This window comes from Colias eurytheme, chromosome 8 (assembly GCF_061535395.1).
Source record: "Colias eurytheme isolate Ceu_HAF_F1 chromosome 8, ilColEury1 Martin Lab GWU primary, whole genome shotgun sequence".
Lineage (NCBI taxonomy): Eukaryota > Metazoa > Arthropoda > Insecta > Lepidoptera > Pieridae > Colias > Colias eurytheme.
This window is the reverse complement of record NC_142987.1, coordinates 5,556,553-6,127,832: the sequence shown is the minus strand read 5'-3', so window position 1 is coordinate 6,127,832 and position 571,280 is coordinate 5,556,553. Positions and strand designations below refer to the sequence as shown.

The 571,280-nt window shown below is 33.0% G+C and overlaps 35 protein-coding genes, 1 long non-coding RNA gene and 2 pseudogenes across 58 annotated transcripts; 21 read left to right on the top strand and 17 right to left on the bottom strand.

Moving 5' to 3' along the window:
• Positions 1 to 17,988: 17,988 nt before the first annotated feature.
• LOC149906540 (uncharacterized) lies at positions 17,989 to 120,777 on the bottom strand. Its single transcript, XM_090104673.1, has 5 exons — positions 120,167 to 120,777; positions 23,567 to 23,760; positions 21,565 to 21,796; positions 21,305 to 21,382; positions 17,989 to 19,830 (listed from the first exon to the last, which is right to left on the bottom strand). Exons 1-5 carry the CDS (start codon positions 120,760 to 120,762, stop codon positions 19,518 to 19,520), a joined length of 1,413 nt encoding a protein of 470 aa, XP_089960799.1. The 5' UTR covers positions 120,763 to 120,777; the 3' UTR covers positions 17,989 to 19,517.
• On the top strand, positions 39,696 to 152,758 carry LOC149906539 (uncharacterized). 5 transcript variants are annotated; one of them, XR_016457003.1, is made up of 3 exons: positions 39,696 to 39,903; positions 151,969 to 152,030; positions 152,105 to 152,758. It is a non-coding gene; the product is annotated as an uncharacterized LOC149906539 (long non-coding RNA). The 5 variants fall into 5 exon arrangements; XR_016457004.1 differs by lacking the exons at positions 151,969 to 152,030; positions 152,105 to 152,758 and adding exons at positions 40,030 to 40,091; positions 40,166 to 41,244; XR_016457007.1 differs by lacking the exon at positions 39,696 to 39,903 and adding an exon at positions 151,269 to 151,799.
• Positions 152,759 to 161,414: 8,656 nt separating this feature from the next.
• Positions 161,415 to 182,361, top strand: T48 (FU domain-containing protein T48). Its single transcript, XM_090104669.1, has 7 exons — positions 161,415 to 161,631; positions 168,275 to 168,392; positions 173,908 to 174,083; positions 178,707 to 178,877; positions 179,863 to 179,960; positions 180,274 to 180,375; positions 181,624 to 182,361. The coding sequence occupies exons 2-7, from the start codon at positions 168,296 to 168,298 to the stop codon at positions 181,985 to 181,987; spliced, it is 1,008 nt and encodes a 335-aa protein (XP_089960795.1). The 5' UTR covers positions 161,415 to 161,631; positions 168,275 to 168,295; the 3' UTR covers positions 181,988 to 182,361.
• On the top strand, positions 162,577 to 164,307 carry LOC149906538 (dynein intermediate chain 3, ciliary pseudogene; annotated as a pseudogene).
• A 984-nt stretch (positions 182,362 to 183,345) lies between the features above and the next one.
• phtf (putative homeodomain transcription factor) lies at positions 183,346 to 192,293 on the top strand. The gene is made up of 15 exons (XM_090104668.1): positions 183,346 to 183,525; positions 183,826 to 183,916; positions 184,529 to 184,674; positions 185,638 to 185,846; positions 186,325 to 186,464; positions 186,729 to 186,869; positions 187,113 to 187,755; positions 188,096 to 188,210; positions 188,298 to 188,414; positions 188,724 to 188,902; positions 189,234 to 189,370; positions 189,664 to 189,892; positions 190,196 to 190,291; positions 190,522 to 190,764; positions 191,007 to 192,293. The coding sequence occupies exons 2-15, from the start codon at positions 183,897 to 183,899 to the stop codon at positions 191,154 to 191,156; spliced, it is 2,565 nt and encodes an 854-aa protein (XP_089960794.1). The 5' UTR covers positions 183,346 to 183,525; positions 183,826 to 183,896; the 3' UTR covers positions 191,157 to 192,293.
• Positions 192,294 to 197,008: 4,715 nt separating this feature from the next.
• Positions 197,009 to 206,427, bottom strand: LOC149906535 (putative RNA-binding protein Alsin2). Of its 3 annotated transcripts, none has more exons than XM_090104667.1 (8): positions 206,209 to 206,254; positions 206,027 to 206,121; positions 205,584 to 205,676; positions 202,360 to 202,458; positions 201,723 to 201,941; positions 201,176 to 201,388; positions 200,419 to 200,624; positions 197,009 to 198,656 (listed from the first exon to the last, which is right to left on the bottom strand). In XM_090104667.1, exons 4-8 carry the CDS (start codon positions 202,453 to 202,455, stop codon positions 198,542 to 198,544), a joined length of 849 nt encoding a protein of 282 aa, XP_089960793.1. In that variant the 5' UTR covers positions 202,456 to 202,458; positions 205,584 to 205,676; positions 206,027 to 206,121; positions 206,209 to 206,254; the 3' UTR covers positions 197,009 to 198,541. The 3 variants fall into 3 exon arrangements, with proteins under 3 accessions (XP_089960793.1, XP_089960792.1, XP_089960791.1); XM_090104666.1 differs by having other exon boundaries at positions 205,598 to 205,676; XM_090104665.1 differs by lacking the exon at positions 205,584 to 205,676 and having other exon boundaries at positions 206,209 to 206,427.
• A 4,210-nt stretch (positions 206,428 to 210,637) lies between these two features.
• On the top strand, positions 210,638 to 217,035 carry PIG-Q (phosphatidylinositol glycan anchor biosynthesis class Q). 2 transcript variants are annotated; one of them, XM_090104663.1, is made up of 8 exons: positions 210,909 to 210,971; positions 211,102 to 211,370; positions 211,450 to 211,575; positions 211,802 to 211,937; positions 212,012 to 212,156; positions 216,055 to 216,247; positions 216,521 to 216,635; positions 216,730 to 217,035. In XM_090104663.1, exons 2-8 carry the CDS (start codon positions 211,113 to 211,115, stop codon positions 216,909 to 216,911), a joined length of 1,155 nt encoding a protein of 384 aa, XP_089960789.1. In that variant the 5' UTR covers positions 210,909 to 210,971; positions 211,102 to 211,112; the 3' UTR covers positions 216,912 to 217,035. The 2 variants fall into 2 exon arrangements, with proteins under 2 accessions (XP_089960788.1, XP_089960789.1); XM_090104662.1 differs by having other exon boundaries at positions 210,638 to 211,370.
• A 65-nt stretch (positions 217,036 to 217,100) lies between these two features.
• On the bottom strand, positions 217,101 to 229,382 carry LOC149906532 (nuclear distribution protein nudE-like 1). Of its 2 annotated transcripts, none has more exons than XM_090104659.1 (7): positions 229,099 to 229,382; positions 228,852 to 229,005; positions 222,992 to 223,128; positions 222,777 to 222,913; positions 222,076 to 222,228; positions 221,642 to 221,724; positions 217,101 to 218,852 (listed from the first exon to the last, which is right to left on the bottom strand). In XM_090104659.1, the coding sequence occupies exons 1-7, from the start codon at positions 229,167 to 229,169 to the stop codon at positions 218,742 to 218,744; spliced, it is 846 nt and encodes a 281-aa protein (XP_089960785.1). In that variant the 5' UTR covers positions 229,170 to 229,382; the 3' UTR covers positions 217,101 to 218,741. The 2 variants fall into 2 exon arrangements, with proteins under 2 accessions (XP_089960785.1, XP_089960784.1); XM_090104658.1 differs by lacking the exon at positions 217,101 to 218,852 and adding an exon at positions 219,073 to 219,783.
• Positions 223,554 to 228,435, bottom strand: LOC149906533 (uncharacterized). The gene is made up of 3 exons (XM_090104661.1): positions 227,847 to 228,435; positions 227,372 to 227,472; positions 223,554 to 225,553 (listed from the first exon to the last, which is right to left on the bottom strand). Exons 1-3 carry the CDS (start codon positions 228,184 to 228,186, stop codon positions 225,074 to 225,076), a joined length of 921 nt encoding a protein of 306 aa, XP_089960787.1. The 5' UTR covers positions 228,187 to 228,435; the 3' UTR covers positions 223,554 to 225,073.
• A 522-nt stretch (positions 229,383 to 229,904) lies between the features above and the next one.
• LOC149906531 (thioredoxin domain-containing protein 11) lies at positions 229,905 to 264,019 on the top strand. The gene is made up of 12 exons (XM_090104657.1): positions 229,905 to 230,298; positions 230,590 to 230,797; positions 231,146 to 231,269; positions 234,446 to 234,552; positions 235,278 to 235,475; positions 236,233 to 236,439; positions 236,685 to 237,148; positions 237,342 to 237,639; positions 237,872 to 238,099; positions 242,602 to 242,792; positions 244,660 to 244,795; positions 263,622 to 264,019. Exons 1-12 carry the CDS (start codon positions 230,090 to 230,092, stop codon positions 263,922 to 263,924), a joined length of 2,673 nt encoding a protein of 890 aa, XP_089960783.1. The 5' UTR covers positions 229,905 to 230,089; the 3' UTR covers positions 263,925 to 264,019.
• Positions 264,020 to 264,275: 256 nt separating this feature from the next.
• Positions 264,276 to 282,433, bottom strand: LOC149906529 (zinc carboxypeptidase-like). 2 transcript variants are annotated; one of them, XM_090104652.1, is made up of 8 exons: positions 282,342 to 282,433; positions 267,920 to 268,149; positions 267,325 to 267,430; positions 267,027 to 267,235; positions 266,344 to 266,501; positions 265,466 to 265,585; positions 264,719 to 264,857; positions 264,276 to 264,385 (listed from the first exon to the last, which is right to left on the bottom strand). In XM_090104652.1, the coding sequence occupies exons 1-8, from the start codon at positions 282,344 to 282,346 to the stop codon at positions 264,276 to 264,278; spliced, it is 1,077 nt and encodes a 358-aa protein (XP_089960778.1). In that variant the 5' UTR covers positions 282,347 to 282,433. The 2 variants fall into 2 exon arrangements, with proteins under 2 accessions (XP_089960778.1, XP_089960779.1); XM_090104653.1 differs by lacking the exon at positions 282,342 to 282,433 and adding an exon at positions 268,261 to 268,370.
• Positions 268,594 to 273,591, top strand: LOC149906530 (uncharacterized). Its single transcript, XM_090104654.1, has 12 exons — positions 268,594 to 268,802; positions 268,885 to 269,274; positions 269,351 to 269,556; positions 269,630 to 270,301; positions 270,388 to 270,556; positions 270,630 to 270,793; positions 270,993 to 271,146; positions 271,320 to 271,471; positions 271,804 to 271,860; positions 272,277 to 272,361; positions 272,931 to 273,046; positions 273,267 to 273,591. Exons 1-12 carry the CDS (start codon positions 268,691 to 268,693, stop codon positions 273,435 to 273,437), a joined length of 2,448 nt encoding a protein of 815 aa, XP_089960780.1. The 5' UTR covers positions 268,594 to 268,690; the 3' UTR covers positions 273,438 to 273,591.
• Positions 276,707 to 287,457, top strand: LOC149906528 (sodium-dependent nutrient amino acid transporter 1-like). The gene is made up of 14 exons (XM_090104651.1): positions 276,707 to 276,798; positions 282,374 to 282,445; positions 283,134 to 283,404; positions 283,573 to 283,786; positions 283,869 to 283,912; positions 283,986 to 284,133; positions 284,261 to 284,339; positions 284,531 to 284,634; positions 284,841 to 285,027; positions 285,272 to 285,448; positions 285,550 to 285,649; positions 285,745 to 285,924; positions 286,208 to 286,302; positions 286,426 to 287,457. Exons 1-14 carry the CDS (start codon positions 276,796 to 276,798, stop codon positions 286,597 to 286,599), a joined length of 1,848 nt encoding a protein of 615 aa, XP_089960777.1. The 5' UTR covers positions 276,707 to 276,795; the 3' UTR covers positions 286,600 to 287,457.
• Positions 287,458 to 288,320: 863 nt separating this feature from the next.
• Positions 288,321 to 312,902, top strand: LOC149906525 (sodium-dependent nutrient amino acid transporter 1-like). The gene is made up of 15 exons (XM_090104432.1): positions 288,321 to 288,773; positions 296,154 to 296,240; positions 302,303 to 302,425; positions 308,019 to 308,283; positions 308,601 to 308,817; positions 309,091 to 309,134; positions 309,228 to 309,375; positions 309,779 to 309,857; positions 309,987 to 310,090; positions 310,409 to 310,601; positions 310,888 to 311,064; positions 311,352 to 311,451; positions 311,867 to 312,046; positions 312,274 to 312,368; positions 312,656 to 312,902. The coding sequence occupies exons 1-15, from the start codon at positions 288,321 to 288,323 to the stop codon at positions 312,818 to 312,820; spliced, it is 2,430 nt and encodes an 809-aa protein (XP_089960558.1). The 3' UTR covers positions 312,821 to 312,902.
• Positions 303,775 to 306,736, top strand: LOC149906527 (uncharacterized). The gene is made up of 3 exons (XM_090104650.1): positions 303,775 to 304,266; positions 304,397 to 304,497; positions 305,924 to 306,736. Exons 1-3 carry the CDS (start codon positions 304,026 to 304,028, stop codon positions 306,614 to 306,616), a joined length of 1,035 nt encoding a protein of 344 aa, XP_089960776.1. The 5' UTR covers positions 303,775 to 304,025; the 3' UTR covers positions 306,617 to 306,736.
• On the bottom strand, positions 305,036 to 307,407 carry LOC149906526 (uncharacterized). Its single transcript, XM_090104648.1, has 3 exons — positions 307,140 to 307,407; positions 306,745 to 307,057; positions 305,036 to 305,868 (listed from the first exon to the last, which is right to left on the bottom strand). The coding sequence occupies exons 1-3, from the start codon at positions 307,280 to 307,282 to the stop codon at positions 305,077 to 305,079; spliced, it is 1,248 nt and encodes a 415-aa protein (XP_089960774.1). The 5' UTR covers positions 307,283 to 307,407; the 3' UTR covers positions 305,036 to 305,076.
• An 875-nt stretch (positions 312,903 to 313,777) lies between the features above and the next one.
• On the bottom strand, positions 313,778 to 353,938 carry snama (something that sticks like glue). Of its 3 annotated transcripts, XM_090104645.1 has the most exons (18): positions 353,436 to 353,938; positions 353,123 to 353,354; positions 352,894 to 353,005; positions 352,397 to 352,524; positions 351,791 to 351,957; positions 351,528 to 351,618; positions 350,792 to 350,889; positions 350,610 to 350,681; positions 350,099 to 350,359; positions 349,503 to 349,540; positions 349,190 to 349,261; positions 349,020 to 349,081; positions 348,804 to 348,902; positions 348,327 to 348,638; positions 347,861 to 347,950; positions 346,532 to 346,780; positions 346,173 to 346,241; positions 313,778 to 316,784 (listed from the first exon to the last, which is right to left on the bottom strand). In XM_090104645.1, the coding sequence occupies exons 1-18, from the start codon at positions 353,599 to 353,601 to the stop codon at positions 314,099 to 314,101; spliced, it is 5,004 nt and encodes a 1,667-aa protein (XP_089960771.1). In that variant the 5' UTR covers positions 353,602 to 353,938; the 3' UTR covers positions 313,778 to 314,098. The 3 variants fall into 3 exon arrangements, with proteins under 3 accessions (XP_089960771.1, XP_089960773.1, XP_089960772.1); XM_090104647.1 differs by lacking the exon at positions 348,327 to 348,638 and having other exon boundaries at positions 313,781 to 316,784; XM_090104646.1 differs by lacking the exon at positions 350,099 to 350,359 and having other exon boundaries at positions 313,781 to 316,784.
• On the top strand, positions 332,292 to 335,720 carry LOC149906524 (uncharacterized; annotated as a pseudogene).
• A 1,290-nt stretch (positions 353,939 to 355,228) lies between the features above and the next one.
• On the top strand, positions 355,229 to 368,999 carry eRF3 (eukaryotic translation release factor 3). 5 transcript variants are annotated; one of them, XM_090104642.1, is made up of 12 exons: positions 355,229 to 355,430; positions 356,550 to 356,761; positions 360,955 to 361,060; positions 361,536 to 361,682; positions 361,883 to 362,028; positions 362,586 to 362,740; positions 363,180 to 363,297; positions 364,045 to 364,248; positions 364,487 to 364,645; positions 365,721 to 365,825; positions 366,070 to 366,238; positions 366,438 to 368,999. In XM_090104642.1, the coding sequence occupies exons 1-12, from the start codon at positions 355,370 to 355,372 to the stop codon at positions 366,479 to 366,481; spliced, it is 1,626 nt and encodes a 541-aa protein (XP_089960768.1). In that variant the 5' UTR covers positions 355,229 to 355,369; the 3' UTR covers positions 366,482 to 368,999. The 5 variants fall into 5 exon arrangements, with proteins under 5 accessions (XP_089960768.1, XP_089960767.1, XP_089960766.1 ...); XM_090104641.1 differs by having other exon boundaries at positions 356,550 to 356,773; XM_090104640.1 differs by having other exon boundaries at positions 355,229 to 355,610.
• Positions 369,000 to 370,040: 1,041 nt separating this feature from the next.
• SCCRO3 (defective in cullin neddylation 1 domain containing SCCRO3) lies at positions 370,041 to 372,277 on the bottom strand. The gene is made up of 3 exons (XM_090104644.1): positions 372,016 to 372,277; positions 371,703 to 371,933; positions 370,041 to 371,333 (listed from the first exon to the last, which is right to left on the bottom strand). Exons 2-3 carry the CDS (start codon positions 371,776 to 371,778, stop codon positions 370,441 to 370,443), a joined length of 969 nt encoding a protein of 322 aa, XP_089960770.1. The 5' UTR covers positions 371,779 to 371,933; positions 372,016 to 372,277; the 3' UTR covers positions 370,041 to 370,440.
• Positions 372,278 to 373,022: 745 nt separating this feature from the next.
• On the top strand, positions 373,023 to 374,849 carry LOC149906520 (uncharacterized). Its single transcript, XM_090104637.1, has 3 exons — positions 373,023 to 373,487; positions 373,686 to 373,901; positions 374,266 to 374,849. The coding sequence occupies exons 1-3, from the start codon at positions 373,202 to 373,204 to the stop codon at positions 374,418 to 374,420; spliced, it is 657 nt and encodes a 218-aa protein (XP_089960763.1). The 5' UTR covers positions 373,023 to 373,201; the 3' UTR covers positions 374,421 to 374,849.
• Positions 374,633 to 384,137, bottom strand: oys (lysophospholipid acyltransferase 6). Of its 2 annotated transcripts, XM_090104635.1 has the most exons (10): positions 383,702 to 384,137; positions 383,140 to 383,279; positions 382,721 to 382,798; positions 381,053 to 381,144; positions 380,438 to 380,685; positions 380,163 to 380,295; positions 379,567 to 379,784; positions 378,537 to 378,737; positions 377,058 to 377,209; positions 374,633 to 376,834 (listed from the first exon to the last, which is right to left on the bottom strand). In XM_090104635.1, exons 1-10 carry the CDS (start codon positions 383,783 to 383,785, stop codon positions 376,657 to 376,659), a joined length of 1,524 nt encoding a protein of 507 aa, XP_089960761.1. In that variant the 5' UTR covers positions 383,786 to 384,137; the 3' UTR covers positions 374,633 to 376,656. The 2 variants fall into 2 exon arrangements, with proteins under 2 accessions (XP_089960761.1, XP_089960762.1); XM_090104636.1 differs by lacking the exon at positions 383,140 to 383,279.
• Positions 384,138 to 384,971: 834 nt separating this feature from the next.
• LOC149906518 (uncharacterized) lies at positions 384,972 to 386,173 on the bottom strand. Its single transcript, XM_090104671.1, has 4 exons — positions 385,937 to 386,173; positions 385,609 to 385,854; positions 385,236 to 385,405; positions 384,972 to 385,154 (listed from the first exon to the last, which is right to left on the bottom strand). Exons 1-4 carry the CDS (start codon positions 386,036 to 386,038, stop codon positions 385,004 to 385,006), a joined length of 669 nt encoding a protein of 222 aa, XP_089960797.1. The 5' UTR covers positions 386,039 to 386,173; the 3' UTR covers positions 384,972 to 385,003.
• Positions 386,174 to 387,084: 911 nt separating this feature from the next.
• On the top strand, positions 387,085 to 394,510 carry Dgkepsilon (diacylglycerol kinase epsilon). 3 transcript variants are annotated; one of them, XM_090104717.1, is made up of 13 exons: positions 387,085 to 387,217; positions 387,485 to 387,579; positions 387,660 to 387,822; positions 387,905 to 388,020; positions 388,353 to 388,476; positions 388,911 to 388,984; positions 390,090 to 390,224; positions 390,490 to 390,629; positions 390,936 to 391,107; positions 393,278 to 393,449; positions 393,949 to 394,001; positions 394,090 to 394,179; positions 394,324 to 394,510. In XM_090104717.1, the coding sequence occupies exons 2-13, from the start codon at positions 387,502 to 387,504 to the stop codon at positions 394,450 to 394,452; spliced, it is 1,446 nt and encodes a 481-aa protein (XP_089960843.1). In that variant the 5' UTR covers positions 387,085 to 387,217; positions 387,485 to 387,501; the 3' UTR covers positions 394,453 to 394,510. The 3 variants fall into 3 exon arrangements, with proteins under 3 accessions (XP_089960843.1, XP_089960844.1, XP_089960842.1); XM_090104718.1 differs by having other exon boundaries at positions 387,138 to 387,217; positions 387,519 to 387,579; XM_090104716.1 differs by lacking the exon at positions 387,085 to 387,217 and having other exon boundaries at positions 387,274 to 387,579.
• Positions 394,511 to 396,939: 2,429 nt separating this feature from the next.
• On the bottom strand, positions 396,940 to 407,235 carry Dic1 (Dicarboxylate carrier 1). Of its 3 annotated transcripts, none has more exons than XM_090104631.1 (6): positions 407,072 to 407,235; positions 401,353 to 401,525; positions 400,410 to 400,522; positions 399,335 to 399,474; positions 398,813 to 399,020; positions 396,940 to 398,644 (listed from the first exon to the last, which is right to left on the bottom strand). In XM_090104631.1, exons 2-6 carry the CDS (start codon positions 401,522 to 401,524, stop codon positions 398,396 to 398,398), a joined length of 882 nt encoding a protein of 293 aa, XP_089960757.1. In that variant the 5' UTR covers position 401,525; positions 407,072 to 407,235; the 3' UTR covers positions 396,940 to 398,395. The 3 variants fall into 3 exon arrangements, with proteins under 3 accessions (XP_089960757.1, XP_089960758.1, XP_089960756.1); XM_090104632.1 differs by lacking the exon at positions 407,072 to 407,235 and adding an exon at positions 401,896 to 401,924; XM_090104630.1 differs by lacking the exon at positions 407,072 to 407,235 and adding an exon at positions 401,817 to 401,901.
• Positions 406,541 to 408,608, top strand: Elp6 (Elongator complex protein 6). 2 transcript variants are annotated; one of them, XM_090104633.1, is made up of 2 exons: positions 406,541 to 406,695; positions 407,381 to 408,608. In XM_090104633.1, the coding sequence occupies exon 2, from the start codon at positions 407,382 to 407,384 to the stop codon at positions 408,123 to 408,125; it is 744 nt and encodes a 247-aa protein (XP_089960759.1). In that variant the 5' UTR covers positions 406,541 to 406,695; position 407,381; the 3' UTR covers positions 408,126 to 408,608. The 2 variants fall into 2 exon arrangements, with proteins under 2 accessions (XP_089960759.1, XP_089960760.1); XM_090104634.1 differs by lacking the exon at positions 406,541 to 406,695 and adding an exon at positions 406,858 to 406,977.
• A 6,080-nt stretch (positions 408,609 to 414,688) lies between these two features.
• On the top strand, positions 414,689 to 430,884 carry Kif19A (Kinesin family member 19A). Its single transcript, XM_090104847.1, has 15 exons — positions 414,689 to 414,757; positions 415,094 to 415,162; positions 415,828 to 415,938; positions 416,680 to 416,865; positions 423,211 to 423,336; positions 423,652 to 423,767; positions 424,451 to 424,624; positions 425,187 to 425,352; positions 425,820 to 425,935; positions 426,787 to 427,071; positions 427,395 to 427,602; positions 427,907 to 428,120; positions 428,736 to 428,865; positions 429,415 to 429,540; positions 430,581 to 430,884. Exons 1-15 carry the CDS (start codon positions 414,689 to 414,691, stop codon positions 430,669 to 430,671), a joined length of 2,187 nt encoding a protein of 728 aa, XP_089960973.1. The 3' UTR covers positions 430,672 to 430,884.
• Positions 430,885 to 433,004: 2,120 nt separating this feature from the next.
• Positions 433,005 to 450,523, bottom strand: LOC149906513 (pH-sensitive chloride channel 2-like). Of its 2 annotated transcripts, none has more exons than XM_090104628.1 (8): positions 450,258 to 450,523; positions 435,786 to 435,972; positions 435,389 to 435,701; positions 435,140 to 435,301; positions 434,897 to 435,052; positions 434,444 to 434,609; positions 434,037 to 434,238; positions 433,005 to 433,745 (listed from the first exon to the last, which is right to left on the bottom strand). In XM_090104628.1, the coding sequence occupies exons 1-8, from the start codon at positions 450,320 to 450,322 to the stop codon at positions 433,491 to 433,493; spliced, it is 1,506 nt and encodes a 501-aa protein (XP_089960754.1). In that variant the 5' UTR covers positions 450,323 to 450,523; the 3' UTR covers positions 433,005 to 433,490. The 2 variants fall into 2 exon arrangements, with proteins under 2 accessions (XP_089960754.1, XP_089960755.1); XM_090104629.1 differs by having other exon boundaries at positions 435,146 to 435,301.
• Positions 450,524 to 450,614: 91 nt separating this feature from the next.
• Positions 450,615 to 453,241, bottom strand: LOC149906512 (transducin beta-like protein 3). The gene is made up of 2 exons (XM_090104627.1): positions 453,128 to 453,241; positions 450,615 to 453,003 (listed from the first exon to the last, which is right to left on the bottom strand). The coding sequence occupies exons 1-2, from the start codon at positions 453,148 to 453,150 to the stop codon at positions 450,645 to 450,647; spliced, it is 2,382 nt and encodes a 793-aa protein (XP_089960753.1). The 5' UTR covers positions 453,151 to 453,241; the 3' UTR covers positions 450,615 to 450,644.
• A 1,205-nt stretch (positions 453,242 to 454,446) lies between these two features.
• Positions 454,447 to 455,428, top strand: LOC149906511 (transmembrane protein 186). Its single transcript, XM_090104711.1, has 2 exons — positions 454,447 to 454,934; positions 455,007 to 455,428. The coding sequence occupies exons 1-2, from the start codon at positions 454,694 to 454,696 to the stop codon at positions 455,300 to 455,302; spliced, it is 537 nt and encodes a 178-aa protein (XP_089960837.1). The 5' UTR covers positions 454,447 to 454,693; the 3' UTR covers positions 455,303 to 455,428.
• A 1,807-nt stretch (positions 455,429 to 457,235) lies between these two features.
• Positions 457,236 to 462,668, bottom strand: LOC149906510 (dual specificity mitogen-activated protein kinase kinase 4-like). The gene is made up of 8 exons (XM_090104625.1): positions 462,446 to 462,668; positions 462,166 to 462,355; positions 461,794 to 461,946; positions 461,356 to 461,500; positions 461,072 to 461,241; positions 459,633 to 459,762; positions 459,041 to 459,261; positions 457,236 to 458,751 (listed from the first exon to the last, which is right to left on the bottom strand). The coding sequence occupies exons 1-8, from the start codon at positions 462,477 to 462,479 to the stop codon at positions 458,568 to 458,570; spliced, it is 1,227 nt and encodes a 408-aa protein (XP_089960751.1). The 5' UTR covers positions 462,480 to 462,668; the 3' UTR covers positions 457,236 to 458,567.
• A 3,359-nt stretch (positions 462,669 to 466,027) lies between these two features.
• Positions 466,028 to 467,839, bottom strand: Polr1F (RNA polymerase I subunit F). Its single transcript, XM_090104471.1, has 4 exons — positions 467,548 to 467,839; positions 467,247 to 467,438; positions 466,856 to 467,008; positions 466,028 to 466,473 (listed from the first exon to the last, which is right to left on the bottom strand). The coding sequence occupies exons 1-4, from the start codon at positions 467,724 to 467,726 to the stop codon at positions 466,146 to 466,148; spliced, it is 852 nt and encodes a 283-aa protein (XP_089960597.1). The 5' UTR covers positions 467,727 to 467,839; the 3' UTR covers positions 466,028 to 466,145.
• A 4,404-nt stretch (positions 467,840 to 472,243) lies between these two features.
• On the top strand, positions 472,244 to 473,835 carry mRpS7 (mitochondrial ribosomal protein S7). Its single transcript, XM_090104549.1, has 4 exons — positions 472,244 to 472,386; positions 472,531 to 472,725; positions 473,174 to 473,408; positions 473,538 to 473,835. The coding sequence occupies exons 1-4, from the start codon at positions 472,325 to 472,327 to the stop codon at positions 473,754 to 473,756; spliced, it is 711 nt and encodes a 236-aa protein (XP_089960675.1). The 5' UTR covers positions 472,244 to 472,324; the 3' UTR covers positions 473,757 to 473,835.
• A 1,884-nt stretch (positions 473,836 to 475,719) lies between these two features.
• LOC149906507 (phospholipid-transporting ATPase ABCA3-like) lies at positions 475,720 to 494,345 on the top strand. Its single transcript, XM_090104626.1, has 32 exons — positions 475,720 to 475,915; positions 480,309 to 480,575; positions 480,669 to 481,000; positions 481,083 to 481,256; positions 481,365 to 481,612; positions 481,969 to 482,079; positions 482,310 to 482,454; positions 482,690 to 482,863; positions 482,938 to 483,153; positions 483,294 to 483,373; positions 483,460 to 483,589; positions 483,825 to 484,054; positions 484,221 to 484,386; positions 484,533 to 484,766; positions 485,009 to 485,150; positions 485,377 to 485,486; positions 485,796 to 486,015; positions 486,220 to 486,385; positions 486,615 to 486,830; positions 486,992 to 487,096; positions 487,639 to 487,810; positions 488,251 to 488,376; positions 488,679 to 488,802; positions 489,204 to 489,334; positions 489,527 to 489,651; positions 489,899 to 490,070; positions 490,567 to 490,728; positions 491,036 to 491,193; positions 491,971 to 492,119; positions 492,678 to 492,817; positions 493,106 to 493,226; positions 493,493 to 494,345. The coding sequence occupies exons 2-32, from the start codon at positions 480,337 to 480,339 to the stop codon at positions 493,689 to 493,691; spliced, it is 5,217 nt and encodes a 1,738-aa protein (XP_089960752.1). The 5' UTR covers positions 475,720 to 475,915; positions 480,309 to 480,336; the 3' UTR covers positions 493,692 to 494,345.
• A 3,670-nt stretch (positions 494,346 to 498,015) lies between these two features.
• LOC149906506 (phospholipid-transporting ATPase ABCA3-like) lies at positions 498,016 to 525,383 on the bottom strand. Its single transcript, XM_090104623.1, has 31 exons — positions 525,166 to 525,383; positions 524,716 to 524,938; positions 524,364 to 524,623; positions 523,401 to 523,574; positions 522,763 to 523,007; positions 522,039 to 522,149; positions 517,783 to 517,924; positions 516,774 to 516,953; positions 512,298 to 512,510; positions 511,571 to 511,674; positions 509,830 to 509,962; positions 508,259 to 508,488; positions 507,883 to 508,048; positions 507,300 to 507,533; positions 507,016 to 507,157; positions 506,829 to 506,935; positions 506,359 to 506,747; positions 506,001 to 506,210; positions 505,532 to 505,636; positions 505,211 to 505,382; positions 504,007 to 504,132; positions 503,762 to 503,885; positions 503,397 to 503,515; positions 502,959 to 503,083; positions 502,296 to 502,479; positions 500,976 to 501,137; positions 500,639 to 500,796; positions 500,393 to 500,489; positions 499,651 to 499,842; positions 499,042 to 499,144; positions 498,016 to 498,752 (listed from the first exon to the last, which is right to left on the bottom strand). Exons 2-31 carry the CDS (start codon positions 524,925 to 524,927, stop codon positions 498,569 to 498,571), a joined length of 5,103 nt encoding a protein of 1,700 aa, XP_089960749.1. The 5' UTR covers positions 524,928 to 524,938; positions 525,166 to 525,383; the 3' UTR covers positions 498,016 to 498,568.
• Positions 525,384 to 526,690: 1,307 nt separating this feature from the next.
• Positions 526,691 to 537,450, top strand: Usp15-31 (Ubiquitin specific protease 15/31). Its single transcript, XM_090104622.1, has 14 exons — positions 526,691 to 527,145; positions 527,217 to 527,408; positions 527,693 to 527,827; positions 528,640 to 528,774; positions 528,845 to 528,948; positions 529,137 to 529,257; positions 529,666 to 529,813; positions 530,212 to 530,358; positions 530,893 to 531,077; positions 531,386 to 531,492; positions 532,707 to 532,838; positions 534,391 to 534,486; positions 534,598 to 535,607; positions 535,992 to 537,450. Exons 1-14 carry the CDS (start codon positions 526,810 to 526,812, stop codon positions 536,027 to 536,029), a joined length of 2,886 nt encoding a protein of 961 aa, XP_089960748.1. The 5' UTR covers positions 526,691 to 526,809; the 3' UTR covers positions 536,030 to 537,450.
• A 2,370-nt stretch (positions 537,451 to 539,820) lies between these two features.
• On the bottom strand, positions 539,821 to 545,228 carry LOC149906504 (major royal jelly protein 7-like). Its single transcript, XM_090105001.1, has 5 exons — positions 545,104 to 545,228; positions 544,130 to 544,277; positions 542,479 to 542,675; positions 541,084 to 541,307; positions 539,821 to 540,108 (listed from the first exon to the last, which is right to left on the bottom strand). Exons 1-5 carry the CDS (start codon positions 545,217 to 545,219, stop codon positions 539,828 to 539,830), a joined length of 966 nt encoding a protein of 321 aa, XP_089961127.1. The 5' UTR covers positions 545,220 to 545,228; the 3' UTR covers positions 539,821 to 539,827.
• Positions 545,229 to 547,202: 1,974 nt separating this feature from the next.
• On the top strand, positions 547,203 to 564,813 carry yellow-e (L-dopachrome tautomerase yellow-e). The gene is made up of 8 exons (XM_090104620.1): positions 547,203 to 547,363; positions 554,114 to 554,383; positions 556,063 to 556,260; positions 558,954 to 559,101; positions 561,186 to 561,372; positions 562,020 to 562,214; positions 562,561 to 562,693; positions 563,718 to 564,813. The coding sequence occupies exons 2-8, from the start codon at positions 554,114 to 554,116 to the stop codon at positions 563,823 to 563,825; spliced, it is 1,239 nt and encodes a 412-aa protein (XP_089960746.1). The 5' UTR covers positions 547,203 to 547,363; the 3' UTR covers positions 563,826 to 564,813.
• Positions 564,814 to 571,280: the final 6,467 nt, after the last annotated feature.

Sequence of the window (571,280 nt, the reverse complement as noted above, 5' to 3'; positions counted from 1 at the left end):
AAAAATGTATCTATTTAATAAAATTTTAAAAGTTTTCCAATACTTTTTTTATTTCGTTTTACCCTATCTTACTTTATCTTTGTACTCTATCTGTATTTATGCTTATAGTCCGTTTTCTTATGGGCATGCTTGTATGGAAAGGTATACATTTTTGAGTAAAGCAATGCCATTTGGTACGAATGTTGTACTCGTCCACCTAAGCCCAAATCGCCTGGTAGCCAGTGTCTACTCCCCGGCAGAAGAGAGGGAGGGGGGGTTATAGAACAGAGCGCCCGGCGCTCGGAAAAAAAATTCTGGCGGATTCATTTGGCCCTTTGAGTCGAGTTTGGTGTCGTTATCAGGTAACTAGATGATGCCCGATTCATTCCCCATACCAGTTTTTTAGGGTTCCGTAGCAAAATATGTCACAATCTTTAAAATAATAAACTTTTGGCAGTGGCAAAATCCAAACAAACCAGTATATTTTTATATTTTTGTATCAAACTTGGTTTATAAAAAAATACTGTCTGAAAGGCCATTTCATGCAGATTATAAAAACATTAACATGTAACATATATCTTACCATTTTCAATGTGAAATAAATTATAGAAAGTACAGGAACGTTCGTCAGCGCAGCGTAGGGGACGGCTAATAGACCCGAAAAATAAGCAATAACATAAAACAAAAACCAGTCAAGTGCGAGTCTGACTCGCCCATCGAGTGTTTCGTACTTATTTGTCCTATACCATGTTATCTTGTCTGGTAGGACCTGGTTAACTGATACACACACACTTTCGTCTTTATAATATTAGTGTGATTTTTTAATCATCTTTAAATTATAAACGAAGTCAGGTAACATTGTTAAAAATAAAGATATATAATAATAGAACGTTTTTGTATTAATAATAATGACAAACACCTCCACAATTACATAATTCGGTACATTTGAGCTGGCGTATAAAACACTTCAATCTGGAATTGCAAGATTTCACGCACCGACATCTTATCAATTCAAAGCTTCTCTTTTCTTTGCATTTCAGATGGGCAAGGAATATTTTGATTTTTTTAGGTCCCTAAATATATACAGCCTGTAAAACTGCCCTTAAGGTGTGTTGTTTAAGGGCAGCTTCTGTGGGAGGCAAATTTTCGATTTGCCTGTCCGTTTTTGTTAAAAATTTGTTTGCGACCCTCATTTACTGTCACAGCGGGGTACAATGTGAAAAACAAACATGTACTTATAATAATTATAAAAAAAATATAAGTTCTGGATAAGAGTATCCTTAAAATACCGTGACCGTCCTTACCTATCATGCATTGTAATCACAAACTTTTCAATTTCACTGTCTGCATATTTGCCACTGTAAAGTGCTTCAAATCCTCGTGTGACATTCGGATATGCCTTCCATACCTCAAATGCAGGTGTACTTATAGTTCTTTTAGACCTTCTACCTTGGAATACATGATATTCTGTACTAGCCATATCTGTCGACTGTTCTTAACATTGTTTTGGCTACTACTACTATATCGTGTGTTCCAACGCTAGAAGGTCTAAAAGAACTAAAAGTACACCTGCATTTAAGGTATAGAAGGCATATCCGAATGTCATACGAGGATTTGAAGCACTTTACAGTGGCAAATATGCAGACAGTGAAATTGAAAAGTTTGTGATTACAATGCATGATAGGTAAGGACGGTCACGATATTTTAAGGATACTCTTATCCAGAACTTATATTTTTTTTATAATTATTATAAGTACATGTTTGTTTTTTACATTGTACCCCGCTGTGACAGTAAATGAGGGTCGCAAACAAATTTTTAACAAAAACGGACAGGAAAATCAAAATTTTGCCTCCCACAGTAGCTGCCCTTAAACAACACACCTTAAGGGCAGTTTTACAGGCTGTATATATTTAGGGACCTAAAAAAATCAAAATATTCCTTGCCCATCTGAAATACAAAGAAAAGAGAAGCTTTGAATTGATAAGATGTCGGTGCGTGAAATCTTGCAATTCCAGATTGAAGTGTTTTATACGCCAGCTCAAATGTACCGAATTATGTAATTGTGGAGGTGTTTGTCATTATTATTAATACAAAAACGTTCTATTATTATATATCTTTATTTTTAACAATGTTACCTGACTTCGTTTATAATTTAAAGATGATCAAAAATCACACTAATATTATAAAGACGAAAGTGTGTGTGTATCAGTTAACCAGGTCCTACCAGACAAGATAACATGGTATAGGACAAATAAGTACGAAACACTCGATGGGCGAGTCAGACTCGCACTTGACTGGTTTTTGTTTTATGTTATTGCTTATTTTTCGGGTCTATTAGCCGTCCCCTACGCTGCGCTGACGAACGTTCCTGTACTTTCTATAATTTATTTCACATTGAAAATGGTAAGATATATGTTACATGTTAATGTTTTTATAATCTGCATGAAATGGCCTTTCAGACAGTATTTTTTTACAAACCAAGTTTGATACAAAAATATAAAAATATACTGGTTTGTTTGGATTTTGCCACTGCCAAAAGTTTATTATTTTAAAGATTGTGACATATTTTGCTACGGAACCCTAAAAAACTGGTATGGGGAATGAATCGGGCATCATCTAGTTACCTGATAACGACACCAAACTCGACTCAAAGGGCCAAATGAATCCACCAGAATTTTTTTTCCGAGCGCCGGGCGCTCTGTTCTATAACCCCCCCTCCGTCTCTTCTGCCGGGGAGTAGACACTGGCTACCAGGCGATTTGGGCTTAGGTGGACGAGTGCAACATTCGTACCAAATGGCATTGCTTTACTCAAAAATGTATACCTTTTCCCATAAGAAAACGGACTATTACTGACTTACAATATAACATGATATTACTGGTATTTGTACAATGAGCAGAATATTGCTTAGAACTCTTTAATTTCACATCATAATATTGTAATATGCCTTACGATTACAGAATATAGATTATCTTTACGCGAAGACCATTTTTTATTCACTCAGTAAATATCGGATTTTCGCAAAAACCTATCATGAATAATACAAGAGTGTAGTCCCTTTTGTTTGTTTATGTCTGCTTTTATAAACACGAAAAGATTGATTGATGAAGAGCAGGACCACAAAATTTAGGTTCTACGTGTGCGTATTTTCTTTGACATATTTACATTACAGTGGAAATTGGTGAATAATTCTACTAGATAAATAGAATAATAAATTTAATAGATAAATGCGAAAGTTTGTGAGCATGGATGTTTGTTTCTTTGTCACGCGAAAGCCACTGAACGGATTTTGGTGATATGTATGTACTTGGCAGTGATGTAACAGTTGATCGTTGCTGTATGAAATTTAGTACAGAGATAGATTAAAGTGTGGATATGCCCATAGGCTATTTTTCTATTCGGGTACCGCGTCAGTGAAGTGGGATCAAACTAGAGATCAATATGACAATAACATTCAAATAAGTACGCTTGTAGGTATCATACGTGCCCCAAAAGCAATGACTTGCGAATCTTACGACACAGGATAAAAGTGCTCTGATCCATCATGGCGATTTATCTGCAATGAATCCGAACGAGACGTTGGAGGCCCTTTGATTCATTGCTCAAATCTCAAAGTTTCGCCATAAATCTCAAATTTAACGCCACATTGAGTGCCCTCTCAGATAAAGTATTTTGTCAAGTTCTCATCAAGTTCAGCAACGTTTTAAGTGAGGTTTAAAATTGGCAGCAAGTTTGATGAGTCCAAAGTAAATCCATTATAATAAACTTTTTGTTTAAATGTTTCAATTTAGATATATTTACAAAGTTGGTTAGAGGTTGGATTTAAAGAGTTAATCGTTCTAAAACTTTATGTCGGTAGAAATGTTAGTAAAAATAGTAAATATTTATTAATATTACACATTTGGATTCGATTAAGAATAAGGGTCAGCTCACACCAACACGCGACGCTAAATTCTCACAATGAAATGTGTATCTTTTGGGTGTTAGCTGACCCTTACGTGCTCTAACAGTGGATACGAAAAAAAAATGTCTTGGTCAGGCAGCATCAACAGATGACTGATCTATTAATTGTCCCTAAAGAAATCGATCAGTGAAATATATTTATGCATTTTTTCATCTGGGGGACTTTAAAAAACTATAATTTATCCACATCACATATGCGTTGAAAGCATAAGGCCCGATTCAGTGCGACGCGGACCGTCCGCACGCGGACTAGGTTTTGCGTCCGTCGCGGATGATTTTGTCGTTCAGTGCGATGCGGATCGGGATCGACTGTAACCCTCTCGGTTTGCACATTTGACGCAGCCGCCATGACAACGACAGTACTTTATATCCGCTCCGCGTGACTGTTGTCCGCCGAGCACTGAACAAATACATTAGAACCAGGCACCGTCCGTCCGCGGACATCCGCGGCGCGGAGGAGCGGCGCGGAGCGATTTCGACTGCGCGCGGATAGCTCTCCGCGACGCGGACAGCTCCGCGTCGCTCTGAACGCGCTGTAAGGTTTCATACATTTTACCGTCCGTCGCGAACGTCCGCGTAGGTCATCCGCGTCGCACTGAACAGGCCCTAAGTTTATTTCGAATTGGAACATAATATAAGGGAACTGCATTTGTATTTACTCTGCAACCATCCTAACTTGTACTCCCAAAAGAGAAGTGTAGGTACCTAACTACAACTCGTATCACTAGAGTTGAGGTTAATTGAGGAAAGTTAGAGATTAGGTACTGTTTCGCTCTATTGTATTTTAGAACGTATAAATATACCTAGGGTAACGGCACCAGTGGTCAGCCAGGCACCAGTGATCAGCCTATTGCGTTGTTTATTGGCCATAAATATCGCTGTAATCAAAATAACCAAATCACGCGCACTTAAATAGAAGCTCTGTTTCGTTATTGGTTCATGCATCACGCGAAAGGAGCAGCAGGGGGTCAGGGGAGAGAAGTAAACACGTTCGTACAGGTGCTGTCCGCCGACAAGAGCAGAAGTGTCATGTCTGCAATATTTTTTGTTTCACGTGGTGCTCTTTTGAAAGGTGAGAAATAACATATTTTAGTATGAAATGTGATTGTGTTTTATAGATAATAAATTTATAGATTACTTAAAGCATTTAATTTTATGAAATTTGATAAAAAATATTGTTTTTTTACTTAAAAATTTGAGGGGCTGACCATTGGATACTGATTTTTTATGAAAGATCCAATGGACAGCCCCTGGGGCTGATTACTGGGATTATTCCTAATTGTTAGAAAACCCAGTGGTCAGCCGCATTTCAAAATATTTTTTTCAAGCGGCTGACCACTGGGTCTCAATCTGTGGTCTCAATGATCCAGTATTCAGCCACGATGTTATTGAAATAATATTTTAAGTATAAATGCGAATGTTTGTGTTTAAATCTATAAGTAATACTTCATTTTAGTTAAGTTTTACCTGAAATAATGGTATTATGTGTATTCATATCCAAAAGTTATTATTGTTCCCTTTTTTTCTAGCTAAAAATGCCGCCAAGACAATAGTATCCTCCAGAGAAATCCTCTGAAAGAGATCCTCCTGTGGTTGATTATAATTATATATATTGTGGATTATAGATACATCAATAGGACATATTATAAACTAATATCGCAGATTTTTTAAAAAGAATTATTGTTGTTTTTATGATAAATAATAAGAAGTTCCTATAAAATAAGAAGACACAAAGAGATTGTAATAGTATGTTTGAAATAATATTTGTATTATGTGCGATATACATTTTTTTGTGCCAAGTGAATCGTTGCTATAAAAATGTGATTAATATAGTTGATTTTGATATAACATTGTTTATTTTGATCTCATAATTAGTTATACTTACTAAAGGCTGAACACTGGGTTCAACAAGGCTGTTTATTGGTTTTTAGAGGCTGTTCACTGGGACACTGGGCCATTTTTTGTTTAAAATTAATTATATATTTTACTAAGAGAATTATTGTTTTTGATTAACGCTGATTCGAAACTACAATAAACAATAAATCCATACATGTTGTACGTTTTTTTATTCGACGATTGTTGTAGAAATGGCAATTGTCAAAACTTCAAAAAGCTGTTATGAGGCTGACCACTGGTGCCGTTACCCTATATTACAACTCAATTAGGTCCATAGGCATTAATTAAATTCTGTGGAAATACTCTTTTAATCTCTAGATACCTATGTTATAGGTAAGTACAGGTACCTACCTTACTTCATTAGTTGTCTTCAGAATATCTAGATAGTTACTATAAATATTTAATATCTATATTAATTATTAATAAACATAGGTACATTTTTTATGTACCTACGCATAAATTATAGTTATTTTTGAAATTACTATAAAATATACCTAAATGCGTACTTACAACAATCAAAAATTTTACTAATCATCGAAAAACAATAACTACCTACACCCCCTAACCAAAGTTTCAACTCGCAAAGCTGTACTGAAGGCAAATTAGTTTCCGATAAGCCAGTAGGTACGGGAAGGTATTGGGGAATCGTTTTGACGAAGGTAAACCCCGCCGCGGCCAAGATTTTATCGCTAATCCCTCCAAAACCGCTATCACTCACCGATTGAGATGTTAATATTATCGACTTTTATTTTTGAAATCGAATCGAAAAATGGAAATCTCTTTTCTATTACACTAGAATTATCAAATAGGATTATAATGTTTCATTGAAATAAAAAAACTGCTCAAAATGATGTTAAGATAATTTAGGAAGTATGCTGGTTTTATAGTGTTTATAGTTTATTATACACTCCACATATTAAATTGTACGTATTACCAAAAATAGTAACTAAGCCTTTATCTTTTGGTAGGTACCTAAGGTTTTTAGATAGGTAGCTACATCAGCTACACCCACATAAATGAAATCAAATTCCAGTTATAAAATCTGTATAAAAGCTCGCAGCAAATGTATTGGTTAATAAAAATAACAATGATTAAATACCTAAAATATTCATCAGCATTTGAACGAACAATTTTACAACGCGTTACGCGCTCAAACGTACACAGAACATTATAGGGGTGCATACGGGCCGTAAATTCTAATTAGAGAGCAACAGTGCCCGCGGCATGCACTCAAACTATGCTGATTATACGCATTTACCTTGTGGCTTAAAATTTCGATTGCACGTAGGTATTCGTTTCACCAGTAAACGATGTTAAAATTGTCTAGCACATGAAGTAGATATTTCAATTTTATATCTGAACTTGGTTTTAACTTTTAAGGTATAAAATGATAGGTAGATTATTTTAATAACTATTTCATACTTAATCAATTCATAACAAAAGGGACGCTTTAAATTTATTACTTAGGCATACCTAATAGTAGATGAAAATAGTAAAAACCTATCGTCTATACCAATATAGAATGCGGAAAACAGTCATTTGTCATCCATGCACATGGTACGAAATATGAATTGTAAAAACAAACAGAGAAAATTTTCAGGGACAGCCTAAATTAAGACCTCATATATGTGACTTACATTTTTATAAAAGCCGGCTTAACCGAAATCCACCGACCCGTCGTAGTGTGACATGTATGCTAATGAGTGAAACTGTACTACGGGTGTTTCATGGGCACCCTTTTTAGTGCCTGAAATCCGTACTGAAAGGGATTTTTGAATTATTCAACGGCGGTTAAATGACTGCAATAACTCCTAAACACAGTTAAAATGCCTGGAAACTAACATTTTCTCTGTTTATTGAAGTACTAAAAGACTCCATAATATTATAATTATATAATTATGTATCGTTTTTAAAATATACTTACCAAATACATAATATTATATCCAATTTAAATTGAGGTCATTCAATAACTAAAAACAAATTTTCTATCCAGAAATATACTTACATTACTGAAAAATGAACGACGTGAAATTGTGACGTAGGTATGATGAATGGCAGGATATTTTAAAATTTAATACAATTAATCATACATCCACTATGTTGCTTGGAGAACATTTTGTACTTACCCAAATTATGCGCCTTTCATGTTCATATTAAATAGAATTTTATACAATACAAATAGAAGTAACAGCCATGAGGATGAAGTCGGTCATCTCAGTCTAAATAAATAAAAGTAATTTTTCTATTTATATATTATATTTTTTAGCCCAAAAATATTCAGTAACCATCAAGATAAAGAAAAAAATTCCAAAGGAAATTTTCCTCGACTCAAGTAAGAGCATCAAGCCGTCTGCTATAAAAGTTTCATTTCGCAAAGTATTTGTCATTGCGTAGGCACTATAAGTAAGTATGGGATGGGACGGTCTCATGGGCGTAGCCAGCCATGGGCACAGGGTGGGGCAAAAAAAACCGGCCAAGTGCGAGTCGGACTCGCGCAACAAGGGCTCCGAACAAACCTACATTTTATTATGTTGTTACTCTAAAATGTATTTTTTGGCAATTTTTTCTTTATCTGTTACATTGCTTTTAACCAAATTTGAAGACTCGGTGTTCTCGGGAAGTACAATGTAGGTTTTGATTCCCTTGCGAATATCGAAATTTCCGATAATTTGCAGCATAAAACGGCTGTATCTTTTGATTGCGTAGGCTTATAAGTTTGATTTTTTCACAGCTTGAAGAGAGAGACCGTAGACTTGAGTATTCGATAGGTATAAATTTCAGCTTGATACCTCCACGCGTTCCTGAGAAAAAGAAAAAACAGACAAACAGACAGGCAGACTTTGTTGTCCGTCTGTCTAAAAATACCTTTTTTTTTTTCAAGAACGCATGGCGGTATCAATCTAATAATAATAATAATAAGGGCGTAGGGATGTGACGACCCCATCGCCCACGGTTGGAATATCTATTGTCTACGTGACAATAGATATTCCACCCGTGCAATCAGTCAACCCGCAGGACACCTTGTGGCGGGGTGTTGGGGAGTAGCGACCCCGCGGGAACCGAGTGCTCCCGGGGGAGGCCCCTGTCTTCATCTCCGGCTTGCCTTTACCGGCTGGTCGGAGTGAAGCCTGATGAGGACAGGACCCCCACCTCTGGCTTGCCTTAACCGGCCGGCCAGAGTGGAGTCGCGAGAGCTTTTAGCTCGAAGGGTGGATGCGAATCGTAAGTGGCGAGTGGGCACGTGATGCTGGACCCTCAGGGAGCGCGTGATCGTCGTTTAAAGTCCAGGGACGCCTCTTCACCCTTAGCTGCTCACAATATGTTGCCCCCTTGTCGCACTATTCACAGCGACTTATTTCGGGGGCCCATACAGTGAGAGGGCGAGTCACCACCTGCCAACATATTTTTACTTTCTTTTAGTAGAAAGGCAGGTGCCATAGTTTCCCATAGTCCCCAATACCAGTCCATTTAGCATCCCAATCCATAGCCCAATTATTAAATTTCCATACCCTGCAATAGTCCTACATCGGCCGCGGACTGCCTAGGGCTGTATCTCTATAGTGCAGTCATGGGCAGGCTGCGGCTGGTGTCCCATAACACATTAAAATTCTCGAAAGGGCCTCTGCGTGTTGGATCCGTGTCCCCACGTAAGCCTTCCAAAGATCCGGGTACTGTCCTTCTGGTGGTACCCGAGTATTATGGAACAGAGAAACATAATAATAATAATAAAAGGGCGTAGGGATGTGACGACCCCATCGCCCACGGTTGGAATATCTATTGTCTACGTGACAATAGATATTCCACCCGTGCAATCAGTCAACCCGCAGGACACCTTGTGGCGGGGTGTCGGGGAGTAGCGACCCCGCGGGAACCGAGTGCTCCCGGGGGAGGCCCCTGTCTTCATCTCCGGCTCGCCTTTACCGGCCGGTCGGAGTGAAGCCTGACGAGGACAGGACCCCCACCTCTGGCTTGCCTTAACCGGCCGGCCAGAGTGGAGTCGCGAGAGCTTTTAGCTCGAAGGGTGGATGCGAAGCGTAAGTGGCGAGTGGGCACGTGATGCTGGACCCTCAGGGAGCGCGTGATCGTAGTTTAAAGTCCAGGGACGCCTCTCCACCCTTAGCTGCTCACAATATGTTGCCCCCTTGTCGCACTATTGCAGCGACTTATTTCGGGGGCCCATACAGTGAGAGGGCGAGTCACCACCTGCCAACATATTTTTACTTTCTTTTAGTAGAAAGGCAGGTGCCATAGTTTCCCATAGTCCTCAATACCAGTCCATTTAGCATCCCAATCCATAGCCCAATCATTAAATTTCCATACCCTGCAATAGTCCTACATCGGCCGCGGACTGCCCAGGGCTGTATTATGGAAATGAGAAACATAATAATAATATTATTATTATGTTTCTCATTTCCATAATACTCGGGTACCACCAGAAGGACAGTACCCGGATCTTTGGAAGGCTTACGTGGGGACACGGATCCAACACGCAGAGGCCCTTTCGAGAATTTTAATGTGTTGTGGGACACCAGCCGCAGCCTGCCCATGACTGCACTATAGAGATACAGCCCTGGGCAGTCCGCGGCCGATGTAGGACTATTGCAAGATAAGGGAATAAAATAAACTGGGCTATGGAATGGGATGTTAATGGACCGGAATTAAGGACTATGGAAGACTATGGCACCTGCCTTTCTACTAAGATATAGCAAAAAATTGTTGGCAGGTGGTGACTCGCCCTCTCACTGTATGGGCCCCCGAAATAAGTCGCTGCAATAGTGCGACAAGGGGGCAACATATTGTGAGCAGCTAAGGGTGGAGAGGCGTCCCTGGACTTTAAACTACGATCACGCGCTCCCTGAGGGTCCAGCATCACGTGCCCACTCGCCACTTACGATTCGCATCCACCCTTCGAGCTAAAAGCTCTCGCGACTCCACTCTGGCCGGCCGGTTAAGGCAAGCCAGAGGTGGGGGTCCTGTCCTCGTCAGGCTTCACTCCGACCGGCCGGTGAAGGCGAACCGGAGATGAAGACAGGGGCCTCCCCCGGGAGCACTCGGTTCCCGCGGGGTCGCTACTCCCCGACACCCCGCCACAAGGTGTCCTGCGGGTTGACTGATTGCACGGGTGGAATATCTATTGTCACGTAGACAATAGATATTCCAACCGTGGGCGATGGGGTCGTCACATCCCTACGCCCTTATTATTATTATTATTATTGTATCAATCTGAAATAATAATGAATAAAACAACACAAACAAAAGATACAGCCGTAGGTATATGTTGCAAATTTCATCCCTATATTATGTAGTTTATCTTTCTAATACGATTATATGTTAAGATTCCTTTTTACCATAAAATATAGGTACTAAACATGTCTATGTAAATGGAAAAATAAACCATTTCAAATGGTGGACATAACTTAGTAAATAAAGCAAAACCTTGCACTTATTATCCAATTTCATGTTTGTTTTAGGTTAATGGTCACTTATTGACCATAAAAACACAAAATGCTGACAGATCCAGGTGGAGCTCTGCTTGCAATCTTATAGTTTTTGACCGATATCTCGAAAACTATCCACTTTAGGGCAAAAGTTACTTAGTAGATTTTTTTGTAGAAATTAAAATTTCGCATCTTTTATGTTCTGTAAACTTTTTTGTAAAACTTACTATTTACGGTTTATGGCCTATTTAATGAACCAGTTTTTCATTAAAATAAGTATGTACATAGTTTTTAGATCACTTTATTCTCTACAACTGTTTGAATTTTTTTTTAGTGCCCATATTTTTTGAGTTGTTCTACGTATAATGTAGAAATGCCGCCGCTCGGCGGGTGACGTGGCAGGCCAAAAGTTTTTTTACGGATGTAATGAAAACGAAGAAGAAATTTCCAATGCAAGTGGATTTTCACCGTTTCCGAAACGGCAAAATTTTTTATTTTTTTTACTTATAGAAAATATTTAATACATTTTTTAAAATATTTTCCTTTCATTTTATTTCATTTTATTCTTGCATCCGAATATAAAATAAAGTCTACTCAATATTTTTTAGTTGTACGAAATATATACGAAACATAAATACCTTGAAATTTTCTATTTTTCGCCAATCGTTAAATAACTCAAAAAGCATTAGAAAAAAAAGTTTCAAATAAAGTAATCTAAATAAATGTATAATACATAAGTCGGTATCTTTTAAATACTCCGTCTCGTATCCCACGAGAATAAAAGTATTTAGAATCCCCTTAATTAAATCGCAAAATTAATTATTTATTTAATTGCATATATATATTAATGCCTATGCATTTCATTGATAAATCCAATATTCAAAGAGTTACTTGCCAAAAACGATTAACCGGCTCATTAAATAGGCCATAAATCGTAAACAGAAAGTTTTACAAAAAAGTTTACAAGGTTTATAAAATTTTAAAATTCGTAAAATTTTACTATCTACAAAAATTCCCAATATTTTTTGCCTTAAAATGGATAATTTCCGAGATATCGGCCAAAAACTTTTATGTAAGATTGCGAGCGTAGCTCCACCTGGATCTGTCAGCATTTTGTGCTTTTATGGTCAGTAACTTAACCTAAAACAAAAGTGAAATTGGATGGGAAATTTAGTGCGAATTTGGCTAAATAAAAAGAGCTTTGAATGGGGTAACAGTATGATCTAAGACTACACTACTTTTTCTGGTACCAAAAGTGGTTTAAATCATGTAACATAGAAGCGCAAGCTTTTTGTTTAGATCGCATTTTTTGAAGTGAAACTTCTTTATCGGGGTTGGAAAAAAATTTAGTGTAACATTTTTTCGTTCGCCATCGCGCCATCTTGTTTTTATCCCTACCACGCGTGATTGACGTATTTCTGTAAAGTTGCATATAGTTAATTATTTTTTGACAAATAAGGTCATAAAGAAGTTTCACTTCTTACGTGTGTACACTAGTACACGCACACATTTTTTTGTGTCGACTGACAACTTTCGAGTGAGAATTTTTTAACGGATATTAGTTTTGTAGTCAGTACCTAGATAATTAAGTTTTTTAGATTTGGTTAGGTACCTTCCAGGTCAGAGCCAGGGTGGGGCAAGTGCCCCACCCTGCCCCACCGTGGCTACGCCCATGGACGGTCTGTAAGTCGGATATCAACGGGGACGAGTGCAATGCGATTCTGCCCATCAACGGACTTTATTTCAATTCTTGGAACTTGAATATTTTCTGAATAAATATAACCGAAAGATGACCGAAAGAAAATATACTTGACAGTTATATCAATGTAACTGATGTTAAATTCGATTTACACTTGTCTATTTAAGGACGCTGTCACAAATCTGCGTTACTCAAATTTAGGTATCTAACGACGTAACTTTGTTCGCGGCAATATCACGCTCTCGTAAACATAGCGCATTCCATTTTATAGACCATCTTCATACTTGATATTATTTTTAATTTTTGATATTATGTATTTTTATTGAAATTGATTCCAGAAGATTACTAGGAACTTTAAAAATTCATTTTGTTACTTTTATTAGTAGGTACGATCCTAATAAGTATGTTAGTATATTCAAACAACTTAAAAAAGTGTGACTATTTTACAACATTATTTCATTGAATAATAATCTATGAATTGTATACAATATCAAAGCTTTTTAAAAAATGTAGAATTATTATCATACATATGATGTTACCGGCACTGTATTAAATCCGGCATTGTATACAATTCTTAGTAAATGTATGTTATTCCGAAAAATAGTCGGAATGAAATAAATTATAGGTATTCGTCACATAACACATTACCTAGGATACTCTTAAATCTGAACTTTTCCTACGTAGCAAACACATTTGCAAGTGTGGGTAGTTTTTGGGGTAGCTATTAACCAATGAGGTCAAAACTAAAATCCAAGATGGCGCCGACGAAAATTTTACATCTTTTCGTCATGGGTGTCATTTTCATGGTTTTTGGGGTAGCTATTAACCAATATGAGGTCAAAAATAAAATCCAAGATGGCGCCGGCGAAAATTTGACTTTTTTCGTGATGGGTGTCATTTTCATGGTTTTTGGGGTAGCTATTAACGAATATGAGGTTAAAACCAAAATCCAAGATGGCGCCGACGAAAATTTGACTTTTTTCGTGATGGGTGTCATTTTCATGGTTTTTGGGGTAGCTATTAACGAATATGAGGTTAAAACCAAAATCCAAGATGGCGCCGACGAAAATTTGACATCTTTTCGTCATAGGTGTAATTTTCTTAATAATAAAGAAGTAAACTAAAATAAAATAACAAAGATTTTCGTCGGCGCCATCTTGGATTTTATTTTTGACCTCATATTGGTTAATAGCTACCCCAAAAACCATGAAAATGACACCCATGACGAAAAGATGTAAAATTTTCGTCGGCGCCATCTTGGATTTTATTTTTGACCTCATATTGGTTAAAAGCTACCCCAAAAACCATGAAAATGACACCCATGACGAAAAGATGTCAAATTTTCGTCGGCGCCATCTTGGATTTTAGTTCTGACCTCATATTGCGTAATATCCACCCCAAAAATCATGAAAATGACACCCATCACGGAAAGATGTAAAATTTTCGTCGGCGCCATCTTGGATTTTATTTTTGACCTCATATTGGTTAATAGCTACCCCAAAAACCATGAAAATGACACCCATGACGAAAAGATGTAAAATTTTCGTCGGCGCCATCTTGGATTTTAGTTTTGACCTCATATTAGTTAATAGCTACCCCAAAAACCATGAAAATGACACCCATGACGAAAAGATGTCAAATTTTCACCGGCGCCATCTTGGATTTTAGTTCTGACCTCATATTGCGTAATATCCACCCCAAAAACCATGAAAATGACACCCATCACGGAAAGATGTAAAATTTTCGTCGGCGCCATCTTGGATTTTATTTTTGACCTCATATTGGTTAATAGCTACCCCAAAAACCATGAAAATGACACCCATGACGAAAAGATGGCAAATTTTCGTCGGCGCCATTTTGGATTTAAGTTTTGTCAAATTGCTTTACCCCACCAATCCGTTCAACAACCCATAAAAAAAGAGGATCTCAGTCAACATAATTTTTAAAACATAATTTTAAATTACAAATAACTGGAATATGAAACTTATACAGTTTACTCTTATAAAGTATCAAATATTTCAAATCACGAAAACGACAGTATACGCACAATAATCTTTTTCTAATTCGTTTTTATTTTTGGGACGAGGAGCGATACACCCGTCCTTCCAAGAGCGCTTCTGAGCGCGGTCTGACGACCCGCGAGAGCAAAATGTATGAAGAAATCGACAAGTATTTTTAATTTAGCTTATAATTGAAATAAAATTTTGATTTAGATACAAAAAAATTATCACAATCTATAAAGGACTATATATCCCTCAATAATTTATAGGTAAGAAGATAGATTAGGCTTTTAATTTTCTTAAAAGTGTACCGTTTTAGACCCCATTTTTTTGCATTTTATGCGATCATTGTGCTGGGAAAATCGTATTTCAGTGACAATTTTGTATGACGTCGTACAATTTTTATAAGATGATCGTAGAACTGAATATATTATCTTTAAATTAAGATATTACTTTGTTCTCACGTGTAAGTGCTTTGAGTTAAAATTGTACCGTAAAATAGCGGTTTTTGTTAAAAATCTGTTATAGCACCCTTCTTTTTATGTAAAGACCTGTAAGTTTACTAAATACATACAATCTAGTACCTACCTACGTTTCAAATACAAACCTCGATAGTATTAAAATACATATAACTTAACGGTACAAAATAAAATATACAAATCATTCCTAAAGATATAAAAAATCTAAAATATTTGAATATAAAGTGAAGGTTAAGGCACTTATGGAAATGGGAAAACTTCTGGAATTCGTTCGAGTTGACGCCGTCTCGACATAAAAAATATGATATTACATTAAGAATATTTTTTCCGCGCCGCAACTCAATATCCTCATTTTACATTTGTTTAATTAAATCGTTGTTATTAATGGCTTTAATATACAGGTTCTTTCTGATTATGTTATTGTAAATTTTAATGAAAGATGACAATCTTTTCAGAGAATGTTTAGGAATTACCATCGGCCTACGACCGTAGGTACTTATAGTATAATTATGTATTTCTTCAGTAACGTAGATATTATAAATTATAATAAAGGAATAGGTAAGTATGAGTATATAAAATCCTGGGGACTTCAATAGATTCTATTATGATCAATTTATTAATACTTAATTGTTAAAATACTTAAAATTTTCTCAAAAAGGCTCTTATATATAGATATATAAATAATGTTCCGTATCTAACCAATCATTTAGATTAAAATAAAACCATAATGCATGTTCTCATTGAGGCACCATTAGCATGGGCGGTGGAGAAGCCGATCAGTCAATAAATCATCTCTCGTCGGCATCTCTTATAGGTTCTATTGAATAACGATTTATTCGCTTACTCGTTGCTTTTCAAAATAAGCGGGCCCCTAATGCGCCTGTGGGAAATAAAACCCGCTTGTAGATAATAGTCCGTACTTAATAGGAAGCGTTTATCATTTGAATATTACTTGCTATTACTTACGTAGATAACAAAATATAAACTAAGAGCGTACTTGAACTATTTCAAACCAATAGCTTTTGTAGTTCGCCCAGGTTTTCGTACTCGTGAAAATGTTATACCTCCAACAAGCCTCCAAAGCTGTGCATCTTTTTACGAAAGCAATATTGAAACTCCATGTAGAATTTTAAATCTTATTACCTTTAACATTCAGGAAGGACATGGCTTTATAGACAAAAGTTACGCCTGGCTAACCATTTGTGAAGGCAGATTCAAGATTGGAAGGAAATAGGGGATTGTATCGGATATGCATAGCTTGCGCTTGAATAGCGCTTACGTACACTCCGGGGAAGCAGCCCGGTTACTGCTACAATCACTTTTGTCAGGACTCAGGTACCTCCGTCCTACAATCTACATATTATTATATGAATGCAATTGTAGGATACATAAAGAACATTGTTCTTTACAGTATTCAACTCAACATTAGGTATCACGTTAATGTTTATATAATATGTACAATGTGCATAATATGTCTGTTCAAATAAACATTACGGTGTTACTGTTACGTTTGTAATTAATAAAGAATTTAGCTAAACAATAAAAATGTGTCGGGTTAGACACATAAAATGCTTTAATGGTGGTCGAGGGCATTGTTGCGGTCGGATATTTAATTAAAAAAGAGAAAAATTCATAATTCTCGCTTTATTATATTTTCCCGGTAGGCCATTACACGAGATTTTATTAAACTCAACTGAATTTCGCTCCCCAGAGCGTGCCAGAGCTGTGAGCGTGGGGCGTGCGACAAAATTGTTTTACAATATAATTACAGTGAACCATTGTTCCGGAATTCAGTGCTGTGCTTCGATTTTCATTTACATTTAGAATGGTACAATTTGTACCGGATTTCACCCGACAACCGTAGACTTCATTTGTTTTCATTTCAACGTATGGTTGCTAGATTGCTTCGCAAGTCGACCTGTTACACGGTCTCGTTGCTTATATCTGCATACATATTATAATATATTAAGTACCATACTTCGTATCTATCTCTCTAACTCCTACTGGAGTATTTCAATTATTTAAGACAATTTGGCCTATTGTAAAATTGTATCAAAATGAGCTTAAACTTCGCTTTATGTCCCTAATTCTCGCTAATTATGCGGTTTTCAGATTAAGCAGTTATTTCAGAGTAATTGCCGATGGCTGGGAAGTGCAGATAACATTTGCCTAAATAATACGTAGCTTTTAGCTAGTAATTAGTGCTTTTAGTGATTGTTGTTGTAAAAGTTTAAGCATTACCAGGGAATAAATATGGTTTTCATTCATATACCTTCTGATTGTTATCGCCTGACACTAATGCCAACCAATCGCACCTAAGCACCTATCTCAAACTCAAAGCTTACTTAGTTAACAGGAAAAAAATACAAGTTACAAACCTATTCAATCATATATTTTATTCTGTCTTCAATTGAAATAATTCTGCCATCCTATGGAATAATTTATAGTTTAATTATTTATTGACAAGTAGGTATGATCTTGAGGTTGTATATTATATTCGGTTGAATTGTAGACAAAAAAACACAAATTTTAACTAAAGACTTTTTATTTATTCTTATATTACAAATAACATTATGTACACTTTATTCATAACATATATTGTTATAAATCTTATATCTACCAATAGGTGTACCTATTATAACTTTATACTTTTTGGAAAAAACAATAAAAAATAATTAAGGAAAAAAAAATGGAAAATGTATTCATGAATATTAGCCTCAATGTTTAAAAGCAAATTCATATTGTTAGATAAAATATATGTGGTGATGTTTATTCATAAAAACACTTCATTTAAATAGTAACATTATAAACAAAAAACACAAATAAACAATTTAACTAATATAAATTAGGTAATACGATTCTTAGGTGTGTTGACCTCATTAAATCATTAGTGTAAAGGTCACGGTTGCAGCTGTTAGAATATTTTGTTATTTCGATAATTTGATACTTGACCATGTCGCTATAAAAAGCGACAAAGGAAGTAGGACATTTTATTTCAGATGTGCCAACTTATTGTGTACAACGTATTAATTTAAAATAAAGTTGCATGCATGGATACAAAATTGATTGATTGATATTTGTACGTCACATATTTATTGGTGACTGCTTCGAAATCACTTTTTTTGTTTCACAGTAACTTTGAATATGTAAGAAATACAAAATTATTTAAATTATAAAACAAAATGTTCATTTCTTTTTACGTCTTGGTCTTTAAATATGAATTATGCTTTGCATATATTCCGTTTCTCCTGACAATCGAGAAGATCTCTATTTAATAGCTTCGCAATGAGCTAAATTGTCGTTATTAGCGACACGTTCAAGTATTACCGATAAAGTCAATAGTACAATTTAGTAAACAGTAAACACTATTACAAAATTTACATTAAAGTTATCGAATGATTGGAATTTACAATATCCTTACTCCCTGAATAATTCTAACATAGCAAGTTCAGGTAGGTATCTCTTTAATTATCAAGTAATAAAGACAGTGTAAAGAAATGAAGCACGTTATTTACAAAAGATATAAACACCATTGGTACTAGGCACTCTATTCAATAACAAATCAAAAGTTGTACATTATGGTGAGTTTTGGTATTAACATGATCTCACATATATCATAAGGTATTCTTTATCATCTTATTTATAATTTGTAACTTATATACACGGCACATTCTTTGTTAAATTAATAAAACAAAGCCATTATTTACATTTCATATCTACATGATTAGGTACACGCAATCATTATATATAATATGCAACATGCAAAAATGTAAATGTAATCTAATTTTTATTTTTAAAATCTAGTATAATAGCAATACACGTTCAATTATTATAAAAGAAAGATTACATTCGCATATCTGCATAGACATCTCCGATACAAATTAAAACCACTCTATACTATAATTTAAACCACTTCAAACCATAATTCACAATAGGGCACCAATTAATCACTTTTCATACGATCTGAAAGCACTCAATCAAATTCGTTCTCCGTCTATTTGTTTATTCATTGTTCAAAAATCGTCGTTCACAACACACGGGAGCACACATTCGCGTGTTTTGTTATAAATGTGCGAGTATGTCTATTTCCGACGGAGGCGGTGTGCGTGACTCGTTGAGGGCGGGAGACCCGGAGACTGTGACGATGACGGGCTGAGCGTCCGTGTGGACGATCGTAACGAGATGTTCGTCAGGGTCCTTCTCCTGTTCGGTAGGTTTGGGAAGAGCTTCTATTGTGTCGTTGGAATATTTGAGATCGATGGGAGTTATAGAGGGGAGGTTGTCGGAGACTGTGTTAGGCGGATCGGCGCGAGGTGCCCGGTACGACGGCGGGCCGCTGTACTCGGATACGCACCACGCTGCTCCCGTTGATCCTCTGAAAACCAAAAACAGTATAGAGTATAAGAAAATAAAATGACTCATAAGTAAAGTAGGTAAGTTTAGAAAATTGGGTCCTGTGTTCAGTCCCGTTTTTGGCTAGACACAAGAGTCACTGAGCTGCTCATGAAGAAAATCGACATGTAACGCATCTGCCCATTGCCAAAGGAACAAGAAGATTTTAAGAGTATAATTATTTATAAAATACATTCTCATCAATAAAAATATGAGCCAGTTCATATGTAACGCGCGCACTAATTGAGGATTTGTTGCTTAGAAGCCAGAAGGAAACCAATAATTAGGATTGAGGGTTCCGGCAATAATCTTAGAAATCACGATAAATCTCCCATTTTACTAATTAATTGTTTAATAACAATATTGTTCTGTTTCCGCAACACGACATCAAGCGTTCCGCGTAATTTTGATAGCATAGTCGAGTGAGTGTGTTAATTACACATTTCAGGTAATTTTGAACAAGAGCGGGCTAATATCTATACTAATATTATAAAGCTGAAGAGTTTGTTTGTTTGTTTGAACGCGCTAATCTCGGAAACTACTGGTCCGATTTGAAAAATTTGAAAAATTGAGATAGCCCATTTATCGAGGAAGGTATAGGCTAAGTATATATCATTACGCTACGACCAACAGGAGTGGAGCCACGCGGGTGAAACCGCGCGGAGCAGCTAGTGTTTTAATATTTACACGTCATGTCCAAAGCGCAATTGGCTGTCTCTTTATTGACTAAAAAATATTTATTTATTCTTTATTGCACTTTATTAAATGGAAAAAAATATCTATTGTTTTATACTAATTAGTAATTACAACAGAGGGTCTTATAAGTTTAGAGCGATTTCTAACAGACAATCTTTGGTACTATAGAAGGATAATCCATACTAAGTAGGGGAGCCCAGGATGCTAAATGTGGATTTACTCGAGCGTCACGGGAACCTATTAGAATTGGTAGATTAGACCATAGCGAGAAAAAAAGGTCCTATAATGTTTTCACTTTTAGCGGTGGGGAAGGGTTTTTTGATTTTTTTTTAATTTAAAAAAGAAAAAAATTGGCTTGGAAATACTCAAGCGCGTTAGATATTGATATTTTGCATGCTCCAGGACGTCACTGAAAAAAAGTATACGTTAATCTGACGATTTAAGTGGCGATTTAATCGCTATGAAGAAAGGGTAAAAAATTTAAGTAATATTATTCGAGCGCGTCAGATTAATATATGGGGGGGTTAATTACAATATAAGAAGTCCCCATTTCGCTAATCTGACGATTCGAGCTCAACCTTAGGAAATTATGGATTATTCAAATTTTCCAGCGGGGCCCCTGAGCGCACCCACCAACCATAACTGCTCATATTGACTAGAGGTACTAATGAATAGCTAAGGTACCGTCCCTTATAGTAATCTGACGCGCTCGAGTAAATCCCAAAATCCCCTCTTGTGCTCCCCTACAAGTTATTTCGCACCTGACTAGACTTGCTGAATTGGATCTGTATGTTGGGGGTGGTGATACCACTGGCGCACTTCTGTCTAAGAGAAGTAACCTGAAACAATTTAATTAAATTTAAACATTATTATAACAACAACTAAAATAACAAATGAAGCATAAACAGCACATGTTGGTTCATTTTATTTTAAGTTACAATTTATGGAACAAACTTAGAATCCTTTTAACCATGTATGCAAAATTAATCAAACAATATAAGGAACATATGAATATAAATACCTGAGTCTATACTCTTGCATAGATGCTTGGTAAGTCGGTGGTGGGGGCCTATAGTGAAACTCAGGGTATAACATGGCCGCATACGGGTGGTGTGGCCTCGCGTAACTCGGGGGCAGACGGGGCACGAGCCGCCTGCAAGACGCACGGCGTAACCCGAATAGGGCACAAGGGGCATCTCTTGCCCCTAGCCTCCACGCTAGCCCTGCTGCTGTTACTAACACCACTCCTATACCTGTAATATAACAAGAGATTAGTTTAGATTAGTAATCAGTCTTTGTTTTCTGTGTCTTGTTTGATGCATGTATTATTGGCTTTTTTTAGAAAGTAAATTCTTAAAGGGCGCCTAAGTAAAGTCAATCTTTATTGAAAAAACACTAAGGCTTTTTTTTGACACGTATACATTATTGAAGGTTTTTTAATAGCGCATTTGTTTAATTTGTAATTTCATTTATCGAGCAAAATTAATCAATCATGTAACAGCCATCCCTATAATTTATTATGAAATCCATAAACACACATGACTCAGAAAACAAGAGTCAAATAAAACTGTAACTAACTGATGTGTGACATGCACACATGACGCTCAAACAATATTGACAATAAAGTTTCCTGTTTGCATTCGTACTTTTCAAACGAACTTTGCAAATGCTATATATATATATATACATCTATAACTACGTTCATATAGGCAAAGTTTCCCAATCCAGGGTTTACCCGAGTCCCGAACACCGATTTCGATTACACATCAATCGACGTTGATGCGTGAAGTAACCAATGAGTGACGCGTACAAATTGCTCCCAGCACAATAATAGATCACTTGTCTGTAACAACATCATTTGTCCCAAACGCTAATGAAAATCCAATTAATTCAGCTTGAAAACTCATTGGAAGTTTAATTGAAAACTTGGGCCGACACGACTTTGCGAATGATGTAATGAGATTTCGGCTAGACTTGTTATTGTCATATGCACGGTGAATACTCAATGAGCTACCCTGTTTCACGGTTAATTACAAACATCTGTTGTTACAGTATACAAAGCTTTATTTAATCTTATAAAAACTCAAAGGCGTTGGGCCAAAAATGTACGCAAGGTTTGCCTTCGTCCTTAGGTACATTAATTATTATAATTCGTAAATACAATATTTAACTGTAAAAAGGACAGAACAAAAAACTTAACCAAAGTTTTATGTAGGAACCTTATTTTAACGCGAAAAATTTTTGAACTATTTTTTTAGTAGTTAGGTATCTTACATCTTTAGTTCTCGGCACAGATCGAATCTCGAACCCATTTACCGATAAAATTCAAGTATATTTTGAAGATGACGAGAAAAATTTCGTTTCACACGACCAAATGGATTCGATGCTGGAAGTATTACGTCAAAATTTACGTGATCGTTTTTCAATGAAATGCTTAACTAACGGTATACCATTAGAAATAAAAATTTCTACAGTATAGACTATAGACCATATACGTTATTTTTAAAACTATCGCCATTAAAATTCAGTTTTAAACTCAGTGACAAAACTAATAGCACGTTCACGTTTTGAAAAGGTGTTGTGTTAACGTTCTCCTTTGATCGAAAAACTTAAACAAAAGAGAAACATTAAACGCGGAGCGAGCTGTTAAATGATCAAAGAGTTTATGTGAAAAATATATTATAACAGAACCGAACACGGGCAAAGCAATAAAAGCAAAGTAGAGATGCTTCTAGTTTTTTAACTGATAGGTGCAATATGACTTGTTCATACATATTGCAGCAAATCATATTCGTACATGATTAGATTACAATGGAAGCTTAAGTTATATAAATCTCAGACTAAAAATAAATAAAATAAACTAAAATATTCTATATCTTATTTCAGAATCATTCTCTTTTATCTGATTAGCACAAACCAAATAAATTAGAAGACTCCTTTTTATAAATCAAAATACAGATCTTTATCTAGTACACATACAAAAGTATGTGTAGGTATATTATATTAGGGTAATAATTATTTACCTATCATTAAAAGTATTAACGTAAGTGGTGTCGGGTGCGGCCTCAAGGCGCCTAGCGTGGCTCCCGCGGCCACCAGGCAGGCCCCGACCACTCCGAGGAAGAGCACACATAGCCTCAACGGAGGCCGACCACAGCAGGACTTCGGCGCGTTGCCTTCTGCTTCTGAACACGCGTAGGCGGCGCCTCTGCCTGATCTGTAATAAAGAAATCTTAAATTAGACAATATGTACATTTGCCATTGCTACTAGAGGCAAAATAAAAATTGTAATGTGAGTAGCTTAAATACCTAAATAATTGACTTTTGTACCTATTACTATATTTGTATTTTGTATACTATAAATACAGCGGTATATCGGATATTTCCACAATGGTAATTAATTTTAGAGGAAATTTTACAACTCGAAATAATGAGGACTTAACAAATGACTGCTAAAACATGGTATTGTAAGAATCCGTTTTAATTTGTAATTATATTTAAATCTGATAAATGGTTAAACATATTAGCTGTGAATTTTTTTACAATTTCACAGTCATTTCTTGTGAACTTTAAAAGATCAATTTATAACATTTCCCAGAGGACATAGTGCAGGTCCACACTGCGAGCCTAGCGCGGTTGCGACGGCGGGCGCGAAATATCAAACGTATGAAACGCACCATTGCGTCCACATTGAAATGACTATGGCGGAAGCCTAGTGCGACGGTAATGAGCGTGGCAGCGCGCGTAGTTTTCAAACTCTCCTATCCGCGCGTTCTGGCCACACTACGGGCCTAGTCAGCAAGCGACCCAATGCGCGGACGGCGGGGGTATCAAACCAGTTCGGTCTTGTCGCTCGACTTCTTATATTATATCCTTTATTGTTTTTCGTAAAATAGCGGTAAATACTTAATTGTTGAAGTGAAACTTCTTTATTTATAAGTGCGATTTAATCTAAAACACTTATATACACCACAGTAATTTTGTAGGGTATAATCTCAATTCTTCATATAAGATTCACCCGTTATTCCTCTGTTTTATTTATTTCGTGTACAACTTCTATAATGATCTCATCTCAAAATCGGACTGTCCAGTAAAAATAGCAGCTCGTCCAAAGTTTGCAACACCCGAAAAACGTCGAACCGCTACTTGAGCTCGCGCGTCGGTGTGGCCACCGCGAGCGCCCGCTCGTCGCGCCCGCCTAGGCCGCCGCCACCGCGCATTCAGTGTGGACGCACACATAAGTTCGAGCGCGGTAAATCGCATCTGCTAACTTCATGCTGCATTATTCATGCAGCAAGCAACGCCCATGTTTCCACACGATATGAGGCTTATGACTCCTTTAGCCCATTCATCCAATGACATTTCACTTAATGTAAGCGTATTCAAATTAATTCAACGTTAAGCATTGAAATAAATCAAGCACATTGACATAATACCGACTCTTTTATATTTTTTCCCATTTTAAACTTCAGTTCGAAAACCCAAAAGCCTAATGCAAATGAGTTTAATTCGTAATTCGACCGTTGACTGTCTGGTGCTAAAATAGGTAGCATCAGACGTAAAAGACAAAAAAGGGAACGGGCTTAAATAAAAATGCAAAAAGAGAAAATAGGAGATTAATCTAAATGTAGTACCTGTACCTTCCGCTATGAAACATCCTGCTAAAACGAAAAACTGAGCGCCAGTTATGATTTATCCTTTGTACATTTTTGAAATCTTGCAATTCGTAGCCAATTAAAAGTCCTGCCACGCTCATTCGTCTGCTTTTTACAACGCTAATGGGCTTCCCCTGTTCCGTGACATTAGCTTTGTGTTTTTATTTCAATTTACAATGTTTTAACATTTTCGACCAAAAGTAATTTAATTTTTTCAATTGCACTTAATTAAATTTGCATTGGATTTTAACTAACTAGAATATTGTTTATAAAACATTAGACTCGCCAACCATATGGTGCAGCGCCAATATTGGCCGGATATGCGGATGAGTGCGCGCAAGTTCACTGACCTACATCATTAGATATAAAGGATGAGGGTTCTTACAATTTTAATCGCCGATGTATAGCACAATGTGCTTACATAAGCTTAAGCTCCTCGCATACGACACGTTGGTTACTTTTATAGTTGCTTTAAAGGACAATCCAATCAACATGATAAAGGTTATAAAATAAGAACGAAATCATTGCCCCTTTTAATCAATATGTCCCATCCCATCTTTAAACAGAGTGAATAGTAAATTTAAACAAAGATGAAATACACACAAAGGCTTAAAACGTCTAGTTATGTGCTTAATAGGTCCGTAGTTTTTAAGGCAATAAAAACAAATCTTCTGGGTTTAGTTTCGTATGGAGCGTGGCGGCATGGAGTCGGATGAACGTCGGACATTTTGATAAATGACCGTTCCTACAATAACATTCATTTCGTTTGCGGGCTCTTCTCTCCTCTGTTTTTTAATTCGTCCAGTCATAGTACGCCTTCACAACTCACTTTGAGGCTCGAGCGGAAACCTCATTATTTAGGCTTTAGAAACTTCATTAAGCTTTCAGAATTATCGAACGATATTACAATGTTTCGCTGAATTAAAAAACTTTCCCTATTTATATATGAAAATCAATTACAATTCTTTAGTCTAATAATATTTTTTAATTTAGTTTTACTACGTATCACATCATTTTTTTTCTTTACAGTCAGACGCGGCGTCACACGCGTTCAATGTAACATATGGGCAATTAATGTATTTGAACACGCGATGTACCAATTTAGTAATTAAATTAAATTATTGTATGTGAATCATACACAAGAATTTTCATCTCTTAAGTGAATGTGGTTAGAAATATTGTAATTTATTGGTTTATGGTTGTGTATAGATAGATGAGTTTATTCAACTCTTTGGTTTAATTGCACAATCCTACACAAACAATACTTATAATGTGCTATGTTAATCGTACTTATTTGCGAGAATTTGGACAAAATCCAAGATATATTACCCACCAAGTTTTCTTAATAAGACAGGTAATATGCAAATATCTCAATTTCGTGAAGATTTAATACTTAACTAACATTGCGGAGAGAACCTCATACTCTGGACCTCTGAATATGTTGTGCTTATATTAACCCATATCGTGGAATAGCTTTAGGGCGTGAAATTTATGTCATTAATAAGGGCCTAAAGGTTAATTATCTTATTTATAGTACCCACATTATATAATGCATGTATTATTATGAAATTAAATTGACAATTTAATAGCTACTGTTGATGTCACTTAATTACTGCATAAATAACAACATTCATAAGCAGCGTCAAATAATAATTAATGTATTAAAGTAAAACTTATGAAATAAATGCTAATTAAAACTTTAAATGATTCCATTATTTAGTTTCAAATCGTCATTGTGCAATTAGTGTAATAATATAGTTATTATAAATAAAAATAACTACGAGAAAAAAAACAGTAGGTAAGTATCATAAACAAGAATATGGTAAGTAGTGACTGAAGTCTAGTGTACACATAAAGGCAATACAAAAGATAGAAGTCCGATAGAAAAGTATGTTTATGAAAATGTTCTCACGAGATACTTGTTCTACTTAAGGCGAAATGAGACCCAAAACAGACGTTTCGAGCGCACGGAGAATTAATTTTTTTCTTCAAAAACTTTGAAGTTTTTATATAGTATTGTTTACGAACAAAATGATATTGAAAGAAAGGAAATTAATTATCCTATAGTTTATTGCCTATTGTACGGCAGTGTAATGCGTGCCGCAAAAAGATCAATTTCTCAGCTTAATCCCATCTCTGATCCGACCCTTTTTTAAAGCCCACGCTTCATCGACCATAATACCAATACGAAAAAATACACGCTGATATTATACATTATATGTATATAAATATTCAACATTCCATCGCACGAAAATTCATTTTAATGCAGCGATTTTCATAAAATTTATATTTACAAGGCAACCTTTCCGTAGATATAACCACAGACTAATAATAATATACTACGTATACAACAGACGGTGCACTCCATACAAAAAAAGTTGCACTATGAATTTACGCAATTAAAGCGCCAGTGGGGAAATAACGTACTACGTGTTCGATTATATCTCTTAGTCTTTTGCTTTTAACACACTAGATGGCACGTTAAACACAGACTTGATGTTCTTTTCCTTCCAGAGCCACTAGATGGCACTAATGTAAATATATGTACACGTACCTTTTATTTTCAAGTCTTTGGCGTCAAGTGTCAACGTCAACTGTCAACATAATATTTTGTACCTACTCGGATTTTTAAATGTAAATGTAAATACGATTCTCCACAAAAACATTGTAGACACAAGAAAGGGATTTCTACATTTGCTACTAAGAAGGATATGGGATCATGAAGGATTTCATCTGTTTTAATACCAGTAAAATGGAATGAGCGCCGTGGCCGTGACTGTGTTTGGTACATAAAGAATGACAAACATTCAACTTAAAATTATTATGAGTGCATTACGGGCAAGGGCACAATAAGTTGTCCTTTGACTAAGATGTACTTAATTTTAAGGAACACTAAAATGGATGGCTAGAATAGGTATAATCGCATACATAGTATTTATTTCTAGTCTGTTGTATAAATAATCAAAGACTACAAAATATATAGTGAACTATGTCTTTAATATTAATTCTACAGTTTACAGTGTAGTGTGTAATCTATTGTATGTGTGCGTCTAGAATATATAGTCCTGTTGTTCTACAGTTTAAGCAGTTCAATACAAGCTTACAGTCGAGTCAAGTGTTTCATTAACCACCAACCATTGCATGGCAACCCTGCCAGTTTTGTAAATTGTAGTCTACCTAACCTGACTGTTGGTTTTGATTTGTATCACACAAAGAATACTATACCAAATTTCAAGAAATAAGAATTAAATATTTGATTAACTTTTACTAATATACAGGAGCTTATACATCAAACAAGACCAAAGCAGGGCTTTGGAGAAAGTGTGTATGGACAAAGACCACAATACATATGGTGCGGACAACTGCATGAAAAGCATGCAGTAAGGGACATTAAATAAATAAATAAATAAAACACATTTATTGTCAAGATCACAACACGAGATACATTTATAAACGAAGGAAAAACAAAAAGAAATAAAAAGAAAAATAATTAAATAAAAATAATCTTATTCCTAAGAACTGTAATGTGGCAGTGAGTGACCTGACAAATGGAGCCAACTCAGTATATGATGGCAAGGTGATTAATACCTCACCACCACTGATTTTCAGTGACCCCAAGTGACTATTGGAGTTTCAGTCTAGAATTGTATATAATGATAATTTAACATGAAATATTTCTATTAATATGATAAATACTAATAAATAAATACATCAGTTAAAACATGATATACATATATATATATATATATATATATATATTATGTATAGGTAGATATAATATCAGTATGTAATTATGTATATACTTAATGTAAATAAATAAAATAAAATTATGTATATGTTACCGGAAATGTATGAAATCAAGGAATTGTATACAAATCCTAGTGGTCTAAGATCCGAATATAAGTCGAAATGCAACGGCGTGATAATAGAATGAGACCAATTTTATAATAAATTAAGTGTATTAAAAATGGTTTGACTTGAAAAATCCTGGACAGGATATTTTTTATTAATTATTAAAAAAAAAATATTTTCATTTTTTATTAATTGCAGTTTCGAGATAATAAAACAAACATTATTTGAAGACTTTTTAACGAATGGGTCTCAAACTAATAGGAAATGTGTACAATGCCGATGCCACTTAGGAAATGTATAAAATATTGTTTAATAAACTATTTAATGCATACATATCCTAGTAAATGTATAATCTTCCTTGGAATTATATATAATTCCAATATCGTATTAGGAAATGTATATAAAGTAAATGATTTCTGTAATAAAACACGTTGTTATTTTTTTTATTATAGCACTTATTGAGACAATCGGGTAACAAACAGTCTTACCGTAAAATAATAATAATATGTTCATATTATCTTACTAATTAACATTTCTTAAATCAACTTATATTCAATCAAATCAAATTTTCATTTAAGTATTTAAGGGTGCTATTACCGATTTTTAACAAAAAACGCTATTTTACGGTACCATTTTAACTCAAAGCAATTACACGTGAGAACAAAGTAATATCTTAATTTAAAGATAATATATTCAGATCTACGATCATCTTATAAAAATTGTACGACGTCATACAAAATTGTCGCTGAAATACGATTTTCCCAGCACAATGATCGCATAAAATGCAAAAAAATGGGGTCTAAAACGGTACAATTTTAAGAAAATTAAAAGCCTAATCTATCTTCTTACCTATAAATTATTGAGGGATATACATATAGTCCTTTATAGATTCTGATAATTTTTTTGTATCTAAATCAAAATTTTATTTCAATTATTAGCTAAATTAAAAATACTTGTCGATTTCTTCATACATTTTGCTCTCGCGGGTCGTCAGACCGCGCTCAGAAGCGCTCTTGGAAGGACGGGTGTATCGCTCCTCGTCCCAAAAATAAAACGAATTAGAAAAAGATTACTGTGCGTGCACTGTCGTTTTCGCGATTTGAAATATTTGATACTTTATAAGAGTAAACTGTTTATCTTTCATATTCCAATTATTTGTAATTTTAAATTATGTTTTAAAAATGACCTTGCCTGAGATGCTCTTTTTTATGGGTTGTTGAATAGATTGGTGGGGTGAAACAATTCAAGATGGCGTCGACGAAAATTTGACTTTTTTTTCGTGATGGGTGTCATTTTCAAATTTTTTGGGGTAGCTATTAACGAATATGAGGTCAAAACTGAAATCCAAGATGGCGCTGACGAAAATTGTACATCTTTTCGTCATGGGTGTCATGTCATTTTAATGGTTTTTGGGGTAGCTATTAACCAATATGAGGTCAAAACTAAAATCCAAGATGGCGCCGACGAAAATTGTACATCTTTTCGTCATGGGTGTCATTTTCATGGTTTTTGGGGTAGCTATTAACCAACATGAGGTCAAAACTAAAATCCAAGATGGCGCCGACGAAAACTTTTACATATTTTCGTCATGGGTGTCATTTTCATGGTTTTTGGGGTAGCTATTAACGAATATGAGGTCAAAACTAAAATCCAAGATGGCGCCGACGAAAATTGTACATCTTTTCGTCATGGGTGTCATTTTCATGGTTTTTGGGGTAGCTATTAACCAACATGAGGTCAAAACTAAAATCCAAGATGGCGCCGACGAAAACTTTTACATATTTTCGTCATGGGTGTCATTTTCATGGTTTTTGGGGTAGCTATTAACGAATATGAGGTCAAAACTAAAATCCAAGATGGCGCCGACGAAAAATTTGACATATTTTCGTCATGGGTGTCATTTTCATGGTTTTTGGGGTAGCTATTAACAAATATGAGGTCAAAACTATAATCCAAGATGGCGCTGACGAAAATTTGACTTTTTTTCGTGATGGGTGTCATTTCCATGGTTTTTGGGGTAGCTATTAACGAATATGAGGTCAAAATTATAATCCAAGATGGTGCCGACGAAAATTTTACATCTTTTCGTCATGGGTGTCATTTTCATGGTTTTTGGGGTAGGTATTAACCAATGTGAGGTCAAAATTATAATCCAAGACGGCGCCGACGAAAATTTTACATCTTTTCGTCATGGGTGTCATTTTCATGGTTTTTGGGGTAGGTATTAACCAATGCGAGGTCAAAACAAAAATCCAATATGGTGCCGACGAAAATTTTACATCTTTTCGTTACGGGTGTCATTTTCATGGTTTTTGGGGTAGCTATTAACGAATATGAGGTCAAAACTATAATCCAAGATGGCGCCGACAAAACTTTTACATCTTTTCGTCATGGGTGTCATTTTCATGGTTTTTGGAGAAGCTATTAACGAATATAAGGTCAAAACTATAATCCAAGATGGCGCTGACGAAAATTAGACTTTTTTCGTGACGGGTGTCATTTTCATGGTTTTTGGGGTAGCTATTAACGAATATGAGGCCAAACCTAAAATCCAAGATGGTCATCGAATTTCAAGATCGCGTCATGGTAATACTGTCGCGTTATGGAGCAAGGCGGCGATTTAGGTATCTATGAATCTCGCCAAAGAAAATTCACTCCTGCCACTTTTTTCGGCACACACGTTCTTTTTTATTTTATTCTCTTCGTTTAAATGTTTTAGATAAACTATATTTTAAATATAGTTTAGCGAATATATTTAAAGTTAATAATATCTGTCAGAATATAAACACAGATGATGATTGCCACAGAGTTGCGTTTTATATTACATTTCTAAATTCTAAATATGCATTTCAATGTTCTTTAAAATTGTTTTTTTAAGACTTTCTACAAAACTGTAGTTGTTTACGTTTTTGTTATTTTATTATAGTTTACTTTAAAGGAGTAAGAAAAATATACCTATTTATCGACGGTTACATTGGGGATTTGATAATACCTACATAGCTACCCCAAAAACCATGAAAATGACACCCATGTCTAAAAGATGTAAAATTTTCGTCGGCGCCATCTTGGATTTTAGTTTTGACCTCACATTGGTTAATAGCTACCCCAAAAACCATGAAAATGACACCCGTGTCGAAAAGATGTAAAATTTTCGTCGGCGCCATCTTAGATTTTAGTTTTGACCTCATATTGGTTAATAGATACCCTAATAACCGTGAAAATGACACCCATGACGAAAATATGTAAAATTTTCGTCCGCGCCATCTTGGATTTTAGTTTTGACCTCATATATTGGTTAATAGCTACCCCAAAAACCATTAAAATGACACCCATGACGAAATGATGTCAAATTTTCGTCGGCGCCATTTTGGATTTTAAATTTGACCTCATATTGATTAATAGCTACTCCAACTCCTTGAAAATGACACCCATGACGAAAAGATTTCAAATTTTCGTCGGCGCCATCTTAGATTTTAGTTTTGACCTCATATTGGTTAATAGATACCCTAATAACCGTGAAAATGACACCCATGACAAAAATATGTAAAATTTTCGTCCGCGCCATCTTGGATTTTAGTTTTGACCTCACATTGGTTAATACCTACCCCAAAAACCATGAAAATGACACCCATGACGAAAAGATGTAAAATTTTCGTCGGCGCCGTCTTGGATTATAATTTTGACCTCATATTCGTTAATAGCTACCCCAAAAACCATGAAAATGACACCCATCACGAAAAAAAGTCAAATTTTCGTCAGCGCCATCTTGGATTATAGTTTTGACCTCATATTTGTTAATAGCTACCCCAAAAACCATGAAAATGACACCCATGACGAAAATATGTCAAATTTTTCGTCGGCGCCATCTTGGATTTTAGTTTTGACCTCATATTCGTTAATAGCTACCCCAAAAACCATGAAAATGACACCCATGACGAAAATATGTAAAATTTTCGTCCGCGCCATCTTGGATTTTAGTTTTGACCTCATATTGGTTAATAGCTACCCCAAAAACCATGAAAATGACATCCGTGTCGAAAAGATGTAAAATTTTCGTCGGCGCCATCTTGGATTTTAGTTTAGACCTCATATTGGTTAATAGTAGGGATGTAACGATACATGATTTTGCCGATACGATACCGATACCGATATTTGTGGTAATGTATCGGCGATACCGATACCGATACCGATATCGATGGCTTGGTAGAAAAATAAATAGTGAATTATGCATAAAAAGTAACAAACATTTAACAGAGACAACTGTTAATCGTATTCTTTTAAATAAAAATGCCAAATCAAAAAACAACAAAACCATTTATTTTAGTATTATTATTTTACAAAGTCAGTTAAACTTTAAGTAATACACATACAATCAGTACCTAATAAAAGCTTACTATTGGTAGAGTTTTTTCAGAAAACAAAGTGCGCACGCGCGGGCGGCCTCCCTCCCGCATCGTTCATTGGGCGCGGGTTTTTGAATTTTTTGATATCAAAAAAATTGGTTGTTTGTAAAGTAGGTTTACGATCGAGATGTTTACGTACGTGATAACATAATGCAGTGGCAGCGCTCGAGATGAAACGGGAGATCGGTCCGTCTCTCTCTCGTTATACCTGCGTTCGCGCTCGTGAGGTTTTGGTGTGACACAAGTTTATGAACATGTCACCCGACTAAAACGATTTTAAAAACGTTATCACGTTAACGTTTTTAAAATCGTTAAAAAGTAAAAAAAAGTTACTCATGATTTTTCCATATATACTTTGTTAGCCTATAACACTCATACCCCAATAACCCCATGGATATGGACATAAATTTTTCGGTGGGGTAAATTGTGTAATATAATAAAGCCATTGATACCCAATTTGTCTAAATCGACTCTGGGTTTTTTTTTGGACCATCTCCTTTGTGATTGGAACACTCCTAGTAAGCAAATAAAATGCTTGTGTCAGGAGGTTCCGCTCTTCCTTAACACTATTACAGAAACAGAAATAAAACAATATGAATGAATACAATGCAAAAGCATAAAAGAAAAGAAAGAATTTAATAAAAAAATATCGGTATCGGTTGATTTATTATCGGCGATACCGATATATCGGCTTTGCCGATATATCGGCCGATATATCGGTATCGGTATCGGTATCGTTACATCCCTAGTTAATAGATACCCCAATTACCATGAAAATGACACCCATGACGAAAAGATGTAAAATTTTCGTCGGCGCCATCTTAGATTTTAGTTTTGACCTCATATTGGTTAATAGATACCCTAATAACCGTGAAAATGACACCCATGACGAAAAGATGTACAATTTTCGTCAGCGCCATCTTGGATTTCAGTTTTGACCTCATATTCGTTAATAGCTACCCCAAAAACTTTGAAAATGACACCCATGACGAAAAGATTTCAAATTTTCGTCGGCGCCATCTTGGATTTTAGTTTTGACCTCATATTGGTTAATAGCTACCCCAAAAACCACCCAAATTTGCAAATGTGTTTGCTACTTAGGAAAAGTTCAGATTTAAAGATATAGGTAATGTGACGAATTTAATTTATTGCATTCCGACTGTTTCTCGGAATAACATACATTTACTAAGAATTGCATACAAATACAATGCCGGGTTTAATATATTGCCGGTAACATAATATTATGTATGATAATAATTCTTAAAGTATTTTATAGATACATTTCTTAAAAAGCTTCGATATATGAATAATATGTATACAATATACAATAATACAATTCATATTCAAATTGTTGTAAAATAGTCACACTTTTTTAAGTTGGTTGAATTCACTAAAATACACATAAGGATCGTACCTACTAATAAAAGTAACAAAATGAATTTTTAAAGTTCACAGTAATCTTCTGGAATCAATTTACATAAAAATATAAAAAAAATAATATCAAGTATGAATATGGTCTATAAAATGGAATGCGCTATGTTTACGTGAGCGTGATGTCCCGCGAACCACGTTGCGACGTTAACGCCGTTAGTACACCGACGCATTCGCGTGCGGCAGCGAAACAACGAAAAATCTGTCAGTAGTATGGCAGGTTTTCGCATATGATATGTCTCACTCTAGCACAAAGATAGATGAAATAGTTGCGTCCTTGTCAGTATTGTTTCGCAAGGAACTGCGAAATGGCCATTACACAGACGCATTGCGAAAAAGTTGCGAAAACATTGCTGTTTACTAAAGTTCCGCAGATATTTCGCTACGCAGTAGTTTCGCAGAGATTCGCTGCCGCACACGAATGCGTCGGTGTACTAACGGCGTAAATACCTAAATTTGAGTAGCGCAGATTTGTGACAGCGTCCTTAAAAAAGTATTTTATACATTTCTTAAAAAGCTTCGATATTGTATACAATAATACAATTCATATTCAAATTGTTGTAAAATAGTCCCACTTTTTTAAGTTGGTTGAATACACTAAAATACTTATAAGGATCGTACCTACTAATAAAAGTAACAAAATGAATTTTTTAAAGTTCCCAGTAATCTTCTGGAATCAATTTCAATAAAAATATAAAAAAAAAAATATCAAGTATGAAGATGGTCTATAAAATGGATTGCGCTATGTTTACGTGAGCGTGATGTCCCGCGAACCACGTTGCGACGTTAAATACCTAAATTTGAGTAATAGTCCGGGATACATCGTCCATTTTTGCAAGTGATTACTATCAAGCTAATTTTTCGTGAGTAGCTTTATTTTGATGTGATGCCCAATAATTTCATGTACGAAACTCTCGATTGTGGTAGCTTACAGAGGTAACAAGGATAAAAATTTTTGATTTGACGGTACCCAAATATTTATTACGCAATTTGTAGGACAATATGTCTGTTGAATTATACAAGTATTAAATAAGTGAAAATAAAAAAATCAGCTGGTTAGTAATCATTTATGATGACTTCGTTATCGATACACATTGGAAAGGGGGACTCTTTGATCAAACCATAGATTTTGTAGGACAAATATTTTTTCGAATAATTTAGATAATAATCTTGAGATTGAACAAAAAAAAACATTCAGTTGGTAATTAATATTTGAGAACCATCAAATCAAAATATTTTATCCTTGTTTCCTCTGGTAGCTACCACAAACGAGAGTTTCGTACATGAAATTATTGGGCATCTCATCAAAATAAAGCTACTCACGAAAAATTAGCTTGATAGTAATCACTTGCAAAAATGGACGATGTATCCCGGACTATACTGTCTATAACGCAGATTTGTGACAGCGTCCTTAAGGTAATCAGTCCCCTCGTCCTGCTGTCCCCGTGTACATGTCGCAGTTGGATTGTATAATCCGCCGTATTACAAACGGCCGGCATTTTGTAATATGCTGAAATTCGTCTTTTTCAAACATTCTACAAAAAGACGGTCGCGAGCCGACGGAGCCCCACTTCGTGGGGCTCCTATTTCTGTATAGTTCTAAAAAACACGAACCTAACCTAACCCACCCCCTTATCCAAACCAAAAATTTCTGATTACGAATTTTCGGCATATTACAAAATGCCGGCCGTTTGTAATTCGGCGGATTATACAATCCGATTGCGACATACATACCCCTCGTCCCGCGTACCTTCCAATATCTTAGATGTTTTACATTTCCGACTGTTAGTTAGGTAATATATGGATTTCCTAGGAAATGTGTACTATAAAATAATTTATTTCACACATTTCCATGCGATTTTAGGAATTACATACATTTCCTGGGAATTTTATACAATGACGGATTACATACATTTCCGTTAACATATACTTACAATGTTTATAATTATAATGATAAATAGGCAGAAAATAACGGTCTATATAATGTTATGTTATATTATACCCAGTAAATAAAATAAATATTTAATTAAAGTTTATGTGTAAACTGTAATTCGATACAAATGCAGGGTTAGAACAGGATTTTAAAATATGTCTCCGGTATTGGAAACGAAAATTATTAATATTTGTCAAACTGGTTAAATGGTGGTGGAATGTTGTTCCAACACTTATGGCTCTTTCAATTTATGCGTTTCGTATCGGACCGCTAGTCGCTACAGTGCCGAAGCTGTGCGTTTGTCGTACGGCGCACGGCCGGTCGTTTGTTTTCATACAAAATGCACAGTGCGGCAACAGCGCGGCGTCCGTACCGCGAACGCTCGACAGCAGGACGGCAATCTACAGATCACCCATATTTGGCAATCTCGCTTCACCTAATGGCCTTGTCTGTTCAAGCCGAAATGAATTAATTACCTACTGCAAAAATTAAATAATTTAGATTACCTGGAAAAGACAAGGAAAATAAACTTTAAACAAGTGTTCGACCGATTATTACCAAGTAGGTAAATAAATTAATGACAAGACAAGGTAATTAATGCTAATAATTTCCTAAAGAAAACATTTTTTTCAAAATTTTCACATAATAGGTACTAGTACCTAACTAGACTCAAAAGTTTATGATAAGTCAATGAATGATAAATAGAATATGTTTAAGTAAAATGAAGTAGTTTATTTTACAATAAATTATTCTTATAAATTACCAACTTTCATTCTACGGCTTCAACCGTGTGCCTTATTCAATCCCTGTTCCTACACCTTGACTCCTATTTATGCAACAAAATTGAGATGTCCTTTTTCAACGTAGGTATGTACCGTGTATGTATATCGAAATTTCCGTCAAAATCGGTTCAGACGCGTGCGGGAATACCTATTTTCTTGTGGTCCCACTATTTTCTATTTTGTCCTACTATGACGGAGTAATTATCTATATATAGTAGAGTATTCGTATTTATCTACAAAACAGAAATGATTTGATTGTTTGTTTGTTTGTATTGGATAGGATCCGAAACTACTGGATTGATTTGAAAAATTATTTCACCATTCGAAGCAAAAATTATACCTACCTGATGAACATAGGCTACTTTTTATAACGGGAAAATACTTCATTCTTATGGGAATCGATGTCGAAATATTTCATTTTAGGCGCATAAAGAAAAAAAACGCAAAGGATCATTCAAAACCTTTTCTACGGTTTAAATCTCAAAACTTTTTGGTTCATACTTCATATAAATTATAAAGGTAATCTGATAGGATTATTTATAAAATAAAACAAGATGACGTAGGTAGGTATTTAACTTTAGTTTCGATTTATTATCATTATGATGTTTTCATTATGAATTCTTGATATTCTTAACGACGCGGTTGGCGCAGAGGTAAAGTAACTGCCTACTGAGCTGACGGTCCCGGGTTCGATCCCCGGTCAGGGCAAATATTTGTGTGATGAACTTGATTATTTGTTTTTGGGTCTGGGTGTTATCTATATATGTATTTATAAAATATTAAATTATATTTATCGTCGTCTAGTACCCACAACATAAGCCTTAATTGAGATTACTGTGGGACTAGGTCGATTTGTGTAATATTGTCCTTTAATATTTATTTATAATTTATATACTTATAATTAAATGTGACTAGAAATAATATACTTACTACGGTTTAAGTATAGGTTGTATTATGTATATTATTTTGTAATGAGATCTTGCAATCAAATATTCACACAATCTCGCAAGTTTTCCGACAATTCATTTTTCGTATGAAAACGATCAATACACTAGGTACCTACCAAATATAAGCCGCTACAGGAACGCAGTTAGTAATAATTAATAACGGCTTTAACCCATTTACAATATTTTTTATAGGTACTGCAAAGGCAATGAGGTTATGTATTAAAAACGTAGTATATTATTATTAGTCTGTGGTCTGTGATATTATTATTAGTCTGTGTTAAAAACGTGAAAAGTAACGTAAAAACGTCTTAGTGCCATCTAGTATTCGTTTAGCATCGCCAAATCGGAGGAGAATAACTTGTTTATAGTAGTTTCATGAGATGGCGTTGTTTTGAATATAAACTTTTCTGTAAAATTAGTTAAAATCGAGTGAAAATTAAATTAAATAGGTAGGTTCCATTTACAAAAGTATGTAAAAAATTATAAAAAGCAATGAAATTGCAATTAAATCTAATTTTATTTTTTGCTGGTTAAAATGATACACTTAGCGGCATCTATTGGTAGACGGATGGCATTAATCGTCTTTTGTATGTAGTGCACCAGACATGATATAACGTATCAATTTCATTCGGAAACATCATTTACATAAATTCTCTCATGTCTGAAAAAGTTGTAAACATTTCTCTCGGAGATGTAAATAGAAATTGAAATATTTTATTCACGTATGAATAAAATGTATCTTGTGTAGGCATTATGTTCCTATTTGAATCAAATGTAAATTGTACCTTTAGCGTTAAGGTGATGAATTAATTTTTCTAACATTTACGGCCCTTTTTAAACCTTCGTAATTTTTATATTATTAAAGTTGTCGTGATGAAAATTCTTGACAAGAAAGTTCAATAGTAACACAATACGTCTACCGTTTTAGAAACATGATTCCATGATATTTTCTCGATAGAAAAAAAATACAAAGTTCTCATTGTTATTTTTTTATAATCTCTGGCATCTTCAAAATAACAAACGTAAAGTTACGACTTTTTGGATATTAACTATAAAATATACAACCTATACGTCTACCGATTTAGAATTTTGAAATATGCGATGGTTTTGAAATAAACAAGAAATACTTGAAATTAGCGCGCGACCAGCCAATATAGCGAGAGCCGCCCTGTACCTTCCTACCCCGATCGCTGCACGAGTCATTCCCGCTACGGCCGTCACACGGGGAACTTGTGTCGCTCGCGCAATCGTAAAAAAGGGTGACAACACGATAAGACAAAATGAGACAAATGGGGACAATAAAGAAACATAAGGGTTGGAGGAAAAAGAATGCTTACAATTGGAACAAATTAATGAAGTAAGTTGGTTTTATTTTAAATTTGATTATAATTGTATTATAGACGATGTTTGATATGTACCCCTGTTTTAAGTACATAACGAATGTGTAAGATTTTTTCATTTATAGCATAGATAATCTTTTCAGAAATCCGGAATCCAGAAGGAAAATAAACCCACTGATTGTTCACAATGTGAACCCACTCCTTTGTAAGTACCTTTATTCAGTCAAAAATGTATGTTATCAACGTTCTACTGGTTTTATCGCATGATTCCATTTTTAGCAAAAAGCAACAAAGTGCAAAGAAATAAAAAATCATGGTGAACTTAGTGGAAGTATGGCGGACATAATATGGAACAGGAGCTCATTGGAGTAGTATTATATTTAAAAAAAATACGAAATAATTTCAAGAATTACATTTCTTAGAAGGTGGTAGATAAGTATGTTGTATAAAGAATTTGATGTTGATATTTATTTCATTTATACTTACTACACCTGTGCGGGAAATTGCTTAGTAATAAAACAGGTTTATATTCATATTTACATAGTAATGTGAGTTTTCATTTCGAAAAATTTTGTGTAAGTATATTAAATTGAGTTCCTGGGTGATCTGGAAACACAATTGGGCCCGGAAGATGGCGCTGCAGTCACTCCTCCTAATGACATGAACCGATTTGGATGAATATTTGTGTGCACATTTCATTTTTGTGGGATGATTGGTTGATTCGCTTTCACATTAGCTAATAATATTATGTATTTTTGTTGTTAGAAAGTAAACTTAATTTAATGTTTATAATACATTATTATTGGTATAAATAAGCCAGTGTTCGTCTCACATTGCTGTACCTGCCTACCTACCCTAACAGGGCCTAACTTTGTTCTGGCTATTTTATTTTGATTATTTGTAATGAATAATTACAATTATAATAGAGTGCAAAAAATAAATACATGCGTCAATATATTTTGTGTTTTTTTTTAAACAATTTTTTTATTTAAAAAAATATCATTCCGACCGCGGCTTTGCCCGCGTGGAATTAGGTTATATCGTGAATCCTGTTTTATCCCACAGAAGTGTTCAGTTCGGATAAAAAGTATCCTATGTGTAAATCCAGGCAATTAGCTATATTTTATCAAAATTGGTAATGCAGTCTTGACGTGATTAAGTAACAACTAACAAAAAAATATACAAATTAACATCCAAAGTTTCGCATCAGTTTTACTGTATTAGTGATATCTTCCACTCTTGACTTTGACTGAGAAGAATTAGGGTTTATAACTTCTTTCAGAAATAGTACCTTTCATTTCTGGGCATGATGTAATATCTACGTCAGCATCAAATTCTATCTAAATCAATTCAGTAGTCCGCGTTATTGAGTACCATTATTTTGTAATAAAGTAAACATTACGAAATAATAATAATTATTAATAATGTCTAAGTAGTTGTTGGAAAGCAGATTATTTGTTTATAAGCAAGAAAATAAAACCAATAAATCAACAATTGAATAAATGTATAACAATATTATAACTGTATGACGACTCCATACATGTTTGTCCCGAGTCGGCCAGCGGCAGCGCGGCGAGTTTGCAAGAATGACTTCGCGCACACCGGCGTTCGCGATAGCGAGCTATTAGACTCCGCCCGCCAAGCAGTGGATTTTTTTTTGTGTATCGTCTTAATTCTCTCATTCAATGGACGATAACTTATACGATATTCTATTTGAACTGTGAGGAACAACTGTGACGTCTATGAAGATAAAAATATAAAATCAAATTACACTTTAGTAGTGATGTTTCTTAGTAGATAATAAAATATAGAATATTAGATCTTACATGCGACTTGAAACATGACGTAAATAAATTGTACCCAATCACGATAGAAAGTGAACGGCGTAATTGTAATTATAATCGAACACGCTCATATTAATGACATTAGTTACACGCCTAATTTGTTTAAACATAAACTCCGTCATTGTGCCATCTCATCATACACAGAAAGAATTAGCATAAATCCTACTTCAACTGTATTATTCATAAAGGCCACAGTGAAAGTGGCAACTCTAACTCTAAAAGAGTAAAAGGGATCACTTATAACTTTAGTATCATTCAGAGCAACAACGTTAAGCTGGCGTTAGCTTTATAGGCCCCTTATTAGATCTCACAAGAGCTAACGTGTCGCCAGTGAGAGCAGCGAGTACCGTGTTTTCACTCTAATTACACCCTAGAGGTTGTTAGGGTGGAAAACGTACTTGCTCTTTGCTTTCGGGCTTACTGTGTCAGATTTTCCGCACAAATATTATGCACGGTTCGCTTCAGCGATCTGTTATAGCTATTATAACATAGGATATATATGACGAGAAAGTCTGGTAAGAGATTGATAAAGGTATATTCCCGTTTCGTTAGTTCAAAATAGAGTATTTTACTTGTTCTCCGATAAATGTCAAATTTAAACGAAAATACCTTACACGCACCACCGGGCAATAACGAACCTTCAGTATCTACTATCTACGAAGGGTTCACTACTGCTATTTTGTATTGGTTTACTGTAGATATTAATTTACCTGTTGATAAAGAATATGTTTTCTAACGTTTTAACTGTAAGTAGTAGTTGTAAAGTATTACAACTACTACTTACAGATCTATCTATATACCTAGTCTGGTCATAAGTTCTGTCACATATGTTTTATTGAATAAACAAAAAGTTACTTTTATATATTTATTGTTTTATATGTGGCAATAAAGCTTACACATTACTTAATAATTTCGTATAAAAATTATTCAAAATAGCATCCATGTTTTGCGATACAAGCCGTGAACCTCCGCGGCTAGTCGTCTATCGAAGCACGCACCATGTCCATATTTATTTCAGCAGCTACTTTAATAATGGATGCTTTGAGAGACTCCAAATTTGGGTGGGATTTAGCGCAGGTTCTCTCCTCTAAATATTACCAGATTTTATAATCCAGAGGATTCAGGTCCGGACTAGAAGATGTTCAATCTTCATGACGAATGATGTCAATCTGATGGGCGGCCAGCCAATTTTGGATACTCTTGGCTTTGTGGGCAGGTGCTGAGTCCTGCTGGAATACCCAGTGCTGATTTTTTAACATGGTCTGAGAAGGAGGTTTGACGAGGTTGATCAGGACCGTATTTTGGTAAACATTGGAACTTATTTTCACACGCTTTTCACAGAAAAACACCTCTGTTAGGCTAAAATAAGACACTCCCAGGAAAACCATTAGTGGTAAGGGGTGATGGCCGCGTTGGACTCGAGATACACGTTGACACGCTTCTTCACTACTGTGGGTATACACTTTGATATTCTGTTTGTTGCAGCACTCCTCCACTGTAAAAATTTTTTTCATCTGAAAACAGGATTTCACGATACATTTTTCTCGCGTATCGTTTAAGTAAAGCGCGACATTTATCCAGTCTTAATTTCTTCAGACGTGTGTTAAGAAGATGCGATGTTTATCTACAATAAGCCCATAGTCCTAGGTCCTCGTTCAACACCCTTTTAACTGTGGTACTGCTAAGGCCCATCTGCAGTGCTAACTGTTTTCGATTTCGGACCGGACTTTTTCTTATTCGCACCTTTACTGCATTTATCACTGCTGTCACTGATTCCTATCTTCTACTCTTGAATCTTACTGAAATCGTTTTATAGTGCAATAAACAAATCTCTGTGTAATTTGTAAATTTTAAAGCAAACTGAAAATTTCTCTTGGCGCGTAACCGCTACGATGCAGAGCGAGAACAGCGACTCTGTCTTCTTTTTGCGTCCACTACATTGTAACAAATACGTTATTCTAATAAAATGTGTCGTTTTCTAACGCGTAAAATAATCAAAAATCCAACGTGAAATAGAAATTTGCGTTAAACATTAAAAAATATGAAAATCAGACATAATGACAGAACTTATGACCAGACTAGTTATATATAAAACTCAAAGGTGACTGATATAGTGATCTATCAACGCACAGCCCAAACCACTGGACGTATCGGGCTGAAATTTGGCATGCAGGTAGATGTCATAACGTAGGCGTCCCCTAAGAAAGGATTTTAGAAAATTCATCCCCTAAAGGGGTAAAATAGGGGATAGAAGTTTGTATGAAACTTTTTATTCCTTGGATGTATTTGCATGAAATTTAGCACACATATAGAGGGTAACTTGGATAAACACATAGGATAGGTTTTATCCTGGAAATGCCACGGGAACTATGCGGGTTTTTCTTTGAGAACGCGGGCGAAGCCGCGGGCGGAAAGCTAGTTTTGTTATATAAAAGAAAAGTCTAAAATTAACTAGTTTCTTGCTACCTATATTGCTACGTAATATAATAAGAAACTATATTCGAAAGTAAATAGTTAATGTACCACCATTCACACTCTAACTCTAGTCATAATGGTTCAGGTGCAACGACATTATATTGTGAAAAGCTCTGTCAAGCGATTTCAACACGTTATCACCTTTCTCTGTACACAGATATTAGTTGAAAGATTGCTTGTCTATTATGCTCATTTTCATCTGAAGCCAAGTCAGAATGAATCGTCACTAATAGTGAGTGCACGCATGTGAACCAAGCGAGCATTGATCCATCTTGGTCGTGATCTTATGCTTCCTCTTCCTACATAGATTACATACGTATTAGCGAATCGTTTATGCAAGTATGTATAATATTTCAACTATTACATGACGACGGATGAGCTGGTGTACCGTTGCATATGGGATGTAGATAATGGCATTATGCACTATAATGTACATAAATATAATGTGCTTAGAAAAGAATCTATATTCTATACTAGCTTCCGCCCGCGACTCCGTCCGCGCGGATGTCAGTCTTCGCATGGATGGTTTATTTCTCCATTTTGAGTAACTCTGACAATAACATATTATAAATATCTATTGGACTCAAATACGGCTAGGCCTATAATAATACCCAACGTGTGTTCGCTGTTCTACAGAACAACGTCTATGGATAAAACTGAAAAATTAAGATTATTTTTTTTCTTCGTATTTTTTCAGGATAAAAAGTATCCTATTTTACGCCCAGGATAATAAGGTATAATTATACCAAGTTTCATCGAAATCGAACCGTTAGTTTTCACGTGATGTCTTCACATACAGACAGACAGACAGACAGACAAAAATTTTTTAATCACATATTTGGGTTTGGTATCGATCCAGTAACACCCCCTGCTATTTATTTTTTCAATATTTTCAATGTACAGAATTGACCCTTCTACAGATTTATTATATTATGTATAGTATCAATATTAAACATAAAAGGAATCAGAGTATGCATGCAATTTTTCTTATATCATTCTTTAAATTTTTTAAATTAAATTTTTCATTATGTTATATTGTATCTATATTTGCAAAGAGGACCTGTAAAAGGCAATGTAGGGAAATTAAAGAAGACGAGGAAAATAAAAAACACTGCTAAATAAAGCTTTCGTGCAAATCTCTCAATTATACATCGTGCCGTTCGCATGGTATTGACGCAAACATCCAGTAAACACGCTGAAAATGTAGGACCGTGCGATGACAAGGCTATGACAATATCACGTTGGAAACCGGAGGAAATAAATTGAGATCCGCGATAAGCGCTCCCTTTGACGAGCCCTGTTCGGATTAGGGCGTGAAAAATGATAGCTTAGAGACACGGCCTCGCAGACGAATGGCATGAGCATACGACACGCATTTGGACACATGAGGGCGACAATCAATAAAACGTTGGTAGAATCACAAAATACAGAGATACAATCTCAAAGTAATCAATACGCTGGTTTATAGGCTACGCTCTTCGCATTTTCAATTTATTTTCGAAACTAAACAACAAACCCTTTACAACAACTTATACGGTTGACGAATAGTTTCCTTAATAATATTTTACATTAGATTGATGTAGGTATAATTAGAAAAAAAAGCTTTTGTACGTTAAAATAAGTGAGTAATAATCACACACGTATCATTAGAGATGTATTTAGTGTACTGAAGATGGTTACCTAATTAGGAACTCGTTTCTTGGTAAGAGAGAGTACAACTATATTAACACAATGCATTCAAATGTCCGCCCACAAACAATAGACGATGCGAAATCGACTATTAAAACGAAATGTTCGATATACACTGAATAACATCGAAGTATATATTTTAAAATAAATAATTCTGAAGCTCGGCGCCTCGATAAAGCTGTACAAAATGAAATATGACGTTTTTTTGTACAATGCTAAAAACATATTGCTAAATCACAAAGCGTTGCGAATTTTAATCCCGTCGAAATCCTATGACAGGGTATTTGGCGCGTGACATGTGTCAAAACTTGTAATTTTCGTCTTTTACACTTTTACATGGAGGGAAATCGGTGTCGAAACACATGTACAGCTTTTGTTATTTGGAATGCAAAATAATAACATTACTAAAAAATCCTACTGTGTGTGTACTATTATCTTAAAAATTAGGTACCATAGCGAATGTAAGGGAGTTTTTGTATGTAATTTGTTCAATAGATTTTCGGTCCTAATACAAACATACAGAAAACTGACCTCAATGCTACCATTAGCATAAGCTTTAACCACTATAAAGTTACATTTGCCTACATAATGCTAACACGGACTACTTAATCAAGCCCGAATAGCAAAACATTGCCAGGAAAACGGAAAGCCAGTAAATCTAGCTTAGTTCCTACGGTATCAGCCTTACGTATACTGGAAAAAGTATTTTGGGTCAATGCGGTAAAGTCAGGTTGATTTACCACAAATCACTACACAATTGTTTTATAACTCTTGTGCAATGCCTTGTGCAAGTTTGTTTGTCAATAAATGAAACAAACAAAACCAAGAAACTGTTGTTAAAATATTAAATGTAACAACTTATCGCAAATTGCTATTAGAAATGTGCGATATTTATCCAGTCTGTGTTAAATATAAACAAGGCTATGAAACAATTAAAAATGTTACTAACATCAATTCAGATTTGATCAGTACTTACTAACTAGCCCAGTGCTATCCACCATATCAATGTCGAACTAGCAACCTTAGTCAATTGGAGTGACGAATTCGGGCTTAAAATCAATCCCGCAAAGAGTCATGCGATTATAATTGGTAGTCCTTATCTCGTCTCTGAAATTGACTGGGGTGCGTTGCCCAGTGTCTGTCTTGGTGGCGTCACAATTCCGTATTGTAAGGTGGTTAAAAATTTAGGTATTTCACTCGACCAAACGCTATCATGGTCTCATCACCTGCAAGATATCAGTCGAAAGGTGTATGCGGCTTCTGGCACTCTCCGGCGACTACGTAACTTTTTGCCTGTCCCAACTAAAATTATGTTAGCTAAATCCCTTCTTTTCCCTATCCTCGACTATGCGGATGTGTGTTCTCCTGTCCTTACGGTTGAGAATATGGAGAAACTTGAGCGCCTACAAAATCTTTTAATTCGCTTTGTATTTGGCCTTCGAAAATTCGACCACGTCTCTGACTACCGCAAACGGCTCAAGTGGCTCCCTATTCGCCTCCGACGTAACCTCCACTGCCTTCAATTACTCTACCGTATCCTCTTTGATCCCTCCTCTCCTTCCTACCTTAAAAACTACTTCATTTTTCTACACTGTGAAAACTACTCTCTTCGATCAGTGGATAGACGTATTCTGTCTATCCCCTCTCAACGCACTCATTTCTACGCGGGTTCGTTCGCTGTCTCTGCTGTCAAGTTATGGAACTCTTTACCTTTAAAAATTAGACTTGCTCCTTCCCTATCCTCTTTTAAATATCAAGTTCGTAACCATTATCTCTCAACTGCTTTTAATTCGGATTAGTATATTATATTTATGTACCTAGTATTAGTATATTTATATATATTTTTAATTATACAGTTACTACTATTTTGTATGTATTTGTATATAGTATATTATATAATATGTATGTATGTGTGTCTTTAGTTGTATTAATATAATTAGTTTATTATAATGTATAGTATGTTGTGTGTATCTTGTATATGCATTTTATTGTATTATATAATTACTTCTACTCAATCCAATAATTTTTTTTCTTCTGTTTCTCAATTTATTATCTCGCTTCTTTGCCTTCTCCCCGTGGTTGCCTGGCAGAAATCACTGCATAGTGATAAGGCCGCCCTTTGTGCTTTTGTTTATTGTAAACTGTTATTTTATGTATCTGGTTTATTGCACAATAAAGTGTTAAATAAATAAATAAATAAATACTTCAACATAAAGGTACATTAATAAATGCATTTTATTATTTTTATCTATTTTCGTAATATAAATTAACTTAGTTTGTGAAATTATGCACTTACAAGAGTGTGTCTGTTTTCTCTCTTCTACCTTGTGATGTGAGTTTGTACACAATCACAGGATGTTTATTGTTTACATTTCGCCATAAGATAAACAGATAATAACAAACATTTACATTTTGCGTGATTATCGACGGCACGGTTTACAATATTATTTACTTTATCTTTTGTTCTTTTGATATTTTGAGCAGGTGGTAATGTAATTGAAGTCTTTGATAGGCAAATTTGAAATCCAATAATTCAATACCCTTGGTATTATAATGGCCTTAAATATATTCAAATATATAAAAATGCATTAAGGCAAAGTTTAGAATGATAATGATAACAAAAAAGTAGTTATGTCTGTTATTTAAAAATTCTCAACCTCATTCAATAAAGTTAAAAAGAATAAATGGGTATTTGAATATTGTGTAGATACATTGCATTGTGCAAATGTACAACTAATAAATTATTCTTATCTTAACAAAATGTTTGTGCAAAATATCCTTTATCACCGGTTTCCTACGATCCGTATTTCTATTTACTTTCAAATCGATGATATAGGACGGCTGGACGGACCATCTATTTGTCTTGCCAGGTAGAAAAATCCGTAGCCGCTACAAAAAAGGACACACCATGTTTTGTTCGGCCGCATCCCGAGGACTCCTTTTCATTGAGATTTTGGTATTTTTTGTCAACAGCTGACGAATTGAACTAACCAGATGGCTTGGAACTGGTAAATATTCTTTACAATGTCTCTTTAATAATAAACTTTGATCGTTATAAACGTTTTCGCTCGTGGTCGGTTTAAAAGAATTGTGCTGAATTAATTTGTTTGAAAGTGGAGTTTTAAACACACGAGAGAGAGCAATTTAAATTTGATTAGGTATACTTTTGTATTTTTAGGTTAAAGTACTCTCTTTGAAAAATATAATTTGAGCATTTTTGTCCGTAGGTTCATCCATTCGGTTGATTTAGCAATAAGACTGAATGGCCTTTAGTTTGTACAATTGTGTTTTTATACCTTATTTTTGTCATTGCCATTTAGTTTACTAATCCCATTTACAATTCATAAACATAAATAAAAATAATAAATATAACGTAGTATTGATTGCATTTAAAGAAAATAATGCACATTTCATAGGGATTATAAAGAGTTTCTCGACATTTATTATGCGCTTTTCTAAAAGGTATAAAATATATAACATTTACATTTCTTCTATGAAACCGAAGTGAAGCGAGACCGAGTCGCTTGTATATGAACCTATTTTCTCTTTTAGCATTGTAATAAAACTGTCGTATAAAGTTTATCAAACAATTACATAATATACAGGCGCTAGACATCTATACTAATATTATAAAGCTGAAAAGTTTGTTTGTTTGAACGCGCTAATCTCAGGAACTACTGGTCCGATTTGAAAAATTATTTCGGTGTTAGATAGCCCATTTATCGAGGAAGGCTATAGGCTATATATCATTACACTAAGATCAACAGGAACGGAGCCACGCGGGTGTAACCGCGGGGCGTAGCTAGTATTTAATAAGCCGTATATTTTAACCAATTATACAGTGCAAACAAATACAAATTGTTCTAAAATTGTTTCATTTCATATCAGTAGGTACTAATTTACACTTTCATTGTTGGCTCAGAAAAATATTCATAGAACTATGTCACAATTGTTGATTTTAAGTAATTTATAACCAGACCAAGGAGCAAAAAATAAATAAACAAATAATAATAAGGTGTAGTGAACCAAATTCCATTTTGCAAATATTTTTGAAGCAATTCATTAAGACTTAAAAGCCAGCTCAACTGCAAAATTTTCTATTTCATACGACACAATTTTCATAATAATAGTTAAGTACTGTTTTCAGGGTCGTCCATTTAAAATGTTGCCTACTTGCATCGTTTTGCTTGATTGAAGCTGCCCTAGATGTTTTAGATTAGAGGCGCATTAAATGTATGAAACATGTCAAGGTATATTACATATTAACATGCATTATGTTTACATTTCAAGGTAAGTTTGGGATTTATATTCAGACTTTGTGGTTGGACATTTGTCCTTTTAAGCAATTAGCGATCATTTTAAAAACCTACCTACATTATAACGTTGTTTATTAAAGAAATTTGCAGTATAACAGAAATTACTCTTGCGTTAATATTAATTTTTTATTGATACTAAACGTTTGAACTTATAAGCAACATAATAAATCAATCATACAAAACCCATAGACACGATATCTCCTATAGGTTACATCCTGACAGTTTTCAGATAAAATTTAAGCACTCGAACATCAACGCGATCCGTTCTAAGCTCCATTAGCGACAAACTCTTTAATCGTGCACTTACATTATTTCAAATTCAGGTCACGTTACGTACGAATTTTACCTGAAATGCGGTTCTAGTAATTTTATTTAAGTGATGGAGGCGATGCGACGTTGCCCGTTCGGATATTCGCCCAATCCAATTTGACATAGCGCTCGCGGCGTGATGAAAAATTTTCCTTACAAATTTTGACGGTAATCCCCATCGTCACTGTCTTTATTAATCATATTATCTCTTGCTAAGGTTTCTCGAGATGTTAATTCATGCATATTTTATTTAATAATAGACCGGGAGATACTGACACAAAATTTCGAGTCATTTGTAACAGGATGGCGGTTCTACAGGGGTCTTAGTACGCAATGATAAAAAGAAAAATGATGGTGTGATCGCTGGTATCGGTGGCTTAGTTGCGTGGGCGTTAGCCGAACTCGTCGGAAAAATAGCGAAAGTCAAACGATTTGTAACACAAAAATTTTAGTATTTACCGATAGCCCATAAAAAAGAAGTAGGCGGTAGTGTCATGCCATACTTTTCCGGTGTGACTTACAGCCTGCCATACCGACGCGAATATGTTGATTTAAATAAAACAATTATTAAACCATTTGTACCAGGCTAACTTTTGCACAGGTAACCATCGTCGTGCAGCCATTTACGAAAATCGCCATGCCATACTTTTCGGACAATTCCAAATGGTCGCCATACCGCCGAAAATCTGCAAAAAAAATTTATTTCGCCAAACTTTTTGTACCAGTATTGCATTTGGATTATTGGAGAGTATTTGATAAAATGTGACCATTATTATATTTGCCATACTTCTAGTAGGGGGAAAAAGTGCTGTCATACTTGAAAAATTAATTTAGTATTAATTTATATAAGTGAAGATTTCCAACACCTAGATCTTTGAAATTTTGTATTTATATTCTTTGATCCTCAAACTTCCAGGAAAAATAAGTGCCATACTGTTACAAATCGTTTGACTTTCGCTATTTTCCGACGAGTTCGACTAACGCCCACGCGACTAAGCCACCGGTACCAGCGTTCACACCATCATTTTTCTTTTTGTCATTGCGTACTAAGAACCCTGTAGAACCGCCATCCTGTTACAAATGACTCGAAATTTTGTGTCAGTATCTCCCGGTCTATAAACACTGTATATTATAATATTTAAACGCGTATAACACACATAGTCTAATCAAATTACGTCACTTTTTAGCCATTCAATCCATCCATAATAAATATGAATCTTATAAAAAATAGGTATACTTAAGTATTGCAATATTCACCACTAAAAGTAACAGAATGTACACATAATAAGAACATTGAATACTCATCACGTAACACTTAATGAAAAGTTTATTATATTTACCAGAACAAAGCATTAACAGCTTATAAATAAGTGCCCATTTTATAGGAACAAAGCTCCATTGAGGCTAAAAGCGTAGCATGTATAATACCTTTGCAAGCAATTGGGGCTTTAGTGAAAAAAGTAGCCAACTCGGCCCAGGGGATTATCGTGGTGCTATTAATCATCCAGAAGGTATTGACGCTCCGCCTGTGGTGGCTCAGGGCTCCGGCTTTAATCCCTGGATTATATACTACGTTAATTATTATTGTACAGACTTTAATTACTATTAGTCATTTACAGCGTTCGCTAATGGTGAGCTGGTGGATTATTTACGAAATATGGTATTGAAATTTGTTCGCAAAATATTTATGCGATAAGTTCATTAATGTCAATAAAGATTGAAAACTTTATTCCTCTCTTAATGTGTCTATATAACCTACTTGCAAATTCTTACTTCTCATTAGCAATTATGCTGTGAAGGTGTTATTTAATGCAATAAGGGGTAATAAATGTTTCAAGAAATGAAATGCAAACTGATTGAAATTTCAATAAGATTAAAAAATATGTCATTTAGAGACTAAACTAACTACGCATACCACGTAAGAATCTTACTCAGAACACTACATCCAAATACCTATGCATCATTAAATTACAACAATAAAGAGCAGTAACGAGGCGTGATACATTTAGAAACATATGGGACGAAATAAGACGTCAGTTTACACTTTACATTATTAATTATATACCTATAACATTCGCTAAAATCGAGTGCTTGAATTTGCATATAAATACATCCATTTACACCAACATTATTATCTCATATGTACAACTACTGTTATTACATAGTTTTGCGTGTAATCGAATATCTAGATTGTAATAGGAGTAAATGAATAGCGGCAGAAAGCGTATCTAAAACAAATGATTATCCTCATTAAACAAGAATTAGTGTCTTATTCACAGACATGTATCAAGATAGACTAAGCGAGTGTATGTACTTCCCGTGTCCAAACTAAGTTTACGAACCTTACTTGACGCTGGCCTACACTCAGTCCGCGCTTGCAGTTCGCCAAGGAAAGACGTGAAGCTGAATAAAGTAAAATGCCGAATTGCGCCGTTATAAACTGTAGAAACTCCACAGCTGTGAGTGGCCGAGTTATCGGAGATGTTTCCTTCCACCGGTAAGTAATTTTCTAATCAGAATATGCACTATTTATTTTAAAATCAAATAAAGAATATCTGTGGAAAACGATCGTGACAAACATGGATACCAAACCATACGGAATGATTCGGAATACATTGCGGCTTTTACTTGGCACGGTAAAGATCGCGTCGTATGATAACAAGCAATGAATAGCGTCTTCTCATTTTTCTGTTCTCATTTTTCTGTCCAATTTTGTGGTTAGTGATGTTCATTTGATGCAACAGTTCTCGATTCTAATCGATTTTATAATCGAACAGAAAAATGATAATTTGAAGGAGCAATTTTTCCGAAAAAAAGGCATAGATTTTTTTTGTCATTTAATACGACTTGACCTAGAACTTTTAAGTATTTTAATACAAAGGTACTAAAAATAAATATTATGACATGGACGCCATTAGTTAAAGTGTCATCTTGGGAGTTTTTTAAGAAAACTCCTTATTGCTTAGACTATGTCTGTTTTTTCAGTTTTCCAAGTAACCCGAACATAAAAGAAAAATGGATCAATGCAACGGGACATAAAGATTGATTGATTGACAGTTTCATTACTTTCTTTCGATGGCCTCTCTAGTACGTAGTACATGGTAACACAATGGGCATATGTAAGAAAAAGCTAAAACACATTAGTTTACTTGTTAGAATATTAAAAGGTTTATAACTTTATTTTATCATTCCTCTGTCTATGGTAATTATCATTTTTCTGTCTTGAATCGATTTAGTAATCGATTACGATTCATTTATTTGACTACCTAGACATAGATCTAGTTTGATCTGTTTTCTTTCGATTTACTTCGATGGGATAGGACGATACTAGAATCGCCGCGCGAGTGGCGTCCTAATCGATTAAGCGTAAAATGAAATTACCATCACTAAAAAGCGCTCGTGACGTCATAACGCGTCAAGGTCAGTACAAAAAATATGACACGCTTGGTTTTCATACAGATCGCGGTACTTGCGTAGTCTATCTATGTCTGTGGTCTTATTCAACTCGCATTTTTTAAAGATTTCAAATAACAAGTTTAAGTGAAACAATGCGTTTTACAGCACATGCATTAAGAAAAACAAGTAATTATTAAAACCTATTATTAAATCTTATTAAAAGTACCTATCAGAAGATTTTTATTGTATTTTACTGTTTTTGTATTTTAAGTCTAAGAGAGACATTCTTATTAAACGATGTACTTACATATTGTTATTTAGATGGTGTTAACAAAAAATCAGACCACTATTTATAAAATGATTACCTACGCAACAAAAAAGATCGTGCAGCAAAATAATTTTCAAATATCATTTACGCGTAATAGACAAACCACTTACAGTAATTGACCATCGTAATGAGTACAAAGCGTTCGATTATAATTGTATAACAATAATCCATTGAACCGATAGCCGGGAAAAAAACAACCTTGCTTGTGGGTCGTTGGAGCATGACATCCTGACAGTCGCTGTCATGGTGTGGATTGGGGCCGCCACTTCCCAACGGATGATACGACCCTATCTTTATAAATAAATAGTTAAATACACTCTTAGTGAATTACGAAATCCATGAGCAGTTTCCCGATATGGCAATTGGCAAAAGTTACATGTTTACGATGGTTTTAATAAACAACGTACGGTTTCGATACAATTGTTTGTAAAATAAAACTGCCCTAGCCAAATTTATTCTTCCAAAGGTTATAAACATTACCATTATAGAATTTATATCAGAATATATATTATGTAACGCAGTTTTTTCTCTTTCGTTCAGAAAAAGCTTCAACAATATAACTTTTAAAATGTAGAAAGGATAAAAACATTCATCCGGGTTCATTTATACCAAGCAGTCGGGCTGGATAAGTATTGTAATAGACACCATTTTATCATAAAACTTTCAAAGCATTTAGACCCTTATCTCGTCATAATATCAAGGATTATTTTACTTTGTACCGTAACCGTTCAATTACAACCTTAACATTACATGCCTGATTCTAATGTGGTTCAAGGTGCATTAGCATGTGGTACGTTAGCGTGTACATCGAAATACCTTCGCATGTTAGCATTGTAATCGAATATTTTGAAGTATTTAGATCGACGTATACATAGCAATTAATTTGTAAGTCTATAGGCAGATTGTAATTTGCTTCTGCTATTGTAATATATTAGTGTAATGTTGCTGAAGGTATACCTTATATTGCAATATTAATCAGTTGATATAATATTTAATCTAGACTGGAGTTTTCGCTGGTACTTCTTATAGGGAAGTCTATTTTTATAAAGACAGAAGAATTAAACCACACAAATTGGCGATATGAGCTATTAAAATATAATAACACAGTTACCTTTATTCCTTGTGTGATAAATGATAATGCACAAGGACACTGGCAAAATAAAAGGTATTATAAATCTACAAGATTATCACAAAAGTTTACTTTGAAAGAATATAAAGCATCTGCTTTACATTCATTCAAAGTAGACTTATACATTCGTATAATGGCGATTATGACCAGAATTACGAGAGCCTGAAAATGTTTATACGGATGACTTGTTTTACCTTGTAAAGAACTCAATATTCATCGTGACCTCCGTCGTGGGATACAACAATTAACATTGGCAGTGATCTTGAAACTTTTTCGGCCGTCCATATTACTGTCAATTATTATCTTTTTGTTTTTTTGTTCAACCAAATAACGTTATTACCTTTTGTTGGAAAAATGTTCAGTGAACAGAAAATGATTTTTTCTATATTTTCCGCTTTAGTGGGCATTTGTTGTTGATTTTTTATGTTTCCGGTTTATGAATCTTTGATGAATAATAAAAGGACACATAGACGTACCTACCCGTGTTGTTCCATCAGCTGGAAAGTAAACATGAGATAAATTTTAATGTCCTCGAATGAAATTACGATATAAAAATAATACGTCCCTTATCGTCAACGTCTTTCCAGCCTTTCAAGACTCCTCTACTGGACATAAGCCTACCCTTTACATTTCGTTCCTTATCATATTATATTAAAGGGTATTTTTTTAAATGTTTACGTTTAAGGTATTTAAAAAGCAATTATTCTTCAACATTTTGATGATATTTACTTGCATCCTATTCACGTTGTAATTACACTTAATATGAATTATATGAAATAAAATGCAATACATTAAGAACTAGACAGTTTATTCTATTTAAGTATGTAACATATTATGGCCTCAAAACACACATTTATATTTCTTGCCAAAACAGACGAAACACTTATTTCGCAGTTCGTGGTTGTTTCTGACGATAACCAAAAACTTATTTAAGTTTACCACAGATCTTCAGTTTAATCTTTGCTAGCTTCGGGACATTTTATCGTATTGCCAAGATTGGCGGCAAGTTTATTTTGGTATTGAGTTGAAATAGATTTATACAAAACTAGCTTTCCGCCCGCGGCTTCGCCCGCGTTTTCAAAGAAAAACCCGTTCCCGTAGGATTTCCGGGATAAAACCTATCCTACGTCCTTTCTCGGGTATCAAAATATCTCTATACCAAATTTCATGCAAATTGGTTCAGTAGTTAAGGCGTGATTGAGTAACAGACAGACAGAGTTACTTTCGCATTTATAATATTAGTATGAAGAAATAAATATGTATAACAACAAGTTTTGTCTTTGGACACTTTAATACATTATGGAGCTGGTGATATTCCATCCATGTCTGTTCATTTATTTATTTTCACAAACAGGGAAATGAAAGAAATTTACTGTTAAGTAGCAATTAAAGCAAGAAAGGTTTTATATTCATGTGAATTACATCTTAATAGTTAATATTTGATTGAAATACGCTTTTCGGACAAACAACGTATTTTAAGGGGTTAATTAACAACCAACAGGCAACAGATATTATTGCATACAAGGCAGCTTTGCCCCCGAAGCTCTTTTTGCGTAGGTATACACTTCACTTGTTTTCAAAAGCGCCGCCCTACGCTCTAAATAACCTACAAGGTTCTATCTATATTTATAGGAGAACTAGTATCTACAGTATTTATGTTATCTGTGATTGGAGTAAGTAATATATGATATATTCAGCGGTTTAGGTATTAAAATGTAACAAATTGTCATACACAAAGCATTACAACGACTTACTTCCGCAATCTGCATATGAAAAATAATAATATGAATAACGTCTTATATAACAATCGCGATATAAAATTACCTTTGATTATGACAAATCACTTATGATTACGTGCGATAACTATTAAATAGCAGTGTCATATGCATAAGGTCATGTAAGCAATAATCGTAGGTACCTCGTGGTCCACTGCTCTAAAAGTACTGAGCAAGTTATAAACTCCGTGGGAACGTAGCGACCTTGCATTAGTATAAGTATCGTAAAAAGCACTCGTTTCTCCAATCCTATTGTATTAACATCATAACATGTGACCTGAAATGACTTCTAGTATAGGAAATTGAAATGTACTGTATTCATAAGTCCGAATATGATGAATGATATAAAAATAAAACCGGAATTTATGTTAATGGAATGGGATGGCATTATTTTTGGCATGATGTTAATTACATCATGCCAAAAGAACTGCATAAATTTTTATGCAATGTTTAGAAATAATTATGTACAACTAAAATCGTGCATCTCCATACATATTCGAATAAATCCGGAATAGAATAGAATTCATACAAAGTATGATCTCCAATTACTATAGTCACATTTTATGACTTTTTCTTTTGTTGAACTGAAGCGAGGCGAAAACAGGTCGTCAGTATTACATTTATGACAGTAAGCCAGAACATGTTACAACAAATATTTGTAAGAGCATTTGTAATGTTTGTATATTTAACTTTCACGGCATCAAAACAAAATTTGGTTTTTACTGTAATTTGTAAATAGTAGATATTACATAATTATATTATACAACGTAAGTATTACTTTTGAAGCAATTAAAAACATCATTATTACATTTTGTTATGTTATTAATATTATGCATCTCTATGCATCTTCCATCTATTTTTTATTCCATCACTAAACACAAGGGGAAATAATGGGATATAGGTACACTTTGAACTCTCGCATCAAAAGGTTTTATGACATCTGTGGCGACTGGCGACACTTGATTATAAAAGTTACAGCAATTTAAAAGCTTATTTTATCATTCTCTGGAGTTATTTCGCTTGGCATCCCGTCGGAAATACTTATACAATATGATTCCCGAATTTTCAACGAAACTTCGAACTATCCGAGCACGATTATTTATACCTCTGAAACTTTTAACAATTTTCCGGGAACAGGTGGAATTTTATTATATTTTCAGTTTATTTTATTTTGACTCACTCATTTTAGCGATGCCTAAAGATACTTAAAGTAAATTAGTCGTGTGAAATATAATCATGTTTAAATTAAAATATTAACAATGCACTATGGTTAACTGTACTGAAGCGCATTTTAATTTATATGTAGCCCTGAGTTCTATTAGTAATAGATATGTTACCATTATCAACATGTAGTTTTTGTCATGTAGTCAATTTAACTATGCCACTAAAAATATTAATAACAATTTCTTCGAACAATTACTATGCTTGCCGGATGTTTGCTGATGTAACAATAACATGACGTATTTTATCACTATTTACATAATGCTTTCGCGCAAAGTACTCATTGGTCGAAATTACGCTTTTAACGATGTGATTATAACATATTACATATCCTTAATTTTAATTTGTTGTTTATGAAGTAATACTATGCATATGCATAGTTTCAAGGCCTTTGCTTTATACATTCACATTATAAATAATAGCTACAGAACAAATATAACACTTCCTTATACATCTTGCTATTGAATGCGACATTCAAAAGCATAATTCACTTCAAGGTTTATTCAACGAACCGACCAACCATAAGTAATTTTGTTTGACAAGTCTACGCATTCAAATAAAATACATTGGTTAGGGAGCCAGGTGCAAATTTGGTTAACTATTTCCTCTCAAGAGATAATTCGTCAGACGCATGAGAGTATAGTATTATAAAGCCTCGTGAACGTCAGCTGGCGCTCGGTTGGGGGGGTGAGCGGTTGTGCCTCCCACGCACATAGGAAAAAAATACATTCATTCATTCATTTCCTCTCAGCTAAAAATTTGTCAAATTGTAGCTAACCCAATATCTCAACGAAAAAAAATAGTCAGCTGGTTACAACATGGTGTATTATACGTCAGCTGGTGTCTCGAACATGAAAGTTAAATTTAAAGAAAAATTTATTTTCCGTTATTTCCTCTCAAACAAAAATTTACCTGATGATAGCTTATATGTAACTGTGGATAAATATATATGTCAGCTGGCTGTATCTTGGTGGAAAAACCGTCAGCTGTTGTAGTTGTAGTTGTAGCTGTACGGGAGGCTACAACCGCTCTTCCCCCCAACCGAGCTCCAGCTGACGTTCACGAGGCTTCATAATACTATACTTTGATGCATTTTACTAATTACCGCTTGAGAGGAACTTGGTCATAAAATCTGCTGCTGGCTCCCGGACCAATGGACATCGTAGTCTATAAAGCCAATACTATTTACTTGTTGCCTTTTCAGTAGATAGGTACTTTAAAATAATTATTATAACAAAAGCTTGATTAATTTACGAATGATAGATAGTTAAATATAATCAGATTTCTTTACGTATTATGGCCCTATGCAGGTAACCAATTTTCATAATGTTTATTAGTTATTTCATTTATTGATTGATTAAAATTTTATCATAAAACTTTTATCCTTATTAATTTACTGGACTTTTGAACATTTTTACATGTAAAAAGGTACAAAATAAAATCGATAGTGTGCATGACTTAATTTAAAATATTTATTTAAAACTTGGTTTAATCGGCACGTTTATCGCTGAAACCGTAAAAATGGCCGACACTAAGCTCCAAAAACCATTAAAGTCAGTACGAAATCCTATAAAATTTATGTCCATGTATGACGTCGTAAATGCGTCCTGGACGAAATGAAACGACTTAATAAAAACGCTGAAAACAGATTTTCTTGTATGTCTCTTTTTTGTAGCCTACCTCTTGTTATATTATACGATAAAGTGAAAGATTTGTCGCTTTGTTTACGCAGCAGGGAAAATAATCGTGAATAGTAGGTAAATGAAAGAAGTTTATTTAGCAATTCAACATTTGTAAATTCGCAAAGCACGATGTAGATTTGAATTTTTGGTATGTTGTTTGGATCAGTTAGGGTGATGTAAATCCCAATTTGCAACTTCGAAAAAGTTGTGCTCGCTGCGCACCACGTGATAAACTGCGAAAATTTTGGACTTTTTTCACTTTTTGCTCAAACGTAAAAAGTCATAAACTATGCGTTTCCGACAAGTATGATTCAGTACATAAATTAAGGTTATTAAATTTGCAACAATTTAAGCCTAACCGCAGCTCTCTAAACCTTATAACGACTAAACTGTGGCCATTCGAAGATGGTTCATTTTTCCCGAAATATTGAAATTTTTAGTTTTGCTCCCGTTTGAAGCAAAATATTGGCAAAAACCGCTCGTTCTATGAGAAGTTCGTATAATAAAGTTGTAGTGCATTTAATTTTCTTTCATAAGAGCATAGAACAAAGTCTGTGAGACAAATATTTCACACACAATATCTGAAAAACAAAAAGAAGGTAGAAATAGATTTTTAAAGAATTGAAACTGAGAGCATATAAAATCATAAAAAGAATAATACTTTTTCATTTGCAGGATAGGTAATTAACAAAATTACAAAATTTGGGAAAGTAGGAAAAAAGATTATACGCTAATAATAAACTGCGAAAATTTTGGACTTTTTTCACTTTTTGCTCTAAAAGTCATAAACTATGCGTTTCCGACAAGTATCATTCAGTACATAAATTAAGGTTATTAAATTTGCAACAATTTAAGCCTAATTAAAGCTCTCTAAATCTTATAGCGACTAAACTGTGGCCATTCGAAGATGGTTCATTTTTCCCGAAATATTGAAATTTTTAGTTTTGCTCCCGTTTGAAGCAAAATATTGGCAAAAACCGCTCGTTCTATGAGAAGATCGTATAATAAAGTTGTAGTGCATTTAATTTTCTTTCATTAGAGCATAGAACAAAGTCTGTGAGACAAATAGTTCACTCACAATATCTGAAAAACAAAAAGAAGGTAGAAATAGATTTTTAAAGAATTGAAACTCAGGGCATATAAAATCATAAAAAGGATAATACTTTTTCATTTGCAGTATAAGTAATTAACAAAATTACAAAGCTAATTAAATTTGCAACAATTTAAGCCAAACCGCAGCTCTCTAAACCTTATAACAACTAAGCTGTGGCCTTTCAAAGATAGTCAGTTTTTCCCGAAAATTTCAAATTTTTAGTTTTGCTCCCGTTGGAACCAAAATATTGGCAAAAACCGCTCGTTCTATGAGAAGATCGTATAATAAAGTTGTAGTGCATTTAATTTTCTTTCATTAGAGAATAGAACAAAGTCTGTGAGACAAATAGTTCACTCACAATATCTGAAAAACAAAAAGAAGGTAGAAATAGATTTTTAAAGAATTGAAACTGAGGGCATATAAAATCATAAAAAGGATAATACTTTTTCATTTGCAGGATAGGTAATTAACAAAATTAAATTTTCTACAACTTTATTTTATGACCTTCTCATAGAACGAGCGGTTTTGCCAATATTTTGGTTCAAACGGGAGCAAAACTAAAAATTTGAAAATTTCGGGAAAAACTGACTGTCTTTGAAAGGCCACAGCTTAGTTGTTATAAGGTTTAAAGAGCTGCGGTTAGGCTAAAATTGTTGCAAATTTAATTATCTTTGTAATTTTGTTAATTACCTATCCTGCAAATGAAAAAGTATTATCCTTTTTATGATTTTATATGCCCTCAGTTTCAATTCTTTAAAAATCTATTTCTACCTTCTTTTTGTTTTTCAGATATTGTGAGTGAACTATTTGTCTCACAGACTTTGTTCTATGCTCTTATGAAAGAAAATTAAATGCACTACAACTTTATTATACGAACTTCTCATAGAACGAGCGTTTTTTGCCAATATTTTGCTTCAAACGGAAGCAAAACTAAAAATTTCAATATTTCGGGAAAAATGAACCATCTTCGAATGGCCACAGTTTAGTCGTTATAAGGTTTAGAGAGCTGCGGTTAGGCTTAAATTGTTGCAAATTTAATAACCTTAATTTATGTACTGAATCATACTTGTCGGAAACGCATAGTTTATGACTTTTAGAGCAAAAAGTGGAAAAAGTCCAACATTTTCGCAGTTTATCACGTGGTGCGCAGCGAGCACAACTTTTTCGAAGTTGCAAATTGGGATTTACATCACCCTAACTGATCCAAACAACATACCAAAAATTCAAATCTACATCGTGCTTTGCGAATTTAGGGTTTTTTAGTGTCGATTTCTACTGGCCTATTGTGTCTGTACGTCCCCAGCATAGATAATTTTAACGTTTACGGTAATTGGGATTGTTGTTTTAAATAATTTAACAGTTAAAGTGATTGCGCCTGTTTTAGATGTGTACAGAAACATTTATGTGAAAATTAATATAATAAGTAAGCTTTTATAAAAACTAATCCCATAAATTGTTTCCAAATCACAGCCGGCTATTCTGCAAAATATTAACCGTATTTACATATCAGCAATGTAAAAAGGACGCCATCATTGCAGTACATAATCTAGATTCCATAAAGCAAAACATTTCTAAATGCGGCTCGGCCGGCCCGGCCCGGCTGTATTGCGCGACAAACCAAATGTGAATTTCAACACGCTCGTGCCTTAGCTGAGTGTTGCCACACAGTTTTTAAATTACATTAATTTTATGAACGTTTGTTCAAATTGCTCTATTGTGAGCGTTTTCTATCAAACGATAGATTGAAGCTTTGAAGTGATGAAAATGTGGCTTTATGGCATATTCGTATTTAATTTTATCGCGAATTTCATTGGTTTGTAACTTTGTAAATGTGCGTTATACATTCCCACTTACACTAAGTATTTTATAATTTTCTTTTGTGTATTATTTGTCACTTATAAATTATTAAGCTCTATCTTTATTTAAAAAAAAAAACAATCTTTCTACTTAACAAGTATTCGTTTACGTGTCAAGTAAAATATACATAGAAATTGTTACAATTCAATTGAACTGTCTTCGTCCTAGAAAATGCGTACTCAAGAGTGAAGACAGAACAAGAGTGCCGACTTCGCAATTTCATTCATGTGATCCTTTGCACTTTGAAATACAATCGCTTGCACAGTCGTTTGAATACGGTAAGACTATGTTCAGTTAACGACAAACAACTTTCAACCTTATTAACGATCCATTAAACTTTGAATTACATCACTTGACCTATTAGTATTGACAAATTTTAGTACTAATATAAGACAACGTGCACTTAAGTACCGCTAATTGCTGCTAAATGGTCAGCTATAACCTATAAATGAAAATGTAAGCAAATATTCTTATCTATAGTAGGTACTTCAAAAACAAATACATAGGTCTATTGCATTTGAAAATAAACAGTATACTCGTTACTCAAAGAGTTAAAAATTATACCTATGTGCAATATAATATTCAGTAAAGTTCAGTAACAAATATATAACATTGAAAGGTAAAGCAGGTATGATATTTGTTCCGCTTTCACGACATAATAGCAAAGATTACATAGTCAAAGAAAGGGCATGTGGAAATGTGTCGTTATAAAGTCCATTCGATACTACTTCGTTAAACTATAAACAATTTCTAATTTCGAAAGTAAATTAGAAAATATTTACGGTAAAGTTGCAATCTGCGTAACAGAGAGACGGAACTAATCATCTTTATACAATTGAAATTCATTTCCTACCACTCATCTGTTCTACATTATTTATATTAGTTAATCTATGAGCAAAATTATTATGAGAGATGTTATGTTTGCTTTGCTCATAATTTTGACGATCCATTCGCATTCTCCTATGTGCGAGTACATAATACGTAGGTACTAAAAACCGTAATTAATATAGCTTTTCCTTATTAAACCATCGTATTACTAAAAGTAGTAAAACTAAGGTAAAACGTAGTTATAAAAGTTATGAACATTCGTCGTAATAGCAATATATAGATTTTAATCACAGATACAAAATAGCAGATAACATAACCACAGTATTACCATCCTACAGTATGGCGACGAATGTACTTGTGCAGAGAAACGGAGGGGAACTGGCGGGGGGTCGGGCGACGCGGGCCGCTTAATGCAATCACGCTGAGTTTGCATTAACTATCGCGAAAGGATGATGCAGTCGTATTTTTTGTGTAATAATTTTATTATACATAGGTACTTACATATTCTATTATGACGCGCAAAAACTATTCCGTTTACGGATGTAAATCTACATTGAAATCCCAGAAGGAAACAATATTTCAGAAAGATTGTATTAATTGTATCTGTTTTATTGAATTAAAATCAAAGCTATGTATATGTTGTCCTCATTATTTTCTAATCAGATTGTACATCCCAATGCGAATGCATTACTTAGTTAAATGGTATAATATACAATTAAGAACATCCAAAAATAAAGTGTCCACGTAAATAATATTTAGCAGTGCAATATCTGTAATTATATATTTATGAACAAATAATTACATCAGATTTAATAATAGCAATAATTTTGAATGTACATATGAATAAATGATTTCATCATAATATTAATAATCAAAATTGTTTTATTTCCCATTTGTTGCAACCCTAGCGTATTTTCGTGTGGCAGCGTAAGTACCTACGCTGGCGGCGGCATCGCGCGACATCAAAGGCGATTCCTTACTGTAGGAAATAATATTGTAATACTGTGACATAACCGCATCTAATTAATTTCATCAACTATAATGTCTTGACCTTAACCTATTGTAATTGAAAATTTATCCTCATTTATCGGTCGCCATCTTGGATGATGCTCCTTACAAGTTATAACGCATTCATAGTTCATACGATTGGCTGTGTAATTGATATTACAAATTCGGGGCAAGGTTAACCTACTAATATTTTCTGTACATACATTTAGCAATAGCTATTGTATTTCATGTGTTTCTCTCTGAAGATTATTGTAATAGATCAGACTTATCAAAAAATTTTGTAAGATATAAATTTTGTTACCAAATTAGCCCTCATCTCATGTCCAATATTTATCATTTGAATAAGTATTTTACCACAATAAATATTTGTAAATACATTTAATACAGTTCTGAATAATTTATGTTGTTTTTGTACAGGAAAAGAATTTCAAATACTTACAGATATCTAAAAAAAAGTTCTGACAAATAGATAATAAATTGTCTGCGAAGTATTTGTCGCACAGATAAGAAACAAAATTGTCACTTTTATCTATTTAAACCGGAAGTAGATTCTTTTGGAAAAAGTTTCTTTGTCCAAAATGAAATATGATAAGGTTTTATCGTTTTAGCTTTTATATTTGAAAAGTTTTAAATTTGCTGCTTTAAATTTTTGTATTTATGAAAAAAGATAACCAAAATTATGAAGTTACTAACCTAGAAAAAAATTCAAATACTTACCTCTTTTAGCCCGACAAAAGAATTCGTGCGCTTACCTGAAAAAAAACAAAATAATCATTAGAAACTGTGATAAATAGAATAAAATAACGTGGGTTCAGCCGTAAACTTAACGGAACATTTGGCAAGCTTGTATTTATGTAACGATTCCACGTTAACTGCCTTTTCTAAATACCGCTTTTAATGGGTTTACTCTCATTGAATTTACAGTAAATACAGTTTGAATATACAGCAATAAAAACAAAATATATCAAAGAGCTTCAAAGTTAATTAAATATTTCAACGTTTACCTCATTATCTGACTTTTAACATTCATAAAAAAGAAAGCTTAGGTGACTATTTTACATTTGAACCGTAGTATTTAAACAAAAAATATGCATTTAAATCAGTCCCTTTAGGCCTTTAGTTGGTCTTACAATCATAATGAAATATAATTAATTATGAAATATTATGCGGTATAGCCATAGTACAATGTATAGCTATTATATATAATAGGTAATAAATAATAACACATAATAGACGCCTAAAATGATATGCTATACGCCTCTATCATATGACAATGGCGGATCATTGCAATATAACATTCAGATATTATCTTCATTTGTATTATATTGTAACATTACGTTCGAAACACTTCACATTAGAAGTGATGATCTAAGTTTCACAAGTAGCAAATTGCCGTACTTACTACAAAGTGTGATAGCCCCATTATTGCATAAAGTAATGTATCTATACAATGTAGAAAACACAATAAATCGATACGTAACTTATATAGGTACCTAAAGGAACGAAGTTATAGAAATACAAAATAATGTATTTATATTAAATTAATTCTGACGTCAAACTCAACCTCATATAAATAAAGCCAAGAGCAACGTTAATTGCACAAATTAAGCTAATTCAGTCACAAGGACTTGTATTCAATATACACACACCGGCACAATTAGCGGAACAGAAACCGATGCGCGAGAACATCGTCTGGGATTTGAACGAATGGCAGCAGGTTCTCTTTACTGATGAGTGCAGAGTTCTTTTAAAACATATCGATGGGAGACAAAGAATATGGAGACTCAAAAGAGAACGCCACATACAGTCTAATTTTGAACACACAGTGGCTTATGGTGGCGGCTCGATTATGGTTTGGGGAGGGATACGTTTGGGAGCTCGCACGGAGTTAGTGATAGTCACAGGAGGGACCATGACAGCAGATCGATACATCAGAGACATTTAAGAAAAACATGTTGTACCATTTGCCCCATTTATTGGTGACGACTTTATTCTAATGCAAGATAATGCTCGTGCTCATAGTGCACAATCGGTACATGCATATCTATGCCACGTAGGTATACCGGTGATGCAGTGGCCAGCAAATTCTCCCGATATGAATCCGATAGAGCATGCCTGGGACTTGCTAAAAAGAAGGGTTAAATCCAGAATGCCACCCCCCAACAATCTGAATGAACTTGGAAACGCATTACTTGAGGAGTGGGAGCGGTTGCCTCAAGAAATCATCGATAACATAATCTTTAGCATGCCCAGACGAATGGAAACCGTAATCAGAGCAAGAGGGGGAAACACTCGTTATTAATTTTGTTTTAATTTTATTGTTAAATCATTTAATGCTTACTTTTTTTATTTTTTGTGATGGTTCATAATCATCTAAAAATTTCACTTATTTCAAATTTCTTTATTTTTCAATAAAAAATAACGAAAGGCTTTTCAAAGTCGTTGTTAAAAGATGTTAATTAATTTGTTATTTTGTGTCTAATTACATTTTCGTCAAATATATGCGTTATTATCTCATAGTCTCACTTTTTTTTCTGTTCCGCTAATTGTGCCGGTGTGTATATAATATTCCCAATACAAAAGCTAGATCTTTAGTGAGAGATCGCGAAAATATTTGTTAGCAAAATTAATTCAAATCTACAACTAATCTAATCTAAATCTATAATAAATCTGCCTGGTGCGGTGAAATACGCGGGTCTAATACCGCCTCGTGATCAACTTTTTTTTTTCTTTAATAATTCTTCATATAAATCTACTAGATACTACTTCATCAAACGCAATAACATTCCATACGCAACTGAGGAATTACCTTGGTTTTATTGATAGTTGTATACGATTTTAAGACAATGATTACGACATAGCATGCTGGCATTCGTAGCCCATAAACAACGAGTCAGTCCAAATAATTCTAATTGGTCAGACACGCTATCCATAATTACAAGCTTGGTAATGAACTGTGCTTGTTGCTTCGGCGTTGATTGTTACACGTAACAAACGCACTGCGCACATTAACTCCCTCATTTGTTTTTGTAATTAGCCATCTGAACCGCTTGAACCTTAACGAATAAAATTACAAAAATAAGCAATGTCAATGAAGCACTAATTTAAATTTCAATGACGGAATGAAAGAACTGAATGGTTAAATTAATTTCCTTTATTTAACACGACTCCGTTTTGATTTGAAACGTAAAATATAACAGTTTCAAAAGTTGACTTCAATTTTGGTATGTTTGCATTCATTTGAAGTCGCTCTGTAAAAGCTATGGTTGTTCAAAATATAAAACCGGTTTTGAAAAATGTTATATGAATTAAATATATATAGAAACAAAACGCATATAGTATGTTTATATGTATGTGGGTCAAGTATCACGGAATATACAGTAGGTACGTACCAATTACGTAAACGAGATTACCCTCACGATTTGTTGCGATAAGTTTCAATTGGTTAAGAATAACAATACAGAAATTGGTATACTTTCATTTTTCAAAAACTTTGGCATAAGTTTGATATTCTATTGATATCCCCGTGGGCTTGTTCACATAGTCGACCTCGAAAAATGTTCCGAAATTCGTGAATGCATACCATCAAATTCCTTATCTTGAATTTTAAATGCACTTGACTTACTTCTTCTTGCAAATTCGTATATTATACAGTCGTCAACGAAAAAAATATAACAACACGGATTAAGCTTTTGGATTTAAACAGCAATATTTATTTATCAAATAGAATAAACGTTTATCTTCAAACCTCAGCATACAGAATCGTTTGTCCATAATTCACTTTGCTACAAACAAGCGCTTTTGCATATCATGCTCTGCTTATCTCGATGTTTTTGTTCCCGCAAAGCCTTTATGTACATAAAATGAAATACATGAAACCAATAATTTTCACCAATTTTGCAAAATATATGTTTTAAACTTCGTTATTTTACTCATATTTGTTTTATTAAACTGTAACAGTGTATTTCAATATAATGTAATTTTATAGAGCTGTTGCCCGCGGTTTCATCCGCATTGCTCCGCTCCTGTACAGCACATTCGCCAGTTACACTGGCATGCAAACATAGTTACACAGCTCCGCATAATCAGAAAAATAAATATACGACATAAACATTAATTATTATAGTTTAGTTCAAGTATCTATTAATTGTTATACATGTCAATATTTATACATTAATCATCCAAAAAGTCCCTTACATTATAAAAATTTTTGATAGCTTTTATAGATAGAAATCTACTCCTGACTTAAAAATTACTATGCAGGTATGGCTTTTTCGTCAATTCACATTATTATTCAACTACTGGGAAATTTTTGGTTTCATAATGTAGCTATTTCCCTACCAAAGCACACAACAGAAGCAGCGTTAATCTAACTCTTGGTTAATCAACATCTTCACAAACATTATTTACTTTACGCAAGAAGCAAGTACATAAATTATGTGTCAATATCACCGATGTCTTATCTTGCTTATTTGCAAGCAATTAAGAGGTTCATTTCGGCGTAAACAGGCAACTTATACAAACCAGTTATATTTGTATATTTGCGACGAAACTTCATCCAACTTTTGCAATTTATCCTCATTACAATCTTAAGCACTTTAAAGAGAGACTTCACGTCGACTCCGGAAATTTCAATGGTCATAACTCATAACTTTACTTATAGAAATGTTACAACAAGGATGTTTATTTGAATGTCTTCATTATAACTACTCGTATATTATATTAGTATTTCGTGTAAGTGTATAACTTGACAGACCCAATATTTTGGTAATTTAATAACCCATAATATTTATATATATATTTTTTATTCTATATCCGATAAACATAGTAGGTACATATTCTGTATCTTAGTTCGTATGATTATATAGCATATAATATAACCTACTCGATAAATATTTGTAGTAAAAAAATACAAATAATAGTCAATATTATACATGAATCGAAATTGTAATACAGTATCCATTGGTAACATATTTAAGGCTAATTAACAATTACCCTCGCAAATGGGTCAAACTGAAAATTGGAATCGCGAATTAAAATCACTTTATTGTATTTGTAACATGGCGACATAAAGTAGCAATAACAGCAATGATAATGTATTAATTTCATATATTTTGAGCACAATAAATAACGCAAAGTATGCGCAAAGTATAATCTCATTTCAATTCACATTACTTAGTCCAATTAGAACTACAAAAGTGGTACTGGGTATGATACTATGAATACACTAAAGTTAAGTAGGTACAAGAAACTAATTCAAGAAGATATTTAAATAAATAAATAAATATAAATATTTCAGGACAATTTTCACACACGGCACGATCTGATCCCATACTAAGCTTTCGCTTGTGTTATGGAAACCAGATGGCTGATAAACATACATAATTATATAATTTTTAAAATAAATACTTATATAGATAACTAGCTTTCCGCCCGCGGCTTCGCCCGCGTTTTCAAAGAAAAACCCGTTCCCGTAGGATTTCCGGCATAAAACCTATCCTATGTCCTTTCTCGGGTATCAAAATATCTCTATACCAAATTTCATGCAAATTGGTTCAGTAGTTAAGGCGTGATTGAGTAACAGACAGACAGACAGAGTTACTTTCGCATTTATAATATTAATAGTATGGACACAGAGCAAACATCTATGTTCATCACACAAATATTTGCCCCGGGAGGGAATCGAACCCACGACCTCTGGCTTGGAAGGCAGGGCCACTACCAACCAAGCCATCCGGTCAGTCAAATTTCTAAATCTAATCTCCCTAGTAATCGATGCAAATTATGTGCAAAATGAAAATATTCATATGATTATCTTAGAGCATATTATCTATATGTCGTGGCCATAACGTAGATTTGCTTATTTCATGAAATGGCCAACATAGTTTGATCAGATCGTTAAATCGTCAACGTTTCACGATTTGGTCATCGACATTTGGCCAGACCGTATAAAATATCTTAGAGAGTCCATAAAACATTAAAAAATTCAGAATATTTTAAGAACTTGTTTATTGTCATTTAAGTTAGTGCCGCGGTAGCGCCGGCGAATACCAGAAGGTATGGTTTTTTCAATAGAAAACAGTTAGGTTAGGTTAGGTTAGACTTTAATAAACAATGCCAGAAGCGAATCGCTTTTTGAAAAAGAAACAAAAATGGTCGCATTTCGTGAAATGGCCATCCTCGTTTGGCCAGATCGTGAAACTTTGACGATTTAACGATCTGGCCAAACTAAATTGGCCATTTCATGAAATGAGCAAATCTACGATATGGCCACGACATATACATACTAATATTATAAAGAGGAAAGGTTTGTATGTATATGTATGTATGTATGGTTTTCACGCATCAACTACTGGACCGATTTTGATGAAATTTGGCACAGATAATCTTTAGACCCTGAGAAAGAACATAGGCTACGTTTTAATGCGAAATATGTACCACGGGCGAAGCCGGGGCGGACCGCTAGTATAATATCATATACAAACAATGCATATTTCGTTGCCATAATTATAAAACGTCAAACGGTTGCTAAGCAACGAATCAACACAGGTGCACTATCCACATGTCCCAAATTACTACGAATTTCACACGAGAACAGGAATTTGAACTCGGCGTAACCTTTATCAAAATATAATAATGCCTGAGGTTTTATAGCCGTCCCATAACGTCAAAAACAATTTTAATCACACAATTTAAACGTGTTAAAACGAAATGTTTAATTTTTCTTCCTATGTATTAAATCTCGCTTCGAGTTGTGAAATTAATTCTACTGTAATATAGTGTAAGAATGTAGGAAGAATTGCTACATAGTTTAACATGTGTTTTGAAAACATTTCCATTACACCAAACAAGATATAACAACAAAACTCAGAAAGCGGTTAGATGGCGTATCAAAACACATAAACGCTAAACATAGTCTAGTGCTTCTGATACAAAAACATTACGCTGTATGTAATGAAACAGTGTTCCTATCTCGACTAGATAGCCTCGATGCATCGCCCTGACATATATACCTTACGAAGTACTCGGTCTGCACCGAACGTAATGTTTGTTCGATGAATTATTGATTGCTTTGTCTATTTACGTATATGACATTGTGATCTTTGGGCTTGTTCAATGTTTTAAATGTCACAGCAATGTAATTAAAAAAGTAGTGTAATTTTAACAGACAAAAACATTTGCTTAATGAAAATGACTCATAGGTGTATTTGAAAAAATGAAACGTATATTATTTTCAATTTATTATCTATGAAATATATTTTCATAATACTAAAACAAAACACTGACTGTACAATGAAAAATAAAAGAATAGTATAGACTGAGTGAAGGCCTTTTAAAAGAGCATGAATTGGTTGAACGTGCTCTTGCATTTGATTTCTCGTCGATTTTTCTTCACCGGGGAAATCTAACCTACGTATCAATTTCTACTGGAAAACTATTTTCCTCCACTTGCACTTAATGGTCGGTTTTATAAGATTTTTATCGGAATCAATATGTACGCTATGAAAAGTATGCTATTGAAAGAAAATGTACAGAACTGTGCTCAGAATAATGCTAAATAAGTAGGTACACATGCAAAAATGTATAATAAGTAATTTAACTAAATAGATATGGAATTTATGGAAAGCCAACTTGATTCTAAGATGCTGACGAGCATATTGACGCAGGTATTGTTACTAACAACTATAATACCTATATTGTATTTCAGATTAAAATTTTGTGTAGTGTAAGTACATATACATACTGTTTCTTGTCTCAGATACAAAGATAAACATGCGAAAAATAGAGGTCCAAATTAGTTTTTAAAGTATATTTACAAATAAAAATCAAGAACGATGCAATGTACCGATATATTTTACAAACTATTTATATATTTCTTGATGTCAAAACAATATCAACAATAAATATTTTTCTAATGTAACCAAGCCAAATATAAAGCTTTTAAACTTTTTGAAATTGACAAAATTCCAACGCGTTATATTAATGGTTGTTGTATGTCATAAAGTATAACACATTAGCTACATTTTATTTTCATTAATGGCGTGCCGATTACGAACGAATGTTAATCTGCGCTTTAAATTTTTAGAGAACAATTCTGCATCGTTTCGTGTTCATCACAATAAATATGAATGTTTTAATTTAAACCGAGATATATATTTAATGTTCATATATTTTCTATTAATATTCTTTACTTTAATTATGCGCGCCTACTGTATGCTATATTCTATATTACTTGTTTATATACGCCGTGAGAAACTTTATATCTTAAGACCTTCAATTAAGAGTCGATCGCTACTGTTAAATGAATAAATAATTGAAAGCCGAGAGAGTCGAAGCAACTTTTACTGCACATTATTAAATGCTATACATTAGCTGTTCGCACAAAATCTTACTTCGAACGGTTCTGTAACGGTACTGGGAAATGGCAGAATGCGGTAAAATCTAACATTGAATAATTGCAGCGTACGACGCTTCTTAACCTCTCCATCGAATAAGACAAAACAATTTAATTCCAAAGGAGTATGTACTGCAAAGCATTTGGTATTGAACCAATTATACCTACCTATGCACAGAGTCATTTAAAATACGGAAAAAACTGTAAAGGTTTTCAACGCTGATTTCAATGAGGACTGGGACCTATATTAAAAAAAGTCGGAATACGCATGTCACAATTAGAGCTCCAGTACTTGTGAAAGATGCTCAGAAATTTCCCGGTAAAACATTTCATATGTAGCAAATCTCAGGATGAGATTACAAAGACTGTGTTATTGTCACTTGCCTGTTCAATTAAGCCAAGTTCCTGTAACTTGAAAATTCGCCTTGTTTCAGAGCCGTTGTCATCTATCACACACTCGCTAGGCCGATGTGTGTCGTCCCTACAGGGAATAAAGGTCACGTCACTCAAATAAATATGTTTTTCCAGTTCCTTGCTTCGCCGCCTACAAACTTTTGTAAATAACCTTCGTTATATCTCACATAACCTGGTACATTTTATTTTTGTATTAATAACAGGGTAGTATAAAATATATATCTCCTGTATCATACTTTATTGTTTGCTCTTAAACTTCATACATTATTTTTGATGTTCTTACTAGGAAAATTATAAATTGTTGGTAAATTCGATTTATGAAAAGTAACAATCATTTCGCATAATCTATAATCATTGTTAAATCTTCCTTTTGACTGACTACAAAACACGGCTTATACATATTTGAATAATTTGTGCTAAAATGACCGGATTTATTAGATTGATATAACTGAATTTTAACCGTACAACGAAAGAATAGACAAAATAGCAAATAACACTGGGAAACATAAAAACTTCAGCGCTTCATTAAAATCAAAATGAGGTGAAACGTGTAATAAATAATTTAACAACCCAGCAATCTGAGCAACATCAACGGAACACACTTCGAGACATATTTCATGCTGTCGATAAAGTGTACATATAAATTAGGGGAACAGGACTGTCGGCGTCGTAGTATAATTATCTTTTTAGTGTCGTCCAAACAGCTTTAACTAAAAATATCCGGTCGTTAGTCGCTTCGTCTCTGGATTAAAATTAGTCAACAATTTCAAGTTATTTACTTAGACTGTCGGAAGGGAAAGTATGCGGAACATTTGTAGTCAATTTAACAAAACCGAGGGAATGAATACTGAAATTGTTGGCTTTTGGCTTAGTGCTCGACGTGCAGTAGATATATGGAATACCTAGTACTGTAATTTATGCAAATTTCCATTATATTTATTCTTGCACTTAAATTCGGGAGCCTTAAAATATGAATTCACAAATGTTATACAGCACGAGGAAATATAGGAAAATATATGTTACTAACTTATGTTCCAAATTAGCACTGAACTATACACACAAACGAAATGTCCAACAAATTTAGTAAATAGACCGATCCCATAATGAAGTTAATTAAGTAATTATACAGAGTTAACATTTGCCCGTAATTTTGTAAATTGCTTCAAATAATGTTAGCGCCTGCTTATCTAAATAAGTGGCTACATAATGTTATCAGGCTTTATAATGAATAGATTATGAAATGTAGCGTAACAACAATGAGAGCGGTTGGGCATTTAAGATATCATTACTGAATAATGCTGGATACCGACGCTATTGTGGGGATTTCATTGCCACGAGTGCAATGAAGCGAGGTAGCAGATAAGCGAGCTTTCGTATAAATTTATAGAAATAACTTCATGATAGATTGGTTTTATGTAAAGTCTTTTGTTACTGGTTTTTGTCAACTATAATCGTTTATAAGCTTATCGGTTTGTACTCTAACTGTGATTAACTTTTCTTTTTTAATACTATTTAATTAAAACAAATTGTGTTAAGGAAATTAGATGGCATGTGTGATCAACAGATGTGAGCAGTTAAATCTGTTGCCAATAACAATATAAAAAGGGAACTATATTTTCTATCACCAAAATTTATATTTGTCATCAAGTTGTATCACCTAATAAATAGATCTATCACCACGAAATATTTTCGTTCTCAGATAAACAAAAATTGTTCCCAGGTATCAATTATCAAATTAATGTTAATATATGTGTTAAATAAGAGATCGATAACCAATAAAATTATATTGCATTACATGAATATAAACTTCGTTCTTATAATAACAGTTTTGTTACTTAAATAATAGCTCTGTGCTCAGAATGGTAGATCTGTCACCAAATAAATCGATTATCGATCCCTGACTGCGACTCCTTTTTATTTGATATTTTGTCACCAATACAGTAGTAACATTTTATTTCGTTCAGATATGAAATTAATAGTATTCGTTACCAATTTAATACATCAATTTATAATTTTAATGAAAAAATGATTAAAGGGGCGGAGAAAAATTGGCGCGCTTTAAAAATTAAGAATAAATATTGATTATTTTAACTTTAATTAAGTGTTTTATCTTCTATTCTGCTAGCCATAAGCCAGCTATTTTAAACCAGCGCTGATTGTTCAGTGGTAATTATTTTAAACAATAAATATTGATTATTTTGACTTTAATTGTTTTATTTACTACTCTGCTAAATTTAAATATAATTTATACTACCAGTGGAAATTTAGAACCTTGGGAGTCTAGTAAGGTAGCAGAATCTTTTGGTTGAAACGATGATGACAACCCTAATTTTTTATTTGAACTTAATGCAACTTTCTAGTAACATAATATGATTTATTGGTGATCTCTTTAAATTAGTTTGCTTAAATACTTATTAGAACACACCTATTATAATACATATAAAAACATTTATTTAGTACTAGACCTTATATCTCAGGATTTTAGGTGATTTATTGTGGAACTGATTTTGCATTGTTTGGTGACTACATTTTGGTGACAGATCTACTATTTTGAGGACAAACCCTATTATTTAAGAAACACAAAACTAATTAAATTGGTGATAGATTAAATGATACCCTATAAAAAGTTTTCAGTTAGATTGTTGTTTTAACGGAATCCGTAAAGGATATGAGTATCCAGATCCGGGGTAAAGCAATATGAACTTTGATTTTATAAATCGATCGATAAAGATGGTAAATAAAAACAAATATTTCCAATTATTCTATAAATATACATGTACATGAATATTTACACTTTATTTAAATGTTCGAAAGTACATTTCCTTAATCGATCTACCTGTTTAATTCAAACGACTGTTGACCCGTAACTCCGAAAAAACGAATTCCATTTAGTGGTAAAAAAATTTAGGAATGTCTGATTAAAATGCGTACCCACAAGTCGAAGTCGCTCGGGTCGTGCGGCTAGATTAGTTTCGGACATTTTTATTTTTCTGCCTCACAGAACCTTAATCAAATCTAAACGCTTTTTTTACTTACGTACCGGAATATAATCTTTAGCAAGAAATACTGTCCAAATGTAAACTATGAAACGTTACCGAACAGGGTTTTTAAATAGGACCTAAAAAAGAGAATTTCTGGTACCGACTATTTCAATTGGGCGAACAATTCTTTTACGTCAGCCATTATAAAGTAGACTCCGCACTTGGGTAGTAAATATCTCTTCCCGCCTTCTTAAGATATTCTCCAGCCATTAGAGTTTAGTTTTCAAGATAGTTCAATGGAGCTAACATAATGGAAATATGGAGCGTCCCTAGAGTGCAACCCATTAAAACCACATGTGCTAGACGTCACATCGGTAGCTTCTCAAAATAATAAGCCAATTATTTCCCCACTTCATAATAAACTTCAGTTATAAATATAATTGCATCTCTGTAATGCTATTAAAACATAGGAATTTAAAGTGTGTTAAAATTTAACGTTTAATCGGACCAAGCAATAATTAAATTAAAGCAAACGAGACTTAATTGCCGAAGGAAATGAAGGCTGTTAGAATTTTCAATTTGATATTTCTTATCATAAATTATAATTAACGCTTTGTACTGAAACTTGAATGTAAAAAAGTAAAACATCTATCAATAAAATGTCCCTGTTCCGTTCTTTTCATGACTACTAAAACCGGAATTTATCATAAATTACATTAGTTAAAATATATCTCGTAGGACACCAGCATCAAAATAAAATTATATCCTTTATTATTATTCTATGTTCTTCAAGATTTCCACAATTTAATTTCTACGTAAGAATATCCAAATTAAGACGTGGTTACCAAACCGCGAAGACATGAAACGTTTGACAGACTAATTTCAATAATTCAACAGTAAACAGGGAATTAGCAAACAAACGATCACAAGTTTGAGAAACTCAACTAGATGTAATTTGTTTGCCTGGTGGCTGGTACCGTGCGCCGCTGTATGCTCGCTTCCATAATATGTATTTATACTAGGGGATCAACTCGACGATTTATTCACTCTCTTGTCGGAGAAATGTCGTTAGGATAAATCTTTGTCATATCCTACGTTTATTAAATATATCATAAACTTATATGTGCACTCCTTCTTACTTTACATAATGTATGTAATGCGTAAAACTGTAACGAATAGCATACATAATATAAATTAGACTTTTATGTATGAATTAAAAAGTTTTTCTTGCAAAAATTACAGGTCGTGTACGGACGAAATAAAGTTTCTTGGAAGCATTTCGTTTTTAAGATCTATATTAAGAGTATAAATAGGGGGAAATTGCTACAGAAGACATCAAAGGATCCAAATAAAATTCACTTATTTGAACAGTCGCTTCGAGACACATCTGCTTCTAATAAAGTACATGGGGATAAATAAAACGTGCTGTCGTCATATATCCCTGTTATCGGCTGCTGGTAATCGATAAATGGAAACCTGGAAACATTTAATGAAAGGAAAAATAACCTGACAATAATGAAGTGTTTTAATTAATATAAAATTAACACATCAACTCTTGGCCTTTTCCATTCTCATTAAGAATTATAATATTTTGTGATGGTAAGGACAACCACATTTTTATCGAATTTTGCTTTATTATATTAAGAAAACTTACTAAATAATAGTGTTTTAAGTTAGAACGGTAATTGTTTATAAAAAGAATAGTTGGTATTCATACTAATGTTCTGTGCAGCTCCTGTGTAACTATCTATTTAGGAAGGGAAATACTTCATAGGGAAGGGACATGGCTTGGAACGGCCATCTACGGCTATCACTTGGAGACCAATGACGCACACGAAAAATCTTTTCACTTAATTAAATAACAGATAGTAAAAATACCTTATTACCTTGGTACACTAAATTCCGAGGTTTTAATAAATCCCAAAACAGCTGTCTTAACGTTGCTTATTTACGAAAGTAGGTCAAACCAGTGATAAAGCTAAGAGCACCTGTTAGATGCCCTAGTTTAGCAGGTGGTTTAGTGTGACCTAATATAGGTCTAGCCTGATTAAATTTGCGGTAAGATGCATCTCCGTTATTGGAAAGCTCTACATCATCATTTTGCATATTGTATCGGAGTTTATAATTAATTAAAAATGCTACACATATTACTAGTCGACAAAATAGTTCCACTATTTTATTACAATATTCAAGCACTTTTTTCTTCTGATTCAGACAACGTTTGTAACTACGCAATTTGTTTGTAGTAAACATAAAAATCAATGTTAGAAGCAGATGCAGAAAACATCTGTCCCATGCCCCACTAGCGAACTTTAATCTTTATATTACCAGGGCCAAATGGCACAAATAACGGACATATTATAAATATTGAGGAATTTTTTTTTTCATTTCGCCTTGTCCAGTCCACCTGTTCAATCTCAATATTGATATTAAAAAATAACACATGAGTTAAAGTTCTTTCCATTACACCTCCAAATATTTCAAAAAAATTTATGCCATAAAGCAACGAAGTACGAACCCTTTACTGTGTTCAGACATTACCTATCAGTTAATTATTTACATCTACCTGTCAGTATCTGAGAACATTTATTCAAATGGCCGAAAGCAAAGCCCTTTACAGTTATTACACGACCAATAATTCAGGAATTAACGAGCTCCTTGGTGTGTCGCGGTCTAATTACTAATAAAAGATTTAACAGGTCCCCAAGCAAAGACATCAAAACGAGTCAACGAGCCACCTCTCCTCAATTTAGGTTAAGTGTTCCGTTATGAGGGCCCTTGCTTCAAATAAAACGCTGTAATTAAATACACGACATTTTCGCCAAAATAATAATAACATTTTTTGTGAACAATCCCTCATGCGTATTTACAGAAACTATTACTAGATTGAATTGTGCAGTAACCATAGGAATTTCCAAACAGATCAATCCTAACTGAAATAAAACCATTTATTGAAAAAATGCATTATAAAAATACATTTAACTATTTAGTAACTATCACCGGGTCTCCCGTATTGAATAACTATCTAACGAACGGTAGGAAAAGACAAAAGCGAATCAAAAAGAAAAAATAAATAAATCGAACGGCGCCCTCCATTGCATAAATCTAAAAGGAGGCTCTAATTGAATATTCTCTTTGCGTAATGTCGTCTTATGCACCCTTTTAAAATAAAATATAGGCTGAAAGCGAAACATGTAAATTTTATTGTGTCTGGGCGTCCGCCCGACGGGACCGGCCGAGATTTTTTTCACCAACAAAGGTAAAGAAAGTTTTCCCGTATTTTCTGCCAAGTTCTATTGCAATGTTCGTAAAATACTTTCGTGACTTACGGAGTAAGTTACGGAATTGCCTATTGTGAGAAGCGAAACTAACAAATCATTTCTAATGGTTATCTGGCCATTTCAGGCCACCTAAATGAACAAGTTGTGTTATAACTACGTAGTACGTACGTATAGAGGTCATTTAGTGTAGAGCTGTGGGTCGGTCAAATTTAAAAGTGTTACGTATATGTATAGACTGAAGCAAAGATAAAATGTGAAACAGTGTTTTCCTCTCCGTTTTAATTTTATATATTTTATTATATTGCTAAATATATTAAATAAATTAAGATTACCTGGAATAAGAGCTTAAGGTATGAATACCTTTTCATTTTATTCAAACATACGAACAACCACATCAATATTACCTGACAAATGTATCAATCATTAACCTATATACCAGTAAATACAATAGCGATCGTCTAATACCCACATAATAATAGAACGGAGAACCCACTAGAACAGAGAACTTGAAGCTAGTTCGCTTCGTGGGTAGTGGTTTACCTTTCACTCCGTTATATTATTTCTGAACCGACTTTTAAGCTACATTAATATAGCAAACTAAATTGTTACTCAAATATTAACAAGCGTCTATTATAATTCGGGTTATTTTACTTAGCGAGAGTTAGTTTAAACAGCTGCTTTATTACGTCAACAATTTTGTTGGTTTAATATAATTAAAACATATTAAACGGGTTAAATACGATTCTGAAGTTTAAACAATCATCAGGATAGCAGTAAACCTAACTATTAAATGTAGGGTCATGTGTGTTATTTAATATGAGCTAGTGTGAGCGTGCCAACAATGAACGCATGGTTTCCGACGATAAAACAGCTGCCGGCTGCTGTACATTACATTTTACTTACCTATAGCCCCATTTTAACGAGAAATTTTTGTATTTGCCCGTATTTCATTACAGATAGCTCAGATTTTTTGGAACGATCTTCATTCTTATGATACAATGAATGTTATCCAATGTTATGAAGAAATGAATACGGTGGGTTGGTCGTATAATAAAACAACAGAATGAAGTGCAGAACAGAACTGACATGTTTTATTATTTGAAACATATATATATACCTATATCACCAAACCATCCAGTACAGTAAGGAGTTCACATATAACATATTAGATATTATTTTTAACACCCCCACTATATCTAACAATGTTATATTGATAAGTGTACAATAACATAAATATGCTGAACCCCCAGTTGTAATTGTAATCTTCACATCGCCAGAACATAAAACTGACAACTTTTCACTGTTTGCAACGATAATTTCCTGTTTCTGATCATAAGACGCATTCATAACCCAACTTTCATTTGCCGTAAGGTGTACACTGGCTCCAGAGTCAATATACCATGCATTTTTATTGAAATTCCCGCTTAGGAAAACAGCACTAAAAGCATTAGACTGCATTCGGGGTTTTTCTTTGGAGTTCGACGCGTTTTCGTTATTTGTACATTGATTTCGATAGTGTTCTTTTTGTTTACATCGGTAACATGTCACCAAAGAGTATACAATTACTACGTAAGACATGTCACTGTCTTCACCTTGACGTTTGATTTTGACGGATCGACAATGTTACCAACATTGACATTTTTTCTTGACGCCATTTTATTTTTCATGTACTTCGAACGAGCTGCGAATGCTCCGCCAACTTCATCATGTTCCTCTATGGTTGACTCCATGTCTAACAATTTCGACTTTATAGAATCAGCCGTTATGTTAATGCCTGAATGCTCTATTGCCATGATCATCGGTGAAAACCGCTCTGGTAATCCTGCTAATAACAATGAGCCTGTCCACTGGTCATTTATTTCAAAACCTGTGCCACATAATTTTTGAGCCGTGTCAATTATTTGAGTCACATCATTGAACTGCAGTTTTCCAGTCTTATCGAAATTAGATTCCGTAACAGATTTATCCTTCTTGAAAAACCGTTGTCATCGAATAACTGTTGTAATTTTTCCCAGAGTTCTTTTGATGTTCTTACACTTTTTACATGTACAAACAAAGACGGATCGATTGTCATAATCAGCTTTGCCCGGGTTTTTTCGTCATCTGCAGCTCCTACGCTCGCTCCTTCTGGCTTTACACAATGTTTCATGCCCTCAAGGATTAGGAAATTCTCTGCCGCGAAGCACCACTCGCTGTAATTTTCCCGTCCACGTAATTTAGGTACATTTATCAAGTAGTTGGCCGCCATCGTAATTCCAAATAAAAAATTTTATTTCACGAATATCCAACAACACAATGAAAAAACGTGTTGAAAAAAAAGCTTTTTAACACTCGTACCAAAACGAAATTCTTGTTAAAAAAAAACTGCTTTTTTACTGATTCTCTGGGCCCATAACCTATAATAAAACAACAGAATGAAGTGCAGAACAGAACTGACATGTTTTATTATTTGAAACATATACAGTGCCACAAACTTATCTGACCCGGTGGCAAAAACTGGAACTACGTGCCGCCATTTTGAAATGTCACATTTTCACAGACTTTTCATACGGAATATTTTGTTTATATAAAAGAAAGCGACATCAGTGACACTGTCACCGGGTCAGATAAGTTTGTGGCACTATATATATACCTATATCACCAAACCATCCAGTACAGTAAGGAGTTCACATATAACATATTAGATATTATTTTTAACAGGTCGATTGTTATTAAGTAGAGAAAACCAATCTTAAATTATTAGATTCCTCGTTTAATTAGGCTAAGGAAGATTTATATGGCCCATATAATATTTAAGTATTTATCTACTACCTATAAAAAAAACAAACATCATATTATTACGAGTATAATGTAACTTTAAATATCAAATCTGACATAAATAACCCGTAGACCGGCATAGTACGTCGGCGTCTACGTGAATACAAATAGCAATTTCAGAGTAGACGGTTATTGAACATCGTTCAAACAAGCAAAAATAAACAATGTCTATTTTTCAACCAAGAGAGAACGCAATTTTTACAGACAATAACTCTGTTATAACCATAATAAATATCTATCTCGACGCAATCAAACAGGAAAATTGTGAATTATCCACGAACAAAAATGAAGGTTTAGATGCCAATCAGTGGTTTTATTTAATGCAGTGCTAACAAGGCCTCTCGATGTTGAACCATGATTTGTATGTACACGTGTGATTCAACGCAAATTTCATAAACAATTGTTCGCTCCCACGGCAAAGAAAAGTTTGTTATATAATACAAACACTATTTCAGAAACAAAACAAAAAGTGAAATTTACCGCTTTGGATTATCATATTTGTATATTTTGTACGTACATAAAGTTTTAATTATTACCCACACCCAATTAATACACACATACTGTACATTATAATTAATGTTTAACATAATAATTTAACTACCTTTTGCCCGCGATGTTGCAAGGAGGTCGTAATCCATCCGCATATCAAATTACAAGTCCGTTGTGATGTTTTTGTGAGAAAGAATAGATCTTCCTTCCTTCAAGGAGGACTCCTTTAGATTAAATCAAATAGCATAACAAATGAGAGAATATTTTATATTAAATAGATCATTAAACCAAATGGAGTCTTCACGCATAACAGAAAGTTAATATCATTGGATAATAAACTTAAAAAATCTCAATCCGCGGCAAAGAGTCTGATATATTTTTCGGAAACGAAATTGCTGTCGTCAGTCATAAAGCTAAATCTGCGTCGCCTTTTATCGCCAACAAAGTTAACCAAATTTTTAAGAACACGGTTTGGTGCACAAGCTTTGGCAGGGGCGACAAGGTGCCGATGGAAAATAGGATCCCCGGGGATTTGCCGGGACTGACTTACGCAAACGTACCCCGACTCACAAATACACACACAGAGACGCGTTAAATATTCGTGTTCCTCGAACATGTATACGAAATATTGGAAGTAAATACGCCAAGAAAATATTTCATATCAATCAGCTATGTTTGTCAAAATTAGAGAACCGTAATACCGTCTAATTTTAATAAAATCGTCCGAAAAATACAGAGGATTCTTGGCTTCAATTCGGAGATATCTTAAATAAGCTTCTTAAACAAAGTTTAGGTACATATTATTCCAATTTCATTGAGATTTCTTTTGTGTAATTTAGATGATTTTTGTAGTATTTGCCTAAAAATATTTCGTTCTTTGCCGAAAAATTGTGTTTTTGACTTAATTAGGTTTATTCTAAAGCTTACTGCTCAACAAATGTGTATTAAAAATATTTTACAAAAAAATTGTTTTCACAGTAAAGTAGAAATAGTCCACGTTGTTTTTATACACAATCATGTTACTAATGAAATATTTTCTTTCTAACGTATCGTAAGGAACTTCTATATTCTTACAAAGTTTAAAAGCCCTTGCCCTTATACACTTTCCACCTTTACTCCTAAACGAGTACACGTAGAAAAACTGAAAATATATTGCGTTATATCTTATTCACGTGTTGAAAAGTGGAAAGTGGGATAAACCGTCAGCCGTACGTGACTGCTCTTGCTTCGGCCGCGGTATCTCATCGCTTTATGCTTTCTTCTTATTCTGATTGTAGCGATTCCAAGTGCAACGTTTTATCTTATGTAACAATTTCCGAGCGCTTTACGGTACGAATTGTCCATGTGCTTTGTGAGTTCGCGACTCTTGTATTCGTAACTGTATCTCATTTTGTGTTTCATTTCAAAGAGTGCTATTTTGTTTCGATTGAAAGGAATAAATTGTAAATAAGTCTGAGATGCCATGTTACGAGTATATCTAAATAAAACTTTCGTGATTTTCTCGTCTTAAATTGAAAGTTGTGACGGAATTTTTCTTGAAACTTATTTAGGCGCCTTGAGAGTAAAACTTCAAGGTCGCGTTATGGCAATACCGTCACGTCATGGAGTAAGGCGACCATATTGGTATCTTAGAATCTTGCCAAAGAAATTTCACTTCTGACACACTCTTTTTTGTAAATGGCTAATTAGCCATTACCTGTTCAAAATATAAAATCCAGCAGGTATATATCTACATTGACAATATTTTTAGCAACATAAAAGCAAAGTAAAAGCATCGCGGAACCAAAACCAACATGTGACCCAAATGCAGTCCCTATCAGCGTTTAACTCACTCTTGATCTATAACGCTACAGTAATCACAATAATTAATTGTTTATGCACATTTGATTTTAAGGCGTAAAAAATTACACTTACATCACTTCCGTATGAATTAACAGTCTCGGTAACAATTGTAATAATGTAAATTGATCATTATTGCGTACGCACGGCGTGAATAATTAAACAAGAACTGTTTATTAGAACGGCGCAGGCGATTGAATCGTTGCGGAAAAATAAATCCTTCAAGTACATTGTCGCTATGTATAAGAGAGTGGTTCTCTGATCCGGGTCACGATATTTATAGGTAGTGTTAACCGCGAGGTGTTGCTTTATTTTACTTTTACTTTACCCATCTCGACATTATTCAATACTTAACGAAGGAATCGGTAACTATAAGTAGTTATTCGTTTAAAATCATCTTAACAATTATTGGTCTAAAGATTTCACTTCTCTTTGATCAATTAGTTTCAAATCTATACCTGTAAAGTGTACCTAATTAATAATTACTAATTAAATAGTGATACAATATGTCAAAATATAATATTATGTTAAATCTTGTTATAACATCAAAGCTTAATAATTTGCAAAATCACACAGTTATATTCAAATGAAAATACGCTTTGAATTCATTTGACTGATTAATTAAAATATATTGTGTTACAATTGATTGAAACATGAATAACATTTCATCAATTCGCGTAACTAATTACAACCGGTACAAATAAGTCGGTTTGTTAACTAGCAAATTGATATTTTAACGTCATTATCGTCGCAATAAACATCAAAAATATACTTCAAGAACTACGATTATTATAAACGTATCTGGAGCGTTGTAAAGAAGTTATTAATTTTAACATGGTTCTGGAGTGCTCTTTAGAATTTGCCGGTAAAAATTTCTGAAATTCTCCATAAAGCCTTTTGACTCCAACTAGATTTTATAAAGCTCCAACGAGTCAAGCAAGGTCTTTGTGGTACAAACTAAGTCAGTGCGCTACATTACGACCTTCGTGCTCACTGTGAAATCTCATAACAATGGAAACATTTTTTCTGGAACTTGACATCAAAATGTATTTAACACTCACTCAGTAGGAATCGAAAACACGAAATGGAAATCTTCTCAATTGCCGTAAGCTTACCTGAAAGTTGAAACAATGACATGTTTACATTATACAATAATATCATAAACAATTAAAGATAATACAATAGCACTCTTACTTCCTACAATAGAACTATTAAAACATAAGAGTAAAATACTGATCGCTTTAGATTAATGTAACAATTGACCTACATACGTGTCAAAGTATGAAAGAAATGTAATTAATCCGATGGCAACGTTATAAACCATCTCTGTGTGAAGTAATATTAAAGTTTTGCAATTTAGCGACGGATGTTTCTTTCAATTCCTTATGATATTGAAGGTGCAAAAATTGGACCGTAGTAAGCTTATTGCAAAAAGTAATCTTCACCTGATTAAAATATGGGTTAGCATTGTCAAAATGTTTTGTAAAATCAAAGATAACGATTGCCCAAACTAAAGCGAATATCGCATGCAACAGATAGATAAAAATATTGTGAGCTGTAAATTCCATATATGGTACACTGTTATGGTAGGTATAGGTATAACAGATAATTTCTGTCTGATAGCCAAATACAGATCCACAAAGTGAATACGCAGTGTAACCAGCAAAATTACCTAACCGCAAACATCGACGTGCACAAGTTTCAAATTCAACTCTATTTATTTGTGGAAATCTAGTTTAAACTATTAAATTGCTCGCTCAATTTTGCGTTAGTCATAATCACAGAAGGATTAACGAGGCATTTAAAATATCCATTCGTTTCATATTGTTTATAGATGAAAATTAAACAAATTGTTGATCCTTTTATAACTAATAAACAATATCGGATTACTGATAATTGTAAATAACTACTTTGAAAATAACAATACTGATTTTGTGGTTATTTAAAATTATAGCTGTAATATTTCGGAGCTAATAATGATATGAGGCAGGTTTCGCGATCATTATATTGGTTTATTATGTACACTGAAAATGTTTTAAATTGAGGTAATGAGTATAAAACTCGTACTAATTAACATAACAAATCGGAACAATTTTTGAGATTGATGTTCGAGTATACTTTACACGTCAATTATTATGGCCGTTTTCCTTGTAATAAACTTAGAATTTTAATTAATGAGTGTACTAATCAAGTTATAAGCTCAATAAAACTGTACCTAAGGATATTATAAAGCAGGAACGATGTTTTGTTTGTTTAATTGTTTGTTATTACACTCCTTAATTAGTATAGAAGACTACATAGGTCTTCAAGGCTTTTAAAAATTGTTTTACCATTAGAAAGCCAAACGTTTACCGAGTAGCATTTTAATTTCTCGTTAAACTACAAAATACATATGTCTGTCTGTAAAACGATACAATATTTTTTTTAATCACAACATTTTTAGGAATCATGCGAAACATTCTTATCCATCGGTTATATTTAACTGCATTCTAATGACGGCTACCGAATTCCACTTTCCCATCGAAGCATGTACTTACGTTCAGGTTTTTAACAAGCGGTCAATTTAGGCAAATTTGTGGGAATATACCGACTGGCTTTGAAACGCCCGTGATTGATGCTTTCTTTTACTTTAGTTATGTCTTCTTGTTCAAGGCTCGACATAGAATTCTTTCTCACGGCTTCACGCGGCCCACGGTACTTCGCGATTTGCTACGACCTGGTATTCATTGAATTTATAACGAGTATTTCCTTTGATATTTACGATTACTTTGTGAGATATTTGAATAGATTTGACGTTAAGATGCTTGTGAGTTCCATTTTAATAATTTAGCAAAATGTAGGTATGTGAATTCGATAAGGAAATATAGGGATTAATAATGTTACCTGTATTTTGTTTTAATATTATACCAATATTTGTCGAAACTATTTTCGGCAAATTTAATTGATGATATACTATCACTATAGTTGATGTAACAAATAATATGAACATTCCTTCATCTGATTGCGTCTATCTTAAAGTCAATTCTTAGAACATATCTCTAACTTAAATTTTAATTAGCTACAATCCATAAATACCTTTATTGCATAGAACATTTATTTCGAATCGAATGAGCGAGGATTTAAAAAGCATTTCGTAATTACTTTTTCTATTCAGTGCGCGTGAAATTGACGATCGAGAAAATAGGACGAATTAAGCTCGTAATGGGCTTTTGGTGGCATAAATAGATAAATAAAGAGTTCATTGACAGTGCAATGTCGGCGCGCAAAAGCTGTTTGGACGACAGCCATCATTAACGGATCATTGCTCAAGTTCTTTGAAGTCAGCCATATTGTAGCCATATAATTTAAAAGACTGTATAGATCAAGCCAAAAAGGTTGAATTAGGGTCCTCATTTAAATTTATGTGGCAAAATATAATAAATTGCTAATATGCGTCTTATTTGATTTGATTGCGTTTTCACTTTCATTAGTTACGGAAAATTATGTTTGATGCAAAGCTACTATTTTTTGTTTTGATGGCTTTTATTAAGTAAAAAATATGCATCTGGATCCAAAGCAAGCAATATGTACTTTAAAAAACTTTTTTTTTTTGCTTCGCACACTTAAAAAAAGTTAAGTGATGTGGTTTTGTTGATTGATATTGCAATTCTACAAACCTCAGTATACAATCATACTTTAAACTCAAACTCAAACAAACTCAAACATTTATTTATTCAATTAGACTACTTTTAGTAGCACTTTCGAATCGTCATTACATAAGTATTTTTAACATTTACCACCGATTCGGAAAGCAGTATCTATGGAGAAGAACCGGCAAGAAACTCCATAGTTGCTCTTTTAAAATCATATTGTCAATATTAGAAAAAGAGATAAATTACACAAAAAACTAAAAATATCCATGAATAGCGACTCCCTTAACGAATACAAAAAATATAGGAATGTGTGTAACAAAATCATAAAAAATGTTAAAATAGCGTATTATAAAGCTAAGTTGGAGAAAAACAATGGTAACGCTAAGAAGGTCTGGAACATAATCAAAGAGTCTTGTAACATAAAGCCTTGTAAAGTACCCAATGCTGACCTCTTGAATATTAAACCCAATAAGCATGATGCCTTGGCTGAAATAAACAATTACTTTGTATCTGTAGGAGGTGAACTTGCAAAGACTACTCTAGCTTCCCTTAATGAAACAGAAGAGACATTGGCTTCTAAATCTAAAAATAAGGAGCCACCTCTTGACTCCTTCGTGCTTACTCCAACTAATCACCTCGAAATACAAACCATCCTTGCAAATATAAATATTACGAGTGCTTCCGGTCATGACTTAATACCAACATTTATTTTCAAGAATTTCAGAAATTATTTATCCGCGCCCATATCTCACCTATGCAATACAAGCTTTTCAACTGGAATCTTTCCGCATAGCTTTAAAAAGGCGATAGTCACTCCAATTTATAAATCAGGTAATAAACTCTCACCGACAAATTATAGGCCAATTTCCTTATTATGTACCCTTTCTAAGGTGTTAGAGAAATGCGTTAACAGGAGACTTATGAGCTTTTTGGAAAAGAAAAATCTACTGCATAACCATCAGTTTGGCTTTAGGTGTGGAAAATCCACTGAAGATGCCACTCTGAGACTCACTACTTTAATTTCTTCGTATTTAGATGATGGCTATAAGTGCTTGGGTGTCTTCCTAGACCTAAAGAAAGCGTTTGACACCGTCTCAATTCCGATACTCTTGGCCAGGTTGGAAAATTCGGGAGTAAGAGGTGTTACTCTTGACTGGTTCCGAGACTATCTATCTAATAGATCTCAAGTTGTTCGTCTGGAAGGCTCTTTAAGTACGGAAGAACATTGCTTGTATGGAGTCCCCCAGGGAAGTACATTAGGACCTACACTTTTTCTTGTCTATGTAAACGAATTATGTAAGCTCAAACTAAACGGCGGCGAAATCACCATGTTTGCCGATGACACAGTCATAATTTTTAAGGCCAAAACGTGGAAACAACTATTTGAAGGTACAGAATGTGGTCTCGGTGAAGTAACGGCATGGCTTGAAGATAGCCTCTTAAGTCTTAACTGCGCTAAAACTAATTACCTCTGCTTCAGCAAAACTTCCGCTTTAGAACCAGTAAATAAGTCGCTCAAATTACATGTGTTTCCCTGCAATCGTAGTTCTCATAGTTTCCAATCGCAATGCATGTGTCCATCCATAAGCAGGGCTACGCAGATTAAGTATTTAGGAATAATTCTCGATGACAAGCTCAATTGGAAGCTCCAAATAGCGCACGTGTCAATGAGAATCCGGCGGTTGCTGTTTATTTTTAAGACATTGAGGACTTTTGCTAACTTCAACCTAATTTTGCAGATTTATAAGGCCTTAGGTGAATCTCTATTATTCTACTGTTTAACTGCTTGGGGTGGAGCTGCAAAAAGCCATTTCATAGAAATTGAACGAGCTCAGAGGGCCTTGCTGAAAGTAGCCATCAAAGAATCGTTTCGCTACCCAACCGCCCTCTTGTATGAGAGGACTATGGTACTTAGTGCTAGGAAATTGTTTATTTATAAATGTATTAGACGTTTCCATCGACAATGCTCATTTAACAGCATCAAGAAATTCAACAGGAGAATAGTCGTCCCTGTACCGATGGCTAAGAGTAAATTTGCTAACAGACAGTATAAACATTTGGCTCCTAAAATGTACAATGCCCTTAATAATTACCAGAATGTAACTAGGTGTACAAATTACCAAATAAAATCTAAAATTAAAAACTGGCTCTCTACTTTTGATTATTTAAATACTGAACGTTTACTCTATTAACTAGGACAGTTCTTTTCTCTAATAAAGTCATTCACACACTACACTCCAACACTACACTCTCATACAACACTCTCACACCTACACACCATAATTATCATGTTTTACGTCCACACACTAGGGTTAACCGAGTGGATTATAAACTATTTTTATTTTTTATTTTTTTATTTTTTTAATGCATGCATAATTATTAAATAGGTAATTAATTAATAATAATGTATAATGAACAAATGTTGAAATGTAACAAATAATATTATAATAAATTATGTCTAAAGCTGAATAAATTCGTGTACATACGCCATTGTATCAGTGTAATATAAATTAGTGTGAACACAGGCTCCTGAAAAACAGTTTACAACTATATTAGGAGCCTGGGTCATTAAATTTTTGTAAGATAATGGTGCAAATAAATGATTTATTTATTTATTTATTTATTTATATATTACATAATCTGTAACTTAAATCTAACTACATAATATATCATAATATGCCAAAGAACTGTCCTGTGGTTCTTACGCGACAACCCTCCATGGATTTTCATCTTCCATATATTCCTTAATGCTATAATAGGCTCTCTGAACTAATATATTTTTTACATAAGTTTTAAATTTAGCACTACCAAACTCTTTAATATTATGAGGAATTCTATTGTAAAAGCGTATACCTTGACCCATAAATGAATTTTTAACTTTAGCTAATCGGAAAAATGGCATTTCAATTCTATTTCTGTTCCTTGTGCCATAACAGTGTCTATCTCCTACTCTTGTGTGTACGTCGGCATTTTTGTGTACATGCAAAATATTATTAAATATATACTGTGATGGTACAGTAAGGATACCAGTATTCTTAAAGAGATCTCTTAGTGAGTCCCGAGCACGTAAATTATATATAGAGCGAATGGCTCTTTTCTGTAAGATAAATATAGTTTCTATATCTGCTGCCCTGCCCCATAGTAGAATTCCATAGGACATAATACTATGAAAGTAGCTGAAATAAACCAATCTAGCTGTATCTTCATCGGTGAGATGCCTTACCTTTCGGACTGCATATGCTGCTGAACTGAGCTTACCTGCAGCGGTGTTGACATGGGCTCCCCACTGTAGTTTCTCGTCCAATGTTAACCCAAGAAATACAGTCGATTCTGTAGGGTGTAATACCTCCCCGTTCAAGGTAATATTTCTGCTCAACTTTTTAACGTTAGGTAGTAAAAATTCAACACAAGTTGTTTTTTTGGCATTTAATAATAAATTATTAGCAGTAAACCAGTCGGATATGTGTAAAAGAGTACTGTTCACTTCGTCAACATTTGGGTCATGCCTATCCACATTGAATATTAATGAGGTATCATCTGCAAACAGAACTATTTCACACCTATCCTGTAAATAATAAGGTAGATCATTGATATATACCAAGAACAAGAAGGGTCCTAAAATAGATCCTTGTGGAACACCAATGTGAATTGACGCACCGCTAGAACGTTCTCCATTAACAACTACAGTTTGTATCCTATCATGCAGGTATGAGGCTATGAGGTTCTGAGCTTGTCCTTTAATCCCATAGTGATTAAGTTTACGCAATAATGTACAATGTTCAACGCAGTCAAATGCCTTGGAGAGGTCACAAAATATCCCCAAAGCATTTTTTGAGTTTTCCCATGCCTTATATATATGTGTTAGTAGTGCAACTCCAGCATCTGTGGTTGAGCGCCCCTTTGTGAAACCAAACTGTTTGGTGTGCAGCAAATTATTAGAAGCAAAGTGACTAGTCAATTGGTTTAATATTAACTTTTCGAATACCTTACTTAATGTTGGTAAAATCGAGATAGGTCTATAGTTGTTACAGTCTTCTTGATCGCCTTTCTTAAATAGAGGTATAACTTTACTAAGCTTTAGTAAATTAGGAAATGTACCATAGTCACAACACTTATTAAATATGAAAGCTAAATTGTTTGCAATATTTTCTATTATATTATTAACTAAATTTACGGACATTCCCCAAAGATCACAAGTGTTTTTTAAATTAAGTGTCTTAAATGCTGTAACAATATCATTAGCAGTTACGTGACGCAATTGAAATAATGTACTGCACCCCGCAACATGGTCCCTCAAAAAGGTCTCTGCAAGTACTGAAGACGAGTTTAAATTATTAGTAATGCTAGCAGGGACACTACTAAAGAAATCTTCAAAAGCAAGCGCAACATCAGCATTTTTGTCAATAACCATGCCATTATGTACAAGTTTTATGGTATTACTTGATTTGCTTTTACCCATTTCACCATTAATAATAGACCAAACTGTTTTAACTTTATTATCCGAGTCGCGTATTTTATCTCTGATATACAAACGCTTCGCAGTAAAACAAACAATTTTAAAAGTTTTTGAGTAATTTCTAACATATCTAAGAAAAGATGGGTCTTTATTATATTGCTTCATACCATATAACTCATAAAGAACAATCCTACACCTATGTATGCTAGGTGTCGCCCATTTACTAAATGGTAAATCCTTGGTAATATTTAAAGATTTAACTTTAAATATTTTTTCAAATTCATTATGAACTAAATTAAAAAGATTTTTAAACATTTCACAAGGATTATTATGACAGGATTGATCATTCAGTACGGGCAGGTTTTTATTAATATTATCTCTAAATTTATTAATGCCTTTTTTAGTTATAGGCCTAACATTAATTCTTTTAAATTCAGTAGTCATTTAATTAAATTTGAAAAGTTTTTACGATTCAGGCTAATCGATATGAAAATTCGTAAACCCTATACATAGGCAGCATAAAATGTTCGAGCGTCGACCTCTGTACCGGTTCTGAAGACCCGCCACTACGATTTGTCTCATAGTAACTGCACCAGCGCATGCATGCTCTGATTCCATTGTTTACACGACAAAGAACTATAAAATAACGGTTTGATAACTGCGTTTGCATATTGTTTGACGCATGCTATTCAAATATATGTAATCGTTGGGGACAATATTATGGTAAACAGATACACTTTTTTGAATATTTTTCGAAACCATTGGCGTAGAATATCGTTTTCAGTTCATCGCATTAAGCGACTATTTTTTATTTATTTGATGAGCTTTTCCGAGACTAATATTCTCTTTAAATTATAATTTATCTTATATTTTCTTCGTGTATAATAACTTACTTAATGATGATGAGCTAAAAGATTTCTAATTCAGATGACATTTTATTTTTATTTTTCCAGTTGAATCTGTATGAAATATGAATTATAAATGGTAGACGGTGCGATAGGCTTTTTTTACGTAGGTAATTTTAAATACATATTTTAGTTTTCTCAAAAGATCCATAGCCGAAATTTCGAATTAAAAAGTCTGTAGTCTGTACCAACATCCAATTCAGTACCATGATAAGTGATATACGTATTTTTATGATCGAAAATTTTCATGACTAGCCACGCGTGCTGGTTTCAGAGGTAGCCTCTCATTATTCACACACATCTGTTACAAAATATTACGCGAAAAAGTTTTTATATAACGCTACATTTTATGTCTGTAATCAACTTTTTCATAATTGAATTTCAAAATGGCGCCTTTTTGATGTAAATTTTGTTAAAAAATATCGTGTTAATTAAAAGTTGGTGTTAGATTACATTGTACTTCGTATTGTGCTAATACGTTTATATAATTAAAAGCAAAATATTGTATGTAAGATAAAATATAAAGTACTTCTTTTCGTTCTTAACAGATAGACCAAAAAGATCACATTTGACGTCGCCCACACTCCTAAACTTACTACCTAGTCAATCATAGAGAGTGCCTTCCAACGTTATTATTAAGGAAGTATACACAAAATTCAAGCAAATGTGGTCGACAGCAGCTATAATTCACGCATCATTTTGGAACAAAGGCCAATCAAGTTAGCAGCTAAGCGAAAGGGAGGACAGAAACCTTGTTACTATCGTTTCCCACGAGCCGCGATGTGTACGTAGAATCATTTATCTCCCTCACACTTGGATCTCCGCTATGCACTAAAAAGAAATGGCAACAAGAAAAACTACTGGCAAAGAAGGACATGGACGTCTGTAATAAACGTATATTTAGGTCAATGTGCTTGTTAAGCCTACTGAAATGGATACTTTCGATACTAAATTGCTATGTCAAATCAAAAAAGTAAGATTTATTTCGATGTACCGATTCGTTGAACCGATTTCCAGTAGACATTTAATTGTAATGACATGTGCGTTAATAACGTAGGTACATCTACGCACAACATATTCTTGTATTTAAAAAATTGAACTAGTTTTAAGGTTAAAAAACCGAGTAATGCACTATACGAGGTATTAAATGTCGTAACTTGACATTAAATGCGCATTACATGTTATAATCTCACTATTATAAATAATTTAAGTTTATCTGTAAACTTTTAAACACGCAGTCAGTACCAAAACTCATGGGCCAAATGTACGTAAGCATTTGCTCACAATGATGTCTTTGAAATCTGATATATATTATTATATCCCACAAGGATAAGAAAATCAATTCCCCCGACTTAAAAGAAGTTTTTACACAACACAAAAACTAAAGTACCCATAGAGCAAGCGAGACATCACGGAACTTAACATTTCAATAGCAGGTAGACAACTACTGACAACGCAATCTGTACCCAAGATCCTTTTAACAATGGGGAAAAAATAAGAAACGCAAGAAGGGTGGGTATAAAAGGAAAGACTTAGAAATAGTCGTCACTTTTTTTTTTGTTTGCAATTACATGACACTATTTATCAGTAGACCTACAAGGTTTAAAAACGCAAACAAATCATATTTGTGTTTATATGTATTTACATTTTACATGAAGAAAAATCGTTAAGAAAGCAGCAAAATAAATAAATACTTTGTCTAATTGAAATATGTAATTATAAAGGACCTCTTCATTAGGTATATTAATGCCATATAAGTAAATATTTTTGGAGGTTATTTACGTAAATACGTGGATATTTGGCTTTAGTAAAAAAATATAGGTATTTACATAAAATATCATAATTAGTAATTACATAAAAGAAAACAACAATCAAAAACTGTAACTCCATTCAATGGATTCAGTGGTTTCACCGATACTATACATTTTACTATATTCAATTTGAAAACCTCTTAATCGCTGAACCTACCTTTGACCTATAAATTTAGAGAATCCCGCGTTAATTATACGCTTTTGCATATAGCTAGGCCTCGATACACAAGCAGAAACTAATCAAGCTTGCTTCGTAGCTTCAATAGCGAATTTCCACTCAAATTAGGTTATTGTTGCGGTATTCATAGCGCAGAGGCATATTATAGCAGGTAAAAGTCCCTTTTCAAACTACACCCTTACAGTGTGGGCGCACGTGTTTCAAATATAATAAATCACTGTCCCCCGATGTATAATACCGTTGAGTTATTGATTACATAAATCTTCGATACGTTATTATAGGTGTGTACGTATCTGACGTACGAGCATAAAAACTTTGTCCTTAACATAAGATTATGTGTTAAGGATCTTAATCAAGGAAGCTTTAGAGTAGATGCAATATACTCTACGCAATTGAATTAACATGCTGAGAGTTTGTTGAGGGTTATACAGCCATAGTATAACCGTAATGAATAGCATTCTGTTAGATCGAGTCTGATCGAGTTTAAAGTTTAAACCTCGATACTCGTCTACGTAGAAATTTACAATAAATTGACATAAGTGTATTATTTGTAAGACATAATAATTAGTAAATATTAATATAAGAACAGAAAACTTAACACGATTAATATTGTCTGAATAACTAATATATTACTTTGCAGTTACATAATTATAAAGACAGAGTGAAGCCAATTAACATTCTATATAATTTTACAGCGCTCAAGTCGTTTTAGTCTAAGATCCCACCGCAGGATCAGTGCGTTCATCGGTTTTTTGCTGAAAACCGAATTTTTATGTATATTTATAATTAGGAGAATATATATCGACTAGGTTGCCAGTCAAAATTTGGCCGCAAGCATGATTAATTAAAATTTTTCTAATCGATTTTTGGGAAAAAAATTCGTTCACTTGTTTTTTGAATAAAATGTAGTCTACATCACGTCAAATGATATAAAAATTCTAAAAAATCACGGTTGCCGCTTTTCACCTGGCCGCAACATCTTGGCAGCCTGGTGCAAACAGGTATGATTTCGATTCATTTTTACGTTCATAACGCACATTTATGAATCATATATCAAATTAAAGCTAATTTTTTTCTATTTATTATCATATCGTCGCCGTAGAAGAGAAATCGAACAACTAGCATTTTTTCCAAAATCTCCTTTTTTGCATTATATTAAAGTTTAAAGTTGGCCGCATCTTTTGACCTTACCCTCGCTTTGAAATCTCGTTTTGTTCGTAAGATATAAAAAAAAGTAGGGTTCTGTAACAAAAATGAACATTCAATAATGGAAGTATAAATTGAGAAGAAAAATTGAATAACTGACTAATAAATGATTAACTTTCAAGATAAACCCATAAGGTGTTAAATAAAATGCATAATGAGCGTTAATCATTTTCGCCTCGCCGCAAATTCTGAGAATGCAAAAAGAAAGATGTGGCAAAAACGAACAATGTACATTATTTTAAAAAAAACACTATTTTTTACGATCGTACGATCGCTGAAACCACAGATTGTGAAACAGACTTTCAGGAACTAAGGGAGCATGGTGAATCGAAAGAAAACGAACAAGGTAGAGCAAATAAAGAAGGCAGAGAAAATGAAGAATCTAAAAAAATGAAGATGCTAAAGACAGCGAAAATGCAAGAGAAAATCGAGAAGTTGGAGATAACGACCAAGCTAGGGATCATTATCCCATAGGAGCGTTTCATGTAACATTTTTGGATAATTCTCGTTTTATTTTTAAAAAGTTATTTTTGTCATTTTACTCATTAGGTATAGTACTTTCAATGTCAGTATAAAGTTTTTTGATATCTGTAATACCTAGTTATGGAATAATCGCCTGCGCACACTTTACGATTATACCTGATGGAATTCCAGCCATAGTTCTTAAAACCTGTGCGCTTGAACTTGCTCATGTTTTGACACGCCTCTTTCGCCTTTCGTTGGAATAGTACCGAAATCATGGAAACTTGCCAACGTGAGGCCTGTGCCCAAAAAATTCAGTCGTGCCGATCCTTCCAACTACAGGGCAATTTCAGTCACGTCCATACACGTCCATACTGTGGAACGTGTACTGAACAGCCGGCTCCTGGCACACCTAGAAGCGAACGACCTCCTCAGTGACCGACAATACGGGTTCCGCCGAAACCGTGGACCGCGGACCTGGGGATCTTCTAGCGTACGCCACCTACATCTGGAGTGAGGCCATCGAGAATCATGGTGAAGCACTTGCTGTCTCCCTTGATATCTCGAAGGCCTTTGATAGGGTTTGGCATGATAGTCTTATTGGCAAGCTTCCATCCTACGATCTGCCTGCTGGTCTCTGCGGCTGGATCTCAGATTTTTTAAGAGACCGGTCGCTTCGCTTCTACCCGGTCGTCGGCCGTCGACGGCTGCTGGTCCGACCAAATGGCTATAAATGCCGGAGTACCTCAGGGATCAGTTCTTTCCGCAACACTCTTCCTGCTACACATCAACGATCTGCTGAAACCCGGTATCTATGGGTACGCAAACGATAGCACTATTGTGGAGAGATATGTATCCAACGCGCGAGCCAGTACGGCACAAACTCAGTCTCTACGGGAGGCGATGGTTGATCGCATGAACTTGTCCTTACAGGCGGTCTCCGACTGGGGCGATGCCAATCTGGTCAAGTTCAATGCGTCTAAGACCCAGGCGTGTCTATTCTCCGCTAAACGGAGTCCATTCCACCTGAGTCCGAATTTCCAAGGTGTGTCCGATAACTAGCCACCTCGAGCTTCTTGGTATCACCTTAACGCCTACTCTGAACTTTGGTTCCTTCATAGAATCAAAAGCCCAAGTAGCCTCAAAAAAGCTTGGAACTCTGGCGAAGGTGAGACAGTATTTCAGCCCGGGACAGTTGCTCAACCTTTATCAAGCACAAGTCCGATCGTGCATGGAATACTGCTCTCACCTCTGGGACGGTTCCGCCAAGTACCAGCTGGAGGCGCTTAGGCGATAGAGAGGCGTGCCAAGAGGCTCATAAACGACGATGACCTAGTGGCAAAAAACTCCAGAGCCTCGGTCATCGCCGCAGAGTGGCCAGCTTATCGGTCTTCTATCGGATACACTTTGGAGAGTACGATGCGGTACTGCACGATCTTCTTCACGATGAATTATCAGTTATCACACTTTCAAATGTTTTTTTTTTATTTTTTATTGAATGTATTTTTTTAGTAATTATCAGTCATTCATATACAAAGATTTATTCAATTTTCAAAACTTTAGATTATCCGAAAAAATTAGACAAATGTTCTTCATATATTTTATTTGCAGAAGAATAATTGAACAATGTTAATTATCATTTCGATTTAAAACTGATTGTCTTTAACTCACACGGGGACAAAACTGAACAACTAACTTAATAAAGTAGATAACTACATGTAAGTTCCGAAATCTCGTTGGAGCAAAATTAGATAACTTTTAAATTATTTCTTAAATATTAAGGTAACATGATATCGGGTTTACAATAAACTAAAAACATGCATAACTAACCCTTTAATAACATATAAAAAAACCTACAGTAAAAATGTTAACAGTAAAATATTTATTTCGGTTTTTGTGAAAAAAATACACTAAATCGGCTTTTTCTCGTAAAAACAGTTTTGTAAGTTATCTAATTTCTCTTCTACGGCGACGATATATGGTTGCCTAATTAAATCCCGCCGCAAATAAGGGTTGCTGGCTTTTAAAAATTATAAATATAGGATTAGTGCGTTCATCGTTTTTTGCTGAAAACCGAATTTTTATGTATATTTATAATTAGGAGAATATATATCGACTAGGTTGCCAGTCAAAATTTGGCCGCAAGCATGTTTAATTAAAATTTTTCTAATCGGTTTTTGGGAAAAAAATTCGTTCACTTGTTTTATGAATGAAATGTAGTCTACATCACGTCAAATGATATAAAAATTCTAAAAAATCACGGTTACCGCTTTTCACCTGGCCGCAACATCTTGGCAGCCTGGTGCAAACAGGTATGATTTCGATTCATTTTTACGTTCATAACGCACATTTATGAATCATATATCAAATTAAAGCTAATTTTTTTCTATTTATTATCATATATGGTTGCCTAATTAAATCCCGCCGCAAATAAGGGTTGCCGGCTATTAAAGATGTTGAATATTTAAGGTTGAGTATAAACATGCTTGCGGCCAAATTTTGACTGGCAACCTAGTCGATATATATTCTCCTAATTATAAATACATATAGTTACATAAAAATTCGGTTTTCAGCAAAAAACCGATGAACGCACTAATCCTCTATTTATAATTTTTATAAGCCAGCAACCCTAATTTGCGGCCGGATTTAATTAGGCAACCATATATGATAATAAATAGAAAAAAATTAGCTTTAATTTGATATATGATTCATAAATGTGCGTTATGAACGTAAAAATAAATCGAAATCATACCTGTTTGCACCAGGCTGCCAAGATGTTGCGGCCAGGTGAAAAGCGGCAACCGTGATTTTTTTGAATTTTTATATCATTTGACGTGATGTAGACTACATTTTATTCAAAAAACAAGTGAACGAATTTTTTTCCCAAAAATCGATTAGAAAAATTTTTAATTAAACATGCTTGCGGCCAAATTTTGACTGGCAACCTAGTCGATATATATTCTCCTAATTATAAATATACATAAAAATTCGGTTTTCAGCAAAAAACCGATGAACGCACTGATCCTGCAGCCGGATCTCGTACTATTTCATAACATAGGTACAATTAAATAGAGCAAAAGCTTATACGCTCTGAGTCATTCTCTTTGTTATGGGCCCAAAACCAGTTTAACGAAAAAAAATGATGCGGCAAGCTGACCTGCGTACCCGCAAGTTTACGTACGCTCTGCGTGTGTGCTTTCGTGTGTCTCGTATTTAGTCTGTGTGCACCGAAGTTAGCAAGTCTCGACCAGTTCGATGAGGTTGAATGAAGATTGAACTGATTCTTTCTACCCGCTGCTCTAGCGGAACGGCCTATTAACGAAGTCTTACTACTTTTGTAGTGCGTACTGCGTACTAAATGCTTAATACCAATTACTTTTTTGTTTTGTTTTAATGACGCCGTTACTCCGTCTATTGTGTGGACGTAATTCTGGAAAAAAGATTTCTCCGTTGAGTTGAAGCAAATATAAATTAAATGGTTACACCAGGTGCAAATTCCGTATGAGGCTGCGAATCGATTACTTTTGTTACAATTGTGTCGAAATTGGTGAAAGCTTTTTGAAAGAAATATTTTTACCATAAAATTATTGAAGTAACAATAATATTATTTGTCAGGTGCCGCTCTTCTACATTTAATTTATTATCTTTTAATGAGAAAGCTTCTATATGACCTATCACCCAATATGCTCACACAAAATGTAAGGAAAGAAATAAATCAAGTACAACAAATAACCCGAACTATTCGTAGGTAATGGTGTATAAAATAAATATTAGCGTCGATATTCGAGTTCGTCCACTTGGTAAATAAGTATTACTTCCTGTCCCGGAAATTTGTATCCTTCGTAACAACTTTATCTACATCATATTCAGCGAAGAAATGTGTTGAACCCTTTGTGCATGCGTTCAATATAAGTTCAAAGAAGTTTAACTAACAGCATTATTAGTAGGAGCATTTTTCATTTTAAATATTGAAATATAACTCCACAAACAAGCATTCGTTATGAACTGTTCACTTTCAATAACAACTGACTATAAAATTTGAAATACTGTTTTAATAATCCACGTTACAAACATTAGTGACATCGTATAAAATTGCAAACGCAGTTTTTATAACGTGATGAAATAAATGTAGACGCAACACTGAAGTTTTTTATTATATTTTTAGATAATAACAATTTTTAAATTGAATATCGCTGTAAACTAACATAAATACATTTTTTATGTTTTTGTTTATCACACATATTTTAAATACTTACATACAATGATACAACGAGTTTTTTAAATATTTGTCATAGTTATTAGTTTTTAATGTTATAATTTAATACTCATGTTACACTCAGTCGCTTTTTATTCATACTCATAATAATATGCTAAAGCTTTATAAACATAAAGGTAACATAATACTAATATAATATGTATTTAATAATACCCAAAATGTTTAAATATTCGATTGTAACAAATATAATTTACGGGGATCGCTGTTATCGAAATATTTCGGAACTGCTTTCCAACAGTTAATTTATCTGACCGTACCTATAATGACAGATCGACAATAATAGATCTAAAGCGACAATGGTTGGCATTGCAGAGGAAACAATAGAACCAACACCGATAACTTCACCAAATTGATAACAGTTCCTTGTTTTCGATTATATTTGATTTGCATTTTGACTTTCATCAAATAAATATTTATTTGATGAAAGATTCAATTAATTTATCTATTAAAATTAGTTTTAGATATAAGTAGGTTAATTAATTTATTTACTGAAATAAGTACTTAATTAATTTATCTATTGAAATTAGTTTTAGATATAAGTTTATTTTATATTTAGATTAGATACAGAACTTTACACAAATTATTATTCGTCAAGAAAAACTGTACCTACCAACGTAAGTCTTGTTCGTTATAAATGCCCCCACAAGCTACTCAAAAAACATGCATAGTTTATGTCATCTAGTCAGAAAGAGAATATAGGATGTGAAATCGGTATTCTTTATTCAATTTTAGTGCGAAGGGTGGCTACCCAAAATACAAAGACGGTGTCCACACTATTAGTCCCCATTGATCGGATCGTGGGATGAAATAAATGAAGGGTCCTCCCGTATTACTTACGTAGTTGTGTGGAACTGAATAACAAAGTTCTTTGTCACTACGAGGTTAGCTTAGACACAAAATATTTTGCTCGCCTGCGATCGATCGATGAAATAACAAAGGCGCATAAATTTTCAATTAAATCCCACAAAATCGAAGCCACGAATTGTTCGACTTCGGTCAAACCCCGCTCGTTAATTGAATTCTAAACTCAAATGTGCTCAACCTCATTTCAAACCCACAAAAGTTAATTAATTTTGATCGTTCGTATGCACAAGCTGACATAAACGCATGGCGTCAACCCTGGGAAATCGAGAAATGAAACAAACGCCCCCGGCCCCAGCGTATTCGATATAATGGTCGAAAACAATAGAGGTAATTTGAAATCCCCAAACATCGCATTTAGTTAACTCAAGGGCTCCCACAGATAGCACGATCATAAATCACCAAGAGTGTGACGCAACGAATACTCAATGCTGGGGTGGAAAAGACACCACGGTCATAAAAAAATATTTATTGTATAGACAGCTGATATTCCCGATCGTTTAAATATCTCGTTATTCTATTCTTACTATATTCTTATCTATTCTTGGATTCCATGTTAAATTTATCTCAATGCAATGTTTAAAAGCTTGATGGACCTAGAATAATGTTTTTAAGGATGGCAGCAACAAAAAGGAGTTTTAACAAATTTGCATTATTGAATATCCATTATGCATATTATTTTACAATAGGTTTATTGGTTTTCTAAGTAGGTAAATATTTAATTTACCAGGATACAACCTAAAGTATTTTTAATATCATTTGTGAAATATAAATTACCATCATCTAGTTACTATGCCCGTGAAATATAATTATTGTGAACTTTTTGAAGGGTTCTCCTACTTACTCAACTCTACTCTCAAGCTAGTCGTCGAAAAATCGGCTTTACAAAAAGAAAATAAATCAATTGCATAGAACAACAAATCAAAATATGCTGTCAATGCAGGTCCTTTACAGGATCAAAGTTCCCCGGGCGTCCAACAATGGATCCCAATCGACGCGATCCCGTCAATGGGCGCACTCTAATCACGACCACACAAAACCAATGAATCGAACAATGAGACAGACAGCCTATCTACTGTCTCCTCCATATATTTTTTTGTAATATAGAGAACCTATGCAACTTCAATGGGCTTGCTACTGTACCTAATAAAAATACGAGGGAAGCAATCCAACAACGTTTTGTTGTATTGATGTGTCCTTTGAAACATTTTAAATAAATGTATATTGTATACCCACAATAAGCTATACTTTATAAGTACCAACGTTACTTTAATTGCACATTTTACACAAAATAACGGATACAGAACGTATATAAAGCAAATATAATTGAAACGTGGCAAAGGCAATGCAACAAAAATGTTTATAAACGATTGAATAAGAGCGGCCGCCATGTTTTATTCGGTTTTAAAGCCATAGTATTCCGCTTTCCGATACTGAATAATGTCTTTTGAACTCGCTCGCTATGAACTCTCGGCTATTTCCCGTTTACGATTTATTTGCAATGCATCAAGAGTCGGGCGCTACCCTAAATATCCTCTTTATGCATTTGCTTTCCACTCCACTGCTAATGAAATATATAGAAACAGATAACTGCAAAGTGTATGTGTGTTACATAATAATATAATAAGTGAATTGCAGTTTTGACTGTCGTAACTGCATATATGAAATAATTTTAATTGGATGTGTCATGTAACCGAAATATCTCAGTGAAAATTAAATTTATACATCACATTTGTACATGAATTACATTAGGTAGGTAGTAAATTATATTACTTTATCGAAATTATAACTGGCTTTGTAATTGAAGGAAAAAAATATAATCCCTCCACAGTACGAAAACAACCTCTTCAAAGTTCTCTATGAAATGGCACTTCTGTAATCACAGACTTCAATTTATGTAACAACCATCCAAAAATTTAAATTGTAACCACAGAAAGCGATTGCTTTCCATCATAACTCGGCTACAAATTGCGAATAGCCAAATCTAAATAATATAAACTATAAACTGTACATTGTACAATGAATATATTTTCTATTAGGAAGAAGGCTATTCTGATTCCTATTTGTAAAGACTTAAAGTCTATAAATGCTTAAATATAAATTTGTAATGTGCATGTGCTCGGGTCAGTTGTAGCGAGGTCACAAAACTAAATATCAACCGGATTTATTCCAGTACTGCATATTGAACGTTATCAAACACAGCCAGTGGTTTTATACGATTGCACTCTAATGCTATTCAAATTCTGCAAATTTTATCGGTGGTATACGAATACAAGTTTTTGGTGATGTAATTTTGATAATAAATTCACAGTGCGGCCTTTGTGGGCTGAGCAATACATTTCCTAACAGATTACTGTATGAAAATTCCCTCGCCATACAATATAGCCACATTTTTATGTATCAGATAAAATTTTCTCCTTTGTCATAAAGTGAAAAGGCATTTAATATGTTTATTATTTTTACGGTCACGTAGCAAACATAATAAAGTTCAAAGTTCAGAGTCGCTTCCCCCAACAATATCGTACGATGCGTGGTTTCAAAGCTGACCCATCATTACCGTTCTGAACGACGACAATTTACATAATGACTCCAGCGAATGGCAGAGAAAGATATCACGAGCTCACTGACGTTTTCCTTGCTTTTACATTAATGACTTTCTACAAAAATGCATATTTTCATTGTGTAATGTCCACTAACGTCCTTCGCTTACTTATACTTAGTCTTGAACAACTGTGTCACACATCCGAAGGTTTTTAAAGTACTTACTACTTAGATAACGAAAGGAAAGTGTTTAATGTTCTTGCATAATACCAATTTGTTGGATGAATAATACAAAAAGTAATGTTACGTAGCTTACATATATCTATTCAGCCGACAATTGTTACTCAATTTCGAGTGTATTGTTTGTCTTCATGTTATGGTGACCGCAAACTTCATTTAGTATCTAAGAGGCTCATTAAAACATCTTAATTGATGTGGGTAATATCCGACAATCAGCCTTTTCATTATGAAATAAACGAGGAATATTAAATACAATTTCTCAATCATAATTTTGTACATATTAAGTGAATAAACAATTGATATATTAGCCTAATAAGTTTTCTTATTTGTGTCAAAAGACCACTTTTGAATATTGATGCTAAACGCATAGGGTGTTAGGAAATAGCATTACTACATGTAAATGTTGATATCGCATGACACGGTCTAAAAACACGGAACAAAATCGTCGATAGAAACGACAGAGCTATGCGTGCCGCACACTATTACCACCGAGACATTTTATATGCAATAGTCATTCAAAATAATGCGACAGGCTTGTAGATAATGAGCAAGAGGAAGGCGGGAACGACGTGTTTATGGTTCATCAAACACACATCATGCGTCACACTTTGTTTTCGACTGATGATAAAATGTAGTTTCTTGCATTCAACCATACTTACTAATGGTTAGTGCAGTTGAGTATTAGATAGAGTTAAAACGATTATAAAAAGGTGTATCTATCACTTAAGCAAAAAGTAGAACTTTTTAACATCTAATAGAGATAGCGCACGAAAAAGGAGCTAGCCTACTTTAGTGGAGTAAAATATTTACAATATAAACAATGGGGACGCGGACAACTGCGAGTGAATAAACTACAATAAAAGTGCGAGAATTTCTTGTTTTACATTTAAAATAATGCACAATGCTTACTTCGTAATAGTATCAAAACGTTTTTAAATTATGAAACATTGCACGCTAAGACTTTCGCAGTATCTATGTTGAATTTGACTATAAATAAAATAAAGTTACGAGACCAATATTGATTTGTTTGGTACCCTTTGTGCTTACTATAATTGTTGTGCAAATATATTGTATATATGTAGTACCTGTTTAATCTAGTAGTAGTGTTTAACACCAGGGATGATGTCATTACATACATAAATTGTCCTTTCTTATAAATTCTAATATTAATCGTCCATCCTAGACTTAGTTATCACGTGTCGCCATATCATAACTTTAACGCACGTTCTGGGAAATAACGTCCCTCATCCAATTAATTTGATACAGGGTCGCTCAATAATGAATGGACTTCTTGTTTACCTCTAAGATTATGTTGTAATTGGAAATTAGATCTGAGAAATCTGGGGCTTTCGCTAGAAGTAAGTTTTGAGCACGTTTTGCCACATATTTACTGCGATAATTATTACGTCCCATAACTTAGGCAATTTATATAATTACCCCGAAACTTTGTATGAATGAGAGTGCAACTGATAATTTCTTACTAAATTAAGCGAAATAGGTAAGAACCTAATAGAAAAGAAAAGGCTGAGAAATGAAAAAGCTTTATATCAGCATTTTTTTTCAGCCCCATTTAACCTTAAATTCGAATTCATTGAAGCCAAAGCACACACAAGTAAATCGAAGCAGTTTTAATCAAAACGAGTTTTAAGTAAACGTATTAAAATTCAATTTAGTTAAATGATATTCGTGTTTAACGCTTGGAACACACCATGTTGCTTATCGTGACCATTTAAGTATCTTGTCGACCACTTTCACCTCAAGCTGTTCGATTGGAATAAAATATAATAGATCTATTAGTTTATCTCTCCAAAATTACGGTTCCGATTTGTCCAATATGATAACTTGCGGTTCGTACTTTATAGAAAATTGAGAAAACGTTTAGAATATAATAGATTAGATACTGTTACGGTGCTAACACTAAACTGATCGGAATTGATAAATTTTCATGAACAATTTAGATTTTATAGTTTTGTAACTTCCTAGTTTAACTTCTCAATAAATTAGAATCAATAAGGATGACAAACCCTTCGCTCGGCTTCACCAGGCTTAACCAGGGACACAACATAAAATTATAGCCCAGCTCTAGTTAGAAGGAATGTGGTAAGTTTATGCACTAATTTCAAAAACCATCTTATTACAATTTCGCCATTTTTATGAAGGGTATTTTTGTATACCTGATGAAATCTGTATAACTATCGAAAATGTATGTACAATGTAACTACATGTTTTAATTTATAAAACAAATATTTCCAAACGATTTTTATTTTAATCCAACATGAAAACTGAAAGGTCAAGTGTCAACTTTAAGTTACAACTTAAAGCGTATTTGCCTGTATATGCATTAATTATTTAATTTTACCTACAGAACCCTTCTCTTAAGGGCGCGTATAAAGTCAAATCACCAATCAACTTTTAGTTGATACGTGTAATATTCAAGACCAAATATAAAAAATAAAATATATGTAAAACTTGATGATATTTTCGATTATATTGTCAGATCAAAAACATAAAATATTGAAATTGACTCGATAGAAAAAATTCACGAAGTTACCTCTAAATTTCACACTTTTACGTTTTTTACTGGACATGGTAATACTTATTATGATTTTTTTTTCATAAACAATTATATTAAAACATTTGCAATATATTTGTCAGAGCATTTTGTGTAATTACTTTTAGTTTTGGTTTAATCACGATAAAACACTTTTGGCGCTTACTATATTTTTAATTACGCAAGAAATCATCTTCCATCGCACGTTCCGGGAGCTAAAAACATAATTCTATTTCATACATCAGACGCTATCGCTCCGTTGAGACGAGTAGACCACGCTAAAATTGCTGCGCCGTGTTTTATAATTACGCCGAATATTGATTTGTTGAAAATGGTAAACAACAAAATGAAAAGACTTAAGAAACGAGAACTAAAGAAGATTCAAATTGAAAAGATAACTAAATGTCGAAGGTAATAATGTATATAATGTATAATATAATAGTATTGTTATAATATTAATAAATAATAATAATTATAATATAAAAAGATAAGTCTTGATTTACCTATTTGAGAAAGTTTAGTTAGGTAAATAAAATTCATAGTGGTACCTAATTCTTACAGTCGCGGTGCAATCAATCAAGTCAAGAAAGATTTATATTATTATTATTACTATAGGCAGATCCTATGTTCGCTCCAGTAAATAATAATATCAATAATATGTAAACCGGTTGTGAATAGTACATATATATTATATTTACAATCTGTATTAGATAATCATACATAACATCTATACATAGGTATAACAAATTCGTACGAAAGTCAAAATTGTACTTACATTGAATAGGTATTTTTTTTATAATATACATATGTATATGTATATATATAATATATTCATAATCTGTATTACATAGTAATATGTAGTACATATCTATACATAAATATAGTTTTTAGAATTTTTGTATGTGTGTCTATATGTAGGTATGTCTGGGCTCTAATTTTGGTGCAGATATAGCTTGAGACCTGAGAAAGGTCATAGGATGAGTTTTATCCCGTAAATAAAAAAAACTGTCTGTGTTTGTCTGTTTGTTTGTACACGCTAATCTCCGGAACTACTGGACGGATTTGAATGAAAGTTATTTTGTTGTGTAGGTACTATTATATTATCCGGGAAATATAAAATAATAATTTATTTTGAAAACTGAAACACCTGATGCAGAACCGCAACAGACCACCTAAACTATAGATTCATTTGAGAAAGTTTATCCAGGCGAGTTTGGATATTATTATTTGTGTAAATTCTGTAAATTCGTTTCCGCGAGTTGAGTATTCATGCGACGATATTTATAGATACCTACATTCATAGTGCAACACACTGCCTTGCCTACAATTTACAAAGACACTTTTTATACTTAGTTATGTAGGTACCTAATTCCTACGGTCGCCTTGCAAATGCAATCAATCAAATTGACCCTGTTTGAAAGTAATTTACTAATTTCACAGAACAATTTTAAATTTGGAAAATGTGGAACCTCACTCTCAACCTGTGTCTACTGACTATTGCCACGCAGAAAAAAATACTCCAGAAAGGTACCTGCTAAAGTTACCAGCTGTCGATAAAATAATACGTAAATTTCGAAGAACTTTGTAATATTTTATAAAGGATAATTTTTATTTTTATTTTTAGAATAATTGCTGAGTCGAAAAATGTCGTACAATCTAATAGTCCATTGAATAAAAAGTTCTAGAGTGCGTGAGTTAGTAACGTAAGATGTTTCTTCGGAAACATGTCAAGAGTCCCTAGGTAATAAACATACTAAAACCCCGGGCCACTAGGAGGAGCCCCGGAGTGGGGGGAGGGGGAAAATGGGTCCATTTTTTCATTTTTCGCTTAAATCTCAAAAACGGTACATGTTAGAGAAAAACTTTCAAGGAAAAGTTGAAAGGCCATAAAATTATCTACAAGTTGTACCTGAATCATTTTTTCCTATATCCTACCGTTTCTGAGTTATACGCAGTAAAACATGATTTTGGCTCAAACAATTTCCACATCAATCGATCAAAAAATATTTCTTTCTTCCAAAAAACTCAAAAGTGCTACTTGTGACCGGTACTGATAGATTGCTCTTAATTAGGTCTATAATTGGTAAAATAAACACATTCCTCCATGGAAGCCTTTAGGAGGAATCGATTGTCAAAATATTATATTATGGTAGTTTGAGTTACTGAACTTGATCTTTTTATTTTTTTCTTCCAAAAAACTCATAAGTGCAACTTGTGACCGGTACAGATAGATTGCTCATAATTGGGTCTATCATTGATAAAAATACCAGATTCCACCATGGAGGCCTTTAGGAGGTATTGAATTTTATTAGGGTAGTTACGATACATGAACTTTTTAACTAACTACCCTAATAAAATTCAATTCCCCGTAAACGCCTCCATGGTGGAATCTGGTATTTTTATCAATGATAGACCTAATTATGAGCAATCTATCTGTACCGGTCACAAGTTGCACTTTTGAGCTTTTTGGAAGAAAAAAAATAAAAAGTTCATGTATCGTAACTACCCTGATAAAATTCAATTCCCCGTAAACGCCTCCGTGGTGGAATCTGGTATTTTTAGCAATGATAGACCTAATTATGAGCAATCTATCTGTACCGGTCACAAGTTGCACTTTTGAGTTTTTTGGAAGAAAAAAATAAAAAGATCAAGTTCAGTAACTCAAACTGCCCTAATATAATATTTTGACAATCGATTCCTCCTAAAGGCTTCCATGGAGGAATGTGTTTATTTTACCAATTATAGACCTAATTAAGAGCAATCTATCAGTACTGGTCACAAGTTGCACATTTGAGTTTTTTGGAAGAAAGAAATATTTTTTGATCGATTGATGTTGAAATTGTTTGAGCCAAAATCATGTTTTACTGCGTATAACTCAGAAACGGTAGGATATAGGAAAAAATGATTCAGGTACAACTTGTAGATAATTTTATGGCCTTTCAATTTTTCCTTGAAAGTTTTTCTCTAACATGTACCGTTTTTGAGATTTAAGCGAAAAATGAAAAAAATGGACCCATTTCCCCCCTCCCCCCACTCCGGGGCTCCTCCTAGTGGCCCGGGGTTTTAGTATGTTTATTACCTAGGGACTCTTGACATGTTTCCGAAGAAACATCTTACGTTACTAACTCACGCACTCTAGACCCCCCTTGGAGGGACTCATTCAATGGACTATAACCAAATTAATCAAAATAAAGTTCTGGAGGAATGTGTGTCGTCGACTGCGTATGTTTATTTAAAAATAGTATCTATACTCGCTATTTCGACAGACTTTTTTTACGGATTCGTGCTCTATACTGTTTCCCTAATATTGTTTTTTTTTTATATATTACATACAGACAGTTTTTACTTTTTTTATTGTTTTATAATATGTATAGATTATCATTAATAATTATAAACAAATAATAATAAAAAGACATATTACATAATTTGTGATGATTTCAACTTCACTGTTTTATACAATTATTTTAGACAACATACCTACTAACTACCGAAAATACGCGTTGAACGAGCGAAGAATATTGTGTATAATTTAGCGTGCGATGAACTTTACGTACGTTGGATGAGCCGGGTGTATGAGGGTATTGTGAGGGCGCGCGGCATGGCGCGTAATGTGCGGGGCTTAATCGTAGAATTATCTGGCTTTATACGCCTTCTTAAAGGATTAAATATAAAAGCTCACCGAGTACCCTGGCCATCTCATTAGGGCTCTGATAAAGTTAATTCAATTACCTGTCGACGGCATTAATAATTGATTTACTGTTAATGCGCAAATATTTGCATGATACTAACAGATCATGCACATGTTTGGCTTCGTTTTCTTTACAAGATCACCTTATTTCATTTGCTATGAGTGCGTCGAAAATAAATAGTAACTTAGGTACATAGATAATATGTTTATATATATGTATATACAATTACAGTCTTATATACTCTGTATCTTATTTCAATATAAATCTGTGTAGTTAATAATATTAATATACACATTACACAGCACACGTATAATTAATGCAATGCAATATACACAAGAGTATTTCGTAAAACAAACCATGTGATTGACATGGACACAAGATGGCGGCAAAATTTGAATTGTTTAGGTGATTGAACTATGCAAGTAGTGTGATTTTGCAAGTTTCGACCACTTCTAGTTTACGTAAACAAAGCTTTGACTAGTACATGACAACTGTGTAAATGATTTATTGTGAAGGATAAATAGTTTGGAAAATCCAAAAGTGCACGCCTCATAATTTTTTTTTAATAATTATTATTTTTGTCGAACCACATCGAATCAGACCCTAAAAAATGAAAGGGTTCTATTCCTGAGCATACTCAAGCGTAAGAGAAAAAAAAAGACTCGATTAGTAAAGTATTTCGGTCGCTATCGTGTTAACAAGAAAATCCTCCGCACATACAGACACACGGACGTCCAAGACAGAACTTTTAAACTGTTTATTAACTAGTTTAAATAATAAAAATGACATCAAAAATATCATGAATTTTAAAATTAGTGTTTTTTCTTAATATGTGTGTGTATGTATTATCTTACAAGTGCAATGTATGATATATAAAGACATTTTAAGTTTGAAAAATCAGATGTTTTGCGCGAAGTGACAGTAGTACCCACCTCAACGCTTCGCTTATGAGGCGTGCAATAAGTATTATCTAACTGTTGCCACTCACCACTGAATTATTGAAACACTTGAATAAATGTTTAAAATATTGAATTACCTATAAATAAAAATTATGAATTACACAACTTTGCAGGCCGTCAAAAACATGTGTGTAATACAATGTTGTTGGTTTAAATTCCTAACACAGGTTTAAAAAATATCAATTTCAGATGCCCCTACCTTTTGATAAATATCCTCAAATATGCGCTTATTAATTCCAATTAGTCCATTTCAGAAACTCAGCATTACGAAACATAAAACTCAATAATCATTTAGAAGGACATATCTCTAGACAATACGGATACAAATTGGATTGCAGTTACCCTGAGGATCGGCGGACTGCTCGTAATTGGCTATTCGGTTCCCCCAGTCACGAGTCTGGTGAAATCCAGCTACGTTCACCCACTGACAGACAATAAAATGTATGAAATATTGTAAACCCACTTTCATTGAAAATCGTATTACATCTCTTGTCATACAAAATTGTTAATATACAAACGTTATTTATTAGTATTATTTACTGCTATGTCGTCAACACATAAAAATTACTAGCGCATGGAAAATTTGGAAACACCGCTATAGTTAAAAATAATTTGGAAAATCCAAAAGTGCACGCCTCATAATTTTTTTTTAATAAATATTTATTAATTATTATTTTTGTTTATTTAATAACAATTAAACCACATCGAATCAGACCCTGAAAAATGAAAGGGTTCTATTCCTGAGCATACTCAAGCGTAAGAGAAAAAAAAAGACTCGATTAGTAAAGTATTTCGGTCGCTATCGTGTTAACAAGAAAAAGGATCCGCACATACAGACACACGGACGTCCAAGACAGAATTTTTTAAACTGTTTTTTAACTAGTTTAAATAACAAAAATGACATCAAAAATATCATGAACGTTAAAAATAGTGTTTTTTCTTAATATGTGTGTGTATGTATTATCTTACAAGTGCAATGTATGATACATAAAGACATTTTAAGTTTGAAAAATCAGATGTTTTGCGCGAAGTGACAGTAGTACCCACCTCAACGCTTCGCTTATGAGGCGTGCAATAAATAGACTATATTTACAAACCAAATAAAATTAATGGCGGAAAGGATTTTGCATACATTCATATGCTAAAATTACAAAACCTGATAAATTTTGAATATACCTATGACCTACTTTTATGCTAATAGATTTAAAATAAGCGATTCAAAAATAAAAAAATATAACAAAATGAAGATTTTATCAAAAAAATGTTAATGATAATAAAATGTTAACTGTGACTAAACTCAGGTATATTGTTCTCCAATATTGTTGTACGTTACCTATGACATATTTTATATTTATAACATAGAATGTGTCTCCAGTAAAATTGATTACAATTTAAATTTTGAAAATATATTATAACCCTCAACGCATTACATAGATACCAGGAATTAATGGATTAAGTCTGGAATTTAGACATCTCTAAAAGGAATATACCACAAACATTATAAACAGATTCCTGAACCAATTACTAAATGAACATGTATCGGTATTCCACTATACTCATTACGTCAAATCAATCCACTTTACAAGTTTAGTTTGGAATATATAAGATTTTCTGGTGGCTTTGGCGCTAGTCCCGTACCATTAGGATGTTGGCAGCATGCCAGCTACGTTCGAGGTGCAAGTATATTCCTAAGATTAACATTCAAGGAAGTGTTGAGTATAGAAATAGAACGGAATGACGAACGACGCTTAAAAAATAAGAATAAAAATATGATATGATTTATATGGACATTTTTTCAGCTAATTGCAATTATTACTCACGTTGTTACCAATTTTATGCTGTAATAACTCATGTATGAAATGAAAAACTGTTCAGAATATATTTTATAACTTGGAAAATTTATTAATGGAACAGGTTGCTGTTTTAATATAATATAAAAGCATAAACTTATTAACTATAGATAAAACTTAAATATATTTATTAACTAGCTGCACTTCTCGGTTTCACCCGCGTGGCTCCACTCCTGTTGGTCTTAGCGTAATGATATAAATATATAATTATATAACCTATAGCCTTCTAGATAAATGGGCTATCTAACATCGAAAGAATTATTCAAATCGGACCAGTAGTTCCTGAGATTAGCGCGTTCAAACAAACAAACTCTTCAGCTTTATAATATTAAGTATGTATAAGATTTGTAGGTATGTTCTACGTATTAGATACGTGAAGTTTCGCAAACCAACGATATTGACCGACAAACGTTTAGAGGACAACTGTTTATAAAACGTAGTTTAGTGAAAATAACAGCTGATGAATATAAAAAAATTATGAATATTGAATATTAAAATTTTATGTTAGTGTCCTATTCAAGTCGTATTTAATCATAAGGTCAGCTCTGCGCTATAATTATTAATAGTTTCATAATTTACTGTTATTAAACATTTCCTCTTTATGAAAAGAATATACGTATCGTTGTTTGTATTAAATCGATACCTAAATACCCTTAATGTTAATGTTACCCTTAATGTTTTATTTTAAATCAGATTCTTGTTGACCTGTGTTTTTACAATTGAGTAGCGTTATATACTTATTTATCTATGTAACAGCTAAATTATTTAATCATTTCTTAAATTTCTAACTTGTAACATATTTTATAATAATTACTAGCGGTCCGCCCCGGCTTCGCCCGTGGTACATATTTCGCAATAAAAAGTAGCCTATGTCCTTTCTCGGGTATCAAAATATCTCCATACCAAATTTCATGCAAATTGGTTCAGTAGTTTAGGCGTGATTGAGTAACAGACAGACAGACAGAGTTACTTTCGCATTTATAATATTAGTATGGATTACCATTTTTTTGTATAGAATTAATATAGAACTATTTTAATTAAAAATTTCATCAAAGGAAGTAAATAAATTTATGATAACTATTACCATTAATTTTATTTACTCTCCAAACAAACTCGCACCAATTAAAGTACATATATGTATATTTAATAATAATTAATAATTATGTGAGTAAATTAATTTATACCTGCATGAATTATAAAACGAATGAGCATTTTTATAAGGTATAAGCAGCTCATTATAATTTATCACAAAGTAATGGATATTTTCCTGTTTATAATATCACATTAATTACCGTCTAGACACAAAGGAAAATATCAGCATTATTATGGTAAATCAAATATTTTATTATCAATTGACCTGATTTTACAGGTTGATTTTTTTACAAAATTTTACCAAGTTATTATTAATCTTCTTAACGCACAGTACTAACATAATATTATATTCTTTTATATTCAATAGATGTATCCCTATATGATTGCTTATTCCTCATCAGCATCAGTCGGTTTCCATGCTTCTTGGCAAATTCGAAATTACATATTACAGTGGTCTATGTTAATTCTATCAGGTCCAATGTATTTATAAATACTTATTATCTAGTATAAAAAATGTAATCTTATTAATCAAAAATAAAATGTTTCAAACTAACATGTTTATATTCCATAGTTAGTATAATTAATAAACTTATTTTAGTATGTAAAAAAACGTTACAAACGTGCGTATATTTGCACAAAGTTTGGGAGAAATTGTAAAACTAGTGAGATATGAGGGCGGGCACACACACACACACGCATAGACTCAGTATGTCACTCGGCGACCTACACGGACCTCGCCATATGTGGGCCAGAAAACAAGTACACTACGTTTTCTTGATTGACATACGAAACGTACCTGGTCTAGCTGAATTGAATTTTGCTTTCCAAAAATATTGGTATTTAGTTATTGGAAATTTGTATTTGGTAGCAGTTTATTAAGACCTTTTTAATACTAAATATTGCTATAATATAATGTACCATAATATAATCTACTTTATGCACTATCGAACTTCGAAAAGATCGTTTAATTCAACTTACTAACTCTGTGAGTAGGAATTACGCAAAACAATTACACTTAAAATTAGCCGGTTCTTGAAATAGACCGAAGTTCATAAGCAATTAAGAAATTGTGTTAATTTATACAAGATGCAAGGTTAAACGGTAACACAGCTTTACGCATAATATCCCAGTATTTTACATGTTTATGGTCACATTGCACATCCAAAATAGCAGTTTGCATAATTGAATAACGCAATTTGAACTGTATCGTATGGAATTATGCATGCCTTTTATAAAGACATCCAATTATAAAGATAATGGAACCTTAGGTAGGTGTTAAAACTTCGTATGTGTAAGACTGTACTTAAATAACATTCTTCTTCGCTATAATGAATTAATGACCCATCCGTAACTTGGATGATTATTATTTGCGGTTGTATTGTAGAAAAAATATATGGGTGTATCTCTTTGTACAAGTATTTTTAAATGAATGACACTCCAGTTGTTCTCAATATGAGAGAAATTTATTTATTAAAATAATAATAAGAAAGAAAGAGACTACTACCAAATCTGTATAGAATCCGACGACCATTAAACAAAAATATAAAAAAAAACTAGTTTAAAGGAAACTTCGTAAATACTTGATAAATTCGTTCTCAATAAACTTGCTTACTTTCCACCACATGGCAGTGGACCAGTTCTCGATGCAGCGACTATCACTAAACCTGTTTAATTATGTTCACTATTGAAACTCAATTAAGGCATCCGTACTGTTTACAGCACTTTGAATCCATTTGTTTTTACGATCGTAATCCATACGAAGTCAAGTTTCTTAACAAAGAAACTATTAAAGAGGTCGTATTTATGGTTTTGTTAATTTCTTGGAAGGAGTATCTACCTACTAGTATTAAAACATCATGTGAATAACATTTGAATATAATCATACATGTGCATTGTACACAGTATGTACATATTAAATGATGATGTGATATGAATTTGCGTTGTATACTACAAATAAACGAATTTGCATAATATGTATATCATTCCGTAGTAACAATTTAGTAAGGTTTACAAAAAAACATTTAACTTCCTTTTATGTTTTTTTTTAAACATGCACTTTATAGTTTATATCCTTTATATCATAATTTGATTTTTAAAGTGAAACTTTTATTACATCGTCTCAAACTTTTTGGTCTGTGTAGCGCATGTCGCGTGACGGTCGGCTGCCGAGTAGGTATAAAGCAGTGTTCGGAAAGTTTCACTTTTACCGTGGTTTCATAAAACCACACAACATTTTTTTTTTAAATCTAACCGTGAAGTAGGTACAACCTGGTACAACTGCCTACGAGTTGTTTTATTTTGCGTAGGTAGGTATGTAATTGGTATGTTTTTTGGTCATATTGGGTAGGTACAAAAATATAGATTATTTTGTAATTAATAATTATTAATGACAATGATCTAGGTATAGTCGTACAAAAAGAGCAGTAACAAACTATTATTTCGATCTAGTCTGTTTATTCTCGAAAACAAAGAGGGGCAAGATACCATTATCAGCCTTTTTTATATTAATAATATGAAACAATTGTTCTGTATTACAAAATTACTATAAATTATTCAGAGTATCTTTTCAACGACCTTGTTCCGTAAACATATTAGATAATGGACAAACAAGGCCAAAATAACTGGTTACTATTACCCAGTATCCGTAGCGTTATATTGCTTAAACCACTGTAATAAGACGAAAATATGGATTTATTACTGGCCTTCAATAACACCCAAAAATTTACTTAACCGTAAAGGACCGTCAGGGATTCTTTTGTCTTTATTGGGCTTATAACTTGTCATGATTTCATCTTCCAGATTGACTGCTTTCTGCAATACAAATATTGTATACTAGGCATGCACCTAGGTAGGTACCTAACTGTTAATTTAATCTGCCGATAAGGCAATCGTTGCGATTACTGCGCGTAACACATTGCATACATATTACGAAATTAATGAATTGCAAAATAAACATCCAATGTAACAAGTAATGAAGTGTGAACGAAATAAATTACTTTAAAGGAAAAATCTTTGCAAACTGAAAAGATAGCTTTCTGCAGCTTATACAGCTCGCTAAATATTGTAAAGCTGCAAAAGATTTCAACGAGCGATAGCACTCGGTATTGCACGGAGCTACGGTCCGTTTGAGATACATTATTTATGTCTCATTCATACGCTTAACAATACCACTTTTAAAAGTATTAAAGACTTTACCTACATGCGAACCGCTCGGCACCGCCTTTCTCCGAATCCGCATGTTAACATGAACACTTGGATGCAATTGTCGTTTACGTCAGCTCCAGAAATGGCACTACCTAGATATTCTATTGTTTGTCTTATATGATGGCTTTATACTGGCTAAAGGTCCCCCGTGGGTGTAACGCGGAAGTTTCTATAATGCACAAGTAAAGTGTAGTTTTGAAAGTAAACTAGGTGCATATAGTTACCTATAGTTTTGAAATGTATACATAACTAGCGACCCGCCCCGGCTTCGCACGGGTGTAATGCTGATACTAAATACACTACCTACAGAAAAACTGTGCACGTTTTATATAAAAACATAGCGGCCTGCTCCGGCTTCGCACGGGTATAAAATAGATAGCCGGGCGGCCGGCCGGTACCGCCGCAAACGCTACGTCCCGCAATTTTTAAATCTGTAATATCTTCGAAAATATTCACTTAAATCATACGGTGTAAAGGGCCATATAGATCTATATTAAATGAACAATGTATTCAAGGTATTTAATTGGTTAAGGATTAATGCTGTATTGGTTAAAATCGCATCGAAAATTAGACATTATTTGTCGTAAAAAGTAAATGACAAAAAAAAGTTATTGTGGGTTATCCATAAGAGATAGACATATACCATCGCGGACTTTTCTGTAGACCTTTTCAATGTGTATAATACTTAGTACATTATTTTGATAAAACTCGTAGGGTTCAGCCTGCGTTTGCAATGTAAGCGGAAAACATGTAATTTTTTACGACATCACATTAGAAACCTCAAAAATAACAGTATTTCTCCACTATTTAATGGATGTTATTATACATATAAACCTTCCTCTTGAATCACTCTATCTATTAAAAAAACCGCATCAAAATCCGTTGCGTAGTTTCAAAGATTTAAGCGTACAAAGGGACATAGGGACAGGGAAAGCGACTTTGTTTTATACTATGTAGTGATATAATACCTACTATGATAAAATATAACGTACACATTGTCTATGAACAGATAAATCACACGGATGCTGTGCTATGCCTATGTATTCATTCACAAGTATATAAAAAGATGTAATTTATAAAGTGACATGAAAGCTAACAAATGTTATTGAACTTAATCAATAACATATTTACCTGGCTGTAAGTACGCTCAACTTAAACTAGGTATTCTTATGTTTTGTGACTAAAAGCCGTAAAAGCTTACCTGAGTGGTACTGGTTGAAAAGGAAATCTAGGCGCAGGAGGGTGCGGTGTAATGATCGGCGCAGGCGGCGGCACGGGCACAGGCACGGGATGCATCGGCGGCGGCAGCGTGCTGTACGGGGGCGGCGGCACGCTCTCCAGCAGGTCTGGAGCGCGCGGCGCCCGCCCGCGGCGAGCTCGCCGCCGCCGAGCCGGCTCCTCCGTCTGGCATTCCGCGCTGGCAACGCTCCTCTCCCTTTCGGTTTGCACGGCACTGTTCACATTCGGACTAGGCTCTTGCACCTGCACTATGTTCACATTGCACTCGCGGCTCGGCTCGCCGGGCACGCGCACCGAGACCGAGTCGGACTTTCGCAGCGGAGCGGGCGCCGGCACGGGCAGCCGCATCTCGTGGCGGAGGATTGTAGCGCGGTACGACGCGCGCGCATGACGACCGCCGTTCGGCGACTGAGGCGCGCGCGCCTCGTCCCCCGCGACGAACCACACGGTGGACAGCGCGCCATCCGTGCGCGAGCGCGTGAGCGGCGGAGAGCGGCACTCGTAGGGCTGCCACAGCAGAGAGGAGAGCGCCTCGGCGGCAGACAGCGGCGCGCTCATCTCGCCACCGCGCTGCGCTGCCGCGCCGCCGCCGTCACCCGCCACCCACCTGCGCCAGCGCCACTGCTCCTACCTTCAACAAACATACAAATATAATATTTTACCTACCGCTATCCCAATATAACAAATTACACAGATAATATTGTTAACGAGAAAGTAGTACGTACGGTAGCATGGTGGTAGTACCGATTTTATGAAATGAAGTTCTTATCTTCTTGTATATTTGTAAGTAGGTAGATGAAAAATCTATGATGTTATAGGAAAACATTGCTTGATAAACTCGGTAAAATGGCTCTTAAATACGCAAAAACATAATATGTTGTGTGTACAAAACAAAATGTAATTTGTGTAAAAAATAAAAATTCACCGAATACCTACAAGCCGTATACCTGACTGAATATAGAATTTATTTTGTACAATAACTGTGATTGCATTTTTAATTTACTTTTCAGCAAAGTGAATAATTAAATGGAAACCGAAATAACAAGCAATTTTTACGTAAAAACATACCTACATGCATATTTATTTCTTAAAATCGGTAATCGGTATACCTACCTATCCAAAAAAAATTACAGATTTGTTTCTATATAAATTATAATGAAATTCATTTTTGATTTTAGAAGTAGCATAAAAGGATGCTTCATAATAAGCGTTTAAAAATATTACCTACGCACAAACCTTGCCCTTTGTTTAAATTATAGCAATTAGCAATGTCAAATATAATCCCAAATTATTGCCAATAATATTGGAAATTTTATCAGTATTTACATGAAACGACCTTTTAAACTAAATTTAGACCTATTAAAACAATAGCGTAAGCGAAGTTCAAGCGCGGATCCAGGGGGGGGGTCACGGGGTCATGACCCCCCCCTGGGCTAGGTCCACGACCTAAGTGGACCACTAATTTAATATTAACTTTTTAAATTAACAAATGAATACTGTTCAACATGATGTTTTTATTGAATTTTGAGACATAAAAGTAGATACATAATATTATATCTAATGAAATCAATTACAAACGGTAACGGAAGAGAATATAACAAAAATTATAGAAAAAGTTTATTAGGGTCGACCTGTGGTCGTAATTAAAGGACAAAAACAGGTTTTTCGATTTTTTAAAAAATCTATAACTGCGGAATAAAGTGTAATGGTACAGTTGTATGTAATTAATTATTTTTCTGCAACTTTTGCTGTTACACTTTTCACACAAAACCTCAAATATCGAACTATCCCAGTTCGTGGATAAGACATAAAATAGCAAATTTTTTTCTGAATGAACAATAGAAAATACAGTCAAATTACAACAAAAAGTCGGCCAAATGCGCGTCGGACTCGCGCACCGAGGACTCCGAGCAAACATATTTTTTCATTATGTTGTATCTTACAATTTTGTTTAAAGGATTTTTTTCTTTATCTGTGCTTGTGTGCTTAAGTCGTTGCTTTTAAACAAATTTCAAGACTGTGTTCACGGGAAGTACCTTGTAGGTTTTGATGGATGATTCCCTTGCAAGTATAGTTGCGAATTACAGAATATGCGGCTGTAATGCTTTTTCTTCAGATTGCGTTGACATAGAATTTTAATTAAATAACAGATTTAAGTTATTATAGACCTGAGTTCTGATGTGAATATCAATTAAATGCATGTATGTTTTTATTTAATTTAATTAAATAATTAGGGTTTTCGCAGTTATTACTACATCTGTGCTATAACACGATACTTTTTACTCAATTTCAAGACTGTGTTTACGGGACAGGGTGCTCCCTGCAGGTATTGATTCCCTTGCTAATGTCGAAATCCTACGGTCTACGGTCCCTTGATGCTGTGAAAAATTCAAACGTTTTAGCCAACGCAATCAAAAGATGCAGCTGTAAATGCTGAAATTTTTCGCAAAATTCGACACTCCCTAAGAAATCAAAACCTACAGGGTACTTTCCGTAAACTCAGAATCTTGAAATTCGGTACAAAGCAACATCTTATAGTACAGATACAGGAATAATTGCAAAAAATATATATTTTTCAAATTTGTCTGCCTGTCAAGACCCTTTTTCTCAGGAACGCGTGGAGGTATCAATCTGAAATTCATACCGAATACTCAAATCTACGGTTCCTTAAAGCTGTGAAAAAATCAAACTTATAAGCCAACGCAATCAAAAGATACAGACGTTTATGCTGTAAATTATCGCAAATTTCGACATTATCGCAAGGGAATCAAAATCTATAGATATTGTACTACTTCCCGTGAACACAGAGTTCTGAAATTTGGTTAAAAGCAATGTCAGCACAGATGGAGGAAAAATTTCTAAAACATACATATTTTCATCTTCGCAAGTGTTGCCAGGAATCAAAACCTAGAGGGTACTTCCCGTGAACACAGAATCTTGATATTTAATGTTTATTTAATAGAAACTTAACTACTTCTTATAGCACAGATAAAGGAAAAATTGCAAAGAGCATAAATTTAATATTAAAACATATAAAAATGTTTGTACGGAACTCTTGGTTTGCGAATCCGACTCGCACTTGACCAATTTTTTTTAAATCTACGTATCAATTAAATTACCAAAATATAGCTTTTGAAAATTGCCCACGTCTATGTGACCCCCCCCTGGCACTAAGGCTGGATCCGCCCTTGGCGAAGTTACTGTTTGCATGCAGTTCGTTGAAACTCCAAAAACAGATTAGTGAACAGTAACGTAATTGGCTGCGGTTAACTAATGGCAGAAGTTAGAATACATCAATGTCCGTTATTCAACGTAGTCCGGTTACCTAATGACTTTGTTGTTAATAGACAAAAAGTCAATCTAGTAACAAGTATCGTGTAGATAACATTAGTGCTTAGCTATCAGCTGCAAACGCTTTCTGAAAGTGAATTAGGTATACCAAGAATAAAACCAGTAATCGCCAGATAAAATTAGTAGCCAGTACAATTAGCAGCCTTGGTAACTATCACATTAAAGGGTTTTTAACGTTTTACGTATCCATTGCCTCTGTTCATTCCAAGAATAATAAATAATAATTATTCGCAGTCTGTGTAATCAATGAATACCTACATTATGTTTGCAATCTATATGGATTCAATATTATACAATGATACGCAACATCCATACTGTAGATTTTTTCAATTACAAAAACTGAAAACTACAAATTTAAATCGCGAAATATTTCTTTACTATTTACGTATTTCTTTAGAATTAGTAGTTTATATTTATTATTATAGTTTATAGTTATTATTTTAGTATTATAGTTTCAATTATTGGTATGCATATTGTAAAACCACAGATAATATTTAGTTTTTTTTCTACTTTAATACTATACTTAATACTGGATAGGTACTATTATAACTTTCTATAAGTACATATATGTTTTTTACTAGAAAGTATATTAAATGTACTTACTAATTATTGAAAAACTGATTTAGTACTTTATCGCAATCACAGATCGCAATATTGGTACTAAACATAGTAAACTTATTGAATCTATAGGCTATCTAGGTAAACAGTGATTTTCTATAGCGTTACATTTCATTATAATATTATACCGATAGAAAGATAAAAAGTACAGTCGGCAGAGCAAAAAAGAAATCTCTTAGGTGTCTTTGTTATCCAAGTGTCTTCACGATATGAATTCAATGCGCACGTCACTCTCGGTAAGGTTCACCTTTTGAGTCTTACACGGCTCGATGCTTTCTTTCATTATCTGATCTCGACTCGACTTCACTTGACCCATTGCTCGCACTTTTCGTGCTATCATCGTTTACGAGCCCGTATTATCTAACATCATTTTTATTACTTCCATGCCGTATTATTCGGCATTTGTAACAAATTTTATCTCAGACATTTATGAAAAGTCACTCATATTATAAAGGTATTGCGCAGAAAGTCATTCAATTTACTAAAACCGGTTATATCCAGAAAATCTGAAGAAAACTCGAGAAGACACGTTCTATAGCCACTGTTTCATAACTTCCTTAATACTGAGCGGCTGTTTACAAAACCGTAATCCGGCCAGTTCTTAAATCCTTTTCGCGCAAACACTCTGGAGAATAAAGATTTACTCTCTCGGAATTTAATATTTTGCAACGGAGCGCTTACATAAAAATGTGCTACTCGGAAAGGAAACCTTATAAAATTTCAATAAGCTAAAAAAATATGTTTCTTAAGCGTATTTACAAACTATACATAGCCAGAACGCAACCATAGGAAACTGCTCGTGTATACTTTGTAATGCTGTTTTTAAGTTTGTTATTACAAAATATACACGAATTTTGCGTACTGATCGTGTATAATTTGTAACGCGGATGCTTGCTTCTTCGTTCCAAACTATACACGATCAGTACGCAAAATATAACTAAATATACCTACTACACCACTTACGCTTGAGCGAAAATAATAAATAGGCGTAGGCAATCAAAGACTTGTACAGCTATATCTATCTACTTTTATTCTTCTTGATTGATTCAGTAAAATATGGAATAAAAATATTATTAGGTGAGCTTAGAAAAAAAAATAGGTAGGTAACAGATATAAGGGTTACCTATGGGTTAGGTTAGGTTCGTGTTTTTTTTAACTACACAAAAATAGCCGTCGCCTCGCAACCGTCTTCTTCTGGACTTATTAGATTCTTACATTTTAGCACTATTGTCAATTGTAAGTCGTGCAGTATAGTCGGGAACGAAGACACAAGCATCCTCGATACAAAAAATATACCATCAGTACGCAACATTACATACACAATACACATGCATTTTAATAATAGATTTCAAAACAGCAACACAATAATATAAACGCGATCAATAGAAAGACGCCGCGCTTACTCCGAAACATACACGATTAGTCCGCATGCGTACTGGCGCTGTATATTTTGGAGCGCTATTCTTACTTACTTCACTACAAAGTATACGCGAGTACTTGCGTACTGCTGCTGTATAGATTGGAAGAACTTTGTGAAAAAGTTTTTTTCAAACTATACGTGATTAGTTTCACACCGTTGCGTACTGGCCTTGTATAGTTTGGAAAGACGCGTTTCTTAAAGGCTTTTCTCTGAGCTACAGTATAATACCCCCATATTCACACTGAAGGTTGACCGAGACGATGAAAGGAGAATATAATAAGTATCCAATTTTTGTTATCATAATATAATCTTGTTATCTTTAACATATATTTTATAGGTTTATAAATAAGACAATTTAATTACATTGTTCTGGATTCGAATACCATGGTATCAGTGATATTCTTCCTAGAAAAGTCGATTATTTTCATAACTGCGAAATAGAAATATTTAATTTAACAGATACTGAATGAGATCGAGAGAATTTCAGCAATGTTGGTTCGCAAATTCGCATTTAATTTGGTCCAAATAAATAGGATATGTAGTTATGTCGTAATTAAAGTTGAAAAGAAACAAAAAAGCAATAAAATGAATGCGGCCGCAATGGTATTTTCGCTAGCTCAATAACAGTAGATATACCAAATACTAAGAAAAGGTATATAATAGTTATAAAATAGCTTTTACCATTGTAGCTATATTTAAAAAATACATATAAAATTGTTTATGGAATCTGTCCAATACACGTTTAGAAAAATACAGATTCATATCGGTATAAAAAAGAGCGTGTGTGCCGAGCACATGTGTCAGAAGTGAAACTTCTTTAGAAAGATTCAAAGATATCAAGATCGTCGCCTTACTCCTTGATATGGCGGTATTGCTATGACGAGACCTTGAAATTTTACTCTCAACGCGCCTAAAGAAGTTTCACTTCAGAACCTCTTCATAATACAATCAAATTCCAAGAGTATTTGCGTTCAGATCTTTACAAATCAGCAGTTCTGTTCTCGGCAAAATATTGAATGTTTACGTGTTGGCATAATGCAGACATAATATGCCGGAGATCAGCTATGGGACACTTTGATCCGCGGTGAAACGTCTCGAACACTTTCACCAAGGCCGCGTTGGCGCCTACCTGCCCCCCCCCCCCCCCTCAGTAATCATGTTACAAATACTGTTATATCATGGACTATATTGCAGTAGGCTGTTCTCATAACTTTCCTTTTAATATCATATTACGTCCAATGTATATTTAATTATAATCAAAATTGTTTATGCAATTATGGATTGTAAACATTATTTACACAAGTCAAATAGAGATAAGTATTTTTAATTAACATTTAATTTATAATTGTATAACATAGGTACTCGGAACATTGAATTATTTTGGTATTTATTTTAATGCGAATTAAAATAATCCTACTAAATGAATCTTGTTTTGTAGGAACCTACATAAACTTTATCAATCGTCAAATGCAGGTAATGCCTATTCTTCAAATTATAACTAGTGAGCCTACAGTGAAAAAATATCAAAAATATTTTTAGAAATTAGCAGGAACACCTGTCATATTTTACGCTTTCTCTCAAGGTTACCAACTGTGACTGAGTTCAATCTATCGTCAGCTTTTCCTTTGTACCTGCAGCTGCGTAGCGACAATTGACTTATATTTTAGATATAAATACTAAATAGGAATATACTTATACACTTTGTACTAATATTATTTAAAATCAAGTTATCTTACTATCAAAATTTTAGGTTGATAGTACCTACTCAAAATACGATAGTATTTATTTCTTTCAATCCTTAAAAATAAGTCATTGCAAACCATCCAATATCAATTATTTCATACGAAACTTTATTAAATTGACTCAGTCATACTTTTATTCAACAGCTACAGTACGCCTGTTTATTTGCAAAACGAAATGAACAAATCCTCATCCTTTACACAACAATAGCGAGACCGGAACTCGAAACAAAAATGAAAGTGGATTCGGCTGTTATTTTATAAACTTGACAATCTTGTTTCTTTAGATGCGTAGTTATTTGCATACGCTGGTCCGACCTTAGCTTGAACCCACGACGCACGCGGACGTCAAATCGAAATCGTAACAAACTGCTGGGTGCTTTCTCTGATTTAATAGATAAGTAAACAAAGTTGAGGAATTTAATATGCAACAATATGAACAAATTAATTTTTTGTACGTATAGATTAACATGAGATGGGAGATAAAACATTTTTTGTATTGTATTAATTACCGGCTTTCCTTCCGCGCTCGTGTGCATTGCACTTCAGTATACTTATTCTAATTTTCACCCCTTTCATCTAAACTAGGTACCTACTCAATTTTATGCTAATTGTACATATGTAGGTAGGTATTATTTCGTATTGTTCGATCTTGTCATAAAGATTTTCATAAATTTCACTTGAATTATTAAGTAAATATCCATTATCTTTGTGTTTGGCTGACGCCTGACACATTAACATTATTAAAAATTACAGAGGCTTTAGTATAAAAGTTTCAAAATTGACTTAAAGTATTACACTTACTTATAGAGATAGGTACCTAGTTACCTATATTCAACTACTTTATTAAAGCTTTTCAAATTCAAAATACCTATAGTGTTCATAAAACAATCACAACGTTTAAAAAAGTGCACATTTACTAATTCTGTAACTTCTAATTTACCCATAAATCTTAAGTAAATAAGTAGGTACCTATAGCCTATAGGTACGTTAAATATTAAAAATACATAAAGATTAAAATTATTTATTAAATTATGCAATATCCTTTCTATTTTCAATAGAACTTTCAGAATTTTACAAGACAATCAATTGATATCAACTACCAGAAATTAATTATCTATTGACTTTGAGCTATTCCATTCCTTTTTTGCGATTGTTATCGTTCACATATATAACAATTCTTACCCACTTGACAGACGTTCAAACGACTAATTGGATATAAAACAAGACTGTTAGCAATTTATCTTGTTTAAACAATAAAACCTTAGAGTTAAGACTGATTAGCAACGACAGAACTGGGGCAAGAGATCCGGGTTCCACATTTTATTTTTGTATCGGTATACAAATATTCTCTAAGAAATTATTGTGATTATATAAGCAATGCTTTAAAAATGCAAAGAATGTGGAAACAAGTGTTTGATAATATGAAAAATATTTAGTAGGTATGTTTTGTACAAAGTTATATTAAAGCTTTTAAACTATGTCAAGTATTGAAATTAATTACCTACATTTTTTATTTGCAATTTGAGAATTTTAACTCACCATTAAAATGCAAGAGACTTTTGAATTAAAATGCCACAGAAACATTATTTTAATTAAATTAATCAAAAATTTGAATTCATTATCTTTATCTTTTTTAAACAGAATAATATGTTTCAATCTACATTTCGTAAAATAATAACGTTGAAATTACATTAATTAATTAATAATTTGAATAAATAGCAACCACGAGAAAATAATTTTATCCAATAAAGCTTTTCTCATTTTTATTTGTAGAAGCTTTCAATATAATTTGATGAAACAAATTTAAACGATTTTTCTATCTATTCTTTCATTAGGATAATTATTTTCTTAGAGGATTTCGAGCTATATTTTTAGGTAATGAAAAGAAATAAAAATTTTCACCTAATTCAAACTAATTTGTTGGTTCCCTCTCACAGTGAATTTGATAAACCGAAAGTAAAATAGATTCCTCATTCATTACAATGTGAATATAACCAGACAACTCACATAGGAGAGTAGGTACCGTCGAAATCCTATCGAAACGCAGTAACAAAACTCATGATGGTTTCAACCAGTGTAAACAAAACACAATCATTTGCAATTGAAGATCTGAATGCGAATCTCGGCTGCAATCACGTTGTGAAACATTATTTCATTAAGACGTTCCGTCTGTGCCCACGGCCGGATGATGCGTGTCCGCCTCAACAGATTCAATTACTTCCAAATTGATTACTGCCCGTCTAAGCTATGCTTTCAATCTTCCTATATGCTTCAGACTAAATCCATACTAAATCCTATAGTCGATATCTGAATTTCTTATAATTGTATCTGTACCTACTAAATGCCAAAGTTTTGACATATAGAGAGTTAGCTCATTGAAGTTCATAGCTATAACAACTACTAGATCTGTGACCATATTCATAGGTTTAAGGTTATTTTTGCATATGCATATTTATAGCACAAGCGAGTCTTTCATAATAATTCCATGTATTTCGTATACACTTAAATTTACGCGAATAAGTAATGAAAAGTTAATCAACTGTCGCTCCACACGCAGCGTCGACGCCTGCTACCCGAATAGCTCATGCAAAATTAATTCGCGAAAACTTTATTGTACCTGACCACCAAAACTCTGGGGCTCAATAAAAGTCGAGCTATCTCTGACAAGTGAAGCCATCACGCGCAGGTAGGGGTGCATAAATAATTTAGCCGGGCAATCCGCCGCTTGTTTGCATGTGGATTATCATATTAAACGGATATCAAGGCCGACGACCGCCTGTCCGATACAAATGCAAACAATATCATGAAACATTTATAAGGATAAACATTGGCTACAATCTGAAAGACTACCGCTGAGGTCACCGTTGGTTGCATTAATAATTCATATGTCTTTCTTAGTTAAACTTTCATGATTTTTATTTACGTCATAACTGATTTTATTAACTGTTTGACGGAATAATATTGGAGTTTTTCAAAACGGTTTCTCTAAAACCAATTGCTTTTATGAAGCTAAATTATTATAGGCATCGAGGGGCTATTTATAGAATTTATTATTTGACTTGACATTTTAGCGAGGTTGGTCACGATCGCAAACGGATGTCTAAAATGATGCTTTAAAATTGTATCTATTTCTCCAGAGCTTATATGCTGAATATTTTTCCGGGCAGAATGTGCCTGGTAATACTGGCAGTTTCCTGCTGTCGTTTGATAGGGCTTCAAATTCTTAATGGTCGTATACCAGGTGTCAGAATGGTGGAAGCAATCTTCTCGATTGAATGTACCGATATTTTTAAGCTCAGCGTAAACTAAGTCTTCTGCTATTTTATAATGGGTATTGTATCTTGACTCTTGTATTTACTATTTCGTTTATATACGTTTGGTACAATCCCTTCAGATGGATTTAAAATTAGTTTGAAAATAATGAAACCTATTTAAATTTTAAAATAAATACTTACACAAACCAGTAAATACAATTTGAAATTCATTTTCGTTGATTGAGGTTATTTAGATAAATGTCTAAAAAGGTTATTTGAAAGGTATAATATTGCAAATATAAAACAGACTTTATTATTTGAGTACACAATTTTCTATTGATATGAATAATTTAGCCAAGTTTTGGACTTTTGAAACAACACAAACAATTTCAATCACAATACTGTTTAAAAATAAAACGAGGGGTACATGATGTTTATTTTATTTTACTTATAAAGCAATACGGGGTTCGTTAACACAACAGTTACGAAGTGCTTACTCGTAGTTGCTTGAAAATTCAACGTTCCTGGTTCACGTTAACAACAACCTGAAATTGTCCTCTCGTGTTTGCATTACGCTGCCTTTCAGAAAAAAATGTAAGAGTAAGTTCACTTCCACATTTTACAAAAGCGCTTCTATTTTTTCTACAATGTTTCGAGTCCGAATCGAAAAATAACGCAAGTATTTATGAAACTCGTACAATGTACATCGATGAAATTATGTTAATTTAATATCGTAGTAAACTGTGATATTTTTTTTATATTGTGATACACTTATAATTTCTCTTTAATTTTCTTTGAGACTTTGAGTGTAGTTTCTGCCTTCTGAGTAAGTATTCAGAAGAAACAATAATTTCTGAATGCCTTACAGATTGTTATTAAAGTTGCGACAAAAAATATTGCTCTGACAAATATGTAAGGCGCTCTAACCATTATAAAAGTTTTCTGTTGTAATTATACATTTCAAACCAGTTTCAAAGTGTTGTTATAATAAATAATATTTAAAAGCTCATTTTCAAACAGCGAATTAACATCGCGTTTGTCGCCTAACGTTAGAACAATATCGCGAAGTGTACAATGTGAAATAATTAAGCGTCTTTGAAACTGAAACAAGAAGTTTTTATCACGAACGGTGAAGTTAAACAAAGATTGGATTTAGCAGATTCAGTGTAGTTCGTTGCGCTCCAGTAGGATTTTTGCACCTGACATGACTTACAAATTGTATTGGCGTGAGCCGTACTCGGAAAAGTTTTATAGTCTTTGGTCTGAATTAATGATTATCCGTGAGCAAAATTCTGTTTCGAATTCAATTTTGTTACAAAAAGTTTCATATTAAGGCAAAAGATGTTTAGAAACATTTCGATATGATTCCATGATTTCTGGATAAATTAGGTACTTAGTAGATTTAATCATCTTTAGGACCGATTCTTTTTTCTATAAGCCAACTTTTCATACATCCGTGGACCGCCTACTTATTATAACACATCATATTAAGTCTTTGCATGATAGTGTAATGTACTACTTTATAGTTGTAAAGCTTATCTGAAAAAGAAGGTGCAAAAATGTATACTGAAGTAGTAGAATTTTAGCTTTCAAGCATTAAAAATACATATATGCTCTGGTTAAAGTATTTGCGCAATTTACAAACTAAGCGACATTAGTCAAACTTGTTTGTTACATTTAGCTCCTAACATATTAGTTACAAATTGGATTGCAACAGGCCACTCATCAAAAGTTACAACTAAAAGCGCTCTACATATTTCAATAAAAAATCACTACTTTACAAGCTTGAAAGAGCGATGCTCGATGAATTTATAAGCTATATTAAATTCGAGTAAACGACTTAGTGACCTGAACAAGTTTTTCATAGTTCACCACTTGAACGAGAGATTGAGGACGACATACTCAATTCAGTTCGCGTTCACCAGATTGCAAGTGAAAAATGTTTGATATTTTATACTTGCCGGCAAAGGAGATATATCAAGTTCCTTTTGTATTGTGTAATAATTTCTCTAAATTCCACCTATAACTCGGAAGGCTTATCTATGTGCTTTGTTGGCTTATTTTTCGATACATTAAATTTATATTAAAGGTACACATATTTTATATCATAGGTATATACTAATATGTTTTTCAATTGGTATCTTGTTTTATTGAGGCTTAAAATTATTTTTTTTAATTTGTAAGACAAGATAAAATTCAACTTAATTTTTTGATGTACCTATTGAATGTTAATCATCAGATATCTTAACAAATTAGTTAAAAACTATAATCAATATAATTATACGGTTCTTACATTGTTCACCAAACATTCCTGTAAAATAATTGGTATTCCAAAATGGCATTAAAGTTTAACGTTTAACAATTTAATCTCTATTTCAACTATGTATATCACATGCCAGTATCTAGAAACCTAGTTAAATTGAATAATACTTCATTCAGAGATAAACTTTAAGTACTTACACTTGTATAATTCGGTTTTGTTCTCAATAAATTTCCTTCGTTGGACAAAAAGACGACCACAATAAATCAAGGGAAGGCTAGCCGTATCTACAACTCGATTGCCATCTACCAAATTACTTAGAAGGGTACAAGTTGCTCCATTTCTAATGGACCATCGTTAAATCTGCATATCGTTACGTTTTAGGGAATTAGATGCCTCGAGAAGTTTTAGGCAATAAATCTACATCGAGGTTTTAAAACAAATCTAAGAGTTCTGCCTTTCTACAAAATATTTTTTTCGTCCCAATTACATTTAAATTTTAAATTCCTGCTCGTTGTTACCCGCTCAGTAAACAATTAAACTTTTAAAAAGTATTCACCAACTTATTTTTATTTTATACAAACAATAATAATACTTTAACAATTTCCATTAAATATTTTATTGAAATAACGTTTCCAATTTTCCCATTCATAAATTTCATTATAAACACGTAAAATACGAACATTTAGATTGTTAAATCAATTTACAATCTGCTTATTTATCATTATATACATTCAACACAATATCAATTCTGAAAATTAGCATTTAATATTCCATTTCATTAATTTGTACACACGTATTTCATTTTGCTCTTGTTAAAAAGGACTTACATAAATTATTTAGGGCCTCCGTCCACTAAGAACGGTATTACACAGAAAGCTGGCCACTGATTAATTCCACAACACGATCTGAGAGAGAACTTCGCACGTTTTCATTTTAATTTCAACCCCTGTAATTGACTAGTGAAATGCTGATGTCATGCTTTTCAGCTTAAATGAAAATAAGACTTGTATATGATTCTTTAGCATTGTTATAGTGTAGAGACTTTTGGTTTTGCTGTGACCATGTAAATAATCAAAGTCAAGTCAATTGTTAATTCAAATTTATAAACAGAAGTCGAAAGAAAACTTAATGATTTTAGGATGAAATTAGTCATAATAGTGGGTAATAATCACGTAATAATAATCCAATTAGCGCTCATTATAAGTAAATCACTAAACAAAATATATGAGAGACCTATGAGTAAATAATTGAATAGAACTCTCAAAATCTTTTATCAGGTGTTTTCAACTCCTATGCAAGTCGAAGATTTTTACTCATTAAGGAAAACAAGCCACCATGCTAATGCTGCAAAACGCATATGCATTATGCAAATACTATTCCTGTTTTGCATATCAATAAACGATTCGATCGTTCGAGTTGAATAAAAAAACTAATTATGGAACGCGGACGTCGTCATATTAATTAAAATATTCCCCAGCTAACGTGAATTAAACTTGGTAAAACTACACTCAGAGGGATTAAGATAAGGCATTTGGCTACATTGCAAACTATTATCTTAAAGGGATTTGCCATTTGGTGCCATTTGAGATGTGTTACGTCGGTTAAATTGTACGTATTTGATACAAACAAAATCAATTATTATCTGCTGTTGGGTATTTGTGGTATACAAGTTATAGAAAAGCAATAAATTTGGCTAATGTTTTAAAATAACTACCAACCTAAATTGAATTTATTTTTTACATTGTATACGATCAAATGTATACTTTAATATAATAATGTAAATAAATTTTAATACTGAACGAGGTTTAGTAACGATTAAACCGGGATCAAATCAATTATGCAATAAATATCATCACTATCATCTGCCATAATCAACCCGTAGGTATTTAATTAACTATTTGATTATTAGTATTGAACTAGGTATCTCAACGTGCACTCAATTAAATAATAAATAAAAATATTTTTTGCTTACGAAAAGAGAGACAAGCGAAGTTTAATTTATTCTTCATTGAATCCTTATTGTCGCATGCGATTTTCCCGATAGTAATTATTGCAATAATTGAAAGTACAGCGAAATACATAAAACAATCAAAAAACCTTCTGCGCCTCGTTTCACTGGTACTTTTTGTGTCGACTTTTACATTTACTTTTTCGTTTATGCATAATGAATAGTCGAGCATGTTTTCAGACTTTATTGTATTTCGTCGTAATTTCGATGCTTCTGTACTTTTGTTCAAGCTTAGTTTTAATAATATATGTGTATCGTGAGTATGTACTATGTATCTCGTTATAAATAACGTTGTTAAAATTAACTAGATGATATTGAAATTCAGGAAAATCATACTGTGAATGCGTAAATTTCCAGGAGGAGCATCCATTTTCTCTTGATAGTTTACGTTTCAAGTACATTATTATATAATAACATTATATAATTAAACTAGCTTTCCGCCCGCGGCTTCGCCCGCTTTGTCTAAAACATAATAAATTATATACTAAAACCTTATTCTTGAATCACTCTATCTATTAAAAAAACCGCATCAAAATCCGTTGCGTAGTTTTAAAGATTTAAGCATACATAGGGACATAGGGGCAGAGAAAGCGACTTTGTTTTATACTATGTAGTGATGTATATTTACTTAGTATATACCTTAAAACAATACTTACACACGTGCACTTTAAGAACAAACAAATATCATTTTAAGCTCCTTTTCTTGAAAATAATTTATCGAGAAAATATAAATGGGCAATAGATAATAAGTATTATTTTCCAATAACTATTTACACTTATTCTCAACAATTTGTATTCTACCGTTATTGAAATATAATCTAAAAACCAATTTTCGTAGAAGAAAATTAGGTCAGATATTTTTATCAAATAGATAATACTTTTTATTATACTTTAATAAATATTTATAAAAGCAAAGAACTAATCCGGATATTTTATAATAATTCACATGTTTAGATGGATAATAATTATTTTCGAGGAAAAGTGTATTATATGTATAGTGTAAGTATACCTATTAATGAGATCTTCCAGAAACCCTAAATAAAAAGTAAAAACCATCCGTTTCAAGCGAACAAATCAACTCTACCTAATATTAGTGTAACACAGATTGCAATGATGAATCATGAATGCTATATAATATGTATGTACTGTAGGATAGGATTAAATATACGACGCCCGAGGAAAAAATAATTTTCCGGCGCGCGTAGCGGACCGACCTAACCTGACAGTATTTTTTTTACTCTGTTTTTTTCATTTCAGCCGCGGTGCCTGATAAGTGATAGGATAATATTTATGTTCCTAATTCGATTGACTGAATTCCATCAACGTCTCTTCTAGAAAAACTTATTTAGATCTAATCTATATCTAAAAACAATGATCGCTCTTCGGATAAGCGTAACAAAATAAATTAGTACGCGACATAAGTTTTTACTTGAAAAGAGAACTTCAAGATTAAAAAGAAAATTGTTTGATTTTAATGCATTAACAAAACTCACAATAAAACAAGAACCATAACATGTATATTTTCTTTTGTAATACATAGTTCAATATGTATTCACATTCCGCCTTACAAAGCTGTCCTGTCCCGCAGTTTTGAAAGAATATTTTCAGAGTTCAGAGTATAAATGGAATAATAGATTTTAACTCTTTGGTATGTCGCAAAAGGGTGGCAGAGTGTAAACTTGAAGTTTTCAAATAAAACTTGTCGCACGAGCATTGTTCACCGTTGTTTGTCGCGGTTAGCTCTGCTGCATTTCTTGTTAACTACAAAGGACTGGAACTTCACAAATATTCAGGCTATTAGAAATACTTATTACGAAAAAGGGAAGTGTTTGTCCCACTTTCGTTTCCTTGTTTTGGGAGTAAATTGTATGTGAGCTAATGTATGTTTATAGATTACTGGTTGTTCAATGTACATCTTGGTTTGGATTGATTTTTACAGCAATGGGATTTCAATAAAAGATAAGATACACAGGCCGTATACAGCTTAGTGTCAACCTCAACAACGTTGTGGTCATTGCGGTTAATTGACTGATAAGAATCAAAAGAAATTGTAAGAAGGAAGTAGAAAATGATCAATCTTATATTAATGGAAATAAAATAATATTTATTGTGCTGGTACAACAAGAAAACTGTAAGAATAAAAATGTTAAAGTTGTTTTCATTGTAGAAGAAAATGATATAGTCGCTTAAAAGTATATGAGTAATAAAAAAGACACATTGATTAAGTAGGTTAACAGAGTTTCATAAAATTAAATACAACTAAGCGTTTGAAAGAGAAAGATTTGAAATTAAAAATATTAATCATACCTACTAAGTTACGTTTTCAATGAATCAAGGCGACTAATCGGACGACCGACGACGGACTTTTTGAAAAAACAAAACGGTTTGCATTTGCGGAGCACTCAGCGGAAAATAAACCCAAGACCTTTTAACTCCTCCTTACAGTATTTTTCAAATGAAGCGGAAACTTGGTATTAAGCTCTCGGAACAATTCCATCGAGCAAATTGTTTTATTATTTTTACTCGAGATATCAATCTCAGAAATGTTTCGCGGTAGTGGATACTTAAATTTGGCAATATCAAATATATCTATTACAAAACATTTTTGGTTCAATGTAAAAATTAATTATATATGTGATACACCCAACATATACAATTCTTAATTACAAAAACCGTTCTTTTTTTACAACCTAATATAAATAACAAATAAAATCTTACAAAATCAATATTTCACAGCATTACGACGGATTAAGCGGCAGTAAGATGGATATTTTCCTTTTTTATTGGTCTGGAACACCAAATAGATACGAATCACTGAGAATAAAGCCTGAGGCGTGACTAATGTACAGCAAACTGAGATTACATTGACGTCTTAGAACCACCACATTGCTCTCAAGATATTAATCACCTCCTTTTAAACATGCAAGGGAGAAAATTAAATTAAACCCTCTCTTCCTCTGTATTCTATTATTAATTGCTCACACGGCATCAGCCCGTATACAGCCGTACAATAATACCATGAATATATGGCCTATTGTATTTAATGAATGCCTAGCGCACGTTTTCTTCAATACATGCACCTACGCCTTTATTCTCATATTTTACCCTATAAAAGTTAAACTATATGCCAATTGTATTGTAATAAAGAAAATGATATGCTAAAAAGCGAAAATAATCTATCTACTTTTAAATTTATTTTTAAGAAACACTCTTATTTTCATTTAATTTGTTTCATGAAAGCGTCATTTGGTTTTCTTTATATGTAGCTGCATAATCATTAAACTAATGACAAATCTTTAAAGTGAATTAAAATAACTATACGAATTGTATGAAGATTCTATTTCCAGACAATATTCATAAAATATATATAAACACATTTTAAAAGCAAAGCGAATTTTTCCCGACCTTCACCTTAAAAAATAACTACAAAAAGTTTAAGAGGCTTAGCTTCATGATTTTCCGGAAATTTTTTACAGTTAATTTAGCAAACCCATGCTTTAGACAGAGATTAACGTTGTTCATTTTTCTTCCCTATCGTTAAATATGAACTTAGCTAAATAATATTGTTGTAGATAATTCATATAATAGACTTAGGTATCATTTTAGTCATTTTAAAACTATATTAAAATGATATGCTTTCTTTTTTTTTCTAGAGTCAATTCTTATAAGTAAAATACAGTTCTATTCTTTATATAATATTTACTAGCCCTTTTATTGTATTTAAGCTAACTATTATCCCCATAGAACTTTTAATTAAATAAAACAAATAACCGTAGATATGAAACGTTAGGAAATGAGAAACAGTTTCCTAGAATTCCTGAGTGCGCTAAAATAGGTCATAAAAATAAAAAGCTAATGTCCGGTTGAGCTTAAAGACTTCATTTAAAGATTCTTATTGCTTGATCTTAACGCGATTGCTCTGAGAATTTAAAAAATTAGGTACTTTATTTGAAATTCAGCGAAAGTTACCTTGGAAACGAGAGATAAATTGCTCTTTGTTAAACTATTTGTGATCGATGCGGCCTAGTGACGCATTCTATCGATTTTCCAAAACCCTAGTTGGAGAAATTGCCTATAAACTTGCTACTTTTCTTTATAGTTTATCTATATATATATATAAAACTCAAAGGTAACTGATGTAGTGATCTATCAACGCACAGCCCAAACCACTGGACGTATCGGGCTGAAAGGCATGCAGGTATGTAGATGTTAGGACGTAAGCATCCGCTAAGAAAGGATTTCCCGAAATTCTTGCGGGAACGGGGAAAAACGGGGATGCACGTACAAAGTCGTGGGCGGAAGCTAGTTGGTATATACAAGTAAAGTTGTTAGTTTGGATTATCGCTGCTATTCAATCAACTATGTCGATCAGGTTATGAATATATTTTTTTGTTTTATATATTTATTTGGCTACGAACTTTTCAATATCTATTCATACTGATATTTATATTATACTTAACAAAAAAGGCAATAACTTTCATAATCAAATTATACTCACTTAAAAATATAGATGCCTCTAACAAAAGAAATCAAAAACATAAGTTTGCTTTTCGACAATTCGCTGGGCAGCAGATCCCTTGATCATTAGGTGTGCTTGTTAGTTCCGATTTTCCCTTTGTAAACCCCTCCGGATTTACCCCATAAGAAATAAATATCCGCTACATACCCTCGTACCCACGGTATGATTTATTGTGACTGTGATATCATTTTATTTGTTTAAGTTGAGATTAACAATTTATGTTATCCTGGTACCTTTTTTAAACATTTTTATAATGACGAAATATTAAAAAATATTTTTTTTGATTATTCCACAGGTATTCTATATTTTGTAGCTAGTTAAATCCAAAATTCAATTCAGAATGTAGTTTTTCAATAAAAATTATAAAAATTACCTAATGTGGTTGATGGGGTAGTATACAAAAAATATAATAACGATCGTTCAGTGTTAAATACACTGAAATGTAAAAACACATTGAAGCATCAAACCAGCATCTATTAGGTTTTTTACAAAGAACTTCAAAGAGTAATAAAGGTACTCTAGTTCGTCGTCCCCTCGTCATCTTCGTCAAACGAATAAGAGAAAACTTTCGCCTAATACTTTTTTTAGTTGTATAAAACTTAAATTCTTTATATTATTATGGTTCTAACTTACATTCAAAATCTAGGAAATAACACAGTAAGATTGTGTTATGGTTAATTAAAATAATAACTACTTTATGATTCATAAAACGCAATAAATTAATTGCATATTTGTCATTAATGCGTGGTTTAACGATACTATAATATAAATCCATAAATATAATATCCATTATAGTAATGTTGATACAATATCCCGGGGTCAAAGGCATCTTAAGTAATAAATTCGGCGCGCCAAACGCTCTAAATGCTTTCGAATTACCGGGATCGCTAATGGGCAAACTTAATATTCTCGAAGGGATCACAACCCCCCGATGACTGTGCTTTCATACTCCCTTTTTATGTTTTCGCCACAAATTGTTTTTATTTAAATGCATTTCGGCTTTACGTTTCGAAATGTCTGATGATCTATGAATACAGAACGTTTCAATTTAAAACTCCGTACTTCACTTGATTTTAATTTTGAAGTATTCATAAACTTAACCCTAAATGTAAAACAAAATATGGACGGTTGTATTTATTCGTTTTCAAGTGGAGTTTTTCATCTACATTACGAATAGACTTTTAGTGCAGTACATAACGAATTCGAGCAGAGAACAAATGTCGCACGAGGTCCAAAACATTAATAAAAGCCGGAGCAATCAAACAAAGCTGTACTGATCCAGATTCTAGATCACAACGAGCTGGCACGGGCTATCAAACGAGAAACTATTTCAATTACATCCTCTTGTTTTTCCACGAAGAGAATTCTTCTCTTTCGATCCGTACATTTTTCCCAGCATTTCATTATTTCCTTTTTTACGAACGAATTGTTATTTTGCATGTCGATATTGATAGAGGATGTATTAAAGCATGAAAGTGCTGTGCTTTGACTGTGCACTGCACGGAAGCCTCTTTGTTTAAATTCCGATACAAAGTGGATAAAATTGTTCAGTGACAAAGCGAGAGAGTTTCCCCATTTTATATTATTTCGTTACAATCATGTACCTGCATATATTTTATTGTACATTGTTTCTTATTCAACAGTACAATGCAAAAGGCCTGTACATGACATAACTATAATCCATGATAAAAGTGACGGTAATAAAATTGGATTTTTAAATGACTGTTTTTTATCAAATATACATACAACATAAACTACCATGTTTTCATTAATATTTTTTGAATAATATCGTAATTGAAAACTTTAAGTAATGCATTTTGTTGTTTAATTTCTTTGAGACCAACTATGTAGGTATTATAAATTATAATGTGAATGAATCCAAAAATTATAAAGAACCTTGGCAAGTAATTTTATTTGGATTTATTGTCACTTCAATATCCAACTATATACAATAAATATTTATTGTTAGGAAATAGAATAATCCTCATAATATTTTATCTTTTAATAGACAAACAACCACAGATAATATACAACAATCAACAACAAACCATTATCGGAAAACTGCAAAGCACGCAGGGTTTCAAATCGTTACACTAAATACGGGACTCAATTTATATCAAATTTCATCTGGATTGGTGAAATTTGAATTAAAATGTAAATGTTGTTGGGTAGAGCCCTCTCTAATTGCGTGTTACGTCCGCCCTTGACAAACTTCTTAAATCTTACACGTACAGCTAAAATAAGGTATTGGATTAAGGGAATAAGATTATAATTCAAAAGAAAATGAAAAAATACTCTTTATAAAATACTATGTCATGTGATAATAATTTGTACATTGTACTTATCAAAATTAACGTAATAAACTGAATAACGCACAAAAGTTATTTTCATTTCTTTTAAGTTTAACCATTCTTGATTCGTTTAATGTAGGCATACAATAAACAATCTATACTTATAATAAATCTGTAGAGAGGCCAATTCTGTACATGAAATATATTTAAAAAAAATCTATGAAGGGGTGATAAGGGATCGCTACTGATGCCAAAAATGCAATCAGTAAAATTTTTGTCTGTCTGTCTGTCTGTCTGTCTGTATATTCGTTATAGAAACAAAAACTACCCGACGGATTTTAACTAAATTTGGCACAATTATTCTTCATACTCCTGGGCAGGTTATAGTAAAAGAATCATGTAAATCGGTGTAGAAACACCAAAGTTATACATGAAATACGTTATAAGTCATCGCGCGTGAATACAGAATCATGCCATAAGGATTATTTTTGTGTATCGGTTGCCGCGTTCGACGCGCTGCGCAGCGGGAGCTATAAAAATTAAAAAGGCGGCGGGTCTGCACCCGTTTCGCGTTGTCACGGCTTCACGTGTGAATGGCTGAACAAATTTCGATTATTCTTTTCTATTATATTATATTCCTTGAAGTACGAGGACGGTTCTTATGTAGAGAAAACGTAAATATGTACCACGGGCGAAGCCGGGGCGGACCGCTAGTACATAATATTATAATAAACATCAGTATCGAAGCATATAGCTCTATTTTATAGAATAACACAAGTATATTAACTTGTGAAAATGTCGTTAATGCCAACAATTTAGATTTTAATTAAATGCGGACAAAAAAGGTAAAAGTAAATTTACGAATTATGCTAACTCGTTTATGTAAATGGAAACTCATTTTGCTTCATGAAGATAATTTTACAGGAAGAGATTTAAGGTTGTTAATTTCTTCAACTTAATTGTTTTTTGTCTGAATACTGATTGAGCCTTAGACGACGTTTCATTATAATAATTTTAACTGAAATCTTTTTATATCTCATTTGCCGAAAGAATTTGATTGTTGGGTTCGTTATTCATGTTTCAAGTACATCGATAATTATCGTAGCATTGTTATCAAAATTTGAAACACAATATTTTAATTTTAATTATTTTCGAAACAAATGAAGGGGTTAGGTTAAAATTTAGCCGATGTAGTAGGTACGTTATATTTTAAAACTAGTGCCACCACAACATATTAAAATGTCGCAACTCTACAATATTGAGTACATTTATAAATAATATGTGGTATTTATTATCTTGAAAAGAAATACAGTACAGCAAAGCTCATCAATTTTCCTTGAAATCAGACAGCGGACAGTACTTATTTGCCATTTGAAGATTATTTTTCTAAGATGACAATACTTACAATTCTCTCTGAAGATTTTATATAATCTATTAGAAACGTTTATTACGTTCCAACAATTTATCATTCATTTAATTTATTCATTCGAGATATCATCTCGTATCGATGAGAAGTTCTACAAGCATGTCACGTAAGCGCACCAAGTAACTGCATTCATACACAAATTCCAATTAGTTTAAAGCTCTCATATTGACATTTAAGAGCGCAGTTGTACGTAACTTTGAGCGTTCCACATCCTATATCATAATTAGTTGGTACGGCGGAACTCAGGTAAGTTTCGTGCTAATGAGAGCCGACCAGCGGAAATTTGCAAACTTGCAGAGGAATTCGAGTCGTCTCGGCGTCTTTTACAGTTAGTCTCGGTGAAAATTCAGTGTCAACTCAAGCGAGATTATCCAGTAAATCCACTTTATTGCTGCAGAATTTCTTAGTATACCCTAGACGGTACGATAAATACGCTCTTAAAAAAGTGTCCACGATATTTTAAATAGCTAATCTGTCAGATATTTTTCTTGCCCGCTTTTATGCGAGACAAATTTCTCTGGGATGCGCTTCATAGATTTTCTTTAAAGTTTTAACTACGATAGATGTAAGGCTAATATTTTGTAAAGCACAGAAGTTTTAAATTAGTTAATATTTTTAATAAAAGTATAGACTTAGCCAAATGTAATATTATAATGATTAATCTCATTTTCCCTTTTCGATTCTCATTTCATTCATCGGTATTTAAATGAGATTTATATATTAAGATGAAGGTTTTCTCTAAGAGTCTCTAATATATTTACCAGAAATTAAATTTATCCCGATTAAAGCGATCTCATCAAAAAGACGCCTTACTTAATCCAGTTTAATAAATCATGAAAATTATTTTCAACTCAAAATACACTTTTGAATTTAGATGTATAGTTAAATGAGTATAAATATATAGTTTATCACATAAATTCTAAAAAAAAATCTATGAAAAATAGGTGCTTCTTTAAACTTAAACCATATTCAGCGCCTTTAGAAAAAAAAACAAGGGTAAGTATAAAAATTCAAAATTATTAAACCAAAATTTAATATTCTTCATATTTTTTATGGCCGTAGGCCAGCGCAGCCGATTTACGCCTGCGGCTTGATTTGAGCAGCGGTGAAATTGAAATAAAAATACCGAATTACAATAAAAATAAATTGGTCTTTATTTTTATTTTCCGAAATTTATATTTATGTACCTTCCGAGAAGCACTTCAACCCTTTTGTACAAACATACATAAATGTATTAGTATTCGTCTATATAATGTATTTGTATTGAATAATATGTAGATGAAAATTCACCTTTATCCTGTAGATATCTAAGACGAGAATTTATTCAGTATCACTAAAATAATTCAAATACTAATATAATAATGATAATACGACCTTAATCCAAACTATTACCTGGCGTTTGCGGTACGGTAGACGGTAAGATTTTACCGTATAATAGAATCCACGCTCAAATATATTTATCACTATAATTATAGTGCTCAATGCTCATATACTGCTATACGGGAACAACGTAAAATGAAATTTCAGAGCTGAAATTTCTTAGTTGCAAAAGATGTCTCTATGTAGAAATTTAATATAACTAAAATTTGTTTATAGAGACATTTTAAAGAGACCTTGTGTAATATAATATTAAGTTCAATTATAATTATTTGGAAACAAATTTCAGTTAAGTCTACAGACAGTACCTATTGTCAGATTATACAGAAGTTCAATAGTTCAGAGGTATAAATTAATATTAAATTCATCTTTTAACATTGTTATTGATTTACAATGTTAAATAGAGTAAGTACATTATGTACAAGAATTCAATTCAGTTTAAAATCTTTTATATCCTTTTATTTATTAAAACTAAACGAAAAAGGTTCCCAGGTATGAGGTAAACACCTCGATACCTGAAATTTCCATCAATACTCAGAGTTCGCTACGCAAATATACTTTGCGAATCGGTTGGTTTACTTATGTACTTTAAAAGTGATGCTAACAACATTGAGATAATATTACTACGTATGGAGGAGACACCACGAACAAAATCTGTGCGCCATTTTTTTGCTCTAACTAAGTTTTAAAAATTATTATCTTAGGTACTTAACGATGAAAGTTATTCCTTTGCACTTTTCCGTATTATTTGTATTATTTGTGCAATATCGTAACACACACGAAGGCATGTTTGATGCGTTTCACTTTAAAACCATTAAAAAATACCGCTCAACATACGTCACATGACGTATGTTGAGTGGAACATAACTTCATAAGTGATGTAGGCGGTGTCGTCTCCATATTAATATTATCTCAATGGCTAACAATCAAATTAAAAGAAAAAATATTATATAATCTCTTTAATTAGAATAGCATTATACAGTAACAATATTATAAAATAATAGATAGAGTTTTTTTTGCAATGTAATATCATTCTCAATATTTATAAAACTCTATCCCAAAAAATGATAAATCGCTAATTTCTAAATTGAGGTTTAGTTTATTCATTAAAACTATACACACAATACTTACTTAATATAGTCATTCCAAATATCAGAAATACATAGTAATCCATCAACACTCTACTATTAAAAACAACACCGCTCTCACAGTTTGCTAAACAAAATGTTATTTTTCAGTCTAATCAATATCGAAAAAATATGTAAACAGTATTGTGTGTTCATTCAATAAACATTTTTAGCGGGAGACGGAAATTCGTTTCCATAGCAACCGGCGCCTGTCGTGGAAATACGTGTAATCACGCGGCCGCGCGCGTTCGTACTGACAGATTTTCCCGAAACACATGATTTTCTAAAACAACCCCTGCCATAACTCGGTCGAGAGTGCTAAACCTTCACACAGTGACACAGGGGCAAATTATAATGGCAGTTCGTTAGCATAGCTCCCGTCGCCGCCCGCCCTTGTCAAGTATTTGTAGGTATATTAGATTGTCTCTTATAAATGCTATTAGGACATTATTGAAAAATAGCTGCACACAATTGTATAAGATCTGCGTAGATATGTTTTTTTATTATATGTAGGTATATCATGCATATTATGTCCTTTTCTAGTTGGAAAATATGATAAGTAAAAAACTAAGAAGAATATTTATGAGATTCATACTAGATAATGAATTCCTACCCAACCAGCAAAGATGTCCTATAACAATAACTTACATCACTAAAAAGCTTTTTAAATGACGTATAACAGTGTCGCGGTGACAAGCTTGTTGTATAATAGCGTTTAATGAGATGATTTTGCTCTATAATCATACACAGCAAATTTGTCCCATAACAAGGTGATGTAAACGTTTATATCACTATTTTATACGGCGTTTATAGAGCAGCTCTTATCCAGATTTTGATACAGCAATAACAGGGCGATATTATCACATAACAGCGCTGGTGGTCTCTTTTTTACAGCAAATTAGTGCAATAAACGATTCTAGGGTAACCATTATAGTCCCATGCCTATAGAGGCGTAAAAAAATCTACAATAGGACAATTTAGTGTTGTAATGGTTTTCCTTATTACTATTATAGCACTGTGAATCTTCATGGTTGCTGAAACTCCATAATAGAGCAATTAGGTGATATATCCGAGTTTTATATCACTTCTTTGTAACCTAATTGAATTATATTAGTGTTTTTCTGTCCATTATAACGCAGTGGTTTAATAGCTGAGTGGTCAGAGTTATAGGACTGATTTACTGTATAAAAGAGTTAATAACTCTGTTATGTAACAAAAACGGCGTATTAATGTAGTAAAATACGACACTTACGAGAGATATACGGCCTATAAGAGAGTTTCTTTCACTTTAAAACAACAAAAACCTGCCATATTGTCAGCACCGTATCATAAATAATTGAAGGGTTCTATTTAATAATCATGGATTTAGAAGAATCGAAAAGGTTTAAACGAAGTAGACTGTAGAACATATGTAAGACAAGTAAGAAAGCGATTTAAAAAAATCGCAACTTCAGTAACGATTGACACCAGACAAATTCAAGGTGAGGCTTCGAATACGGACAATGATTCCGTACAATCTGTTACATCCTATGAACAAAACCAAGTTAACAGCCATCATGTGGTTTGTGATAATTCAGAAGCAGACCATTCAGACTCTAGTGTTTTGCTTGACACTTCGGGATCGGAATCTAAAAATCGGAATTTACACTAGAAAATACAAAAAAAAACATGTTATGGGTTTTCTATTTACATCAGGGAACCCTACTAATTTAATCCAGTATATGGCATGACAGTTGTCAAAACTACGTTCGTTTGCGGATGTATAATAGCCACGGAGTTGCTATTTGGCATCCTATACAGCAATTTGGTGTAAAATTAGTTTTTAATTACTTAAAACTCAATAATTCGAGGGGGGCATAAAAAAAACAGCGTAATTATGCATATAATCTATCAGTAAAATTTCATTCACAAGTCAGTTTATGTATCTAACATAATTAACAGCGTAACAAAAATTAATACTCGACACCACGATGATGGTTCCTATAGTCATTTACTCGTATTATCAACTGGTACACGATTTACCATTTTGTATTATAATTATAGCGTCGCATTGGCTCGTACATCGCAACTTCGTGCTACAAAAGATTTGCGGTTACTCTTAAAACACAACTTCGCGCTGTAACAGCATCGCGGTTCCTTTTATATCACTACTTCGCTCTATAACAGCATCGCGATTCTATAAGTTTACTCTTCTATAGGTCCAATTGGCATCTGAGTTGCTGCTACAGCAACACAATACCATCAAATGGCTTTATAAATGCGCCACTTTGGGGTTTATACAACGTTCTTATCACCCTTATAGGACTACCAATTAGCACCTCTGAAACGTTCTTATCCCTTCTATAGAGCAACGATTTGTTGGTTGGGTAGCGGGGGACTTTTTGCTTAGATATTATACTACATATAAATACATTTAAAAAAGGTTATATGATAAAGGTACCATACAAAACTGTTTTATTTTATCCAATACAGTACTTATACAGTATCCGTCGTAATACGATCAACCTAGTTATTTCAGGGCTGTTATAAATTAAAAGCCTTTCGCTGTCTTTTAACTATCGTATTATATAGCTTAATGGTTATATAAGTATGTTTGAAGTTTGAACTCATTTGAAATGTGTTATTATGTTAGATGCACTTTTCGTTTTTGAATCATCTCGCGTCTAATTTATGCGCATTTCTATGCATTGTTTTACGTTTTAATGACGTCGAAACTGAAAAATCTAACTATGCTGCACACGTATTGTAAAAATCTGTATTATGTTCCCAATGCCAATAATATCCACTATTCTACTAGTGAACTAGATAAATTTTTGTTCGTATATCTTTGTGTGTTTATAAAAATGTTGCACAAATAGAGTGTTTATTAAATAATTGAAAAACATTAATAAAATTCATGTAGATATTGGTAAGATTTTGATAAAGAATGATACTAAGTTAGTATAGTTACAGTAAAAAATAAAAATATTTTATTATCTGTGACCGGGCATTCATTCGCGTGGGTGTCGGTTTTTTCGCGTATCGTGCAATATTTTTTTATTTATGATCCGCTCCTAGTGTGATGTTCTATAGCTTCTTCTATGAATGGGCAGTACAAAATTGTAATAATTATTAATTTGAACATGCTCAAGTTACCACGTTCTACTTAACAGACAAAATGTTCAACTTTACGATATTTAATATAGATATTAAAGTCGGACATAGAGATCGTCAATATATTTGACTCTACTCCTCTTTTCCAACCATAGTTTTTCAATTCCAAAAATCACTGAATACCGTAACCTTTAAAAACAGTTACACAACAATGACTCACTTTAAATTAAGAAATATATTCGAATCACGATTAGGAAGGACCGTAGTCCGCGGTTAAGTAAATTGTATACGTGCTTGGAGAGATGCCGAATGAACGACACAAGATACAATGCCTCCCCGTAGGTACTCAAACAACTATGCCGTCAGATTTACTACGGATCTTGTAACTGTGTCAATATAATTTATTACAGCTTTTATCGGAACTAAGCCTTAATCAGCAATAGCCTGAACAAAATATACGACACTTCTTAACTCAACACCAAATAATATACCTACCTAATAGGTATTATGAACACTGAAAATGAAAGATTGAAATGAAGAGATAAGTTTTGATCAGAAGTAACAATAAAATGAATTATTTTATGTAGGGACGTAAAAGATACAGAGAAAATAATTAAAACATAGTAGGTTAAAAGATCCTTAATTATTGATAATGTTCCACAACAATTAATTTTGCGCGAATTCAAATCTCATTTGCACATTTTATAAGATTAATGAAATTTGGGTCACGTGCAGCTGTAATTATTTTCTATATGAAGTAAAGATGTTTTGTTTAAGGCTTTGACTTTGGAGCGACATTATTTGAAATTTTAAAAAGCTCTACATTGTTTGAAACAGTAATGTTGTTTATAAAAACTCATGCTGTTATGTATAATTTGTAATCCCTTAGTATTTTGTAATGCCTAAAACTCTTCGTACATATTTATTTGTAATTTTCTTTTCATGTTTATTAAATTTTCTGAACAACTTTAAAAATGGGGCACTTGACTCGAATAATGTAAGCAAATGCGATAATACAGCGAGACACGGGAATAAAATAAAGTTTTCCACTTTTCGTCAAAACATTCCATCTTATTGCGACAAGAACCAAGACGTTTCTTTATTGCAAGACATTTCATCAAGATTATTTTCTTTTCACGACGTGCTCGATGCCATCACTTAAATGGACGCTATCGATGTCAAGAGTAATGACATTTTTGTTAAATATTCCATTGTATTCTTTGTACAGAAATGTTTAGATATGGTAATAATTTTATTTTCACAATTTCCTTTTATAAAAGGCGTACTTAAATAAATAAAAAAATATTCACATTTCACAAATATTCCTTTGACAATATTTAAATGATCGGCAACCTTATACTTGTATGTGTAGGTACATAAGTTGTACACTTTTAATTGTAATAGAGTGTAGAAGTTTTTAGTTTCTTCATTCTTCATTTAAAAATCTTCATCTTATATATAAAAATGAATCGCAAAATGTGTTGGTAAGCGCATAACTCGAGAACGGCTGAACCGATTTCGATAATTCTTTTTTTATTATATTCCTTGAAGTACGAGGATGGTTTTTATGTAGAGAAAACGTAAACATGTACCACGGGCGAAGCCGGGGCGGACCGCTAGTAACCTATAAAAATAAATAATAATGTGTTAATGCACTACCAAACTTTTTTCATTGTCCAAAGTGTCAAAGCCATGACCATTTTTCACACATTGTTAATTGAACAGGCATAAGATTAAAACGCCAGGCACAAATAAGTAATTCTGGATGTCATAAACAACAAAAACTTTGGACAAGTCCCAATGTATTGCGGGTGTGATTTTGTCAACAGGAAAATGGCGGACCCCGCTGTCACTTTCGCATATTTATGACCGCGACTCGACAAATTTTCGCATCCTTTATTTTCCAGCGACGGACCAACCCTGTAAAGGTAAATAAATTCTATTCAATGAACCTTCACAAAACTTCACCTGTAAATTCTATTTATCATTGCTGAAATCAATAGAAAATTATTAAATAAACGAAACTTGAAATAAATTATTCTCTTTTGAAATGAACTCAATTTATTTCTTCTTTTATTTCCGTTAACAAAATGAGTCACAATTTCGTAAATGATTTTTACTTCTGAAAGCCTACAACCTATAATTTTTTTTTATTAATTATTTATTCGTAAAGCAAAAATAATTTTCCCTTTAAACGTGAATGAACGATAACAGGAAAATCAAAACATTTTTTTTCGAAAGTAGTTATGAATTTGAATACAAAATGGACGTCAAATTTTATTATCAGTTCCTTATGTAAATAAACTGTCACAGCAGCTTTATTGATATAAGCGCACACCTGAACGTATAAGAATAAGATAAAACTATGTGAAAATTATTTTCAACAAGGAATCGCTTAAACAATATCTCATCACATTAAAGTACATCTGTAAATTACTGCACCCGGCTACAATTTCACATTCCATCGCAAAGTACGAAAACAATCCCACGCTCCAATGGTCGTTGATAATCTTGCTCCCGGTGCGGTCCACTTACCAAATTGCTGGATGCTAACTGCTTTAGCTTAACACTTTAAGGTGATGAATTAATTTTTCTAACATTTACGGCCCTTTTCAAACCTTCGTAATTTTTATATTATTAAAGTTGTCGTGATGAAAATTCTTGACAAGAAAGTTCAATAGTAACACAATACGTCTACCGTTTTAGAAACATGATTCCATGATATTTTCTCGATAGAAAAAAAATACAAAGTTCTCATTGTTATTTTTTTATAATCTCTGGCATCTTCAAAATAACAAACGTAAAGTTACGACTTTTTGGATATTAACTATAAAATATACAACCTATACGTCTACCGATTTAGAATTTTGAAATATGCGATGGTTTTGAAATAAACAAGAAATACTTGAAATTAGCGCGCGACCAGCCAATATAGCGAGAGCCGCCCTGTACCTTCCTACCCCGATCGCTGCACGAGTCATTCCCGCTACGGCCGTCACACGGGGAACTTGTGTCGCTCGCGCAATCGTAAAAAAGGGTGACAACACGATAAGACAAAATGAGACAAATGGGGACAATAAAGAAAATAAGAAGAAGAAACATAAAGGTTGGAGAAAAAAGAATGCTTACAATTGGAACAAATTAATGAAGAAGTTGGTTTTATTTTAAATTTGATGATAATTGTATTATAGACGATGTTTGATATGTACCCCTGTTTTAAGTACATAACGAATGTGTAAGATTTTTTTCATTTATAGCATAGATAATCTTTTCAGAAATCCGGAATCCAGAAGGAAAATAAACCCACTGATTGTTCACAATGTGAACCCACTCCTTCGTAAGTACCTTTATTCAGTCAAAAATGTATGTTATCAACGTTCTACTGGTTTTATCGCATGATTCCATTTTTAGCAAAAAGCAACAAAGTGCAAAGAAATAAAAAATCATGGTGAACTTAGTGGAAGTATGGCGGACGTGATATGGAACAGGAGCTCATTGGAGTAGTATTATATTTAAAAAAAATACGAAAAAATTTCAAGAATTACATTTCTTAGTAGGTGGTAGATAAGTATGTTGTATAAAGAATTTGATGTTGATATTTATTTCATTTATACTTACTACACCTGTGCGGGAAATTGCTTAGTACTAAAACAGGTTTATATTCATATTTACATAGTAATGTGAGTTTTAATTTCGAAAAATTTTGTGTAAGTATATTAAATTGAGTTCCTGGGTGATCTGGAAACACAATTGGGCCCGGAAGATGGCGCTGCAGTCACTCCTCCTAATCACATGAACCGATTTGGATGAATATTTGTGTGCACATTTCATTGTTGTGGGATGACTGGTTGATTCGTTTTCACATTAGCTAATATTATGTATTTTTGTTGTAAACTTAATTTAATGTTTATAAAACATTATTATTGGTATAAATAAGCCACTGTTCGTCTCACATTGCTGTACCTGCCTACCTACCCTACCAGGGCCTAACTTTGTTCTGGCTATTTTATTTTGATTATTTGTAATGAATAATTACAATTATAATAGAGTGCAAAAAAAAATACATGCGTCAATATATTTTGTGTTTTTTTTTAAACAATTTTTCTATTTAAAAAAATATCATTCCGACCGCGGCTTTGCCCGCTTGGAATTAGGTTATATCGTGAATCCTGTTTTATCCCACAGAAGTGTTCAGTTCGGATAAAAAGTATCCTATGTGTAAATCCTGCCTGGGTTTACACATAGGATACTTTTTATTAGCTATATTTTATCAAAATTGGTAATGTAGTCTTGACGTGATTAAGTAACAACTAACAAAAAAATATACAAATTAACATCCAAAGTTTCGCATCAGTTTTACTGTATTAGTGATATCTTCCACTCTTGACTTTGACTGAGAAGAATTAGGGTTTATAACTTCTTTCAGAAATAGTACCTTTCATTTCTGGGCATGATGTAATATCTACGTCAGCATCAAATTCTATCTAAATCAATTCAGTAGTCCGCGTTATTGATTACTATTTCATTTTTTCAGAGTAACAATATTTTTTGTTATTTTAAAGATTATTTATAACCTGTATTATTTTGTAATAAAGTAAACATTACGAAATAATAATAATTATTAATAATGTCTAAGTAGTTATTGGAAAGAAGATTATTTGTTTATAAGCAAGAAAATAAAACCAATAAATCAACAATTGAATAAATGTATAACAATATTATAACTGTATGACGACTCCATACATGTTTGTCCCGAGTCGGCCAGCGGCAGCGCGGCGAGTTTGCAAGAATGACTTCGCGCACACCCGCGTTCGCGATAGCGAGCTATTAGACTCCGCCCGCCAAGCAGTGGATTTTTTTTCGTGTATCGTCTTAACGCTTATTAATGAACTCGGTATAGCCATAATCTTTGAAATCAGTACTTCGAATAGCAGATAATTTTCTTAAAAAAACTCTTAGCTCTAACCGCCCGCGGGTTGCTTAACCCTACAGTAGTCGCGTATATAAAAGTGACGTGTGAAGTCGCGTGGTCTACAAGGGTAAACCATTTTGAAAAAAAAGAAAAAGTACACAAATAAACTCAAAGTCTGTTTATTTATAAATCTTTATTACTATATATTTTCTATTTAAAATAATCAATAAAACATACAACCATATCTTTTATGATTAGAAAAAACAACTACAACAAAAAATACCTCTTTTTTCTGTCGTAATATCACATAATTCACATTATATGAGATCAAAAAATATATAAACATTAAAAACTTAGTCTAATCAGTATTTTGCAAACAAAATAAGCATATTAAATCTAAAATAGACAGAACATATAAACTTTTTGCACGAAGTGCACACCTTTCGTGTGTTTCAATTACGGGCTCTAACGCAGTCATGGTACCGACCAAAATATTTTTTTTTCGATTTGGTCTTGCTGTCGATGGCTGGTTATACAACGGTTCATTTTCTTGATACTTTCCTATTAATAAGAGTACTGCACTACCATCCCAGTTAAATTCTGTCATTTCTTTATTCAGCAATTATTCAACCTAGAGTACACGAAGGATGAAATAACTGGAGCTATAAGATTTTTAGAAATTTGCAATTTTGTATCACTGGATTACACGTGCAGACCACGCGCCTACTGTAGGGTTAAGGAAAACTTTGAAACCCCAGGTAAATCACGACAAGTTGTGTATATAATATATTACATTTTTACATAAATCACGTCCAATTAATTCAGTTGCAATATATTCAAACAAGTTATAATAGTCTATTAAAACAAAACGTAAGTAAATACAAATACAAATAATGATTCAGTGTGTAGCGCAGATTTTCAATAAAGTTCACACAAAAGTTCCCTGTAAAATTATATCATCAAATATTTGAGACACTGGAAGCGCTAAATTCAACCCTCTGCAGAAGCTAACAATAGCTAGCTATTCATTAATTCAGTTCCAACTTGTGCAAAGATTCATTTCGTTATATTTTATGCAAGTTGTAGCAGTTGTCGCCAATTATATTTTAGCCGTGGAATTAGAGCAGGCTCGCTTGCGGCAGATTTACATCGCCTGATACCGGCAACAAATGATTCTGCTAATGCTTGGATATGGATGCTTCTGGAAGGCCAGCGTTAATAGCTTGAACTCGAAGTACGGATTTAAAGAGCGTTTAGCTGATTCTACGGAATCTGCATAAGTAAGTAAGTGAAGTCCCATGTCCCCTAGTGGGGTAAGGGGCAGATGCATTACATATCTTTCACTGATCGATTTTCTTTAGGGACAAATAGGTGATCAGATCAGCCTTCTATGTCCTACCAGACCGAAACATTTTTTTTTTCGGAAATCGGAATCTGCATAAAACCAAGAAAATGTTGATTTGTAGTACCTACAGGTTTAAAATAATCAAAAGATAGCAAGCACATCATTAAGTCAAACTTGAAAATCTGTATTCTTTGATTTTCAGCGGTGAATTGCAGATTTTCAGATCTAGATACTGCGAACACAGCGGACAAATATTTTATATTATAAATTCACAGTATGCTTATACTAATTTCTATAAATTCCAATATTCACTACAACTTCGCTAAGTTGCAGTTAAAATTAAAGGACCTGTGGGAATTTGAATGCGGAAAGTTATAGTGCCATAAGCACTAAAATTTCAATCGTTTCAAAGCAATTAAATTCATTATTATCTTAGATTAGTCTTCTTACCTACCTAACTCTAATTAATTTCGTTTATTAAATATAAGGTATTCACTTATATCAATTATTCTTACAAAATAAAGTTATTAATACATATAAGTAGTTTTAGTTCTTGATGGAACTGCATGTTATATTTTCACTACATAGTATAAACATGTAGATGTACAAGTCGATTCTGTCTGACCTTCTGATACGTAGATCTTTAAAACAACGTAACGGATTTTGAGGATGGTTTTAGTAGGTACAAAATATATTAAATTTAAGACAAATAAAAACGAAATTAATAATGTTGGTTTCTCTTGGATAAACCTGCACGACTGTATTTCAAACTTGACATCTACATTCATACATAGCCTCAAAACTTGGTACATACAAGACCGAATATTCGGTAAATATTACAGCTAACAAAGTTCGCCACAAGATTTATACCACACTACCAGCAAGTCCACCGATGCGGATGTACAAATACGAACGAAACTTGAACAAAGCGGTACGGGAACGGGGAAAACAATAAAATTCACGGATCGCTAATACATTATAGGGTTAAGTGCACACACCAAGTCGTAAATCAGTAATAATATGACATAAAAATATCGCAGAGTCCAACGCTCTATTGTTATATATTTTGAGAGCGTGCCAAATTATTATTTTATAATATTATGATGAAGAGGTGATGAAGATACGAAATATACATATGAAAAATGTATATGGTTAACTTCAACGGTAAATGTAAGTAAATGAATCGCTGTGTTCAAAATTGTTTGATAATTTCTTCGATTATAAAATAAAAGAAAACATAACATTCACTGAAATGAAATTCAATAACGCACATTGCCTTATCAGTTATTCCCATAAAATTTTACATTTGACGTGGATTTGCAACTGTTTCAACTATACTAAGATAATCATATTAAAATATTCATCATATGAACAGTATCATTTATTTTTCATACCACATGCATACATAATATACTTTTATTTGTTATCACGCATTATAAAAAGTTTGAATAACACAGTGAGCCAGTCATGATATTTATTTTTCTATTTCAAATAGGTATACCTACCGGAATTGTGGCAGTTAAAACTTCGGAGCTAGGTAAAAAAAAAATACGCAAGCAAATCAAAAAGTAATAGGTATTATGCTCCTTGAATAATATCGCTGAAGTCGAGATTAAAATCTTGAACAGTTACATTCAAACAATCTATCGACTTCTAAATTGTAATATTTAATTAGACCGTCACAGTCAACTAATTAAAACAAAGTTTCAAACAATGAATGTTTTCTGTTTGCTTTTTAAACACAAACTTTTCTCATTTCCAGTTTGAAACGCAATACAAACAATTTAAAAGTCGACTTTATCGTACTATACAATTAATATATTCAGTTATAGTTGCGCAATACAATTACCTACGCGTTAATATAAATTAACATGGTTCCAATCTGTTGCTATAAATGCTGAGAACAATTTCCGAGCTATTTTAAGTCCCGACGCCTATTTTATGTTCTAAAAACCAAATTCACCACTACACTCCATTTAGCTGATGCAATCTGACGCTTTAATACTTGATTGCACACGCTCTACATAGATTTATAGCGGTAACTTTGAACTGAAAATGTGCTCTATAAAAACAAAAATTTCATACTTTTTATTCCCTTTGTTGGAATGAAAGTAGTAAGCGTTAATTCTGAGAAAACCACAGAAAAATGAACAATGAACAGACGCGACGTTAAAATAGAACGCTTTCATATTGATAATGCGGAAATACAAGGCTTTTATGAACTTGAAAAATGATTGCAACGTTTAGAATACATGCTTTATTCGTCATCCAAACTCATGCTTTTGTTCAAACCTTCGTAAGCGAAGTACTCAACGTTTAATTAAGCATAAAATTAACTATGTTAATTTTCTTTTACATTGTCCTTTCATTTACGTTTCTTACTTTCAGGAAAAAATACACTTAATAAATATATGAATAATGTGTTACAATGATTATAACAAAACAAACAGTTTCTTGCGTATCTGTATTTTATAAGATTTGACAATAAAAGACGAAGAAGTACTTAGTAATAACATAATAACATGTTATATTATAAACTGTAATTAATGTGATATTTAGCACTACAGTACGTTGCGTTGGTCTGATTTCAGGGTGTAGAGACGAAAATGAAAATTACCCTTTATTCGCATGGGAGCATGTTCGATTTCCATTTTCAATATTATACTTTTTTAATTATAAATACTTACATGTCTAAATAGCTAAGAAAATAAATAAACAAACATTTATCAACACGTTCACTCTCATTTTACTCCTCTAATTTACCGCTATAGTCCATTATTTACAAAACGTATTCTCCCACTAAAGACCATAAACCATTTTATTGCTACAGCAATTTATCACAACATTCTTTTATTACATAATCCATGTACAAATAAAATAGGAACAACATAAGTCGTTCATATTAATCTTGTTAAATTTAAGTTTCATTTTCTGCTCAACTCGTAACACGATCTACTTTTCTCCATACAACTTTCCCTTTCATATTGAACAAAAGGCTTTAAACAAAAACATAGGTCTTTGTTTAAGACACGATAATACTGTATAATAACGAATATTATATAACAGTTATTTGTTACTGTGTGGACGAACATAAGCAAGGTTGTGTTCTGAATTAATTAGTTGCCGTGATATAATCATGAATGGAAATGGTTGTTTTAAGCCAAGAGAAACAACAACAATACAAAAACAGATAAAAATTAAAATGAATTACTAATAATATAAAGAAGAACCTTTGCTAATTCACCCAACCACCCAACCACCCAAAGAAAATTATCCTTATGAAAAACGTAATCAAAGATCATTAAAAAACATTAACATATTTTGACTTATTTTTGGTAGAGTACCATACTTTATCAAAAATTACATTATCAGAATGTTCACTTCATTACACCTTCAGAAAAGTTCATAGTTACATTATGTTGTTAAAATATGCCCAATAAAATCGATAAATATCGCCAATCGCAATGACTTTATCCTCGCCAGATAAAGAAAATAGGTTAAAGGTTTTATTGCCTCAATATATAACAGCTCCTGCTATGAAATATAAATTGAGAGCCATGTAGTGTGATTGGGTTGATGCAGGCTACAAAGGACCAATTAGGAAGAGTGGCACGGACTACAAGGTCAATTGACAATGCTTCATTGACTCCTCTAGGTTTGATTTCGTGTTTAAAATTGTTTTACTGTATATGATAATATGCATACTTATATTGTATACTTGATAGCTACGGTAATTTTCCTCATATGATTTTATGCCCACATTACATTATACATATATTAATTATTCACAGCAATAGATAATATTCATAAATAATGCTATAAAATATTATTTGCGGTCTTTTAATTTTTCTTTTTGCGTAAAATTTTAACAGATTCCTCGGAGTAATTAAACACAAATGTTAGTAATCAAATGATTAAACCTTTTTTATTTTTATAGAAGTGTCACGTGTGTCAGATTTGCAAAAAAAAAACACATGTGAACAGTAATTAAAATATCATACACATTGTGTACACATTACAGATTTTAGTACCTAGCTTATTTTTAACAAGTCGTCATCGTTAGACCAACACATGTGTGATGTGGTCCTATTTTACCGATTTCTATAGTAGATATGTACTAGATACTATGTACTACATATATAGGTATATATATTATTGTATTATCTGTGAGACCTAGAATTTTTATATATTTGTCAGGTTTGTGTATCTAATTAAAACTGTTTTATTCGTTATGATAAAAAATAAAGTTAAAATATAAATATGTACTTATATTTTTTTAATTCCACAAAACCATAGCTCGGTTATAAACAAAGCTTGCTTTATACTTCATTACTCCTGAAGCACACTCCATTGTCCATTGTGCAAAGAATACGAGCATTTCTTCAAAATGACCGTCTGAACGGAGTTACAACCCGCCTTGTTATCATATCTTTCATTGGTAGTGTTTATTAAATTTTTATGTCAATCGATTTATACATTGGAAATTATACCTAGGTAATAATATTTTTGTAAATTTTTTATAGACCGAAGGAGTTTTATCTTTACAATAAATCGAACGATCGAATATTTTTACTTACAATTTAAAGAGAAATAATAGATATGCAGTAAAAAATTATTAATAAACTTTTAACAATATTTTAAATCCTTAAATTTGATTTTTCTCGCATATATAGTAAATAAAGCTGCTGTTATTCAGACCTTCATTACTACCCAGTGTTTTTTTATGATTTAAAATATTCTATTGAATAAATGTTGCAGCTACTAGTCAAATCAGCCGTTTCATTACTTAGGAATTAGGATAACTACAAGTATACAAATCAAATACATAGTATGTATTGACGATTATTACTTTATATGTAGGTATTACATTGAAATGTCTAGTTAATGGCAAAATTGTATAAACTATATTCTTCAGGCTTCAATAATAAAGAGAAGTTTTAATTAAATGTCATTAAAATTATAAGATTAAAGCTTAATTCGTTTTGTAACGTTCCAATTTGCGTTATTTCGAAAAACGTAATTATCTAACCATTTCGTCATGAAAAATGACTCATATTTACAACGATGCCTCACTGTTATTTGCGTTCAATAATTTATTATTGATTTATAATTTGTATGAAGTTCTGAGTAGGTATTATGTACGTAATAAGTATTAAATATTATGTTTTACAAAATAAAAAGATTTACATCAATAAAAAAACAAACATCCGTTAAAATGCTCTACTTTCGAAATATGACAAAAACAGCTGTAGAATATAATTTGTAAATAAATACACATGGTACCTATTGTAGGTATGTTTTATTTTCTAAGTAAACATTTCATTTTGTCGTATTGATATAACTTCACGAATACCAAAAAGCTTTTTGCTACTGATTTTTTATTCACACAGTTTCCTATTGCGCCAATTTTGTATAATATTTGACCGTCAGCAGGTCACTTGATCTGCCGACCGTCTAACGACCAATTACACTAGTTAACTCTTGACCACAATTAAACGCTGGCATTTTTAATTAACCTCTTTATAAATACCCTTTATGCAATAATATAACATGCTTAATTAGAAAGTAAGTAGTGAGATTATGAAGAAATTAAACTATACCTACATAAACATTTGTATTAAAGGTCACACAAAATGAGCTCTGTAATAACATTAAGTGTAGTAAGTATACTACATTATTAGATATTTAACCGACTTTCCCAAAAAACGACTAAGATTCTCGTTTACAAATTACGATGTAAAAACTTAATGGATCGCGAGGGCTATTCAGAAGGAGGGATTTTGAAAACTATAATACAGGCATGGTAAATTATTTTACAAATAACAGAGTATAATAAATTTGAAGATTTAATATGAATAGAGAATGGCACTAGTAAATACCAGAATCATATGGTGAAGGACCAAGTTACCGTACAAATCTCAGTAAAAACTTGCAGTTTATATATATATCATCAACATAACATAAACTTTATGGAACAGATGTTTATGAAATTATCAATAACGATTGCGGGACACATGTTTCTTTTAGATTAAAGTTGTTACATTTGGAACCGTTACATTTAAATAACAATCAGCACATTAACAGTTCCTAAGGAGTAAGCACTAAGTAGCCATTGTTTTTAGTTTCCGATAAGGAACGCCTATTGTTGCATTTCAGCAATCGTGGTCTTCCAAGAACGTAATTCATATTCCTGTTAGCGTACACGACAGTCGACAACAGTTTCGCTGTGATTGACGTACGCAAGTCATTACCGCTGCCCCACATAAACCGCACTATACCTTTATCGTGCGAAATTCCTGCAACATTTTGTAACGAACAGGAACTATGCCTTAGACGGGCATCGTTCGAAATGGAAACAAGCACGACCGTCATAGAAAAGTAGCGTAATCATGGGCCAGCACATGAGATGAGGAGCGAACAAACCAGTCCCTAAGTACTCTGTTCCACCGATAACCTAAGCTGTTACTTGCTTACTACTCACTGCCAGTCACGCGCCAGTCTCCGATGAAACGGTTGTGGTTGTGCCGCTCTGCGCACGCGCAACGCTTTTTCAAGTTGGAGTTTTGTACGAAAATATTTTGAGTTTTAGATTTTCGTGACGTGATGTGCTTGAAAAAAGCTTGTTGAATATGTGAATATTATTGTGTTTTAAGTGAATTGGATTGCGTTTACATTTCTAAAGTAAGTTACATGTATGTATTTCTTTGTAGTTTACTTATATCTGAACTTTTTTTTTAAATATAATATTACTAAAAGTCAATCATTCAATTAATAAAAATGACCATCATATGTATAAGAAACTGAAAAAACTTTTGTGTTATGAAGAAAATAATATATACCTACCGGGCGTATGGGAACCTCCTCCTTTTTTTGAAGTCGGTTAAAAATACAATAGTGACTGTGATCGCTATTGTATGTTTTTATATTTATATTTTAGTGAATAGTTGCAAAGAATACGAAATAATATATAATGACTCTAATGACTCTACCTTTACTTCAACTTAAATGCCTACCTAATTATAATTGTATAATTTTACCAACCCTCATACCTTAATCATGACAGCATTATCCTTACACATTTTATTTATTATGTCTATGGCAATACATAACATATTTATATTATGTCAATGGAAAAATAAACCTTTCGAAACCTCATTGGCGCGTATGCTAATATATTCGTAATAAGATTTCTCAATGCATAATAATTCAAGCCACATAACAACCTAAGTATACAATTATTGCGACATTTCCTGGAATAAAAAGAACATAAAAACGGTTACAGAATTTTTAAATTTCTTTCATACTTAACGTATGTTTGTTATCATAAGTATGCGCAGATTATATAAACCTGTATTTTACGTAACTTCTAATCTTAGGAAGCCATTTACAAAATTAGTAGATGTTACATTGAGTACGTAACTCAGTGATCTACTTTATAATTACATAATTTCTCGTTCTATACTCTACAATATGCAGTAAATTAATGGACAAAACACCTGCGTGTATAGTTACATTACGTCAACATATCATGGCCTCCGTGTTTTTAAATACAATAATTCAATTGTCAATATAACACGCACCGTATAAGAGAAAATATTTCTCAGCAGCATTGTATTTAATTGCAAAATGAAAAGATACACGAAATCAACCTACGAGTACACAAAACTCCGTAAAAACTTCGGCAGGCAGCCATTGTTCCAAGACGTACCTGCACACTTATTAGACTCCATAAACCCTAATGTAGAGGAACAGAAACAGTATATACTTCGCAATCCCGTGCACCGCACAATACAAGCAACAATGCCGCAATCTGAACACGATGCAAACACAAAACAATTGGTAATGCACGAGCAAGGCATAAATCATAGTGAAGGTGGTTGGCCCCGTGATGTCCATCTATATAATGAAGATCATCTGGCTCGTCACCGGCGTCGCGTTCAACACGAGGATGGCTATGTTAATGCGATATTTAATTTAAGGCCTCAAATAGAACATTGTATTGATCAAAATAACGCAATTGACATGTACCAAACATATTTTGCTAATATGTACCAACAAGCCCCCGTCGAAACATATAAAGTACAAATTGCAAACATATTTAGAGATCCCTTTGAACGCCCGGCATCTTGCATTGTGTGGACAAATGAAAAACAATCGCGGCTCGTTGCATCGTACAGCTATCTAGGATACGGTTCCGAGCAAGATTCAAAAACATCAACAGTTTGTTACATGTGGGATATAAACAAACAAACTGAACCATTATATGAATTTATTCCTGAAAATAGTTGCCTGCGCTTAGCGTGTTCACCCATTTCTCCTGAAATTTTGTTAGCCGGTCTTAACTCTGGAACCGTTAATATTTTTGATATAAGAGAAGGCCAAAACGCTGTATCCAGTAGTTCAGTTTATAACTCTCACCGTGGACCTGTAACTGGCCTACTTTATGGACATTCACGTACTAATACGGAATTTTTTTCCGGGTCAACCGATGGCCAATGCTTATGGTGGGATATAAGAAACATTTCAAAACCAATCGATCAACTGTACATGTCTGTTCGTCACGGTTATAATGTCGAACCTAGCTTTAGTAATGCAGAAGGTATTAGCTGTCTCGAATTCGATAAAGGTTTACCGACAAAATTTTTAAGTGGAACTGAATCTGGATTGGTTATTAATGCAAATCGCATGGGAAGGAGCCATACTGAAATTTTAACATCCTATTGGTATGCTCACACAGGACCTGTGCGAGCAGTACATCGAAGTCCTTGTACATTACGAATGTTTATAACTTGTGGAGATTGGAGTGTCCGTATTTGGAGTGAAGAAGTACGCACGGCACCTATTATAGTGACTCGCCCATATCGTTACCAGGTAACTGATGTGGCTTGGGCTCCTTTGCGATATTCCTGTTATATGTCAGTGTGTGAAGGTGGTACCTTCTATTATTGGGATATACTTAGAAAGCAACGGGAGCCAGTTGCAACTTTACAAGTGTCCAAATACGGGCTAACGCGTGTGATAGCACATCCCGAAGGAGAGTCAATTGCTGTAGGTGACAACCATGGATCTATATATATTTTACATCTTTCTGAAAATATGACTATCCCAGGCAGTCAAGATAAACAATTAGTTCACCAAATCTACGATCGTGAAACGAGACGTGAACATATTTTAGATAATCGTGTCAAAGAAATCCGCTTGAAAAATCGTGGGGAGGATATTGCACATGTAGATCATGAAGAAAGTATCGATGAAGAAGAATTGCTGAAATCTGCAGAAGAGGAATATTTTAAGATAGCTAATGATGAAATTAATAAAATGGACGAACTTTTTACTAAAAGTAACTTATTAGAATAAAATACCATAATGTTACTATAACCGATTATCGAAATTATATGACTAAAACATTTCCTGCTCAATGCACTTTCGATTTTATACCGAGATAAAAAGTAATGTGAACAAATAACGGCTACACACAATTTAGATTAATTTATGATCTTAATATGACAATAAGGAGAAGTGACGATGCCCGCATGCAACCCCGGAATATATCCGGTTAAGGGGCATGGCCTGGCATGGCATGGCATGGCCGGGGCATTTCTCTTATTTTACATAAAAACCTAACACGTGCACTTAGTAAACAATAGCATTGTTGTCATCGAAGAATCGAGGGAAATGAAACCCACTTTGACATTTTCCCGCTTAAATAGATTTCACCATTATTTATAAGATTGCAATACACTTTTTAACATGTTAGAATGTTAATTAAAGCGTTTATTTTCAGCTATTATTAGCTAATAGACTAGAGGTCACCAGTCGACCGCAATTCATATATATGACCATTTTGGCTTATTTTATTAATAAGATTATGCATATTGCATACCTCTCTAATTAGAAATAATATGGACTCCTCAAACTATGATTTTTGACTTTGCCTTATGTTCATCCTTTGTGTCCGAACAATGTAAAAAGTTAATATAGAGGGTTGCAAGGCTCTCTAGTCTACTGTTTTCGCGAAAATAACTTCATGAAATATGCTTTCTTCGGAAAACAATAACATGCGGCTCGTTCAAAGCTATCTTACGTCTAGTCGTTGATTAAATCGATCTATGTGAGCTAGTACTGGTTTGTGAACAAAAGTGCGTCAACGGCAACTTTCACCGACTCAAGCGAACAGACGTAGGTTAAGAACACGGACGTACTCATATCTTCTGTATCTATTTACACAGATAACATAAATGCATTCATTTCTTGTTGTGGCGCGTAAAATGGTTGAATATAATGTGTAGTAAGTTAAGATCACATCTTGAGATTAGATACTACAACGTATCGTACGTGTGTATATTATTATTGGAATCAAATTGTTAAATAATATTATATTGTATTTTAATATATTATTTAAGTTTTTTAATACATAATGCTGAAATATTGTTAAAATATTTTTATTTCACTGTGTGTACACACACTTTAAAAGTGACTTGTTGAATTCGAATTGTTGGTTTATTCGGAAAACTGCAAATTTAATTGATATGAAATTGAATAAACATTTCCATTATAATATGTACAAAAACATCCTGTTTTGTGTTACCCAAATGCAAACAGTTATTCATTAAGTATAATAAAATAACCAACATTATTAAATCGAGCATGAGTCAGGCATATTATATAGAGACCTAATTAAATAACACAATTATATGAATGAATACAAAACCGTCTATAGTTGATCGCAATGTTTAACATAGTTAAGTACAATTAGATTAATTCTTGTCAACGCAATCATTATGGAATGCTGTGTTCGCTACTGGTTTCCTTATGTAGGTTAATGTCTAACACAGACATTAAGACCTAGTTTTTAAATCTATAGGAAAAACCCTTCGCAATTAGTTATATCTGTATATATCTTACATAATCTAAGCGCGCTTGATTAAAACATTTAATTAATATTTTCTTATATCATATCCATGCTCAATATGTTTTATAATATCTGTTATCGCTTCAAATCTGAACTGAAATACTTATTAATACATAAACATTTTTGTTTCAAAAGATACGGAAAAAACTTTAAACTTAAATTACATACTATCTATCTCTACCATGGAGCAAAGTTCGTTTATGCTGAGTAAAGCTTATAGAATTTATTTGATCAAGATTAAATCACTACCATCATTTAATCATTTATATCAGTTAAGTTGTGTTTCACTTTTATAGATATGTAGAGCACCCAGTATAAATTTAGCGTGTCGTTCAGCAAAATCTCTATTTACATAACTGGAGGCACAATACTGTTACTTCTTTACTTTGTTGACAACTTCTCACTTCATCGCTCCTAACAGTTTAATAGAATAGTCGTATACATCATAGAATAGCTCAGTAGAATAATTTAAATTTGCAATATCGGCTATAAAATTGTACGTGATAAAACGAATAAACATTAATATAATACGTAATTATAATATAACATTACCTTCCATGAGCAAAATATACAATACACGTTATTATTTCTACGACCAAGTTATAACTATAAACATTGTATTATATTATCTGTTAACTAACATAGTCTATAATCTAGATCCTTCTATGTAAAATAGCAATCGGCTAACCTCATCAACATTGTGCTATATTACGTGCCCTTTGCTAAGAATTTTTATAACACAGCAAATGACTGTAAGACAATGCGAAACGGTTTTCTAATGCCATAATCGTGAATACCATAGCCATAGTCGCCGTATTATGTCACGATGTACACGTCACGATCCTATTTGTGTTAAAAAGAACATGAATATTTTAAAGTTTTAAGCATTTAAATTCAATTAAGATAGAAAAAGGCTTAAATTCATATCATACGGCCTAACAGTGAATTTTTAACAGAGACAAAGTGTATTAAACTTTTAAATACCTAATGATTTCAAGATACTTAAATGCATTGTGTAGCCTTTAGGTCCTACAGATAACATGGTTTGTTGTATCGTATCACGTATGATAGTATCTAGTAATTTCAGACTGAAATCTTTATGCTTTGTCAGTTGTTACTTATTAGTTATTACTTATTACCATGTTACTTTTGTGAAAACACTATTCACAAAAATATCTTCATATCATACAGTCTGATGTCCTATCTTGTACCAGTACCTTTAATTTGAATTTATATAATTATTTAATTGCATTACCTATAATAATTACATTAGTATAGCTAATTAATAGTAGGTATTAGTATCTAGGTTTTAACAAACAGTTATGACATTACCTAAGCACCCTACGACGTCAACAACATAACCTTAGACACTATTATTAAATCTTATTAAGTACCTACGTATTAGCTGGCCTTTAATTCTATTAAACATTGACAGCATTGTGCTTGCAAACTCGATATTTGCCAAGGTGACTATGACAAAGCGTCGAAATGTGTGGGCACGTAAAGAATTCGCTTAACCGCCATCGAATGCCAATGTCAACTAATTTGTAAACCAGTCCTTACAGTTATTCCGACACACCGGTGACGATCAGCTCTGACCCACTTTACGTGTATTGTTATAACGACGTAATCCTCCCGGAACCTAGCCTTCTGGTATTGGCGGTACTGAGGACTTTTCTATGCCATTATTTTCGTCATACGGCGTCCTCATCTTTTTGTTTACACTTTTCATTTCTTCTGAAGAGTATGATAGAATGTTTAAAATGAAATTGATAACTATTGATTTGCTTTTTGTGTAGGATTTTTTGTGTGTATCTTATAAAATTATTAGATCAATTATGTATTATATATTATATATATTATAAATTGAATATTTTCTTAGTACAAATACATTTTTTAAGGCAAATAAAAACTACAGATAAAATGCATAAAAATTGCTCTACAATCAATGAGAATTTGAAGATAGCCTAGCCCGTATCCAAAGACATTAGCTTTTAGATCATACATGATACAGCATAGCCCTAAACTACTCAATAACTGTTTAATTTATCATTCTTATCATTAACCATCTGAAGCTCAAAGAGCTTTTGATTCAAAGCTTACAATAACAAATTCCTACAAACCAAATAAAATTCCCTACGTATTTCTTTTTCATCGCATGTATAGTTAGTCCACTGGGATTTCCGGGAAAAAAAAGTATTCTATATGTTATTCTGGGTCTTCAGCTACCTACATACCAAATTTCATTGGAATCGGTTCAGTAGTATTTGCGTGTAAAGTTACAAACATCTATACATAATATATACTTAAAAAAATTCGCATTTATAATATTAGTAGGATAGTTCTAAAGATACCTTAGGTATTTTATTAAGTATTTACTTAAATAAATGTGATTATTATTATTTATTCCAGGAACGCCATGGGCACAATGCGATGAGCCACGTGGTGGCTGCGCTAGTGTTGTTGACGGTGGGCGCGGCGCGTGCGCAGCTTCAGCCGGCCGATGCGCCACCAGCCCTTAATGATACGAGTGAGTTTTTCTATACATCCTCATTATATAATGTCCTTTTATTCTTTAGAGTTTTGACTATACTCCTACGACTGTGTATGATATTACTGTAAGTTTTTGTTCATAATAGATTTTTTTAATAATTATATTTGGAAATAGAGCATTATAATAAATAGCATAAAATATAGAGAATTTGAGTAAGAATACAATTAACGTACAGACGACGCTTCCAAATGTATTTCAAATTCGGTTTTCAACTGAAACTAATGAGAATAAACCATAGAAATCTAAATAACAAGACACTAGAAGTCGTAAGCGTGCGTGACCTTGTCGCCACTCAGGTGATTTGCACATCACCAGTGCATTCGTCACTGTTCAGTTGCTCTGGAGACGTATGAGTGTATACATGGTGTGTTTCAGCAATTCCCATTGCGGAAATTCTTCCACAAGTTGTAATTATACTTATAAAGGAATAATATTTCATCGGAAAATATTTTTTTTTAGAAATAATGCCGATTTTCCTTAAAATTATAGAATACTAGCGGTCCGCCCCGGCTTCGCCCGTGGTACATAATATTTACGTTTTCTCTACATAAAAACCATCCTCGTACTTCAAGGAATATAATAAAAAAAGAATTATCGAAATCGGTTCAGCCGTTCTCGAGTTATGCGCTTACCAACACATTTTGCGATTCATTTTTATATATAAGATTTACAAGTATTACGAGTGTCACCATAGTAATCGAAATAACAATGAATGACACAGTCGACCATTCTTATTATCACGTTTGTTCGTATTGGAGCAAAAAGTCTCATATACTTAGGGATGTTATTCTAAAATAAACCGTAAATTCGTGCGTAAGGATACATATTCAAAGCTTAATTTAATAGATAAGTTAGTTTTCACTAAAATCAAGCTGTCCAATAAAAAGCATAGTTTACTTGTGTGTACTGTTTAGCTTTCGGTTTGAATGTGTTGATTTTGGCGACAGCGGTTTTCATACGAATTATGACATTATAGCACTTCTATGTGTCTTGTTATTTAGATTTCTATGGAATAAACTCAATAATGACAGAAAGTAGTTATAATTCTTTCTTGATATTTTGTCGTTCAATTTAATAGCGGAATAGAGCATTATAGACTATACTAAATAACACCACGGCCATTCTTATGGTCTATGAGCAGTGTTAGATGCTGACGATCAGATTACACGTTGCCTTCCTGTTACATCAATAAAAACGTGAAAGAATGACAAACAAAGAGATATATAACTCTAAACAATGAAAAAGTGACGATGACACCCGGAAAATTACTAAAGCGAACATGCTTCTACTCGCATTGGGTAAAATAACTAAAACTAGATTATATAATAGAGAATTACGACATACTAAATCCTGACCAAACATTTAAACAACATAAGTTAACATTAATATTATTGAACTGTCGGTACTCGTGAAGAGAAAATAATGAATTGACATATAATGACGACGCGGTTGGTGCAGTGGTAAAGCAACTGCCTACTGAGCCGACGGTCCCGGGTTCGATCCCCGGTCAGGGCAAATATTTGTGTGATGAACTCAATTATTTGTTCTTGGGTCTGGGTGTTATTATCTATATATGTATTTATAATATTATATTTATCGTCGCCTAGTACCCACAACACAAGCCTTTGAGCTTACTGTGGGACTAGGTCGATTTGTGTAATAATGTCCTATAATATTTATTTATTTATTTATTTATTTATTTATAATATTCCGTTTAGCATAGCTGTTTGTATTTTGACTGAAACAATCTGAAACTATCCTGAAGGATTAAATATTTTTTGTGTAAAAATCGAAATTGAAATGTTGGGACCTCCTTCCTATGTGGTATAAGAAACAAATTCGACTAATAAATATAAAATACTCCCAATTTTAAGGCAGCCTAAAGTAAAATTATCTATTTATAATAATTATGTAATCATATTTCTATTCTAAACTGGCAACTGCAACATAACGTTCATAAATATAAATTTATAAAGAATAAAAAATATAACGTTTATAATAAATTATTCAACATAGAAAGTAGAAACCATAATAAACTAGTGACCTAATATAATATGATGCAAGGATTACACCGTGATGATATTATATCCATTTTATAAATGCTCTTTATGCTTTGAGTAATTAATTTCCACAACAGTACAAAGCTGGTATTAATTAATATCGTACATATAATCAACTGTATGAAATTACGTGCTTTATGTTTAAAATAATTTATGGAGGTGCACATTTTATTTTATTTGTACAAATGTTTATCATGGTCACATTATTACGTATTATTTTGGACGTGTTTCCCACTGAATCAAAATGTTAAACAGTATATTTTAATTTAAAATAAGTAGGTTAAATGTAACGACCCAATAACTATCTCTTCAACAATAATACACGTCAAATACTGCGTCTAATAGTAAAATATTGACCACCAAAAGGTCTAACACACCCACATAAACAATGCAAAGTCGTAATTCAAAGTCAAATCACAAAATAACAGAGACTATTTGATTGAAGTACCGTTAATTGGACACTCACTAATCGCACAGCGCTCGCTTTCCCTTTGGAAAGTATTGAAATAGAGTTGCTTGCATAATCATAATTCAATACATTATCGCACCAGAAGCTTGCGATAACGGCTTGACCATAAACGGGCTTCTAGATTCAAAAACAGTTTTTGTTTGTGTTTTGAAACGCAAATCTATAGACGTTTATAAGATTAAGAGCCCATTATACTGAAAGTTTAGGCATTTTAGGCACTGAGACGGCTCGCGCCCGCGTTGCGCAGGAGCCGGCGCGGCATGAACTCCGGTGACCTATGAAGGCGGGCGAATACGCCACAGTATAAATAAATCAGTAGTTCGATTTTATTTGCTATCGTAGGAATGTATTTGATAAATAAATTTACTACTTATCCTATACCATTAAACGAGCAATATTTGCATATTTATATATTTGTTTGTATACAGGGTGTAATCGTTAAGTGTGCACAGGCGATTTTTCCGTAAGTATTACAGATAATATAAAACTTTAAACTGATATCGAAAGTACTTAACCTAATGAGTAAAATGGCGGTAATAAATTTTTAAAAATAAATCGAGAAATATCAAAAAAATTTTCTTTAAACCCTCCAATACATTAAGTATGAAATATGAATATCCCATTACCCATCATTTAATATGAAATATTTTAGCTTTCTTCTTCTTTTTTTGGTTTTCTGCTTTAATGACTTCGCAAATTTGAAGTGACATTTTCCACGTTTTTCCGGACATTTTCACGCATTTTCCGGGAATTTCCCGGAAATTTTCTGGACATTCCCAGGCATTTTCCGGGGATTTTCCAGGCATTTCCACGCATCTTGGATTGTTGTTTTATAAAAATAATATTTGTCATACTCATTGAACACAGATCAACCAACATCATAAAAGTCTTTCTACTAGTACTTCAAAACTTTGCCGCTATTCCTATTCAACAACCCATATAAAAGAGGATCTCAGGCAAGGTAATTTTTAAAACATTTTACAAGGTAATTTTTTTAAATCACTACATAGTATAAAACAAAGTCGCTTTCACTGTCCCTATGTCTCTATGTCCCTTTGTACGCTTAAATCTTTGAAACTACGCAACGGATTTTATAGTTCTTTCGATTCCCGGTCGAAGAAAATGAATTTTTGAAAATCTTTGAATGCAGTTCTATTTCTTTTTAAAAATAAAGGAAATTTGCTATCTCCAGTATTTCTAGTACTTTCACCCAGGGCCCATCGAAAATTTCCACACTGTATTTACAAACAAATATATTAATATGCAAATATTGCTCGTTTAATAGTATAGAATAAGAAGTTAATTTATATTTACAACAATAATCCTAGGATAACTAACAAAATCAAACTACTGATTTATTTATACCGTGACGTGCTCGCCGTTTTACTCGCCGCTCGGTTCTAATACGCGAGCGGCGACTACAACGTGGTCGGGAGCAAAACTAGCACAGGTCCTCCTTCGATGACGTCCGGCTGGACTCTGGCGGCACTGACGTGGTGCGCGCGAGTCGCATTTTACGTATTATATTTTATATAGAAAAAAACAAGGGCTAAATTATAAATCTATCCAAAAATTTCCCTGTAAAACCTGATTAGTAAATGAAATGTAAAATTTTCATAAACATAGCGTTCCCCTAATTCTCATAAAACTGATTATGCTTTCAAAATCGATGTTACTTCTGATTTTTTTTTGATCGAGTTAAATGTTTAATATTGTGTTTTTATCCAAAAAAGTCACTAGATCAAACGTTTATCTGTGCTATATATTTTTTTAGGATTTTAAATATGATGATTTCTATCCAAAAACCATGATTTAGAAACATACATTTTGAACAAGGGCCCCTTAAGATTAGTGGCGATATACACGCAACTCTTTTTAATGTACATAATCATGTAGATGTTAAACACAATGAAATGTATGTTGGAACTCATCGCGACTCCAACTTCCAAATCAATACGAACTGGAATTAGGAACTTTGTACATTTTTAGCTTCTCGGCTTTCAAATTCATATTAAGTATAATCTTATCTGGGGATATACATAAACATCTCCTGGTAAAATTGTGAAAATAAATGGGAACATAATCCATATCATTCGATTTACCAATCTGTTTATATCACTCGAGTATTAGGTACGCAAAGATCACAAAAAATTACAGGTACTATATAAACGATGGAAAGGTATTTTATAAAGTATGGAATCATACATACATATTTACTTTGTCAAACTAAATGTTGAATATACTCTTATGAAAATTAAGTATGTTCAAAATAATTAATTTGAATTGGGTAGGTTGTTAAGGGCGTGGGTGCGGTGAAATTTAACATTTAACAAAATCTTGGCTTATCTTGAGAATCGTGCTTAAAGCGCTGAATACGTTATTAATAACTACCTATAAATTTTATATTGAAAGGCACCTTGATTCACTGATCGTTTAGATTGTAAGGCCCGCCACATTTCGGCCCCTTTGTTTGAGCCTTGAAACTAAACAAAAGGATTAATGAATTCGTCACTTTATAAAACATATAATAATGCAAATACATAATATAATGTGATATAAATTAAATCATAAATGACGTAATAATTATAAACGAATAATATAATATTTGACTTTATTGTTATAACAATATGTACTCTACAATTTTCAAGAATTTTCGAGAACGCCTTTAAGAGGCAACTTTAAGAATGTTCTAAGATGGAATTCACTATTCTGTATTCATATATTATTCAATTTTACATTGTGCATCTCATGCTGTATGCAAATCTAATATGGAAGGGTATGTTATTACTCCGTCAAAACTACTGAAATAACGTACCAAAATATAACGCAAACTGACGAGTGACGACAGAAGATGACTTTATTCTCGTAAATTTTTTAAACAAGGTAACCTACTTACTTTGTTCTATTATTATATCGTTTCATATATTATATAAGAAAAATATAATTATCATTTTTATTACAGGATGCGGATCAGAATGCGTGCGATGTTCAGCGGACGGTTGCATCAAATGCGCTCGTCTGCTCGTCTGGCCATCGGGCAGTTGCACCCACGAGTGTCCCTCTGGCACCAGGGAGTCCTGGGCACATGACGACCAGCTCCTGGGTAGAGTGTGCTACCCTGGACACCCTTATAATGAGGTCTGTGTATTTAATACTCAAGTCTAATTCATGTAGATACATGACTATACGTAGATAGATACGTATAGGAATATTACCGGATTCATTAGATATTAATACTGATACATCTGATGAATTGACCTTTATTAACGGGCTAATATGTAATCAACTATTATCACCGACCTCATCTCAACCTACTAACGCCCTTAACACATACTAAATAGGAACTATGTATAACAAAAGCTAAAGAAAATTTATCATTAATATTCGGAATTATATTCCAAATAATGTTCCAAAAATTTGTATGTATTTATTTTCAAACCACATTAAAAAAATATTTCAAAATATACAATTAAAACGTTACAATCCCCAAAGCTTCAAAATAATAGCCTCAAAACACTGCTACGTAACTCAATCCCCATACCTCGTTCACATTTGGTAAATAATTAAACGAAGCTATAAAACATGTTGTTTATAAATACACGCCGTATATGGCATAACACCTATAAAACCAGATATTTACAGAGGGGAAATAGGTCACATCGCCTATGAGCAAACAACTCATCTCGTAAGCGACGCTTTGATTAAATGATCCATCATTTGTGCGATTAAAAACAGTACTGACATTTTAATGTTCCTTTATTTGCACATCATATTATACGATGTTTTTGATGTAAAGCTGAAATTAATAAATAAAATGCATTTTTATTTCAATTAAAATTATGAAGGGTTTCAGAGAGTTAAAAGGGTCACATTACACGAAAAAACTTCTACGCTCAATATTACAATATTTTATTTTCAATATTTGTACAATATTATTATCACACACTTTGTTAGATATTCAAATCCATGTTTAATACGCCTACTCTCGTATGTATTTACCATAGAATAATTCTCCAACGCTTAACATTCAATTACAATATCAAGATATAAATAACACATGTAAGTGCTCTATAGCACATGTTTTAACGTTTAAAGGCAGATAAGTTCATCTTAATAAAGAGTATTAAGTCTTAAAGCTTATCTCATTGCACTTGAGACTATTATAGACTATTTCTACGTCAAACCGTTGATTCGAACACAAGTGCGACTGGTTATATTAAAATACCCTCATTAAGATGGTTTTTACTAGGTGACATGAATATAGATTTAAAAACCACAACAATGCAAAAAAGCCGCTATGTAAATTTGTTAGCTGGGTATGGGTTGATGTGCGGTATATCAGATTATACGCGTATTGAAATGAGACAAAAACTAATAACTAAATCCTGCATCGACCACATCTTTATACGAACATACACATCTGACCCGTACACAGCCGCTATTGATACTGTGCTTGCCGATCACCGCGTTGTCGTACTTGCATGCATCGACACAACACCAACAGCATGTCATATACAGCGTGCTCCAACAAATAAAATTAAACAAGTGTTGGATTATAATATATTAAATAATGAATTAAATGCTATTGACTTCTCACCAACAAACACAATGAATAATTCTAATAACATATTTGAATATATAACACAACAATTTCATAAAGCGTATAAAAAATCTACATTAAATAAAATAATACCACGAAAATTCATTCAACGAGAACCATGGATAAATACTAATTTAATAAAATTATGTGAAAAAAGAGACAAGCTTTTTAAGGAATGGAGACAGGATGAAACTAACGCACAGCTGAGACTACTGTATAATCAAACTCGTAACAAGACTAATAAAGCTCTTGAAACTGCCCGGAATCAATTCTATAGTAACAAAATAAAGGAAAATGATGGCGATCCTAGAAAGTTGTGGCAAGTTATTAATAGTATCTGTGGAAACAAAACCCGAACAATCGACACACAAATCGTACGTGCTTTCACTCCACTAAACTGTAAAGAAATCGCGGAAAAATTCGCATTGGAATTTAAAAATTCAATTAAAAACATAATGCCAAATTGCAAAATTGACTTAGTTCTTAAGAGATACAGTAGGCCGGTGGATGTTAGTATGCGATTTCAGCCAACCACTCACAAACAAGTACAACATATCATTAAAAACTTACATAATAACAAGGCTCCAGGCATGGATAAAATAAGGGCGATCGATATTAAGTCTATAAGTGATAAAATATCTGCCGTAATAGTCAATCTCATAAATACCTCAGTTCGGACTGGTAGATATCCGGATGCACTGAAGACTGGCTGCATAAGACCGGTTTTCAAAAAAGGTGAAAAAAATGATTGTCAGAACTATCGTCCAATTACCTTACTTTCCTGCATTAATAAAATTGCAGAAAAAGTAATAAGCAACCAAATTCACTCTTTTCTAAGGAAAAATGATATTCTTTCTCCGCATCAATATGGTTTTCAATCCGGCAAAAGCACTACGGCACTTCTATCAAACTTTACTGACGAGGTTAATACTTACCTTAATGATAAAAAGCACGTACTCGCCCTTTTCATAGACTTCTCGCGTGCTTTTGATACGCTAGACCATCGCAAACTCGTTGACCAACTCGACTATTGCGGAATAAGGGGCAATCTCCTTGAGTGGTGTAAAGACTATTTGCATGGACGGAAATCTTGCGTCAGAATAGAAAACAGTTTCAGCGAAATGAGCAGCGTTGAAGTGGGTACAGCTCAGGGATCGGTGATGGGGCCGTTGCACTTTTTAACTTATGTCAACAATATGAGTGACCACCTCAGTCATTGTAAAATGTTTCAGTACGCTGATGATACCTGTATCCTTATAAACCATGAGAATGCAAATTTAGCCCTTAAATTTCTGCAACACGACTTCAACAATATATCTAAGTGGTGTCATAATGCGGGATTAGTCATCAATGCAAGTAAAACTAAATTATTGTACATCAAGTCTCCATATATGAAACAAGTTGACTTGCCGCAGCTTATCTGCCATTGTCACTCATGCTTGCATAACCAATGCTCACGATCGTGCTCTAACTGTAGTCAGATCGAACTTGTGAATCATTACAAATATTTGGGACTAATCATAGATCATAATTTCAACTGGGGCAAACAAATTGAAGCCGTATGTGACAAACTCCGCGCATTCGCAGCTAAAATATATGCAATAGGGAACAGACTAACATACAAGGTAAAATTATTACTATACAACACTTTAGTCGATTCGATTATATCCTACGGCCTTAGTAGCTATGGCAGAACGTATAAAACATATTTACAAAATATACTCAACCTTCAAATTCGCATCTTAAAACAAATAGTCCCAACTAGAATAAAAAAGAAATACGAAAACGATATAAGCAAACTTTTTAAGCACTGCAATGTGTTACCAATTTTTGAAAAAGTAGAAGTACATCTCTTAAAAGAACAACTTTTTAATAAAACATTTACTGAAAAAGTTACATCTCACAACCTTGGCACACGAAAAGTAACACAAAATAAATTATGTACTATCAGAGCCAATAACCGCTATGGCGAAAGAAGATGCTCATACATAATTCCACGTTTAATCAACAAATTAGATAATAACATTAAAAATAAAATAAACTGTAAAAATGTTAACCGTCAATTAAAATCATACTATATATCACGTTTATAAAGACTCGGCCAGCACAGTAGGTGATCGCAAATAATTTTTTCCACAAGTACCCTATTGTACGTCATATTTTTCTGTTGTTTAATTTACTTGCCATCTTAATGTATTTTTCAATGTAATTTCATAATGTTAATGTTATTTTCAAATGTAATGCAGCAAAATTTATATTAATCTGTCTAGTATTTGTTTGGCGTCTAGAATGCATGTGCACCACGATCAAATCGTGTCGATTTATGTGGTGTTTCTTCTGTATGCTTAATGTATGTTTATTTTTCTATCAATAAATGGTTTAAAAAAAAAAAAAAAAAAACTTAAGATGAAACAGGCGTAAGTACATGGCTAAAAGTACTCCTTGTACTATTTATCAAGTGACGACGAAACAAAACTAACCCTCTGGGAGAATTGTATGACTTCGTGCGATATTTTTAGATCAAACAAACTTCAACAACGACTGTGTTAACAACAAACATTATCTTCCGTTAACATCTAAGACGGATAGAATGTTAAAAGCATGGAAGGTTAAAAGCTTTTTGCGAAATCCACACATATACCTAGCGTGCAACTTTCACCCTTATATATTGAACGATCCTTTATATTTTAAAACTATGAAATAGCTGATTGGAGTAAACCAAATTGTCGGAATGTATTTTTGTAAAACCTTAAAATCTGATCTTTATGTAGTTTTTGTAATGATGTTTGTGAGTTTGAATGTAATAGCAAAACTCCATTAATTGCTCTGCTAGAAAGTAATCTCCCGGAAAATTGTAGATAGGAAATCAGTTTGAGAGTCTAGAATCTAGATACAGATTATTTTAGTTTCTATAATACATAAAAATATATTTTAAATACCTTATTATAACACATTTAAACTTTATAAAAATAAAGAATAAATACGTTCGTGCGATTTAATTAAAATACTTTAAAGTATATACTATGTAGTATGTACCTATACAAGAGGAAATGAAAAGTACGGGTAAACAATTATATAGAAAATAAATCACTTTCATGCATGCTAAAAACACCAGAAATACACGTGTCTAATAATTTAATAAATATTGACGTTTTCCGCAGATTATGATTGGCGGTGCGTGCGGCGTGGTGGCGTGCATAATTTTACTGGCCGTTGGCGCAGTTTACGCGCGCTGTAGGAAGCACCAAGCGCACGCACACCCGCTGCCGCAGCCGCATCATGATGACGACGCGCAACTCAGGGAGTTTCACAAACAGCTCGACTGTTTACGAGTAAGTATGGTAATTTAGGAGCATGTCAATACTTGAGTTGGAGGGAAAGCTTACGATTAAATCTAATGCATCAGCGGATTGTTTGACTTCTAGCTGCAAGAGTTTAGAAATCTGCAATAGATATAAATGTATTCAAGTTTTTGCATTTATAACCCAAGCGGTTAAATTAATTTAATATTTCATTTCGACAGTCTTATTCTGTGATAGCCCAGAAAAAATCTAATAGTAAAAACATCACCGCTCTGCTCTACAAAGCCAAACTAGCTCACACTTATAAAGAAAGGTGTAAAAGAAATTTCATAGTTTGCGTTGCGTGTAATAACGGCTCATTATAAACCGCGAACGCGTGAAATAAGCCATTATAGCAACATAGTTAGCAGAGCCAACACAAACAATACGCTGCGACAACGTAACGCTTTCGATGTTCAACGCCCCGTTAGATCGTGAATGGGCCATGTCGTATAATAAGACCAGACATCGCGTCTCATACAGTTATGATATCATATCGCTTTCAATAAAAGGAAAACACTCTCTCTGCAGACCGGTTGCGATTCGCAAATGAGCCTTCAATCGTGCGTGCACATTATTTTGCGTTAATGGCCTCATGATTGATAAGATGCGCTTTTGTTTTTGTGTTCTTGCTTTGCGAATTATTTTTCTTAAATTGAATCTACCGTGAGAGATCATTATATGAATCATGATGATTACAATAACCATGATTCCGAATTATTTAATAAACAATAATATTAGGTTGCAATTTTGTGTGCACAATATACATATTACGATAGATTCTTAATAATTAAATGTATTTTATACTTATTCAATATAATTTAGTGTTAGGTATTGTTTCAATTAAAATTACTTATATGTATTACGTATAGAGAGTTACGTATAAATTACTTACGATATCAATGTACGATATGAAATATATTAGCATTATAAATGTAGTTATTTATGAATTTAAACATTTGTTTTATTTCCACAGCCTCATGCGTATACTTTACTAGCTATTCTGAATCATACAAGGCACCAAGTAAGGGAGCTCTATCAATTGGGCAACAACGACGCTGCAATGGCCTACAGGTAAATAATAAGTTGTCTACTATAAAATTGTAATGCCTAGGAACTTATTGCCCAAAAACAGGGGGTTATCATGTTTGAAAGCAATATTATTTCCAGTGTGGGAAATTCTGTATTTTTTCCATACTGAAACTACTGCTTTAGGTCATCATCAAATACTCCTTAAATTAACCATTATTGGAACTCTACATTCTCAATCAATTTTTGAGCCGATTTTCATTGTTCAGTTTAAACACCTTTTAGCTAAGCTAAACTTTTATAAAAAACGATATTCCATACAGCTTGGCAAGCTAACCTTTCAATGTTTCGTTTACAGTTGTGTGCTGAGCGACCTGGCGAAACTGCTCATCCTTTTGAACAAACAGCAAGTTCCTGTTGTACCGGAAGAATGGCCAAGACTAGCCAGCTGGGCTGATCGGTAAATTGATTTAATGTTATCTGTGATATGAGTATTAGGTATCACAGATAATATAATACTTATACCTATTACGTATTTGTATCTATAATTCTGTGTGATTACTTTATAAATTTCTAAATAAATCTTTGTTTAAAAGATTCTCATGCATATTATGAAGAAAAATAAAAATTAAAAAGAAAGCCGGATTATCTCATTGTGGCAGCTATTTTTAGTCAAATACCTGTGCAAATACTTACTACAAGTCTACAAATGCCACATATTTATCTAAAAAAAATTTCTTTAAAGTACTTTTCAGTACTCTCTTTTATGTAAGTACGCACAAATACTAAAAACGTACTTCAGTATGAAAATATATTCTACTCGCCATCCTCAGATGTAGATAATATTTGTAAGAGCACTCAAATATAACGCTAAGAGCTTTTAACATTTGGTTCAAACGTAATTCACGCCTATTTTTAAATTTATTTTAGAATATATTTTCATCAAATAAATTAAAAGCCTGAGTATATGAAGTAAACTTTCAAAAGTTATAATGCAAATAATTTCTAAACGCTGACTCTACATTATTCATTTGTAATCAATTATAGGCATTATTTATTTCTTATATTAATTATTTTACCATCACCTTTATGTTTGAACATATACACGATATATTTTAACATAATAATCGTGAAAATATTTAGTTAAGAAAACACGACTCACGAGTAACATTTAAATTTTAAATCGTAACACTCTGGATCGTCTTGAGTGTCTCTTTAGAATTAAATCTTATTACATTAATATCACCTCTTAATATTCTTTTCGTTCGTAATATAAATGTGGATATGTAATCAGCATAATATTATATATAACTAGCGGTCCGCCCCGGCTTCGCCCGTGGTACATAATATTTACGTTTTGTCTACATAAGAACCATCCTCGTACTTCAAGGAATATAATAAAAAAAGAATTATCGAAATCGGTTCAGCCGTTCTCGAGTTATGCGCTTACCAACACATTTTGCGATTCATTTTTATATATAAGATATACCGAATCAAATTATTTCAAAATTCCAATCAGGTATATATAGTTTACTACAGTTACTTTTTCGTTTCTATAAATAATTACCTTATACATAGTTTTCGGTATTTATACAATACAACACGTTACTAGATTCAAAACTAAATTCCTTAGCTAAATTCATTGTGATTTAGAATAAACAAAGATGTGTCACATATCTGTGTATTAATTATTCGTTATTATTTCCAGGATATTGAAACGCTACAGCCGTCTCGGTATCTCGCAGCAGCCGCATCAACAAGCCCAACTCGTGAACTTCCTTCCTTCCCCACCGAGCCGATCCGACTCCGACACGACACAATCGTTTTCCACTTTCAAACCACCTTCATATTCACCTACTTCATACGATAGTCATATTTTAGATAAGGATCTAGATAACCAATGGGGAGACGCCGGCAGACCGCCCAGTTACTCGCAAATAGAAAGCGAGTCCATTGTTCTGTCTGATCCTTGGGAGAGGAGACCCATTGTCAGACGGGAAAGCGTCTGGCTGGAAGACGAATTGTTTGAGATGACCAGACGACCCCAAGACGAACTTACCACAGAATTATAGTTTATAGCACCAATTTGGATTATTCTATTGTCAAAAAGTTCGTCATTTGTAACATTTCACAAAGCCAAACAAAAATTTCAATTTGTTGATATATTTTCCCTTATGTTCATTTGTAAATATAGGAGATTACATTAAATGTACTATCCATTTCAACCGCAATGCACATTCATATATCGCTATAGGTATATTAATGTTAACAGTTTACTTTCAGATGAATATTTTAAAACTTATAAGTACAAACTTTACTAAGTTAGATAAGTAAGTAATTATTTAGATTGTAATATAAGCGTTTTCTTTAAGCCTAATCGTACCTAATAATGATGTATCTATAGTGTTTTTTATATATATTTAAATAGGCACATATTTTGTATTGATTAAAAATTAAAATTATTATTAAAGTTAACTTCGGACTATCAACTATACAACATCAAAGCTACGTAGAAATGTAATGTAGAGAAAGAATAGAGATCGCTGTAGCAATGTATACTACTTACGTAGTTTATTTTAGTAAAATTTCAGTATTTATCATATTGATAATTATACATAATTCCATTTTACTCTATAGCATAACCAAATTATGTACCTAAAGTATTTTAATAAGACTAGTCTACTTTTTAACAGTGTAAAATTTGATAAATATCTGGATAAGTATTTTAATTCAAAATCTTATTTGGTATTATGATAGAATAAATTATTTTGTCAATTTATTTGACCCCTTGTTACATAATAAATTTATTCTTTTTTAACATTGAGTTTTATTTTATTGAAAAAGGAAGTGATTTATTGAGCTTTTACGTAGATACCCTATAAACTCCATATATTTTTTTTATTTTATGATACCATTATAAATATTTGCCACTAACTTTATCCATCATTTTAACTTTTCATTGTACAATTTTTACAAAGCAATTAGTCCTTTCTTTTGGTAAGCCATGGTTACCTACTTAGAAAGAGACAAGTTGGAAACAAGAACGCCCTCACTCGGACCGTTTTAAAAGGCTCTTTTTGTTATTATATTAACCTATCCTACTAATATTATAAATGCGAACATTAGATGAATGTATGTTTGTAATACTCTTTCACGCAAATACTACTGAACTGAATAAGTACAATGAAATTCAGCACACATATAGAAGGTAAATAATTGGATTAACACACAGGATAGGTTTTATCCTGGAAATCCTACGGGAACCATTGACTAACTATGCGTTTTTTTTTTGTGAAAACGCGGCCGCGGGCGGAATTTTGTTGAATAAAAATCAAGTTTACCTATTACTAATGGTAACTCAGATAAAGGACTGTCATTGAAATTGGACATAAGCCTTTGACAGCTGTCAATAATTCAGTTTTTCTGTTGTCAGTTTGATGGAAAGAGGTGTTGTTTTATTATTGTCTGCCTTTTACATGAAAAATCGCTATTTTAAAGTGAATTTACGAAGAAATAATAAGTTGTCCTAATCGTTAATAAAAAAAATTGCACGTTGGCTTAGAATAACACTCGTCAAAATGTAATTATAAAGATAAAATAATGAAATAAGGTATGTATATAGTTCAGGCAAATAACTGTAATACATGGTGCGATAATTACTTTTTTTAAGCAAAGGCTATAGCTGAATGTGTTAATAAGTACATCATACTGATATTGCTTGATAAGTAAATGTGGAAAATATATTTTCAAAACATAGTGCTTGTTGATAAAATGTTGTAATACACGGTCTTTGTTCGCCCCAAATATTCGACAGATTTAATAATATTTATGTATTAGTATGTTCTGGATCTTATAATACAGTTGAAAATTCATATAATCATATTGTTAATGTAATTTTTCTACATTTCAGATAAAATACGTAAAGGATAAAAGATAGAAGAATATACGTATTTTTCAGTCCAGTCAAGACACTGAAACATCATGAAACAGCTTGCTGCCTGGTATGTCTTGTTTTAATATTAAATGTTATATATAAATCATAAAATGTTAATTTCTAAATGCCTTGTCTAAAGTTCATGATTCCAGATTAGATGAGAGTAACTATTAAATGTAAAGCTTTCCATAATCGTAAATTAATTGTGATTAAAAAAACTTGATAATGATTATATATTCGCTGCTTAGTTCTTATAAAAACTGCATAGCTCTTCATGGCTAAGTGTTCCTTAGTAGCTGTATCAGTAACTTTATATTATTGAAATAATTCAGGTGAATATACCAAATACAAACAGATTATTCTATTATTTTATTTTAAATGTTCGAGAAGTCATCAGGGTTTGCATTTAATATCAGTTCATCAAATAAATCTTTTATATAGCAACTAGACATTCTGTGATTTAAGCTTCTGAAAATTCTCTTGTAATTCCGGATTCTTTATAGACTGTAAATCCTATTATCTATGTTCAATAGCAAATAAGAATAAAGAACCCATAGCTTTTGTTTTCATACTAATTTAAATCAATAACTTGAAATGAGCTAGAAAGTAAGAGGAAACCTTGTCAAACCAGTATTGTCTAGGTCAGTCAATTAACATAGATACAACTATTTGGTCATAGGTATCAGAAAAAGATAAGTTCGTATGATAAAGAAGAATGGGAGACCATGGTGGAACAGCTGTTGATGAGGGGCACTTACCGACGACGCATTATAGACTCGTCTTCTCATGCCCGGTCTTACCTTATTGATGTAGATTTAGTTAGAGGTAAGTTAAAGAGATTGGTTTTATCATAACATATAACACATAATATTATGTATATAAGTTGACTAAAAAAAATGTGTGGTTTTATGAAACCACGGTAAAAGTGAAACTTAGGCACAAAATTATAGTATTTGTACGGACGGTTCGACCGTCACGCGACATGCGCTACACAGACCAAAAAGTTTGAGACGATGTAATAAAAGTTTCACTTTAAAAAATAATGGTCACACCAACCCTGTTTAAAATGTATAGTCCTGTAAAATTATGGCAATCAATAAAGAAAAAACTAGCTGCAGCTTGCGTCAAGTGGTACATGGTCAAAAGTTTATTTTGAAATAATTATAGCCTATATGCAAGGTTATTAGTTACATTTCGTACATGTCCATTCAACAGTTTTCGTGTTCCACATATACACTCATCCATCTGCACGAAGTTTCATTATTATAACATAATTATAACTTTATATCAAGATCAGTAAGCAATTTTACGTTTCAATGTTGAATATCATATCTAAATAATGGAACATTACTAATGGTTATACCAGTAGACTACTGAGTAGAGTAATCAAATATTGATTTTACTATGAACAATAATTATTGACTTAACTATAACTTTATTAACTAACCCATTTATCAATTTGAATCAGTAGTTTCTAAGATAGTGTGCAAACATACCAACTCTACAGCTTTCTAATATTAAGATGGATAAAATTATACAATGATACATATCATAGAATAATGCATTGTCAATCTACTCGATTTAACACAAATGGTCAGGTTTAGGTGACATTTTAATATAGCGGCATGGTATTATATAGTATTCCTCGGAAATGGCTTGACCTATTTTTATGAAAATTTATATATATTTGGGAAGTCGGAAAATGAGGATAATACCCCTAAGGGATAAGTGTATCCAGGCAGACCCACATATTTCGGTTCAGGCAGTAATCATAAAAATTTTTCCCAGGTTCCTCGTTCCCAAAAGCGAAGCCTACGCTCGGCATGCGCCGCGTAGTATGGTTCGCACTTGTCCGCCTCGTGTTCTTGCCAGCGCTATACCAGTGGTGGGCGCAACAAACCTCGCCGGCGTGCGCCAAATTCCTATTGTCCTTGTGGTTCCTTCAAGTACTCAATATAACGTTGAACTTTTTCACACCGGCGAATATTGAGCTAGATGTAAGTAGATAAGCTCATTTTAAATGTTCATTCTGACAGAGCTTCACCGACCGTCAGTGCGTACCATCGGCCATGAGATACGCATTGACCGACCGTCAATTTGTATCATTCAGTGCTCTGCGTACCAGTAAACTGACCAGACCTGTTCAGTCTGGTCAGTTTTCTGGTACGCAGTGCACCGGTCGGTACAGCACTGAACGCGTTCATTTGTTTCCATAGCGCGTCAGTCGACCGACGGTCCTCGTACGCAGTGCGTAGCAAAATACGCGTGCGTATGGTCGGTCTAGCACTGTACGGTTTATGAATTTCCATACATATGACAAGTGCGACTGAAGTACGCTCTGACGGTCGGTGAAGCTCTGTAACTGGCCTTAAAAGATACTATAGTTACTCTTCCAAAACTCATTTTGCCAATAAAGTTCAATTTTTAATTTTCCAACCAAAACTGTTTTATCTTATGAGTTTTCTACTTTCCTAGGCCAACTGTTGGATAGTCCCTATGGTCCTGATGATTGTTCTAAGCGTAGTGCACTCGCAAATTGTTTGCACCACTGAAATGGAGCTAGCCAGAGTTCGACCAAGATCTACTTACAGGAGGAAACTACCGAGATATTTTAGGTATATTTTAACTTTAGTACCTCCATAATATAGGAAATCTAAAACAATGTATTAACTGTATCATGTTATGATTGAGTTAAACTCTTATTTATTCAAATAATAACAAAACGACATTACAAGAAATTATTTTTAATAATATAAAAAATTCTGCCCTGGCACAATTTTTTAGATTCACCACTGTATTAATCAAAGTCAAATTTATCCGAGTTAAACCTAATGTCATTATAAAATATTAAATGGTAATATGAATAGATAATATTATAGACGGACGCGTTCGTGTGACGGTGGTAGCGGCGTTGCTTCGGCTGAGAGTGGAGCGACTTCTAGTCAAAGTAAAACTCGTGTGACAAAACCGCCCAAGTATCGTAGACGCGTCTCAAGGCCAGATATAGCTGATGGTTTAAGGTAATAACTAAAAACTTCTAATATTTTTTAAATATAACTTTATAATGATAAATGTCCATGTCGATTGTCTATTCCCATCCATTCAGGTTATATGGAAAATATTATTACATTTGTTTTGTAATCAGTGATAAAATATTATAAATAGAAGATTGAAACACTTTTAAAGGATAAGTATTATTTTGAATTTAAATAGATTATGTTTTTCATTACATTAAACTCTCCATTAAGTTTTATATATTTCAGGAAACGACGAAAAGAACCAACAAAAGATAGTCCTCAAAGTGATAGTCGCGATTTAACCAAAGAAAAATTACTCAAAAAGAAAGCAAAAGATTCGGACGACGAAGACTATATGGCTTGGAAAAAACCTGAAGTTCCTACCACTGAAATTTTAAACCCACCTCTTGATAACGCCGAAGCTAGCACATCTTATAAACCGAATGTTTTAACCAAGAAATATTTGGAAATCTTCAATGTACGACAAAATCAGCAAGAAGATCCTCCTAGACCGATATTTGCAGATGGAGACGATGGTTTTGAAAGTCTAAATGGATACAATTCGAGTGAAGGAGATAATCGTAATAAAGTGAAAGCTCCAGAAGCTAACGTTGCGGATAAAGAAGCAAATGTAGAAAATCAGCAAATACCCCAGGTCTCTTCAACATCAAAAGAAACACGTAAAGTCATTGATAGTAACAGCGATGGAGATAAGATCGAAAAAGACGACGAAATAGATGAGAAATCAAATGATCCTGATTCCGATAATGCAGTAACGACAAGCAGTCCCAACACTGGCAAAAGAGCCGGTGTGCGTTTCAGGAACTCCTGGTCCACGGAGAAGCTAAAAAAATTTGCAAATGACGATGCCCGTCTTGATAAACAAAAGGTAATTTAATGAAACAAATGTAGTGAATATAAATTTATTTTCAATATTCTCGGCTAATTATTTCTTTTCCTCGAATGAGCTTGCTAACAAATGATTTTTTACAATAATAGGTGGTTATACCTGCTGGCAATAATCAACATGGTTTTCCAGGTAGATTATCACAAAATCCATTGTGGCATGTCTTGATTAATTGTTTCCTACACGAAATCCCTAAAACATAATTAAAACGTTAAAACTGCTTTTTCAGGAAACTGCGGGTATTTAAAATAATATATGGGATTACGTATCCGAAATTGTATTTGTGTGTAAATGTCAAAATTAATATGGGCGATTTGTTTAGAAATTAGAAAATTACCAGACATCGTCGTCTGACGGGGAATGCTCAGCTTCCGCGCCATCCATCGCACTGCCTTCGCACCATACCATGTCTGACTGGGTTGGGCAAATCACTAACAGTAAGATATTTCACCTGCCTTTTCTAACCTCCTTCATGTTACTCGTATTTGCACTTTTCTAGAATAAGACAATTTGGTGGTTTTTAGGTGAAGAAAGCAGCTATGAATCGCAGTCTGAAGCCGGCCATTCGGATGTCGGCTTTCATTATACTGCAGATAGCTCGTGGGATCCCTTTGCTATACTAGATCCTTCAAGTGATACAGGTAAACTTTAACCTAATATGAAAAGGAAAACATACTGTAAATATTCTGTAAAATAGTTTTCTATCAGAACATACGGAGTTATCCAGAATTAAGGTTGTTTTGGTTCTTTTCTATATTTTTATTAGAAACAACTTCTATCTCTCTCTCTCGGAACGTTCTATCACCGCGATGATTTATTTTTATACATACTGTCCTCTAATATATATAATTATGCTGTGTATCTTGAGATAAAATCGGTCTGTCTTAAAATAGCTCTATATATTATATCTAATAAAATTTGTCCATCTTTATTAAAAACAAAACTTCCAGTAAAATGCACAATGTGGGAGCGCGGATCAACATTACGCGCAGAACTATCGGCAGTGGATATCAGTTGGTACGTCGTAGCGCGTGCTGAGAGAGCAATGGCGGCTGACGGGTGTCTATGGTCCGGGTTGGTTATGGCCGCTCTGGTCGCGTTTATTGGACCGGTTTTGAGGCTTATTCAGGTAATATTTGGTTGTTTATTCTTTTCGTTTCTTTTTGTTTGGTTGTTGTTATCTTAGATGAGCAGGAGTTTATTTTTTATATGTTTCTTGACTTCTTTTTAATTTATTATGGAAACATAGGAAATTCTTTGGTGTTTGGATATAAATTAATTTTATCGAAACTTGACGTAAAGTTGCATGCCATTTTTTAAACGAAGTTCAATCGTGTTTTGGGTTCAATCGTTCAATAAAAAATGTATTTAATTTATTTAAGCATAATGAAAAAAAATAATATCACACGAAGTGCGTCAAATCTGCTTCCATTTTTAGTTTTATGTTTTCTTTTTATTAGGTTTCCATAGAGCAGGAAGGAAGTACCGAGGAAGAATTGCAGTCGATATCCCTTATGAGTATACCAGCAGTTGTCAGTAATTACACTCAACGATCTCCGTTATGTGTATTTAATGGCGCTTTCGGGGATAATCCTTGGTAAGTACATATACATATAATGGAACTGTGTAATTTTTTTTTGTTATCTGATGAGAATATGATGCAATTCAAAGCAACGTAATTTTCTCCAAATTTTTCATGAATAATCGCTATCAATAGGTGATCCGATAACAAATTCCCTTTTATTTCACAAATGAAGAGCCATAAACATTAAAGCACATATAAAAATGTTTTCCTGAGCCCAAAAAGATAATTTTAATATAATTTCTGTTGAATACAATTTTATAAGTACCTAACGCTGACGTAATGATCAAAAATCTAATTCTACACAGGGAGGTGTCAACAAACTTGTTGTCCTGCATATTACGTTTCACCCTAAGCGGGCTAGTATTCTTCCTCCTCGCGGTATCGGAACGTGCGTACAAACAACGCTTTCTGTACGCAAAGTTGTTCTCGCATCTGACTTCCGCGAGACGAGCGAGGAAATCCGAACTGCCGCACTTTAGATTGAATACAGTGAGGAATATCAAGACTTGGCTCTCTACTAGGTCTTATTTGCGGGTAAGTTGCGTTAAGGATCTATCCTAATTTTTTTATTCGTAAAGTTGTTATAACTCAGGGGGTTTAGAAAGTTTATCACCGTTTTTCTTTAGTTATAACTTCTTTTCAATGCACTATCATTAACACCCATAGTTTTGTATTCCACCACTCTAAATAAATGTGAGATGAAGACAATGTTACATCTATAGAGACTTAGTTATGTAAATAAAAAAAATATTTTCATGATATTTAATTAATTTGATTGTATGTCGTTAATCGTTATTATTATGTTTTTTATAATTACTCTAATAATTAACATTTTAGCGCCGTGGACCTCAACGATCAGTAGACGTTATTGTATCAGCTGCCTTCATGATCACATTGACACTATTGGCCTGCGTTAGTGCTCAACTTCTAAAGGTATAGTGTCTTACAATATTTCAGCCAATCATACTATAATATACATTGGACAAATATTAACTAAAAGTACTTACCTTGCTATTTGCATTTTTTTATAGAATCAAAAGGAAAATCTCTTGAGATAATATGATACGATTACGCGCACATAACATTTGTTATAGATTTAACTCTCCCACAAAATCTCAATTCTATAAAATAACTGACTATAAAATATTACAAATATCTTCCAGGATTCTATAACCCTAGAAAGGAGTTGGTTACTCGAAGCGATGGTATGGAGCGGCTGTCTCGGAGTTTATCTATTGCGTCTATTGACACTCGGCAGTAATGTGAACAAGAAATACCGTGGATGTCTGTCCGCCATACTCACGGAACAGATAAACCTTCACCTGGCCATGGAGCAGCGACCAGAGAGCAAGGAACAATTGACTGTGGCTAATAATGTACTGAAGTTGGCTGCGGATCTGCTGAAGGTTAGTGAAGTTATGTGCAATTAGGAAAATTGCATGTAAGAATTGGAATGATTTATTTTTCTTCGAGTCCTTGTTCTATATCTTACTGTCGAAGTTGTATAATAACATTTATGCTCATCGAGGATGTAAAACTTGATAAAAAAATGGAGACTTAATTGATAGGCATCCATAAACATATTTATTTTTATGGATTCATTATCTTCTGATATAAAGATATACTTAAATAATGTTTATTTTTCTAGGAACTGGATGCACCATTCAAAATATCAGGAATCTGCGCAAATCACTACTTGTATACTATCACTAAAGTGGTGATTCTGTCCGCTCTGTCGGGCGTGCTCTCCGAAATGTTGGGTTTCAAGCTAAAACTTCACAAAATTAAAATAAAATAATAACCTGTAGTCAATAAATACAAATTTTATTAGTAGTGCCACATTAGTATATAAGAATCTTAAAGTTTTATAGAATCGTGAATAGATCCAAATAAATGTATTTGGTGTACTGTTTTGACGTAATTATAAAGTGGACTGAGTTAGTTTTAAGGAATATAAAAGACGAATTGTTGTTAGCGCAAACAGGCCAATAAATATTTTAAGTATTAGATAGATGCTACATATTTTTATTGTGTGTTAGTTAGAATTTTTTATTCTATCGAAATAATATCTCGAATTAAGATTATACGCTTGCGTCATTTGCTTTATATTAATTCAAGGTGCATAGCTTAATGCCAAAATAAAGACTACGTATTTTGAGAAGATTTAATAAATCACGATCAATGTCACTTTTAAGTTCGTATTTCACTTTTTTACTTCAATTGTGTTTTTTACTAGAACATGAAATTACCTACCTCCCTCTACTTATAATGATTTTCAAATATTCTAGTTTCTTATGATAAACTTTTTGACTATTTATTTTTAGACACCAATTTTTATTTGATCAACGTACTCAGTCGTTGTTCTATTTTTAAAGTTCCTTGTTCTGCTTGCGTTAACATGCTAACTGTGAGAAGGATTTGAATATTAATATTATAATAATGCACTTTTTACCTTTCTTAGATGTCTGAATGTAATGTTACTAGAACATGCATCAATGCAATTTTGTAATGTTAGTTCTTTAAATAGATTTGATCTCATAGAAAATCTTAATAAATCTCATTTTATAAATAAAATCTTTCTATTTGCTGTTTTATTAATATTAAATACCTACATTACTACTTCTTTTGGGTGCTAATTTTTCGATAAATTATATGGAAAATATTTTGTTAATTGGTTGAAAAATATATATATATATCATGTCGATTATGGTTATATACGTAAAAATATTAATTCTTTAATTATATAGAAAAAGCAATGGCCAGTCTGCCCACATTATCTATAATTTTATGATATAAATTTATATTGTTAGTACCTACTCGTCCCCTAGGTCTTTTGTATTATTTCTATGTTTCACTTTTGCCATAATAGCGTAGCGCTGCCTAGTTAAGTGTAATTACGTGTAAGTAGCATAAAATGCTATAAAAATTACTATAATAAATATCTTTGAAAAATATTATGTACCTACGTGTTTTTATTTATGTTTCATCCTTTTAGTGTGTTGTTATAATAACAAGTACCTACAGGTTTACTCGTTATCTATTAATAGCAGGCCTGTAACTCCGCATGTAGGTATTAAAAACATACCTACAGGCGAGGGCCATTGCGCAAGGGCTAATCTGGCCAAGGCTGCCTCAAGCTAAATAAGACATGATAAGTAAAAATTAAAAATAAATTAGTTGTTAATTAATTAATGACTATTGATTATTGCAACAGGCTTATGATGGCAGAGTTTGTTTTTATAAGTTCATGATATTGAAATTATAAAAAATAGTTTTATATAAATAACAGATGAGGGTATATTTTTCGTGTGCGTTACCCAGGCAAAATGTTTTGCTTTAGAGAGATGAGACTTAAACAAATAATTAGTGTATCATGAGGAGCAATTTGTTTACTAATAGCAAAATTTGTTTGAATTGTAGTTTTTAAGTTATTTAAGAAAAACAAATTTTGCTGGAGTAACGTTTGAAACGTTACCCAGGCAAAATCGTCTTTCAAAAATTAGTTTCAGCACGGAACCAAATACATGAATAGATAGCTTTTGTTGAGTAGTAAATGTTTATAAATAGCAAAATTTGTGTGTGGTATAGTTCTTTAGTTATTTAAGATTTTGCTGCGGTAACGTTTTGGGATTTCCCAGATCTCGAAAACGGCTCAACGCAGAAGTTTGAAAAAAATACCAATAAAAGACCTTAATTTGTTTAAATTTGTTTAATCATTAGTTTTTGATTTGGTTGACGTAAACCAATGTAATTAAATGGTTTCAAAAATCAGAAGAAGCGGGTTTACATGTAAACCAATACACTTATAACCAAATAAACAGCTGTAAAAAATACCCGTGGTTCGACGCTTGTTTACAGCAGACATTTTAGATTTCATACTTTACACGTTAAGAAGATAAAAACAAATTTGATTTATTTTAGACTGGTCGTACTTTAGCGATCGAATACGCAGTTCCCATATCATTAAGAAACATGGCATACTTTAAACAAATTAAAATGATTCATGAAAATTCTTTCCTGTTAATTTCAGCCTTGAATTACGGCTCTAATGAAAGTTATCTCAAAAACAAGAATATGTCAGCAATTCTCTAATAAGCCGACCAAATTGAAAAGGTCACGTAAAAGCGACTGCACCGTACGTACGGGTAATCTTCGCAAATTAGCAGCTTGGTAACCGATGTTTTGTACAGTTAAGCAGAAAAACGTTATTTTTATATATTCATTTAAAAACGTTAGAGACTGGAAGCATAAAACACATAATTTTATACGGTCCCAATGACCACACAAATTTTATTGAATTAGGTACGAATCTGTGATTATGAGTGATATTAGTAGTTATTAATGATAAAAACTGTACTGTTTCCTATATTTTTAAATAGGTACATAAGTGTAAAAGTTGTTTATTTTTTATATAATTGTTGGAAGATTTTTATTATATTGTTGTTTTCTCATTTAAAAGTTTTGTGATTATATACATTTTTTATAGAATATGCTCGAAACCGTCCCTCATAAGGGCAAGAAATATAGGCAAGCCGATAATACATATTTTGTAAAAAAAAAACATTAAATGTGCTTTGCACATTACACACACAACGCCGACTCAATTCCAACTCAAGTCACACTGTGGTATTGAAATATGAGCTTTATGTCGTGTTACTTAGAGTGGATATTTCAACATTAAGTTAAAAGAAGGTTACGACGCTTTGACAATGATTGGTTCACGGGTTATCCACCTGTGGCAGTCACATGTAATGTTAAAATATTCACTCTAAGTAACACGTAACAAAACTCAAAAATGTTGATGCTAAGGCAAAGCAATACATATAATTTGTATGAGACTGATTTTTTAAATAAAAATAATGAATCTTAACCATTTTATTATTTTAACTAACCTGACCAGAAAACTTTTGTATTCAACTGTACTAACAAAACATCTATATTATCCTGTTCATTTCAGATGGTTGCGCTTATGTATGGTGCGGTCGCTTTTATGTGACCTTTTCAATTTGGTCGGCTCATTAGAGAATTGCTGACATAATCTTGTTTTTGAGATAACTTTCATTAGAGCCGTAATTCAAAGCTGCAATTAACAGGAAGGAATTTTCAGGAATCATTTTAATTTGTTTAAAGTATGCCATGTTTCTTAATGTTATGGGAACTGCGTATTTGATCGCTAAAGTACGACCAGTCTAAAATAAATCAAATTTGTTTTTATCTTCTTAATGTGTAAAGTATGAAATCTAATATTTCTGATGTAAACAAGCGTCGAGCCACGGGTATTTTTTACAGCTGTTTATTTGGTTATAAGTGTATTGGTTTACTTGCAAACCCGTTTCTTCTGATTTTTGAAACCATTTAATTACATTGGTTTACGTCAACCAAATCAAAAACTAATGATTAAACAAATTTAAACAAATTAAGGTCTTTTATTGGTATTTTTTTCAAACTTCTGCGTTGAGCCGTTTTCGAGATCTGGGAAATCCCAAAACGTTACCGCAGCAAAATCTTAAATAACTAAAGAACTATACCACACACAAATTTTGCTATTTATAAACATTTACTACGCAACAAAAGCTATCTATTCATGTATTTGGTTCCGTGCTGAAACTAATTTTTGAAAGACGATTTTGCCTGGGTAACGTTTCAAACGTTACTCCAGCAAAATTTGTTTTTCTTAAATAACTTAAAAACTACAATTCAAACAAATTTTGCTATTAGTAAACAAATTGCTCCTCATGATACACTAATTATTTGTTTAAGTCTCATCTCTCTAAAGCAAAACATTTTGCCTGGGTAACGCACACATATTTTTCTAATCCTGGATCTGAGACTTATATTCCTCAAAAAAAAATTGGTAGGTATGTAAATGAACACGTGCTCGAATGGAACGCGAGCTAAATTAAATCATATTGCTTATCAGACTGAGTACATATGTATTTCCTTGAAAACCATTGCGAAGTAACGCTTCTGTAACGATAGTTACTAGTTATTATTCTGTGTCTATAGTTGGCACAATACTTTGAAAAGAACAAGCAAATTATATTTGACAAATAAAATAACGATAAGTTCACTATTTTCACACCTAAAAAACCCGGATCGAATATAATTGTCGCATTCCTCTGGTTAATTAATCTGCTATTTGATTGAACGATTACCTAGTGCGTTCTTTGAATGGCTAAAGCACAACTCGTCAAGTTGTTAAACGTCTTGACTGACCGTTATCATTTAGCATATTCGTTGGATTGGACAGGCTTGTCTCACTCCGCGAGGTACGTCCGTTATTTACTTATTTACTACGACGCAGAGCCCAGCCGGCCGCGAAATGATTATCGAATCAGTCAATATCGATTATCAATATTTCGTGCAAATATTATTTTTTAACGATTTGGATGAAAAAAATGTTTCAAGTAAAAGGTATTGTGTGGCGTTCGGGTGCTCACCCACCCACGTCACGATGTACTGACATAAAACAACACGATACATTTAATCGAGCGTGTGCGTGTTTTGTATTTGCTTTTTCTTTTGTGTGTGTGCTATCATAACGTTCGCGCGCGAGTCGCATAATTATAAGTACATACTAGGTTTGAAAAATTATTTTTTTAGAGCTTTAGTTCAGTTAATAACTAAATAGGTACATACTAGGTATCAACCCTAACATCGTAAGAAAAGATAATAGTCCGGGATACATCGCCCATTTTTGCAAGTGATTACTATCAAGCTAATTTTTCGTGAGTAGCTTTATTTTGATGAGATGCCCAATAATTTCATGTACAAAACTCTCGATTGTGGTAGCTACCAGAGGAAACAAGGATAAAATATTTTGATTTGATGGTTCTCAAATATTAATTACAAACTGAATGTTTTTTTTTGTTCAATCTCAAGATAATTATCTAAATTATTCGAAAAAATATTTGTCCTACAAAATCTATGGTTTGATCAAAGAGTCCCCCTTTCCAATGTGTATCGATAACGAAGTCATCATAAATGATTACTAACCAGCTGATTTTTTTATTTTCACTTATTTAATACTTATATAATTCAACAGACATATTGTCCTACAAATTGCGTAATAAATATTTGAGAACCGTCAAATCAAAAATTTTTATCCTTGTTACCTCTGTAAGCTACCACAATCGAGAGTTTCGTACATGAAATTATTGGGCATCCCATAAAAAATAAAGCTACTCACGAAAAATTAGCTTGATAGTAATCACTTGCAAAAATGGGCGATGTATCCCGGACTATAAGGGCCACGCTATAGAAAGAGATAATTTTGTGCAAGTTAAATACTACTGTATCACATAGTAGTAAGGCTCGCATTTATTTATATCTTTTTGCCGAGTATTTCTTCTGTACCTGTAGTATTAACTATTCTGTGGTTTGGATAAGGGAGTGGGTTATAAGTTAGTAAAGTAAGTACCTATTATAAGTTAGTCAACTCGACGAGTTGACCTCCAGTCATTCAGATTGCAGATTCAACCACTTGACTGGGACATATACATCGCCTGAGGCCTCGGAGGTCATCAGTAAGCATGTGCCCAAGGTACTTAAATTGCTTAGATCTTTCTATATTTAAATGAATCAAACAAATACAATATTGTATTTAAAATATGAATAAGGAAGTCAGGATTAGTAAAATAAAACATGCTATTTTGAAAACATTTTATTTTAACACAAAATATGATAAAATAATATTAACAGTAATAGACTGGATTTCATTTAGGATGCTCTGTCACAAAACCAGAATTGTCGTTAATAATTAACTTACTAAGCCTGCGCAATCTTGGAATAAGCATATAGTTGAAAATAACAATAAAAAAGCAAATATAAGAATTTTAAAATCTTACAATAATACATGGGAATCATGCATTCTAATCCTAGACTTATCTATTTATTGAAATTCTTTGCAATCACTACCTAAAATATTACAATCATAGTAATATTAATAATTAATTATCGTACACAGTTCAGTGCAAAAATTTACAAGTCTTAATGAACTCATTAACGCTAGAACTCAAAACCTAAGCATATTGTCGACTATTACCTATCTATATGTGTCACAATATTCGCTAAGTCTTTTGAGCTATTAACTCTAAACACATTTACTTTGTCTGCCACAAAGTTACATATTTAAAATATTAGTTACAAGTTACAATTTTAAAACTTTTTATACAATTTTGAATTTGTAATAAATTTTTCTAACATAAAATATTTCATTAAAATATATTATCAACATTATTGTATATTTATGCGAGATTAAAACAAATATGGCAAACAAAGAAAAGTAATACATTTATAATATTTAACATTAAATTCCTTATGCTACATTACATTACTTATTATTCATACTATTCCAATATATTAAATAAGCTATGGTAATCAGAAATATATTTCTGTCACTGCACCTCGGTATCGATTTTCCTATATTGTGATGTTTTTCAGTCATATAGAAAAAAAACAATTCTATGAATCGAGGTAAATAAGATTTTAGTACAATGATGAAGGTTGAACTTTAGAAACATGGTATATAAGTCATATACCTATTACCTACGCAACAAAATACAATTTTTCGAAACTGAAAAATTATTCTATTCTCCATTAATATCTCCGACCAAACAATTCGTATTAGCTTTGCGCTTGTTACAATCCCCATGCTTGATACAAAACAGTTTTGCAAAAAGTCTTTTTTTATTTAAGTCTTTTTTACATTTGAACCTTACTAGATGCCTACAAATAATAAGCTATCTGAGAGGGATACAATACAGAAGTAATAAGGAAATTAAATATTAGAAAACACGTACAAAAGATTTGATAGTATTAAGTAATTAATAATTTACAAGTAAGCAATAGGGTGCACATATGAAAGGTGTATTGTCATCATTTTATTGACGGACGGGCTATTTAGTCATTTTACAGAAAGTCTTATATTTAAGTGTTGATACATGTAAAGGTTTATAATCCGTATCTATTGCACATCTCTATTCTTTTACTGATACTTCTAGCATATACAAAATTAACATTTCAACTCAATTTAAAACTGTGTCAAAAACCCGCCCAAATAGAAAAAAAACATCATAGATTACAGACCAAAATTTAAACTTCCAATATTGTTAATAATACCCCATATTGATCGCAAGCGCAAATCTAAGCCAAGCTGCATGGCGGGTGGGGCGGCGGGCGGCGCTAGTCGCGGCGGCGCTCGCGCGAGGCGGAGCGCGCCGAGTGGGAGCGGCGCGCCGAGCGGCCGCGCGAACGGGACCGCGTCGCGCGCTTGCTCTTGCTGCGGGACCGGCTGCGTCTGCAATTTATAATTTATTGACGTGATAACGTTTTTAAAATCGTTTAGTCGGGTGACATGTTCAGAAACTTTTGTCACACCAAAACCTCACGAGCGCGATCGCAGGTATACCGAGAGAGAGACGGACCTATTTCCCGTCTCACCTCGAGCGCTGCCACCAATAAGACGTTATCACGTAAACATCTCGATCGTAAACCTACTTTACAAACAACCAATTTTTTAGTTTTTTTTTAATGTTGAGTGCCAGTGTAAGGCTGAATGACGGTGTTTTCATACATTTTTGACGTGACAACGTCTTATAATTCGATAGCACCGGATGCACGCACGAAAAAACATGACTCATGCGGCGTTACCTCGCTCTGAGGCGTTCCATGTAAGGCTTGAAGTGCAAGCGAGAGCGCGGAACGAGCGACGAAGCAGCACAATCGGACGTTGTCACGTTCAACTATCGTCAGTAAACCGACTTTACACACAACCAATTTTTATTTTTTCTTTTATTGTTGTGTGCCGGTCATCTGCGGCTAGTAAATGACCAATATTTTTTTTGAAGTGAAAACTTCTTTAGCGGCGTTGAGCACTTTTTCTGTAATGGGTATAAAATCTTAAACTCACGTCAGGACACGTGACCTGATCGAAAAAGCGTAAGACGTAAGCGGATACCATTCCAAAATATCAAACATGGTCAACGTTAATAATCAAGTTTTAACTTCTGCCGGCACTCCCGGAGTGCAACTCGTCTTTTTTTTTTAATGTTGAGTGCCAGTTCAAGGCTGAATGACGGTGTTTTCATACATTTTTTCTTTTATTGTTGTGTGCCAGTCATGTGCGGGCTAGTACATGACCAATATTTTTTTTTTTTATATAATCTATATTCTACTTCTTGTTTTACATACCGACAGAAATGCAAAATTAAGCTATAATTTATTTTATTCAGCTTTCTTTACATTTGATAAAAATTCTATTAAAAAACAGACTTTCTTTACGTAAACAATATACAGTAAAAGTTCCTTATTCGCGGGCAATAGGTTCCGTAAATGTGCCGCGAATAGAGAAACCGTGAATATGGAATGGTAATTTGTATGGGGTTATAGGGGATACGTTCCTAGGCGACGAAATAAGAAAGCAAATACATAAAGAAATCAGTTTTATTGAAATTTTTGACCATATATATTTACTAATTACCACTTAATTAGGTATTCTCTTCAGGTTTAGGCAATGGCTTAGCAGTTTTTACTCGTTTTTTAGTCGACATTATAAATTCGTAGTTGTAGTTCAGGCGTTTTCTAAGGATAACAATTGATTTTTATTTAGGTAAATACATATATGTATGTACCGATGTACCGATTCGATACGCGAATAAAGAATTTTGGGCCGCGAATATAGAAATTAGGTCGCATTTTTTCCACCCGCGAATAGTGAAAACGCGAATGAAGGAAGCGCGAATAAGGAACTTTGACTGTATATGTATGGCTTATGCAAAACATTATAAATTCACTGCATATTTGTACACAAACTTGACTTTTGAAAACGTCACTATATACAAATGCACAATGTGATATTATCAGTTATCTCTTCACATCATTATACACCTTCTATTCTATTCAAACTCTATTCATAGCATTATCTATTTGTATTTATCCTCATCGTAAACATTTTTTTACCTCTAACAATTTCTAGCTAGTTATATTTTACTCCTATGAAAACTAATGCGCAATAACTCATTACCACAATCTACTACAAACACCATCATCACGATACTCACTTCTTCTCCCGCTCCCGCTCCCGCTCGCGGTCGCGCCCACGCTCCCGCTCCCGCTCCCGCTCATTGTCCTTGCGCTCGCGGTCGCGCGGCACCTCGCGGTGTCTCCGCGCGCGGCGGTCGAGCTCGCGCCCGCCCACGTAGTGCCGCCGCCCGCCGCTGCGCTCGCGTTCCGCACCGCGCTCCTCGCGACGCTTCTCTACCGTTTTCTGTCAATTAATGTTTTATTACTTCCATGTGAATTTATTTTTAGTTAAATAGCAATTAATTCGGTCCTTATTGCTCTTTCAATTAGTGAAGATGCTACCTGTTTATATTAGGTGCTCACAAACACAATAGGTTATGAAATCTTGGGATGCGTGTATGCTTCTTTGGAATCTTACTTTAACCAATCGTCTAAATAGGAGTGCAGGTTCAGGCAGAAAAAAAATGTTGAAACGGTCATAAATTGTTATCAATACTTGCAGTCACATTAAAGCTTCACGCGTCCTACGTACATTATTTGCTCGTAACTAAATCAGTATTTTATAGTAGGACGCGTGAGAGGTTAAGGAACAATTAAAAATAATGAAACTAAGGAAAATATGAGTATAAAATGTCATGCATACGCTATAAATCAATTACAATATTACAAGTTTTATTACTTAATAATTACTCATTTTAAAATAAAATCCATGTCACGAATATTTATTATCGTCAACTTTTTCTTGTAACTATGCAATAAAGATAAAAAGTCGTGCCATTTAAAATGAATTCTTACCTTTAATTCAGATAGCTTCTCACGTATAGTAATAAACCCAAGATGGAGTTTGCCGCCAAAGTGATCAGCCAGACGGCGGTCATTATCGTGGATACCGAGGTACGCAGAGCACACTTCACACACTCGCAACTTTTGCTGTTGGTACGACGATGCCGGCATTGAGTTACGGTACTCTTGCTCTGCCACCGCCTTCTCTTTACGCAGTTCATCTATCTAAAATAACAAATACAAAAATATTATTAACGTCATTTTACTAATGCATTCCAAATTATTATTATATAACACTAGATTTCCGCCCGCGGCTTCGCCCGCGTTTTCAAAGGAAAACCCGCATAGTTCCCGTTCCCGTGGGATTTCCGGGACCTGACTTACCTATCCTATGTGTTAATCCAAGTTACCCTCTATATGTGTGCTAAATTTCATTGTAATCGGTTCAGTTTTTACGTGAAAGAGTAACAAACATCCATACATCCTTACAAACTTTCGCCTTTATAATATAAATATTAGATTAGATATTAGATAGATTTGCACCACTTTTAGATTATACCTCTCCCATTAATTTGACACTCTCTTCGACCATGCCCTCTTCCCCCAAAGCTTCAGCTCGAGCCAACTTCTGCCCAATTTGCTCAGCCAACTCATGAACAGCATTTGCTTTCTCAGTAACCTCCGCTGATAGCTCTTCCTGTGTCTCAGCGAGACGCTGTTTCGCCGCGGTCGTGCGACGGTCGCAATCTGCTATGAACGCCTCTAAATGCTCTGTTGCCTGCCCGTCAAAATTTATATTAATATCACGATAGAATAATATGGGCAAAATGCAAATGTTTAAAAAATAGTGATAAAATAATCAATATCAATTAATTACAGTACATAATATGTTGAAATTAAATTAAATCGGTAAATATTTTCATGAACCATAATATTTTCCAATCATTCAGAATATAAAAAAAACTTCAAACATACACAATATCTGATGCATTTTGTAAACCTATGAAACATGAGATTTCAGCATGATGTGCAAAAAAGAACTATTTTAATTAAATTATAAATATTCAATTTTAATCTTTTAATACATCCTTTTCATTAAGTTTTAAACACATTATTATTATTATCTCAGACATAAAGAAAATAATTAGAGAAACAGAACATACAAGAATACAAAGTATAACAAAAATAATACTTACATCAATATCATAGAAATAATCTTTGGTTTTCGAGGCTAACTCATAGTCGGCACGCAGAGCCAGATCATGAATTTTTGGACACTCACCTAGATCCATGCGCTGTAAGACAATTCATTATAGATAATTATGAGGGAATTTATCTACAATCGTGAAGGGGGACGGAAGAATATATGAAATTGATTTTCTCTAATGTCAAGCATAAAGGTAAGATATCAAATGTGTATGGAGATTCACTCACTATATTTTATTTTTTATGTTAAAAAGGTCAGATGATTTGCAAGTACATATGCCAGAAATAGTTGCATCTTTAGCACTAGTCCAGATAAACCTACACAATGACAAAAATCAGTGGGAACTATAAGTGATATGAATCAATCAAATAACCATTGTAATTATACAATCCCTACCTAATAACAAACCATCTCTAATTTGAAACAAAAATAGACCATTGATAATATCTAATATAAAAACAGATATACATAAATGTATAGAGAAGCTAGAGATAGATATAAAATAAAACATCAAAACCCCTATTGAACGCAAGTAAATGTTTAAAAAATACATACAATATTATGTCACCAACACAGCTCATCCTCAATATGGTTTCTCCAGCACTTAAAATTATTTTCATAATACTTACAATACCCGTGAAATAACCTCGTTACTATCCTAACCAGGAAATACTCTATAATCTCCCAATTAATTATAACACATATATGACTAGAACACTTTCCGTAAATAACAATCATTTGTAACCTTAAAAAAAAATATTTATTTCCCATTGTTACATCGGGGATACTCCTATCACATAAGCATATGAGATAATATTATCCTTTACTTAGAGATATAAAAAAAACTTACATTGACGTAGGTTTGGTAAACATTTTTATTTAAGTATTTATTTGTAACAAATAAAGAAATATTATGTAACTCATAATAGTTTTTCATTTTCATGATCATTGAAACTAAAAATTTCGATTTTAATATTTAAAAATAAAAATACAATTAACCCAGTTGTTACTATCGTTCTTTTAAAAGGACGCACCATAAATAAAATTATTATTAACAATGAGGGCATTTTTGAAAAAAAAGTATATATTCATTTGGCACCTTACGGTTGTAGGAATTGGAAAATTAAAGTGTTGTGTCGTTTTATAACAGTGGTATATTTTTTAATTATTTTAGAATTTCTGCTATTTTCCATTGATAAATCAAGTTAAATGTATTATCAATAAATTACAACAAATTACTTGATTTATTTTAAATACACGTAATTTGAAACGTGTTTTATCTGAAATATATATTACCTACTATTAGATTACATTTTATTTGTGATATTTATGCAGTTTTAATTGCCGTTCTTTTAAAAGGCCAGTAGTAATATGTACTACTACAGAGTACTTTTTTGCGCATGCACTCTTTGAAGAGCATCACAGCATCGACGAAGCCATGGTGCCTTACTATGGCGGCCATCCATGCAAGCAATTCATAAGATGGAAACCGATAAGATGGGGGTATGAATTTTGGGTCGGAGCGACACGATTAGGTTGCATAGTTTGGTGTGATCCATATTCCATACCAAGGACAATCGAATGATGTTGGTAGTGAAAACAAATACCAAAAGCCTCTGGGATTGGGTGCAAGCGTTGTATTACAGTACGCCGATGTACTGCGACAAATATAGAGCAAAACTGCATTCCATTTATTTTTTGACAACTTTTTTACGTCCATTCATCTCATTGATGAACTTCGAGTACGAAGAATAAAGGCTACTGGCACAGTACGTGAAAATCGTGTCGCGAAATGCCCTTTGCCTGCTGCCTTTGAGAATTGAAAAATACACCACAAGGTACATTCAAGCATCAATCGACCAGAGCAGAACAAATTTATTTTTCAAATGGAATGATAACAGTGTTGTGACTGTTGCATCAAACTCTGATAAGATTCAGCCTGTGTCTACGGTAAAGAGATTTTCACAAAAACAGAAGAAAAATATAGTTGTCGTAAAAAAGTACGAGAAAATAGGAGGGGTGGACAGATCCGACCAGAGCATCGGTTTGTACAAGACATCTATCAGAGGCAAGAAGTGGTATTTTTCTTTGACTTGTCATGGACTAGATATGGCAATCCATAATTCTTGGCAAATATATAAGTGAAAGGGGGGCATTATGATTATCTCCACATTCGTAGAAGTGTTGGAACTGCTCTGCTCGAAACATATAAGAATGAGGAACGTAAAGGTGCTAGAGCTTCCGTGAAACCTCTGGATTTGATGGAAAAGATCACATCATTAGGTACAGAGACAAGCAGATTCGGTGTATAGAATGTTACAAGAAACACAATTTCTATTGTCCTAAATGTAATTTAACCTTTCATCCTAAATTATGTTTTGAAAACCTTCATATTGCTACATAAATATATGTGAAATGTATGTTGTCATTATAATATCATAGTCTACCTACTTAGTAGTACATATTACTACCATCCTTTTAAAAGTACACCATTTTCCGAGATTTCCACAATAGATAAAATTTTTATACTATTTTTCCAGTTAAACTTTTTGCAATATGGACACAATATGTAAATTTCACCTTAATATGATAACAAAAATTGTTTCAGTAACATCTGGGTTAATTCCATTTCCTAAAATAACATACAAGTTGTCATTATTATGTGTATTCTTAATACATATTATATTGAAATATTACTGCACATTTTTTTCAACCAGACCCAACAACTATGAGATCCATTATTTGATATTTCCCATAAATATTGTACATACTTGACATATTGTACATACTTGAATAACTTGGGATGAGTTATTTTTTATTTTTCGAAAGCATTAAATTTATTATTTTAGATCATAATTATACTGTTAGTTTTTATAATGTACTTTTCTTTTTTTTTTTGTTTAATTGGGTGACTGACGACCAATATATAAATATCATGCAATATTTATTTTTTATTTATTATTTATCCTAAATTTTCATTCACTAGCCACTTAAACAGCTTGGTACATACCCAATGTAGTAAGAATGAATCAGCAAATTGTTCTCCCCGACTTTAAAACTTTTTGTATGATTTTAACCTTGTACTCACCACAGCAGCAATAGAAACCGAAGGACAAATTAAAATTTTAAATTTAAGCCTGAGTGTTCCATTAAATTAAATTCTGCATAGCAGTAAGTATACAATCAGCTAACTAGAAATGTTTTTATACGTACATCTTGGTACTTACAGAACAGCCTAACTCATACAATCTATCCCTCATCTGTTAAGTATTGTGATGAGCAATAAAGACTAGTGTTGGGCATTTTCTGAAAAGCATATTTCACCACAGTTAAGGCCACTCTGATAATAACTTTTGAGGGACTACAGTATAATTATGTAGAATATGATTCAAAATGGATGTGAACTGCAAACATAGGGATTTATTATGGTTTGTATAAAAATAAAAAATCGCTCATAATAACGTCCCTTTGCATGCAATTGAATAAGATTGAGAACCCAAGTAATGATTAAAATGTATCATTATAAAATATAACTACCTTGGTTTACTGATAATTAATAAATCAAGTATAATATATTAGAATAGTAAATCAAAATGATCAAAATCCAGTCTATCCCATCACTCTTTAACCACTACATCAATAAAAAAAGAACTCACCGTAGAAGATAAGATTTCGTGAGGACAGCATTGCAGTAAAAAGGATTTGCATACGGAATCATCATAGAATTTGACACCATGTCTATCCGTTTCGCCTAAAAAAATCGTTGAAAAATTAGTATAGTAATCGAACGGAAATTCTAATTTTAAGGAAAAACAAATGAAAAGTCCACGCTGAATACCATTGCGAGCTGTTCCCATCAATTGATCCAACATCGCCCTCATTTGCTCGTGAGCCGACATGGTGGTAGTTTTATTATTTATTTTACAATATGTAATTGGCAATAAATAACAAAGATAGCTGAAATTTAAAACATACTGAAGGAATACTAAAATTAATTAGGTTTAGATTTAATCCACAAGCCAACTCAATGCTAGCAAATTAGAAAATGGCGATAGTTCATAGTCAATTTGTCGATAGACAATAGACGACGTCAAGAACTGTCATACACTTGTCATTTAACCACATTGAGCTATTATTACAACGTATAGAGGAGACACCACGAACAAAATCTGAGCCTCATGCGCGGCCGCGGCGGCGCTGGCGCGGGGCGGCTTGTTAGTCACAGATTAAGCGATGTTATCGACTCACCGCTATAGAGGTGAAACTGTAAATAATTTATCTATTACTTATGAATTAAGAACAATCAATGTAACAAAAAAAATATAATTAATCTAATAAATAAATTATTAATAAACTTATCAATTAAAAACAATCAATGTAACAAAAAAAATTAATACGTAGGTAATTTATTTTCATCTTTCATGATTTAACCTTTTTTCATATAATATCCACAGTACATACAATCTTTTCTAAATGTGTAAAATTATTATTTTCCACTATAAAAATTTACGTCATCTAATATTACTATTTATACATCTTTCATACCCAATGCCGTTTCATAAATATTAAAGTCTATGACAAATGACGCAAAATGGCGCCCGCCAAAAATTTTACTCGAACTAAGTTTTAAAAATGATTATCTAATTAATTACCGATGAAAAATTATTTCTTTGCACTTTGCCGCATTACATGAATCATTAGTGCACACAACACACTCGAGGGCAAATTTGATGAGTTTCTTGGTTTTTTGTCTTAAAACATACAAGACATGAACGCGACCATCGCGCTAAAGTGACTGAGTGCAGTGAGGCCATATGGCCTACATGAACGCGACCATCGCGCTAAAGCGACTGAGTGCAGTGAGGCCATATGGCCTGTCGTCTCCATATGTAGTAATAGTATCTCAATGTATAACCATAGGCAACAAAAGGCAAGATTGTAATTAAAAGCGGATATGTGAATTTTTACGATTTTCACAATATAAATTAAAAACTTCATGAACAGCTTTCACACGTTATTTTCATGTGAATTCTCAAACACCAGGTTCCAATGGAATTAAATCCATGGAAATGAAAGCTATACGCTCGGTCATACAACACATTCGGTTCCCTGATCAAATTAATATAATATTCGGAAATTCGTATGGTCAATATAGGGTCAATAAAATATAATTATAGTAACTAGCTTTCCGCCCGCGGGTTCACCCGCGTTTACAAAGAAAAACCTGTTCCCGTAGGATTTCCAGGATAAAACCTATCCTATGTCCTTTCTCGGGTATCAAAATATCTCTATACCAAATTTCATGCAAATTGATTCAGTAGTTAAGGCGTGATTGAGTAACAGACAGACAGACAGAGTTACTTTCGCATTTATAATATTAATAATAATAAAGTATCCAGGACTATATAGTTATTATTCTTTGTCTGTACCCACTGAACCGAACCAAACTTTAGGTTAATAAACCTTTTTTTCGTTTGGCACTCGGAGCCGAAATCGGCGAATGATGATCCCTATGACAGTTCGTCTTAGTGATTGCTCGTATGATGGGTCGTGTCGATACTTTACTATTTTATAGGCAAAGGGCGTTTGTCCACTACAAGGAATTTTACGGTCCGGCATTCCGATTTTTTACGGTCCGGTACGGCACGCTATTAATCTAAATGCTAGCTTGTCCACTATACGTAATTTTACTGTCCGACATTTCACTTTTCCTTATTCCGGATGGTTTTTTGTGTAAGGCGTGGTTTGTATTCAGCCACGTCGGTAAACATGTTTTTACAAATATTATAAACATAATTTATAACTAAAATTTTTAACGCCTATTATGTTGTTGTTGTATTAATTTAAGTTTTTTAGCATAGATTAAGTAGGTAAGTAAAATGAAAGTTTTCCAAAGCATAAAAATAATAACATTTACAGCCAATAAAATGCTGACATTATTGGAAAAAGCTTGCAGTGAAGTCACTCCAGATAATTGGAGGAAAGTCGTAGAAAAGATTAAAAAACTTTGCTACGATGATTGGGATCGAGATGTGCGATACGACACCATTGTCGAAATTTGTTTATCGATACTTTCCGTACTAGTCGATAAATGCCAACGATGTACGTTTTGTAGGACGTAAACGTAAAGTCAGATTGATATAATTTCTCGTAAATGTTAAAAATTGTTATAATTCCAACGGAATATCATTGTAATGGCATAAAGCTACGTAAAAATTAATAAATGCCATTTTTAGACGCCTCCAATGCGTTTCGAATTTAATGGTGACGCCATTACAAGTTTGTCTCTTGAGAACAACTGTCAGTGTCATAGGAATCATCATTCGCCGAGCCGGGTATAACAAGCCTAGTTAATTGCTCCGAGGTTCGGCATAATTGGAATAGTATGAAACTTGTAAACAATTTAATATGTAAGCAGAGTATATATTTAAGTTTCTGGATCAAAATTCCCACAAAAATTCCTGATCAGGAAACCTAATTCGGGCCGGGCTTAGAGTATATTATATTAATACAATAGTATAGAGCGCGTGTATTGCATAAATTGCTTAGTGCGCATCGTAGGCAGATGAGCTATAGATACTTTATCGATGTGTGTGTGACAAATAGGGATGGGTAGGTATCAATTGCGTGTTGAACTATCGATAAGTTATGTAAATAAATATGTATCATAAGTAAATTTTATGTTCAATAAGTTATTAAAGGAAAAATATATGAATAAAGTATAAATATGTAATTTTAAATTTGTTTACCAACTGAATTAAGTTTGTTTATTCCATTTGAATATTTCTTCTATTAATTATAAGTACTTTAAAAAAATATGTTCAATTAGAATATCAGAAAAACGTGAGTACTTTTTAAATAATAAAGTTAATAAAATAAAAGGTCGGGTTTAGTGCTATTTCTTTAATAATAAATCAAACAATAATAATAATGTTTTAAAAATGTTAAATAAAAATAAGAAATAAGAAATAATTAAGTAATAATTTTAAATGATAATATAATAAATAATATTAATAATTTTTTTATTTCATTTTATCCATTCTACTATCAAAATCTTCAAAATCAATTTAGCGGTTCAGAAAATATATCGTAAAATTACATACTTTACATTTACACTATAATACATTCGCATTCATAATATTAGAAAGTGTATCATACAAAACACACCACAAATTTCTTTAAAAATTTATTTACATTTTAAAAGAGTTTTAGTTTTAAAGTTAAATAAATAATTTGTTAAAATATAGTTCTTCTAGTAAATTTTATATCGAGTACAGCGTTGGTCAGGTCACATCACTACGATCACGTGGCGGCAGTGAGGCGCGCGAGCGAGCCTGCGCGTGTCCGCCTTCCACCTCCCCTTCACCCCCGCGATGCTAGATTTATTTTCATAAAAATAAGTATAACAATCGACTTACCGATGAAATGTGATACTGGATTTAAATTTTGTGTATTTTCTCGTATCGTTTTTGCAAGATATAACTGCACATTTCACCATGTTTATTCCTAGTTCCTAGATATGAATAAAAATCAAGAGCAACGCACTTCGTCAGCACTCAACCACGACTACGAGCGCGCGCGGCGGGAATGTCGTGTTGTTCCCACCTGTGCCTACTGTTCCCACTTGGTTGTTCACGCTCTATAGATATCTATACTCTAATGCGCTGATTACACCTAACGAGTACAGTGGCGAGTCAGTAAATACGCTCTCGGCCGAGACAGTTGCCGAACCGAGTGGGTGTTTACACGTATTTCACTAGTGGCGAGTCAGTTCAGTTTTGATCACGACGCGGACGTCTGCAATGGATCGAAAAAAAAAAGAATTTAAACGGGTTTTAAATCGGCTGTTACCAGATATTATTAACGAATTGTGGGATTTATTAGAAATAATAAATAAAAATTATAATTCTTTGAAAAAATACAATGACGAAACGAACGAGTGGCGAGTGGCCGAGTGACGCGACGAGTGCGTGTTTATACCTGCCGAGCGGGATAGCGAGTGGGTACTCGGCCGAGTAAACAAATTGGGATTCTAGTGACTGTCTCGCCACTCTTCTCGGCCGAGTACTCGGCCGAGCACTCGTTGAAGTGTTTATACCAACCGAGCACTCGGCCGAGGACACTGACTCGCCACTGTACTCGTTAGGTGTAATCGCCGCATAAGGGGCCGGGCCACTGGCCGGGCATAAAGTATCTTGTTGCCATTGATGAAAAAAAAACCTAGCTGTCAGTGTCATTGTCAACTTCATTGACATTCATTCATTCTATGTTTATTTTGAATTTTCGCCTGTGTATTTTAAATTTCACCTGTGATTTTAAATGTTTCACGAATTAGAATACTACTGAATGCATATGTAAAATTATTATTTAATGAAGAATGTAATCATCACATGCTACATGAAAATAGATATATACTAATTATCAAACATAATAATTTAGGAGTACAAAAATAAAATGCCGCTCACTAAAATATTTCTGCCTTTTTCCCCTATTAACGATGAAGTTTTCTTTAGAGGATACTTAATTACAAAACAAGGAAATACACTCATATACATTACTGAGTATTCTAATATACAGGCAGATATTGAAAACAAATTTAATGTGAGTGACGATACTGTTATTGGTTATTGTAGCAGCGAACCTTACATTCCAAAATATGTAAACATTGAACCTATAAACATGATTCTCATGCAGCGATGTGATAAACCTAAAATAAGTGAATTGATTATAGACGGTGAAAAGATGTTAAATCGTCAAGTAATAATGGTAGTCTATGATAAAGACAAATTAATAAATTCAGAAATACTCAATATTTCCTGCGACGAATTACTAATGTTGCGAGAACTATTAAAAAAAGATTGTAATGTGCCAACAACATCAGAGTACAATCCAGTTCTAAACGCTCCATCTATACTATCATCGTCTATGTTCATCCAACATTGCTATAACCAGTTAAATTTATTGTTCTGGTTAAAGCATAGCATCCAAAGAGGAGAGAAAGTAAGTTTACAAGAAATATAAAAGGATGTATCCTTTAGGTTTTAACTTATATGGAAAATTAATTGAATCTATTTTGCAGATATCTATAAAACAAGGAAATTGGATTCTAGCTCTTATTGTTGATATAATTTTAGGCTATTATGTCTTGGATATACTGTTATTTGATAGAAATGAAATTGGAGTTTTATTACTAGGGATACTGGAGGTTTGTAGCATACTACCTATTACTATTTGAAAAAATTGTTTCTATTATTTTGGTATGTCTTTGAATTAAGTAAAAGAAAATTAATAAATGGAAAAGCATGTTCGGATAAATAGTAATTTAGTTACTGTACTTTAAAATAACTACTCACATAAATTGATATTCAGAATTAAAATAAATTACTTATTTAAATTTTAAATTAAAAATAATTCATGTTTTGTTTCTTCAGAAATTGGTAAACTCAATGTACTCACTTCTTAAATGGCTTATGGGAGCACCTGCAGGGTTAAAATTAAACAATGCATTCAATAAAATGCTGGGCAAATACTTCTCTTATCATGTGGAATTATGGTGGCTTTTTCTAGGTAATATATTTATTTTTAATTTTTTTATACACATAAATTTGATCTATTCAATTAATATGACAATTTTTGTTTAGATGTTTCAGGGGAAAGATTAGACTTCATACTGCATATTTATCAATACTTGGGATATTTTGGACTTACCTTCCAAGCTGCTATCATTTCTGACATGTTGTGCATCACTACATTCCACTCATATTGCATTTATGTATATGCTGCTAGGTAATATTTTTTTTTTTTTTTATTTTATTAATTTACCATTTAGTAACACTATATAACCTTTACAAATTTTCGCCAAACTGTGAAACAGTTTGTTGGCGTTGCGCTCCTACTCATTATAGATTAACCTAGGTTATACATTGCCAAATTAGTTAGTTGATAAACAAACACTTAAATACCGCTATAAATGACATACATAGTATAAAACAAAGTTTACATAGTATAAAACAAAGTTTACATAGTATAAAACAAAGTCACATTTCTCTGTACCTATGTATGCTTAAATCTACAAAACTAAGTACATAACTGATTTTGATGCAGTTTTTTTTTTCTGTTAGAGTGATTCGACAAGATGAAGGCTTCAGTATAATATAAATAATCTATTTTACGTTAAGTTTCAGCCAACGCGGGCGAAGCCGCGGGCGGAAAGCTAATACTAGATATTTGACAAAATGTATTTTTTTAATTTACTCTTTACAGATCCTATTTTTAATTTATTATCGTCTAGTAAAATCGGGTACATGTTACAAATTTTTGGTATATAATATTTTCGAGATCGCTGGTCATAACAATTTTTTGTTATTGGTACATAAAATTTTTTTACTTTTGACGCTCTTGTATTAAATCTAAACTGTTTAACAATCTTAAATTCATTACTATAGTACGTGTCTATTGCATTTAAATATATAGCCTTATAATTTACAGGTAAGATGTTACAATGGGGAAATAATTTGTCATAATTATTTTTAAATTTCTTTCGAACTTTCTTATGAACTAAATACTTAAGTAATCTTACTTGTAGGTTCTTTATTTGATCTAAGTATGTTTTAAAAGTTAGGCCATAACAACTCAGTCCATAACTTATTATTGAGTCAGCAAGTGCATAGTAAACAGCGTACAGAGTATGTTTATTTAAAATCCGACTTAGGTAGTAAAACTGTCCCAAGACTGATCTCAAACGATTACACACATAATTTACATGTAATTTCCAATTAAAGTGTTTATCAATTGTCAACCCCAAATATTTAATATTGTCAACGACATCCAACTTACTACATACACAGTTAGTTTTATTATTATGAAAACATTCATATGTGTGGCCTATTAAATTAATTTGAAAAGCTGAATTTTTAGCATTTTTATTGTGTGGTGAATAAATATATAGACATTTTGTTTTTTGTATATTGAGAATTATACCATTGTCATGTGCCCACTTACACACGTTCTCGAAATCCCTCTGTACTCTGTCCACCATGACTGCTGTGTCGTTGCCGGCGAGCAGCAGGCACATGTCATCTGCATACATACAAACCCTACAGTTCTTGACCACATTCGACACGCTGTTCACGTGCATAATATAACCAACCGGGCCGAAAACGGAGCCGGTCGGGACTCCTAACTCCACAGGTATCTCAGCTCCAGTCGTTCCATTGATGACGGTACGTAAAGTTCTATTCGCCAAATATTCTCGGAACCATTGGTTAATTGGTCCCCTAACCCCACATTCGTCCATAGCCTGTAAAAGCTGCTCGTGGCCCAGCGTGTCGAATGCTTTTTTATAATCTATAAACAGTGCCAGGACCCGCTGCCCACCGCCAAGCCCTGTGTTTACATAATCTGAAAAGTCAGTTAAAGCCGACGCAGTACTACGACCCTTCCGGAAACCATGCTGTGTTTGAGACAATACATTATTACTTTCCAAAAAAGAACTTATTTGTTTAATAATTATTTTTTCTACAATTTTATTAATTACGCACAAGATGGCTATAGGTCTGTAATTAGAATAATCTAAATGACTACCATGTTTATATATTGGCCTAATTAGAGATTTCTTTAATTCTGTTGGGTATTTTCCATTTGATATACACATATTTATAAAATTTGCCAAAACGGGACTGACTTTTTCTTTAACATATTTTAAATCTTGAACCCTAATTTTGTCTATGCCTGGGGCTTTATCACAGCTTAATTTGTCAATAACCTTCTCAACCTTCTCTTTGCTCACTTTTAAAAATCTAAAAGAAACATTACTCGTTTTAACATATTCATTACGATCTAAAAATTTTTGATTACATTTATGTTTTATACTTACAATTTCTTGTGTAAATGTTTTTGAAAAATTATTACATATACTCTCAATGTTCTCATTCTCGCCCAAATATTTCATTATTGTCGCATCTACATTATTTTTGCTACGTCCCAGCCATTCATTAATTTTACACCATATTTTTCTAAAATCCCCTTCACATTTTTGTAGTTCCCCCTGCTTATATTTATTTTTGGCAGCATTTATAATTTTATTTGTTTTATTTCTATACCTAGTATATTCTAACCTCTTATTCATATTTTTAGGATATTTTTTCCAAGTTCTGAATAGTTCATCTCTTCGCTCAATCATTCCCTTAATTTTTTTAGTTACCCATGGTTGTGTTTCCCTATGAGAATTTTGTACAATTGCCACTTTAGAAGAATTATAAATGCTGCCAAACAACGAACTCAATGTTTCATACAACATCAATGGGCAATTTAATGTCAACAATTCCGACCAATCAACATTATCTAATTTACTTTTAACTAATTTATTACACAAAGTATACTTTAATGTCGGTACATACGGTTCACAAACGTTTGGCACGAGATCTAAGCGCGTTCCTATCAGGTGATGATCTGACAGCTTACAGGTGAGCATGTGTGCAGAGACGCTCGCCGCGTTGCGCGTACGCACCCACACATGGTCAATGCACGACGACTGCACGACGCCGTCAACGATCGCCTCGCGCGTAATCTCACTCGCCGGTATTGCACATCTTAAGCCGTATTCACACATCATATTCTTATATTGTGAAATTGTGTTATTCAGTCTGTTGTTTAACAAGTCCAAGTTTACGTCACCTATGAATAATATATCATCCGATGGTAATATCTGCTTAAGTAGAAGATCACACTCACTCAAAAATTGCAATCTATTGGAGTTCGGCGGTCGGTACGTTGCAATTATGTGAACTATGTTTTTGTCTGTTTTTAATTTACCAACTAGTATTTCCGAGGCTGAAGTTTCTTTTATGTCTGCGTAAAAATTCAATGAGTTCTTAGAGTATATCAATAAGCCCCCTCCCCTTTTATTTTCTCTTGTATTTGCATGTAAGTTGTATTGCGGTATTTTATAAAACGATAATTCTTCTTTTTTTACATTTACTTCCGATAGTATTATTATATCTATTTTTTCATCGCAAAGTTGTAGTAAGACCATAAATTCACTAAAGTGTTTTCTTAATGATCTTATATTTAGGTGTACTATATCTAATTGTTTTTGTTTGCCTTTAAAATATTTGCTCCAATCTTTCGTATCATTGTATCGAGTATATTGTATTCCATCATCCAAATTGTCAAGTGAAGTATCCATAAAAGATTATAAAATATATTTTAATACTGTATGTATGAGCCTTAACACAGTAACTTAATATATCCATCCTATCTACTTAATATTATAAATGCGAATGTTTGTATGTAACTCTAAACGGATTTTTATGATACTTGGTAGTATTTAGCAGATTTATCCTATGTACCAGAAGAACACAGGCTTTGGACGAATTATGTACTTGCTTTGCCCATGAGTTTTACCGCAAGCTTATCTGCGCAGCACAGTTAGTTTCATATCAAAAAACTATATTCTTATTAGGAACTAGTGGTCCGCCCCGGCTTCGCCCGTGGTACATATTTCGCAATAAAAGGTAGCCTATGTTCTTTCTCAGGGTCTAAAGATTGTCTGTGCCAAATTTCATCAAAATCGGTTATAAAGAGGTTTATGCGTGAAAACCATACATACATACATAATTACAAACTTTTCCTCTTTATAATATTAGTATAGATATATTTAAACAAAACAAGACAATCTTTTCAGATTATTCAACATACAGATATCTGGTTTGATTGCTTTGTTGAGATTATTTGTGGGAAGGAAATACAATCCACTGAGAGGAACTATTGATTCCTGTGAATACACAAATCAAGAGTTGTTTGTGGGGACAGTTGCATTTACTATATTACTGCTTCTGCTACCAACAACTCTAATGTATTACATTGTTTTTACTATGGTAAGTTATTTATCAATTGTTAAAAAGAAAGTAAACCCAAAAAGGCATACAAGAAAATTTTAAATTGTTTCCACTGCTCCTACTACTTATAACAAGTGAAACTTCTTTAGGCGCATTTAGAGTAAAATTTCAAGGTCGCGTCATGGAGTAAGTTGACGATTTCAGTATTCACAGATATCTATATCTTGCCAAAGAAGTTTCACTTCTGACACGTGTGCTCGTCCTTTTTTGTTATTTTTTTTACAAATATACATTTGAACATTCAATTTGCAGTTTCGCATCCTATCATTATTTGTGCAGTATGTGTTAGCAAAACTGATACATTTGATGCAAACTTTACCAATTTATGTAATCACGCTATGGATGACGCGATCCCCAAAATTGGCAGGTAAATATTGATTTTTATGATTAATTAATTTTGAGTTATGTAAGCCGTAATGCAATCTAGGCCTTAGCCTTGTTAAATATATTATTTCTTATAGGAAACATTTTCATTGAAGAAATAACTATTAATATAAGGTGTCACCTACTGCTCAAAATGAAGCTATCCAATAAACCTTTGAAGGAGCTAATGAAAACTTTAAAGCCGCCTATCTCAATGCCAAAGAATGTGGATTGGAAGCATATTGTTTCCAGTGTATTTACAGGAAAGCAGATAATATAAGAAAAACGTTTAATTCTCTATGGTTAAGAGTTTTATATGTGACTCATACGACTCATAGAACTTATACTGATGTTTAATCAAATATAATAAGTATTACATATATTACTTCAAGGCTTGTTAATTATTTATGAGATTTATAATTATTAGACAAAGTTGTTATGTACTGTAAATAAGTGTAAATAAAAAACATTTTCTTTTTACTTATTTTTTTATTTCGATGATATTATTTCCGCACAAAAATATAAATTGTGTTGTCACCACACGTAAACATAAATGCTAGTAATTCACTATATGCATTCGCAACAGATTCTTGAATATTTTAGTACAAAACAAACAGACTAACTATTAAACCATTCAAACAATTTTCGACATATTGACAAGGAATTCTACTGTTAAAATGATCACAATGTTGTTATTTAAATCTATATTGAAAAGTTATTTGTATAACTATGTCTACAGTACAAAAATTATTCCGGGTTCTGTAGGTAGGTATTGTAAATACGAAAAATATGTTATAATTTCAAATTTTTAAATTATCGTTCATACAAGATATAAAGATCTATTATTATCTGATCACTAATTAATTACATAGTATAATTTTTACATTTTAATAACTCCGAATGGTGTAAAAAGCTATATTTCTAATAATATGCATTAAACAAATTTAATTCTGTTCAGTTTTATATTATGATCAAAACAATTATTGGAAAAAAATATATTTATTTCTATTCTATATGAGACTTATTGCTTACAGATACATTTTAAATTCTATTGCATTTCACATGGGTAAAAATGTTTTTTTTTCACATTTTTCTATATTTTTTGCAACACTGCGTTAGAAATTAAGGCAAGATTTAAATTTAAAGGTACAAATAGTAACTTATTATAACTTTACTATATTATACATATTATTGCATGCAGGATTAAAGATACGTTAAATTTAAACATTTATTACTGAAAAGGAATGTAAATAATACATTGATAGAATGTTAATGAAGTAGTCAATGAATTTTGAAGCTGAAAACAAAACTTTCCCAGACGAGAAAACTCACACTCATGTTAGTCACACAAAAATGTTGAATATGTAATTCCAAAAACACGCTGTTAAATACATTATTTTATAATACACCCCATTCGGTATTACTGAGCAATTACTTTTATGCGGATTTATTTATTATTATGGTACATATTATTTCATTAACGTCGCTTTTAGCACGGTAATATACTTCATTAATCACATTTCTAATATAACAACCTAAATGTTGCAATTAAAAAGTGCATGAAAAATAAATCGCCATAAGTTTTACATACTGAAACTAATATTGATTATAAAATTTTTCAGTGCTAACAATTGCATAAAGTGCTATATTATTTACATAAACCTCCCAATAGAAAATATAGTATATCATATTTATACAAATAATATTATAATTGTAATTATTATGATTGATATCGAAAATTGTTTCTGATGGAATCGTTTAACGCGTTTTATTGTTGGGTAATTTATGCCTGACTTGCCTTGATAGAAACTCGTTTTAAATACGTTTTGTGAACAGATATAACACAATGCATGAAGCAAAGCTATACCCGTGTGGTGTTGCGATGTCAACGGTGGGTAGGCCGAAATCTGTTTTTACGTAAATTTAACTTATTTATTTTTATCATCACAGATATAAGTATATTAGGAAATGTGATTCCGATCACAGTATAATATTAGATAGAGTAAACAAAAGCTATTTTTGTAATATTCGATCTATATAGTATCATACTATAAAAAGCTGACGCTGTTTATTTGTCGCAAAGTTGACGTGTTACTGTATTCGGCAAGTCTTAGTTCTTGAGTACACACCTGTAGTCCTTATTCACATCCGAAGCAGAGTTTGGCGAATGTTCTTTAGGTCTAACCGAACCGCGACACGATGCTAACTTTGATTCCAAAGCCTACAATGAAGAAAATTACAAAATATGAATGATGTTAATATTAGTAGGTGATATGGAAGTCATGTGCAGTTATACAAAGCCTTCACCAGTGTGTGCCAACAAAACAATCATATACTACACGTAACACGTATCACCCGAGCTTATCGATACTAATAGTTTATGTATAATAATTATTAATACAATTTACAATATTTTAGTCTAAGACCTAAGTAGTTTGAATCTTACTTCAATTTATAAAAGTAAGTCTAATCAGTTACATTTCATTGATATTGGTAATTTAGACATTAGTACATTAAGTAATTCTAGCTAGTTTGTAAATAAATCTCTGTTCAATAAAAATACAATTCCATCCGTTGTACACAGTGTACGTATTTATAAATATTTAGTTAATCTATACAAGTTTTATTATAATGTATTATGCGGAAATAATTTCTTTAAAAATAGTATGGCAGCACTGCATACTTAATAAAAAAATAATACAACCGTGTATTACAACTGTATACACAATTTTCCTAAAGTCAAAAGACGGTACAAAATATCAAAATTGTTCTTGTCGCAAATTCTGTTTCCCTTTGCTCTGATCTTGTCCTTTCCTTAAATTGAGAAAATTCTCGAGGCCCTCCCTAGATCTGACTAGGAAAGATCTCCTCAGTTTGCCATTGTCATTCTGAAACCTTTGAAATGGTTGTTCCGATTGTCTCTGTTTTACATTAGCCGTGGGTGTATTTATTGTTTCTGGTCTTGAGTACTGACGCGTGAATTCTGTGGGTTTTCTGAATTCGATAGGATCGTCTGGTAAATCGGTTTCCTTGGTCTGTTTGGGTTCCGTTTGTTCTTTATTGTCACTATCGTGTGGTGAATCGCACTGCGCGACTTCGGTCACGCAAGAACATTTCACCTTACCACATTCGCGGCAAAGAAATCTCTCAAGCTGCAAGCAATAAATACCATGCACTACAATATACACAACCATGCAAATTAAAATGTAGCTCAAAACTAAAAGCCTCGAAAATATATAATTACTGTGATGGAGTAACAGTATTAGTAAAAGTAAATTATAATTATTGCTGATATAATATTTTTATACAGATAATACATAAATAAACAGACACACAATATTCATTGCTATGGTATTTGTTTTATTTGCCTAATATAAATATCCAAAAATAAATATATAAATAAAATATTAAATATAAGTACATATACATATTTAAAAAGTATTCCGAGATATTTAGGGAACATATTTTTTGGAAAATAACTATGTAAGCGAAACATTCCAGTACAATGCTCAATAATGTAAATTTCTTCCAAGTATACAACTAAATACAGTGGCCATGAAAATTAACTAACAGTAGGTACTTCTTATATTGATTTTCCAATGCAGTATAATTTTAATAGAGTAGTTACCATAGAAACAAGGTTACAACAACCAATATGTGGGTCAGACAATAAATACATTTAAATATTTATAAATATTAAATTACTTTACGAAATAGGGTTATTTATGATAGCTATTTGTTATCTAGGTCTTTAGCCTTATTGCTGATTTATAAATTCAATGATACATAAAATACATAAAACTACATCACAATAAACAAACACAACTAACTCACTGTAGATTAACTATACTTAGTCCTTTTCACCTATGATGATTCCTGTGACACTTCATCGTGTTCCGAATTACGTATTTTACGTTTATAACGCCAAAATAATTTTAGTGCATAATATTTTTATTTTATGGCGGCATTATTACAAAAAATATAAAAATGAAACATCTTAAGCTTATAAATCAAAAACAGTATTGTTTAGTTTAATATAATGAAAAATAAAATAAAATAATACAAAAATATAATACCTACGCAATTCGTGTACATGAAATGGATCGTTGAAAAATCATAGAGTTGGAAAATCATATAATCGACGCCCATCTTGTGATCGTTTGTCAATCGAGTCAATCGTCTGTACGAGTGCGTCAGCCTTGTATACGTTGCATTTTTATATTGATACATTACGTGGTATTTTGTTATTGTTACTGTTGACTTTTTGTTGCTGTTGTTTGCTAAGTTTCCTTAGTTAATTGTTGGCGAAATGCCGAAAAAACTAATTTTGGTACTTTATTCAAATCGATTTCATTTCCATATAAAATATTATCGATTATCGGAATCAATTGATATGATTTCAGTAAAGACATCTCTACACGTGTCAAAAATCGATGTGTCACAGAAATCATCTTAGGTGGAAAGGACTATAAAAATAAATAATATCTAAACTAAATTATACAACAACACAATATAACTAATATGTACATAAAATATAAATATAATAAATAACTAACAAACACAACAACAAAATAACAATAAAATCAACGCAATAATAATATCTTTAGCCATAAATACTTGAACATGTCATACTCATTTACAATGTTAAATGGTTAACAGGGTAAAAAATGTATTACATTATTATCAGTAAAAAATATTATCCTGCATTTTGTGATGGTAGGTACACTAATTAAAGACAACAGTTAAAATGCAACAAGACATATACAAAATTTAATTATTTCATGTCTGTACATCAAATTGCACACCATATTTTTTCTTTCATCAATTACACTTTAATCTTCCAAAAAATAGGCATCTATTAATGAGACTACTATCACAAGCCATTTACCTAGTCCCTACTACCTATAACACCATTTGCAAATTTACAACACTTGTATGGTACGCCCATATAACTAGTATTATTAAGGTGCAAAATAACAATATTACAGCGTTAAAATTAAAACTACTCACCCCCACTTTCCGCAGTAGATCTCCCACTATATTTATAGCAGACACTCGGGAAGATGGAGTCATCGCATTTCCGTTTATTTCTCCTATTACATAAATAAAAAGTTCTATAATAATTAGCTAAATAAACATACACTTGGGTGAGTGATAGCGATTATGTTGTCACAAATTTCACTTTATTTAATGCCCAATTTTTCGCTCTAATGACGCACAAGTAAAAGTGAAAGATACATTTAATTTTACATCGACAAATGTATGTTATTAATTAATGTGCATTAACTTGGAAATTGTTTGTCAATCTCAGAATCAAAAGGGATAGTGAACTGAATTTATAATAGGAATGCTATGTCAAATGATAGGACAATATCTAAGAAATAAACTGACTTAAATAGCTATGAAATTACGAAATAAAAATATTATTGGTTAATAATACTTACGTCGAAGTGGAGATGCTATTGATGTTTGTGTTTCAATTTCAACTTGAGTTCGAGAGGTATTTGAGTGACCGTTGCAGACATTTTCATTTGTACCTCCGTCTTCTTTCTTTATCGCTGGAATCTTTTCTATTACTTTCAATTCTTGCTTGAGATCTGTAAATAAACAAAGAAAAACTTCATATAATAATATTCTGTATTCAAAAATCAAAACCTTAATAAGAAATATAGCCTATGTCGTTTTTATAGCATTTACGATAGGGATGAGAAGATAATGCACTGATTTATTAAATGACATTTGATACTCAAAAAGTGTGATAATTTTAGTTATACCAAAATTTATTATTATATTCATAACTAGCGGTCCACCCCCGCCTTCGCCCGTGGTACATGTTTACGTTTTCTCTCCATAAGAACTATCCTCAAACTTCAAGAAATATTATAAATAAAGAATTTACGAAATCTTCAGTCGTTCTCAGCACATTTTATAAGATTTTATAAGATGTAGGTAAATGTAACTAATGGAAATAAAGTTCACACAAAATTATAACCTTGAAAAACCAAAGCAGGTAAAACTGTTTTGTTGATAACATACCAAATATCTTAAAACCCAATACAAGTACAAAACAATATTTGTTGCAACCTTTTTTTTGGTTACATCATAGATATATGTAATTTGTTAAGCAATATCATGATTTACATACCTCTTGCTTCATCATTAGCTCGTTGTAATTTAATCCTGAGATTTTCAACTTCATCCACCTCACTTTCTAGTACTGCATTTCTCTCATATGCTTGATTTAATAGTGCTTCAATACAAGCCACTGATTCTGCTATGACTCTGCATTTAGATAACAAGGATTAATAACTGCAATATTATTTTATACATACAACAATAAGATATTTATAAACATTATACCTTTGACCTCTTTCTAGATCGTCATTTTTCTGCTCTATTTCTCTAACATATGTTGATTGTTTCTCTTTTTCTTTTTTAAGTGTTTGTAATTCATTTTCTAAAGCATTTGTCTCATGCTGACTTCTTTCTAACTTATTCTGTAAGAAAAATATTAAATAGAACTAAATTTGATAATTTATGTTTATAGCTCAACTGAAGTCCCTGACATCAATCAAAATATAGATGTGACGAGTGTGTAAAAATAATATTCTTCAATTTAGTTGCACATTGGCCACAAAGTCCCTGCTGCAACTAATGAAGAAATCATTACATAGAAACTGCTATGTTCAAAAATCTAAAGTATGAAGAAAAATGTAATATCACTACACCTATTTATAATAATTGCAAAGGCAAACTCTTTAACCGACTTCAAAAAATAAGTAGGAGGTTCTCAATCTCTTCAGCCACTATTTTTTTTAAATACAAAAACTTACTGTACTACTTAGGTTACTCATTGCATTAAAATACAGAATAATAAAACTAGAACATAATATATATATATATATATATATATATATATATATATACATATATACATAAGTAATACCCTGCACTTACTGGATAGATAGACCTGCTATTGGTCTAAGAGCCCGTGGGAGATCGTCCTTCACCGATCTGATAACCAGATGAGACATATTTTTTATAAACAAATATGCCTATAATTGCTTGCCTATCGAAAAGTGGTCATGTCTATTTTTTTTACGGTACTTTAAGTACAATTTTTCGCAGGCAAGTATATATGACTGATTTTGAAATAAAATAATCTAAAATTTGAGATACCTTTCGATAAGTTATCTCATCACTCAATCGATGGAGTCACCTATTTTGACTTACCTGTTTACACCTGCTTGCCAGGTAGTTACTAGTTATACACTGAAATGAGTAGACAAGCATACCTAGGCATATTCTGTGTATCAAAAACTATCAGTCAAATAAATTTCATTGGGTTATCAAAAGTATGAAGGTGATGAAAAAAAATCGATAAAAGTTAATTTAATTAAAAATAGCCATGACCACTTTTCGATAGGCAAGCAATTATAGGCATATAAGCATATTTGTTAATAAAAAATATTTAATAAAAAATAGTTCTCATCTGGTTATCACAGATCGGTGAAGGACGATGTCCCACATGTCCCACAGGCTCTCCTACAATATGTAAGTTGGATGCAACTTTGCATATAAACTTTCTTTTTTATAATTGTCTGAATATTCGCTAATGGTAGCTCAAATTTATTTGCTACTTTTCAAATCTTTATTTATTTACCATTTAAACTTAAAGTATTAAAGTTGAACTTTTTGTAATAAGTATTTTTTATTGCTTAACACAAAATCGGGTAGATAAGGGAGGTATTATTGTTTTGCTTTTTCACTTCTATAAAAGGGCTGATAGACGTACGAACTTTAAAATCGCGGTTTTAAAGTTCGCGTACTTACTCGGCTCGACGTCGGTGACACACGCAAGAGCTTGGTCAGTTCTTGGAGCTTCTCGCGTGTCACCGATATCGAATGTCGCTATGTCATCAACGGAGGAAATTTTATGTTATTCAGGAATAATATTATATTATATTCATAAAACTAAAAGACGAAATCGGCAAAAGTGGGTGAAAAACTGGCTAACCAAAAGAGAGCGTCTATCCCACATAAATTTGCTAAACGAGTTACGTGAAGAGAAGGAAGACTTTCGTAATTACTTAAGGATGCCTGAGCCATTATATAATGAACTTTTGCGTTTAGTAACACCTATTATAGCTAGACAGGATACTTGTATGAGAGAAGCAATTTCACCACATGAACGTTTAAGTGTGACTTTGCGGTTTTTGGCTACTGGCGGAACATATACAGATTTAATGTATTTATCAGCAATATCAAGACAATCGTTGGGATATATTATTCCAGAGATCTGTGATGCAATATACTCTGTGCTGAAGGAATATTTAAAAGTATGTATAAATGAAATTAAGTAGTAAGTATGTAGAATTTTTTATTTATAGCTTATACAAATTGTTGTCACAACTTTATAATATGTTCAGTTTACGTAAAGTTTTAATATGGTACGAGTGATTCCGGGATAGAAATAACTTGTGAATCTTGGGTTGCTGGAGCAAAAGTGTCAGATTCGGGAATAGAAATAATTTGTGCATTACGTGTTGCTGGTACACAAGAATTCGAAATGGGATGCATGGGCATGCATTTTGTTTGCATTTGCACATTTTGGGATTCTTGAGTCGGACCAATATTAACAGTTGTATTTAAGTTTAATTTTTCAAAACGGCCCAAAAATATAACTTCATTAATCAGTTTCTCTGCTATCCCCTGCTGATAATGCGTCATATTACGGAGTTTCGCTGCTACATTTTTGCCAATGGCATCAAATTCATCATCATTTTTATCCAATTTTTTTCCTATAAGTGCAATTGTCTTAGCAATTTCATCATTAGCATGTCGTTTACGGCGTAATGTACTAGTAGAGGTGATATTTGAAGTAGTAGAAGTAGATGGTGGAGAAGACACATTGTTGTTTATCTGTAAGTAAATAAATAAATTAAAATTTAATTTCTTGTTACAGTTTCCGAGTTCGGAACAAGAATGGGTAGCAATTGCTGAAGATTTCGAGCACAGATGGCAATTTCCAAATTGCTTAGGTGCAATTGATGGGAAGCATGTTGCTATTGTGCCTCCTGCTGATGCCGGTTCACACTTCTTTAATTACAAGGGATATCATAGTATTGTTTTAATGGCAATCGTTAATGCCAACTATGAGTTTATTTGTTGATATTGGAACAAATGGACGTATTTCAGATGGTGGTGTTTTACAAAAAACGAAGTTTTTTTTTTTTTTTTATAGTATTGGAAGGCAAACGAGCAGACGCAATGGCCGATGTTGATGGCAAAGTGCGTCGCCCATAGACGTCCATAACATACGTTATGGGTGTTGCCTACCATAGAGGGGAATGGGATGGGATAAAAACGGTCTTAAGGAGAAAGGTGGAGCTAACCGTGAATTAGGTAGCGGTGTGCTTTTGGCCTTTAAGAAACACATATGCTTTTTTCTTAAAATAACTCAAATCGTAGCTCCTCGGAAAGACAGTCGATGGCAGATTATTCCAAATTTTACACGTCCGTGGAAGAAAGCTACGGTTGAAACGCACCGTTGTGCTGCGCCAACCATCCAGGTGGTGAGGATGGTATAGGCTTTTGTGGCGGGCTGTGCGATGATGGAATTGAGCGGCTGGAATAAGCTCAAACAGCTCTTCAGAACACTCCCCGTGATACAATCGGTAAAATATGGAAAGACACCCTAAGTCCCTTCTTAACGATAGAGGGTCAAGCCTTTCGGTCAATCTGTGGTCGTTGATGATTCGAGCCGCTCGACGTTGGATGCGGTCAAGTGGAAGAAGTTGGCAGTTCGGGGCTCCAGCCCATAGATGAGAGCAATACAATACTCCAAGTGGGGTCGCACCTGTGCTTTATATAGCAACAGAATGTGACTTGGCTCGAAGTACTGCCTCGATCTATTGAGCAAACCCAACTTTTTAGAAGCCAGTTTTGCTTTTTCTTCCAAATGACCGCGAAATTGGACGTCTCTCGAAACATCAACGCCAAGGATTCCGATGTAGGGTGAAATACTTAGGGTAGTGCCCTGAAAGCGGGGAGCATTGCCAAAAGAAGACTTTTTTGCCGAAAACGCGCAGACCTGTGTCTTCTTGGGGTTGAATTCCACGAGGTTTAGTCTACCCCATTCTGAGACTTGTTCCAAGGAGGTCTCAATAGAAGAGACAAGGCCCGTTCGACACTCATCTATAGTCTCCTTGGAGGATTTTGGATTTTGCATGGCCGGAATAACTGGCATCTCCAGTGCTGTCATCCGCATAGCAATGTATGTTGCTGGTTTGCAACATATCATTGATATGCAGGAGGAACAGCGTAGGAGATAGCACGCAGCCTTGGGGCACACCAGCATTTATCGGCAGAAGTGCGGAGCATGAACCGACATACAGCGACCTTGATGCTCCTGCCATTGAGAAAGCTAGCGACCCAATCGCACAATCCCCCAGGTAGTCCGTAAGATGGAAGTTTGGAGATAAGTGCCTTGTGCCAAACCCGATCGAAGGCCTTGGCGATGTCTACTCCTCGTCTAGACCTGGATAGTGAAAATCATGAAGATGGTACTATTAATTTTGGACTACGGCCATCAAATCAAGAATTGGAATCATTACAACAAACACATGATCGTAATCCAACTCAAACTGCAAAGATGATTAGGGAGAAATATGAAAACTATTTTAATACTAGTGGTGCAGTGCCATGGCAACAACGAATGATATAATATTTTTTTGGTACCTCAGCATTACTATCATCCTCTATAATTGTGCTTAGATTATTAGAAGATGAATATTCAATTTCTGTATCTTCTACATTTAAATTGTCCAACGATTCCATATCTGAAAATAAATTAAAACTCTAATTCCTAGTATTACTTTTTTGTAAAACTCATTTTAATGACTAAACGAAAAATAGATTTTTTCTTTATTAATAAAAATTAAAAATAAAAAAGCCTTTTATTTCCATACAACCTTTGACAATTTTACAATTTTGTGTTAGTGAAGTTTATCAGAAATGTGAAGTTTTACAACCATTTTCTTTATTATACAGAGTAAATAGGAACATGGTTGGCCTGTGTCCCGTTATTCACCAAAAGTGTACTGTGTATGTACAAAGCAAAATTCGTCAATACGCAAACTTTTAAAAGTAGCGACTACATTCTTGTTATCATGAAAATATTTACATCACATGTACATGTTTACATGATACTTACCATTATTATTATTATCACTCAAAAATTCTAGTAGAGAATAGTACCATAATTTTGGTACATATATCTGGTCTGCTCCTGAACCAGTTCTTTTACTATCATGCACCTTTTTCTTTTCTTTTCGGTACCCAGCTCTCAAAGAATTAATTTTCTTTTTTACAGAATCAATTGTTGCATTACGCTCCACCTTACGAACTATTTCCAATAATTCGGAGTATCCTCGCATCTTCTTAATTGTGTCTTTATATTCATGGCTTTTGATTTGCCACAGACTAGGATGATTCCGAAAACAATCTATGAATTCTGATATTATTTCGTGTGAATAAATTCGAAAATCAGACATTTTTACAGACACAATAGGAAAAGACAGAAACAGAACACAACCGCACACGACGCACTACAAAACAAAATGGTGGCTCGCGGCTCGCGGCGGTGACAGACGTGCGAGTGATGGCGGGCTTGGAGTAAAATTTCAAACATGTTGGATCGTCAACGAACTTACTCAACGGTTTTTAAGTACGCGTACTTGGGGTGACACACGATCGAAAAAGGTCGTCGAGCCACAAGTTCGCGTACTTACTCGTACGTCTATCACCCCTTTAGGGAATGTCAAATCAAAATAAGTAGATTCTATCACTTCTTATCATATTGTATGATATTACTAAAATTCAATCCGAAAGACTTGTATCATATTCAACAAAAACATCAATCATATTACAACAAAAACTTGTTAAAGTTAAATTATAATCACTGTAAATGGGTTAATTTTTCAAAACAATAATCTAAGCTCTGAATATGGTAAAGACAAAATATAATATCAAGAAGATTTTAACCTAACAGAAAACTAAACTAAACTATACAGTTTTCACACCAAGAAATTGTAAATTATTAGAGACAACTTTTGGTATGAAAAAACAATATTATACTAAGAGCACATTTACTCGGATATAGATGATAAAATTATATTGATGACGACAATAAACAAAATCTGTATAAACTTAAACTCACCCTAAGCATTTCTATTTCATTTTTAAGCCTTTGGTTTTGGTGTTCCAGATCTCTATTCTGTTTTTCTACTTGGACTAATGAAGCTTCTAACTCTTTTTCGAGCTGTGCAGAATTCTCCGTGTATTCGTCCAATTCTTGTTGAATGTCAATGACTCTGTTCACAAAGATAAATAATCAATAAAATAACAGGTTTTAAATAAACTTTCATTGTTTTTAAATCTTTAAGCATTTTTAAATATAAACTTACTTTTGTTCATAATATTTCGCTTGTTTCTTCCAATATTCTATAGAATCATCTAACTGTTGTTGAGATTCCATAATTGTTTAACAGAAATTAAACAAGACCTTGTTTTATTCTAATATACAGATCCAAGCTGAATAAGTAAATTTGCACATATATGATATAATTTAATGTACATAGGTCCAGAACACTTAATCCTTTTGTTTTAAATACTTAAATACCTTAATTAATGATTATAAACTTGAAACGCAAATTATGACACAACTTCCTCGTCAAAAACAAGACAATTCGTGTTCGATTCTGTGATTCGATTTCAAGACAAGTAAAAAATAGCAACACAGAGCCAATGTCACAGATATACAACTATTTTAATTAATACCATGTATAAACGCACTTAGGTATTAGCCTGTATTTAATCCTAATTTAATCTGCTGAATTTATTAAATCATGTTTTATTCTAATACATAGTTGTATTAAGTCACGACTACAACAAAAATACAAAATAATCAGGGTAGATCAATTATTATTACAACTAAAGTGCTGATACGACTGCATCGAAAAATCAAATTCTCAATGAATAGGCTACTAATTATTCTTCTCGTTTCCCGAAACCTTTTCCTATGCTTTTTTTATTTCACACATCATTTTAACTTTGGCATACAGTATGATGATTTGAATAGGCTACTTTATTTTACACCTCATCATCCTATCATACATTTTATACACTGTAATCTGTATGTCACAGTGCCACACGCCAATCGCTTTTTGCCAAAATATATGACGTTTGTCATATGTCAATGAAGACCAAGACATGCAAAATTGCAAACAAGTGTTGTATTTTTATCATATCTCGATGATGATAAAGGACTAGACCTTGAATATTATGTCTAAAGAAGAACGGAGCAGTATTATAATTTATAAAAAAATATTGGTTTTGCCATGTAATTCTCTGTATGGTCGCATTTAAATAATTATCTACCTATATGAATGACGTGTAATGTTTCCAACGGTAGATACAGGCGATATTGTTCGGGTCACGTCATTAAATAGAGAACCCAGTGTTACTAGCGATGATCCAGAATCCTCTGACAAATCCCAATTGGCGAAACAAAACAATAACAAAGAATTAACTCTTAATATGCTTGTAAAGGAGGCGGTGTTTTGTATTGCATTAGCTCTCACTACATATGGGGCACTGCACAATACGTAAGTTTCAAATTAATAAAATAAATAATGAATACTGTGCAATGTTGAACTTTTTATCAGTTTTTCGGATAAGAATTCCGAGCAGTAGTCATTAGTAATAATTTTAATTGCTTATTAATTATCATGAATAGAGTTTGATATTTTAGTTTTTTATAGCTTTCAGATTATATTCTTTAAAAATTTATATCACGAATAGTTTTAGAAAATATTATACAGTTCTGTTACTACTGATTAGAAGATTTACTAAAAGTTCCCTGCTTTTATTGGAATAAAAAATAAAACTTATTTCAGGCCTACAAAAATATCAAAAGTTCCTCAAGCCGTGAGATTTTTTAATACGAATTTAGTGACAGATTGGTATAAAGGTCAATTAAGCAGTGCATTAGCAGAGATCAACAAAGAGGATGTATCATTTGTTATGTTCTATGCACCTTGGGATGCAGAGTCGCAGTATGTGAGAGGAGAATTTGAAATGGTTGCTAGTGTTTTGAGTAGCAGGGTAAGTGAACATTTTATATCTTTCTTGTTTTTGCTATTGAAATGATGTTAAGAAGTATTAATCTTATAAATTTGCATCAATTATTTAATGAGTAATTCATTGTAAAACTATCAATACCTAACAAGTTTGTTGTTGTTGCAATGTTGCAAAATATTCTAGAAAATTTATGGCATTCCATAAAATTAAAGTAATCAAAATCAAGTCTTATCTATATTGTGTTAAATTTTTCAACACAGCTATTTATTACTTGTAATAATTATGTTTTAAACAAAGTTTGTTTAAATTGTTGAGAATTTATTAAAATAAATACTTGGCTTCATTATACTAAGAATATATTATTATTTTTAGGTACACTTTAGTGCAATAAACTGTTGGAATCCAGGCAGCGAATGTAGATTACAGCACAGTAAAATACCATCATGGCCCATACTGATGGTGTTTACTGTATCCTCAAGGGGAATATTATACAAAGGTAATAAAAATAAATTCATTTTATGTAACACAATTAATAATGACTAAGTAGATACATATGAGCTGTTGTTGTATGCTATAGAAATATTAACTTTTCTCTATAATAAATAAAGTTTGACACTCAAAACAGCTTGATTGATGACAAAACAGCAGCAATGTTTTTTCGAGGAAATGTTAAGTATGAGTTATTAAAGTGTTTAAAACATTAAGGCTGGTTGCAGAGCTAGACCGACCGTCAGTGCGTACGTCAGTCGCGCTTGTCATATGTATGGAAATTCATAAAACCTTTCATAGCTAGACCGACCATACGCACGCGTATTTTGCTACGCACTGCGTACCGTCGGTCGAGCGCGTCCGCATGCGTAGCGTCGGTCGACTGACGCGCTATGGAAACAATGTTTCCATTTGTTTGAAACAAATGAAAGCGTTGCTATACCGACCGGTGTGCACTGACCATTTTCATGCGTGTATCGTCGTCGTGAAAATGAATATCGACACTGAATGCTTAATCACCGAAGTTCGTCTTCGTGAACCACTGTGGGATTTAGGCCACAAATTGTATAAAGACCGCGATGCCAGGCTAAAGGCTTGGAAGGAAATATGTAAAGTACTATGTCCGAATTTCAATGAAATGTCTCCGACTGAGCAAAAAAATTTCGGTGAGTAAATAACAAAATACCTTTTTAATCATGTTTATTTATTTTGATACGAGTGCATACAATTATTAAATCAAAATATACAATTATTTTGCCAAGGCACAGCACCTACTGGAGATGTAAAGTAATTAGCAAACTTTTCTCTCAACATGTCCCCTGATCTAATAATATGATTGTGACTGTCATTGTTGTGAGTTATTGGTTCGAATCCTGTAATTGTTAATGTATCCTCTATTTTATAACCATCTCGTTCTCTTATGTAATTGTGTAAGACACAACAAGCTTTAATGATAATTATTGTGTTTTCTAAGGAAGTGTTCATTGGTCTATGAAATATTCTGAACTTGTTGCTCATTATGCCGAATGTAGACTCGATATATCTCCTTGCACGACTTAGTCTATAGTTTAATATTTTCTTTTTGTAAGTCATGTTACTACGTGCATAAGGTCGTAATACTTGTTTTGAAATACCGAATGCCGCATCACCAACAATAACGTATGGAAGTGTATTAGGCAATGGTTTAGGGAGAGGAAAACACATCTCTTCGTTTTGTAATTTTAAAAACAAATTGCTGTGTTTGAAAATCGATGAATCTGAGTCTGTTCCACATGAACCGATGTTAATGTATGTAAAACGATAGTCACAATCACATACAGCAAGTAAAACTACAGAAAAGAATTTCTTGTAATTGCAATAAATACTTCCACCATGTTCTGGGTTTATTATTCTTACATGTTTACCATCTATACATCCAACACAGTTTGGAAAGTTTGCTTTTTCGTTAAACTCATTTATGATATGAAGCCATCCCTCTGGCGATGTTGGCAAGGAAAGGCATTCTTCATGTAGAATTACCCAAATTCTTTTGCAAACCTCCTTAACGATAGAACTGATTGTTGATATCCCAAGACGATAACTGTAATGCAAGTCGGTGAACGTATGACCTGTTGCTATATACCTGCAAGGAAAAAGTAAGTCAGATAATTTTTTGTTACAGATAAAAATGTACAACAGAGATGGAGAACAGCTCGGGATGCGTACATAAGATCGAAAACCGCAATTATTAATACGAAGTCTGGATCTGGTGGTGGAGTTATAAAAAAAAAGTATATCTACTATGATCACATGCGATTCCTCGATAAGAAACACCCCGTCGAAGTTGAGGACTCTCTAACTGCAAATGGTTCCCCACAGCCACAGCCGTCAACTAGCCAAGAATACACTTCTGCATCCCAGTCGTCAACTAGCCAAGAAAACACTCCTGCATCCCAGTCAAGTCAAAACAACATTAAAAGAAAAACACAATCTAAAAGGTCTATAAATAAAGAAGATTCTGATTTCGACAAGCAGATGCTGAAAATGTTTCAAGATAATAGTAAAATCCTTCAAAATGACGATATGGCATTCTTTACTTCCCTTTTGCCAATTACAAATACATTTACCATCTCTCAAAAATTGACTTTTCGATCAGAAATTCTAAAAATAGCTAACATGATCCATAATAGCAACACAAGCTTTAGTCGTCCCCAGTCTTCCAGTACATTCACAGTAACATCGCCAGAGTATTCACAACATGCAACACAAGAATCAGAACAGTTACTCTCAAATTATTATGATGATATGCCACCTGTTGTGCATGCCAACATAGAGCAAACAGATGAAGCAACTGATTTTTCTAACCTCCTTGTATATGAACGTAACTGATAAGTTTAATACAATAAATAGTTTGTTTTTATGATTGTTGTTGGTTTTTTTTTCTTTATAACACGGTCATTAGAGTATGAGAAAAGTAGCCGCTATAACAACAAATACTAAAAACCAGAATAAAATAAATATTTAAGGAGACATGATTTTTTTGCCGTTTCTATAGATAATGGTACGGAACCCCCTCGTGCGCGAGTCCGACTCGCACTTGGCCGGTTTTTTCATACTCTAAGGCACACGATATTTATCAAGACACACGTTTTATTTAGTCTGTCTGAACCTACCTTAAAGTAACTGCAAGTCTTTCTACGGGTGATACAGGAGCTCGAAAAAGGTTTTGATGTCTTAAGTTGTCTTGTAATTTGGCTGATAATTCATCAAAACTTTTGATTGACATCCTGAAGTAATTAAAAAATTTTTCTTCATCTTCGCGCAATAACGAATATATAGTGGTGAATTCCCCCTGAAAAACTCTTTGGGCGACGATCGGGTGTACTTGATATCGTCTGTTTCGTCGACGACGTCTACGAAGATAATACGCAGCAATTAAACTATTTGTAAACGCGTCCATTTCGCTTTGTCGCTACGACTGTACAGCTTGTCAGTTTACTGGTACGCAGAGCTCTGAATGATACAAACTGATACGCATAATGGTCGGTCATGCGTATCGTCAGGACCGACGGTACGCACTGACGGTCGGTCTAGCTCTGCAACCAGCCTGATTTGCATGAATAGTACACTAACTACTTGTTACTTTTATTTTAAAAATTAATATTTCTAGTATTAAGTTTAACATTATATCTAATATTTTTCCAGGGCCAAGAAATGCAGAGAGCATGATTAACTTCTTAGAGCTTATAATGAAACCATTAGAAAGGGTTTCCACAACAGAGGATCTAGTCAACTTGCTCTCTATGTGTGATGTGAGCATAATTATTTTTATTAATAATCTACAGTAACACTACTTGAATACTTCTGCCTTTGAAATAGTCCATATGAATATGATAATATTATTATCTAATTTATAAAATTGTGTCACAGCTGTATAAACTGATTTTAATTTTTTGTGTAAATATATCAGTAGGTTTGAGCACCAGCCAACATCATCTTTTTTGCTGTTTGAAAGTGATAAGGATAGGGCAGAACAATTTTTGCCATATTATCAGCTAGTTAAAATTTAAATTAAATTATTTTGTATTTTTATATATTATGCTGATTGTTGATTTATTACATATGACATTGAATGAATGTTATGAAATACTTATGTATTGGTGTTTGCGAATAAGAAATTGCAAATCCTACCACAACATTATCAAAAATTATCTCTTTGATATCATGTTGTGTCTCTCATATGTGAGAGTGTGACTCTCATATCTAAAGAGCTGTCACATAACTCAAATTGTATTAAAGGATTTGAAAAAATAAAACACCTTCTTGAAAATCAAGTGCCTATGCTGTGTTTATTTAATGATATCAAAAATAATTTAAATTAATTAATATTATTTATTGTATAATTTAAAGGGAGTAACCATGAAATCAGACAACCTAAACACAGTTTTCAACTAGTTTGGTAGCCAGTGGAACATTTATGTGATTGTGCTTGATGATTTAATGACAATGAATATATTTTTATTTTTATTTTTTTTAGGCTGTAGCCATAGGCTACACACCACTAACAGATACCTCAAAATATTACAATGTATGGTATAACACAGCATTAAAGACGCGCGAATTTGACACTATAGGTGAAGTGTGTTTCGCTGTTGTCACTTCAGCTGATCTTGCCACAGATTTAGGTATTGAAAGTGTACCAAATGCTAGGTTTATGCTTTGGAAGGATACAAAGGTGGGTAAATATACTTACAGACATATATGTTATTATAGTCGAGCCAATTTAATAGGCAACATTTGACGTCTATCAATTTTATCTTCGAAGAGAGGTAACCTGCTTAAAAACATTGATTAAAGTGAATTAATCGATACTGACTTGAAACATTTGTCAATCGAACTTGAAACACATTTATTCATTTATGATGATTTTTATTCACAAGTAATCAATGCATTCGATTCTAGATGTCAGATTTCGATTTTTAGAGTAACGTCTCTGGTATTTAAAAAGAAAAAAAGTTTATTGACACAAAATTGTAGCGACGTCAGTTCTTTAATTCAGAAATTGTTTATTATGTTTAGAATGGTTTATCAGTAATATGAAATCTTAAAATTACTTGTATCGGTCATTATTATTATAAATATGTAATCGTATTTGAAAAAAGTTAAGCAAATGTGCAGTTCTAACAAAACGAAATATCATGTTATTCTATGTCGTCGTTACTAGGTTACATTGTTGAATTTTGTTGAACTGTCAAATGTTGCCTATTAAAATGGCTCTACTATAATTCCTAATTATTACTTTTGTTTATACTTATACTATTGTTTTAGTAGTGTTTTTTTTTGCACTGCAACATCCAACTCTTCAAAAAGTATCATTTTTATTAATTTTGTTTAAAATGACCCCTGCAATATTTTCTATAAAAATGATAACTTGTCGATAGGTAATGTATTTTGAATAAAAAATAATACTTACCACATTATAATTTCCTTAGGATTATGTACCAGAAATTGGCCAAAGGTCATGGAACGAAACAGCTCTAGTTCAATGGATTCTTGAGAACTTTGCCCAGCCGGTCGCTAGAATCATTCCTATGTGGAAAAAATCATACAATTTTGAAAGATATGCTGATGGTAACCCCATGCTTTTATTGTTTACACCAATGAATCCGTTGTATGAACAATTACCATCCTATGCATTAGTGAGTATATTATTATGTTATTATTTTACGATATAAAATTTAATTTTAGTCAGTCAGTTTTATTACCCAACATTACAATTACTTTACAATAAGATAATTGAAAAAAAAAATGCTTTTAATGGAAATACATATTATATTTTATCACAAGCTGATGCCCTTGTAGTTTGGAATTTAAAAAAAAATTCCAGTGATAAAATGATGTTTCTCATAATAAATTGATATTCATGAGTTTCATTACATTTTAGATGCGCGAAGTTGCAATGGAATATTATAACTGCCAAAACAACCAGACCAACCAATGGACCACAGAACTTATAAAGCTACAACAGATCCAAAGGTTGCTTTACCAACAGAAGAAATTCCTTAAATTTTGCAAAGAGTACAAATTCAAAAAGCCTCTCAAAAAAAATAATTTGAAGCATAAAAAGGATGTTGTTTCTAATAATAATAAATATCCATGGAGTAATTTTACACAGAAGAATCAAAAACAAAGTGCATTTAATTTTATGTTAAAAGAAGGATTGGCTGTGTCTAAAATTATAGAATCTGCGAAAGAAAATTTTAATGTATGGACAAACTCGGATTTATTACAAGAATGTAGTTTACGATCATTACCAGCAGAAAAGAGTTATTACGAAAATTATGAGAAATGCCTTTCATTTGAGGAGCAGATATTTCAAGATGTAGATACAGAACCTGAACAGGAGGAGTAAGTAAGGCTAACCTAAAAATATTTTAAAACTGTTTTCATAATTAATAAATAAATATTATAAAACTATTTAAATATACATTGTTTACATCTTTGTAAAACTTCGTTAAAAAACCATCGATTTTAAAATTACCTATACAATTTTATTTTATATTTTTTTTGTAAAAATTAAGAAAATCCTATCCCTTTTCAGAATTCAAATGTCAATCCTGCCTCAGGAAGACGATCCACTATCCTCAGAGAACTTAATACAAGAAAATGTGGAACACGAATGTGGTATTTTACGATTCGCAACTAAGTTGTATCCACCAGTTATTCCTTCGAGGGTTAATGGGAATGTATCTCATATACACGGATTGGGATGTACAACTAATTATACTATGAATATGATAGCTGTGGACAGTATACGCAACTATCATTTCGCTGAAGCCCTCGGAATTGATATTAAGAGTAAGAAGGATATGACTGCCGTTATTATTCTGGATAGTAAGGTAAGGATAAGTATAGTTGATATAAAACAGTGTATGTAATAAGTTTTCTTTTACTGCATGTAAATAAAATAAAAATTATTACATGTAAAAATTATGAAATATGGCAATGAATAATGATTGCCACTAAGTGTAAAATATGCTTTGCTGTTTTTAGTACTGGTGACTTTAACACTATTAAAAGTTTAAATATTCTTGATATTATTGATTAAAAATTCATAATGTATTGTTACAGCACGAGACTCAGTATGTCCTATCAGAAGACTACAGTGCAAAATCCGTACGCGATTTCATATACAATTTCACGCAAAAGAATTTGAAACGCACTCTACGCACGCACGTAGAGGACGCAAAGCACACGCACTATTTTGGTTCCTATGGCGACGAAATGAGCGGCAATGATGTAAATATTGTTGATTTGACGACGAGAACGTTTAGAAGAACAGTAAAGACAGCAGATGTGGTAAGAATCTTTTACGATTGTTCATTTCATCTTGTTGTTAAAAAACAATATTACGTTTAGGAGAACTGTAAGAACACCACAAGTGGTATGTAGGCTTTTGTGTTCAATTAATATGATGCATTGTTCCTAATCATCAGGTTAACAGCCCCCCTAGACAAGTGGCTTTCTATTAGCGTAAAGTTTAATAGAATAGATTATGAATGTATGAGATTGACGTAATCAATCGTCGTCGTCGTCGTAATAAATCACTTGTCTAGGGGGGCTGGTCATAAAAAAATGTCAAGCAGCGGCGACATTCATTCAAATTTAGACCTTATATCGTGGCGGTAATGTTCAAAGTCTTTTGTATACATTAGGAAACATACAATTTTTGCGTGATTATGAGCTTGTATTTAGTGTACCTTATATCAATATATTTTTAATTTTGAAGGCGCGTACCTTCAGAAGGATTGTTATTAGTGATGCAACGAATACTACTTTTATAAATACGAATATCAAACCTACTATTCGGCGAATACGAATACGAATATCTCGCCTTGGTAATACATACTTATTTATTTAATGAATGTTTACTCTTCTAATAATTAAAATTTACAATAGGCAATATTTTTTATTTAAAAAACATAAAATTCGTAGATTTTCTGGTTTGAGGCGATTTTTTTTTTCAGTCTGGATGTTTCCAGCCGTTGAAAAAAGTTTTTCCGAAGCGACTGTACAGCGGCTTCAGTGAAAAGTATTTTTGGGCGAGTTTTTTCTGACTTGGAAAATGGATATCTTCTCGCCAAAAGGCCAGTGGATCAGCAGTCTCTGCATACGCACGATTTTTAAATTTATAGTAAATATAGAGTTGTGTACAAAAATATTCGTTTTTAAATATTCGTATATTCGCCATTACGAATATTCGGTAAATGTCTACTATTCGGCGAATACGAATATTCGTATCCGTATTCGTTGCATCACTAATTGTTATGTACATAATACATATGTAATTGGTATTAGTAGTAAAAACCGTGATATCGATTCCTTGAATTTGCTAAAAAGTGAAAATACGAAGTGTGGTTTAACTGATAGCTAATACAAACATGATAAATTTCTACAAGCCTATTTTAGAGAATTCAGGATGGGATGGGCACATAACAGTCTAAGTCATTTTATAATAGTCAGTATTAATAATATGTACTGAAAAAAAATGATCTCAATGATTAATAAAATTCATGTATGAAGAATAACATAGAATTTTCTCTAATCTATCTCATATTTGAATCAGAGTATAAATAATCAAACAATATTTGAAAAATTCAAGAAGATCTTAAACTTAAATCTAAAACTTTAAGATAAATATTTTTAGGGCCGATTTTTCAATGCCCAGATAAACAGCTAGATAGACTTTATTCTTCAGTCAACAAAACATTCAATTTTTCAATAGACGAATAGGACTTATCTATCGAATAACTACGTTATTTGAGGAATAAATCTATTTGCCGCTCCAACGGCCAGATAGCGCGCTATTCGACGGTTAGGCGTTTGAGTTGACAACTGACGCGTCAAATTTGGGATATTTTCGTATGTCATAACATAGAGCGTAGAATTATTAACAATTAAACCTCTTTCTATATAATTATTATCAACTAGCGGTCCGCCCCGGTTTCGCCCGTGGTACATATTTACGTTTTCTCTACATAAAAACCATCCTCGTACTTCAAGGAATATAATAAAAAAAGAATTATCGAAATCGGTTCAGCCGTTCCCGAGTTATGCGCTTACCAACACATTTTGCGATTCATTTTTATATATAAGAAGATTAAAAATTAAAATCATATTGAAATGATGTTTCTGATAGTACTGATGACCATGCCATTGAAAATTAGCCGAACGCTGCCTTTAAGTATGTCGTTTCCATCGTAAAATATATAAATTGAAACACAAATTTAACCAAACTCTTTACTCGAATCAAAACAACAATCAACAATCATAGAAGACAAGAGCAATACAAGACAAACTTAAAATGCACTCCTGACGTGAGTCATAATGACGGTTGTTGACAAATTGCAAGAGTTGACTCTATCCCGCTCTAACCTGACTAATTTAATATGTTTGTTTCGCCACTCCGAGAGCAGAGCTGCCAATATGGAAATATTTGGTCAGATCAAATAAATCACGATTGAAAAATAGGCGAGCCGATATGAGTTAGATAAATCTTTATATATAAAAATGAATCGCAAAATGTGTTGGTAAGCGCATAACTCGAGAACGGCTGAACCGATTTCGATAATTCTTTTTTTATTATATTCCTTTAAGTACGAGGATGGTTTTCATGTAGAGAAAACGTAAATATGTACCTACCACGGGCGAAGCCGGGGCGGACCGCTAGTAATTGAATAAATCTATTCGAGGGGTAGTTATTAGACTGTTTATCTCGGGATTGAAAAATCGGCCCTTAATAGTATAATTCGTTGGAAAGTCAAAACTGTACATTGAATATTTTTTTTAAAGAATGCTTGATATCGTGATCTACAATCGACATCGAAGCCAAAAATATAGTTTTTTTAAATTATTGTTTGTATGTCTGTGATGAGGTTTAATTATAAGTATTTTTGGTAAAACATTTGTTGAGTAACAATTGAACATAAGAACATTTCAACTTGCGTTACCCGATGTACAGACACTGACCGCCTCCTCGGTACAGTGGTTGACGCGTGAGCGTAGCACCGAGGGGTCCTCGGTTCGATTCCCGGTGGAGACGAAGAAAAAAAATGTCTTGGTCTGGTAGGACACAGAAGACTGATCACCTACTTGTCCCTAAAGAAAATCGATCAGTGAAACAGATGTATAATGCATCTGCCCCTTACCCCACTTGGGGACATGGGACTTCACTTCACTTACCCACTGTACAACGCGGAATTTCGCCAGCAATTCCTCAACAGGTTTATTCAACTTTATTACTAAACAAATTTTAACCATGAATACTGGGCTTTATTCTACCTAGCCTGATCGGGGTACAATTTTAACTCTTTCATACCTCGTTACTAAGGCAACTATTTGTGACCGAGTTCATGTACAAGATAATAATTATTATAAATCAGAAAATCTATTATGATATTATCTTTTCATGATTCATAGGTAAACACCGACAGATAACCATCGTAAACAAAATAGGTTTACGATGGTTATCTATCTATCTTTATTCAGATAAAAAATGGAAATTACGAACCAGCATATTAACTAAGTATTTAAAAGATCAAAATTAGATACAATAATCTATTACAGTTTTTGCATAACCAATGTTATCATGTTAGCATGCAAGAAAAGCTTTCGTATAGTCATGTCATATTGAACTTCATTTCTTAGCTTTTCTATTTAAATTTCAAATATTTGGTGGTAGATAGGTACATAATATTATTTTCAATCAACCTGCAGCCTGCAGCCTGATTCTAAATTTCTGTTTTAGAGAGGATAGTTGGATTTATTTCCACGCTAATCAAATATGTAATTTTTGTTAATGGTTCATGACAAATATTTCTCAAATTATGCTGTAATCGTTGTTAATGGTTTTTGATTAAAAGGAATTAGCTATTAATATCCTGTCTAGACGATGACGTTTCGAATGATAGTAATGATAATAATAAACACAAAGTCATGATATTATTCTTATGATATGAGATTTCACCAGATTAATCATGGTGATAATTCCAAAATAGTATCCTAATTATATAACGGTATGTTCAAACGTAGGAAATGGGTAATGTACATGATATCTCTATTGCCAATGCATATATTATTACTTATTATAATGTTTCTAACACACACTATATGACATCGAACTTAACAATTACCCAGTTAAGATAAAACCCCTGCTGGAAATTCGGATGAATTGAAAAAAGATAAATATATAAATACGATAAAGATAAATATATATTATAAGTCTTATATACGCTGAAAGGTCTACCGACATATTTCTATTATTTTTAAACCACCTTATAGGTTATTTTAATAATTCTTCGACATCTATTTAACTTCTCTATACAGGGCCCGTAGACAAAGTAACAATTAAAAAACGATAACGAAGTTAGAAAAGTAAAAATGTATGGGATTGACATTAGATAGACCATGTGATCTAACGCGGCGTATGTCAATCCCATACATTTTTGCCTTTTCTAACTTCGTTATTGTTTTTTAATTGTTACTTTGTCTAAGGCCCCAGGTACATAAAAAGAAAAGTTTTCTTTTAAGCATGTTTGGAACTATTACACATTGAAGGTATATTGTTCGTGCGTGGGTATTTGACACGCGTATATTAGCTTCACATGTAAGCTTGTATGTTTGTATGAACCCGACTCCATGATACTCGATTTTGACCCACTTTAAAATTTAATACTTTATCAAGGATCAAATTACATACAAATTTATCAAGTCGAAGCGTGTTTTTTTTCTAACTGCATTAGTTATTTTGTTTAATTTATAAAACTTCCTCTACAAATTGACTAAAAAGTACTCAATTTCAGCTAACACTAGTAGCGGTGTGCGGCGGGGGTTGCGGTGCGCACGCAACCCGTGCGCTAGCAGAAGCCACGCGGTTGCTACACGCGTGCGGAGTGAAGACGCAAGCGGCGCGGATAGATGTGCTTAGACATGATCTGCCGTGGCACTACACGCCTACAGCGTATCCTACTATACTCGTGTTCCCGCCTAATGGGTAAGTTTATATTGATTTGGTGATTGGTGGATTTATATTGATTATAAAAAAAAATATTTAGAATATACTTAGATTAAACAAACAATAAAAATTATTTGGGCTTTGTTTTGAATTAAAATTTTGGTAGAATAGTTTGAAAATTATTGAAGTGAAACTTCTTTATCGGGGCTGGAAAAAAATTTTGTGTAACATTTTTTCGTTACGCGCCATCTTTTTCTTATCCCTACCACGTGTGTTTCGACGTATTTCTGTAAAGTTGCATATAGTAAATTATTTTTTGAAAAATGTGTACACTAGTACACGCACACATTTTTTACGATTAGTTTATTCTGAATATAGTGTCCGACCGAAACTGGTTTCCAGGCCGAAACCGAAACCGAAACCGAATGTTCGGCCGTGGCTTCAGTTTCGGCCGAAACCGAAACCGAAACCGAAACTCACGCGGTCAAGTATGAAATTTCTAAAAATACTGAACTTTGGTGCATTTTACCTATTATTTTGCCTTAATTAGGGCATGAAATGAAAACACAGTATATGAAATTTGTTGTTATCATTTATTTAATACTAGCTTCCGCCCGCGACTCCGTCCGCGCGGATGTCGGTCTTCGCGTGGATGGTTTATTTCTCCATTTTGAGTAACTCTGACAATGGCATCTTATAAATATCTATTGGACCCAAATACGGCTAGGCCTATAATAATACGCAACGTGTTCGCGGTTCTACAGAACAACGTCTATGGATAAAACTGAAAAATTAAGATTAATTTTTTTTCTACGTATTTTCCCAGGATAAAAAGTATCCTATTTTACGCCCAGGATAATAAGGTATAATTATACCAAGTTTCATCGAAATCGAACCGGTAGTTTTCACGTGATGTCTTCACATACAGACAGACAGACAGACAGACAGACAGACAAAAATTTTTTAAATCACATATTTGGGTTTGGTATCGATCCAGTAACATCCCCTGCTATTTATTTTTTCAATATTTTCAATGTACAGAAATGACCCTTCTACAGATTTATTATATGTATAGATAAAATAAAAAAAATAATATTTTTAAAATACATATTAATAATAACAAGTTTAATTTTTATTATTTTTTCAAATTAAGTTCTCAGTAAAATCAGTCATCTAATCAGTAGTTCTTACTGTTACTTTAAATACTAAGTATTGGTATTTTGAGATCTTTCTCTTTATTAAAGAGTCTTTAATACTTTGGATTGGTATTTGTACTTAGAAGAATAATCAGTCTCTTTTAGGTACCTCTTATATAAAAATAATAATTACTATTACACCCAGTTCCAATCTCAACATAGATAATCAAAAATTGTTTCCACCAGCGTGGGTCAACCAACGCTTTGACAGCGTCCGTCAAAGCGTTGCCGAGGAAAACGAAGTTAGGCGAGCGTGAACGTGTGTGAACTAAGTTCACTGAACTTGCGAAATAAGTTTCGGTTTCGGCAAAAGTTTCGGCTGATTCTGGCCGAAACCGAAACTGCGGCCGAAACTTGATTTTTGGCCGAAACTCAGCCGAAACCGAAACCGAAACCGAACTTTCGGTCGGACACTATCTGAATATAGCTTTAGCCCCGACTGTGCGGAAGGGCTGCTTTTATTCATAACACAACGCAGACAAAGTCGCAGTAAAGCTGCCACATTCCGTATTAACAATAAATATATTATAATACCAATTTAAAAAGCTGCTTAAATAAGTGTAATTAATACGTGCTATACGGATTTCCATAATTTTGATTTAGATTTTACGCGAGTATTCATTTAGAAATGAGCGATTAAAATCGCGTTTAAAATCTGTTAAAGTCTTTAATTTCTTCATGCAACGGGTTCAATATAGTTGTGTTCGCAGTAACGCGGAGCTAGACAGCCGCGCGTACCCGTTCGACCGGCGCGTGTCGGCGAGCGGGCTGGTCGCGCTCGCGCTGCGCTCTATAGGCGCACCCGCACACTTTACAGTGAGACTCGCCATGTGCCAGGGGACTGCGGTAAGATGTTTGTTTATTTATTTTTACACGCTTTTTATTAGCTTCACCTGTATGTTTGTATGTTTGTTTGTAACCGACTTCTTTGGGCGCGATTTTGACCCACTTTAAGGCCGGCCACATACATCAGTTTTCCTGATTCGGAAACCGTATCACGAAAAATTCCGTACGACTACCACACACATCCTTTTTTTTCCGTTCGGAATATCGAGATTAGTCTTGGAGTAGCTTCAGTGGAGTGCACACGTTTGGAAGAAGCATGAATTTCGTATACAAAAGTTGTTCCTCGAAATACAATCTACAAAAATGATCTGATATCATTTCTTCGTAAAATGATAAAAAAAAAGTTTTGTTGAAAAATATAAATTACTCTAATTAATGAACATTTTCGCTTATAACTTTTTTATTTATAGTTCTACAACAAAAACTTACTGGACCAAAGTTGTAGAGAATTTAATTTACAACAAATAATGTTAAAAAAAAAATTATCGGATAAATAGTGTAAGAGATATATCGTAAAAACCGATTTTTCCAAACCAAATTTCAACCGCTTTTTTCAAGATGGCACCCCACAAATCACCCCCACAAATCACCCCCACAAACTTGGTTTTAGCTTCACACTGACCCCCCCTACATATCAAAAAAATAAAATTACGTCCTCTAAAAAACGCAAGATTAGGCCTAAAAAATGTAACATTTCAATGGACTATATATGTAATAACAATAGTTATGAAATAAATAATTATGTTTATTTTGTAAAAAGTTTTATCATGTTCATTTTATCGCCTAGAGCATTTTGTTGCCAAGCAAGATCTTTCATATCCCTGTTATGATAATCTTCGTTATTAAGGTCCCACAGGCATGGGTACCCCTCTACACCAATTATTAACTGTTCAATGTCACTCATCATGAATAATAATTAAATATTACGTATTCGTGGGTGTCCCAACAATAACTACGGTACGGGTCCGCTCAGCTCGATCGTGCTGCGCTGACTGATGTTCCGTTCGGAATTTCGAATGTGTGTGGCGGGCCATACCAAATGTATGTAAGCTTTGCATCCGTTTCGTTTTTTTTCCGTCAGGAATTCCTGATGCATGGGCTTGCATTCGGAAAGAACGGACGGAGAAAAAACCGTACGGAAAGTTATCGAATGTGTCATTCATTGCTTTTGTATGAATTTACTGCGTTCGGAGGCCCTGATTCGGAAAACGGATCAGGAAAACGTATCAGGAAAACTGATGTATGTGGCCGGCCTAAACGGCCAGATTTCGTTCAAACTTTGTAGATTTATTGAGGACCGATGACAATACACTAATTTGATAAAATTATCTTTGGGTAAACTTGTGAAATTGTTACTTACAAGTTACAGTAATAAATAGTACTTTGTGTATTCCCGCTCGTGTATTACATTAATATCTTTAAAAAGAGAGTTTTAAAAATGACGCTAAACATGTGAGATTTTTTGTGATTAGGGTATTTAGGTGGCGAAATTCGTTGTCATAAGGTGATTGCAACGATCTGTTCCCAGCCAATATCCCGCTAGATGGCGCTGAATTCTACATTTCTAGTTTATTTGAGTTTTTGCGTAATTGGAATAGTCATCAAACCTAGGAATAGTCATGGCGGTTACTGAATATTATATTTTATTGAAATATGTTATATCATTGCCTTAAAATCCACCCAATTCGGTAAAATTATGCGTTTTAACATCTGTCATTGCATACAGGGTCGTTTACACACACAGACGTATACAAAAATGATAAAGATTTAACTCTAGATGGCGTGAATGTAAAGCGCGTCACACACGGTGAAGATACTACCTATAATATTTTATCTAATCTAGTAATATTTTATATTACAGTATCTTAAGGTATCCGGTATCAGCGTTCTGACCATCATTTTTCTTGTTTCGCTGTAGAACCGCCATCCTGTTACAAATGACCCACAAAGGAGAATGACCACGGGTGGTATCGGTAAAATTTTAGTTGTGCCACGTATTCGTTATATTGTTAATTCCTATTTGTATTTATAATGATCATATGTATCAATATTAAGTCTTAATTAAACCGGATAAATTGAAATAATAGTAAAAGTAAAAGTTTTTCTTTTGAAACATGTATGAACTTTCGCATTAGTAGGAAGTAGGATTGTTATAAAAATAAAAGTTATATTTGTTGGCGTAAACTATTTTATTGTAATTTTGGGAAATAAATAATGTCAAAATTGATTACCTACAATAAAACGCAGTTTTATTTTATTACCTACATTACACTATTGTTTTTTTTTATCAAAACATGTATTTGAAGTAGCAAATATGATATTATGCTGATCCAAGCATTTTCACTCAAAACTAATATCACTAATGATTTGTAAAAGTAAATTATTTCAAAATACATTTCATAACCAACAAGTAAGAATAATTATTCATACAACAACAAATCAAAAACACTATTTACTATGGAAAAAAAACCAGGAAGGTGAAAAACATATTTACGATTTCGATGCACTCGACTTTTAGTAAAATAATAGGTAAAAATATTATTATGGTTTTGATCACAGACATATCTGTGGTTTTGATATTAGCTACTAGTATCAGAAAGCTGCGTGTTCAATGCACGTCGGGGTCCCACAACTGTGGAGGAAGGAAGGTAGAATACCTCCATCGAATAAGTGAAGTTTCTCGACATACTCGATTTGCCGGCCGGCCTCAATGAAGATTGTCCGAAAGTTGTATATGTGCTCTATAACGAAAAAATTTCGCTAGCGCGATTCAGAGTGAGGTGTCGTACAATATACCTAATGAAGTTTTTCATCTTTTTATTTTACTGCAAATACAAAATAAAAATTAAACAATGGTAATGTAAATTCTAAACAAACTACTACCAAAATACAATTAGAACAAAAATCATTTGACTTGTTTATTTCACCCAGAGGCCAGAGGCGGCTCGTGACAAAATTGTATAGGTGTTCACTTGAAATAAAACAACGAAAATACAATAGCGTTCGGGATGATTTATTACAAAAAAATGAGCACCACATTTTATAAATGTCTATAACACTAAAAATTACAAAGTACAGGCTATTTCAAAACGAATTCAATGACTAGGTATCAATAATTAGTAAATCACCGAATTTGCATTCGCGAGCGTAGAGGTGCGTATAAATTAAGCGCGGCAGCCGCGCGAGCCAATGTTCGACCAGAGTTGACGTTCATTTGCTGCGCGAGCCAATATGTAGATATATTTTAAGTTGAACGTAGTTGCCGCGCGCGGCAGGCGATCCATCACGAACATCTCTTCTGTAGGACGCCAAAAGTGTAGTCATTTTCTTTTTCAAGTCAGGAATAGGTATATCCATTTTCTTACTGATTTCTACCCACGCATCATACCTCAGCGATTTATTGTGGTATTGGGAGGATTTGCTGTTCCACAAAAATTCATTAGCGCCATACAATTGTATTAGTAAACGGCACTTTTCGTTGTCCATTTTTACGTATACGCCGCGCGAGCCGAATCACCAAAACTACAAACCGTCCACACGGCGCGCGAGCGAACGCCTGAAGCTCCTTTGATGCGGTCTCAAAAACCGACAGTGAGCGGATCGCCCCGCGGCACGTTCGAGCGCGGCAATGTTCGCGTCGCCGCGCGCGGCGATCCCGTCTACATAGTGCGCGGCCGCCGCGCGCGCCTATGTTCGATGGTTTGCCGCGCTTAGTTTATACGCGGCTTTAGTATCCATAGTGTTTGTCACTGACGGTCACTGACCTCTATAACTTATAGTTATAGAGGTCAGTGGTGTTTGTTGTGTAAACATGTATGTATTTGAGTAGTTAGTAGCATATTATATTCTGAATTTCTGATCCATGCCTATTCACTCAAAACTAATAACACTAATGATTTGTAACAGTAAATTATTTCAATAGGTAGGTATTTGAACATTTCCCAACAAGACGTAAGAATAATTATTCGTAGGTATACAAGATACAATAACAAATCTAATACACTATTTATTATTTTATTATTTACTAGCGGTCCGCCCCGGCTTCGCCCGTACATGTTTACGTTTTCTCTCCATAAGAAGTAATAGCTAGAGAGCTAGCGCAAAGCTACCTGTATGTATTTGACCAGACCTGGATTTTTGTGTGTTGATTCCCCTATACCTACTATACATGAGATGAGGAGTCACTAAGCCCAGAGTGGTGGACGGGGCGCGCGCTTAGGTAAGACAGGTGGAAATTTTTGGCGAACTTTGAAACCATTTGACCACGTCTGCCATTTTGATATTTGAAAATAGATTATTATTACTATCGGAAAATAACAATGGCAGACCATTATCACGCGGATAACATTCTGGCAGACACTTATGAAAGTGCTGAAAAAAATACAATTTTGAAAGTATTTGACCAGATCTGCCATTCATATATTTTATTTATTAGGGTCTTAAAAACTTATTTTCGAAACGGCAGACATTTTCATTGCGTACAGACTTCAGCAGACAACAAAACTTTACAGACTTCAGCAGTCAACAAGACTTAGCTTCTACATGGTCAGATGTATATATATGTATTACGTTCCCTGACCTTACATCAATGATTTACTTTATTAATGTTTTTATGGTCATTTACATTTAATTTTGAAAACTATGGAATAAAATTTATAAATTTGATGATACAAAACTAAATATACATTTGTAAAGAATCTCAAATATAAAGTTGTGTTGCAAATAACAAATCATCATTTAAATATTTAGTTTATTTCTTTATTTAAGAAACAATTAACAATAATTACAAAACAACATAAAAAAACACGCATGCATTTATTGAAATGTTCATTCATCATCACTATCGTATGGCGTTGTGTGACTCGTCTTCATAATCCATTGAATCGGATTCTGTAAAAGTAAAACGTAAATTATATAATAAAAGAAATGAGTCATTATAAACTTACCTAGTAAGGCAATGCCTTTGATGTCGCACGATGCCGCGGCCGCGCCGCCAGTGTAGGTACTTCTGCTGCTACATGAAAATATGCTAGGGTTGCAACAAATGGGAAATAAAACAATTGTGATTATTACTATTATGATGTAATCATTTATTCATATTATGTACATTCAAAACAATTGCTATTATTAAATCTGATGTAATTATTTTTTCATAAATATATAATTATTATTAATTACATAATATATTGCACTGTGAAATATTTACGTATCACTTTATTTTTGATGTTCTTAATTGTCTTTTATAAAATTTAAGTGACGCATTCGCATTGGGATCAACAATCCGATAAGAAAAGAATGGAGACAACATATACATAGCTTTGATTTCAATTCTACAGATACAAAATATACAATCTATCTAAAATGATACAACGGATGTTTCCTGCGTTTTCTCGTCAAAATACCGAAACAACGTAATTATTGTATAGTAGTTGGGCGTGAAAGTAAAAAAACAAATGAAAAGTGTTTTCCATATAAATACCTCAACCAATAGTTATTGTGTCCTATCCTCATTTCTTTATATCTTGGTAGTTAACTAAAGTGTTAAATTTACATAACCTCAACAACAACATTTACACTGCCACTGCACTAAAACTAAACTAACTAGCTCTCTAGCTATAAGAACCATCCTCGTACTTCAAGGGATATAATAAAAAAAGAATTATCGAAATCGGTTCAGCCGTTCTCGAGTTATGCGCTTACCAACACATTTTGCGATTCATTTTTATATATAAGACTAGCGGTCCGCCCCGGCTTCGCCCGTGGTACATGTTTACGTTTTCTCTACATAAGAACCATCCTCGTACTTCAAGGAATATAATAAAAAAAGAATTATCGAAATCGGTTCAGCCGTTCTCGAGTTATGCGCTTACCAACACATTTTGCGATTCATTTATATATATATACTAGCGGTCCGCCCCGGCTTCGCCCGTGGTACATAATATTTACGTTTTCTCTACATAAAAACCATCCTCGTACTTCAAGGAATATAATAAAAAAAGAATGATCGAAATCGGTTCAGCCGTTCTCGAGTTATGCGCTTACCAACACATTTTGCGATTCATTTTTATATATAAGAATAAGATTATGTGAAAATAACCAGGAAGGTGAAAAACATATTTACGAAAACATAGTAACATAATATGGCTGTCGCTACAATAATTATATTTCAATTTTATCTTTTTATACCTAGTAGAACTGGCCGACGAATAAAAAAAACGTATTAGAATAAATACAATAAATTACGGAACAAAAAAAGGATTGTAACTGAATTAGGTATGTTTGTTTCTGGGCGCACCGTTTTCGACGACGCGACGCGCGACGTAAGCGTATAGGTATAGGTACCTACTTTGCTAAAACAAACTAATAAAATTGTGTGTCTGTCTGAAAATTCGGAAAAGCATATTTTGCAAGTTTGTAATTACTTTGATAGTTTACCGATTTATAATAATTGTAATTGTAATTGTATAATATATAATTTGCAATGTGGTGAAATTTCATAAAAATCACGGGCCAATTTTTTGTTTTGAATCCCACCGAAAATATAATTGCGTTATTAGAATAATTAATTACTAAACCTACCCACGATCAATTATTACAATATAGTCTCAAATGCATACTAGAGAAATATTGCAATTTGATTCAATTAAAATGCATAGCATACAAAAATAAATTCACAACACAAGAAATTCCGCGCGCAAATCATAGCGCGTGTCAATGAAATCAAGAATGTTTTATATCAAGCCGACGCGGACGACGACGCGACGCCGAACAAAAGTACCTACGACGGACGACCACGCTTCGAGTTGCCAAACAACATGAGTAATAAATTGTTTACAAAAAAAACAAGTTTTCCATTTTTCTGTATGAGTAGACAGAACTTCAAAACGCCACCTGCTACGGTTTATATTATGAACGATTGTTATAAAAATAAAAGTTATATTTGTTGGTGTAAACTATTTTATTGATCAATAATTTTGGAATTTAAAATTGTCAACATTGATTACAATAAAACGCAGTTTTATTTTATTACACTATTGTTTTTTTTATCAAAACATGTATTTGAAGTACCTGCTGATCCAAGCATTTTCACTCAAAACTTATATCACTAATGATTTGTAAAAGTAAATTATTTCAATATACATTTCATAACCAACATGTAAGAATAATTATTATTATTCCTACCTACAACAACAAACCTAAAACACTATTTACTATGGGAAAATAACCAGGAAGGTGAAAAACATATTATTATTTACGATTTCGACGCACTCGACTTTTAGTAAAATATAGTAGGGAAACATAATATTATGGTTTTGATTTTTGCTACTAGTATAAGAAAACTGCGTGTTCAAACTACTTGTTTGTCTGTCTGAAAATTCGGAAGTACTTTGGTAGTTTACCGATTTATAATAATATTGTATATATCGTTGTTTAAAAAATATTCAAACACAATAAAATATGATATATGTACTGATTTATCACTGGTTTCAGTGATGAACTGATGAGTCAATTATAGCCACTATACTTTCGTCATACGTGTGTATGATTGATGTGATTTGCAACGTGGTGATATTTCAGAAAAATCACGGGTCAAATTGTCCCACCGAAAATATAACTGCGTTATAAGAATAACTATACCTACGATAAATTATACATAATACAATATAGTCTCAAATGCATACTAGTGAAATATTTTATTTGAATCAATAAAATAAAAAAAATAAATAAAAAATAATAATAATACAAAAATAAATTCACAACACAAGAAAATCCGCGCGCAAATCATAGCGCGTGACAATGAAATCAAGAACTTTCGAGCCGACGCGGACGACGAAGGAGCCTAACAAAAGTACCTACAATCATAGGCGGCTCGTGACAAAATTGTATGGCCGTGTTCACTTGAAATAAAACAACGAAAATAGGTACCTACAATAGCGTTAGCAGTACAAAAAAAATGAGCACCACATTATAAATGTCTATTTATACACTAAAAATTATAGAGTATTTCAAAACGAATTCAATTATTATTTAGCAATAATTCAGTGTTAGCAACCTGAAGTGAGCTGATTATCGTACCAGGGGCGTAAAATTATCGTACATTAGGCGTTTTTGGTTCGAAATTATCGTACTTTTTAGAATAAAGTCAATTATAAATAAATAAATCATATAAATTGTAATATTGATAAGTATGCAAGTTCTCTATAGTTAATCTTTGTTTAACTACCGCTGTCAAATCAACGGGACACTGAAACCCAAACGTTTTACGTCTCTTACGTGGTTTTACGTGCCTTAATATTCATTATACTCTTTGGTTTTACGCGTGGTACAGACTACAGACCTGAACCGATTCCATTTCCACTTTATGTTCAATAAACGCGCCAAGTTTAAAATTCAATCTGACAAAATTTCACTGTTCCCATGAAAGTTCGATATGAAACACGTCATAATTTCATATTTGTATGGGTGAAATAATATAAATTCTCGAATTTTGCCTGATAGAAATTATCGTAAAATCAGCGTACGATAATAACATGCTATCGTACATCGTACGTAGGCACCAAATTATCGTGTTTGTACGATAATTATCGTACGGTTGGGAACGCTGCAATAATTAGAAAATCCCCGAATTTGCATTCGTGATCGTATTCATAGTGTTTGTCTACACTAATATTATAAAGAGGAAAACTTTGTTTGTTTGTTTGATTGTAATGAATAGGCTCATAAACTACTGGACATTTTACCAATGTTTGCAAGTTTGTGGTTACTTTGATAGTTTACCGATTTATAATAATTGTATACTTATATCATTGTTTAAAAATATTCAAACACAATATGATATAGGTACTGATTTATCACTGGTTTCAGTGATGAACTGATGAGTCAATGTTAGCCACAATACTAATCACTTTCGTCATACATGTGTATGAACTATGATTGATGTGATTTGCAATGTGGTGAAATTTCATAAAAATCACGGGCCAATTTTTTGTTTTGAATCCCACCGAAAATACATATATTACTAATTGCGTTATTAGAATAATTAATTACTATACCCACGATCAATTATTACAATTTACAATATAGTCTCAAATGCATACTAGAGAAACATTGCAATTTGAATCAATTAAAATGCATAGCATACAAAAATAAATTCACAACACAAGAAATTCCGCGCGCAAATCATAGCGCGTGTCAATGAAATCAAGAATGTAATTTTATATCAAGCCGACGAGCGACGACGCCGAACTAAAGTACCTACAGTACCATTTACCTTCAGTGTACAATACAGTTTACAGACCTACGACGGACGAACAATAATGAGTAATAAATAAAAAAAACATAGTTTCTAAGGTCATTAGTTTTATTTTATTTTATTGTTATTTTCTTTGAACGATTGGAAATGAAATTACTCAATTTTTACACAGAACTTTGATTTATTAGAATTATGCTCATTATGCATAAGATAACGAACGCGAATGCACGACATCTAGCGCGTCAATGTCTAAACATCGCCTTTCGTTTAGACATTGACGCGCTAGATCTGTAATAAGTATATAGTCTATGCGCTAGATGTCGTGCTTTATGTCGTGTTTCGCTTGGCAAAAGTCACGCACACTACTGTAGAAGTGTCAAATTTTTCCGGTATTTTACTGTTGTTTTTCTAAGTAAATATTGTAAATTATTGATTAAAAAGGTCGAACGCGCACACATTTCATTATAGAGAAGTGATAAAATGATTAGTTTTAAGGTTGATGTTCCGACCGTCCCTCCATACATTTTTGATTACCTCTAAACACTTAACACAGACACTATTTCTTTAAAACTAATCATTTTATCACTTCTCTATAATGAAATGTGTGCGCGTTCGACCTTTTTAATCAATAATTTACAATATTTACTTAGAAAAACAACAGTAAAATACCGGAAAAATTTGACACTTCTACAGTAGTGTGCGTGACTTTTGCCAAGCGAAACACGACATAAAGCACGACATCTAGCGCATAGACTATATACTTATTACAGATCTAGCGCGTCAATGTCTAAACGAAAGGCGATGTTTAGACATTGACGCGCTAGATGTCGTGCATTCGCGTTCGTTATCTTATGCATAATGAGCATAATTCTAATAAATCAAAGTTCTGTGTAAAAATTGAGTAATTTCATTTCCAATCGTTCAAAGAAAATAACAATAAAATAAAATAAAACTAATGACCTTAGAAACTATGTTTTTTTTTATTTATTACTCATTATTGTTCGTCCGTCGTAGGTCTGTAAACTGTATTGTACACTGAAGGTAAATGGTACTGTAGGTACTTTAGTTCGGCGTCGTCGCTCGTCGGCTTGATATAAAATTACATTCTTGATTTCATTGACACGCGCTATGATTTGCGCGCGGAATTTCTTGTGTTGTGAATTTATTTTTGTATGCTATGCATTTTAATTGATTCAAATTGCAATGTTTCTCTAGTATGCATTTGAGACTATATTGTAAATTGTAATAATTGATCGTGGGTATAGTAATTAATTATTCTAATAACGCAATTAGTAATATATGTATTTTCGGTGGGATTCAAAACAAAAAATTGGCCCGTGATTTTTATGAAATTTCACCACATTGCAAATCACATCAATCATAGTTCATACACATGTATGACGAAAGTGATTAGTATTGTGGCTAACATTGACTCATCAGTTCATCACTGAAACCAGTGATAAATCAGTACCTATATCATATTGTGTTTGAATATTTTTAAACAATGATATAAGTATACAATTATTATAAATCGGTAAACTATCAAAGTAATCACAAACTTGCAAACATTGGTAAAATGTCCAGTAGTTTATGAGCCTATTCATTACAATCAAACAAACAAACAAAGTTTTCCTCTTTATAATATTAGTGTAGACAAACACTATGAATACGATCACGAATGCAAATTCGGGGATTTTCTAATTATTGCTAAATAATAATTGAATTCGTTTTGAAATACTCTATAATTTTTAGTGTATAAATAGACATTTATAATGTGGTGCTCATTTTTTTTGTACTGCTAACGCTATTGTAGGTACCTATTTTCGTTGTTTTATTTCAAGTGAACACGGCCATACAATTTTGTCACGAGCCGCCTATGATTGTAGGTACTTTTGTTAGGCTCCTTCGTCGTCCGCGTCGCGTCGGCTCGAAAGTTCTTGATTTCATTGTCACGCGCTATGATTTGCGCGCGGATTTTCTTGTGTTGTGAATTTATTTTTGTATTATTATTATTTTTTATTTTTTTTTTTATTTTATTGATTCAAATAAAATATTTCACTAGTATGCATTTGAGACTATATTGTATTATGTATAATTTATCGTAGGTATAGTTATTCTTATAACGCAGTTATATTTTCGGTGGGACAATTTGACCCGTGATTTTTCTGAAATATCACCACGTTGCAAATCACATCAATCATACACACGTATGACGAAAGTATAGTGGCTATAATTGACTCATCAGTTCATCACTGAAACCAGTGATAAATCAGTATATCATATTTTATTGTGTTTGAATATTTTTTAAACAACGATATATACAATATTATTATAAATCGGTAAACTACCAAAGTACTTCCGAATTTTCAGACAGACAAACAAGTAGTTTGAACACGCAGTTTTCTTATACTAGTAGCAAAAATCAAAACCATAATATTATGTTTACCTACTATATTTTACTAAAAGTCGAGTGCGTCGAAATCGTAAATAATAATATGTTTTTCACCTTCCTGGTTATTTTCCCATAGTAAATAGTGTTTTAGGTTTGTTGTTGTAGGTAGGAATAATAATAATTATTCTTACATGTTGGTTATGAAATGTATATTGAAATAATTTACTTTTACAAATCATTAGTGATATAAGTTTTGAGTGAAAATGCTTGGATCAGCATAATATTATATGGTACTTCGAATACATGTTTTGATAAAAAAAACAATAGTGTAATAAAATAAAACTGCGTTTTATTGTAATCAATGTTGACAATTTTAAATTCCAAAATTATTGATCAATAAAATAGTTTACACCAACAAATATAACTTGTATTTTTATAACAATCGTTCATAATATAAACCGTAGCAGGTGGCGTTTTGAAGTTCTGTCTACTCATACAGAAAAATAGAAAACTTGTTTTTTTTGTAAACAATTTATTACTCATGTTGTTTGGCAACTCGAAGCGTGGTCGTCCGTCGTAGGTACTTTTGTTCGGCGTCGCGTCGTCGTCCGCGTCGGCTTGATATAAAACATTCTTGATTTCATTGACACGCGCTATGATTTGCGCGCGGAATTTCTTGTGTTGTGAATTTATTTTTGTATGCTATGCATTTTAATTGAATCAAATTGCAATATTTCTCTAGTATGCATTTGAGACTATATTGTAATAATTGATCGTGGGTAGGTATAGTAATTAATTATTCTAATAACGCAATTATATTTTCGGTGGGATTCAAAACAAAAAATTGGCCCGTGATTTTTATGAAATTTCACCACATTGCAAATTATATATTATACAATTACAAATTTTACAATTACATATTATAAATCGGTAAACTATCAAAGTAATTACAAACTTGCAAAATATGCTTTTCCGAATTTTCAGACAGACACACAATTTTATTAGTTTGTTTTAGCAAAGTAGGTACCTATACCTATACGCTTACGTCGCGCGTCGCGTCGTCGAAAACGGTGCGCCCAGAAACAAACATACCTAATTCAGTTACAATCCTTTTTTTGTTCCGTAATTTATTGTATTTATTCTAATACGATTTTTTTTATTCGTCGGCCAGTTCTACTAGGTATAAAAAGATAAAATTGAAATATAATTATTGTAGCGACAGCCATATTATGTTACTATGTTTTCGTAAATATGTTTTTCACCTTCCTGGTTATTTTCACATAATCTTATCTTCTTATATATAAAAATGAATCGCAAAATGTGTTGGTAAGCGCATAACTCGAGAACGGCTGAACCGATTTCGATCATTCTTTTTTTATTATATTCCTTGAAGTACGAGGATGGTTTTTATGTAGAGAAAACGTAAATATTATGTACCACGGGCGAAGCCGGGGCGGACCGCTAGTATATATATATAAATGAATCGCAAAATGTGTTACGCTTCACAGCAAGAAGAAATGTACCATATGTACCCGCACAAAGTCGATATTGTGTTGCCTACCGTTCGACTCAATGGCTAGGGTTGTAACTACCTTTAATAATTATTACCAAACTAATAAACCGAGTGATGCGAAATAACCATAATTCTTTTAGAGTTTGATAAAATGATCAGGCAGGTATTTTCTTTAATCCTCTGAATTCTCGGTTACTAAATTGTATCGTTGAAATTATTCTTAATCGCGTAAATTTAATAAATAATCATATGGAAAACACTTTTCATTTGTTTTTTTACTTTCACGCCCAACTACTATACAATAATTACGTTGTTTCGGTATTTTGACGAGAAAACGCAGGAAACATCCGTTGTATCATTTTAGATAGATTGTATATTTTGTATCTGTAGAATTGAAATCAAAGCTATGTATATGTTGTCTCCATTCTTTTCTTATCGGATTGTTGATCCCAATGCGAATGCGTCACTTAAATTTTATAAAAGACAATTAAGAACATCAAAAATAAAGTGATACGTAAATATTTCACAGTGCAATATATTATGTAATTAATAATAATTATATATTTATGAAAAAATAATTACATCAGATTTAATAATAGCAATTGTTTTGAATGTACATAATATGAATAAATGATTACATCATAATAGTAATAATCACAATTGTTTTATTTCCCATTTGTTGCAACCCTAGCATATTTTCATGTAGCAGCAGAAGTACCTACACTGGCGGCGCGGCGGCATCGTGCGACATCAAAGGCATTGCCTTACTAGGTAAGTTTATAATGACTCATTTCTTTTATTATATAATTTACGTTTTACTTTTACAGAATCCGATTCAATGGATTATGAAGACGAGTCACACAACGCCATACGATAGTGATGATGAATGAACATTTCAATAAATGCATGCGTGTTTTTTTATGTTGTTTTGTAATTGTTAATTGTTTCTTAAATAAAGAAATAAACTAAATATTTAAATGATGATTTGTTATTTGCAACACAACTTTATATTTGAGATTCTTTACAAATGTATATTTAGTTTTGTATCATCAAATTTATAAATTTTATTCCATAGTTTTCAAAATTAAATGTAAATGACCATAAAAACATTAATAAAGTAAATCATTGATGTAAGGTCAGGGAACGTAATACATATAACATCTGACCATGTAGAAGCTAAGTCTTGTTGACTGCTGAAGTCTGTAAAGTTTTGTTGTCTGCTGAAGTCTGTACGCAATGAAAATGTCTGCCGTTTCGAAAATAAGTTTTTAAGACCCTAATAAATAAAATATATGAATGGCAGATCTGGTCAAATACTTTCAAAATTGTATTTTTTTCAGCACTTTCATAAGTGTCTGCCAGAATGTTATCCGCGTGATAATGGTCTGCCATTGTTATTTTCCGATAGTAATAATAATCTATTTTCAAATATCAAAATGGCAGACGTGGTCAAATGGTTTCAAAGTTCGCCAAAAATTTCCACCTGTCTTACCTAAGCGCGCGCCCCGTCCACCACTCTGGGCTTAGTGACTCCTCATCTCATGTATAAGGTATAGGGGAATCAACACACAAAAATCCAGGTCTGGTCAAATACATACAGGTAGCTTTGCGCTAGCTCTCTAGCTATTACTTCTTATGGAGAGAAAACGTAAACATGTACCACGGGCGAAGCCGGGGCGGACCGCTAGTAAATAATAAAATAATAAATAGTGTATTAGATTTGTTATTGTATCTTGTATACCTACGAATAATTATTCTTACGTCTTGTTGGGAAATGTTCAAATACCTACCTATTGAAATAATTTACTGTTACAAATCATTAGTGTTATTAGTTTTGAGTGAATAGGCATGGATCAGAAATTCAGAATATAATATGCTACTAACTACTCAAATACATACATGTTTACACAACAAACACCACTGACCTCTATAACTATAAGTTATAGAGGTCAGTGACCGTCAGTGACAAACACTATGGATACCTACGCTCGCGAATGCAAATTCGGTGATTTACTAATTATTGATACCTAGTCATTGAATTCGTTTTGAAATAGCCTGTACTTTGTAATTTTTAGTGTTATAGACATTTATAAAATGTGGTGCTCATTTTTTTGTAATAAATCATCCCGAACGCTATTGTATTTTCGTTGTTTTATTTCAAGTGAACACCTATACAATTTTGTCACGAGCCGCCTCTGGCCTCTGGGTGAAATAAACAAGTCAAATGATTTTTGTTCTAATTGTATTTTGGTAGTAGTTTGTTTAGAATTTACATTACCATTGTTTAATTTTTACCTACTATATTTTACTAAAAGTCGAGTGCGTCGAAATCGTAAATATCTTTTTCACCTTCCTGGTTTTTTTCCATAGTAAATAGTGTTTTAGATTTGTTGTTGTATGAATAATTATTCTTAGCATAATATTATATCATAGGTATATGCTACTTCAAATACATGTTTTGATAAAAAAAAACAATAGTGTAATGTAATAAAATAAAACTGCGTTTTATTGTAATCAATTTTGACATTATTTATTTCCCAAAATTACAACAAAATAGTTTACGCCAACAAATATAACTTTTATTTTTATAACAATCCTACTTGTTTTACATTCACGCCATCTAGACTTAAATCTTTATCATTTTTGTATACGTCTGTGTGTGTAAACGACCCTGTATGCAATGACAGATGTTATAATGCATTTTTTTACCGAATTGGGTGGACTTTAAGGCAATGATATGACATATTTCAATAAAATATAATATTCAGTAACCGCCATGACTATTCCTACGACCTTAATCTTTTCCAATTACGCAAAAACTCAAATAAACTAGAAATGTAGAATTCAGCGCCATCTAGCGGGACATTGGCTGGGAACAGATCGTAGGAATCACCTTAAAGAAATAGTGTCTGTGTTAAGTGTTTAGAGGTAATCAAAAATGTATGGAGGGACGGTCGGAACATCAACCATAATATAGTTTGGTTGTATCATTGCACTAAAACCTGTGAGATTATTTTTTGTAGCTAAGATTGTGGGGTTTAGAAATTCCCTTTCGCTGCTTGGCTGGTTACACAGATGAAAGAACGTATCGCGATGATAATATTATGTACGTTGGAAAATTACGTATTTTGTACGAAAAAATAATGATATTTATTTGGGGAAAAGATATTATTAAAAATTACACACATTATTTGAATGTAATAAGAATGTGCTGCGATTCTACACAGCTACCTAATTGATGTAGGTAGTTGATAACAAATCGCAGAAAGTCAACGACTATTAGCAAAGTGAGGGTAGTTGGGTCGAACGTCGTTTAAACAACATCCGAGCCCCTAGGCACGATTCGTACGAATGCGCCACGATTCTTTTTTTTTTTTTTTTGTGTGGTGTCTCTCAATGTTAGCCAGAAGGGCTTCTACATTTTAACGCGGACGCGGGGGTGAACTGAAGGTTCACCCTGGTAGCGACATGCACAAGGGCGTCCCCCCTTGACGGGGACCACGAACCTCGGCTTGAGCTGTCGCTTGAGTGGAGGAGGCCAGAAGGGCCCTAATCGGACGGGACGCGCCACGATTCAAAGGAAAGCGGCATTTTATAGTATTCGACAGCTAAGCTTGTTCAGTCATGAAATAATGACAACTACGTATAAAGTTACGTCTAACAATATGATAATTTAATTGAATTCGTTAAAAAACATGTTAGTCGATGTTAAATGGAGATAACGACATTTATCTATATATGTAATAATATAATTTTATATAACGGAAATGATTAATAGACAATCTACACTCAATAATTTATTTCGTATTCTGGTGTTTAACGTATCGATTACCCATTTTAATGTGAACTGAATCACTATAATAATTTAAATTTAAATAAATATTTTAAATATTTCGGGACAATTTTTACACACGGCACGATCTGATCCCATACTAAGCTTTCGCTTGTGTTATGGAAACCAGATGGCTGATAAACATACATATATTATTTTAAATAAATACTTGTATAGATAAATAACACCCAGACACTGAGCAAACATCTATGTTCATCACACAAATATTTGCCCCGGGTGGGGATCGAACCCACGACCTCTGGCTTGGAAAGCAGGGCCACTACCAACCAAGTCAACTGGCCAGTCAATTAGAAAGGAAAGCTTGAGACAGTAATTTTGCGCATAGGTTTTAAAAGAAAGCGTAGGGCATAGGTTTTTAAACAATGTTACAGACTTTTTCTTCTTAAGCTAGTAGTATATACTTTGTACAGTGTATTTTACCTGTATAGTGTATTAAAAATTAAAATCCATGTGATCCTTATGGTACATTTAAATTCGATACTATTTCAATCAATCCTCGACAGATCTCCAAAGTAAAAAGAAGTACATAGCGGATATACAGCATCTTTGATTTAAGAAAAAAATATTATGAAGAACCAACAATATGGTAAATTATATTTAAAGAAATCATGCTTGCCTCGAGTAGATAGTATCATTTTATTAAAAAGCAATATTCATGTCCACTAACATAATATTTCTATATTCGTTGTACCAGTGTACTTTAAAAATTTGTAATTTTTTATATAAAATGTATTGATAAAAATGAGAATTTGAATAATTTATCTAAATGGCGGATAGATCAAAATAAACTTTATTTTTATAAAGTTGTAAAGGAAATGAAAAACGACCTGCATTGTGTTTAGGTAAATAGAAAAAAAAAAATATTTAAATTTCCTATTTCACTAATGTTCATTGAAATATGCAAATATATTATCGGCTTATCTTTTATCATGAGTCGTGTCACGTGCGAGAGTCCTTAACATTTTTTTTACGAATATAAACATTTAACCCATTGAGCCCCGAACGGCCCGATCGGTCCACGACACAATAGATTTTCTATTGTGTTTGTGATTCCGGGGCCTGAGTTACTAATGTTAAGGTCTCTAAACGGAACAACATGTTCATTCATAAAATAAATTTCAAGCTTTCCACAAACAATGTTTACTAGTCTGATCATTAAATGGAATTTGAAGCATAAGGGTGCTTTTCCACCAAAAAATGTGCGAGGATGTGTAGCGAGGAATGTGTTCGTAAAAACCAATCATATCGCTTCATTTAGTTTGCACTTTGAAGCGATACTATTGGCTATTTACAAACATATTCCTCGCACATTATTGGTGGAAACGCATCCTTACTATTGTTAAAAGATGTGCATTATATATTTTTGACAGATTTTGATATAAGGAAATGCTTGCTTTTCATACATAAAAAAGCGAACTTCCTTATGAAGCTTACGTTTCACACTTATCTCAAGTTTATACGATAATGACCCAATAAATAGGTATCAGGCCTAATCTATTGAGAATATCTTTAAAGATATAAGAGTATGTCGTATTTGATAAGGCTTGAAGCAAATTGATTAGCATATAATCATTTATTATCTTTATCATGGATTACATATTTGCGTAGGTTGAGTCCAATGTTTAATTTGAACCTTCACATTTACATGTACTATCTAGATACCAATATTTTTAATTTTTAATCCGTAAATTTTAATGGTTCATAATGTATTTGTAGTTTTTGTGTCCATTATTATTATAAATTAACTGAATTTTTAAAAAGAGTTTAGTAGTTACCTATGTTATTTTTTATGAATAAACATATAATTAATTTCAGGCCATCACTGCGAAACGAGCGTGTTTGAAGGAGATCAAGGAGCATATAGTTACAATTATCGGCCGGAACCTTAAATATTGGCGACAAACGCAAATAAAAGAACTCAGAGACTCTTTACTAAAAAGACTGCAGTATCTTAACAAAGTTTCATTACATTTAAGTCTTATTCATATAAGTGATCTCAAAAATAACAACGATAAGATGAAATCACTATTAAATTCACTCGACGAATTATCAAAACATTGGCATATCGATGTTCAGTCTATTATAAGGAAAAATGCAATGTCAACAACAGCTAGATGATATTAGCTAAACGAAATTGTAAATAGTGTATTATATTGCTCATTCTATATATATCTTATGATTATTTATGGAGAATAAAATGTTATTACATGTTATTTTTTTTTATCAAATACCTTTCATCATTAACATTAAAAAAAGTTATTTGTAAACTACACAAATCACAATCCCATAATAATTGAACGAATATCTACAAAAATATTAAAATTTATTAGTAGTCCAATATAACATGCCATGTAATTAACTTGAAAATATTGGTTACTTCTACTTTTAAAATACTGAACTAAACGCGACATTAAAATAAGGCAATATGAAGAAAAAAAATGTCCAAATTGTTATTAGGTACACATTTTATTAAAACTCTACATCTCTCCCAAAGAATGAAAGGGTGTTTTGTTTAGTGCTGCTACGCCAACCTCGTACTAAACTCAGTATGGATGTTATAGTTTTCTTCACATATGTTTCTGAAATATTATTAAAGCTATATCAGAATAAATATTACTATCTACTACTGACTATCTTCGAAATTTCGGTTGTTAGAAAACATAAAAATTACAACTTATAAGCTATGAATAGATATGATAATATAAATTCTGTTTAATTCTACATTTCACGATGATAAAACATTATGATGTCTTTAAACAAATAATAAACAACACGAAGCATCTAATAAACTCAATTTGACTAGTTCGAAAAATTAAGTCTGCACTGTGGTAAAGAGCACGTCAAAAAGTTTGTTCTTAATTGCTGCAACCATAGCAAAATCAGTATTAAATCCCAACAATTTTTAAAATTACCGAGTATTGAAGTGTCCGTAATATTGGGGAACGTTGGATGAAATGGTTTCAGGAGAAATACGAGATCTGTGCCGAGCACTCCTGAAATATAATCCGTCAGAGAGCCAGCTACTCGTCCATCGCTACTTTCTTGATGTACCTACATCGATAAATTCATCACTATGTTGTATCTTGGGACTGAGATACAAAAAAAATAAGGTATCGCTCTATTATTCTAACAGTAGCCAACGTATTAGTAAGTATGTAAGATATATCTAATCTTTCCTAATGAATCTCAAAAACTAAATAGATACATGGAAATCCTGTCAATATTTTCAGAGATTCAAGCAAATGACACAAATTGTTTCACTAGAACCAGAGGTATCAAGCGAAGACTTACTTCTTAGAATTACATATCTATACTAATATTATAAAGCTGATGAGTTTGTTTGTTTGTTTGTTTGTTAGAACGCGCTAATCTCGGGTACTACTGGTCCGATTTGAAAAATTCTTTCGGTGTTAGATAGCCCATTTATCGAGGAAGGTTATAGGCTATATATCACGCTACGGCCAACAGGAGTGGGGCCACGGGGGTGTAACCGCGCGGAGCAGCTAGTGATCTATAAAATCTACTGTGTACCATCCGGTACTCGACCAGGTAGGTACCTACAGTTGGAACAAATACGGCCTGTTGATGTTGAATGTGTCTTTAGCTATATTGCATATTTATGCGATAGGCACCAATGCGTGAGTATAATTTTCTCTCACCTCATAAAGCCGCCCATCTGGTAATCTTGCCTGTCTTGCAGCATACTCGCCGATAGCTTGTAAATTCCTATAGTTGCTAGGTTGACGTAACGAATATCTCCACGGGTACAAAATAAATTCCTATAACAGATTAAATTACAGACTTGATAAAATCATTAACAATATAAGGCAATTATATACTGCTCAATAATGTTGAATATAATCTTATATATTTATAATGCCTCTATCAAGATTGAAATATAATCTTTAATTAAAACGAATTAATAATAAATATCCAAACTGTTGTTGTTTATACTTGTACAGTATTTATTTAGTCTAACTAGTTTAGTCTAGTTTAGTCTAAGAGCGTATACGCACTATGCGGGTAGCCGCATTGCGGGTAGCCGTCCGGCTGACCGCAAGCACAATTATGTACGGAATATTCATTTCTATGCGCACTGTGCGGTCTGCGGTAGCCGCATCGCAGTGCGCATAGAAATGAATATTACGTACATAATTGTGCTTGCGGTCAGCCGGACGGCTACCCGCAATGCGGCTACCCGCATAGTGCGTATACGCTCTAAGGTATAGCACAAATGTGCTCTACCTTACACCTCCGCATTCATTGTTGTCATTAGATATGGTATATGGTATAGGTAAAGGTTGATGTCGAAAGAAAGCATTGTGTAAATTTTATGGATATTACACAATGATATTTAATAGTTACTATTATATAATATTTTTTTATTTTCCTGCGAAATATATACCATAATATTTGTGAACTTTTCGCTTTTCTTATCAGAATATTTCGCATTTGCCTACCACTATATTTCGAAAATAATAATATCTCTCTTGAATTATTATTAGTTATAAATACGAAGTAGTAATGGAACAACAACCTTTTTCGGTACAAAACTTGCGTGCACGTTGATTGCTATGTGAATAACATCTTCTAGTTTATGTATGTATGTGCGAATAGCTTGTGATTCAGCGGCTGAAAAAGGTCTATTTCCTGGATAATATTGGGAACAAACGTCTGGAGACTTGGAAACATCATCTGTAATGAAAAACAAATTGTTTGTTTGTTTATTTGTGTACGTATCCGGTATCTAGTATATTAACTAAGCAGCTGCCTAATCCATGTTATCTTTTGCAAAAGAATTTAAATCTCGCACGCGATATTGTTATCTGCGCTAAATAATAATACTAATAATATCGCGAATTGTAAATAATATTGGAAAGATATAATATTTATGAAGAAAACCATAAATTACAGGTGTTAGATGAGACAAATGACCCTGTATTATTATTTTCTGCGTTATGCGTCATTTCATGCAATCTAGCGACATATTGATTAATAGAGATCAAAGTTTATAAAAATCTTTATTATATCTGTCTTAATTATTTTCTTTAATCTGTAATTTATCACTTATCAGTAGAAAGGCATATTGAATTTATACATTAGACAACTGTTTTATCGGTATGTATGTATCGTGTACTTGATGTTATGGTGAAAGCTCAAATAAGGCTAGATATTAATCACTTTGAAAGATTTGCTATCTCTTCATACCATGTCACTTACCTCGCCAATGATATGCGAAATTCCGATTAATATTAGTACCAAAGCAGGTGTCCCCAAGTTCAGTATGTACATTCTTGTGCCACAACGCAGGCCGAGTGTTATTCCTAGCGGTGATGTTACGCGACCAAAGTAGTTCTTGTATTGGTCGAAACTTTCGCAAATTCTTTGTAAAATTAACTGCATCTGGATTCACTACTGGGATGAGGTACCTTTGATGAGAATGCATGAGATGAAAAATATTGTTTTAATGATCAGTAACTAATTGGCGGTTAAAGTAGTACAAGTGAAAATTTTTTACCAGTCATAGTCATTAAAAAATGGCGTTTGATAATTAGCATCGTACAGTAGTTTTTCAGCCAATTCTATTATTGCATTCGTTGCTCCCCACACCATACCGTTCAGTGCTGCAATTATAATACAAATTTATTAAAAGATATGTACATTACAGTAGTAGGTACACTTGTACAATATTCCTAAAATTCAATTTTGTCCTTGTCACGCCGAAATAGACGTAAGCGTAGTAGGTAGTATTTAAATACACGCAATACTAGCCATAAAAATTTATTTGATCGTCATATTTCACTATAGCACTCTCGGTTTCATCATCCCAATAACCTAATAGCATGTCCACACCGATATGATAGCGAAAAATATAGGATCGATACTCAGCTCTACATAATATGAACTACGGAAATTGTTATCAAAATCTCTATTGATATTGTAACTGTCTGTCGATCTGTTTGTATGTCTCCTTTCACGCCTAAACCACTGAGCCAACATCGATGAAATTTGTTACAAAGATAGTTTGAAACCTACGGGAATGAGAATTATGCAGGGTTTCCTTTGACTAAGAAGGTGAAACTGCGGGCGGAAAGCTAGTAAGCTATATTTACTTCCTATAATGAGTATTCCTGGTTTCCTGGAATGTGTATCGCTATGTAGTTCCAATGCAACGATCGTGTTGTTGTTCGAAGTGCGCGGAGTGAGATGCACTAATCGCACCATTTCTGGATCATCTTTCGCCATGCGATTTGTAATATTAAATAATGTTTCTTGATCAATATACTGTAAATATTTCAAACTACTTCCTGTACTTCTTATTTTCCTCATTTTAGCTCCTGATCTAAAATGAATATTTATATATCAGTATAAAATAAAATTTCTGTTGTTGTGAAACAATTTAAATACTAGAAAGTCTTAATAAATGTACAATATTAATAGTATAAGTACTAACTGTTCATAGTTACGAGGCGGAAATAATATCATAAATAATATTCCAAATAAATACAATGCTGAAATCATATAAACTTTGATTTGTAACAACATATTGAATACTTTGTAATATAAAACACACATCAAAATATTTTCAGTTTCAGTTGATCTAAACCTATCATGAAACTATTTTTTTTTTGACAGACGATAAATACGACGTGGGTGTACAATTTTTTAATCACTTATAAAAAAATATCAATTAATAAAAACATATTTAAAAGTCTATTCATGTTTCAATTAGTTTTTTAATGTCGGTTAATGTGTAGACTGCAGCAATAGGTATAAAGAAAAATTTACTATAAGAATTCTGGCTATTTTCATGAATTCTTCTTCCATGAACGTCATTACAGAAGTATGTTACGTCAACCTGTGATAATTATATATTTCTTAATATGAATTTTGGTGCTTTTCTGCTAATATTATTATACCTTAATATTTATTTAGCGTATGGTTTTAAAGGCAACTACACCGAACATGACAATTGTTCATTGTGTACACTATCATGTAAGCTCAGTGCATTCAGTAAACGTGAAATAGCTTATGAAAATCTAATAATAAACAATAATTTTTGAGTTTCTATCTTCAGTTTTTCGCCGAAAACGAGCTCTAACTGAATATACTCGATGGCGCTCCAATCCAGAAACGACACAAGCTTTCATAGTAAAAGTATTAGAAGATGATATTCCCATACCTACGTCTCGAAACCAAATTGTAGATAATGTAACTATTCGTCATACTCCTAGACCAATTGTTGCTGTTAACATACAACCACTAAAAATGGCTGAGGAAAAGATGATTGTTGAAAGAGCTACTTTGCGTCCATCTACAGTAACACCGGATCTATCCAAAGAGTATACACGATTTGTGCCGCCTACAACTTTGACTATAGCGCGGCATGAAGGTGATATAGTTTTAGATCCTGTATCTCCAGTTATTATTAACGATAAAATTCCTCCAATAAAACCAAAGACCAAAGGTAGGCTCTTAGCTTATATCGTACCTATTTTCTTATAATCAAACGCGTAAATATAACTTGCAATATTATTCAATAGTTCTTAAAGGAGCACAACAGGTTGGGCCAATCCTGAAATTCAGTGGAGATCGTCACGTCCAGCGTGACGAAAGCCCTCCATCTGGTCCACAGTTTATTCAAAGGTCCAAAACCGATGTTGTGAGGCAATATGCACCGGTAGCTACTGTTCTTTTCACTAAACAAAAAACAATGGGACCTTTAACACCGCGAACCGTTGATAAATTTGTAAGTATTCATTGGAACACTATTTTAAAAAAATACGTGTTCATCGATAAATATAGCTATAGTTTAATTTTAGATGTCATATAAAACAACAATACATCCTACAAGAACGTCACCGTTATCAGATATTATAGTTCCAATGAGAACTCCTGACTTTTTCAATATTTTGACCTTCGATGATGATTTAGACAATCTTAACATATATAATAAGCCATTTCCAACTCGTACAACATATAATGCCATTGAAACTCTGCAACGTACTTCTACGATTAAGTTTTTGATTGATGAAGATGACAATGCTATAGAAACAACAAGACGCACTATTGACGTTGAGAGACGAAAAGGCAAAGAAAAGAAAATTATGGATAAAGAAATTGATACATATAACATGGTACTGTATGGCGATGACGAAAGCGAAAACACCAGTAAAAATAAACATGGAAGTACTGATTCTTATGAAGACATTGAAGACAGAAGTGGAAAGGATAGTTCTATAATCAACGCAAAATCTAGTTCATTTGATAGTTTAGAAGAATATGACAACACTACCGATTTATCATCAAATTTGGAGTATGATGACGACGATGACTTTAAAAATAGGACAACATTGACTACCAGATTTTTACTCGAGATCGTTGATTTGGAAATTACAACAAAATCTTTCAAGGAAGAAATTAAGAAAAATCGAACCTGTAACCTTATAAAACTAAGACAACTTAGTTTTAATTCACCCCGAACGCTGCATGAGGTAATTTTCAAATGAAAACATAATTGACTCCAGCTTCCTTTTTATTTGCAAACATGAGTTAGATTTTTTGACAATTATTATTGTAGATAACATCTCAGCTAAAGCAATGGGCAGAAGAAAGTCCAGTTGCCAAGTGGATAGATATCACTGCGGGAAATTTTACCGTCATGGAAAATCCGATCCATATGGTGATTGTAGATGATCCTACAAGTGGACAAATAGTATCAGCTAAACAGACTGTTATGATAATTGCTGGTAAATTATTTAGAGTACTTGAAACAATTTATTTTACTGGAATTTTATATATATGATGATTTTATTCTATTAGGCATTCAAGGTAGGGATCATCACTCAGTTGCAGCTGCTATGTATGTTCTCTACCAACTTATAGAAAGGAGTGAAGCACACGCAGATCTTCTTACCAAGTATCGTTTCTGGATTATTCCTGTCTTTAATCCTGATGGGTATGCATATTCCATGACCTTTCCCCACGTAAGTATCAAAAACCAGTAGGAATTATTAAAAATTTAATAAAATAATAAAGCCCTAACTTTATCCACCTTGAGAAAAATAGTCTCTCTTTTAATATTTTTGAAGTGTACCTATTTATTTTCGTTTGATATTCTCTGAATGTAAATAATTTTAATTGCATGTTTTGAAATTTTAAATATGGTTTATATTTCGCCATTAGCGCAGGGAATGGATGAAAAATCTCAAACAAACGTGGGCGTCATGTAAGGCCCGAGATTCGTGCCAAGCTTGCGAGATGTATGGCGTCAGATGTACAATTCAGCCTTGCTATGGAGTTAATTTAGACCGTAATTTTGAATATCAATGGATTCCAAGTACGCGCTTTAAAATACATTAGCGATGATAATTTTATTCATAGGTTATTTTACAAAGATTAAATGATTTTTCTAATTATCGAGTGTGCCTTTGTTTAGGATACCAACGAATAATTACTCAATAATAACAGTAAAGGATTTGTTTATTTTCAAAGTGTTTAATTTACTTTTAGCTGAAGAGTTACGTTCGGAGCATCCGTGTGGACCCTTATACGCGGGTCCAAGACAGCTGAGTGAGGCCGAAACGCGTGCACTCACACATTTCTTACATGAACAAAAGACCCCGCTTTACACCTTCATAGCTTTTAAAGAGGGAGACGTATTGGTATGATAACTGAGTGTATTTCTATATATCATATTCAGTTTATAGGATTGCTTTTTGGTATTGATTAACAGGTAGAGGCATCTCCAATAAGTGACTGTAGCTTCTCATAATTATTTGTCAATTTTTCTACCAATGTAAAAGGAGAATATTAGCATTTCGAATGTATCTTTTTCTGCATATTTGCTTCACGACTAAAATGACCGCACGTAATAACTAATACATATATGTCAATGGAATTAGTTGTTCACGACTACACATTGTGCTATCTTTTAAGATATCGCACAGTGCTGATAGCTTGTAGGTTTAAAAATATTTATTTGTTTGCGTTTTAGGGAGTGATGTATCCGTATTCACACACACGCAAGAAAAGAGCTTTTGATCACGTTTATGTAAGTATTAAAGCAATCCATTATAATAATATGATAACTGATAACCGGTGTTACGGTATAATATGCCATATCTTATCACATTTTTGTAGTAACAAATGACACGGCTTTGCTTTTAATTTGACTTTTTATATTGGTGTATTATCCAAAGTCTATTGATTTACTAAACAATCAAAGCAAAAGATAAAGGATTGCCTAATACATTGCCCTTATTTGCTCGTGCGTAACTTTAATCTAAAATCTATGTAATCACTTAATCTGTATAAAACTTAATCAAGTGTTTGTTTTTATAACTTAGACAACGTTTCAATTAATCGTATTATGTTAAATTATGTTAATTGTTTGATTAGATTTGGATTTTGTGTACGATGAAATGGTATAATTTGAATCTAGAAAATTATGTGAAGATATTTTTATAGAGGCAACGAGCGTCCGGCGCTGCAGCTGCTGCATACAGTATCAGTGGTCGGCCTTATGTAGCAGGCCAGACCTCGGAGTTTTTACGTAAATAAGCTTTAAAACAATTGCATTATATTTTATTATCAGGAATTCAATACTAATCTATTGTTATAAGAAAGGATACTGGATAGATCTATTTATCTCGGAAGTCCGCAAACTTTTATCAGTAAAAGCTCTTGCTATGATAATAAAATGTATTATTAACATTGTTAAACCTTAACTTATAGTTTATATCTTTATTAACCGACTTCAAAAAAAAGGAGGAGGTTATCAATTCGGCCGGTATGTTTTTTTTATGTATGTACACCGATTACTCCGAGTTTTCTGAACCGATTTACGTGATTCTTTTTTTGTTCGATGCGGGATGGTGTCGAATTGGTCCCATAAAAATTTTATTCGGATAGGCCCAGTAGTTTTTATTTTATGAGCATTTTTGTCTGTATTTGTAAATGTTGCAAGTGCAAGTTTGAAGTCGGTTGTTTTAAACGCAGTTATCACTTGTCTTAATAAATTTCATCTTGTTTTAGGTCGATGTTTTCTTTAGCTATCAATTTATATCTCTACATTGAATTTGAGTACCTACGATATTTATAATAAATACCTTTGGTTAACAGCGCTTTACGCCGGCGGCATAGAAGATTGGGTCGATGGCCATTTAGGTATAGACAATACCTATACAGTCATGATGTTTCGACCTTCTGATTCCCACAACTCCAGAATTATAACCGAGGTTAGTGATTTTGGTTCTCCTAATTATACATAACTTTGTATGCCTGAAATGAAGTAAGTACTTACGTGGTACTTGGAAAGCTTTTCTTTTAAGATTGGCTCTGTGGTTTTGGTTCGTAATAGAAACAAAAAAATAATTCAATCCTTCAACAATTTATATTACATATTTGTAATGTTATTATTTCTTACTATCGTCTATTATATAAATGTATGTTTTGCAGAGAGTCGTTCACGAAGCATACGCGGCGATAGATACACTACTCTTACAAAGCGTAGAGCCCCTGGGACCACCTCCCGTGACTATAACTCGATCAAGAGCACATATCATATCACCACCTATCTTATTGTATTTTGTATTAACTAGTTTATTATTACATTTTTCAGCTCTTTAGAATGTATGTGAAGGTGCTACGTAATGTAGAACTTGGGAGAGTTTAAGCTTTCTGATCTATATTGATACAAGTTATTATTGGAGTACAATGAAATATACTCGCTAATTTTATTTGATATTTCGTTTCGAGATTGAATTTAGCTTTGAAAAGTGAAATCGATTTAACTGTATCATGTTTTGCATGTAAATATAATTTTTCGCAAATATTTTTGATGTTTCATTTCTATGTTGATGGCAATTGGTAATATTGTACATTTTTCAGAATGCACAAATTACGAATCTTGATGATACATGTTATATCGTTTTTGTTGCAATACTATGAAAATTCCTAGAACGTATTTCGTATCATAATGATACCTACTTACAGTGAAATGCGGACTAGCGACCGTTAGATAAGGAGATCCAATTGCGACAAAAAGTAAAAATTGCGATTTTAGTAATTATGAATAATAAGGCTATTTAAAATGTTATGATGATTAATATAACCTATAATCATACAAAATAGTATGAACTCAGACGAACTCAGGTACATTTGGTATGGTGATCATCTGCGTTTGTTCTTTGTAATGTCTTAATTTATCTTTGTCGTTTTAATTCTTTGCTAATTTTTTATAGTTGTTCGGTTTTGCCACATAAAGAGGAAAAATGATGCATCAAATATTTGTTTTAAATCAAGGAGCAGGAAAATATTTTATATAATTAGATACAGTCATGTAAGACAAGTTAAAAATGTTATTCATCGCTTGAAATTGGAGTGAATAATACTTTAATGTATTTGTATGAAGAAATCATTGGAACTATGTACTTTATTTTTTAAATCAATTAGTAAAAGCTTGCTTCTATCAATACATAAATACGAGAAGCAAAAACTTTGTACTTAATAATTAATCGTCCTCAGTATCAAAAATATCTTCCAAGCTGTCTGGCTACAGCTTATCTTCAGTCTAGCCAAAACAGAAGATTATATCTCATTATAAATTGTTCAATATTATTTATATCGCACACCTTTTCCCTCGGAAAGTACCTAGACATAGAAAAATGCTTTTTATCTTCAAAGAGGCACGAAGGTTCTAGTTCATTGCTATTAAAGTTGTAATTTATTATTTTATAAACCTTTAAGATTTTTTTATATACCTTTAAGCTTAGCCTGTAAGAATTTTAATTCATTGATTATTTATTATTGCATCAACTAGTTCAAGTTAGAAGTGCTATTTTTTTTCTTAATACATAATTTAAATTTTTTACATGAGAAGGTTTTAAAGCAAGGACCAAATTGACAACATCGATGCTGCCTTCATTTCATAATTCATAACATAACTACATTAATATAAAGATGAAAGATTTGTATTTTTGTACGTAAATAATAACTCAAAAATTATCTACCTACTAGATCGATTAAATATTAATATAAATCATTTACCAGTAAAAAACTTCGTCTTTATAGGCATATTTTATTGTGAAGCCGGGGCAAGCAATACATAGATTATTGCTAGATTGTGGGTGTCAGAACTCAGAATTCAAAATTATCGTATTTTATTTAACAATTCATAGGTAATTGTAGTATCATATTGTATATCATTGTAATCAATTAGCATAATCTTTTGATGATGTTCGATTGGCATTTTTGGGAAATTCCAATGAAAAAGCCAAAAAGTTATGTTAGAGAACTAACTAATAACTTAGCGACTCGCAATATAATTTGATTGCCTTTTATCATTAGTTAGGAAACTACAATCTTATTCACTTCATGATATTATGTTGAATATTTATCCAAATACAAACAATTAACAAGTCAATTTCATAATCAGATTTTGCTACTACGATTTTTTATATATTTTATCATTAAAAATTAACTAATCAAGTAACAACTATGTACCTACTAAGGTGACACTAATCTACGATATGAACGATTAGATTTTTTGTTGATGAGTCAAGGTCATGCCTATTTAATTTTTCAAATAAAAAAATGTATATTCAATAATAAAGAATTTGTCCCTTGTAATGTGATTATTAAATCACAAACACGCACTTTCACTATTTTAATATAATTTCATCGTTTCTGTCCCTCCTTTTGATGGTATCTGCGTTGATAAACATTATGAAATAATATAATAAATATAAAATAATACACTAGTTACGATAAAAATATTTTTAACATTTTTGTATTTTAACTAAATTTACTATCTTAATACTATTATAAGGGCGAAAGTTTGTATGGATGTATGGATGTATGGACGTTTGTTACTCTTTCACGTAAAAACTACTGAACCGATAACAATGAAATTTAGCACACATATAGAAGGTAACTTGGATTAACACATAGGATAGGTTTTATCCCGGAAATCCCACGGGAACGGGAACTATGCGGGTTTTCCTTTGAAAACGCGGGCGAAGCCGCGGGCGGAAATCTAGTCTAATATAATTGAAAGCATGTTTATCAACAAGAACCAATATATACGAAATGGCATTAGTTATGCCAGTATAAGTTGATTGAAAGCCGTATGATAAAATCGATACACTTTATTCGTCATTGCACATGGTCGAAAAGCTTGAAACGCCGAAATCGTCATAAATATAAGGATCTCCTTATGCGGCAAGGCCTGCATAAGGAAGCTTTAGGTATGCATAACCACAACACAAAAATTGCACTTTTGCACTCATGTATCGTTAATAAAACACATCAACCTTCAATTCAAAACTGACCTTGTGCAATTTGGCGGCATAACAATGTTTTTTATTCCAAACTAGCGGTCCGCCCCGGCTTCGCCCGTGGTACATGTTTACGTTTTCTCTACATAAGAACCATCCTCATACTTCAAGGAATATAATAAAAAAAGAATTATCGAAATCGGTTCAGCCGTTCTCGAGTTATGCGCTTACCAACACATTTTGCGATTCATTTTTATATATAAGATTCGATCGCTATTTTTAATATAAAAAACTTCTGAAATTACAGTACATTTCTCCTCGATATAATCGTTAGGTATGTGTTCTAAAATTGCTGTCTAGGATTGGCTTGCCGCCTGTTACTGGTAGAGATAAATAAAGGGAAGAGGCTTGTTCTTAGAAGGTACGAGAACGAGCATCCCCTACGAAAAGAGATTGACAAGTGAAATATACCTACTGAACTCCATCTACCCCGATAATTATAATCATTTACAAAAAATAACTTAGATAAGTGGACAGCTCAGCAAGACAAACCGGCGATAGATATAATTATATAAAACCATGCCGATTACAACCCAGAACCTCATTCGTGAGTTAATCCTTTAGTGGTGTGGTGTTTTTTTATATATATTTATTTATGCCGTGTATTGGAAACATTGGATCTAAAGTGAAGGGTCTCAAAATATATCAAAATGGTAACTACCATTATTTAATAAATAGATTTTTTAACACTTAATATATTTTTATTTGAAACAATTAGTATTTAGATAAGTAAATATGGAATATTAAAAAAGCAAATGCAAATATACATATAAAAGTCAATAGGTACGTAAATATTTATTATTTAATATTTAATTTTACGATAAAAATAAAGGATTCCATATAAGTAATAAGTTTATGTTAATTTGTATTTTTTTAAAGTTAATAAATAGCCGCGATCTCTACCAGGCATCCCGAATTATGAGGAAAATTACCTACTGAATCACGGAGTAGCATAATAAAATATACTAATCGATATGGACACTTGACTTTCGTTAATTATTAATTATTGTTATTTTCAAACATATCGTTTGCTTATTATTCGACGATATGAGATAAAGCCATGTATACGTACCTACCTTTATTTTATTGCATCGTCATATTATAATAATATATTCTCTTAAGCCTGATTAAATTGATAAAATATTTTATGTTATAATAATGCAAGCCGTTAGGAAATAAGTACCTATTTATTGTCTATTTAAATCCAATTTTTATTTATATAGCAATAATAATAATAACACATTTAAATAACACAAAAGTAAATTATTAGCGAATAAAAAACCATTAAGGGCTTGGTCTAGTAGTGCAAACAAATGCATCCTGTCATCCTATATGTAAATAATACAAATGTACTATGGGAAAGTTGCTCCACTTAATTTTTAAAAATTAAATCATTCGTATGCATAATTTAATATTCGTAATAAGTACCAGACATGACAATTTGAAACAATTTTCGTGAAAATTACACCAGGTGATTTTTTTTTATCAGTACACAAAATTTGCGAATACGTTCTATTGATATCTTCAAATGCATAACTCTATACATTTTTTTCGACCTAAGTTTCTTAGTGAAAGTTGTTCAGTTTAACTAATAAAACGGATAAACAAATTTTGTATATAATAAAAAAAAATGTAATGTTAACACGTCCGCTCGCATCAAAATTCATAAATTACACATATGCATCGCGCGGAACGCCGTCCTTATATAGGAGTCGAGGAGGCGTGGTGTCGTGCGGCCCGCGTGTGCCGCAAACGGTTCAAGCCAAATCCGACTTTTGGCGCTACAGGTTACATCGCTGAATCCACTGCGGGTAACGCAACGTGTGTTCGCGGTTCTACAGAACAACGTCTATGGATAAAACTGAAAAATTAAGATTTATTTTTTTTCTTCGTATTTTTCCAGGATAAAAAGTATTCCATTTTATGCCCAGGATAATAAGGTATAATTATACCAAGTTTCATTGAAATAGAACCATTAGTTTTCACGTGATGCCTTCACATACAGACAGACAGACAGACAAAAATTTTTTTAATCACATATTTGTGTTTGGTATCGATCCAGTAACACTGCTATTTATTTTTTAAATACATATTTTCAAAGTACAGAATTGACCCTTCTACGGATTTATTATATTATGTATAATATATATATTTATATGGATAAACCTAATAAATATTTTGCTAGCATTCTGATGCTTTATCGGTTGCACTGGATTTTTCTTTTCTTTTTTCAATCGCTTGAATGACATAGGATGGGTCCTTGATGGGCATGGAATGCTGAAGTCTCGAATCAATCAATTCTGACAGTAGGCAATTTATGTAAAATCTTGATAATGGTCCATCATTTTATTTTTTTTGCCTAAACTTATATATTCTATTTTTAACGAATGATTCACTCCAGTCCAAACAGCAAATAAGCAGACTTCTGCTTCTGCAACGTTTAGTTGTCCCTGAATTTGGAAAAAATAGTCATGATTCTTATCTATGACAAAAGTGTTATTTTTTTGCATTGTATTTCAAATATTAAATTTTTTATTTTTAACCGCATCTTCCGCATTCATCTCTTTTGCCGGAATTAGACATTTAACTTCTACTAGTCCCATTTTCCCTTCTTGATATGGGAGTGTATAAAGTAAATTTTTCTCGTTATACTTTTAAAAAGTTATTATTGTCATTTTGCTCATTAGGTAAAGTAATTTCGATATCAGTTTTAAGTTTTTTGATACCTGCAATAATAACGTCATAATCGCCTGCACATACTTATCGCTTACACCCTGTATACAATCCACCATCCACATTCATAATGTTTTCCTGTCCTCCTCTCCTTTACGCTGTTCACCGATACATTTTAAATGAGTAAATCTGCTACCACTGAAGGATGTTTCATTGTGATCAGCAAATTTTCACCACTGTTGTCGATTATTTGTTTTTCATTTTTAATCAGCAATTGGGAATCATCAGTTTTGTTTTTTGCAGATTGGTGATGTACCCTAACAATACGTCGAAAAGGGAAAGCATCAACGAATTATCGTTTTCGTCCTCTTTTTTTATTCTTCGCGTCTCTGTTAAACTCAAAACTCAAACTCAAACATTTATTTATTCAATTAGACTTCTTCTAGAAGCACTTTTGAAACGTCATTAGGTACATATTTTTAACATTTACCACCGATTCGGAAAGCAGTATCTACGGAGAAGAATCGGCAAGAAACTCCATAGTTGCTCTTTTTACTTGTTACTTGTGTTTGTTTAGTTCAACACCCATTGAATTTTCTATGTTATTGCGATCTTCCATTACATCTGAGTTTTTATGATGTGATGATAATCCATTCGTTTTAATATTGGTACTTAGAGTTGGTGGACTAAACTAGAAATGGTGGACTAAATTTGTCAGCGCGTCTGTAAGATCAAAATATAAAACCAACATCCTGTATTTAAGTTACAAAATTAATAATCAAACAACATGCCGCTACGTTTAAAATGACTAGAAGAAAAAAAAAACACCTCGACATATTTGGAATTTTGGAGTAAACAAATCATTTTCCCCGTATGTCCCAAGTTCAAGTTCTCAATATAATTAAATATATTTCGTATTTCTCAAACGAAAAATAAACATTTTTGGAACTTCAAAAAAAATATAAGTATATTATAAGAAAATTTATGAGCTTACTTTAGTTTAAAAGAAACATTCATCCCTTTACTGAAACCCCGTAAAATAAAGAAATTGTTGCCAATCACCTTTGTAATGTATTTGGTTTCATTAACTTTATGTTCGAAGATAATTTTTTTTCTAGTAAGTACATAGTTACACGCATATTTTTTTCGTTTATTTTCCATATCGAAATCAAATGTTTAAAAATACGAATATTTGCACAAAACTAAGATAAAAATAATCAATTAACAAAAATATTAAATTTAATGAAGTAGAGCAACTTTCACTTCGGTATGAAGGAAAATCGAGCGTAGAGCACACGTCAGAACGCTCCGGCCCAAGGAGCGCGACTAAAGAAATTCGCTATGATTTTTCCTAATTATTTTAAATATTTTTTTAATATTTAAAGAATTATCAAAATTCAAAAAAAAATTTTTTTAAAGGATTAATACTCATTGGTCTTCAACCAACTCGAATAAATTAATGGAAACAATAACTTTTAGCAGTATTTATCAATAGATTTTGTAAGGCAAAAAATGGGAAATTTAATGAATTTATAACGTTCTAATTAGGAAAATCATCAGTTTTTCGGCAATTGTATTCAGCAGTTTTTAATAACGACTATATAAGGATAATAATGTGCTGATCAGATTGTGTAAATTGTAATCGGTTGCAACGTAGTGAGTGCACAAACTTAGCTCGAAATGTCTTTGGGGGAAAGAGACTTATCTTGAAGGCCTGATTAAGGTAACATAAAGTAACTTTACAAATGTGAAAAAATTCACGCGCATTGCGTATATAACACTAATTGATAAACAAGAAAAAAAAATTCAGTTTATCATTTCATTAGCCGGGAAAAAATTGTCAAATAACTTGTTGAAAACGCAATTTTGCTAGACTGCAGCCTTAAAATATTCTGGATATTTTAAAGATTACACATTACAAATTTAATAAGAATAATAATATACAAAGATCTGCACTCTGTAGTGTTTGTATAGACTTAAGTATTTAATTAATTGGTTTATAATAATCTTATAAATATCTCTGCCAAATTTAATTAAACTACAATGACAAAGAGATAACTGGTTTATCTATTTATGTCATTGTTACATTTATTTACCTGTTCTTCGTTCTTTTTTTCATAGCATTGTGTTAAAATAATATATATTTATTACATGTTTTATGGGAATAGCAATAGATATATTTTATAAGTTATAGATAATAATTCTAATTAAAACTTATGGATTCTACTTAGCTACTATATTTAGTAGATACAGATGAGAATGAAACTGTACAATTAAATATTTTGACAATAACGAAACATTCTGGAGTGATATTCATCTCCATCAATATTCATTGGTTTTCAGGGCTCCCAAACTAAAACTTGAAAAGGCTATATGACAAGACTTCATGTTTATGTGTCTATAGGTGTGCCCTTGTAATAATTTGCTGCGGATATGACGATATCCTCAATGAATATACTGATATACAAGTACATATTCATATATGTACTACTTAAAAATAAATTAAAAAATTCACTCAACGTGAACGAACGAAAGAAATTGACCGAAGTTCCGGAGTACAAAAAGATTCCTAGTAACCTTTTAACTATGGCATTAATTTTTTTACTTTAAATCAATCAACAATAAAATAATCGTTAAAATATGTTAATAACTTCAGGAAGCCATGAAAATTATTAATGAAACGAATTTCCTTGTAACTTAGGTTTAGGTACCTTTATTATTGTAATTAGTTTTGATAAAACTGATTCACCGAAAGTAACCAATATCAACAATGTCAAATTTTATCAAATTATCATAATATTAAATATCCTTCAAAAGATAAATAAAATATTCCGTTTTGAATGAATGTACGAATAATACTAATTTACTTACTCATATATACACATATTATATTGTATATTAAAACAACCCAATACTTAGGAAATAGTTAGAAAAAAACACATCGTAAATTTTAAAATTGTTACGTGGAGATAATACCATAATTGGGTTTATACTTCGACAGTAGCGTCCTGCGTCATAAAGGAAATTAGTGCTCAATGTTTCACGATACCCGTACGATAGTGAGGAAACATTTAAATAGCACTGAAAACGAGCGTGTATTATCACACGGTTAACGATTTAAAATATAAAATACATAACTTTACTAGGTTATACTGAAAAATTTCGCGAAATAGCGAAAAATTTTAATTTATTACGTCTACCTTATTATACTAGATTTTTTTTTATTAATATTGACTAAGATCCGTAGCGAATTTACTGACTTGTTTATGTTTACTAATGTTCGAGAGGTCAACAAATAAATATGTATATTTTAGATATTCGTAACTAGGTACTCCACTTCAAACATGTATAATGTATATTTAATATTTACTCTTAGTAAGGTACATCATATAAACAGAGGTAGAGCAATACTATTTGTAAATCACATAAAATTGATTAAAAGATTTCACGACGTTTTAAATAATAATTTTTTTTAGTTTATTTTACTGATAATTTGTTTTGTAATAAATTGCATTGTACAAACCTCATTTTTTTTAATTTCCTTTTTATTCACAGAGTAAGCCGGAAACCAACGCGTTTTCAAATGAGGGTTTTAGTAATGCAGGAGATGATCCACCGAAGAAAAAGGTAATTGTTATTATAAATTCTTTACTTATATCTACTCAAATATGTTTAAAAATCTCACGTCGTGGTGATACTTTATCACTTTACGGTGTCAGCATATATATGTATTATATTCAGTGTACACTCCGAAACTATTGAACCGTTCTGAACTTCATTACTCTCTGAAATTTTAATTTCATATAGCGAAGCCGAGGCGGGTGCTAGTTAGTTCACATACAAACACACTTATATTTATGTATTTTACTACATAATGTTACACATAGGTAACTATATAGATACGTGACTAACAATTTGTCATCGTCATTATACACACCTATATTTTATTGTTGACCATAAGTGCGCATAAATTTATAAAAGCAAATAATAAAAATAATATGAGATAGTCTGCGATAATATGTACATAATATTGTGAATACAATGTTTCTACGAATACATCTGGTTATATAAATTTATAAAAATTAAAATAATATGATAAGATTATATACCTATATGCATATCATTTTTTATTTCACTTTGTGTATCGGATTAGGGATTTTATTATATACTAGCTGTCCCCGCAGTTTTACCAGCATTGCTCAACTCCTTTTGGTGTAAGTTTAATGTTATAGGAGCCTACAGCACAGAACGCACAGCTATCTGTGATTATAGCGTTCCGCGATAAATTAAACAATTATTATATTACGTTGTCTAGGAAGATGTTGAGGTGGATGAAGAACCCGAGCGTGCCATGTGGGGAAATCAAATCGAGTTCCTCATGTCGTGTATTGCCACATCTGTGGGTCTGGGAAACGTTTGGCGGTTTCCCTTCGTCGCTTACCAGAACGGTGGAGGCGCCTTCCTCATCCCATACATAATTGTACTAATCTTAGTTGGAAAACCCATGTATTACTTGGAAGCCGTTTTGGGACAATTCAGCTCAAGAAACTCTGTTAAAATATGGTCTATGGCACCCGCTATGAAAGGTTCGTGTTTTCTGTTATTATTTTCTTATCTTAATAAGGAGAATCTTTTTTCCTTTTTTTCATTTATCTCCTTAATGCTTACTATTCAAATCAAACTCGCCAAATTTAATCTCCGTACCATATTACCCCATTAAATTTTCACTATTAAATATAAGTTTGTTCTTACAGGTACGGGGTACGCTCAAGCTCTGGGATGTGGCTACATTCTCTCGTATTACGTGTCCATCATCGCTTTGTGTTTGTATTATTTATCAATGAGCTTCCAATCTACACTTCCTTGGGCTGTGTGTGATCCGGCCTGGGAAAACTGTGTGCCGTCAGGTCAAACGGAGAATTTCGACCACACCATCAATGGTACAAGCAGCGCTGAGCTATACTTTACGTAAGATAACTTCTTTAATCTTAATAAAATCTAATATTTTGTACTGTGGGACTAAATATTAATTATTTCTTTTTAATTTCAGGCGTACAGTTCTTCAGCAGAGTGATGGCATTGAAGGAGGTCTCGGTTGGTATTTTATTTCTATTGTTATTTCGAATACATTTAAATATACAATTTCTAACGACAAATTATGTTTTAGGTTTACCCATTTGGTATTTAACTTTGTGCCTGCTTGCGTCGTGGTTTGTCATTTTCGTCATCGTATCACGTGGGGTGAAGAGTTCAGGAAAAGCTTCGTACTTCCTTGCGCTGTTCCCCTACGTCATCATGATTATCTTGCTCATCACGTTAGTAGATTACTTGGTTGTTTCTATAATTGTAGACTTAACAAATGAATAGACTAGCATATTTATATATATTTATATATATATTCGTTTTTTTAACTTAAATAAAAACGATGTTTTATGTTTCTAGCACATTACTTTTGCCCGGTTCTGGTAATGGTATATTATACTTCATCACTCCACAATGGGACAAGCTGTTGGAATTGAATGTAAGTAGATATTTGTTTATGTTCATTATATGCGTTGCGATAACCAAATGAGTAATGACTATATTATAATGTAAATTAAAAATAGTTGTCCTACACTTTATAAGTAATTAAATTATGTGAACTAACGTGAAACTATCTAGAAACTAACCTCATAGTCGAAAAAGCTATAATGATTGTTATTTTAATTACAGGTATGGTATTCAGCTGTGACGCAAGTGTTCTTCTCATTGTCAGTATGTACCGGAGCTATTATCATGTTCTCATCATACAACGGGTTCAAACAAAACGTATACAGGTAAATAAAACCGTACATATTTAAACGTAGAATTACCTTCAGACTTTAAATAGTATCTATTGTATTTCACAAACATTTCATTATTAAATTATCGAACGTTGAACATATTATTTAATGATATAAATAAAACTATTTTAAAAGGTTTTAAAATTGTATTTACTAATGTTTACATAATCTATAAAATTAACGATGTCGAATATTTTTAGGGACGCCATGATTGTAACCACCTTGGACACATTCACGAGTTTGCTATCTGGTATTACCATCTTCGGTATCCTGGGCAACTTGGCGTATGTTCTAGAAAGAGAAGTTAAAGATGTTGTCGGTTCAGGCGGTACTGGTCTTGCCTTCGTTTCCTACCCCGATGCTATTGCAAAGACTTTCCAACCACAGGTAATTTCTATTAATAATATTAATTACTTAGGTATCTACTGCATTCAATAATTTGCTTGTAAATTATTCTAAAAAAAATCATAATTCAATTTAATTTAAATTCATAATTCAAATGTATAAGTATTATTTTAATAGTGTAGTGTTTCTAAGTTCTTAATTTTGATCTTTTATTATAGGTTTTAGTCCATTTTAGTCCACTTTTCTTATTTTGACTTAACTAATTCTTCTTTACCATGATTCTCAGTTATTCTCCGTATTGTTCTTCGTCATGATGCTGGTACTCGGAGTGGGATCTGCAGTAGCTCTGCTATCAACGATCAACACAGTATTAATGGACTCCTTCCCACGAGTGCGCACAATCTACATGTCTGCTTTCTGCTGTACCAGTGGATTTGCTATCGGACTTGTTTATGTTACCCCGGTTAGTCTTTATTTCCTTCATTTTTAATATGATTGTCATTCGAAAATAAAGAGCATGAATTTGTTATTTTATTTTGTTTTTCATGAATAAATTGGTTACAGGGTGGTCAATACATTTTGGAACTTGTGGATTACTACGGTGGTACTTTCCTTGTTCTGTTCTGTGCTATTGCGGAAATCGTTGGAGTATTTTGGATTTACGGTAACTAACTAGCTAATTTATTATGTATTTCATGATGTTCAATTCATTTTGTATCGTGTAATGGAAATTTAATAAAAAATTTATAAAATTTTCAGGTTTAGAAAACGTTTGCTTAGATATTGAATACATGCTTGGAATTAAAACATCGATCTACTGGCGGTTCTGCTGGGGTATTGTTGCTCCTGCTATTCTCATCACTGTATTTATTTACGCATTGCAATCATTTGAAGCGCTCGTCTTCGGTTGTTGTTACTATTATCCTACAGCCGGTTATGGTGAGTACCTAATTTATGTTTTTAAAGTGAAACTTTTATTACATCGTCTCAAACTTTTTGGTCTGTGTAGCGCATGTCGCGTGTATCGCGGCTGCCGAGTAGGTATACCTACTCGGCAGCCGATCGTCACGCGACATGCGCTACACAAAGCAGTGTTCGGAACCGTTCGAACAGTTTCACTTTTACCGTGGTTTCATAAAACCACACAACATTTTTTTAATATGCTATTTTATCTCTAACTTATTTATTCTTTTGCATTACTAAATTCTGTTTTACTTTTTAGTCTCGGGCTACATGATGCTCATCGTCGGTGTACTGTTTGTACCTATATTTATGTTTATCGCATTATACAAATACAAAACTGGAAACTTTGTTCAGGTGTGTATCTTTTTCGTTTGTCTTAGTGACTAATAGATTATAGATAATATCTCGTTATGTTTACATGAAAAATCAAACTAAAATTTTCAATTTCAATTATTTAAGAAAATTTCATTTTCACAGACTCTGAAGCGTTCATTCAGTCCAAAGTCCAGTTGGGGCCCGCGTGCGGCGAGTGAGAAACGAGGATGGTCTCAATTTAAAGAAGACGCCAAATCCGCCAGACGCGAACAGAAGACGTCGTGGGGTCGTCACATTTGGCTCAGTTTAACGGGCGGATATAAAAGACCCTTATAATTACGTCCAATACCAAATAGTACAAAGTATTATTTATAGAAATAGATACGCTAATATTAATTGTAGATATAATTATATAATTTATAGAAACGTAGTATTAGGTACCAACTTATTAACTATTAGATAACAATTTAGTAAAATGTGGTACTTGAGTATTACTATATAAACTTTTGTTCAAATGAGAGGTACCTCTCATCGTTACCAAATCTCGTCAAAATTAGCTAGCTAGATAATTTAATTTTCTTTATATCCCAAATCATTCATCATGCCTTTACTTGGTTTTGCATAAAATACTTCGTAGCAGTCGGGTGCTACGTTATTTGTATCGTAAATTATAATGTCAATCATAATGACCTAACGTAACGTATCGTTTCCTAAAAAACCTAAGTCAGTGAAAACAATAACTATCCTATTTTGTATATTTAAATAATTTTCATAAAGCATGCAGTTATGATACTTTAACTAATGTTGGTTCGTAGGTGTATATTATGTTAGGTATAATATTAAAATAAAGTATAGTTATGACATTGTTAAGATACGTGTATTTATTTGTACAAATTGATATTACTGAAATGTGATATGAGAATATTTTAATAAAATTAAAGCTATTTATAACAATATTATGATAAAAACCCTTAAGTAAGTATATACCTAAGTTGTTATATACACATTAAAACTTGTAGATATTCAAAGGTTTTTGTATTGTGAAATGTGAGGAAACACGGAACTGTGAGGAACGATATAAACAGTAAGGTTGTGCAATTTATTTGAATGAATGTTCATTCTTTATGTCTATAGTTATAGATACGTTTTCTCATGAATCGTTTCATTTGTTAAAAATAAACTGATTTAAGTGCATACTTACGATTTTTATTTAAGTTTAAAACCCTTAGAGTAGGTATACTATATAAAGTAAAACCCTAAATTGATTAAAAAAATACTATCACTAGGTGAATTGTAGGACATAAGAGCTCTAGCAAAAAAGTTCATGAAGAGATTCTTCTCTAAGCTATAAAAATATATTAAAATGATTCTGTAATTAAACATTATAGGCTAGGTGGCGCTGCCGCAAAGTAAACATTACGCTCCGTTAAAAATAATAATTAAAAATATTAAAAGTGGATAAAGTTTGAAAGTATACGTATTAAACTGTTAACAAATATGTGTTTTTCAAGTGCAAATGTTATCTCCGAAATATGTGAACTCTAAAGTGAATTAATTAAACATTTTATAATGCCGTAAATACTACTGCTGTGATGACGATATGTTTATGAAAACAATCTATTAACTAGAATCTTACACCCAAAAATAACTGGAAAATCTCAGTGTGATAATTAAGAATAAGAAGTGTTATACAGAGGTGTTTCACAGGTGAATAATAAACAATATTTCCTGTGAAAACCGTTATTTCTTCAAATTTTTAAAAATACCTCCAACACTAAATAACTGAATGAGACATCTAGTGGCGAATAGCGAAAATTTCTCTCACAACGAATGAAGATCTACTTATTAAACTTAGACTCAAACCCATAATATGTGATGAGAACTTCCCCAATAGATGGCGCTATATTAAAAAAATAAACAATTGAATCACAGCCGCTCCCCAGTAGATGGCGCTAAATAAAATAAATAAATTTATGAATTACTATACTCAGGATAAACAACAATAAAAACTGCAATTCAATAACTAAATATATATAAAAGCTCATTAACACTCAGAAATGGAGAATGCAGAGAAGGAACTGTGTGTCAGCAACGTAACCCTAAGAAAAAGGAGAATAAATTTATCCTCAGAATCCCTAAACCTTTCTTTCACATCACTAACACCAAACTCGCAATCAAGAAGCCTTCAAGACATCTCTACAAACAGCTCCGACGAAATCGAGATTCTTAAAGATGAAATACAAAAACTAAATATTGAATTACAGAACGCCCTAAAAAAGATTGACTCTTTAACATCGGAAAATATGCATCTCAAACAACAAAGTGCATATCCAAACTCCAACAAGTCCCCGGAAAAAGAAAAAGGCTCTTCAGATACTCACTCTCCAGAATGTCCCCAGAAAAATACACAACCAGCAAATACTACAGCCTCTCAAATCAATAACCAAAATGGCTTACCAAACAAGAAAAAAATGTCGATTAATATTGCTTCGGGATCAAAAAATCTTACAGTAAACAATAGTATAGAAGACACGAAAATAGAAGATAAAATATCTATAAACTTAAAACCGAAAATAATAATATTTGGAGATCAAAGCGCCCGTGGACTGTCAAAATCTTTAATAAAATCTAGATCAAAATTAGAAAATAATGATTATATAATAACAGCTTTCATCAAGCCCTATGCAACCAGCGAACGAATCTTAAGTAGCTGCAACAGTGAATTTTTAAAGTCTCTCTCTTCAGAAGATATAGTAATACTTGCAATCGGCGCTAATGACAAGAATCCTTTTAATCTGTTCTCAAATTTATGTAATACACTACATCAACTACGAAACCAAACAGTATTTGTTACACAGGTGCGACACAATCCTTACTTAAACGAAAAATTAATTAATTATCACTTAAAAACTATAATATCTAATTTTAAAAAATGTAAATACCTAAAAATACACACATCACTATATTATGATACTATTAAAAAATTAAGCTATCATGCACATTATCTAATAAATTTAACCTATACATTAAATACTGAAATTGACCACTTACACTTCTGCACATTTCAATCAAACAAAAAAAATAAAACAATCCCACGCACAACAATCCAAGCGAAGATAACTAACTACTTTCAAATATTAGGCAATAATACCAATATGAATAAAACATTTTTTCGTCGAGCAAAATAAATATGCCAAACTTACGATAATTCACCAAAATATAGCCGGACTTCTCAGTAAACAACAACAAATTGAGATGGCTCTATCTAACTTACATAATGATTTAGGTGATATTGACATAATTTGCTTCACAGAAACCTTCCTGAAACATGGATCAGAACCAAATGTGAGAATAAGTAATTATAGACTAGTTTCATACTTTTCTCGGCCAAACCAACGCCGTGGTGGATCTTGCATTTTAATTAAAAATAACCTCAAATACAAACTCATCCATAACCTCATTCCCCCCACACTTCTTCAATTTGAATACTGTGCCGTTGAAATAATTAAATTTAACCTCATAATAATTTGTATATATAGAACACCTACACCAGACGTATCTACATTTTTATACAACTTTGAACATTTATTGAATAATATTTGTAAAAAAAACAATAAAAAAGTTATTATCTGCGGTGATTGGAATATAGATACACTGAAAAATACAAAAAAAGCTAATGATCTTCAATCTATTCTCAGTAACAACAATCTAAATAACCATATACAAGTACCTACACGTAAAAACGCCTCCCTCGACCTTATAGTAAGCAACATACCAGGGGCCCAATCGGGTCTACACTATTTAGCACTTTCAGATCACGAAACAGCACAGTCACTTTCAATAAATCTAGAAATTAACAACCAAGTAAAAGACAACCCCACTTTTTATTACAAAAACATACGAGATCATAGTAAGGAAAATATTGCAAAATTCATAGATAGTATCTCAAATTTATCGTTTTCTGAAGTATATAACTACCATACAACCAATGAAGCGTTTAACAATTTCCATGACACGATTACATTATTTTATGATCTTTGTTTTCCCATACTTAAAATAAAACATACATGCAAACACATAAAAAACCAAAAATTATCTAAAGGTATTAAAAAATGTTGTATAAAAAAAAGAATTCTATATCTAAAATATCACCAATGTAAACATAATAAAAAACATAACAAATATATTTACAATCGATATAATTATATACTCAAAAAATGTATTAACAAAGCACAACAAATAAATAATCAACGATATATTCTTAATGCTAAAAATAAAAGTAAAGCTGCGTGGACTATAATTAATGGACATACAAATAACAATATATTAAATACCGAAATTGATGAGATTTACGTTGATGGTAAAATGTATGCTAAACCAAACGAAATATGCGATCTATTTAACAAATACTTTACGTCATTATCATCACAATCAAAAATTACACACAAAACCAATGATAACTCTTACCCTAATATTCCTCAAAATTCTAAAAGCATCTTTCTGTCACCGGTAATCGAAGAAGACATTTATAAAATAATTATGACGCTAAAAAACACTAACTCCGTAGGTTATGATAACATGGACACTAAAGTTTTAAAATTGTGTGCAATTTACCTAATTACCCCTCTAACATACATAATTAACCTATCGCTGACTGAAGGAATATTTCCTAATAAATTAAAATTCTCAATTGTAAAGCCACTCTACAAAAAAGGATTAAAAACAGATATGAGCAACTACCGACCCATTACTCTAATTCCCATATTATCAAAAGTCTTTGAGAAAGTTATGTTTCAGAAAATTGAGAATTTCTTTACATCTTGCAATATTCTTAAAAAAGAACAATTCGGATTTAAAAAAGATAGCTCCACCACCGTAGCATGTTTTTCATTAATCAAACAAATTACAGAATGCCTCAATAATAAAACACTCATTAGTTGTGTATTCCTAGACATGACAAAAGCTTTTGATTTTGTCTGTCACAAAACACTACTGTCTAAGCTGTCGTGCTATGGAATTAGAGGTAACGCCTATAATTGGGTTAAAAGCTACCTAGAAAATAGACTACAGTGCGTGGAAATCACTAAAACCGATAAATCCCACCAAAAATCATACAGGTCTACATATACATGCAATAATTATGGTACACCACAAGGCAGCATATTAGCCCCCCTCCTATTTTTGGTATACATTAACGACCTCCCAGATGCAATAAACGTAGACAGTATACTTTTCGCAGACGACACTACACTTATAATAAAAAGTAAAACTAAGGAAGACTTAGAAAGGGACATAATTAAAGCTCTAGACGACGCTATAAAATGGTTAAAACTGAATAATCTCCAGATTAATATGACTAAGACAAATATAATTAATTTCCAATCATATAATACAAACATACAACTTGACATAAAATACGAAAATAATCAATTGACTACTGTTAATGAATGTGTATTTTTGGGTATAACACTAGACAAATTTTGTAACTGGAAACCACACATTGCAAAAATTATAAATAAATTGGATCGTTTTGTGTATGTACTAAAAAAGTTGAAACAGACGATTAATTTAGATGTTGCTATGATCGCTTATCACGCGTACGTATCATCGGTACTTAGATACGGCATAATAATATGGGGTAACTCTGTAGCAATACAACCAATATTTAAATTACAAAAAAAATGTATTAGAGCAATGTGTGGAGTACATTTTATGGATAGCTGCAAACCCCTCTTTAAAAAATTAAAAATCTTGCCATTACCTTGTCTATACATCTTGGAAATATGTTTATTTGTTAAAAAAAATATGATCTTCTTTGAAAAATATGATGAAACAAATACTACACGACACAAAGAAAGATTACGCTCACCTAAGATCCGCCTTGCACTATATAGAAATAATGCGTATTGCATGGCTATAACTATTTATAACCACTTACCCATAAACGTTAAAGAATTGAAACTGAATTTTTTCAAAAATAAACTGTATAGACTGCTACAAGCTAAAAATTATTATAGTGTTAAGGAATATTTAAATGATCGTGACATTAATGTATGAATCCTAATTGAATTTAATTGTAATTTTATGTGTAATTTTTAGTGTTAAGGAATATTAATATTTTATATGATCGTGACATTAATGTATGAATCTTAATTTAATTTAATTGTAATTTTATGTGTAATTGTTGTTGTAATTGTTTATTAATGTATTTTGTGGGTAATTTTGTAATTGTCTATTAATGTATTTTATAACTTGACTGTATTAATTTGTAAATTTTTGCACGCCATTTAAAATGGCAGTATATGCGATAAAAAAATTTTTGTGTAACACCCTTATGTACCATATACGAGCAAATAAATATATTTGAATTTGAATTTGAATTTGAATTATAATTAATATTATCTGCTAGCTTTATACAAATATTTGGCATGAAATAGAAACTGAAGATTTTATATACGTATGCATTTTTAACCCATGGGTGGCACTAAGTTAAATCCGGCTCAGTTTTTATAGGTACCTAGCTTATGTAGTAAATTACGTTTACAAAATATCGTCGTAATGTAGAATGGAATTTTTCACCTCATTATGTAGAAAGATATATCTACTACTGATTATATCAATAAATTGGAATGGAATAATCACCAATTATGATAAGATAATTATCAAATCTAATTTGATGAATAAAAATAATTAACCAGTTTACATTTGTTTATATTACTTATCTACCTTTGAGATCGATAGAGCAACCTCGATAGCGCAAATGTCACCACCAATATTCAGGCAATTATTTTAACGCTGCTGTTTAATAAAATTACTAAGCTGTTAATAAGGCGGTTCGTTAAGCTAGATTACTACAACATTATCAAAATAACCAAAAAACGAAGGCAATTTGTTCACGCGAAAGCTCAAAGCACTGATGTAAGTAGGTAGTCTTCTCTACTTCTTTCGTTTCAAACCCAATCCTGCTAAAATCTCAATCAAACTTTCTAATTCAGTAATCTTTTAGATTTGAATATTATTTTACCCATATTCCTATACACCTACATACCAACTATATAATATAATTCATCCCTATTAGTGTGATATAGATGTTAATATGAATTTAAAAAATCTTCCATAATTGTTTTCGATAGATACCATTTCTAATATAAAGTGCAGCTGGACGTTCACTGCACTGCACGTTCTATCAGCGCCAACAATATTTTTAGAATATCTCGAAATGCATTACACACAAAATTTGCTAAAGAGAGATTGAAATATTCAAAACTTTTCGTTGGGGATCACACACGAATATTACCTATGCTGCAAGAATACGTTTCTGTACGTATATACAAGAATATATACCCACGTAACTATGTATACGTATTTAAATAAATACGTTTCTGAAAACTTAGTAAAGGATAATATTGTTGTTATGTTTATACATATTATAAGAATAGTATTATTTGATAGGTGTCGTGTGTTATCTTTAGATTATACCTAATTTTGACTGACGTATTAATAAGGGGATTATTATTTATTAGTCAATTGATCATATCCTGCCCGGACTGGGCTTAATTTCATTACCATTAGATATGTGTTTTTCCTGTGTTAACCTAATAAATCCAAAAGGATCGGAGATGTATCGGAGGGTATTCCAAGGTCCAATCTACTTCAAAATTGAAAGTACCTAGACATGCACTAACACTATTTAACAAAAGGTATCCGATTTTACTCAAAAAATGAAGGTTTTTAATTGTTGTTTTTACTGGCTAATTCATATGATATAACGAAATTAGTAAAGTAAATATATCTAGAATATTTTCTTTAATAGAACCATATTTGTGTTTGTCTATTTCTTGGACGAAATCACGGTCACTCACGGTAAAAAAGTACAATGGAAATACCTAAGGGAAATACATTCGGACATCGGCATGACTTTTCTTTTTAAAAATGACGTAACTATTACATATTATTTCGATAATATCGGGGTGACTGGTGGATTAATTTATTATCTGAATTCTGAATGAATGAACAATTTAAACAAAATATTTACTAACCGTCATTCAAGGTTGATTGAAAATCTATAGGTTCTTACATTGAACATAATACTTAGAATACAATAACGGCATGACGGCTTTTGCTGTTCTTAAATAATTGTGTCCGATATTTTAAAGGAGTTTAGTCGGATAAATATTCGTTCACCTTAAGGATAACAACGGAGCCGAGGTAAACAGATGTTAAATAATTGATTATACAAGATGTCCCACTGTTGGTATACTTAAGCTCAAAGGAGGTTATAGTTTTGCATACGCTCAGTACGTTAAAAATACTTATAAAATTCCAGACGCATTTTTTTTTCAAATTAATGAATTCTTAAAACTCTATGTGTATGTCGTGGCCATATCGTAGATTTGCTCATTTCATGATATGATCGATCATTTCACGAAATGTTCGCATTTCATGAAATGGCCAACATAGTTTGATCAGATCGTTAAATCGTCAACGTTTCACGATATGGCCATCCACATTTGGCCAGATCGTATAAAATTTAAAGAGTCCATAAAATATTAAAATTCAGAATATTCTAAAAACTTGTTTAATGTCATTTAAGTTAGTGCCGCGGCAGCGGCCGGCGAATGCTAGAAGCGAATCGTTTTTGCAATAAAAAACAGTTAGGTTAGGTTAGGTTAGACTTTGATAAACAACGCACGAGCCGAGCGAGCAAAGCGAGCGTGCCGCGGCAGCGGCCGGCGAGTGCCAGAAGCGGATCGCTTTTTAAAAAACAAACAATTATAATACTATAGTAGGATATATAAATATATATCCTAAAAGAAAAAATGCGTCTTAAATTATTTTATTTAAGACGCATTTTTTCTTCAATACATATACCGGGTGTCCCACTGTTGGTATACTAAGCTCAAAGGAGGTTATAGTTTTGCATACGCTGAGTACGTAAAAAATACTTAAAAAATTCCAAACGCATTTTTTTTCAAATAGATGAATTCTTAAAACTCTATGTGTACACCCCTAATAAGCAACCCGCCTAACTTTGTCACCCGCACGTGAGCTATCTTTTAAAATTATGTTTTCATAGACAAAATGCTCACATTAGCGAGGCGGTATATGCCGCCTGCACGAAGTTAGAGAAGAAAACATGGATTTTTAGGAAAACAGTAGCAAAAAAAATTTAACGTAATTTTTTTTAAAGTATTTTTTATGTGATCAGTGTATGCTAAACTACAAATCCCTTCGCGCTTAGTATACCGATAGTGGGACACCCTGTATAAGATATCCACATTTTCCATAGTACTCGAACCGTCGTAAATTCTTTGCTATGACTTTCTTCATATTGTTATTAAACGAATTATGAAGTTTTTAACTGCGAATAATTAAATTTTCGCAAGCGGCCGCCATCTTATCACATAAACACAGAGCTTGCAGCGCCTCTACCAAAATAATTTTGATCATTTCATGAAAAAACCGCGCGTTTAGTTGGCCATATCGTGAAACGATTTCTTATCATTGATATGCTCAAGCCACATCATGATGTGGCCAAACTAAATTGGCCATTTCACGAAATGCGACCATTTCGTGAAATGGCCAGTCATATCATGAAATGAGCAAATTTACGATATGGCCACGACATGTACACTGTACACCCCTAACACAGTTGACAGATATATACGTATGTGTCTGTAGGTATATTGTGCCCATAACAAGCAACCCGCCCAACTTTGCCACCAGCACGTGAGCTATCGTTTAAGATTATGTTTTCATAGACAAAATGCTCACATTAGAGAAGTGGTATGTATATTGTATATATGCCAGCTGCGCGAAGCTAGAGAAGAAAACATGGGTTTTCGGGAAAAATTAAGCAAAAAATTTTTGACGTAATTTTGTTGTTTAAGTATTTTTTACATGATCAATGTAGGTATGCAAAACTACAAGTCCCTTCGCGCTTAGTACCTATACGAATAGTGGGACACCCTGTAAAGGTGAGGGTAACAGATATGATTAGTTACTATTACCACAGAATAATAACTAGTAGCTACTATTACTTACATATTATTATTATGTATTTTGAGTACCTATTTCCTAATTATTTGCCGTTAGAACTAGTCATCATCCAATAGATGGGAGGACAGAGGAGGGAAACACAGACGCGAACAATTAAAAATTAAAAAAAAATTACCAACTTTTCTCTGTAGATATAAGTAGGTACTAGGTATACATAACATACTGTATACTGTTACATGGGTATTTCAATTTTTCCAAGATTTACCTTAGTGATACGGTCAATCAGAACGCAATTATTTTATATGAATAGATATATTTTTTACTAAGATAAGATATTATGTTGATTGTTATAGAATATATTATCTAGTTCGGTAAATACAAAGGTCAATCCAATATATGTACCTAAGGATCTAGTGAAAAGCTGTTAATGTTGAAGTATAAGAAATTATATATGAATAATTATATATTAATAAAAAATATATAATATTAAGGATCGTACTTTAAACTATCTTTCTACTAAACCAACTCCAAATTTTCCCCCGTTTTCCTTTAAACAATTTACTGTCTGTGATGTTAAGAAGAACATTATGTCTATAGCGTCGAAAGCCGTCGGTAATGACAGCATTGGCCGTGACATGATTATTCCAATCCTAGATATTATTGCTCCTGTGTTAACTCATATTCTCAATGAATCCTTATCCTCTCATGAGTTTCCCATGGCCTGGAAAGAAGCTTTTGTCATTCCTCTACCAAAAAAAGTCAATCCATCCATATTCTCCGATTTTCGTCCCATCTGTGTCCTACCCTTTCTTTCTAAAACCCTTGAACGACTTGTCCAACAACAGTTATGTTTATTTTTAAATAAACATAACCTGTTTAATCCTTTCCAATCCGGATTCCGTCCCGGTCATGGCACGACCTCTGCTCTTATTAAAATTACTGATGACATTCGTTACGCAATGGATAACAAGCAACTCACTCTACTCACACTGTTAGATTTCAGTAACGCATTTAATACCGTCGACCACGACATATTGTTGAGTTTGCTTTGTTCTCTTAACATATCTCCAGAAGTAATTGAATGGTTTCGGAGCTATCTCCAAGGACGTCGACAGAGGATCAAAATCGATGATCACCTGTCATCATGGTGTAATATCACTGTTGGCGTTCCTCAAGGTAGCGTGTTGTCTCCAATCCTTTTTTCCATCTTCATCAATTCTATCTCAGACAATTTATCTTCTCCCTACCATATGTACGCAGACGATTTGCAGATTTATACGCACGTTTCACTTTCTCAACTTCCTGAAGCTATTGAGCAAGTTAATAATGATTTAGAACATATCAACCAGTGGTCTAAAAACTTCGGTCTCTTAGTAAACCCGGCAAAAACGCAATGTATTATCATAGGGAGCTCTAAATTGACTGCTAAGATTGACTGGAACACTATTCCGAATAATTTAACTTTGGATGGAACGTCAATACCTTTCAGTGACTCTGTTAAGAACCTTGGCATTCACTTTGACGCAAATATGACTTGGAAGGTTCACCTCGAAGTCGTTCGCAAAAAGTTGTTTGGCGCTGCAGGCTCAATACGCAGGCTGCGCAATTTCCTGCCCATACCTGCCCATACCAACTAGGATTTCCCTTGCAGAGTCCTTACTCTTCCCCATCCTTGATTACGCCGACTCCTGTTATCCCGATTTAACCGAGAAACAACTCGATTCTCTAGAGCGCCTTCAAAATCTGTGCATCCGATTCGTATTTGGTCTCCGCAAATACGATCACGTATCCAATTTCCGCAAAAAACTTGAATGGCTTCCTATACGTTTTCGCCGGTATACTCATATGCTGCATTTATTATACGGTATCTTATTCGATCCTAAGACCCCCTCCTATCTTAAAGAAAATTTCAAGTTTCTCAACGAACATTCCTTAACTCTCCGTTCCTCTAACCTTTTAACCTTAAGTATTCCTTCCCACCGTTCTAATTTCTTTCACTCCTCCTTCACTGTCTCCGTCATTAACCTCTGGAATTCGTTACCCGAAGAAATAAGACGTGCTGAATCGATTTTTACTTTCAAAAATAAAGTTAAAAACTATTATTAGTATGGGAAAATTAATTTATTCAGATCGAATAATTCGTGTAGTTTTGAAAGTTGCTACAGTTATTCCTAAAGATGTCCAGATGAATATAATAAAAGCCCCCGAGGGAGGGACACAAGCCGGCGGCGGGGGAGGGGGGGAAAGGTCTCTTTTTTAAGGTTTTTGCTTGTAACTCGAAATTTTTTTCATAATATCTCTTTAGTGACTTCTACATTAATTATCTACATTAAATTTCCTATAAATTACGTCTCAACATTTTTACTGTACGATCAATACTTTAGGAGATACAGAGTATTAAAGGTAAGAAAAATAAGAAACAACATAGTTTTACAAATTTTAATTATAAAAAGAAATAACATCTTTTTTTGCACGAGTATGCCGACTTATTAGTCAAATTGTGTTTCATCTTCGTCATCTTTATCACTAACATCGATAGGGGGTCCATTAGTACAAGCTCCTAGGCAGCCGTTACAGATAAGACTACACATAATGCCCGCTTTTCGGCAACTGCATTTTCCGGAACATCCACTTTTACATCGGCAAAAAATTGAATTTAACAACGCTTCAGGAGCAGGAGGATCCAAGGTCGTGATTGGTTCTAAGTATCCATCGACTCTTCGCTTCCAACCCCATATTTCAGGAGGCAGTTGGTTCCCAAGCCACTCCTGTACTTGATGGAATACTCTGTAGGCGTGATATTTTGCTGACCCTTTGGTAGGGGGGAGGGAAGAAAGATCCGGTTTGGGCTTGGTACAAGATTTCAGAAAAACTGTGAATCGATGTCTGTTGATCTCAGACTGAGTACAGGGCGCTCGGTATACTGCAAGAAACATTTTTTCTCCGGCTTCTGCTATAACCTCCTGAGTTGACGTTGGGTCATAAAATACAGTTGCTGTTTCCTTTAGTGACGGCTTTTGATCAAAAATCTTGATAATTGATGTTTTTCCCTTCCTGTAAATAGCTGAGGTTGTATCACACCCACTGAAACTATGCAGAAAGAGAATAGAATCACAAAATGAATGTTTTTGAAGTTCTTGGGAGGAAAATATTTTCGTTTCCACTTTTCCTCTTCCTGGTTTGACAAAAAATATTTCTTTTTCTGGAGGAGTAAGAGCCATTAGAAGGACTACAAGATCAACATCTTCTCCAATAACAGTGACCACAACATTGTCTGCAGCTTTATCAATTGCAGTGCGAATAATGGTGCAGTCAGCATCACTTGCAGCTATTCGTGTTTCTATGTTTGCAGCCTGCATTTTTTCTGTCAGAAGTTTAATCAGTTGGGACTTGTTTTTTGCATTTGATAGAAAATGCTCTTGCTGAACAGTGACCTTCATCGATAGATTGATGTTTATATCAACAGACGATTTCACCGCCCTCCTTCTTTGTTCAGACGTTTTTGTGCTATATTTCACGTCATCGTATCCATCAAACACTACGGTAGAAGATGGTCCGTAATGGGTTGGAAGCGAAGAGTCGATGGATACTTAGAACCAATCACGACCTTGGATCCTCCTGCTCCTGAAGCGTTGTTAAATTCAATTTTTTGCCGATGTAAAAGTGGATGTTCCGGAAAATGCAGTTGCCGAAAAGCGGGCATTATGTGTAGTCTTATCTGTAACGGCTGCCTAGGAGCTTGTACTAATGGACCCCCTATCGATGTTAGTGATAAAGATGACGAAGATGAAACACAATTTGACTAATAAGTCGGCATACTCGTGCAAAAAAAGATGTTATTTCTTTTTATAATTAAAATTTGTAAAACTATGTTGTTTCTTATTTTTCTTACCTTTAATACTCTGTATCTCCTAAAGTATTGATCGTACAGTAAAAATGTTGAGACGTAATTTATAGGAAATTTAATGTAGATAATTAATGTAGAAGTCACTAAAGAGATATTATGAAAAAAATTTCGAGTTACAAGCAAAAACCTTAAAAAAGAGACCTTTCCCCCCCTCCCCCGCCGCCGGCTTGTGTCCCTCCCTCGGGGGCTTTTATTATATTCATCTGGACATCTTTAGGAATAACTGTAGCAACTTTCAAAACTACACGAATTATTCGATCTGATCGACGATTTTGAATCTAATTTGCTGTGGCTATATAGTAAACTGTCGCAGGCCAATTGTTAACCCTCTTGTTTATTGTATATGCTTATATGTATGTATGTATATTTATGTATGTATATATATATGTATGTGTCCTTATATATATATTATATATTATATACATTATATTATCTGTGTAAGTATATAATATTTATAATACAGGTATATATGTATGTATGTATTTACTATGTAGTTATAGTATATAAATATTATTCTGATTCATGCACTTTTATCTATTATGCACCACCATGATTAAGTTAACTATTTTCCTCGACTTTTTTGGGTTGCCTGGTAGAGATCGCTGCCAGCGATAAGGCCGCCTACTGTACATTGATTAATTTATTGTTAAGTTTATAAAATGTATCATATCTGGTGTACAATAAAGTATTTTTCATTCATTCATTCATTCATTAATAAAAAATAGAAATTCTAGCTACAAACACAAAATCAAAGTGTTTATTTATATTCATAAATATGCAGAAGAATTAATAATTTACCACTCATTGGAAAGCAGTTTCTACAGAGCAGAGCTGGCAAGAAAACGATATAATATTTCTTCTGTATGTGTATTGTGTGTGTTAAATAAAGAATTTAGTATTGTATTGTATTGTATAAAAATCATACAAAATAAATGAGCGTTTGTCTATACATATTATGTCCTTCGTAGAATTGTACCCTATATCTACATTTAATGATGTGATAATCTTCAGCAGTTTTTTGCTTGAGTCGTAGTATATCAAGAGAGTTGGTTCAATCAATATACCAAGGCGAAACCAGGGTAGCCGGGGTAGGTAGGTATAGGAATAGCACGTGCCTTAAAACAACCCCTATCTAATCAATCAAAGTACAAGCGTAAGCAAAGCGTAGGTATGAGATTAAGGCACCTATCTGATAAACATAGTATTGGCGAAGATATTACAGCTGACCTTTAAAATCCGCTTCGTAATTATTAGATCACTGAAATATACCTATATAATAATACCTAATATTCCTATGAATACTACTTAGATGAACTGATGAACTATGAATAGTACTGATAAGTGCTAAGAAATGAAAATTAAGTTAAAAAGTATATATGATTGTGGGCATAGGTACTAATACTTAAACAGTATAAATCATCAATCGTAAACAGTATAGCAAGTTGAAACTGCGATAGTGACCGATTATTATTATCTGTCAATAACTTGCATGCATTGCTTGTAGGTATGCAATTTTATTGTCAATATTTCTTGTCGTGGTCGCACGTGGTCGCTTGAAATCCCTTGAAGTTGCGTGTTTCGAGAGGTACCGAGAGGTACAGAAGCTTGGCAAATATATCTACCATAAAAGAAAGAAAAGCTATCCTCTTTATATATTTTGTTACGTTCAAAAACATAAATCGCTCATTAGCGTAAAAATACGTCAGAACAAGTACGCCTATACGTACCAAACCGATAACATCCACATTTCAAGTTATGTGAAGTCCAATGCTGCTACAGTGGAATCAAATATGATGATGATTATATGTATCATATTTTACGTAGTCATCAACCCCTGAGGGTTGGATCTAGACCGCTGGATATCAATGATTAGGTACATATGGATAATATGTACATTAACTGTGTGGTCATTATCTAAATACATTATGGATAAATATGATACGATAAAAATGATTACGATATCAGCTGCCGATATTTTAACCGTATTATAATTTAAGCAAATGAGGTTTAATCGCTCCTGAATCTACCGCTCGCGCGGATAGTTTTACGAACATGGTAGATAAAAATTAAAAAAAAATATCATTAATAATTATGATCGTATTACCTAAAGATTTGTTTTTTTACACATTATAGGAGCCTTCAGGAGCAAATGTAGAAAATGGTGAAGTTAACAAAGGTTTTGAAACTAGCCCCGAATCAATTAATGGATCTGAAATTAAAAAAGATGTAGAAACAGAATTAGACAAAAAATTAAGGGTAAGTTTTTAGTTAGTTTTAGTTAATTAAGGGTAATTAAAATGTTTATAAGTATTATTATTTGGTCTGTGTAGCGCATGTCGCGTGTATCGCCGACCGTCACGCGACATGCGCTACACAAAGCAGTGTTCGGAACCGTTCGAACAGTTTCACTTATACCGTGGTTTCATAAAACCACACAACATTTTTTTTTATATTTACTTACGATGCTATGTTTATAGAAACGACCAAAAAATTTGTGGGACTTGTCTCTAAAATACGCGGTAGGTACGACAAGCCGAAACCGAGGCGAAAGCGAGGCAGGTTGTTTTCCTTTTTATGGCGCCTTCGCATTTAACCATCGTCGTACATGTGTTTTATTCTTATGGGTGCCTGCAAGAGATTGCTTTAAGCAATACGGCCGCCTGTTGTACACTCCCCATATTTATGTTGGCATTACGTTATTTTATTTATTCTAATATCTGGTAGTTACTATAAAGTGTTAAAATAAAATAATAAATAAAAAAGTAGATCTCTTGTATAGAGTAACAAACAAACAAAATCTTTGTTCCTAATTATATTAGTACAAACCTACACAAAGCCTACACAGGTAGGTAAATAAATTAAAACAGGTCGTGATTAAAATTAATTGGATACTATACAATACTTTTTCCTGCAATTATAAAGATAACTTAATGTTTATGAAAGAAAGAAAATACCTATCAATAATCTTCACTTCAATTAATTAATTTCAAATTATTCATCGTTACGCATATAGGTACCTGTAAACTATAGAAAAACAAGTAAGATGAAAACTATTGAATACCTACGCATACGTGCTACGAACCGGCTACGAACACTCTACATAGTAACCAAGTTGCTACTCGCTAGTCGCTGTATACGTAGATATGCTAAGATCTATAAAACTACTAAACTATGTCTTTTTTAATAGATTTAACTGTTCAAGAGGGAGACTTTGATACCTACACCATTTTTCTTTTGTGAGAGTTATATTTTCTCATTTTAACAGACTATCGATCTTAAATCAAATAGGTAATGTTTTCGATAAGATATTCTGGGAAGTCAACAAAAGTTTGTTATTATAATACGAGAAAACTAATATATCATAATATCCCAAGAGCCCACGACAGCCAGACTTTCCTTATTTTATAAAAGTTGAAAGTTTCTCTGTATATGTCTCTCTGTCCTGCCAAAGTAACCACAACCCAAACTTGATAGTCGCTGGACGTTCTTATCTGTGAGACATATACAGAAAAACTTTCAACTTTTATAAAATAAGGAATGTCTGGCCGTCGCCGTCGTGGGCTCTTGCTCTATAATTCATAGCTTCAATCAGATCAACATAATGGTACGTTTACACGCTTGCCAAGCCTTAGCAAGGATCGACAATCGCAAGCATGTAAAAAGGGCGTTTGGCTTGGCTTGCGTGGGCTTGTGCCTGCTTGCTTCCGATCCAGTCGAGTGTCGGTTTTTTTACGCAGATCAAAGGGCGTTTGCGGCAAGCGCTTGCGATGCATTTACATGTTGGTCCGCGTTTAGTAGCCATCGTGATCTCGCGATGAGTGCACGCTTGCTTGATTTTACAAAAAATAAATAAAAAATGAGTTGCTGGTCGAATGAGGAGAGTCTTTCGTTTCTAGAACATTACCAACTGGAACCATGCATCTGGAATCCGAAAGATGCAAATCATAAAGATAAGAAGAAACAAGCAGATGCATGGATTCGTCTTTCTAAACTTACTGGAAGGCCAGTAAAGGAAATAAAAAATAAAAAAGAGATATTGATGACTACTTTTCGCAAACACTTGAAAAAAAAACGTGAATCTATGCGTTCTGGCGCAGGTATGTTCCTACGATACATTTATAATTATTTTGATAGTCTGCAAGGTGTAACTGTTTAAAAGCGTTGGTTAGTTTCTCGATTATTCCATACTATCTCGCTCTAATTTTCGATGTTTTTATTTTATTTTAGGTGCCGAAGAAATATACAATCCAACTTGGTATGCTTACGAAATCATGGAGTCATTTTTACTACCAGTATATACTTGCAATGAAGGGATAAACACCGAAACAGTAAGTAAATAAATTTATTTATTCTAAGGGCCGACTTTTCAATCCTTGGTTTAAAATTTATCCGTCCAATAAAGTATTATCGTAACATTTTAAAATGCCACCTGTAAACTGTCAAATACGGACAATAAGAATACATTTTTGAAATGGTAGTTTAATGCGTTATTGGACGAATAAGTTTTAACCAACGATTGAAAAATCAGCCCTAAAACATATAATAAATCTGTAGAAGGGTCAATTCTGTACATTGAAAATATTGAAAAAATAAATAGCAGGGGGTGTTACTGGATCGATACCAAACCCAAATATGTGATTAAAAAAATTTTTGTCTGTCTGTCTGTCTGTCTGTATGTGAAGGCATCACGTGAAAACTAACGGTTCGATTTCGATGAAACTTGGTATAATTATACCTTATTATCCTGGGCATAAAATAGGATACTTTTTATCCCGGAAAAATACGTAGAAAAAAATAAATCTTAATTTTTCCGCGCGGACGGAGTCGCGGGCGGAAGCTAGTTCTAAATAAAAAAAAAAACACCGGTTGGTTATTATACCTACATTTATTTATACATTTTTATCAACTTATCCAATCCTATTAAAATATGAAGTAAATTCTTCCCTGACTTCTCTGGCGTTCACCGGAGATCTTCGTGGTATTTGTGGTAAATTTTGCAATGCATTATATTCGTCGTTATCTCTACGCCATGAACCTGGGGTAACCATATTTCCACTACTGTCATATACGTCAAACGAACTCTGAGGAGTATATCGATTTGAAGAACTTTTACTTGTTCTCAAAAAGTTATGTAGTAATACACAAGTCATCGTAAATTCCGTTACAGTTTGTGGTTCTAAATTGATAGGGCGTCTGAATATTCTGAAAACTGAGGTTAAAATTCCAAACGTATTTTCAACTACAACTCTGGATCTAGATAAATTTTGGTTAAATAACCTTTTTGGTGAGTCTACTTCATGGTTTCCAGGGTAGGGTTTCATTACGTGTTGACTCAATGCAAAAGCACCGTCAGCTAAAAACACGTATGGAATATTAATATTCGATCCTGAAAGTGGACATGGTGGTGGAAAATTTATCTCGTTTCTAATTATTCTTTTCCATAGTAAACAATTATTAAAGACGCCGCCGTCACTTATTCTTCCTTGACTCCCGATGTCTGCGAATACAAATTTGTATTTGCTATCCACTAAAGCCAAAAGGACAATGCTAAAAGTTTTCTTATAATTGAAATACTCTGTTCCACTATGCGTTGGGCTTTCAATGACTACATGCTTGCCATCCAATGCACCTATGCAATGTGGAAATTTAGTCCTGAATCCTTCTTCTATATTAAGCCATCCTTCTGCTGTGGTGGGCATCTGTAAAAAGAAAGTAAATGAAGTGTAAGTTTAAGTATATTATTTTTTTTTGCAGCAATCACAACAAATAGAAGAAGATACAGATCAGACAGAGGATGACCCTCTGATAAGAGACCGTACAAGTACGGTTACCACACCATCCAGACCACCATCTAGATCACCATCCAGACCACCATCCATACAAGCTGTTACTAATAAACGTCGTCGCCCTGCTTCTGAAACGGCTGAAAAGCAAATGGCCGTGGCTTTTGGACAATTAACAAATGTTTTGGGTCAAAGGCAGAATGAAAATATACCTGCTCACAAAGACGATGATTGCGATCTATACGCAAAATTATTGGCTATAAAGCTACGTGAACTGTCAACTGATGAAAGAAAAATTATGATGTACCAAATAGATGGGTTGTTTATTAACAGAATCAGTCAAAAATCAAATGAGCGTCATATATATTATTCTCGACCATCGTCAATGGCTGGTGCGTATTCAACACCATCTCCTGCTTATTCTGAACCTATTCTTAACAACCAAAGTTTTTTTCCCTCTCCAAACACACAAACTTCTTATTCAGCGCCAGACATGGCAAAACATATACCAACTCCAATAGCTCGAGCTCCGTCTACATCAACAGCACCCTCGTCATCTATTCGTATCATATCGGACCAAATCATCAACCCAGCCTCACGTGAAACCAACATTATAAACATGGCTATGCTGAATGCTTTCGAAGATTTTGATTCGTCGACATAATTCTTATTTAAATTAATAAATAATTAAACAATAAAGCATTCGGCTAACATACATTCTTAGAACAGATTTCCTATGATTCTATTAAAATATAAATAAATGTATAACATAATGTTTTGTTTTATTCCTACCTTAACTAGATCCTTTAGAATTTCATTAAGAGCTCGGCAAACTTCACGAATGATTATTGATATCATAGAGACAGATACTTTAAATAAGTAGTGAAGGCTTTTGTAAGAATCACCAGATGCTAAAAATCGTAGCGTAATGGCAAGACGAAATTTGGCTGGTATAGCTTCTCTGAAGTCTGTATCATGCTTGGATATCATTGGTGAAATTTTTTGCAGTAAAAACTCAAAATCAGAATAGCTCATTCGGCAGAAGTTATCAAACTCTCCAGATGGTTCATATAAAAGTTCATTAAATTTCTCTTCTATAAATTGTCTGTAACAAATAAAATATATCGTAAGTATTGTGGCATAACTCAACTGCAACAGATAATGGTTAAATCAAAATAGGTAGATACCTGGTACGATTATGATGAATCTTTTTCATCCACCATCTTCGCTGTCGTCGAGCTCTCCTTTTTTTTATTTCACTTTGCTTACATTTCAAATAAAAGTACGTTAAACCAAAAGCAATAGCCGTCACAAGTTCGGTGTCCGCCATGCTTGGATGTATATTGCAGACTGACGCATACACAAGCGTATAAACGCCTTTCAAACGCCAAACGAGATTTGTGGAGGCTTGGGACTGTTTGCAGTTTGCCAAGGCTTGGCAAGCGTGTAAACGTACCATAAGGTGTCCCGCGGCCTGCGTATAAGAAGCAGGCAGATTTGTTTAACTATTTTGCTCCACCACGCTCGGTCTTCACTAATAATATTAAATCCAGGAGAGATTTGATTGTTGGTTTGTTTGAAATGCTATGAAACTACTGGACCAATTTATGAACCAAATTACGTTATTCCTGTGTGACATACTTATATAAAAACTTTGTATAATTAACGTGAATAATTCAGTGTCTGATACCTACTGATTGTAAATTCACTAATTTGAAATTTATTTATTTTAGAAACTTTACAATTAACACGAGGGTGCTTTTCCATTGAGATAAAATTACAGGTGTCCTTGTAAAATTTCGCAATAATATCTTGAAATCCAATTGAGGGATATAAAGTCTATATTGCTGATAAAGTCAATTTATAACATTAATCAATCTTTATGGATTTGTTATTTTACCGTTGTGTTACTGATAACTAAACAAATTAAATTTATCATACTTATACCTAGCTACACAAACTCAACGTTGCGCGGTTTTTTCGATACATCATGTAAAGCAACGTAAAACCCATTAATTGCGCAATTTGATATGATAATGATTAATGACAACAATACGAACTTTCAGATGAATAACGAAAGACTCAGCAAAAGACCAAAATGGGACAATCAAATAGAATTTCTTATGTCTTGCATCGCTACATCAGTGGGTCTCGGGAATGTTTGGAGGTTTCCATTTGTTGCTTATAACAATGGCGGTGGTGCATTTCTTATCCCATACATTATAGTGCTTCTTGTCGTAGGCAAACCTATGTACTACCTTGAATTGGTCATCGGACAGTTTAGCAACAGCAACTGTGTAAGAGTATGGGCACTATCACCGGCTATGAAAGGTACAAACAATTACGGTAAAAAACAATGTATATCTGTAAAAAGAGTATCACTCAGAATTGAACTAAAACTAGCGTTTAGCTACTATTATGTATTCTGTGCTAAAGCTGAACGCATTATAATGGTTTTTTTATGATTTAAAAGATTTGTTATTTAATAACTGTTAAGACATTTAAAAATAATAAAAAAGACTAACCGTGGAGGATAACTTTCTTTAGAACTATAAGTAACTATGTCAAATAAAAACCCTTCGCACAAACATATTATGATAAATTACTAAGTGCAACGCAAACGCAACTAATACCTTCACAATTTTTAGGTACTGGATATGCTCAGACCATGGGTGCTGGTTACGTTTTATCGTATTATGTATCAATCATTGCTTTATGCCTGTATTACTTAGCGATGAGTTTCAACGCCACTCTTCCTTGGGCCCTCTGTGACCCTTCGTGGACAGATTGTGTACCTTCAGGAGAAATCGTGAACATGTCAGAAATTCAAGGCAATGCAATTAGTAGTGCAGAACTGTATTTTACGTACGTATTTACTTTTTATTACCTAGGACGACTTTTTTTTATGCATATTGTATATTATTTTTAATACCAATTCATATCTTATAAAATCTCAGTCGATACTCGATACCCATAGACTTATTTTTTACCAGTGGGAGCTACGCAACGTAATCTTATTTCATATTTTTATCTTATACTGTAATAATTGTTACTTCATAATTTTATTTTGACCTACTGTTTGTTTTCACATACTTAGGTATTCATACAATTATTTCAAAATAAAACATGTATTTTCAGGAGGACAGTTTTACGGCAAGCTGATGGGATCCATGATGGTATTGGTGGGTAATAGAAATATGCATATATAATATTATATTATTCAGAATAAATAACCCTGATTTAAAATTATTTTGATACATATTGTGTTCTTTTAGGTCTTCCGCTGTGGGACTTAACATTGTGCCTTCTAGTGTCGTGGTTGATAATTTTTATAATTGTCGCCCGTGGTGTGAAAAGTACAGGAAAGGCTGCCTATTTTCTTGCACTCTTTCCATACGTTGTAATGTTCATTTTACTGATAAGGTAATTCATATTTTAAACTACGTATTTAACTGGGTTTAATCGTTCCACTTAGATAAAAGATCAAAGTAAATGTTATTCCAGTGTGTATTCGAATTATTATTTTAATCTTATCAATAAGAACAACGATTATTTCGGTAAATTTTCAATGACTTTCTTTTCATATACCTAATCAAATTCTAATAAAAATAAATAAATAATTGTAATAAAAACCTTATGCCGGATTATTTCATTGTTTAAATTTAGCACCTACGGATAAAAATAAACCTTCAGCTAAACAATTCATATATTTAGTGTATATTTATCAAATACCTACACCAAACAAACTTATTGGATATGGACAATAATAACTAAAGATATTTAAAGTTACTATTAGTTTATGTAAGTGTTTATTTTTTAATTCCAGAGCTGTGACTTTACCAGGAGCCGTTGACGGAATATTATTTTTTGTAACACCCCAATGGGAAAAAATATTAGAAGTTCGGGTAATCCACTACTTTATTTTATCTATATAATGCATGATATATGATCATTGTAAAATACCGCTTTCATTATTGGCTTATGCTAACAAGCTTGTCATATCATATATTTACGATTTTGTTCTATAATTTCAGGTTTGGTATGCTGCGGTTACCCAAGTATTTTTCTCACTATCGGTGTGTTCAGGAGCACTCATTATGTTCGCTTCATACAACAATTTTAACCAAAACGTCTACAGGTAAATATAAATGTATATAATATTATTAATATTAGGTGCATCCTGCAGCGCAGCTTCACCCGCGTAAATGAGTTTTTAATTTTAAACTTTATGTAAATTAAATCGGCTATCTGTCAGTTAAAGTCCCATCAAAATCGGTCCAGCCGTTGCCGAGATAAGGCGGAACAATCCAACAGATGTATTGCATGGGTACAGAAAATATACAACTATGCATGGGAATTAGATAAGTGGTCTTTTAGGAATGTTAGAAATACAAATACATGATGATGCCACTTCACAAAATTACGTAATTATTGACATTGTTTTTACATTTTTCAGAGATGCGATGATCGTAACAACATTAGATACCTTTACTAGCTTATTATCTGGAATAACAATTTTCGGTGTTTTGGGCAATCTTGCGTATGAACTTAATTATGATGACGTCAGCCAAGTTATTGGATCTGGAGGGACAAGTTTGGCTTTTATATCATATCCCGATGCTATTGCTAAAACGCCTTTCGCACCTCAGGTGAGTTCATACAAAAATAAATAAAAGTAGCCTAAGTTACCTACTCCTTGTTTAGCATCAGTTATTTGCCAATGAAATTGACTTGTCAGAATCGGTCCAGCCATTTCAGAGTTTTGCAGGAACGAACCGACATACAGACATTATAATATATACCTTATAGTTTAAACCATTGTAAGCCGCTTCTTATATTCCTATGCTTATATCTAAAAATATTCTTATGAAAAAAGTGCGTTATGTGTGTATGTACCTATTTAAAGTGGCATTTATGTACTTCTTTCTATTCCAGTTATTTGCTGTTTTATTTTTCCTCATGATGGCGGTATTGGGTGTTGGATCTGGCGTTGCATTAGTTTCCACTATCAACACGGTGCTGTTGGATGCTTTCCCACGAGTACCGACTATTTACATGTCGGCTGGAGTCTGTTCAATAACTTTCCTCATCGGTCTCGTTTATGTTACACCGGTAAGGAAATGTTGTGACTTTTGAGTTGATTAAAAAATATCACTTGGTAGCTTCTTATGATAGTTGACAGTGATACCTATAGCGCACCAGAATAACACACTTTATTTACGAGAATAATTCAAGCTTACAAAGTTTTGATTTGATGAATGTGTCTCCTGTGCGGATTAGTACTTATAATAACTAAATTTGAAAAACTAACAAAAACAGATTATGGTATGGAGTGTTTAATAAAAACAAACTATTTTATTAGAAGCCTTCCTCACTAAATAGTAACTTAATCATTTTAGGGTGGACAACACATACTTGAAATTGTCGATCACTACGGCGGTACATTTATGAGACTTTTTGCTGCTATAGCTGAAACTATAGGAATATTTTGGATATATGGTAAGCCTTTATCAATAAATGATTATTGTAACAGCTTTCCGTATATTATGTCTTTCCTGGCAGACACGGCTTATAAGCTTATTTTGAGTTATTTAACATGAATTATGAATATTACAATCTGCATATACCTCAATAGTGCATTGGGGGAATTTCGGATCAGGGGTAATTTCAGAAAATTGTGAATATCACTTTAGAGCATCGCTTTATCATAAGTATCGTGAAGGAAGGGCATGAAGATATATAGGTTTGATATTATAAGCATACATATTTGCTTAATCTATCGATAGTTACGTGTTAATTTAACATATACGTATTTACCCCGTGGCCGGAATTACCCCAATGCACCTTAACTGTTTCTCTCTTTTTTTTCAATGTAGGTATGTATGTGTATTGTAATGTATTGTTTAATTTCCAGGATTGGAGAACATGTGTAGAGATATAGAATTTATGTTGGGAATAAAAACATCGTTCTACTGGCGATTATGTTGGAGTATCGTTACACCAATAATGATGATAACAGTTTTCTTGTACGCCATGATCACAGCAGAGAAATTACTGTTTGGTGGAACTTATGAATATCCTGAGTCTGCATATAGTATGTTATCTTTATTATTAGATATAATTGATTTTGAATTTTTTTACTTTTCGTCTACTTTCTATAAAACAAATAATTATGAGAACGAATGAGTAACTAACTTATTAGTAAAGTTAAAATTTTGCTCATATTGTCGGGTAAAAAAAGATTAGATTTGTAGATAGCATAACAAAATATGTAATAGCACAAACGGCAATTGTTTTTACATTTTGTTGTTTTTTTTTTAGTTGCTGGAAACGTTTTGCAATATGTTGGAATGGCAATGGTACCTTTATTCATAATTATTGCCTTGTGGAAATATAGGTCGAAAGGTATAGTTGAGGTAAGTCGTAGATATAGATAACCATATGTAGATATTATTTTATTATAGATCAAGTAAATCATGCAAATGAGTACCTACGTAATGAGTAAGAATATGGGCGATTCATTCATGAATGATCGCATTGATGTGTTCTTAATTATCAAAAAGAAAAATGTTAGACATTATACCAAAATTAAAAATTTTCCTTATATTTTACCTATAGAATTAGGTAGCTCGTAGAGACTGGGAACTTATCATTATCTGCCGTATTATTTATAAGTCTATATAAAACATTATTTTCATTACAGACAATAAAAAGATCGTTCCGCAAGAAACCAACCTACGGCCCATCGGATCTTCAAAAACAAAAGGAGTGGAAAGATTTCAGGAGGAATGCAAAAACAAATGAACGTTTGCGTAGAAAAAACTGGTTTCAACATATTGTAATAATTCTTTTCCGAGGATACCGATGAAATATATATCTCTAACCGAATAAAATAATCTAGGTCAAATTGTATTTATGTAATGTTAATTTAAGGAAAATAAAATATTTAAAAGTCAATAACGTTTAATCATTGGTGTGTACTTTTCTATCTTCATATCCTGGCAAATCATAAAAATATAAAAAGATATATGGTAAATATAAAATTAAATTGATATACTTTTCTATATCTACAAAGTGAAAAATTGAACAACGTACATAATGACGTCCGTCTCCTTACCAAATTATTATAAAGGAAGATCAAAAAGCTATTATTTTTAATAGATAAACCAGCAGCTGTATATAACTATACTGGTAAATAATTTTTAAATTAGGGTGCCCAGATTTGGGAGCTAATGTATTTCTATAATGGCGCGCACAAACTGTTATGTGTATGGATGTAAATCTACATTGATATTCCAGAAGGAAACTATATTTTAGATCAAAGCTATGTATATTTTGTCCTCATAATTTTCTTATCAGATTGTTCATCCCATTGCGAATGCATTACTTATTTAAATTTTATAAGTGTCACGTAAATATTTAGCAGTGCAATATATGTAATTATATATATTCAAGAAAACAAATATGTAATTAGAAAATAATCGAAATTATTTAATGTACAGTCTATTATATTTAATGTATAGTCTATGTTTATTTAGGTGTCCCACAACACAGTAAAGTTCTCGAAAGGGCCCCTGCGTGTTGGATCCGTGTCCCCACGTAAGCCTTCCAAAGGACCGGGTACCTTCCTTATGATGGTACCCGAGTATTATGAAATTGAGATACATAATAATCATTAATGACAATTATTTTATTTCCCATTTATTGCAACCCTAGCATATTTTCGTGTGGCAGCGTAAGTACGGTACACAGCGTAACTACACTGGCGGCGGCATCGCGCGACAGCAAAGGCGTTGCCTTACTGTAGGAAATAATATTGTAATACATATTATCTTTTACTGCATTAAGTTATAATTTTTTTGACAAAATTTATTCAACTACCAAGCATGAAGAAGATTGAATTACATATTAAAACTAACTACTGGATTATAAAAGAAACACAATTATATTTTATTCATAAAATGTATTTTATTTGTTAAATACACGACTACATATTACATATAATGTAAAACATTTAAAGTTTTATTTATTTTAGATTAACCCAAACAAGATGTGTCTTATTGACCATTAGAAGCAGTCACGGCTTCCTTAAAATTTATGACTTTAGGTAAAGAAAAATAAAATACCTATTGACTTATAATATGTATTACTTATACTTAGATTTCTTCTTCTTCTTACTAGATTTTTTCTTATGTTTACGTTTCTTCTTCTTTTTCTTGTGATCGTCTGAACTGGAGCCCGAGTCACTCTCACTGTCGCTGGCAGCGCGTTTCTTTTTCTTCTTGGCTCGTTTCTTTTTCTTTTTACGCTTACGAGCGTCAGACGATGACGATGAAGATGAGTCATCCGAACCGCTCGCCGATGACTCGCTTTCGGAATCAGGTTTCTTTTTAACATTTGTCAAATCTAGTTTGATCGTCTCACTCTCAAACTTTGGTTTCTTGGAATCTATGGGACCTGGTGACTTCGAATGTTCTCGTTTTTTCCCAATATCATCTTTGACCTCGTTATCAGATTCAACAGTTTCATCATAATCTGGTTCAAAGTGTGCTTCATCTAATGTAGATTTTTTACGTTCTTTTTCGTTTGTAGGTTTTGGTTCTGTATTGTCTTTCACTTTGTGACCTGTAATCTTCTCCTCCAACTTTTTGTCTTCTTTAGAAGTTTTTTCTTTTCTCTTAACGTCTTGTCTATAGTTTGCGTCTATCTTAACAACTTCAGCTTTAACTCGTCTTTCGACGTTAAGATGTCGATCTTTTGCGATATCTAATCTATTATCAGGCTTTCTACCCCTGTCTTTTTCTACTGTTACTCTACGATACGGAACTTGTTCTCTTTTTGGTGTTTTTGAACGTGACTTAACGCGTTCAACAGTACTATGTACAACACGTGGTTCTCTAACGCGACGCACATCTTCCACTTTCCCACCTAATCTTTCTTTAACTGATAAGCGAGGTGGGGGTGTTTTAGAGTATCTTCCCTTTTTGTCAATAGTTTCTAAAGATCTCTGATCTAGATCTGTTACTGGAACTGTAATTTGAATATTATTCAATTTATTTTGAGTTTCATCTCCATATAGTTTTAAACGATCACTACTGATCTTCTTTATTTCAATTGGTCTTAATGAGTTGACTGCTTTAGCAAATATTGCTTTTTCTGCGCGTTTAATGACATCAGATGTCACCTTTCTGGACTCTCCATCATCTTCAGGAGAGGTAATTTCACCCGGTTCTTTAGACTTTTCTTGATTATCTTCGTCTACTTCCCACTTTGATAATTCTGGCAAGGGTGCTAATACTTCCTTGGAGGTATTCAAAGAAATTTCTAAATCGGCACCTAACTCATCAGCTGCGGGCTGCAATTCAATACCATCAAAAGGCTCATCTTTATTACTACTCTCAGTTTCCTTTGGATTTTGACTATCGTCCACGTTTTCACTTTTTATATAATTTTGGATTATTTCTTTATCAACTGCTTCGGCAGCTTCGTCGCCATACAAATCGTTCATTGCATTTTCAGTAGTATCAGTTTTTGGAACATCTTTACTATGTAACTGTTCGGATTCTGCTTCTTTATCTTCTTTAGTTATTACATCTGCTTCATTCATACTTGGTGCCTCCTCGATTGGTTTATCCTTGTCTCCATCTTCTTCTTTTTTCACATCCTTGCTATCTTTTTTCTCTTTTTTATCACGCTTTTTCTTCTTTTCAACCTCTTTTTCCTTTTCGCGTTTCTTTTTTTTCCTATCTTTCACTTTTTTATCTTTCTCTTTGTGGTCTTTATTTCTTTCAGTCGAGGATTTTTCTCTTACTCTTTCTTCTTTCTTTTCTTTTTTACTATCACGGTCCCGTGAACGACCCCTAGACTCACTACGTCTTTTCTCACGAATGTCTCTTGAGCGAGCTTTTCTCTCTGGAGTTCCTCTTTCATGACCTCTCTCTTTATCATAATCCCTATTCCGGTCATATTCACGACCACGCTCGTCACGTGGTTCTCTGCCCTTTTCCACAGCACGAGATTGCCTGTCTCTGTCAAATCTTTCAGGCATGTCACGGCCTTCTCTTTCCCTTGGTCTTTCATGTTCTTGATTACCATTTCGTTTGGAACCCACTCTATTACGAGGGTTATTTGACCGAAAACCTGGCCTACCTTCACGGCTATTATCATCTCTAAAACCATCACGATAATTAGGATCATGAAATGGTGGTATTTGTTCTCTAGGATCAACACTTGGTGGTCGAAATGGTATTCCACCATCACGGTAATTGTGTGGAATATTCTCGCGATAATTTCCATCGCGGAATGGTGCATTTCTATATGAATTATCCCGGAATGGAGGTCCATTTCTATAATTAGCGTCACGTTGAGGAACAGGCAAAACTTGATCACGGTAGGGTTGGCCATCTCTATAAGGCATAGGCCCGCCCGGGTCACGATAGGGACCTCCTGGCCTAAAGTTATCGCGGTAACGTGGGGGATGTTCTCCTCCATGAAGGGGAATATCATTTTGAATAGGAGGCAAAGATGAATCCCTATACCCCTCAGCGTACGGTGGTGGCCGATAAGGATCCCTATACGTTGAAGGTGGTAATCTGTCACGATCTAAGGAACTTGGAGGACCAAATGGCGGTTTTTCAAAAGGCGGAGGCTCGTATCCAGGAACTGGAGGATCTACACCAGGAGGTATGTCGTCAAATATTGGGCCGTCAAAGCGACCTCGAAAACCAGGAAGCCCTTCTGGTTGAGGTTGGATATTCAAGCCCATAAGAGGAACCGGTTTAGCTCCAAGTGGTGGAAATACTGATGGCCCAACATTATTACGCGGACCATACCTGTAATAATAAAAACTAGTTATAATATTTATTAAGTTTTTATAACCGATTCGATTATAACTATATACTCTCGCAGCCAACTAGCCTAATTAGATACCTATCAGCAGAAAGCAGTATATATTTTCTTTTCCCACCTATCATTACCCTATTATATGAATACGAATAGCCTCCAACCAGTCCGTTCGTCTGCACGCAAAACGCTGCAGAAAGATATACATAATTCGGTTATCTAGATGCAGAGCGCCGATTATTTAAGCGGCTAGGTTATTATTGACGGGTTTATTAGGCTAGTTTGTTGCGACGTATTCCTAAAGAATTTAAACTTTTGCGTAAACGAATCGAACCTGATCACTATGGATACGCAGTTGCAAAATAAGTTACAAATAACGGATTCCGATTCAAATATTTTAACATTTTTTATGTTTAATTACAATACAGGTATATAAATATTTTTTTAACGTCGGGAGAATCTAGTCATAGCTATTCAGTACTTTCATCCACTTATAAAAGATGACGTATCAACGACACTGGATTGTCCGATATATCAAAACTATATCAAATTAATTGGCCTAATTCCTGTTTGTGATACTTCTTTGTTTTTTTTTTAAGTAATCTCAAACCTAAATTACATATCAATAAAAAAGCAAGCAGTTATAGAGTCACTGCCTACAGAACTGTAAAATTATAACAAAGCCTACAGAGGTGTAAGATTATAACTCAGGCTTTTTCTGATAAAATTTTAAATTCATACCACATTTTAAGACACACACCCATAAGATTTTTCACTACCTAGAAGTGATCAACGCGGTTAAAAATTTTACATCAATAAAATCAAAGGTTATTTTGTATCTGCATCAACTATCAGCAAATTTATGAAGAATTTTGTGACATTGTGAGATTTTTATCATTTTAAGGGCTCCAATAAAAAATAAATCAATTTCATGATTATTTTTTTTCATAAAAAATAATTTACTCAAAAAGGTAAAAACTTACATGATAAGGACCTTCATTTCTTGTTAGAAAACTTTAAATTTTGACTAAAATTGGCAATAATATTTTATAAAATTTAATTATAGATAGTAAGTGTGCCACATTTTAATTTACCACCAATCTCTGTTTGTGGTATGAGGTCCTGTGCTCTTAGAACACGTGTACAATACAAATTATCCTTAATTTTTTTTATGTGTGTAATTAAATAAACTCAAGAGTCTCTATTTTTGATGTTGACGTAGTTTACATACGCTGTTAGGAAAATAAAAAGTTTATTAATTCATTATACTAAGAAAAGTACTCCAAAAGAAAAACATAAGTATTATGAACGATTTGTTTTTATGTACTTCTCCGTAGTCTATAATAATGACTTATTATTATAAAAGGCAATAAATAGCCACACACGATGTAAAATATTTTTACGATTATTTATTTGAATTTTATTTTTTATCAACTTCTAAGAGAGGCATAATCAAAATATCACTTTACCGTGACCTAGCGTAATTTTCAATTATTTCTATACAGTTTTGTTACATGCTTTCCTAAAGAAATCGATAAAAATTATTTTTTGGTACCTTTTTGTCCACACCTCAGGAGAAGCGGAGTCTCTTCCAAAACTCAAAAACCTAAAATTCAGCTGGACATAATATATTAATAATACATTAAATAATCATAGAAAAATACATTATCTATATATGTATATAAATTACATGTGCCTTCAAAACCGTATAACATTTCATTCTAAACATAACTCAATATTATGTACGTCATCATCAATAAAGATACATCATAATATACATACTCAAAATATAATAATTCACACTGTCACTAAGTGATAAATATCGATTAATCGTGGAATTATACCCATGTATGTACATTTTACAAATTAAGTATTATTTCATTACACTAAACTTGATACGTAAGCTTTCCCAACTGTGCCGCATTTCAGAGACTTACAATTAATTATATTTAAAAAAATAACCAATAAGAATTGCAAAATACAACAAAAAAGAAAATTTATATTTACAGACATCTAATTTACATTACATGATACATAAATTTAAAATAAAATGTGGCGTCAAAAGTTCTTATCGTTCAGTATCAACATTATGGTGTAGACGAGACAGTAGTAAATTGATCTTCACCCATCTGATAACTAGATTAGAATATGTATATGAAATATTTTTCATTTACTTAGCCATGCTATTCATTTATTACCTGTCTATGCCTATTCATCCATGAAATGAAATGTTAATATTTAATTTACTTTGCTAAAGGGAATCATTTTTACAAAATATCACAGCTCATTTCACCATTTTAACACAAAAACACATAAAATATTTCTGGTCGACTTAATATGAGGCGTGTTTCCATACTGATTGTATATGTCAAGGAAAAGAGGCAATCTATGTTAAGTGTTTATGAATCAAAAATTTTTCAATTATTAAATTAAGTCTCATCTGGTTTTCAAAGGAGCGAATAAGCTCTTAGACTTTAAAAATTGAGAACCACCTTACAATACATATTAGGACAGTTTATGTATTTTCAAAATTATCATAGGAATTTCTGATATTTATAAATATTAGCCTGAAATTATAACTAAATTTTTACGTTTTAATACAGAAATAATTATTAAATCGTAAAATTACAATTTCTTCATTTTATAATGGAAACACTTACAATATATAGTGAAAGTAATCACAGGACGTTCTAGAGTTTTACATTTTAGCCAAACTGAGGCGATACAAATTATTATGTACGTCATTTAATTTATACCAAAATATATTTCAAACCACTTTTGATCATGATCAGATATAACACATAACATATATTTATTTTTGAAAATACATATATATATTGTAAGAAACATTATACTTACTACTTAAATCAACAAGATTGATGAAGGTCAATATATTTATTTAAATTTATTATAATTCTCAATATATTTACCCTATATATATGTACATATTTTGTTCACAGAATCTTTCATTCATTCAATTATATATTTTTATTTAAATACATTTTCAAATTAAATAATTTAATAAATGCCTTGTTATTTACACAGTAAATAGGAAATATATTTTGGATACAGAATTGGAATTTAATTTATTTTGGAATTTTATTTATTTGGCATAATATATATCGCATAATATACAAGACTAATCAAGTACATAAAAAATAAAAATCACTCTAATAAAAAGTCATGAATCATTACATAATATGTATGTAATAGCAAAATTAAAAAATAATATCATAAACATTTTACGACATATTATCACTAATGTAACATGTTATCATTCAAATTTTAAATTAAAAATATTATGTAAATAAAAACATTTTAACACATTTCTTGATAAAAAAATACATAATAGGTAATATTATTGTTAACAATTAATAAAAATATACATTTTGATATCAAACTTAATAATACAACAAAGCTCAAGGAAGTAAAACATTAACATATTTACATCCAAAACATCAACATAATATGTAATAACAAAAAAAATTCTGACACATTTTTTGGCATTTTAATTGATGCACGATTTTTTTTTTATCATACAAGCACAATATTTTCCTCTGTTATCTAATCGCAATTAATTACTTACTTACTTTCACGTGAATACAATTATTTACACATAACCATAAATTTTATAGACCAGTTATCTGCAAATGATAAATATCAAAATGTCTTTATCGGAATAATAAATGAATATAATATAAGATTGCTGCTTTGAAATTATTATCAATGAGATAATAATTAATAATTAATTTAAACTATGATTATATTCTGATCATAAAGGGCACGCTCAATATACTTGGCTATATATTTGCATTTTCGTATTCCTTTATCACAGAAAATGTAAGTATGTCAAAATGACGATTATTTTTTTTTCAATTATTTCGCACTAATTCTACAAATCTACACAAAGATATACAGTTGTGGTCATATAATTAAGAACGATTTGAAGTACTAGAAATTTTTATTTAAACAACTAGCGGTCCGCCCCGGCTTCGCCCGTGGTACATGTTTACGTTTCCTCTACATAAGAACCATCCTCGTACTTCAAGGAATATAATAAAAAAAGAATTATCGAAATCGGTTCAGCCGTTCGCGAGTTATGCGCTTACCAACACATTTTGCGATTCATTTTTATATATAAGAAGATGTCATACACAGAGATGTGCACCTTCTGAGAAGCAACTAGTTATGTCATAAAATAGCCACATTAATAGAGCAACTAAGTTTAAGAAAAAATAATAAAATCGCCAACATTTTTTTTTAATAATTTATTTTACCAAAGCAACACATTCAAATAATAGTGAAGCTGGACAAATAATTAAGAACGATTAATTTATCTGCTCGGGAATTGTTTTGTATGACACTTTCATTTAAAAAATTACAATAATACGTAGCGCGAAAAATTAATAAAGCAAGTTCTAACTAAAATGAATATTTAATAGCATGTTTTTTTAAGACTTTTAATTATTTCTTTACACCGGCGAGGCAATGACTCTATTAATTTTTGACATTTTGCTAGAGCAATAGAGTTCCATTCTTCTAAGAAAACGTCATACAGCCGTAAATTTCGACACTGTTTATTTGAAACCTTTTTCTTTACTTCGAACCACAGATTCTCTATTGGGTTTGGGTCAAGGCTCTTAGCTGGCCAGTCCAAGACAGAAACTGACTGCGCTGTTAGAAATTCCTTTACAGTGTGTGCAGTGTGCTTTGGATCATTGTCATGCTGGAATGTCCAAATAACCGGTAGAAATTCTTCAGCAAAAGGTAACATTGTTTCTTCCAGTATATGTTTGTATTGGAATTGATCCATGTTACCTTCTATCAACTTTACAGGTCCAACACCATGTCCAGAAAAGCGCTCCCAAATTTTACATTTCCACCACCGTGTTTTAATGTAACTTTCGTGTACTTAGGGTCGAATTCTGTATTTGGAGGAGGTCTTACATAAGGTTTCCATCGGAACATACTCTGTTTATTTTCGTTTCGTCAGAGAAAAGTACATTTTTCCACTGTCGCACAGTCCAGGTTTCATATTTTCTTGCAAATCTAAGCCGGGCTTGCCTGTGGCAAAGTTTCAACATGGATACTTTTCTTCCTAGCCGACCGTGCAATTTTTCTTCTACCAAACGTCTTCGAATAGTGCGTGCTGAGATTGCTGAAGCGTTATTTTTATAATTAACCGAAATATTCTTTTCTCAGCTCATTGGACCTTTTAAAAGGATTTTGTTTCGCCATACGGACGACGTTTCGGTCATCTCGAGGAGTTGTTTTTCTCTGTCTTGGCATACGTGGGACATCCGAAGTTGTTTGATACGTATAAAAATGCCTTATGGCGTGCAAAACAATAGTTTTTGAACCTTGCAGATGGACTTTTACAAGAACAATTCTTCTCGCGAAGTTTTATAATAACTTCCCTAGTAGAATTTATCACAACTTTTATTTTTTCCAATTTTTTAATCGTAAGTAGGTAATCACTTTTAATCTTTTGCAACACTTAATGTAGCCAAAATTATACAAACAGTAACCTACAACCACAAATCGAGTTGAGTGTTCTCTATTCATTTTTGAATAAAAGTATTAACTTTTTAGTGTTCTTAATTACGTGGCCAACCAGTAAATAGGAATACTATGTTAAGAAGTAGTGTAAAAAGTTTGTCTATTAATTTTAGTATTAATGACTGATTTGTTGGAAAAGTATTTCTATATTGAGAAAAATAAAAATAATTACATGAAAGTAGTTATGAATCTTAGTCTGAAAAAATCTTCCCTTTATATCAGCGTTCTTAATTATATGACCACCACTGTAGCTTTTTTATCTTTTACTAGAATGAGATAAGATTATAAGAAAATGCAAATTCTGTTTGATAGTTGGAGCGGAACACTTGAGATAAACAACAAATGAAATGTATTTTTACACAGTAAATTAAATCTGAAACAGGTTTTAGGAGTCAATCGTAGATATTTTTTTATTAACTGACCTTATGTAAAAATTATCTACGATTAAATCCCTATGAAGATTCCCTACGTATGGATATTCTAAATATGTCTGAAAATAAAAGACCAGAATGATATCAACTATTTATTGATCAAAATAAAAGAAAATCATAATAATATGCAGGAGAAATGCTAACGCAATAGATAACAATAGATTCATTATTTGATCATTATAATTTTATGTTACTTACTATTACATCTACGTATATTATCACAGACATTTCATAATATGTATATCAGTCTTATTATATCAGTACTTTCAAAAAATATTATAATATAGGTTATTTTTAATAACACCAGGTAAAACAATAATATATCAAGGCCTTTCAGGACGGAATATAATTAAAAAAGTAGACAATTATTTTTTTAATTGCGTCGTCATTTTCATGAAAAAATCAATCATTGCAAGCAAATCTCAGAATGTCTCAACTCGTGTCTTTATCAGCGGATGAAAGCCTCATATTTGTGGTAAACATTTTTTAAGCAACAGTTAATTAACAATGTTCACAATATTCATTATCAACATTGTAACACGGAGAACATTGAGACAAATACATCTATAAAATAAGCAAGTGCAAATACGCAAATGTTATTCAAATAACATAATGATAATTTATAATTGAAAAGGAAAAATAAAACAACTATGGGATATTTCTTAAAAATAGTAACACGTGGTGCGGGTTACTGAAAGCGCTCTGGTGGAGGCTTTAATCCCTTGTATCGACAATAGTCACAATACCATATGGATTCTAAACTAGAAGTGCCTTCTTACAGTGGGTCGACACTTAGAACATCGTTTTGGTTAGGCTTATGTTATCAAGCAATTTTAAAATTCATTCCATTGATTTTATTGTCAATATTACTTGGCTCTCGTCTCGTGGTTGAAATCTTTTGCATTGTTTCAAAGTTTTCAAACCGACTTTATTTCATTAGATCAAAAAAATTCCCTGTGCTGTTTATTGTATTTCAGGTGAATTTTTATGAAAAATATTCATAAAAATATCCACTACCTCTGAATACCGAGAAATATTTTTTTTTTATTTATACTATTGACACACCCCGGACACTCCATACAAAATTATCGTTTTGACAGTCACATTGTAGAGACTGCAAATGTGTGTGTTAACGCTTTATGGTTGGCACATTTTTGAGTAGCGTAAAAAAAAATTCGCGTTTTTCTGATGAAATACATCCGTAAACAGCACAATATCTAAACATTTTCTACGAAGAACGATAATCACAAATCCAAAATAATAAAATTACTTTAAGTCAATTTGATTAATGTTGTCAATCTTCGTTACGTATCGTCCCTGTAGAAAAATGTGAACCATTTTTAGACTGATCGTGCGGGGTGAGGTAAGTGTTTACTTTTGGCGGGAGGCGGAGAGTGTCCGTTCTGTAGCGTTTAGCTACTATTATGTATTCTGTGCTTTTGATAAGCACGTGTTTGAGAAATTTTTTTTTTCGATGAAGGGACATAAGTCACGCGCACGTTCAGTTTTGTTCATGTTAGTTCAGTCTCGCGCGGCACGTCATAGTGTGCGAACGTTAGCAATGGCTGATGTGAACGGGTCAACGACCTCTAAAATGTTAAAGTGCGCGAACTGTAATGTAGTTATAAACGAGGTTCTGGCCTTTATTCAGAACAAGTGTGATGTGATGGACGAAGATTCAATGATCAGACTGTGTATCACGGCGTTTAAACCGGAAGAAATTAGTGCAGCAAAAAATCTTTTGTTTACCTCTGTCAAGACAACGGGAAGAAACATCAACCGTAAAAGGGAGGGAAAAACTCAAAGAGAAATAGAAGACATAATCTCACTAATAAAACAGAAAGATCCTGAAGAATTGCCGATTTTTGTCGCCCGTGGCCTACAAAAATTACCCCCGGTCACTTTTGATCACCTGGACGCGACACGGATATTGAAGGACCTTATTTTACTCAAACACGAGATTGAGACTATTAAGGAAACATATACACATGTTGACCAGTTTTCGAGATTACAAAATGAAGTCATTAATCTTCAGCAAGCATCCATGGTTAATTATTTTGAACGGGACAACTTTGTCAACAGAAAACGAGGTACCACGAATCGTATGTTAGACAGCTCCGAACTCAATTGCGAAAGCGGTCCCTCAGGAATTATTCATATAACACAGGAGCCAGTGATCGTTAATAATCATTCCAGAGTTATTGATAAGGAGGTAAATCAACACAATCAAGCGCGGCGCTCACTGTCCCTGTCTCGCTCGCGCGCACCGCTGTCTGGTGACGATCTCTCTGTCGCACACAGCCCAAATATTGCGCGTGCGGCGGTACTCACCGAGTAACAAACGCAGGGCACTTCGACTAGCGCGGTGACTAATACCTCTGTATGTATAGGTGCAACAAACAATCAGCTGATTCGAGCGCCCCAGACGCAGAACGCCTTATTTACGCAGAATAATGACGACGAATGGCAAGTTGTACAAAGAAAAAAGTACCGGAATCGATTTATAGGTAAAAAAAAAAGGAGTCCACCTTCGTTAGGCTTATGCTAAAACCCCGCGCTTATACATGTGACTTAGAGAAACGATGAGCGAGAGAATTGAGGCATCATGTAGCCGGTTACAGACCCGTGGCGCCACTTCGCCTCAGCAGGGGCTTACCGAACCTTCTGAGGGATGTCCATCCGGGCTTAGGCTTAGTCCATGAGGACTTAATGCATGTTGGTACACGAGAGGCAAACGATGCTGTGGATTGCGCCACAGCCGGTACTTCTCAAACTCCGGATGTATCCGCAAATATGGAAGGAGGTTGATCGCGATTTAAGATTTTTGAGTGCTTTTACACAGAAAGTAAAAAATATAAGAAGAACGGAATCCTCGGAATTGACCAATGGCGTTTTTAGAGAAATTGGTCAAAATCTCAAAGACCTCTCGTCTACCGAAAAAGATAGACTCATAGGTGAGATTGTGAAACCATTTCTCAATACAGCCACGAAATATTATAGGCAATGTGCAAGGAAAAACAAAAGATTCAAAGACAAGCATGGCGTTTTCTTGAATAAACAGTTCATCGATGACATACCTGATGAGTTTAAGAGAGTGGCATGCAGTAATGCAGTAACGAGTGATCATAGTATGAGTTATAAACAAGGTCTTCAATGCAGAAAACGAATCAGGGAGTCACTAGAGAGTGAACCGCAGAGCAAAGTAATAAAAGCTTTTGCTTCTACGGTGTCTTCAGATAATAGAAAGATAACGCTAAAATCATCAAGATTTAGAAAAAAATTATAACAACTTGTTTTAAGTCTCCCAGACGAGCTTCACTGGTTTTAAAAAAAAATTCTGCGCTCACAAGACCTTACTCACCAGAGGAAGCTTTGGGTGTCATCGTCGAAAGCTAAGTGTGGAGACTTATAAACTAATGCGCCAGGATTTGAATAGTCGAGGATACCCTGCTTATTCCCTTATCGTGAAATTCTAAATTCAAGAAAAGCATGCTATCCAACAGACGACGTACAAGTTTCTGAAGTAGAAGCATCGGTTTCGTTACAAGGGCTACTGACACATACTTTTCAACGTATTGTCCAAAGTTATGAAGACAGTTTCATCGAGTATTCTAACAGAAAAGGCACGCAAGAAGTCACATGCGTATTTGAAGGGTCAAAATAAGTCTCTCCAGCGTTACAACTTACAGTCGCAAGGAGGGTAGAAGAATTGGCTAATGATATCGAACGATCATTAAAGGAACTCGACTAAAGTACCGACATAACGGACACCGCTCAACTGGCAGTGTTCATTCGCGGCATTGACGATTTTGTCGTTACCGAAGAAATGGCTGCTCTTTTTCTTATAAAAGGGAGTACAAGAGGATGTGATGTGTTGGAATCGTTCAATTCCGTTATATGTGGACTAAAATTTGGCTGACTGGCTGAATTTGCACAGACGGCGCACCATCTATGGTTGGAAAAAACGAAGGACTTGTTACTTTAATAAAAAAAAATAATCCCGATGTTTCTTTAATTCAGTACCACTGTATCATATAAGATACAAGCCAAATATGTGGTATCATACATCAAGAGAATGTAAGTGCTAAGTCAGCTAATAATATTCAAGACGTTATGAGTGTTGTGGTAATAATCGTTAACTTCATCAAATCTCGAGGTCTTAACCACAGGCAATTTCAGGAATTTTTAAAAGAACAAGACGCCATATATTACCCATTTCTGTGATGTTCGTTGGCTTAGCAAAGGAAAAATGTTAAAAAGAGTGTTCAATTTGCGAAAATAAATTGCAGCATTTATGCTTAATAAGGATAAAGCTATTCCACAGTTTGGTGATGAAGCATGGCTAAGTGATTTTGGATTTCTTGTTGATATAACAGCACATGTCAATGATTTAAATAAGAAATTGCAAGGAAAAGATAATAATATGATTCATGAACGCTTTAAAAGCGTTTGAAGTGAAGTTGGAGTTGTGGATCAATCAGTTAAAAAATAATATGACCACGCATTTTCCACATTTCTCGACATGTCGAATTCTCAACATGAACAAATATATTACCGTTCTGCTGGATCTGAAAACACAATTCGAGTCGCGTTTTACCGATTTCCGAAAACATGAAAAAAGCTTGAATTTGTTTGCTCGCCCATTCAATGTTTCTGTCGAAGATGTCCCTGATGATGTTCAGATGGAGTTGTTAGAATTACAATGCAACTCTTCTTTGAAAGACAAATTCAACTTAGGATTGTTCGAGTTCTATTCAAAATACATCACTTCTACACATTTTCCTAAGATAAAAACCATGCACTGAAAATGACATCTCTGTTTGGTACCACATACCAGTGCGAGCAGTTATTTTCTCGGATGAAAAACGTTAAGTCGAAGACAAGAAGTAGAATCACCGACATTCGCCTTGAAAACAGTTTGAGGATTTCAACGACCACCACAGGGACTGATATTGATAAGCTAGTTAAGAAAAAACAATGTCAATCGTCTCATTTATTTAAATTTCAATTACTTTTAGTACTGTAAAATTAAATAATAAATAACTTTAAATATTATTGTTAGTTTTTATTTCAACATTCTTACTGGAAATAAAGTAGTAGAGCGCAGCTTAGACTGGGGTAGAAGCCTTTGAAAATAATGAAAAGATAAAAAAAATCGCAGTCGGATGAAACCCATTAGAAAAGGAGGGGAATATGATAAAAATGTAAGGAAAAATAAATTACGGTCAATCCGAGTTCGGGAAGCCGGAGGGGGGAGCTTTTAAGAGAAAAAAATGGTTTCTCTCGATTTCCGACAAAACTACAAGTCCTATAGAAAAAAGTTCAATGGCAAAGTTGTAGGTAATTAAAAGTTCTACAACTTTTGTATTCACAATTTTTTCACATAACCTAAAAATTTAGGTGAAAAATTCAAAAAACCAAGTTTTTGGTCTTTTATTTCTATCTACTTCAAAATTTATTTTTTGTCTACGAAATTTGGTGGAAACTTACTTTATTATGTCCCAAATACACTGTAATTTATCTGATTGAAAATATTTATTTTTTCGCCTTATTTTGAATTAATACCAAAAAAACAACCTAATTTTCAATCGAAAAGTCACCCGTCAAAATATCAGTTTTTTTCAAAAACTTGGGGTGCCTTTTATTCATTGAAATCTCTACTTTCATATGGTGTAAAAAAAATAAACACCACTATAGTAAATGTTCTCAGGAAATGCATACAAACAGTGTGATAATGAGCTTTTACTAAATCAGGCACACTTCTTGAACTCTATATCTTCTCTTGTATCGGCTTTTCGGTAATATTTCAAAAGAAAAATAATTATCTGTTCTAAGTTTAATATTTTACAGCATATTCAAAAGCAAAATGATGTCGATAAAAACATTTCAGGTAGTTCGAGAAGTGTGCCTGATTTGGTAAAAGCTAATTTTCAGACTGTTTGTATGCATTTCCTGAGAACATTTACTATGGTGGTGTTTATTTTTTTTACACCATATGAAAGTAGAGATTTCAATGAATAAAAGGCACCCCAAGTTTTTGAAAAAAGCTGATATTTTGACGGGTGACTTTTCGATTGAAAATTAGGTTGTTTTTTTGGTATTAATTCAAAATAAGGCGAAAAAATAAATATTTTCAATCAGATAAATTACAGTGTATTTGGGACATAATAAAGTAAGTTTCCACCAAATTTCGTAGAAAAAAAATAAATTTTGAAGTAGATAGAAATAAAAGACCAAAAACTTGGTTTTTTGAATTTTTCACCTAAATTTTTAGGTTATGTGAAAAAATTGTGAATACAAAAGTTGTAGAACTTTTAATTACCTACAACTTTGCCATTGAACTTTTTTCTATAGGACTTGTAGTTTTGTCGGAAATCGAGAGAAACCATTTTTTTCTCTTAAAAGCTCCCCCCTCCCGCTTCCCGAACTCGGATTGACCGTAATTTATTTTTCCTTACATTTTTATCATATTCCCCTCCTTTTCTAATGGGTTTCATCCGACTGCGATTTTTTTTTGTTTCAAAAATTATCTACTCTAGTCTACTAGTAATAAAAAGTTTTTGTTTTATTGCGGCCCACCGAACAAATATCAAAGTATAGTTGGCCCTTGGCTTCATAAACGTTGAATATTGTTATGTGGGTTGTTATAACGTTGTTATAAATATTGTTATGTGGGTTCCCTCACATAAAGGTATTTTGGGCAACGAAATAGCGGACAAAACTGCTTATGTTGGGGTCAATGCTATTGACGTCAGAAATGTGATACATGTTCCTATGACTGATTATTATTACGATGTAAATGTTTCGTTAAATAGTATGTGGTAGAAGTGGTATTAGAATTCTGGAAGGAGGATCAGAAATTTAAAGGAAAATGGTATGGAAATATTCAAGAGGATTTACAGAGAAGACCTTGGTATGATGAGCTGGATATAGCAAGTCGTGAGTTTATCACCACAATCAATAGATTAAGATTTGGCCACAATAAAGCACCCGCACACCTTGCAAGACTGAACAATAGCAACATATGCACTTTCTGTAATGAGAGGATCGCCGATATGAACCATTTTCCTTCAACTGTCAAAACCATATGTTCATATTTCATAGACTTGTATTGGCAAGTGAAATAGTAGAGTACGTAAGTGATTCCTCCCGCCGCCAGTTGTGTGATTTGTTAAAACACAAAAAGTGTTATAGTGCGTTATACAAATACATAAAAAATACTGTCAGAACGATCTAATTACGGACAAAGGAAGGAAAAATATCTTGAACATTTGTGATAAAAAATATGAATTGGCTTAAAGGTCTCGTAACCAGGCCATTGAATATTCAAAAAAAAATAATCTTTGAAGTTTTGACTTTTGAAGTGTCAAAATAATTGTCGTTAACCATAAAAATGTTTTCCACTAGTAAAACTCCTAGTTGCTGGCGAAAGTATTTTGTAATAAATAAAGATGAAGCCACTGCACAATGTAAATATTGTCCAAAAGCATTAAAAAACGTGTAGTAACACTACAAACTTGAAACAGCATATGGAAAGGAAACATTAAGCTGTTTTACAAGCTGACAAGGTAACACTAATCATTCAATGTAAAAATTATTATTTATTCGTTATAAAAGCCCTTACGACAGCAAATTATAAAATTCAGATAATGAGTTAAATTAATATGTTCTAGCTGCAAACATTTAACCTAAATTAAATTAATATTTTATTTTCTATTTCTTACTCTACAATAGCTTGCCTTTTTAAAGGTTAACAACGCATTTGTGATTATAATATTCTTTATTTGATTCTGAAATCGAGAATGCATATTATAAAAATATTTTTTAGCTATCACTCATTTTTTAAACATTGATATAAGGTAGGTGTGTCAATTAACGCCCTCTGTTAAATAACGCCCGAACTTCAAAAAACCCACTTATATTCAATATACCCGCATCGTACATCACGCACACATGAATTGCACCAATAGGAACGCGCCTAGCGCGGTTGCGTAAGTCTGGAGTCGCCATCTTTGCCAGTAGCAGCTTTCGTTTCAAGAGCGTTAGACGTGCACCGGCTGTTATAAAAATTACTTCTAACGAAACTGTAAGTTTTCAGTTGTTTTCAAGTTATTTCTTGGATTATTTTATACTTTGGCAGTAGTATACATAACTACACTTCATATTCTGTAGATATTTTCAAAATGATTTACTTAATTCCTTCAAAATTAAAAAAATGTCAATAGCGCCCAGTCGCTTAATAACGCCCAGTAAACGGACCTTGGGGCGTTATTAGACTACGTGTAGGCCACGTGTGGGCGCTATTAAGCTAGCTGAAAAGGGTAGTAAGAGAGTTCACCTCATTGCTCCCGAACACGCTGAAAACGTCACGATAGCGATGTGTGTAAATGCCGTCGGTAGGGCAATCCCACCGATGATACTGTTCAAAGGACAAAGGAAAAGACCTGATTTAAAGAAAAATGTCCCAAATGGAACATTAGTAAAAATGGCTCCAAAGGGGAGCATGACGTCAGACTTGTTTGTCAAATTCATTAAGCACCTAGCAAAATTCAAGATTGTTGGAAAATGTTTGCTGATCTTCGATGGTGTTAAATGTCACCTATCAATAGAAGCACTTGATGAAGCTGAGAAAAATTAAATAGTTTTATATTGCCTCCCCTCTAACACCACACACGAACTACAACCGTTGGATAAGTCTGTAAACAAGTCTTTCGAACACCACTGGGATGAAGCTGTCTTAAACTTTGTGTAAACCCCAATGAAAGATTAACAAAGGCCACATTTAACCAATTATTTACGAAAGTCTGGTACAAGTGTATGAGTATGACATATAAAAATATCCAATAGTGGAGCAACTGTTTACATAAGGTGTTTTTTAATTCTTTAACATAATTGACGACGATGTTCCACACACCCCAAAAACGTACAAGTCCCACGTTGCCAAGTGACCTGAGCAGGGCCCGAACAAAAGCTGAGGCATCCGCAGTGCCAAAAAGCATTGATAAACTTAGAGGCTCTGAACACTATTGTTTCACCCCGCACCCGAGAGCCTCAAGTTTTTAAAAAGAAAGTAGTCATAAGTAAGAGACAAGCCGAAGACAAGGAGGCAAGCCCACCTCCAACATCCATATTTTTGATTGAGGGTAGAGCCTGTCTATTAATCCATCAGTCCTCGGAATCACAGACACAATAGAAAATCTATTGTGTCGCGCCCCGATCGGGGCTTACGGTGGTCAATGGGTTAAAAGCGAAAAGTCACATAAGAGACTCCCGAAATCTCAAAGTAGAAAGAAAAGAGGGAGTCATCGCAGCGTTAGACAGGCTATACCAGATAATTAAAGAACAAGATATAAAGTTCACCAGTGCTAGGACTGGGAGCGGCGGAGGGCAGGGGAGGGACCCTTTACATCACCCCCAGCCGTCCCACACAAATTCGACGATACTTGACCAAGCACTGGTGGAAGAAAATAACAATTACATGAAAGCACGAAAGACAGTATGAAAGAAATGACGAAAAAGATGGAAGAGATGAGCGGAATTATGAAAGAGAGTGAGGTGAGAATGGTAAGGCTGAGCTCGTTGTTAGAGAGCAACATGACTGTCGCCAAAACGACAAGTTACGCGGCCGTTGCTTCGAGAGGAGTCGCTGAGGGGCTCCCCGGAAGCGTATTGCCAAACTGTATACTGACCCAGACCGGGGTTGCTCTGAGTTCGATCGCAGTTTGCCTTTATAGTTGAAGAGCAAACTGTATACCTATTCAGAGCGTGTCTGAATCGAAATACATTTTGCTTTAAAATACTTGAGCAAAATACATACGAGTCCAGACGTCCATACTTTTCGGCGTCTGGTGTAGTATGTAATATGGCATCGATAATTTAGAGCAAAATGCATGCGAGTGCAGACATATCTTCTCTCTTTTAGTCCCGCGCGGCGCGCTATCATGCCTGCCTTGTCTTCTAAAACTTGCGCCGCTTGCGACCTTGACGCCTTTTTGTCAGTGTTCGTGACCTAATTAGCAATTACGCACGTGTCAAGGTTATTCTTTCACAAATAAAACAATTACTTGCCAATCGAGTGTTCAAACATGTGTGAAGTGAAATTAAAAACATTCTTAACGAAGCAGTGTATAGAATTTACGATTTTACAAAGCAATTATGTGAATAATGAGACATTTAACGCAAAAATTCAGTGCAAACTGCCATCACTGCAGAACGATTCGCCGCGCGAACAGTGCAAGCGTTTTGTTCAACAATTCTCCAAGTTTTCGAACACAAATTGGATTGTCAAGCGAAGTCCTGCTGTGAAGCGATATGAATTCCGTAAACAATATGGTTGTAAGCATTCAACATTCAATAAAAAACATGGTAAATCAAGAAATTTTCAATGCAAAGCTTCAGTAAACTTCCTATTTAAGAAAACTAACAGAAATACAATTAAAAACGACGCCTTTTTGAAACAAGGATTAAACACTATTATTGACATATTTTGTTTTAACCATAGACCATGGAATAATTTTTTGTGTTTGTTGATTGTTTCAGTTAAAACTGCCAAGTCGCGATGGAAACAACTGAGAGATAATCATCGAGATGCCTTAAAAAGACAAAATGCAACAAAAAGACAAAATGCAACAAGGAGTGGACAGGCTAGAAAACAACGAAAAGAATGGAAATATCAGAAAGCCATGTCATTCTTATTGCCTTACATGTGTAACAGAGACCGGTCATCAAATTTTGCGCCCTTGGATGACTCAGTAAGCGAAACTTCAAATCCGCCAAATACCATTGATGAGAGTTCACGGGAATCATGCAATTTGTTGCCATCAAATTCAAATAATCTTCCTTCTGTCGATGTTCCTAATGATTCAACAGCTTCTGGGCCTCTCCCATCCACATCCAAAAAAAGAAAGAACGATGAAATTCTAGATCTTTTGAAAAAAAATCAAAAACGCCGCGAACTGTTGGAACAAGAACGGATAGAAGTTAAAAACATGATGTCAGCTAGTGATAAGTACGATGAAATAGACTTATTTTTTTTTTAAATTTGGCTGCATCGGCGAAAAAGCTGCCGTATTATTTACAACTACAAATTAAAAAAAACCTGCTTTAATGCGGTAATATCAGCTGAAGAAAGTAATCTTCAACATAGTTGGTATTCTCCGAATAATTATGGTTATTCTACAGCCTCATCAACACCTACAACAGATAATATCAATACTAGTATCGATATCGATACTCCTAGTCACAGACATGTATCAAGATAGACTAAGCGAGTGTATGTACTTCCCGTGTCCAAACTATGTTAATGAAACTTACTTGACGCTGGCCTACACTCAGTCCGCGCTTGCAGTTCGCCAAGGAAAGACGTGAAGCTGAATAAAGTAAAATACCGAATTGCGCCGTTATAAACTGTAGAAACTCCACAGCTGTGAGTGGCCGAGTTAGCAGAGATGTTTCCTTCCACCGGTAAGTAATTTTCTAATCAGAATATGCACTATTTATTTTAAAATCAAATAAAGAATATCTGTGGAAAACGATCGTGACAAACTCGGATACCAAATCATACGAAATGATTCGGAATACATTGCGGCTTTTACTTGGCACGGTAAAGATCGAGTCGTATGATAACAAGCAATGAATAGCGTCTTCTCATTTTTCTGTTCTCATTTTTCTGTCCAATTTTGTGGTAAGTGATGTTCATTTGATGCAACAGTTCTCGATTCTAATCGATTTTATAATCGAACAGAAAAATGATAATTTGAAGGAGCAATTTTTCAGAAAAAAAGGCATAGATTTTTTTGTCATTTAATACGACTTGACCTAGAACTTTTAAGTATTTTAATACAAAGGTACTCAAAATAAATATTATGACATGGACGCCATTAGTTAAAGTGTCATCTTGGGAGGTTTTAAGAAAACTCTTTATTGCTTAGACTATGTTTGTTTTTTCAGTTTTCCAAGTAACCCGAACATAAAAGAAAAATGGATTGATGCAACGGGACATAAAGATTGATTGATTAACAGTTTCATTACTTTCTTTCGATGGCCTCTCTAGTACGTAGTACACGGTAACTCAATGGGCATATGTAAGAAAAAGCTAAAACACATTAGTTTACTTGTTAGAATATTAAAAGGTTTATAAATTTATTTTACCATTCCTCTGTCTATGGTAATTATCATTTTTCTGTCTTGAATCGATTTAGTAATCGATTACGATTCATTTATTTAATTACCTCTTAGACATAGATCTAGTTTGATCTGATTTCTTTCGATTTACTTCGATGGGATAGGACGATACTAGAATCGCCGCGCGAGTGGCGTCCTAATCGATTTAGCGTAAAATGAAATTACCACCACTAAAAAGCGCTCGTGACGTCATAACGCGTTAAGGTCAGTACAAAAAATATGACACGCTTGGTTTTCATACAGATCGCGGTACTTGCGTAGTCTATCTATGTCTGTGCTCCTAGTGCTCCAAATGATATTAACACTAGTATTAATACTCCTAGCGCTTCACAAATTCAAACAACCCAGGATATTGAAACATCTGCAGCAGAGCAAACAGGACCCAATGAAAATGCGGACAACTTTGAGACAGATTATGATTTTTAAATTAATATAACATGGCATCGACTGTATGCAAAAATAAAAATTACTTTGATTTCAAAATGTGTACTTACTTTAAACACACTGCTAATCTTTCACAGCTACTGATTGAATTTCTGTAATTTGTGTCTTGTTTCCGAATATATGGTTCAATCAGGGAGTGAAGTTCATGAAAAGTACATCTTGAAACTCTATAAGATTTTTCGAAAGTTTCTTCATCAGCAGTTTGGAAAAAAGTAAAATATTCACTGTGTTCTGAACGATGTTTGATATGATTTCTTAACCAAAATCTATGTTTCCTTATAGAATTGTTCAAATAGTATACGGTAAGTAATTCGGTTTCTTCTGACTCCAACTCTTCTTCCTCCAGCAATGTATTATGTAAGGTAATAACGTATTAACTTTTTCGATAACATGTCTGCTGTCACTGACATTTCGCGTAGAACTAAACCAATCGCCCGCCGCCGGGAGCTCGAAATGACTCGTCGCGTACTCGCGGCCTAGCTCCGCATATTGAAAAACACAGTGGCAACTCCGCTCCGCATTACTTTCTCGCTCTGCTCCGCAGCCTCGCTCCTCTCCGGTGGACAGACACAGTACGCAACTCCGCTCCGCATTACTCCGTTTCTCCGCTCCGCTGCCTCGCTCCGCTCCGGTGGACAGGCAGCCTTAGGTCCGCTATTTATGCAAACGAACATCTCCTTGGAGCCCGCTCTAACAGATATTCGCATGTCACAGTTTGCTTTACATACAAGCGAGCAAAGTGCATACCTACTCAGATTGGTCTGAGCTCGTATATACTTTGCTCCAATTTTCAATGAGCGCGACGTAGTTCAGTACAGACTATGGGCGTCTGGGTCAGTATACAGTTTGGCAATACGCTCCCCGGAACAAGGGCTTTGCATTCGGTTATGGTGTCCTCCAAGGACGAACAGGAAACGGGAGAAAAAGTATTGGAGAAGATTAGAAAGAATGTGGATGCAATGCAATGCAGAAACAATCTTTCCTTAAAAAAACCACAATCCGTGGAGACCGCCAGACGAAAGGCTTGCAATCCCTTCATTATACATAGGCTCGGGCCAACAATATTGAGATTCAGTGTGTTCCCCAAAAGAAAAATGAAAATCTTCATGAAAAATGATAAACAAATAGGGAAAGTTATAAAAATGATTAAAGAAGAAGACATCCTTTTTGCTTTGCACGCATGACAGTGTCGCGTGTGATGAAGTCCAACGGTTCTAGTAACCGTCCTAAATCTTCGTCGTTTCTTGCAGCTACAATTGATTTCAATAGATCTAAAACTGTTACCGAAAAACTTAATACATCATACTTGATGGGGTTAAATCTCCAATACAAAGTTAAGCAAGTTTAAGTTGGCTGTGGAATGTAATTAAAACATTCCGTCATTTCCGTTTGGACAAAGAATCAAATAGCTGGAGAGGTTTGGTTTCGATAATTTATGAAACGTCATCCTGTTCTTTATCTAAGATTGTCTAAATTAACAAGTATCGCTCTAGCTACAAGTTTTAATAGAACAATGTGCATCTTTTTTTTTTCAAAATCCACGGTTGTTGACAAATACCAGTTGCAATGGAAAGACATATGGAACATGGACGAATCTGGAATCACAGCTGTTCAAAATCCAGACCGCGTCATTGTACGACGAGGACAGAAACAAGTGAGTGCTATGACTACCGCAGAGAGGAGAACATTGGTAACTATTAGCCCTAGCAGGAAATGCCCTTGGCGCTCACATACCCCCGATGATCATCTTCCCTAGAAAAATATTTAATGATCACTTCATACGCAATGGATCTACTGGATCCATTGGCACAGCAAATTGGTGAGGGTGGGTGCAAGATTACGATTTCTATGTATTCCTAAAAAAATCCATATCCATGAAATATAGAGTGTGACAACATGCATTCAACAATAGAACGAGCGTCTAAATATGCTAAAATCTATACCCCTGATGACTGGCAAAATGTAATACGGCTAGCCCGTAAAGATAAACCATACAATGTTCAGGTTATGGAACATACAGATTTTTTGGATTTCAAAGCATTGGCAATAATATTTTTCCAAACAAAATCAAAGCCACGGATGGAACTCCTTTGCACTGGGCTCATGTGAGATGGTTACAATTGATCAAAGATTTTTCAAATTCATTGTTTTTCAAATGAGAATACTGGGAAGAATTATTCAAAGAGGTAAAATTAAAGGAGAGATCAAAAAGATCGGGACATAATACTTGTCTGGCAAAGCTTTATCCTGAACAAATTTTGCGAAAAAGAGTAAAACATTCAGATCTGATGGAAATGTGTAAGGATGGAACGATACCAAAAAATCATCACTTTTATTACTTACCAGAATCTGCCGGTGAATTCAAGACCGTTGGAAAAGATGTAGCCTCCTGCCTCAAAATGATGATGACGAATTGGAACTGTCTGCCTCAAGAGCCTCATACTTGAGACGCCGGTCAGGAAAAAAGAACTGATGTGTATTTGATAGTAACAAAGTATAGTTTTTTAAGTTTTTACCATTATAAAGCTCAGGATTAGAGTGAAATAGGTACATTAATTGTTTTTCTCTGTTATAATAAGTTTTAATACATTTTACGTTGCCAAAAAGAGACAAGGAAAGAAGACTAGAAAATAATGGCAACCAAGTTGTTGATCTCTTAAATACATAGTTAATTATTTTTATATTATATTTCATAGCTATTTGTGTCGTTGGTATTACTAAAGCATGTCGCTGATATACTTATAATTAACTAAATGTTTTCTAAGAAAATTATAATATGTAGATAGGTAAACTAAACTCTAAAATTAGATATCAAAATTTGTGCTGTTTTGAAAACCTAGGTCATAGACATAAGAATTTTATAAGAAGAAAAAATTTAAATAGAAAATAAGACTGTTCAGTAAGCTCTGTTTTGTTCAGTAAAAGTTTTCTTGATACACTTTAAAATTGTATAAATTGTTATATTTTGAAGTTTTTTTTAAATAAAGCTTTTTGAACTTTTTTGAGTATACTTCTTTTACTTCTCATACTTTGAAACTAACCTTAAATAAATTCATACATCTGTCCTGGAATATAGTATTTTTTCTTTTTTGCCAAGCCAAATGGACGTATAACCTCAGAAAAAATGGGAAATAGTGGATTTAGTCGCATGAAAAGTTATACCAATGTACCATTTCACGATACTGGTAGAAAATGCTTATGTTTTTTTCCTACCACATTGAATAATAAGATTTTGTATTACACGTCCATTCTTTCAAAGCGTTTTTTGAGAAAAAATAAGAAAAGATTTGTCTTACTATATCAAACCAAATAGACGTATGTGCATTATTGAGAACTTAGAAAAAGTTACAAAAAAATTAAGCATTTCACAACATATACATATACAGAAGTATTTTCATAGCTTCATGTTGAGTTTTTAAGTTTTTTTCGTCTCCTGAAAAGTAGGGATTTTGTTGATACGCCCCTATGGTTTGAAGCCCGCGACATTAACATTGTACCTTGACGGTGCATTTACATCAAACGAGCGAATGCTCATTCTCACCCCACTATGTCAAATTCTTTTATTGTAAACGGGCGTAGAGCAATCTTGCGTTGTTCTTAGTGCGTTGACAAGATTCTATGCAATGGTCTAATAATGAATAATACGGAATACGAGATTTCATTCACACTGAAAGATAACGAAATAATGCTCTTGGTCTAGTTCTCTGTTCGTTTGGTGTAAATGCACCGTGATACAAATAATTATTGAAGATACAAAGTCCACAGCCTTATTGGATACATTAGTCTCATCATGAATGTTATTTGAGGACGCGTTCTCAAAACACGTGCACAAGCAAAAAAAAAAGACGGGTTGCACTCCGGGAGTGCCGGCAGAAGTGAAAACTTGATATTTAAACGTTGAGCATGTTTGATATTTTGGAATTGTATCCGTCTTACGCTTTTTCGATCAGGTCACGTGTCCTGACGCGAGTTTAAGATTTTATACCCATTACAGAAAAAGTGCTCAACGCAACTTAAAAAAACTAACTTAACTTTATTTGCAACTTTTTGGTGAATATTTTTTTCCGTGTTTTTTACTTGCTTACTTTTTTAAGAAACAAAATTATGTACATAAAACTTCCTGAAACCGCATATCAGATTTGAGAACTCGTCCTTAGCTTCGTAAGTATATAAAACGAATCAAGGGCCATAAATACTGATGAATTAAAAATAATCTATACATATAATAAAATCGTAGGAAAGTCAAAACTGTACATTGAATATTTTTTTAAAAGAATACATAATCCATGATCTATAATCGATATAGAAGCCAAAAATATAGTTTTTAGAATTTTTGTCTGTTTGTCTGTTTGTCTGTTTGTCTGTATGTTTGTCCGAGCTAATCTCGAAAAGTACTGCATAGATTGACTTCAAATTTTGCATGAATATTACTAACAGGTCGTGTGAGGTTTTTTTAAACATATTATCATGCTATCACCTCCGGGGGAGGAGCTGTGAACCTTTACTTTTCTTACGTATTCCGTGAACTACGACAGCGTACAATCTAAAGACTCATGTTTAAATGTTGTTTTTGAGTAAGCCATGCTATTATCTAGCTTTACACTATAAAAACTACGTCATTTACGTAATTTGGGCAGAGAAACTGTTTAATGAATCTTAGTACTATAAAGACAAATTTGATTCAGCGCCATCTATGAGATTTCGTAAAAATCAAATCAATTTACATGCTAACACTACTGAACACAATGTTAAAAATTAATAATTTAAATATAATTATGTTATTTATTTATTTAACTCTTTAACCCATAATAAATCTTCCCTTCCCTATAAGGTGCGCTTATATAATTCGTGTGAATATACTACATTTTTAAAAGTGAGGGTAGATGTATATTATTTTAAGTCAAACTAGACACCATTACAGTTAATCTAATATTGATTGTGTTCATTGGTTACATTTTTAAAAATCTTCGTGTTTTAATAATTCGATCACGAGGCGGGACTCTAATACAAAAAGGTTAGTTCGTTGATAATTATTATTCCTTCATCATTTACATGTTGTTAGTAAAAATATGCTTTGACTGTTAATACTTTTGTTCAGTATTTATCTGTATGATTATTGCTTGGTAATTAATATATTTTCATGTCGTATACCTAATTATAAACATAAGTGTGATGTGAAACTAGCTGGATTTATTTTTACACACTCATAGTCTTATATTTTGTGTTAATGTTAAAATAGTATTAATAGTGTAAATCATAATATTTTTTCAAAGTTAAAAATATTTCCTTTTTTCTGATGGTGTTGCCATCGAATTAAACCGCGCTGTCGTTTCGTTCACAAAAAGTCATGTTATTAGGACCGAATATGTAGCCGCCTCAACTTACGGAAACGAGAGTAACCTGCGTTGTCTGTTAGTTATTATATAGTCGAATTTAACGTTACATGGAAATTGGAATCTAAATATATGTATACCTACTTATATTAAATCTGTAGAGGTCAATTCTGCACATGAAATATATTTCCTAAATAACTATCACGAGGTGATTAGAGATCGACATCGACGTCAAAAATGTTTGTCCGTCTGTCTGTCTGTATAACCGTTATAGAAACAAAAACTACTCGACGGATTTAAACGAAACTTGGTACAATTATTTTTCATATTCGTGAACAGAGCTGCAACTCCATTTTTAAGCTTTCGTCGCGTGTGCGTTCTTAATGCGTGTATCTTAATGGTTAAAGCTACACAGAAATCAAGTATGAAAGAAATGTTCTCCATATTATATTAAAAATATCTCCCGACATCATAAATGTCTATCTTTTATGGTTGAGCTTAGCTTTCTGATTATATTTGTCTACTAGCTGTCCCCGCGACTTCGTTCGCGTGGAATAGTGACTATGGGACCTATGACCATGGGCTCAGGGTGGGGCAACAATAAAAAATCATTTTTATTTTCATGCTCCCACTCCCGCGCCCACTCGCACTCCCACGCCATATGCCACGTTCAGTCCCAATCCCACGCCCACGCCCACTCCCCTTCACAATTAGTACCTACCAGATCAAAGCCAGGGTAAGCGCCCCACCTAGCCCCACCGTGGCTACGCCCATGCTGAATTACTATTTAACATACAATTATTGAGTAAATACGTACAACCATACTGTACTGTTGTACTACCATAAATAATTAAAAGAATTGTTATTAAAATTTCTTACTAAACTGAGCTAAAAAACTTACGTACCAAATTATTAAAGAAAATCAAGAAATGAAATGCCTAACCTATACCAAATAGTTACTACATATTGTAATTAAAAATTATGATTAGTATATAATATCGAAAATCAAAAAAGAAATGCCTAACTAATTCTACGTAAAATTTCTTTTAAATTATGTCATATTATTTTTTAGGAACCAGGGGGGGGGAGAGGAGCAAATTCTATTTCCTTCCTTTCTTAAACGGATGTTTTTAATAATCTATGGTGTAGCCAGTAGCCACTGATCAGCTTAATCGATACTCAGTTTTTATCAAATCCAGAAACAAATCCAAATTAGATCTTTCCTGTCTCACGCACGTAACTAAAGGCTGAAGAGAGAGAGAGCACGTTACTAAACCGTTTAGACGAAGAAAAGTGTATAGAAAAAGGAATAAATAATTTCATAAACTTCCCGACGATCTTAAAAAATAAATTATAACTTTCATTTTTTTCATTCCCACTTTTACCCCTATGTAGGTATAATAAGTGGATGAACCAATTTTGATACACTTTATCTAAGAACCAGCGTCGGAAAATATTCTGCCTAACAAAAAAAACCGCATCTAATTCGGTTTACCTGTTAGCCAGCTACGGTGCCATAGACAGACACACACACACACACAGAAATACATAGCGGTCAAACACATAACACCAGTCTTTTTGCGTCGGGGGTTAAAAATATAATACGACATAATTTAAAGGACATTTTATGTGGAAAATTTACCTATACACCAGGGTAGATAATTTTTGAAACAAAAAAAAATCGCAGTAGGATGAAACCCATTAGAAAAGGATATTATGATAAAAATGTAAGGAAAAATAAATTACGGTCAATCGGAGTTCGGGAAGTGGGAGGGGGGGAGCTTTTAAGAGAAAAAAATGGTTTCTCTCGATTTCTCGATAATAATAACACCTGCTAATTTTTTTCTACATATTTTAATTGTACAGACATCACTTTTCCACAATTTTATTATATGTATTGATGATGATGATTGAGATTATAACACTCTTAGTCCGTTTTAATTTTTATTCACCCGCATCAGTGCCACCAAAAAAATCTTTATATATCGAAATTCGAGCAAAGTTAAGAAAATGAGAAATAAGAGTTCTCAAGGATCGTTAGAGATAAGAGGCTTACTATTGACCGAAAACAACATGTGTTATGCCGAACCTGAAACCGCTTCACAACGAGAATTGCGGCTCACAGCTGACCGCGAACGGCATGTACTATCCTGTGAGACCGAATCCTTCACTGAGGGTATATATAACGTCTCACAGCTGATCGCAAATGGCATATTGTACTATCCCGTGAGACCGAAACCCTCACTGAGAGGGAATTACGTCTCACAGCTGATCACGATCGTCATATTTTATCTCGAGAATTCTGAAACTTTTACTCAATATGAAGACCGTTTGACAAATAATAGGGTGCACCATAATATTATTCGATCTCTCGAAGATGAACATGAGCATAAGCAATGACTAGAGTAGGGACGCGAATATTACCATTATTTGAGACAAGAACGATTAATAAGTTTGTTTAATGAAATATTAAGAATTGAAACTATTGGTCTCTTTAAACGGACGAATAGCGAGAGGCCCGTCTTATTGCAGACAGATTTCGACATAGTCTTAATGACTTAGAGGTAAACATAGAAGATCAATCTACAAATTCGGTGGTGTGGTCCGACAAAATAATATAAAAGTGGGTTTGCTTATAACCTCACAATTGATTACAGATCATCTTCTGTATAGGCGATATTAACGTAGTATGTTCTTTTTGTAATGCTTTAAAGTGGAGTAAGGAGTAGGCTTTCGTTTGAAGATACGCCGGAACCTTTGAAATCACTACCTACTTTTAAGTTTTAGAGGAACATGTGCAATCTAAACAGTTCTTAGACAATATTAGCTCTTATAGTATTGCGTTTTAAATGATCCTTTGGTGCTCAACAATTATTAGATGCTCCTTTCATTCTTACTTTTAAGATACAAGGTCAAGTTTATCATTTGATAGGATCCCTTTTGCCTGAAGGCCAACCTAAGTTTCTTTAAATATATTTTGTATTCGACTACGACGAATAATCGAATACAAGAAATCAATATTTCTCGAATTTAAAACTGAACTCATTTCACAATTTTAGAACATGTTAATTCATCAGGTTAATCCGTATATATGCGTTTTAAATCGACATTAGAAGCTTTTCCTCAAGATGGTGATATTAATATAAAATTGGTATAAATGCCGATAGACGGAAGTCTATCAGCACTCAGGAATTCCCTGAGCGTGTTATAACGCCCAGGCCGCAGTATTACAATTTTTCCTACAGTAGGGCGACGAATGTATTTTCGCATAGCAACGGAGGGGAACTCGTGGGGGGTAAAGTGACGCGGGCCACGTACCACAAACATGTTTAGTTTGTGGTACCGAGCGCGAAAGAAAGTCATCGTGTTTTTAGTAAAGTTACTATGTAAACTAACGTAATTTATTACTTAGGTACATATTCTATAATGGTGCGCTCAAACTGTTAATCTACATTTAATTTAGATTATTATTTTAATTACTAAGAAATGTAGAATTTAAATCACATTCATTCATGTTTTCCTCAGATATTCGATGTCTATGATTTTCGATGATTTTAAGATTTTCTTATCAGAGTATTCAATTTTAATGTAGTTAAATTTTATAAGAGACAATTAAGAACATTCAAAAATAAAGTGTCACGTATTTTTTTTAAACGACGAATGACGAAAAACGACCGAATAGCGGACGAAGTCGCGGGCAACAGCTAGTAATAAAAATAAATATCAAATTATTACACATTTTTAAACTATCATAACATTCAAGTTTAAATATAGACATCTATAACATATTTGATATAACATAGAATAACAAGTAGCCAAATTATAAAGCAATAGAGTCTCGAATTCATACTCTACAATCTACATTAAATAGCTTTTTTTACAGATTATAAAAACAAAAAAAAGTGTTCCACATATTCTCCAAAACAAATATGTAAATAGTCTCCTGTTAATCCTAAAATGTTTGTAAAAGGATTGAAATTTAAAAAAAATCCCAAAAATGACATCCTTATGTGTACAGACTACAGAGCGATACAATTTGACGTTTATTTTATTTTTGAGTGACTTTTATACATAAATATAACGTATTAAAAATTTCATTTTGGGATGATAGACTACAGGCCCATGTTGAAAAAATTATGGGTCATTTGACCCACCACCTGACCTATCTAGAATGATATAAGAGCATAAAATAATAAGATTCAGCACTATGACGTCACTCGTAAGCTGTCCACCTGAGTGCAGATGAGAATTCGAAAGTTCAGGTAGAGATTTTCTCCCCTTGTCTCCATGATTTTTGTACGGCGTTGCGGAATAATGGCTTAAAAGCAGTATAGAAATAGTATGACACAGATGCCGTACAAAAATGGTGGTCCACAAAGTCGGAATTTATTTTTATTTTTCGACAGTTGCCGGGGTAAATTTGGTCATTTGATTTTGTACGGCATCTGTGTCATACTATTTCTATACTACTTTTAATCAATTATTCCGCAACGCCGTACAAAAATCATGGAGACAAGGGGAGAAAATCTCTACCTGAACCTTCGAATTCTCATCTGCACTCAGGTGGACAGCTTACAAGTGACGTCATAGTGCTGAATCTTATTATTTTATGCTCTTTTATCGTTCTAGATAGGTCACCTGGTGGGTCAAATGACCCATAATTTTTTCAACACGGGCCTGTAGTCTATGAGGAGTATTCTGTGGAAGTTTTCGACCTGATCGAAGCTGCCGAGTGAATATTATCATCATAACCATCTAGATGCATGGCAGTCCATTATAGTGCATTTCTCTCGGCATTTTTTGCAACAACGACCAACATAATCATGTAAGGATCTTAATTATCATATCCGCTGCTTAGACAAGAGACACTTAACTTTCGCTATTTTTATATTTTTGAAAGAGTATTATTCTAATTTTTCCTTATAATTTGGCCTTTTTTACATGACTAGAATAAATTTACTACAATATCAAACAAAAATATCACAGTTAAATAAGTTTGAAATGTATTATTATGAATATTGTACATAACACAATAAAATATACAAAAACAACAACTTAATTCTAAAAATCTTGATTACTATAGATGTACAACTTCTCATGTAGTAAACTAGACAGCTTCGCAGTAACCACGTCGTTTTGACGAACAGGAACGTTAACCGGCGCACAATCTACCATACTCACCCTTCCTCGATATTTATATACGAGATAAAAGTACAATAAAATATTTACAAGTACATACAACAGAATCAATTCGCTTAGAATACTCGAAGGAAATGTTAAAACCATTGAATCGTACCGTTCGCATGTATACGTATGGGAGCACTGGTATTGTAAACGCAGGTTCAATCCGATAACGTGAAACTCAAGAATCGTTTTCATAGCGGCAGGCTTACGCGTGCGGACACAATGTAAACTGTTACTATCGTACCTGGCTCCGAACGACGGCTCTACACTACGACGCGGCGGCGACAATAGTTCGTCGTACACTCCGGCAAATCTGCAAACATTTTATTGAAATTAATATTGGCAATCAGACATTTTTCAGAGACTTCAGGAGTCAACAGAACAGATTCGAATTATATACCTTTCAGTGCTAAAAATGGATCACAAAATCAAAGTGTTACTCACTTTCAGTATCAGAATAAAGACACCAAAGTAGTTTACACAAATACTATTCAATCTTTTTGATCAGGCTATAGGCAGGTACGAGTCGATGCGCTGATTGTATATGCGCAAGATGACATCAGTATCCACATTGTAGCTAAGCTTCTGGACATTGCGTCTCACCTGTGCGGCGACATAGTCCTCGGCGGCGAGCGCAGCGGGCCACGTAGCGGGGAGCGCAGCGGCGAGTGAGGCGGCAACGCTCGCGGGGGGGAACGCAGCGGCGAGCGGAGCGGGGAGCGCAGTGGCGAGCGCAGCGGCGAGCGGAGCGGCGTGCGCACCACCGAGCGCAGCGGGGAGCGCACGCCCGGCGACCGCAGCGCGGAGCGGTAGCGGATCGGCGAGCGGATGCGGCGCCGCGGGGATGGTGTACTGCAATAAATCATATACATACGTCATCTATGGCTTTTCCTTAATAAATCTTTGTTTCGAAACTATTAGCGCTATTTATGTTTATATTACACTTTATATCATGGTTGGTCATTGATTGTACCTAAAAAATATAGCTCCATTCTTAATTGGGCGTTCCATCTATATTGTACAATTTATACATATTTTGGTGTATTTTTCAACACGAATCAAACGAGCCTAAATATACAGGGTGTAATCGTTAAGTGTGCACAGGCGATTATTCCGTAACTATTACAGATATCAAAAAACTTTAAACTGATATCGAAAGTACTTAACCTACTGAGTAAAATGGCCGTATAAAATTTTTAAAAATAAAAAGAGAAATATCCAAAAATGTTACATTAAACGCTCCCATACAATTTATTTCCCATACATTTTGTATTCATAGCAGATTTTCGAAGTGACGTCCTCGTTGTGTTATACAATGAGGAGCTCTATTTACAGTTTCTAAATGAAATTCCCTTCAAATTTTCCAAGTAATCATAGCAGAAAACCAAAAAAGAAAGAAAAAGCTAAAATCTTTCATATTAAATGTACATGGGATATTCATATCTCATACTAAATGTATGGGAGGGTTTAAAGTTAATTTTTTAGATATTTCTCGTTATTTTTTAAAAAATGTATTATGGCCATTTTACTCAGTAGATTAAGTACTTTCGATATCAGTTTAAAGTTTTTTGATATCTGTAATAGTTACGGAATAATCGCCTGTGCACACTTAACGATTACACCCTGTATATACCGGCCGAATTGATAACCTCCTCCTTTTTTTGAAGTCGGGTAATAAAAATATACCAGTTGGTCACCGCAAAATCCGCATTTAATTCTGGAGACCACGTCCTTTTCGTAAAAAATTGTAACTTATAAAATTAAAATAAATACATATTATATTATGGTCTCTTTTAATGAATACAAAAAAAAATAAGCTTGATTTTGCTTTATTAATAATTTTTTTTAAGTTTTTTTGTTTGTCACACTATGTAGCGAGCGTGGTCACGGACCCAGTCATCACGCTCACGAAGTTATGAAGGCAAAACTCACCGAGATAAAGACAATGATCTGTCACGAGAACGTCTTCGTCGAGGTGACCAGGGGGATCGACGCAAGCGACCCCGGGATATCGACCGCGATCTGCAATAAACATAAGATTATAATATAGCCATTCAAAAATTCCTCAATACAAATAGAATTGGAAACATTTTTATAAGCTCTGATACTGTATTTAAAGCGCATGCAAATTATTAGCAATGATTTAAAATCAATTCAATTCTATATATTTCCATACACCATAATATGTAGCTCTTCTCCACGTACAAATGAAAGATAATAACAAGCGGATTAGAAACAACACTACTATTCGAAAATATAATGTGAGAATACGATAAAATAATAAAATACAACATCAACATAGATTGAGCAATAAAAAGACGGAACATGCACAAGAAAGCCGACATTGCCGGAATGAAACAGAACGATTTCTTGCGAAAAACAATAACTTATAACGAACCTAGAATACCGTAGTCTACTGGAGCCACGGCTGCGAGGGCGTGCGCGGGGGGAGCGCGGGGAGCGGGGCGAGCGGGAGTCACGCGGGGCGCGCGGCGAGCGGGACGGGCGCGGGGGGCGGGGCGAGCGCGGGGAGCGCGAGGCGCGGGGGGGCCGGGGGGAGCGCGAGGGGCGCGGGGGGCGGGGGGAGCGCGAGCGGGACGCGCTGCGCGAGCCGGACTGCGCCCGCCGCCGCTCCTGCTCGCGCCGCTTTGCGCGCATCTCCTTCTCGCGGATCATGCGATTGAACGCCTCGAGCGGATCCTCGCTGCGCCTGCACCAATACACGACAACCATTACACACGATACGAGATACCAATGTAAACAATGCTATTCCAAGAGACAACTTTTAAAAGATTTTTAACGAATTATTGACCAAAGTATTATATTCGAACGAAATTTCCTTTATGAAGAAAAAATATTATTTATGATAACTTACCCATTAGGCGAGTCTTTGATACCGGGCGGTGGTGGCTGATACGGATCGTGACCCGGGTATCGGTCATAAGAACGTCCGATTGGTCGCCCATATGGCGGACTAAAAAAAAACGATTAAAATATTCATTAATCTTTACATTACGTACATGTAAAATAATAAATAAAATAATATTATATATTCATAGAGGACATTCATTAGAACGAAAGAAAAACTCACTTATTATAATGCGGTGGAGGAAGCCCTGGCATAAATTGCGGTGGTGCCCGATTGTAAACAACCTAAAATGTAAAATTTATAAGATCAGCATATTAAATTAATATTATTAAATAAATTAAAATTAAAATTGATGTATCTAGATAAAAAAATTATAATGTGACAAACATTACCTGTGACGACATCGGATCCCTACGTTCGTCGATTGTTGGAGTGCTTGCTCTTTGTTCATCTCTCCTTGACATCTAAAATAATTGTTTATCTTAAAAATATATGAATCCTTACTTAAGCTTACAATTTTTTTTTATTAAGCTGTATTCTTAAATGATTGAATATCAGTTAACAATGCTGTTCAATCAATAGCCTAGGATAGAAACGAAATAGACAATTTAAAAAGTTGGATACAAAATATAGGCTTGTTGCCTGTAAATTATTAATACAAATAATAAATTAAAAAACTGTACACTTGAAACAAATGTTACTTACATTTCCAGGGCCTTCCATTGGTTGACTTTTAGATGGTCCTATAACAAAAGAAATATTGATATATAAGATTATAACAAAATAAAGAGACATAAAGGCTCAAATTATTTATTAATGTGTTCAAGAAGTTATTAGCAAGCATTTTGCTCTATTTATTTGCTTGATTAATAAACAAAATTAAACCATCACCATTCTATTCAACTATTACTATTCTCATAAAAATATATTTAAATTTTCCATTTTTACTATTTATTTTATGTTCTATTTAATATGTTTAAATTGAATGTACTACATACTCACTTCTGTTTTCTTTTTATTATTAATTATGGATACATTTTACATGATTATGTGTATATCTGTATACATTTATATTATTTATGCAATTCTAGCAAGACCATTTTTTTTATATTAAATTAACGATTATAAAAAAATATTACTGCAACCAAAAATAAAAAAAATACAACTAGCACACTAAAAAACGACTGCACACATTTCAACATGCACTGCCTTATAGGCAAGTAGGTGGTGTAAAAAGCGGAGAGACAAGCCGGTCGGTGACAGCGTACATAGCATGCAAAACGTTGATCGTAATGCAATACCGTAGCGCGATCGGTGCTGGCGGTCGTGTCGGTTGTAGGGCGCGCGGTGCCCGTGCGGAGGGGGTCCGTGGTACCCCGGGGGCCCGTGCGGGGCGGGCCCGTGGGGTCCCGGGGGCCCGTGGGGACCCGGGGGCGGGTGCGTGTGCGCCGGGGGCACAGTGACGGTGATGTTGTCGTCCGCCGACGCGTCCGACTCGTCCCCGCCCCGCGCCCCCTCGCGCTTCCCCTCACGCCTCTCTGGAGGCTTCTCCTCTACCGCTTCTATCACACACATTGTACGTCACACCCTCTCAACGCTTATTAGTTTCGTTATCGATACACACTTCATTCGGAAATAAAGTGTTAATTATGAAAGAATAACATAACAGCCCTTTGGAATAGTAATTCTGTATTAGACACATATCACATGTACACACTGCAAATCAGTTAGTACTTGCATTACCTTTTATAGAATATGCATTTATAAATAAAATTATAAATATAAGTAACAGAAATAAAAAATGATAATCACCATTTGACTTTTGAGGTGCTGGTTGAACAGCTCCATTTGATGGTGGACCCGGGCCAACTGGTGGTGGTTCTGCTGTAATTATAAAAAAATATAATCACAATCACAAAAATATATAAATTATGATGATATCTCATAAATTACATATTTATATATTACTCATATTTAAGTTCACATTTACTTACCAACAGCTGGCCGCGCTGGTGCAGCAGAAGGTCTATGTGGAGCTCTGCGGCTATAACCTGTCTGGTTTCGAAATGATGATACTGAATTTCTTAAGAATCTGAAAATAACAATAATTATGTATAGCACAAAATAAAATAAAATATAATCTATACTTATAATAAATCTGTAGAGAGGCCAATTCTGTACATGAAATATATTTAAAAAAAAACTATGAAGGGGTGATAAGGGATCGCTACTGATGCCAAAAATACAATCAGTAAAATTTTTGTCTGTCTGTCTGTCTGTCTGTCTGTCTGTCTGTATATTCGTTATAGAAACAAAAACTACACGACGGATTTTAACCAAATTTGGCACAATTATTCTTCATACTCCTGGGCAGGTTATAGTAAAAGAATCATGTAAATCGGTGTAGAAACACCAAAGTTATACATGAAATACGCTATAAGTCATCGCGCGTGAATACAGAATCATGCCATAAGGATTATTTTTGTGTATCAGTTGCCGCGTTCGACGCGCTTCGCGGCGGGAGCTATAAAAAGGCGGCGGGTCTGCACCCGTTTCGCGTTGTCACGGCATCACGTGTGAACGGCTGAACCGATTTCGATAATTCTTTTCTATTATATTCCTTGAAGTACGAGGATGGTTCTTATGTAGAGAAAACGTAAATATGTACCACGGGCGAAGCCGGGGCGGACCGCTAGTTATGAATATGATACAAAATTCTTATCTATTTACCTATTGGGTATCAAAGTTGTAGGTGCTATCTCCTTTTCACGACAGTCAGGACATTCATGGTCTTCTGACTCCAATAAAGCACCTCTAATACCTAGAAATACATAATTTATTATGTATATTAATAGAAGAATTCTAAGTTTCTGATATTTAAATAAATATATTTGACTGAAAATTTAATATCTTCAGGAGCTTCAAAATCTATACTAAGTAATTATTATATTACACAAAAAAAAACTTAGCAAAAAAAAAGTTGGAAAACATACATTCATCGCAAAAAGAATTCCCGCAGCATGGTATCATAACAGCATCGGTGAGCAAGTCTCTGCAGAGGCTACATATTAGTTCATCAGGTATAGTCGGTTCTGGAGCAGCGGGTGTATTCGGCAGAGTTTCAGGACCAACAGCACTCTCCGATGCTAAATATGCCTCACTGCAAACAAAATGGTAACATTGACAAGTGTAAGGCACATTATAACTAATCCATACTAATATTATAAATGCGAAAGTAACTCTGTCTGTCCGTCTGTTACTCAATCACGCCTTAACTACTGAACCAATTTGCATGAAATTTGGTATAGAGATATTTTGATACCCGAGAAACGACATAGGATAGGTTTTATCCTGGAAATCCTACGGGAACGGGTTTTTCTTTGAAAACGTGGGCGAATCCGCGGGCGGAAAGTAGTTAATTATAATTACATTTGTGTGAAAATATTCAAAAGATTAATATAGAACAATGACAAATAATATTCCCATCTTTAAAAGTAATTTAACATAATAATATTATGTTAATAAAAAAACAAAGAGTTATATTTAAATCAATAACTGCAATAAGTATTCTGAGTCATAGTAAAGCAAAATAAACTTACTGGTCCACTGCTGGGACAGCAAAAGTTCCACTTGGGGTCATCATGGCTCCAGGTGCTTTTGGACCATCCACTGGTACCATAAAACTACGAGGTATACCTGAGCTTCGTCTAATTTCTATTGGGTCGCCCTGAAAATATTATAAATTAGAATTTATTGAAGTAGTACACATACACACACAGCATGATTTTGATGAGAAAATTTAATATAGAGAAGTATAATTACACATCATGAGAGTAGCTATCTAATATAATCTATAAGAAAGTTTTAACCTGAATAGACGACTAAGAAAATAGATTTATTGAATAGCATGTTCAAGTTCCAAATTACTCAATTCTCAAAAGATATAATACATACTATTATAGTATTCATAATTTAAGCAATTATTGCAATTTGAATATTGATACTTAGTGGCTGTTGAGATTGACCACAGTTTGGTTTGAAGTAACTTAAAGGATAATATAATAATGAAAACATGTGAATAAACAATAATACTTACAGAATTTGCTATAGGACAATCTTTAATCCAATGCCCTCTCTTCTGACACTTAAAACAAGTATAATTGCTTGGCACTACACCTCTTTGATTTTGACCGCGAATCTTTTGATAACTAAAAATTAATAAAATGTGATTAAATAATTTGTTTCATGACAATTCCATATTAGTAATCTATAAATTATAAACTTTTTTTTATGTAACATACTCTGATAATCTTTTTAAAACATACTTGCTGGGATCATAATCAAAGGTGGACTGAGATATCATAGCATTAATTTTATCTTGCTCACTGCCTTCCATGCGAGACAAATCAGCCAAGCCTTTGTTAATTGATACATCTTTGATGGGTGCTCCTTGATTATTACTACTATCCCACTGTTTCTTAGGCTGCTGTGATAGGGGTACTCTAGCCACCAGTAATGATGTGTTTTTCGGTATCAATGTATTGTCATCCGAATACACTAAAATCATATCATATGTATCAAAAATAATTCGATTTTTCAGAACAAAACTGAATAATTTTTGAAAATTTAGAAGCTTACCTTCTTTCGTCTGGGCATTAGTTATTTGCAGATCAAAGTCGGATGTTTTTCCGATACGCTTTTGTTGTGAGATAGCTGCTTTTAAATCTCCAACAGAAATGTGTAAACCGTCGAAAGTAACAGTGTCGTAATCCAAAGCACTTTTAAATTTGTAATGCACAGACATTTCTGTATATCACAATTCAATGTTATTATTTTATGTAACATGACAGAACAATCTTCACGTGTAAAGAAAAATTAAGTCATTTACAATGCACAGATTGTTGCTTACAGTTCTATCACAAGTCTTAATACACTTGATAAGAATTTTAATGTGCAAATACATATACCTACAGGATGTAAATAACACAATTTCAAATATTTAAATATAATTGGAACTAGGTATTTATTATTATAATGTTCATGTACTGTCTTAGAGTTCGCCGCAAGCGAAGACCGCCATTACGATATACGAATTAGGCGATTATTGATACGAAAAATGAGAATCGACTCACGGAAATGGAATGAACATTGAACGATGCGGCGATGCCTGATGCCAACATGACAACGACAACTTTGTGACAATTGACAAATATGAGTAGGGTAGCCAGGAAGTAAAATTCAGTAAGATGTATTTCGATTTCACGTCTAATGGCTGGTTCACACTTTGATTAGTGCGAGTGCAGGTGATGAGTAGTACTACGTGTGGACAGCGACTGTTTAGTGCGAGTGTTTAGTAGGCTGTGTAGTAAAGTGAATAGAAGCGTGTTCTATTTTTTTGCGAGTGGACTGCGAGTAGCCACGTCCCGCGCGCCCTCCCTTCCCCCTCACTCGCAGCGTGCCTGCACTCGCACTAATCACCTGCACTCGCAGTCAATTGGACACTACTCGCACTACACACCTGCACTCGCACTAATCACCTGCACTCGCAGTCAATTGGACACTACTCGCACTACATACCTGCACTCGCACTAATCACCTGCACTCACACTAATCAAAGTGTGAACCAGCCATAATAATGGCTGGTTCACACTTTGATTAGTGCGAGTGCAGGTGATGAGTAGTACTACGTGTGGACAGCGACTGTTTAGTGCGAGTGTTTAGTAGGCTGTGTAGTAAAGTGAATAGAAGCGTGTTCTATTTTTTTGCGAGTGGACTGCGAGTAGCCACGTCCCGCGCGCCCTCCCTTCCCCCTCACTCGCAGTGTGCCTGCCTAAACACGTCTGGACAGGAGTGTTTAGTGTTTAGTGTTTAGCGTAGTGTGTAGCGTCGCGAATTTCACCATTGTCCTGCACTCGCACTAATCACCTGCACTCGCAGTTGAATTGGACACTACTCGCACTACACACCTGCACTCGCACTAATCACCTGCACTCGCACTAATCAAAGTGTGAACCAGCCGTTTGTAAAATTATAAATTTTATATCAACTTACTACCTGCAAATGAAATAATTTAAAAACAAACCTTGAATTCATCCGCTGACACATCCACGGCATTCAATGTTTAAATCACACCACTTTCAACATACATTCTTTTATCTAAAATTATTATTTGTAATTGTTATATCTATAGAAAAAGCACATTATACACACAACTTTCTCATCGGAATAAATAACTGCAAAATACAGAATTATATGGCAACTCGCCGGATATAGTCATTTAAGAAACTCTTAATAATTACAGATATTGTTAACGTATGTAAAAAACCCATAAATACATTAATAACTTAAATAATATAATACAAATTTATTTGCATTTCCTATATTTTTCTTTTAACTATACTTTGTAAGCAAAAGTGGTTTAACATGTAATGACTTATTTGGCAAATTGCCATGAACTTCCGGTGTGTAAGATAAAGACACACGCGGATCTATCGAGAAAAGAACGCGAATAATTAGAAAAATAAGTAGCAAAGAACAAATAATTAAAACTTTATATTGTATTGTTTTTCAAAATGTCCAATAACGGTGCTCCGGACTCATGGGAGAGTCAAGCTGAAGTTGTGGGTGAAAAAGGTGCAAAAGATTCTAATGACTTGTCTACTAAAATTTCCACGTTGAATGTTAATGCCGTGGAATTCGTGCCTTCTTTTTGTCCAAAGCCTTCCCAGGCTAGCGATAATAATGATTCACCGACAACGCCTCAAAAATCTGAAAGTAGTTCCACGAGCTCTGATGGCAGTCCGGTCTTAAATGGTATGTCATGTCATTATTTATCATAGCTGCTATGGTAAATTTTTGATAGAATCGAATTCTATGGCTAATTATTACGCGTAAGTTGGATTAATATTCAATTTCCAATAGTTTTTAAAGTTCAATACAACGTCCATACCATGACTATTTTTTGCCGAATCCAGTTCTAACGGGTTATGTCGAGACACGCGGCGTGACTATATAATTATAGTCATAATAAACTTTCTCTCATTCTCTGTTGCAAAGTTATCGAAGAAGTATCCACGAAATGATGAACACGGGAAAAATATCAAAGGGTGATGTGGCTACATATTATTTTTATAAACTGAAAATTTTCACTCACATACTACAAAATTATTTGCAAGAATTTATGAGAAAATACTTCTTTATTTTTTTACATTTTAATCTAGATTGTTATTGAATAGTTATCTTGAAGCATTATAATAGTTAAAAGTGTTAGATTGCCAAATAAACTAAAAGTAATTGCCATATTTTTGTAAAAAAAAATTTGATGACAGGTCAAAAATATCTTGGTATGTAAGAAATTCTTAAAATAATGCATAATGAATATTCAGATTTAAGTATCCTAATTGTAAGTAAAGAGTAATTTTCTATTAATGGTATTTTCTATAAAATATCAAGGTTTAAATAGTAAAGTTTTTCTTATATTCCAAATACTCATCATACAAAGAAAGGAATAACTCATTATATTAGTAGCAAGCAGTCATATTTAAAATATAATCATACCATACCATTTGTATATTATTTTCCTGTTTAATTGTAAGCAAGTAAAATTTATACAAAATTAAGTTATCGTTTATTTATTGTATTTGATACAGTGTAAGAGAATAAGGGAAAGAAACCATGTGTTAGATATAAAAACTGTCCTACTATCGGGTTACAAAAATAGCTTCTTTATTAACTAGTATGTTTTATTTTAAGGATGCGGAGAGGGAGACAATGGGGAATGTGCTGCGTCAGCATCTCCCCGAGTGGAGGAGCCTCCTCCTGTGCCTCCAGCTGCAGCAGCGGCCCCAGTACCAGAAGTGCCACCAGATGACAACTCTCCAACTGCTGACAGCTGGGAGAATGAAGATAACGCGCTACTAACAGAAGAAATCATTGAAGCAGAAGACGAGGAAATTGAAGCACAGGTGGAAGCCCCTGTAATTAGCATGTTTTTTATTTCTTTTCATTTTTTTTTTTGCAACAGAATACATTTACATTTCCATTGTTCACACATTTTCCATGGAACAGATAATTAATGTAGATAGAATGGTAGGTATGCTGAACTCATAGTAAACACATCTAAAGTTGCTAGGCAACTGAAAAAACAATTTATTGGTATTAGTCAGTTCAATAAAGAAACGAATCTTCAATGGCGGCCAAAGCTGACTTTGACAGATGGTAGGATCATCAAAAAAGAAAAGAAAATAACGTAAATTGATAATTATTTTATTAATTATTTCAAATTGTTTGTTGACAAACTTTTTTGTTATTGTATTTGTGTATTTATATGAATTATCATATTTACGTATACAGAAAGTAATAAAATCCCATCGAGATATATTACTAGAGGGGTTATTCCAAACAAAAACATTGCGCGCGGCCGATGTGGTGGGGTACGTGTGGAACGAGCGAGGCGTGGCTTCAAGTTCAAAGATTAAGCAATGCGTGCAGATGCGACACATTGTGCAATCTATTTACTTGGTACTATCTGGTGGTACTGATACTAGGGAATTAATAAAACGAGGATTTTATATTAAACTATGTATTTTAATTTCCTTTAAATAATATCAATTTATTAAGCTTTTGTCGTTTTGTGTAGTAATCAATAGTTTTATCAGTTTTTGCTTCATGATGTAATTTAAATGGATACGATGATTCAATGTTGATGGCGTTTACATATAAGAAACTCACATTTTGAAAAATCTCACGCGAGATTCGAGGATGGGGGAGGGGTTGAATAAATTCTCACGACATCTCACCAGGGGGGGAGGGAGGTGCAGAAAATTTTAAAAAACACCTCACGTAATTTATGGACGCCCCCTTACTCGATCACAATTTTTGTAACTTTACTATAAACGGAACTACATTTAAAAATATACTTTATTTATTGAGTTATAAGGTTGCTTCCATTCTGTTTATTTACATTCTCAAAAACATCAATCGCTGCAGAGGTGGCTTGCGACAAAGGCGACTTGTGTCAAAGGCCTCGGCGATATCATTTAAGAACATAATATTATGTACTTTAGGCAAACTTGTTATAAGATCTATTTTACTTTCTTATTGGTCCATTTGACAAGGATATTGGGTAAGATACCTATTGGAATAATTTTATTATTATGTATGTACTTATTAAATCCGCGTATAAAAAAAATTTTTAGTCGTGAATATAGAAATTGGGTCGCATTTTTTTAATCCGCGAATAGTGAAAACACGAATAAAGGAAGCGCGATTAAGGAACTTTTACTGTATTAGTTTCTGTGAATGTTGTGTTTATTTGTAATTGTTGTGCATAATAATTTATAAATCCTATTGGAACAACTATTGATTAGGCTTTTTTTAATAAATAAAAATAGGTAAATAAATAAATATTACTTAATATAACCTACCGTTTTACTTTGCGTAGTCGGGTAAAAGTATAAATATTTAGGTACTACACCACGGTAATCTTTCCTAGTAGATATTGTATATACATAGTTAAAAAAATCCAGTTACATTTTTTTAACAGACTCATCGATAGTGTCACGTCTGTGCTGTTAGTCTATGAAAAATGGCGCGAAACGCAGAACGCGTGGTGATTTTTCGCAAAATGATAACAATATTAGTAAAATGCATGGCTTACTCATAATAAGGAAACTTACTGGTGAAAAGTCACTCCTCGGGCTTTGTTTGTATTATGGGAACTGTTAAAACAATATCTAAGCAAACACGAAGGCATTTTGAACAGAGCAATAACACGTCTTGACGCGGCAAGCGGGGGGCACAGTCCGACACAGACTAAAGAGACTTGTGATTCTTACCTCTAGCTCGTGTTAAAGAGAGTGTAGTAGCGATCGCCTCTCTAGTACGTAGTACATTCTATCTCGATGTAAAATCCCCATAATACTTGAAAGTTATTTACTTTCGCAAATGCATAATTGTCATTGTAAATTTATGATAAAAACTATTAGGTATAGGGAAAATCAAATACATTTTAGTGATTTTATTTTTCCATTTTTTTTTGCATACCGTACGGCCGTGTGTGAGCGAGAGGGAATGATAAGCGCCGCCATTGAAGATTCGTTTCTTTAAAGAACTAACTAATAATATAAAATTTTAAATGAATGCCATAATTTGCAAATAGGTATATCCTGTTCTAGAAATTGGATGTTGTACAGGAATAAATGAAAAATAACATTTATTCAGTAAAATCATATTCTGTACTATAATTTGTATTTTTAATTATCCCTAAATTGAGGTATCTTAGAACAGAAATTTAACTAAGTATACAAAGGCACTTTTTTTATGTAAACATTAATTACAAGTTTAAAAATACTAGAAACCCCAGCCTGTTTGACTATGTGTAGTATCTTAAGTTTGGTCTCATGAACCTCTGTAGTACAGGCGTAAACTCAGGTACTTACTGGTAAATATCCAATTTAAATACGCACAATTATACAAATAGCCAAATTAGTCCAGTTGTTTTTGCATTACATTGCATGTTTCTGAGACAAACTTTTCACATTGATATATTCAATTGAGTTTAATGTCAAACTATTTTTTTATTATTTCTGCCATGTAGAGTTATACCACAGTATAACCATTATTTCCTACAGTAAGGAATCGCCTTTGATGTCGCGCGATGCCGCCGCCAGCGTAGGTAATGACGCTGCCACACGAAAATACGCTAGGGTTGCAACAAATGGGAAATAAAACAATTGTGATTATTAATATTATGATGAAATCTTTATTCATATGTACATTCAAAATAATTGCGATTATTAAATCTGATGTAATTATTTGTTCATAAATATATAATTACAGATATTGCACTGCTAAATATTATTTACGTGGACACTTTATTTTTGGATGTTCTTAATTGTATATTATAACATTTAACTAAGTAATGCATTCGCATTGGGATGTACAATCTGATTAGAAAATAATGAGGACAACATATATAGCTTTGATTTTAATTCAACAGATACAATTAATACAATCTTTCTGAAATATTGTTTCCTTCTGGGATTTCAATGTAGATTTACATCCGTAAACCGAACAGTTTGTGCGCGCCATAATAGAATATGTAAGTACCTATGTATAATAAAATTATTACACAAAAAATACGACTGCGTCATCCTTTCGCGCTAGGTAAAGCAAACTAAGCGTGTTTGCTTTACGCGGCCCGCGTCGCCCGACCCCCGCCAGTTCCCCTCCGTTTCTCTGCACAAGTACATTCGTCGCACTACTGTAGGAAATAATGGTAATACTGTGGTTATACTTAGTATTTACTTGTTCTTTCATAGTTAATGATTAGAATGTGGTGTACAGGAATAGAAAGCATGGATTTAGTTTTTATTGTATGCTGATAGTTTTGTTATAGCAAATTAATATTAACATTTTTTTAACTGTGCATGTTTAGAATGTTTTTTTAATTGGATAATATTATGTTGATGACCCCTTGATGATGATGGCTACAATTTTGAGAACAATTAACAAGAAATTACAGTTTTGATTGAATAAATAATTAAATTTAAACTGAACAACTTTCCACCATTCCCTCATCTAACATTTTAAACTTACTAAAATAAGGGAATAACATAATAAAAATATATAATACAGGTAATATTAACTTATTCACAAAAATAATTAAATATATATTTCCACTTTTTATTCAAAGAAGAACACACAAGCTTTTACAATTTTTTATCATATTTGCAAGATCTTTATCTTATTTCTATTGTAGGTGTGGTAAAACTGATAACATAAAATTATGGGTTAAATATTATTTAACAGTCATGTACTAAGTAGAGCCAAAAAAGAACTCCTAGTGCAAAATCTTATCATTTCCTTTTATGACGAAGTCCTTGTCGTTGAAGTTTACTTACGCGTTACGAATACGTAATAACCTTGTTTTTATCATTTTAATATCGTGAAAGAATTTGTCGCTTATAAAAATATGTTTAGTTTAAATTTGGCGGCGAAACCCTTTGCTCGTCAGTCATAATTTAATCGTGATAGTAGATATTTTTATTTAATGACAGTAAAGGTAAATTATTTCTGCGTGCTTAGGTCATTATGTTTTACGTAATCATTGTGTACAAGGGCCAATTACTAGCGTGCGATCTGTTTAAAATTTTAGGAAGATGGAGAATTGGCAAAGAAAGTTCCTAAGAAGAAGCCACCGCGGGTGGAAGACACGCGAAGCAAAAAAGAACACGTGAATGTCGTATTCATTGGACATGTAGGTGAGTAGCTATTGATCGACACCATTAATTTTTTATTATTTTTTTAATTATGTTACTTAAAGCCCCATCCACACGCTTGACAAACAATGGCAAACAGCAAACACAGACGTGTGGATGGTTGTTAGTCGTTGTTTGCCTGTAAACGTGTTTGTGTTCGGCATCGGTGTCGGTTTATTTGCCAGATCAAAGGCTGCATGTTTGCCGATTCGGAATGTTATGACCGTTCGCCAATCATGTGGATGGCTGTTTGTGTTGGGTGATTGTGGTTGGTGTTTGGGACTTCGTTTGCTGTTTGCGGTGTTTGTGACAAACAGCCAGCGTGTGGATGGGGCATAAAATAGTAATAATTTTACAGTACATTTTCCCATAAATGTACCATAATATAATGTACATGTTATGAAAATTTACATGAAGAATGAAACAATGTTACTTCATTTAATATTCTCATCTGAATGAATGAATACCTTTATCTCAGATGCTGGTAAATCTACAATTGGTGGACAAATTATGTCACTAACTGGCATGGTGGACAAGAGGACGTTGGAGAAATATGAACGAGAGGCGAGAGAAAAATCAAGAGAATCATGGTACTTGTCTTGGGCGTTGGACACTAACCAAGAAGGTAATGTAGTTTGTTATCTTTTGCATTCAAAGTAGAAATAAATATTGTGTTAAGTGTAATTTCTAATTAAATGAACGAATATGAAACATACATTTTGTACAACATAACAACACTAAATGAACTACCTCAAAAGAAATATTCCTTTAAAAAAATTGATATTTTTGCAAACCTTTTATTTTATATTTTTGTCTATTGAACAGAACGTGACAAGGGAAAGACGGTGGAAGTAGGCAGAGCATACTTTGAGACTGACAGAAAGCATTTCACAATTCTTGATGCACCGGGACACAAAAGTTTTGTGCCCAACATGATTGGTGGCGCGGCACAAGCCGATCTTGCTGTTTTGGTATGTACTTATATATATTCTCGTAATTATGTTTTCAGATAATTAATTTAACGTATTTCTCTGTGATAATTGTCTTTTAAATGGTGGTTAAGTAATAATTAAATTGAAAAAAAAAATGTTACCAAATCATAGCTTCTTATCTAGTTTAGTAAAGGCCTTGATAATGAACTTTTAACAAAAGTATGATACTGTAGATAAATCTAATTAGCATACAAGTTGTGTAGCCATAAAATGTTCCTGTTTTGAGTCATCAATCATACGGCACTGGAAATTTACTTGAATTTTAATCATGTGCCAAAATTTGAATACTGCTTAACTATTAAGTAATAATATAAATAATAATCATTATTTTTGTAATTATTAATTAATAAATTAAACCCACCATATTCAAAAGAATATGGTAGGTTTAATTCTGGAAAATTTAAGTTTTAATTTGACCAAGACCCAGAATACTGTTCACGGACTTGTCTGTAATGAAATATTGATGATTGAAAAATGTAAATGGCTGGAAAAAAAAACAAGATACTTCAAATAACACAATTTCAAACTCGTTATAGGTAATTTCAGCGAGGAAAGGTGAATTTGAAACAGGTTTTGACAGAGGGGGACAGACGAGGGAGCATGCTATGTTAGCAAAGACCGCGGGTGTCAAACACTTGGTGGCGCTCGTGAACAAGATGGATGATCCCACTGTGAACTGGGAAGAGAAGAGGTAAATAAACTTAAGACTTAAGTTAGCTTGAATTGATATTGTATATAAATACTACTACTACTACTACTAAACTATAAAGTTTACTAGCTTACCGCCCGCGGCTTCGCCCGCTTTGTCTAAAACCTAATAAATAATATACTAAAACCTTCCTCTTGAATCACTCTATCTATTAAAAAAAACCGCATCAAAATCTGTTGCGTAGTTTTAAAGATTTAAGCATACAAAGGGACATAGGGACAGAGAAAGCGACTTTGTTTTATACTATGTGGTGATACCCCACAGTGTTTGCAATTTATGCACATGATTTTAGACCAGACACAGGTTCATTACCCACTACTTTCTAACTCAATAGATTTATGATTATTTTTTCTATCCGGTCTTTTGGACACTGGTTCACAATTGACCACAATATTTACAAAATTTCCAACCTCACTTTCAGATACAATGAATGTCGAGACAAAATCCTGCCATACTTGAAGAAGCTTGGATTTAATCCAGCAAAAGACTTATCGTTCTTGCCTGTGTCAGGTCAGACTGGGCAGGGATTATTGGAAAGGGTGAGATTTTTTGGTTATATGTATAGATATCAGAAATAAAGATAAATTTTTTAGATAGTTTGAGTTTTTATTGTTTGTCTTTAGTATGTACTAGCGGTCCGCCCCGGCTTCGCCCGTGGTACATATTTACGTTTTCTCTACATAAGAATCATCCTCGTACTTCAAGGAATATAATAGAAAAGAATTATCGAAATCGGTTCAGCCGTTCACATGACGTGATGCCGTGACAACGCGAAACGGGTGCAGACCCGCCGCCTTTTTATAGCTCCCGCCGCGAAGCGCGTCGAACGCGGCAACTGATACACAAAAATAATCCTTATGGCATGATTCTGTATTCACGCGCGATGACCTATAGCGTATTTCATGTATAACTTTGGTGTTTCTACACCGATTTACATGATTCTTTTACTATAACCTGCCCAGGAGTATGAAGAATAATTGTGCCAAATTTGGTTAAAATCCGTCGTGTAGTTTTTGTTTCTATAACGAATATACAGACAGACAGACAGACAGACAGACAGACAAAAATTTTACTGATTGCATTTTTGGCATCAGTAGCGATCCCTTATCACCCCTTCATAGCTTTTTTTTAAATATATTTCATGTACAGAATTGGCCTCTCTACAGATTTATTATAAGTATAGATAAATTTAAAGTGTAATGGAAATTGTCAGTACTTAAAACTTATTTTTTATTTTATTTTGGGTTGTTATGAATAATATATTTTTATTTTTTAATTAATTCTAGTTGACTGAAGAAGTTTGTCCGTGGTACCGTGGACCTTCATTCATCCAGCTTATTGATGAGCTTCCATCTCTAAATCGTAAGATGGACGGCCCATTCATAATGCCCGTAGTAGATAAATATAAAGATATGGGTACAGTTCTCATGGGGAAAGTTGAAGCGGGGGTCACTCGTAAGGGTGCCACGCTTTTCTTGATGCCTAACAGGGTATGTACAGATTATTTACTTTAATAGTAGATGTTCGCGCCAGCACCGGATGGAGATTTTTACACGCTTTATATTAGCTTCACCTGTATGTTTGTTTGTTTGTAACCGACTTCTATGGGCGCGATTTTGACCCACTTTAAACGGCCAGAGGCCAGTATTTCAATAAAATTGTACTTTGTTAATATTGAAAATGCCATAATATTAACGAAATAATGAGAATATACCGAAAATATTACAGGTCCAAGTGACTGTAGATCAGTTATGGTCGGACGATATTGAAGTGACGTCCATCGGTCCTGGTGAAAACGTTAAGGTAAAACTGAAAGGCATTGAGGAGGAGGACGTGTCGCCCGGCTTTGTTTTGTGTGACACCGCTGAACCTATCACCACGGGAAGAGTGAGTACATTATTTAAAAAAAAATGTATGCGTGTACTAGAGTACACACGTAAGAAGTGAAACTTCTTTATGACCTTAAAATGTCACGAGTATGGCGTAACGCAAAAATGTCACGCGTACGGCGTAACGCAAAAATGTTACACTAAATTTTTGTCCAACCCCGATAAAGAAGTTTCACTTCAATTATGTCTTTATATGATCATCATATGAGGTGGAAATGTTTTCTATTTCATATGATATTTTTTGTTATCGCTGAAGATGTTATAATAATGAAAAATTCATGACACTACAATAGAAAAATGTTTTATTAATCTGTTTAAACACATGCATTAAAATAACTTTTGACGTTTTAACAACACTAAAGTGACTATTAAATATTAATATGTTTTTTATCAACACATAAAGGGGTTTGAAACTTTTTGTATGGACGCTGGCATATCGACCTGCCGCCATTTTGATTTTTTTTCAAAATCGCGGCGCACGATTAAAGTGGTATGTATGGATAGAGGACACATAGACGAACAAAAAATGTATCATAACATAGTACCCTAAAGCGTCACATTACCGAGATATTTGGAGGTAAATATTCACTTATTAGTACAACGACAAATACTAAAAATAGACTTATTACGTGTCTATATGCATAATATTATCTCCAAATAATCACTCCCAGGTAGATTATTATTATTACAGGAAGAAATTAGGTATTCATTACATTACTTACATTTTTATGTAAGTATGTATGTTTTTATGTAATGAATGTACCTACTTTCTTCCAATAAACGGTTAATTAATAATAATCTACCTGGGAGTGATTATTTGGAGATAATATTATGCATATAGACACGTAATAAGTCAATTTTTAGTGTTTGACGTTGTACTCATAAGTGAATATTTACCTCCAAATATCTCGGTAATGTGACGCTTTAGGGTACTATGTTATTAGACATTTTTTGTTTGTCTATATATCCTCTATCCATGCATACAACTTTAATCGTGCGCCGCGATTTTGAAAAAAAATCAAAATGGCGGCCGGGTTGATATGCCAGAAAGTTTCAATGCCCTTTGTTTTCAGGTATTTGATGCTCAAGTGGTAATATTGGAACATAAGTCCATCATCTGTGCAGGATACTCAGCAGTTATGCACATACATTGTGCTGCGGAAGAAGTTACTGTTAAGGTATTATCCCAGTATTCTATTAAGTTTATGCCGAGATTTTTATCTTTTGTGATTTTTGAAGTGAGACTTCTGTAGGCGAATAGTAAAACTTGAAAGTGGCGTCATGGCAATACCGTTACGACATGGAGTAAGGCGAAAATTTTGGTATCTTTGAATCTTGCAAAAGAAGTTTCACTTCTGACACGTGTGCTCGGCACACATGCTCTTTTTTTATTGCTTTGCTTATATAACATATTTTTTGTAGGCGCTAATTTGTCTAGTGGACAAGAAGACGGGAGAAAAGTCGAAAACGCGACCGCGTTTCGTAAAACAGGACCAAGTTGCCATTATGAGGATAGAGTGCGCGGGAATCATTTGCCTAGAACCATTCAAGAAATTCGCTCAGATGGGAAGATTTACTTTAAGAGATGAAAGTGAGTAGCTTTTATTTTAGATTTCTTAGTGAAACAACACATTAGTAGGTGATCTCTTTGTTTTCTATTTATTGTAAGTTCAATATGTCATTAATCTACAAAAATAAATTCTCAATTAACACAATTGGACAATAAATTTGAAATAGATTTCTTGTATAGTGATTGTCTCATTAACTAAATTAATGTTTTTTACTTTCAGATAAAACTATTGCAATTGGGAAAGTACTCAAGGTGGTTGAATAAATTTGGCACTACGTTTGTAATTTAGCTAGGTTTAGGCTTTCATCATTATCATATATCAGAGAATGCCTCTATAATATTATGTAATCCTGATCTTTGGGATCCATATGAGAGCTTGAGTGTTGTGTGTAACATCGGAATTATCGGAATCAAAGGAAACCTAGCTTCAGACGGAAACAATGCATTGCGTACGGCCACTGCCAGAGAGCATCTTTATATTTACACAATTGCAATATGGTGTACTCCTTATAAAATGTTTAATAAAAATTTCAGCGTAACTCTGCTTTTTACGTTAGCAACATTAAATACTGTTCCTGTGCAGGATGTTGATGTTAGAATAATTGTAATTAGATATTGGATCAATGTGTGTGTCATAGATAAATAATATTTGGTACACTTGATTAATTACCGTTTTAATTCTTGTTTCCTAGATTGTTAAAAGCTGATATTGAGCGAATGTGATAAGTAATGATAACGACATCGAGATATAATCGTTTAAATGTATTTATATATTTATGATATTGAGAACAGGAATTAAAGGTTGCTACGTGAAAAAAATAAACCTTTTTCATGAGTAAAATATAGGATGTGTTTGATGGATAAATGTTATGGGATAACTCGATGTAAAGATTACTATTAAGGAACAGAGTTTGTTACTCGTAAATTAGTCAAACGGCTCTGTATAAATTTTTGAATGTTTTACTAGCATTTAAACATTGAACACGCTAACTCGCTTACCGATTACACCAATAAAAGATATAATACGAATTGTTGAAATCTATTGTCTATTGCATATAAGTGTGGTGTTCCGTTAAGTTCACAACGGGCGCGTCGCAGACAGCGCGTGATGCACTGAGACGGACGCGCGTCTGCGACGATCCGAAACGTGTCGCGTTCTAAGTGCTCTTATTTCATGTGTAACCGCATAGTATACAACAATTGAATGTTAATATTTTTATACGTCAATAGACTACGAGCGATATGAAAGCCGATGTGGGTTTGTAAAGAAGGGTTGTGTATATATTATACCGACGACGTTCTCTTTTAAACTATGATAGTTCTAATTCATTGTTCTCCACGACATGAAACGATAAGAGCACGGAGAATTATCTCGACGTCTTGATGTGGTCGCAGGGTGAATGATGCTCTCGTCTATGTTAGGATGATCAACGGCTTACTAGTGTAATAAAACAGTTTTTAAATATTATTAGATATTGTTTGCTTTACACGAATCTTCTGCATATTGAAAATAAAAACATCCATCTCGTTTGGCAGAATATATTTTGCAAAAAATGTTTTATTTTAATTTGATCTACCCTTGTTGTTTAGTCTATATAAGGTAGGTTATATATTGTGTATCTCTCGCTCCCCATCCAGTCAAAGCGTTGAGTATCCTATCTAGTAGACCTATATTTTCACTTATCATTATAACCATTATAGTTCTAAAACTATGTAATATTCGCCCATTTTATTTGATATACTGTTTACATAATATGAATAAACGTTTCATTTATATTATCTTAAATTTGTCTGACATAGCGTAATATTTGCATAGATCGACACATGTATCGATTTGTATGATTACGATATAGATTATTATATTTCTTGCAATATTTTTATAAAATTATGATAATAGCTAATAATAATTTATTGCTTTTGTGGCCAATAGTGGGTTCATTTATTATTTTAATTTTTTATTTATTTCATGCTTTATGATTTTATTTTCATGAAATGAAGTAATACACAAAAGTTTAGGTTGATCTATACTTTCGTCCAAGAGTGCTGTCCAATATATAAATATTGACGTTAATTTGGTTTATATTTTTTGCGCTCGGTATACCCACATTAATTTTTTACTCATTGAAAGTGTTAATGTAGGAACACAGAGTACTTACAGATGATTCGGGAGCTGTGGTTGAAAGTCGTTTATAACGTCGGTTTGACCTTCCAATTGTTATAAATTTATATATTATTCTTTTTTTAATGTTCATCTTTTTTAACATAATCAGTTTATATTTAGGTCGATGGATAATGTTTATTATCGGTATTTTATGTATATCCTTGTAAGCATCGTAGGCGTACGTTTGCACCTCTTTTGACTCGATAACTGTTTGCGTGGAACTGATAAAATGCGAATTGATCCTTTATATTTTCGCTGAGGTGCTGCGTCCACTGCATGGCTCTTCGCGAGCGTCTGCATACTTTCATTTCTATTTTGTTTTAATTTAATAAAATTTATTTAAACTGCTGTATATTTAGTTGTTTTTATTTACCGCCTTATAAGTAGCGCATATGCTTTTGGTGTATCAGTTGCTTTTTTTTGTCAAATTTGTAAAGTATGTATAAAGTCGATAAAAATGTATTATAAATTAATGAAAGAACATTACTTATTAGACGTATGTTATTGTCTTCCCGACATGTAAATTCGTCATATGATTTGTTTCAACGAGGGTTCTCGGCATATTTAGCTTGTCGACAGAATTGTAAGCAATGTTGATATTAAAATTCATTATAAAACGGCCACCAGTTTATTACTTGATATCATAATGTTTCCTTTTCATGTTATAAGTTAAATTGTTACAGACTGAAATATGGATATAAGACCGCTTGCTTTGTTTTCGTCAATTACTTCAAGCTTTGCAAACCAAGTGTTTTTCATGCAATCTTATCCAACAGCTTCATATTAGTTTTTTAAACAATAATGGCTTGATTCAGAAGCTGTAGTTAAGCTTGTATTGCCTCTTTGTCTAAAATTTTAATCTAAGGAAGAATGTAACAACAAGGTGACTAAAGATTATTATGTAAGGTGGTAATGTACAGATAAAAAGAAACTATGTATAGATGATCAACTTATATCAGCCATCAGGTTTGAATAGAATAGAACTATTTCTACGTCGGTTTATAATCAAACGCGAGTAACTACCCTTTTTATTAATAAAGTGAAGAAATTAGATACAATAATTGTTTTTCTCTTCCGTGGATCCTTGTCAAAAGGCACCTATCCAAAGGATACCTAAGTTTATACTACATTTATGTACCTCATTTAAACGAAAGTAATTGAAATTTTTCATTCACAAAAAATGCCCCAAATATATCATCTGACCTATAGGCACAAATATAATTGTAAATTTGCCAGCAACTTATTGAATAAATTATGTATTATGGTAAGTGAAATAGGTATATGAATTTGCACCACTGTACAGTGTCCAGAATTTCAGCAAAGACAGTTGCTTAGCCCGCTGCCCAAGAAGTGCTTTAGCACAGAATAATCAGCTATAAATAGGTATCCATGAAGGCAAATGAGTGTTACAATAGACTCGACAAGACGCTGCAGATAGGAGATGGTACCTTTCCCTATACATTTTTGCCATTATGAACATTAGATAATTACTCTCAAGATAAAGCCAATTTTAGGTTTATTCTGGGAATAAAGCATAACAATTCCTGGCCACATCTCAATTAGATTTTTAAAGCAACATCACAATATCCTTCATTAATCTATTGATAATGAAGACAAACCAAGGAAATCTGTAAAAGGAACATTGCAAGGAAAATAAAACCGTAGCTTTTAAAATAAGATCTATTATGCAAATCAGGCATTGTTTTGTAGTTTGTTTGGTGATGAAATAAAAAAGGAAATACCATACATAATAATATATACATTTTTAAATATTTGTTTGCGCATAAAAGCAATCAGTTATATTGGCAGACTATTTACAAATTTGGGCTAATTCCAGATATGGAATGTTATATTTAGTTTTAGAATAAAGCTAAGTTTTAATAATATGTTTTATAAGTAATATTATTTACATCATATTTAAATGTCTTAAATCAGCATCTTTACATTGTCTAATTGATGAATACAAAAGATTTAGTTCCTTGCGCATTCTTGATGCAAATGTTATCATCAGTCTCAATATTTAAGTACCTACTATACCTAAAATTTGGCAAATATAGGAATTTCAGTCCTGGATAATCATATTACTTTTAGAAATATTTTGATTCATCTGATCATTTTCATATTCCACAAAATCATCAAATAGGCTGGGCCAAGCCTCTGTGTCATCATAGCTACTGAGATCATCTCCCACAAATTCACAAAAGTTCAAAAACATATACCAAGTGTCTTTTGGTATTCCTCTTATATGTGGATTTTTTTCTAAATAGCTTAACCATTTATCTAAGATTGGGGGCTGATTGTTTGTAAAGACTAGTCGCCACAGAAGAATAGCTATGTCGGATGGAAGAATCCTTTGACCAGTGCTGACGTCGAGACCAAATTTAAATGTGAATCTATACAAATCCTTAAACTGTTCTGTGTCGTTTTTCAAATCATTTGTTATATCACATAATTTCTGCTGTATTCCTTTCACTGAGTCGGTTTTCATACTTTTGAGACCTTGTATAAATTCCCCCCGAGTAAATCTACACATTTGACTAGCATTGAGCTTCCAGGCCAGAACTAAAACTTTAAAATCATCTGGATTTAACTGTAAATCATTACATAGGTTTTCTATACCTTCCGCTAAGATAGCATCCTCTAATGAATCTTTGTATTGGTCAAATAAATGATTAATTTTATTTTCTGAAACATGATCATTTGATCCCAATGATGACATTGTTCGGGGAATGGAAGGCAATTTTTTTGCTTTGGGCTTTTCTGAACTTCCATGAAATTTATGAACACTAGATGGATCAGAATTTTCAATGACTGTACACATAATGTTAGCGTTTTGGCTACTATGTCTGTATGAATTTATGTTATTATCATTATTGTGTAGCAAAGGCTCTTCTTGTGGATAGTCAGATATTATAGCATTTGGGACTTGATTTGTTGTGATAATTTCTGTTATCTCTGAAAAAACGAAAAGTAAAACGTTGTATTAAAATCTAATCATAATATTGTATAAATATCTAATAGATTGAGTGTGTTATTGTTTATTTTAATTTACTGGCTTACAAAGATTTCATAATTAAGTATAGCATTTTTATTTTAAATACATGTTAGAGATTAAAATGATGAATACTGATTTCTCAAATAGATCTTACTATTAAATTATTAATACATATCTATGGAGAGAATAATGATGATCATTGAAGAGGAAGTCAAGCTCACTTTTAATGGAGGTAAGGACATTCACATGGATGTCTATTTAGATAATATATAAAGATTACTTTTCCAGAGAGCAACAACTACTATTATAAAATTGTGTCTGCAACTTACCATCGTTTTTCCTATTAGGTGATGTCACGACATCAGCATTTGTTTGGTTATCGAAACAACTAAGACAATGGCCCATTTGATATAATGTTGAAAATCGTTGAAAATCTCATATAAATACTCGTGTAAACTGCACCAGATGTATTTTTTTCTTTTTTTATAACACCACTATGCAACATAATGAAAAAAAATCCTTTTGATAACTGGTGTTTCTAAATAATTCTTTATAAAAGTCTGAAACAATAGTAAGTATACGTAAATAAGTTTACTTTTAATTTAAAACAATTAAATATATATTCCAATGATATTAACATACCATTTTCAGAAACTACGAAATAGATTGCAGCAGAGGTCAGATACTAAACAATTTATTTCTATCGGACATAACTAGTCCTTGCATAGTTGCTTTTCTATTATATTATTTATATTGATTTTATTAAGTAAAGCAATGTCACATACAGTAAATCTTCATAACTTTTTGAAAAAGCTTGAGGAAATAAAAGATATTCCCTCAAATGATATATCCACTATCCAGCAGAAATCAAAACAGGATAGAGGATTATCTTTGATAAAATTTAAATGTCACATCATATTGACAATCAATTAATGACAATCTCTACGTAATTCATAGAGGCTCGCATAGAGGCTTCATACCAAAGAGTACAATGCTTTACACCTCGGCTTTACACTGAGTTTACACTACACACGCACACGCCACAATTCCAGTTTAAGAAATTATAAACTAGACACCATTTAAATACCTTTTATCTTAATATTAAGTATACATAATTTTTTAGCATCTGCAATAAAATCAATCAATAAAAAATAGAATAATGTAGGTGCCTACGTTAAGAGATTTTATCACAGAACTCTATAAATAGATCATCGAATTTCATCGTTAACCAGCTAGTCACTCCGTGTTTTCCAATTACAGCACTAGAGCGCATTATGCGGCATAATGCTTAGCCACTCAACGGTTCGACGAATCCTGGAGGCACTCAACCTTAGGGCGTATTCAGAAAGAAAGCTTGAAACTTATAAGCGCTTATCGGCGCTTGTCATGTTCATATATTTTCCTGTCAGTGCTGGTAACCCGCGCAGGAAAATATATGAACATGACAAGCGCCGATAAGCGCTTATAAGTTTCAAGCTTTCTTTCTGAATACGCCCTTAGAGTATAAATTACAGTATATAATAATATACTCTAAGGGATTGACGAGTGTCAAACGACTTTGTTTTAAACTATGTAGTGTCGTAGTGATATGCTTATAATATGTCGTATTGTGAATGAATACCTTATATAACTCAAAAGCCCTGTATCCAATAAATAACAATGACAAGACGCAACGGATATATAGTATCTGTGAACGGAACGTTTGCTTTTCAAATTTTATGAGCGTTGTTTGAACTTGGTGATCAAATTTGAGAAATAATTTGTATTTTGTGAAATTAATGCATACTTGAATTAATAAAAAGTTGTGTTATATAAAATTATTTCAATCATGAGTGGTATCGAAGATACTTGGGACGGATTAATTAATGTGAAAGATTTAGAAAACAAAGCTGTAAACTTTGAAAAAAATTTAACAACATTATCAGAACAAGTAACAAACGTTTTAGACGAATATTTGTACAAGCAAAAACCAAATATACTCGAAAATAAAACATGTAGTTCAGATGAATACTTACAGCATCTCGTTGAAAGTAACATTAATTTAAAACAAGAAATTGACTTGAAGTTATTGGATTTGACTCAAAAACAAAGTCACTATATGAATTTCAAAGAAGGTAAAGTAGTAGATTTTATAGCATTAATAATATTGACGTCTTGTATTGAATGAGCGGTTATAGCCTCTGTTGTAGACTATGATTGGATTTAACCAAAATCTATTCTCGGTTTTTTTCTTAAACCTATGTATTGTCTCACAAGATATAAATTATTTTGTACCATTTATAGAAAATATAATCTCAAAATGTATATTTCAGAGCAAAAACTGTTAACCAAAGAAATTAAAGAAACCCATGAAGCCTTTTTGATGGCAAGAAAGTATTATAAGAAGTTTTTAAATCTGTATTACACAATTGAATCCAAAGATATGGAAAAGCAAGTTATTTTCATCCAATTTTTTACTGAATCAAAAAAAGATGTTGAAAATTACTCGATTAGACTACTAAGAGAACCAAAAATAGGAAAATACCAATGTAAGTGAATTTATTTATTTAATTGATGAAAACCTATTTACTATTTAGTAAATGTGATATTGTTACAATTTGGAATATAAGTGCAGTGTTATTTTTAAACTTTTAGAATGTTTTCAAGTATAATGTCTTTTCCTTTCTACAATAAAATTGTATTATTACTTCTCATAAATATGATTAGAATTTATTTAAATACAAAAATCATGTTACATACATGGGTGATTCAGGTTGCCCAAGAGACGATATACCTCTGAGTCACAGTCTTGCCTGGTACATCTTTATATAGATGCAGAAACAATTTCACATTTTGATCTTTTTATGGATGTAATTTATGCAGAATTTTAATCTTTTGCCTTTCTTTTTACAGTACAAGGAATGACACCAAAACTAAAGATATTCAAGGATATACAATTGATACTAGACGAGAAAAATGATGTGCCTGGGATTTTGTGTTGCATAAGAGATGAATTCAAATCTATAAGAGAAAGCAAAAAACTAATAAGAATGAATGAGAGACAATAATTGTTTCCAAGCTCAAGTAACTATTTAAATTTGTTTCTTCAATGTTTAAAACCTTCTTAATGACAATAATTTACCAATTATAAATATGTAATAAGAAATGTTAATAAGTAAAGCAAATTTGCAAAAATCAAATGTTTGATTTATAAAATTTCCAATGTAAATATATAATAAAAATAAGGTAGATTAAGACTATTACAAAATAAAAAACAATGTAATAAAATAAAAATTTATTGTAAACTATAACAACCATTACATTCAGGTAATTCAGTTTTGAGGTAATTTGATATATTTTGTGTATAAAATTATACATACATACTTATAACATTATATTTTTAATGGCGAAAACAAATACTGATTAAAATCATATTTCTGGTGACTTGGTAAACATAACATCTTAATATACTCCTTTGTAAATTTTAAATAGTCATATAATTATCTTTTATATTCAAAGTAACATTGTGTTGATTAATCATTGCCTACATTACTTTAACATAAGTATATCTTAATTAAATAAACTTTTACAATTAATTAAAACTAACAAAATTGGTGTATTTGTAAATACCTTCTTCTATCCTTTAACTAAATAAATAAAAAAATACAAACTTATGAGACTCTTGAAGATTCTTGTTTCTGTTAAATCCCGGTTCAGAAAAATAGGAAAATTTTGTTCCCATATGTATGAATAAATAATTTATTTAACTATATAATGAAGATATTGCTTGATTTTTCAGTATAAATTCATGATAAAGTTTTAAATATTACATGTGTATATATGTATATTATATTAATTATACAATATAGCTCTTATTAATTCAATTTATTTCAAGGTCAAATTTGAATTAAAGGTTGAAGACAGCAAAAATATTGTGCCCATGTATATTTTTCAAATTACATTTTTTATTATTTATATAAAAAAGACGGGTTGCACTCCAGGAGTGCCGGCAGAAATGAAAACTTGATTATTAACGTTCAGCATGTTTGATATCCATCCGTCTTACGCTTTTTCGATGGTCACGTGTCCTGAGTCCTGACGCGAGTTTAAGATTTTATACCCAACGCCACTAAAGAAGTTTTCACTTCAATAATAAATTTAAAATATTATTCATTTTAATGAATATTTCTTAAATATTAAACGAAAATATTTATATGACTTAATAAATTAACGCTTACGATAAAGACGCTTACTTATTACGAGGCCGAGGGTCGTAAATCGTAAGTATTGGTTGTTAGCGATAATTAATGATGTTCACGCTTTTTTTATAAAGAATCGTTTTAAATATTTAATGTAAACCTCATTATTATAGCTATATCTTGTCCCTTATTATGTATCCTTGAATTTATTTATTATTATCTGTTTGGAATGACTTGTGTCTGTGAACTGCATTGTTTCCAAAAATAACTATCAATTTATTTTGTGTCTTGCATTTTATATAATCAGTATTAACTCTTGTAATAGTCATTAAATGCTAAAGTTATTTATGGCTAATAAATCAAGCATAGATATAACATCATTCTTGAAATAAAGTTAATTTTATAAATTATTAAACAAAACATTAATAACTTAAAAACAGTAACAGCTAGGTAGTAGGTACATGAACTTGTCAGCTAAATATAAAATAAATATAAATTGAAAACAAGCAATTTAATTTTGGTCAAATTGCCTTGTACCAATAAATGAATATTTGTTAGTTGCTCTAATATACATATTATTAATTATTATGTTCTTTAAATAAACAAAAATTTAGGTACTAAGTTACAGTTTGTTTATCACCTTTGTAATTTTTTTACTTAAGAATATTATAAATATTATATTTTTACGTATTTGATAATACTGAGAAATATTTTTAGCAGAAATCAATTAAAAAGTAATTTTATAATTACATACTATAATAAAATATAACTAAAAATATAGTAAGGCTTTCTTTGAGCTTGATCAGCAATGCTACATTATTTTAATACACTTTTTTTTCGATATATCAAGAGAGCATACTTTTTTTATTCGAGTCTTTAGAATTGCAAAAAGGAATTTAGGTAATACACAAAATCATCGTGGTTTATGATAGGAATATGTACTTAAATATATTTAGAGCGTGGAATACTGTTGTTATACATATAGTAAATGCTTTTTCATAGATAGAAAACATCCAACCGTAATTGTTTCGGCTCATATAAAAATTATAACCATACATTTATAAAAATCTAGATATTTATTATCTTCAATATTATGGTCACACATTTAGGACATTTTCAATTTACCATTGGCTTCTCCGTTGCTCTCAGTTGTTTTAGTTTCTCTGATAATTTTGGAGGAACCTGCTGATATGTCCGTGTTTTGTGCAACGTTGATATGTCTGGATTTCGATGGCAATAATAGAGCGCCTAAAGCTATAAAGTGTAGCGAATAATACAAACGCCTGAAAGAGAAAAAACAAAGATGTTTGAGAACTACAAATATCTACAAGATTTGTCGAAAATTTTCGTCAAATTCAATTCAATTCAAGAGGAAAACGAACCCTTAAAATAATTTCTGAAGAAAATTTGATAGGTAATAGTTAAGAACGAGTGTTCTTGTGTGTGAGTGGAATATAAATTGTGATGAGTCGATTTTTTAAATTTACATAATAATTTAGTGCTTACCCATAAAACGCAAGGCTTGGCGATAGATGCAGTAATACAAAAGGCACGGTGGCATATGTCATCGCAATTCGTGTCGTTAAAAACGAGAGCGAGTCATAGAATATCTTTTTCGGGCGGCTGTCCAAGACCAACGGGCGAGCAAATGTACGAACCTGTACAAAGATTTATAAAGATTACAATATGTTAACCGTGTAGAAAACTTATTATATATTGTTGAAATTGTGTGATACATGAACTTAAGAAAATATTTTTTTTTATATACCTATACCTACCTATAAAGACGCTATAATCTATTGGTACGGTTGACGCAGGGATAAACATCAAAGTTTATCGCACACAGTTTCCAAAGAAAATATACATACAAGTATCGAGTCTCCTATAAAAAAAACCAAGAAGGTGAGATAGGGTGTGAGCCGTCAACCAGCAGAGTGTGCTAACCAGCAACACAGAATTAAAAAAAAGGAAGTTTATATTCAGTAATTACTCTTATGTATAGTATACAAGTCCTACGATTAATAAGGAAGGAATTATGACACTCAGGGTTCAACAAATAATTGTTAAGTAATGCTAAGAAGACAGGAATGTCTTCTTAGCCGCGACAGTGAAGAACTGCCTGCATTCTGCAAAGGTGAGATAGCAGCTCGTACGCGACGCTGCGCAGCCACGCGTTCCTGTTTGTGTTGCAGCTCACACACACACACACAAATAATTAACAAGCTTTACCTTCTTAGCCGCGACAGTGAAGAGTCCCTCCGCAAAGAAGGTTAGGTGTTGCAGCTCACACACACACACACAATTAACAAGCTTTACCTTCTTAGCTGCGACAGTGAAGAGTCCCCCCGCAAAGGTTAGGTGTTGCAGCTCACACACACACACACACACACAATTAACAAGCTTTACCAAGAAGCTTATATCTAATACACTGGAGATTTCAGTATGAACATTAACTTGTAGAGATTGTCTAATCTAAAAATGAACGCCCCTCCACTGTGTTTACGCTCACATTCAAAGTACGTGTATAGACGCAATACACACAAATTGATCTGCCTCATTGGTCGTTCAGTCCTCCAGTCCTGTCCATGCCCGAACGACAGGACCAGTTGGCCAACTAGTGCATAAATGACGCGATGCACGACAGAACGGACGTGTCATTCCGTACATAGCGCGCTCTCCCCGCCATACAATGCTAGGCACCTGAACTGATCGCCCGATTTGTTGACAAATCAGTGCGCGAGAGAGTCAAAGTTTGCAGTAGAATCGCCGCGCGCACACATATAAAGTGGTTCAATAATTATTTGTCCTCACACATTGAAACAATTAAGTTTAGTGGAGGGGCGTTCATTTTTAGATTAGACAATCTCTAACAAGAAAATAACTACCTACCTAAATAACTGCCTAGGTGTGAAAGGGATAAAAAAACATACAGGCGTCATTCAACGTCATATTTTCTTGTTACAAGTTAAGCTTCTTGAGCTTTACCTTCTTAGCCGCGACAGTGAAGAGTCCCCCCGCAAAGAAGGTGAGGTAGTAGCCCGGGTGGAAGCCGTGCCACACGGCGGAGAGCGCGTACACGCGGGCCGTGCGCCACGCCGCGCCGCCGCGCTCGTACGCGACGCTGCGCAGCCACGCGTTCGTGTTCTTGTTCCAGCTCGCGATCGCCGTGCGGAAGTTTTGTGCGAACTGTCGGTTTTTTTTAAAGTGAAACTTTTATTACATCGTCTCAAACTTTTTGGTCTGTGTAGCACATGTCGCGTGACGGTCGAACCGTACGATAATTATCGTACAAATACGATAATTTTGTGCCTAAGTTTCACTTTTACCGTGGTTTCATAAAACCACACAACATTTTTTTGTCTTTACCAGTCATTTTACCATAATAGTCAAAAATGAAAGAGTACAATAGATTCGATTGCTCTGGCGAGTTAGTGATTGGTTGGTGTAAAGACGCTAGTTCGAATCTCACCTCGTGATCGAATATTTATAAAGCATTTGAATGCCATAAAACCAAAATATTTAAATATCAAATTCAATTTTATTTTCGTAAATTCTAAAAATAGCTTTTACTTTAAATATGTAAATTTAGAAATTAAGTATATTGAATTAAAAAAAATAGATTGCTGTAAAAAGGTTTTGTACATAAGTTATACAATTTTTTTATGATAAAACATCCATAAATTATAACAACCTTAAAAAAATCATGCTCTGTTAAATAAATTGACCATTAATAAGAATGTATGATTACTTCAAACAGGTATAAAATGGTCCAATGACTAAAACCAGTTTTAAATTATTTTTAAATTTTTATGTTGATATTATAAAAATTATCATGAAAATGTTCTTAGTTCCATAATCACATTTTATTTTGAACGAAGTGACAAAAAATATGACTAAGTATAATATTAAAATATCAAGTCTCATAATTTATGAAGAAATATTACATTATTGTTTGTGATTAATCATTATCCGTGATAACGCACATTCATCGCATACTTTCTGGGAAATAACAAACCTCGAATCCAAAAACGTCAATATTCGACATTTTGTCCCATTTGGGTGTGCCGTCGTTATCGTAACCGTTGAAACCCATGCCAGAGTTGTTGCAAATAGCTTCGGAGAGAAGCCAAGCGTGGTAGTACTTGCACCTGACCACCAGGGTCGAGAGATACGCGTACCATAGCAAATATACCGCGGACCACGTCCTTTCTTCCGAAGTTGGATCGACTAAACCTAAAAAATACGATTTATTTTTGTTTTTTTTTAATTGACATATAAGTTACCATTTTAAATTCTCGGAGAGAACAATTCAGATAATCATTCCAACCAAATTGTTGTGAATTAATTTGAGAAGTGAAAAATTTCAAAAAAAATGTTAATAGGCAAAAAACCAAAAATAAGTACCGTTAATAACGTAAATAAGTACGGTACATATGTATTTTTAAATCCTCTAGTTTGATGAACCGTAGCCGAACAGTATTGATTATCACTCATTATCAATCTAATATGAATTTTTAATTAATACGATTTGCAAACCTATGTTACTTTTAGCAAGATGGAATTCTCTTGAATTTGGCAAACCAAAAAAAATAATCCTTTCATTGTACAGACCTTCCAAAACCTTAATAGAGTATTTCTGTGCCAGAGACAAGTATAGAAGAGCAGCCGCTACGGAACCAGCCACTTTGTACATAACAGCGCGACGGGGTGAGGGTTCAGATCCACTTGTTTTATCTTTTTGCGCCTAAAAAATTAATGATTATCTTGGTACCTAGATATTAAATTTTATCAATTAGTATTTATATCAGGGACAGTACTTAAAACGTTTTTTATTTCGTTATAGTCACGTAACACATTAACGCATATTCATAAAAAGTAATAATTACCCCATCGACACGAGCGCCTTCAATAAAGCTGATATAATCAGGATAGAACACGACGGGTCCGCACATGAGCGTTTGAAAAGCTAACGTATATGCGAAATATTCGAGGGGCGAGGGTATCTTGTCAATTCTATTTTCATCTTTATTCGAACGTTCCGTAGTGTTGGAGTTTATTTCTTTCATAGACATAATGCTATCTTGCAATGAGTAAGCCAATGATGTCACCCTTTGCGTTATCACCATCAAAGGCCCTAAAACGAGAAATTTTTACAGCTTCCATAAATTTATCAAGTGAAGAAAGCTTGACAAATTGCTCTATGTTGATGAATAAAGACTGGAATAGAATATGAAACAAAACCTTGCAGATTAGGATTGGTACAATTTATTGCTGTGTTTTATAGACACGCACCCGCATAAATAAATATGTACCTATTGTGAAATAAATATTTGTACTCGTACAATTACAAACTATAATACATTAAACAGCTTGAATTTATCGTTGTTAATTCATTTTGTACTAAGGTTAAATGTAATTGAAGTCTTATTATAAAAATAATTCTCTAAAGTAAAATCAAAATAATTACAGATGATAAGTAAGTAGGTATAAAAGTTACATACCTGTTATGTCAAGTGAGTAGTCGGCGGTGTGATAAATTTGACGATGTAGGTGTATACACGATAGGTACAACATGGAAGCAGCTAATACAACGCTGTAAAAAATATAATTAATTATGAGGAATATATTACCTATATTATAATATTGAAATTTAATTATAAATGATGTAAGATGAGCAAGAGCTCATAATACTTTAATAAAATAAATTGCTTAAATTTACCTCACAAAGATATTCTTTGGTATTAAAAAGACTGTTGATTGATTTACAGTTCAATTAGTTTTCGATCAGATTTTAAGCCCCCGGGGTCAATTTCAATTCAGACTAGCCAACTGCGCAGTTGCGCATTAGCTATGTAATAGTGTTTTTTTTTCTATTCCATAACTTTCATATCCTGATGGGATGAAAGACGGACGTTACCGAGAAGAGATCTAACTCAAAAATTAAAGTATTAAATTCCTATTTCTTGATGGTGCATTTACACAATCGCTCAAATAGAGAAGCGAATAACGAACCCGCGTGAGTATTCACTGCGCTATACGCGTTGAGATTCGCATATTCGTGTTAGGTAGTTAACTGCCGATATTCAGACGTACCTAATCAAAGAGAATAGGAATGTGTGAACAGTGGTTCGCGACGACACCTTTATACGAATGTTTCGTTAAATGACGAGGCGTTTTGAGAACACGAATGTATAAATGCACTATTAGCACAGCTATTAGGTACTTATTATATTAGGTAATCATGGGCGCGAAAATAGAGGTTTTACGTCTAAGATCTTTTATATAGTAGGTAGTATAAGACTGACCTGTTGGCTAATGGCTTGGTTGGTGACTCTGCCTTCCAAGCCAGAGGTCGTGGGTTTGATTCCCAGGCACGGCAAATATTTGTGTGATGAACATATTTATTTTCTCTGTGTATGGGTGTTAATCTATATATATAATATATCAAACTCAAAGGTGACTTATATAGTGATCTATCAACGCACAGCCCAAACCACTGGACATATCGGGCTGAAATTTGGCATGCAGGTAGATGTTAGGACGTAGGCATTCGCTAAGAAAGGATTTCCCGAAATTCTTGCGGGAACGGGGAAAAACGGGGATGCACGTACAAAGTCGTGGGCGGAAGCTAGTTATCTATATAAGTATTTATTTCAAATTATAAATGTATGTTTATCAGCCGTCTGATTTCCATAACACAAGCGAAAATTTAGTATGGGATCAAATCGTGCCGTGTGTGAAAATTGTCCTGGAATATTTATTATTATATTATACCAATCACAATTCTTGTTTGTCATTATAGTTATGATGGAAATTGAAAAGGGCATAATAGAATCTTCACACTATTTTGTTTATGAATAATAATTAACTAGATTTACTGATTTAATGTAAAAAATGTGTTTTGCAATTTAAATTGAGTAGCAAAACAGTTGGCATTATCATTAAATTAAAAACCAAAAATGATGTGAATTCATTAGACAAAGCTAACAATTTTTATTATATTTAAAATGAATTTTTATATGTACTAATATTTCAAATATATTATATTATATTTGAAATATTAGTACTTAAGTATATCAAACAATTATTATCCAAGTAAAGTTAAAGATTTTTTTTTAGTAGTATTCATAATATCTCAAAATTTTCATTACATTATTGAAAACACTTACTTTCCCATTAAATGTTGTGGAACAGTTTTGAGCAATACATATGTTAACATTGGAAGAACAGACAAATGTATGGCTTGCCTGGAAATAAAAAATGTGTTTAGTATGTCCATTATGTCATTTGAGTTACAAAGACAAAGTTAGGTACACAATATTACTCTATGTACTGTAATTTACATATTTAAAATTGTTGTGGGTTTGAAACATGATTCAATTAATAATATAAGAATTCATCATTAATACTATAGTGTTAAATATGGGATACATTACATATAGATTATACACCAAATGTATGAAAGGTGAATAATTTAGTTATTAGCCAGCATCTAAAATGTGTTTTAAAATTATACAAACATGAATCTACATAATTCGCCTGCAACAAATGAAATAATAGAAGCATAAAATAATGAAGCATAACTTACTTTCCAAAGCAGAAATATCCCATAAGCAAACCTATAAAAAGGCACACCATATGACGGAATTCTGGTGAAGCAAGTCTCAATGGTTTCCGAAATAGTCTTGCCAGGCATAGTGCAGCTATTTGTGATATCAAAAAATTAACCTAGCAAAAGGAAAATAGATGAATAAACAAAAATACAGTGCTAAGGTGAAAAGTATTGAACTAAAAGAAAATAATTTGTTTGTTTTCACAGAATTCTCTAAACTAGTACTTAAAAATATGGCAAAAGTTACAATATATTTAAAATGAAGTATTATAACATTATTGTTACGATGCTGTATTGTGTGTAATTATATATTCAGTTAAATATTTCCTCTAAAGCAATAGCTTTAATAAAATTAATGGAATAGATGATGATAATTAATTCAATTTAACATGCATATAATATCTTATTACTTAATTGCCATGCCTAATGTTTTTATTTACATCAGTCATATATAACAAAATAAAAATCACACACTAGCAGTATGAATTGAAATGATGTCTTTGATTTATATAACTGCTATAAATGAACTGATACTTACTAGATCAATTGGAAGACCTATTCTATTGGATAAGAATGAAAATATTTTACTGCCGTCGTAAGAGTCATAGTAAGAGGAAGACATCGTTATAATTTTAACAGCAGCACATATACATATATTTAAAGTATGTTATAATGCGCCTCCAATTTATGATCTTTCAAAAATGAAGATAATATATAGTCACCAGGCACCAGTTGCACTTTCACCGCGCTTTATTGATACACAGTAATATATGCTTAACCAGTATAACAAGTTTTATACTCTAAAACTATAGCTTTATTCGTATCGGCATTAAACCGCTTCTTATATTCGTCGAAGTTACGTATGTTACGGCTACGCACACTGAACAGCACTCAATCAAATGATTGTTATTTGATCATTGATGAGGTTTATTGTCGCAAACTGTGTCAATTGTTAAGTCAAAAATAAATAACAACTTCGACATGGACACTGTATATTATGATGACAGTGACATATCACTTTATGCCACTGTCATAATAAGTGACTTTGACATTTTCTGTTTTTTAGAATGTACCTCACAGATGTACTAGATCTGTGATGTACCTGTACCTCTGACCTGTACAATATGCTAGGGATCTATCAATCTAATGCTCTGTGGGCACACTGTGGGAATCTAAGGCTAGGAATATGTAGGTAACATAATATGTTTTATTTATTTCACCTCTTAATTATTATAAGGTGCCTTAGCTATTTTTAGGTATAAATATTTAATTTAAATACGTGTGGGTAACTTAAAAAATAAGTTCTTAAAATTACACTAGGCAACCGTGTGTATGATGGCTCATGAACTTGCTGGGGCCGCATTATGACCTGTTATTTCCAGACAGTTTACGGCATGAATTGAACTGACTGGCAAATTCATATTATTAATTATATACACAATATTATACAGATACATACTGTCAACTGTATTATTAACGCAATAACAAGCCATGGTTATAGGTACACTATACAGTAATTATACATAATGCGTTATGCGGCCCCTGCCGGTAGTGAGTGGTAATCGATCCAATGATCTTCTACACTCAAAGCCAACGGTCATTATTTTACACGCGATGTATAGCAAGATTTAAAATGTAAGGGTCTATTACCAATGTTGAAAGTTGATTTAATGATTAAAGTAAGAATGTAAATGAAAATATATTTCCCAGTATATTATTAAAATCTTCCAATATCAATCATGCAAAATTTTGTACAGGCAACTATATTTCTATATAAATTACATAAATAATATAAGAATAAATACAACTTGTCTTAATCATATATTTAAATAAAAAAATATCATTCAATTAATCTTAGTAATGCTTGTTTTAACTTAGAGGAGGTCAAATCTAGGGGAGTCTTTTCTTCCTTATTTTTTAAATCTATTTGAGCACCAGCTTTCACCAGCATAGTTGCCACACCTTCTCTTTCTTCTTCACATGCCAAATGCCTGTAAAAAATATCAAGGTTTTATGTAAGATAAGTGAGGGAGTAAATGCAAAAAAAATATACCTCCATAGTCTATACTTACAGTGGTGTATTGCCAGTAGAGTCACATAAATTCACCTTAATATGGGGAGAATTCAATAAAATTTCAACTATATCTGTTTTTCCTTGAGCTGCAGCTCTATGTAGTGGAGTTGCACCTAACACATCAATGCTATTGACATTAGCATCTGCTTCAATAAGAAATTTGATAACCTGTGAATATGAATTTAAATATATGTTATAAACTTAAAAGATATTATTGATGAACTTAAAAATAAACAATCCCACAGACAAACTGCATGTGCAGTTTTGTGGGACTTACTTAAGTTATTGTAATAATTTGTAAGAATAATTTCAATAAATAATAAATCTTAACAATCATTTATAATTTCCATATATATTAATTCTACTGTTACCTCTTTATGGCCTTTTGAAGAAGCATAATGTAAAGCTGTTTGATTACGATTTGTTTTGTGGTTAACATTTGCTCCTTTTCCTACTAGTAACCTGACTACTTCAAATCTACCAGCTGAAGCAGCCAATATTAAGGGAGTTGTGTTGGTGTCATCTTGTGGTTCAACGGGAGAACCGCATTGCAGCAAATAATCTACAAGATTTTCATTCCCTCCAAGAGCAGCCCAATGAATAAGAAGGCGACTATTCTGTAATCAAACATGAAGAAACATCTATAGAATCTTTGCATACATACAATTGAAACACACCGTGCTGGTCAAGAAAACTTACAGAATCCGGTGTCCTTATTAAGGATGCATCTGCATCTAGTTGTACTTTTACTTGATTGAAGTCCCCTTTGTAAGCTTTTTCATAAACTGATCCAATCGACATTTTAAAATAGTTCGTCTACTTTATATTTATGAGATATTTTAATTTAAGTTTCCTTTTCTGCACTTTTCTGTGTACTAAAATAATCGCTATACCTATTTCAAATTCACCTCGTAATGTATTTTTGAGACAAATATCTTGTCACTGTCAGGTGGACAGATTGGTAATATTTCGTTCAACAATGACAAATGCAGATAACAAAATATAGTATACTAGCTTTCCAGCCGCGGCTTCGCCCACGTTTTCAAAAAAAAACCCGCCCAGTTCTCGTTCCCGTGGGATTTCTGGATAAAACCTATCCTATGTGTTTATCCAAGTTACCCTCTATATGTCAGTTGTATTTGTGTGAAAGAGCAAATGATTATTAATTAGAAATTAGAAGCGGATCAATGCGGACAAAACTGCGGATTACAGCTAAATGCTTTATAAATACTTTTTAAATTTTTCGTTCATCTGCATCGGTACTAACCAAAGACCGTGTTTCCACCTGCAAGTAAACTCGCGGAAGTCTTGCATGAGCTTGCAATATCGTTTACATATCCTGCAATTTATTTATTGCTGCATTAAATGCTAAGATTAAATGTCATGCGAGAAGCTCACGAATTGCAACTTATCGCGGAGGTGTTTACACTCCAGTTCTTGCGAGTGTAGGGAATTGTTGTGAAATAATGTCGTCAAGATGCGCACGTGTAGCAGCTACATAAGCCGTGCTTCCGTTTGTACTAGTATTCTACTAACTTAGATGAAAGTTTCCATCTATGATGAATATTCCATAATCTATACATTGAGTTACATACGTACTACGTACTAGAGAGGGCATCGCTACTACTCTATTTTTAACACGAGTTAGAGTCAATCGTCTCAAACTCAATATTTTTTGTTACATTGATTGGTTTTAATTTATAAGTAATCAAGGGCAGAATATCTACAAAGTGTATGACTCCTAGCCGGCCCGCGCCCGCGCCGCCGCGCTGGTCGCACAGATTTTGTTCGTGGTGCCCTCTCTAGTAATAATACCTCAATGAATCTATACTACAAAACTGTCAAGTGTCAACTGTCAAATTTATTTCCAATTTCATCAAAAACATCAAAAATTATTGTTTTGTGATTGTTTTCAAAATTATTGTGAATTTATGTGATCAAAGTGGAGCAAATTCAAATATAAAACTTAAGTTTTTATAAGTACAAATCGAATTATAATTACAATGTTATTGATATTTAAATTTTTATAATTATTATGTTCGATAAAAATTCTACATAAGTAAATTAATGCAATATGAATAATTCAATTAAATATTTGTATATTCCATAAACAAATTAAAGTATTGGAAAATAACTTTATAACAATGAAAACATTAGTAAATTTACCTGATGTTATATTTAATTATTATTTTATAATTGGCGGATTTTTTATAACTTACTTGATATATCGAACGTTTTATTCACTAGTTGGAACGGATAATTTTATGCAAACAAAATATAGAGTTCGTGGACATACTTGGAGAAGTATCCAATGCAATAAATCCATTCCATATAATATTCATGTATGTAATTATTTTTTTTCCAAATGTTTTTTATTGGGTTGTGTTGAATTTGATTCTAATTTAGTTTTATTTCTTTTTAGTGCATAATATGTGGTAAGCTTATGTTGCCCCTAGATGGGCTATTTTGTGAATGTTGTGGAGTGAGTGCATGCAAATACTGCTACAGAACAGTTGATAGGAAAATCAGATGTAAAGAAATCACATGGCGTGAGGATAAACCATTTCCCCATCTTTGGGTAAATGGTAAGCATATTACACTGTTTTTTTAACATGATAATAAAATGTCTACTCTCCTTTATATTTAATCTAAAATAATTATTTCTAGTGGGATCACATGCAGATTCAGATCAAAATGAAGATTCGGAAAATGTTAAAAATTTCTTTTGTTGCTGGTGTCATAGAACAGTGTTAAGTGGTGAATTAAGTTTGCACAAAAATGAGGTATTTTACTTAAAATAATGTATATACTTTTCTTAAACTTTGCCTTTGCCTTTCATACTCTTTATCCTCGTGTTCAGTACATAGATTTAATTATATGAGTATAACCTTTTTTATTTTATAGTAAAAATGTACAATTACCATTTCTATGATTTGTTATTTGACAGTTGCCAAATGAGGAAATGCTGAAATACCAACAGAGCAGAAAAATTCATACATTTCTAAAAAAATATTATTCAGTATTAAGTGTACAAGTTCTATACATGTTCATTTGTACCATTTTTGTACCCATTTCTTCTTTTTTTAATAAATTTCATAAATTATTTCTTTTTCAGCCATGTGATTTTCAAAAGTATAAAAATATAATAATACCTCCTCCATGTGTAAAGGTAGAAAGGAATAAGATCTTGGGCATAAATCCAGTTGATGATGCTGATTGGGAGCCTTTGATAATCTTTGGTGAGATTATTATTTAATAGTACATATTATAAAATATACATCACACATGTTTTGTGACATTTTTTTAATTTGATAAATTCTGTAATTGATAGATAAATACTATGTTCTGTTATTGGGTAAAAAACTTTGAATGAGGCGATGTTGAGAATGGATGTTGTATAAGAAAACATTTATGTAGATTGGATTGCTAGTATTATATAGTTACTAGCAGTCCGCCCCGGTTTCGCCCGTGGTACATATTTACGTTTTCTCTACGTAAGAACCATCCTCGTACTTCAAGGAATATAATAAAAAAAGAATTAACGTAATCAGTTCAGCCGTTCTCAAGTTATGCGCTTACCAACACATTTTGGGATTCATTTTTATATTATAGATATACCTACTTTTATTTTTATTATATGTATACTTTAAATTGTTTATCCTTATTGTTACAGCAAATAGAAAATCTGGAAGCAATAGAAGTGATGAAGTTCTCTCTATTTTTCGTGGTCTTCTAAATCCTTTACAGGTACTTATCATGATCATATTACTGTGTGAAAAAATCATATTTTTTCTAATAAGACACATCTTTTATCTGAAACTGCTACATTACATGATACTCTTGCTCATATACATTTTATACATTGGTAAACAATCTAGTATCAGGTGACAGAAAATAGATTATATCAAGTAATGCTGTTATCAACAGAATAATCTCATATTACATGTTATGGAAGTCCCTCAAATGCTCAATACCAATAAATTCAGAAAGTTAATTCCCTTTATATGTATGTCAGAATTAGCGACCTTCGCTGCTGCGATAATTCGACTAAATCACAACTAAATACAGTCATTCCATAGATCTAGTTACGTTTCGTTATATTTTTCTTAACCGCATTCGGCATTAGGTAACAGTTCATAACCGATAGGCGTCAGTCTCTATAAGAAATAGATACTTTTGCTTCTATTGCGTAAAATATACGAAAAATCGAAATCATTCAGTAATTGAAATTGTATCGATACATTTACGTAGATGCAAATCTTGTAATTTATTTGTATAACAGAAACAAAAATGCTACGAATAGATACCGCCTTCAAAGTAGTAGTATAATAAATATTCAGTAGGTACTTTGTTTTGTTCCAAATCATTAACCTACATTTTAAACATTTCTATATAATTTAAATGCATTGTTTGGAAATTAATCGCATAATTTCTTAGGTTCGGCCTAAACGAGCAACCAACCCAGCGACCGGTGGCCAGCTACAGCCGCTTGACACATTTCAATATCTTTATATAAAATACGGAAGTTATTTAACGACTAATTACCACAAAATATTACTCTTGTACTTATGTATTAAATTTATCATCGACTTGTTCACAATACAAAAAAAGACTCCCGGCACTCCGGGAGTGCCGGCAGAAGTGAAAACTTGATTATTACATATTTATTAATGTTGAGCATGTTTGATATTTTGGAATGGTATCCGTCTTACGTTTTTTCGATCAGGTCACGTGTCCTGACCCGAGTTTAAGATTTTATACCCATTACAGAAAAAGTGCTCAACATCGCTAAAGAAGTTTTCACTTCAAAAAATGTGTTTACAAATGAAATATTACGTATTATTCCCTACAGGTTGTGGACATAAGTCGATGTGCGCCAGAGAGCGTAGTGCGATGGCTGCCGCCCCGTTGCCGCGTGTTGGTAGCGGGTGGGGATGGCACCGTTGCCTGGGTGCTGAATGCTCTACACGCCGCGCCGCATATTAAAGTATGCTATTTATTGCTTTTAAAGTTTAGGTTTATTTGAAATCAAATTCTATTCAGAACATGTTACGGTATATATTCCACTAGTCTCAAAATAGACAGAGCATGACACTTAAGCAATAAGACTTATAAACTCTTTAGTTTTAGCAGGTTTAAGGGTTAACCAAATGCTACTTTTATTAGCTACCTACTGATTTGTTATATTTATTAAAACAAAAAATAAAATCTTTCTTTTAGTTTTACAATAATTGTATCAATTATCCTTTCAGGCACTGGTTGGTATCTTGCCTATGGGTACAGGCAATGATCTATCACGGGCACTGGGCTGGGGACCCACTTGTGCCTCAGTTCTAGACGCACATTCCATTATAGATAACATGGTGCGAGCTGTTGAACAACCACTGGATAGGTAAGCAAAAGTAATTAAAATACGAAGCTGTCTTCTTCAGTCGTGAAAATACTATTAATAAATAAGGCAGATGCAACACTAAGATTTTTCTGAATTCCTTATCATAAGATGGAACAAAAAATAGCAGTTGTAATATCTATACTAGTTATCTATATATTTTTTTACAAATAAATTAAATTTATAAACGGAAAATATAAGCGGAAAATAAATTAAATAGCAGTAGTAAACACATCCTACTTAACTTTTTCTTTATGAAATAAATAATACTTAAGAAAAAGTTATCTTAAAAAAATGCATATTTCCTAGGTGGAAAGTGACGATAACGCCCAAAAAGCGTCGCTTGGGCCGGTTGCGTGGCGAGCGCGTGCTGTACGCATACAACTACGCGAGCATAGGTGTGGACGCGCAGGTGGCGCTCGACTTCCACCGCGCGAGGTCGCAGTTCTTGTATCGGTATGCGAGCCGCACGCTCAATTATGTAAGTGTATTTATTGTAAATTTGTATTAATAATGATAAAAATATATAGATAGATAGTACACAGAATGGCATTTTGTCGCTAAAGAAAAGTAGAAGTTTTCTGTCATGGCTATTATTTAATATTTTTACTTTATATAGGGATAAGAGATAAGAATAGGGCAACTGCCAGTCTTATCTGTATTTCAAGTAACAAATATTCTACTCACGGAGCGGTTCACTCAGGTCACTGTTATATAGGGATAAGAGATAAGAATAGGGCAACTGCCAGTCTTATCTGTATTTCAAGTAACAAATATTCTACTCACGGAGCGGTTCACTCAGATCACTGTTATATGTATAGGGATAAGAGATAAGAATAGGGCAACTGCCAGTCTTATCTGTATTTCAAGTAACAAATATTCTACTCACGGAGCGGTTCACTCAGGTCACTGTTATATAGGGATAAGAGATAAGAATAGGGCAACTGCCAGTCTTATCTGTATTTCAAGTAACAAATATTCTACTCACGGAGCGGTTCACTCAGGTCACTGTTATATAGGGATAAGAGATAAGAATAGGGCAACTGCCAGTCTTATCTGTATTTCAAGTAACAAATATTCTACTCACGGAGCGGTTCACTCAGGTCACTGTTATATGTATAGGGATAAGAGATAAGAATAGGGCAACTGCCAGTCTTATCTGTATTTCAAGTAACAAATATTCTACTCACGGAGCGGTTCACTCAGGTCACTGTTATATAGGGATAAGAGATAAGAATAGGGCAACTGCCAGTCTTATCTGTATTTCAAGTAACAAATATTCTACTCACGGAGCGGTTCACTCAGGTCACTGTTATATAGGGATAAGAGATAAGAATAGGGCAACTGCCAGTCTTATCTGTATTTCAAGTAACAAATATTCTACTCACGGAGCGGTTCACTCAGGTCACTGTTATATGTATAGGGATAAGAGATAAGAATAGGGCAACTGCCAGTCTTATCTGTATTTCAAGTAACAAATATTCTACTCACGGAGCGGTTCACTCAGGTCACTGTTATATAGGGATAAGAGATAAGAATAGGGCAACTGCCAGTCTTATCTGTATTTCAAGTAACAAATATTCTACTCACGGAGCGGTTCACTCAGGTCACTGTTATATAGGGATAAGAGATAAGAATAGGGCAACTGCCAGTCTTATCTGTATTTCAAGTAACAAATATTCTACTCACGGAGCGGTTCACTCAGGTCACTGTTATATGTATAGGGATAAGAGATAAGAATAGGGCAACTGCCAGTCTTATCTGTATTTCAAGTAACAAATATTCTACTCACGGAGCGGTTCACTCAGGTCACTGTTATATAGGGATAAGAGATAAGAATAGGGCAACTGCCAGTCTTATCTGTATTTCAAGTAACAAATATTCTACTCACGGAGCGGTTCACTCAGGTCACTGTTATATAGGGATAAGTGATAAGAATAGGGCAACTGCCAGTCTTATCTGTATTTCAAGTAACAAATATTCTACTCACGGAGCGGTTCACTCAGGTCACTGTACAAGCGTGTTGGTTATATGTATAGTGTTTACACGATACATTTATTTCACTGAGTGTGCGCATTATTAGTGTTCATTGAGGTGGCTACGCCTACACGCATTTCATAATATTTGGTCATGCTTATGGGTGGAAGCGCGAGCACAAAATCTGAACACTTTGACGATACATTTCGTGCTCGCGATTCAGTTCACTGCGCGTAGTTATTAACTACGCAAACTTATAGTTTTGTCACACCCCGGACAATCCATACAAAATTATCGTTTTGACAGTCACACTGTAGAGACTGAAAATGTGTGTGTTAACGCTTTATGGTTGGCACATTTATGACTAGCGTAAAAAAAAATCGCGTTTTTCTGGTGTAATACATCTGTAAACAGCACAATATCTAACCATTTTCTACGAAAAATGATAATCACAAATCCAAAATAATAAAATTACTGTAAGTCAATTTGATTAATGTTGTCAATATTCGTTGCGTATCGTCCTTGCAGAAAAATGCGGACCATTTATAGTATGATCGTGCGGGATGAGGTAAGTGTTTAATTTTGGCGGGAGGCGGAGAGTGTCCGTTCTGTAGCGTTTAGCTATGTATTCTGTGGTTTTGTACTACACATCTCATAGTTCTCTGGGTGTGTAGATGGCGTACGCGTTACTGGGCGTGGGTCGGGCGCTGGACACGGGCGGGTGCGGCGGGCTGGAGCGGCGCGTGCGCGTGTGGGCGGCGCCCGGCCCGCCGCTCGCCCTGCCGCCCGTGCAGGCGCTCGTCGCGCTCAACATACCCAGCTGGGGCGCCGGCGTCGATCTGTGGAGTATGTGCTTTTTATGTTTTTGAAGTGAAAACTTCTTTAGCGGCGTTGAGCACTTTTTCTGTAATGGGTATAAAATCGTAAACTCGCGTCAGGACACGTGACCTGATCGAAAAAGCGTAAGACGGCTGACGGATACGATTCCAAAATATCAAACATGCTCAACGTTAATAATCAAGTTTTCACTTCTGCCGGCACTCCCGGAGTGCAACTCGTTCTTTTTTTTGACGTGACAACGTCTTATAATTCGATAGCACCGGCTGCACGCACGAAAAAAAAAAGACTTATGCGGCGATACCTCGCTCTGAGGCGTTCCATGTAAGGCTTGAAGTGCAAGCGAGAGCGCGGAACGTGCGACAAAGAAGCACAATCGGACGTTGTCACGTTCAACTATCGTCAGTAAACCGACTTTACAGACAACCAATTTTTTATATATATTCGTCTAAATTTGAAACAACTTAAGGATGAAAGATATTAATTACTGATGAAAAATGTTAATTAGGTCTGGGCAGCGAAGAAGTACCTGAGCAGAGTATGAGCGATGGCAAACTGGAGGTAAATATTATATGTATTTCTTTTGACACATAGGTATTATGTATTTCAAATACAGCAGACAATGTTAATGCATTTTTTGTATTTCTAGGTGGTAGGAATATCGTCATCAATCCACATAGCCAGACTCCAGGTTGGCTTAGCAGAACCGTTCCGATTTACGCAGGCATCCACTGTTAAGGTAATAATATCTTATTTTCTGACAGTAGATAAAAATAATAGCTTCCTATAATTGAATTTATGACAGTTTTTCCTATTACGAATATGATATTTTTTCATTTTATCAATTGATCAAAATATATTGTAATATAATTTTTTTTATTAGATTGAAATGGAGGGTTCGTGCGCCATGCAAGTAGATGGGGAGCCATGGATGCAAGGCCCGGCCACGATATTCATAGAACCTGCTGGCCGTAGCCATATGCTTTCTCCTACCACCGTGTTAAATGAATAATTCATTCCAATTTGTTACACTAATAATAATTATATAAATCTTGACTGTATGGAAAAGAGTGCAAAGATTTTGGTGCCAAATGTTGGTCACTATTTACACTATAATTTTGATAAGCCCTGTGATTGAGAGCCATCTCAAGATAAATTCAGTACTCTATATTTATACTTTTATAGATTACTGATACAAGCCAAAGAAATTTTGACGGTTAAAAAGACATGAAAACATTTCCCCTCCTGACGCAGTCGGGTTAAAGTAATGAAACAAATGTAAATGCGACGGTATCCATATCGATAGACTACCTCATTCAAAATATTTTACGGTTTTTCATTTTCCATGTTTGGCCCTTTTACATGATTACCTGTTACCATGTATACGTGGCCGCATGGGTATTACGTTTCACCAAACCTCATACAAGTCAGTAGATGTTTTACCATGCATCACGAGACTTACTTCCTCAAAGAATATGTGGAATCTACAAGAAAATTTGAATTAAACTGATAAAATTAGAAAATCTCACCTGAGAACAATAAAGTACTCTCAAAGGAATCGATGGTCCTAAAAGCTGTGTGGGTCCTTAAATTTATGGTCGTATTTTGAATCTTTTAAATTAAGTCGACTTTTTCTCGTAAAATTGTGATATCTCTAATTTTGTGGTGGTATGACGGTTCTTCTTTACACATAGTACATAACATTTGTTTATTTTGTAATGCAAGTATGTTCATATTTATTGTTATGGTCCAATGAAAGTTATGGTAATTAATTATTGATTATGTATTTAAAAAAGTAAACTCAAGATGAGCAAGAATTGAACAATTGATATTTACCATTAAATAAAGAAGCAGTATTTAAAATAGCTATACATAGTTTGTTAAAATGTTATCAAGGGAACGGTGAACATTTTGGATCAGTATTTTTAAATATTGTCTATATTGAGTTCTCAGCAGCAAATGAAAAAGTAAAGATTTAAGTTACTAATACGTATAAACATAATAAATAATAACACTACATTTTCCTTTTTATAGATGTTTCTAGTATGTAATTTTGATAATACTTGTATGCTATGTAGTCTAAATATTGTGTATGGGATATTATCTGTTGTATAGGTATCCAAAAATATATAACTATTATGTCTGACTAAATTGTAAAAGGGCTTTTGGTCCAACATAATTCTAGTACTTAAACATAATATGCTGTTTATAAAAGATAATTTGTTCCTAATGAATCTCCGCCATAGTAAAGCATAAATTTAACCAAATAATTAAGTTGTATATTATATTGAATGTTATAATTTATGCCAAAGATTTGTAATTGATGTGTGTTGTTAAATATATTATGTGAAAAAATATTTTTTTGTTTTAATTATTATTTTCTCTACTATCATACCCATAGAAATCTAAATAACAAGACAGTAAAACACGTAAGCGCGCGTGACCTTGTCGTCACTCAGGTGACTCTCAAGCCACCAGTGCGTTCGTTGATGTTCAGTTGCTGTCGAGACGTACGTGTGTAAACATGGTGTGTTTCAGCATTTCCCATTGCAGAAATTCTTCCACAATTTGTAATTATACTAATAAAGGAATAACATTTCATCGCTTAGTATTTTTTTTTTATAAATAATGCCGTTTTTCCTTTAATATTAAAGAATATTGACAAGTAATACGAATGTCTTGAATGATACAGTCGACCGTTCTTATTATCACGTTTAACACAAATTTCAACCTTATCTCTTATGTGTTTAGGCACAGGTTTAGGTTCATAGTTATATCTATTGAAAATTAACGCCCGATGGTGTACCTAGGGATGGTATTCTAAAATAAACCTTAAAATCGTGCGTTAGGGTACATATTAAAATGCTAAATTTATTTTTTAAGTTAGTTGTCACTAAAATGAAGCTGTCCAATAAAAGGCATAGTTTACTTGTGTGTACTGTTGCTGTCTGTTTAAATGTGTGGGTTTTGGCGACTGGTTTTCATACTAATTATGACATTATAGCAGTTCTAGTGTCTTGTTATTTAGATTTCTATGATCATACCCTATTCGTGTGTACAAATTTTTCAAAGTTCTCTTTGCAAGCTGAGAATAGAATATCAGAAAAAATGATAGTTGCATCTTAGTGGCATCAATATAATATTATATTCTTAACCTTGTGTCAAGATTTCTTTTTGTTATTATTCCAAACATATTTAAATATTATTAAATAATAAAAGTTACCGCTTTAAAATTAAAATATGTTGCCAATTAATATTTTAAGAACCTACCAACATCGATACGTTAGGTCAATTTGCTTTCAATTCTACAAAATTTGATATTTTGTTGTTAAACGGAAGGTGTGGTCAAGTTGCCAAGTAAAGGTCAAGTAGCCACATTTGACGGTATAAATTCAATATTATGGATGGAATATAATGATTAAAGTGTCAATTTAACAACAGATTCAAAGGCACCTTGGAAAAAGGATGAAAGAAAAACAAGATTTTTTTTGTAACGTGTTTAATAGGTAACCACAAATAAAATATTGTTCTACTACATTACATATACACTCATTACAACATTCATTATAGTGTTTAAATATTAGAGTAAACATTTCTATCCCTATAAAACTATAAATCCACACTCTACAAAGTATAACTTTTATAAACAGGTAAAGATCAATTGGAAGATAAATGTTTCGATTCATTTTACGTTAGGCGTAAAGTTATTTATAGTGTAAATACATACCTATTGTACATTTATAATGTTAAATGAATAGGCCCATTATAATAAAAGTTGATACTTAAAGTACCTATCTATTACAATTGAATATTACACATAAATTGACTAATTAATTATGTACTATGAAAACCAAACCTACCCTTTTAAATAAAACAAAGACATAAGATTGTTTAGAATTAAGTTTAAAGTTTATAATAGTTATAGAATAAGCAGTATCCCATCAGTTGTATATTAGCATTTTTTTCTTTATTAGGCCTGAAAGTACATCGCTTGAAATTTATGACACTGATTTTTATAAAAAAATACATGTGAACAAAATATAGAGACATAATATCATATCAATTACTTACAGTTTGAGGAATGTTACATGGTTAAATATATCTAATTTTTTTTTGTAGCACATACACTGTAAAAATTTCATTTATAAATTGGTAAACATGATTTCTATTTGGCACAAAAGTAATTTAATTGAAATCTGAGCGTCCTAGATTTTCTATTACATATATTGACTTAAAAGTAAATATAGATTTATATCAATATTTCATAAATATATAAAAAAGGCTCGGAAATGATTATAATTAGACCTATTATTTTTTGTTAAATTCACTGTCATCGTAGGAAATAGGAATGATAGAACTAGTAATTATATTATTATTAAAAGCCCATAACGAAAATAATTCCATAAAATATTGTCTTTGAGACCCATAAGTTATCACATACAAATGAAATTACCAATTATAGCTAAATCATAACACCTATATAAAAAGCATGTAAAATAAAATTGCAATAAAAAATAACGCATTTGTGCCTGGTAACTCATTACCTTAGGTAATAATGGAGTGTTTTTTATTTAATAAAATATTATAATATTATATAACTTACTAATATATATACTTTTTTCAAGGCTAATTTATTAATATCATTGTACTAGTATTGTTAAAAAAATAAAAATAAATGCCAATACATAATAATTTGAATATCTTACAATATTTGGAATTCATTGGCTAAGTATGGTCAAATGCATATCACTACATAAAATCTTATTTATAAACTATAGTCAGTAACACTACAAACATTTTAGTTCTCACTAGGAACATAGACATATACATAATTTGTTAATATTCATCAAACACTGAACACAAATAAGGCCATATTTCTCATATGTAAAATAATTATTATTAAATAATCATTCTAAAATTATATGGTTCCATACTGACTTGTTTTTGGCCAGTTTTTACTCCAATACCTTGAACTTAACAACACCAAAGTTCATTCTAAGTTGTTCTAAGAACACAAAGGTTAGGATAGTGTGTGGCGCAAGTCTAACAAAAGCCGGAATGTATCCTTTGAAGAATGCAAGAGGTCCCTCTTTGGCTGTATTTGTGACAAGACTTAAAATGCCGCTAATTTCACCGGGTTTGGCGTTCATCGCCCTAGTCTTCAGAACATCAACTGGTTGAGTCATTGTTGTTGCTATTGCTCCCTGAAACATACATAAATATTAAAAAAAACTAATTAATGGAAAAAATGACATGGAAAAAAATGTCAATGAGGTAATTTAGGTATAAAAAATCTGTTTAAAACCAAATCTGTGAAATTTAAAAATTAAATTATTGTAATTTTAAACAAAATAATCTCATAAAGTACTCACAGCCAATAAGCTCGAAGTAACATGCGTAGCAACATTATCACCGAAATATGAGGTTGTGACTAGCATTCCTTTAATCAGATCATAGAACGAGAGCTGTCCGATCGTCATAAGCGCCGCTCTACTGCACGTCATAGAAGCACCCGCCCACAGACGAACCACGCCTTCTTGAGCCGCCACGCGGTATAACCCGTGAATTGCATTTTTATAACTGAAAAAAAAAATGCATTTCATTTAGTTAGTTAAATAATCTGTAATTTTGATAAATAATGAAACAAAACAATTTTATGATAAAAACATATTTTATGTAAAATAAAATGCTCCAATTCAAAGAAAAATCAATTGGGTGTAAAGTGATAAATTAAATTACTGGTGTACACTGTATAAAATTAATAAAATACCCTGTATAAAATAAAACACTTAATAAAATACCATTTTATACACTTTTGAAATCTTACTCAAAATATAACCCATCATAAAAATTTCCCTACTCTTTTAAATTTTACTTTTGAAACAAGCACTTACTTGCGCCTCTGTTCTGGTGGTAGTTTGACATCATTTTGCATCCTCACATTGACTAAATCTGCAGGATTCCCCACAAATCCACCAGCAAACCCTCCCAGACCAGCTAGGAGAGCTGACATGTAGAATGGTATGGCTTTGCCCTGTTATTGGTAGAATTTTGTTTGTTAAAAAACAAAAAGAATAAATATAAATCTATGTAAAAAATATAAAATGAAGATATAATGTAAATGAGACTGCAAGCCAAATTTTATGCAATTTAACTGAATACTGACTATTTTCACAATAATTATTGATATTTGCACAAATAATTTTGCTTCAATGCTGATTTCAAGATAATAATAAGGTTGTTAATCATTTAAAGGCTTATTACACTACCCGATATGAAGGGCCCTGCATCAAGGGTGGGCGTGTACCCTAGTTAGTGTGGCGCTTATTACACTTCTCTGCGAATTGGGCCCTAACTCAGTTTATACGCGAATGTCTAGAGAGATAAACGTATTGTTGCATTTTAAATTATGCCGTCTCAGTATCGAAACTTCAAAAACTTGCTGTAGCCGTTGTCGCAATAACAAATATTAAAAAAAGAAATAAGAGAAAGATCTGGGTGAGAGAGTATTTGCGATTACGTACGATTCAAATATGCAAATATTAAGCGTGGTTGAACCGGGAGTTTTAATGAATTAATTAGAGTAGGTGCAGAACAATTTGAACACTTGTTGAGTTTTAAAACAATTAAACAATTTATTTATTTGTTAACATGGCGGTGTGGTCACAAACATTTGGAACTTCCCTTTTAAGTTATATAAACCTGTAGTAGGGAAGTTTGGTGACACCTTACATACAAAAGCAGCCACTCCACGCACTAGTCGCGCGGCAACTGAGCTCCCTAACCGCCCTAAACGTTATTACATTACCCAATCTGCAGGGCGCTTAGGGAGCTAGGCAGATCGGGCAGACCCGATCGCCCTAAATAGGGACACTAACTCACTAAGTCTTATTACACCACTCTTAGTTAGGGTTAGGGTCCCTAAAAATTGGGTGGTCTAATAAGCCTTCTTATTATTTATTCACTTACATCTCTTGGGGCAAAGCTTTGTTTAGCCACTTCATATATACCAAATCTTGCTGTTGAATATGTCAATTGGCGCAGAAGTGATGCCGATATTCCATTATACAATCCCATAATACCTGAAGAAAATGGGTGGTTATCACATATAATGATAAAAGTATTTATTAGGCTATTTGTATGCCATTATTAAAATCCTAAATTATAATTTGAATACAACTGAAATTAACATTAAAGAACACACAAATAATATCAGTTGTAGAACAGTTTTTATTGCAATTCATTTTGATAAGACAAGCACTTTTCACATAAATATTACAAAAGTAATGTGTGTAGTAATACTGATCTTTAAGAAATTAAAGACTAACAAACTTTTAACACAATTAATTCATATAATTAATATTATCTTATTTAATTCTTAGCTTTCCATGACAAAAGGTGAGTAAAATGCAAAGTTTAGTCAATGTATGTGTTTAATTTTTATTTAAGTTTAACCTTCAAGAGCACAACATTCAGTTATCACTTTATAGATTTTAATATTAATCTTAATTACTATTATAAAGGCGAAAGTTTCACGTAAAAACTACTGAAATTTAGCACACATATAGAGGGTAACTTGGATTAACACATAGGATAGGTTTTATCCCGGAAATCCCACGGGAACGGGAACTATGCGGGTTTTCCTTTGAAAACGCGGGCGAAGCCGCGGGCGGAAATCTAGTAATAAATAATTGAAATGCTTAAAATTAAAATATGTAATATGAAGCCCCAGAAAATTCACTTATAGCTTCAAAAACAAATTCATGTAAATTAAGTGGGACATTATTTAATATAGTTGATTGGCTGGTTAATTTACAACAGCTACATATATTATATTCAAAATGTGTCTGGGTTATAATTAAACTTGTTGGGAATTATGTTTTGTGGATGATATGTAATTAAATAATCATACCTTGATTTCTTAAGACTATTCCAGTGAGTTTAAACATGGATATATTTTTTCCTTTTTGTGTCTGCATTTGAACTTTGAGTAAATCCAAAGGATGGGTCACACAAGCCGCTCCCGCAGATGCCAGGCCTCCAAAGTACCATTTTGATATTCGCACTTCTTTATCCATGCCCATTCTGAAATTAATAAGCTTAAAAGCCCTCTTCCTCTGTGTTCCGAACAACACTAAAATAGTCCTGACATGGGGAGCGCCAAGGTGAAACTGACGGATCAAGTAATTAAACAGCTGTTATTATGTAACTAAATCATTTCAAAGTCACTTATTAACTTAGTTTTAACTTATCATTCGGAGGAATAAGTTGATACTTGATACATTTATCGTATTATCAAAATACATTCAACATTCCTGTAAACATTATTCTTGAAGAACATTGAACTTATTAATCACATATGTGTTATAGAGTTACTTTTTATTCATCATTATTTTAGATAAACATAAAACCACATTGGTTTCTATAAATATTAGATTAAAACGTTAACCTCAACCTTGAAATCAATTACTTTTGACACTTTCCCGTAGACTTTGACATGTCACATGTTAACGTGACGGTTGATTGATGTATAAATGACACTCGATGAAAATTTAAAATATAATTGCGATGTTTTTAATACGGAATAAATAAATTCATAAATTCCTTAGTTTTTAAGTTTTTTGGTTTAACGAACAAATTGTTTGACTATTTAATTTACTATAAAAATCTTGAAATTTGAACAGATGAATTTTCTTTTCACGCTTTATCACATATATAGCTGTTTGTGGAATTTATTTGGTTTACCATTAGATGAATGTAATTCAATATTAATTATACTGGTTTTGTAAAATGTGTCCTGGGTCCTGGGTCCTGCAAAGGTCGCTGAATTCATAGACGTAAAATAATGACAGAATTTCAAAAATAATGATAGATCTGTATTTATTACATGGAATATACTCCGTGTTATGGAATTGATTTGGTACGGGAGCTATTAACGTTGAAAAAGAAGTCATTTTAGTATAGCTGGTTTTTTGATATATTGTTCCTCTAGCTATTTCGGTTAGAGTCCGCGCAGTCTGGCTGGCCGGAGTGGTTGCGTTCAGTAGTGCGCATCTTATCTGCACAGGAAATTATCCTTAATTTAAAGTCATTTTTTAACGCGTAATTTTTAAACTTTTGCCTTTAGATAGATCCATCAATCATAATTTTTTTATTGCAAGACGTTTTTTTCGTTGTAAAATAGGTGCCAGACGCAATTTTTAATTTCGTTTTTATAAAAAATTCAAATTATTTTAGAATGTCTGTAAATTTCATATTATGTTCTTCAAACATAATATAATCTAAAATTAATTAGCCAGACGCTAATTCGATTGTTAAGTATTAAATATGTACAAATAAAAACGCAGTGAAAGTAGGTAAGTATAACAATTTGATGATTGTGTATATGGAGAGATAGTTTAAAGTGCAAGAGAGATAGAAAGGGTCGGCCGCGAAAATTAAATAACAATAAAAAATAACTTCTTTTTTTCGAAAATATACCTAAGATGCATAGAAATTGAATTGTTCCTACTCTAGGATTCCCTGTGTTGTGGGAACAAGTACCTTCCATTGGTACATTTTATTCCTTAGGCTAAAAAATAAACTATTAGGGTACATCAACAATCTTCTATACAAAACAATTTTTTTATTACTTATCTATTAAGTTATGGGTTTAAATGAAAACAGCGATTACATAAACTTATGTATATTGTTTCCAATAGCACATTGCCTAATACCACACATTACACACCGCGTACAAGAAGAAAAAGAACCACAAACAAAATACAGTGTTGCCAATACAAGTTAAATTTTCTAATATATATCTAATATTAACTAGCGACCCGCCCGGCCCTGGCTTCGCACGGGTGCAATAATCGCTAAATACACTACAGAAAAACTGTGAACGTTGAATATAAAAACATAGCGGCCCGCTCCGGCTTCGCACGGGTATAAAATACTAGCTTTCCGCCTGCGGCTTCGCCCGCGTTTTCAAAGAAAAACCCGCATAGTTCCCGTTCCCGTGGGATTTCCGGGATAAAACCTAGCCTATGTTACTCGTGGATAATGTAGCTTTCGAATGGTGAAAGAATTTTTAAAATCGGTCCAGTAGTTTATGAGCCTATTCATTACAATCAAACAAACAAACAAACAAAGCTTTCCTCTTTATAATATTAGTGTAGATATAGCCGGGCGGCCGGCTGGTACCGCCGCAAACGCTACGTCCCGCAATTTTTAAATCTGTAATATCTTCGAAAATATTCACTGAAATCCATGTGTAAAAGGCCATATAGATCTATATATTAAATGAAAAATGTATTCAAGGTCTTTAATTGGTTAAGGATTAATGCTGTATTGGTTAAAATCGCTTCGAAAATTAGCCATTATTTGTCGTAAAAAGTAAATGATAAAAAAAGTTATTGTGGGTTATCCATAAGAGATAGACATATACCATCACGGACTTTTCTGTAGACCTTTTCAATGTAGTTAGTACATTATTTTGATAAAACTCGTAGGGTGCCTCCGTTTGCACTGTAAGTGGAAAAATTGTAATTATTTACGTAATCACATTAGAAACCTCAAAAATAACAGTAGGTACTTCTCCACTATTTAATGGATGTTATTATACATATAAACCTCCCAATTGAATCACTCTATCTATTTAAAAAAACCACATCAAAATCCGTTGCGTAGTTTCAAAGATTTAAAGAGACATAGGGACAGAGAAAGCGACTTTTTTTTATACCTACTATGTAGTGATGATGATAACAATATTAATTCATTAATCTTAATTCTTAATATATAAATCTCGTGTCATAATGTTTGTCCTCAATGGACTCCTAAACCACTTAACCGATTATAATAAAATTCGCACACCATGTGCAGTTCGATTCAACTTGAGAGGATAGTTTATACATGTAGGTACCACGGGCGAAGCCGGGGCGGACCGCTAGTATACCTACCTATATAAATTCATGCTAACTACTTTAGTTAAATTCAAAACAAACTTAAACATGCGTGTGTGTGTGTGTTCACGTGTGTGTGTCGTGTGTGGTGTGGTGTGTGTGTGTTGTGTGTGTGTACGTGTGTACATCAATAATATTGAAACAAACTTTCTAGTTGTTTACAGATGATGGAATATTGGAAAACAATAACAATTCCTTAGACGATAACATAAATAATTATGACAGTGTGAGGAAAGATGATGATGATGATGATTATGAAGATGGCTTTTTAAATTTAACAATGTAATTGTTTAACCTTCATTGATAAAGTTTTTATTCCATTCTTTTCAATGTATGGTAACTTTAATTTATTTTTCACTTTTATGTTTATTTTTTTTCATTTAAGCTTTTATTTATAAGAACAAGTGTAAATAATATTGTATTCTTGCAATTATTTCCTGTCGCATAGTTAAAATACACTAGCTGATGAGCTGCATGCTTCATTACTTTTTTTTATTTATACACATTATTTAATACTTAACAATCGAATTAGCGTCTGGCTAATTAATTTTAGATTATATTATGTTTGAAGAACATAATATGAAATTTACAGACATTCTAAAATAATTTGAATTTTTTATAAAAACGAAATAAAAAATTGCGTCTGGCACCTATTTAACAACGAAAAAAACGTCTTGCAATAAAAAAATTATGTCTAATGGATCTATCTAAAGGTAAAATATTAAAAATTACGCGTTAAAAAATGACTTTAAATTAAGGAAATTATCCTGTGCAGAAGAGATGCGCACTAAAAAACGCAACCACTGCGACCAGCCAGACAGCCCGGACTCTAACCGAAATAGCAAGAGGAACAGTACCGTAAAACGGGGTGAATAGAATTCACGGGGTGAATAGAAATATTCTTGGGAAAAAGTCTAAAAGCCTGATATTTGAGAACTACTTCAAAAATCGCAATAGTGTTTTTAGTTTTTACAATGGCAACATTTTTTTGTTGGTCTGACAACATTTGAATAGTATGAAGTTAGCAATTTATGTCAATAAGTGAGTTCAAAGTGCAACGGTTGTATGTATGTCTTTTGTGCTCTTATTAACTTCTCTCTAGTTATTATTTAAATTGTGTTTTTGATTGTGAAATAACTTTATTCAACGGTGAAGTGTATCCAGAATAAATTGAAAAGGTAAGTTTTACTGATTAGTTTGATTTTTATTGGTAAATTAGTAAAATAATTGCACCCATAAATATTTATGATTAAGAGGTGAATAGAGACGACTGAGGGGTGAATAGAAACGCCATATGAGGTGAATAGAAACGGCAAAGGGGTAAATAGGAACGAGAAAGGGTTTAATAGAAACGCGAAAGGGGTTTTTAGAAACGCTTTTGATAGGGTTGGCACTTTATGCAGGTTGTTGAGTTTTAACTTTATTACCTAAGTACCTACATTTTTAAAAAGTTGATTTTTTAATATTTAATAATTAATTTTGTGTACGCAGGTATAGTTGCGAGCAATATGCCACGCAACTACAAACCAGACCCTCGGGGTAAGAAATATATAAAATATGACCTCAACTTAATACAACAGGCTGTTAATGAATATTCTGCGAGTACCTACCATTATTTTTGAACAGATTTTTTAATAATTAATATGCATTGTTATTGGTTCGGATTATTTTATTTTTAATATTAATAAAAAGGTTTTCTAATATATTATGTACACTCTTTTATTTCATTATCTCTGTGACGTCACTACCACTATATAAAATATTTTGACAACCCTATCATTTTTCTCTATTAACCCCATATGTCGTATCTATTGACCCCGTATTCCGGGAAAATAGAAATTGACCAGGTTTTTGTCTTTTTCTCCTAAGTAGATAATAATTTGGCATTAAAATTGTAATTAGCTTGTAAAATAGCAAAGGACTCCCACAATGAAAGCAGCTTTATTACCCGAAACTTACAATGTATATTTTTAAAGTCGGTTTGAAAGTCTAGATTGTTTCTATTTACCCCGTTTTACGGTATATCAAAGAACCAACTATACTAAAATGCTCACTTGTCAACGTTGGTAGCTCCTATACGAATTATTCCATTAAAAACTTGACACCTTGGTGACACCTTGACACTGAAATCTGAAATGTCAAAACTCAAATGTCTATTTACATTGGGCATATTTTGAACATGTTTTATTATTTACTTGTCCATAATTAAATTATTAACCTTAATTTTCAATTCAATTCTAATCGGCTAATTGAGAAATAAAAAAGTACTACTAAGTACTTGTATTAAATTACAAATAAAACTTTATTTAAATGTAAGTATTCTTGAATGATTTATAGATATAAAGTAGATAACATTTAGTGAATTCAGCTCAGAATTTAACGTATCTAATCTTTAGTTACCTATAATTTAGAAAAACAAAAATGTAAACTATATACCTATATCTACCATAAACCGTAGGTGATAACCCATGGGCATTAATTATTGTATTAGATAAAAATTCTAGTATTAACCGAGAAAACCTTCAAATTGCCACATGCACTAAAATACAAAAATAAAATAAATGAATAATAGACGATGGTATATTATACTATAGGTATCTACTTATTTTGAATTAAATTAAGATTTTTTATACATTTGTGTTTTATATTACTAGTAATTAATGAAAAATAAATTGTTTTAATACTCACATTTATTTTATCAGTTGAAAAATGGTAAAATATAGGTATTATTTGTTCACTAAACAATATATTATACACCAGTTACCTTTTTTTTGTTAGTTATTATTTGAAGTTACATTTATTGTAACCTATAGAATTATTTTGGCTACGAAGAAAGGCTGGAGAGTTGTTACTACATGATTCTCGTCATAACTAAAATAATATTACATAATAAGATATTGTCAACATTGAACTCTTATCATGTTGTTGATAAAACAAGACTATTGTAAATACATAATAGATATGATATAATAAGTTTGATGTTTTTTTTTGTTTCAGAATGTCTGATATTATTACAAGTCTTCATTTAGATAGAGAAACTCAGACACATAAAATTATAGTTGCTAAAGAGCTCAATGGCTGTAGTAGTTCATTTATAACCAGCTGTGTCCTCGGACATTGCATCAAAACTAGAAGACCTGTGTTTATTATAAGTATGCACAATTCAAAAGATCATTACCAGAATGTAGGACTAAAGATGAATTATAACCTAGTGAGAAACATTGAAAGTGGCCTTATCCAATTTTATAATGCAGGTGAAGAACTTACAAATGCAGTTTTGGCAAATGATCAAATGTCTGCTAGCGATTTTATTACTAAAATGCTGAAACAAATAGATTGTATGCATGAAGCGAATAGTTCTGTTAACATAATATTTGAGGGTGTATCCCATTTATTTGATTTGGGATACAGTTTGAAGGATGTAAATTTTATATGTAAAGAAATGATTGACCATGTCCGAGTATATGATAACTCGTTTGTGTTGTTTCATTGCAATGCAGCTTGTGAGAGTGATGAAACTCATGTGCTAGCTAATTTACTTGCTTACAAATCTCATGTGCTCGTGGAAGTGGATCACTTGGCATCAGGATGGAGTGCTGATGTGTCCGGACATATTACATTCAAGTACCCAAGTCGCAAGTTTGAAAGTGAACACACAAACAAATTGGAACAGAAACCATCACATCATTTGTTCAAGCTTTTTGATAGAGGAGTAAAGTTATTAGCTCCAGGAGCTGTTTGATATTAGTTTTAATTTTTATGTTATATGTTGTTGTTTCCTTTTTGTTGAATATTTATTTAGCAGAAATAATTTTATATGTGACATGTGTATAATTTATACAGCCATGCATGTAACATACATTGTATGTATTCAGTTTCTTTTTTGTAATGCTATAATTATTGTTCTTTTATCTTTATCTACATGAGTTTTTATTTATATGTATATACAAAAACTTATTATCAGAAGAAAATAGCTGAAAAATTCTTCATGATGTGTATGTGTATGTTTACATGCAACATAATATATTAAAATACCTATCAAAATATTGATTAAATTACAAGCACAACTTACTACTTCTAGATCTAGAATTTAACTGAACTACTGGTACTATCAATAAACTGTATGAAAATGAATTAGGTACTGCAACTTTTAACATCTTAATCCATAAAAGTTAAACTATGATACATTGTTATTTTCTACTTAGAAATATATGTATTAATTACACAGTGCTTTTTATTATACCTCCTTATTCCTGTTTTTTTAGTTATAAGAGCATAATTAAAATTGCTGTTTAAATTTGATAGGTAATAAAAGCTATTCAAAATGTATGGGTAAATAAGCAAAAATAAAATGATGATTTGTATTTTGCGCAAATATTTACTTACATAATGCTCATTCCATGAAGAAGTGAGGCGGCTGAACTAATATTTTGGCAACTAACCAATGTGTAGGTAATCGTGACAATCATATTTTGCTGTTTTGGAATTTCAAGATGCAATGATAATTAGTTCTTCGGCCTTATGACGATGTTTCATTCAACAACACCCGCACGGCGTACGTAGGTAAGCGTATGCTATGATTGGTTTTCGTCTTAGAATCATTATAACTTATTCATAAAGTAAAGTCCCGTGTCCCCAAGTGGGGTAAGGTGCATTATGCTTACTACATCTGTTTCACTGATCGATTTTCTTTAGGGACAAGTAGGTACTCAGCCTTCTGTGTCCTGCCAGACCGAGGCATTTTTTTTCTTCGTCTCCACCGGGAATCGAATCCAAGATTCCTCGGTTCTACGCTCACGCGTCAACCACTGTACCAAGGAGGCGGTCATAACTAATCCATACATTTAGGTACTTATAATTCTGTTTGGACTCTACAAAATTTTGTATTTTTATTCGTCAGAATAAAATGTGTGTTTATTCGTTCGAAATTTTGTGTCAGTGTTTCGGGTCATTTGTAACAGGATGGCGGTTCTACAGGGGTCTTAGTACCCCCCAACGGTCCAGGCCTTGTCGCGGCGGAGGGGCTCAGTAGCTCAGAGTTATGGCCCTCTGAGTGAAGCGAAATTGGACCAGCGAGGTGCTGAACGGCTGGTTTAGAGTCGGGGAGATTCGACCGGCCCGACGGCCAGGGCTAGGTGTGGCCCAGCGGCCGCTGTGTGCGGCGTGGGATGGCGGCCAGAGGTCGTGGCTTGGTGGAACCCGTGTCCGCTAGGCAAAGGTGGCGCTGAACGGCAGTTGGGGTTGGAAAGCCTCGACTGACCCGACGGCAGAGGTCCTGTTTGTGGGCCAGAGAGGAGCCGGCTTTTATGCGGCGGTGGATGGCGGCCAGAGGTCGCGGCGCGGCGGGCTCGCTGGTTTAGCAAGCCACGCCGTGCAGCGGAGGGCGGGATCCCGACGCGTCATTGTGATGACGCGCGGAGACTCCTGCAGAGAGGTGTGGGGCGGCGGCCGCTGTAAAACGACCGTCTGCCAACTCGTAATCCGGTCCGTGGGGCCGGACCGAGGGCCGCCACCTCTGGTGAGGTGGGGGCTGCGAGGTAATCTCTATAAAAGTGCGCCGGAGGGTCCCCCGACGTGTATTTCACACATCGGAGGACCTTCCGGCGTGCACCCTCCGACCGGACGGTGTTGGGGTCGGGGGTTCGGGGGAACGCGGATGATGGAGCGGGGAAAGATCCATTGTCTGCGCGTTGGTGGCGTAAGCCTTCGTTCCAGCAGCCACCAGCGAGGGGGGTTCTAGTGGTGGGCCTGGAAACGGGCATCTGCTGGGCGGGACACGCGGTAGAGTCGTAACCGTTCCCGCAGTTCCGTCCAAAGCAGCGCGATGGAACAGAGTGGGGTTTTAGTCGGTAGAAATCCGACATAACCACGGCTCCATCCCCGGGAGCCGGGGGTATCTAAGAAGATTTCCCCACTATAAAAAAAAAAAAAAAAAAAGGGGTCTTAGTACGCAATGACAAAAAGAAAAATGATGGTCAGAACGCTGATACCGGATACCTTAAGATACTGTAATATAAAATATTACAGTATCTTAAGATAAAATAGTATAGTATCTTCACCGTGTGTGACGCGCTTAAAGGACGTTATAATTTATAATAACGACGTTTTATAAGAATTTTTTACTTGCATGAAATCCACTTATTTATTTACTTACTCATTAACTGTACAACAGTTCTATAAAATAAAAGTAAAACAAAACCGTTCTAAATTTAAAAATGGCCTTATGGCTCAATACCATATCTACCACTACCAGGCAACCTTCAGGCAAAGGACAAAATAAAAAAAAAATTCGGAGTACCTATGCTGAATGAGGATCACAAGTTTACGTAGTGTTTTCCTACAAAGGAAAGATTGTAATTGTTTTCGAATATTTACGGTATCACATATAATATCTCTAGAAACCAAAATAGTTCAATTTCATTCAATCATGTTCGATCGACTACCTATCCGCCTCTTTTGTACAATGGTTTACGCGAGGGCGATTGGTTGGCCCAGGGTTCTGGGTATGAGTCCCGGAATTAACAAAAATATTAAAAACCAACATTATTTTCTAAAGGATTTATGAATTAATGTTAAGTCTGTTTTTGATAAAAGTGGGACAACCATATGCTATATTATGTTGTATCTAGTATCTACTACTCGAATAAACAAAAACACGTTTTTTTTGAAGAAACACGAACCACAGCGAAACTGCTCTTACAGTTTTTTTTAAATAGGTAAATTACCCATAGAAGGAAAGTACATAGAGTTAATTATTGTTGTATGCGTATGAGTACCTATCTATTAATTTTTGTTAGTGACTTCTAACTAGAGTTTTAAAAAGCCGGAAGTGAATGGACAGATCTGCAGGTCCCTGTGATAGGCGAAATCTTTTATATGGGTGATTATACAAAAATGGGGTAACTCGATGTCATCAGCCAATTTAAACAAAGTCTTATTATATTTTATTCAAATAACAATCTATTTTAAAACAATGAAGCGTCCTTTATTTGGTCACTCAATTTCACTTCTTTATTTAAAATACAAATGAATAAAAAAAATAAATTAATACCTCAAATGTCAGTACTTTGGCATGTCACAACTCCGAAAACCAACAATCAAGTGACTATCGTTTAAACATTATCATCGATTTAAGAAAACTTACAAAAACACTACAATCTTTGATGTACATAGTATTATATACTACAAATTTCATAACGCAATGTTTTCCATTTTATTTAAAAAATAAAATTAAACTTTGTCATCGTTTTCACTAGTCAGTCCGTTGTGTGTTTTTTAAATTCGAAATTCTCGCTAAATATCACCAAGTCGAGGTCAAATCCCTGTCTAAGTATTAATGTTGGTAATGAAGTTACTTGTGCACCGCATATTTTGACGGCCGTCATAACTGTACCAGCGCTAGGGTTGTGTTTGTCCTCTAAAATCTTGCTGCGCCAGTCAACATTTCAGTCCTATGGTGAGTCGTTATTTTATTGTTAATCCGATTTTTATTTTCATTTATAAATGGTTAACTATGATTTGTAAAAATATAGTTTGTTGATATTAGAAATTAGGCAAAAAAACATAATTTGTGATTATAACCTCATATTAAGTCCCTTTTCATCAATCCGCTGGCATCAGTCCTTTGTCAGATATCGTGCCAGAGGACTGACGCGACCCCATAGTACTGATGATTCTGTCGTTTTTGAGAACTTTTATCTTGATTGCTATTGGTATAAGCATTTCTATTTTATATTTCAGTTTAAAACATCATGCGCCACGCTAAAAGAACCTGAATTTGACTAGGGAAGAAACATTTAAGAAAGAGTAGCAAAGAAAAGAGCTATTGAAACAAACTACTAATAATTTTATTAAAAAAGATCTTATTTTATTTTAATTATTGATTTTGATGCTTTCAGGGCATAGCTTTTTATATTTATCAGATAAATACGTATACGTATATTACTGTGAAGTAAAATTACCTCAAAATAACATAAAAGTTAATTAATATACTTAATAACATTATAAAAATGTCAAGGGGCTCTTATGAAAACTCAGATGAGACTTTCATTCGAGACTTTGGTTTTTAATTTTACTATAATTAGTACTTTTAACATAAATATTGGTAGATTTTTAGGGCTACGAACCTCAAAAGGAAAAAACAGAACCCTTATAGGATCACTTTGTTGTACGTTTGTCTGTTAAGACGTTTTTTTTGGAACGCGTGGAGGTATCAATCTGAAATTTATATTGGATACTCAAGATTAAGAACCCTTGGGGCTGTAAAAAAATCAAACTTATAACGCAACGCAATCAAAAGATACCTACATCCGTTAATACTGCAAATTTCCGCAAAATTAAATATTCGCAAGGGAATAAAAAAACACACAGGATGCTTGCAGTGTATACAGTCTACTATAAACTGCTATATAGTTTACTTCTACTTGGTAAATAGCAACGTCTTTATAACACAGATAAGGAAAAATTGCTAAAAGTGTAAATTTTTAGTTACAAACATAATAAAAAATAGGTTTTTTAGGACTCCAACTCGCACTTGGCCGTTTTTTTGTTTCTTTTGTTTGTGAATTACTTGAAATATCAAGTAAAACTAAGTCAAAGTAGAAAAAGTTAAGTAAGAGAGTAAGAATATTCACGTAGCGTTAAATGTCAGAAGGCTGTTTTGAAACTTGAGACATTGTTTTTTCCCAGTATCACATATTATTAATTATCATTTTTAAACGTAACTAAGTGATTTTAATACTTAAAAGACATGTGCCATTATTAAAACTGAGAGATTTGTAGTAATTTTCATTCAATTTCTTTAAGAATATTACAAAATTGTGTTTTTATCAGTACCATGTTAGCCTCGTCAGTCCCCTGGAGGCCAATTTCAGAAAATTTAAAATATCTCACAATCTACTTAAAAAACTGGCTGGCCCGATTTGGAACAATATATTCATTAGATTAGCTATCATATACACCCTAATTTGTAACAATCTGATATAAAAAATATAGTAAACAAAATATCCTCAAAAGTTACCCCATTTTTGTATAATCACCCATATGTAATTACACAATACAATACAAAATTCTTTATTTAACACACACATACAGAAGAAAAGAAAAGAAAAGAAAAAAACATATAAGACAGATACAACATGTTAAATAGGCGGCCTTATCGCTTTCAAGCGATCTCTGCCAGGCAACCTTTGGATAGGATTAGTTTTAAGAAATCGAATGAGATAGGTGGTGTTTTAATTAAATACAATTAAAAATAAAACAGACTAAAAATAAAAATAAAAAATATATTTATACAGGTATAAATACAGATATTAATACATTATATTCATATATTAATACGAAAATATAGACTATAATACACATACTTACATACATGCAAATATATAAAATGTATACATAAGTAATTACTTATACCTATCATAGATTAATATCAAATTTAAAAAATAGAGACAATCTTTTAAATATTTCATAATTTATGAAAAAATTGTTCACTGAAATATAGGGCAGATTAAAAGGCAACAAATACCTTTTATCATTACCATTTAACATTTTCCACGGCAGCGGAACTTAATGCGGAAAAAAGTATCCATAACTTTATTTTTCCCCATTTCTTTCTGTGGAAAAATCATATTAGAAGAAACCACTACATAAATCAGTAAATCATCATCATAGTTAGGGAATATCTAAGTACTAAATAGATTCCGACCTTGTTAAAACCCTGATTTAATTAATATTTAAGTACGTAATATTGCTCGAATTTAAAATAATGCTTAGTAATATGGGAACTCATATGAGATATAAAACGAGAGGTAGGTCGTAGACAACTTATTGTTTACGAATAAATAAAACCAGGAAATGTAATATAATTTATTGAACAAATTTACAGTAGATACATTTTGTTATTTATTTATTACCTGTCAATTTATTTAAGGGTACTTCACACAAATGTAATATGCCTGCGAGTGGCGCGTAATAGCCGCATGAAAGTTTCATTTGTGATGATTAGCTGTTACCCCAGCGACCGCCCACGGCTAAGGCTTTCATTTTCACTGGTGTTCAGTCTACGGGTATTCATGGGGCTGAGTCCGCGTGATCGTAATTGTTATGTTTGTATAACCATGCGATCAAATTGTCCCATAATATCCTGGCGTATCCTATTCATAATAGATTAGACGGACCGTTCAATTTTATTTCGATTATTTGGTAGGTATTTAGAGACTGCTAAATATTAACAGAAACTGAAAGTAGTCATACCGGTAAAGTTTAAGTTATTTTTTTAAGTTTGCCAGTGCTAGTGTGACCATCATGACTCAAAGTACCTTTAGTACCGAAAAGCTAAGTAGCAGAGGGTCTGTAAGCGAAGAAAAGTTAATGGTGAGCGTGTGATTATTGTATATTTACAAATTTAATCTTTTCACCTTTCAGAAAAATAACAATCGATATGATAACGATATTTACAAGATTAGGATGAATATAAGTCAAGAATTATTATATATTTATTATTATAGTTAAAGTTCCTAATAGAAAATGATTTAAGTATCTACCTAGTTATGTACCTACCTAATTTTAGCAATTTTGTAAGTCATCATCATAATCTCAAACTCTTTTAAAAGGGAATTTTGATTGATTGAAAAAATGTATTTAATAGATATCTATTGACCTAAGATTAGGAATAAGTAATTACATATAATAGGTACTAAACCTTGACAGGTTGCTGTTCGAGTGCGACCCTTACGAGCTGACGAGGGGTCGCGTATCGTTCACGCAGTCAGTGATAAGGTAAGGCAAATAATTATCTTCCGTATGTAGGTATGTACAATATATCTCTATAGTACTATCAGAGTAGGAGCAATCGTTTTTGTTACATTCAACTCGCAAATGTGAATCCCCGTTAGTTACTTTCAAGAATTATTTTATAATTTTGCAATTCATTGGTATGATTCATAAGCATTCTTAGTATGACTGAACTAAATTAATACGCTTCAGTTTAGTCATTTCAGTCTCTTTTGTAGATATCATTCTTCAAACACTTTTTGCCATTGATGATAAGATGTCACAAGTTCATCTTTATTTATGGCGGACGTGATGTATCCAAGATGTATCGGTATCACTATGAAATATGAAAAAAAGATCACATGAAACTTCCAAGTATAGCTTAGAAAAAAATAATTGATAATTGATTTGTAATTGAATTGATTGATAATATGTTTTGAAGTGAAACTTCTTTATCGGGGTTGGAAAAAAATTTAGTGTTACATTTTTTCGTTACGCGTGACATTTTTCCGTTACGCGCCATCTTTTTCTTATCCCTACCACGCGTAATTCGACGTATGTATTTCTGTAAAGTTGCATATAGTAAATTATTTTTTGGAAAATAAGGTCATAAAGAAGTTTCACTTCTTACGTGTGTACACTAGTACACGCACACATTTTTATTTTATTAGATGTTAGTTTTGGAAGAGGAGACTGACAGTCGTCGGGATGTTCTCAGGCAGCGTCGCGTAAACGATAAACACTACTTTTACGACAAAGTTTTTGGCGAGAGCAGCACACAAGTATGTTGTCACTTTTTAAAAGCCTAGCATTAAGTATTAATTTTATTTAAAATTAATAATGTAAGTTCCGGGTTCAAGATTTGAAATAATGTTCAAAGGATTTAACTTTTAAGTAGTTTTCTGAGCGTGGGTAAACGATAAACAACGGAATCTTTTTAATTTAAGTAGGTATCAGGTTTTTATGGTAGGTAGAGCTATAGTAAAATAATAATATCAACTACTATAAAAAGTAAATTTCGCAATAAAATTATACTAGAAAACTATACCGCATTCAATGTTAAGTATATTTAATAATTTATTTTATGTAAAGAGCGGTAGAGATTATCCGAGAGCAAAGTGAAAAAGTTGACTCTACTTTATACTGGGATACCCGGTCGTCGAAAACCGACTCATTCTTACATTCGTGTTACGCTGTACATGCTGATGAAACATATTTGGGTAAATTTGAAAATCTGCAAGTAATAAGATATATTTGAGAGATATTTATAATCATGATAAGGAACGCATTTGAATATTTGTCTAAAGATTAAAGATAATAAAATTTGTTTAGGTCATGTACTTAGGTGTATTCCTATATAGGACTGGAAAGTTTGAATGGGCCTTGGAGGAAAAGAACTTGAAATACTTACTGGAGATAGCAAATTTATAATATTATATAATTGCAGACAAAGATTTTTGAAAATTCACTTACCGTGCTCAGTAATTGAACTAAAGAGATACTAAATTATATTTAATTACTAGGACGAGGTGTACGATGCGGTATGTGCACCGTTAGTAGGTGATACCTTACACGGCATTGCGGGAGCGGTGTTCGCGTATGGGGCGACGGGTGCAGGCAAGACGCATACGATGACCGGCCTGATGTCGCGTGCACTCAGTCATCTATTCAGTTCTATCACGAAGAGCGACAACCCTGATGCTTTTGAGGTAATATTCTCGTTCCTCTACATAATATTATTATGTAGTTATCACTTACTATTAAACATAGTAAGTACCTACTTAGGTACTCGGAAATTCGATTAATAGCTGAAAACAACATACTTACACCATAATATTTTTTGGGAAGAGAAATCATTTTTTGCTTTAATCTGGCATTTTGTAAATTCTATTAGGCAATTTATGTGAAACGCATGTAGGTACCTACTACCCACGTAGGACTACCCATCCATTAATTTTATCATCATTCATCAATGTGTGCTGTGTTTTCACTTATCATTTATCATTGCAGTATTTATTTAACAAACAACTGTTAATTCTATAGTGACAAAAAACACAATGTTATTTATTAATATGTGAATGAACTAAACATGGTGACAATCCTTGTTTAAGTATAATAATCGGTATAATGACTATTTGTGAATTGCGTGAAACGTTAATGCGATAAAACAACACATTCTGTAGTATTTACTATTTACTATCGTAAAACATATAACGTGAATATGTAATATTAAGAATCAATAATGCCATTATGTATGTACCTACCCACTACCCATTTGGATTCAGTATCATAACTAAGAAATTTACCGATTGATGCAATTTGCTTTTAATGATTGAATCTCTTTTATGTGGATAAAAAGTTAAATTACCTACATATTGCGGTTCTTTTTCTAATCTTTCATCTTTGTATTAAAAAAATAAGTATCTTCGTTTCATACCATAAAAAACACCTCTTTGTAGAACTCTACGCAGACTCTACCTTAAAAAGGAGGCATTTTGGTTCTGAATTAAATAAATTCGCGAATATAAAATGAAATGATTATGGTCAGATATATATTATTATACTAGATAGACTCATTCATTCAATCATTCAAAATAATCAGGGGTTTCTTTTTTCCTCAAGTAAATGTGTCATAGTGCCGCTTCTTCGAAAATCAAGTTCCCACAAGATTTTGTGTTCCACGCGAAGAACTTTCGGCCTAATGCTAGATGCAGAAGTAAATCAACTAAAATCTAATACCTATAATTTAACAATGAATAGTTTGTTTGTACGCGATATCCTCAGGAACTATCGACTGATGTCAAAAATTCTTTCACCGTAGGATTTGTACGTATGAATCAGGGGGCATGCCGGGCGGACCTCTAGATTTTTATATAACTTGCTGATATATTTATATTATTAATAAATATTATTTAAAAGTGTTGAAATTTTTAAATAATTTAACGTATTCTCAGTTAAATAAAATACCTACATAGAAACCTAAGAAGAATTAAATGCAAAGAATGAGGGAAGGTTGTTAATTGACTTCCTAGTGTATTTCAGTTTCTAAAATTTCAGTAGACACATCTAAATATTCGCTGCTGTGGTACTTCTCTGTTTTATTTAGCTAACAAATACATTGCATATTTATAAAGTTGGGTTAAATGGAATGACACGATTTGCAAACTGTGATATATTTACATAAGTACATGTTAGCTACTGTACAAATGGTAATCCGTAATACAATGTTTGAAATTTTAAATGTCGCCGTAGTTTTGGGAAATAATAATATTCTGTTTTTTATTTCCTATTATATTTAATAATATTATATTATATGATATCAAATTGTGTGTGCATATATTTGGCATGGATATTTTAATAAATATTATTATAAAATACCCTAACTACTTTTGATTAATAAATGATAAGTAATGTTATTATTTTTGACCTGTTTATGCAGTTTTTGAGGATTGAAAGTAGAGCTACATGGCTCATGATGAAAAAAATAGAACGATAGGTATATATCTATTATACACTTATTTATACATAATATATTTACGAAGGCATCCGATCCACTTTACATTTTCTATAAGTCTTTTCTTTTCTTTTACAAGGAAAAGTAGAGTCGTTCCAATGAACGTATATTAGAGTGATTAGTTAGCACTATTTGCTTTATTTGCGACCCGTGAAATTTCATGCTTCTGTTAATTGAATAAATCTTATTTTATTGAGTAGTGGACCTTAACCGAAATAAAGCGTGAATGACCCACTTAATATACACATTCTTTCAGAAAACTATAAATGAATGTTGATCCTAGTAACCTCAATTAATGAGAGCTTTGTTCTTGACCCTTATGTAACGAAATAGCTAAAGCTTTATACCACTTTATATACTTTTCTGTGATGATTTGTACTGTCTGTAGAGATACTTTTCACATTATTTATTTCTATAGAGCCTAGAGGAAGATTTAAAATGATACAAAACGAAAGAATTATCAAAATCGGTCCACCCATTCACCCGTGATGCAACGGGTTTATTGTTTGGTAAATTTTTAATGCACAATTTAGGCGAAAATTTGTAAACAGGAAGATTATGGAGTACCATCTATATTATACCTATATATAAGCCTATATACAGGTATAATATACGTATACCTACAAGGTAGGTTTCGAAGCCGAAAGCTCGGGCTGAATAATTATGTCACAGTACTCGTGATTTCGTGAATTATAATTTATGTAAATTCACTGTATAATTTACACTATGATGTTATAGGTACGTTGCAAGTTTACAGTTTCATTTCTCGGAAAATAATAAATAAACATTACCACAGATTAAACTATAGGTACTTACGAGTTACTAAAACCAATACAAAGTTTTCAAGAGAATATTACTTTAACAGCTCTAAAGGAATACAACTATGAGTCCGATGTAAAATAATGAAATTACTTATAATTCTTCGGAAAACGTCGACATAAAAGTCATTAAGTTTTGTGGTTATGATGGCGTAGGGGTGGTAGGGAGACACCCTGTGTACAAGGTCAATGCCTATTGCGCTCTGCGTGATAAACAATGCCAGTGTAGCTATTGAAAAATTACATTCTATTGATGATTTTTATTCAGTTCTCGTTGGTTTAACTGAATACCTACACTTCAAAATATTTTATTCAGAAAGATAGGGTATATGATAAATTTGCACCGTAGGTACATATAGGTATTATGTTCAATTTGTATGAACTGAAATAGTAAAATATACCTTCGAAAACAAATACCTACACAAATTAAATTTCTTTGAAATCATGCGATAATTTTCTTTATACGTTAAGTGACGTCACTTACGGATATGAACGTTATTCAGTATGTACGCTGATAAAAAACTTTCATTGCATTTAACGTTAAAACGTCTCACATGCTTCAAATCGTGCTCCAGTTAACAATTTAAATAAACTGTCGGCACGTTGCCAAAAGATCAGCAAGCGATTATAAAATTTATTCACCTGTTAAGCACGATATACTTCAAGTCTGTAATATAAAGCTACATAAGGACCTTATATTTTCTGAGACTTAGATTTATGAACCCTTGAAAGTTGTGTTAAATATACTGATACAGGCGCGCGTGAGTTTAGTAATTTGTTTGAATTGATCTATTGATTCGACTAACGATGTACGTAACGTAAATAAAACGATGAAACGCACTAAAGATAAGGAACGATCTTAGACCATGAAAAACTTTTACTTACATAATACAATTAATCTTATAAGAAGTAGGTACTTTCTGTATTTTTAATACAATGTACTTTCGTTCTTTATTTCATAAATTCGTTGTTTTTAAAACTATTTTCAAATCTTTAAAACCTGAAGTTTACTCTCAATCCTTTAAGACAAATGTTTAGTAAATCACAATTGGGAATACCTACTTATGAGGTACCTACTGAATATGTGCAGTATTCCATTTACTAGTAAATGGGGTATTACTGTGATTAAATAGTACCAAAGCGGTAGTATGTATTCTTATCGTGTGGTACCGGGCTATTGTTGGATAGGTACGTGTCAGGAGTAAATATAATATTATGTACAACAATCGCGAGGAAAGCCTTGTACTCTATCAAATCTGCTGACGTCACGAAGGCTGAATCGCAGAAGCATCGTTAAATATTCAGGGCCATTTTCCTGAGACGTGGTAGGTAGGTATTAACATTTGCTTGGCACACGAATACCTCCGCTCTCTTTAGATATATTGAAATGCTAAGAACATATATCATCAGGAAGGATTTGTAAGAAATTATACGTGATGTTTATACAAGGTTAATTTCACATAAATTATTTGAAGAATATCCTTTGAGCATGTTCATTGATCAAGTTCACTTTTTTTTCACCCCAAAATTATGTTAGAACCGATATATATTTTAAAACCAGACATAGCATTTCTATAATAAGTATTTTCTATGTTCACAAGCTATTTTTATGAAAAAATTAAACTTAGGTGATAGTACTTAGGCACTTAATTTATATCGGGAACGGTTGCCGCGCGAATCGCGATAAAGTGCGATGTGCACGCAAACCAAGTCGCGAACGGAAAGTATCTTTAACTTTTAATTTCGATATTTCTAAAAATACCATGGAATAAAGAAACTTGTAGGTCTTAACAATGCCGAATCAAGCAACAATATCGTGTGTGCTGAGCGCTGACGTGTTACTTAATAATAAAAAATAAGTTTTAGCTTATGAACACATTTATGTAATGAAAGAAAGTAAAATTTATGCGAAATACATACCAATTAGCTAAGGGTTTTATATTAAGTAATTTTTCAATATTTTTTTATATGTTTGTCTCGGCTTGCCTTTTTCACATATCTAAAGCTTTCGAAGCTTTATCTTTCTAAGACAAAAGAATAAACAATGCCGTATCATGCATATAAACTTCTGTGTAAAACACGTGTTATATACATATAATTAATTAAAATCACTATATCTTAAAAATTTTAAAATTTTTGTGTTCTCCGCGGAGTAGGACTTGTGTTGTAGAGTCATCGGAATAATCTTTATTTGGAACGGCACTGAAATTAATCAGTGTAAGTAATTCATCTGTCCAATATTCCACAGGAACATGCGGCGGACATTAATTATTTTCATTTTTTTAAATGCTTTTGTATTTCCTATGTAGGTTCTAGGCGGTAATATTAATTATACTTTTTGATTTAGGTACACGTTGTGTAAGCTTATTGACACGCAATGAAAGAGATAACTAATAGTGATATGACGGATAAATCGATAAGTAGAGGCGATTCGTTTGAGCTATAAGCAATTTGCAATGTATAGAATACTAGCTTTCCGCCCGCGGCTTCGCCCGCGTTTTCAAAGAAAAACCCGTTCCCGTAGGATTTCCGGGATAAAACCTATCCTATGTCCTTTCTCGGGTATCAAAATATCTCTATACCAAATTTCATGCAAATTGGTTCAGTAGTTAAGGCGTGATTGAGTAACAGACAGACAGACAGAGTTACTTTCGCATTTATAATATTATAGTATGGATGTATTACGTATGCCTAAATAGTTTTTTATATTATAATTAATTCAATATGCCCATATTTTACTTGTATATTTTTCTAAAACCTGCAATTATCTGTGATGAATTGATGCCACGTCTATAGTTAAGGAGTATTTTTATTATTTTTAAATAATATAGGTAGGGTACCTACTATACCTACATAGTATCCTAAATAAAATATTCAAGCCACCTTTCAAGATAGGAAAATGTTGGTACAATATTTTGTTAAAATTATTTATCTTTTGTTACGATTAGGAAATGTATTTTATTAGTTCCTCAATATTCATAAATTAATGAAAAGCTTTAAGCTAACCAACCTTCAATGGCTACAAGAAACACATCATTAGTATTTCAGTCATTATTGTACACGTTTACATGCTTACAAATTGTTTAACCTTTAAATATCGATTATATATGCCTCCCTTGAATAACAAATATGCATTGGTATACCATTTAAGTTTCAATAAAAAATATATATATGTACATATTTGCCAAGTCGGCTAATTCTTTTTTTATTACTGGTCTATAGGTGTTTTTTAGAAAAGGTTATTTGTGAATATTTCCAATTGTTTTGAATAGTGGAGATATTACATAACGATATTTTGTGAATAGTAATTCTGTACATATATGTCATTAAGGGCTGATTTTTCAATCCTTGATTAAAACTTATTCGTCGAATAATGTATAAAACTACCATTTTAAAAACCTATTCTAATTGCCCGTATTTGACAGTTTACGTGACATTTAATATTATCGTGTAATACTTTATTGGACGGATAAATTTTATCCAAGCATTGAAAAATCGGCCCTTATAATAACAATTTTTTTCCTGCAATTTTGCCTTTAATATAGTAGTTGTGGGGACATACGCATTATGAACATTTTTTTATATTTTTCATTTTATTTTCAATGTATGCACATACTCTAAAAATAAATTCTTTAAAATTCAACAAAATAACGAAATGAACATTTAAGAAACAATTTTTACGAAATATAATTATGATTGTAGCACAATATTTTTTTTGTCAGGTTAAAATGTCTTACATCGAAATATACAATGAAAATATCCGAGATCTGCTAAATCCAAGTGCAGGTCCCTTGGAGCTTCGGGACGAAGGCGGCAGTGGCGCGCCTGTAGTCGCTGGACTCAGTGAGGTGGGAAAATGTTCATATTTTTGGAAAACCATAGCTTTTATCACGATGTAGGGTGATAGAGGAGATAGATTATAAACTATTGAAATGATTTGTATGACGATACGTTTTGTTTTGATTTGTGATACATTTAAAATCGCTACCGCTACGGTTGTTTATGATTTCATTTTTAAAAGCTTACGCAACATGATAGTATTAAAATATTTTATTTAGTTCACCCAATTCTATGAAAAATACATAATTGAAACAAGTTATTTAGACGCTTACGTACAAAATACCTGCCCTATCTCCTAAATAAACTGTAGACTAATTCCCTAGCTACGAGCTACGGACGCCGCCCACGTAGCAGAATTATTGGCTAGGGGAGATCGCTCCAGAACTGCAGAGCCGACACAAGCGAACCAACATTCCTCTAGAGGCCACGCTCTTTTAAGGTATGTAACTAATAAAGTATGTATAATATAAATGATACATGTAGTTTACATAGCTACTAGCCTAACCTGTAACTTCAAAATTAAACTTATGAAGAATAATCAATTCAATAACAAACTTTTTCATGGTAAAAGTTTAACTACCTCTACTCACATTGAACTTTATGAGGACCTTGCTATCGTCATAATTACATATAATAAGGCATCGCGATCGGTATCAACTGCATAGATAGAAGTTATCGTGATTGTAGGTATCGGTTATTTCATAATCCATACTAATATTATAAATGCGAAAGTAACTCTGTCTGTCTGTCTGTTACTCAATCACGCCTAAACTACTGAACCAATTTGCTTGAAATTTTGTATGGAGATATTTTGATACCCGAGAAAGGACATAGGCTACCTTTTATTGCGAAATATGTCCTACCACGGGCGAAGCCGGGGCGGACCTCTAGTTGGTAATAAAAGTATACTGATGCCTTAAAAATAAGATTTTATAATGTGAGTCAGACCGGTAAATTTTTTAACAGTTTTAATATATAAAAATAATTATGTATATAATTAAAAAAGCACGCAAGTAATTTTTTTCTACTTACCATTAGACTTTACATTTATTTTACAGCAAATAATGCAACTTATAACGTATTAAGCTTATTACCCACGAAATAATTAATGCATTATTGTAGTGTATCGGTGAACAAAACGGTGTCAGCTGGAATTCAAAGAGGTCGCTTGTTCCTCATTGATCTGGCGGGATCTGAGCGAGCTGGAACGCGAGCCAGGCGATTGGAAGGTGCTCATATCAATCGGTCCCTCCTTGCCTTGGGAAATTGTATTATGGCGCTCTCTGGAGGTGCAAGGTAATGTGTATTACGTACTGAAGTATTTGAAGATCGATAAATCCAAGGATATTTCGTTTGAAGTCATATTATAATATACACGTAGTTACATAGTCATATTTCACAATGCCAACAATAAAATATCGCTAGTGTCTATAGTAATATCGCTAGTGTATATAATAACAGGCTACGTAATACATATTATGTAGTAACTAAATCTGTGGTATTATTAAGATTTTTTTTTTTTAATTAGTATGTTTGTTTTGATTCGAAACCTATATACATATTGTATCTATCTATCCATGTAGACCGTAGAGCAGTAACAGTCTACGTCGTAGCTCGACAAAATTTACAGGGACAACTATAGAAGACTTAGCTGTGGTATATATTTCATTGAAGTCTAAAATCTAAATGATTAATACCTACATTTAAAACTTAAAATCTATTTCTGAAGCTTTGAAATTACTCCGTTGGTTTCATCAAAAAAAATACGTAAAAAAAACCTTGACGTATCTAATATTCATAGGTTCATAGATCAGTAACTCAGTAAGAATATCTTATGTATCTAAATAACTTACAACAGATACGTCAACTACCGCGATTCGAAACTAACCCGCTTGCTGCGCGAAGTCCTCGGTGGTAGGTGCCGCACCGCCATGATAGCGCACGTTTCACCCGCGGCCATACACCGGGACACTACTAGATCCACATTGCATTATGCCCAACGAGCATCGACTATCACTAATAAGGTAACACCTATGTAAATGGAGAGAAAATTTAATTTTTTCGGGAATAATTACAGAATACTTATATATAGCAAAACTAAAAATGACTTAAAAATCCGGGGCGGGTGGTAAGCTTCATACGGTCTATATATTTTGGTAATTTAAAATAAGTACATCTATAGAAAACAATTTTTTATAGATTGGTTGAAAATGTGTGGAAAATGGTGAAAATAATTGAGACACTTTGACAGGCTTTCGAACTGTAATTATATACCAACACTTATTAATAATGGGTTGATGGATTTCAAAATAAACAATAAACATTGCTACTCTAATGTAGAATCAATGAAACGATCGGTTGAATGTAACCTACAAAGCATTCTAGTAATTTAGCCTACACAAAAATCGGAATTTTAATACTAATGTCTTTGTTGAAAGAACACAAAAGATTTTGAAGAAACAATTGCTCATATTGCTTTGTTAAATTTTAGGTTGAACGGGAACTAGTGGAAACACCGATGCATTTGTCACAGTATCGCACCGTGATTAATGAACTTCGCGAAGAAATCGCGAGGCTCAAAGTCAAAATGAAGGATGACCGGTCAAGGTATGACCGCATATTCCTTTATTCGCAAATAAATTAATTTTAACTTCAGCTTTAATAGACAGTCATTTTACGGAACAGCATGTCAGCTCCTTAAAATCGTTACTAGTAACATTAATATAGATCTTGTGTCTTTTTGGTTTTATTTTATTTAAAAATAGGTACCTAGTATTTACAACATTAAATTTAATTAATTCGTTTAAAATTAATTTTAATTATTTCATGCTTGTTACAATCTTTCACTTATCCTTCTGGTCCGGGAGCCAGCAGCAGATTTTATGACCAAGTTCCTCTCAAGCGGTAATTAGTAAAATGCATCAAAGTATAGTATTATGAAGCTTCGTGAACGTCAGCTGGAGCTCGGTTGGGGGGAAGAGCGGTTGTAGCCTCCCGTATCAGCTGACGGTTTTTCCACCAAGATACAGCCAGCTGACATATAGATTTATCCACAGTTACATATAAGCTATCATCAGGTAAATTTTTGTTTGAGAGGAAATAACGGAAAATAAATTTTTCTTTAAATTTAACTTTCATGTTCGAGACACCAGCTGACGTATAATACACCATGTTGTAACCAGCTGACTATTTTTTTTCGTTGAGATATTGGGTTAGCTACAATTTGACAAATTTTTAGCTGAGAGGAAATGAATGAATGAATGTATTTTTTTTCCTATGTGCGTGGGAGGCTACAATCGCTCACCCCCCCAACCGAGCGCCAGCTGACGTTCACGAGGCTTTATAATACTATACTCTCATGCGTCTGACGAATTATCTCTTGAGAGGAAATAGTTAACCAAATTTGCACCTGGCTCCCTAACCATTCTAATTTCTTAATAATTTAATTATTAAAACAGCAAAACAAAGGAAGATGAACAAGCAATAGAAGACACTATTAGTAAAGTAAATACAGAAGAAAACGCTGCTCATCTTAAATCCCTGAGAGAAGCGATTGTTTCAACGTTTAAGCAACAAATGCGATTACGGAGACGTCTTATGGAATTGGACAGTCATCTCTTGGGATTGGCTCTGGATGCAGAGAGACAACATGCAGCTATCTCACACTGGGAAGCTAGATTTAACAGGCTTTATAAACCGATTAGTTTAAACGGGTCGAGATTAAGCACGCAACAGAGCTATAGGTTAGTTACTTATTAAATTAAATTATATCTATATTAAGCACACATTTTTGAATATATAGTGGAATGGTTATCGAGGTAAACTTAATAACAGATATATTTTAAAGTCAATCCTATCATCCTATGAGGTAAATTGTTCAACTATCAAGAAACTTTATATGAGAAGATTTAATTCCAAACAACATTCTGCAAATGTTTAAAGGAAACTGATAACGTCTACTTCTTCATATTATCCTCTATTTTCATTATTATTTTTGAAGATCATCTTTCTTTCTATCTTAAAAATAAGTAAAAAAATAGTGGCTTAGTGGCTAATAATTTCGGAGGGGTGTGAACGGCATGTCGGGCAGCGTGGGCAGCGTGGGCAGCGTGGGCAGCGTGAGCAGCGAGCGTGCAGAGGCAGAAGTAGCGGTGGAGCAGGCGTGGGCGGAGCTCGCGGCCGTGGAGCGCGAGCAGGAAGCGGCGCGCGCGGAGCGGGACCGCGTCGAGCGACACCTCGAGCAGGTGCGCTTACGAGGCGCGCAGCTTGAAAAGGTACGACGTTTTGGGTATGCTTGTGTTAAGTTTTTTGTTTTAGTTTAGAGATACGATCTTGTGATGGTCAAAAATAAAATTATTACATTTGTGATTTGACTCAAAAGTACACATTTTGATAGATGGACTGTATGGTCGTATGGAACTACCGGCTGCAGCCTTATTGAATTTAATTATGAACTAGTGTTCTGTGTTGTTGGTATTATGTGTGAACGACTGTGACAACTAATCTTTTGCTCTATCCAACAATCTTTTCGTTCCCTGTGTCGCATTATTCCATACAAGTAAAATGAAACAATTCCAGGAGCTCCCAGCACACATAACCAGCGGTCCAGAACGCGAGGTGCTATCACTTGTATGTCGCGTGCACGAGCTAGAAGCAGACAAGCTAGCGCTGCAGGGCGAGCGGGCGGCCCGCGCGCACGAGCTGCGCCGCCGCGATCTAGCGCTGCAGCGACGTGACGCGCAGAGGCGGCTAACAGACGAAATTATAACCAGGCAGCGGAGAGCGCTGGAAGGTATAATTAAGTGTTTATGAAACACAATCACTTATTAAATCTGTTAAAAGTTGGTTAAAAGATTGCTGTTACCTTTGCGGTGAAAATAAATCAACAGTGGACTGGGGGGCAAAATCATGACGTTTGAAAGCAGTATTAATTCCAGTGTGGAAAAATGATAGAGCTTTAGAGCTAGACTCCAACACTTTCCCACACTGGAATTATTAATACTGTTTTAAGGCATTATGAACCCCCTTGGTACAGCATTTGTTTAGATATCATATAGTTATGTAATAATAAAATGCTTTATATATTTATCACTGGTTACAATTGTAGATAAAGATAAGAGAATTTATACAAAACATGGAGATATTAAATCTTTTTCTTCAAACTTTTCATCGTGATTTGAATAACAGATAAATATAATACTGATAGGTACATTCATTTTTACTGTTTCCTACCAACCAGTTTTTATTTATCAGATAACAAAACGTAAACAAATTAAGATACATATAATCAATAATATTTAGTCTTTCTCATATGCCTTTAAATTATTATTATAGATCTATACCATTATGTTAGGACCCAATACTTCTGTTTCATAGTACATATTATATATTCGTCACTATATTTCAGAGGTTGGTGTCGGCATACAACCGGATTTGGCTCAGCTATACGAGTTATATCAACAAGAAATTCATGCTTCAACATACACAGAAACCAGTGATCTCTACACACCATATCGTCTACCACCTATATCTTCTAGGTATAATGATATCCATTTATATTGAAATACTATTCAACTTTATACAATTTTGAATAGAGCTTTTAATTAGTTCTATTTTATAATTCGTGATTTTAAATCCTATAATTTACATAGTGACCAAAAAATCCCATGGAGTAGCAGAGAATAGCGTGATTTATTTAATCTTAGATGCGATATAAAGTTGGTATAGCCAATGCCGAATAGTATGCATGAGTGGATGTGAGGGCATAGGGGTATGAAAAAAAATTTCAAACCTACCCGATATGCACACAAATTTTGTTTAACTTCAAACACCGCCACGAGAGTTTTATATTATATCACGACATAGTATAAAGCAAAGTCGCTTTCTCTGTCTTAAATCTTTAAAACTACGCATCAGATTTTAATGCGGTTTTTTTTAATAGATAGAGTGATTCAAGAGAAAGATTTTAATATATAATTTATTAGGTTTTAGACAAAGTGGGCGAAGCTGCGGGCGGAAAGCTAGTTAGATTATATTCTCTAGTATCTATGTGCATATGTTTAGTCTATGATGATGTTCTTCTACAGTCTAACAGAGCTAGCGTGGTCGGAGAGCTCAAGCGGGTCGGGGCGCGGCTCGAGCTCCGGGCACTCTGGCTCAGGCGACCGCCTGCCGCGCCTCGCGCCCACACCACGACCGCGCACTAGATACAGGTACTGTATGGACATGGGCATCGAACAAACACATAATGCATAAAGAGATGGTAAATACTGTCCGCTTCACCCGCAATTTCCTTCCGCGTACGGTGAAACTGTGGAACGATTTGCCACCTGCGGTTTTCCCGAACAACTACGACATTGGGGCTTTCAAGAAAAGAGCTTATTTGTCCATAAAAGGTCGGCAAAGCACCTGCAACACTTCTAGTGTTACAAGTGTCTATGGGCGGTGGTGACCACTTAACATCAGGTGGCCCACCTGCCCCTTTGCTTGCTCTGTCATAAAAAAAAAATAAGACTTGGGCCACGGGCAAGGACATAATTATATATACCTGGGGGAATACACGGGTCACGGGCCATCAATGGAACAAAGACATAAATGCATAAGGAGATGGTAAATAAGACATGGGTCACGGGCAAAGGACATATATACCTGGGGGAATACACGGGCCATCAGAAGAGTCAGAAATACAATAAAATTATGCTTGAATTGGAAAACATAGGTTAAGGAATAAAACAAAGAACTTTGTTAGGAACAACAAATTATATAAATTTATAAAGAATAGAAAAAATTCGATCACGAGGCGGGACTCGAACCCGCATCCTTCGCGCCATTCCGGGCGCGAAGGATGCGGGTCACGAGTGGCTGAGTTGGTATTCAGACACATAAAACTGAAAGAATAGAATAAATTCGATTGCTCTGGCGGGTCACGAGTGGCTGAGTTGGTAAGGCATCCGCCCCGGAAAGGATGCGGGTTCGAGTCCCGCCTCGTGATCGAATTTTTTCTATTCTTTATAAATTTATATTTATAAAGCATTTGAATGCCATAAAACCAAAAATATAAATTCAACAACAAATTAATTTCTGCATCTACATAATTTTACTCCAAGATTTGCTTTACTGAAGCTTGGTATGGTATCTACTTAGAAAGGTAGTGTTTCTATTCTATTGACTCTTAACAACATTCTTATACAACTAAGTTAAAAATGTTGTTTAATTTGTAATAGGTATAATTTTAATTTTTTTTTTATTTCAGCCAAGCAAGTGCTACAACCCTGAAGCGATATTCAAGCGATGACAGCATCGTCATAGCGGCTCCTCGGGGAAGTGCGGAGGGAGCTTCCTGAATATAACATTATTTATTGTGGAAATAGTAAAAAAATATCTTGTGCGAATGTTGCAGTAAATTATATGTAACGGTTTTTCGAATAAGATATCTAAATTGAATTGTTATTCGAAATAAACTATTATTATGTAATAAATAATATATATATATTATGCACATAGTGCACTGGAGTAGGTGATTATTTCTTATTGTAAAACTTTTAGGTGAGGGTGTTTTGGAGGATTGTGTTTAAAATTAAAATAAAAAGGTCTATTTCTGTGAACCAAAGTAGTCTAAATAACAATGTTTTTTTTAATATTCATTAAGTACGCTTATTGATTGAGAAATAATAAATTGCTAACTTAGACCAAATATTTTTTGCATAAGATAAGCCCATAGTTATCTAACAAAACTCTCTTATTCCTAAGTAGAAAATATCTGTATATTATGAATTAATAATTATCTTAGTAAAAACTAAAAATGTTGGAATTTATATAGCTCAAATGCCTTATTTATAACATATACATATATGTATATAAAAGTTTATCGATTAGTTGTGAAAGATATCACGTCTACGAAAACCTTAATTCTGCTAATTATGCATGTTTTGTACGCATTTTTATCTTTATGGTGTTTAAGATGTTTACGTCTTTATAAAAATGCAAATGGTCTTTGCTTGTTTTATCATCAGTAAATTAGGGTGATTGTGTTAATAAAAACTGTAATGAAAACACATACATTTTTCTTATTTTTATTAGATATCTAAATGACAAGACATTCTCGTTAATTACGGTTAAAAATTAAGATCATATTTTCTTCACCCAGTAGGTAAAAAAATATTCATTATAATCCATAGATACTATCTAAGCTCTACAGCTACTTATTATTATCTAAAAAATGGCTACAATAATACCATACAATTATCAATCCTTAGTAAAAAAAAAAACACTACAATAAATATTTATTTATTACACAACTACGATAATATATTTAAAATGTATAAATTGTTCACAAATTTAAAATTATACTACATACTTATGAGATATTCGAAATCTGTACAAAATGTATAAGGGCTTTGGCGTCAAATGGGTATAAACATTACAAATATCACATAATATATAATTATATATATTATTACGATATAGATTACGTTAAAAACTAACTATAAATATAGCTGCCTTATCCAACTTTGTATAAATGAAAATCGTTTGACGTTGCCAAAATCTAATCTCACAGCGGTATCCAAATATATTACTAATCTTCAAAAAGTAAAATACCTCATCTTCACTCTTATAAGATGAAAGATGTTTATCCTAGCAAATAGCAATAGACGGTGTAGCTGAGAGGGCTTTTATCATTATATGAAAATACCATTCTTCTTATATCACTAGTTAAATAATAAATAAATAAATAAATCTCTTTATTTGCATAATGTGTGTACAAAGATAACAAATTACATTATAGGTCGAATCAACACATTAGCCATGAATGGCGTGCGTGTGGCAGTTGTCCTGGCGAACATGGTTCAGCCAGGATACATTTTATCCAAATTGTTCACGATCTATTCTCAGACATAACATACTTCTTACATTAAAGTCTGCAAATAAAATATTTTATTTGTAGAAAAAGTTTATAAAATCGGCAAAGCGGTCAAGCCTGTACGGAGCACCGAGAAGTGTTGAGATGCAGAATGCAGATGAATAGATTAAGTACAATATATTTACTGCATAAATAAGCACCCATAGATAAAAAATAAGGTCGTTTACAGGGGCCAACTAGATTACATTATTTTCAATAAAACCCTTAGAATAAAACTATAAGAATTCTAAATAATTTGGAAAATCCAAAAGTGCACGCCTCATAATTTTTTTTTAATAAATATTTATTAATTATTATTTTTGTTTATTTAATAACAATTAAACCACATCGAATCAGACCCTGAAAAATGAAAGGGTTCTATTCCTGAGCATACTCAAGCGTAAGAGAAAAAAAAAGACTCGATTAGTAAAGTATTTCGGTCGCTATCGTGTTAACAAGAAAAAGGATCCGCACATACAGACACACGGACGTCCAAGACAGAACTTTTTTAAACTGTTTTTTAACTAGTTTAAATAACAAAAATGACATCAAAAATATCATGAACGTTAAAAATAGTGTTTTTTCTTAATATGTGTGTGTATGTATTATCTTACAAGTGCAATGTATGATACATAAAGACATTTTAAGTTTGAAAAATCAGATGTTTTGCGCGAAGTGACAGTAGTACCCACCTCAACGCTTCGCTTATGAGGCGTGCAATAGGTGTGCGACAGACTTACGCATATAAGTATAACGTCACCGTAAAATTGTAAGTTCCGTTAGAATTCAATCTCGCGGAAAACAATTTATGTAGAATTTAGATGATATAGATACTATTTTTATGAACTAATGAAAAGTCATTACAGTAAGTAATTATTTAAAGTAATATTTATATTTTATATTCAATTCATATCAATAAATATTTGCTATTGTTCTTTCGGCGTGATCTTTTCGCTGATAAAGGATTTTTGGGAATTTATTCTATTTATTTTCATTTATCTGGTGTGTCTATTCGAGACGAGTAAATCATATTTTTAAATTGCACAATATATTAATTTTCCCTTTATGTACTTATAAATTACTTAACTACAATAATATTATTATATATGACGACGAAGTGTCGAAGTACAATATTACATTCATGAATAATAAATGCTAATAAACACTATGACATAGTGCTATTATTGTATAATGAGCACCAATGAATCTCAGAACAACTTGAGATGCTTAGGAACAATTTCGCAAATAGCGAACGAATGCAAATCACAGACAATACACGAATGTCCAGTAAAGTACGTTGAAGAATACGAAAAGTAGAGGGAACAAGACTCGGGAGCGTTTGTCGATCCACGTTGCGATTTCTTGTGGGGTCATTTGTGTCCAGGTGTGGTGTTTCGGGGGCTCGTCGGACCCCTCGCTGCCGGAGTTGTTGTGACGTCGGCCACCAACCGCCCTGGTGACGAGGTCGTCGTAACTCTGCGTGGTTATGGTAGGCAAGTTCATGGCAGATGGGAAACTCTGAAAAATACAATGATTAAATCAGTATTAGTTTGTAGGTATTTATTTCATTTTGATCTCTTTGAAATGGAGGAAATCAATAAATTACACTGATAAGTACAACAGATAACAAAAATGTCGAGATAGGGTATCGATAATGAGCGAATTTTTAAATGCAACGAGTAACTATGGAAAACCAGCTTACGAAGAGAAGCTTATAACTAATAGCATCAATATTTTTATAAGTGTCATTTGATCAATGTGAACGTGTCATCAACACAAATATTTATTCTATAAAACAATAAAACTTACGTGTACAGTAAGGTAATTATTATAACCGGGTCCAGCCGGATCGCTGCTAGTCTCTTGTTGTAAAGAAGAGCAGGACCGTGACTTGCTGAGTTGTGGGGAAGACTGCTGTAGCTCCTTCTGTAACTCCTTGCGAGCCAGCCGCGGGGTTAATGTGCTCTTCAGTATGTATTTGCTATTTACTTTCTTCAGGCTCACTACTTTCCTAAAATTTGTATCCAACGTTTAGAAAATCACGTTAAATTTGAATTTAAATAAAATAGAACCACCAATATATATAATTGCAAAAATTAACAATATTGTCATGATTATTTTAGTTAGTAAACACCCATTAAAATTGACTTTAAAAATTGTACAAGAACAAAAACTGCGTATTTGCTAAGATATTTAAAAAAATATTAACAACGTACTTCCTGCGCCATATTGTGTTGACGAAGGCAAATTCAACTAGAGCTGAGAAGATGAAACCAATGCAACCCAGGAACCAAATTTCACTAGCTTTAATGTAGGATACTTTCGGAAGGGTCTTTGCTTGAGATGATGCAAGTGTTATGAACGATAACATCGTGCTGGTACCTAAAAGATTAAATAACATTAGAATAAATAGCAATATACATTAGTCATCTAAATAAGGAAAAAACCAGGAGTACCCAGGTAATTTACGTAATACGTTCATGTTCACAAATTAGATCATAAAGTTTAACATGTGAGTCAGGTTGGTAGGTAACTAAAGCGCTGATTCACATAAAAAGTCTCCTAAACACAATTTCTTGGTAAATGGTATCTTATGCCTATTTTCCTTAAACAGATGTAATACATAAAGTTTTGTATTCACAATCCATAAAAATGGTTTTATAGAGTACCTAATGTAATTCTAGGCGCTGAAGCATCTGCCTGCAACCAGAATGTAACCCATGACATTGCGACTATCATCATTGAGGGGATGAAATAATCCATGAGGTAGTAACCGACTTCTCGTCCCAATTTAAAGGTAAACTTCAATGCACTGTAATTGCCCGCTGAAAATAAATAATATATTAGTGATTTTTTTTTAATTACAATATATTAAAAATAAGCAACGGCACAACATACAAAATTGACATTACATCTACCTCCACCCTGTCTCATGTTAACGATGTCGCCTCGGACTACGGATTCGTTGGTCCAATAGTCAAGTAATGAATATTCTGTTAAGTGCAATTCGGAGGACAGGCGAACTGGGTTGTCCTTTTCCCACATCAGTCGTAATATCGATGCGTTATATTTCCCTGTAAAATTTAAATATTTAAGTTTCCTGAAAATTTATTTAAATTTAATAAAGATTCTAACCATAAATTGCCTATGTAAATACGTACAGCTTTCTAAATTCATGGAACACTTTTGGTCATCAAATGGGAATTTTTGAAGATTCATCCAACAGTATAGAACTGCCTGCATTCGTCGGCTGAATAGCACCTCGCCATCGGGTGCGATCGATATAAGGACGTCCTTGCTATCTGTTCCCATCAAGCTCGACGACTGTTCGTTGGACATGTACAAATGGGGTACCCATATCCGTTGTCGTAAGTCATTCTCTCCTATAATTTTCGTGCGTTCAGGAGAATACAGCGCATAAGCCAGCCTTGGATCAGTCCATCGTAGTTGTAGAAGAAAATGTAATTTGAAATTCTGTAAATTATTATGATATCAAAATTAAGAGGTATGTTTTATTTAATATTCACCTCCTTTTAGACTCCAATTGTCAAAGCTTACCAAATCATGGGCTTCAGCTGGTTGTATAAAATAAACATAAGCGCTTGCATGCACGTATACGACATCGCCTGTTTGATACGTTGGCAGTAGCAGTCTATCGTAACGACACTCATGAGCCAGTCGCGAGAGGAATTCAGACTGCGTGTATGTGTCGCCTTTCTCAAGAGCAGGACATTCAGGAACTGGCCTGAAAATAAATATAAAAATTATCAATGAAAACATAAGACAATGCTGTTATAACTTAATTATAATTACAACTATAGGTACCTATACCGGGTACCTATAATCGTTAAGTGTGCACAGGCGATTATTTCGTAACTATTACAGATATCAAAAAACTTTAAACTGATATCGAAAGTAAATTACCTAATGAGTAAAATGACAATAATAACTTTTTAAAATAAAACGGGAAATATCCATAAAAATTACATTAAACACTCCCATACATTTTGTGTTCAAAGCAAATGTTCGAAGTGACGTCCTCGTTTTGGAATACCATTGTATTTCACATCGAGCTCTATTTATAGTTACTAAATGAATTTTCATTAAAATTTGCGAAGTAATTTAAGCACAAAACCCAAAAAAGAAACAACATTTTTCATATTACATGTTTGGGATAGTCATATCTCATACTAAAGTGTTTGATGTAAAATTTTTGGATATTTCCCGTTTTATTTTTAAAAAGTTATTATGTATTGTCATTTTACTCACTAGAAAAAGGGCTTTTGATAGGTATCAGTTTAAAGTTTTTTGATATCTGCAATAGTTACGGAATAATCGCCTGTGGACACTATACGATTACACCCTGTATATCGGTCCCACTTTTATCAATTAATGCTAAAGAAAACTCTACATATAGGTGCGTACATAATAACACGTAAGAAAAACGTCATACCATCGGTAAATAAAACACTTTAATCTAAGCAACTATATGAAAAGCATACGCTACGTTTCATTATGTATTTGTAAAGCACTACAGTAATCTTAAGTCTATATAATTTTTACACAAATTTATAAACATCCTTTCTGAAAGATTTGCCGCATATGTGATATTAGTCATCCAAATAACAAGTATTTTTTTATTGTTCTGTATCATCAATCCAATGTGTGGCATGGCATTCCCTTCTAATTCACCAGAAACACAAACACAATTAACTTTATATTTTTTCTGTTTATAGAGTTAACTAATAAGTAGTAATTCATAAAAGCGGATGTTTTAAAATCCGAATTAATTCATGATGTTTAATTATGTAATCTAAACACTTTAAATCCATCTTTATATATCATGGTTAAAACTACGAAAATATATCTATTAGCTAGATAATATTATATTTTATCGCTTCTCGTAACGCCGCGCCGCGCCGGCACGAATTATGTTAGATCACGTTTGTTCTCATAATTGCTTTGTGATCCTAATTAGGTGTTAAACTCTTTCTCTTTAAGCAATATTTAATATTTATACTGCTCTTTCTGTGAATAATATAATGGTACCTACATTTACGAAGCCATGCCACAAGGTCGTTTAAAGCTATGAACACTACGACTAATATTTGCCCCTGATAACATTCGACCAAACAATTCGCTAAGTATTAACTAGATTTGCTCTGAGATTAATAGCTAATCTTTTCACCATGTGTATATCATATACATATATATAGCTTATCATATTATCATTTAGGAATATTTGAAGTCTTTCTTCTACATCCTTTGTTAAGTAAAGTTTGCTCTTTGAATGTTGTAAGATTGTATGAACTTGTAAGATTATATACCTGCAGCTAGTGACAATATTAAGCCCTATTTTTTATCTCTAGATTTTCAGTCGAATATATCTAATATGCTACCTACGAATCCTACAATTAAGGTTTACTATGTTCCTACGTAATAATTAAATTGAAATTAAAAGATGGCAATATTTTAAAAGCGTTTTAATGTTTTTTATTAACATACCTTTAGTAATATGAATTGTTTAGATCACAGATCTAAACAATTCATAATAACGATACTTATTTAAAAAAAATAATTTAATTATAGTTAAAAAGAACAAAACAAGATAATTGGAGGTAGTTAGTAGTTACGTCCTACATCAATTTTTTCTTTTTTATCGTTCGTGTTAATTCTTTAAAAAATAGAATTAAACTAAATTCTAGACCATTTTTATTAGACGATGACTAAGATTCAATGACAAAAAGATTACCTATATTAAAAGTGTGCTATAAAAGTTGCCTTTAATATTTTCTTATGATTAACACTAGGCGCTTGCACTACCGTTCTTAATTGTAATTATCATCTATGCAAATATAAACCAGTATCTTTGTTGCAGTAATTTATCATATTAAAGACCCATAATAATACAATTATTTAATTAGTAGAGTAGGTAGTTAAATCTTTATTTGCGAGTAATAAATTTTACACGCACACCTTCTAAATATAAAAATATAATAATGGAGTCGTTAAATATACTCGGGAGTCTAGGTACCTAGCCTAATTAAAATATGTACCTATAGGCTTAAAGGCTAACCTAACTTTTTATTTTTTAATAGCACCGACGATATAGCAAGGTAGTATAATACTTATCAGTTATCATATTCTGAGAATATTTTATATAGTTTAAAGTAACTTCTGAATCACTATTTAAATATGAGTCGTAACTCCTGCCTCATTTAATCTTTATTTATTTTAATTATCTTAATTACCCCTACTAGGTTAAACTATATTTAGTTAACATTCTATTTTAGAACAACACACATTGTGTTTATCCTATTGGGATTTTATGATACCTATACGTAAAATATAAAAAAAATATGCAGATAGATGCCTATATTAAAGCCACATAATCACAACATAATCAAATTAGAAAAGAAAAACAGCTTCTATGCAATTACAGTTGTGGCATGTTGCGATTCTAAATCTCATATCGTAATCTCACCTTTTAATCGTCCTTAAACTTAATACATCAATAAATTTAAACATATTGTTTATATTAGTTGTCCTTGATGAAATAAAAATGTGTGTACAAAGTACCTACGTACCTTACAAACACAATATAATTTTTATCTCGTGTACTTACTAAATCAAATGGCAACGTTTTATTAGAAGATAATCTATAATATTTATGGTTATTAAGTAATCTGTCATCATTTGTTTGTTAGGAAAAGATTTTATCTCACTAGCATAATATTACATACTACAAAATCGCGTTTCACGCGCCTAGTATAGGCAAGACTGGTAATAATTAATTAGATACTTATTTCGACTAATAAAATTAAGCTACAGCTCTTTACTATACCATAATATTTACCTTGTCTTCTCTTTAATAATAACAATTATTATAACAGTAGGTACCTAAAACAGATTAACAATTTGAAATTCTACAAAAAATCATAATTCAATTTGTATATAACAGAACTAGTAAGACTAATTTATCTTCCTTCAAAAGGGCCAAGGGGTGAAACCGCGGGGCACAGCTAGTTCAGAAAAGACATAATTTGTAACAACAAAAATAAATCAATGTCACTTTCCCGGTTCCCCGCAAATTTAGTAGATACGAGTATGTATTCATAATTTCATTAAAAATAATCTTTAAATGGTGAGTAATGGTGATTGAGCTCGATATCCTAATTAAGTAGAAAAACATATATAGGTAAATTAATATCTGTGTGGTATAATATTTGACGCACACATTAAATTTTTCTGAAAATTTCAGAATTGGTATACTTACTGATTATTATATCGACAAACTGAACTTTAGAATTTATTTATAAGTAGGTAGGTAATTATATCCTACAGCTACGTAACGTAGAGTAGCTAAGAACTCTGATTTAGTTAGTATATAACTAAAAATTAAAATATTTCGTGTACTTTATCAAAAATCTTTAAATTTTCTCTATTATGATTGTTGACAAATCGTAGTGGATAAAATGATACAATATATATTAGATAAATAGCTTATAGCATATGGACGAGAACAATGCACAATAATACACCCACATGACAATCGATTTTTGCTATCTATTTGTTATTCTGTTCACAAAACGGCGGGCGTTTTACCTTAATAACAAGGCTATTAGTGCAGGAAATTCGATTTGGAAATAGTTATTTTACATTTCATTCAGGCAACTACTCGTGAATCGTGATCCTTCCGTAGAAAGGTCGCAATCGCTTGAGCTGCGAACATACGCGTAAAATCTGCATCACAATGACCTGGCTATTTGTATAATAATATTGTAAAGAGTTTTCTTTACAATAACGTTGGTTGGTTTATGATGATGCATTCATTATGGTTTGTACCGGTTGGTTTTGCATATGTTATATACGCGGAAATGTCACATGGAATATCAATTAATACCAATTGCAATGGTTGCAGATTGTTAGAGCAATCTTTCATTAATCAAATTGGAACGTTTTATGATTGGCAACATGCTAGAAAACGTGATTTCAATATGTATGAATGTTTTTGTAGGTGATAATCATCATAATACTCAAAATAATTTATTTTTCGCTTGTTATCCTTTCAATTTTAACTGTTAATAAAAGCTCAAGCCAATTCTAATCTAATATTTTGAAATTGTTTTTTCTGCCTCTCTCTTTTTCTTAGTATAAATTTATATTTTAGTTTGACATAGAGTTCTGACGTCGACTGTGATCCAATTCTCCATTCAAAGGTAGACCGTATTTAATGTGGTATATATTTAATCTATTTTACAAGTAAAATATCAATATTTATTTTAACAATTTAGTAGACGTGAATACTCATGATCGTTGCCAAAATATTGCATTACTTATTACTACAGGAAATAAATGTTAAACTAAAAAGTAAACAGTCAGTTTTGCTAACGAAATAATAATTTACTACGCAAATACTAAATATAAATATTATATGTCTACGCATGTAGAATTGTGTATAATAAAATCACATTGCAATTATATTTAAACAAAACTACCTAAGTACTGGCTACTCACTTACTACTATTTATTATTTACTAGCTTACCGCCCGCGGCTTCGCCCGCTTTGTCTAAAACCTAATAAATTATATACTAAAACCTTCCTCCTTAATCACTTTATCTATTAAAAAAACCGGATCAAAATCCGTTGCGTAGTTTTAGAGATTTAAGCATACAAAGGGACATAGGGACAGAGAAAGTGACTTTGTTTTATACTATGTAGTGATGTCCATCTTTACTACTTATCTATCTACGTTGTTAAATTATACACAACACGTTGCTAAACATTATTAAACTGTCATAGGGTCATTTCGCCTGTTCGCGTACTAGTGCCTATTCGCGTCCATAATGCGGATATCTGATATCTCTATTAGATACCAAAGGAACTATTTATGAATATGAACTTATTTAATAATATATTAGTTTAGATTATTATCTAAATTCTTATGTAATAAAGAGGTAGTAAAAGGAACATACAAATTTATTTTGAAGGTAATAAGAATCGGTTGCAAACCGCGGCCCGCAGGCGTCTGATGCTCTGAAAATTGCTATTAGATAGTTTCAGACGATATCCTCGGATTAATTCCATCTCGCTTTTAAACTGATAAGAATGTTTCGTGTGCAGAATTAATCTGTTAATTACGTTGACTATAAGGCTTGATAACCCATTAAATTTGACAACGTAGGTACCATACCGATGTTACTGCGGTTTTATGATGAGGAAATATTTTCTCTATTCAGTGTGTAAATATGTGTATTGTTAATAATGGATGAAATTTGTTTTATACTCGCATCAAGTACCGCAGTAATAAGTTTTATCGTTGATTGTAATAGCATTCGGATAAATGATTACCTAAGACGACATTTTCAAATGAATCTTAATCTTAATACTATTATAAAGGCGAAAGTTTGTATGGATGTTTGTTACTCTTTCACGTAAAAACTACTGAACCGATTACAATGAAATTTAGCACACATATAGAGGGTAACTTGGATTAACACATAGGATAGGTTTTATCCCGGAAATCCCACGGGAACAGGAACTATGCGAGTTTTCCTTTGAAAATGCGGGCGAAGCCGCGGGCGGAAATCTAGTACCTACTGTAATAAATTTTGATTTGTACTGAATTTTAATCTACCAGAAATATTAAATTCCCAATGAAATATTTCATTTGAAATCTTGCATTATTGATTAAAATTATAGGCACTTTAAAATGCAACTAATTTATTTATGTAATTTCGATCGAATCCGCTTTTTATTCAGTATTTTTTAAATAGCTTTTTTCTTTCTGTTTCTTTATTGTGCGCCGGCTCTACCGGATGGATTCGAATGAAAATAATTGATATGAGTAGAGCCAAAACTATGATGTAATTGAAAAGGATAAGTAGAAATAGATGGAAGTGATGGAACATACAACAATCGTTGAACCAAAACCATTTATTAATCAATTGACCAACGTTGTAGGTAAATGGAATTGTTTGGAAATTTCACTAAAAATTTTTCTTTGCTTGTTACCTTTTGCCGTGGCTGCGTGGAAGAGTTCACTAATAAGTGATAAAGCCGCCAAATAATTTATACTCGTATCTTCTTCTAGTAAGTAGTCCTAAGGTTTCCTGTTTTGACAACTTTATTAAAGTGTAAATTAAATAAATAATATATTATATAAGATTTTCTAAGGTACAATTTCATCTATTATATTACAATGAATTAACTATGAGCATTCAAAATTGTATAATTGCTTATGGTTAAAAATGCTACGTATAAATACAAAATAATAATTAATAATACTAGTTCTTCCATGACATATTCCACAAACTATTAGTCATTTTAACTGGAAGTAGTAGCATTTGTTGATTAGTCCATAATTATTTATTATATTAGGAATATAAGTGGATCGATAATATCTACCTCCACAAGGGCTCTATTGACGAAATTACACGACATTAAATTAATTATAGTCGAAAGTAGTGATAAGAGATAATTAGATATGATATTATAAGACGTATGATATTATATATTTACATAAGAAGATAGATAGCTACATAATGCAATGCTACATAAACAGTAGAGTAAGTATATACCACGATACACCCGCTATTCTCTGGCTTTGTTATAATTGTGATGATTGGTGATGTTACGTGAACATAATCTGGATGGAAACTCGTTCCATTTAAGCCAATTTAAGATTAGAGTAAATTAAATAGGTACCTATCTTGTTTTGTATTTCCACGCTGCAGATGCCAGATTCCATTATGTTTATTTAATGAACAAAAACCAACAAGAGCGTCTGTAGATACGGTTCAGTAATCCCGCATTCTTTGAATTCCGTTAATAGATACAAATTATCTCGTAATCTCGTACTGACCATGTACCGACATTCATAACAAAATTAAGATCCTATTATAACACCTATAAATCAGGTGAGGTTAGGTTATTGTTCGTTATTGCTACAGCTACGCATCTACGACCTACGTTTGTAGGTATCCTACCTACGGATACCAATAGCTAATTACCATAACAACATACAAATATTATTAAAATTTAAAAGAGAAACTCTGGTGAGCATTGCCGTTTACTTTTTTACTAGCACCGTTGTAGATAATTAGTGAGATAGGAAACATTACACTGACCTTAGATCAGTTTTTGTTCGTCAAGGTGCGCTGATAATCTATAGCTAAATTGGGTCTTACTAAAATTTACCTTGTGACATCTAACCAAAGATTGATGATATGCGTAAGTAAAGGCAAAAGTAGTTAAAAGATAATAAAATCGTCTCAGGAACATACATAATACATGTTAAATCATTTTTACTTGATATTTTCCGACAAGATTATGACTAAGACCAGATTTACGATATAGTTGCATAGTCCTAAAAAATAAAAATAAAACTTTTTGCAAGTAGTTAGGAAAATTTTTCATAAACACCATATTTAGGTAACTATATACTGATAGAAAAGTTCTATTTGCTTCTAGATATTTTAGTAAGGCTAGGCATAGATTTCTTGAGTTTTCCTTATGACAAGATAGATATGCTTCCGTTCGTGACTTTGCTGGCGTGGAACCACGTATATCATCATATATCACCGAAAATGAACTATGAAGTTGAATATGCACAGAAGTTAGGTATCTTATAACTAATTTGATACATCAGAGATGCAGATCTGAAACTGCCAAAGGTCATGCTTTAACTGGAAACTGTACTTTTTACCAAACATTTTTTGTGCACCAGTTACAATCACCTTTTTCTGAAGAATACTAAAATATAACCACTAATTTACTTTCGTTTCTGTAAGCACGTCAATCATTGTATCGCTGACTCGATTTCCATTCAAAGGTCACGAACATGGCTTATCCAGTATCAAGGTGTAAAAGGAAATCTACTAAATTAGGTTAACAATTGAATGTTATCAGAATAATTTCAGTTGAAGTTGCTTACGAATGTGCAGTAAACAGACGATTACACGCTATTAAGTATCTAACCTCAACCCGTGTGATGTAATAAGGACCAAGGTATTGACCCTCATTACGTGCATTATAAATGATAGTGTAGTATATTATAAATGTTTTAAGTCCTTAGCTTTGACATAAATTGTATCAATTGTCAGTTCGAAATTGCAATTTTGTTACTAATTCTGCAGGAGAATAATGAAAAAAATTGAATATATTATTTTATGTTTACGTTGTTTGTGATAAGGAAGGAAATAGAACTTTGAAAGATATGCTACAGTATCATTAGGTATAGGATTCGGACCGTGCTCCACATGTAGGTACCACGCTAATATTGTTATCAACAGTTTAACATCACCTATCATAAAAAAATATTTGGTGGTACCAGACATGCGGAAAATACCGCACATAAATGTTGGATAGCCCGACCTCTATCGATTGGGAGAGTATGCGGTGCAGTGCCAACTGTCAAAGACGGTCACATGACGGCCCGTTCAGGGTCAAGGCAGAGCGACGATCGCCTCTCGCTAATCCGAGCAGTAATCATTTTTTTACATTGCTTACTACTGAGGAATAGAATACGCGATAGATGATAGCACGCACAATAAGTAGAAATTTTGTCGCATTTTAAAAGCTGAAGGATTTGGTTTGTTTGTTTGAACGCGCTCATGAACACATAAACCTCGGCAATCGAATTTCTTTAATTTTTTGTGTGTCTAAGGGATCACCCCACGCTATAATATATTAGGCTAATAACTGTGATTACAACCATAATTGCAAATTCTTATTTCTGTCTGATTTTCTGATTCTTGAGAAAGGATCACGGGTGGCCGAGAGCTTAGGCATTGCCACGGTACGGCGGAAGACGCGGGTTCAAATCCCGGCTCTTCATAGATTTTTTTTTATTCTTTACTTTGGACTATTGGACTATTTTCGAAATTCTTTGACAGCTGTGTGTGATTGATATAAATGTACCACGCTAGCACTCATGAGGTAATCAAAGCCACGATGTCCGATGATAGTCAAGTTAATAAAAAGATATATGTATTTTAAGTAACTATGTAGTTATTTCTGTAAATTATTTTTCTTAAAACAAGAGATAATTTTTTTTTTTTTATTGTGTGATAGGGAAGCGCTTGACCACGATCTCGCCTGATGGTAAGCTGAGATGTGGCTTATGATGGAGCGCGCTTCCCTAGAAGGTACCCGTTCACTCTTCGCTAGAAGACCCCCATATTGTACTCGTCGGGGAACACATACTCAGGAAGCATGTTCCAGTCCCTCGCGGTTCGGATGAAGAATGTCGATAAATTATATTTATTTCAGCACACAAAGTGCTACATGGGAATGTAATTTGTCACATATGTAGCAGAAACATTTTACTGAAACATTGCACCTGTTACTTGTTTCGTGGTATTATCTTGTGTAAGTACCTACTTATTGCATCTATTTAACTTTATCGTCATCATATATTGTTCGTACTAATTAGCCATTTGTTAATTACCTAAGTATTCTGATGGATAGAAATCGTGGGACTCTTATTGACATTATACATTAGTATCTATGGATATGTAGCATACCTTATCCGGGAAAATATTAAGGTTTTGTATCTAGTGATCCTTTCTTCTATTTACTACGTAGGTAGTTAATATTTGAAAAAGATAGGCGAATAAAACCTCTTTTAATTTACATCCTTTTGCAATTAGTGACACGGGTATTTACATTATTAAATGTAGATAATTAGATTTCCGCCCACGGCTTCGCTCGCGTTTTCAAGGAAAATCCGCATAGTTCCTATTCTTGTGGGATTACCGGGATAAAAAATGTAGCATTTCTATGTCTTATTCTGGGTCTTCAGCTACCTTCATACCACCAAATTTTATTGGAATCGGTTCAGTACCTAGTAGGTATTTGCGTGAAAGAGAAACAAACATCCATCCATCCTCATAAACTTTCGAATTTATAATATTAGTAGTATTAATCAATAAATAAGCTTTACCTACCAATTACATTGCCTTATACATATCTGAAATACATGTAAGAATATATTAGACTTCGTTTTTGAATATTAACTTCCACATATATTGTATGTACCTACCTCCATACTGCTGTATGAAGAAAATAATTAGTTATAATGCTTCATTAAATAAAACTTTATTAATTAGAATTTAATTTATATATTATGTAGATACTATTGATATTCATAAGTGGCATCAAATGGAACCTACTTATTATTTTAATTAACCTTGCTTAGAGTGTTCACTATAACATAGATACATAATAAAATTACGATATTAATTAGATAGGTAGTTAACTACTTTCCTTCATTATTGAAATATGTAGGTAGTAATACCATGGACTAATAGAAATAAAGTTCTTCTTATATACAGAATTATTTATATGGGCTAGTATTATATTGTCTGTACTATACGGATGAACATAAAGTCCTGTACTATGTATATTTAGTAGCTATTGCTTGGTTAATGTATTAACATATACTTATAAATTGTATCTAACACATATAATACATACCTACGACGTCATTTATATCCAAATTTGGTTATTATATACAACAAAACAAATGCCGAAAACTAAAAATAAAATAGCTAAAAAGGAAATGATTATCAGATACCGTGGATACCAAATATGTATAAATGTTTATTTTGGTATGCGTGCCGCCTGCATAACTACCTATAGGTATATAAGATAATAATAATACATATACATAGGTACCTATATAAGATTTAATAGTCCTTTATTCTGCCTGGATATAAATTGTTTTCGCTGCGCTCAGTCCGCCCCAATTCAGTGCTATGTGGGTACCACTTTGGAGATACATACTACCTAGTACCTACTACCTACTACATAGTGCCTATATTCCAAATACCATACCAAGTATTCTGATAGTAGCACAAGAAGTAGCACAAATCATAAACAAGAAAGATTTTTTTAGTTGTATTAGGTACTAGCGGTCCGCCCCGGCTTCGCCCGTGGTACATGTTTACGTTTTCTCTACATAAGAACCATCCTCGTACTTCAAGGAATATAATAAAAAAAGAATTATCGAAATCGGTTCAGCCGTTCTCGAGTTATGCGCTTACCAACACATTTTGCGATTCATTTTTATATATATATAAGATTGTATACCTACCTATAACTAATTAGTACCTAATTAACTCAAAAACGACTGTATCTATGGATTTTAAAAATTATTTTATCATTACAAAGCTACCGAAAAATATTATCAAACCGGGCGTAGTGGGGTAAGCTAGTTAGAAATTAATTAATTTCAATATGCATTCCCGACTGTGCTTTCTTCCGCGTGGTTTACGTTATCACACCGTTGCCCGAACAAACTTATAGCATAGTATCTTATACCTAGTCATTATTATTTGCTATCACGTTACAAGATAGCCTCCATTTCGTCATTCTACGTGTAGCTATAGATACTAAAATTTATCAAAATGATTTGAGCCGTTCCGGCGGATAGGTAACAAGTTACTTAGGTACTTGGTATAATATCCCACACACTCCTGCATCGTATCATTAATCATTATACGTATTTATAATTTATATGATAATAATACCTATATGAATAAAACTAACGTAATACCCTCTTTTCAAATTCGTATTCCTTTAAACAGTCCGAAGTTATAAAAATGCTCTGATTATGATAATTGCGAATTTAGTTACGCCATTGAGTTAATTGTTCAAATATTAAAAAAACTTAAAGAGTATTAACCGTCCGACAATTACGTTTCACGATCACCTTTAATCTCATTTAAGATTCTATTTTATAAAAAACTGAACCCTACCTATAAGGAAAAATGTTTTGCATTGGTCTATTCATCAGAAACGGCTTGACCGATTTTTATGAAACTTCTAAGAATGTATAATGTATATTCGGTATGTAGGACTGAATCGGTGGTAATCTATTTTTTTTTTCTTATTATATACCTTTATGTTATAAGGGTATCCTGGTAGAACAATGTTTGCCGGGGCAGCTAGCATAATTTTGATAGAATCTGCATTTAAATGTCTTCAAAGTATGGACGAAAAATATACGCCTGCTAAATAGAAATCTGCGTCGATCGAAAGTAGTTAATACAATATACTCGTTTACTGCAATTTAAATTATTGGACGAGTAGGGTAAAAGTGGGATAGATGCCGCACTAGGATAGATGCCCCATTTTCAAAAAACCTCACTCCCCAGAGTCCTGACTACGAATTAATGATTTAAATAGGAGCTCCTATCACCCCGCACCTCGTGTACGCATGAGCTGTTGTTTGGTGAAGACGTGTTTCGCTAGTGCGTGTTATAATATCGGCGGCGAACTTCACGAACACGTTAAAATTTAAAAAGGTTGATATTTGCCTTTGCATAACTTTATAAGTATTAATAAATTTCACTATATTTCTTATTATGTCTATACACTGGTTCATTAAGTACAAATCTAAGTGAAAATAGTGGCTCTTTTGTTTTTATTTAATAAAAAAACTACTGGGGCAGCTATCCTTATCAAAAAGGATAGTTGCCCCTTTTTTTTCGAGGGATAGATGCCCTTAGGGGCCTCTAAGGGCATCTATCCCTCAATACATATGTACATGTTAGTATCGATAATCACAGGTACTGTTTATATTTTTACCTGATTGCGTCAGAGGTTTTCTCTATGTTAACCGATTTTACTCGTTTAATTTGCTTTTTTTTTTGTTATGTTTACTTACTTATTAATGATCTGCCCTTATACTGATTGTAGGAGAACCACGCCACGAAAATACAAAAGAAAAGAAGGAGTGCGAGCGCAAGTATATTCTTGGACAACAGAACAACTATGTGAACTTGACATTTGCTGGTTTATCATATTAATTTTATTAGATTTTGCGTTTATAGAGTATGTCAGGCATCTATCCCACTCTGCAGGCATCTATCCTCCTTAGTATTTTCATGGTGGGGCAACTATCCAACTAGGTAGGCATCTATCCTCAAAAAAGGTGTTCTACAAAAATATTTATTACACATTATCTATAAATGATAGGATTAAAAATATATATAGTAATTCAAAACAGATAATTAACCTAGCTATATTCATACAAAGTGTTCGTATAAGATTCATGTTTTTTAAATTATGAGGCTATTTCAAAAAGTGGGGCATCTATCCCACTTTTACCCTATAAGAATATAAACCGTTAACAATCTTTGATTGGTAAAATATCTCAAAAAAAAAAAATATAATTAACAGGAGGATAAAAAGTCCAAAAAATTCAGATGATGCAATTCAAATATCTATTTTCCAATTGTAATGTATCCGAAGATGTAAACCAATACATACCTACGCACCTATTTACGTTATAATTTATATTGTTTAATAGTTAGTTTGAAAATTTGTATGGGTACCTATATAGTGACATATTTCGAATTCTGTACTTCCCGCAAGGATTTCCAAGGGTTGAAGTCCAATTGAAGTACATTCTTTATGCGATTTTCTGATAGAGTCGAGTCGAATAGCGGTTTCCCGTTATTTTTAAGTTGAAGCTTTAAAATCTACAAACCCAGTACCATTATCCGATCACACGTGTTGTCAGTGGGTACGCTATTTGGGCACTATAATATTAGGCCGTTATTGCATATATGTAAGACTTAAGAGATTGCCCATTGTTCTCTTTTAAATGAAATGTAGATATGTTATAAGTATACAAAGCAAGAATTAGATATGAAATATGCGTCTGCGCAAATTTTCGAAATTAATCAAATAAAATAAAATTATATTGAGAGGCTCTATTATTAGTATCCACCGACTGCTTTTTTAACAAATAAAATATTATTTTATACTGTCCCGGCTACCGTTGCTCTGCCTTATTCTTATCGCTATAAGGTATGGAAAATAGATGTTGCCCGATTTTCAGATGTACCTAATAGGCACATAAAATTTCATGAGAATCGGTCCAGCCGTTTTGAGGAGTATGGTACCTAACATTGAGACACGAGAATTTTATATACATATATAGAGAAGATATAAAAATTGCAGTAAGAAGATATAGTATAATGAGAGGACATTATTCGAAATTCAAAATGAAAACTTACGTTGACTTTTGTCCTAATGCACTACTGGAAATTAATATACACAATAAAACTTTATAAATTATCATGATTATTTTAATTCATTTAAACACTATTAAAGAAAATCAATGCGCGCGGTTCGCGGACCGTGCGCTTCGCTTGATCGATTAACCACTACTGTAAAAGGATGGAGGCTGTTTTTACTGATAATGAGAAGGCTGCGCGTACGCCAAAGATGTTAAATACGTATGAGCTTTTGCATACAATGAGAGCTCATTGATATTTTGCAGACAAATAAAAATACTAATATGTATCCTTAAAATTTATAAAGTACACATTAGACAACCTACCAAAAAGTATCAGTCAAAATAAGTAGGAAATATTTCTGATTAAATTATTTATTATTTTACATTAACTGTTAATACTATGGGGTTGCATACAGTTTACAGTGTATGAAATAAAATTTAAATCTTGTAACAAGTTCGTTAATCTTTCGAAATGCCTCTCAGTATAGGGTAATGCACCTTCAATAAAATTAGCTAAAGATGGTACTTGTAGTTTTCCCGCAATTATTTCCGGCGCTAATATATTGAAAACTAATTGTGCTGCATGGTAATTCTTTGTATTTGTATTCCATTCAGAAGCAAATCTTAATAATGTTTCTTTCTGAGTGTTGTTGATTTCCATAAGTGTTTGGGATAATTTCTCAGAACCATGTTTTAGTACTTCATTAACTATCCTTAATACATGTAAGGGTCTTTCCATCCTAAGAGCTAATTTAAGTGCTTTAACCAATTTTTTATCTTGTAACAAATTCATTAGCTCTTGTTCCTGTAAAATTAATTCTTCTCTTTCCTTAGCTATTTTCTCACGCGTTTCAATGGAAACATCTTTTAAGGTGACTAATTTTGAATCAGAACCACCTGTGATCACTAAGGATTCATCCCAGTTAACAGCTAAGGACCAAACTTTTCCCTCATGATTATCCAAAGACATTTTGCACTCTGATGATTTAATATTCCACATTTTTAATAGACCATCAGCTCCACTAGATAGTATCTGTTGACCCTTACTCAAAAATTCTATTTTGAGGACTGAACTCTCATGACCCTCAAATGTTTTGAGACAGCTAAGATCAGCAATGGACCACAACTTTATGGAGCTATCAGCGGATGATGTCAACACAACTTGGTCTACTGGTGAGAATTTTACACACCAAACTCCTCTTCTATGACCTTTGAGCATACCCAATAGTATTAATTCATCAGTCCACAGTTTTGCTGTCTTATCTTGTGAGCCAGTAGCAATAATTTTATCATTAGGTGATACTGCAACACAGTTTATATCCATATTGTGGGCTAATTCAGTATGACTTGATTTGATTTTTTGGTCAACTGTGTCAAGTTCACTTGGAACATTCCACACCTTTAAGCAATTGTCTTGACTAACAGAACAGAAAAATTTGCTGGAAGTTTGTGAAGTACTAACTGAACCAACAGATGCTGTATGTCTTGTTCCCATTCCTATGCAGATAATTTCACTATTTTCACATCTCTTCCAAATCCTAACAGCATTGTCTTTTCCAGATGAAACAAACATATCTTTATCCGTGGGAAACTTAGCTAATGCAAGAACAATATCCGTATGACCCTTTACTAACTTACAATCCATATTAGCTAAACTGTAATGTTTTAAATCTCTGCTGTTTGTAGCTACCACAATGTGTGTATCTTCTTTTCCAATAAAAATAATGTCCAAAACTTCATCTGTAAATCCAATCATCTGTTTCATGCAATTAAAGTTTTCTAAATCATGAATGATAATATTATGGTCAGCTGTTACTACTGAAATCAAATTCCTTGCTTCATTAAACAATAAATGTGTAATTGCTAGTCCACCATCCTCTGATGCAGGGGACACAAGACTATTACTCTGTTCAAACATTAACCTACTCATTTGCACATTCCATACTTTTACAACACCCTTCTCACCTGCACAGGCTACATATATACCTTCTGTCTCAACTTTCTTAGTAAAATTAGGAATTTTAAAAGAAACTGGCAGAATAATCATTGTTTCAATACATTCATAAACTGGTAGAACCCGTAGAGATTTACTTTCATTTACTTTCCATAGTATAAGCACTCTGTCTCTTCCTGAACTAACCATATATTCACCATCAGATGTAAATTGTATAGAAGTAACTTTACTAAAGTGTCCTGAGTATATGTTGCATTCTTTCCCGGTTTTTATATTCCAAGATCGAATTTTTGTATCATCCGCTGCACCAAATATCATTTGTTTTGTTGGATCAGGGTGATACTTTAGCACACTAAATACTCCAAGTGCACCTTTTAGACTACTTGTACAAGTATAATGCACCAAATCCCAAAGTCTAACATTGCCATCTGAACTTCCAGATGCTATATTTGTGTCTTCAGAGTCGAAGGCAAGCTTTGCAACTGCACCTTTATGGCCAGACCTCCAAGTCTTTTGTAACTCACCCGTACTTCTATCCCACAATTTAATTAATCCACTCTTATGTGCTGTTACTACAGTTTCATTATTATGTGATAATTTAAATGTATAAATGATATCGCTTTCATCTTTATCATCTCCGGATCCTCCAATAGTGAGGGTGTTACAAAGTGTGTTTACGTCAATAACCTTAATAACATCATCACATTGACATAAAAAGTTAACACCATCCCGAGTCCAATGTATTTCACCGCCCGTGTAGAAAGCTTCAAATTCTGCTGTCTTTTCGTATCTAGAAGGAGGAATGATACGGTGAGTAAGAAAAGTTAGACTAAAAATATAGTTGTAGTAATATGGTACAATTATAAAGTGCTGATATTAACATACATTGAAATAGAAAAATTACTTATACTTACATTTCTTTGAGTGCCACTGCCATTATGCAGAGTAGTGTAATTCATTCACATAAAAACACGTTTATAAATTAAATATTACGTTACTTTTTGCAGTATTTGGATAGTTAACATACTCAGCGTTGCCAACGTCCGAAGTCAGGATTCCCCAAAACTCTAACCGAAAATCCCCAATTTTGGGGAATAAAAAATCGATAATCCCCACATATTCCCCACACGTTTTCAGACAGTGAAATAAAAGCCATATTCACACGATTTCATATAAATAAGAATTTAAATCCAAATAGGTAACTACTTTTATGTATTCGAAATTACATTTCCGCACCCGGCTTCGCTCGCGTTTTCAAAGAAAAACCAGCATAGTTCCCGTTCCTGTGGGATTTCTGGGATAAAAAGTAGCCTGTCTTATTCTGGATTTTCAGCTACCGTCATACCGAATTTTATTGTAATCGGTTCAGTAGTAGGTACTATTTCGCATTCGTAAACTTTCGCATTTATTATATTAGAAGGATAAACGTAAACTTATGTAATTACTGCTCTGCATCTGCATCTACTTTGCGGCATATTTTTTTTGCAAGTCATTTGTTGGTTCGAATTTTAAACATCACCTTTCTTCTTTATCTCTTCTCTAGTCGACATACGTGAGACCCTTAAACTAACCCTTAAATCATTAAGTAGTCTCGTTGGACAGTCTCGTCTATGGTATCAGGTATGTCACGTCAATATCTTACGTTGAGAAATAACCGTGCGCCTACTTGCATCGTCTACGTGCATTGTCTACATTCTGAGATGTTACATCATTTTCCAGAATCAGAAATTGCTGCAGCACTGATTTAAGTGATTTGATTTTTAGTTGCTGAGCTTCTGAAGGATTCACTATCGATATTCATAATGAAATAATGTGCCAGTAAAGTCGAAAAACTTTGTTGTGTTAGTAGTCAGTTCAATATAAAAGGCTAGGCAATACTTATAAAAATATGCGATAACATAACGGGGAACATTTACTTTTATTTCTTCTATTTTCAGTTCAAGAAATGTCAAATTGTCAAAATGTCTAAATTCCCCGAATTTTCCCCACACCAATGCTCTCCCCACAAATTCCCCAATCGGGCTGAAAATCCCCACAGTTTGGGGAATTCCCCACACATTGGCAACCCTGAACATACTACAACACATATGCACGTGGGTTAGTATTGAAGTTTTGATTGAAGTTCGGTAATTTATTGTTATGACATTTTAGTGACATTGACAGACTTATTTTGACACAGGAAAATGACATATAAAAAGTATATATCACAGTGCGAAATAAGTACTTAATTTAATTTATATGCTACAAAAAATTAGGCTAACGTAAAGATATTTCACGATAACAGTATTCAAAAGTAGAGTCAAAGTAAAAATGTAATTTTATCGCTTCAATCACAGCTTCAATCATCAATGCAGAGATTTCAAATGTCAAAAAGCAGCTGATTGTCACTGTAGATGTCATAGAAAACATTTAACATCCCGCTACATCATTTAATTTTTTATCAAAATATATTTATATTTTAAATGAAATAACTTATAACAATGTCATTATCAAGACTGTATAATGTTGTTACTAGATATAAAAGTACACTTGCTAAAGACCAAGTGCAACCAAGTAATTTCGAACATGTGTTTTCTTTTCCTTTCGTTGGTTACTTTGCATTATTAAATCGACTTAAAATATACCATTTCTTTGGATCATGTGCAATTATACCTAGTGCCGGTTTATTAGAATCGATGAGTGTTATACCAGAAACGACTTCCTTAGCCGCATTATATATAGGTACTTAGTATTTTTGTGCAATAACTTTGCTATTTACATACAATATATACTTAATAATTTATAATCTCTCAGGAGTAACAGGAGGTGCTGTTTTATCTTTGGCTTCCTTACCATTTAAGAATATAATTGGACACATATACATAAGTGATGACAACAACTTTGTTAAAATATCTTCAATTGATTATTTTGGACGAAGAGTAGACAGAATTATCAAATCTGAGGAATGGATCCCTTTACTGGATATGAAACCAAGAACATTAGATGCAGTCTATTTAAAACCAGAGCTAACTGATGGTACAAAGTACAAGTTGCTTATTAAGTTTGGTACTGTTAAAAATTCTAGTAAAATGGGTGAGGTTTTAGAATAGAATTTGCAAAGTTAACCTTTCAAATGTAAGAAATGCTGATAAAGTTTGAGTATATTATAATGTAGGAAATTAATATAGAACCAATATACCTGAATAAAGATAGTTGTAAATAAATTAATATGAGTATGTCTTGTTTGTTATTTTAATACCCATTATTTACAAAATACACTCACCGGCACGGAATCTTGGCCACTGCAAATTTTTGCGTAAAAAAACACTATTTCTTTTCTACTACAAAACTCAATAAAAATTTAACCAAAACTAGTTACTTTAATGTTTTAACTAACTTTTAGTAATAATTGGAAGTTTATAAGAAGTACTACTGCGTAGATATTGAATTAAACAAGAATTTACGCTTTTCCTGTGAAATTTAAATGATTTCTTAAAAAATGCACAAAAATTAGAAATAACGTTTCCATAAAAAAAAATTGAACCTTTTAATATAGGGTGTTTCCTTCTCTTGCCTTAAATACTGTTTTCATCCAGTCTGGCATACTCTAGAAGACATTTTTGATGTCCACTTGAGCTATAGTGTACCAAACGGCCCCAGTACATTTCTAAGCTCATCTAACATTGGTGCTGGGTTGGGATCGAACTTTATGTTTCTTTTAAGCATGTCCCAGATGTGTTCTATTGGATTAAGATCCGGGCTACGAGCTGGCCACTCCAATTTTTCAATAATAACCTCTTGAAGGTACTCTAATACGCATCGTACGACACGCGGACGTGCGTTATAGTGTATTAGTAGCAAATTTTCTTCACTGATAAACCTGTTATAGGGCTGAACATGTTCCTGGAGAATTTCCTCAATGTACCTGATCAAATTTAAGCCATTATCTACGATAAATAACTCTGTGCGAGCATCGGAACTTATACCTCCCCATACCATTATTGACCCTCCATGAAAAATCGCAGTTTGAGTGTGGTTATGGGTGAAAACCTCTCTTCTCGTCTCCTTTATACTGACTCTTGGCTATCAGAAGCTCGTAAAGTGCCTTAGCAGTCATCTGTGAACACCACACGAGCGCACTGGCTGTGGGTCCAGTTTTCATGTTCTCGTGAAAAACGAAGACGTGCTTCTCTGTGATGTCTGAGGGGTTCTGGACGGCGTGCTGGTCTGCAAACCTTCAAATTAACTTCCTTCATTAGTCTTCTCACCGATTGCTCACTCACATTTATTATCCTGGTGTTTTAGAGCCGGTGGCCTATCGCAAAAACTGTCAGAAAGCCATTTCTGAGTATCTCTTGTACAATAAACGGGTCTTCTCGAGCTGATGTGCACCTCACGCCTTCATTTCCTGGTCTGCACGTGTAGCTGCCAGTCTCCTGGTATCTTCTCCATGCATAGTGCATCGCTGAACGTGGTACGTACTGTACATTAGGTACTTTATGTTGCGGCAGTCATTGGTCTAACATTGTGATGGCATGAGCAGGTTGTTCAGATGTTAACGGCATTTTTTATTGTTTGTTATGATCATTGACTACAGTACAACAATAACAATATCTTAAAACGGCATAAACGATATCGAAAAAAGTTTAAAACGAACAATTCGTAACTTCGGCTTAACCGCACAAATCACAAATTTCGAGTAACTCTTAAAAAGTGGTAAAAGATTATTCTCAAACCTAATCATTTCTTACCATAAAATTAAACAAATAATATGTTAACATATCTGCATACAAAAAAATCGTGAAAAACACTTCAAACTTTTTTTATCGGCAAATTTTTAAGTGGCCAAGATTCCGTGCCGGTGAGTGTATTTATTAGAATTTATGAGTTATCTAATAACTTTAAATAATAACATTATTGATATAAAGCCTAGATATAAAACCAGAAAAAGCACTGTAAGCATTGCCTGAGACATATATAACTCATAAATAACATGATTATTATTTTTTGTATAAAGGGAAATTCGGTATAATAAAACCAATATTTTCTATGTACTCATTCTATTATCTATTGTTTCACAAGTAATCCAACATGCATGGAGAAAATGTAATGACCTTTTTCATTTTAACATAGTACATATATAGCTAATCTTTGCTGCCAATTATTTATTTATTCAATCATTAATTATTCTCACATTCAATATTTGTATGTACAAAATTACAATAGTACATTTACAATTATTTTTCATAAATATAACATTAAATTATGGCTGGTGGATAACAAAGGCTCTTAAGCATTTGTGTCTGGTAACATACAATTCAGTACATATTTTCTTATCAACAATTTACACTTAAGAGTGAAGATATTCTATTATTTGTGGGTTTGGTTAGATATGTTCCATACCAATTTGCAGGCTTACATCACTGAATCAATCATTTATATTGTACTATTTCAAAAATCTATTTACTCAAATTACATACATATGTGTTGCGTATGGACTGTGTAACATTAATAAAAACATTTTATATAGATTATAGTGGATTTCAGCAGTGGGGACATAAAGATACAATACTAGATAATGTTGAACAATAAAAAGAAACAATTATACTTAAAATGTTTTGCACTGTTTTCATAAGAAAGTTATTTGATCCAACATTAAAAATAAAGGACATTGCTTTATGTAATTGAAATGACTTACTTTATTCGTAAAAATAACAGATTCTATGCTTTAATTAAATATATGAAATATAAGTCAAGGATAGGAGAAACTATACTTTAAAAACCTCATAAAAATATATGCTTAATGAGAAAAAAATAAATATAAAATGTAAAACAAATCCCATTTATTGTAACATCTAAAAGGTAAGTATGCCATTTTTATTTAATCTATTGTCATATTTCATACACTTGCAAGTAAATATTGTATAAACAGTAATCATTACAATTAACAAAGAAAAAAAAAGATAAGGGCATAAAACAACAGCTAAATTGTTCTATTTATTATTTTTGGTGTAATTTTATTTTGTTCATAAGAAATACTACATGAATCAACTTATATTTACAGTGATTACTTATGAGGGATTTTTTAAATATACATAATTCCTATTGAAATACATAATAATGCAAGTGCTCTGTGTGTTGCAATAAAAGTAAGGAATAAATTGTCTACTTTCCCTATCAATAATAATAATTATACTACATTTAAAACAGTATAAAATAGATGTGAAATTTGAACTCTGCTTTTATTCATTAGGCAAGCTAATCTTATTTGAATACATAGTAATGTGTAAATTCTTACAATGAATTTAATTTTAAAAAGTTTGTGAAGAGTGTAATGTCAAAGGACCAAGTTAGTTTTTTTATAATAAGAATAATTTAGTCAACCCAAGCCTGCGCTGGCTGATCCGTGGTAAAGGGACTTACTCCATTCCGCTCCATGGAGTCGAGAATTTCGCACACATACGCCGATACATCTGCACGACTTTGATCAATGCCTTTAATAAATGGATGTTCTAACAAACGATTGTACTTTGGTCGCTGTGTTTCTTCTTTGATCAGGCTATAAGAAAAAAAGACATTAATTGCATAATTTGCATTAAAATATGCTGCTCTCTTAATATTGCATTTCTTTAATTTCTGTAATATTGACATGATTTAAAAGAGCAACTATGGAGTTTCTTGCCGATTCTTCTCCATAGATACTGCTTTCAGAATCGGTGGTAAATGTTAAAAATACTTATGTAATGACGATTCGAAAGTGTGACTAAATAGTAGTCCAATTGAATAAATGAATGTTTGAGTTTGAGTTTGAGTTTATATACAGAGCATGCACAAAGCCAAAAACTCACCAAGTATTAACAAAATTGATGAAATTGTTTGAAAACGAGTTGTTTTTGTTTGTAAGACGAGGTGGGTCACCCTGTACAACTTGTTGGAGCTGTTCAAAGACAGATCCCCACCGAGGGTATGGGAATGCTCCAGTGGCCACCTCCATCAGAGTGATTCCGAGCGACCAAACGTCAGATCTCACGTCATAACCGCGCGCGCGGCCGGGATCTATTCTTTCGGGCTTAAAATAATGTATAATGATAATCACAAATAATAAATTCAATATAGCTATATATATTATATATTATAGTAGAGGTTAATTTGTATTGCATTAATAGTCTTAAATTGTGTTCACTTGTCTATGAGAATTAAATAAACACATACTTTTTTTTTTTGAGAGAGAGAGAGAGAGATACTTATTGGTCCATATTCAAATACCCAATGTAAAATCGTTACTTCTGAGTGACGATTTGAATGTTATGTAAAATCGTCACTCAGAAGTGATGATTTGAATGTTATGTAAAGATGGACTAATGAGTATGTATGACCATTTTACAAATGTTAGGTTAATTTAATACTTGTTATCAATTAGATAAAAGTTATATTACTTACCGCCATGTAAGGCCTGCATCCTGCGTCACGTGTTCGCGCAATGGAATCAACCAGTTTACCTGAGATACCAAAGTCACACAACTTTATATTGCCCCTCCTATCCAATAGAATGTTTGACGGTTTTACATCCCTTTAATACAAAAAATATATAAATTAATAATCAATGAAATAACATCATAATATTATATACTTACAGTGGATTTCATTAATAACGACCTCGGTTGTAACGACCTTTCGGTTATAGCGACGTCGAACTTACGTCCCTAGAATTTGAAGCATACTTTCGTATAAATCCATTCGGCAATAGCGACTCCGGATATAACGCCTAATTCGGGTATAACGACTTGTTTTTATGAACTATTTGGGACAGATTCCTAGAAATTCATTGCGGATATTGAGACGGAGTCGGCAAAGGCGCAAAGACTCATTCATCAACTTTAACTATTAAGCTTGTATTATGTAGGAATGTAAACAAAGGATAAGAATCTTTTATTTACATTCGCAGATGGTCAAGTGATTTGTTTCTGTGTAGGATTACTTAGCACGTGCATGAAGTTAAAATTATGAATCAGTTACGTATCAATTTCATTGCATTATGTGCTATTAGCACAATAATAAAAAATATAATAAAATAGTTTGGAAAATCCAAAAGTGCACGCCTCATAATTTTTTTTTAATAATTATTTATTAATTATTATTTTTGTTTATTTAATAACAATTAAACCACATCGAATCAGACCCTGAAAAATGAAAGGGTTCTATTCCTGAGCATACTCAAGCGTAAGAGAAAAAAAAAGACTCGATTAGTAAAGTATTTCGGTCGCTATCGTGTTAACAAGAAAATCCTCCGCACATACAGACACACGGACGTCCAAGACAGAACTTTTTTAAACTGTTTTTTAACTAGTTTAAATAACAAAAATGACATCAAAAATATCATGAATGTTAAAAATAGTGTTTTTTCTTAATATGTGTGTGTATGTATTATCTTACAAGTGCAATGTATGATACATAAAGACATTTTAAGTTTGAAAAATCAGATGTTTTGCGCGAAGTGACAGTAGTACCCACCTCAACGCTTCGCTTATGAGGCGTGCAATAATAGCACATAATGCAATGTTTTGCTTATTTGGAGAAGCCAGTAATAATTTAGATGTAGAAGGAATTATGAAAATGGAATATACCTTACAGCGTGCACAAAAGTCTAAACTTAAGCAGTGCACTATAACTCGTTTTTTTAATAAAAGCCTTGTTTAATATAAATAAGTGATAAATAAATAACTACGTATGTATATATACATAATGTACGTGATTTTTTATTATTTCGGATATAGAGACCTCCGGATATAGCGACAACATTAAAGTGGTCCCTCCGCCGTCGTTATAACCGAAATCCACTGTAATTCAATAATGGTATTGTAATATAATCAATTAATTACCTGTGAATAATTTTTAATTTCTCTTTTAAATAATTTAACGCTTTAACAGTAGCTAGTGTAATTTTAGCTAATATTGTTTCTGGAATGCGTGTTTGCATCCGCTCACAGATGAATTTATAAAATTTATCTAGTGATGTATCCATAAGTTCCATGCAGATCCAACAATCACCCTAAAACACATAAAAAATACATATATTTACACAATAACTGTATGTATATTTAATAAATAGAGGGATCAAGTATTCTATAATGATAAGTATGAAAAGTAAAAAACCCCTACTTACTTCTTTAAAAAGAGCTCCATAAAACTGTACAATATAAGGACATTCATTACTCTTCATCACAACTTCGAGATCCATTAACAATTGCTTTTGCTCTTTCTCGTCCACAGTTGAGCGAATCCTTTTCACAGCCATGACTTTACTTGATCTAATAAAAAAGAAAAATTATTTTGCATAAAACATGAATGTTTTTAAACATTGTGAAATAAATGTTATATCCAATTATAGATCATTTTGAATAAGTAATATAAAACTTTGAGTGTGTCCTGAAAGATTCTGGTTATTTTATACTAAAAACATTAGAAAAGGAATCCTGTAAATTATATTCAACTAGATGTAATGCAAGCAAGACATTATGAGAGTTGTTTTATCAGAAGTAAATATTTGGAAAGCATTATATTTTACAATATAAATAGTGATCAATGAAAATAATTAACTTACTTTCTGTGGACCATTTTGTTAACTGCCCCAAATGCACCTCTGCCAATCTCACCCAGATCTTGTAGATCATCAGAAGTAAAATCATACACTTCAGTGGCAGATAGCTGAAGTTTTCCAGAGGACTGCATTGATGGGTATATTCTGCAACGGTCTCTGAAAAATTATATGATGTATTGTAGTATTAACAGAAACCATAACAACTAATAATAGGACTCGAGTCTGACTAAACATTCTGATACAATAAGTAACACATTACATAAACTATACAACAATAATGAATACATAAAAATGCTTGCTTTATCGTTAAATAAAAAAAAAACAATTACAATCATCTATTTATTATTATCGTAATGAGACGTATTGTCTTATTACCTCGTATTTTCTGGGAGGACATCCCTGATAGTTCTAGATGGTACACGAGTTCTTTGAACTGCAGTAGAAGTGAATGGCATAAATGCAGCAGTTTCTGCTGATGGCCCTCCAAGCTGGAGATTTAATATTTTTCGTTTATCAGATGGAAATAAATTCAAATCAGGCTTTGGCATAGACGGTCTGCTGGGTCCTAAAAATAATAATACATGAATATTATTAAAGCACTTTGATAATAAACATATAATATGGGTACGATTTGTAAAGTATACTTTAATATTACCTTGACTTGACGGCACATCGCCATTCTTCGACATTTTTATTCAATATACTTTACAGTTCCAATAAAATACTTATATATTCTTAGTCACAGTGTTCACTTTTAGACTCTCCATTTGAATGTTACTTAAATCAGACTGATACTTCTTTCATAAATAAACAATTAAAAATGTCTTTACATCATGCATTGCAAATTGTTAGATTCTCGTCAACACCGTATACAAAACTATATACAGGGTGTAATCGTTAAGTGTGCACAGGCGATTATTCCGTAACTATTACAGATATCAAAAAACTTTAAACTGATATCGAAAGTACTTAACCTAATGAGTAAAATGGCCATAATAAATTTTTAAAAATAATACGAGAAATATCTAAAAAATTAACTTTAAACCCTCCCATACATTTAGTATGAGATATGAATATCCCATGTACATGGGTTGATCCAAAAGTAATGATAATCAATATTAAACAAGGTCATTACAGTTAAAATAATTATGTATTTCTCTAGATAGTCTTCTAACTAGATAATATACTTCGATATTTTTTTTTCTTAACTTAGAAAAAAAAAACTTTGCCTTCATCTACAAAAACCCCTCAAAATCGGCCATCACTTCGCTGTCGTCTTAAAATTTCTTGTATCGACGGTGTCTCTTGTGCCGAGGTAAGAGATAGAATTAACTAGGAGCTAGATCTTACAAACAGGGTGGGTGTTCAAGCATTTTCAATGCCGATTTTTGATTGGCAGCCATCGCAACTGACGCTTTGTGATCTGGTGCGTTGTCTTGGTGAACCAACATTCAAGACTGAAGTTTGCCATGTCTCTTTTTCTTACTAACCTACCCGCAATCTTTTAATTTGGTCTGTGTAGTAAGAGCCCTGTGTAGTAGTGGCTACCTTCTTAAAATATTCCACATTTCTTCAGCGTCCCAAAAAACTACGGCTTTAATCTATCCCACTAATTTTCACTTTGAAAATCTTCACCGTCACTTTGGAAGCTCGCATCCAGGCCATTGATTGTTTCTTGGTTTCAGCATAAACATGGTGAACCCAGGTAACGCCCATGGTCACAAATCGTGACAAAAAATTATCCTGATCTCATTAAAAATTTAGAAATTCAAATTTTTAAAAAAAATTTAGAAACATTCTGGCTCGCACTGTTCACATTAAAATTAATGTTAATACTTGGAAACGTGGCCTGTAGATATAATTTTTTTGTGATAACTTAGTGATTACATGAGCAAGCATAAAACATTTATTTTATATTTTTATGTGCACAGGAAATACCCAATTATCATTACTTTTGGATCAACCTATACATTTAATATGAAAGATTTTAGCTTTTTTTTTGTTTTTTTGGTTTTCTGCTTTAATTACTTCGCAAATTTGGAGGGAAGTTCATTGAGAAACTGTAAATAGACCTCCTCATTGTATTGCACAATAAGGACGTCACTTCGAAAATCTACTATGAATACAAAATGTATGGGAAATAAATTGTATGGGAGCGTTTAATGTAACATTTTTGGTTATTTCTCGTTTTATTTTTAAAAATTTATTATGGCCATTTTACTCATTAGGTTAAGTACTTTCGATATCAGTTTAAAGTTTTTTGATATCTGGCATAGTTACGGAATAATCGCTTGTGCACACTTAACGATTACACCCTGTATATTTATGTACCTACATCTATATTCTATAGACTATCACAAAGAAAAAGTCAAAAATCCAAAAATCTTTTGAGTCTATGGTCACTTTAATTTTGTCTCATCGTGAATGGGCAAAATAATAAAATCCGGCGAATTGCGAGACGGACTCGCGCACGAAGGGTTTCGTACTATGGTGACCCCCCTTAATATATACCTATATTTTTTTTTAATAATTAAATTAACCCTTAATTATTATATCGTGCGGAGGTAATGTTATATTATTTTAAAGTTAATTTCTACGTCTCATGATTGATAATAGTAGATGTATAACAAATTCTGACCAACCTACGAGATTTTGTTTTTTCAAGCTAGGCGGTTAACGATCACGCGAATATTATGTTAGCAGTATATTCGCTATTCCTTTGAGTAGGTATCGTCGTGTAGATATTCATGCAAACTGTGCATGCAAATGTTCATGTTATAACTTTTTGTGACTTTTTCAGACGTAAGGGCGTATTCAGAAAGAAAGCTTGAAACTTATAAGCGCTTATAAGCGCTTATCGGCGCTTATAAGCGCTGGTAACCCGCGCAGGAAAATATATGAACATGCGCTTATAAGCGCTGATCGGCGCCGACAAGTTCCAACAAGTTTCAACAAACTTGTCGGCGCCGATCAGCGCTTATAAGCGCATGTTCATATATTTTCCTGCGCGGGTTACTAGCGCTTAAAAGCACCGATAAGCGCTTATAAGTTTCAAGCTTTCTTTCTGAATACGCCCTTACACGTTACAAGGACGTTACGAAGAATGAACGGGAAGACGAATGTGTGAACATTCACACATGTCGATGTAGCTACGAGTGTCGACTGTCGACTCCTTAGACTATATACTTATTACAGAGTCGACTCGTACCTATACGGATGTTTTGTTGAATATAATGTCGTCGAGCACAGCACAAGAGCACAGAGCAACATATACCGTCACGCGTCGTGGTCGTCCAGTGAGGAGGCGAATAGCGAACAAGTATAGTAGAGCTAGCGCGCACGAGCAACTTTGTCTCCGCAACTATTTTGTCTCACCCACCTATGGGCTATTAATTAGTATGAAAGTGCGCGCACGTAGCGACGCAACTCCCCATACAAATTGATGGGAGAGACAAAATAGTTGCGGAGACAAAGTTGCTCGTGCTCGCTGGCTCTACGAGAATATACGCTACACGTACATTGTATGGTATGAATATTTGAACTCTAAGGGCGTATTCAGAAAGAAAGCTTGAAACTTATAAGCGCTTATCGGCGCTTGTCATGTTCATATATTTTCCTGTCAGTGCTGGTATCCCGCGCAGGAAAATATATGAACATGACAAGCGCCGATAAGCGCTTATAAGTTTCAAGCTTTCTTTCTGAATACGCCCTTATGAGTCTACAAAGCGTTAAATTGGCATAATATGTTGTAGAATATTTTTTTAATTCTTTATATAAATCCTCAATAGCCCGGTTTACACGCACGCTCTTTCGCGCGCGATTCGGCTTTCACGTGGGAAAGAGCGAGCATTTAAACGATGACAGAGAGAACGAGATTGCGCGTCCACTCCGCACACACTCCAACGCGCCACGCTTTACTTCGATCAATCGCGCGCGATTATCGTTTACACGCACAATCTTTCCTCTTTCCTCAGCGCGCGTGCTTTCCCGCGTTCAATCCCGCGCACTCAATCACGCGGTAAAGAGTGTGCGTGTAAACCGGGCTATTTGCATCATTTTCAAAATGAACAGGATATAATGATATAATATTCTGTTGTCGCCACTGTCTCTATACAAACAAAATATAATAAATAAGGAATCGTTTGCTCACTTGTAAATTAGATGGATGACCAATTTTTTTTGCAGTTGCTATTTAGCTTATAAACTTACTATTCGAAATTTGAATGAAAAAACTTCATAGGTATATTAATAGGTTTAATATAAAGTATAAACATAATATAATTTACTAAAATATGATGTACAGAGGAATAATATGTAAGTAAATAACACATGTCTAGCAATTTTGTACTTTAACACTATCCATCCTTTTTATGTTTCTTTGATAATCTTGTATTTTGTTCTGTGTGTTTAGTATCTGAATCCACTATTTTGCTTTGCCGTTTAACTTTATTTTTACTGGGGATATTTATTTCAGTATCATTATAATTATGTTGTCCATTAGGTGAATTGCTCTTTACAGGACTATTAGAATTGATCTTCTTTGTTGAACTGCTTGGTAAACCATCACCCATATGCTTTTGGGCCGGCTTTGTTTTATCAAAGTTCACATAAGTGACATCCAGTGCTTTCATATTCTTAGGATCAAGTGTCTCCTCATCACCAGAGGCCTCTAATTTTAACCACCTAGAAATAAAATAAAATTGATTAAATTAAAATTATAAGCCAAAAGTGATAGGAATAAAAAAATGTTGTGTGGTTTTATGAAACCACGGTAAAAGTGAAACTGTTCGAACGGTTCCGAACACTGCTTTGTGTAGCGCATGTCGCGTGACGGTCGGCAGCCGAGTAGGTATACCTACTCGGCAGCCGCGATACACGCGACATGCGCCACACAGACCAAAAAGTTTGAGGCGATGTAATAAAAGTTTCACTTTAATAAATGAGTCATATAAACATGAATTAAATAATTGAAATTGGGTAGTACTGAGACTTTACATGTAAGTGTTAAGGGGCTAATACATTAGCTAACTTAAGTGGTCATCCAGCAAATGCTTGGTTATTGTACCTTTCATCCAATTGTCCTCTGATGTATGGTAATGCACCATACAGGTCTAGTGCTGCTATTTGGAAAACCACTTGTTGTCCTTCCTCTATGTTTGAGCCTATCCAGTCACTGCCTGGTTCATCAGTAGGTCTTGGTATAACAACATTGAATACTCTGCAATATATGTAAAATGAATCAAGAAACATTTAACAAAATTATGTGTATTTATTGTTTTTTTTATTATATAGCAAGTAAGTTCAATAAAGTTATATAATATACCTACAATCCATATTATATTGTCATTGATATTAATAAATGCTAAAGAATCTGAACAATAAAACTAAAGAAAAAAGTTATTGCAATATGCAGGGAAAAATTTGACATATTACAATATAAAATTAGACATTTGTACCTGTGTACGAGGATAGCTAAATGTGTAAAGCTCTTTTTGTTTACTACCCCCTTCAGTGTAGCTCCAACATGAGGACAAAATATGAAGTAATCAGCTTGAATTTGATAGTGTATGTCTGAATTGTCGTTTTTTATTGCTCCAACGTTTTGTAAAATTCGTAAATTCTTATAACTTAACAGTATTCCATTAAATCTGAAATAATAAACAAGATATAAATTTAGACATGGCATATTAGCTCCATTTTTGATTACGTTAAATGTTATGGATAAAATGTTGAAATATAATTGTAAACAGCACTCACTCCTTATCGAATTTTCCTATCTTATAATCAAGTGAATTCTTCACGGACTCCTTTAAATTACCCAAACACCATGGTTGTAGTGCTATATTTTGGGTAACTTTTTTTTCAATGATGCACGAATCCTTATCATTTGCTAATTTTCTAAGCTCTTTGAGATCAAATTTGATTATTGTGGACATCTTCACATTGGTATAAAAAATTTATATTTCAATCATTTTGCAAATAAAATTACAACAAAATAACGCATTCCAAAACATGCTTCAATTTTGACAACGACAAATGACAATCGACATGAATGCTTAATGTTTTTTTTTGTTTATGTTTTATAACTTGCCAGTTTTTAAGACATATTAGATAATATTACATTTGACTAGGTACACCATAATCATACATTATTTATCACTTTATATATCATTGTTTTATTGAATAGACGAATATATCGAATATTGTCGGGCGTATTTATTTTATTCTCATAAAATTATGTTCAAAATCTATATATGTATTCTTGGCTTTATGTCATTAATCTATTGTCATTTTCATTTGTCATTGTCAATTATTCATAAAAACAAAAAACAAAATTCCTGGGTCCTACGCAGGGGTAGGACCGTAGACAGAGCTGTCTACGGGTAGGACAGTTCCATACAATGACAGATTTGGAGTTTTTATTTTCAAAATGCGCCATCTCTTATCGGTATCCAAAACAATTAGTTGCTTTATACGATCACAGATGGCAGAACAATCGATAAGAAATAATTTATTACAAAACAAAAAAGACAAAGAACATTTATTTAAATATCTAATTATTTAATTGAACTTGTATGTATTATAAATATTTTTAAATTTTGATTCAGACTCAGATTATCCAGAAGTTAAACCTGTGTAATCAAAACGAAGCGACGAAATTTGTAATCTTATTAGTTCTCAGAACTTTCACCGGGGGCGCTTTGAATCGGCACAGCATTCACAGCAAATAGCTGTCATTTTCATGTCATTTTGTATGGGATAGCTCATTCCTCTGAGAAGTAATATAGGTATATTGGAAATAGAGAGCCGTCTTGGTTCTTTTTTATGCCGACCTCTAATGTCAAGTCAATCACTAGTGCCATCTGTTAATGCCATCCAAAAATAATGTATCTATATAGATAACAGCTGCTACTGTTTAAATATCTAGCTGAACCTTTACACCAGTAGCAAAGATTAAAAGCTAGATATTTAACAGTAGATACTACAAAGTAAAGAGGTTTCGTATATTAAACAACATACGAAACCTCTCTATTTGTAGTATTTACTGTTAAATATCTAGCATAACCATTGCTACTGGTGTAAAGGTTCAGCTAGATATTTAAACAGTAGCCGTTCTTAGCAAGAAATAATTTTAGGTGATGAAAAAAAACAAGTTCGATATTTTATTTATTACATTTATTAAATTTATTATGCTTCACATAATATGCTTGTGCTGCCAGTTTGATTTCATCCTCACCATCATATTTGATTTTGCCTGATAATATCCTATTGATTGTACGGCACCAACTATATATTAAAACATTAGCTACCGTGTTATTAAAATATTTTTTTAATTGATCTTCATGATAATTCTTCTTACGCCTTTAATCAGATGGGGAACATCAAACAACGGAACTATTTTTTTTTTTTTTTTTTTTACTTAAGACTACTATTATTATTACCTTAGATTACAAAATAAAATACAGATGGAGCATGTCAATCATTCATCGCCCTTGTCAAAGAAAATACGAAATCAAAAACGAATACGTTCCTCCGCTAGTGCTATAGCGATTCTAGTGTCATGCAATACGTCAAAAGGGGTTTGATATTTTAGTAAAAAAATGCTGTCTTGTGATATTAAAACGCTGTAAAACTTGTTCCCGAAAACAAACAAAAAGATAAAACATCGTTTTACAGATTTTCTGTAGATTATTTGGCTTATTTAATTTTGTATACAAATAATAATTTTACAAATACGAAGGAATTCAAAACTTCAACGTATGCTGCCAGTATTTTGAAAATGAATTTGCCATTTTTAGGGGTAAAATGGTTAAAAGATATTCGGGGTAGTGCTGTTGGATTTTTCGAGCGTGAATGTGATTATTTGTATAGTACAATAAAAGTTCATGGTCATTATTAGATTATTTTAAAAAGCATTATACATTTTTTTGTTACTTTTATAAAAAGCGTCGTTTTCGCTTGCGATTTAATTCATGTGAACACATGATGGATATGATGAAAATAAAATGTCCCGCATTCTCGACTAAAAACTACCGCTATTCGCATTCATATGTTTTAAATGAAAAATAAAAACTTTTTTAATGTAATTTATTTAATAAATTTAATGTAATTTATTTAATAAAAATTGAATAAAATTATTTTGTCCATGTATAACTTTAGTAGATACTAGATAGGTGATAAAATAATTTTTACAATAATATAAAATAATATCAAAAACCCGAATTTATATTAAAATAAAAATTAAAACATGACTGCTAATAATTTATGTAGCCTACGTCACTACCACCACAGCTACCTTCATAATTCAGATGATTGCAATGACACCTCACAAGTCACAACTCAAAATCGATCCAACAGTTTATACTGCAGGGCGTGTCAAAGAAATTTTATACATACATACCTACACTCGAAAAACATAACCCTCTTTCTTCCGTAGTCGGGCAAAAATTTGGGAAATTTTTCATTATCTGGTAACATAACACGCACACAGAAGCACCGTGTACGTACAGTGCAACGGCGAAATGACAGCACACATAGCTTTATGGAAATGACGATAAATTATTCGGTTTAGTTCGGCAACGCTCCATCTGTCTTTTATTTTGTAATCTAAGATTATTACTATTTGTTTGCCACTGAAGCGTCTTATTCACGGTCAATCCCCGACGTACGTCGGCTCAAGGCCGCGGTGCTGGATGTATCCTACTGACGATCGTGCGCGCATCAAGCATGGCAAGGGTTGCCAACTTTTATTTGAAGAAATAGAGTATATCTGATTTTAAAGGAGGTAAATAAAGAGTAAATAAATATTTTAAAAAATGTATTTATTTGTACTTTTTGCAGTAACTAAGAATTTTTCATTATTTTTAAATGAATTATATGAATCCAAACATTCCAAATCTAAATTTATATATTTCAAGAGCTCATTTTTAATTAATTTTTAATGAAGCTCTGTTTTTCTCTTCCCGCCACTTCACATTCATGACCGAAAAGACTCTTTCAGTAAATATTAAAGTGGCGGGAACAGAGAGTATATAGCTAATCATTTTTTTTAAACAAACAAATTCGTCAAGATATTTTTTTTAAATAAATTGCCATTTTTCTGCAGTGGACTTTTGCATAAAATCTGTGTTATTCAACAATTCGCCTTGGAGTTCTTTTAAAATAATAACTTCTGAATATAAACTGTCCATGTGTACAAGGTTGATCCAAAAGTAATGATAATTGGGATTTCCTGTGTACATGAAAATCAAAAATAACCGTTTCTTGCTTGCTCATGTACTCACTAAGTTATCACAAAAAAATCATATCAACAGGCCACGTTTCCAAGTATTTACATTAATTTCTGTTGGCAACACTAATCTGCTGTACGTCCGCGCTATTCACTGTCCATCTGCACGACGTTCGCGGTGGTGGGGGTGCTTGCTGGATGAAAAGTTGGTCGTGGTCGTGCACATCCAGCAAGATAATAATAATAATTATTGACGTACGTCAACGCTATTCACTGTCGTTTTGCGTCGTGCATCGTGTATGACCTTGGCGGGACGTACGTCAAGATGGACCGTAAATAAGACGCTTAAACTTCTATTATACTGTGTCGCCACTCTTTGTTTTGTTGGAAGTATTTTCGTTTTGTTTCTTCAATCATTCATTGATTGCAGCTACATTTGTGGCGCTTTGGTCACAAACTGCACACAAAACATTTAAACCTGTCCTCTGAACATACCTGATAATATTCAGGGTTATTTCCTTTAAATTACTTTTCTTTAAACAACTGGTAAAGTAATATGCCACTGGCTGTTTAAAATTTTTTCTAATACCCTTGACCATGTATACTAGGACATGATCAGCAAAGGTTTTGCTGCCCCAAGCAAAACCTTTTAGTTTGTCTTTGGCCGCGTCGTATTGGATTTGGGGTGTTATCGACATCTCGTCGAATATTAGACAGCATAGTCGATCTTGGGGAGACAAGGCTTTCACTGTTTCCTTCATTTTTAAAAATACTGCTTTGTTCATTCCACTTTCTATCTCCACTTTTGCCAGTAATCTTTTCAAGGCTTTTGCCGAGGGTAAACAAAAATATGAAGCTAGCAATGTATAGCACTTAGGGCTTCTTTTATACATTGAAAGTGATAATACTTTCTCCTTCAATGTAAATCTTCTCCCTTTCGATTTTTTGTAGCTTTCCCTACATTGCAATTTAGTAAAAATTTTGGCAGCAAGTGTCATATTTGCTGTCACTTTAAAAAAAAACAATCATATTCCTGAATTCTTTTCGGCATTTTAATCAAATTTGTCATACTGCCATCTGCAGGATACTTGAGTAAATATAAATTGCTTAGTAATTTCGGATGGTGTCGTTAGACAGTGCTATTTTCAATTCAGTGGATGATTTGACAGCTTGTTTTAAGTGTCCCCCCGCTGGCCAGTCCAGTCCAGTAACCAGTTGCAGTCCAGCGTATAGTTATAGAGGTCAGTGGATTTAATACATTAAAATATTATTAATCAGATTTATAATAATATCTTTCAAATAAACATGAATACGGTTAAAAGAATTGGATTGATGCATAAACAATTTACACAGCAGTTGCCTCGAGTGTGAGTATGAATACTTATTATTTTGTTAGGTTATATTATTATACCGACCTTCTTTCAATCGTCTTAAATGAGAAAGGTTTATAAGTTTAACATAGAAAAATAATTGATTAATGATTATTAAAATGATACAATCATATTTTTCAGGTCACCAATATTAATGCAAAATCGTTTCTACTCAAGACCTACAAGTTTCCCAGACTATTTTCAAAATCCAATTTTTAGAAAGGAAGACCAAGCACGCCTTATTGAAAATAATGAACTTAGCAAAATAGCAGCCATACCTGTGAAGCCACCAAGTGTGGCTGAGACTTCCTCTGTGTATTTTGATCCATTGGTTAAGTGAGTGATCTAGCAGTTTATCTTTATACTAGATATATACATATTTCATTATTTTGGTAATGTTCTGAACATCTATCCATTCTAAGTTCACTGTTTAGAGCGGCTCGAGCAATTAACGGCTGAGCGACGTACATGGACTGCTCGAGCAGTCGGTCGTTGACTGCTCAATCTGTCGCTACAAACCGCGCAGTTGACGGCTTGAAGCGGTCGCGATGGCTCGAGCAGTCTGTGTACGGCAGTGAATGAATGTTCATAGTTCACCGTGCTGTCTGGTGTGGCTTCAAGCAATCGGTCTCAACTGCTTGAAGCGGTCTGTGTACGGCCACCCATAGAGTAGAGAATTTATAATAAATTCCAAGTTTTTAGACAACTTATTTTTTAAAACGATATCTTAAATTAAATCATCACTACAATCATTATAATTAATTTCCTTCAATTTTTATTTCAGTAAAGTAATTAATCATGTCATGAAAATGGGCAATAAGCAATTAGCTAGAACCCTTGTTGAGAAGTCATTTGAAAATATAAAAAGGATACAGATTGAAAGGTACCATCTAGCAAAAACGCCTGAAGAAAAGGCTAAAATAGTATTGGATCCTAAAGAAATACTTCATAGTGCAATTGAAAATTCCAAACCATTACTTCAATTGCTCCCTATTAAAAGGGGTGGTATTACTTACCAGGTAATAAACATGTATTTTTCTTTATGATTCCATTATAACTATTATTTCTCAAACACATTTTATATTCGTTAAATGCTGAAATGAACAATTTTTTAACATCTTATTTTTATTATTTATAATTCTTTCTAGGTGCCTGGCCCAATAACAGAGAAGAGGTCTTTGTTCCTGGCCATCAAATGGTTGTTAGAAGCTACAAATGACAAAGAAAGGACAATTCACTTTCCGGAACAGTTTGCATGGGAGTTATTAGATGCCGCGAATAATTTCGGCAAAGTGGTTAAAAGAAAACAAGATCTACACAGGCTGTGTGAGGCAAACAGAGCTTACGCTCATTATAGATGGCAATAGTTTATTAATAGTATATAATATTATAGGTTTATAAAGTTGTAGTAAGACTTGTATATTAAAATAAATTATGATAATAGTATGTATATTTTTTATATTTACAACTTGTTATAGTATGATTCCCCATATTTTGTGCAATTAATGTGCATACCCTATTTAATATTTTGTAATCTATCAACACATTCTATTTTTAGTTTAATGATATGATGATTATTTTTTAACAAAAAAGTAAGCCTATAATTTGTTAGAACTAGACAAAAATTAAATGGGACTTACCTTAACCTTTCAAATAAAAAAAGAATCATCAAAATCAGTTCACTCAGTCGATAGATCTAAGGTAACCAAAAACTACAGTTGAATTGAGAACAACCTCTTTTTTTGAAGTTGGTTGAAAATAACCTTTAAAGCTAATCAAGCTTATTGATATTACTTTAGGGTGTAATCACAAACACTACCAAAAGCAATAAATGCTAACAGCCCTAGGTCAATATTCAGCAAAGTAATTTCAACCTTATTTGTATGAGCTAAAGTTGGATTTACAAAGCACTAAAACTCTATTCTAGATGGAGTTCTGGCTGTGGTTCTGTTAAAAACATTTATCCATGTGGTCCCATTTAAATTTCGTTTAATTTTCATAATTTGGCGTATCAGTTTATTATTTAACACTTCCTTATTATTTTAAATTGAAATTTTGACAAAAAAAACATTTGCAGACAGTTTTGAGTTCATTTTCGTATAGGATTGTGTTATGTGTAGATACCTACATGTTTTTATACCTAAATACCTTTTTTTTTTAAATCGAAGTTGATTGGGCATAACCTTAATATAAAGGGACGTGTCACAGCTAAATCTTAATCAGCCGTTTAATTAATAAGCTACCTCATTTTATACTTTTATAATTCCTCGCGGACGAAGTCGCGGATAATCATATAAAGATTTAAAAATATATTTTGTCTCTCGCCCCGGCTCACGCGAAGGAAAGTCATTTATTTCGTATATTACTACTTATTTAAATCGTTAGACGTTAATATAAGCTTGTGCATCCGTCTCTACAGGTCACAGACGTGGTGCCAATCTAAATGGGATTAAGTTTCAGCAGCACGTTCGCGTTAGAAGAATTAGTGATAATTAGTTTGACTCCTTGGTCGTCTTCCTTAACTCACTGTAATGTACTTTAAGGTGTGGTAACAAAAAACGTTAATTTAAACTTCCACTTTGGAGTATTTCAAACATAAAATAAATCTTATTTCATGATCGACTCTACTTAATTTACAAATGGAACTTGCTGATCAGTTTTAAATTAAATAAGATATTCCTTTTTATTTCTAAATCAAAATTGACGCACGTTAGTCGTTATTCCTCTTAATACCAGAGCAAGTCCCATCATAAAAAAATATCGTTTTGGAGATTGGCCGCAACAAACAGAAAACATGAAAGTACCACTATTATAGGAATTATAGTCAGACAGACATATTGCAATTTTATTTATTTGAATAAATTAGGTGGTAGTCAATCGGAAAATAACTTTCCATAATCTTTTTATTGAAAATAATTCGATTAAACGTATGAAGTGTATCAATAGAGGTCTTCCATAATAGTTCTGATTTAAAAATATACATATATGCGTTTTTATAATTCATGCATAGCTCTTCAAGTGTTTTATACTTTATGACTTAAATACCTGAAATATTTGTTTTACCTGTTAATAAATCTCGTATCGCAGTGATATTCAAACATTGTAGTCTTATGAAAATATTATTTACACAATGTAATAGTCTATCTGTTCCAGTCCTAACGTTGTTCTCCGTCCTTAATTATTTCTGTCGGCATTGAATCCCCAGTAAGCAAGTGCTTATGTGGCTCATTACATACTAGTCGTTCTATTATATTGTTTTTCCCGATATTAAACTGTGTGTGTGCTGTGTAGAATATCTACAATCTATAAAATTATTAATATCTGTAGAATTGATAACAGGTGTGAGCATAGTTAGTTATCACGCTGAAACACGAAGGATACCGACATTTTTTTGATGCCATTGTTTTATGTTTTTAGTTTTCGACGTGTGTTTGTGTTAGTTACAAGTGTAGTGATTTTTTGAATGGTGTTGATGACAGGGGATGGAAGATAAATCTACATTACTTCGTGACTGTAATTTTTTCCTGTAAGTATAATATAGTTAGTTACTAGTTAGGTATCTTTTAAATAAACAATATTTCGAAAAAAAGTTTGTACAATTTGTTTTAAAATACATTTATTTTACTCAAAAATTTTTGTCTTTTAAATAGTAGAATTTATTACCTAATTTATTTTCCCGGCAATGTACCTACCTACTAGGTACTCAAAAGAAAATAAGGGCCGCCATGTTTTGTAGCTTTTCACGCTTAGAGCATTAAACCAACTATTATAATAAACACTAGATTTCCGCCCGCGGCTTCGCCCGCGTCGGCAAAGAAAAACCCGCATAGTTCCCGTTCCCGTGGGATTTCCGGGATAAAAACTATCCTATGTGTTAATCCAAGTTACCCTCTATATGTGTGCTAAATTTCATTGTAATCGGTTCAGTAGTTTTTACGTGAAAGAGTAACAAACATCCATACATCCATACATCCATACATCCATACATCCATAGACATCCATACAAACTTTCGCCTTTATAATAGTACCTATTAAGATAAAGCAAATTATAAATTATGTTTCAGAATTAAACATAATTTATTTATTTTAAAAAAATGATTAAGTGCCTATTTAACTTTTGTGAAAAAGACAATTTTCCTCAAAACTGCAACTGTTGAAAAATTTGAAATCAAAATGATAACTTTTTTTGTCTTAAATGTAGAAATGTCTTCGGAAATATTATAGGAGCCTGGAATTCCCTCAAGTGTTTATCGTAATTATGAAAAAATTGCCAAGTTTTGCAGTGTCATTAGAAATTTGTAGCCAGCTGGATTTAAGGGCTTTCATAACGCTCGGGCTCTTATTATGATGAATGATGATGAAGGTTTTATTCGTAATAGGTAGGTACTTCGTTTTAACATCCCACCTATTTTTAATTGAACTGGGGCTTGGAACGTTGGCAGGCCAGGCAAGATGGTTATACCAGCCTCATCTATTGCCATCTACGAATGCAATACTGTGATACAATAGTGTCATCGACGACGACGCTCCCCGCCACATTTTGGCTCGTCATCTTTTTCTTTGTCCACAACGTATTTTTTTGATAAGTCTATTAATTTTAGGGTGCGTGTGCACTGTTCACTATATGTAACGAGTGTGTGCCGATAAAGTAAACAATTATTAGAAAGAGTGGTGGTCACATCTTCATAAAGCTTTACCAAAATGTATCGCAAAGCCGTTATCGTGCTTTCGAGCCGTCATTAAAATGACTGCATGTTACGTTGGCACCACAAAATCTGCCACTTTCGTTGATCAAGGTCGAAAATTTAAAAATACTGTTTACCTCGAGACCCACCACCAAAATTTACCTACATAACACCCGTTGGAAGACTATGTTGTGGTATCGTGCAATGTGCGATTTAAAACTATGTCTCTAGCCCAAATATTGAAATATCTATTACCTAACTATTATTTTAAGTTGCTTAATATTTATAATGTATTATGCATTGATGTATAGTAGGTATTTCTGTTTACATTGATTAGGTAGGTACAATCTCGTAATTTGGCTCTTCATAGTTCAGGTGTACGCAATTTGTATTCATGCAATTAATTTCTAACTTGTTAAAAGGATGATTTATTTAAAATTGATTTAATTAAATTCTAATAATCACTTTTTAATGAATTTTCATCTATCTCGAAACAGACCTGGTATCTGCGTGCGTTTATTATTATCATCTAATTAATGTTTAATACAGATTTATCTACTGATAGAAACGAATAACAATAAATCCTTGCTATTTTATTCTTTATTACTTATAGATTTTCTTCGTTGTAATTTCTGTATGACGTAGATATTATAATTATTATGATAGCTTTTTACGTAAGTTGATAGTGTGCTTATATAGCTACTATGGAGGTAGAGCGTAGGTTGAGCGTATATTATTGCGTAATCTTATAAACATAGTTTTATATAAAAATGTATAAATTTTATTTTTTTGACTGGTCATTGTTAATCCATCTGATCTAGTTAATAGGAATTAATTATAGTGTCTGTTCCTACTTCCTTTTCGGAAATGTTTATCAATGTGTATAAAATATATAAGGTAACGGCACCAGTCGTGGACAAGCATCCAGTAATGGACAAAATAAATATTAAATTTAAATATTAAGACCAAAATTAACGTTATATAATTTGGCAATACTTAAAATAAAAGTTTGGTTCATAAGCTATCAAAATACGACATTTCATCTTATTCGGCCAAAATGTTTGAAGATGGCAGAACATTATGTTTAGTTGCTGCGACCCGTTTCGAAGAAATTCGTTTTTACTAAGAAAATCCTTAAGGAAGTGAGGACACAATTTTGGTTATAAGAATTTTTGTATAAATGTCAGCAAAATTTGATATTACTTTTATTTATAGTAGTTAAGTGTACGAAATATTACACGATTTAGTATCATGATAGGTTATGTTGTTGAAATAAAATTCATCAGTGTCCATAACTGGATTTAATTCTATGGATATGTCCATTTATGGACATATGTCGAAAATAAACTTTTTTTAAAGGTATTAATTACCTGCGCTTTTCTGTATTGTCTTTTCTTTCTGATTAATAATATACCTTTCACGACCATTTCAAACAAAGGGTTCCAATATTGTACAACAATTGTCCATGACTGGATTTGCTTTGGTTCCTATAATGGACATTGATATTTTTTGTTAAAATTACACTAATGGGTCCAACAACATAATATCTGTCTAAACATGAAGAATATATTATTTTAGAACAATGGGTCATTATGTGCTGTGCGACTCGTTCTCGGCTTCATTCTCTATCACTGCGTAGAGAAGTCGCATACTTATGCGTATTGTAACGCATCTATCATAGAGAGTTCTCTGATGAACTGTTTGGATCGTTGTCTGCTGCTAAATTCCACCACCATATAGCACACACGCTTAAATTTCATCCACACCATCTTGACAACAGTTTAAAAAAAGCTTTTTGCCTCGTGCTACAATTTGGAATCCATATCGATGGACCGATCAGATTAAGGCTGCTGGCGGATTCAGATTGGCGATTCACTTCACGAGTGTAGCGGAATGCCAGGAAACAGAGAGATATGGCAGAACATCGTGAAGTGGGTAACATCTACCCCCCTAGAGTGATATGACGAAGAAGAAGAAGTCCCAAAATGGATGGAATGGCAGTACTTTTTTAGTTATATTTTTCATCCCTGACTTATTGAGAAAAAAAAACCATATTGGTGTTTCTTAACGGACATAACTCGTATTTAACGATGCATTTGTCCAATTTTTGCCTAGAAAATGGAAATTAAGACTGTTTTAAATATTATAAGTATGCAAAATAATTAATAAGTACTATTTTTTATAAATACATCCCCGATTTATTGTATTCCAATCATCATTTTTAAGATTCTAATGATAACTATAAGTCTTCTCCAAGTGTAAATAACTGGAGAAACGACATTAGGTACAGTCCATAAATGGGTGTTTATAACTGGATGTTGTCCAAAACTGGGTGTCCATCATTAGATTTTTCACTGTCCAACACTGGTGCAAAAAAGTGGTTTTTTAATTTATAAATAAATTCATTATTTATGCATTGTAATCTTTTTTCTAACATTGGTTACGTTAAACTAACATTGAACTAAAGGTATAACTAAACAATATCCAATAAAGTTAAAAAACCTACGAGAAATTTGCAAAAAACTTCAATTTTTTCCTTAATCTGTCCAAGACTGGTGCCGTTACGTTAGATTAAATTTATGTCTTGTTCCTTAATTGTTCCAGACATTTCAGTCAAATTCCAATATCTCAGAGAATATTATATTTACCTAATAGGCAGGTACTTTTTTAAATAAAAACATCACAGTCAAAATTAATTTATTCATAAGGTAGCGTAGGTAGGCACTAAGATATCATTAAATTAAAAAAAAATAGCTAATAAATACTGATGACTATCAGCTATAAGTCATATCTGTCTAATCTCTCTCATATGAAATAAATTTAGATAAATATACACGATATATTTATTTACGCACTGCGTTTTTAGGTAAGCTCAATAGTAATGACATCGCTTATGAGCTTGTAATGCATAGTACGTAGATGGCTAGATGTACCAACTGTTGATTGAAGACCTAGACAATGATAACGCCTACGTTCGTCTGTTTCTATGTAGCAACAGCTTCGGCCACTTAAATTTTAATAATTTTTAGTACTTTACGTTAAACTTGTTCAAAATGTAAAGTTTGAAGAAAATTACGAAGTGCATTTTATACCTACTGGAAGTTATGGTACCTATCTCTATTGTTATTTTAATGACGCTGCTTGAGTACGTTGTATAATATGACTCAAAATTTATAAATTGCATAATAAATTAAACACATTAATTTGTATTGCACTATGTTTTTCTTTTAACAGGTCCGATAAATTATATTAGTAACTGAAAATGCTTATAAAACGAGATGCATCTACGGCGAATGCCTTTACCAAGTTCCGATTGCTTATGTGGAAAAACTTCTTGCAACAATGGCGACATCGATGGCAGACTCTGATCGAGTTAATACTCCCAGTGGGCACTATGGCATTAGTACTGATTCTTCGTATGGAAATAGAGCCAGTAAATCGAGATGTCATGAGTTATCCACCCATACCTGCACACACATTTAACTACTCCTTGCCTGTCCTGTAAGTTCAGTACATAGTATTTTAGTAGTTCCTTTCATTATATCGATTTTTATTTGCATAAATGTTTCCTATAACGGCTTTCTTGTTTTCCAGAACGGGCATGAATATAACTGAATTGTCCATAGCATACTCGCCAACGAGCCCAGTGCTTGAGGATGTTGTGCGCACAGCAGTAGTTGATTTATTTATTTTAAATATAAAAGATATCATAACACTTATACTAGACCAAATTTCAGAATTTCCAGATATTCCTATAGAAATTCCACCTGATTTAGATTTGAATTCAACTTTGATTTACGAATTAGCGAAATCACTTATAAAAGTACGGGCATATGATAGTAGTCACGACCTTAGGGGCATATATGTAGATGAAATATATACTCGGAAAGTTTTGGCTGCCGTAGAGTTTGACGATGAGTTGTTGGGTATGTGACTAGTTTTCTTACATTTGTTTTTTCTATATTTTGTCAGTGACATAGTACGATGGATAACAACTACATCTTTTAGGAACAACTGCATTGCCAAGGGACATCAAATATGCTTTGCGTTTTCCGGAAAGGCCTCGGTTGAATTCATTCCTTGCCATGGGCGGATTGACTTGGCGAACAGATTATATCTTTCCATTCTTTCAAGTTCCTGGACCGAGGTTTCCATATTCTTGGGAAGGGGGTAACGATCCAGGTAATACTGATTTTATGTAAAAATGCCCTTATAATAACAATACCTAATCGTAATTTTCCAACTGTTTCGCCGGATTTTTTACCGCTTATAACTCTGGTTTTTTTACAGGATATGTCAACGAATTGTTTATTGCCCTACAACATTCAATCTCCATGGAATTAGTTTCTCGACTGACCAATACAAATTTGAAAAACTTTACCGTCAACATACAGAGATATCCTCATCCAAGCTTCGTAGAAGATTTGGCTGTTGAAGCACTTAATATTATATTTCCTATGTTCGTAATGATCAGCTTTAGTTATACAGCTGTTAATATAGTTCGTGCTGTTACTCTTGAAAAAGAAAATCAATTAAAGGTAATTATTGGAGTAGGTACATTGATTTGGCAGTATGTTTCATTGCGATACGATCTTCTAATTTTATTCAACATTAGATGTGCTCCGCGGTTTTACCCGCAGTGCTCCGCTCCTGTTGGTCTTAGCGAGATGAAAAATGGGAAATCTAACACCGAAAGAATTTTTCAAATCGGATCAGTATTTCCCGAGATTAGCGCGTTCAAACAAACAAACTCTTCAGCTTTATAATATTAGTTTAGATATGTTTTTAGTTCTTTTCATTAAATGCTCATGTCAAAAAATAATATTTAATTATTACTGTTATGTGCTTATTTTGAATTTAGCTTGTTATTCATTTGTAATTTGATTTTTTAAAGGAAATTATGAAAATCATGGGTCTACCCACATGGTTACATTGGACTGCGTGGTTTTTTAAACAGTTTTTATACATGTTAATCATAGCGGGATTACTCGTTATACTTCTTAAGGTAATTAAAGTTTAATACTTTTTATTTAGAATTCCTTAGACTTTTCACATTTTAAGCATTCAAAACCTGTTTAATTAATTAGTTATTGGAATATCGAGTGTCATTAGAATTGGACTAGACCTATCTTGTTTTCCTTTGATAAAATTATTATCTTTGAATGTTTTGTATTTCTGCGCTTTCTATATATAGGTTTTAAATAATAAATTTATTAAAGACAAGTATAATTCCAGATTAATTGGTTTACTAATGAAGAGGGATTTAGTGATTATGCGGTATTTACGAATACACCATGGACGGTGTTATTATTTTTTATTACTCTCTATTTAACGTGCATGGTGTTCTTTTGTTTTATGCTCAGTGGATTCTTTAGCAAAGGTGTGTTATATATTTATTTTATATTTAAGATATGATATTTCTATTAAACGTACTTCAAAATTAAAAACTAATGCATTCAAATAAGGATCTTGCATAAGATCATGTCGACACTTACCTGTATGGACTTCGTTTACAGTTCATCTTTCTCTGAAAATAATGTTAAATTTTGAAATAATTATTAGAATTTTATAATCAAATGAAATCCTTAAATTTTATGTACCATTGCTTTTTTCAGCTAGCACGGCAGCTCTTTTCACAGGAGTTATATGGTTCTTAACATACGTACCATCGTTTCTGCTTAGTATGGAGACGGAAATTTCCCCATACGTTCAAGCACTTACCTGTTTGACTATTAATTCTGCAATGTCATACGGTTTCCAATTGCTTATTTCAAAGGAAACCTTAGGTGGTATGTATTTTTCGGACGTCTACATTTCTATAAGATTTAGCATAACATTTTCATAATGATATACTGTTTTTAAGGTATGACATGGGGAAACTTCTTCAGTACACATACGCTTGATTCGAATAGATTTTTGTTCGGCCACGTAGTTATTATGATGGCGATAAACTGTGTTCTCTATATGCTGATCGCTCTTTATTTGGAACAAGTGCTACCTGGACCCTGGGGAACACCACAACCATGGTATTTTCCTTTCCAAAAATCGTTCTGGTTTCCATCTTCTGTTAATAATTCAGGTAGGAAATCAATGTAAAATATAACAAGAAAGGTAATTTTTAAAAAGTATCATTTATGTATGCAACATATTTGTGGGAATTAAAAACTTTAAAGAGAATATTAATAAGTTAAAAATAATTACAATCTTATATTTTTGTAGACATATTAGTTGAAAATATGGAGAGTATTGCTGTGAAAGAAGATGAACCTATAGGCCATGAAGTGGGCGTGAAAATTAACGTGAGTGTAAAGTAAATTATGTCATCATCATATTATATTTACAGTAAATAATAACTGTTTTATTAAATGTGATTTTGTTTTTTTAGAATTTAACAAAAGTGTATGGAAAAAACATTGCCGTAAATAATTTGAGTCTTAACATTTATGACGACCAAATCACAGTTTTATTGGGTCACAATGGTGCTGGAAAGTCTACAACTATTTCTATGTTGACGGGTATGTACTTAACACTAAAGAGAGTACCACAAAAATTTACATTTTGTTGTTTTTTAATTTTTATCGTTAATTTAATTGATAATAATTGAATGAAGAATTCATCATGTTAAGAATTAATAATACTAAATTCGTTATCTGATAATCACTAAAAATAGGCGCTGATAATGGATATGCATCACATACTCGCTTCAATTATCATGTTATTGTTTGCGGAATAAAGATTTTTTTTGCGCAGGTAATGTCCCTATAACGAAAGGCAGCGTATGTTTGGCGGGATATAATATATCTTATCAGCTACAAGCAGCTCGTGCTCATCTAGGCCTCTGTCCCCAACATAATGTTCTATTCAATGAACTTACGGTGCAAGAACATCTCGAATTCTTTGCCAGATTAAAAGGTTTCAGCGGTAAAGAGTTGGATACGGAAATTAACACGATAATAGAAAAATTGGAAATGCAGGAAAAGGTATCTACAATCTATGCTTCATACACGATAATATCTAGATATTAATTGATACTAAAAAAATTTTTGAAAGCGAGTAGAATGACTAAGCTCTTTTAAAATAGTAAGGACTGAATCGATAAATCTTTGTTTATATAGTTATTGTTTCTAATTTATTATAATTCCATAGCGTAACTATATAGCTGAAGGGCTCTCGGGTGGTCAAAAGAGGAGGTTATGTGTTGGCATAGCATTAAGTGGTGGAGCTCGAGTAGTGCTATTGGATGAACCGACCTCTGGCATGGATCCAGCATCTCGAAGAGCGCTATGGGATCTTTTGGAAAGGGAGAAAAAAGGCAGGCTTACTCTTTCGATATTTATGTGGAAATACTTATTGGAATGTATTTACTAAATACCTATCTAAGTACCATGTGATTTGTGAATGTATGCTTGATTTTTTTTGACATGAACTTGTAAATTATTTCGATTTGTACTGTTTAAGGTCGATCCATGATTCTAACAACACATTTTATGGATGAGGCCGATTACCTTGGCGATCGAGTGGCGATAATGTCGAGTGGAAGTTTACAATGCGTCGGATCTCCGTATTTCTTGAAGAACTATTATGGAGTAGGATACACTTTAGTCGTAGTCAAGAGCGAAGGATTCCAGTTGAATGCTTGTACACAAATAATTGATAAATACATAGCTGGTACCGTTCCTAAAGACGATGATGGTAAGTTGTTTTAAGAATTGTAGGAGTATTTAACAGCTCTATATTTTTCTGATATATTTTTAAAGTGAAACTTTTATTACATCGTCTCAAACTTTTTGGTCTGTGTAGCGCATGTCGCGTGACGGTCGGCTGCCGAGTAGGTATACCTATATTCGGACTTCGGAACCGTTCGAACAGTTTCACTTTTACCGTGGTTTCATAAAACCACACAAGATTTTTTTTTATTTTTATATTGATTTTAGCCGTTGAAGTAACGTATAAATTGCCAACTGCATTTAGACACGTCTTTGAAGATTTACTCAATGAATTGGAACAGAATGCTGATACTATTCATTATAAAAATTATGGTTTGATTGCAACCACATTGGAAGATGTCTTTATGTCGTAAGTACTAACCTTTGATTATTTTTTGTAATGTTTTGGTATTAAGTAGACGAACGTATTCTATCGCTTACCCATATTTATAATCGAACGATGACACGCAATATTATATTGATTAAATGTTTATCAGCTCAATCACAGATAATCATGTTAATAACATCGGAATTAGATACAAATTCTAAATCAATACGTTTTTTTTTTAGCTACATAAATCAATTTCCTTTTACAGAGTTGGTTCTGATGTCGAAATCAATTCGGTATCGGATGACACAGCTACAATTGGAGACAGTTGTGATGATTTGAAAGACAGTGGATTTGATGCGTCTTCTGTTGAGCATTGTAAGCAATCTCATATGTTTTCCCCTTTACTGTTGTACTTCCCTCCTTATCTTCCATAAAATAATAAATCATACTTATTGAATTACTTTATGGATGTTATTTATCAACACAATTTTACTTTAAATTGATACGAACTTACAAAACATAGACGGTAACATACACAACAAATGTACCTACAGATTTTCGGCCCTATCGCTCAGAAGCGATATCTCCGGTAACCTTGTTGTGACTCTTCATAATCGCATTATTAAAGGATTATAAATTTGTATATAACTACTATTTCTTAAGACTTAATTTTTTGTCCAACAGTGGACAAGAGCAATGAAAAGGAAACTGGATCTCGCTTGCTACGGCTACAAGTGAAAGCGACTTGGTATAAGCTCTTTCTGGTTTGGTCTCGATCCTGGGGGCTGCTGCTTTTGCAAATCCTCGTACCTGTTCTACAGATCAATATCAGTTTGGGCATCACGATGTATATTCTGGCCAATAGGGCTATCGTTATACCCAGACTTTTGTCATTAGTGCAAGGGTGAGAGAATGTATAATATAATAATAATTCCTATAAAGTAAAAAATAACTTGTCCTAGATAGAAAATTTAATCCCAAATATTTCCAATGGCTTTGTATTTCTATTTTGAGGTGTCTAAGCATTATTATAAAATGTTCCGCCGATATTGTTCTATCATTGTAAGTGGTTACTTGTCATTTTATAATAATAAAAAATATTTTATAGATACCCATCAACGGAAACTTTACTATCCTTTAACGGTACTGATCCTAATTCTCTGGGAGGCTTGGCAAAAGCGGGTTACGAGTTGATATACCGTACTGCAGCTCTTGACTCTATGGAACTTATCGACGCAAATGACAAAGCTACTGATGAATTTTATTTGCAAATGGTAAATATGAATGACACTTGATATTGTTAAATATTTATAATCAATATCGTGTACTTTTTTACCTGTAAACTCGTCTTTATTATTATTTTCGATTGCACTTACTAACAAATTAAGATTGTCGTTAGAGTACCTAAGGGTACAATATTATTTATTTTAATTGTATGATTTAAATTCCCTTCACAATATACCAGATCAGCGTATATTAAAAATGTAACTTCTCGCTTTTTAGACTGAAGACCCCGTTGCAATGGGTGCCCTTCGCAACAAGATCTTAATCGGTGCAACTTTTAACGACAATTCAGCGACAGCTTGGTTCAGCAACTTTGGCTACCATGACGTTGCTACGTCATTAGCCACATTACATACGGCTTTGCTCAAAGGAATCGATGCTGCTGCTAACCTCACTGTGTACAATCACCCCTTGGAAGCTAATTATAGAGATGACGTAAGCGTTATTCTGTGAAGCTTCTTATTTATAAAAAAGGATCAGTTTTGTATACTTGTTTCCACTTTTGTATTGTCATGTTGTCTAATTTAATTATTGCTTTTTCATGCCCAAATAACTTCTAGCTCTTTGATTTTGTTCAACTTTCTTTTTGGTTTCAGACTAACTTGCAGCTTATGCTGTCACTTTTATCCATGCAAGTGGCCACAGCCATAGGCAACAGTATGGCGATTGCTAGCGCCGTTTTTATAATGTTTTACATAAAGGTATGACTTCGATCTTGTTAAACTTGTTACCTAAATTATCAAATGTGATAGGTTTAAGTTTATAGACGTCTAAGTAAATATAAATGAATGAAAATTCTTTATTGCTCAAAAATAAATAAATACAAATACAAAAGCACACAACACATAAAACAAGCAAAAGGCGGCCTTATCGCTAGGTAGCGATCTCTACCAGGCATCCCTTAAAGTATAGGAAATAAACACAACAAAAAGTGGGTGAGCAAAAACAAGGCAATACAAACAAGGAAAACTAAATAAAATATTCGATTACGCATATTACGGTATATTCAAATACACTAAATATTTAAATTGATAATCTTTTCTTACACTAATAAAAAAATCTTAATATTTTAAGGATCATAATGCACCAAAAAAGTGTATTTTTTTGCATATGCCTTATTACTGAAGAATAATTTTATCTTTTGAATCTAAGGTGTTTGTTGCCACCTTATTTATTTGATCTAAAAGTTTTCAAAAATGAAAATTAATTTTTAGTTCACCATGACAATATATTTATCTCCTAGGAGCGTGTGATTCGCGCAAAGTTACTGCAGCGCGCTGCGGGCGTCCAACCAGTTGTGATGTGGGGCGCCGCGGCGGTGTTCGACTGGGCTTGGTTCCTCGTACTGAGCGTCACTGTTATCATCTCGTGTGCCGCTTTCCAAGTTATTGGGTTCAGTACGGCTACTGAACTGGGTATGATCTAGTTGTATTTAGGTATATCGGTTTTATGCTACGGTTAATTGAAACTTGTCACTACATTTGTGACTTGCATACATATTTCTAAAATTCAACCTTATTCTGACAGATGACGACAATACGAGAATAATCGTGATTGCGAAGTGTTTTACTGTTTTCTACTCGTTCTATTCTAGAAGTACCTAAATTAATATCATTTTATAGAAATGAGCAATTCACTAGCCTGTACCTGTGGAATTCTTACCACATATATTGCAAATAAACATGTCTGGTCCTGTCCAAAAATATTATCTTATAGATTACTCATTTCCTACTTCTCTATCTAAAATCAAATTAAGAAATACTAATAGTCACGGTAATTTGATTATTATAGATATCTTATCTGTGTAACTACTTTGTTTTTCCTTTTAATTTTATATTTTATTATTATTCTGCAGGTCGCATGTACTTATGTCTGATGGTATACGGAGCTGCTATGTTGCCTCTTCACTACTTATTCTCACTAGCCTTCAATGGGCCAGCTGTTGGATTCGTTCTTATGTTCTTTGTGAATATACTTTTCGGTAATTAATATTTTATTCCGAATGTAAGATTATTCCACATTTAAGAATAATATAAAACGTAAATATCTTTTCCTATTTCGTAATTGCTGTAATGAGGAAACAATCAAATATTAAAATTGGTCTTATTAATGTATGAACGGCACTTTTAATTAAAAATTGACTTCCCGATTTCGTGACTTAATCATACTCCAATGTCTAATAAAATTAGATTTTAATGGAGGTATATACAATTAGCACAAATACCTAATATTATTGAAATGTTAGGATTTGACAATAAGTACGAAATATTACGAAACTCCCAGGTCTGATGGGTGCTCAGATAGTAGAAACTCTCCAATCTCCGGTCCTCAACACTGGGCAAGTGGCCACCATCATGGATTACATACTGCAGTTCTTCCCGTTATACAGTCTCGTTACGGCTGTCAGGTACAAAAGCAAAATGTGTATTTTTATATGTTTAATAAATGATTTTTTTAACGAATCCAGAAACTTCTGGTAATGCTCTCACTTTAGCCACTATAATACCAAAGAAATTGGTCACGTTAATTCATATAAGGCACTGGATGTGCCACGCCTTTTCATCAGCGGACACGGGCAATAGCTAGTATTTCTATAGCTTTGGTATGTGTTTTTCTGGCACTTTAGCTACTTCACTGCCAAATGTCATCAAAATCCAATCAGTTGTTTTCGCGTCAAAGAATTTTAAACTTACATCCATATATCCTTACCAATTTAGCGTTCATATAATATTAGTATTTAGTAGGATTGTATAATTTTACAGTCTCAGATGTTATCCAGTTATAATTGAATAATTGTTTCTTTACCAGATCCCTTAACCGCATCGGCATGACAGAGTATTCCTGCTTGGAGTTCTGTGACTATTTGCTGTCGACATTCCCTAATTTACAAGAGTGCACGATGCAAACCCTTTGCGACAATTTATCGCAAAACTGTTGTGGTAAGCAATTGTAAAATAATATTATATCACTAAAATACATTTCCCCAGTATTTATTAAAACCTATTGGAATTCAAAATTCGCAAGTATTCTATGGTTCGGATAATTTTGGGGGTAACATATTTTTTTGAGCTTTTGACTTAAATCTTTTTTAATATGTCTGTGTAATAAATAATAAATTTTGTTGTTTTTAGTCCGTGAGAATCCATACTTCGATTGGGAAGAGCCGGGAGTAATGCGCTACCTCTTGAGTATGGTGATTAGTTGTGTCGTACTCTGGACCCTTATGATGTTATTGGAGTATAATTTGCTTCAAAGAGTAAGTATGACCGTATTACACGACCCCATCCAATCCCAAATAAAATAAAGTACACATATTTTAATGGTGCTTTATTATTAGTAGTACTTAAACACGTACATAATCACGTTTAAGGATAAATGAAACCAAGCAATAACTCTCACACTACAATTATTTATGTTTTCTATTGCTGTGTGTCATAAGTTTTAGCTAAAGAAAAAATTACAAAAAATCTGAAAAAAAAATCAAAATGTACATTTTTTTCTAGATTTTCAAATGGAGCAAGCACCCTCCAGCATTCGACCCGCAAGAACTAGACCCAGACGTGGCTAACGAGGTGGAACACGCACAACGCACGTCGCCGGATAAACATAGGCTTCTAGCGAGAGGTCTCTCGAAGTATTATAAGAATAACCTCGCGGTAGATCAGCTTTCTTTCAGTAAGTCGAATGTTGTTTTTTTATAAGCTACAACTATAGTTCACTGTTTAATTATAGTAATGATGTAGCTAGTTAAATTTAAGATATTTTTGAAGTGAAAACTTCTTTAGCGGCGTTGGGTATAAAATCTTAAACTCGCGTCAGGACACGTGGCCTGATCGAAAAAGCGTAAGACGAATTTTTTTTGCACTTATATTCCATGCGTAAGACCCCATGCTGAACGTTAATAATCAAGTTTTCACTTCTGCCAGCACTCCCGGAGTGCAACCCGTCTTTTTTGTTTTTGTAATGTTATGCAATTCAATAACAGGATATGAATGATTTGAAATCGATAGCTTATAGATAATTTTCTTGAATTGACAACTTAAATGAAAGTGAGATAACGTTGTTATTAAATAATAATTAAGTAATAATTTTATGTTGTTCTCTGTTGTAAAAATCTATTAAAAAACAAATACAAATACCTAACAGTTAAAAAAATATTTTTTATTTTTAGCTGTTGGTGAAGGGGAATGTTTCGGTCTACTTGGAGTGAACGGAGCTGGCAAGACTAGCACCTTCAAAATGTTAATGGGAGATGAATCTGTTTCTAGCGGTGACGCTTACGTATGCGGCTATTCCGTTAAATCAGATCTCGGAAAGGTTTATGAACACATTGGTAAGTGCATTATTTTTTTGAAATGAAATAAAAGTAAATAAAGTTTTCCTGTTTTTATAAAGGAGATGCTCTAAGCATTTTAAAATACAAAGGCGATTAGAATGTTTTCGGGATGTTAAAATCTTATTACGCGTATTTTATGATCCACACTTTATGTTAACCATTTCAGTATAACATTTTCAGTCAATGAGCGTGTCATTTTTTTACGTTAGGAATCAAAAGAATTAGAAATAATAAGATACTCGACTTTTTATAAATGTTTTATTTAATAATAATAATAATTTACATATGCATTGTTCGCACGCAGGCTATTGCCCGCAATTCGACGCAGTGTACAATGAGCTGACGGGCCGTGAGACGCTGCGTCTATTCTCAACATTGCGCGGTATCCGCGAACCGCATTGCACTGCGAGATCGTTGATGCTAGCACATGCTTTAGGGTTCACTAAGCATCTTGATAAACGGGTAAGTAGGTATTTTTTTTATAGGTTCCTGTGAATTGCCATTTTTATGACAAGAAATAAATAAATAATGTTTTTGATAAAGTTACTGTATTTTTCTTACTTTAGAAGGCATTATAATCAAATATTTAGACATAAACAAGAAAATAATAAGAATTTTTGAAAATGCTTCGCGTTACAATTTAATTTTGAAAACAGTATTACTTATATCTAGATAATACGCAGATTCGTATGAAATTTCGTGGTCAGATCGTTATGGTTCTGTTGCACCATCCGCCACATTGACAGTTTTAAGATGAGACAAATATGATTATTATGAATATGAGAGTTACGATGCCGTCTATAATAAGAAGTTTTAGGTACTAAAAGCATGAAAGGTTGAATAGGTAAGGGTCAAATATAGATCCTTGCGGCACACCAGCAACTTAAAGATTCAGATTGGCGAGTTTGTAATATGTACAAACTTTTTGGGTCCTATTCGAATTATACGATAAGTACCAATTAAAAAAAACCTTGAATATCATTAGTGCGATTTTGTACAAAAGTAGTTCGTGATCAACCGTATCGAAAGCTTTTCTTAAGTCCATGTAGATCGCATTAACTTCTAAAATTCAGTTTATTTGTTATTAAATAAATAAATATATAAATTATGTATATTCCTTCAGGCTAGATCAGGTTAACCTATTCTTGTCAAATAGTGTTGTTACCACTTACCGTAGCATTAATTTAGTTTTTAAATATCCATGTAGGTATATGTTTACGTAAAATCTTAATGTTGTAGGTGGACCAATATTCGGGTGGCAACAAACGCAAGCTGAGTACAGCGTTATCGCTGCTGGGCGGCGCGCGGCTCGTGTTCGTGGACGAGCCCACCACGGGCGTGGACCCCGCCGCCAAGCGGCAGGTGTGGCGCGCGCTGAGGACCGCCAGGTGACTGGCTGTCAGGATTCATTCTAACCAAGAAGCTTATATCTAATACACTGTGCAATACTATGACCATTAACTTGTAACAAGAAAATATGACGTTGAATGACGCCTGTATGTTTTTTATCCCTTTCACACCTAACTTGGCAAGTTAGGTGTGTGTGTTTAGTGTGTGTGTCGTCACTTCTTGACGACCTTTTAATAGGCGATTGTGACTTGTGAGTCTAATTTTTGTATGTCAATTTTTCTGACTCCGTAAAAATCCGCAATCATAAACCTATAAACCTACGTTCTACGATAGTCGTAAATGTTAGTCTAAAATATTTTCTAAGCCAATATATTTTTGACGTGACAACGTCTTATAATTCAATAGCCGGCTTCACGCACGAAAAAACATGACTCAAGCGGCGTTACCTCGCTCTGAGGCGATCCGGCCGGATGAGGCTTGAAGTGCAAGCGAGAGCGCGGAACGAGCGACAAAGCAGCACAATAGGCCGTTGTCACGTTCAACTATCGTCAGTAAACCGACTTTACAGACAACCAATTTTTTTATGTTATTTTCAGGCGAGCAAACACATCATTCGTGCTGACGTCACACAGCATGGAGGAGTGCGAGGCGCTGTGCTCGCGGCTCACTGTGATGGTCCGCGGACGCTTCCAGTGTCTCGGATCTCCACAGTACTTGAAGAATAAATTCTCTCAAGGTATATTTGAAAATCTAAATTGATAATCGAAAAAAGAGCGTGTGTGGCGAGCACACGTGTCAGAAGTGAAACTTCTTTGGTAAGATTCAAAGATACCAAAATCGTCGCCTTACTCCATGACGTGTTGGTATTGACGCGACCTTCAAATTATTTTCTCAACCAACGCGCCTTAAGAAGTTTAACATCAAAACTTAAAAAAACCGCTGTTATTTAGTGTAGATAAGTTACTTTGTTTCTATAGTAACTATATTCTATAGTAATATGTGGTAATATTTAATATTTTTTCAGGATTCACTTTGACGATAAAAGTTAAAGCACTTGAAAATGATCAAGTCAATGCACCTGTAGTAAATAGCATTGAACTCATAAAAGGCTACGTTAATAACAACTTTAACAGTCCGAGATTAATGTGAGTACAAAATTCGTATATTGTTTCAAACAATATACGAATTTTTTCAAAAAAACACCTTATAGTGAGTGAAAAAATTTGCATATTGTTTCAAACAATATACGAATTTCTTCAAAAAAACACCTTCAATTTTCTCCTACATGATTTTACATACATGATTTTTTAGTGATTCACGAAAAAAATAAATTGCAATTTATTTAATTTTTTAATCACCAATATAATGATTATATTATCATTTATTGACTTATACGTAACTTTTTTTACAGGGAGGAGTACCAGGGCCTCATAACATATTACCTGCCTGACCGAACAGTCTCTTGGTCTAGAATGTTCGGTACCATGGAGCGAGCCAAACGCGAGTTGCCAATCGAAGATTATAGCATTCTTCAAACTTCATTAGAACAAATTTTCCTGCAGTTCACAAAATACACGCAAGAGGGCGCTCCAGAACAAACTAATTTGTGATCTATGACATTTTATCCCGCCTTATGAGTTTATAGTGTATGTCTAGTGATTTATTTTCACTTAAAAAGTTGTGTTTAAGTAGAATTTAATGTAATATAGGAAGACGGGCGTTCATATCTGTAACTGAAACAGCTTACCTACTTAAACATAAATGGGGGTTCATTAATTAAGTTTATGTGCCAAAAAATTGTACCAAATAAATACATATTATTTTGTATGTAATTACTTTCAATTAAGCCCTATAATCTATGTTGACTTAAGATTTATTAATATTCAAGTAATCTATATGTACTGTTGTACGCATGCGCATATGATTTTAAGCCATGACCTATATTCTATCTACATGACAAATAGTTGCGTTTCTAATAATTTTAATGAATAAGTGTAATGTAATATGTATAATATTAATGAAACGAGGCCATCTCACACACAATTTCGTACAAAGTTGTCTGTAAAAAAAATTCTATTCATATTTTACGGAAAACGTTAATATACTTTTTATACACGACTAATTGTATTGTTATTTTTTAATTATATATAAAACCAATGAGATTTTTATACTTTTCTATCCCATTATAAATAAAACAACATAGAAGCAATTAGTATCAATTTTGTACGTAATGTTAAGACTTATAAATAAAAACACACAAAATATTCAGAAAGCTTTTATTTCAAAAATCCATAAACCTCCAATGCAAACGAACACTTTTCTTACAAGATAGTTGAAAATTATTTGTAATACAAAAAATGTATTTTAACTTAAAACAACGACAATTAAAAATACACTTTTCCATTTTATACACTGCACTGCAACTGGTATAAATTGTGGGATAAAGATTATACTTCGAGTACAATATAAATAATTAATCGGCAAGAAAAAAGTTATTGTATGAAAGAAAACTGAACACAGCCCATATAACATATGAATGATGCTATAGCTTCGAGACATTTTCAAAGGATAGGAACAGTCCTTAATAGTAAATAAATAATAAAATGTACAAGTTTTGGTGTTAAACATTGAATCACAATAATATATCACAAAACATTATTTTTGTTGAATCTCATCCTCAGTAAATAAATAAATTGTACTTTTTATCCTAAAATTCATATACATATCATTTTTTAAATGGCAATTATTTTATTATGAACTAAAGTAAGATAAAATTGTATAATATAATACTTTTGCAAACATCATGCAATTACACATAAACAAGATGCTTTTGAGTTTAACAAATTGATTTTTTATCAGGTAACATTTTGCTATTATCTTTATTTTAATTGAATTATAAACAGAATCATGATACTAAATGACGAACAAGTTCTATGGCCATTCACAATTTTCAATTTAACCTAAATAAAAACCTCCGCCCATCTCGATATTCTTAACTAAAAGAATAATATTAATAATTGATCGTTTACATTTAAATAATAAAGTTTTCAAGCACCACATAAAATAAGTATTAAATACTGCAATTAATTACGAAACTATAGTAGAGCCATTTTAATAGGCAACATTTGACAGTTCAACAAAATTCAAGAACGTAACCTAGTAACGACGACATAGAATAAACATGATATTTCGTTTTGTTAGAACTGCACATTTGCTTGACTTTTTTCAATTACGACTACATATTTATAATAATAATGACCGATACAAGTCATTTTAAGATTTCATTTTACTGATAAACCATTCTAAACATAATAAACAATTTCTGAATTGAAGAACTGACGTCATTACAATTTTGTGTCAATAAACCTTTTTTCTTTTTAAATACCAGAGACGTTACTATAAAAATCGAAATCTGACATCTATAATCGAATGCATTGATTACTTGTGAATAAAAATCATCATAAATTAATAAATTCGATTGACAAATGTTTCAAATATGTATCGATTAATTCACTTTAATCGATGTTTTTACGCAGGTTACCTCTCTTCGAAGATAAAATTGATAGACGTCAAATGTTGCCTATTAAATTGGCTCGACAATACTTATAAAAACTAGCAAAGCTAGAGCATACATCGAGATTGTTTAATTCGAAAAGTGTTATAGAACACGAAACGTAATTCATTATAATTAAACGTATTTACGTATTAAGCCTACTTAGTGAAACTTTACGTGTATATTTTAAATGATTTACATGATAAAAACGAAAAATGCGAGTTCGATATAATAGTCTCGAGAGAGTGTGTTTCAAGGGAACATGCTTTCGTGCGACTTATTTTAATAAATGTTGATTCACAACACTTTCAGCCTTTGACTGTTGGTAAACCATCTCTGAACTAGGTATACATGTCGAAAAATTCTTTAGTCGAGTATTTGTAAAATCAATTAAAAATATATATTCACTTGAAAGATTTAAAAGCTGAAATAAAAAAATATACATCCGGTACATTTCACTAGAATATTTATCTAAAAATGTGTGGTTTGAGAACTGCAAGTAATCACTGCATTAAAGTTTTCTCATGACACATTAGCTACAGATAGAAGTTGACAACATTGAAATATTAAGCTATTGCATAGCTTCTATCGCGGGCCTTGAGCGCGGGGACCGAATCCAGAAATTCCGTAACGAAAAAACCTCACGCTCCCCACGGGGACGGGCGCGGAGGTGTGGCTTAAAGGCATAGCATGCAATAGCTTTACCGCGGCAGTCCCCGAGTGCCACACGTCTTTTTTTTTTATTCAGATCATATAAAAGCTGAATAAAATCAGATTAGTGCTATTGGAACTACAAACAATCTACTTTGGATGGCAGTAATAAAGTAAGTACCCTTTTAAGTGTAAAAAATTATAATACAGCTCTATCATATTTGCATGAGTATAAGTACATTGTTATGTAATAATTATTTGTATAAATTGTTTTTACAAGTAGGTACATATACGACACACAGTGAAAACTTTCTTAAACATTTATTCCAATACATATCTTAAGATACAACATGTATATAAAATACTGCATAATTTACTAATGCTTACTGCCTAGTTGAGTAGAGCAGGTCGTATTGTTCACACATTTTTTATTATTATTTAAGAAATTGTTTCTCTTTTGTTCAATTTCTATAAAAACAAATAAGCTTTAGTGGAGATAAAAAAATATTTGTAGGGGTAAATACAAAATGTAAGGTATTTCTTTACTTAGGATAATAAAATTACTTGTTTTTACGACCTGCTCATACTATAATATTTACGGAAACATTACATTTACCTAATCTATTGAATAGCTTGGGTCACAGGGTTCAAAAAAGCTAATAATTCAAAAATACTGTAAATATTATTATTGACATATTGGGATGAAATTAAAAAATATATTGTAAGTACATTCATAAATACGTAAATTATATTAAGTAGGTATGTATATATTGAGTATAGATAATAGCTTATGCGCATGTTTGCGTAATTAATCAAATCGTTATGTGAGGTAATAAAGAGCGCACAATAATGACGATCATTCTTGCTACGAGCGCAAAAAATACTGTAAATCAAATAAAGTAATCACAGTAATATGTAAATCACTACATAGTATAAAACAAAGTCGCTTTCCCTGTCCCTATGTCCCTATGTCCCTTTGTACGCTTAAATCTTTGAAACTACGCAACGGATTTTGATGCGGTTTTTTTTAGTAGATAGAGTGATTCAAGAGGAAGGTTTATATGTATAATAATATCCATTAAATAGTGGAGAAGTACTGTTATTTTTGAGGTTTCTAATGTGATGTCGTAAAAAATTACATTTTTTCCGCTTAAATTGCAAACGCAGGCTGAACCCTACGAGTTTTATCAAAATAATGTACTAAGTATTATACACATTGAAAAGGTCTACAGAAAAGTCCGCGATGGTATATGTCTATCTCTTATGGATAACCCACAATAACTTTTTTTTGTCATTTACTTTTTACGACAAATAATGGCTAATTTTCGATGCGATTTTAACCAATACAGCATTAATCCTTAACCAATTAATCCATCAGTCCTCGGAATCACAGACACAATAGAAAATCTATTGTGTCGCGCCCCGATCGGGCCTTACGGTGGTCAATGGGTTAAATACCTTGAATACATTTTTCATTTAATATAGATCTATATGGCCCTTTACATCGTATGATTTAAGTGAATATTTTCGAAGATATTACAGATTTAAAAATTGCGGGACGTAGCGTTTGCAGCGCTACAGGCCGGCCGCCCGGCTATCTATTTTATACCCGTGCGAAGCCGGAGCGGGACGCTACGTTTTTATATATGTACAACGTTCACAGTTTTTCTGTAGTGTATTTAGTATCAGCATTGCACCCGTGCGAAGCCGGGGCGGGTCGCTAGTATTATATATTTCAGTTTTAAAAACCGATCAGATTCGATGTACAAAAAATATAAATGTCCCTTTTGCAAGTTAATAAACAATTAACGTAATTTCTAAAACGTTGTGACAAAAGTGTAAATGTACTAGTGTATCTAGTTATGTTTACACTTCAATAAAGTGTCAGACTCTAACTTCTGAACAATCAAATACTTTTAAGTATCATGCTGTCCCTGTCATTTTCACACGCCACGGTGGCACAGAAATTCATAACTTTTTAAGATAGCTACATAAAAATCACTGGGTCTTATCCGTATTGTAATATCCTATATTGTATACTAGACATTAAGTCCAATATTGATTTAGCCAATAAACGATTTGCAATATAGAATTAATCCGCGCGCTGATTATAATAATAAATCAAAAAGATTAATTCATTTCAAAGACTTCCCAACTGTTTGAACATCGAGATTATCAATAAGTCCTATCCTCTTTTTTTAAGAAATTGTACCTATTGTTGTATATTACTTCGAAAAGTATACACAGTGTAAAATTAACTAAATTGTACTAAAACGACGACAATTACGCGTCCTTATTCCCGTGCAAGCGTGTAAATCGCAAGAACACTTGTTCCAAGGTTGTCTGTGATACAGAATAGTCCTCCATTGGATATCGAGTACGGGCTGACTCCATTGCATCGAATATCTGCCACCACACGAGTTCCGAGTCGTTTATGTAGAACGTACTGATGCCTAGGTACGTTTCGCTGGAAGTAATTTGATTATAAAAAATGGTATCCGACTATGAGAATTATGGGTCTAATGGCTGAGTAGGTTGCTGTTAGTGAATTTTTAATAGAATGCAAATAAAATTTGGTAAAGTTGGGATTTTGTTACATTTACTCCGATTTTGAACATGATTCAATTCAAAATATATTTCAAAAAATGCGTGTATCTAAAGAAATTGTATTAAAGGGGTGCGGTATATAAGTTAATTGAATTTAGTACAAGAAATATTGTATTGCTAGAATATGGATGAATTAAAATAATACTTACATGTGTTTAGCCTCTTTAAAAGTTTGTAAGATGTATTCTTTTATTGTGGCCGCTTGTGCATCCCTTTCTGGGCCTTCTTTGCATTTAACTATAAGTGTGTATCCTGAAACAACGAAATACATATTTGTAAACATTACAAAAAATAAATTTATATTACTATTTACACGTGTCAGGTAGTTCTATTAATATATTGCTGTATGATAAAAGTAAAAATTCGTAAGAATATCCTTCCAAGAACAACCATACGATTATGTGTTGTTCTTTTACGAAAAACAGCGCATCGGATCTGTATAATAAGGATAGATTATTATAGGTTTAGCATATAGGCTACCTTATCAGGGTACCACGCCATTGAAGCCGTAGAGTTCAGCTATTATTCCATAAGAGCTAAAACTCCATTCAAAAAGCAATCACCTTGTGAGAATTTATTCTTCAAATGCTGTAACGGTCCCAAGCAGTACAACCGACCATTGACCATCACCGTGAGCCGCGAACACAACGCCTCGCACTCCTCCATGCTGTGTGACGTCAGCACTATACTGCGACCCGCTATTACCGCGTCGCTTATACAACGCTATACACAAATGGCACAAGAATAATACTACAAACCTTGCGAGAACTTATTCTTCAAATGCTGCAGCGGTCCCAAGCAGTACAACCGGCCATTGACCATCACAGTGAGCCGCGAACACAACGCCTCGCACTCCTCCATGCTGTGTGACGTCAGCACTATACTGCGACCCGCTATTACCGCGTCGCTTATACAACGCCATACACGACGCTTTGATGCTGGGTCCATGCCTTTGGTATGAAAGAAAGAATAATTTATTTTGCCAAAAGCCAACAACAGATATAATAAAAAGAATAAGGAATACAAACACACAGAAAAAGACAAAAGTGTGGCAGACCTTTAGTAAAAATTATGTATATTTATAATAAACTAGCGGTCCGCCCCGGCTTCACCCGTGGTACATATTTACGTTTTCTCTACATAAGAACCATCCTCTTACTTCAAGGAATATAATAAAAAAAGAATTATCGAAATCGGTTCAGCCGTTCTCAAGTTATGCGCTTACCAACACATTTTGGGATTCATTTTTATATAATAAATGTATATTTATAACAGTATGACATATTTATCAAAATTTATTTAGATAACAGAAAATAATTAAGAAATGAAGAAATCTTATAGCTAGAAGTTTAGATAGCAATATTTCATTATTATAATTTTATCGCATAATAATACTGACTTGAAGGACCAAAAACTAAAAAAAATCATATAATCTAATTGTTCATAATATGAAACCAGGGCAAACGAATTAGATGTATAACAATGAGACAATTAGATTACCTGTTGTGGGCTCATCAAGGAAAACTAGAGGAGCGTCTCCTAACAGAGCTAGAGCTGTACTTATTTTTCTTTTAGTCCCACCGCTGCATTCATATACCTAAAAAGTGTGTTAGCATTCATATATATATATCTTTTTGACCAACTTAAACAATTATTATCAACCAACTTCAAAAAAAGAGGAGTTTCGAATTCGTTTCGAGAACATTCTTCTTTTTTGAAGTTGGTTCAAAAAGAAGAATACTTTACCTTTTTATCATAGTGCTTCAAAAATCCAAGTTGTTCAGCGAGCTGAACTCCCCATTGCGAACCAATTCTGACCGGGATACCGCGCAAGAGACAGAATATCTTCAAAGTCTCGCGTGCAGTTAAATTGTCCAGTAGAGCGTCGAATTGGGGGCAGTAACCTTATAAAGAAAAAAAATGAAAATATAGCGATCTTTTGTCCAAATATTTCTTTAGGTTTACATTGAAAATAAAATTTAAAATCATCAAAGTCGTGAAATATGAATTACAATGCCAACGCAAGTCACTCCGTATAAACTTTTCAAACTGGTACACCAGCTCACACAAGTTGCGCACGTACCCATATGCGCGTGCACGTCCCGGATGTGCGTCTTGACGGAGAGCCCGTGCACGAACACGTCGCCGGCGCTGAGACGCGAGTCGCCGGTCGCCATGCGGAATGTGCTTGTTTTGCCCGCGCCGTTGATGCCTAATAACCCGAAGCATTCGCCTTTGCGCACAGCTATAGGCCAAAAAAACTTAAAACTTATTAAGAACATAGTTTGTTACTAAGCATAAAAAAAGAAATAATATCTTAAAGTAGTACGCATTGGTTACTTATCTCTTACAAGTACTAAGGAAACCGTAATAGGCATGACGAAAGATTTTCAAAACCTCTTTCATAATGTGTGTATACGTTTATTAAACAAGAAAAACCCTATATTTCGCTAATATACTTAAATTTAACGAAGATAAAAGCCATTTTTCAAAAAATATTTATTAACTGTGCTAAAACAGCTCACAGGTGTCATGGCGTAGGCGTGACGTCACTCTTACGTAAATACGTAATTATCTGTATGCATAGCGAAGTAAAATTAAACAAATATTTAATTATAAAGTGTTATAGAATCTAATTTCAAAGTTTATAAGTGGTGTGCAGTATTGCAATGTGAATCTACATAAAAATAATACCCAAAAAAAAGTGTTAGTAATTGTTTAAAGTGAGAAAATAATATGAAATGATTGTATAAATTTGACGCAGAGAAACCCGAACCACATATTCGTGAATTCGCAATTATATTTCTGTTCTGAGTCGATAAAGCATACGTGAAAAAATAGAAAATAAATAAAAATGCGTATTCTCAGCATATTCATAACAACAAAATACACCTGCCGCGAAGTTGTTGTGCGTTGTTTACGTAGACGTGACGTCAAGCGTGTTTTAGTCAAAATGGCCGACTGCAGAATTTCAATGTTTTATTTTATTGATAATCTCATTAATCTTAATGTTTTTAATATTTCTAAGTCACTATTTTTAATTTATCTATTATACATATTCCCATAAAAACACTAATTCGAACATTTATGGTTACTGTCGTCATGCCTATTGTGGAATTTTATACTAATCCGAGTGGTTCTCGTACTTACACATCGAAGTGGGTCAATGGTATAAAATTACTGTTTGCCCTTGAACTTTGAGGATAATACACATACATGGTATTAATAATTTGGCTTAGTAGATCTTAACTAAAAAAAAAACGCAAAACACGTCGCGGGCAGATTTGTCAAATATCATGTCAACAAGAAATTTCCTTATAAAATATACACAATATTTAATAGATCTCATCAATTTACAATCATTAAAATATTTATACAAACGCATTTTATTCCACCTACTTACCAAACGTTAATCTATTAACAGCGAGGAAGTCCTTATAGTACTTAGTAAGGTTCTTGCACACGAGACTGTGTTGCGATAGTTCTGGTCGCGTTAGCGCTTGTACGGTTTGTCTTTCGGCTGCGACGTCACTGTCTTCATCCGCATTCACTGGGAGTGGTCTGTGTTGAGTTTCTGAGTAGAATACCTGCGAAAAATAGTACATACAGTAAAATAACTTATTCTTTTCTTTTTTGAATGAGTAGCCGAGTGATCAGGCGTTGATATTTTGTTCGAAGTTTTACAAATCTTTAGAGAAATATTGCTATATAATTAGAATCCCTTTATTTTTATATACATTCACGTAATGAAATTATCAATTATGTTAATGATGCTTAAACGAAATAAACATTGTTTATCGAAGGATAGCCTGAATGAATAGATAGAGGCTAGATTAGTGATATTGGCAATATATTATTGAGTTATCAAATAGTGAGTGGGAGTTTTTGTCATTAGTGGTCAAGTAATTATAGGTGCTTATAGTGTTTTTGATATCTAGTTTAATTGTGAGTTGTACGCATATGATAATAAAGATGATTTGAAAAACTTTCTTTGAATAGTTTATGAAAATTTTAACACACATAAAAGTTGTAATACTCGATTTTTTACAGTCAAAATATAACTTACCTTATTAATAACTTCATACTCCTTTATAAGAAGAACAGTGAAAGCTATGATTCCAACAAGAGTCATCATGAACAAATATCTACCGATGCCTGGCTCACTCCATTTCAGGAAAGGATCATCATCAACTAGGGAACAAAATTCAATTAATTCACCTTCAAAGTTACTATTTGGACATAGGCAACAATAAACAAGCTAAATATTACATCTCAGAGAGCACGTGATTTTATAAGATATTCTGAAAGTATGCAATTATTATGTGTCATATAATAAGAAGACTACCAATACAATAATAAGTTTAAATGTGACAAATTTAAATGTAAATGCCTTTTAGTACTCGAAAATTCGAAAAAAATATGGTTTTTACGGAGTGTTAATTTATAAATTACAATAAAACGAATCAAAATAAAATAAGACAAGCATGATACAAAACTCACTTACTACAACAAACGGACATGTTGAGCCTCTTGCAGACGGTGTGACGCGTGCAGTTCTCCACATTTATGTATTCGCAGAGCCCGTCGCAAGCGAGCATCGAAAACGTTGACACGCTCATATCCCTGGGAATTTAGTTAATTAATATATTTTATTTAAAGGGATGATAAAAAAGTTTGGGATATAAGGGTACATGGACCAGCATTTATACATTTTCCTTTAGTACTTAGATATTTTTTGATTAATTTGTTTAAAAAGCACTAAAATAATAAACTTAAAGGCAAACATGAGACTTATGAGTGCACAAACAGCACCCAAGACACCATTATTGCTAGAAAGGAAAATATACTATAAAATAAATAGACACTAACCTGAAACTTCTGCTCATACAATAGATTGGCAACGGCGAAAACACCCAATCAAATATACTGGCATAATACGGGCTTCCAACTTCAGGTAATCGTAGCACCTCCGTTATCAAAAATGGCATACAACCTAAAATAAAATAGTATTAATTAATCAAGATATTTTAATGGGATACATAAAATAAACTTAAAAATGCGTAAACACATCTCTTCCTTTTCGTGAAGTGTTAAGAAGTGTTTCCAAAACTTACCACTGAAAATGTTCAAGAAACACATTTTTGAGAAGCCCGTCGCAGATGCGTCAAAGTAGAACGAAGCCAAATAATGCAATGGTATTGTGGGTATAGAGAAAATGACCAGTACAAGGAGAACTCTGCCTGGAAAACAAAAATATAGTTACATGTAAATCAGAGAAGATTAATTCCTATTTAGTGCTTGGACCAGAAAAGGCCTATATAGGCTATACTTATAGGTTTGGTCAGGAAGTAATTCGGAACATACGGTGTGTGATCGATACTGAATAGATATGTTTAATAAATCATCGAAAGTAAATATGAACAGAAATATACAGTTTTAAAATAAGGAAATATCAAATAAAATCATAATTATTTGACAAGAATTAATATAGATTTAGAATTTTAAAATATTTTGGTATATCGGAATTTATAGATGCTCAACAGCAAACTCGGTACAAATCGAGTGTTCGAATAGATATTTATTTACTCTATTTCAGTTTGATAATTGATTTAGATTAGAGTAACTTTTTTTATAAATAACGCGGAACTCCGATTATAGATGGCGACTCCACAAAGGACAATGTGTACTTTTAATTGAGTTTCCCCCCCACCCCCCTGTTACTCGCACGTATATCAACTCCTTTAAGAAAGGAGCATACAAAAATAATACATCAAATATGCCTAGCAGTTACGAATTAAAGGTCCAAGGTGTCGTGTCCGTGTATACATGATATAACAAAAACAAAACACTTGCGCGATATAATTTCGACCAATTCTAACGTGGCGCCAACTAGTTTGCGATAAGGAACTAAACATAGACGGTATTGAACACGTAACTAGTACGAAGTTTATATCTTTTTAAGCAAGTGGTAGCGGTATATTGGGAAGTCTTCCAAGAGTACAGCGCGATCGGTAAACAAAAGAATAACAGGATATGTATTATAATTATAAAAAGCACACAAAGTTGACAAGCATAAGGAAGGCAATAAGTCCACTAGTATGATAGAACTGAAGACGCCTAGGAAAAGGTATATTATTGTTATTTTCCTTGGTACCTAGGTTTTTAAAATTTTCTTTTAGATTTAAAAAAGTTTATTTACTTATGTATCAATTAAATTAAATAAGTCGATCATTAACTAAAACAAAGGAGAATGAACAAAACATACTAAACACATGCGAATAACAATTAAATTACATTTTATCCTGACCAGTTACTTACCCAACTCTTGAGGGGTAGAAAGCGTAGTCTCTTGAAAGCAAGCGAGTGTAAATACTATAGTGAGATACACGCACAGCATCCACAACCAATCCCATATGAAAGAGCAAGTCCAAAGTACGGCCGGTCGAACTCCAGATATACGCTGTAATAATTTCGCGCCGCTCACACGTTCCTAAAAAGATATTAAAATCAAAATTATGACGAAAATCAATGTAATAAAAAGGTACTTTAGCCTTTAAAATTGGAAATAGTGTAAAGAAAACAAATATATTCTAAAGTTAAAAAAAAAATGTCGTATATGTTAACACATCATCTGCTTACCTTAATAACAAATAGCACCAGAAATGCTGTTACGAAAGCCATACAGAATCCTATATTAAACGCAAATTGAAATCCAAAGCTGCTCCCAGTGGCCATGATTCTCACCTAAAACAAAATTCAATATTTTACAGTTAATAGACAGAGTGAAGAATAACAGTCACGATAGAAAAATTGTAAGAGTAAGGTATTCAGAAAAAGAACAAATACAGTATTTTTTTCCATATCTTGATAATTTATAATGATGTGGCGTAAAAGTAGCGCCTGTTAAGTTCCTAATTACTCTATTTAGGGCCGATTTTTCAATGCTTGGATAAAACTTATCCGTCCAATAAAGTATTACACGATAATATTAAAATGTTACGTAAACTGTCAAATACGGGCAATTAGAATACATTTTTAAAATGGTAGTTTTATACATTATTAGACGAATAAGTTTTATCCAAGCATTAAAAAATCGGCCCTTACTCACCAGATTTTCGATAGAATAAGGCAGCGGATGGTTAGTGACCCGCAGCGAAGTGCCCGGTGATAGTGCGTTCATAATCGCGTTATTAGCTAGCGCCAGTGATATCGCCGAGTCGTGGTAGCCGTAGTTACTGAACCAAGCCGTAATACGATGAGGCGCGAAAGTTGCACCTATTAGGTTCTCGTATCGCACGCGTGGGGAGTTTAGTGCACTCTGAAACCGCAATTCTTGGTATTAATACGTAAATAAGAGTCGTATAAGAAAATAGAATTTTGTAGTTTTCAGCAATACTTATTTAACAACAATCATTGAATTTGATGAACTGAGTTAGTCAAGTCAAAAAAACAAGTTTATTTCATACCAATTTTAAGTAGAACTTTCCCATATCCATCGTACCGATATCATTCAAAACCATATTCGGATCCAAGGAGGATTTGAAATAATCCTTATACGCCATCATTGCTTTTCGTTCTAGACTTGTTTCAGTCAAATTGACCACTTGAGACATCAAAGTTTCCGTATTTCTAAAACCACTGTTCAAGCTTAGTTCTAAAGGTGGCAGTTGTGACATGAATTTCCATGACCTTGCTATTATAACTGATATAGTTATGTTTATTATAGGTGTTACAATCTGTATGAATGCTGATAGTTTATTCCTCATAGAACTGTAAGCTAGCTTCAAGAACATCGCTTTTATGTGGTTGCGGAGTAATTTCGCTCCTCTAACTTTCGGTATTGGCTCGGTATCAGCTAAAAAGAGAAAAACGCCATTAAAACAAAACATTGAAAAGATTATGTATATAATCGATAAACGTACATAAATGATATTACCGAAGTGATTACGATGATTCTCAACGGGTATAACAGCGACATTATTATGGTTGTTTGTATAATTATTTTTCTGAACTGGCAATTCGTCATGGTCCTCAGCTCCAGCTCTTTAAAAAAAACACACCTTTTTAAATGTTTTCTTTGACATATAAACCATAAAATAAACATTATTTAAAAGTGCACTCACTTCATAAACACTTCCTCGAGACTAGTAACCGAAAGTCCATAACTTGACACTTTCAACGCAGCTCTTTCCTCTTCGAATTTCTTCAACATATTAGGAAATTTACTGACGTGTTCATTTGGTAATATGTATGTTAATTCAGATCCTGCACATTATTTATTATTTTATAGGAAACGATTAATTGGGTAAGTATACTGATAAAATCATACAAATTCAAAAAAGGTCTCACAATTATTACGATTCTGGAAAAATCTCATTATTATTATTATTATCATGTAAGTACAAACCTATATTAGTATTTTCTCTTACATCAGGTACATAGGTCTTAAAGAATTTCGTGACCTCTTCAACATTACAAGTATCCTCCTTGACTATAGTTAGTTTATATCCGATGCCATAATGTTTCTTCAGGAAATACGGCGTGCCTACACATTGAAGTTTACCCCCAGACATGATCGCTATACGGTCTCCGAGAATATCTGCTTCGTCCATAAAATGTGTTGTAAGGATCATAGTTCGACCTAGTAAGGAGATGTAAATTTAAATCGAGAAAAATTTATGTTCTTGTTTGTTTCGAATATTTAGAAAAAGATTACAGCGCTAACTTTGAGAGATTTATCGATATTTAATGCAATCCAAATGTTGATCTATTGCCTTAATGTCTTTAAATTATTCAACGCAATTTAGAAAACATGTTAGACGTTTTTGGGTGATAATATATCGACTTGAGTTGAAAGTATGCACTTTTTATTGTGCGTCCTTTTAATCTGTAACGATTACCAATAAGTACAACACATCCTTTAACTCCAGCAAAAATATAACATTTACAGGAATATTATCTTGCAAATTATCTCGATATTTTTAGATTACCTTTCTTCTCCTTTTGCAATAGATCCCACAGAGATCGTCTTGCAGCTGGATCAAGACCTGAAGTAGGTTCGTCCAATAGAACAACTCTGGAGGAACCGCACATTGCTGCACCGACGGATAATCGTCGTTTTTGACCTCCCGATAAGTGCATTGATTGTACATCTCGCTATAAAAAAATCAAGTATTACTTGAGACATCAACAGTTGCAGGTATGAAGGAAATTTCTTAGGTTAATGCAAATATAAATTTTTATCACCAAAAGAATAGAAAGCACGTGATTGGTTTTTTGCATTTCACAAAAAAAATGATAAATTGTCAATTAACTAAAAAAATGAATAAATTAATAAGAGCATTAATAAATCATCATCTAACAGACCTTTTCTTGCAGCTCGAGTAATTTGACAAAATGTTCGACCTCATCATTAATCTTCGACTTATGGACACCTTTTAACCTCGAGTAGAATATAATATGTTCAGCGACGGTTAGGTCTGGGAACAGTACATTGTGTTGGGGGCAAAGGCCCAGGGACTTTCGAGCTGACTCTGTTTCAGTAACTATGTTATACCCGTTTATTGTAGCAGATCCTGATGTAGGTGGAACCATACCTAGAATATTTTACACTTTATTTACTTGGCTGTGAATTCAACACAACTACTTTTGGAACTTACTTTGTTTACGTTATAACGTGGAGAATGTGAAAAAAAACTTTCGTGAGTGGAAAAAATTATTAAACAAAATTATATAACATTAAAGGTAGATTTCAACGCTTGCTATCTAAGTATATATTATCGTGATAGGCCTATTTAAGCAATTTTTGCTATACACTTTCAAACATCATTTGTTATTTTCACCGATTGATAAACTAAACAGAACATATGCAGAAGTTGTGAAACTAGCCATAAAGTGTCTCATGAATCACAATATACATACTCGTAAACATAGGTATATGACTCAACGGACGTCAAAGTGTTCATCATTAACTGACCATATTAATTTATAAATTTAAAATGATATTCGTGAATATCATTTTTTGATTCATGTATAGAAATGGAGAATGAAATTTATAGTGAAAATATTTCTTTTTTTTTTTTTTTTGTGTGGTGTCTCTCAATGTTAGCCAGAAGGGCTTCTACATTTTAACGCGGACGCGGGGGTGAACTGAAGGTTCACCCTGGTAGCGACATGCACAAGGGCGTCCCCCCTTGACGGGGACCACGAACCTCGGCTTGAGCTGTCGCTTGAGTGGAGGAGGCCAGAAGGGCCCTAATCGGACGGGCGCTCACCCGGGTGGGCGCGGGAACGCGGAACAAGGGACCTCGTCTTCGCCGGCGAAGACGGTGTACGCTTTCTGCTGTGGTGTGTGCGGTGTCGCGGTTGGTTCGACGTTGGGCTTCAATCGCCGAGTCTAGCCGTGCGTTGGCTTTGGTAATGTCGTCGTCGGAGTCGTCCAAGACGTGTCTCGGCCGCCTGCGACGACGAGTGGGATCGGGGTTCGCGACGTATGCGATGGCCTTTGTCACCAATGGGTTGGGGTGGTTTTTAGCCTTGTCGAAGTAGCGCTTAGACGCTTGCTTCATCCATTGGGCTATGGTGGGGAGTTCTAGGTCCCTATGTAGGTCCACGTTACGCACGAACCAGGGCGCTCCAGTCGCCGTTCTCATGAACCGCGACTGAATCGTCTGGAGCTTGTGTATGGAGCTGGGAGCGCAATGCGCGAAAACTACACTACTATAAGTGAGGATAGGACGGACCACCGTTTTGTAAAGTGTCACCTTATGTCTAAGGGACATTTTACTGCGACTGTTTATAAGGTAATAGAGCCGGCTAAGAACATAGCTGGCTTTCTTACGAAAATATTTCTATACTTACAATATAAGTGCTGTTATAACCTTTGGATATGGAGTATGTACACTTAATTGATTTAATTAAAATTCAATAACTATTACCTGTTAACATTGATATAGTTGTGGTTTTCCCAGCTCCGTTATGACCTAGTAATACTGTTATTTCATTTTCATACATCCTAAGGTTTAAATTGTCTACTGCTTTCTTACGACCTTTGTATACTTTAGTGAGATTCTGTAAAAAAAGAACATATGATCGCAATCACTTCAAGATACTTTAAATGCTCTTGTTTCATTCCCTTTATTACTACTGAATTCTTTAATGGCATTCATATATACCTATTATGTATATGTATAAGCTATTGTGTAATAGACAGATCGTAGATAATAATCAAACTCGTAGACACGTGCAAGGATTTATTTTAATGGGCACAATCTGTGCTACTCGAGTGATTGAATTCCGATTCATATTTGCGAAATATATTCACTTGAACTGGACACTTTTTTATCTTCGCATTAACTTTAATAAATGTAAATTTACCTAAGATAATGTGAAGTTTAATTAATGTGCATTTTTTAATCATTTTAGATGAAATATTAACAGAATAACTTTCTTTAAGAGGATATTTTATCACGTAAATCACGTGCAGGTTATTTTAAAACATAATTTTGTCGGATGTATCCGACAAAATTGTGTTTTAAAATAGAGCTAAGACGGAGTAATAATAATTGTATATTTGTGCATTGGCAGTTGGCAGAAAGATTAATGACCGGGTGGCGCACTTTATTTGTTTTTTTCTGCACATGAATGTCTGATCAAGCTTGTCTCAGTATGGACCATATTATTATAGTACTCTTTGGTATGGACTATGGAGTAGTGAGTTAAATATTTGAGACGCATATTTTGTTTTATTTCTATATATTGTAATCATATAATTCGTAGTTCTAAATAAAATTATGAAATATTGCACAATAAAAGATATTCATCAATTTCAAAAATGGAAAGCAGCGTCAATGACACTGTACAGAAAGAGAAAGTGTAATGAAATCGTATATTATATTATGAAATAAAATAAGATCAGTATACTTCGTACGTAGTGCAATGTGCAATCATATTTTTATTAAATTAAATGAAATTAAAATGAAATAATTTCTACAAAGAAAAGATAAGGCCAGAATGTAAATATTATTTGTAAGCTATAAAAGTAAAAAGTTGGATTCATAAAATAAATAAAGAATATTCCCAATTCCCAAAATGATATACGTCATAGGCAGTGTCTGTTAGGGATTACTTTTAAGTGCGATGTTATTTTATCATCGTGTTCGGTAACACGGTGATTAGTAAGGAAACCTTTATCTACACCTACACATTCGCTTTTCATAGTATGTAATACATAATTATTATCAAATTACACTTTATTTATTGGAAATACTCATAGAAAATAGACCTGACTGCCAAATTGAACTTCTGCAATCATATCAAGCTGAAATGATCCTTTTTATACACAAAATACACTATGAAATATGCACATTGGGTGTGAATCATTACAATATTACGATAAGGCTGATTCTTTATGCGACTAACCAGTTTAAGAGAGCACTGACCTATATGAAAACATGAAAAGAATTTAAGTTCGTTTTTGTCTTGAAAGAATTCGCGCGTATTTTGATCAAATCTTTTAATAGATCTTCATTTCACTGTCACACAAAAAGATAAACAAATTTTCAGAGTCACCTTTTTTAATCATATATTGATGAATATCATCACCTATGTAAAAATTTATACTATTTTATCATCCAAGTAATTATGTTTTATTAAGGGACAAATATTCAATAAAATTACCTCAATATTGATACCCATTGGAACTCCTTTGGGCTCCTCGTCGTGAACGACTTTTAATAATGCATTTTTGTACTCTTGATCAACACCGTCATTTAACGTTACCGCTGTAAATAAAATAATTTTTATAATGTAATAATAGATATAATATAACGAATATAAGGAAATATAACGTAATATGAATAGGTAGATACATAGTTATTAGTATGAAGTCATCTCTAGTAACAGAAAATTTATGCGTAAATTCAAGTACATATAACAAAAAAATGTTGTGTGGTTTTATGAAACCACGGTAAAAGTGAAACTGTTCGAACGGTTCCGAACACTGCTTTGTGTAGCGCATGTCGCGTGCCGAGTAGGTATACCTACTCGGCAGCCGCGATACACGCGACATGCGCTACACAGTACACAGACCAAAAAGTTTGAGACGATGTAATAAAAGTTTCACTTTAATAATCTCAATAAAAAATTAACCCACATTAATCATAATGTTTTGACATAAATTAAATCAAGAGCGTCAATGTATTAGTTGTAAAACAAATGTTGTTTCATAGGCATTAGGACCTACTCTACAAAGCATCCTTCTAATAAAAACAGATAATGTATTATGATAACATAAATATTAAGCAGGCTAAATTTCAATAACTTATTGAGAATCAGGTCATATAGTTTCGATTACAACTACGTCAATCAAACGGTTAGATATAGAAATATAATGCGCAGCACTCACCAGCGACTCTCGTTTTATTTGGTAACCAGAAACTCTTCGTGAATGGGAAGTACCACGGCAACGGAACGCCGTATGTGCCAGGGCGTATTTTTTCAATGTACATAGCGATTGACATGTAAATTATAGTGTCCAAAATAAGCATAATCACTACGTGACCTGGGTGGAAATCATCGTGGTACGACACTGGCGAAAATAATTCGTCCCATTGTAGACCTGAAATGAAGATTAAATTTTGGAGCATTTTATGCAATTACGCAATTATTCCTTTAGTTATGCAAATTGGTATGTACGCAATACACATTAATTTTGTGTAAGTGCTCTGCTGTACATTATAAGACATGTCACCTTATTCGTGATTTTGAAACAATTTCAAAACAATAGCTCCGTAATATTTTAGTTTGTCTTTAATTTTCAATCAGGGAAATCTATTTTGCTAAAGGTCTTCTTATGCATGCTATTCGTTGGTAGGATATACATACTTCTTACGATTTTACATTACTTTTTGTATTAACAATATGACCTGTGAATATGACCATAACGAGCCCTTTTCATGTTTTGTGTCGATTAATCTACATTGCTATACGGTTTATAGCAGTTTATTGACGATGAGTTCCAATAAAAGCTTTCAATAGGTTCGTTGGGTTGTATCAAGTAGCTTTAATCAACACTCGGTGTAAATAAGAAATTCAAATGTGTACGTAAAGAAACAGTAAACTTCGATCTGATAAATGGAATAATAATGTTAAGTGTTCCTTGTGGGGAGCTTTAAGTAGGGGTAGGTATCCTGTGTTGGGGTTCGTGTGATTAATAACTAGCGCAAATCGGAGTGAATGCATGGGGTTTTCCTGGTTAATACACGAACATAAAACACGGATACAAATAGAGATGCAATTATTAACGACTATCTCAAATATACACAGACCAGACAAATGATGTTTTTATTCATTTATGGTAAGATATCTTGCTCAGAATGCCCGTGCAACGAGAACCTAAATTTCCATTTCATTTCCAATTCAAAGAATAATATTATGTGGGTACATATTACCCACATGTGCTAGGTAGGTACATATTTTCATTATGTTGAAAGTTTCATCAACATGAATTTAGTTAAAAAATAAACAATCACAAAAGTGACGATGTAGGGAATGACCTCATTTTACCGGTTCAATAACATTATAACGTAAACACTAAATTACTGAGTCTGCTCTTTTCGACATGAGTCTCTGTGGACAGTAGAAACAATGATAGTCCGGGATACATCGCCCATTTTTGCAAGTGATTACTATCAAGCTAATTTTTCGTGAGTAGCTTTATTTTGATGAGATGCCCAATAATTAAATGTACAAAACTCTCGATTGTGGTAGCTACCAGAGGAAACAAGGATAAAATATTTTGATTTGATGGTTCTCAAATATTAATTACTAACTGAATGTTTTTTTTTTGTTCAATCTCAATTATTCGTTCAATTATTCGAAAAAATATTTGTCCTACAAAATCTATGGTTTGATCAAAGAGTTCCCCTTTCCAATGTGTATCGTTAACGAAGTCATCATAAATGATTACTAACCAGCTGATTTTTTTATTTTCACTTATTTAATACTTATATAATTCAACAGACATATTGTCCTACAAATTGCGTAATAAATATTTGAGAACCGTCAAATCAAAAATTTTTATCCTTGTTACCTCTGTAGGTAAGCTACCACAATCGAGAGTTTCGTACATGAAATTATTGGGCATCTCATCAAAATAAAGCTACTCACGAAAAATTAGCTTGATAGTAATCACTTGCAAAAATGGGCGATGTATCCCGGACTATGAAGGTTTATAAAACTTTTCAAAATTTAATAAAGAAACGAAAATCTACTTTCATAATAATCTATTTATAAACAATGCTCTACAAACACGCGAGTGCGTTGAGTACGCACGCACTAAAGGTCTGCTGTGTTATTAGATTCGTGGAATTACTCAGCATGGTATGATTCGTTCTGACTATTCAATTACACAATAATTGCTATAGAGATTATAATAAATAATGATTAAAAAAGAACATAAAAAATAGAAAAGGATTTTTCGTAGGTTATAATATAATATTTAGATATAGAATAATACTAAGCTCAAAGGAGGTTATAGTTTTGCATACGCTGGGTACGTAAAAAATACTTATAAAATTCCAGACGCATTTTTTTTCAAATAGATGAATTCTTAAAACTCTATGTGTACACCCATAACAAGCAACCTGCCCAATTTTGCCACTAGCACGTGAGTTATCGTTTAAGATTATGTTTTCATAGATAAAATGCTCACATTAGAGAAGCGGTATATGCCGTCTGCGCGAAGCTAGAGAAGAAAATATGGATATTCAGGAAAAATTTAGCAAAAAATTTTTGGCGTAATTTTGTTATTTGAGTATTTTTTACGTGATCAGTGTATGCAAAACTACAAGGCCCTTCGCGCTTAGTATACCAATAGTGGGACACCCTGTATAGGTACAATATTTTTCTCTATTTAGTCTTTAATTTGAAGTAATCTTGTATTCAGTAATGAGTTATATTTTCTACTTTAAACTAGTACTTCTTTTCAACGTTTCTCGCCTTTGAAATAATATATACTAAAAAATATGATTTCACTACCCAAGCGGGGGTGCAAGCAAAAGAGTAAGCGTAAAGATCTCTTATCAATCAATTTTTCAATAAACGTAAACAGTTCCTAACGTACTTCGATAGGTAAGTTCTATGGATTATTATATTTAAAGGTCAACGTAACAAGGCCAAGTGTATGGTATTCACTATATGATTATGGGACCCAATAGCATGCGAGGTCTTTGAGCTTGTTTACATACCTTCCAACATGAACAACAGTTATATTTCTCGTATTTTTATTAATAATTTATGGTATCGATTAAAAAAACAAACAGCGAATCGCCATTTTAATGTTTTGATGTGATTTTACAACCTACGAGAAAATTAAACCTATCTAGGTTGTCATAAATAGATATTTTTTATCTTTACACAATTGATATAACTACACCTCTATATAATATTCTTCAATAATATGTTTCTATAGTTTTATTATATTAGACTTTCGTTGACGACTGTACAATTGCTTTTCAAACAAAAAGATGAAAAGTTGCAAATGCTATATCTTCCGCATACTCGTAACTACATAATATAATTATATATTATCAGTAAAATACATGTTTTTCCTAGTACGTTCGATACATTAAGAAGAATTTAATAGAAAAATTTTCTACCTAAATACTAGCTTTGTATTAATATATTTCCAAAACCGTTAATTGTAATCGCTTCCGCAAATTATAAATGCTATTCTAAATATCAATTACTTTTGGACGTCGTCTATCATAGAAATCACGAAATTTGATGTTTTATCTATACCTATATTACATTTATCATTATCAAGGACACGTGTGACGTATAAACAACTTCATGGTAACTCACTAAGAGCTAGCGCGCACGAGCAACTTTGTCTCCGCAACTATTTTGTCTCTCCACCCATGGGCTAGTATGGAAGTGCGCGCACGTAGCGACGCAACTCCCCATACAATTGATAGGAGAGACAAAATAGTTGCGGAGACAAAGTTGCTCGTGCGCGCTAGCTCTAATAAATCTTAACTCGGGACAATCATAAATAACTTGTAACGTGCGGCAACACGTTTGCAACATTGTCTTTACTCTTTTATACGAGTACACATACATAGAGGTTCAAGAAGAGGAATACCAACGGTGTTGAATGTTGATATAGCAATAAAAGCATGTAGATTTACAATTAACGACTTCGTATTGGAACATAATATGTATAATAATTAGGTATATTATTTGATTTGCGTTTGCAAACTTTTTCTATACTTCGCTACTAATTTCTACAAGAAGATCATTTAATAAATACATTATAATAAATATTATGTAGTTGGCAAGACAGTCTTGAAAATAACCGTTTAAATTTAGCCAAATTACATGCAATTTTTTTTTAATCTTCGCGAGATGAAACAAACGGGATGATAAGATATTCTGAATGCAATTGTAACAGGAATTCCGAATACCGTGATTACGTAGATGTTGTGTAAATGAATCATGAATTCATAAACACGCTCAGATTACAGAGTGCGGGATTTTATGTATTATGAGCCATTCAACTCAGATCATTTAGACGCCAAGCGAAAAATACATAACCGTAAACTTTACTAATTATAGATATTACGAGAGCATACTTAATAAACATACGCATATCTAAGAAAAACTATAATTTTATTTAGTTTGAAGCATATGTTGAGTTTCTGTTTCTGTAAAAAAAACGGCGGCTGTATAATAATCTTTCCTAATGCAACATTATAATGACTTACTCATTAATAAATACAGACGAAAAAACCAGACAAACACGTTATTGTCTAAATTTAAATACCTGAAATATATGCACATTTTTATATTCAAAATATGACTAATATTATAATGTAATTACCTTGATTCGTTCCTTCGCATATAATGAGCATTTGTAATACGAATCCCATGGCAGCATTAGATATAAGACTTAGAAGGAATTTTGTGTGCAAGGCGACATCCTCGTAAAGCATTTGAGTTAAAAAATAGGCGGAATATGTTGAAAACCACATCAGGCCCATAAACGACGCCGCGGTATTCGCTGTAAGTAACAAAAAAAAATAAGCCTTTTATTATAGTGTTAATTTATTTAAATTTCAGTTTTTGTAAAAACATTAAACAGAATATTACCTACATCACGTTAATTTTTTTTTGTTTATTAACAGCTATTATTTAAGAATATGTTAATTGAGAAGTCAAGTTATTGTTAAATCTTATATTTTATGGTGTTTTTTGCAACGACGTCTCTATATATCAAAACATAAAGAATGTAGTGTAATGCTGTTTGAAAATAAAAGCTTAATCCTTGTGCATCTCCATATTTCAAGATCGAGTAAGATTACTATCAAAGTGTAACAGTAGTGACAAGGTTAAGATTTATCAATGTTTATCGAAATTACTGTTTTTATCATTCGGAAAATACCTATTATAAACATTACAGGTAATTATAATCTTTGTATGAATCTATATATTATAATCTTTTTATGAGTTCAATCTGAAATTACTGTCTATAATTTTAAATTTTACGTTATATTTTTTTTTCTATTAAATAATCTATATTCTATACTAATCTATAGGTACAAATATTATAAAGAGGAAAGGTTTGTATGTATGTATGGTTTTCTCGCATACACTACTGGACCGATTTTGATGAAATTTGGCACTGATAATCTTTAGACCTTAGAAAGAACATAGGCTACCTTTTATTGCGAAATATGTACAACGGGCGAAGCCGCTAGTAACAGATAAAATAGAACAGGTGGTCATTTAGATTATGTATCGAGTCTAAATTATTATTTGGTATAATAAATAACTACAACTATTTATGATACCAAATAATATAGCACTAAATAAAACTTGTAGGTACTTACCTCTTGTAAAGAAGACGCTCACCATGAAAGAAAATGCCAACGACGCCATAATAAATAGTAGCATAAAGAACAATAAAACTGTCCATGGTGTGTATGTAAAGACTGAATATTTCTCTCCATCCGCCGTTGCATTGAATGGTATCTAAAACAAATAACTGGTGAAATAGTCTAAACATTGGAACAAAGCCCGGCTGTACACGGACTGCTCGAGCAGTTAACGGATAAGCAACGTACACGGACTGCTCGAGCAGTTAACGGATAAGCAACGTACACGGACTGCTCGAGCAGTTAACGGATAAGCAACGTACACGGACTGCTCGAGCAGTTAACGGTTAAGCAACGTACACGGACTGCTCGAGCAGTTAACGGATAAGCAACGTACACGGACTGCTCGAGCGGTCGGTCGTTGACTGCTCGAGCTGTCGCTACAAAGTACAAACCGCGCAGTTGACGGCTTGAAGCGGTTGCGACTGCTCGAGCAGTCCGTGTACGGATGCCCTGAGATGTAATAATTTGTTTTGTTTATTAAAACTATAAATTCTAGTTATAAATCTGTATTTAAGAGCCAACAAAACGAGCGAGAGAATTCAAATAGGTTTTCCTATTATCTATAATTGCTGTCACGCTATGCCTCAAGCCTCCCCCGTAGAGCGCGACAGGGACAACTACAGCTCGGGCCGAAAATACCTAGGAAAATTACGCAAATTCGACGTTCCGTAGTCCCCTGTTTCCTCCTCCAATACTGGACTGATTTAATTACTTTTTTCAACATTTAGTAGAGTAAAGTATAGGCTATGTTCCTACGTTTTTTTTTTACTTATATCATGTTCAATTTTTTTTTTACTTATATCATGTTCAAAAATTAGTTTTATGGAAGACGGAACATAACGGAAAATATCTTTTTTAATAATTAAGATATGACAAAAAGGAACATGGCTAAAGTTACCAGATTAATAGTAAAAAATATATTGATCTAGTGGCACAGTCCAGGGAGGAAACAGGGGACTACGTTTGTATGGAAACTTTTGTTTGCTCTTCATTGTACATACTTTGGAATTAACCATATCGATTATAATGAGAATATAAGACCTCAATTCGTGGAATCAACCGGGTCCAAAATATTATTATAATATTATAAATTCGACTTTTTATAGTCGTGATCATTAATTAATAATGTTATATTATTATGTGTCATGCAGGTAGATCTTTATATTATGAGGTTTTTACTTTTTTTTTTGGTAAATCAAACGATACACACAGTTCCGATAAATTAAATATACCTATCTACATATACCGATCTGGTATTCCGTATTAGGTGCTTAATATGAAAATATACCTAATATGCGTACTTATATTGTTTATCTTATCGCTAAAAACACACTAAGGACAAAAAATTGCATCCAAAGAGATAATAGTGTTAAGGGCATAAAATTGGGGTCGCCATGTGACGCGGGACATCCCGTCGTGACCTAGTGGCCCCAACCTTGTTTATTTCAAACACGGATGTTTTTGACGTCGACGTAAAAATAGCAATAGTAAAATTACAGCATTCCGACGTGCTTCAGATGTAATTTGTATGATTATTTAGAAAGTTCGCAGTCAACATATTTTTTATTTCCAGTTTTCCTGTTACGCAATAGTCATTTGCGAATAATATACTTCAAGTTACGTAGAAAATGTGAATATCATGTACATATACGCTATAACTCTACAGACCATTAGTTAAAGAAGTCAATACTCGACGTTTATTCATTTAATGCTGTTGAAAACGTGAACCTATATAGATTTATCGATTTTTATGTGAGAAAACTAGCAAACGGTAAAAACAAACATCATTACGCATGACTTATAATATTCTATTATGAATTATTTGGTAGAAAACTAATTATGGATCAGTGAATAATGACTGAAATATAATAACATTCGTAGCTCTATCATATTTCCTTTCAAGTAGGTAGAGTAAACTACGCTTACCTACTTATCCGAAATAATAAATTCATACTCTTTCATGAAATAAAAAAACTAGTTTTCCTGCTGCCAAATAGCAACTTTAGCATATCGGTGTGATATAGATAAGAACGTTTTAACCCATTGAGCCCCAAGCGGCCCGATCGGTCCCTGCAGACACAATAGATTTTCTATAGATAGATAGAATAGATTTTCTATTGTGTCTGTGGTTCCGGGGCCTGAGTTTTTAAAATAAGAACTAGTAGTTTTCAAATATTTTTCTGAAAATTTACCATTGTACTTTTTGCTATCCGAATCGGCCGCTGTCTCGGTCTGTTCGGATTCACTGCGTTTACTGAACTATAACATACCAATTTACAAACAAATATAATTTATACAATTTCTTACAGCTTTCAACCTATTCTTATAAGTTATAGGAAGAAAAAAATCTGTATGTAAGTATTCTAAAGGCAAAAACTTTTAGTCACTTATGATTAATAGTGTTGTAACTCTAGTATGTTACCTAACAACAACATAAAAACGTTATAATACAAAATTCATGTTGGATTTTAATTAAATTCAGTATTTGTATAATTATATTATTCGTACCGGTTTTATAAATGAGCAAATGCATACATTCATTCTAATATTATAAGCACGAAAGTGTCTTTTTTGCGATGCGACATTTTGAAAATTCATAAAATACCGGACTTTTAGGCTGGCAACTCATAAAAAATTTGACTAAAATTTATTATTCATGAGAAAATAACATGCTATTTAAAAAAATTGGTACTTAACTTCTGGACTAATCTTGTTTTCTATAATTTATAAAACAGGAAAGATAATAGACTAAGCATTTGCATTTGCTTAAAAATCCATTTGCATAGAAACAGGTAGGTAATTGAGGCATTGAAAATACGAACATTTTCTCAATACTTAACTGTAACTGTTGGATAGGAGTTTATTCAATGATCATTATTCTTAAGTTCAAGGCTCATTCTACCTATAAGCCGACAAAGTTTGACGAAGCCATGAATTGTCCTTGTTCGTTAAATAAATTGAACTGTAAAGCCGCAAGTCGCACACTAAACAATATAAATAGTCGGTACTTACTATTACTTATTGAAGCCAATTAATGTGTATCATACATTCGTTGACGAAGCACAAATGTTTAAATTAACCAACCAATATGGAGACATGACATAAGCTTATGTAGGTACCGACTATACATTTATGTATCATTTTGATGTTCAAAGTTATTGTAACTGGGAGGCGTATGCTGGTGTCATTTGAGATATAATTTCATCGATTTAACTAAACAATGTTATTATGATTTATGTTAACATTATGTTAAACTGAAAGTGTAGGTTGGTAAGAATTTTGCTAAATAACAATCAAGGAAAGTTTAGGTGCCTATTAACTATCGGTTAACTTTCAAAAATAATGAATGAGAGGAAAATGTATGAAAAAATAATTGATTTAAAGTTTTAAAATGGATCATTTCCCATAGAGCAAGAGCCCACGACGGCCAGACATTCGTTATTTTATAAAAGTTGATACCTACCTAGATTCTCTGTATATTGTAGCTATCTCATATTAGGTATCTATGTATATAGATGTTATACTAGGTATCTATTAAAAAATGTTTCAACTATAAACAAGTTTATCAGTAGCCTAGTTTCCCGTTATTTTGTTATATTTATTGTTTATATTTAGATAAATAAGTTTAAAAAAATGTGAATGTTATATAAACAGTTGTTTGTATATTTGAGTAATAGGTATTAACACTTAACAGCCGACTTTTTTACTGTAGTTTCTCTACATAGATAGGTATCTTTAACGAATGTGGTTATGATATCTATATCATTTATCCCTGTACATCTATTATCTACATCTGTCAGTTCCCAAATATGTTTACGTACTAAATATTTCACGTAAGGTTATTCTCGTCAACGCACAGTTGATGCTATTGTACCTACAGCTGCAAGGTCGCGCAGGCGGGATAAAAATTGTGCGAGTCTGTGAACTTTGGATGGTGACTCGCATTTTACTAACAAAAAATAGTATGTATTATAAATCATAATCGAACGCCGATCCCAAATATTTTAATGACGTACAGTGTTCACAATACACATATTACCTACATGTTTATTGTTTACAAGGTGCGAGAATAACATGAATAGTTTTTTTTACCTTTAATAACGTATTTCGCATGTCATTCAATAAGGAAATTGGTCACAATGAACTGTAGCGTCATTCATGAATCATGAAACGTAACTTTGAATTGAAGTAAACATTCTTTAACTTACCTTGAACAAAATAACCATTAATACAACAGATATCAATAGAAATGAAAACTGTTTTATAAACCAGGCGAGCCAATGCAGCCACGATGGTAAACCCATTATCGTCATTGTTTCCTAAAACAAAAAACCTGTTAGATATTCAATCTCTAGCTTGTAATTACACAATATTTAAATTGTAACCATGAAAGATATTATGTTTGTTCAGGCAAGTACATTGTTAAAATCTTGGCAAATGTATAAAAATATTATTGAAACGAAAATATAAGGTAGGTAGGTAAGGTATATTGATAGGTCTTCCCTATTCGAAGAGCTTAGTAATAATTCGACTGTGACCTTTGATAATAATACAATGTAGGTACCTAGAACATGAATCGATGTAGGTAAGTAGTTAATACAAAGTAATAAGACATTTATGTCTGATAGACCTTCGCATAATGGTGTTCTGTCGTGAAGATGATTGTCTTATTTTTCGAAAGCGACATACTACCTATTATGCGTTGTCTGGTTATCACGTTTAATAAGAAAAAAAATAAGACTTGGGCTCGACTCCTAAAAATAAAATTAGGCAGCAACCGAGGGGTGTGCCGTATTTTGGAAATAAATGCCCAGGGGTAAAGTTCACGGGACTAGAAATATACGCTCTTTTCATGAAGGTCCCAATGTCGTTATTTTATTATAATTATTGAAAAAAATCGCGAAGAAACTTATAGTAAAAGAAGTATCCTACCTTCAGCTGCAATTCCTTTTCCGCAGTTACAACCCTCACTGTATTTACAAATGTATACGCGAAACAAAGCATTATGATCATTGAGATGAACCTTTCCATAGCAATCAGCAGGTTATCCTCTCTATATGCCATTTGTGGAAATCTTTGTAAATAAACCTTGGTGTTAACTGATTTTCCCGATTTTTGTTTTATTATCTCCTGAGAAACCGCGTGTTGGACTGCGAGAAACATTTCCGGCGAATATCCTACGAAAATAATATAACAGGTAAAAAATCGTGATTTATGAGCAATTTCTTTTAAGTTCATTGAGGACAATCATCAAATCAAAGTACTGTAAAAATTTGATAATGATTAAGATTTATAGAACAATATTTAGTTATTATCTGATATCCAAGTGATACTTGATATAATCTGTTAACATACAATGTTGCAATATCGTTGAGTGATAATCGGAATTTTAAAATAGCTTAAATTGTTTATATCATTAAAATATGTAAGTGAAAATAATATTAAATTGATAACTCGAGGACATTTTCCTGAATGCAAAAGCATTTTTTATGACACCAAAGATAATCAATGCTACCTGTTAAAGAAGAGTTCAGACAAATAAAGTAATAAGTACAAGAAAAAATATTAACCTGGTGTTTTGCCACCATAAGCATCATTTGGGTCTCTGGGGCCAGGTAGAGGGAATAAAGGAAATAATAAATTGGTCCTCCAACTTGCTCTTAAAGGATGGTCAACCATGGGAGTCCTCATCACTGCCGGAAACCTCAATGTAATATTGATATCATCTGGCCATTCCGTTGCATCTAAAATAAATTTCTAATTATGAATTTTTCAAGTTGTTTTTTTGGTGTTTATAAAAAAGTTAATGTATACAAAATTGCAATGAACAAAACAAAACTGTTATTTATCCTAAGGTATAACCTTATCTACATATAACGTGTGGAGATTATAATTACATAATTGATAAAAATATGAAATTAGATAAAATTCTCGATTCCTATAAGATTTTGTTATACAATGACAGAGTAAAAGAGGTATTTTTCCAAAATTTGTCCTCTTGAATAGCCAGGTTCTTTCTATATTTTTTTGTGATTTCATTAGGATAAGCTTCACAAATAAAATAATGCCTTCTATTGGTGTTGGATGATAATTTATTTTTAATTTAATTCATTTTTTTGCATAACAAGATTTTTTTCTTCATAAAATTACTTAACAAATATGTAGGATTTAAACTTTTTTCTAATTTCTTTTTCTTTTAGAAGAAAGAAGGACAGGTGTATAGTAGATTCAAGAAATCTACATAATTTTATGATAAGAGTGGAAACTTGATATGTTACAATGTAGCTAATTACATTAACATTGTAATATTCATTCAAAACCTGTTTTATTTACATGAAATCTTCACAATGGTTCTTACAAATATTATACTGTACAGTATTTGTAAGAACAATTGTTATATAATAATGAATACACTATAGATTCATAATTATACATAATACATATTTGTTTGACTCATTTTAGTATTTCATTAAAAGTTTCATAATAATTGTTGCCATAATAATTTATATATCATGAAAAAAACTATTACTTACTAGCCATTTGATCATCAAATTGGATTCCAACTAGAATTTTATTCATAGCATTGGGCTGAGTTAGTGCTTTCTCCAAATCAACAGAATCTTTATATCCCTTAGGTTCTGGGAGCATAGCTGTATCAAATAATAATACAAGAAGTCCATTTAAATTGTCTAAAGCAACTGTAGCCATGGCATTCTCTGTAACTTTCCTTGTGAGAGCATTGTCTGGTGAAAATGCTAATGTCCCTTCCCTCCTTGCTGTTGTTAAATTTCCTCTACGGATACATTCAAAGAAGGTTAGGTGAATAGCTTTACTTAATTTATTAAGTAATGCTTTATATAGACAAAACAATCTTATAATACTCACAATTGTTTTTCACTCATGTTAAAGTATGTTGGAAGAAATGGTGGGTATGTTACATCTGGTTTGGATTGCGGGTCGACAAGACATCGTATTAGTATTAAAAATAGAGAAAATATCACAGGTGACGATATTTCGAAAGCTGTTTGCCATTTATGCCTTCTTTGAAGAAGAAAATTTTTCCAAATAAGCAGTTTTAATTTCTCAAATGAAGACATTTTGTTTGTAGCTGAAAAAAGCGCAACTATAAATAACAATAACAAAAATTATTAATAATATAAACGCATCCATGTAAATCTAAAGTATTTATATCAATTATATTATTTAAATCTTGCGGTTTGAATCAGCGGTAAATAGTTGCAATATAAAAATCATACTGCAAATAAAGAAAAGTGTTTTATACATAATAGTATATTCGACTATTCGTCGTAAACTAAAAATAAATATAATATTTACCTATTAAACATTGCACAGTAATACACTAAGAACATTCCACTGTTTCCCAGTTTAGCACAAAAACACACACACCATCACGACAATACACAAGTTACAAACCGCACTTGTAAAATATTATCAATAATTTATTTTAAACTGCGTCTCCGCGAATTTCTTGGGAAATTCGAAGATCTGTCACAAATTGCCAATTGGGTCCGAAAATTATAAAACGACCCCCTCCTTAGCCTGTCATGCATGAACTGTCAAAAATTTTGGGACTTAATTAAATTTGTTTTTAATCTACCTCGAACATGCGAATACATGGCTTTTTGTTCATATGTAAATAAATATATAACATATCTATTACGTCCGAGGTTGAAAACCCTCATTTAGTGATAAAATAGATCATGCGATACTTATTGTTACAGTAATTTAAGCTCCACATCGCGAAATTCATGATTTAGCTCGAATGAAAATATTCACGACGCGTTGTGGTAATGTGAAGCCAGCCAAAGCTGAATCCAGTGTTTTTTGTAGCGGCCGCATATATGGGAATGTCATCATGGTGGTCTAAGATCCGAACATAAGGCGAAATTCAACGGCGTGATAATAGAATGAGACCAATTTTATAATTAATTTAGTCTATTAAAAAATGTATTAAAAATGGGTTGACTGGGAAAATCCTGGACAGGACATTTTTAATGAATTAAATTTATTTATTTATTTTTATTTTTTATTAATTGCAGTTTCGAGATAATAAAACAATTTTGTAATAAAACAGTGCTGACATAATTTTTTTTTTCATCATCCTATCAAGTGAAAGTAACTGGTACCGACATACCTGTTTATACCTGCCAACCTAGCCGTTTGTCCCGGTAAATATTAGAAAACTATGACTGCACATTCTGTAGGTTTCATAGGGAGTATTCAGAGAGAAAGCTTGAAACTTATAAGCGCTTATCGGCGCTTGTCATGTTCATATATTTTCCTGCGCGAGTTGACAGCACTGACAGGAAAATATATGAACATGACAAGCGCCGATAAGCGCTTATAAGTTTCAAGCTTTCTTTCTGAATACGCCCATACTTTAAGTCTATTATATTTTTTTTTATTATCTTGATACTGCAATTAATTAAAAAAAATGTTTTTTTTTTTAAATTCATTAAAAATGTCCTGTCCAGGATTTTCCCAGTCAACCCATTTTGAATACATTTTTTAATAGACTAAATTAATTATAAAATTGGTCTCATCATTGGTCTCATTCTATTATCACGCCGTTGAATTTCGCCTTATGTTCGGATCTTAGACCATGGCGTTACTGCGTAGTTAGTTGTCAGTTTCGTTGAAAACGGTTCAAATCATTTGCTATAATAACGTTTAAATTCTGCTGTTCTATGAAAATTGCATTCCATTCAGTTTCAGTTGGTTTCAGTTCTGCGGTTTCCCGTTTCAGTCACGTTTCAGTGCTACGTATGCCATTTCTAAAAGCCAAGTATCAGATTAACCATAGACAATAGTAGTAATTAGACAATTGGCATTTGGCAATGGTCCTTATGTCAGAAGAGTCGAACATAGAAACATATCAATGTTTTCTAATTAATTTCTTATTTCTTTTTCAAATCACTTTTCTAAATCAATGTTATAGTTTTTAAACTCATATTTACTATGTCTATAAGTAATTTGTCATCAGTTTTAAAATCATGTTCCGAGAGTGAATTGATAAATGAAGTCACGGAAACGAATATGACATCAAAACAGGTGGAAGGATCCCGATTAAAACGTACTTTTACTCTACCTCGCAATCCATTTGGTACAACAAAACCTAGTTCCAGTAAAAATAAAAGCAATGATAGTGACAATAAGCCATCAAGTGCAATTCCTGTGGTTGCAACGACGCCAAAAGATGAGGGTGGACTAGAAAGGAAGTTGTTTAGAAGGCCATCATGGAAGATATTTTTAAATAAAATCGCCCAGCATATGAGTACTGTAAACACGACTGTAGTAAGTCATGTGATATTTTTTTGTTTATTTTGTGAGGTATTTCATAAGACTGATTGTTATTATTGATGCAGGTTAAATCTGGGCAAGCTGTCGTGAATACCGATAGAGTTCCATGCAGTGGTGAACCGCCGTGGCCGCCAGGTACCACCCCAGCAGCTACTGGTATTAAAAATCATGGCAATACATGCTATATGAATGCAGTTTTGCAATGCCTTTCCCACACTGATGTCATAGCGGAGTATTTTGTTCTTGATCTTTACAAAGTGAGTTTGTCTAAGACTTTATTTTTGTACCAGAAGCAGTTAATAAAATTGGTTCTGATAGGTTCACTTCAGCTTATTTCTTTATTAGTCGTATATTGCATCATTAATGACCAACAAAAATTTCCTCATTCTTAGCTATTGTTTTGCTAATTATTTACATTCTATATTATATAGAATGTATTTTTTTCATCTTCCTTCCTTATAAATCTTTTTTTTAATTCCTTACATTTTTATACTATCATTTAATAAATAAAGTATTTTTCATGATATTGTCGCATGTACAGGTTGATTTGCAAAAAAGAAATAAAATCAATTCAAGAAAATATGGGACCAGAGGAGAAGTGACTGAGCAATTAGCAACATTGCTTAAAGCATTGTGGTCATGTCGCTATGTACCAGATATGAGTATCGCTTTCAAGGTATAATATAACACAAAACTTCATCACTGCATAGCATAGAACAAAGTTGCTGTCTGTCTGTCCTTATGTATTATTGAATCTTTAAAACTATGCAACAGAACTATGCATTTTATTAATACATAGCGTGTTTCTCCAGGAAGGTTTTAGTGTAAAATTTAATAGGTTTTAAGATAAAACGAGCATAGCCGAAGGCAGAAAGTTAATTTCACTATAGATGAAATTGATAAATATTTATATCAATTATAATTTTCGTTTCCTAGCCTTATTATAATATTTGGTGTCCGTTTCGCTGATTTGCATTAGTATTCATTATATTATAATAATTATACTGTGGAATAATATGGTCAATGTTAAATTGAGATAAGACATAGTAATGTTGAAACTTTGAGAATATATTTTAGCATAGGCTTCTTTTTCCTTCATACAGATGCATAGTCTTTTTTGAATATTACCTACATTACATTGAGATGTGAATTGTTATTGTTTATGTAAGATTGATATGAACTGATAACAAACTTGTTATTAAATACCACTAATTACATAAAATAGTAAATACCCAAAATAATAATAAATTAAAAGTAATTGTCAAATATTTGTAATTGCTTACCTAATTAATAATTAAATGATAGTTTAACTGTGCTTGTATATTAATAAAACCAAACAACATTATAAAGACAATATGCTTAAAAAGAAACAGAAGGTTGCCAAAGTATAAAGAACACTAAATATAAAATGCATGGTTTAAAAAATTAGATTAGACTGTTACCTTTTTAATATATCTTGTTAAATATTCATTATGTTTATTCTTACAGGCAGCTGTTGAGAGACATGGCACTCAGTATAGAGGAAATAGTCAACATGATGCCCAAGAATTTCTATTTTGGTTACTAGATAAAGTTCACGAAGATTTAAATACAGCTACCAAGAAAAAATATAAAACTATAAAAGTAAGAACAATGTTTAAAAGATGTTGTGAAGAATATGTTACGATTTTTACATAAAAATTTATTATTTTAGAATACTGTTGGAAAGTCTGATGAGGTTGTTGCAGCTGAAACGTTAGCCAATCATGCGCGACGAAATAGTTCCTTTGTACAGGCAGTTTTTCAAGCTCAATACAGGTATTGTGTCGATTTTATACATACAATACATGCAAATTGAACTGAATAGAATTCTTATTAAACTGTTTTCAGCTTTGATGGTTTTTTGGTTTCTCTAGAAATATGAATTTCGAAAACTAATTTCTCTTATAAATGGAATAAGTAAGCACCTTTCATAATTGGTTACCAACATACAATTTCGTTTTTAGGTCAGCATTGACATGTGCAAAATGTGAACGGACCTCATGCACATTTGATCCGTTTCATTGTGTCAGCGTACAACTACCTACACGACCAGTAACAGTGCAACCCTCACCTCTGCCTGTTAATGTACGTTTTTTATTGAAATTATAAATATATGTATATCATGACATTTTATGATATGGTTTGTTGGATGGGTACGATATTCATTTTTATTACCTGCTTAGAAAATTTAAATTTAATTATAATTAATGAATGTGAAATGAAGCGAATTTAAGTTGTATTTTCAGAAAATAATACTATTTATTAGAAATAATATAATATTATATAATAAATGGGGTCCATTGCCATTAAACAATTTGTTACTCATCAAGATACTTATGTAACATGTTTGCAGTGACCGAAATGTAGGGATAAAATAAATAATACAAAGAATGGCTATTCCGTTGCAAAGTCTTTATTTTCGTGTAAAAACTAAAAAATACACCAATTTTTATATATCTTAAGTTGAAATTTTCATTGAAATTATCTTCACAGGTTGTGTACGTGAACCAACAACCACGGCAAGTGCGTATCGGTGTGGAGCTGCCGACGAGTGCAACAATGGACGATTTGAGGAACTCGCTGCATTCTGATACTGGCATTGATAAGGATCACATAATACTCGCTGAAATTAATGAAACTGGTATTTTCATTCAAGATCAATTACATTGTGTATTTTATAATAAATTTGTTAAAGTTAACATTTTAGTAACGTAATAAATTTAAAAGAAAAGTATGCATGAATTTATCACAACATGTTTAAAAAAAGCTTTCTCGCAACACAACTTTCTCACTCTTATTTTCAGTGAATTCGCTCTTAAGTTTCATAAAAATTTATGGTTTAAAAAATAGCTATTTGTAAGTCTTTGTTACTATTCAACTTCATTGGAATATTATTTTTGTATCATTTAAATGCTCTTCCCGAAAAAATGAAACTGGCAATAATACATTTTTTTATTTGTTTTTGGCAGGCAGGCAGCATGACAATAAGAAATATTGGAATTTATATCAGATATGTATACACTTGATTCACATTCACAGGTTGGTGCAACGCTCGCAGTGGATGGGAAGTGGCGGGAATTGATTTTGGCGCATTATACTGTATGGAGGCCCCACCGTTACTGCAGACTCCGACTACACCGTACCTTCTAATTCTATGGGTCAATTTGTTGGAAGGCGAGCGATTTGGTAAGATAATATTTTATAAAATTATTTTAATTATTTATTTAAAAAATACAATTGTATTGAACTGTACAAAAATACAATTAAATACAATTGAACTGAAATAATTAAACTGTTTTCGAGTCAAAATAGTTCATAATTTTTTTTATCTTGCTTAATTTTGTAAGTCCCAATTTTTGACTAATAATTAATCTATCTAGGTAACAAACTTATTTCTATTAAAGTAAAATATTATTCACTAGCTTTCGCCACCTTCGCTTTTCGGGAAATCCTTTCTTAGTGGATGCCTATGTCCTAACATCTACCTGCATACCAAATTTCAGCCCGATACGTCCAGTGGTTTGGCCTGTGCGTTGATAGATCACTATATCAGTCACCTTTGAGTTTTATATATATAGATAACTAGCGGTTCGCCCTGTCTTCGCCCATGGTACATGTTGACGTTTTCTCTCCATAAGAATCATCCTCGTAATATTCCTAATAATTATCCTATTATCATATTGCTCTACCATCCTCTGATTTTTAATAATATTTGAAAAGGTTCGCCATACGCGATGCAAGTGCCCCGCGAGATCTCATACCAGGACCTACAGAAGCTGATGCTCAAGGAGATGTGCCAAGTGGTGGCTGAGAGAGTGTTAGAGACAGCACAGGGTTCGGATATATTCAAGGCGAGGATCGCTGAGGCACATCGGCCTAGAGATCCAGCTTATTTGTTGCCTGAGGTAGGCGTTTACTTATTTTTTTTCATTAAGAAATTAGAATAAAAAATATTGGAGCAGGATTCTGCACATAAATTTTGTGATCTTTGAATTTTTCCATATCCTTTTTTGTTTGTGACTGTACTGTATGTACTGAGCATACGCAATGTATAACGTATTACATGGCTAATTTATTAGTTTTTTTTTGATAATTAGTTGGCGTAAGTTGTTCCTAAACATCATGCCTGAGTTTATACCTGCAAAAAATTCGCCTGAATTATAATTGTGATAGATATGATCCACTTTGTTAAATTTATTAAATGTTGTCTCAGTTGCCACATCCATTGTTCGCGCTGGACGTAGAGCAGGCGTTGTGCGCGCACGACAAGTACCCACATCTCAGACTTGAACTGCTCTGGGATCCCGTTCATCGAGATAGGTGAGTTGTATAAAGTTCTGCACCAATATGTTATATGAAAATTTTATTAAAAAAAATTGTGTTTTTAAAATTACTAGCAAACCAAGTGTTCAATTGAATAGTGTTAATATTATAAAAAAGTCACGAGAAGAACCGCGGGTCAAACCGCGGTTCAGCAAGTACAGATTCACCTATTACTCGGTAGCTAATCCTACTGCGTAGAGGTATTCTATATTATAAATGTCAAAGATTGTGAGGACAAATGTATGTGTGTTTATTATTATCACGAAATAACTTCTGCCGGCCTAGCATGCGCGCCAAGACTTATTATCTCGCGCGAGAGAGACAAAGAGTTTCTAAAATCAATATTTATTTCGACATTGTTAACGACAACGTCACGGTCGATACATTTCTCGTCGTAGAGTTCGTCTGCTGTCTACGTGACGAAGCGACGTTGCCAAATCGCTTTAGTTTATTCAATCATTTACTGAAGAAGAATTACACTGTCAAAATTATAATGAAAATATGACAAAATATAACGTAAGTAAACTAATTTCAAATTTCCAATAAATACATTAAATATTTATTCGTCATTAGCTTTTAAACCAAAATTCTTTTTTTTCTCTGATTCAGAAAAAAAATTTACAAGTATTCTGTAAAATTATAAAGTATCACAGACTAGAAATTTTGTTGTGGCTCGCATGCTATGCTGGCAGGACGGATTTGGATGAAGTTTTACAGGAATTTACTGAATATTAATAGCACATGAGCTATAGAGATACTTTTTCCCGCGAGCGAAATTCCGCGGCACAGCTAGTATAAATATAAAAAAAAAGACGGGTTGCACTCCGGGAGTGCCGGCAGAAGTGAAAACTTGATTATTAACGTTGAGCATATTTGATATCCATCCGTCTTACGCTCTTTCGATCAGGTCACGTGTCCTGACGCGAGTTTAAGATTTTATACCCATTACACAAAAAGTGCTCAACGCTGCTAAAGAAGTTTTCACTTCAAAAATTGGTTGTCTGTAAAGTCGGTTTACTGACGATAGTTGAACGTGACAACGTCCGATTGTGCTTCTTTGTCGCTCGTTCCGCGCTCTCGCTTGCACTTCAAGCCTTACATGGAACGCCTCAGAGCGAGGTAACGCCGCATGAGTCATGTTTTTTCGTGCGTGCAGCCGGCGCTATCGAATTATAAGACGTTGTCACGTCAAAATGAATGTATTGCTGCAGTATAATACGCGAGTGGGGCGAGGCGTGCGAGGTGCACGTGTCGGCGGCGGGCGCGGCGGCGCCGCTCACGCTGCACGCCTGCCTCGCGCACTACACGCGCGCCGAGCACCTCGCGCAGGAGGACGCCTGGCGGTGAGTGGGCGCGGAGGGGGGGCACAGAATATATAATAGTGCTACGTACAGAAGGTTTACTCTCTAACAAAAGTCAACTTTAGGCACAGAATACATACAACTAAACGCTACAGAACGGACACTCCGCCTCCCGCCAAAATTAAACACTTACCTCACCCCGCACGATCACACTATTTAGATGGTCCGCATTTTTCTACAAGGACAATACGCAACGAAGATTGACAAAATTAATCAAATTGACTTAAAGTAATTTTATTATTTGTGAATATCGTTTTTTGTAGAAAATTGGTTAGATATTGTGCTGTTTACGGATGTATTTCATCAGAAAAACGTGAATTTTTTTTACGCTAGTCACATGTGCCAACCATAAAGCGTTAACACACACATTTGGAGTCTCTACAGTGTAACTATCAAAACGATAATAATTTTGTATGGAGTGTCCGGGGTGTGCTTTAGGCATAAAAAATGTTCGAATCCATGATATTTTTGTTAATGAGAAAATATTTTTACGTGAAATTAACAATTAATTATCTTTAACATTATTTGTGTCGATTTGAAGAATGAAACAACAAATTTTATTTTTTTAAATTTTTATTTAGTTCGATTTCCGGTCGAAGCAAGTGAATTTTCGAAAATCTATGAATGCAGTTATTTTTCTTTTTAAAAATAAAGGAATATTTCCTTTCAGCATTTGCTATCTCCAGTATTTCAAGTACTTTCCCTCCAGGGCCTATCGAAAATTTCCATACTGTATATGCCGTACCTTATATCTCCCATGTACTCACGCGTGGGTGTGCGTACAGGCGCGTGAATTCATTTTCTGTATGTCACTCTGTGCGTGTTTTCTTTACAAATGGATATACTCATACGTTAGATCATATTATATTCACCTATTATGCTGCGTGATGCGTAGCCGTATGCCAAAATTTACTTTTGTATAATATGAAAAATAAATTACAGCTGATTCTCAGAACGTATCGAATATTCATATAAAATTTCCTAAAAATCCTTCAAGTTGTTTCTGAGTAGTATAGTACACTGCATTACCATTATCAGTCTCTCATGTACATAAGTCTTTACTAGTAACGTCACGTAAAGTTGTGGTATGTTGAATTTCAAAACAAAATCCGTTTACTCGAAATTACTCCACCACAACTACACTTTTTGTAGATATGAATCAGAACTAATCATGGTAATAATACGAGTTACGTAGGACCAGCCTTCGCTTATAATACTGTTACTAAAGTGAACAAAATGCACACGACATTTACCGCCACTTTATTGGAAATTTATGTTTCATATTTTCTCAACGTTTATTCCAACTAAAGCTAGACCAGTTAATTAATAATGCATTTTAAAACCAGACCACACAGCTTACAAGCTCAACAGCGTATAATAACCCTTTTTTACTCCCTAATATCACAGTCTAAGCAATTATTTGTCATTATGATCTCTCAATTTCCAACTTAGGTATGAAAATAAAAATTTACGGCGCTTTTTGTGCTTTTAAAGCAATGCCTTAAAATAAAAGTAAACGTTGTTTCTGTTTCAGATGCCCACAATGCCAAAGATACATGCCAGTTGTGAAAACGCTAGGCTTGTGGTCACTTCCAGATATCCTAGTAATACATCTAAAAAGATTTCGGCAGTAAGTACAATATTTTCGACGTTACCATTTACTTTCCAAGGATTCTATTGAAATCTTGGTGCTGTTGTATTTTAACTTAGATTAATTACAATATAAATGTATTATTTACAGACAAGCTAAAGGCCGTACGAGTACAAAACTAACAACAATGGTTGAATTTCCTCTAAACGATTTCGACATGACTCCTCACTTGGTGCGCAGAAACACAACTAGCGTAGAATCACCGGGAAACTCGAGATCGCCGAGACGAAGGCATTCTAAGACGATAACAAGCCCACAAGAGAATATCTACGACCTTTACGCGATATGCTACCACCACGGCGACGATCTAGAAACCGGTCACTACACGGCAGCTTGCAAAAACCCATACGACAACCATTGGTACAAGTTCGACGATTCTAGAGTCACGCCAGTCAGCGATGAGAACGCACACGGCGAACTCGTCAACAACTCCGCGTACATGCTCTTCTACAAGCGCAAGAAACCGAACGTCGTGCACTCTTGCTCCACGGACGACAATGAACACTGGGCTTTACGCATGCCGAAGTATGTGAAGCCGGCGGGAGAATTGAACGAAATTAGCGAGATCAAAGAAGAAGTAGACGATACAAAATTAGAGGCTCCAAGTCTCGATAAGGGATCCGAGTCGGATATCAGCGTGCCTAATCCCTCGCCATCGAAGAGCATAACCACCATAGACACAATATCTACCTCCAACTCGCCCGTGAAGCAAATCGTGAAGAGCACCTCCATAATCCAGTCACCAACACTACAGCGGCCGCTGATTGTCGAAGTGAACGGACACGCAACGAACGACGAACTGAGCGACTACGAAAACGAAAGCGGGCCCATAGAGCCGTATATACACAAGGACGTGCACGTTAATCCTAAAATGACGCCCGTTGATACAAGACGACCGAGATCTGTGGACTATCCGATACGATCCAGCATTTCACCTTCCACCAGAGATTCGAATAGAAGCTTCGAGAGTTCGCCCCTCGTTGCAAGTATCAATGAAGTGGAATACCATCCCACCACGGAAGACGTCATGCTGTCTATGTTCCAAGAGTCTAAATATATTGTACCTCGACATCATATAAACGGAGAATCTCACAGGACAGGTGAGTTCTTTAGTTATCATCATGAAATTATAGTATGTACCTATTTAATAGTTAATGATAATAATAATAAAAAAAAATAACAATAACATGAAAAACGGCAAATTTTCAACTTGCTTGTAAGAACTTGTTTTAAAGAAATAGAAACAATATTGACGGCATCATTTGGTGAAAAAAAATTAGTTTTTTTTTGTGCAATTTTGATACAGCATAAATACATGTACATAAATTCAATTGAAGATCATAAACTGTCTGCCATAATTTTTATAAAACGGGTTTTAGTAGATTATCTTTAATGTCCTTTCGAACTAAAATCTCAAATCTCAAAAGTCTAAAATAAAACATAAATTTGTTTTTAACATTACTATAATTTTTATATATTTTCAGAAAAACCGTCTGTTTGGAAAACTCGAATATCAACGTGAGAACAGCTGAATGGGATCAGCGAGTGCCACACGAATACTTATGCTTTATTTATTGTACAACTGACCTTAGATCTGAGGATTCCGCATAGTTGACAGAGCTACGTTATTGTATGAAATAGATATAAACTCAATGTTGTGTTCCCACGGTGGAATAGGGTTGCTACTTAAATATATTTCGAAACGTATGTTATAACTTTACGTTTACACGAAACGAGCTTCCTAAATATATTCTTCATGTAGTACTTTTTCTGATTAGTTACATAACGAAACTTATGAGTGTGCTAGTAATATTTTTAAGAGATTTTACTTCAATTTAAATGAAAGCCTAATGAGAACGTAATATTCATTATTGTTTGTTGCTTGCATATGTTAGTTTTTCATATGTAGTCGATAAGGCTAAATGTATTTTGTGAAATCAAATATAGATAAACAGCGTAAGAATAAATGTTGTCATTACAATATAATAATTGTGCCTTCGCTCTAGGGAAGTTGTGATTTTAAATATATAACACCTCGACACAATTTTAAGATCTTACAGTCATAATATGTATATATGATATACAAGTAACTTTTTTAATTAGATCGAGGTTTATTTATAGAGATGTCTCAATGTACTTGCAAATACTTCGATTGTGTATATATGCTGACGTTGCAGATTTGATTTAAAATGTATATACTGTGGCCTTTATACAGTTTTACAAGTAATTGGTCTTGTACCTAATGATATTCTGGGTTGAATCGTCGACTGTGTAAATATCCAAATTCGCACTAGGTAAGGGGGTAAGATGTGATGTTTATAAGTATAACAAAAAATATTTAAAATTGACTTCATTTTTAAAAGACAATCGAGATAAGGGTAATATAAATAATGTATGTTGTAATGCGAGTGTGCATTGAGCGTTACGGCAATGTTCCACATGACCTGCACATGAATGGTAATTAACATTATTTCTTTAACCATATTACTCTAATTAGTGCAGTTAAACGGTTCTAAAATATAAACAAATTAACAAGTTTCGATTATATTTCTTTATGATTGAATTTTCGCGTTTTTAATTAGTAGTGTTCAGCAAAATTCCTATTTATTAGAAACATATTTAAAGATTGTTTTTTTTTTTGTAGAAATGGCTCTCAGTGTTTGTGTTAAAGGGGTTAAAACGACCAATTGCAAATGTATTCAAATTATTTATAACAAAAAGTTTATAATGATCATGTTACTCGTATGGTATGGAAAATGATTTCGATAATAAACGATTTATACAAGATAGTGTAGTTATTGCAGAGATATTTAACTTAATATATTATGGTCGTTCCATCTCCGTTTTATTATTGTGTATTACGTTCGTTGTTTTAATTTAAAATGTTTATTTTTATCTATATCACGTTATGTTAAAATATAAGTGTTATGTGCACCTTAATAATGTTTTTATTTTTTCATCATTCCCCTATTTATTTTGTTAAAGTTTTTTACCACCCGAAACTTCCCCACTTGATGTCTGTGTCCACTCAATCTTATATTTTCGACCTTTTATACAGATATCAATACTGTATATTATATTAATGGACCTTACCTTCGACAAGTTTAACGTATCGACTATACATAATATAGTAAGGTTTAATTTTTTAGGTTACTAGCGGTCCGCCCAGGCTTCGCCCGTGGTACATATTTACGTTTTCTCTACATAAAAACCATCCTCGTACTTCAAGGAATATAATAAAAAAAGAATTATCGAAATCGGTTCAGCCGTTCTCGAGTTATGCGCTTACCAACACATTTTGCGATTCATTTTTATATATAGGTTATTAGTTAGCACTTGATAATTTATAAACACTAATAGTTTCTACTGGTAAATCCGATTCAACATGGATTCAACAGACCACATTGCAATAATGTATGCAAATGTCACGTACTTTTGTGAAATTCTATATTGCTCGTGCCTCGTGAATTGTAGGACCTAATTCTTACAATGATTACGAACACAGTTGAAACTTGTGAAGGTGAAATTCCAGCCGTTAAGTGAAGGTAATTTCCGACTCGGTAGGCGCATTGTCTAGACAGCCTAAATTAGTTATTGTAAAGGATACAATTAAAGATCTTGTTTAAGGTTAATAACATAAATCACATATAAAATTACAAAATTGCTATATTTTCAACCAACGCACGGAGGCCGACGTAACTATATATATATTTTTTAGTAGGAGAGACCGCGTGGTCTCTCCCACTAAATGCGTATAAGGTCTTACAGAATAGCCCAATGTTAATAATTATTAATTTATTGAATATGCACATTGGCCCCCTATAAATTTGAAAAAGAATAGACTGGGGAAAACGGTTGGATTTCAAATGTTTCGGCGGTTTAAAAGTTTTGAACCAAGATGAATATTGTAAATTTACCTAACATTTCAAAATGTGTAAATACCAGTACTTACCTATTAGTAAATCGTTAAAATAATTTTCCGTCCACTATTAACTTATTATTAAAAAAATAACAGGTATGTAGACCGCAATGAATATAGCCCTGAAAAAAATTACATCCACCATTTATTAACAGCGATGTAAACAAACATATTTCTTAACAATAAGCGGTAACAAAGTAATAAAGGCCTTCGCAGAAATTCCTTGCTTGTAATTATTATTTACAGCGCTTCCTTTGAATCACTTTTGCAATAATTGATTTTTATATAGACATTTTGATCAACTTGATTGTATGAATTTATAGATGTTGCCCGCGCGCGTCGCCTGTGCGTTTTAAGAAAATTCCCATAGGAACGGTTGCTTACTTAGATCATTAAACCAACGTTGCTTATAATCTTTCTCGGTCCTCCAGATATGAAAATCATACGATAAATCTCGCTGTTGCGACATGCAAAGAAATAATAAAAAAGATAATTAATAAATATTATCGGACTAGGTTTCTACCTATAGGTACACATATTAAGGCCCCTTAAGTAGGTGAAAATGGCAAAATGGACTGTTATCTATGAGCTATAATTGAAAATATTGAAGTTTATTCGCACTGAAATTTCTAATATGTTTTACAGAACGTATGTGTGATGGGATGACTCATGACTGTTTCCAAAACACGATTGGAAAAATTTTGCTCGATAAAAAAATCCTTAAGTTACCTCTAAAATATCGTATATAAATGCTCATTACAACCGTATTATACGATAATAATTCGTATAAAATCACAAATACATAGGTATTTACCTTCTCGATTTCGTGACTGTTTTAGATTTAGAAAAAACTAAATACATATTTTCATTCACTTTTTTTATAAAAATGTGAATGGCGCTTACGATTTTTATTTCGAGCACGTTGATTCCATACTAAACGCGGAACCCCTCACCCCTCACCTCAGGCGCCAATATCTGAATTTTCGCTGACCGCCTAACCCCTCATAATTAGAACCCTAAAATTCTACGACGATAAAATATTCATATTACGTCTTAGAAGTTAGAACTTAAAGAAATCCGACAAAAGAAAAATTTAAATAAATCTAATTGCGACATTACTAATTCGTAGATAGATTTAGAGATTTTAGAAACTCAACATCACAACTTTTAGATTTAAAGCCTGAATATAAAGCGGTAGACACGTTTTGTTGCGTCTAAAACGTGTCCTGCAAGTTCTTTCTCTTCGTGAAGGTTGCAAATAATTATTACAAGTATATACAACCAATTAATTACCATCTAATAAATAATATTGTAATTTGTAATTAACTAGCCGAAAAATAATATCTATGGGCGGTTATTAGAATAAACACGCAAAAGTTAATATTCCAATTTATTGCAGTTTTAAGGCTGACTTATAAAGGTAATTCTATGATACGCAGGAACATTGCTTTGAACTGCGTCGCCATAGTTTGAATCCAATATCAATAAATTGCGTTTGTGATCGGCAGTGACTGACGTAGGCACAAGTCGTGGCCCTGCTGAATGGATATCCGTCAAGTGTGATGAATTATACATGAGGCGTGTATCCCAGGAGAGTACATCTGTGCAATCCGTGTGTCGCAAATATACGTGGTGTGCGTGAAAGCCTAACAATACCACCGGTTTCGTTTGCTCCCCGAACACTGAAATGATAATTAATATATTGCGGTTATTGTACAAGAGGAAGTAATAAAGGATGTTAAATAGGTGGAAAAGATTACAATCGATAGCTTTGTGAATGTCATATTAATATAATCAATGTTTAAATGGCAATTAATCGTTTGCATCCTTTTTAACGAAATGTGAAAGGAAATATCGATACATTCTCATATACAAATTATAACTGATTGACATGTGCCATTTACAAGTCGGTTAATTAAATATATTGTGTTATATTGATAGAGTTATAAAAGTTTTTCATCGTTATTCACATTGATTTATCTTAAGTGAATTTACACATTTAGAACAACTTGACTTCATCAATATTATTTTTCAGGGTTATTACTACTTACTATTATATACCTACGTAACTAAAATAATCAAATTACCTATTATTTATCTTCCTCTATAATAAAAGTCGCAAATTTTTAGTGTCAGCTATAGGTATCTTACAAAGTCACTTATACAGTGTCTAAACAAAAACCTTGTCTACCGGTTTGTCTTTGTAAGTAGGTATCACAATGTATTAATTTCAAAAGTTCTATACTCTAACAATTACGATATAATTTATGCAATATGATTAATTAATATTTAATTTGTTGAGCAATAGACTAGATATCCCAGTCTGTTGTACTTAGCAGGATTAATTTATTCACTACATAAGCTTTTTAAATACATACAAAGCTTATTCAATAGTTCAATACATACCTTTACAAAATATAGGTATAACATAACAACCTTGCAATACTTTTTTCCTGAGTAACAAGAGGTAGGCAAAGTATTTATATATATTTTAGAAAACAAGCTACATTCCGCAGCTTCAGCCCTTCTATTATTATATTTTTCTGTACCAAATTTCATATAAAACCGATCAGCTGTTTTGCATGAAAACGCAACACACATGCTTTTTCATTCTTAAAAAACTTGACTTTTAAAATGTTAGTTAGGTTTACGCTTACCTCGTAAAGTTGAATGAGCGTTCTTCCTTTTCAATATTCCGGTATCCAGCTCAAAAATCCCTGGCTTGTTAAGACTAATCATCACTAGAATGGATTGTGCCAGCCCTCTCTTCACCAGAGCTAGCTGGATTCCAGGTGATGCAGAGCATGCAGTCACATGCCAACCCGACTCTTTTGCGACGTCGTACACTATTATCGCACCTCGAGACGCATCGGAGACATACCTAAATAAACAGTATTATAGTTTGATGGTCATTACATTATTGTTTCCTTTCATGTAATTGAAATACGGTTAAATTTTCGACTAATAGTAAAGTAAAAGGTTATGGATCCTTTCAAGTCATAAAGTTTTACGATTGATCTACGTCTATGTTATTTTATAGTGTTTTCGATCAAACTTTTAAATTTTGTAACTCGAAAGCAAATCGATAGTTCACCTACATACAAGAGAAAATAAATAAGAATGAAATACCTACGTGGAACGCTATCAATGTCTTGGGATACTCCTTTATGAATGACTCTACCATAAGAGTTGTTGCCCAGGAGAATCAATAACAAAGCGGTGAAGACAATAGCAGCGCAGGCAAAGTACTTTCACTCACTTAAAATTATTCTAGTGATTCGCACTAATGCTCATGAGGACGGCGGTATTTTCCAAGTATTTCCCGTGTGAGCATGTTTAGGTTAGCAGGTAATATCCCAGACCTATATAAGTGGTCCACAATATACCTATCTAAGTATAAAGAAATTTTGCATTGATTTTAAACCCTGCAATGGATTTACACCAGTATTGCGTTTTGTCATGACATGTAGAAATAAACTGTGTAGAAACTGTTAGTCCGTATATCGTATCGTAGAGCCCAAACGGATGAACCGATTCGAGAAGAATTTGTTACAAACAAAATTCTTGTTCCTGATATTATGCTCAATTACATTAGTAGTAGCAGTATATTATTATTAGTCTGTGGTAGTAGTATTCGACTTTTTTTTATTTAATATTTTGTTCCTAACTGTATTATTGAGGCTGAGATATTATGGACCGTTAATAATAGAGTCAGTATGAAATTCCAGACCACTTACGCGTTAAGCATAGCTAATAGCGTTACCGGAGGCAGGAACTTGTCATCGCGTTAACTATGTATATCGTTAGTTAGAGCAGTTACTCAAAACACATTCAAGGTAAAAGCAACCTTCTACTGTACGTAGGTAATTAGAGTTTTCACATTATGTAAACATTACCTATAGGGAAGTCGATAATTAAAAGAGTTAAAAAAGTCGAATAACAGCAGTTCTTACATCAAATATGTAATGGAGAATCCAATACAACGGTCAAACACGTTTTTCTAGAAGCCAAAAATAGTAGTGAAATTCTAAGTTAGTATTAAATCGTCATACATGAAAGGTTTTCCTGCAATGGTGTATTCGACGACGATATTTTGTAGAAGGGATGTTGGCTCGGTTAAATGCGAAAGATCGATTTGTTTTGTCAGTTTCTTCAACAGCAGGCTAATGCCCACTATCTTTGGTGGGCACGTGCAGCGGGGCGAAACGAAAGTCTCTATGATTCCACTATCGAGAACCCATAGATTTCCCTGCAATATAGAGGAACGTACATTAGATTGATAGAACACGATTCAAAATGAAAATTTCACTGATTTCTTTGAGCATCATAAACTTGTTGTTATTTTATCTTAGAAATAGACAAAATGACAACGCATGAATTGGTTTGCATCACAAAAGCTTCTTCCCTTAAAATTTCTAGAACATGCGACCCAAGTAAGTGTGCTCCCTAAAATTGAAATGTATTAAACTTCATATTGTGTTTTCATATTGTTTTACTTTTTACTCTATCATTCTATGGTATCTGCTTGTTTATTAATGTTTCAGTTTAATTACTAACAAAACATTTTTTTTTATTTTATAAAATATAACAAGAAACAGTTTAGGTAAGCTGCAAATCTCATACAATTTTTTCTCATTTTATCAACAATCGTAAAAGAAACAACAAGAATGTGGTAAAGTTCGTTTATTTATTTATAAATTAAGAATGATAGAAATTAATCAAGCTCACTAGCTAATAATTAATTCTTACCTGAGCTTTTAACCCTTGGTTTTTGATCTTTGAGATTGGCTCTACATTAATCTTTTACTTCTCGTTAATTATAAAGAAAATGTAAAATGTATGCTGATACTAATCGGCATACATTTTACAAATAAAAACTAAGTTTTGAATTGTAAAACTTGAATAATTTTCAGTTTTTTTAAACGGCTTTGAATAAGTATTGAGTACTCATTTTTGACTTTCATTTTAAAAGTAACAACCTTCAGAATAAGTTGCGTAATGTCTGACACAATTACTAAAGCAGGACATACTCACACAAACTTATGTTTACAGACCATTTCGATAATATGAAAAGATGTGGTAGATAGTTGTTTTGGAAATAATATGTGCATAACGCTGTAAGCGTAACATGTGTTGGTAAATGTAACGAGAATTTCAATAAATTTAATTCAACGAATTTATATAAATACAATATATTAAATTGAACATCACTTTGAATCTTTTCCGTGTTTCACTTAGATGGCAAACGCCTTTCCACTCTAGTTCTTTTATTATTTTGAATATTATCGAACAAAATTTGAGATTTTTTCTAGACGAGTATGTTTGCACAAATAATATAAAACTATAGGTACGTTGTTGTATAAGAATACCTGAATACGTTTGATTTCTATAAATTCAATAATTTGTAATAAGCAAAAATGTTAAATTTTTTTATCTACATATAATATAGTCACACACAGCCTACTACGAAAACGAAACACAACAATTTATATTTATAAATGAATGCAGGTATACGTTTACTATTGTTGAAGAAGATCTCTACATTAGTATGCATTCTATTTCTACAAACTTAATATACTCCAATATACACAACGTTTGTTTAAACACCCAAAATTATTATTTAGGTACTTATATAATTTACTCTGCGTTTGGGAACTACGCAAGCTTCTAGTTTGTAATTTCTTCCATGATAAAAATACTTACTAAATTATCTAAATGCATGTCGATGACGTTTTGTATAGCTCTACAGTCAGCAATATGGTGCGAACGTAATTCTGGGAATGGTTGCAATTCGACCCCCTTATTTGCTTGAATCAAGAGCCATACACCCGCCAAAACACCTGGCTTTAACCTGTGTTAAAGAATATTCTTTTAATAATAATAAACTTTCATGACCTATTTATAAAGATACATAATATGCCAATAATAACAATAATAGGTTGTCGATACTGAAAAGTACAAACAATTGTTTTATTTTTAGTAACTTTATATTCAATGATCCACATTATGTATGTTGATGTTATTTCTACCCGCATCTGTTAAGTCAATGGAAAGTATCATGAGGATTTCACAATCAATAAGAGAGTAAGATCAACATATCAGAAGTTAGAACATACCATCCTTTACATTTTAACTAAGTTTAATAGCTTACGATGAATTTGTAACAACTCTTAATAGTGGATTTTAGAATATACTGGCGACCGACTTTATGGCGGATATACCTAATGCTTTAACTACTAGTAGTGCTTTGATAACTCAGACACGAAATAAGGAAGTACTTCTTTATGCATGAGTTGCATTGTGCGTTGCTTATAAGTAGGGTCGCATAGTGACAGTGAACGCAAAAATGCAATTATTTTTTTACTTTGAACGGCATTTATGCAATGGAGCTAGTATGTCGAAGTCGGGTCGAGATAATGTCAATTACAACAGTTTTAATAACATTAATTAGGTACTACTTATAAGAAAAAATCGATAAAGATATGAATGTTTCACCAATCTTTTTTGGATCTGAGTACCTATACCAAACTAATACTTTAAAAAATTGTGGAACCCGGATTTACATTTTGAAAAGTAAATACATATATTGACAATGCCGGATGTGAATGAATTAATCAAGGATTATTATAACGTACCTTTACGTGCTTATACTCATAGAAAAATAAAAAACGAATTACCTGGGTGTGCTTACGAAGATTTCATCCATGTACTTTATAGCTTTGATTGCAATTATGTTATCTTTTTCATACGATTTGCTTTTCATCCATAAATCTGCACCATGTTCACAATTCATATGTAATGGACCACCGCTCCATACAATGTTATTTGGGTAATTTTTACTCCAAACAAAATTGACCCATACTGCAAAATTTATCAAAATAATCGTATAAAACATCTTCATGAAAAGAAGAATCACGTATAACTGTTTAACTTGTCCAAAAATTAAATCGGGCAATTAATCAATCAGCAAGTTAAATTCTTTCGAAATACTGCCAACCGTGGTTCATATTAAGTTTAAGAGAATTCGATGAACTGTTGTTACGCGAATCACATTCATCTGTTTTTGGAGCATTTAAAATGCTGTTTTTTTCTTCATATTATTTTTTTTTTTGTTAGGTTTGAAACTAAAGTTACTCTAATTCTTCGATAATTTTAAAGCAGGACGGGATGATGGGCAGGATTTTTTCCTAACGTGTAGGACGTTAGGAAAACAACAATTAAGATTAATATTTTTAATCACTATATTCGTATTTTTTGCAATGCTTGGCCATTTGATTAAACTGACAGGTCAATGTTACTGTTGCTATACCAATCACCAAAATTATACAGTATGACCACCTTGAAATTAAAATAATAGTATTAGAAGTCAGGACTTATCGCAAATCGCAGCAGTAACCTTTCGCCTAGGTTAAGCTTTCAGCGATTTTTAGGAGCCAGGCATACAGGAAGGTAAAAATTTGCATGCATTCAAAGCAGATACTTGAGAGGAAGATAAAATAATAGGGATATAAAGGCAGCTGAATAAGTATTCACTTCATGTTCTGTTAGTGTCCTTTATCAGTTTAGATACCTAATACCTATATATTTTAATAAATTTCATGTCAAGTTAACTATAATTATATTATATTGTAAAGTTATTATATAAAATATAATTTGTTATAAAAATTGCGAGTAATAATTGAAATGTTTTATTTCAATATGTCTATAAGTTTAAGATAAAATCATGAATTGTAATATCGTGCAGTGCATTTACAAAATACTGCCTTCGGCTGTTTCGGAGTCTTGATTTACTAACATTCAATTTAAATTAGATCACCTATAGAACCTATATCTTTTTATATATTCATTTGGATTGTTATTGAGCAAAGTGAAGTGTTCGTAGCATATAAATCATTCAAACATAATAAGTATGTCTTAAATGAATTTAAAATAGGACGGTCATGTGCTCTGTAAAAACTATTAATATAATGATTTGAAAATTGAAAGATATAATAAAGCCAAGGATCCAAATTTGTTATGCTCTAAATAGCATACGTGGGACGTTATATAAATATTTGCGGGTAGGGCTCTCGTTTCCTGTGGTATTGTCATCACATAAGTTGTTAATTCTATTGATCGAACACAAAAACACGATCGAGCATGGGAAATATTATTTGAAGTTGCGGAATTGAATCCAACGCAGTCGATGTAACAATAAACTGTCTTTTCCCGTTTTCCGCTCTCTGGCTTATGATTCTTTATAAATTTTCTATCGTTTTACTTCAGATGCACATCTGTTACAAGATTGTTTTAAAATAATATTTATTGCTCTGGTTAATTTCCTGTGTTAAAAATTTCGCTTCCTTATTCTTAATTATTGTATTACAGTCGTAAAGTGACCTAGTTACAAAATATTATTTGTATGTTCGGCAAAATTAATTGTTGTGGAATTAAATATATTATTGCGAACTCGTTCATCTAGAGATCTTAATTTTCGTATGTAATAGCTGAAGTTACATAAAACTATGTAGGCGTTATATGAGTATAATTTATATCAGGTTGGGTAACGAAAAAAATTAATTATTTACTATTTCTCTATATTGTTATTACGCGTTTATTTCAGACTGAAAGTCTATTATGCAAGGGTATACACTATACAGAACGAAATGGCAATAAAATTAACCTTGTCAAAAATGAAACAAAAGTGCACAATAGATACACACGTCGTGTAATATAGGTATTATTGAATCGAATTGTTAAGTTGACCACGCCTTCAGGATTGACCACTTTTACTTTTAACCCGTAACTGACGTAGGGGGGCGCATAATGTTGTCGTGCGTTCTGGTACATTTTCAGTGTTGAGTGTGAGGGCTTGGCAAACTCGCGCCTCCCTGCCTTGCTCGCGGATTTACACGTGTGAACCAATCTGCTATACGATCGCAACTAATTGGTGAAAAGGTATAGTGATACTATTTTTTAAAGCCAATTATGATAATGGACCCATTCATTGTTTGAACCGTGATACTTAGTTCAATTTGTTTACAGTGTTTATTTCAAGTTTAAATATTTAATTAGTGTTAAGTAAAATATTTTTTTACCTATTTGTATTTCAGTTTTTTTTTAACCAAATTTAATCATTGCTCTATCTTTATTTCATCTAACAAATAAAAATATGAATTTAAAAGTTAATTTAAAATTCATTGAATATATTAATTATTGAATTAAGTTTAATTTAGTATAATTATAAAATAAAGATGCAAATATTAAAAGCCTAATGCAACCATTTATTAAGATTTTCTATAAATAAAAATAATGTTAAAATTAAAGTGGTTTTAATATAAGTCGCGCGTTGAAATCGTTTGTTCTCATTGAAATAAGCTATTAGTTGATTACAAATAATAGAGGCATGCGATATCATAGACAATTATAATCTTATACCTCTACAGAACGATAGACAATAGAGTATTGTGTAAATAATTAGACAGTTATGTGTTTACTAACATTTAGGGAACAATGCGTATACGGAATGTAAGTGAAGGATGTTGTCGTTAACGTTATTGTATTTATTGTGATGTATGGAACGTATAGGAAATTTTGAGAGTATGTTAACCAAAATTTTGATTGAAGTTAAATTTATATGTTGCTTCATGGCAATACCGACACGTCATGGAGTAAGGCGACGATTTTGGTATCTGTGAATCTTGTCAAAAAAGTTTCACTTCTGATACGCGTGCTCGGCACACATACTCTGTTTTAATTCAAATTTATTAATTAATGGTATACTTTATATTTAAAATTCATTATTTCTTGTAACGAATAATCCAAAAAGGGTTTGAAAGTCCAATATTCAAGCTGTTAACCTTCGGAAAGTATGCCTTCATTCTGTGAAAACCACGGTGTATTGATACAGCGCAATATAACATAAAGATACGAAAATAGAGCAAATTTCTCAATCTGGAAGTTGCTGGCACCCAAGAATACAACTTGTATAAGTACATACTTAATTATAATAGTTTCTTGTAATCATTTGTAATGAAGTGTTAGAAAAAATAGATTACAAGATAATACAATTAATTATTATTCAGACAACCTATTAAGTGTTTTTATAAATATTGCAGAGAGCAAAAAAAAATCGTGAATAAAAGACATTCAGTATATCTTATTAAGTTATGTTTAATGTACATGAAAAACACTAAAAAATAAGATATTTAGAATTGCGTTTTATGCTTATGTTATGCAGTCGACGTTATAAGAAACATATATTATATAGGTTTCATAAAAAAACTATATTTAGCGAAAGGGGATCTGTAACCTTATCATAAATGGTAACATGTGGGTGGCGTAGAGAGTTATATACATAAGTATTAAAGCATTATAATACATGAGCCCTACAGGCTACAAGCATCATTGGGTTTAAAACGTATAGCTGTATCTATAAATTTTGTTTCAATTCTGTCTAATACTTCGTTACACATACAAAAATTTAATTATTATCAAATGACCGTGAAATAAATGGTATTAAATGTAATAAGAACCGTGTTGTTAGTTGAAACAGATCTATTTAATTGCACATGTAGGTATGTTTAGTACGTAACAATAAGTATGTCATTCACGTAAACTTTTACTTGAGAATCGGAATCACTTTCGGTTTTACGCATAATATAAAATTCGCATACAGAAGAACGCGGCTCAAGTTCAATGACCCATTCCTTGTTCTAGAATTGTTCTTGTTTAAACTGATCTATATAATATGTATTTACTAAATATTATAGAAAAAGACAAATTTTAATTATTAAAAGAATGAATCATCAAATTCGATTCATCCTGTAGAAAGTTAAAAACAAATCCAAAAAATACAATCTAATTATAAACTTCCTTCTCTTACTCGAAATCGGTCATTCAATTCTTATGATACTACCACGTTAAGATTTTTATTTTTCCAAAAAATTGTACGGGACAGAATAAAATACTTATTCATAAGTAGGTAATACATATGTGTAAGAATTTTATAACAATTTCATAAAGTTTAATTAAAATCATATTCTGCGTTTTGTAATTTTAACGTATATTTCATAGTTTCAATTAACTAATTTTGCAATTAAGAACGTTAAACGTTGTGAGAATCTTTAAAAAAAAGATATTTTCATGAACATTGTTATAGTTCTCAGGCGTTTTTTAGAGCCCAATAGCGTGAATTGTCTCACGGAATATAACAATACCTAGGTCGATGCGAGTATGTCCTAAGTCCTAACTCTTTATGGGGATCAATAAATATGTAAATTAGAGAGTATTCAGGTATAACTAGTACATGAAACTTGGATTTAATGTAAATAATATATTAAAAATGTAACATGTAAAGAAGGTAGGCTAAATGAATAGAAGTACCGAAGCTTAGTGCTACGACATGCCTACGTAGAGATTAGCATTTGTAACCATTAAAATAAAAATTCATTTCAATTATATATTTCTGTACCTACTCCATTCACAAAGTTTCGATTTGACGGTTTTCACATGTAATTGGGGCAGTATGTTTTAAGCCCTATTGTACCTACCTAAGTTAAATACAATAGTGGGAATTTAATGGCAATAAAAAATGAATTTATGTTAGTACATATTTCTTCCGACACATTCGCTTAGTTATGCAGTATAGGAAATACTTTTTGATTATAAAATTTCACTTTCATATTTTATCACCGAAATCGACAAGTGTCCTGTAAATCATATCATATTTGCATATTAATGTTGTGTAATGTTTTAGCTTATGCAAGCTTCAAAACTGTTTATTCACTAAAGTTTCTAAAACTCTACATATGAAAACCTGACAGCATAGTAAAAATCCTCTTATTACATAAGTGTTGTTACACTTCATTCAACTTATTCTAAGTTAATCAAGCAAGAGATAAACATTGTTTTTGTCAACAATATACAAATATTATTTAACAAATCGATGTTAAGGTTGTTGGATTATGTTCGAATATTTTCAACACTAATTATGCTATTATTAAATACTTGTAAAATAGCTAATAGTTTGTTTAAGCTTCCCGTCGAACGCGTATTGATTAATTACACGCCATGATCAATTAAACAAAACACTTAATACATATAGTGAAGGTCATCTAGTAGTCTAATTACACATTAATTTTATGCTAAACAAATGTTAATATGTGAAATATGTATTAGTAACGGGTGTGAAGGCTTTGTGTAACATTGGTACATTTTATTTGGTAATTGCAAGGACAATTCGTAGTGCTATATTATAACACGCTTACACGAAATATTATATCCAGTGCTTGAAATATTCTATGTAGAAAGGTGAAGGTAATTTTATCAAGGTAGCGATTATTGTTAAGTACTTATTTGATTTATGAACTACACATAAAACACTTAAATACAAAAAAAAATACTTTAAAGTTTGTTAATTTTAATATTAGGTGTTAGATAAAAGAAACAATAATAAACATACTATTCAGTATAATTGTGTAAGCAATATGTACCTAGAACAAACATCGTATTAGCTTTTCAAAATCGCTTAAGTACCTAGTTCTCGAGATTACTGTAATATTTTTTACGTAAAGATTTTATTTAAGTGTACGAGCATATTTCTTGCGTATATCCACGATTACTTACAGGGTAAGGGTAGGTACAAATACTAGTCACACTTTTTGAGCTTATTGTTCAAAGCAGTTTTAGAATGAAAATTTAATTACCTGTGCTTATTACATTTCTTTGGAAATAAGATTACTTTTGTCAATTTAAAAAACAACTAGCAAACCGGGCGAACTACGTTTCGCCACCATAGACACCTTTTCTTTGCTATAAACCTCACGGAGCCCGATACCTTTCCAACGAATGCAAAACCGTGGAAATCGGTTGGTGCGTTCTGGAGTTATAGCGTCAGGAAGAAAAACCCGACTTATTTTTATATAGTAGAAGATTAAATGTTATTAGAACCATTTCAAATTATTAAAAACAAAATAATGGGACATTTTCAGTTAGTAATTGGTAACTAGCAGCTTTATTTGAGAGGGCTTTACTTGAAATTATTATTTTCGTCTTTGCAGACACAATTGGGTCCACGTGATTTCCTAACTATTAAGAGATCGTGTTGTTTCATTTCCTTTATACAAACCGGCCTGAATAACGTTTATTTTGTTATTTAATATAGGTATTCAAGCAAGTGGAACAAATGATGATTATTTCATTTATTTATATAAATATGTAAGTTTTTCATGCAATTGGGCTACATTTCCGTATCTAATAAATTTTATACATTACAAGGTTACCTAATGCAGCGGGTGAAATATATGTATAATAGATAAATATAATTATGTATGCTCTAAATGGTAGAGTTTAACATACATTTTTTACATTGCCATATTAAGATAACTCGTATTGAACTTACTAGACGTTATAGATACATGTATTACAGCTTTGATTATTTATATATAAAATAATTATTATGAGTATTTATCTAATGTCATAAATTAAAAAAAAAAAAAAAAAAATTAATAGCCTTAATTGTAGGTGAGTGTTTATTAAATATCATTAAACATTCCGTGATAACAGCATTAGCCTTGGAACAAATACAAGAATTTATTAAAGACATACTGTTACTGGAGCAAACTTTTAAAAACGCGGACGGCTATAATTTCCTGCATTGTTTCGCGTAATGCCTAAACACATTTAGTCAATTAACTGAGACCGATATATTCATTTTTTACATGCGACTACTAATTTATATCTCTTTGTCTTTATGTACCTACGAGTAAAATTTCGGATCATGTTTTCCTCGTCCATGACTCTACCCGATATTAAATCGATCTCTACGTGCTGAATTTCATGAAAACAGTTAACATAAGGTTAACTATATTTAACTTCTAATAAAATAAGCAGACATAAAATTCAAGGGACAGGATATATGATTAAGATCATAACCACTTCAAATGATGATAAGGTACACATCCGACACAAACGTATATAGAATTGCTCTACCTTGTTTATAAATTACTCACAATATTTTATTCGTCATTATGCTCTGAACTTACTCAACTGTTGACATGTTGACAGCGAAACAACCCGGTGACATTTAAATCACTTGCATTGTTCTTTGGACCGAAGTTGCTAACGGCATGTGTTTCAAAAGTTAGCGTAATTAGATTATTTCGTTGCGATTAATGTGATACGATGTATGGAACATAATATCGGCCAATAAAAGAGTCGTATTTCAATTTATTTGACAGAAGCAGGTCATATTCAGTGATCGATTACCAATTATAGTGTTATGTAATGGTTTAATTAGTAAATTATTGAGCTGTCCATTTATTATATATTTGTTATTACGCTTCCTTGCTGTGACTTTCAGAGAAAGTTTTATTTAATGTATTTAATGATATTCTCGATATTAGTTATGTAAATATTAGACCGTATTCAGGTAACCGTAGAACTTAAGACGTTATTAGCAACTACATAAGTTTATTTGAGAGATGAGGGAAAAAATCGAATTGAAATTAACAATTTAAAATAGAAAATAAAAGTATTTAATTAAATATGTATCCTATTACGTTATCATCCACATTTTACTGTCCTACGCATCCACATAATAACACACCGTATTATTATAGGATAAATACTATATTTAAGTAAAATTAAATTGAATGTGTACTGAAAATCACTATAACAACTGTAGATAAGTTTATGAATGTTATAAGAACGTACAATGATCATTTAATAAGACAATATAAATTGTAAACTGTCCTTGATCTATAAGTAAAAGTCGTGATAAATGAGGAGGTTCATTGCCATTATAAACTTATCTAGCTGTTATGTGAGCGTTGCATAATAGAGATATTATCACAGTTATGCGCAAATCTCTAAACATGTCAATGGATTTTTATAATGGCGCTTACAGAATTTACACTATTTCACGTATTGCTCGTTTAGATTGCGTTAAAATTAAATGTATCAAGATATTTTAAAATTTTATTACCTCGTTACAGAGAACATAAAATATGCTGTAGTCAGCTAGCTTATTACCCCTTAAATTATGAATTTTAAATTATAATAGGTAAAGATAGTATTGAACTGGTACTTATCTTATATTATATAAAAATTAAAAATGAATCGCAAAATTTGTTGGTAAGCGCATAACTCGAGAACGGCTGAACCGATTACGATAATTCTTTTTTTATTATATTCCTTGAAGTACGAGGATGGTTCTTATGTAGAGAAAACGTAAACATGTACCACGGGCGAAGCCGGGGCGGACCGCTAGTTTTACATAAATATCTATTACATTACTTAATGCTTAAACTGTTCCGTAAGTTTGAATATAAAAATTATCATGAAATTGTAAAGTATATATCATATTTAATATTTAAATTATCGAACACGATCTTGCAAAAAAGTAGGAAACATGTTTGACGCTCTATCTACTAGATATGTAAAACCTCAGTCAGCACTGAAGCTTTTATTTGCCTTTATCGTACAGCTACGATAAAGGCAAATAAAAGCTTTTGGTTTACAATTATTGTCCTATTTGAATAACCTTTATAAAGTTTGTCACATTATAATTACCTAAAAAAATGCAGTAATTTTTGCAAAAATATCTTTTTTGCGATCATGATTTCAATTTTAAGGTAAGTATTTTTATATATTAATGGTCGTTTATGAGAATCGTCGAGCTACATTTTTATATTATCTATGTTGCAGATGTGGCCAAAGGCGATACTTTCGTTCGCCTGCCTAGCAGTGGCGAGTGCGTCTCTGGAAACTGTCAATCAATGGAATTTCCTACAATTCGACTTCCCACCAGACCCAGTGCTGTTGGAGAAGTTTCAGCCCGAGAACACCGTGCCTACGGGCTTAGAAATTGGATGGGACAGATTATATTTGGGTATCCCTCGTCTCCGCGCTGGAGTTCCCGCAACGCTCGCGTGGGTGCCGCGGTCCCTCCCGCCCGGCGTCAGCCCAGTTCTTCAGGTACTTTCTACTTTATGTAACTTATTTACGTAGTATGTGCTAATTACCGTCCAATTCCGTCCATAAAACAAGTTTTCAATTATAAAAATTACTTGCACGGAAAATGATATGTTGCGTCTATACAATTAGGTAGCATAGTAACGCTGGTTTCAGATTTTGCTAATGTTCGACAATGTGCAATAAATATGTTCCTCTCCATTCATAGTTGATAGAGATCTAACTACCGATAATAGATCAATAAATAATGAGAGGTTCAGTTGTGAATTGACGTGTTTGTAACTAGGAGGTAGGAATCTAATTCTATCGCAAACTTAACAATCTAGTTCGAACGCGGCATTACAAATTACGATCGTAAAGATAAACTCCGTAGGTCGGATTTATGTTTTATGATACAACTGGAACACAAAAGCGTTTACTTCAATGACACTTATGGTCAAACAAGTCCAAAGTTGCACAATCACGACACAGTAATTACACTTTCGTTACACGTAGTCGGTTAGCAATAAGCAGAGCCTTTAGATGACGGATAACAAAATTGCAATATTGTACTTTGTTTTAGTCATGAATTTATATCAAGACTATATTTTGAGACAGATTATATAAGCATTTTCTATTTCTTTTTGTATGAAATGTTTGTAAAATATTGGACATGGTTACAATGGTATAATATGCTGTTTTCGTAAATAAGGATTGATCTCTTAGTGCTATTATTCCTGTTAATTTGTAGAAAGCAGTAGAAGAGATGTGATCTAAAAAAAATAAACTAAAATTAATTATCTGCGACTGTAAATCAAAATATGATTGTGGTACAGACAAAAATAATTAATCATTTAGATAATATTTAGTAACAAAGAACCATTACTACGGCCTCGCGTTATTGCTCACGACTATGCGATAAGCACTACTGCCATACGAAAGCGTGAAGGGCGAGCAAAACTTTAATTTGACCTTGGCGACAATAGGAGCTATTAAAAAATAATAACTCATACAACTTTTTATATCAATTCTAAGTGGTTATTTATGTTGTACTGTATAATAAAAGTAAAAGGCTGTTATAGTAATGTAGATAAGTATTTAAGTAACTCGTTTTCTAAAATCTATTGTTGTCTAGATTTAATTAAATTTATACACTATAAATATACTTTAAATTCGACACAGCACATCTTTTATTCATAAGATTAATTGGTATGCGTTATCGACCGCGATGCAAGTGAATGGCATGAACTTATTCTTGTATTTTCTTATCTCTTGTTCAAATATTCATCGATGTCATTCAGTAGAACAATACATTCTATAAATAAATGTTTCAATGTCAACAAAGAATAACTCCATTAAAAAAATACTTTTTTTATAATGCGATTCATTTTTACGTCATTATCATAGTACCTTTTATTTAAATAGAGTAGGCATTAATAATATGATTTCATATTTAAGTTATAGAATATAAATTAATAATAATACGAATGAAGCAGTGGTATTTAATATTCTGCTAATAGTAATAAGTAACAATTCCTCGACATTTTTAATCGAATTCAAAGCTTCAACTACAGACTATAAACTCTTGCAATAGGCCCTATGTGACCTTTAACACTGCAATTCCTATAATGTCGAGCATGTAGGTAACTATTGTAACCAATGTAGCTGTTAGTCATTTGTATTTAATTATATTTGATTGACAGGCCTACCCAGACTGGTCATGGCACACAGCCGGCAGAGGCGACATCAACTGCACAGGACTGATTTCCGTGTACCGAGTGAGAGCTGACCGTTGCAACAGACTATGGGTCTTGGACGCCGGTGTGTTGACCAGCATTGATGATTTCAGAAGAGTATGCCCACCGAAGATCCTTGTATTCGACATGGCTACTGATCGTTTGGTATGTAATTCAGTTAATTTTCTAGTTTCTCTCTGATTAGGTAATGGTAAATATTAAAAGAAGAGATGGAAATTAGTGCTGCAGATCATTGATAGAACATTAGATATCATAATTCACATTTTTTTTGCGAGTAGAGAAGCCTTCAAATATGCATATGACTTATGAGCAACCACAATTATTATTTTAAATAAACTACAACGAGTTACTCGAGTTAACATCAAGAGTCATATCTATATGAGTTTTGGAAAACAATTCAATTTACCAATTAATTAATAGACGACATAAGTTAAGACTTGAGTGACTAGAATAAGACCTTTTATATCGTTATAAAGCGTATTATGCATAAAGGTCATTCATATAATTTAAACTATATTGAAATAGGCTATTAATCTTCATGATTAGGGTAATTGAATTATCTGTGGAATGTGTTAGATAGGAATGCGGCCATTTTTTACAGTACCTATGCTATTTGCACCGTTTAGCATTTTTATTTATATATTTTCTTGCAGTAATGGAATGATTTGGTGTAGATATTCCAAATTATGGAACTATTTCCAATTTATTTGAAATACCAAACCGTAATTAAAAAATTAAATGTTACATAATACTTTAGTGTAAGTTTTAATATTATTGATATCCATTTTATCGATTATACTGCAGGACTTGGACTTGTCCTCTTCGGAATCTATTCTTGTAGTTATGGTATTGGTCTTGTATATAGGAAAATATAAAAATTAACAATAAAAACATTGAGCATGTTAAAGCAGAATGTTATTGAGGAAAACTGTAAAGCATTGATATTAAAAAAAAGATTGTCAACTACTATTTCCGATTTAATAGAAAATTATGCCGCGTAGACTGCCAATAGCATTAAATATGCTAATAGCAAGCTATGTAACCGTGGTTATTTACCTCAGATTATTTTGTTATGCTTTAACACGGAACCATAAATGGTAGAATTGACTTTATAAACTCGTTATATTATTCGCAAATCAACGTTATATTTGCTTTGCCGTTTACAAATCTGTTGGTCAGGATTATGTCTGATGTTACTTGATCTTTCACGCGGCACGCCAGGCATTTTCCAATATTATATATTTATTTTGACTTTTTATTTCAAAATGATAATTTGTAAGCATTGGGACGTGATGGATAATTGATGACGTGATTATATATAATAATAAAATATACGATAACTCTGTGGGATAGGATCTAACTCTATAATGACGATATCGTTTTTTTATTTCCAAACGAATCATATTTTAGTCTAATTCATGTAGTCAATTCAATATTATTGAATTGATTGCTACACAAACATAGCAATTAGATCAATTTGATTATAGTATATCTACACCTACAGGCTGTGTTGATTATTATTAAGTTAAATCGTGACTTAATGTAGACTCTAAAAGGTTGAGTCAAATAATCGTAATATGTCTTTAACAACCGTGTATAAACCATGACATTACATAAATTAATTTTTCGCCTAGAAATGTAGGTAAACTTAAATGTTTGTCAGTAGGTAGATATACATGTTTTAATTATGGACAATCTGTGATTGCATTTGTAACAATGAATTGATAATTGTGGTTACATATTTATATCAATAAATTATTCAAACTATTAACTCTTGTCTCTTTATAAAACGCGCAAGCCTTGTATCGCTTTGATATTCGACAATAAATTACATACAGAATGTCTCCTGTTGTTCATTGTTTGATTTGTTTTGTTTGGTTATGGGTTTAAGCTTTTTTTTTGTAGTATGATTTATGTGCCTTTTTTAAGTTTTACAATATTATATTTACTTTGTAGTCCTAGTCGATAGGTACTACTCAATAGGAACTTATTATTATTATATGCTAAAGCCTCTATCTATCGTTATGGGCGATAAATTATTTAACTCTTATCTTCGGTTATATCAAAATAATTTTATGCTCACAACTTTTTATGCGATAATAGCCAGTACATTGTGTTTTTCATAGTTATTTAGTGTTACTGTAGGTATAGTATGACATTTTATTGCATATACCTTTTAAGTTTTATGTATCTGCCCGCGGCCGACGAGGTCGTTTCTTTCACATGCTTCTAAAGGGTGTGCCTGAAGTGGGTTTTTATTCGCTATTTTTTTGCGAATTGACACTGATGAAAAATAGAACTTTAAATAGGTAGGTACATTTTACCAATCCATAGGTCTAATCATGGACTAATAGTATATTTGTCTATGGTCTAATATATTATTTTGAAATTTAAAGTTATTCTAATTCTATTTATGTGGTAGGTACAGTAGAGTTCTAAGGATAGTTCTGTTCTTTATGTTTGTACTATTTATATTATATTTCAATTAGTCATGAAAACGCCTTTTACGTACTGGAGATAAAGCTAAGCCAGTTCCGGTCTTGTAGGGTGTGGTAACCTCGCCGATTTTAGCTGTAGTAAGAATTGGGTTAGGCTCGCTCTGGAATGTCGACGTTCTACTATTAAAACTAATAGCTTTAGGTTTTGCTCTTCTATTTGAAACGTAATTGATCAAATTATTATAAGTAAAAACATACCATATAATACCCATAAAATATCATAAAGAGCCGTTGGCCGGACCCAACAAATTTTGTATCATGAAAATATTACATTATCTCCAAATCAATTTATCGTGTACATAATTAAATATCTTTATTTAAGTAATAATTATATTTCAGGTAAGAAGCATTTACTTCCCCCGTGAGCTACTCCGACCCGCGTCCTTGCTCACCAACATTGTCCTGGACGACACGCGCTCATCCAGCGCCCACCACGCTGCCAACTGTGACAACGTCTTCGCTTACATTAGTGACACCGTCGCTCCAGGTATATTTTATGTACCTAATAGACGTTTTTTGTACGTGCGAGTAATTCTGTTGTTTCTTTCTTAAGTTATCATAATATTTGGGCTGCTGAGGCCAATCAAGACACAGGCCAAAAAAAAACTCGAAGCAAATTTATGGGATACGGGTATAATGCAATAATGTGAACGTTGCTCGGGAATCTAGAACCACCATACTATATGTTTGATACCCATCAAATTAACTGGTGTACTGATATTATGTAGAGCTGCTTCTCTTTGTTACTAAATTTTCAGGTTGAATCGATTTTTTTATAAGGATGTTGACTATTTTATATATATACACGTTGCTAACAAAACACTATATTTTACTCTTAATTAATTCCTACCTACCTACCTACCTACCTTGAGCGAACGATTAATTTTTGAGTGATTAATCGCTTATATCCGGAAGTTATATGTATGTTATTTATATTTTATGAATGTGTATGAACTAAGCATTAAATACAATCTATAATGTAATTAGGTAATGTTGACACGCAACAATGATAAATTAGCTATAACTTGATTTCACTTTATTCGACAATCTTAAAGATTATTTAGATGTTCTGCTTAAATGTGTGTAATTAACTATTATGCTATATTAAAGTATTTCTAAACGATGTTAGAAGTAATATATAAAGCAATAGGTAATGGTTGATTTTCTATAATTCTAAATCATCGTATTGCACTTTCATAAGATATCCTCGCGAAAGATATCGCAATACAATAATGAATAACTTGAACAGATTATTGACTAATATCGATATATATATACCTAAATATCTGCAGAATAGCTCCCTTACCCTTGTCTCATGTAAATAACTGGAGTTTCGTTTCCAAAATTACAGTAGCGATGCATTTATGTAATCACGAAGCAATTCAAGGACTCAATAATTAAAATCAAAATATTTATACACATTACAAGTGTTGGATAAGTAGTGCAGTTATTAACAAAATTTATTCCACTTTAATGACTATGATTGGAAGGTTCGGATATCTAATTAGGTGTAACGCGATCTAAAACCAGTTAGATACATCATCATTACGCGTGCTTGTGATTGAAGTGCACGCTACTCTAATAATGAGTAGGTAATAACATTAAACCTCGACATGTCCGTAGTATGAGTATTGAGTATATACAAAAATGTTAATTTTATCTCCTCTAAAATACGGGTTCGCATGAATAAAAACTAATGCCCATAACCTTTTTAAAGTAAAATTGGATTAATAATAATTGTTATATCTACAAAAACGTTAATAAACCTTGCAAATTATGTCATTCAACTATTGACGAATTGTGCAAAGAATTTATCGTGTTCCACAAAAGGCTTTATTGGCACGTTCATAGACCGTGACATAGTTATTTTGACACTCGATAAAAATATACGCGTGTAATAGCTGTACCTAGTAGGAACGTGTGTCGATGCGTTGGTTTCTCCAAAATTATATAATGGAATCGTCAAACAATTGGTGCTGAACCGACGTACCTAATTAAGTTAAACAGAAGCGTGATTAACGCTATACTGCTATAATATGCATTCCTTATAATTTGATTGAATACCTACTGAACTGCGATAACAAGAGTCAAGTCTTTGGTTTTGTAAGCACTTTGTTTTGAGTCTAAAAATAGTTTTCCCCGTTTTATCTGCACGCCATTTTTTCCCTATAATTATTGCGATAAAAGTTTTTAATGTGGTTATTGAAGATTAAAGATATTACCTAACTCTTTAATTGGTAAATACAGTAAATCAATACCCATTTATATTTTAGGAGGACAAATTTTGAAAATTCTATCACTAAAAAAAAAAAAATATTGGTCTTGAGGAGGTCTTCAGTGATAGATATTTTTCTTAGATACTCTTCACCTGTCATCTTAAGCGGAGTCGTGGCGAAAAAGTAAAATTAGCTGTAATATAGAGATGGACGTTAGAAACGTTGTTTCACAAAAATCGCACAAAATTATTCCGCACAAACAGTGTTTTGCGGAAGCGGATTTGATTGAAAATTGGACCTTCAATATAACTACAAATCGCTTTCACCCGTCTCAAATTAATGTTCCCATTTCAAGGTATCATTGTGTACGACGGTCGGCGTGACAACGCGTGGCGAGTGACCCACGCGTCCATGTACCCAGACCCTGACCTTGGCGAATATGACATCGGTGGTGATAAGTTCACTCTCATGGACGGTGTCGTCGGCCTGACACATTCACCAGCTCAAGGTCTTTTGTACTACCAGCCATTGGCGACTGACAGGTAAGGGGAATTTAAAAGTATTGAAGCTAGTGAATAGCAATGTGATTGTATCATTGTTGAAGACGTTATTTATCCAGATTTATTGATCGATATTAATTGTTATACTCGTGGCATTTTTTTTTGTTACGTTAGATGTAGTTTCTCTATATTTTATTAGAATATTATGTGATAATATGTTTCCCTTTTCCAAATTGAAATTATAAAATGAAATTACATCCATTATAAAAAAAATGTTGTGTGGTTTTATGAAACCACGGTAAAAGTGAAACTTAGGCACAAAATTATCGTATTTGTACGATAATTATCGTACGGTTCCGAACACTGCTTTATACCTACTCGGCAGCCGACCGTCACGCGACATGCGCTACACAGACCAAAAAGTTTGAGACGATGTAATAAAAGTTTCACTTTAATAAATACATAAATCATTATCTGAAAAAGTTTAATCACTTCCAAATTACCTAGCCTTATTGGTCGACATTTATAATTCCGGTAAAATATTAAAGTTTCACAAAATTATTTATGTAGGTACTTCCAGTTATGAATTTTGTTTTGTTTTTCAATGATCGACGAGAACAATAAAGCAATCTACATTACCAATAAACTTATTTGAAGATTTCCTTATTTCAAAATGATATTAATTTCAGATTATTCAGCGTATCAACAGCCGTATTAGCATCAGGCCCCCCAGCAGAGGGAGCCGACTTGCCCGTGAACCTTGTGGGCCGCAAGTCCTCCCAGGGTCTCGGTATCGCTGTCGACCCACGCGATGACACCATCATCTTCAGTACTATGACTGAAACCGCTGTTGCGGCGTGGAACCCTATTACTAATTCTCATAGGTAAAATATGTCTATTCCTGTCTATTATTTATGCGCTTATTAAAACGCTGTCAAATAAGTGTTATATAGTTATTGTTAATCAATTAAGATACCTACTAAAATAACAATTTTCAATATTTATATTGATGTTAAATTTTCCGTTTATTTACACTATCCACTGTAATGTGCAAAAAATATTGATTGAAAATACATATCAACTTTTGCCATTTTTAATCTCGAGTTTATTTCTTTTTTAAATTGAGTCTTTACTTCAACAATTCTTATGCAAAATTTGGATGAAGTGAATGTTCACGTTCACTATGTAAGAATGTAATTATTAATTAATATGTAATTAAATATTTTCTAGATTGCTAGCTCAAGACGCAGAAAAGCTGCAGTTCTGCGCCGAAGTGCGATGGGCCGAAAGAGACAATGGCGCCATCTGGGTCTTGTCCACGAGATTCCACAAATTCTTCAAGAGAAGTGTCTCCAAACATGAGGTAAAATAGTTATCAATTGTTTAAGGAACTATGTTTGAGAATGTGTCGGTAAAAATACTTACGTTAGAGTTAGTTTTAGAAAAACGGAGAAAGGTAAACTATCAGATATGTGGACTACAAAATAGATATTATGTTAGTATAAAAATAAATAGTTTATAATGTTTACGTAATAACATTTTTTTTCTTGAAATATATGTATAATGTATATGTAAGGTTAATCCAAAAAAAAAAATTACCAAGGGGAAAAATTGGTTACATAGTTTGAGGTAAATTTATGAAAAATTTGCGTACTTATCTCTGACATAATTCAGTAAAATGTACCCTAGATAGCTTACTATCAACATGCAGAATATATTGGAAACTCCATTCATATATAATAAGTTCTTATCATTCAATGCATTATTATCCTCCGTGTGGGGATTTCTTTGTAGTAGTTGTTATTTATGAGATGATGTTGCACGACTTGAAATTATAATATTATTTCCTTTAATATGCAACACATGATGCTATAATTAATGTGATTGAAAAATCCTTATATAAGTGCAATAATGAAATTCCATAAATTATTCAACGGCAGGTAACAATTTTCAATAAAGTAAAAGCCAAAGTAGTTATACATATTAATTTTAATAAGGCGTAATAAATGATTTTTTTAGTTATACATATTATATTATCTGCTTATAAGTATATCTTACTTACCTATTAGTATATCTTACCTCATATTTTTATCCTATTAAAATTTGAATGATGAAAGTATGAACATGTAGAGCCGCGTGAATTTCACGCGAGAACTACTCATGGTCGGAAGGATAGTTTAGTAGTTAGTATATCTGTAAATAATAATATATGACCAAATATTAAGCTTTTTCAAAATCTTCCTTTTCATCAGGAAACATGACCTGGCTCTTCAGCGTTCTTTAAATTAAATTTATTTAATTATGTTAGTGATTAACAACTGATTTCTTTCCCTTTTTTGATAAATTTATATTATTAAACTTATTTAATAGTTTGTAATAAATTTCAGATTAACCTCCGAATAATGCGAGTGGTAGAAGGAGGGTACGGCGGCTATGTCTCTCTGCAACCACATTTACAGAGAAGATCAACTGCTAACATCACAGCGAACTTTTGAACATATAACATAAACGCCTCAGAGCCATATTAATAAAAAATGTAATATTAAATTTATTTATATATTTTGGAATTTTGAAATATCAGTGCTCTAGAAAATTAGTTTATCAAATCTTGCTAACATTTATCCATTTTTTTAAATTCTGTTAAATGTATTTTTTCGCTCTTCGTCGTTTATACGATGTGATCTACTTATTTCTTTACAAATAATTAAACTCATATAGAAAGGCTATTATAACATAACTTCCCAACTAAAACATCATTGTTTAATGTATTTTATTTTATTTCCTAATGTGCGATTTTGTGTGTACTTACATATTTTATAATAAGCTCATTTTATTTTAAGTAAATTATACATTTTGTATGTATGTTTGCGTGTCTGCTTTCTAAAAGATGTAATAAACTATAAACATTTTAACAAAATTGAAGCGAAGCCAGTTTTGAAATCATTTTCTAGAAATAATTGTATTATATAATTACGTGTGTAATAATAATTTATATTGATTAATCACCTTCAGTCATAAAGGTCTACTCCAGTGTGCTTAGGCTCTAGTCTTTATGGAATTAATTTTGCGAATATGTTTTGGTACAGCTTAGTCGAAAAAAAGTTTTATAATGTTATTTTATATAAAATCAAATAAATAAAGATAAATTTAAACGATGACCACTACATTCCCAAAATAAGCAGTAATATGTGTTTTAATAATACAAAGTAGAAATGGTGTTATTTTTATTAAAATAGATGGAACAATTACCAAATTTCGTATCAACAGATACCGTATGTAATAACCAAAACATTTAATTTAGAATAATGAGTAGACTTTGGAGGATGCATGAATATATATTGTATGTAAATGTAAATATATAACACAAAAAAATGTTCCATATACGTATGTGTTAACACAGGAGCTTAGGATTTATATTTAGCTCAGTATTTCACTTTACCGATTTTGTATTTTTATACAATAAAAATTGAGGAATAATATAAATTGTTTTTAATTTTCCTGAAAAGACAAATACATCAACAATAATATTATAAATGCAAAAGTTTGGATTTCAAATTTGGTTTAAACTTTGTTGATAATAATTTAATTGGACATATCGATGTTTGTTACTCAATCACATCAAAACTACCTAATAAAAATTTACGAAAATATGAATGAATGATGGATTAGCTCTTACTCTTGTTGATGTTTAAGTAGCTATTATTGTTATTTTTATTTTGATGTTATATTTTATAGGTACTTAAATTAGATCACCTGTGATTTATTGAATTAATAATCAGAATGCTTTAAAGAAATTTGCGCAATAAAAAAAGTAATGATTTTCCTTTTATCTAGATAGTTTTATCCCGAAAATCCCACGGGAACGTTTTTCTTTGACTACGCGGGCGAAGCCGAGGCGGAGTCGTATACAGCTTGTCACAAATAAGAAATGCAGCTATAACTACCTAGTACCTCACAAACCTCATTATTTAAGTAAATAATAATTATCTTAAATTCTTATCTTACAAAACTTATTTTCAATAGTATTTCAGAGTTGTGTTATGTTATTCATCAAATTCGTGGCATGGGCTTTCCTCTACGAATAAAAATGGAGTTTCCTAATTCAACAATATGTCTGGGAACTCCCTATTTAATGCTATTACCTATTTATTATGTGTTAAGAGAAGAATAGATAAGAGGAAGGAATAGATAGGAGTTGTTTGGTTTTGTGAAATGTTATGTTAATACACAGATATCCAGGAATGTAATGTATTATGTATACTGTATTAAATCACCCTAATAACAAGATTAGTGGGAGCGGAGTAGCGAAGAAAATAGGTGCACAAAATTCCTTTCAAAATAAACCAAGTTGCATGGGTGAGTTAGCTAGAGGTATTCCTTGAACTTACTCTAATAATATTTGGCGCTTACTTAAAAACATATTAAAAGTGGCATCAGCACTATATTACGCATTTTGATAGATATTTTGATATAAACAAATACTTCACCTGTATCTTCCATGGTTTTAACCAATAAAATAAATAGATACAGCATGTATATACTTTAGAAATCCTGCCAGATTGATAAGAGATAAAATGCTGTAGTTATCTTACTATCATTACCTGCAGGCGTAGCCTTTTGTCTGACGGTCAAAGTTGTATGTTTTGATATAAATTTTCTTTTTCTTTTCCTCTTTAAGAAGGACATTATAGCGGTCATCGATTTAATTAATGCAATAAATAATACATTTAATACTATTATTGCTTTTCATTAATTACTTCTTAAATAGAAAGAAGATGCTTTATATTTTTGAAAGTTTTATCTTCCACTGATCCTTAAAAAAATCCAAAGGTACCTTGCTTGCTTAGGACAAAAAGATTGGATTGGATTTACCAAAATGTTATCGTATTACTTACCTATTTATATACCTATTTTTTTATCAACTATTGAGATGAATGGAACTTTTGCAAATCTAATTTAATAATAAATCACATTTTAAATTAGATTGGTTATAGCTATATTATTAACTAATTAGTTTTTGCTGCTAAAGATTACGTTAGGGAATTACCTACGAGGTCGTGACTGCAAGATGCTACCCGTATGTGAAAATAACAAACTGGGTTTATGGACGGGAAAAAACGCATTACCTTTTAGAACGACGTAATGATTATTTGAAAATGATTAGTTTACAAAAATAACTTTGAGTAAATTATTTATAGTAGGTATGTGTTTATATTACAGCCAACTGGTTCAGTTAATTCATCAACAGTCTAGGCTCATTATAGTTTTATTAACTGCATGTTGATATCCAGCCCTATAATAAAATAGCTATTTGGAACTAGTACATCTACTTAATTATTTACCTAGACTAAAATTTAGACGCGAATGTATTTTGCTCTGACCTATATGGCTCTGACATTATTCCTCAAAATTTGCTTACCGTTTTATTCAAAAATGAAGAAATCGAAGCAAGGTATGGATGATGTTATGATTGACCCGAGCAATTTAAATAATAAAACATCGAAAATATTTTGAAATTTGATACAGAGCATTTTTGAATTTGTTCTTTTATTATTTCTATACCTACTTAATACGTGAATGTTACAAACCAGTTAATTCAGATAAGGAAATGCAGTTTCCTTTCCTCGATCACATTGTCATCATCCTTTTTCTTACAAAGGATTTCATTTGAATACAATCAGCACCATCTAATATGACAACGTTTCAAATTTCAATGGAACTTACGAAATGACTTACCGCTCGTACATAGAGACTCAATTCGCTCCTTGAACATTAACAGCTGTTTGGGGACTTTCTAGAAAATACCTACCACTAATAACCTTAGAATGTGGACTAATCCTTCACACTAACAGTTTCACGTGTGTTTATGAGCGATGGAAAATTTGAAAAACTTTAATATTAGGTGGCTTACACAGTAGGTATACTTATGCTTATTTGGTTGCTCTACCATAATGATTTTTTAAACATCGGAGTTGGTGAAAAAAAGATAATTGTTCAAGATAATTCCTATGCTTCTTCGCCTCAAACGACTCAAGTGCGCCGTCAAATAAAAAATATATTTATTTTCGTATTTCATTTTTGCTATATTTAATTACTGTAACCACAAGATTGACGGTTTGTTTGTAGACAGGGAATACAGAAAACTATAATTGGTACTCCATCAATCATGAACATATTCGCAGTCTTTTTTTAGAAGTGTGTTAAAATGTATGAAATAAACATTTTTAATAACCAATGATAAAATGATTATAATTTTAAATAGTTTGGAAAATCCAAAAGTGCACGCCTCATAATTTTTTCTTAATAATTATTTAGTAATTATTATTTTTGTTTATTTAATAACAATTAAACCACATCGAATCAGACCCTGAAAAATGAAAGGGTTCTATTCCTGAGCATACTCAAGCGTAAGAGAAAAAAAAATAATTTGGAAAATCCAAAAGTGCACGCCTCATAATTTTTTTTTAATAAATTTTTATTAATTATTATTTTTGTTTATTTAATAACAATTAAACCACATCGAATCAGACCCTGAAAAATGAAAGGGTTCTATTCCTGAGCATACTCAAGCGTAAGAGAAAAAAAAAGACTCGATTAGTAAAGTATTTCGGTCGCTATCGTGTTAACAAGAAAAAGGATCCGCACATACAGACACACGGACGTCCAAGACAGAACTTTTTTAAACTGTTTTTTAACTAGTTTAAATAACAAAAATGACATCAAAAATATCATGAACGTTAAAAATAGTGTTTTTTCTTAATATGTGTGTGTATGTATTATCTTACAAGTGCAATGTATGATACATAAAGACATTTTAAGTTTGAAAAATCAGATGTTTTGCGCGAAGTGACAGTAGTACCCACCTCAACGCTTCGCTTATGAGGCGTGCAAAAAAGACTCGATTAGTAAAGTATTTCGGTCGCTATCGTGTTAACAAGAAAATCCTCCGCACATACAGACACACGGACGTCCAAGACAGAACTTTTTTAAACTGTTTTTTAACTAGTTTAAATAACAAAAATGACATCAAAAATATCATGAATGTTAAAAATAGTGTTTTTTCTTAATATGTGTGTGTATGTATTATCTTACAAGTGCAATGTATGATACATAATGGTCTAAGATCCGAACATAAGGCGAAATTCAACGGCGTGATAATAGAATGAGACCAATTTTATAATTAATTTAGTCTATTAAAAAATGTATTAAAAATGGGTTGACTGGGAAAATCCTGGACAGGACATTTTTAATGAATTTAAAAAAAAAAAACATTTTTTTTAATTAATTGCAGTATCAAGATAATAAAAAAATAAATAATAATAGACTTAAAGTATGAAACCTACAGAATGTGCAGTCATAGTTTTCTAATATTTACCGGGACAAACGGCTAGGTTGGCAGGTATAAACAGGTATGTCGGTACCAGTTACTTTCACTTGATAGGATGATGAAAAAAAAAATTATGTCAGCACTGTTTTATTACAAAATTGTTTTATTATCTCGAAACTACAATTAATAAAAAATAAAAAAAAAATAAAAAAAATAAATTCATTAAAAATGCCCTGTCCAGGATTTTCCCAGTCAACCCATTTTTATTACAATTTTTAATAGACTAAATTAATTATAAAATTGGTCTCATTCTATTATCACGCCGTTGAATTTCGCCTTATGTTCGGATCTTAGACCATAAAGACATTTTAAGTTTGAAAAATCAGATGTTTTGCGCGAAGTGACAGTAGTACCCACCTCAACGCTTCGCTTATGAGGCGTGCAAAATAGATTTGCACGAGTTTACAATATACAGCTGATACAAAAAATGTGCAATAATAAACTAATAATAAGAGTTAGGCACTTAGCTAGAATAGTGAATGTGAACAATAAAATATAAATCTTATTCAATCTAAGTCAGTGTATTTTTTATAAAGAAATATAATCTATATTCTAATTCTTTCGGTATTACTGAACTAAAATAATGCGGATATGAATAACATAATGCTAAAACTTGAAATTGCATTGGCTGCGTCTCGCCGGTTGATATTACAAAGGCTAATAAAAATATTTTCGCTGTAAGTGTAGTGTGATTTTTTTATGAGGAAATGCTTGTATGAACTATTTTAATAAACGCAAATATTAAAGCTTTTTGGCGTTATTTCACTGTAAAAGCTGCCCGGAATCGGTCACATAAAACACAGAATACTTGTACCTAGCTAAAGGGCAAAGGCTAATGTATAATTTTCGTATCAAGTAAATAAATAGATATGAAATTATATCTAAAAAAAAAGAAAATAAGCAGATAGTGTCTGTCGTTTATTACAATATCTAAGAGTTCATTTCATATAGTTGAGTTCACAGAAACGTACGTATGTTACGATCGCGTACAATTTATTATAATTTGTTTTTTTTTCATATTATGTCAAAAAATTCATCGCTTGTATGTAACTCGCCGACTTCAGTTACTAAAGTACTACATATAATAAGCATTTGATTTTTTTACAAATTAACTAGCGGCCCGCCCCGGCTTCGCCCGTGGTACATATGAAAAATAGATGTTGGCCGATTCTCAGACTTACCCGATATGCACAGAAAATTTCATGAGAATCGGTCCACCCGTTTCGGAGGAGTATGCAGACTAACATTGTGACACGAGAATTTTATATATAAGAAAGATATTAAAGTTATTTATTTGCATAGACTTAGCTTTTGTTTTTATCTTATTTAATTTTATGTTATATATTGTCTGTGCATAAAAGTTACTTTCAAAAATAGATTAATTAAATAGTGTTATAACTGCAATTATATTTTAAAAGTACGGAACTGTTGTATAGTATATTTGACAAGAGCTCAACACATTTGTACTTGACGTCAAGTTGTGTTTACATCAATATTTTTTTTAGAAAATCTTGGACGAATTTAATGTAGTGCAACGAAGTCCATCAGGCATGTAACTCTAAAATTAACCAACTTACGGAAGCAAAAAATATACTTTTAGATAAAATTTATTACCGATTGATGAATGAACTCTATCATACACCCTTATCTTGCGTAGTGCCCTATCTTTTAATGTTTATTATTATTTACTACATAGTTACGTATATATACCTACGTTGGTTATGACACAATATTTATGGTCCCTGAAAGAGGGTCAAATTTTATAGTGAATAAATATTCATCTAAGTACTAATTTGTAGTTTAAAAAATTACACAACTCAATTCATTATAAAGAATATTAACATTGAGAATAAGTACCATTGTTACGATACTTATAAAGGAAAACATAGCACATTATGTTTATGGTGCTAAACTTTTATTGGGTAATAAAAATATGCAGATTTTCTTGAAGAAGACCCTTGTACACAAGTACACACAAAAGTTACATTGTAGGTACCAACATAATAGTCGTAGGTAATAATTATTTTGAATCGTCGTGATCTACCATTTTCCACCGGTTCAGAAAGCGGTTTCTACAGAGAAGAGCCGGCAACTCACTCTCTTTTAAATCCTGTCAATATTACAATACAAATGCACGAAGTTTTGTTACAAGTATAAACGCTCTATAGTGTATTAGGTCCATATGTAAATGGTTTCTACTATCCGCAAGTTTCCTGCGACTTAGAGACAGATAGTTAAATATTTCCTCTGCTATGTAATAATCCAAAATCAACTTTAAATTACAATGAGTCATTAGTCATTAGTCATTACGGATTCATTATCACTAATAAGTATTATCTAAGTATCATTTTTTCATTCCAAAACCATTTATCAAATAGCGTACTTTTCCTTAAAAGTTGTTGCAATGATTCTACTTGAGTAATTTCATTATTTTTGTATCCGGCTATTGTTAATTGTATTTATGAGTTGCACAGAAGTATTAGAACTCCGACATTCGCGTTGTCGGGACTTCTAACCCGTGTAAAATAAAAAAATTAAAAATCGTAAACCTCGAGAAGCGGTC

Coding starts and splice junctions, on each gene's coding strand:
- oys (XM_090104635.1), bottom strand. CDS start 383,785: ATGTCTTCCTCTTACTATGACTCTTACGACGGCAGTAAAATATTTTCA. Junction 378,738..379,566: donor TTGACGTTTTTGGATTCGAG/GTTTGTTATTTC, acceptor AAAAACCGACAG/TTCGCACAAAACTTCCGCAC. Junction 376,835..377,057: donor CCAAGCCTTGCGTTTTATGG/GTAAGCACTAAA, acceptor TTTCTCTTTCAG/GCGTTTGTATTATTCGCTAC.
- LOC149906526 (XM_090104648.1), bottom strand. CDS start 307,282: ATGGCGGACACCGAACTTGTGACGGCTATTGCTTTTGGTTTAACGTAC. Junction 307,058..307,139: donor ATTCATCATAATCGTACCAG/GTATCTACCTAT, acceptor TATTTGTTACAG/ACAATTTATAGAAGAGAAAT. Junction 305,869..306,744: donor TTCTAAAGGATCTAGTTAAG/GTAGGAATAAAA, acceptor TTCTTTTTACAG/ATGCCCACCACAGCAGAAGG.
- Elp6 (XM_090104633.1), top strand. CDS start 407,382: ATGTCTGATATTATTACAAGTCTTCATTTAGATAGAGAAACTCAGACA.
- LOC149906528 (XM_090104651.1), top strand. Junction 282,446..283,133: donor ATGATCCACCGAAGAAAAAG/GTAATTGTTATT, acceptor TACGTTGTCTAG/GAAGATGTTGAGGTGGATGA. Junction 285,028..285,271: donor CAAAGACTTTCCAACCACAG/GTAATTTCTATT, acceptor CATGATTCTCAG/TTATTCTCCGTATTGTTCTT.
- SCCRO3 (XM_090104644.1), bottom strand. CDS start 371,778: ATGGGCCATTGTCTTAGTTGTTTCGATAACCAAACAAATGCTGATGTC. Junction 371,334..371,702: donor ACCTAATAGGAAAAACGATG/GTAAGTTGCAGA, acceptor TCGTTTTTTCAG/AGATAACAGAAATTATCACA.
- T48 (XM_090104669.1), top strand. CDS start 168,296: ATGAGCCACGTGGTGGCTGCGCTAGTGTTGTTGACGGTGGGCGCGGCG. Junction 174,084..178,706: donor CTGGACACCCTTATAATGAG/GTCTGTGTATTT, acceptor CGTTTTCCGCAG/ATTATGATTGGCGGTGCGTG. Junction 179,961..180,273: donor GACGCTGCAATGGCCTACAG/GTAAATAATAAG, acceptor TTTCGTTTACAG/TTGTGTGCTGAGCGACCTGG.
- LOC149906531 (XM_090104657.1), top strand. CDS start 230,090: ATGTTTCCAACGGTAGATACAGGCGATATTGTTCGGGTCACGTCATTA. Junction 230,299..230,589: donor TATGGGGCACTGCACAATAC/GTAAGTTTCAAA, acceptor AACTTATTTCAG/GCCTACAAAAATATCAAAAG. Junction 234,553..235,277: donor ACTTGCTCTCTATGTGTGAT/GTGAGCATAATT, acceptor TATTTTTTTTAG/GCTGTAGCCATAGGCTACAC.
- LOC149906510 (XM_090104625.1), bottom strand. CDS start 462,479: ATGTCGAAGAATGGCGATGTGCCGTCAAGTCAAG. Junction 462,356..462,445: donor CGATGTGCCGTCAAGTCAAG/GTAATATTAAAG, acceptor TATTATTTTTAG/GACCCAGCAGACCGTCTATG. Junction 461,242..461,355: donor ATGGAGCTCTTTTTAAAGAA/GTAAGTAGGGGT, acceptor TATGTGTTTTAG/GGTGATTGTTGGATCTGCAT.
- Usp15-31 (XM_090104622.1), top strand. CDS start 526,810: ATGTCTATAAGTAATTTGTCATCAGTTTTAAAATCATGTTCCGAGAGT. Junction 529,814..530,211: donor CGCTGAAATTAATGAAACTG/GTATTTTCATTC, acceptor TCACATTCACAG/GTTGGTGCAACGCTCGCAGT. Junction 531,493..532,706: donor GATCCCGTTCATCGAGATAG/GTGAGTTGTATA, acceptor GTATTGCTGCAG/TATAATACGCGAGTGGGGCG.
- snama (XM_090104645.1), bottom strand. CDS start 353,601: ATGTCTGTGCATTACAAATTTAAAAGTGCTTTGGATTACGACACTGTT. Junction 353,355..353,435: donor TAATGCCCAGACGAAAGAAG/GTAAGCTTCTAA, acceptor ATATGATTTTAG/TGTATTCGGATGACAATACA. Junction 347,951..348,326: donor AGTAGACTACGGTATTCTAG/GTTCGTTATAAG, acceptor TGTTTATTGCAG/ATCGCGGTCGATATCCCGGG.
- LOC149906529 (XM_090104653.1), bottom strand. CDS start 268,352: ATGTTGTTACAAATCAAAGTTTATATGATTTCAGCATTGTATTTATTT. Junction 267,236..267,324: donor TTTTTTAATGACTATGACTG/GTAAAAAATTTT, acceptor TTCTCATCAAAG/GTACCTCATCCCAGTAGTGA. Junction 266,502..267,026: donor TTTCGCATATCATTGGCGAG/GTAAGTGACATG, acceptor TTTTCATTACAG/ATGATGTTTCCAAGTCTCCA.
- LOC149906507 (XM_090104626.1), top strand. CDS start 480,337: ATGCTTATAAAACGAGATGCATCTACGGCGAATGCCTTTACCAAGTTC. Junction 483,590..483,824: donor AACTATTTCTATGTTGACGG/GTATGTACTTAA, acceptor TTTTTTGCGCAG/GTAATGTCCCTATAACGAAA. Junction 488,803..489,203: donor AGTCTCGTTACGGCTGTCAG/GTACAAAAGCAA, acceptor TTTCTTTACCAG/ATCCCTTAACCGCATCGGCA.
- LOC149906520 (XM_090104637.1), top strand. CDS start 373,202: ATGAGTGGTATCGAAGATACTTGGGACGGATTAATTAATGTGAAAGAT. Junction 373,488..373,685: donor CTATATGAATTTCAAAGAAG/GTAAAGTAGTAG, acceptor TGTATATTTCAG/AGCAAAAACTGTTAACCAAA. Junction 373,902..374,265: donor AAAAATAGGAAAATACCAAT/GTAAGTGAATTT, acceptor TTCTTTTTACAG/TACAAGGAATGACACCAAAA.
- phtf (XM_090104668.1), top strand. CDS start 183,897: ATGAAACAGCTTGCTGCCTG. Junction 186,465..186,728: donor AAACTACCGAGATATTTTAG/GTATATTTTAAC, acceptor ATAATATTATAG/ACGGACGCGTTCGTGTGACG. Junction 186,870..187,112: donor GATATAGCTGATGGTTTAAG/GTAATAACTAAA, acceptor TATATATTTCAG/GAAACGACGAAAAGAACCAA.
- LOC149906532 (XM_090104658.1), bottom strand. CDS start 229,169: ATGGAATCTCAACAACAGTTAGATGATTCTATAGAATATTGGAAGAAA. Junction 222,229..222,776: donor AGCTAATGATGAAGCAAGAG/GTATGTAAATCA, acceptor GTTTATTTACAG/ATCTCAAGCAAGAATTGAAA. Junction 219,784..221,641: donor ATCTACTGCGGAAAGTGGGG/GTGAGTAGTTTT, acceptor TATTGCTTGCAG/CTTGAGAGATTTCTTTGCCG.
- LOC149906512 (XM_090104627.1), bottom strand. CDS start 453,150: ATGGCAGTGGCACTCAAAGAAAT. Junction 453,004..453,127: donor GCAGTGGCACTCAAAGAAAT/GTAAGTATAAGT, acceptor TCCTCCTTCTAG/ATACGAAAAGACAGCAGAAT.
- LOC149906527 (XM_090104650.1), top strand. CDS start 304,026: ATGAGTTGCTGGTCGAATGAGGAGAGTCTTTCGTTTCTAGAACATTAC. Junction 304,267..304,396: donor ATCTATGCGTTCTGGCGCAG/GTATGTTCCTAC, acceptor ATTTTATTTTAG/GTGCCGAAGAAATATACAAT. Junction 304,498..305,923: donor AAGGGATAAACACCGAAACA/GTAAGTAAATAA, acceptor TTTTTTTTGCAG/CAATCACAACAAATAGAAGA.
- LOC149906518 (XM_090104671.1), bottom strand. CDS start 386,038: ATGTCGATTGGATCAGTTTATGAAAAAGCTTACAAAGGGGACTTCAAT. Junction 385,855..385,936: donor TAATAAGGACACCGGATTCT/GTAAGTTTTCTT, acceptor GTTTGATTACAG/AATAGTCGCCTTCTTATTCA. Junction 385,406..385,608: donor CTTCAAAAGGCCATAAAGAG/GTAACAGTAGAA, acceptor TCATATTCACAG/GTTATCAAATTTCTTATTGA.
- yellow-e (XM_090104620.1), top strand. CDS start 554,114: ATGTGGCCAAAGGCGATACTTTCGTTCGCCTGCCTAGCAGTGGCGAGT. Junction 556,261..558,953: donor ACATGGCTACTGATCGTTTG/GTATGTAATTCA, acceptor ATTATATTTCAG/GTAAGAAGCATTTACTTCCC. Junction 561,373..562,019: donor CAGCCATTGGCGACTGACAG/GTAAGGGGAATT, acceptor TATTAATTTCAG/ATTATTCAGCGTATCAACAG.
- Dgkepsilon (XM_090104716.1), top strand. CDS start 387,382: ATGAAAACATTAGTAAATTTACCTGATGTTATATTTAATTATTATTTT. Junction 388,985..390,089: donor GTCTTCTAAATCCTTTACAG/GTACTTATCATG, acceptor TATTCCCTACAG/GTTGTGGACATAAGTCGATG. Junction 394,002..394,089: donor TGAGCGATGGCAAACTGGAG/GTAAATATTATA, acceptor TTGTATTTCTAG/GTGGTAGGAATATCGTCATC.
- mRpS7 (XM_090104549.1), top strand. CDS start 472,325: ATGAATACGGTTAAAAGAATTGGATTGATGCATAAACAATTTACACAG. Junction 472,726..473,173: donor TATTTTGATCCATTGGTTAA/GTGAGTGATCTA, acceptor TTTTTATTTCAG/TAAAGTAATTAATCATGTCA. Junction 473,409..473,537: donor GGGGTGGTATTACTTACCAG/GTAATAAACATG, acceptor AATTCTTTCTAG/GTGCCTGGCCCAATAACAGA.
- LOC149906535 (XM_090104665.1), bottom strand. CDS start 206,269: ATGTCGGCTCACGAGCAAATGAGGGCGATGTTGGATCAATTGATGGGA. Junction 201,942..202,359: donor ATTATTTCTATGATATTGAT/GTAAGTATTATT, acceptor TTTGACGGGCAG/GCAACAGAGCATTTAGAGGC. Junction 198,657..200,418: donor GAGCGGGAGCGGGAGAAGAA/GTGAGTATCGTG, acceptor TATAAATTGCAG/ACGCAGCCGGTCCCGCAGCA.
- eRF3 (XM_090104639.1), top strand. CDS start 355,370: ATGTCCAATAACGGTGCTCCGGACTCATGGGAGAGTCAAGCTGAAGTT. Junction 361,683..361,882: donor GTTGGACACTAACCAAGAAG/GTAATGTAGTTT, acceptor TCTATTGAACAG/AACGTGACAAGGGAAAGACG. Junction 362,741..363,179: donor GTGAACTGGGAAGAGAAGAG/GTAAATAAACTT, acceptor CCTCACTTTCAG/ATACAATGAATGTCGAGACA.
- LOC149906504 (XM_090105001.1), bottom strand. CDS start 545,219: ATGAATTGTGAACATGGTGCAGATTTATGGATGAAAAGCAAATCGTAT. Junction 544,278..545,103: donor ATCTTCGTAAGCACACCCAG/GTAATTCGTTTT, acceptor TCTTTAACACAG/GTTAAAGCCAGGTGTTTTGG. Junction 540,109..541,083: donor CGCTCATTCAACTTTACGAG/GTAAGCGTAAAC, acceptor TTATCATTTCAG/TGTTCGGGGAGCAAACGAAA.
- LOC149906530 (XM_090104654.1), top strand. CDS start 268,691: ATGAATTTTGGTGCTTTTCTGCTAATATTATTATACCTTAATATTTAT. Junction 271,861..272,276: donor GAGCTTTTGATCACGTTTAT/GTAAGTATTAAA, acceptor ATATTTTTATAG/AGGCAACGAGCGTCCGGCGC. Junction 273,047..273,266: donor ACTCCAGAATTATAACCGAG/GTTAGTGATTTT, acceptor TATGTTTTGCAG/AGAGTCGTTCACGAAGCATA.
- Dic1 (XM_090104630.1), bottom strand. Junction 400,523..401,352: donor AATAGTCTTAAGAAATCAAG/GTATGATTATTT, acceptor CATTTTCTTCAG/GTATTATGGGATTGTATAAT. Junction 399,475..400,409: donor AAAGCTTTGCCCCAAGAGAT/GTAAGTGAATAA, acceptor TACCAATAACAG/GGCAAAGCCATACCATTCTA.
- LOC149906513 (XM_090104628.1), bottom strand. CDS start 450,322: ATGATAATTTATAAAGTTTTATTGTGTATATTAATTTCCAGTAGTGCA. Junction 434,239..434,443: donor AACACAATATGGCGCAGGAA/GTACGTTGTTAA, acceptor TACAAATTTTAG/GAAAGTAGTGAGCCTGAAGA. Junction 433,746..434,036: donor ATAATTACCTTACTGTACAC/GTAAGTTTTATT, acceptor TGTATTTTTCAG/AGTTTCCCATCTGCCATGAA.
- LOC149906540 (XM_090104673.1), bottom strand. CDS start 120,762: ATGAGCGCGCCGCTGTCTGCCGCCGAGGCGCTCTCCTCTCTGCTGTGG. Junction 21,383..21,564: donor ATGCAAGAGTATAGACTCAG/GTATTTATATTC, acceptor AAATTGTTTCAG/GTTACTTCTCTTAGACAGAA. Junction 19,831..21,304: donor AATTCAGCAAGTCTAGTCAG/GTGCGAAATAAC, acceptor TTTGGTTTTCAG/AGGATCAACGGGAGCAGCGT.
- LOC149906525 (XM_090104432.1), top strand. CDS start 288,321: ATGGAGAATGCAGAGAAGGAACTGTGTGTCAGCAACGTAACCCTAAGA. Junction 308,818..309,090: donor AGTGCAGAACTGTATTTTAC/GTACGTATTTAC, acceptor ATGTATTTTCAG/GAGGACAGTTTTACGGCAAG. Junction 310,091..310,408: donor TTTAACCAAAACGTCTACAG/GTAAATATAAAT, acceptor TACATTTTTCAG/AGATGCGATGATCGTAACAA.
- Kif19A (XM_090104847.1), top strand. CDS start 414,689: ATGACTCAAAGTACCTTTAGTACCGAAAAGCTAAGTAGCAGAGGGTCT. Junction 424,625..425,186: donor GCGCTCTCTGGAGGTGCAAG/GTAATGTGTATT, acceptor AACTTACAACAG/ATACGTCAACTACCGCGATT. Junction 427,603..427,906: donor GAGGCGCGCAGCTTGAAAAG/GTACGACGTTTT, acceptor AAACAATTCCAG/GAGCTCCCAGCACACATAAC.
- LOC149906506 (XM_090104623.1), bottom strand. CDS start 524,927: ATGTCTTCATTTGAGAAATTAAAACTGCTTATTTGGAAAAATTTTCTT. Junction 508,489..509,829: donor AACTATATCAATGTTAACAG/GTAATAGTTATT, acceptor AAAATATTCTAG/GTATGGTTCCACCTACATCA. Junction 503,886..504,006: donor TTTCTTGAACATTTTCAGTG/GTAAGTTTTGGA, acceptor ATTTTATTTTAG/GTTGTATGCCATTTTTGATA.
- LOC149906533 (XM_090104661.1), bottom strand. CDS start 228,186: ATGTCTGATTTTCGAATTTATTCACACGAAATAATATCAGAATTCATA. Junction 227,473..227,846: donor GAGTGATAATAATAATAATG/GTAAGTATCATG, acceptor ATTTATTTTCAG/ATATGGAATCGTTGGACAAT. Junction 225,554..227,371: donor AGGATGATAGTAATGCTGAG/GTACCAAAAAAA, acceptor ATTTACTTACAG/ATAAACAACAATGTGTCTTC.
- Polr1F (XM_090104471.1), bottom strand. CDS start 467,726: ATGTCCACAATAATCAAATTTGATCTCAAAGAGCTTAGAAAATTAGCA. Junction 467,009..467,246: donor TTAGCTATCCTCGTACACAG/GTACAAATGTCT, acceptor CATATATTGCAG/AGTATTCAATGTTGTTATAC. Junction 466,474..466,855: donor AGAGGACAATTGGATGAAAG/GTACAATAACCA, acceptor TTTTATTTCTAG/GTGGTTAAAATTAGAGGCCT.
- LOC149906511 (XM_090104711.1), top strand. CDS start 454,694: ATGTCATTATCAAGACTGTATAATGTTGTTACTAGATATAAAAGTACA. Junction 454,935..455,006: donor CTTAGCCGCATTATATATAG/GTACTTAGTATT, acceptor ATAATCTCTCAG/GAGTAACAGGAGGTGCTGTT.
- PIG-Q (XM_090104662.1), top strand. CDS start 210,825: ATGCCGCTCACTAAAATATTTCTGCCTTTTTCCCCTATTAACGATGAA. Junction 211,371..211,449: donor GCATCCAAAGAGGAGAGAAA/GTAAGTTTACAA, acceptor TCTATTTTGCAG/ATATCTATAAAACAAGGAAA. Junction 216,248..216,520: donor ATTACATTGTTTTTACTATG/GTAAGTTATTTA, acceptor TTCAATTTGCAG/TTTCGCATCCTATCATTATT.